We start from the raw sequence: 576,716 nt of genomic DNA on the forward strand, positions 1-576,716 counted from the left end.
CAATTAACAGGATCTAGTGGCATCCTCAACCAATTTTTAATATTATTATTTTCAAACCAATTTTCCTGCAGAAAATTTGGGGGAAGTTTTCTCATTTGACTCACTTGCTAGAACTGGGGAGGAGGGGGCTGTGTTGTCATCCTTACTAGCCCACATACTGGAGCCTGAAGGGCCTGGCCCTTAAGGCCCCTCTTCCAAATCCCACCATGCCTACCAGCAGCCTAGCAGGCTTTTCTCTTTAACTTAAGACAAAATGTACAGTAAAAGATGTTCACTGCAGATGCCAAACAAGTGACTGCTCCATTGTGAAGTTTTCAGAAAGGAAGACTCCTGATCTTTGTCTGGTAGGTCTGACTTGTCTCCATAAAAGATACATGACACTGCTGTGCCAGTTGAAACATTCTACAAACACACTGCCAATATTCAGGATAACCAAAATACTAACAGAAACCAATGAAAAAATGATGAAATTGACGTTATTAATGTTGAGACTATTAGCTCAAATTAACATAGTATTTTTAAACTATGTGGCAGTCATGAAAACCTGTGTTCCAGAACCCTTGTGCTCTGGGGCTTCCCAGCTCCAACAGACATTTTGCAGGTATAACAGTCAACACAGAGATCAAATTGTACCATATACACCATCATTTTTAACTTGAGTGTCCCTTAAGGGTCTTCACATAGCTCTGAAGACAGTTCATTCATCAGAGGAAAGAGACAAGCAGACTTGTCTTTAAACAAGGTGAAGAAATATTGTTTTCACAAATGTTTTCACATTTTTTTTAAATTTAGACTGAACAGTAATTTTTTTTTTTTGTAAACTCTGGAAGATTTATGGAGATATTAACAAGAATTTTAAAAAAGCAAAACGACAATACAAGGTGAACAGACCATAACTTTATTGGAGATATACTCAGCTACAATTATTACAAAAAACTATTAAAGGTAATTGTGATCCATAAGGTGCAGATTGCAAACTTCTGCAGCATGATTACAGTATGAATGAATTACATTTTATGTCCCTTAAAGACAGCTGCAGCATGTGATGGTAAATATTTTATTGTCCATCAAATTATATTTGTTATTCTTTCTACTTGATTTTAACCATCTTTTCAGTCACACTATTTACAATAAAAATGCCTGCAATTTCCAATTATTGTTCACAAACATTTTTCTCGCCAACTTGCTGCTGCAGTAAATTCTGAGTGCATCTACAAAGCAATTAAAGTAGTCTGTGGTTGCCATTCAAATAAAAGAGGGAAAACCCCAAGGATTTTATTGGATGAAATTTATTTTTAAGAATTGTAGTTAGCTTTGACAGAAGTTAATTTTAACTGCTAGTGGAGTATACTACAATGACCTCTAGATATTTGCTAACATAATTCATATAGAGTTACAGCTGATATTTAGATTACATTTGATGGTCATGAACTGTAGTGTTTAAAGTTTAAAATCTAATATGAAAGTAAAGAAATTAACTTCTTGAATATTAGAGCAATTGAAAAAGGATCAATGTCAGTAATTAAGTACCGAAAATCAAAATGCTTCTTGCTTCATTCATATAAAAAATAGAGAGATTTCCATGAGAATGTGTTCATGGGGAACCCCATCCAAAACAAACCCAGAATACTGTCAGAGTCAAGTGCAGTATCACAGCAGACCACAATGCTATTTGTCATTTTTGGACTGCATGTGCTGCTGTGACCGGGATACAAAGAGTTCATGTTCTGTACAGATAAATGCATAGAATAGGTAGCATATGTTATGTCATATGCAGTAACATAAACCCCCCACATTTTCCAGTTGATGGTTCTGTATCTGCTCACAAGGAGGAAAAAATGAAACTCTGAAACATACATACAAGCACAAAATCTTCAGATATGTAAATGAATGCAGTTCCATTGACTAAAATGATAAACATCAATTTGCACCAGCTGAGGATCCAGCACCTCATCCCTGGGCCACCACTCTATTCCCCCCCAGCACTGAAACTGGTTCTTGTTCAAGTTCTGCACTCGGCAGTTGCAACACACTACTGTGTAATGAGACTTAAAAATACTAGGCTTTTTTTTTTTTGTATGGACTTTAGCAGCATCAAGCTGAACAAACACTTCAGAAGTCACTACTGAGCACTGAATATTCAGACTGGACAGATTTAGTTGAGGTTGACCAAATTACTAGGGGCTGTCTTCTCCCAAAAATTACATTTTATGTGTAAAATGTTGGTTTGTTCAGAGATAATTACTGGAGTGTCAGTCAGAGGTCATTCTAATTTTAATTACTTCACATAACAGTAAAATGATGCAGTAGAAAAATAATAGCTTTAAAATACAATCAAGAGTTGTTGCACATCTTTGTTGTATTTTTTTCCACGTACAGTAAAAATGCCACAGACGTTACAAATGACCTATTTCAGTTGTGCAAGTAAATGACACATTGCAGGCATTAAAAACTATCTTTTTCAAAGTCATTAAATCAGAACAGCAGCAAGGCCAAACCACATTTTTCCTCTCTGTTAAGCATTTTTTCCTTGAAATGAGGTAAAGCATGGTACCAAGTGCAATGCTTATTTGTGCTACATGAACAGAACAGCGCAAAAAAAAGCCATAAAAATAAAAACGCAGCATAGTTAGGAGGACTGTTTAAAGTACAGTATAACAGGACTTAGATAAAAAACCCCAAGGTTCATGCCAATTAACCCCCACACCATTTATGATGAGCCCGTGTGGTTGCTTTTGAAGATGGGCTGCAACAGTCCGCTTACACTTGTGCTTATAGCATGTCAAGTGATTTCTACCCCAGCCTTCAAATGATCAGATTTAGGTCTTTAATAGCGTACACTGTCCAGTATCAAAATCATATCAACTGTAGGGTAAAACACACAGATGTGGAACATGGAAACTAATATGGATTTTCTGCCTCAAAGGATAAAAAGTATTTCAATGAGGTCACACTGGAAAAAATCGCGGCATTTAAAACGCATTTAAAAATGCATCAGCAGCAGCAGCAACTAGTTTATAGTCAGCCACTACACATTTCAGATGTCCAATTCATACGCTTTATCTAGTAACAAAGTGATCATTAAACTGTTCTGAAACACAGAGTAGGTTCAGCTGATTTTGTCTGCACCCAAACACTCCATAACCACTTCACTGCTAACAGTTACCTGAAACCCCTGAGAATCTATAACCTTGTAACAATCAGTAAGAATTTTAGGCATTCAAAGAATAACTGAAATTTTAGCTTTTCATAATGCAACTAAAACTACTTAAGACTTTCTAGATGGTCTGATTTAATCTGCTGATTGATGTGAGGCCAGAAACACAGAATTGTTGACACGAGTAATCATGTATTTTCATTAAGAAAATTCAGTCCTACTACAAAGAGCAAGCTACAGCTTAAATCAGTGACCTTTTTTAAACAGCTAACGCAAAGCAATTTACATTTGGGAATTTGGACTGCATGTTTTTATTGTTCCATATCACCATATCATCTACTTGCTGTTCTTATACCTCCTTTTATGACTGAAGTACCAAATACTAGACTTTTTTATAAGCTAGTATTTTAATTCTTGGTTTGACTCCTGTAACAAGCAGCTTTCAAATACAAGAACAGTCCTTTTCACAGACTGAGAAGTGACTGAGATAGCAAATATATGAACTTTTGAAAACTGTATTTCAGAAAAGCTTAATGTCTGCCCCTTGTCACTAAGGCATTTACTTTATTTTTTTGTTAAGAAAGCAAGAGCTGACAGTTTTTGTTTTGTTTTAGTGTGCATTTGTGAGGAAAGGAATAGGGTTTAAAAGCAGGAAATACAGTATTTGTTTGTAATTTAGTTCATAAGACACAGCATCAAGTTCAAACTATTGTGCTGGAAAACGTTAAAACACCTTGCTCTGCTTTCTCAAACTTCAAGCATAATTAACAGGGCAAAATTGCAGCAAACCTCTACTGATACTGGTGGGAATACAAGACCCACAGCTTTTTTTAAAAGGTAAATTAAGAGGTATTATAGTTACAGTGCAAAAAATTAAAATTTCAAGCATAATATATAAACATAGCACCAAAACAGAAAAAAACCCAATGCATGCAAAAATAAAAAGGAAAAGAAGAGAAAAAAAGAACTGAGGTATTTAAGTGAAGAGTGCCTAAAAAAATCTAATTAAAGAAGTATAGGCAAAGCCTAAAAAATACAAGTATGATTTCCCCCTACGCTCCCAGTAGACCAAAACATCAATGAGCTAGTTTCTCTAAATTAAGGACCTAAATCACAGATGTATCAAAAGTACGGCAGTTATATCTCAAACATCAACTTTCATGTTATTTAACAGCACAGCTTTGGTAGATGAAATATGCATGCAATTCTGAAAAGTACAGTAAGAAATTTACGTGGAAATATCTCTAAGTGTAAAGGTGCTCTGTTTGTTAAATACGTAACCAATTGACTATAAAATCTGCAGCATATCTTAGGTGTGATATGTCTAAGGTTGTTTTGTTAGTGACAGTTTGCACTGTGCAAGTATTTGTTGCTGTTTCCAGTATTGGAACTATCTAGCTTGCAGGTTTATGTAAAATTGGAATTTTAGCCAAAGACCATATTTTGTTTATGGTATAAAAAAAACTGTAGACTAACCACCTCCTCAGAATTGTTAAAAATAACCTAATTACATATATATGAATATAATTTCTATTATAATCCTGTAATAAGTCACAGCTATAGTAATGAGTTGTACTGTAAATATAGAGCTGTATCATTGTAAAATGCATAAGAAAATGAAGGGAATGTAAAACAGTTTGTTCCAAAAAAGATCAGAAATTAAAGATTATTAATGAGGGTTTATTTATTTTTAAGGCAAGAACCTTTTTTTATGCAAGACTGTGTGGCATAAGGAAACCGAAGTTTCACTCTACCAGTATGCCAGCCATTTCAATTAAAATCTGTCCCTAACAAATAAGTGCAATAATGATTGGGAATGCCATCTTAATGTAAAAAGATGACATGGAGAGAAAAAAAAAAAAGAAAATAAAAAGGAGAATACTGGCACACTTAATCTTTCTTATACCCAATCATCCAGTACAGTTTATCAACTGCTTTATGACTGGCACTAGTGCACAGATTGAAGAATTCCAAGATTACTATATATATAAATCTAGCAACTGCATTAGGCATAAGCTCCCTGGCCTTCTAATACTAAGCAAAGCTGTACTGACAAGAAAAGTAAACCAAAAAGACCTGACAACAATTATTCTGAACACTTGCTAAATGTCATCATTAAAGCACTCTCGTGATTAAACAAAGCAGAAGTGAGGAAAGAAGACAAGATTGTGTTTGCGCAAAAAACTATAACTACAATTAGTTCCAAAATTTTATACATGTTAAATGTTTTGTTATCTATTCTGTTATCAAACAAACTTTAAATTCTGGCTTCCAATTTGTTCCTCTCAACATCAACTTTTAAAAATTTGCTTTATTTGTATGTTATTTTTTTCCCCATTTCATTTATTTTTAAGAGGAGTCTCAGCTGTTTGGGACCTGAGGTTGATTTGCTTTGAGGCTTCGTAGTGCTCTTCTCGCAGCTGCAGATTTGGCAATCCTGTAGCTTCTGCCAACACCTTTAAACTTTCCCTTTCCTACAACTTCCACTGTAACTCTGACCTTCCCATCGTAAGTTCTTTCCGCAGGACTGCAAAAATATACACAAGAATTACTTACTGCCAAGGCAAGGTAATGTGAAATTAGAGACCTACATTCTTTTGCTACAGAAGTTAAAGCAGTAAAATTAAACAGCAATCATGACATTTCTCAGAAAGCTATGTAAGGAAAAAAAAAATAAAGAATAGTGCACACAATGATGATTAGGTTAGCTGCTTAGTGCAAAAGAAATTACAAGCACTTTGTGACATTTAAAAATTCTCTATAGTTCATGGAAGCACAATTTAGAAACACTTTCTGTCAGTGTGTATGGAAGAAAGCATATTCTTACCTAAATTTGGCTGTCTCTGGCTCCATTTCCAGCAGCTCTCGCACTGGGGAACGGGGCACATTAGCAGAAAATTTTTCTATTTGATAAAAAAAGTGAAAAACAAAGATTAGCTTTGTTCTTTTCATAGCAGATGGCACTTTATTAGTAGTAATTTTATGAAAGGGCAATACCTATTAGTGGCCTCATCATTGGATAGTACACTTGCCAAACCATTTCCAAAGACATTCCACTATCCATATAAATGGCACCAGCAAGGGACTCAAATATATCCCCCATGGCCTTTGGTACTTCAATGTCTTCCTCTTTTTCTTCATCTTCTTCAGATCTTCTGAGCTGTTGGCAATTAAAGAAAAGACAAGGGTGGGAGGGAGAGGGAAGGGGAGGGGGAAAGAGAGAAACGATTGCTTTACTTACAGTAAAACAGAGATCTTCAGAAATGTAAGCTCTCCTACATCCTATATCCTGTGATGCTTCCTTTAAGTTTCTAATTGACAACCTTCCACAGCAAAACTGTTGCTTTATTCCCAAGTGAAACCAAGCTGCTGCTTATATCATTTTTCAAATATGGAAAAAAAAATCCCAAACATCAATGTGTACAGGATACTTTCATACTCTGCGAATTCCTTCTGTGATAATTCTGTAGGATTTCACCATGGGTCTGCTCTTCCCAATCAGAACCAGACTTCTGCCAGTTAATACTAGAAAGCTACCCATAACAAAGGAAGAGTTAACACATCATATATCTCCCAAAAAGAGACTTTCAAAATCTCTTTAAGTCCAGTCTCTGGATGAAAGTTGCATGTACCTCTCCTTACCTTATTTACCCCTGAAAACAAGCATGAAACAAGCACTAGTAAAATAAGACATTAATAAGTGAAAAACACCACCACCAGACTGAGCTAAAAGACACATTTAGGTGTTTAATGCCACAGGCAGCGTTTTCTTCTATGCTACCAATTTAAGACAATAATCTATTCTCATTATCAAAAATAAACTTTCAGTGTATGTCTTAAAGGTCTTGAGCTAATCAATTCCTTTACTAAAACATTTTCAACATATGTAATATACATTTGCCTAACTATAAACAAAGTAACTTGAAAACAAAGATTTTGACCATTATGCTACTCTGCCTGAAGAGAAATAAGTTTCTGTCAGTCTTCTCCCCAGCAGCTACACTCTCACTCAGTCTGGGGCTTAAAATCCAATTCAGTTCTCTTCAGAGTGACCATAATACTTCATAAATGTGTTCCACCCAATATTTCTACCTGAAATAAATCAAAGAAGTAGTCAGACCTGACGCATACAGCAATACAAACGGGAATTTTGATGTTAAAAACCAAGTCCAACTGTTTTGAATAGGGCACTTCATACCAAGTGTAAACTGAAGCACTTTTGCATTATACTGAAATAACAGAAGAAGAGAAAAACTAAGAGCTGTAAGGCAAGGGACAGATGTTTCATGAGTGAGATTTGAAAAAACAGAAAAGCAGATGACGTGGAGATACACATGGAAACCAGTCTAGCTGGCATGAACTGCAGAAACAAAGAGTCTTACATTAAACGATGAAATAAGAGTTTCAGTAATTCAGTGCCAGACCAAGATAGGGAGCAGGCGGAGGGAGAGTGAAACAAGGATTTTATTTGAAACAGCTATTACACAATTTGGTTGCAACTTTGGTGAAAGTTTCTTTGTGCATACTTGCAAGAACTGAAGAAAGCAAAAAAAACAACACAGGAAGCTCTGAAAATAGGTTCCTAGCCTATTCACTCATATTGTGGAGAAAACAAGAGAGATAAGAGTTTAATCTCCTAATGTAAAGTAATTTATATTACCTGAACTTCAGTGGCATATTTCTTATTCCATGTTTTATGAATTTTTCCATTAAAACATGGTTTTCACTTTGCAACAGCGTGCAATGGATGTGAACGTGTATCTGACTGAAATATTTTGATTACTTAAGTTTTAAATTGTCTATCAGGAAAAAAACCCTACTAAATACAAAAATAACATGCTTACTTAGTGCTGGCATGTTGTCAGACAGAATACTTTTTAAAAGATTGGTCAGTTTTTCAGAAGACAAATTATTATGGACACCTATTATGTAACACTTTTAAAGCAGGATAATGAGTAGTCCCTGTCTTCCAGATCTTGATTAGAACTTGACTCACAAGGTCCTTGTTCTCACAGATTTCCTAACCATTTTATGTAGATGAATTACTTTTACCACATTCTCCCAAAAATAGAAGTTCATTATCATCGGCTTTCCTGCACAGCACAAAATATGACCTGTGTTTGCAGGTCTTCAGTGAAACTATTTTTCAATGGCTCACTTGAAAGATGCCTATAATGTTTCCCTGGCTAGCAGAATGCCTTTAGGAGCATGGCAGACATATTTGAATATAGTGCAGCAACATCTCCTCCAGTAGAAATCATAAGAAAACCAGCAGAAATCTCCTGTCAGTGTACTGCATTTAACAATGCCAGTTTTGTTCATGGTGTTGTAGGGATGCCCTACCCTGAGTCAGCACTACTTGATTTAGCAACTCTTCACCACAATTTCATGTTGTAGTAGTGCTTCCTATCAGCTGGTGAAAGCAGCAAGCTAAGTGTGTGCCCCACATTGTTCTAACAACACAAGAGCAAAAACAACAACTAAAATGAAGTGCCACAGAAAAACCTAGAGGCAAATGGCTTTCAATTAATTAACTGCTGTAAATGCTAATTGATTTTATACTTTCTGAAGGCTGTATTTTACTTTGCAGATTGCATCCTTTCACTACTGGGACCCTGCCTGTTTGGCTGCTGTATGCATAAAACATTACAAAAATGTTAAGAAATCCAGTGACATGCTTCAAATCAGATACTGAACATATTTCTTCTACTTCCACTAACCTCAGAATCCATTCCTTGCATTTCATTCTTTTCCATTTGAAACTGCACAAAGTCATCAATAACATGAAACAGTTCAGGAGAGACAGCTTTGAAGTACTTGTGGTAGTCATACTTTACAGCTAATGATGCAAAAATGGTATTATTGACTAGAGCAGATCGCAGGTCAGTAAGAACTCCTGGAGAGTGTTGCCGTGGGTCTTCATAAAGGTGCTTGGTTATGAGGTAGTCCAAAATTGCATCTCCCAGGAATTCTAAGCGCTGGTAACAATCTTAAAGCATTGGAAATAAAAGAATGTACAACACCACAATTAAGTTTAACACACGCATTTTTTTCAGGCTTTCTGGATTAGCAGTTTGGTAGAGTGCCATGTAAATTCCACAAACTAACCAATGGTCAGAGAAGACAATCTGTTTTTTAAAAGAAGTATCCTTGTGTTTAAAGAGATTCCTAATAAAATACTAAAAAAAAAAAATCAGGAAAAGCAGGAGCTATATTTAATAGTAAAGAAAATTTTGAACAAAATGTTAATTTGGTAGGCTAGAAAAACAGCTGTGTTTATAATCAATTAATGTTTTTACTCAAGATCCTCACGTGCTGAGAAACATCAAAAAGTAAATTTAAGAGATTCTGCCAGCAGGCTGATCTGAACACTGTAACAGTTAAAACTTAAAAAAAAAATTAAAATGTAAACCCAATTAATATAAATTAATTAATTTATAAATAATTAATTTATATTAATTAATTAATTAATTAATATAAAAATCAATGTATTAAGAGCAGGGGAACATAAAATCTGAGTTTTTGGTCTGATTTGCCACACATTAAGACACCTTCAAAAAAGATCCCTTTTTAGGATATGTCTTTTAAACTGGAAATTGAAATTGTCAAGCCTTTGCTTTTTTGACAGCTGACAGGGGCCATGGGAACAGAGAGCAAAGAACATCTATTTTTAAAACACAAACAAAAGCAAAAACCCTCTTGAATGCAAAAACAGGTAGGTAGGTTGAAAAGGAAGAAGACAAACTACTAAAGAAGTTACCATGAGAATGAACTGACTAGCATTATGTTGCTTTTATAGCAGCTGAACCTATGACACTGCCAGATCTCAGCTGCTAGCTATGACTTAAAAAGTTCCAGGTAACAGCTATTCACAGTTGTCTCACTTGGTAAACAGAAATGAAATCAGAAGTTTTCCTACAGTTTCACCAATGTAATTTTAACTGGACACTATGCCTCAAGGTTTCTGATAGTGTATATAATTTATTACGTATGTCTAAAAATAAATAAATAATTTACTTTCAATACATTTTGTGAAATATTTGTAAAAAGTAAATACATATGTGGGTAATATCCCCTACATCAAAAACCCAAAGGAGCGCTTCTGTGTTTTGTCAGAATTGTTTCTCAATGCAGTAGCATTTAAAAATTACTTATTTCTTTAATGAAAGCAGAGCTTTCTCACTCTTTGGAATAAGGGTCCAATTCACTATGGGAAAAATTCAGACTGCTGACTGCAAAGAAATTTGCCAGTCACTACAAATAGGGTTGGAATTTTACCATGGTTTGCTTTTGATTGCATATTATTGTAGAAAAATGCATGCAGGTTTTAGAATGAACAAATATTACATCAATTAGTATAAGCAAGAGCAATTAAAGATCACAGAAATACAAATTTCTACTGCTGTAAAATTTTTATGAGATCATGTACAGAAACATTAAACGTTAATCTGAAACTAATATTTAGTCTGATTTAGACAAATTACTTCAAACTTTGACTTTAAATATTTACTCAATAAAATGCCTAGACTTAAATTAAGACTTTGAATTCACAGCTTCAAAGGGAAGTCTCCACATTCTGCACTCCTACAGATTAATCAGCTAATAAAAGCTGTAGTCTACAGTTCATCTTCAGAAGTACGAAGTGTAACATTCCTGGGATTCAATTACAGAACAAATTTGCTAAATATATTTGGAAAATATTACTGCTATTTCCTGAAGTACATGGCAATTTTCCAGAGTCCTACAAGAATTTATTTCCATTAAATGAGGATCTAATGTCAGTCATACACAGCTAGTGATAGAGCATTTATCACTGATGCTGTTTCTCAAAACTTGATGAGGCCTCAGTAAATATACTTTATCTGCATCAAGTCAAAATATGAATAATCACTGAGATACAAATTGAACAAGTATCCCCCTCTAAACAGTAAGCAAAGTACTATTTTTAAGACACTGTATTCCAAGACTATTGTAACATGTGATGTCTAAAAAAAGTCTATACATGAGAACACAAAATACTACTTCTCTTGCTTTTGCAATATGGAGAAAAAACTATAGAGCTTTTTGAAAACAACTTACCAGTAATGGTATTATAATGGTAAGAGGCATGAGTAAATGCCTGAAGAAGATAAGCCTTGTTCTTAAAACTGTAATTTATTTTCTTCTCAAAGTTTTCAAAACCAGAAATAAGGTGATTCAGGGTTTTTTCAGCATCTGGGTGATCAAACATACACCTTGGTGGAATCTTCAAACAGCCATACTCCAGGTCTTTACACAGAGAAGGCTCTGAGTTAACTACAGAAGCAGCAACAGAATTTGGTGAAAGATTTTTCTGCTCACTGTTACAGTTCTCTCTGGTAGCACACAGAGTGCCTTCCCAATCAGTCTTTTTAATTACTGGGAGCACCTTCAGCCCCAATGAACACAGGAAAAGCTGAGCAGCTCTTTCACCACAGCTGGTCAGATAGCAGCCCAACAGGGCCTCCACACAGTCTGCAATGCTCTTGTCAGCAATACACTGCTCTGTATGCAAGTCATAGGAGATGGACTGCTTTCCTGCATCCACACCACAGTTTTCTTCTGATGGATTCCAGAAGCCCACTACAAAATCATCCTCTTCAACAGCCTTGCTAGGATCCAGATAGCACATAGCATCCCAAGAGCTATAGTCAAAATCATCAAAATCTGATGAACACTGAACATTACCCATGGATGACTTTTTGGGTGCTTTCCATTCATAGTTTGAATCAGTGGTTGAAAAGTGTGAGAGTGAAATTTTCTTCACGAAAGCCCCTGATCCCATTAACATATTATCAATGAATTTGATATGCTCCTGATCATACTCCAGAAAATCATCTTCAAAGTCTGTTTCTTCCTTGGGCAACCTCCACATTAGGTCTTCATTCACTTCATCATCATTATAATCATCAAGTTTACCATTAGCCAACATGTTTTCCTTTGTCTATGAAAGAACACAAAAAAAGAGGGTGAAGAGGAAAATGAGACACTTTTACTGCAGAAAGATCAGAAAAGCAGGATTTGAGAAGTATATCCTAATAATAATACTGCTTTTTTTATGTTCCTAAGTACATTGTCTGATCAGATGCACAATACAACTTCAACTTCCACAAGGACTGGAATAATTGTCCTGGAATAACAAACTCTGTGTTACAAACCTATAACAGTCTGTGTTCTACACACAGCACATGCTGCATTTCATAAGAACCTGTGCTTGTACTTGAATGTGAGGGACACACAATGAATTTTATATCCACTAAACATTATACACTTGCACACCAAAGTAAACAATGGAAAATTCTAAATTAACAAATTTTAGGAAGCATAAGAAAGTTCGGGATGCATCCTTCTCAAGCTGCTAAGTAAGGCTATTACAAATGATGAATCAATGCAATTTTGAAGATTTTTTTTCTACATCCTTTCTACAGAGAAAATAAATTCAGTGGGGTTTTCTTCAGTTTTTTGGGTTTTGTTTACAGGCTATACTTCTAGCCCTAACTAATAAAAGAGAAGGCAAAAATTGTTACCAATTTTCTAATATTTACACATACACCCACAAGAGCAAAATTAATGACATCTTATGTCTTTTCCCTCCTCATAATGAACAAATTGGTATGGACTGACATAAATTAAAACATGAACACAAATATTCACAAACTATATAATTCTTTACAATTTGTCATGGCCCCTATCCAGGAAAGCACTTAAACGTGCTTAGCTAAATGCACTAGTAGTCTCCCTAACATCAAAAGGACTATTAACAGGCTCAACACAGCAGCACTGATGTCAGCAGGAATTCTGCCACTGAATTTGATAGGAGCAAGATCAGATTCAAAGCAGTTTCCTGGACTGGGTTCTGAAAGCCAACAACATTTTGAATCAAGTGAAACAGCCTCTATCTGCCCTGAACCTATGGATGTCATATTGCAGGACTCAGTCACTGATTTTGCAAATCTGTGAACCAGATGCTACCACGGGGGATTTTACCCCTTCGGGCAAAATGCACACCCATCCAGAGGTGTGGATGGGTGGCAGCTGTAAGGGGCACTGGACAACTTAAAACTGCCTAAGGATCAAACAGATCTCAGTGTTCCTCCTCATTGGGATGGACCAAGTTTAGTCAGGTTTAGTAATCCAGAGGAGAGGAAAAAAAAGTGGCTATAGAAGTTCTTAGTTCAGACATTCTGCTGGAAGAATTCCTGCTGCTGTAATTCCCTATCTCACACACACAGCAGGGACTTCTGTAACTTAAATTGCTCAGAAAGAGATATGAAAACTGGATTTCAGATAGTTATTTTAGATAGTTGTAGTAATATAAAACTTAAAATAAGATTAATCTAACCAATCCCAGCAAGGACAAGTGCTGCTTTTTTCTTGTTACACACCACCTGTCACATTTACTATTGAAATGAAACAAGTCTCTGAATGAGACACATCTATATGGATGCTCCAAAACAGATTTTGGCATCTGCTTTTACAAAGATGGAACAAATTATAAATTTAAATTTTTACTGTGGTTTCATTCACAAGTTTCTTAAAATGGAATTTTAAATAGCAGGACAGCTACATGAACTATCCTAACATTGTCTGTACATTATTTCTTGTACATTAGAAAAAATTCTAAGAGATAAGGATGAGCAATGGCTAAAGGAAACAGAAAACCATTCTGATCATTAATTCTTTTGTCATTAGCATTTTAAAAAAATCAACTATGAACCCCAGAAGAATGATTTTTTTTCTTAAATAATAACTGACTAATTTTCAGGAAGTTATTGCCAATTAAAAGGTGACGCAAAATACATGTTAAGTGCTTTTTTAATGCTCTTTTGGAAATCAGCCATTTGATAAAATGAATGAAGAAAGATTCTCCCCCTTTATAAAGCTTGATAAATACTAACATTTGACTACTATGTTTTAGTAATAATTTGTCATAATGAGATCCCTATTTTCAGTCATAGACTGTTGCAGAGTGACATCAGTCCATGGGTGGAGAATTAAATTTACATCTAGGAAAGCAAAATATCTACTTGTCACAAACCCCCCACTCCCAATATTTAGTTGTATCACTCTCTGCATTTTTGTCTGAAACTGTATGTTTTATTTACAAATAAACAGTGACTATCACAGTCACCGCTGAAACTTGTGGAAAACTGAAACCTTCTAGAAACCAACAATTAGCTGCAGTCCCAAATGTACTATCTCATTTGCCAGAAAGGTACAGCAGGAAGTCTCTTTGAAATGAAATCTTGGCACAGTACAGAACCACAATAATCAGGTTGTTTTATTCTGCAATAAACATTTATTTGCACAGTACATCCACCTAACAGTACTCTCATGTGCCCTCTGGTGGTTCTATAGCCTGAGTGTGGTCTTCAGAACTGGGAAAAAGAAAGATGTCCTTGCACCTCCTTTCCCCTGAACTCCAAACCAGTCTGAAACACTTCAAGGTCATGTTACCAACTACTGTGATCACTGGTACATCTGAACATGTCCTCCAACTCCTAGAATGTCAGAAACTATTGTCAACCTTTCCTCATTAGGATTTGTCATTGTGAAGCATTTGATAAGACAGTGAGGATGTCAGAGAGAGAGAGAGAGCTTAAGCCAGCACAGTATTTGACCTGAGAAGCAGCTCTCAGTCATGCAAATGGTGTAGCCACCAGCCATCAATATGGAACATTATCTCAAGAGAGTTCTACTCTTCAATCTGCCTCAGCATTATGAAAAACACAAACTCTTTTTCATATATTCTGTAAAGGTGAACTCATTATTAAAAAGCAGACAGTGTTCTGCCTGAACATATTACAGCTAAGGCAGTGTGGTAATACCACTTAAAATTTCCAACAGAAACTTCTGAAAAACTCCTGGGAGCAGGCTAAATATCAGCAAAAAAGCTTTTCTTCTCTGCTTCTCCATTAATATCTACATTCAATACTGGATGATGTGTAATAAATTTCCTTACTTCAGGTTCTGGTTAGAATCAGTTTTCCTCTCATTTTCTTACAGAGAAGTTTTAGAAATTTGGATTTACCTTCTCTTTGCTGAAAACAGCAAAGTAACTGGGGGTGGTGGGATCAGGTAGGGGCAAAAGAATACAGACACACAAAAGATTACTTGTCAACACAGTTAAATAAATTCTTACCATTTCCTCTTTCTCCCACTTGTCAGTATTGCTCTTGTCCTGATTTACTATGTAACCAGGAGGAAGCCAATTGACCGGGGGATCAAAAATCGACACCACCATGCGACTTGGCAGTCCTTTCTTTTTTCCAAGGCGATACAAGTTACAGTTGCTGACCTTTAAGAAGAACATTCTGATAAACCTTTGGACATACATTTACATTAACAGGCTAAAAGGCAAAAGAAGCAAAAAAATGTTACGAGTCAAGCTGGATCTTATATTATTATGCAGTTTCCCCAACTCTCTAAAAGGAGTTCAGCTTTTGTAATGCAGTAGAACCAACTCAAAGCAAGATACACATCGTCCTTTCTTTTTTTTTCTGAGGCCAAGCATAGTAGGTATGACTGTTTCAGTTAAAGAAATTTAATATATTACATTCTCCTCACAAAACAAATTGATTGCTAGTTTTAAAATAATAGTAAATAGAACCTGTACAAGTGTCATTTATTACCAGTATAAATAATCATCATTCAGACTACATTTGGAATGAAAAATTCTTATTTATAGGTAGATTGACCTAAACCTTGGCAGTAGAAAGTGTTAAAACAGTTCCATATAACACTTACTGAGTCATAATCCAGATGTTACTTTAATAGCCTCTAAAATGATTTTAAGTATTTTAAAGGGAAGGGAAAAAAGCATTCTCAGATACAAATATATTTCCTTTTCTTTTTTAACTATCAACCACCGATCTTTTTTTCTCTTTTTAAATGCACTTTACATGTTTTAAACTCTTGAGATTTGAACTTGAATATTCAATCACTTCTTTTATTTGAACAGTGCAACTTATTTAGCCCTCCTTATTTTCCAAGATTAAACTATACAATCATTTCATTTTCAGAGTGATGCATTTTATTAGAGGTCAACAGTGAATGCCTTGGCATTTAATTGAAATTATCACATTCATTTGGAAGAAAGAACAAAACAAACAAAAGTTTTCATGGTGGATTTTTCTAGCAGCAGCAGAACTAAAGACTCTACTCCCTACTGCTTACATTTACTCTAAAATACTTCTAGTTTTATTGCAACAGTTCTGTAAGATTTCTTTGTTGTTTCATTTTTAAGTAAGACACTAAAAACTTCTAGAGAAGTATCTTCTTGAGGAAACAAAGGAAAGTTCAAGTAAGGAAGCAAACTAAGGCTCTGTGCTGCTAATTCAATCCTTCATTCAAGCATTGCTGTTAAAGAGCTTCTACTCAATACAGCTCTAGAAGTTCAGTGCACCAAATGTTCTCACTAACCCAGAACTTTTAGTTTCATTCAATTTGTAATCAGATGGTTCATATTTCAAACTGAACTGCAGAAAACAGTTTCAATCAATTACAGTTATGGCAACATGAAGCCCACAGACCTGAATTTTTAATCCTAATGTGCATATACTCAATGTATAATGAACAAATCTGTGGAGTTAAATCAACCTGCTCCCCTTCAACCTTCCAGCAAAAATGTCATATATATGGCCTGTTACAGCATGCCTTTTACACAGTATGAATGGATTGTTTCTACTCACTTTTTTGCTTCTCATGTATGACAGCCGTCCCTCGTGAGCATCAGGGTAAGTGCAAAACAAGTATGTAGTGATGGCATGCTTTAAAAATGAATCACCAAGCATCTCTAGCCGCTCCAGGTTAAACCCATCACTAGCATTTGAAAGAGTCAAAGCTTGAAGAATGAGACCAGGATTAGGACCGAGAGTTTTTGAGGAGTACCCACTGCAAGGGCTCTTTTCAGAATCTGCTCTGTCTTTTGAAAGATTAATAGCTTTTGAAGTACTGGTGGTCACTGCCATTATGGGGCATCCATCTGAGGTAGATCTGTTAGCATTTCCATCAAGGTATTTATTACTCGGCAGAGTACATTCATTGCTGGGCTTGGGCTGGTTCTCACTGTTGTATAAATTCTGAATGGGATATGAGGTAGTTGGTTGTACAGGTATGTCCTGCCTGCAGTAATTCAGCTGATTTCCTTGGCAAAAGTCTCTGTTAACTAAATCACAATTGCCATTGGCAAGATTTTTATTATAAGAAACACCATTAATTGCTGCAAGTTCTACCGAGACATCAATTTGGAGTTTACTGGGTGACTCATTGAGCAATGTTCTGTAACTCACAGACATTTGGTCATGGTTTTCTGCAGAAGAGGTTCTATTAGCACCTTGATGTGCAGCATTTTCAGGGCCTACAATTGTGCTGTGCTTACAGTAATTTTCATTCTCAACTACAGAGGAGTTAGGAAGAGAGATGAAGGACTTGCTGTCAATAGACTTTTTCCATCCAAAGTCCAAGTTAGGATATCTGTAAAGATAAACAGGAGATTTGTTAACAAAAAATATTAGCAGAAGACAAGAAGACTCTACGTGCACATACATGTTTAAAAAAAGCCACAGCCTTTTGAAAAGAGCAGTGACTGCAACATGTAACTTCATTTCTCACAATCAAATATTTTTAAACTGTGTTTCACTGAAAAGTGCTATGAGTTAAACAAGAGTTGCTAGTTTCATAATCCATGCAGTAATAGTTGTTTCTACCTTGCAAATTAAAGATCATATTGAAAAATATCTATTGAGAAAATACATGCCTGAAATCTGCAGGAAGTGATTTAACCCCTACACCAGCATCAGTGGCTGTTTGAGCTCTTAGTTCCTCTGCTGTCAAAAGGCAGTGCAGGCGGTAAAGAATGCTGGGGAGGCAAACTGCTTTTCTCCATAATGATGCTGGAATAGGATGTATAGCACAGAGCTCAGGAACCAGGATCTGGGAGAGAAGGGGGAAGAAAAGAATATTCCTGGTAAAGGTAGCCATCAAAAAACTATTAAGAGAGTCCACTTGAATTAGATGCTTCTATTTTACCTGTTTATTCTGCAAACTTTCCCACTTTGCTTTCCTCTTCTCAGCACTGCTTAGTGGAAGTGCTTTTCCCTTCTGATTCAAATGGCGAGGAGTCAAAAGATTAAGTCTAAAAACCATGTGAAAATACTGTGGTGTAAGTACATAATTAATGACTAGAACTTTCTAGCCTAAATTTTCTTAAGTTTCTTAGTATTCAACTTCAAAGTGCTGTGAAGTGACAGCACCATTATCTCTGGGAAAAAACAGATTCAATTAATGGTTCTTGTTACACAAGTTAAGTATCTCTCAAGAAAAAAAAAACAAACCAGTAATTATTTTGGAAGACACAAATCCTCAGCTTTATCCCATATTTTAAAGAAAAAAAAAAAGGCAGTTTACTGTCAAACTACAAACATCAGACTCAAAATGATTGTTGTTACCTTGAAGATGTGTGGTCCACATCCAGCAGTGGCTGGTTAAGATTGGTAAGGTCAAGATTATACTTTGTTTTATAATATTCAGCAAAAGTTTCATATTCAGGGGAAGGGAATTTACTGAGTGGAGTAAGATCAGTGTATACATCAGCTACGTAGAATCGATGAGGCTGATCAAAATTTCGGTATCTAAAAAAATAATATTTTGACATTAAAGTAAAGCTTTTGTTAAGTTCTTCATGTTCTAACATAGTCAGGAAATTAACAGTTAAACAGTGCACTTGAGATTTTTGGTTAATGAGGGTTCTTTTTGTTGTAGAAACCACTTATCTAGCTAACTCAAATGCTAAATGAGAAATGTGCTTTAAGACAAAGATGAATAAAGTCAATCTATAATCTGTGAAATTCCCTCTACAAGATAAACATTTAAATTAAGTGGAGGATTTAGGTCTTCAATATATAATACAAAATCAAGCTCTGGACAACAGTAATGCTGAAAATGATAATTTCTTAATTCAGAACACCTAACAATACAGTTTGATAATTTGGCTTTTTAGCATCTGGTCTCCAATGTGATATTCTGCATCAGTAGAATTCCTCTGAGTTCCTCTACATACAAAGACTGTACTACCTCATGTCTAAACTGGCATTTTAACCAAATCATCCCCTAAATAAAGTTAAAATACAAAACTTCAAATACATAACAAGGTCAATTCACAAGCCTTTCAAGGACAGTGAAGTTCTTGCATTACAGGCAGAATATTAAAATTAAAGCTAGACTGTGGCAACATCTTTTTTGTGGATATCCTACTAAAATAAGATTAACTACTGATTTAAAAATCTTTAAATTATTTGAAATGCTACCACATACCTTCAGACTAACAGCATACAGTTCTTTAAAAGCAATTCTGCTGCAGATACTACTAACATGCCCTTATTACAAGTATTTGTATAAATACAATAGGTACACACCTACACTCTGTAGAATACTCACCGTGGAATGATAACTGCATCCTGGTAATCTTCTAACTTGAAAATAAAAGGCATTTCTTTTGTATATTGTGTACTGGGAATGCCTGTACGTGCCTCAGATTTCTCAATGTCTTCCATAAACTTAAAGTCAATGTCCAAAGTGCTGGAGTCATCAACTTAAAAAGGAAAATGCATAACTCAGTATTCTAGGCTGAACTTTTCTGACAAGCTATAAATTTCAAAATTTTTGTTCTTACCAACATTTAGAGGTAGAACACAATAGGCTGAATCAGCTTCTGTAGGTTTGAACTCTAGTGCAGGTTTCTCAAGACGAAGAATATGTGAAAAAATGTACTGGTGGAGTCGTGTTATCAGCTCAAGCATTTGCAGAGACAGAGTAAAACCAGATTTCTTAAGCTCAATGGATATTGTAACCTCTCCAGAGCGAGTATACACAGGAAAGTGAGGAATCTAAACAAGAACAAAATTGAAAGAAATCACAAAAGAGAATCCAAAGTGGGATTCCTTTACAGAGTACTGTCTGTTTAGTGCAGATTCTGAGGTAATGCTTGACTGACCCTACAGCAAATCGGAACAAACAGGATCAGAATTTTGAACTGTGATGATCCTTCAATTACAGATGAGACTCTGAATGTTAAAGAATGACTGAACTGGTTTTCTCAATAGTTCTCCTTGTGTTTTACAGCTCTTTATTAAAGCTAAGCAGAAAAGGAAGTATTTTCTATTATGAAGTAAGAAATTTGAAAACCAGGAATATTCCTGTAACATCATCTTATGTGGACAGCAGAAAATACCATTTGAAAAAATCTTCTTCAGCTGAGTCTCACCAACAGAAAATGCCTACTAAAAAATTTCTGAAACAAGAGATGCCAATTTCAACTAACATGGCCCACACTTTCTGCTGCTGCTGCAGACTAGGAATGCTGAGAGAATTTGTTACCTTAGCTTTTGTATAGATAAGGTAGCGCAGTGCAGGCCACCTCCATAGCTGGTATGTCTACTCCTATCATATCTCATACAAGAAAGGAGGGAAATCTTGAATTTGCCAATGCAAAATACTAAATTTCTAAACCAAAAGTTTAGCAAAAATAGATGATTCCATCCCTAAAGGCAGAAAAAGAAGTGGTGACTTGACTGGATGGATAGTGTTGCTTATTTTCTGGACATTACTTGATACAAGCATAATTTATGGTCATTTCCAACTCTTCACTCTGTTGGGTGGGGAGTAAGTGGAAAATAACAGGTTGCAAGGCATGCAGAATAAGGAAACAGATTCCTTACTTGAGGTATAGGTTTGGCTGTCAATATGCCAAAACATCTTGTAGTATCCTCAGGAGGATATAGCTTTCGTCTCCTGAAATTGAGCTCATCAGGTAGAGGAGTCGTTAACACCATTCCTATTACATACAAGTAACAGGGCTGATCAGGTTTGGGATAACTATCCCTCAAACACTCTGGAATCTGAAAAAAATAAAAAAAATTAAAACATTAACATGACAAAAATCAGCCAAGTCTACCTAGCTGTTTTTTTTTCTGAATAAGTCCTCTTAGGTTTATTTGGAAACACATTGCTAAAAATAAGGAAAAAAAAAAATTATTCTGGGCTCAAGCAGTGTTTTCTTTCTTAAGCAAAAATGTTTGGCCAGCAGCTTATAGCAGATTTCCTTTGTTCTCAGTAGGTGAGATGGGTTTTCATGAGAAGACTTACCAAAAATTCTAAAGGAGACTTACTAACAACCTGTCCTATTGGTCCCCATAAAGTTCCTTTAACTTTTCAAGTCGATACTGGAGCTCAAATGTCTGCCCCCAAAGTTGAAGATGCCTCTTCACATGGAATCATTCCCTCAAACAAAGGTATATTGGTGGTAGATGCATTTGGACACATCCAGCCTCAAAAGATTGCTAAGGTAAGGTGCTGGCTGCTTGTGCCCCCTTACCCCCTCTGTGCTTCTCCTGCTGCTGTGGCTCTGGGAGGGACTTCACCAAAGAGACACATCACACTCTGTAAGCCAGCACCATAGTAGTGGCAGCCCCTTTCCTGTGCTTCTTATAATTATTCTGGGCATTCTCCCACTTTCCTATTTTCTCTCTTTCCTTTCTCTTTTATAAAAAATAAAGTTGTATTATTGCTTTGGATCACACCATTTATGCTTGTTTGTATTTTAATCTTGCTTTCGGGTATGCTTAGTACCTTCCTTTCTGCAGTAGTGGATGGAGGTAAAACATGCCTCTCCTCACTTTAGGCAGATTGAAACAAGCTTTGATGCAAATGTCTGCATTTAACCAGTAACACTAGAGCACATTTTATGTCCAAGACCTTTGGAACTTAACAGTAGAACAGGAAAAAAAAAGGTAAAAAGGAAAGTGTGCGTACTCAGGAAAAAAAAAGCTTGACTGAACTTACATCTTCATTAACACAGATTCTTTTTCCAGCAGAATTATTTAAAAGTATCAAAAATGTTTTGATACACTTGGGACAAACACACAAGCAAAATGCAATGCACTGCCACTTCGTCCAGGTACTACACTATATGAGTTCTCTTATTACAATTCTAGCTGGCAGATGTGAATACTTGCAACAGCTACAAGCACTTTTAATTCTGCTGCTCATATTTGTCATGGACGTTAAGAAACCATGCTTCATGCTTTGTAGAAGTTCATTACTTTGCAGGTCTCAAAATGATCCTCCTGTTTATCTAAAACTAAATTGCAATACATGTAGTCCTGGATTTTAAAGTTACACTGCAGTAAAACTATGGCCTTGGCTAAATGGAAAATTACTCATAAATTTAATAACTACATTAAACCCAAGAGGATCTTGCAGACCTTAAACATTTGCCAAAGCTTCTTTTCCAGATGTGAGAAGCTGGGACAAAGGCAAAGGAAAGTATTCTTAGATTCCCTATTAAAAAAGAAATAACTGAGAAAGAATGATGCATCACTTGACAAATCAACTCCTCTGAATGAGATACCATAATCTTGCATTTTATGAATCATCCCAACTCCAATCACTGGTGAGGTAAAAGGACAGAGAAAAGCATTTGTAACAAGAAATACTGTGCAAAAATGCAAACTGTGCATCTTTGTGGAATGTAAAGATTATCTGATTCTATATTAGTTACCTGTCCTATTCAAAGGACCTTAGACAGAACCTGTAAAAACTGCAGAGGAAAAAGGAAGGTTCCAGAGTAGTTACAAAATACTCTTAAAAGCTTATTTTCTCCCATTTCTCTTAAAGTATTTCCAATTCCCCCCCAAATACCATTTAAGAAGTCCAATTTTACAAGCTGGTGTAGTTGAAACCTGTTGCCACAGACTGTGAATACATTACTTAACAGAGAGCTGTATTTTCTTGTGTGACCCATTCAACAGATCAAATATAATATTAAGCATAATATTTAGAACTACTTTAAAAGTAAAAAAAAAAATACAGGTACACTTATTTGATATTCTAAGATTTATACCAGGAATTATGAAATTCTGTGTTCAACCAGTAAACCAGGCATCCAGAAAAAAACCCCAAACACATTTCTGTATTTAGCCCAGGGCACATCTTTAGTGTTCAATTATTTGTCCTGAAAGCCAGTAATAAGTTAAAGATTTTACAGATTATTAATGTAGGACTGTTTTCTTCACACTTATTTTCACACTAGGCAAGTAAGTATTTGCCAACAAACCCTACAGAAAGTGAGTGTTCTCTGAGCTTACAGGCATGCTTCCAAAGCATGTGGTACCATAAACTCAGGTAGCATTGCAGGCTTTCACCAAATTAGAACACCAAAATAAACACAAGACTTCAAAAAATTTCTGATGAGCTAAGATTAAGAGTTGGCAATTCTGTCTTATTAGTACATGAAGTATTAAATCAGAGATCTGGACAGCAGTAAGTGATACTAACAGCTTTAGGATAGCACTGTCTTCGTTTTGTAGAGCCTGGCCTTCCTGGAACACAGGTTTCTTCTTCATCATGTAAATCGAGTTCCTCCTCATATTTAACCGTTTCTTTACCAACTGGCATCAAATGATCATCCAGTTCACCTGAATATTACAAAAGAGTACAAACAAATAGCATTATGAACAATCAAATCTTGGTTTCTTCAGATACTACAGAGTAGTGAGACTGCTTGTGAAAACACCTCACATGAAAGGTTTTAAAACACATGGACTACTGCAAGGGTCCAAAAGTGCAACTCTGGGGAAAGAGTGATAAAGACTGAATTTTGGGAAAAAAATGCTTATTTTTAGTAAAAAAAGTCTTATATTTAATTTAAAAATTGAATTCTTTAACAAAAATATCCAATAATTCTTTTTGCCCTAAAGTGATCTCTGACTGACACACTTACTTTAAAATCACTCATATGGAGTAATACGAAGGAAGAGAGAAAATTTATATTTCTCTATCAGTCTACAAAGTAAATTACTGCTGTTGAATGTGCACTTCCAACACTGGGTTGAGCCACCATCAGGGTGCCATTCTTGGGTATATTTGTTGGCATGAATTCAGTGTTCAAATGGTTTAACTCAGAAAAAAATATAAACCCCAGACCTGAAATTCTTTTTTGCTTAAAAATTACATAAATACTTCCATACTTCATTAAAAAAAAACAGTAACACAGAATTATCTTTAAAATGTTTCACAATTAAGAACATGCTCCATCATCCTTACTAGATAAAAGAGCTGAAGTAGTTTCTGCAATGTTCTATTTTTGGACCATGACTTAGAATACAGTAAAGAAACCAATAAATTTAGGGTTGTGTATTTTACATTTTGTCACAATTCACTTAAAAAAATATGCTCTTTTGGCCATAGGATGTGATCCCTGAACTATAATCAGTATCCTAAGATACTGACTTCTCTCCTATTGAGTATATTCAATGTCAGAATCTTTGTCTCTACTAATGCTCCTTTTGCTGTTTAATATGAAATTTGTTAAATAACCACATTTCCCTGGAAAATTTAACTTACAAGTTGTAAGCTAAATTAGTAAGTGCATGACCACATCACAACACAAGGCAAGCGAAAGCAAGCTGCAATAGATGGCTACAGGAGAAGGGCATGTACATATACAACAGCCATATCCTATGCAACTTCTCAACTATAAAATATACTTAACAAAGAGGTTGTTTTTCCAGGTCTTACCAATTTTGTGCAGTTTTTCACAGCAAATAAGAGCGACAACTCTCTCAGCCAGTCTTGCACAACTCATTGGAGGGCCCTAGAAACATTTAAACACTTCGTAAAAACTTCGGTTTACTAGCAAGTTACTTATTGTGTTTAGTTTAACACAAACATTTCAAGCAAGCAAGATTTTTGTAAAAAAACACGTTGATGGCAGTTTTGTGAAGATATTCAGGCTTGTTTTTCCATAGAAACCAAAATTACAAGAACTCAGCTATACTACTGATCAAAACCAATAAAGGACAAGTGCATGAAACAACAATGTACAGGGGAGAATATCTAAATATTTTTGCCTTTGGCATAAAAAGTAACTGATGAAAAATGAATTATAACAAAAACAGACAGTGATCTAAAACCAGTTAGAGAGTACTATACAGAAAAATCTACCTTTCATTAACAAGAGTGAAACTACATCTAGAAATGGCACAGACCATTCTTAGCCCAACATATTTATGTATTTCCATGCTTTTCCTTGCCCAAATACCTACAACAATTGAAGCTCGAAGAGGTGAGTTGATTGGCAGGTAGAGAGTAGAGTAAAATGTATGGTCAGGTAGTTCCCAGGTCTTACACTTGGGAGCCAGGTGTGTAAATGGATCACTTGGTAATCTAGCGCAGTACCTGAGTGCACAAAACATTTTACACATCATCAAAACTTGCAAATCGAAACCTAAATACATTTCAGTGGCACCTTACCTTACTGGTATGAATGCTAGAGAAGATGATGCACACTGTAACAGTACACTACTGACTCATATTCAACTAAGTTCTGAGCAGAAGACCTCCAAGTCCTTTATTATAAACCTGGTCTCCAGAATGGTTGCTCCAGCTTGTAATGATGCACAAGGCTGTTTCCCACCAAGTCCCAGGGTTCCCATTATGCCTCCTGAGTTAACTGTTGTCTTACTCCTCCTGTTTATCATGGTTTCTCCCTCCTGCCTTTCCTCCCTTGTACTGACTTCCCTCTCTCCCAGCTTGGTATTAAATACCAACATCCTGATATTAAACTGTGCTGGGCCTCTTAACACTCCAGAAGCAATGCCACATACACACAGCTGCCAGACAACCTTTGAACCATTTACCATCTGCCATTCATGCTTCAAATCTGACTGCTTTGAGAGGCTTTATTTACCAGCCAGTCCATCTAAATGGTCTGCATCTCAAGAATTTAGCTACTAAGGTAGTACTTTGGCAATTGCATCACAAGCTTTACTTCAGTAAATGACATTCACTGCTTTTCACAGTCGACCACTTCATGACACCAGAGATAAAAATCCCCCAGTAAAACTTGGTTTCTGCCAACCCACTTTTATTTATGGGCCTAAAAACCATTGCCATGAGGACTTTGTCCATAGCATTCCACATGACTATAGTTAAATTGACTGATCCACAGCTCCCTTGATCTTCTTCCTTGTCTTTTTTGTCTTCCTATCACTGAGAACCTCCTCTAATTACCATTCCCTTACAGAGTTGATATTTGAGTAGCATATTTGATGGTGGAGTAGTCCACCATCCTGACTGGTGGACTTTAGTTACCGTGGTTTTGTTTGTAAAGATGGCAACGGACTGCTACCACAAATGTGAATATTAGAACTGAAGATTTAACTACTGTTTTAACAGTTTATTTATTTTTAAAACTAGCTTGACAAGAGCAAAAATGCAAATTTAGTACACAATTTGAAGCTGAATGTCTTCAGAGAAGCTCTTATTTAAACAGGAATCAACATCACTACATTTATTATCAGAGCTAGAATCTCTGGTAGGATAAAGAAAGCAAATAATCCCTTCAAACCTCTGTGACCACTTTCTTTAGGAGAGAAGATTCTGTCAAGATGCCTAAGAGGAAATGTGTATAACGTGTATAATGCCCCATGATCCATGTTGCGAGACTGACTAAGAAATCTTTTATTCAATGATATGAAGAAGTGAATATATCTCTTACCTATTTATGTGTCCAATAGCGGTGTTAATAGTAACCCTTGGACTGTTCTCATCTGGCCTCAATACATAGGGTGGAAAGACATCATCATCATCAACAATGGGTTCAGTTTCAGTTTCATTGGCATCAACAGATTTTGAGCATTTGTTTCGGAGGATCTAAACGTTTCAAGAAAAGAACATGATGAGAGGTTTTTCCCTGAAAAAGTACTAAGATACACTTAAAAAACCCCAGGCCCATTCCTTTGACCTCATACCTTCTCAATTGCTTTGTATGTCTTAAGATCTTCTTCAAAACTTTTGATTTTGTCTGTATCTGCTAACATAATGTAATTGGAAATTGGTGCTCTAGCTCTTCCTTTTGACTGCACATAGGAACGGTACTCTGTGGGCAAATCAAAACGCACCACCAAGTTGCATTTTGGTATGTCAACACCCTCTTCTACAATACTAGTAGCAATAAGTAGGTTGGTCTCATGTGCTCGAAATTTTCTAAGAACCTGAAAAAGTAATGAAGACAAATTTTACAGATTAATTTTACAAGATCTGTTTCCATCATGAAATTGTGTCCGGACATGGAAAACAAAACATGAACACATGGAAATATAAAACTATTACAAAGAATCTTTTCAGAAATGTAACAAGACTATTTATCAGAACCAGAAGATTTCTAAGAATAAAATCAGGTATGTGTCTAAGAAGCTACTATAACCTCTAGGAATGGAGAGGATCCCCCCTATTTACTTACAAGTTTTCAGTTGTGGTATTAATGAAAAAACAAATTATGCTTTCAGAACACCATCTTTTTCCAAACATTCCTGAGGCTGAAGCATCCTCAGGGGATGGAGCTCATTCTAGAAATGGCACTTCTGATATTTATACTATATATGAAACAATACTAAGGAAAAGTGTGGTGTCTGGAGCACAACCCAGCCAGGATGAGCTTTAATAATGTAAAATCAGGGTTTTTTTTAAACATTTTAACATTTAATAATTAAACAAATTCACATTTAGAAAAGATAAATATTAAAATCAGCTGAACCACTGAAAATGTCAGTAAGCCTGACATTCTTTACATTTGTAACATATTATTATATTACCACTAACACAATGCAGAAAAATTGGATAATGATCTGACTAGATATAAACATGAATTTACATCAAGTTTTAATTTCTGTTTGTGCAATGTGTCTCCAAACATATTTTTATTGTTTTACAAACAACATCTGTATCTCCAATAAGTAAGCATTATTTTTAAAAAAAGCTATAAACTTCCAGTGACTGTGCCCCAGACTCTGCCTATTGATTTATTTTGTTTTAAAAGGCACATACACACACACAAAAAAGGCACTGTCAGTTTAATTTTTTTTCTTGAAGTTACCTCTTCCTGTTTTCTAAATTCTACTTCCATCTGCTTGTTACGAGGCTGGTTCTTGCCAATGCCATGTCCAGTTATAAAATTGCTACTGATGTAAGCCAGTTCTGGATCTTGCTTGCCAGCTTCTTTTATCAACCTAAAAATATTACATGTGTTTTTAGAAGTTACACAACCTACAAAATGGAGGAAAATCTATTATTTATAAGACCTATATTAAAAGGAAAAGTGGAAGCATGACAATTAAGTCATGTTAACACATAAATTGACTGCAGTCTTCTCAAAAACCACTGCAAGGTTACCACAAGACAGACTGCATACAGAAACACATGGAGAGCTCGTGCATTTTGTGCTTCACACACATTTCAGACCTATCATGCTAAAACTCTATATTTTTAAACCAATCTATTACTCTAAGGCTCTCTGTTGTTAAAGCACTCTACTCAAAATTACTTTGCTAATATTTTTTTGTAGGCTCTAGCTGATTTTAGAAGAAAGACCTGTATCTGCTTCCTCAACAAAAATATGTTTCTTCAGTATAAAATGTTAACTTCTAGGTTAAAATGCAAGATTGTAATTCTACTTAATACTAGAATATACATTCTGTTCAAGTATACTGGTGACAAAATGTTGACCTGTTTTTCTCAAGAGTGATGCTCAGCCTACACAGTGAGATGTTCACTACTTGTGAAATTAACCCAAATAGAGGATGTAATACAATTCTTTAAAAGGAGTAATTGACAGGGATGTGAGGAACTTTCATGTTCTCACTTTATTTCCACTCAGTTTATCCTTTATGTTATAGAAGCAGAAAAGGCTGGCTTCTGCATTGTTCTGATTTCTGATTTCACACATAAGGTAGAAGATTGCTCACCTAAATGAGCATGAAATGCATGAAATCTAAAAATGAAGCATTTATGGATTTAGAACCACAATTACAGTGTGCAATCAAAGTAAGTATGCTGAAGCATCATTAGTTGATCAGTACTTGTGAACAGGAGAGCCAATAAAAACCAAGGGATTATATATAACAAATAATCCCTTGCATGTGTCACTACAGCCATCCCACTACTACTCTGCTCAAAGCACATCCATCATGTCCATTACCAGGTGCTCCCCACGGCCAGAGAACATACTGTCTCTCTACACCTGCAGCAGTAACTCAAACCTTTCCCCAGAAAATCTCTAGCATTTCTGTCTCACACAGAAGTAGATGGATGCTGTGCCAGTCCCCAGCTATAAGCCTACCATCTGTCCAGCAAGCTGCTGCCAAACCAGAGGGAAAATGCAAAGCCCTCCCTGCTCTTTCTACCCTTGGGAAACTACTCAAGTCTGGCCCCCTTTCTTAGTCCCCATTTTAAACAAAATTTATGTGAACATAAAACACCTTGAAGGCTTTCCTCTTTTGCAATCTGTTAAAATTGGAATGGATGGAGAGATAGGCAAGAGGACATAAAACAGGCATACAACTTGCCATCCTTAAGGAACAAGACTAGAAGGACCCTCCTGTGCTGAAGTGCAAATGTGGCTTCAAGGCCAAATGGAGTTACATTTCTGTATGCAGTCCAGGCTCTTGAGACAGACAGTCTAAGAAAGTATGGGTTAATAACGGGACAGAAATATTTTTTTATTTCTTTTTCGATATGGCATTTCTGTGAAGTCACACAAATTGAGTACCTACCAAACATCCCTAACATTCTTACTTTAGTTTACTTGTATAGAAATGGACAATAAAAAGCATCTGAATAAACACTTCATTGCAAATCTTAGTCAAGTTCCTGAGAAACATATAGGACTCCAAACTTGTGATTAAAAAAAACTATTTGTGGTAGGTAACAGGTGGTGTTTTTCAAACTGATAACTTCTGCTTTTCAAACTTCTGCTTTCGAACCCTTCTCTTAAGGGAGCCAAGAGGCACTTACAATGCAAATGGAAGGGAACTGGGCTTTAGAAAATGTCTTCTGTTCTGAAAAGAAGCTTATACATCAACTTAAACACTGAGCAAGCCACTTCACCGAGTGCAATGATAAAGACAGAAAGTACAACTCATGCCATGAATTTTGCCCATCCTAGATTTCATAAAATGGTATTCTAAATACTACCATAATAACTGTGTTTTAAGAAAAATTATACTTCTGTTTTAACTTGGTTCCATTACTGGAAGTAGCTGTGATACATTAATTCAAACACTCATGACTTTCTCATCCAGTAGAGAGTCCTCCCCCTATATATAGCCTAGGTATAGCTGTCATCAGCAGAGGCCCTTGAAATCAAATGCACGCTGCTGAAGAAGGCCTACAGTGAGCTTCTCCACCAAAAGCTTCCAGTCTGATGGTCAATACCATATCAGGTGTTCTGAAATCACATGCTACATGAGGTAAAGGAGCAATTTGAGAGTCTGGCAGCTAGCTTTCAAAAAGGGATAAAAAGTTACATATAGTTTTATATTTTGCCACCAGTAACCTCTACTAAAGGTGCCTAAAGCTCAAAGATGGCAGAATTTGATTACCTATTTAATCTAGACTCTGTATTCTGTCAGGTTCAACAGCAGTTAGGATATTGTATGGTGTATAAATCACAGAATACAAGAATGATTGCACAGTGGAAAACCAGTATGATTTAAATCACATTCATAACTGAACAGAGAAGAAAAAAGTTTTCAGAATTCTGTTCATTCCCTATAGGGTAATGAAATACTCATTTCAGCTCAGCAAAAGACTGTTAATGTCATTTCTTCAGGACTTATTAACAGAATATGTTCATTATGCTGAACAGCTTGGTTTGCCTCATACTGCAGATTTATGTGAACGTATTTAAAATGCAAAAAAGGAAAAGAAAAAAGACAAAAGTTGACATAGACAAGTCTGCAGATCAAAGGATGTCTTATGCACTTATTAACTTGAGCAAAAATGTACTAACAGAGGGGTTAGACTGAGAGATATCCAGAATGCAATGAACACCTGGCACAGGACATTTGCTACACTATCAGAGAAACCTGAAAAAACCTGAAAACCAAAACCAGGATAGGTGAATCAATCATGTCATTCACAGTTTGTGGCAAACGGCTTTTAACAATTAAGTGCTATACATAACTAACATGTATCATATTCAAGAATAGGAACTGATAAGGTACTACAATACTGCCAGTTGGCAAACACTCCCACATTCATGTTTTTCTTGGTGGAGACTTTAAGAAAGCACTCAGTGTTTCACTAAATAGGTGCTTTATAAACATCAACTGTGAAAGCAGTACTGGTAAATCTTGAGAGATATTTGTGCATGGGTAAATTTGATTTTTTCTAGACTTGGATCATATAATACTGTGATTTAGCAGGGTAATGGTGAGATTTCCAGAAGTATTGAACTCAGTAGGCTAGAGAAGTTTTCAACATCCATTGAAAATATAAATTTAAAGACCAATTACAACAAATCAGTAAATGCTTATTTTACAGGTTTAGTACAGTATTTAACAATTTGCCTTCTAAAGGAATCAAATTAAAAACTCAGGTCTGAAACAAGTCCTTGAGTACAACTTTTAAAGACATACACTCTTCTCATATGCTTTAGAAATATTCTGTATGATCTCCTAAACCAACTTTATGAAAAGAGTTCTAAAAATACAAAGAAATCCCCTACATATTCATGATATTAACATCCTGGCAGCTAAGTCTGCCTTTTTCCTTCAGAGTATATATATTTTTTTTAATAAAAAGCTTTACCTATTTAGAACAACTGCTGTGTATCTTCTTTCCACAAAAATAATTCCACATAAAATATTAGTAAAGGGAGATGGGAAATTAGTCTCTGGCTTCTCTTTCTCCTCAATTTCTTCATCCTCATCATCATCTTCAGAATCACTCCAAGATACGTAATTATCCTGATTCCTATTGTTATACCATTCAACACTTTCAAACTGCTGCCGTTCATATGGTTTGTATTTGCGCAAGATTTCAAGCAGCTTTATTACTTTTGGGGTCACAAATTTCAGGTCAAGTGAGGCAGGCGAGAAGTGCTCTTCACAGAGTGCATGTATTTTCCTTAGGAAAGTGTCTGTAAACAATAAAAATTTCCTGTGCAGCTCCTCTTGTTCATGTTTGATATACTTCTGCAGCTCTCTCACCATCATCCCAGCTACCTTATCTGCACACCACGGTCCCAGAACAACCAACACAGCTCGACAGTCTGACAATATCTACAACAAATGAATTCAAGTATCAGTTCAAAGAGTACATTCATGAACTATTCATTTAAGACTAGGGGCTTTTTTTCTCTTACAGCACAGTTTTTGTAAGGATTATGGCAATTTTTCTACTTAAAAAAAATGCAGAAGTCTGCTTTTCTTATTTTGATGACCTTGGGAAATTTGGTGTTTCTAATGGAGCAAGTTCCCCCCCCCTTAAATTATTACCAATCAACTTCAAACTGTACATTTCTGAATCTCCAAAAAACCCCAAACTTAATCAAAATTTTGTCATTTTGTAGAACTGCAATTTGAAATTTATACTAAAAAGAAGAATACTTTTTGAAGCAGCTAGATAAACAAAGCAAAAATTCTTATCTTTACTACATAACACAGAACTAACAGAATAAACAGTTTACTGGGCATTTTTACTTTATTTACTACCGACAGCTGGCAGGGTTTCAGAAATATATATAACCAGTAAGTTGCACAGTGGCCTTAAGGTAGCCTGAGGAAGTCTAGCCTAGGAAAAACAGAACACAGTGGTTTGTACGTGTGGGTGGAACAGTAAAAAGAGAAAACTATGTCCCATTCATAGAAAACAGGCAGTAGACTACCATCATGATCTTATCTTATGAAAAATTGTTTCCTCCAGAAGAGTGAAGTTGTCAGACAATAAACTAGGAATTCAGAAATGGGGTACACTGATAACTCTATTAAAAGGACTTATTGTTTGGATGCCCTATATTGTACCAGAAGAACTACAATGGTACCATAACAGAACACTGGTTCAGCTGCTGCTTTAATTTCTCTTCCTTCTTCCCCTCTGTGAGGAAATTAAAAACAGGCTATCATCTTTTTGATGCTATCCTATCCTCTGTGGAGTTTATTAGTTCTAAGACTTAAGGACAAAACTATCCAGACTAGTTGTAACTGCAATACAGAGGTTTGATACTCTACACTGCCAAGACATAAAGCACCTTAGTCTGAAACTGGTTTCTTAATATGGGGGTGTCTCCGTCTTCTCGGAGAGCTACAAGCCCAGAGGGTTACAAGCTTTACATGTAGAGCAGTTAATCCACTCTTCTGGACTCTGCAAGTCATGAAGATTGCCTCCAGCCAGCATTCCTTATATATTTTAGCCTATTATAGTTTAGCACAAAAGTAACCAGGACTTCCAATTCCCATGCACTGTGACAGGCTACCTTATGTGCCATCTTTCCCTCTGGCACAAATAATATTTTATAGACAGTGTCAGAGTCCCCAGTTTCTGAGAATTCTAAGGGAAACTGGAATATTTTCAGCTGAAGAAAGAAATATATTCTCCAAATTTCTCATAGACTATTACAGGAATAGCCACAGTAGTGACTCACTACTGACTTCTTGTTCAAAGACTTACATCCCTACATAGTTATAATTTAGCAGGCAGTTCCAAACCAGGAAGGCCAAGCAGGGTTCAAAAAGGTGTGTGTGACCTGTGTGAAAGGTCCCTGCTAAACACTCCACACCTTCTGGACCATCCTCTGCCAAAGGTCAGGACAACACAGGGGCAAACACAGAGAAAGTCAAGCAAGACTTGAGATTCAAATTCTGTTCCAGCAAGGTGTGACACTACTCCAACATTGTTCTAAGATAAATTACAGACACTGTATATCTCTGGCTGGAATTTTTGCCTAAATTCTTCCTTTACCAACTTTTAATACAACAGGCAACAGTCCAAATTCTTCCTGTAGCCTTATTTCCTCTTCTGTACTGAATTATTCAAAGGTCATAGGAGATTATGAAAATGTCAAATTCTTGACTTCAGAGATAAGGACCTAGAACATCAGGGTGCAGAATTGTTTTAGTGCTTTAAGCAAATCTGAATCTCAAAGTAAATGGAATTCTAATCAATGCCTGACATTGAAGCCCCACTCATTTATGAAAACAACTGCATGTTAATGAACACAAAAATCAGAAGTCTTTTTGCTTCAGATAATCAAGGATGGCTAGCTAAGGAGGTTTCAGTTATGTAACATACATGGCAAACAAAAACAGTAGTAAGATTTCTATTCCAAGGTTTCTCACATTTCTTGGTATCCTTACCTGCTTAGAAATTAAGGTAGAGTCTCTTTCTTTTGAATGTACAGATATGTTGCAGTCATTCAGAAAAGCAAGTGCTTCATCCAATTCCTTTAATAATCTTCCATACAACCCACTTTTGTCAGTATATGGTCCACAGTCTACAACAATCTCACATGGCTGAGAAGTATATCTTAATGAGGGCAAAGATCAAGTTAAACACAGCTTCTGAAAGCCAGAGCTATTTCAGCTCTTAAGGTTATACAGCAAACACAACAGCAACATGGCATGTATTCAAGAACATTTCTTTCCCCACCAAGAATCAATAATTATTAAAAATTATACAGTTAAACACTTCAGAAAAACCTCTATCTCCTGAAATACTGAACTACTCAAATTCTAGATACTGTTTTAATACAATCCTAAAAAGAAGGCCAATATTACTATTCTCATTTCAAATACTGGGAAATTTAAGTAAATTCTATTTACTTCACCAATGTCTTCACTTGTTTTTCGATAGTGCACTCTCTTGCTATACAAAACAAAAGCAATCTACACAATGTAAATTTATGTCTCTAAATACATTTACACAAGTAAAGTAATTATTATTCTTGAATGGCAGCAAGGAAAAATTCTTAAAAGTTCTTAAAAGGAAATGGTTCAGATGAGTAAAAAAAAATGCATTTAAAACATTTATGCATGGACAAAACACCTGTTCCATAACTTTTTACCTTTATTTGAAACTCAATAATACCGTCCAGGTGGTAGAAGAAAACACACTACATAGCAATCATTTCACCCTACTCTCCCCTACAACATTATTGTTGCATTATCACCACCTTTAATTTAAACAACACTCGAAGGATTCTAGATTCTGTAACTCACTTGTTCTGTTATTTAAGTATTTATTACCTCCTCTCATCTCCCTCTTTCATTAGCCTTTAAAACCCAAGCTATGCATCTGGGGGAAAAGAAAAAAGAAAAGGCAACTTCTCTTGCATTAAGAGCACATTGTACTGGGGATGTTGCCACATCTTCCTAAATAGTGACATTATGGCATACACTGGATGTGAAACAGTTACACTCCACACAAAAGAGTGCATTCTAAAAGTTCAATAGTATTTCATGAAATGTCAGGTTTTAGCTTGGTGGTGTGTTGAGGTTTTTTTTGTTGTTTTGAGTTGGGCTTTTTTTTAGAGGATCTGTTTTGTTGTATCTTTTGTTTTGTTTTTCAACAACAGGAAATCTCTCCTTACCAAGGCCAATCAGCCTTTATACTCAAAAGCCATTTAACATTTTATCTCCATCCTAAATGGAATTATCAGCATCATACACACACAAACTTTTCTAAACTTTAGAAGACTAAATATTGCAACTGGTTTACTCCTCTATCCAAAACGAAAATGCAGGCATCAATTTACCAACAATCATTATAAAACACACCTGTCCAAGACCACCAAATCAGTTGCAGTTTCAGCATTGCTCTTCAAAATTTTCTCCAGTTTCTGGATCTTCTCCTCTAACTCAGCAGGATCACATTTCCCATTTAAAATGGAAGCTGTTAATCCCAAAATTCGAGGACATGATGGATAATCCTCACAGATCTGTGAAATAAAATCAAAATGAATTATTTACAAAAGGTATCTTGTTAATCTACCTGCAAATTTATGATGCTTAGGCTGGAAACTTTTATTTCAATAGCAGGTGTTGCAAAAGGAACCAAACATTTAGTTAATATTTTCTGTTCTACTGACTGGAAGATAAACAGCCATCACATTTAAAGGTAAGTATTTACAACATGGAAAAATGGAAACAATTAGCATTAAACCAAATACTCGTCACACCTACAATACATAACATAATACTTGCACACCATATAAAAAGGCATATACATCTGAAAAGAGATTTGGAAAGATACTTATTATGCAGGTATCTCTCACTTACAAGCCAAAAATGACATGGAGCCAATAATATTCTGGAAAGAGCCCCAGTAGCACCTTTAGAGATCAGCATTTTAAAAAATAATAGAAACTGATCAGCATATCCCATTCCCAAACTCAAATATTTTACTGATGAATTTTAAAAATTCCCCTAATTCAGTAAATTTAGCCTCTCTGTTGAAGACACATTTGTCTTTAATCCCCATGGTGAAATACAGTAAATACATTATTCTTCTACTACATAGTATCTTAATTCAATACAGTAATTTCACAGTCCCAGGAACATGCTAACATTGGTTCCACTAATATCTTTTTTGGCAGCAAAAGTTGCCTTAAATGGTTTCCAATTCTCCAGCTCTCCCACTCACTTTTCTTCCTCAACCAAGTATATTAAACATTCACACAATAAATGCACCTTCATAATCTCACGGTATGGATGATCCTGGATTGCAAGATGGCACTCATCAAACACCAGAAGATTAATATTTGACAGGGATAAATACTCATTTCTCAAAACAGTCAAAGCAACATGACATGTCATAACCAGAACCTAGATTGAAAGGAAAAAAATGTCAGTACAAGAAAAGTACAAGCTATCAGAGGTAAGGTGAAGGAGGAAGAGTTTTCTGCAGGTCTTGTGAGACAGCACTGGCAAATACCAATGCCAATTGTGAGACAGCATTGGCAAATACCTGCCTATACCAGGTAAGGACAAGAGAGACTAAAACCTTCTCTGCTGGAGAAAGCCATCTCTCTGAATGGGGGTGCATTTATATATGTCTGTATCTCTCCAGGCACATGCCTTGTTAAAAAATGAATACAACAGACAATCTCAGCAGCAACCAGACCACACAGAACAAGTATAATTAAATAATCCTAATAAATTAAGATAGTGTCCTTATATTGGTCCCATCATCATGTGTCCAGCCAGAAAGATGGTTCTTCATAAGCTCTTAACTATTTGCAGCAGTAATATAAGCAGGACATTATCAGAATTCTTTTTAAATAAAAACTTATTTCTTGTACACAAACACATAAAAATTGACTTTGTTGATAAAATTATGTAGTTTTTACACTCACTTTGAACTTCACTAAGTATAGTAACACTTTCTTCTGAGTTCTTCAGACATATTCCATAAAGCATTACTAATCACCAGAAAGTAAACCCCAAAACCCCAACATTTAATAAAATTTTAATAGCACTTAAAGTACAGTATGCACACTCAAAATTTCTTCTGCAATCAACATAATGAACAAGTCAGGGAGATTGAAAACAAAGGACTTAGAGGATGGCTTTTTAAAAACAACCTGAAAACACCTACATATATTTGCCTCAAAATTAACATACAAATATTACCAATATGCTGGATTTCTTTTAAAAGAAGACTGAATGCGTAATTGGAAGGAATCACTTTTGATCCAACCTAACTCTCTGTATGCTTTTCTTATAGTTTTTACTTAATACATTACCTGATGCTTAGAGAATTCCTGACTCCATTTCTCTTTTGTCCATGATTCAGTTATCTCCAAACTTGAATACTCTCCCACTTTAAGGTCTGAATGTGTCCTGACAGCTGACACTTGTTGAGCAACTTGATTCGCTTAAGGAAAAAAAATTAATCTCATTTACATAAAGGTCTTCTCATACTTTAATTTGTAAGATGTGTGTCATATAACCTAGCACCACATTTCATAATGTGTTCTTTAGCTTAGACTAATGTTAAACCATGTATACATGGCAACTGCCTCTATGCAGAACCACATGAAGGAAACAGATTGCTAACTAAATTTCACTTCAGATTCAATGTCTTAACTTTATATATATATATATAACATGTTCTGTTTTCTAATTTAAACAGATTACATTAAACAGACAATGAAACAAAAGATGAGAGGTATCACATTCTTGCTGTTGAAGGCTTTACACAAAAGTTTCTCCCAACTTTGCTTTCAAAGAACTTCTTTTACAGAATATTCCATGGAAGTAATAGTGGTGTGTTTAGGAACATTTCCTCTTACCCGAGTTGACCAAGAACACAGTTCTTTTTCCATTTTTGTTGAAATCCCCCCTGATCTGATAGGACAGCTCTTTAGTGAGTAGTACTGCAATAAAAGTCTTCCCTGAGCCAGTGTTTAAGCAGACTATTGTATTATGATCCAAAGCTGCTTCAAGCAGTTCAACCTAGGTTAAAAAATAAGAATGTCCTTACTTGCAGTAATGCAGTAAAAAAACTGACAAAAAAATAACAAAAGTGATAAATAAACTATAGACAAGTACAAGTCAATAGTACAGCTTGAAATCTTTCAAGTGCCATATAATTAACATGTCTCTTTCATAACAATGTGTTCTCACAACCCTTCAAAAATACTAACACACTATATATAGCCCAGCTTTTAAATCTAAAATCCTTCAGTACCACAATCTGCTCTCAGGTAGCTTTCTCAATGTACCTTTTTAATAGATGATTCTGTTGCTATCTACATGGTATGAAGAAAGAAACTACAGCTTTTAAATCCAATTGCAAGCATCAATTCAGCCCAATAAGCAAGTAGACCAGCTGAAGGTGATTCAAGTTTCTCAGTAACACTAACAAAATGCTTCTGGGCACCACTGAAGCGCAAAGAGAACTGGTATTCTAGAACTCAGTTTTCCTTAAAGTGAAAAATCAGAGTACCCTGATGGGGTCTCTGACTTTAGAGGGCTGCTTTGACCAGGATGTGAACCAAAAATCAAAATTAGTATACCATGTGGAAGACAAAGTGAGAGGTGGAAGGAGACATGATGTATGCGTACAACTGAGAGGCACAGTTTATTTGTCCCCAGCAGCATTCTGCAGAGAGTGGCAGCTTAAAAGCTGTTCTGCTCATTAGAGCAAACTTAGAAGAGGGAAGGGGATATAACAAATGTGAAACAAAGCCAAACTAAAGAATTAGCTCCCAACAGGTGGAGCTGAGAGAGACGTGCTCTGACAGTGTGCATCACAGCACATTCTCCACCCGCTCTTGTTCTTTTTCCATTAATTAATGGATTTAATTGTACTTTTTTTGGTGTTACTGTATTAGTACTACCACTAGTACCTGATATTTTCTTGGCGTGTAAATGTTATCATGAATTGCTTCTTGTTGCCATGGTAGTCCAAAAAATGGACCCATTGGGGAGGAAGCAGGGGTCATGAGCTGCAGTCCTGCCATGCTGAGGGATTGCAAAGCAGGGCTTTTCATTCATTCATCCAGTGTTTCTTTCATTGCATTTTTGTTCCAGCACAGCCTACTATGAGAAGAAAATGAAATGGTATTAGATATACTTGCAATCTCAAGCAATAAGAGAAAATCTTTATCAAGAAAAGGACATTACTTGATTTTACTTACAGAAGTGTTTCTTCTCACACTATTTTCAGCAGAAAATGTTAATTTTAAATTTACAGGCAGTTCTCCACTTGAAGATGTATGCTTATCAAAGTACCCCAGAAATTCAAAAGGAGCTGTTCTTTACAGGACAATGCTCTTTACAGGGATTTGGATTTACACACTTACATTTTAATATGAAGTTCCATTTACCGTCTGACAGAATTTAATTTTAAATTTAAGCTTTAAAAAGTAAAGCTGTCTTAGCTTTATTTCAGGAAAGAAAACACTGAAATTTACAGCACAGACACAAGTATCAGATTTTCCGTTTTTCTTTCCAACCAAAAAGGCCTTTGATAAATTAAAGCTTCAAATACACAGGAATTTTATTCTAATTGCTAGGAAAAGAACAAAAACTGCACAAGAATGTCAGTATTTTCAAATCATCAGATTCTGATTAGATTATCTTTTTAAGAACTGGCAGAATTATAGGTAATTGCTGATGACTCTGGTAAGGACTAATAGAGAATGGAATCCTTACCAGGTTAACCACCAACTTCCAAAAAGACACTGTAATTCATAAACAAACAAAGCATTCAGAACTTCATGACAATTGAGCACTACAGAACACCTTCCTACTGAGGCTATGAAGTTCTCATCATCAGGGTGTGTGTGCATGCTAAAAACATCTCCTATTTGTCAGGAATTATCAAGGTTACAACAAACAAGACTAAGCAAAAAAATTGCCAAGTAAAACAAACAAACAAATCCCACAACATAAAAACCTTTAGCCTGGGAAAGTGATTATGGCCTGATGATATAGAAAAAATATTGCTGAAGTATACAGAGACATACTATGTGAAATTTAAGAAATTTTGAATACTCCCTCCTTAAACTGGATACATACCCTATTAAAAACACAGTATCTTCAAAAGTTAGTTTTAAAATAAAATTCCTACAAGCCCTATATTAATTTTAGCATCAATATGTGTTGAGAAATGCATAAAATTGATGATGCATTAATATTTAATAACTCATTAAAAAGGCATGAGAAAAAGCTAATTATCATTTTATTGCATTGAAATGTTCTTGCTTTTCTAAACAATAGGAAAGTTGCTCAAGTTTTGCAGATGTGCAGTAAGGAATAAAAAATAAATAAGAGAAGCATAATACACTAAGAGAGAACCAGTAATGGTTATCAGAAATAACTGAAGAGAGAGAGTAAAAAAGGAAGCAGTACAATTAAATAAAAAATGGGGCACTGACTGGATTTCCAGAGGTTCCTTCCAACCCTAGTAATTATGTAATTCTGTAATTAAGAGAAGTATTCATAATACTGTTGTTCTATTCTATGTTAATATTTCTAAATTAAATATTATAATCTGGACCATGTCTAGACACTGATACTAAACTAGTATCAAATAACTATAGGAAGCTCTAAAAGAGATTAAACCAATGATCTCACTTTCCATCTCAGGTAAATACTGTATAATAAAGAGAAGGAAATACATTGAACTACATGATCACTCCTCCTGCAGTCAGAAGTAATTTCACTTTACAGTAAGTGGTCAGATAAAGCTTTGTCTCAATTTGTTTAAGTGGCAGGGGAAGCCCTGAAGGACAGTGTGGTTAAGCTGAAATAACATTATACACACAGCTCCACTGTAAAAACATATTTATTTTTTGCAGACAAACATTCAGTAGTAAATGCTACTTAGTGAACAAGGATATATGGAACTTCTTAAATTTAGGATCAGCAATAAACATATCAAAAATGCTCCTCTTTAATATACAAAGTGTGTTGATACAGCTAGAATATTGTCTGATATTTTTATTTGGGTGTCACCAAAGCTGTCATAGTGAGAAGATGCTTTAAAATCCTAAAAAACTTCAAAAGGAACAAATGTGCATTTCCACAGGACATATTAAAGAACATGCCTGACATTTTATGTTTTTTCAGTTGCTTTATGACAATCTCCAAACTCATGGCAACCTTCTCATTTACTTTTCACTCCTGTAATGTAAGCTACCATTTGAGCCCAATTATATCAATAAACAGATAAAATGGATCAATATTGCTTTATTTAGCTGTAAATAAAGAACAACAGTCTACACAAATCACAAAATCAGTATTATGTCATTACTCATTTCAGTTGTAATTTTAAAAAAAGGTTCCTGTAGATTCTTAAATTGTTTCTATACATTTCAAAGAATGCATACAAGCACATGGAGGTTCTAACAATGCAACTATAGCAATAGTTTTCTAGAGTGTTCTAATCTGGCACAACTAAAGATGTTTTGGCTCGTACAGTTCAAACCCCCCTGCAGTGTCTGAAGAACACAAAGGTCTTTTGCATGACTACAAGCTTTCATTGAAACAGTCTCAATCATACTTCTCTACTTGCACAGAGTAACTGTTGAAAAACAACTAATGCTTGCTTTGTTTAAAATGAGACCTCACTGTCATAATAATTGCTAGAACGAACCAGGTATCCAAACATTTTCCATAGTAAAAGCTGAAGCTGATTCCTCAATCATTCTTGTACATAAGCCCAGCCACTTCAGTTATTTATAAATCACTTTAGATGAGCAGCTCCTCTTCTTCGTTTACTGCTCCATCTGTCATGTGTTTCTTTTTCAAATGATAAATACAACTTTGGGAACATACAAAATAGCTATATCACAACACCAGAAGGGAATTAAGGAGAGAAAACCAACCTTTTTTAAAAGGCTGCTAATACGAAACAAGTACAGGATCCAATATTACAAATAATTCACTTCTTTTGCTATGCACCTAATAACAGTGATATCAGTTCATCTACTCTGCTGTGAGAAGCAAGAGGATTTATGCTTATATATGGCTCCAGCTTTATCTGGAAAGATGTGAAACAACATATACTCTAAACTACAACTTTGGTTTCTGTGTACCAAAACAGCACTGTGTGCCACTGAATCATATCTGGGCTGAACTTGCATGAGTCACAACATATTTGAAAGAACATATAGAGAGAGGGAATTTAAACAAAGTCAGGTAAAAAGAAAAAGTTATCCACCCAAATCAATGTTTCTTTCTGCTATACTAAGATTTCCTAGTCCTGGCCCTCATTTCTATGATTTGTATTGGAAGTATATAACATCTGACAAGATCAATGCCAACATTATTATGGGACTAAGCCAGAATAATACAGTAATTGTATCATTCTAGATATTCTATTTCAATAGCAAGGAAAAATATCAAGTTCTTCAATAAAGGAAAAGCAGAACAGGATCATCTAGAAATAAAAAGGGAAAGAGCACATCTACTTGAAGAACAGATTTTAAATTGAAAACATTTGAGATGTAAGCACATATGTTCAGAATCTATAGACAGAAAACTGAACATGAGCTAACTGAAACTAGCTAACAGTGAAGTATAACAAAAAGTCAAACTAGTCCTGCTCAGCCAGCGTTGGGTAATAAAGATACTTTTTAAGATGTTCAATCTTGGTCCACTGCATTATTTTGAAATCTGACAGAACAAGAAACTGTAAGAACTTGCTGCAGCTCAACTTGGAGTGAGAAACACGTAAAACAAATCATACTTCCTGTGACTCTAGACTAGTTATAGAAGCTGGATAAGGCTCAAGCTTATTTGTTCTACATAAATAATAGCGGAAGTTTCAGTTTCATGGCTGCCAATCTTGAGAGTTTTAAGAGCAGAATTCACAACCTGGTGTCCTTATTTTAATGCACATTTATGTGAACAGATCATGAACTGCAGAGCCAAAATTAACCCCTTATTCCATCATTTAAAGAACCGTTTTTCAGAAAAATACACAATGTTGGAAATGAAGTCAACAACATGCAACAGCAATTTTTCCCAGTCTTCAATAAATCTGGAACTGTGGTGTAGGTTTTTCAGTCACATGACTATATCCAATTTGAAGCCATCCCCTGGTGCATAAAAGGTTCAATTCAAGGTTTACTGCACTAGGGAATACAAGCCAAACCAACCAGAGGCTTTGACCTGCAATGAGACATCCTGGATCCACTCCTGCTTGGAGGCCAGTTTAAAACATTTATGGAATGGCACTGAGGTGCACAGAGAAGAAAGTAACGTCCTGGGGATGCAACTTTCAAGTTTTTATCACCATTTATGAGCTTAGTTTGTGCTGTCTTCACAAGTTAATGTAAAACTATAATCATCTCCAATTAACAACAAAAATTTCTTACTGCCATTTGCAGTGTATTTAATTTGTTTTCTATACTGGTTTGTATATACTTTCTAACTGTTAATTTGCTTTCTATACTGATTTGTAAATTTGTACCTAATATAATCCTTGTGATACAAACATTATTTCTGATGCTTTAGAATTTCATCTTTGTCCTGGAATGTCTAATTTATCCTCTAAAAACACTCTAGCATCAGCCAAAAAAGTTAGCCTCAAGAGGTAAAAATAATCCACTTACTCTAAAGGAATAAACCACAATTTATAAAAAAATATTAATAGAACCTTGCTGCTTGAAAATTCTCTCACATGAACACTTGAAGAGTCTGAATGCAGCTTCTTTATAGCACTTTCTATGTTCAAGTGCTACATGAAATATTAACTTGCTGAATGATCTAACACAGAGAATCCTTACTTGGGTAAAGGAGGACCAAATAAAAAGAAAAAATGTAAAATATTACAAATACAAAATACAGAGTAGAAAATGAATGTAAATGTTAATATACAAAATGTAAAATGTCACTCAGAATGTTCCATGCCAACTTACACTGTAAGCATTCACAGGGAAGAATTGGTTTTGCATCAATTTAGGTGAACTTGCAATATTTCTGCGTTGTCTGGTTTCTAAGCTTTCTTTCAAACAAAGTGTACTTTTTAAAAGGATTTGACTTTTTCAGTGACAGCCCAGAAGAGCACACTACTTCTTCCAAAAAAGCAGCTTATTTTGTTAATATTACTCCTGCAACTTAGTTCTCTTAAGAGAACTTAAAAATCCCAAACCAAACACCCTCAGTTTTATATGCCAAAGAAAAAGTCCACAACTCGAACATCAAACAACTGTCAATATTACTCAGTAAGATGAATTGGGAATTTCTTTTGTATTGTGCTCTCTTTTACACAGAACATATCTTATGAGACATTCTTTCTCTCTCATCCTTCAAAGATCTTTATCTCATGCATTGCCTAACAGCAATTTTTACATTTGGTCTTACAATACTCTTAAATAAAAAAAAATGTATTTCAGATGTGCTCCTTTCCAAGAAGAGAATGTGTAGACACTTAAAAAGCTCAAATATAAGTATTCCTTTAAGGACCATCTTCCCTGGTTTCCCTAGCACATCAGAAATATACTTTGTGAATATTCGTTTTGACTGCAAGAATTCTCTTTTTTCTATTCTTCTGATACATAACCAATCACACATTGGTCTTTAATAGCCTACCAAGGCATACCAGTACAACAACAGCTGCTTTCTGTTGTCCAGGAAAAGTTTCATTACAGAGCTTATTAAAGCAAAAGTTAAATTAAGGCTCTACATTTGGATGAGCTGATTCTGAAGCACTTCTACAAGCAGTACAACAGTTAACAGGTGAAATTCTTGGCAGACACCTTCTAAATGTCTGCTTGTAGGAGAGAAATGGAGTACAACATGACACTCAGCAGGCTCAGAAAACCCCTTAAGTCCTTCATGAAGTGTTCAGTATGACCAAACCTGGACTTGGGGCAAAAGTCTAATAAACATGTTGTGTTGCAATCAGTCCACCTCAACCAACAGAGCCAGAAAGTCAGCATTCACATAGAAGTTGTGCTGCTGCACAAATGCAAGAGGATTATGCCAATATTTATCAGCATAACACACACAGGCTGCAGGGCATTTACAAGTAAAGCAATGCAATGTAAAAACAAAAATCAGTTTTGTAGCACATCTCCAGTGATACCAGTGCATGAGGCACTCAGAATAAACATTCAGAAAGGGGATGTTTCTGCTTTAAAGAATATAGACCTGCAGCCAGATTCTGGAACAAACTTTCATTTATTAAAATGATGTGTACAAGGCCACTGCAACAATCCTAACTATGCAGTTGCTTAATCAGCAGTGTAGAACTGGTGCTATGCAGACTCCTTTCACCTCCCTAACACATTTGACAAAAGATAAAACATGAAGTATATGGATCTAAGATGCAAGGCAAGCACAGCAGAACTAAATACATTTCTGTCTTCCCTATGTTATCAAAGGACATTTTTCTGCTATGTAGTTTTAATCAGATAGCCTCTTTGCCTATTTTGGCTGTACTCATATTTCAAACTGAAGCATACTATTGAAACTAAGACCTTAATTTACCTGTCATATCTTTTCCTTACCATTTACTTTGTATCTCCTATCTGGAACAACATATGAATTCAATTCTAATTCTAGCCCCTTGTGCCAAGTCTTTTTTTTTTTTTTTAAGCTGATCATATTTCACCAACACAACCACATTTGAATATAAGATCCACAAGAAGAGCACACGCACATCCTTACAAAAAACTGAATAGATTTCTAATTATATTCAACTTCATAAGAAGTATCAGGGCAAGAGTTTCATGATAAACATCTAAACTTCTACTAATAAAATGAAGTAGCTACTTTCATTTTTCTTTCCAAAGAAATTCAGTCAATTTCTATAAACTCACATGTGGAAGTTACTTTACTCTGTGGTTCTGAAGCATCTTTAAATACAAACCAGGAGAACACAGTGCAGGGATACATCAAAACCTGCTTCTCCCATACTACAAAGCACAGTCTTACCGTTTTAATTTCCGCAGTCTCTCTGTATATGCTTCCTGAACTGCATTTTGACATCATGATATCAGCTTGTAGAGTAATCACATAATTTGTAAGCCTTGACTATTAAAAAAAAAAACAAGAACAAAAACCTATGAACTATAAAGCTATTTGAAAAGGGAACTACAATAGCAAGATTAATTGTGGTTAATTCAGTTGCTTAAAAACCTTTATGTGTGTTGAGCCTACAACACAACTTGCTGACAGAAACAAACCATTTCAGTTCACTCTGAATATGAATTATTTTAGTTTACTATCAGAACCGAAAATTTAAAAGATAATTTAGTTTAAATGTGCACGTATTTCCCCAGTCCTATTCCCAGTTTACTTTCAAAAATTGTATCACTACAGCTCATGTGGGAAATACATGAGTAGAGTGATACAATTTTGCTATGTTTGTATAATTGAACTGCTTTTTCGATCCATATGCATTTTCACTTTGACTTAAGATATTAAAAAAAATCAGAGTTCAAGCTTCTTTAAACTGCTTCAATTTAAAACTGGAAGAAATACAGTCAACTCATGAAAATGCAGCACCCATTTCTCTTGATGTATACCAGTCTTTTTAGTAAAAGAAAAAATACTGTGCACTTAAGATGGTGATTTAACTATAGAAGTAAAATTTAGAAAGATACAAATTCATGACAGTGAATTTCTAGATATACTAGCCAAACACAAATATTGTATATTTATACTGAACATATATATTATATATATATATGCACACACATATGTAAAACTAGAATTTAAAGCAAAAATACCATATTTCAGCAGATCTAGAGTGTTCTTAAAGCTAAAAATTTAAAGAAATTGCACAATACATACACCTGAAAGTGTGAGTTTTGCCAGACCTAAAAAGAGATTGTGAAGCCCAATTTTTTAAAATCAATACTGAAAACTTAAACACAAAATGGATCTTGATGAAAATTTCTCCTCCAATCAATTCCATAAAGTTAACAAAGAGGACACTCCCAAGATTAGTTCAGTATGTTCATTTTTACCTCAAACGCTGATGCTGAGCTTTTCCAGAGTCTCCAATCCTGTAATTTTGTTTCACCCTAGGTAACCTAAAAGGTAACATAAAGAGAGAGCATTTTACCATGAACTGTCATTAAAATCAACTGTGCCATGTGGTAGTCTGCTTTCTTGCATCTTAATATTTAGCTCTGTAGCAAGAGCACATGGTCCTTCAAAATCTAATTATCATATGCCCCTTTTTGGCCAGGGATACAGTCAGCGTCTGAAAGATCAGCCCTTAAGTGCTCAGGAGATATTTGCATGTTTTGTTTTATCTGCTGAAGTAATTGCTAGCTAAGGCCAATTAGATTCACACTTTTCTTCCCTGTGCTCCATGCATGTTTCAACTAACACAGTAGAGAAATCCAGAAGAAATTATTATTCAACATATTTAAGAGAGATATCTGAAAGAACATGTTTTTCCAGAAAACAAAGTAAACAGTTATTTTATTTTACAAGAATACAAAAGGAATGCAGCACAGAAAATCTGATGGATACTGCATTCATGTACAAAATAGACTGACAAAAAAATGAATTCCCTGGGCTACATTTAAAATTTGTGCTTGCAGCATACATAAATATATCCTTTATTTTCAGCAAAAAATACAGCAAATTGCTTTTAAGATGTAGTAAGTAGAACTTAGATTTATTATAGCATGTTCCTGTTATGTCTAGGTTATTCATTTATTCACTGCCTCTAAACATGAACCAGAATATATATTCCATTGAACCAGAAAATAACCTAACAACAGAAAACTGCCACGTTCACGATAAAAATATAGAAATATACTCCACTCTCTATATATTTGCAAGTAAAGCTGAAGGGAACAATGCAGCATTTGGAGAGCCCAGCAAAAAGCAAACACCAACAGAAAGAAAGGTTCAACCTTTGTCAGTAAAGCTACTGCCGCATGTGTGGCTTAACAGAGCAAATTTACTTTACTGCCAAATCGTAGATGGCAAACACAAAGCACAGAGACCAGTAGGTAAGATCTGAGAACCAGGAAAGTATATAAATCTAATTCTCCACCAGCACAACCGCTTCCTTCGGCACATGGAAGCCACAAGACCTGGGCTTGAATCAATCGATCGGAGGGCAGTAGTTACAGCAGGCGTTTGAATGCCAACCTCAAACCAGACGGGCCACATTCCTCAGATGCAGTCAAGGTCTAGCACAAAACAGCCGCGTCTATCACATTAACATCTCAATGGCGCTGCTGCACCCACCCAGACAAAGCCGGGTGCGATCCTTCCCCGGCGGGCCACGGGCACCTGCCCCTGGGACAGCGGCACCGCCGGGGCTGCCCGGCGCCAACATCCTCCGTGCTGCAGCCACAGCCGGCACGGTACTTCAAACGGCATAAAAAGGAAATTATATAGAATATATAATTTATATATAATATTTTATATATCATTTTATTATATATATAATTATATGTTAAGTGTATATTATAATTACATGTTAAGTGTAATATATAATATATAATATGTTGATAGTATATATGTATAATATTTTATATATGATATATTTTATAATTTTATAGAATATATAAATAAATTATATATACACATACATATATATACACACATATATATATCTGTGTGTTTAATTTTGCTCTATAGTTTCTGAGAGTCTTGTTAAAAACAAGCAAAAAAATTAAAAGCAAAAATTAGCAACATTTTAGAAACCTAATTTTTAGGAATATCAATGTCTTCTATGAAACAGCAAGGCTTCCCCTTTTTTTAAATATCAACTTATTTTAAGAGCTCAACATTCACATATTTTATGAACAGGCAGAAGGAAAGAGTTCTAAGATAAGCACAGACACCCCTCCGAAACACACCACAAACACAATAAATACTCAAAGCATTAACAGAAAAACAAAAACCAGTTCCTATAAAGACATCAAGAGAAGCATCCAAGAAGTGACACAGCAGGCACTTCTGCAATCTCCAGCGCTCTAGAAATCTGCAAGCAACCACAAGCTACTTCTGCCAATCTCAGCCAAGATCTTCAAGTGTCTTGGCTATTTGCTACTGGAACGCTACTAACGCAAAAACCAAGTATCCAAACATATCAGAGAATACAGAATATATCAACAGCTTTTATTTTAATTTCATGGGATTGTAATTCAGTCCTTGAAAATAATCACATTCAGATGATACCTAACTTGCTATTAAGAAAGGAGGGTCAGAAAAAGGATAAATGACGTTTACAGTGTAACACTGCTGTCACACTCTAAGCAACAGGCTGAATCAAAGACTATCCATGTTCTTGCTCTTCAACATCTTTGACAATTTGAAATTAAACAACTAGAGCAATTAAGTCATTATGCAGACTGTTAACAACTTGAAAATGAAGTTATTTTGCAGTAAGTTCTATGCAACTGGACTCTTAAAAATTACATGGTTTATTTAGTGAATAATTCTTAGGCAAATACAACTGAATTCCAGCAGGAACAAAGTCCTGCATGATCTTTAGGGGGTAAGGTAAAAACTAAACTTCATTTATTATTGGGAAGAAAAAGTACATCTGGGCTAGCATCTTGCCTCTGTAATCACAGCTGGTTGTTGAGGGCAGGGGGGAAGGACTACAGAACAGGACTTATCCTTTTCCTCCTTTTGTTATTTCAGCAACTTAATATTTCAACTATTTTTCTTTGGTTTATTATGGTACAAACAATAAAGTTACATCAGAAACCATAATACAAACTCCCTACTGCCTCAGATTAATTTGAAAGCAAAATATTCTTTGACAGCCAAGGACGTAAGCCTTCATGGAAGTCAGGAAAAAAATTATACTCAGGACACACACCTCTCTAAATATAAAAAAATCTGAACTATACAAACACTCTGAAACACATGTATTGATTTTAACAGCAATTAGAATTATGCCACATATTTGAGGGTTTTTTGCTGCATAGGAAAATTGCAGCTCGATGTGTGGATTCTAATTTATGGGTAACTATAATATCAGTATCACTTGTAGGGATAACTGACCATATCTGTGAATTTATTTATCATTTGGTCATTTACTTGGGCACCAAATTATTTACTTGTGATGGTTTAGTTAATTTAAAGGTTATGTTCAAGCTTTTCAGGCACTTAGTCTTTCTACAGGAAGGCAATTAAGCAGACATTAGAGCAGGGATTTCTCCCTTCCCCAATCTGGGGGCAAGCTGTGAGGCAAGTACAGTTCCAAAGCATTAATTATTCTTGCTTTGGATAAGTAAAAGCAGCAGCTGCCCCCTGAATATAACCCCATGTGGAGACTTCAATCCCATTATTTGCATAAACATAAACCCTTTCTCTGCATGGGGCTAAAAGTCAAGCTCCTCAAAACAGGGGTATTCAACAGTTCACTGTTACCACTGTGCCACAACATCCAAAATTACCAAGTTCCCTACATTACAAAAGGCTTTCTCTGAAGTTCTTAATTGTATGATGCAAGGCCAGCAGAAATTTGGATTGTAAATCTAAAACTTCCACCAATTCTAAAATGAACGATCACATCTACTGCAGTCAGCCATGTCAATTTATGTACAACCCAAGAACCAGTGTTCAAATTCTAGCCCTAGTTTCAATAAAAACACCAACAAAACAAAAAAGTATTTATCACAATGGTGAATCAAACCAATTCTTCCTAGTGCAACCTTAAAATGTGTATTATATGTTGGGTAGCACATTATTTACTCCACAGTTTTTGCTCTGGTGTTTTCAATTTCATCCTAAAAAAGAACAACTTCTCACCAGTTACACTACTGGGCTTCACGTGGCCTTTCCCTGAAGTGAACTTGTAGGCACACTACTAAAATTTTCTTTAATGTGAAGCTGGGATGAAGTCAGTATTAAATTAATAAAAATATGTAGTACAAAGAAACCTTTTTCCCTCCCAAATTTAGAAGACATTCAAAGCTCCTCAGCTGTTGAGAATTCATCAGAGTGAAAAAAACCCCACAACAACCAAAAAACATACTTGATTATTTTATTGAAGGAAAATATGTGAATTAACTTTCAAGACATTTCCATAGGCCCATTAGGTTGTTATTTTTGTTTTGTTTGCTTCTTGTTCAGCTTGTCTTTGTTTTTCTTTTGGAATATGTAAGAATATGGTAAAGTAAAGTAAAGGTGAAGATGCTAACCAGGTTGAGTCAACACCCCTGGAGGTGTTTAATGAAATGTGTAGGTGTGGCACTTAGGGACATGGTTTTGGGTGGACTGGACAGTCTTACATTAATAGCTGAATTTTAGGGGTCTTTTCCCTAAATCATATGGAATTCTACAATCCTATGAAAATGCTCTGTGGCAAACCAAGAGTGTTGCAAGGGCTCTCACACAAGACACGAGCAGAATAAATGTGCATCATGTAAAATGATGTGACTCAATTCCAAAGTGGAGAAGCTATAGTTATTTCCCTCTATGTAAATACATACACTTAGACTAGAACATGAGCAGTCCTTCACATTCTTTACAGTTAGACTAAGATAAGACTTCAGCAGATCTTATCAATTAACAGCTTTTATCTTTTAATGCAATCTTTATTTTTCAATATTGTCCAATAAAGCAAACATTTGCACACTGGCTGGGGTTCAAAAGTGGTGAGAAGCCATAAATATTACATTTTACCAGTACAATGCTTCAAGCCTCATGTAGCAATTTCATACCACAGGTTATCTGGAGCACTGTTGACCTTCCAAAACAACTGACAGAATACTGAAACTGAATGAAAAATATTCAACAATTTACTTGGCAAAAAGGTAGTGACAGAAGAGCTGAAGCCCTTATTTAAGGTAAAGTGGTAAAAAATACCTACAAGATAAGACATGTTTGTTCTGTGTACTGTCAGTCCTGAGCTATTGGTAGGAAAAACTGGAATGATTTGTACAGACTTGAGGACTTCCTCTTGTGCTAAGTAACTCCAAAGGTTTTCATCTTCAATTAAAGCTTCTTTTTTAATAAATGCCTTAAATCAAATTCTTAGGTTTAGGAGTAAACATGGAATCCTAACTGAATTTGAAAAATAAAAATATTTAAGATCTACAAAATGCAATGTGGACAGTTTCTTTTCCCCAATATGTGGGGTCAGAGGTGTGTAAATATTTTCTTTCCTTCTTGGAAAGCTTTTCATGTTGTGATCAACCATGAAAGCTGGAACAATGTCAAACATACTTCACTGCTAACAGAGGAGGTGGTTTAACCAGTTCATAAAGGTCCCTTAGCTCCAATCCTGCTGCAACTAAGCACCACTAAACCTTGCAGTGCAGAGATCCAAATCAGAAAACAGACCCATCCCTGATTCATCCATCAATCTTGCACAGTAGCAGAACAAATTCAAGACAAAAAAGAATAAATTGAGAAAATAGGTGTCCTTGAGAGAGTTCTCTGAATGTATATTGTAGGTATCCTTCCCTTATGCCAAATGTAGATTACAGTTCAGTGCAGTATTAATCCAATTTTCTACATTAGGTCTGCTAATACCATGTAGTGATGGATACTCTTAATTATGTGGGTTAAAAAAAAATATATAAGTTGTTCCTGCTCATTGAATGCTAACAAAAGCTCTAAAACCTGAAATAAGCTGCTTTGCTACAGCAATCATTAAAAAAAAAAAGTTTGGGAGGCATGAAGGTGGAGAAAACTTTTTACCTTTAATTTTCCAGAATGGAGTGAGAACTATTCCTGCATATATACAAAAGCATTCCCAGATATGCAAATGACAGGATCGCTCCAGACATTAAAGCAGTTGTAAATACTGGACATACTATTTACTGAATACTCATTTAATGATTATAGAGTCAATTTAGAAGGAAAGAGAAACTAAATTATTGTCAATTCCATTTTTTATATTATTATCTAAAACTACTCAGGCCTGAGAAATAATGTTTTAAAGGAGTTAAATCCCTGTAAATAGTGCAACTGAAGGTTTCTGACACTATGTTGGGTTCTGGAAGCAATATAACGAAGTTAATATAGTACTAAACCTGTCAATTAACTCTTCTGCTAAGCACAACTCAAAATTAATATATTCCTAAAGTCGTTTCAATTCCAGTCCCTGTTTAATGTAATATTGTGTCAATGTATTATTGACACAATATTACATTAAAAAAGATACACATACATACACGACCCTAGTCCACAACCATTAGTTGAAGAGAGTTCCTTTCTTTTGTCATATTAACAGACAGTCCTGTCATTCAGTCAGCTGTGAACTGCGTTTTCAGAGCAGAACACAAACATACAAGTTTGAGTAGAGACTCCTATCATAAACAACAGTGCAGATTTTGCTGTATTCAGGATTACTGGCTCCACAAATCCTGGTTATTAAAAACCAGAAAATACAAAGTGAAAGAAAGAATTCCTTCCTGTTCTTACCACATTAGCTGTAGTTTGCATTGATGTTGCCAAACCACCAGTTATTATGCCTGGTATCATCTAATTACCAGAAGTACAGCAGCTTGATTGCAGCAACATTAAGTAGCAACATCAAGCAACTATGAGCAAAACCTCTGAGGTGTTTTCTTAATTCAATAGTTCTCAATTTTCAGGAAAAAAAATGCAGCCAAATTCTGTGAGGCTGACTAGCAGCTGCATTGGCAGAGCCTGGACTACCTCCCCTTTCTGCTGCTGCTGTGCTCAGCTTCTACTTTGGATATATTAAGACCTACCAGAAGAACACAGTAACAGCCTGGCAGGTACAACCCTGGTGACTGACAAGGAATGACCTGAAAGGATGGAAGAATCAGATAAGCAGTAGAACACATCTCCTCCATTTGGAATGGGGGAAACAAAATTCAAATTCACATACCAACTCACACAGTTATCACTGTATCACTCCTCCAGTCTGGGCAGCTCTGCACATGCATCAATTCTTCCACTTAATGATGAGTACTGCATTAAGAGTACTTTCTTAGCCACATTTATTCTCACAGTACCCTGCAGATGACCAATTCCAGCAGGTCAGACTATGCTTCTCCAGAGATCAGTCAAGCCCAGACTCTCTGAAGACATCCATGAAGCAGCACAGAAGTGAAGGGCAGCGGTAACGAACACACAGTCAGACTGGATGGATCAGAAGAAATACTGGGAGCATGCAAGCGACTAAGAACTTGAATTAGTTATGAGGGAATCAAAGGAAAGGTGCAATATTCTAGAAGCAAACAAAAAAAGACATGAATGCAATCAAAGATTTGGAAAAGCAGAGATACTTCAGATTTAAAAAAAAGAAAAAAACAAACAAAAAACCCCAAAACCTTACTATAACTCTTTATATACCAAATAATTTTTTTTATCAAGAAGGAATAATCAAGCATTTTAAAGTTAATTACTCCACCATTAACATGTCAATACAGCAAGTCCAATTAAATCAGAGGTATTAACATCCCCAATTTTCATGCATACTGGTAAGCATCCCAGATTTATACTAGGAAAGCTTAAATCTAGGGTTATTACAAAACTACCCTATTAGTTGGGAACTTACATTGTTTTTACAGTTTTCCTTAGAAATGACTGCATCCATATTGATATCGTTAGGCTGATTCACAACACAGGCATCTGACTAAGAAGAAGAATAGCATCCCAGCCATCAACATTGCAGCAATCACACCGTTATCCTTATTCATTGTTATACTGAACTATGTAGAACAACTTTCCCCCTGCATACTCCAGTGTATTTGGAAAGAATTTCTAACTCAATTAATGCAAATTTATACCACATTTATAATAATAAAAGTTGAAATTATTCAGAATAAATATTTAAATACAATTGACTTTCAATTTCATTGACTAATCATTTGCTTTCATCAGCTAATGAGCAGCTTATTTGAGTAGGCATACATAGATGCATTAAGATGCCTAAAGAGGCAGATAATTGATGACTTCCAGAATGACTTAAGCAGATTACATGCCTAACTTTCAATGGAGATTTCTCTCTTCTTCCTCAGCACTGCTTTCTCAACACTGAACAGGAAGTCTCTCACTTCTCTTTAACTAATGATTTTAAGAAATTACCTTTTTCATAATTTCCTAATTTACAATTCAAGCTACTTCAAATACATACTAAGACTGGTGAAAAAAAAAAAAACCCAAACCACTAAAGCAAAAAAAAAAAAATCCCAAAAACCAACAGCTAGGCTTCTAAGACTTGCAATAGGAAAGTAGTTTTGAAATAAAATTTTAAAGGTATGAGATTTTTAAGTTAAAAATTAAGTTTGACCTTGTTGCACAGACAAGACGTTAGAGAAACTGAGACTAATCAACTAAAGCAAGGAAGTACATTGAAAAGGAAGAGTGCCTTAAATCCTTATGAGCAAGCTGTCACTGAGAAGAGTGACCTTATTACTCCTCTTTTAGTAGGATTAAGCATGTGGCATGTGCAGAGGTTTTACATCCCATCATTTCACCAGATCGGTATTTCACTTTTACTTCCTCAAATATGCTTATAAAAATCTGCAGCTGGTTGTACAAATGTTTCCAAAACAATCAGAGAAGAAATAAATTCCTGATGTAAACAAAGCACAGGAAAGATTCTTTTCATTTTATCCCTTTCTTTTTCATTTCCACTCAGCAGCAAGACAAAACACTGTATAATAAAGGCTTCCTGGTCACAGCTTACCATGCATTTAGTACAAACACTGTTACACCCCCAAAGCATCACTCTCACCCTCTCCTCCATCTACCTGCTGCCCCCACAACTGTTTCCAAGTCATCTGTGACCACAGCTGAGTCAGACCGTAACAGAATGAAAGAAATCACACAGAATAAATTGTTCCTTAGATGAATTAGTCTTGTTAAGTCTTCCATCTTGATTACTGCACTGATTATAATTACTTTTATTAAAAAGTTGTTCATATCTCAGAACAGTACTTGCTAAAGAAGTGTTGTTAAATCCAACTATTTTTTTAATTTAATTTTCATAGCTCACTTTGTGCCTATCCTGGATTTACCACAACTGATTTTCATGCACAAATCCACAAAAGTACTGTCATAACACACTTGTTTATAACAGCAGCTATTAACAGTAAGTGAGAAAGTATAAAGTCAAGAAAAACATGGAACAATTATTTCCATTAATTGGTGAGAAGTAGTAGTTTGAGATTAGTTTTCATGAGAGTGTAGATCCAATCTGATGACAACCTAGTGCTCGGTGAAGGAACTCTACTGTCACTGCTCCTTCCCTTCTCTAACAGCTTTGACACTTGTCTGACTTCGTGAGAGAAAAATAGCTCAGGACAATATAACCAAGTGGTATTTTTATTCCTTGACCTAGGCAAGTTTTCTACTGGCACAGCAAGCTGAATTAAGTAAGTTGATATGGATCAGAGGAGTATTAGAGCTGCCATGAGGAGGAGATTGTCATCCACTTTGACAGCCACTTGAACACCTTCATTACAGAAAACAAGGAAACTGGATTCAACAGGTTTTTGACTGTGCAATTTAAAATCAGACACCAGCTTCTTTTCTCTATTGCCAACTGCTGCTGAACTGTGTTACAGAGATCAGTAAAAATTCCAACCCCAAAACTTCTTCCTGTGTGGTCCAAACTTATTTAAATGGTGCCAGAGGAAACACCTACAGGCAGCAGACTGCAGTAAAGGGATGAACCGATAAAGGGTTTTAACAACTCCTATTAGCTGGCAATGTATGCATTAGTGGCATACTACTCCAAATGCCTGCCAGAGATCAGCACCTGCTTCATCATTATGCCAGTCACTACATGCCCCAAAATTGTCCAATAATTCCTTGCAGATCAGCTCAGCTGAGATAACAACTGGTCAGTAGACAGTTTCAACAAATCACGAATTTTGTCACTAAAAACTCATCCTGTACTCAGTTTAGGCAACACATAGTCATTACAAGACCATTTTCCAGATAACTTACTATTAATCAAGGCAGGTTTAACTTCTTAACTTCAACACAGCAAAGCATTAACTATGCAAAGATTACAACAGGGAAAACTGCTCATCTCCTGGAAGTTGATCATACGTCTTTCAAAGACTCAGGGAGTTCATAAATGTCTTTGGCATTCTTCCAATCCTTTTTTCAATTAAATACTTGAAGATAAAAACGCATTACTTTCCTAAAACCTACACACTTTCTCCTCCAGAGCTTCATCACCCATCATGCCTCAAACCCATTGCTTTCAAATCCCTCAGTAGGTGGTACAGCCACACTTCTGTAGTGGAAGATTTAATTAACTCAGAGCCTTTGTGACTGATTGCACAGTAAACAAATCAACTTATCTATTCACTACATAAACCTATGGATATACTAGGTATACATTTCTGGAAATACCTGGATACGTGTTTATTTTTTGATTTATAATCTTTGAAAGTATATAGACAGTTTCTTGTTGCCCTATCACTCACAGCTTGCTATCTTTCTTTAGAGTTCAATATTCTTTAGAAACAAGAAGAAAAACTTTCCTCACACGTGTTTTTTACAAGTTGTAAAAAATTGTGAGGCTGTCCCTGAGACCTTGCTGGCAGTAACTGTGGAAATAATGAAAAAGATACAAAGATAACCCCATGGCTCTAAGTAACAAGCTTCTGTCACTTTCCCCTTACAGTCTCTGCCATTCACGCTGATTCTGTTCATTAAACTAGTAGAAAACATTCATATTCCAAATTTCCTCTTACTTTGTTTCACACCAACACCAAGTATAAGCAGCAAGAAGAACAAATGACAAGACCACACACATCATCCTGATGACTCAAAAAACACACACCAGAAACAGAGGTTTACATGTGTGCTTGTTTGGGGTATTTTTGTTTTAACAAGCAGTATACTTTTTTATGCTCATTATCTATCTCCAATAGTAATTTAGCTTCTACAGTCTTGGAGGTCATTGAGATAGCACTATGTTAGACAGCAAGAACCATGAAAAATTATCTTCAATAGCTGGGGGCAAAGGGAGAAGCATAGATTTTTTGCCCCAAAACAAATTTTAAAGTTGTTAAGAAGGGATATGACCTCTGTTATGTAGCAAGTTGACAATATGGGCATTTAACTTTAGTTGAAAGATGGCAAACGTTGTGGGTCACTAAAAAAAACTGACCAGACTTTTGCTTGTACTGTAAGCACATTCATTTTGTGTCTTCTTCCAAAAACAAAGCCTGGGAGCCATTGACCATGAAGATATAGCAAAGAACAAGTTTGCCTGCTCAGAAAGACACAGCTTCAGTGAGGAATTAAAAGTCTTACTTAAGATTGATCCCAGACACTAATATCCTGGATAAAGAAGATATACTATAAATTAATATTATTAATTCATAAAACCCCAGTTAGTAGATCATATTCAATACATTTAAATGTTTTAAGGTATGCAGAATATAAATATCTGAAAAATGCCTTTTATTTATGCACTTGAAAGTTAAATGCAAAAGAGGAGCTGAAAACAAAAATACCTGAATTAACTTGCCAAAATTTAGTGAGAGAAGTTAGGTCTTCTATGGTTCGAGTGCTGTCTAGAATTCAGACCACCTGTAGAAGTTTTTACTACAAACTACAAGGAAACTTCACCTTTAGATAGCTAAGCCTTTTTCATTCATTTCTGCTTGAACAAAAAAATATAGAGCAGAAAGATCATAAAAGGCCAGTAACAGTTCAAAGAAAGCTGTAAAGAATTTGGTCTAGATCAGAAACCAAGGAGACTTTGCAAACGAAAGAGAAACATGAATTGCAAAGGTAGCCAGCCCAGACATGCTTGCATAGCTAAATCACCTCAGTGGAATAAAAAAAAAAAAATTTTAAAAAGCAAAATGTATTTACCTCGCTTCCTAAGAAAAAGGGATTTATGCAATCAGTAAGTGGACAGGTCTAAAACTCCAATTCAGTTTTCAAAAATAGAATCCCTAAATTCTTATATTTAAGACCAATTTCTTTACTGCTACCCAGCTACTTACTAGCATCTCAGCTGAGGAAAAGTCTGCTACATGGCTTGACAAATTATCAAGAATCAGAATCCAAAAGAAGACACAGGCACCAGAAATCAGGTTTTAATAACTGGCAATAAGGTGTTGGTTCAAACATGCATTTGGGGTCGGGGTTTTTTTTATGTTTGTGTGTGCATTTACACAAATGAAAAAAACACAATGATACTGATATTTAAAACAAACAAAGAAATCCCAAGGCCAGCTTGGGTCAGTCCCAAACTGACCACCTGTTTCCAGCAACCAATCCTTCAAGTCAGAAACCACCCTGGTGCTTCTCAGATCTCTCACACTCATTCAATGAACCCAAAGGAATGAATCCTTTATGAAGAATAACAGAATATTTAAAACATGGGCAGAAACTGATCCTGCCAGCTTACATCACAGAAGTACTGAGTCACTGACATAAAGAGAAGAAAGCACAGCAAATCAAGATTTTCTACTACCAAAGATCAAGAGAGAACTCTTGATTTTCTGTCTTGGTAAGAAGGAACTCACTAGTAACACCCATGCCAACCAAAACACAGATCACAAACTGGCAAGTGTATTGCACTTTAAGGAAGGACCACAACAAGCAGCACTGAAGTCTCTTAGATCCAGGAGTATTTACAACAGGAGAAACTGGAAAATATTGCCCTTTCTTCTCTCCCATCAGAGAACAGCCTTTCAACACCTCCAGCTGTGCAACAAAGCAAGTAAATTCCTTGACACGAGTTTCAGTTCTCAGTTTCATGACTGTATGATTTTGAAGGTAACAAATATAATGGAAAACTGATTTAATTAATGCAGTCTGCAATACAGAGCAGAAATAACAAGGGAATTACAAATATACTACTCAACATGCATTATGTTACTAGATAAGCATGCAAGAACTATCAAAACCAAGAGTTTACCTAATATTATTATATGGTCCACATTAAAGTGGGCACTACTTTGTTCTCTAGATTAAGTCTTTTAGAATGTTTATTTTAGTAACAGTCCTAAAGCCACCATACCCCCAGTCAATACAGTTTAAACACCAAAACTTGAAATGTCAAAGAAGACTGTAACTTCAGCTAAAAAATGAACTTTTAGTTTTTACTATATAACAAGTTTCTTCTCTTCTGGTTTATCACAATACATATGGTACTCAAAAAAGGCTAAAGGATGAAAAAATAGATGTCAGGAAGGTGGAAAGCAAAATCATGCTTTCTGATCTACTCCAACTATTCTTAGCCTTCAGGACATAGCATTCTAAAAGCACATTCCAAACATTTTACAGAAGCTCCTGTTTTGCAGAACACTCTAATTATACTTTTACTTTCTTTAAAAGTAGCACTTCCTGAAAATATCTATATAAATAAAACCAAACTTCTATCAGTCTGAAGAATTTATTTGAACACATGAAGGTGACGGTCAGTGGTTGGTTACAGTCGGGCACTGGGACATAGGAGCCACCTTGCTGTTCTGCCAACAACCTATCATGCTCAGCATACTCCCTAGTTTGTGTTACCTACATGAGAGGGAAAAAGGTCAGAGAAAATTATGGACAACAGAACAATTTATCTCAGAATGTTCTGAAGTTCTACTTGCTGCCTGATAGTGATGCCTTTTCACTGGCCCCAAAAATCACAAACCAGACACAGGTGATAAAAAGGGGTTACCTTTACAAGGATCCTTATGGTGCGTAACACGCTGGATGAAAAGTGCCAAAGATGCACACATAAAATAAAGCAGATACAATTTTTCTATGTTTAGAAATCAGCATAACTTACAAGAATCCCCAATTAGAGACATAGGTGATGAGGTAATTCTCCCCTGGTTCTACCCTTTTCTGAAACTCCCCCCTAGGAAAATAACTAAACTTTGTTCATAAAAATGTGTCTGGAGAAGTCATTTTGACCACAGTTCATGGAGGACCTAACCTTGGACCCTCAGGGCTTGGTGCCGCTGGGGAATTTCTTTTGTCTTTCTGTCCAATGGAGTAGGTAAAATGCTAGCTACAAATACAATAACAGGCTACAGAGCTACAAATATATATGTGAAGAATATAGAGAATATATAAAAGAAAAAAAGGCAAAAACGCCTTTGGTATCAATATATTAACCTATGCCCCAAAATAAAAAAAACCTGTTTGTAGTCTTTGCACTTACTGTAATGCTCATCGACCCTAATGCCCTAGAATCCTTTCCAAAATCTTCCTGAATTCTTGTTCTAGAGCTTATCTGAAGAGAAATCAAATTATTTCAACTATTTTAGCCATTTTGCTAAATAACTCCTTGCTCTTTTAACAATGCATGTGTTTTCATTTGGTTTTGCAGTAATTTGCATTCAGTACAGATCAATGCACCTTTAGTAAGTTCATACTGAAAGCCAGCATGGGTCGAGCAGATAGACTCTGAGCACCTGTGCTGAGGCAAATCCATACACTTTGCTGAAAACGTGACAAAGTACTTTGCACATCTTTGAGGTGGGAAAGGAGAAACATGTATTGTCTACAAAAAAAAAACCCACAAACATGAAAATACATCTGTTTTTGAACTGCAGGTTTTAGGTTTTTTCCATTTGTATGCTACAATGTATTTTTAAAAAGAAAGAAAGAAAAAAGTATAACTTCTAGAAAAACATCAGTGTAATATAATAGACAAAACAGCTTGGTTGCCTTCCCCCTACCAGTAACCCGTGGAGGACATGTGTGGAGCTGTGTAATTTCAGGGCAGGCAGAAGTACCTTCCATGGACCAGCCACCTTGGTGTTTGCCAAGACTGAAAAGATACTCTCCTTTTTAGAGCCTGGGATGAATTTCACTACAAATTAATTGTTTCAATTGTCAGGTAAACTTCTGGCATTCCAAATAGACTGATGCACCACGTCTGTCACTTACACAGAGTGTAAAGGAGTATCACATTTGTGTTCAGTCTGTAGGATACAGAAATCCTTCAAAAACAGGAGAAACAAGCAAACAATCAACACCTCCCTCTTCTACTTTCTTCATGACTCCCTTTGTGATGTTTGTTATCCCTTCACTGGTATGTCCTTCCTCATGTGAAAAGCCCTAGTCAATTTTCCATCTACACTATTCCTAGCCTAATACAACCTTTCTAAAGTAGAAGAGAGATAAAGAGGAAATACCCTAACTGCATTTAATATTAAACATATAGACTGAGAACAGGTTTATACAATCACATACTGATGTCACTGCCTTCTCAATTAATTGCTAAATCTTGTATGAATTGCTTTGTGGCTGCCAAGTACTGACCTGCCTCTTTCACAGAACTGTATCATCAGGATGCTTTGAAGAACAGCAGTAACTAATTCAGGGTCAACACTTCTGAACAAATATATACATATTTTTAGCCCTACCAATTAATAAAGTAACAATCCAATTACTAAACACGTAAAAAAAGCACCTTCCACCACCTGAAAACTGCTAGTAACATCTTCAAAGCTCATGGACCACAGTGTGGAGATAGACAGTAAATAAAGACTCTCTTAAGAGAGAACTTAGGAAAACAGTTATGAAATGAATTTCAGATAGTGTCTGTATGAACTTGCTAAAACAAGCACCACCCCCACCTACAGAACACGCACGTGCAGTCAGCATTCCAGCAGAGCATCCAGAGTGGCTTATTTAAAGAAAATACATAAAACACAGTAAAACACGGCAAACTGAGGGTCTGCAAAGGTAACTGTTTTGATTACCACGTTTACGGAAAGAAATCGCAAGACAATGTTCCAACCTACAGACTTTCACCACTTGAGCCAACCGCCTAACTTGAAGACCAAAATCTTAACATCAAAAATACTTCAAAGCTGATCTGAAGTGCCAAACATCTTCTGGACTGTTAGCAGTTAACCGAGATTCACTGTTCACTTTGAGAGTCACTTTTATTGAACGCTAATTTCTGATTAAGCAGAATGAACACAAAAAGTACTTTTTTTTTTTGTCAGATGATTATCACCCCCTATTTTCTACTCATGCGGGCTACATCTATATTACCTAACACAGCAACGAAGTCCTGTGCAAAAATATGTGTCTTTTAACCTTTCACTTTTCAACACACATTCACACAGCAGAAGGTCTGCCTTTAATCAGGCTGTCTTAATTTACCCTGGAGAAGGATGGAAAGGAAGCAAAGAAGAACCAAGACGTTTTTATACCGCCTTTAACATCAGCACTGCTGCGTTTAAACTCCTTCACTACCCGCCAGTGCTTTTTCCTGGACACGGCAGGAGGGCCCGGAGCCCCCGGGAGAGTCCGGCGCGGCTGCCCGGGGGGCGCCGCTCACAGACAAAGCCGAGCGGGGCCGCAGCAAGGCCCGGCCGTGCGGGCCCCGCCGGCGCCGGGGGAGCTGCCCAGGCCGATCGCGGGGCCCGGGCGCGGGCGGCCGCTGGGGCGGAGGCGGGGCAGCACTGTCCGGGCCCCGGGAGGGACGGGCTGCCGCCATCCCACCCCGCTGGCGGCGGCGCCGGGGCCGCGGGAGCTGCGGCCAGCGGGCGCGACACACCCGCGCTCGGCCGCCATGCAGCTCCCGGCGCGCCATCTCCTACCTGCTCGGACCGGACCCAGCCCGGCGCTTCTCCCTACTACAGGCCGCGTCTCATTGTGCTCCCGCCGCCGCCATTTCCCCGCCGCCGCCGCCTCAGTCCCCGCAGCTGTCAGGTCCCTCCATTCACCTGGGCCCGGGACGGCCTCCCCCTCCCTCCCTTGCCCCTGCGCTACGGCCGGCGCTACGCAAACGGAGCGCCGCCCCCGCCCCTCCCGCCCGTACCAACGGGGGCCGCCCAGCGCCCGCGGCGCAACCCCGCTCCGAGAATTCCGCCCTGCGCAGTCCGCACGCTCCGCATCCCCGCACGCTATGAGAGGAAGCAGACGATTGGCGGCCGCAGCCGGGTAAAAGGTGAAAGGTTCGCCAGGCGGCCAATGGGAGGGCGGGATACAGCGACTGCCGGAGAGCCGCGGGCGCTCACGTGCGTGCGTGCTCCCGCCCCTCCCCCGGCGGAGCGGAGCGGAGCGGGCGCTCGGCCATGCCCGCGGCGGGCGGGTCTCGTGCGCTGGGGCGGGGGGCGCGCGGGGGTGCTGAGGCGAGGGCGGCGCCCGCCATCTTGGGAGAGAGGCCGAGGCCCCGGCCTTCGCTCCTTGTGCCACTGAGGGTCATGGAGTGCCGGATCTGGGGGAATGGGGTTGTTCTATCGCATGGCAGGCCCTAGGGGAAAAAGGTGATCCCTTTTGGTGATCTCTCCCTCAGCAGCGCTGAGCTGCTCTCTATCAAAAATCCCACCTTTCCACACACTGGTGGCCATTTCCATAAGAGGTCACCTCCCTGCCCAGGCACTTTTCCCCTGGGGAGCCTTCAGTCCTTGCTGGTGCAGGGCCCAGAAGGTGGAAGAAGAAAGGACAGCTGAAGGTGGTTGGGTTGTGCGGGCTCCCAAGGCAGCATCTCCTTCTGTCACTGCGTGAGGCAGATTGTTGCCTGGCTGGAGCACTGGTCTTGTTCCAGTACTTTGGCAACACTCCATTGATCTAGTAGATGTTGCTACTAAATATTTTTAGAAGTTCCCTGAAATATCTGGAATTAAACAGCTGGTGTAGGGTAAGGTTTTGCCACCAGCAAAACCCTTCAGGCAGAGGTGAATGAGTTACGTTTGTGTTAAGCCAGGGGACCAAGTGAGAGTCTCCTGTGATCTCATGTGCTTGCATAAGGACTGGATGGTGATCGACCTTGGTGCCTGATAAAGAAGATGACCATAAATGCGATGCTACTTCCGGCCAGCCACTGCCCTTGTAAGTTGTGTGGAAGGCAGTGTGTTTTCACTGGAAGATCTATCACTGGATGTCCAGCTTCCTCCTTCCATCTGCTCTCTACCAGGGACTTGCCATTGTAACACCATTTTAACACAGCTATGCCTGCAAAATCAGTATGAAAAATAAAGCTGACTAGAGCACTCCTAAGGTTCATTTAAAACAATCCGAGTAAAATTACTTCAGATTCAAAGTGATCTAGAGGCCTGGGGTATTACCAAATTAAGTATTTTCTTGGCACAAACCTCTGCTGCTGTTTAGAGCACAACTTCTCAAATGCCTGCCATTCTGTTGTTAAATGTTACAGTACTGGGTATTTTTATAGGATTGAAAGGGCGTCCTTCTGTTTTTTTATGGATGGAAGAATAATTATATCCCATGACAAAAGCTGAGGAAGAAGAGCAGCTGTTCAGTCTTATCCAGTGGGAACTGTCAGAGCATATGGGTCTATTTTTCCAATTTTAGCTGAAGTACTGAAGGAAATTGGCATTCTTGATTCCTTCTAACATGAAATAGAGCAGAAAGAAACCCTCCTTAGTGCAGGCCATGGTTAAATAATGAATTTTATCCATTTCAAGTAGGTTCAAAGAAAAAGCAAGCAGAATACTTAGAAAACAAAATAGACAAATACCAGGAGAATTCTGGAAGTTATTTTCTTATAAAATTGGGTGTCTTTCTCCACAGGTATTTCCCCCTTGAGCCTGCTGGCTGACAGGAGTTTTTGATATAAAAGCACAGGATACAATCTGTGCTGTTCCTTACAATCCTGTCCCCACTTCCTTCTCTCTATTCTAAGAAACAGATATTTGATGTCATATATTTGGGTAATCAGACCTGACCCTCAGAGCTTAACCCCAAATTAAAAATTTATGTTTTTTATCTTTTATGTTATTTAACAAATTCCTTACAAAGATGTTTAAAGTGAGATGAACTCGTCAATGTGAGATGCAACTGAAAAATTCCACATATTTCAAACTGGTTGGCATCAGAGTTCGGTAAAAAACCACACAACTAACCATAAAAACAAAACAAACAGGCTGTGGGATGAAAAGGACACACTGCCCAATTATTAAAATCTGGAAAAGAATAAGTTACAATGTACCAAGTAACAGCCTTCCCCATATCTTTAGTACTATAAATACTGATATTTACTCTATGGGGTAACTGTTGTTAGACAACAAGAAAATAGAGACGTTTATCTCCCTTTAAAAAAAAAATTAGTAATGGATGGGGAGTGGAGGCTTTTCTGTTTTTTTTTTTTTTCTATTGACTAAGATTAAAGCAAGATTCTGTTTGGGTTAGAAAAGAGGAAAACTGACATTAAAAATCACTTTGTCACAATGAATTGTCTTTGTTCATGCTACAGAACTCTCCAATCACGCTGGTGGAAACCAGGCATTTCAGCTCCACTCACGTCAGGGTCTAAAATGGCCTCTGGAGAGATTCCTTCCTGCCAGACAATGGTGACCTCTGTTGTTCCCTGCTGCTGGTACCAGCCACGGTGCCCTCTGGCCTCCTGTCACACCCTGCTGCAGTGAGGCACTTTGGCACAAGCTGCCAGTTGCCAAGGCAGTACATGCCCAAGTGTTGCATTCTAGTTTCTGGCCAGGAAAGGATGTGTCTATTCTGCACTCCACTTGGGAAATTTTTCCCTGGGGCTTTCCTCTCAAGAAGCCCCCAGTCTGGCTACCAGGTTTTCCAGCTCATGGCTGTGAATCACTGCTGGAAAGAGCAGTTGAAAACGTTTTAAACCACGGTGCTAATTATAACACCTGCAACGTATTATGAGAAAAAGCTGCAGGTATGATTATAGAGAAGGAAGTTGGAAGAAAGAAAGAAGATTCCATTTCTAAACCTGAAGCTTAGATTCTAACAAGGTGTTAGGTTGCATGAATCTTTGTCTCACCCTAGAATGCATTAAAAAAAAATTGGCATGCTTTCCCACTTCAGTGACCCAGACTTTGTAATTCCAGGGATATTTTCCTTAGTGCAAGAGAAACTTCAGTAATATTTTCTTTTTTTACCTCTTTAAATTACTGACATGAGGATATGAGCTGACATCATTTGGAAACGGACTCCTCTGTCTCCTGGCAACATTTCCCAGGCAAAGTTCCCTGCTTTTTCCTTGGATTTCTTCAGACTGATGATCTCCTCCATCATCTTCTACTTATAGTCTCTAGAATATGTCTATCACAGTGACACATCACTAAAGAAACTAAACAAATTTAAATCACTGGTAAGGAAGAAGGATGGAGAAAAAGAAATGTTCTGTTAGGAAAGAAATCAATTTTTGACCCCCTATAGCCACCAGTGGCCAAAAAATGATGGAGAACAAAATTTGTCAACTGCAAGATTTGTATTCAACTCTGAGCTTTGAATTCTGTTAGCTGTTCTGGAATGCCTCACAAAGAGAGAATATTTTTAAACCAAAATTGGCTCCCAAGTCCTCTAGAAATAATTTTTGGCTTTTTTTGATGCCATCAAACCTACAATGGGTTTGGATGCTGTGATTAATTTTTCCTATAAATTTAGAAATACTTCAAAAGTAGAAAAAGGAGGGAGTCACAGAAGATTTTGGTGTGACAAAAAACATCTCCTGAACATGAGCAGCAAGAAGGAAAAGTTTTGCTCAGGTTTACTGATGATGTTAGCCTGTGAAGAACTGAGCCCTGCACTGTTTCCTTTCAGGTTTGTGCCAGCAGGGAACTAGAGGAGCAAGGGGGAAAGGCTCTTCCTTTCTGCCTTTTCTAAAAATGGGTGCAGGGTTTCCTTTTTCCAGTCACCTGGGACTTCATCTGATGAAAGAAGGGAGTAGTTTCACAAGTAGCTGCAATGGCACAATGCAAAAGATCTGCCATACAACAGTTAACAGAAGTTCCTAATGTCCTTGAGATATACCCTTTTTAATGCTCATTTATGCCAGAGAACCAAGAAATACCACTTTACTATGTATAAATCTATATGTATGTCGATTCTTGTTAACATGCAGAAAATACAGATCAGCAGAGTGATAAATCTGTTCCCCAAGGTACAGAGCAACCATAAAAAAGAAATGAAAAATAATCAATTCAAATTATTTACAGCAGATGGAGCTATACATTTTGCTTTGATCATATGTTGTATGATATTCCAAGTTAAAGTGTGGTTTGCCAAGGACTGTGGTAAGCCAGTGGTACCAAGGAATGGAGTTAGTCACAGAAGGCATTTCATAAATTGTGCAATTAGCTCTCCTGGAAATAATCCTTGTAACATCAGTAGAAATAGCAACTCAAGAAAATATTACCACCATATATTGGTGTCATAATAGAGAACACAGCTCAAGTCAAAGGCTTTGCTCTCTGCACTCACCAGCTTGAAGGTTCTCCTGCTCCTCCTGGCTTTTTTTTAGTGACTGGGTAGAATGAGCCCTGAAGAGAGGATGAAGGTTTCAGTTTACACGACAAGAATATGTGTGATGGCCACAGGTGATCCTTGGGAGGTCTGGGCTCCTGCACAAGCCAAGTGCATACTCAGTGTGTACACACTTGGAGGGCTCCTTATCTGAAATGAATCCTGTGCTTGTCTTTGTTGCTGCCAAGATCCAGATGGATCCAGTGTGTTTCCAACACTGCATGTGCATCAACTTCAAGCTACAGTAATTGTGATTACAGAGCAAAGATAAAGGAGATTATTTTTGAGTTTCTGTCAGAATTACTTTTATCCCAGAGTAGTTAAAAGAAAACCAGTCCAATGGTTCCTGTCTTACTATGAATTTGAACTAAAGTTTGGATCTCATACCATTGTAAAAGTTAACTTTGCTTCCACACACAGTTGCACCCTTCCCTCCCCAGTGCACTTGCAAATTCCACTAACCCAGTGTCAGTAGCAAAAAAAAAAAAAAAAAAAAAACAAACAAAAATACAGAAAACAAAAAAAAAAACCCACAACAACAACAACAAAACAACACCCAAAAAAAAACAAACAAAAAAAAACCCAAAACAAAACCAAAACCCAAAGTGTATTTAGAGATTTAAAAGTTTTGGTAATGAAAGGTGGTAAATGCCTTATCCCTGGAAACATTTGGTCAGACTGGACAGGTCTCTGAGCAACCTGATTTGATGGAGGTGCTCATGGCAGAGCAGGTAGACTGGATAACATTTAAAGGTCTCTTCCAGCCCAAACTGTTCTATGATTCTGGAAATCTACATTGCTAACAGGACTGGACCCAAATATCCCAAATTCTCAACAGGACCATGAATATTCTCTTGTTTTGTACACTTAGGTGTGAGGGAGAGTGGTCCAATAGGCAGGTACAGCTACTTCAGGAGTGGTTAGAAGCACTTTGAAAACATATGAAATGATTTGATTTTGTAGAAGGATTAGAGGAATATTTAGAGATCCTAAAGTGTGATACCCATGAACCTTATAGAGAGGGAACATTTCTATACCTTTCCCATATGCCATTTCCTTCAGTGTGTTTGTCTAATTTAGATATATTTTTCAGGACACAGATCATGAGGCTGATTCTGAACTGCATTGCAACTCTATTGTACTATATTTTCTTTTTCTCATATCCTGCAAAGGGAGTTAAGGTGTAGGGGGAGGTACATTGTAAATATGAAATGGTACTGCAGCCAATTTACTAATCCCCAAGTCTAAACATGTATATAGAAACAGCCCAGATAAATAAATTGTAAGAACAGTAAATAATTAAGCACAACTGTTTTTGTAAGCTTTCCCGTGGCTTCCTTTATAAGGCCATTTTCTATGCATTAATAAATTAGTAATTCTTCCCCTTTATAAACAATTTAAATCCATTTGTTTGTTGACCAGAAGAAAGTTTAGATTCTTCCTCCAAAATGAAAAGTCACTTTTTGGGCAAGTGGGAAACCATGCACTTTATGAATTTGCAGTCTTTACTGAGGTCTTCTCTCCTAGAACATGCATTTAGTTTCTGGGCTTGAAAATGTGTAATCGATAAAAAATAATATATATAATAGATACAATATATAATTATAACTATTAATAAATTGAACAATTAGAGTCCACAAGACAAACCCACAGGTAACAGATTAGATACAGGAAGCCTGTCCATTTATTTCAAAATTGGAGATTCTGTAAAATAAATTGGAGCTATTCACTAGTAAATACTATTCTTATAACAGCATAACAGTTTCTAAAAACATTTTTTTTACCAGCTATACAGAAGAATTTAACTCTTTCTCACAAAAATTAGCTTTGATTAACTAGTGCAAACATCCAATACAAGCCCCTGACAGAAAGTATTCAGAAGAAATGTATTTGATAGTACACGAAAATGCATTTCCTTCAGTATATCTGGACACCACTCAAATCCTCCCAGCATTTGTTCTCATTTTTAAAAAATCATCATTCCTCATTTCACTTGCCAAAGAGAAACATGTATTTTAAATATTACATTCCTTACTTTCAAATTATTTATTTAGGATGCAGTCCCTCATTAACTCTTTAGCCATCTAGCACTTTACAGTTTAAACTAGAGAACTTTAACAAGAAAGGTAAAACAGTTTATTCAGCTTTTTACACAGCAGTATACAATAGCACAAGGTGGTATGCCTACTAAAATGTTTCGTTCAAGACAAAAGTACAAATTGAATTTTTCATTACAGTAAAAATATTTATTTGACTTGTGTAACTTATTTGGCATTAAAATGTAACTCCATTGTTTCTCTCAAGAACTCAGCAGCATATACATTGAAAGTTACTTGATTCACATCGTTTTGAAATAAACAAGAGTGATTTTCTGTTACTGTCTTAATAATGGCCATGGACCAAGGACCCCCCTGTACAAACCAGTCCTTGGACACAGCAAATCTATTATGTGAATCAAGGAGATTCCAGGAAGGCCCAATGAAATTAAGGAAACTGTTTAATGAATAAGATATTACCTGGCCTTAACACAGCAGTGATGACCAGGAACTAGCCTTTCTTGGAATGGTAGCTTATAGTACTTCTTACTAAGGTAAAATCATTTTTATTGGTCCTTCTAACCTTTTCATGAAGAAAAAAATATTAATCACTCAGGGGCCAATTTTATGTTCCAGAGACACAAACTTAAGACATTTCCCCACACTATAGAGAGAAATAGCATGGGTCTCATTTTCCAGTATCAGCAGTAGCAGCTGCTTGGAAAGGAATTGTCAAAAGCGCCACTAAGGTGGGAGGAGGTTTTCCATGTCTTACATTTAGTGGAGGAAAGAAATACTTTGATGTTCCACAATTTCAGTTAAGATAACCCTGAAATGACTATGGCACTTGAAAAAATATGGATTAATTTTTCACCCTTTGTGAGCTCTGGAGTTGTGTGAAGCAATGGCAGAGCAAGCGAGCTACTCCACAAAGAACGTTACACAATGATTTCCATATCATTGAATGTGCATGTATTCCATCCTCCTGCATGAATGGCTTCATGATCTTGGGCTGGAATGGGAGAGGACAAGCCACACTGTGTGTCCTGTTTATATACAAACCTGGAACGTGAACAATGGTAAGTTGGGCAGCTATAAAGTAGTGTTAGCAGTGGTGTGCCAGGGGAAGTTATTTACCTGATAAAAACCTGCACAATGCAGAAATACAAAGGATTTTGTGGTTTTTACCTCCATTCAGATCTGCTACCTATCAGCTCAATGGAAAGAGCAGGCAACTTATTGTCAGGGTATGAGCTTCCAGCTGTAGCAGTTTGGGAACTTCCATGGCTACACCCTAGCCTGAAACTTCACCCTTGCCTCCCAGTTAATTGTTCCCTGCTGCTGTTCTCTTAATTGAAGACAGAAGTAGACGTTAACTTCCTCTCTTTGGAGGGTTGATTCTGCAGAATTTAGGTAAACAAATGCTCTGTGTAAAATGGAGGTAACTGAAGTGAGCGGTGTATGGTTGGTGTACATTGGATTTGCATGGGCATTGCATAGGCTTCAGCGACTTCCTGGCCTATGCGGTTGATGTTGATTTCAGTGCCCTCAGGGCCAGATCTTGTGGTGTGTGCTTAGCACACAGATGTGTTGCACTGACTTCCACAGAAGTAGAGGAACTGAACACATCTCTGGATGCATTCACGTTTGTGCTTGGCAAGAAGGGACTCCCAAGTTTTAAAGCTAGCATAAGTGATAATGCACAATTATAATTATTATTGTGTTAGATGGCTGAATGTGGTACCACACATACTGGCCAAGTGAATCTCCTAAAGCTCAAATTCTTTGAGGATTAGTGCAGAGAACCCTAAAAACCCCCACTGGGTACAGCATGGTACCCTTGTAAAGTCAGTGGAGCACTACTTGAATAAAGAAGTTAGTCATACTGAACAGGAGTAAACTGGGAGTGTCCAGAAAATGTACGGGATTTAAGTGTGTTTAGACGCCAAATAGCAACATGTAGAAATTTCAGCCTCAGGAAGTTTTAATGGAAGAAAGTAGCTCAATCACTCAGTATATTTTGCAACTTTAGCTGAAAGTTAACATCACAAAATGACATATTGCTATGCAGCTTTAAGAATCACACAAATGTATTCAATCATTTCCCCTGCTTTTCAGATCTGCTGTTCATTAAAATCTCTTCTCCTGTTTGCAGTTTCCAGTTTTCAAATGGATAACACAACCAATGCATAGCTTAATGTTCATTCTCATGAGTCATAATTAATAAATAATTGTATCACATACATAGAATTTTACAGGTACTCTTAAAATGGTTTTACAATTCTATTAAATATATAGATAAAATAATCACTGCTATATAAAAAAATCATTTTAAAACAGCTGAACTCTCAAGCTTTGCATAAAATTCTGTAGACACATTCATTACAATCTAGAAACTCAATAAAAATACATTTTAGAGCTCAATCTCTCAAAAATATTCATGGCGTTGAAAATTGATTGTCGTTTTTTACTGTAGTCTGTGTTTGCTCTGCCTTTGCACTGATAATTTCCTACAATTTGACAAAAGCTATATTCTGGTCAGTTTGTAGATTATGTGACTGTTTAACTCACTTCTTCAACTCTAAGTCATCTACCCCATAAATGTTTAGTGGGGCTCTGTCTTTAATGGTGTAACTTTCCTTGCACTTTCTATAAAATCATGATGAAACACTTTGCAGTTCTGACTACAATGACATTGAACCATCCTATTACAGTTGCCACTCAGTCTTTAATGCTGCTTCTGTGAACACCAAACATCCTTTATCCAGTGATCTTCAAGGCACTTCCTGACACTTACACTTCACAATGCCCTGCTACCCACATTTGCTCAAATCCAGCAGGTTTTAGAAAGAGTCTTAACAGATCAGTACCTCTGTGTATCTGAATTCAGCTGCCAAATCAATATACTATATGTGGTCAGTTCAAGCTTAGCATTTTTCAACCCAGGCAAAGTTCAGCAAAAACTTCAGTATTCAGACAGTGCACATATCTGTTGGAAAATGGGTAGACAATGGATTTCCCACCAGGGTTTAAACCCTCTACTACCACCAGCCAGCCCTCTGGGCAGCAAGTTAAAGTAGGCTTTGCCATAATAAATGTTTTATAATCAGGCTTTCAGGCAGTAGCTCAGAATAGGTCACAAACCCCAAAACCAAGCAGTGTTTTCAGAACAGGGCCCTTGCATTAAGGAATTGGATCTTGTGCTGTGGAAGAAGAGATGCAGGCTCACAAGTCAGTTTGACTGGGGGAAGCTGCTGCTTATGCAGATGTCAATCTTTACAGTTCGAGGTAAAGGCAAAAAAACTCTTGAAGAGTTCAGTTTTTTTAAGCACAATTGACCAGTAGAATCACTCTTAGTGCTTCACCCTGGGTCTTCTCACCCATGGAAAGGTACACTGCTTCTGTTATAGCACACCCACCCACAACAAAACAAACCTGAAAATTGAAAGCAATGCAATACCAAGTATCATGGAATGGTTTAGTTTTTTGTTTTCATCTACTTTGGATGGAAGAAGCAATCTCTGTCTCTCAGTGGGATAGGCTGGAAAGTGTACCTCAATTGAAACACTGGTGGAGACGACCAATACAATTGTGGAATGCTGTTTGACATTTAAACTGCTCATTGCACTGTATCAGTCACTCTCCATCAGTGGTAGGTAACAAAGAAAACCTTGGGTTTTCTCCTTCTTGGACAAAAGTACTGTGTAATGACATTTCTGGCATCACTGTGTTCCTGTTCACCTTCCCATTCTTCATGGATGTCAGTTGCTTAGCTAAGACATTCAAAGAGTTCCTCATCATGATTCATTTTCTTAGGAGGAAGGAAAGAAGAGGGGAGCATACTTGATTGAACTTTGATAGCTGTAAAGTCCTATAAAGAGGCTGCAATCCAATTCCAAATAGCCTCTGCTGAAGATTAATAAACATGGAAGAACCAGGGTATAAATAGAAAGGGTCAGAAAAAGTTATCATAAACCAAAGAAACCTGTGAAGAGTGGAACATAATGAAAAGCTGTCAGTATTTTGCTCCAAAGTAGTGTAGTACACTCCTGCTTGCAGCTATTAAATAGATGCCGTAGCCCAGCCTGGTATTCCCTGGTTTTCAGGATAAGCATAAAATGTTTCTTGTACTAAGTTTTATTCTTTCAGAGGAGAAAGCACTAACCCTTCAACTTTCTATTTTAGTCTACTTCCAGAAAGCACCTTCAAAAGTTCTTATCTAGGTTTTCTTTTGGAAGAAGGTACCACTGTCTAATACAACAAGCACAAACAGGTTCATTGATCACAAAATCAGCTGACTCAAAATCTTGACTGCTTTCATGAACAAGATGAAAGAAATATTTTTTTCTTTTACTTAAGCTGATTTAAACCAAATTAATTTGGGACATTTGCATCTCTTCCTCAAGAACAATGGATCTTATTTCTAGGTTCATGGGGTGAATCCAGCTCTAGTCAACAGTGGCAGGACAGAATAGGAAAGATTTGAAAGGTGTTCAGAATTTTATCTTCAATGTTTAAGATCCCCTGTCATTCCTTACTTCTATTGAATTCTAACTGCAGCTCAGGAGAAAAATCTCAGGGGGACAAAAAGCTTATGAAGAAGAATGAAGTGTGAGGAATGGTTAGGATTGCCCCAGCAGATAACATGATTGCAGACAGGTTTTAAGTACTTGCAAATAAATTGCTGTATATTTTGATGTATCTTGATCCCAGGTGCAATTAGTTAATCTGAAAACTTAGCCAGGGTAGGGATACACCTTATGCTACCACAAAATATGTAAAACTTACAGCCATTATTTAATTTTCACTCAGAGTAAAATTTTAAAACCCTTCATTTCAGGAAGCACATTGCAGTCAACCTTCTGAATTTTCAGATGGAAGCAGCAATGTGATGTAGTCTCATAAAGCACACCATGAAACTAAAAATGTGCCAATGAGAAGTAGTGACTTCACTGAAAGTCACATGGAGAGAAGTTACTGCTATGAAATTGAAGACTTCTCTTTTGTCCTACAGAGCATGGATTACACCTTCTCTGGCAAAAATCCTATATGAAATATCCTAAAGTGATCATTGATTGGACAAAAATTGCAAGAGGAAAAAGTAGCTCAACTGTGCCCATGGATAAGCCACAGGAATCTCTTTAGTCGCACTAGGAAGTCAATACTCATTGTCAGCATTTTTCTGTATTTAGTTTTACATCTATCTTTTCTTTCTCAATTTAAATGGACACTTAAAAGGTATTTCTAATTCTTTTACCACACCCTAGTGCCTTAACAGTAGCCTCAGCAAAGCTGGTTACTTATTATTTTTTGTATATGCAAAAGAGAGAAATCTTTATGTGATTTGTTAGTAAAAGCAGCAAAGAAATTGAAGCAAAAGCAGACTCAGAAGCACTGAGGTACTTTTAAAAAACTTTAGTTTCTGGCCTGAGATTTCCCATATAAAGTCTCCTAAGAAGCAGCTAGCATGTAGTTCTTCACACTTCTTCATACCCAACTTTTTCCTGCAAGTCAAACATACTAAACGGTGCAGGATAAAAATTACTTTAAATCCTAAAAAAATCTAACTTCCCTACCCCAATAAACCCTCAACCTGATTTTGTTGCTCACTGGATTTGCTTCTGGAACTGTAATCAGTTCCTGATGTGTGTTTCACTACCTGTAGCTGTGCTCTGCCTCCCACTCTTTGAAATGAAAAATGCGAAGAAGCATTTCTAGCCTTGCCCTTGCAGGTGGTCAGACCCCAAGGTAAATCAACACCATCCCTCTTCCATAGCTATCAGGCCCTACATAAGAAAGTGAAGCCAGAAGAATAATTTTTGAAGACTAGAGCTCTGAATTGTTGATACTTCTACTGATAATTATCTGGTTTTATTTAGCATCTTATAAAGCAAGGCACAAATGTACAAAATCGCATCTACTAAATCAGATCATTTTTATATATATTTACACAATTACCATAATATAAAACGTGCTTTGACACTGTCATAGCACAACAGTAGCAGAATTGAGGACAACCTGATAATAAACACAAATACCAGGTTCTGGATTTCTGTTTGTGCTTCACCTGAAGGAACATATTCATATGCAGATACACAAAGCAATCCAGCCACCATCCCTTTATTTTCCACACCTCACACAGATCAAACTTTGTTGCTAAGCAGCTGTGGAAGGAGTAAAAGGCAGTAGACCAGCACCCAAAAGAAAATTACAAAGTAGAATAGCTCTGGCTGCTCAAAAATTGTTATCTCATGAGTTGGTGCTGGAGTCTCGCTTGCTTCCAAGTCCTTTTTCTCCCTGAAAATAGGAGAGAATTCAGTAAGAGGCAAGGAAAGGAAGAAAAAACCTTCATTGTTAATAATTACTGTGAAGATCAGAGGTGGTCTAAAACACAGTTTAATGAACCTTTTCAGTCTAGTCAGCTGGAGGGCCCCAGCTAGACTAGGAGGGGCATAATGGGCTTTAGCAGTGTGTCCCTTCCAGAGTCAGCATAAGTAAGAATCAATCTTCTGAAAACTCAAATTCTCAGGTAGTTTAAGTAAGTGCCATTACAGCACAGCCCTCTGATGTAAGGAGATTTCCACCAGTAAAAAAGATGCCCTTTTATTTTCAGAACAGCAAACATAACACTGGGCAACACATCTCACACTTCCACAGTTTTGCTTATACACTGGATCTGACTTGATATACTTTCCCCAAATCATCTACTTTCAGAGCCCCTCATGCTAGGCACTAGAATATTAAACAGAAAAGCCCAAGGCTTCCAACCAAGAAACCAACTAGCAGTTGGGGGTTTGCAGAACAACTCCAAAATTTCAACTTCAAAAATTTCCAGCTGTGGTTCATAAGGGCAAAGGCTGATGGATTCTGCCAGCACCACTGAGCTCTCACAAAGACAAGGAAAGGTCTTTTTTAAAAAGGCACAATCATTTTATAATTTTCTAGTGCTGCAAGAAAAACACTCCAGTAAACTGTTTTTAATCTACTTTTGGAGAAAAATGGTGTTTTTCTGCTTAGGGCTTCCTACTGGATATATACCTGAGTATTACACAAAATATCAGCAAATCGTACAACTGATACAACTGTAACAGCTATTTATGTAATTTTTTTAAACAGAGAGAGAGAGGCCAATGGATCCTGATAATATTTTGTGTGTTTTCTGCATCTAAATATAACATAACAACCATTTTACCTAGAAGTTGTGAGAGGTACTATTCAGTATCAGCTAAGAGGCAAAACCCAAAGTGATCCTTGTTTCTTAAAGATATTTAGACCCTAATACCAACGGGATGCATGTGTTCATGACCAGTTACCCTAAGTCTAAACTAAACACACATACAAATTACCAAAACTATAGATGCTCCAACAGAGGCCAGTCCTCCACTGAAGAAATTGACTTTCCCTGGCACTGATCTCACTAAACATTGTTTTGACAGTCTTCCAAACCTGGAAAGAGTCATTACTGCCAGAGAGCCTAACATTTGAAGTTGTCCCACTCTTCTCTCAGCCTGAGATATCCACCAAGTGGGGGAAATGCTCAGAATCTTGCTGAGACAGCTGAATTTTTCAAGTCAATCAAAAGCATTTTAGTCAAGGGACAGATTGAGCAATAAGGAAATTTTGTATGTTACACCTATGGGAAATGTGGACTCTGAGCCAATACAGAAGACAATTGCTACCATTATAATTAATTTCCAGCTCCCTTTGTATCACTGCCAGTAGCACCTAGGAGTTATGGTTTCCTTGCAAAAGTCAGTCTGAATAAGAAACACTCACCCAATGATTAATGGATTTTCATCCATATCTGTCATCTTCTGCTCGTTTACACCATAGGTTTCCTTAAACAAGCCACAAACAGATTAGATAACCAAACTCAGCATCTCACAAAGATGGTAATTGTGTATTTTATGCAAATTGTATCTAATGTTTGCTCAAATAAAATGAAAGTGTGCTCATAAACATATTTTCTGTCAGCACATCCAGCACTGCAGTCTGGTCCACACACAGAAAAGGAAAAAAGTTGTGAAATAAGATTTTTTTGCTTTCAACTGCTTTCATCAGTTGAATAAAATTCCCCTTGTTCATATGTATTTCTAGTAGCTCTGACAGTACTGCAAAACTAAAGCATCTGTGTGAAACCTCCCTTTCACTGAACACTGGTGGCAGCATTTTTTTTTAAACTCCAAGATGGTCAGAATTTTATTTTTGTGTTGAAAAAAGGCCATATTCTTGTCCTTGCTCAGCATGCCTGGATTGCTGATGCTGTCCCTTCCTTTTAGCTTTAAAAATAAAAATCCAGACCTCAGCTGTATTGTGTGCTCCCAAGAAGCCCGTGTGAATCACATCTGTCATTTAGGAACGCAGTTTCATGTTACAACTAAAATTCTTTTAGGGTTAGTTGCTGCTACTGATAATATAATACTCTGCTACTGTGAGGAAAAGGGACAGAGCCCAGTTTTTCAGAAACAGTGCTCTTCAGGAGACACCCAGCATTTTTGCAGTGTTGAGACCAGGACATCAATATGATATACAGAGAATGCAAAAGTGAAAAGAAACTGGAGCAGCAAACAAAAGTAGCTTCAAACAAGCAAAATGTTGTAGCTATACAGGTATGATGAAGTTTTAAAGTTTAAAGTTTAAAGTTACAATGGATTTGACTGTAGTATTAGGTACTCCTTTGTGAATTTGCTTAAGGTTCAGTAAAGTTTAGTATGTTTTTAGGAGAGTTCAGTAAAACTTTGCAACTATGCCTGGTTTTAGCACTAAAATTATTAGAAGTCACAAGACTTTGATACTGTTAGAGGCCTTTTTAGAGTGTCTGAACTTCTGGAGTTTGAGAAAACCAGAGAAACAGCAATAAATAAATATCCACACTTACCTCCTCAGAAGAATTACGAGAAAACCTTTTTCGGAGATGCATGTTGACATCACTGTCACTGCTTCTGTATATAAAAGCAAAGTTTTTAAATTCATAAAGTTAAGTTTAAAAGAGACACTGCAAATGGACGTGACAGGTTTAAGCTACACTAAACCCCAAATATGCATTGCTGCATGTATTAGAATATGGACTGGAATTTATCAGTAACATGATAAAAATGGCTTTGGGAAAATCTGACTCACAATAAAAAATTCATATTCTCAAAAAGGAATCTTTTCTAAAAGATTGTATCTGAGAGCATTTTTGCACCTTTGACGTCACTGACATTTAACTGAGAGTATACCCAAGTTTTATGGCCATTGATATAAAAAATTGGACTGACAGGGAACAGTAAGCTTGAAGGGGACAAGGGCTTTTTCTAAGCAAACTCTCAAATTCATTAGAGTGCTCCAGTGATAAGCATCAACAAATTACAGTTCATGTCCCACTGAAGTAGATTACCTAAGAATAAATTAGAATGTAAGAAAAACCAGAAGTAAATGGAGCAAAATTAGCTGAGTGTCTTTGTACAGGGTCTGCCTGGGCTGCAGGTAAATTTCCCTAGAGCAGTGAGCTGGGGCTGGGCAAGAGGCTTGGAGGGGACCCAGCCAGGAGAGCTGACCCAAACTGACCAAAGGGCAGTGAGACCCACACACACACTTGTTCTTATATCTGTCTTCTGAAGCAACCTCTACACCCTGCTTCTCAGGAAGTGGCCGGACACTGCCATGCTGATGGGAAGTAGAGAATAAATAAAATTTTTTTGGTCTTCTTCTAATTTGCTTCCACACATGGCCTTTGCCTTTTCATGAAAATGCCTTTACCTTGACCCATGAGTTCGTCATCTTATTTTCTCTCCAACACCTCATTTACTTGTTCATAACCAGAAAAAAACATCCAAAAAGTATCTACTGAAATCAGTCAGTGTCATGCTTCCACATAGTGTAACAATGCACATGAAATATTTCATCTACATTACAAAATACTATCTCTGTTAGAAAAGCAATTATAACACCTGCATGTTCAAAATGCACTGGGCTTCCACTTGGGTTTTGTGTGGCAAAGTTTGTAGCACAGTCAAATCAAGTCCCACTGAATCACTCAACATATTTAAGAGAAACAGAGGAAGAAGCCAATGAATCCCAATACTTCTTCCTAAAACAAGACTACAATAAACATCCAATGGACAAGGCAATTTCAAAAGACCAGTTAAGTGTATTTGAGACAAATTTAATGTGAAATACCTGGTAAATTCCTGGAATTCAGCATTTTCTTCCAGGTCATCTTGTGATAGAGTAGTAGTGGCAACATCTGAGATCTGCAAATCTTCTTCAATCATATTTTTCTCTTCCTCGTCGGTATTACTATTTTCTTCTGGTGTCTTTATGGCTATTGGTAAATCCTCTAGATGTTCTACTATGGCCTGTTGAAATTAGGAAATGTTTTGCTTTAGATGACATGACTGATTCCCTGCCCTTCCAAATATCTTAGTGGTGCAGCCTACTCAGACACTCAATTGCAGATAGTATGAGACTGAAAGTCTCACTGAAGAAAATAAAAAAGCAATTAATTTCTTGAAAATCTTCTAGTGATACATGGAATCATCAGTTCAACATACATACATACAGTTGGAAAGTCAGATCTTTCTATTAAGAAGTCATGACATGACATGGCTCTTTGAAGCAATCCACTAGACTTTTTAAAATCTATCCCCAATTAGTCCTTCAAGTTAACAGCAAACTGACTTAATTTCTGTAGTCAGAGTCAGGACCAAAACATGTTCAAGCAATGTGTCTAAGCTACATGTAGAGCAGCATTAAATGGACACTCATTCCTGAAAAATGCTGTCAAAAATTACTGTGCTGGAAAACATGTAGGGCACTTCAAACTGGTGTCTGCAAGAAGAGATGCAGGAGCAAACTGCCTAAACCAAATACCCCCAAAGTACCCACTTCTTCCTCCTCCTCCAGTGCAGAGAAGCCTTCATTTCACCCATGTAACATATCCTACTCAAATTGTTTTTCTAAGTTTTTGTAGGCAAACTTACTTGGATTGGGACAAAATTATATTGCCTATATCCTTTCTTTAGAAGCAATACTAATCAGTAATTAATATCATTACAGATTATTAGAAATACCCTGTCTGGTAATCTGTTATACCTAAGGATTATACAAAACCTCTATTTTAAAACATAATAAAAAAGGCACATTTTTGCTGTACTTTAAGGTAACCTTTTACGTGTAGGGATTATAGAAGCCTCAAATTATTTTAAAACATAATATAAATTCACATTTTTAGTGAATTAGTATTAGGACTTATTTTCTCTTTTAATGTCAGATCTTCTCAGGGATCTGCAATTCCATTCATTCCAGTAGGGGGCTGTGGCAAACAGTGTAATGGAACAGGAAACCAAGTACATTTTAAATATTTCTCCCAAACATTGCAAAATGAAAGCAAATGAAAACCACTGGGATCTGATGCTAAGTCCACATATATATACAAAGAAGTGCTGGTAATAAAATAAAATACCTCAGGATGTTGTGGAATAGTGGAATCTTCATGGTTGGTGGCCTTATTGGCATCTTCTTCTATTTCTAACTCATCTACTAGTAATGGCACTTCTTTTTCATCTGAAGAATTCACATGACTGCTTGTTTTTGTAGTGTCCTCCTCACTGTTCTCAGTATCTGTTTCTGATGGAGGGGTACATAGCTTATTCTCCAAGTCTGCCTCTAGAGCATCTTCCTGTTCTGATGAGTTCTTGTCTTGTAAAACATCTGTTACTGTTTCAGAAGAAGCTTTTTCATTTCCTGTGTCATAACCTTCGATACAAGGCTCGAGGTAAGCGTTCAGAACTGCTGATATGGGAACATTATAATGTGGATAATAAAAGAGATCATGGGGTATCACAGATACTTTTGAAGAACTGGGTACCACTTCAGTTGCAGATTCAACTTCATCACAGCTGTCCAGGTCCTCTGGAGTTTTAGGTATATCTGAGAGAGAGTCATCAGATGTTTCCTGCTGTATAGATAGTTCTTGGCTTTTGAGATTAGAATCATTCAGTGAACAAGTGTTTGTTTCTGTTGTCTCAAGGACAGGTGATTCCTTTGTATGTTCATCTTGTGAAAGTGTCTGTATTTCCTCATTTAGAAGGTGGAGAATGTACTTCTGCGTATCTTCTTGTTTTGATGTATCTTCTGGTAAAATAATTGAAGACTGGGGTTTGCTGTCTTCGACTTTATTAATAGAATCATCTGTAAGTATACCTGAAGTCCAGGATAATGGACTCAAAGAAGAAGTATTGGCTGAAAGGCTCTTGGTTTCATTGTCATATTCAGTGGGGGTTTCCTTAGTTAATTCTTCAGAGTATTCTTCAAAAGAGTCAACAGAATCTTTCTGATCTGTCAGAACAGCTGGAGAAAGGTCATCATTTTGTTTCAGTGGATCATCAGAGATGCTCTCTTCACCTGACATGAATTTATCATTTAGAACCTCCCAAGAGGAATTGGATTCAAAACTGACAGGTCCTGTAATTTTCAGTGAGGTAGGCCTTTGAGGCTCCTCTTCAGATGTTTCCTGTAAATCGCCTAACACTTGACTCAGTTTCCCATTACAATTTTCAGAAGTGGTTTCTGATGGGATTCTCTCAGGGATATCATGAATGTGGACCTTTGGAGGAGCTGGATGACTCCTCTCATGATTAACAGTATACATGTTTTCTTCATTTTCACTTAAAATCAAGATTTTGCTTTCCTTCTCTGACGGTGTGTCTTTGATGTGGACATATGTGGACTCAATTGGAAGCTCCCTGTCAGGATCTGTAAAGTCTTCCTGTAAGTGATGATACACCATTAGAAGACAAATCCTAGCTCAGATACCATTTTACATTTCCCAAACACAGTGGAAAGAATAAATACCTAATCTTTCAGTCCATTACTTTATGAAGGGCCTATTAATGACTCACTTATTTTGAAAGTAGGAAAACTAATTTGGCAAGTCAAGTGCCTTGAACAAAGCTCAATGTCAAGAAGGCAGTTGTACAGAAAGATCAGAATGCAGACAAGCCTACTCCTCAATTGTTAACGTATTTATCTCTCCCTGCTGCACCTGTGGAGACAACTGCCTTGGCTTTTTGACACAATCCCAAACCCTGGGAATAACATAAATCTAACAACTCCAATAAATCCACTGTGAAATACATTGATCTACCAGATTATTCCCTTCCAACAGACTCTATTAAAAGAAAGGTAGTTTTTAACTTTGTTCATAAAAGTGTCAACAAGTTTTAATGTCAACCAATCTTATTGCTCATCTAATCTAATAATAATTATTAGAATACTATAATAATTTTAATTCCAATTACTTTAGTAATGCCCACCAATTTTATCAACTACAAAATATATGCCAACTGTAACCTTCAGTCAAGAAATGAGAGAAAATGCCTGTTTTTTCAAAAGGCCTTTGCCAGTTCTTGACACTGCCAACCCTTACTTAATCCTCAATTCTTTATTTTTGCATCAAAGTCCTGGTCATTTAAACTGCAGTTTGTGTCATGCTTATAATGAGTGCTTTTTACTTTTGTATTGACAAGATTCAGCTTATGGGGTCTTGTGTCTCATACCTGCTAAATTCAGACTGATCATGGCCCTCAAACTTGAGAAGATAGAAGTAAAAATTAAATTCAAAGTCCAATGAATCATTATAGATAAAGGAATAAATTTCAGTCTTATTTAAAACCAATATAGCAAAGTAGTAGATTCCTATGAAACCAATTCTAACCTCTGAGAGTTACAATTGGATGTAAATGTATAAAAGCACAATTCTACCTAAAGCATTTTAGTAATCACCAATGAAAACCCATTTCACTGGATTTAACAAAAATGTGAAAAAAATCAATTCCAGGTTTGTTGTTTATTTTAAATAGCTAAAAAGAAACCTAGAAAATAAATCTGACTTTATTACGTACACCAAGGCAAATTAAAGAAATGACATGACATAGCAGCAAACACATACCCCTTCCAGCTCTGGGAAGTGCTCCAGGAATTGTGCCACATATGTCACAATTGACTGTTCATCGGGGGACTCCACCATGATATCTGTGGAGACAGACGCGAGGGGCTTGAGCACACACAGCTTTGAAACGCTCTTGCAGAGGAACAGATTGTCAGACATTTATCCTGCCATTATGGGCACAGAAATAACAGCTACAAACACTTCTCTTTTTTTCTGACAGATAAGAGAGATGCTCTTCACTGCTGATGGCACTTGACAGAGTTCTCAACATCCCATTCACATTCACTTTTTCCTATTTCCAAGCACATACTGAACCCCGATCAGGGCTCCCTTTTCATTCACTTTTATACTGCCATTCATGCTGTTGTCACTAGACAGTTGGCTGCTGTTGAGTGACAATACAGAGGTTTATTTTTAGCAGAATGGCCCAGTCTTCTAACAGGTGATGAAAGTGCAATTGTGCTTTCAATCATGACACCAAGGCCTAGTGATGGTCTCGTAGAGTTCAGTTAAAAGAACAACAAGAAATCCAGTTATACGTATTTTATATACACATGCACACTTAGGTTTACAGGTATCAATACTTGTGTGTATATATGCATTGCAAAGGGAAAACTGGAAGATGCAGATGCATTTGAATGGGTATCTCTCCATTTACCTGGTATGGAAGCCTCGTACAGCTCATCCTGGAGCGACATTTGGTCTGCAGCCTAGGTGTTACAGAATGGTGCTAATGCACTGAGACACCCCTCAGCACAACAATTAATGCCCTCTAAGAGTGCAGATGTCACAAAGCATCTAAGCAGGAACCAGGACCAGCTATAAACATAGCTAAACACAGGCATAGCGTACATAGCTAAAACCACAGTAAGATCTTTGACCTCAAGGAGCTTACAAATGACTGGAAGCATACAATTACAAATATGACTGGAAGCATACAATTACAAGCCACTGACCATTTTTATTTTTCTTCTTAAAAAGCTCTGCACACTGATCCCATCAGCAGCCTAATGACTGTGAGGTTTTTGGTATGTATCACAAGGCAATATTCATGAATTCATTGTGGACTGAGTGTTAGCCAAAAAAGCTGATGTGTTTACCTTCAGGTTCGAGGAGCCGAGGGACACCCAGTTTATTCTGTGCTATGCTGAAAGCATCCTCCAGGTTTTCTCGGGCTGATTTCTCCAGTGCATGCTTCATGTCTACCAAAGTACAATCTATGGCTTTTATGACAGCTAAGAAAGCAAGGCCACTCCTCCAACTACTCGTGAAGTCCTGGACTGCAACGCCATACCTAAACAGAATTACATCCATTTTACATGGGTGGTTTGTTAACAAAATCCAAAGTAAAGGCATCATCATTTTCAGACTCCTGAAAGTTAAAACGTAAGGTTGCTGAGTAGCACTTGTCATATTTGAGATATTTTTGGATTTCAACATCTAGAAACACATTCAGAAAACACATGGGTTCACAAGCTGAATTGGTGTGGCTAACAGCTGACACCAACCTGCTTGTAGGAAGTAGTTAGTGAAAACAAAGCCCTTAAGAATTCAGCAACCACATTTAACATTCACAAAACCAAATGTCTCTGTGATTCCTGTTTCTGTTGCTCTCCAGCATTTTAATGCCATAGCTTGGGAAAACTTCCAAGATTTAAATATTTAAACACATAAGCATAAATGATTCACATTCCTGTGTACTTGGCCTTCTATAGCAGAAAATCTGCCAAATGCAAATGGTGTCAGCATATGCATAAACCACAAGAGTGTTAGATGCCCAAAGTTTTGGAGGAAAAACAGCCATCAAACTTGCAATGGAAGACAGCCCCAAAATAGAAAATTCTGCACAGATCATGAGATAACAGGATTACAATGATGCTATTATGTTTTAAATACTGCAGTTGCAAGAATAATTTTCTCTTATTAGATCTTTTCAATTTGCACTCTTTAACTGGGCTGAAAAGTCTGTGGCCTTTACTTCTCAGGTCCTCACTTTCTTTGTTACACCTATTAATAACTACATCAGCATTATTTTGGACTAAAACTGTACTTCCTCTGTGGTCTGCACTGACAGCAGTGAACTACAGGGGGCAAGTTTATCTGGTCAGCAAGCACCCTTAGCTTCACTGGAGATAACCAAGTGATGATGCAGTCCACAGGACCAAGTATTTAAGATTTAAATTTTTGTCTTCAACACTAGAAAATTTGTGTTCAAAGGCAAGATATAAATCCAGAGACAAAAACGCCAAATATTCAGCTAACCAACCTGTATAGGTAACTTTGACACATTCCCTCTTTAATAAAAACTCTCTGCCAGTCACTACTTCAAATAACAATACATGTAAAATACACTCCAAGCATTTGCATGTGCATCTTACACTACAGTGAGACATCTTACACTACAGTTTTTTAACCTGTTAGTAACTCTGCCAGGGTAAAGCATTACTACACAAAATGCTTTAGTGAAAGAACCACTTTTTATTAAAGAGGAGAGAGATGTCTTGTGCAGTGGAAACCCACTCAAATGTTACAAGTTTAAGAGAAGTGACTTAAGTTTCATCCCCTTCCCCTCTTTAATACTGAGGAAGGAGGGACTCTGGTAGGGGCTCTGTCCTTCAAGGCAATCTGCAATACACAGAGAAGCTTCCTCTGGGCTACTGCTTAATTTAAAAGGCTGCTAATAAAGTCTTTCGGTACATTTATTTTTTCAGTTCACCCCCTCCTTATACCTAACCATTAATCAGCAAAAGATGTCAAAGAGACTGCATGAAAGCTGGGGTTTGGGGAGTAGAGAATGATCCTGTTTTTAAACAGCACCAAGCAGGTTAGTGCAAGTTAACATTTAACACTCAAACTGTGGAGCCAGCAGTGGCCTTCAAGGTCAGATGGCTGCTGTGAACACATGGTCATAGTGAAACACCCCCTCAGAGACCCTATGCTCCCCAAATTCAAAAGCAGAAGAAGCCACAGCACATGGTAACACACCCATGGGGCAGGACAGAGAAAAGAGACTCAGCTTCAGAGGGGCAGGTGGCAAGACATTGTTTTGTTCAAGGTTTGTTAGCTTACTTTCTGGTTTTCCTCTGCACCCAGATTAGAAGGGCCCTGATGGCTCTGCGCTGATCCTTCACTGTAATGGACATGTTTCTCTCCACGCTGGGAGTGCTGGGGGATGTATCTGATTCTGGACCACTGGGCCCAGAGGACAGGCTGGAGGAGGAGGAGTTCCTGTTGAGGTTGCCTGTAAGCTCCTTAATCTGTAATAAAAGGTGAAATACACAGTGTTCTGCTTTATCACTGGCTGCATCGTGTCCTTGTTTTCATGCAAACTTTAAAGGGATCAGTGCCATAGCTGAATTTTAAGTGATAATTATAAACCTGTTCATTTTAACTCTCAACTTGTATTTTACAAGCATGACAGCCAGCAGCAGCCCAGGCAACAGAAAGAGCAAGCTCCCAGTTCAAGCCAAACTGCGCAAATTAAACAAAAAGCAAAGAAACATGTCCTTGAAAGAAAAGTTAGTTTAAATGAATTGTTCTCTTCACAGGAATTGCTTGAGTGAAATATTTTTCATCAAGAAATGGTGACCTGCAGCAGCACTCCTGTCCTTGGCCAGCACTGACATTTGAGACTCTGCTGCTTTTGGGTCCCCCCACTCCCGTGCCCGCTGCTGCCAGGGTGGCAGGTTCTGCTCACAGCATCTTTGCCTGTGAGTCTGCCTGGCCAAACTGGTTCTGTGCAGCACTGTTCACCCTCAGGAGCTCAGCCAGGGAGAGAGGCCCCAGTGCAACTTTGAGATCTTCCTTTTAACCTTATAGCCATTTTTAAAATCAGACCAAGAGAATGAAAGGGCCTCGCAGTCTTATGAGAGTTGCAGAACCCTCCCTCCATCTCTCTCTGTCCATTAGAATTTGGGATTGTCTAGATGGTAATTTTCAAACTATGGGTAGATTAGGGAGCAGTTTTAATCTCAGCCTGGGGATGAATCAATTTTCAGGAATTGATAATATGTGTTATCAGTTCCAGGTCCTTTGAGATCTTTCATATGACCATGTATATCAGTTTGGAATTTTTGCTGTGTTGAGCAAGTCTCCAGAGAACAGTGATTCTAAATGGAATTTCCCACCACATTGGACCAAATCCAGTAAAGGTTATTGAAAATAAACTGTGACCTGGAACCATACCCAGGACATTGGTTCAGTTCCAGGGAATCTGGAACAGAACCCTGAGAAGGCACAGGAAAGAAGGAAAGTAGTAATCTGAAGCTCTAATTCAGGTCCAAGTTAAATGAGGGCTTAAATTGTCTCCAATTTACATCAAAATAGGTCCAATGAAGTAAAATGAAAGCAGCTGCAAGTATAAAATTAATGTATATTAGGAGGGGAAAAGCTCAGGTTTAGCATGATTAATTATGTTCTTTAGGATTAAAAACCAATTTAAAAATCAGTATTCAGCTGAAATAGATGGATACCATGAAGACTGATTACTTATGGTTAAAGTATTTAAATTTTATTACCTGAAAAAACAAGATTATATTCCATATTAGTCCAAGTACCAGAGAGGAATTTCCATCTGCTATTTCTGCTGCATCGATGCTAACAAGCTTTACCTGTAGGAGAGATCATAAATTCAGAGCCAAATTCAAAGCAGCAAGGTATGTACAAAAAATGCACTGAGACTACTGGGTATGTCCATACCACTGCTGCCACTGACAGGCCAGCAAAAAAGCAATGCTGCAATCTTGTATTAATGAACATTTGCCCTGATCAAATCACCCTTCTCCTGGAACTCCTCTCTGAAATCCCCAGGATAGTCTGCAGAACAGAAGTGAACTCAGTTCTGCATTTTTGGGACTACAAATGTGTTTCCTCCATACAAAAATAGAGGAAGATGGGACCCCACTCATAAAAAGTAGAGAGTCATTTCTCATACAAAAATCTAAAATCCTAGTAAGATCTGCTTGCTTCTTTTTTTCTATGCATCTCCTTTCTCCTTCCTTATCCCACCTTACACAGCTTGTCACAGAGTTCTGATTAAATCAGTTAGCAACGGATAGGGTTGCCTAACCCAAGCAAACTCTAGACTTTCCCACACTGAGGTTTTTTCCAGCTGATAACACCAGGATGTTATTCTCTTAGACAACACAGATTTGGTTTTGGCAAAGGTCACGGAGGAGGGAGGAGACAAGGAAGCTGTCAGTGCTGCACATGGCACCCAGCAGCCCATTTATCTCCGAGAATCCCGGACACGGTGAGTCACTCAGCAGGGCTCTACCCTGCTGCCCCAGCTCCACAGACACTGTCGGGCTCCACCCACTGGGGTTTAATGTCTAACCCTGAAGCTCTTGGCAGCCACGGCATTTTGCCAACACTTTCATCACCGCCCTTCACTAACCGGTTTGGTTAAGCTGAAAAAAGGAAAGTAAAATAACTTTTTATCTAGTAGTTTGCACAACATTTTCAGTCTTAGCAAGAAGACACCTCTAGTTGTCATATTTCAAGGATCAGATTTCTTGCTAGCTCCAAGGTATTTGGCATGGGAAAACCTTTAAGACTTAGTCCATTTGAATAATAGTTTCTCCAAAATGGGGAGCAAGTCACATTTATCATTTCACTGCTTAGTGTGAGCTCTGTCCTCTTACTGCTGCTTATGTTTATCACCTAGCCCAGAAGAGAAACTCAGCTAGAAGATATTGACTGCTTACTTTTAAGGGAACAGGAAATCCAGAGGAAAGTAGTTTTTAGCACTACTAATTAAAAAGCCACCTGCATTCAAGGTTCCTCCTTCCTAGCCTTGCTGACTGAGGACCTAGTGAGGTCCTGGCAACCAGATATGCTTCAGCTGCAGCTCTCCCAATGCTGGTACCAACAGAGAGAAATAATCTCATCTGCCAGTGGGCCTTAGCTGGATTTGGGTACAAAGCATCAACTGGGAAACTGTTAAGAAATATGGGAATATGTGAAATATTTCTTAGCAGCTCTACAGCAGGATGTGTAGACGTACACATTTAGGGCCAGATCAGCCCCTACTGATGGAGTTTCCATAGGGAGGCTGGAACACCTGCAAGTTACTGGACAACTCCTTGACCTTTCACATCCTCTCCTGGGGAAAAAGGCAAAGGATGTTAAACCTCCCACACCTACAAAGTCACAAAAGATGTGCTGAGACCTCATATCATGCTCATTCCTGCACTGGGGTTTGCAGCAGCTCTCCTGCATGACAAGCACTGCTGCTGGAGCAGGAGCTAAACTCAGTGCAGGGAAGCAGCAAAGGGACACCAGTTGCTGTTGGAGCATCCCAAACAAGGCAGGGTATTGCACACACTGATCCCTCCTCAGCCATGAAGTTTAACCTTGAATCCTTTATAGGAAATAGCCCAATATCTGTTTACTCTTTCTGAAGGATCCATGTATATGAATTGTTACATGGCTGGGGCTTCTCTTGACCCCATTACTCTCAACAACACACAGGCCACTTCCACAAGGCTTTGGAATAAACCCATCACAGGAGAAATAAAAGGAATTAGTCATTTCCAACTACAGGGTCTGATCACAGTTGGTCACTTAAAACTGTAGGAAATGATGCTGTGGTAGTACAAAACTGACTATGAGGGAAGTTATATCCCTGTAAGGCTTTGATTCCTGGAATTATGCATTTATATCATGTTCCCAGTTTCACTTTCTCCTGCTTTTGACTCATGATCAGCTGCTGCAGCAACCAGTTTACCAGAAAAATACATGATTTCTATAAGTGAAAGTATTTCTGAGAAAAGAAAGTCATCTGCCATCAGTGTAACTGAAGTAATGCCACTAAGACCCAAGTCATAAAAATTACTTGCATTTCTTTTTATTTTCTTTTAATATTGGGTTCCTGATCCTTTAATCCTGTTGAACTTAAACATTTAAAATGAGCAAATAATCCTTGCTTTAGACTCTGTAGGTGTTCTTGTAGTGCATTTTTATATGGCTTTTCAGCCTTGCTTCTAAGGTAAGTCACAGCCTCTTGAGCAGTACACTTCTCTTGCATATATGCAGCACATCAGATTAGCAACAATTACAACTTGCAGCACACATCAAGAGAAAATATTAAGACCAGTCTTTGAAAATACTCACGTTACTGTCCTCCAAGAACTTAAGTGCTTTGGCTATGTTGTTCAAACGAAAAATGCGATGGGTTGAAGATTTGTATTCGTGCATCTGGAAAAAAGAATTGCCACACTGTTTTTAAAACTGGTGGAATCATTCACCACATCATACACAGCTTAAAACACTACAAGCACTGAGGCAAAATAAAGCTAAGGAAATCTATCTATGAAAAATTATTGCCATCTTTAGCGAGCAGTAGAATGCTTCAACTACACAATTGTAGCAAAACAGGGTGAGCAACCAATTTTCCTTGCTCCCCAGATGTTACCACTCTCTTGGGCCTGCCACATTGATTATTTATGTACTCACTCCCCAGCCATGTTCAGTCACAGGATCAGGTTTGCCTGAAAATTCATAATAAAAAAATTTCTTTTGTCTTGAATTAAATTTAATTATCCTAATTAGGAAGCATGAGCAGTTTTAATAGCAGGCACAGGCAGGTGGGAGGCAAAAACCTTCACTTTGGCAGAAATGAAAGATTCTGCATGCCTGTCTCCCTGCAATTCCACTTTGGCATACTGTTTTTATCCCATATGTGCAGAAACAGCTAACAAGAAATGCAGCCAGCTGACTTTACCCCCTTCTCTCACCTCCTCCCTGACCTCCCAAAGCATAGCCTGGGGTTTACCATGATGTATCTCCCCCTTCAATTCATTTCAAGCCTGGCCCTCAATGCAATCTGTAGGAATGCACATAGAGACACTGCTACTTCTGCTGCAGCTCTGCCAACCTTTAAGAACATTAAAAAATATTCTTGACTCTGAATGTGTGAGCACACATTCAGGGGGCATTCCTGCTGCAGGGTATGCAGGTGGTCAGTCACTACAGAGCATCACCAGGTGCATCTGCAGTGGTGACACAGCTGCTCCTCTTACCCAAGTGTGAGAGCTCTGATGACAAGATTGATGGAGAAAGAAAACATTAAAGTCAACTGGGCATTTATATTTGCGTTGGGTGTTCCATTTCTGGTATGTGGAACTTTACACAGCTCTTACAAAGAAAGGAGGAGAGAAGAAGTTTCTGATTAGTAAAGCTTTGCCCTGCTGATTGAGATGGTATTAGTAAGACTAATGAAACCTGAGTCAGGATACCAGAAAGAAACTCAGGTTTCATTAGTCTTACTAATATGGTCTAAATCAATGAATTTAATTCATCTAATCAATGAATGAAACTCAGACCTACAGCAGGCATCAGAAGAGCTACTGAGTGTCATAATGATCTTAGACAAAATAGAAACAGAATTTAGGGATTTAAAAAATGATACAGCAAATATGTGTTTTCTTGGTAATGTAATTTGGGTAATCTCCAAATGGAATGTGTGAGCATTAAAGTATTAAATCCTTAAAAACCCTTCAGGGGTAGGAACATTAACAATGATCACACGCCATTTACACCTCATTGTCATATTTCCTTGAAATCTACACTATAGCTCAGGACACCTACCTGTAGCATAAGGAAATGACAACAAAGTTGCTGAAATTCTTACTACATTATGCAAGACATGGGCCCAAATTCACCCTTATTCCTTGAATATCCAGACACTGTTGCTTGTAACATACCAAGCTCCTAGGAATGCAGGTTTCCCCCTCTCTGTACATACCAGCTTTTGTCCTGACAGGACTTCCAGGAGCGCCATCAAGATTTTGCCATCTTGTATATCAATAAACAAGTCTTTCACTTTCAAAGGAGGCTTGCACTGTGAAGAAAAGAAACCAGGTAGTTTTTAAAACACTGCTTTTTGATAAATCATCATGATTTCAGAGAGATGGAAGGAGAATTTTACAAGACAGAGATACAAGAAGTAAATCATAGCCTGCTGTAAGAAAGAGCTGATTGTTCTTCACATTGGTGGCAGTTTTGACCTATGAATGTTGGAGCTAAAACTGAAATCAGACAAGGACTGATTCCAGATTTCCCATAACAGAATCTAACCCTAAATACTCTGCCTAAGGAATAACCACCCAGGGCTTGGGTGCTGGTCCCCCAGACTAAGACACGTCCAGCAGAAGCAAATACCACTTTGTACAGAAATAAGCCCATGATCCAGCCAGCCACAATGTCCCTTCTCATGTGAAAGGCTTCTAGTGGTGCCATTCTGTCTCCCAGCATTTTCTAAGTACTTTGAAAAGCAACTTCTTGTATTGTGTCTCTCTTTTCTCAGCAAACTCCTCCAAAGAGAACCATCTCCTCACTTCACTACGGTGTTGGTAGATGTGTGCACTTCAAGGCACCCAGCCAAGCTCAGCCCTTAGGGGTAGTCCCAGCTGCAGCAATTGCAGTCTGCTCAGGTGCCACTCACTCACGTGTCCCTAAAGAACCCAATCTTTTCATCTTTGGTTGGGCAATGCACTTCTGTTCGATTCAGCACTGCTCCTGGCAAACTGGGACCACACATTTTCATTACTGGTCTTTCATCTAGCCAAGAGAATAAACAATGCTCCATGAAATAAAGCAAAATATCTTTCCTTTCAAAATTAAATAACTTATCTGAAAGACTAAACCCCAAACACTTTCTATTCTTTCAGTACTTAAAGCAAGAACAAACAGAGCTCAGAAATTCAGACTACTCCAGATTATCCCATGATCAGCAGAGCCAGATCCTCTCAAGAGATGACCCAAGAAGGATCACACCAAAAGTTTCCTGAAGAAGTACAAGAAGACTTCATTGCTGCCTCTGAAAAAAAGAAGCCACTGTGCAAGAAGTGCCTCTTTGAGGATAAAGGCAGAAGACACCTTTCTCAGTGAGTCTCCTCAGGGAATCACCTGTAATTAGAGACAGCTTCAGTGAAGCTGTCATTGTTTACATGGTTATGGTTATTACACCACTTCCAGGAAATGTATTAATAAAGCAAAAGGCTTTCACCCTTTCTCCAGAAAAGCATTTTTATTTGTTGAATCAGAGAGGAAAAAAAAATTTATTCACTCCAGAGAAAGCTGACCTGCCCACAAAGGTTCTAAGACTTCATATGCCTGGCACACCAGAATTAACAGCACCCTTTCAGCCTTTTTCAGCCCTTTTCCTTCAGTAAATCAAAGACGTTCTTTGCAGTCACATATTTGACAACCCTTTCTGACAAGTTCCAAACCTACAGTTAGTTTAAAGCCCTGGAGCCTGATTCATGAAGGCATCATGTAACACTGTCTTCGTTCTGAGAGGCCCTTGGGAGCAATTGCTAGTCAAAACATTTCCAACTAGCCTTATTCTGATTTTCCAGTGAGATTTAGGAGGATCCCTTTATGCCTTCAAAAACACTCACTGCAGAGTAGTGGACTTAAGCAACTCTATATGTGATGCTTTTCTTCTAAAACCCTTTTATTGTGTCTGGAATGCAATCACTTCTCAAGAACTACTAAACTGAGAGTCAGCCCAAACCTAGTCCCACTCTGTACTTTTTGAAATTTAACTGCACTTACTAAAGCATTGTGAAGCTCAATCACCAGTCTGAGTAGATCATAAAGCTGGTCTCATTCTTAGATCCTGCACTAAGCATTGCTGCTGTCTCATTAATATCAGGATTTTTTTTTTTCTTTTCAACCTCAACACCAAAAAAAATCTCTGTGTGACAAACTACTCAGGAGAGGTAGCACTTATCTACTATAAATAAGAACAGTATCTTAGGTTTAAGAGCCATACTATGGTGTCATTAAGAAACAATTACAACTTAAAGATATGATGTCCAAACATTAGCTCTCTGATGTAAGTGGATATGTGAAGATTCCATCATATTGCCCCCAATAACATGACTGATAAGGAATTACTGTTTTCCATCTTCAGATCTGGGATGAAGACAGGTTCTGAAGAACAGCTTTCTTTAGCCATGATTCCTTAGATGTTCAAACTTCCCGTTCAGAGAAGAACACAGACATCATCATCTCAGAGCCTCAATAATATTTGATTTTAAGTGGGTGCATTCTATGGGAAAATTCTACCCTCATGGTAACAGGCAATGGCATTAAAGATTTCAATGCACCTGAGATGATAAAAGCCAGTCAAGCTTTCATTGTGCCTGGAAATGAAGTTTAATTAATACAGAAACAGGCTTTGAGCTTCCACTCATTCTCCCCCAAAATGTGCACAGATGTCAACTTTGTTTCTAAAATTTAACTACTTTAGAGGAGTTAACTGCAATCTGTCTATAGCTATGTCCTTGTATCACAATATCAAGACTGTTTGTCAGTCTTACCTTTCCCAAGTGCAGGTTTATCCATCTGGTAAAGGTCCTCTTCTGTACATTTTCACGTTCAACTAGAAATATCAGAAACAAAAAACAGCACTTAACTTTCCAGAAGAGAGAAAACTGGTAGTAAATTTCAAAAACTGATGCACAAAAGAGTTAGAATTCATGAGAACTTGGTGAATAAAATGAATATATTCTAAATCAGGAGATATAAGGTCCAGTTTCAGTGTTTTATTCAATTTCTTTGACCAGACATGGGCTGTACACTTGTAGATGCATTTAAAATGCATGAGGAAGGAATTTCTTAGTTTTGCAATCTTCAGTGTTCACTTTCTGCGAGGTGAACATTTATGTGCTGTGCCAGCTCTCCAGTGTTGTCACCCTCTGAGCTTGACCCCTCAGTGTCAATTTATAGGATTATTGCTCTGACACCCTCATGCAAATTGGGCTGGAGTGGATTCCAATGTATTTGCATGCCCAGGGAAACAGGACCAACACAGCACTTTTGTCTTCATTCTTATGAATGGAAAAGCCTCATGAAATCCCATCTTCCCAGTCTCTTAACCAGTGATTTAGAATCAAAATTCCAAGTCCCCAGGCTGAAGAATCATTTTATTTATATTGCAATACGACTAGGAGTGCTTGTCCTCGCCAGAACTGTGCTGTACAAACAGCTCTTGGGCCAGCTGAGGAGTTTTTAATCACATCTGCCATTTCCTGAATCCATTTCCATAGTGAACTATGGCAAGAGTGTAAGGGGAATCATATTACTGACCAGCTTTCATTTACCTTCTAATATAAAAGAGTAAACTATATATTTAATATAAATGAAGTAGAATGTCAAAGCAATATTTCACTTTAAAGACAATTATTCTCAAGTGGTTACCAAGTTTCACTTGAATTAAGGAAATCTGGCAATTTATGAACAAAACCCATTAAAACTAGTAATATGCTAGTATTTCAATTTACTCATAGAGCATATCAAATATATTTTAAAACCATTTTGTGTTTCTTCAGCCCTACAAAAACAGCTAACCTATCTACTGGGAAATCACATTCTGAAAAAGTCTGGGTTGCTTTTATTGGTCAGATTGATTACAGGCCAAGCAGTAGCTTCTGTAAATCAAATTTTAATATTGTTCTTTTTGATCATTTGAACCAAAGGGTCAGCAGCCTCTAATCATGTGTATAACTGTTTTCCTTATTTTGATGCAGTGGAATAGAGCTTTTCAGCATGAAGTACATCTGTCACTGATGTCCATTCAGGCCTTTTAAGACGTCTTATTCCATAAAACCTGATTTTCTCCAAGATTGGTTAAAAAAAGTCATTACCCTTCAAGTGCTTTAGAAAACATAGAAAATGCCAAACTAATTATTGCTGTTGGCTTTTCTTTTAAAATTTCTTAGAAGAATGTGCAAAGATTTGAAACAGCTCTCTCCAAATGAAACTGTAAATTATATTAGGGCTCCGGAGTGTCTGTAAAAAACAGCCACAGCATTTACCACCTACAAATCTCAAAGTACAATAAACTGAGAGATGTGTCACATATTTCTTGGGCTTTGCTTTCTTCAGCACCTCAGCTTCAGAACTGGGTTTCCATGCACTCACTCCCACAGCCAGGGCTGAGCAGCAGAAGTGCTGTGTGTCACCCAGGGTGTAACTTCGACAATCGAGCTGTTAAAATTAACCTTGGACAGTGGGTGGAGGTTAAGCCAGAATTATTCCCAGATATGCTTCTTTCTGTTCAAATACAGGTGTACAGAACAGGCAGAGGAGCTAGCAGTAGGCAGCAGGGCAACCCATTAAACTTGTCTGAAATGCTGAGGAATGCCTGGATGGGCACCAGTGCCAGGCTTCAGAAAAGAAAAAGGGGACCTTATCAAATGGGCTGGATACACAGATTTCCAATGTCAACCAAAATCAAAAAGGAAACACAGAAAGGTTCACAGAAGCAACCACAGTGTTTTCTGGTCTCATCAGTGGCTTGGTTTCTTGTCATATTTTTCACCAGTCACTTTGGCAACCTTCACTTTAAGTGTAAATAAGGATGCAAAAGAGAGCTGTGTTTATTTACAGATCATCCATAAAACTGAGCACACACTGGCTCCTAATTTTGCTGCAGAAATTCTGCCATGATGCAAATCAGGAGTTGCACATATGTCTCAAAGGATGGGTGAGCCAAGCTGGTATTACTGCTTTGGGAAGCTCACACACCAAACATTAAAAAAAGGCACATTCAGGAAAGCACTTGCATACACAGACAGGTTTCTGAGATGAATTTGTCTCTATGGCAAACAGCTTCTTTCCAGGAAGAGTGATGACCCCAGAATGGGCACTGTTTGATTCTGTAAAATTCTAAAGCAACAGTAACTGGAAGAGGAAGAGGAAAGGAGAGGAAATGTGTTTATAAAATCCCTAAGGCACACAAACCCCTAATGCAGTCCATATGCTCAATGGCAGATTTAATGGGAAAGTTCAGCACAGGTATTTACTGGTGTGTGCCTTTAACTGCTATTCTGCTCCAGCACTGTGGACCTCCCAGTTTCAGTACAGCCCCTCCTCTCTACAATCCTTTCATTTAAGATGATTGTAGAGACTCTATAAACTTTATGCAGTTTCTATAAATTAAATGGAATCTTTTTTTCTCTTTCACACCTAATATTATATGAAAGTGAAGAAAATCATTCAAGTCCAAAGTTCCTATACTTACGTATATAGTTTACTAAAACTGCACTGTGTTTACTGGGCAGCTAGAGAGCAATAACACTATTATAAAATAATAATTATAGCCACCATATGGCTGGCCCCTAAACAAATCCTACACTGGGAAAGAAGGATGCCTGCTGTGAGGATTGAATTGAAAGATGGAAGGTAAAAAGTCAGGAATTGCCTTTTTGATTCAGCTCAGCTCAGACCTTGATATAAGAGAAAAATTATAGAGACAAATTCTGACCACTCACAGAAGCTGGGTCTTCCACACTCTTGCAGGAAGCCCAACTACAACATGCTTTCACAGGAGGGTGTAAGAGGCACAATGTTTTTATCAAAGTGCATGGGTAGGCACTGACAGGCATAAACTGCAATAATTTAGAGGGAAAGAAGTCACTGGAGAAGAAAAAGGTGTACTGTTAGGATTGGGTGTACCCTATTGTATAACCCACACAGTTCTCTGCCCCACAGCTGTGTCCTGGAGGACAGCAGAATTTGGCTCAGCCCCAGTAACTGCACCCTAGTCAGTATTCAATACTCACAAAGATATACTGCTTCATAAAATCTTATGGCAAAGGCAACTAACTCCTCAAAGAATAAAACTAAGCTAGTTCAAAAACCACTTGGGCAAAACTCAGGGTTAAGCTGCTAATGCACAAGGGAGTTCTGCTGCTTTCCTGTGTGGCACTATTTCCTTCCCCACCAGTCTAGAAATTCCATGGGCATTTGCTAATGCCATTTCTCCCCCTCCCAAATGTCCTCAAAGGTCACTACTGTTTGCATCACCTGCAGGAAGCCAATCCCTAAGAGCCTCTATGTTCAACAGCAAATTGGAGATAGCAAATATTGATTTGCTTCTAAATACTATTTATTCTGTTGTTGTAGAACCAGTTATGAATAATCCTCTGAGGCACACCACCATGAGGCTGGGCACTTCAAGGAACTATGAAACATGGAAGCTGATTTGAGTAGAACACTTGTCGGTGTATAATTACATAGTTTCAGGAAACTGCTTGATTTGCATGTATGGATATTATTCCCAAAGCAAAGCAGAAGGTCACTTAAATTTGCTTCCAAACCTATTAGCATTTCATCTAGGATATTATCATCGAATGACGTTAAAACCTTCACAACAGGCCAAGCTGGCTTGTAGATCTACTTACAACTTACCTTCCAGACATCTTGCCAAGTTCCAGTTTTGTAATTAGCACAAAATCCACCTTCCTGCTTTCTACCACAAGCTCAGCCTCTATAGATACACTCACCATTAACAAGAAGCAAGTCTTCCAGATGGAAATGCTGGTGTTGGCCATCTAACTGTGACAGAGGATGCTTTAACCACCCTTGGCTGCAGAGGCAATAACTTGCCAGGATAATCACCCCATATTCACTTCATAAGTACCCAGTGGCCACCACAGAACCAGTTCATAATGTGCATGCCTCTGGATGTATCCCAGCATTTGCCAATGTCTTTGATCAGGAGAAAATGACACTTCTTATTACACAACAAAAATAGATGGGGAAATGTATGATAATTAAATACTACAGCCTAACTCCGAAGTGGAACGTGGTTCAGACACCCTAAGTCTTGGGAAATGCAAATTCCTCTCCTTCTACCTTCCTCACCCCCAAACTCACGTTCATAGAGTTAAGCAATCAATCAGTCTCTAATGAACACACATTGAACAATCCACTTTTGAACTCCAGGCCACTAAATAAAATGAGAACTGGATTTTAAACCGGGTGTTCCTGCACTGTGACACAACTTAGGTACTTCTGATTACTAGGCATCATACTAAAAAATCTGAATACTCCTTTCTCTGCAAACAGTGTTCACAAAGGAAGCCAGACTGACATCTTAGAAAATGGATTTTACCTAAAAATGCTCATTTGAGATGATGATAGATGCAAGAAATTGCCTACAGGAAATAAAGCCCATGCCATTAGTTAGAGTACATGGTCAGGCACTGGATGCAGGATGCTGATGACAGATACCAGATACAGACAACCCATGGGAAGTACAGATCCTTGTCCAAGAGACCTTCTACTGTTCAAATACAATACAAGGGACAAAGTTCAGGTGCACAGCCCAAGGACAGAGCACATGTAAGCAACACATCTGGCACAGGGAGGATGATTAAAGGTGTACTGTAACAGAAGGAAAAGGGGGAGAGCAGGAGAGACTGGCTGTGGGGGTAGCAACTGACAGGAAAAAACTGGAGAGTTTAACATTAAATGTGTAAAGTAGGGCAGGGAAAAGTGCAATTAAATTTTGTACTTTTGTTTCATGTCAACACAGAGTTGCATTAAACATATTGAACTATGAATGCTCAGAGACATAATTTCTATTAAATGTTTTCACAAGAGGATGAAAAAACAGCTCAAAACATTCCTCTCATACATTTGGTGCAGTCCAGCAACATTGCTCTGTGAATACTCAGTACTTGCACATAAAAATCTCCATATTTGTAGGAGTGTGAATTTTAAAGGCATAATCAAAATATAAGGAAAAATTTTAGCCAAATTGCCCACAAAATTAATTTTATAAGCTTATGAATTCCTGTGAATTCTATATTTTCCTTGTGCTTAAGAAATCCCCAAACAGCTTAGAAGATTAATATAAATTTTCTGTTTGATCTATACAGGGGTTGGAGGCTTTGTTGTGTACCATATGCCAATTTGATGTAATCTGGAGCACATGAAATATTAAATCTTAAAAACCCTGGTTTTCTAAAGCAAACATTAACTACACTATATAACATGAGTCCGCTCTCAAGTTACCTCTTATGAACAGGGCCTCTAAGCCCTCCAGATGAAGTTGTTAAGTTAATTGTTTGTTGAAACTGACCCATTTATTAGGGTCCTTATTAAATTTCTATGGCAGGTGTTGAAAGCTTGAGGCTTTTTCATTCCATCAAAGTTGCAGAGTCCAAGTCTTATTGGTTCAAAATTCTTTAAAACTCAGGTTGGTGCTGCAGAACACAAACATTGTACGATCCCAAGCATTACATTTTCATTAGCTGCAGCTAAACAGGTTTCTTTTGGACTTCAGTGTCTGGCTATAGCAAAATATTTACTGCAGCAATTGGTATATTAAGATTACATGCACCAGACAAATACTACAAGATGAATATGAGATTTCTAAAAAACTCTTAGTGCTTCAATCCTCATAATGTCTGAGACAGATGTTTCTCTTGCCAAAGAATTAGATGAATTTACTTGTAAATTCTATTGGGCTTTGGAAGAGAAATCCTACATAAAATATTACTATTAGAGCTGATCAAAATAGCTTCCAATAAGAGGGATTTATATTTTCCCTTGAAAACTAATTTAGTAGTGGCAGATGGTAGATTCCCCTCCGTGTACCCTTCATTCACAAAGCAAACATCTTTGTTCACGTTACTCTTTATATACATGGGAAATGTTATTGAAAAGAATAACAAAATTTCTCATTTACATACCAGGAATGTTATGAAACAAAATCTGACAAGGTTAAAAAAGAGAAATGCAATTCTGTTCTGAACACTGAATGAAACAGACATCAGTGTATACCGTGAAGATTGCTGGACTCAAATAAAGTATTAACCAGGTTAAATTCAACAGGTTTGAAATTGATCTAAAAAGTGACTTAAGTGTTGATCCAGCAAGGGGTTTTCAGGCTGTGCAGGACCTCTTGTGGTTTATTACACACTGTTCAAGGACCATAGTACCTCCTTCTGTGTTTGAAATGAAACAGGGTTTGCTGTTACCAGCAGGTGCCATTAGGAGAAATGCAACAACAACCAATAACGCTGTGGTTCAAGAGTTGTTCCTCGCCCTGAGTTCCTGATGTTCCAGTGCTGCTTGCTGCACTGGTACTGGCTCCTCCAAATGGCTCACCTCCTGGGACTGAGGTCCCCAGCTTTGCAGTGGGCAAAATATCCCACCCCTGTCATTGCTGGCATATTGAACTCTGCTTTAAAGCACAATGCTTAACTTCAATTTCAACCTCTTGCACCTTTTCTACCTACTTGACTATTTCAATCAGATCCTCTGTACTTGCTCAAAAATAAAATCAGGAGCACCCCTCTGAAACTAACAAAATCATAGTTGCCACATTCAGCCAGGTACCAGTTAGCACTATCTTCTTATCAGTTAGAGAAATGGCCCTTGAATAAAATTCACATTGACATGGTTTTACCAGCACAGACCTTTCCCTCCCACATGGAGAAGTAGGTCCCACAACCATATCAGCATCTGTATCAGTATTCCATGTATCACTTCTAAGTGATCCCTGGAAAGATCTGCATTCTTAGCTTGTGGCATCTAAAATGAAAAATACATCATCCTCCAGAAACCATCCTACATCCAGCAAGTAAGGGCTAGTCACAGAGTCCAGTCCATTCCATCTCCACTTTGCATTTACCTTTATTTGTTATGGCAAACCTAGAAAGCTTCAACTGTGAAGCATTCCTTATTCTTCACATTTTTTTCATTCCTAGAGAGGGAAAAAAAATCCTTTTGGCTGGTTAACTTTGTTGAAACATCAAAATCTGAAATGCAGTAAGATATTCTGCTATACATCATATCTGACAACAGTGCTAAAGCCTGAATAATTTGAGATGAGCAAAGAAGCCAAACAAAACCCACATTATGTTTCAGGGATATTTCTTGACACTCAGAATCAGATGAGAACTAGCACATGCCCAGAGCCCCACTGTTTCCTATATTTGTCAGTTAATGTTAACAGGTTGGTGTTTAGCTGTATTTTTATGCATTTGAAACCATTGTAATTAAATCTGAGAGTAGAATGAAGAAAGCACAGGAGCAGGGGACTGGCAACACATCCACTTTCCACAGAAGAGTCCCAGGCAGTTTCCTGAGCTTCTTTAGACAAATCAGTCTTTAACTCTCCCTGTCATTAACCAGGACCTTTAAAGCACCACAGAAAGGCTGAGAAGACAACTGCCAGAGGCACATTATCTTCTTTGGAATTTGCCTTTACCTGTGGGAAACTTAAAAGACAGAAGTTTCATTTTCTAAAATCAGGTAAGGAAAGGCAACCATGAACATGTCACAGAACTACCTTGCAAAAGCCCTGAAATCACAAAGAATTGCTTGCTGGGGTGCTGGTGGCTTCTGGATTTCTCTTTTCTGCTTCCCCCACTGTCCCCAAACAACTCGAGATTACCTGGCCAATACATCATCCAAACCAAGGAATGCTTACAAAGCCTTCTGGACACCACTAGAAGAGGTTCAGAAGTAAAACTTAGTTATATATTTGCAGAACTGAAAGAGCCAGAAAGAGTAACCCAGTGCAGGGACCACCAAAACCCAGTGGTGTGCTCAAGAAATGGAGTGGCCTTGTGTGGATATGCAGAATCCAGAGCCACGCAGCCTTCTGCCTCTATCCCACTTACTCTTCCTTTTAATATCTCTTATCAAAGCCAATAAGCAGCACAGAAGAAATAGAGTGAGGAGCATGGTAATCAGGTGAATATTAGAGACATGCAGAAATACATGCAACTCTAAGAGCAAAAGATTGAAGAGATTTATGGAGATTAATATTTACTAGAGAAAAATCCTCTGGCTTTGGAGGAATAAGCAGATGCTTTGTTCATTGTGGGCCAGACATGTGATCTGAAGTAGAGGGTACAAGCCTCTTTTGGAGGGACAGAGAAGAACACGAAACCAAAAATCAGTGTAAGAGGTGGGAGCTACACTATATAAGGTGCTGTATTGCAGTGCAAGGCAACCACCATTCAAAAATGGATGAAGGCAGACCATAGGCTGCCAAAGTTAGGTTAAAATGGATAAAAAGCTGAATGATAGTAGAAATCCTTTTTAGGATGCATTTTATAAAATGCAAGAGCCTAGCATACTCAGTATGCAGTACCAGTACATACTCCTGAGAAGCTGCCATTTGACTTGAATGACCTGTTGGGAGGTATTCTAGGAGGCTTCAAGAGTTACTCCTGCTTTTCCAGAAAGGGTGGCTGCCACAGATGAAGTTACAGGCAGACTAAGGACGGCAAAATTCTAAGTGTTCAGTGAAGTCAATCTCCCCCTGAAGATCCCAAGCCTGGCCCCTCTAGCACTAACACAGGCTGTGTGGGCAGCACAGCAGAAAGCCTGGTTCCCTCTGCACCCTGGTGAGCTGAAAGTCCTGAGTATTATTCAAAAGTGAGCAGAGAAATGACTTTTCTGAAATCAGCAGCAGTCTTTCCTTTGCTCCAGCAGGCTCTAAGACCAGGTTATAATGTATGAACATAGTTCAGAAATGATATTGGCACAGCTTACCAATTAATCAAAACTAGAAGGTGTCAGACAAAATCTTGGACTGGGTTTGGATTAAGGCCTGCAGTAACACTCAGAATCCCAGTTTTCCCTGAGTCTCACAGAATGTGGAAATGCAGCCCTCAAGTGACTCACTGATGCTCTTGATGGAGCTCCACATTTTTAGCTATGTGCCTGAAGGCAGGTTTGAACAAATCTGCCAGGATGAAAACCCAAGGAAGAGCAATGTGTGTATGAGCTCTCTTGTTCTGAGGATCCAACAGTAAAATAGTTCCATTTTATGGCATTAAAACAATGTCATCAAAAACCACAGCACAGTGAGGGGTAGACACTTCATGCATCTTTAACACTGACACTGGCATGCCTCCTCACTTTGCTATTAAACAGCTCACCCGTAGCTTCCAGGACAGCCACCACCTCTCTACCTTGTTAATTTTTGCAACTATTTTCCAAATTTCAGATGAGAACATGGTGGGAACCATGAAAATTCACACTCTGTCCTTCATAGCCAAAACATGGAACATCCACTTAGAAGGAAAGGCAAACGTAAAAGAATTTGGATTTTAGTGCCAAGCAAGTTGTTTATGGACATTTCCAAACACAAAATTTACCAGAGAGACATTCCTCATGTACAATTTTACCCATAGCAAGAAAATCTTCTTCCAAGCAAAACCCCCATTACTGCATAACTATACAGTGTGTTTGCACTGTACCTTCAACCTCATCAGCTCTGTCATCCTCCTTATCAGACTTTTTCATCCCTGGGGACAAGACACAGCAGTGTCTTCTGTCACAAAAAAGCAAATGGGAGCAGCAAGAACTTCAGGGACCAATTATCATGCATGCAACAAGCCCTTCCTTTAATACAACCTGCAGTGCTCATATGGCACCATCACATCTTTCCAAAAGCCAAGTTTAAAATTTAAAAAAAAAAAAAAGCTGATGGAAAGAACAGGCATTTTGTTGCTTTGATCTGTGTCCAGCATGCGTAACGATCCTGCCTGAGATGTGTTTAAGAGATACACTCCACAACAGGACCTAAACCATCTATTTGTTATATTAGCTTGTACTCAGAAGTTAATCTGATATTCCAGAGAAAGGCAGACCTTCCAATATACCTCATAGTCCCTAGCAGAGGAATTTTGGCATGGGAGGCAGGGCCAGCACAAGGGCAGGGTCAAGCCACATTTTGGCAGCAGAGCTGGCCCACTGTGTACAGCAGCCCTTGGCCCAAGAGCACTTACATTTACAAACACTATCACATGAGCTCACTCTTGCTCCCCTTGTTGCACTGCCTTGCACCTCACCCCAACCCCTAACAATAGGATTATGGTTAGTGCATGTTCCTCCTGGCTTTTTATCCATTTGCCATATCAAATAAGGAATGTTGTGCAATGGGAATAACTCAGAGCATGAGGGCTGACAGCATTCCTGCTGTTGGAGGAGTCAGAAGAGCTCTAATCAGTCAGCTTCTGTTCTGCCTCTTTTTCCTCTCTCTGACAGGCACACCTGGCAATTTCAGCCCAGAGGAATGCTGGTATGTGCTGGATATGGTTAATAGGTGATACCTCCACCTTCTTTAGGCCTCCAGTTACCTTTAGAGCTGGAACATGCATGCTCTCCAACAGGAAAAAATCAGCACCTTAGCCTCCATTTTTCTTCAACCATAGGGAATGAGATGGATGGATGGATGGATGGATGGATGGATGGATGGATGGATGGATGGATGGATGATGGATGGATGGATGGATGGATGGATGGATGGATGGATGGATGGATGGATGGATGAACAGCAGAAGAGGACACCAATGCTGTCAGGACCACACACTCCAGTTCCTTATGGCAATCCTTAAGGAGCTGAACAATCCAGCAAAATAGGAAAAGACACCAAAAGCATAAGGAAGGCTGCACTGCACACAGACTCTGGTGTCTGAACACCTTGTCACCAGCACTGAGATCAGGTGAGCTAGTACCAGCACGGGCACTGGCACTGTGGGTGAATGGGATGACAAAATCTCCTCACTCAGGCCCTGCCTGTGCTCAGACCTAGAGATTTCAAAGCTGTTTTAAGACTGTAAATTACTTGTACAAATTCTTTTATAATGAAGGCCAGGTATCTCACAGAGCTGTGCTAGAGCCAAGACAGAGCCATTCTGCCTATTGTGCCTTTGCAGCTAGGAAATGACTTAAACAAACAAAACATTTCAGAAATATGAGCCATGACTCATGGATTTTGAGAGCTAGAGTTCACATATCCCCATTGTGTGTCATTTTGAGATCATGGAAAGACATTATTAAGTATTCCAAGGACTCTGGCAGGCTTGAAGTGTGCATGGCAATGAGCACCATCAAAGCACTTGCAGCACCCCTAGTACAAGCAAAGTCAGAGCAGAGAATGGGTAATCATGACTAAAACATGATCATACAGTCAGCTCCCCTCAGGATTAGAAACACAATGAAATCTTCATAGAAAAAAAAAAATCAGGAATGCAACAACCTGATTGCAGCCTCTTGCATGACAACAGGGAAACATCAAGTCTTTAAGCAAAAGATACTACTTTGAAACTGAGGTATCATTAAAAAAAATAAGATGACTCTCAATGCAAAACAGCATTTAGACTCTGCTACAAAATAGTGCTAGGAAGGTTATGGATACCAGAGTATGACCTCTATAAAAACATCCTGTGCAAGGTATGTCAAGGAGAAGGCTCAAAATCTTAAATGCCTGTGGGAATTCCTTTCAGGCCTTGGGTAAATTTTCATGCTCTGTGCTTCTCATCTGTAACAGTGCAATCACTCACACTTTGAAGCTAACTTGAAATTGAACCCACAAACACTAACAGCAAAGTCAGGCCCTATTGTTTAGTAAATAAGGAATTCATAAGATTACTTTCATCATTCATCTATCCAACAACACCAAAACTGCTGATCAATAACATCATTTGCACAGCCAAGGAAGGAATGCCAACAGGAGTTGATACACCAGTGTGCCTCTCTTGTGCTGGCTTTGTTTGCACCTGCATATTGACCCCAGTGCAGTAAACTTGTAAAGACAGGAACACCTTTTGCCTACTAACCCTGCAAGTTACTGATACTGGAAGTAACAGAGGAGAAAATGTTACAACTGAACTTCATCAGCAGGCCATTCCTCCCTTGCTCACCAACATGACATTCATAAGAAAGTCACCAGAAAAGTCAGGATGGGAATTTTGTTTTAATGTAACTTCACAGACACTTTTCATGGTTACCCTTTAGTTTATTTTTTCCATTAATAATTATGACTCAAATTTAGCTGTAAGAATGACTTTGAAAATATACCTTCTCTATTTCAATTTATTTCTACAGCTGCAGAATTACATTGTTTAACTTTTCTTTCTTAAGTGGATTTCCTTTGGCTTTGACTCCCATTTAATAAAGTGACGAGTTTACTGAAAACAGCCTTTGCAGTTTCAGTGGATTAGTAGGGTAAAGCCTAACTTGATTGAAAAATAACTTTGCTCCACGTTGCTTTACTGCCAGTCAGCTCACACTATTGCCTACAGCTGCATCTGGCTGACAGACCAGTAATTTCACTTTTGTTTGTTTTTGAATGGTCACCAACAGCCACACCAATGACATGAACACTCTTCATTTCTGTGGTGTGTGCAGAGTAGGTGGGATTCCTCTAAGTGGAGACACATTGTCAGAACAGGGCTTTGCTGCTCTGCTGGAGATCAGCAGCTGATAAATGCAAAGAAAGCATGTATGGACCAAAGACAGCAAAATAATTACTTACAATTCCATGCCAGATGAAACACGTGGGTGGCAATTAAGTACAAAAAGCTTGTCAGAAATCCCTAAGCACATAATTTAATCAGGATTTGATGCTATGACACCACAACATGCAGCACATCTCTTTAAGGGCTGCAGAGCCTTCATTCCTCACTCATCTCACATCCTGCAGCGTTCTGGGCACAGCTGTGTCCCACAGAGGATCTTCCCTGACGGCACCCACAGCTCAGGATAAGCATCAGGATTTAGCTTTTATTTGTCTTCTAAAACAAACAGATTTAATCTGTAGATCATTTCATTATAAATAAAATAATAAATAACAGTTACTCTGCTCTTTCAACGTTGAAAAGGTTTAATTTTGTAGCTGTTTTTGTAGGATGGTCACATTAAACCTCACATGTGTAAGCAAACAAAGACACTTTCACATCAACAGATGAGAAGAAAGGACCATGGGTCATTCAAGTTCGCAAGACAAATTTTGTCTTCCTCTCCTACCTTGACCAGAAAATTAAAAAATGGAGATAAGTGGTGGCTTTTACGAATGCCAGTATTGGCTCATATGTCTCTGCTGGAAAAACAATAATCAATTTATTTACTTCTGTGACCATTAAACATAGGATTTTAAAGCTTTATTATATAAATCCTTCCACTTAGACACTTTCAGCCAACTCTCTCCATTAAAAAAAAATAAAAAGATACAAACAGGTATAGAAGTACGATTATATAGCAAAGGACATATTTTTGTCACAGACAACATGAAGAGAAATAAAAACTTTGAGTTCATGAACAGATTAAAATTTTCAAAATAATGACAAAAAGTACTTAGACAATTTCAACAGAGATCTCCTTGCATAAAGAACATAAACTTTGCCCACTAAGTGAGATACAGCAGTCTTCTAGAGAACTTCACTGGTAAGGAAGCTGCCAAGGGGTTAACAGATGAAATCATCTGGCTTCAGAAGGAATTGCCAGTCAAAGGAAAAACCTTCTGCTGGTATAAACTCACCCTTTTCCTCTGGAGTTTTAGACACTTATAAAATTGATCCATGCAATTTCAGGGTCAAACATAAGAAATTATCATTGTACTGATTTTACAAACAAGTTACATTTGATTGATTTGTCTGATGTCATACAAGAAGCCAAGTTACATCTCAAGCCTTGCTCTTTTAAATCACACTTTGCATGGTATGCCAGGGTCTGCTTGGAAAGCACTGATTTGATTTGAGTTGCTGTGCAAGAGATGGATCTTTGAAATGCAGCTTGCGTGGGCCCTTTTCTTAATGAAATCCACAGAGATACTGAACTCCACAGTGAAAATAGGTTTTTCCATACAGGTTTGAAGCGAATGAATTTGGAGCAGAATGTACTTGCTATAAAAAGTAAGGGGAAGAAAAAGTCTTCAAACTTAACATTTGTCCCAAGAGTCACATAAAATTTCATGTCTCAGGGTTGTCTTCCAGGGAAACTAATGTTTCCCTGGAAACATGTTTCTAAATACAGTTGCTCCACTCACATCTTGTACTAACAGTTTGTTCCTCAACTACAGAGATGGGCTAATCAATGCTGAGTTATTATCCCTGAAACTTGCCCACTCAAGTTAAATCCCACAATTTCTCAGGATCCACCTATTTTTAATAACTTAATGTAACAACATTATGTAACAACCTGTGGTTCAAGTTACTTCCAAAAGTCAATGCATGCAAGTCCTCATCTCATACTTTAGCAGTAGCCCTAAAACATTTTTAACCTCTGGCACAAAAATAGAGATGCACTACTAATTACTCCTCAAGTCTGAGACAGCTGGTGCTCAGCCAGCTCTGGTACCAGAGGCACTCCAGGAGAGGGAAAAGTATCCTGACTTCATATCATGCCTGGCACATTGGAGCACCAATCACTTGGAGAAGCAAGATCCAGGTAAGCTGCACCAGTTAAGCTATGATGAATTACACATTTCTGCGGAGCTCCTGGGAACCAGTGCAGGAAATCTGTGAAGTCACCGTGGTGTCTGGTTTCAGGAGGAGGAAATCTGTGAAGTCACCGTGGTGTCTGGTTTCCCTCCTTATCCAGGCACTAATGTAAGCATTAGTCCCAGTTTCCTCATGGATAAAGCATAAATGCTGGTGAATATTTCACTTCTAGAGTGCAAGAAGAAGGAGCTGCCTATTTCCAGCACTCCTTCTGGTTACCCTGCATTGAACTTCTTGCCAATATCCACCTACAACTAGGAGGCAGTGCGGGTCCTGGCCTGCTTCCTAACAAGATCTCCAAGTTGCAGTGGGTTTGGCAGAGTGCTGTCTTGTGTCTTGTGTCTTTGCCTAGGAAGAGCTGGCTCTGAAAAAAAGTCTATGGGTGATACCAGCCTTTGCCCTGTCATCTTTATGCTTTACCAGAACAGAGGTGCTGGAACACCTCGTGCTAATCTCTAGTGACTACTTACCTGGCAGATGGATATTTCTGGAGACAAATAATTCTTTTATCTTTTGATACAAGAGTGGTGGCAAGAGTAAGATTATTTGATCTGAAGAAACGAAGACTTAGAATTTGACAGAACAATTTTTTTCTCTTTGTGTGATGTGTCTCATAAGTGGCACTGAGAGCCCAATTTGCTGTCTTTCCCAGCAAAAGAACTAAGGAACATCAAATGAAAACACCAGGACACAGGTTTAAAAACAACAAGGGAATTGTCTCTTCACACATTTGCACTGTTGAAGTCCTCACAGCCAGATGCTGAGCATTCAACACATTTAGTGAGAGCTTAAGGGAAGGCACAGTCGCTGAAGGGAAACTCACCCATGTTGTTCACCAGCAAATTCCCTCCTGGCTCTGGAAGTCTCTGTTCTGCAAATGGTTGCAGACTAGATGAGGAAATTGTGAAGACTCTTGCCCTTTTCTCATAACTAGGTACCCCTTTGGCATTGTCAGAGATGCTTGGCTGGGCAGACCTTTGTGTGAACATGCCCCCAGCACAGTCCCTGTCAGGTACTGCAGTGGGCGAGTCTCAGCTGTGGGACAGGTCAGAGAGAACCTGGGCTGAAGGCAAGCTCACATGGTCTAGGCTGAAGAAAAAGACCCCTTTGGATAAAAGGCCCTGAGAGGTAGAGAAAAAGTGAGAAACCTTTGCTTTTTCACACTTGTATAGCAAGGCAAGAGCCTTGGGTTTGGTTTTCCTTTTAACTATTGGCTGCTTTGTCCAGTCCACAGTATGACTTTCACCACTACAGATAAATAGATGATAGCTACCATACCTGACAGCAATTTAAAGTCTTCTTTGCATGACCTTGTATGGTCCCACCCTTAGATGGACTGCAATATTAAGAAACAAATCAGGGAGAAGGAAGGACCTGGATAAAACAACACTTTTATCTTCCTGCTCCAGGAGCCTTTCACTCACTTTTACTGGTAAAAACTAATACACCTTGTTAAAGTCAACTGCTTTAACAAATTACTTTATTAATTTAAAATGCACTAACCTATTTCTGAAACAGCTGGCCTTGTTAAACCAGCTGTCTGTTATAAAACAGCAGTGAAGAAACTCTGCAGTGTCTGAGACAGTGTAGCTATCACAGAGCCCATGGCTGGGAGACAAGTATTGCCATCCCAAGCTGGACACACAGAAAATCCCCTACAGTAAGCATAAGAACCAAAGCAAATAAATAGGTCTCCTGTCCCACCCTGAAGGTTGCCACCTCCCAGTGCTTGCCAAGGAAAGCACATTCCAGATACGGGGCCCTTCCTGACTGCCACAATTACTCCCAGAAACAGGTCTAATCCATCAGGCTCCAGATCTCTGTGGGAAATCAAAAGCCAGAAATAAAGTCAGGAAAGTAACACAAAATTATTCTCAGACAGGTCACCACAGAGAATATTTTTAAACCAGAAACAGTCTGCTCAATGTGGACTAGAAGCAAAGAGCAGCTACTTTCTCTTACCCTCACAGTGAGCACTGTTTCACTGATGCAAACATCTTCTGGAGATTTATTTCTCCATCTCCTTGCACATAGGTCTATCTTAGCCTGACCCCTGGTTCCTTCCTGGAGATCAGAAAATGACACTTCTGCCTGCTTTGCCTGGGGCTGTCCCTGCTTTCTCTTGGGCTGACTAGGTTGTATGAACACCCCTCTTCTTTCCCTCCCTGCATGAGGAGAGCATTTTGTAGTGAAGCAGGTTTGCTGAGCAGCTAGGGATACAGAAAATGCTGCTATTAAAGGTTTTCCTAACAATGCAACTGCTTGACAGACAAGGTCACCATTGTGTTTACTTGTTTTAAAAAGTAAACACTACAACATCAACTGAGTGTTTGTAAAGAAAACTGCTGCTTCCAGGCATGTCAGCATCTACTGTCCAATGTCCTTGCCTTGGGCCTGTAAGAGCATCCTGGCACTTCTGGAATAAGCTCTGGGCAGATAAGTTATCAGTCAAAGACAAGAAGAAAGAATTTTAAGCAAAGAATTTGACTCTGATAAATTCTGTGGGTGTGGTGATATATGAGAATGTTCTTTCAATTTGAAGCATCTCATTGCTGCCTCTGTTCTTTTCTGAGGGGGAAAAAAAGGTGTTTCTTAACTGGTATTTTTTTTAGGAATTGTGCCTGGAGCAAAAGAGAATACCATAGTTATCAATAAGTACTCTGTGTTCCTCTTACTGAGGAAGCAGCTCAGTCCCCAAGTGCTGTGACTACTCATGGCCTATGCACAAGGTGCATATCCAAGCACTTTTCCCACAAAGCCACCTGTGCTGCACTCTCAAGGACACATTCCCTTCAGTCTATCTGCCACCCCTTGCAGTTCCTGGGCAGGAACTTCTCACACTGCAGTCCTTACACCTCAAATGATCTGCACTGGTCTGGACACACTCATCAGCAGTTTCTTATGGTTTGGAGACTTTGTATTCACTTCAGACATAGAACTGAGAAGATAGAATTGTTTTGCATTAAGGAATGCTGTCAGCAATCCAGTTTTGGGGAAGACCTTTCTTTAAAATGTTTATAGTTTCCCAAGTTGCAACATGGATCCATGAGAAGTTGATGGTCAATTATGGCACACCTGAATTTCTGCCTTCAGTTTGGAAGCACCAGCTCATGCTTACCTTTAAATGTCCTTCTGGTTCTTGCTCGAAATTGTACAATAATGTGCCTGAAACCAAGCTACAGTGTCTGCAGTTGTCTGTACTGAAGAGTACAGACAGGTGTACAGAGTACAGGTGTTCTAGCTGGCTCTGCACACCAGTGTCCTCTTTCTGGGTGAACCCCCATTCTCGTGAATCCCTCTGTGCCCTAAACAGAGTTGGTGGTATGAGTGGTATCAGACATATCAGTCCTTGGAAATGGATCATTTTTGTCCTCTACTCTGCTGCTTTAGAAAAAAAAGGGAGTTCCTTTCTCATTAGGAAGTTACAGGTGCAGTGAGCCCTAATTCAAACCCACATGTCCCCTGGGTGCCTGTTTGCAGAGGCACGTCCTTGTGCTCCACATGGCTCCTGTCAGTGTCCCACATCACTGTCCCAGATTTGTACTCTCCTGCCAATTCCTCTCAGAACTGCAGAGGTGCTGGGTTAGAGGTGCTCACAGCCAGCCCGGCTCTGTTGGAATCATCCCCATTTGCAGAGGTGCTCACAGCCAGCCCAGCTCTGTAGGGATGATCCCCATTTGCAGAGGTGCTCACAGCCAGCCCAGCTCTGTTGGGATGATCCCCATTTGCAGAGGTGCTCACAGCCAGCCCCAGCCCAGCTCTGTTGGGATGATCCCCATTTGCAGAGGTGCTCACAGCCAGCCCAGCTCTGTTGGGGTGATCCCCATTTGCAGAGGTGCTCACAGCCAGCCCAGCACTGTTGGGGTGATCCACATGTGCAGAGGTGCTCACAGCCAGCCCAGCTCTGTTGGGATGATCCCCATGTGCTGAATCCCCAGGGCAGGAGGTCCCCGGGTGCAGCAGCGGAGCAGCTCCCAGTGCAGCACTGCCATGGCTGCAGCACCAGCAGAGCAGCTCCCAGTGCAGCACTGCCATGGCTGCAGCACCAGCAGAGCAGCTCCCAGTGCAGCACTGCCATGGCTGCAGCCCCAGCCTGCCCCAGCCTGGCACCCCTGAGCCTGCAGGGCTGCCCCAGGGCCCCTCTGCCAGCCTGGGCCCTGGGGCACTGCCCTCCCTTCCCCTGCTTTGCCCCAGCCTGCAAGGAGGAGTTTTGCTCCATACCTCGCGTGCCTCTGTCCAACATATGCACTCTGGATAAGACGCTACTTTTTACGTCTTCGTTAATCTCTTCGAGCTCCTTTAATTGCAGCCTGGAAGCTTTTTCCAGACTAGTGGCTGGCGTTATTTTATCCTTTCCCTGAACAGTTCATCTGCCTTTGCAATTTACAGGCGTTTCTCTAGGGGTGAATTTCAATTTTTCCTGGGGTATGAAGTCACATGTTCCACAGATTATCCCACCATCCATCCTCCTTCTGCTTCTTGAGTCAAGTCAGAGAAAAAAACCAATATGCATACTTCTCTCTCCCCAAAAAGTACATTCTATCCCATTAAAAATTGATGCACCATGTACTTTGAGCAGCAGAAATAAATCCAGCAGATTCACCAGCTTGTCATTTGCTCCCCCATGCTATCACTAGACAATAATATTAAGTGAGGTTTTTTAATTTTCTTTTTTCCTATGGTCCTCTCTGCACTCAGGCTCTGTACTTTTTCCACAAGCATTATTTGCCAAGGAGCCCCTTTTTCCAGGTAGTTTCTGCTGGATGTACAGCCCTTCTTGTTATTGTTACTTTGCTTTCCTGCTCTATTCTTGTTAAATTGATTATTTGATTCTATTACACATACCAAGTACCAGAAAATCTAATGTTTCAGAAAAGATCAGAAAAGGCTGGTTCCAGAAACACCTCAGCTAATTCCAAGACCAGCTTGTCTTGTGTCTCACTAGGTGCTCACAAACCCTTGTGGGGCTCTCCAAATTCCTGCCCTCTGTACCCTGAGTTTCTTCCTCAAATTTGAATGCAAATTGCTCCATGATGCTTTTGAGCAGTTCTTGTGTTTCCTCATAAACATGCTGCATCTCTGTCTCTTCTCCAGGTTTGATAATTTGACCTTCAGTAGGAACATTTTCAGGAGCAAGGAAAAAATGTAGGTGCAAATCACAGGCACTTTCATTTTTTCTTCATGCATATTAAAGGCAGATGGAAAAGCAAGCACAGCAGACCAATATTGTAAATAATTCAGGGACACGAAAGGTTCCTCTACAGAAGCATCATTATATTTTAAACTGCTTTCAGTTTAAATGTTTTCAACAATTAAGAAACAGCTGTGCAGGCCACTTCCTTTTAAAAGCATCACTCTCATCAATAACACAGTGTTCCTCTGCTGAGAAAATGCTGTTTGTTAGGATTTCCAAAAGGACCACTGACTCCTGTTGTATAATTTGGGTACAACTCCTTAATAAGATTAATCAGCAGCTCAGAGCTTGTGGGAAGTGTGCAAGTGTGATACATCAAAAAGAACCATGCAACTGCAGTGTGATGGAAAATTAGTACTTTCCATGCCAAAAGGATTCTGGGTGAAAGGAAAGAAGAAAGAAAAGGAAGGATTTCTGCACATTAAGTAAAGATCAGTGTGTAGATTTTATCATTGGAGTCATGTCAGCACCTCAGATATTTTTGTAGCTCCTAAGATGACTATCCAATTCAATTCACTGAAGCATTAAGCTTCTGTAAGTTTTGGTTAAAGTTACACTGAGCTGTCAATTGTTTTTTGAAAATGCAAAGTGTACTGAGTTTTACTGAATCATAATCCATTAGATCTGTTGATTTTTTAAACTAGTTCATTCTCTCTACATATCAGAATGAACTTTTTTATTACAAACCCCCAAACCTAATACTGTTAAGTTCAAAATATCCTTAAACTGTGACTAGGATGTAAGACCTGCAGCCACATCTGCAGAGAGACACCTGAGACTCCTCTCCTGGCACAGAAGCAGGAAAAGGATAAGGAGGTGCCACAGGGAGACTGGTGGTGCTAGCAGGAAAGCACAGATATCCTGGTGCACCTCTGGAGCCAAAAGCATTATTTGAAGATTTCAGGTCACCTACATGTTAGGAACCCAAGCAAGGTACCTGTTGCCTAGCAAACCATTGAAATTACTCACTGGGTATTTCTTTAGTAAGCTGCCAGTGTTTTCTGGATGTGTTTATTTAATTTTTTTTAATATAATTACTTTCATCATCATCTATTCCTTTGTCAGTTTAGCTTTTATGCTGCATTCTGAAAAAGCTGAAGCTTTTTCAGAACTTGCTTAAAGCTTTCAGAAAAATGCACTCCTACCCTTTCAAAAAGGTCATTTTTAAACGTTTATTGATGTTCCAAGACTCATGACAAGAAACACAATTAGAGACACTGTGATTTTCCCCATATGCATTCAATTTCTCTATTCCCCATGGTAGCTTGGATCCCAATTGTGGGTTATTTTCCCAGAAAATCATTCAAAAAGATACTCTTAATGCTGGGTTGAGGCTGTTTCCCCTAGCCAAGAGTTTGCCTCCTAAAACCTTTGCAAAGCAAAGTCAATTTTTCATTCATTTTCATTATCTTTAGAGATAAACATAATAACTTAATAACATAAGCAGCAAAGAACAACACTGCAATTCAACAGTACAGTAAATCCATCCTAAATTGTTGGAACCAATTTTTTTTAAACCCACATCATACAAAATGCCAAACTAATATAATCTTAACCTAGCAGCTTTATTATGTAAAAAAGCTGGAAGTTAACGTCATATCTCTGAGTTTTGGATCACATCAGTTATTGTCTGGTGCTCTCCAGCCAGCAGGTCAGTGCAGAGCTGTCAAACTCTTCATTGCACATTCTGGCAAGTGCAGGAGAGAAGTAAACATGAGCCCACGTGTGCTCTTGATTACCTCCACATTGTTTTCTTGTACAGCAACAACATTTAATCAATATTAACAGCAATGGGCTAGGTAGTGTGAAAGTGACTCCTGGTTTTAATGAGCTGGGGCAGTAGGATACACATCCCTCATGAGCTAGGTTGTCACCCATCAGCCTGTGCATCACATCTTGGCACACACTGAAAGGAGGTGATGCCTTGAGAGGATACCTACAACAGAGGCTAGACAGAGTTAAAGGAATAAAGTAGGGATTTATTAAAAGGAATAAATAAAGGATTTATTAAAATGCCTTCAGAGGATACACCTTGGGAAGTACAAGAGCCTGGCCATGGCTCAACCCAGGATGGATCCCGATTCATGAGTTTTCACACCTTTATAAGTTTTGGTCCATTTACATATTGAGGTTAATTGCCCAATTAGAGCTTCAGGTTATGAAGCCCCATCCTCCCAGGTCACTCTCCCCAGTTCACCATTGTTTTTACTTTTTGGGCCTGAAGCTGCAACAGTGTCCTTGGTTCTCGGGCTGGAAAAGGATCATTTTGCCTAACTAAATGGTTTTGCCTAAGTAAAGGATCAAGAGAACTTGCTAACACTTTATATGAAATTCAGAGTTATACACTAATGCAGTACAGAATCTGGAAAATATGAAAGCTGAAACCTAAGGCATCAGACAGAAACACTTAATGACAAGTCTGTTCTTGGCTCATCTTGTATTTTGGCACAGCCAGTGGCATCCAACCCAGGAGAGCCTCAGTCTTCCTTTTACACCCACTGAGGGGACCTGAATGCACAGCAAGAAGAGCAGATTCTGCTCATCCCATTTTGCCCTCAATTCCTTCCCCATGAGGGTCTGGAAGCAAACTAAAGCCCTTATGCCTATAAATAGGGTGGCTGTGGAATGCCTGGATCAGAGCTTATTTGCAAGGGAAGGGATATTCTCACAGTCTTCAAAAGCAAAAAAAGTTTTGTTGGCCACTTTTAATGTGAGTGTCGTATTTGAATATGTTTATAACTCAGTTATGTAATTTGTTACAGCCTATTCTTGGAAACAGAGGTTATAACTAAACTACTACTACTTCTTTAACTTAAAAGCCTTCATGTAGCTGGATTCAAATTCCATTCCAGGCAGCAATCAAAAGAGGAAATGGAGAAATGCCTGCCTACAGGAAGCTTCATCAGCCACATAACATGTATCTCATGACAGAGCTGCAAGTCTGCAATGCCACATCAGGTAGAAAAGAGCCAGAATGACCATTTGCTTTTTTCTTCATCCCTTAGTGGTACATGACTAAAGGATGTGTAATGCTATACCTGTTTTTCCCTACCTTTATCACTGTTTACATACCCAGTGAGAGCATGCAGATGGCTCCTGTGCAAAGATTTGCCTAATGTTCTCCATCAGCTCAAATGGCTGGGAGTGGGGGATAGGGAAGAGCTGTGTAAATCCTTCTGCAATTCTATGGGAAACCAGATGCAGGATTTGATGCCAGCTGAAGTTAACCTGATGGACAAAAGCGTTTATTTTAACTTGGTCACTCGATCCAATTCACTGCACAGTCACACAAACACTTGTGCCTGTATGAGCCAAGGGGGAAAAGGGTGTGTTATAGCTCTGCCTGTCTTGGCAGCAGCACTGGCTTATTTCTATTTAAACTGTATGTTAAAGTATGTCTTAACAGCCCTTGAGCCATTTTATTTAGTCTCTTGAGTCACACACACATCACAGAGATTTTTGCTGCTGTCCAGACTGGAGACACTTCATAAACAAAGCGTGAGCCCTCATACAGGAGGGAAAATTATGGCATGTCTAACCAAATACTGAGTGATCCAATGGCTGCATGCAATGGCTGTATTTTCAGAAATAGTTGCAGTTTGGTAGTTAAACCAAAGGATTGCTGAGGTATGCCACCAACATAAGAGAAGCAAACAAATGAATTTGTTTTCATGCCCTAGTCTCCCACCTTCCATAAGCACTTTGTAAGGTCTCAGGATGAGAACTAACATTTTGATTGTGTCTATGAAAAAAACCAGCTGACAAAACCTTTAGATTCTCAAGATTCTTAAAAGCATTCAAAAATGCAACACAGAGCTCTGTGATAAAAACCAGGAATGTGTAATTTCTGTCAACAGGCTGACTGTCCATTCTCTCCTGTGTATTTGCAGGGTCTGCACTACAAGAAAAGTCCTTATCTTAAGAGTTTCTTCATTTTCTCTCTCCCTAATACATACCTTTAACTATGCAGTCATAAGCCACAAAAGAAAAAGTACACCTACTGCTGATTTACAATATTTAAATTACACATTTTGTTAGCTGCTTGTCCTAATCCTACTCCCAATGATGTGAATGGAGGACTTTGTTTTGCACAAGTGGTTGGAGACATAAGGATCAATAACTATCTTCCTCCCTGCCTGCTTTGCATTTATCATTCCTACCTCTCTGTTTTGCTGGTGCTGATTTCCCCATTCAGGCTTTGATCTTGGCTGTAATCTTGGCACAGGGTTATCTCTTCCTCTTCCCTTCCCTGCTTATTCTTTCCATCTCACAGCTGATAAAGGGGTGCAGCTCTGTAGAGGCAGTTCCTTTCCTTACCAGACAACAATTGGGAAAGCCAGAGCAACCATAACCCACTTGTGATGCTGCTCTGTGATAGCTGTGGTTAGGGGAGCATTACACATACCTAGTCACTCCAGCTATAACATTTCAGGCCTGCACAAGACAACACAACACCCCTCAGGCATCTCTGCATTATGCTGCCCAAAGGCAGCAGCTGATGCACCATCTCAGGAGGCCTGACAGCAGCATTCAGTCTTTGCTCATGCATTAAATATCAGAATCACAAGGGGCTGCTGCCTTTTAAATCCAGCTCACCATAAAAGGATCCTCTCTCTTGGTTATTTCATAGCTGAAGGAATGAATAATTAAAAGGCAGCAGGTATTCTTCACCAGAACTAAATCTTTAGTTAGGAGCAGAACAACATGCAGCAGATCCAGAGTTTCATATATAAGAAAGAGCTCAGAGGAGTCAAAGGTCCCTGGGACACAGGCAGAGCAGGCTGGCAGCAGAGGTCTGACTGCAGAGCACACACCCAATGATCCTGAGACATCCTGACTGATCCTGAGACACTCTGGCTCTCAGCTGTGTTCCTCACACAGGCATCCCTGCCTTCTGCAGGACTCACACAGCTGTCCTGTTTTCACTGTGCTGGTGGCACACTACGGGCAGATGAAGATTGCCTTCTTTCCAGTTTATTTTACAAGCTGCTCCAGGATGAAATGTTCCACCTGGTTAGACAAGAGCTGGGCTCAGGGTGTGGGGTTTGACTGGCATTTGCTGCAACATCCCATATCAGTGGAAATTAAACAAACTCATCTTGTTCCAGTGACTTAATGCTGCACAAACAGAAGCTAGTTAAATATAGACCATGGCTGAAGAATCATTTTCCATAGGTGAAGCCTACTAAAATCCCTGCTCTCAGCAAAGCTGCAAAGCTTGCTGCTAGCTGACATCCCTGGCAGCTTCTCCAAGGGGGCTTGGTGCTGCCAGCTGTGCTGGGCACAGTGGGATGGCCTGGGCACACATGGCATGGTCCACACCTACCCAGGTAGGATGGGAGGTGCAACAAATGCTTCTCCAGAGCAGAAATCCCTGTGTCACAGCCCCACGATGGAGGCTGGCTCTGCTGCCCACAGACACGTGTGAGCTCTGCAGCAGAGCTGGCAGCTGCACGCTCCTCCTTCACAGCCTGACAGCTCTGAAGTGCCAGGGGCACAGTCAGAAGTCCTCTGACCCTCATTAGGGCAGGAAAAGTACTAGGGATATACATCAGGCTAAGAGGTGAATCTATCATTTGAGGTAGGGATGTAAAACCAAGAAAAATAAGAGAACAACTTTTGATGACAAAGTCCCTTTGGATATTCAGCTTGCTAAACAGAACTAAAACAGCTGAAGGCTGATCATGGCAGAGTCCTGTCTGCCTCCACTTGGGAGTCCTCACTGCTGTAGGATGAAGTGTTTCAGCATCAGTCACCAATATTCTCCAAGGAACGACCACACTGCAGTTGGCATTTGCTGGCTGTGGAAGGGCAGCCCAAAGGGCAGTGGGCACAGGGCTCAGCTTCGGGTCTTGGCTTCCAGAAGGAAATTCCTGAGCACTTGCAGTACTGCATATCTTCCAGAATGGGCAGGCAGTTCTGTAACACTAAGAATAGGTGGAATAAAAATGACTTTTATTTCCTCCTTCAGTTCTTTTTAAAAGCTGGGCTATTTTAGATAAAGAAAAGCCATTATTTTAACAATTGGTCAATACCCAATAACATTTTTCCTGCCTTAGCATATTTATCTTTTTTTTAGGTCTTCTACAGAAGTGCAAACAGGCACATTTCAAGTAAAACTTTAGGACAAAAGCACATTGCACAAAATGCAAGTGCTCAGACAAATGCAAGTGCTCAGGAATGCACCATCTCTCAGGCAAGTGCCCTTCCACAGCCTGTAAATGTCAACTGCAGTATGACAGCTCCTTGGAGAAGATTGGCTGTGACTAACACTGAAGCAATGACCTTCCCAATGTAACCCAGAAGATGGCTTCACTCATTCACAGTCAAGGTGCACTGTTGGGTCGTTTTCAACCTTGAGATCTACTGGCATCTTCTGGTGTTCACAGTAATACCCATGTCCATATCAGCTGGACCACAAGTCACACAGCTGCTTCCCAGCCCCTACCACTGCAAGGAGTTGGTCTCACCAAGGTGCAGACTGTTTTGCTTTCTGAATTCCACAAGCTTCACGTTGGCCTAGTCACCAGGTTTACTCCTGTGGATTTAGGCTCTCTTATTTGCTGTTGCCACCCCTAATTTAGTGCCATTCCCACATTTGCGAAGGCACACTCTGTGCTGATCAAAATGTCCAGCAACATGGACTCCAGCAGAGTCTGGTGCTCACTGCTTGGTGCCAGCTGGATGTCAGCCCTCTGATCTCCTGGAGTCCAGCTGAAGGTGGTCCCAGCAGATTTCAACCCATCTAACAATCTGTTCTACCAGATTGTGACTGCAGTACCAGAAAGGCCATTTCCCACTGGCAGAATTTGGCAGCTTTGAACCCTTCCTGCATTGGCAAGGATGATAATATAGAGATGGAAAGAGAAGCCATGGTATCTCTGAATGAAATTTTTAAAGTCCAAAACCATCTGAGACCTGGGATTGCAAAGGTCAGCATTGAACTGTACACCAAATTCATCAGCACAAGCTGCCTTTGTGGCCATCAGCTTCTGAAAAAGGACAATGATGTTCACAGATGAAATTGAGATGCAGCACAAATTCAAGTGCATGTTACGCACAACTTGCAAGAACTGATTAATTCCCAATGTCAGTGGCTGTGTTTTAAGCACACCTCCAAAACCAGAGAACATCTCTTTAGTTAGGCTTCCTTAACAACTAACAAGATCATGCTTTCCAGAAGATCACAGAACTTGTGAGAAGAGATCTTGTACCTTTCAGTGAAGCCATTAAAAAGAAAGACTACCATACAATCCAGAACTGAAGTAAAAAATGGAAGCAAAACCACACTGACTGACTCCAGTGAGAACTGGGTGTTCAGATGAAGAGATTACCATTTTGGGTGTACATACACAAATTAGCAATTAGGGGTAATTGCTTTCAGCTGCATTTTGCTGCTTAAAAAAGTATTAATAACTTGTAATTAACATTAATTTAAAAAGAGATGAAAGCCCATGTTGGTGCTGAGAGTAGACACGCCTGACAGAAAACAGCTACCTCATATGCAGTGCTGGTGGTTGTCAACTAGAACATTTCTTGTGTGTTCCCAAACCAAAATTACAACAACAGCTTTAATCTCTCTGTCTTCTCAGGCAATTCCTGCCCACTAATCCTTCCCCTTAACCATGGTCAGATCTTCTACAAAAGTACCAGAGAGGAAGAAACTCATTGTGCACAGGCTGCCAGGTCTCAGCCAGACGTCCCACGGCGGCACCGTGCCTGCCGTGCCCGTGTGAGCTGCACCTCTGAGCTCCAAGGGCAGGCCTGTCAGCCACACTGCCCTGCCACACTCTTCTACTGCCACGAGAAGAGAGAAACATGGCCAAGATTTAAAACTGAAATGAGTCTGCTGGGAGATTTCCTTATAATTTGCCCTGACAGCACTTCCTGCCTGGAAATTAAATCTGTCCAGCCCCAGGCAGCCCTGGTTGTGTTCCTGTGCACATCACCACAGAGGCAAGCCCATGCCCAGGCCACAGGATGGGCAGGACAGCCCCTCAGCTGGCCACACCCAGGTGAACCTTCCCTTGTGCTTCCAGGGCAAACCAGTGAAGGGCCAGGGTGGTGCTGGAGAAGCTCCTTGTCCATTACAGAGGTGTGGCTCTGTGGCTCCCCAGAGGTCCCTGAGGAGGTACATGGCACAAGGCACCCTCTCTGGTCAGCACTTCAGCCAAATCCATCTCATGAGTGCCCCTCCCATAAGTTATAACTCAAGAATATAACTTTGAAGTTATATTTTCAAAAGTTATTTCTGTACTTCACTCTGTAAAAAAAAAGCACTTGCCTGTTACAGGCTTAAATGCATCAGGCTTGTAGACTGGTTCCAAAGAATTGTGCTCCCAGCATCTGGTTACCCAAGCTATAAAACCTTTGTGCAGAGTGGTTTAGTACACATTTTTCTGGACAGAATTCTGGGTCACACCTAAATGCCCATTTGACACAGAATCTTATCCGGGTTAAATGGAAGTGGACTTGGTGTTCTCAACAGTAGGCAATAGCACATATTTGTCAACAAACAGGACAAAGGCCAAAAGGGACAGTTTCTTAGCTGAGATCCAGATTATGAAAGACCAGGCAAGGCAAAAAACCCCAAACCTCAAGACATTGATGCCCCTGTCCTACAGGGCATGTCCATTTCTATTAACTCTATTTCCTTCTGTTGACTACTGTTGAATTTCTAGGATTTTTGCCCCTACTCTAACCAGTATTTCTGTTTGGTCAAATGGGCAGCCTTCAACCAACAGAAGCATTTCTCAAGTTACCCAATCACTGCTTCCCTGAGCAGAATCACAAAATATTCTGCATTGAAAGGGACTGATGAGGATCACTGACACCAACTCTTCTCTGAATTGCCTGTTCAGGGATGAAATCTGTGACCTTGGCATTATTAGCACCATGCTCCAACCAAATGAGCTAATTCCAGGGTCAGGTAGTGACCTTCCCCACTGGGGCTGGAGCTGTGACTAGAGTTCATTGCCCAACTCCTGTCACCATTCCAGCACATCTCTGGGTTCAGCACACGTCACCTTCAGGGGTGGAGCTGAGCAGTTTGAGGTCCCTACAGTATAACTGCTTGCATAAGGGTTGTTGTGTGACTTTAAAAAAAAATTTAAAAAGCCCTAAAAATAATTATTTTTATGAAGCCTCAGCTCAGCCTCCATTCTTCCAAAAGTGGAGAAGCTCAGAGATCTCATTTCATCTCAATTTCCTGTAACTCCTATTTCTATAGTCAGAGGTCTGAGTCTCAGGAACCTTTTATGAATAAAAGCTAGTTCCTTATAGTCACTCTGAGGGGCTCAAACAGACTGAGAATAGAATTCAGTCACTTCTATCACAAAAACTTAACAGCAAACAGGTTTCACTGTAAACAGATTTGGGAATACACTATTCAGACATTTTCAAGCTTCTTGGAGCACAGGACCCCCTCCCCCCCACGCACTTCTGATTGTGATTTTCAGTTTAGCTCTGGGAAAAACATTTAAACTTTCCACATTCCCTCTATTCTACTGAGTTTGCAAGGAACACCTCCTTACCTGTTACAGACCATTAACAAAGTGCTCTTTTTGTGCTTCCTCGCCCTCCCCCACAGCATTTGGAGAAATGCTGCAGAGCTGTGACCCTCCTCAGACTCCATTGCCTGTTGCCCAGGAGCTGGAGAAGGCAAAGAGGAAGGTGTCCTCTGAGCAGGGGTGCAGGAAAACAGGAATTTCCCTTTAGGGATCGGCTGCAGAGAATTACCTGGTTGCTTAGAAACAAGAGATTAACTACAGCTCAGTTTCCCTTTCCTTCACACATGCACTTAAGGAGAGGCTGTAAATCAGCTTGGTGGGAGACTCAGGCTGGCTGGTCTGTGGGGTGAGACACAGGGTCAGCACACAGGGTCACCATGCAGGGTCACACAGGGGGGAGGGCATGTTTTCTGCTCCCCTTCCCAGGCTGCCTGAGCTCCCTCTGGTTTGCAGTGAAAAGTTTCTCATTGCTGGGTTTCAGCCACCAGGATGAGGTTCAGTCATGCAGCTCTGCAGCCACATTGCCTGTGCCAGGATTTCAGCTTTCACAACAATCAGGTGAGGGAATGGAGTTAGGGCAAAGCATCTGACAAGAAGAAACAGATGATATTTAAAGCAAATGATATTTTAAGCATAAAAAAAAGTTACATCAATTCCTGCACCTCTTAGTAATATTTTCTGTATGAGCTGCCAAAGCATCAGTGATTGGGAGCCATAAACACCCTCACTGCCTGTTTGCATCCTTCATACCTCAAAGAATTGGACAGAAAGGGTGATTAGCAACAAGAGACCCAATTGCTGCTTTGCTTACCCATCCTCACGTAACACAGAAGAAGGAAAAAACAATCTAGATAAAAGAGACGTGGACTTAATCTCATCCAGTTTATGGTCAAACCAGTTTAACATGAAAAAGCACCACTGCTAACACAAACATGAGAGCATAGCCCACAGTGTGTGCTCAAGAGCTTTAATGAAGTCTCTGCAAGAAGAATTCTCTTCCAGTCTGCGTAACAGGTGAAAGGACAGATGAACTGGTATCTGCCTATAAAGTATTAGAATCTGGAAAAAGATACTGGCAAGTGTGGCTAATTTAGAATCTTTCACATTCATTCCCATTCACAGAGATCAGCTCCCAGACACAGAGTGGAAGGGATCTGCTGTGCAGTACATTCCCAATAACCTTGTGGACAGGAGCCAGCAGCTATCGGTGGCTATCATGCTGGATAGTTACTACAAGCTGAGGGTTAATTATTAGCACAACTTAAAGAGAGTTTGATCCAGCCTGCATAGCTACACACACACAAAGCTTGTACCCTGAAGCACTTCCCTTCTCTCTACAGACAAGCTCAGCATGGTTTAGACACGTCCAAGGTGGCACACCATGCCAAGGCAGCAGTGACAGGGAAAATGTAGCCAGGCACCTCTTGAAGAGTCAGCACCTACAGGAATGGGTGCTGGGGGGCTTTTCACTGGTTGGTTTTTTTTGCAATACCACTTCAATGGTTCTTTAAAAACAGTTAGCATGACCACAACAAAGTTATGTTTTGAGTATTATTTGTAAGTTCTGCACACAAAAATTCTCTCCTTGACCTTGGAAATATTTTTTTTTCAGGGAGAAAAGACTGGAGTTAGCTTCTGCTCCACATATGCAGCTTTTACAATGAAAAGCAATGACCTCTCTGCAAGGACAGGTTAGAAAATATCAGCAGTCTGATTTGTAGAGATTTTTTAGTGATATTTAATAGTGAATTCAAGCTGGTGGGATGGGGAAGACCAAGGGAATGAAGCAATAACCAAAAACTGCAATAATCTGACAAGTTTATTTTGTAGAGTAACAGAAACTCAGATTTGGAAGATTTGTTCTTTTTCCACAGCAAAATGCTCTTTGGGCCTACATGTGCAATCATACCAAAGGGTTTTTTTCACCTAATTGTCCTGTTGATTCAGCATTACCCTGATGGACTCAATTATAACAAATAGTTTTACCTGTGCATAAGCACTTGATATTCAATCTGCATTCAGTAGGAAAACCAGGAGAGTGGGTAAGCAGATCAGGCTGAGTTCAGAATACGCCTCTTGCAGTCTGCACCTGGGATGGTGCAGATGTACAAACCTGGAGGTTCCTAAGGCAGACACAAGGAGCAAGTCCTAGATACAGCTAATAAATGGAACACAGTCTTCTACCAACACCACAGAAGAAAGAGAAAAGGAGTTTACCCTACCAAAATGAAATAAAAATGACGAGCCACGCTGGCTAAACAAGGCAGTGTTTGTGCAGGGCGGGGGGGCTCAGCTGACAACACTGCTCTTTTATGTGCTCCCATGCTGTGTTGGGTGCATAAACATGGGCTGACGTGACCAAGGGCTCCCTGTGAGCCAAGGGAGCAGCTTTCCCCTGGCAGGGAAGATCAGTGTTTGCTGACCCTGTCAGAAGGGAATCAGGGCCCCCTCTGTCTCCCCCCTGCCAGTCCTGCCTCCTCGGTAGCTGCAGGGCTCGCACTGCAGCCTGCAGGGTTGGCATCGCTGGCCCCAAACCTTTTTTCTGTGTCTGCAGAGTTACAGCAGAGGCTGAAATTGAGCCTGATTCTCTCACAGCAAAGGAGAGTGCTTTTCCAGCCTGGCATTTAGCATTTCACATTCTCATGCACTGCAAAGAACCATCGAACCCAGGGAAAAGTCAGGCTGCAGGGGAAATCTACATGACCAGCTGAGAAGGTCCAGCTTCCACTTAGGGCTTGAGAGAAATGCCACCCAGTGAGCCAAAACTGTAAAGAGAGTCCCGGGACTCTTATTAGACAGGGCAGCAAGGTTCAGGGATCACATCCAGCCCCTGCAAAGTGCCACAGCTCAGTGTTTGTCCTTAAAGAGTCACAGCTGTGAGAAAGGCACAGCTTTAATGAGGGCTAAGTCAACAGGAGGGACCTTCCAGGCGTGTAATACCAGCAGCAAGGGTGGCTGCAGGTAGGAGAGGAGTGTACTGATCAAGGAAACATTTGCTGAAGTAGTTTGGAAGTGAGCAGTTCAAACAATCTCCCTGCTGCTTACACCAGCGTCCTCCCAGACATGGGGCTTTTGTTAGTACCTCAAATATTGCTTTAGTAAATTAAAATCTATTTCCACTTTGCTCTGCTAGCGATTGCAAGAACAGAAAAGGTGAATTAAATCCTAACAGTGTTTTTGGGAATGAATAATCCCAGGAACATGTCAACAGCCTGGCAAGGGCTGAGGAAACACTCAGGCATCTCCCAGCCTCCTCTCTGAAGTACTCCTCAAGGACTTTCCATGCATAAATAAGCTAAGGTAGGATGAACTTTAAATAGGCCTCGCCCAACACAGTCAAATAAACTAGGGAAAACGTATATATGATTTGTAATATTTGCATTTCAAGCAGTGAAACTTCCTGTTTTGATACATTATACATGCTGGGATTACTAGCAAGCTGCAGGCTGGATAGGTACTTTATGTGCTCCTTTTTACCATGAAGCACAGATGGCTGACTTTGTTCAGGGACTGGGCATCACTGGGAAAACTCATGTTATGGCAGTACAGCTAAACAGTGCTCTCCTGCTTACAAGTGTAGTTTAATTTATCCACTTACTACCTCTCAAGGCCAAATTTCACATTTTGCATCTGCAGCCAGGCTGGGCCTTGGCTGTGCTGTTACTTGTCATTCTCAGTCAGTCACTGCTGTAACCTCACCTATTTGTAGCTAGGCTGTTGAAAACACAATGATGCATTCATTGTATTGATTCAAGAGATTACCCTGTAAAAAGGAAAGAACTTAATTTTTTTTCTTAATGGTCACAAATTAGATTTTAGAAAAGCAATATAAGACAATAAATAAACTGGGTTTATACAAATTAACATTGAATTTATTTGTTCGCTTCATAGTCCAGTCTAGAAACATGACCACTTGCACTATGCTAATGTCATTCATTTCTGTTGCTCAGATAAGCATGCCATCAAAAAAAGTCTGAGGTGAGGTGGGAGCTTTTATTAGGCCAACAAACAGGATCAGGAAAAACAACAAAGTAACTTATCAGCCAGCCCAAAAAAGGCATTACCTCTCCCTACAAACCTTGCCTTGCTTATACCATGGCACTAAATTCACTACTCAAATATTTCTAATCCTAGCAATTAAATTTTACATTTACTACAAGTCCAAGAGCAGCCTCAGCTTATAACTGATTTTGTTAACTAAAAAAGATTTTCAGTGCAGGGGGGCAAAGAAAGCATGAGGACACTGGTACTGGAAACACAGCTTGTGTCATTTGGCCAGCACAGGCTTTGCATCTGCCTTTGAGTTCCCCCACCCCCACATGCTGCAATCCCAGCATCCAAGGAGAATCCCCAGCAGCAAAACGATGGGCCTGGGGACCAAATTACCTTCCAGCTAACACTGCCCAGAATTACCTTCTAGATGGGTGGGGCTGGATCCCAAATAACTGATTTGAGAGACCAGCTGGCTCCCTTGCAGGCTGCAGGATGCCTTGGGGACTCCTGAGAGGAGGCAGCAGCAAGCTCCTGAAGTGGCTGAAAGTCATCTTTCATTCCACACTCACTGCCACAGCCCTGAATTAGGAGAGCATTTTCTGGGAGCCTGGAGGAATAATTGCATCCCATGGATCAGCAGATGAACAGGTCATGTATAGCTAAGGGGACGTGTAGGCATTTTCCCTGGAGCATTCCTGAAGCCTGGAGAGGCCTAATAAACTGCTTACAGGAACCACTATAGGTGTACAGCTATTAGGTATATAACCCTGCTTCGTCAGCTGTAGAGTAAACATACCCACACCCATGTGGTCACTTTCCAGCATCCTTGTCATTAACAGCAGCTCAGGCATCCCCAGTGAGCTTCTTGTTGAGACAGAAAAGCAGGAAAATACTCTTGAAATGAATTCCTAGCCTATTTTTGTTTAGAGTAGCCACACAACTCCTCCTCCCTGCCTCAAGGCGATGTCAAAAGCAAAAAGCAGAATTACAGACAAATGAGCCTCAGCCCCGGTGCTGCAGCAGGACAAGGCTCTGTGCTCAGCCTCTCCAGCCACAGTGTTCCTCTGCCTGCCCCTCCCAGCACAGCCTCCAGCACCTCCAGCGGCTGGGAATGAGCCCAGGAACTGATCTGGTACCAAGCACATGCTTGGCCCAACTCTCTGCATTCAGGGTCCCCTCCTCTGCCACCCTCCCTGCTTTCTCTGCATCCACTTCTGTTGGCAGCACTTGGGCCGGCTTCAAGCACGTAATGGAAGATTCACACTGCTAACACCTTGTCTCATGTAGCAGAGCAAAAAAGTATCCTTAATTCAGTTTACATTTAACTATGAGCAGCTGAGGCAGAGCCCCCTTCATTCTTCAGGGGAACCATTGCACCAGCACCCAGGCTGGCTTTTGGGAAAGTTGACTCTCATTAACTTTTGAGGGTACTCATGTTGACACAGCCTGTGTTATTCCTTGCTGCAGCAGTGGCAGTGGCCACGTTTATGGCTCCATGGTGCTGTAAATAAACACTAAAGCTGTGTTTTAATGGTGGCAGGAGGGCAAGAGCTTTTGCTGCTGAATGCCCTGCAGATTGGTATTGCCCTCAGAAGGGAAGGCACTGGGTAGCCTAAAGATATCATTGTCTGCAACAAGCACTTTCTTTCATAAACACCACCTGAAAAAAAAATCAACCAGCCAACCAACTAAAGAAGTTATATGTTGGAAACCAACTAAAGAAGTTGTGTGCTGGAAATAGATGGTGGAAAGGCTTTCCTGTGCCGCTGCTCTGGGCACCAAGCTGTCAGATTTTATGGGAGGGCAAAATAGGACGTTACATGATCAGAAAGAGCATGTTAGAGAAAGGAAAAGCAGGACACAGAATAAAATGCATAATTCATGGCTTGTAAAAGCCTTGAGGCAAGACCTTTCAGACTTGCTAATTGCTTTGCCGAGAAATAGGCCAGAAGCCATAAGAATGACTCCTGGAGCCAGGGAAATGACTGCATGAAGCATTGCACCATCCACCCAGGGGCTTCCACATCACCCCTCTTGCACAGGAGTGCTGCTGGCAACATGCCAGCCCAGGACAAGTGTGTGGGATATCGGGCTGATCCAAGGATCTGGGTGTAATTCTGGTATGTAGTCCTGTGCATTCAGGTTTTTGAACTGCAGGCAGATACATTTATATAAAAAATGCCTTGGAGGACCCTCACTGTGTGCTCAGAGCCCTGGCATGCAACTCTGTGCACGTGAGACAGGCAGAGATGAGCAGTTCCCCCACTGCAGGAGCCAGATTTAGCCTCACTGAGCTCAATGGCAAAAAATTCAGTGGGTGCAACATCAGATCCCAGTTGCAGGCAAAGAAATTGATATGACAAGTAGGAAGGATGAAAGCAAGCTTAATAGCTTATAGTTACTGAGGTTTGCCCAAGTACATGGTTTGGTGGATTTAAGTCATGAAGAAAGCATCAAAATCTTTTAGCTTCCTATATTGTAACTATCTCCTCCTCCATGTCCCCAGTGAGCAGCTTTGGATTTTTTCATCCCAGCAGGCAAAATCATAGGATTTTGTCTACCTACATGTTCAAGTCTCTCCTACTGATATTCTCTCATTTCAGAAAACACTGCTCCAACCAATTCTGTGATAATATCCTGCTGACCACCACCAGCCACTGCTCATCTTTGTTAAACCTCACCAGAATTTTGCCTTAAGGACCTAAGAAAGGCTTTGCTATTGCTGTTTCAAATTTGTTACCAAATCCACTAAGTAATTTGCTGTGTCTGAAGAAAGATGGACTTGCCCCCCAAAGCAAAGGGATCAGGCACCTTCCTTCTTCACCAGCTTGTCCAGCTTTCACCCCAGCATCTTCTTGCTGTCCTGTTTCAACTGTCTTTCCTCACAATGTCCTTAGAGAAGTCTAACCCCTCAACTTATACTCTGAATCCATCAAGAGAAAAATCCCCTTTTTTTGCCCTTTCCTGCCCCTTTGGTATTATTTACTGATGTATCAAAATTACCATAAAAACTTATTAATAAAACACAGATCTGTATCTTCCATAAAGCAACTTATCTCCATGAGATTGCAAAGTAAAACTACTGAAAGCACAAGAAAACAGAATCTGTCCCTTAATTGTACTTTGCTCAGTCATACTACATCAATTCATTTACGGAAGCAGATTAAATTTTTACTGCTAATGTACTTGATTTATTACTTAAAGATGTTCCATCTATTTCTCAGTGCCAGGAGTATGAAAAAAAAAGAATTTGACAGAGATGAAGAAAGAATAAGATGATGAAAGATCCCTGGGCTTGACAGGTTTCATGGGGAAACCATCAGTACCAGGCTTGTGAGTATGAATGAAGCTATCAGTTAGTGGTATAAAGTTTCAGAGCATACAGGACACTTTTTTAGTAATACTTCAAATTACATAATGGTAAAAAGACAGATTGCTTTGCAATACCTTCTATATAAGAACCTTAACTATTATTCCATAAATTTAAAAGGAGTCACAGGGAAGGCAGGAGAATTTAAATAGCAGGTCAGACATCAATACAGAAGTACAGTGAAGCTGAGGATCCCCAGCCTTACATCAGACTAAAACACCATTCCTAGCTCTACAGGCAAATAACCTCTGAGCTACTTTATAATCAGTGTGCAAGGTGATTCAAACCAAGCTGCAACACACTCAATGGGCAACTGTCTCCTACACCTTTTATAAATGTTCCTGTAACATTTTATCTCTTAATGCTACTGTCCATTAGGTTTTGACATCTACAAGGGGCATGCAAGGAATTCACAGTTTCCCCAAGTCCAGAGGTTCCAGCCCAAATGAATGTCAAAGCATACAGAAGTGAAACTGGGAATAACAGAAAAATGTCACTTAATCTGTGAGTTCCACCTTTAATAAATGTTGGTAGCTCCCACACTGGACGTAAGGTAAAAAAGCATTAGCAGTAAGAGGTGTTTGGTGAGATGTATATTGTTCTGTGACCTATCCATTTGGTCCAAGGGAGAAGGCAGTAAATGCAGAATGGGTCCATTGCAATCACAACACAAAGAACAGGCTTTCACTTCCTGCAGAGAATACTAGCACAGATGGTGAATCCACATTTTGCAGGAAAATCCATGTGCTTCTACATTAATGAGACATGGGTTAGAAGAACACAGTATTATGCACTGTCGTCATTATGTCAAAAGTGATTTGTTGTCCAAGCTTAGGTGTCCAGATGGTACCAAAAATACTCCAAACTTTCTATAAGCACAAAGCTTTCACCATAATTAAAAAATGGTTCAGAAAATATACTGGTTTCTCTGAGTATTCCTAATTCACTTTTAAGTGCTGAACTTGCCACGTATTTTGCTTGCAGTGCTTTAACAAGAAGGACAAACATGCATTGGAAAACCTCAAAAGGCAGAGCTGGGGAGTGATAGCACAGGAGAAGGGAGATGGGCAGAGCCATCACATTCCAAAGTGCAGAAAAGAAGGAACCAAGAAGCCAAGAGCTATTTGGTGCTTCCTTGGTGGATATACTGGCAAGGTCTTCAGAAAATAACTGGTCTCTGGTCATGCAGGATGGCACAAAAGCAGAATTACAGAACTAAGTGTTCCACATTCCATTAAAATTAGCTCCAAGGAAGAGCAATGGCCCCTTCTGATTCAGATCTGGTTTAACCCCCTCTGTCCACAGGTTTATCCATACTGGAACAAAAGCAGCTGGATTTTGTAACTAAGTTCCATTATTAGCACACTTTATTTTCTGATAGGAGCCTCAAAAATCTTCATAAAAGCTTGCAGTGAAATCATTGCTTTATTTTCACTTCACTCTAGCTGACTCCCACAGGTTAGACTGTATTTTTTCTCTTAAAAGTAAATTGTACAGCTTCTCTTAAAAAGCTCACCTTTGAAAAAAGAGAAAATAGAAAATAGCCTAGAAAAAAAAACAACTAGAAAATACCAGGCTAAATTTGACAGTTTTTCCTTACGTTTCAAAGCCAGGGAAGGGGTTTTTCCTGGAAAAAAATGCTATCTTTTCTACTCAAGAAGACTGAAAATCTGCTGCAGAAAAAAATGAGTGGAAAAAAGAAATAAATAAACTGCCAGGAGAGTATGTGGGTGGCAGGATTCAGTCTTTTATCTGACAGGTGTATGTCAGCACTTCTTCACAGTCAGGTACCTATAAGGGGGATCTGATTGTTTTCCTCTTGTTATTGTACTGTTTCCTAATGAAAGCCCTTGTTTTTTAGGTTAGCTTCCTGCCAGTCTCTTTGTCTGATGCCCAAAAAGTGAACAGGTTAACAAAGCAAAAAAAGCTGACGCCTTTCGTCATTGATGTATTTGCTCTTCTAAGTGTCTCAAGCAAATTCATCTTGAAATTTAAAATCACGTTGTCAACCATGCAGTAGGCAATGTGGTCCAAAGACAGATTTACAGACTGGTAACCAAGGAGCAGACAGAGGAGGTGGCTGCTCAGCTGATGGATATAAATAGTAAAATCCTAGTCAACAGGATATTATTGTTCTTTGGGGTTCCCAAAGAAGCCTTAAGTGATGGATCAGCTCCTACGCACATGCTGGTCGCAAGCCAGTGCCCGTGAGCAGTGGGAAGAACCTGCCCAGGGAAGACTCAGGGCTATTTCAGGACTTACCAGGCCTCAGCACTTCCCATGCTCTGGTGGAAAACAGATTGAGAAGGTAGGGGAAGGTGCCCAGCAAAGCACCTGTCATTTATTCATTCCTCATAGTATTAACAACTCATCTCTAAGAATGAGACTAAAACAGCTTTCCTCTGCTCGTGCAATGAAACCAAGCCTAGATGGAGATGACCAAACAAACACCAAAGAGGTTGAGAAACTGGGGATAGAGAACAAAGAAGGAAAGGAATCTTCCAGGAGAAGGTCAAAATGGCTTATTTGTCAAGCTGTAACTCCACAAGACACCAGCTGCAATTTGCTTCAATTCAAGGCAGCTTATGCTCTCAGATATCGCAGAGCTTCCATTATAAACCACTTCTAAAGGTTAGGCAATTAATTGCCTCATCCTCTGTGACCTTTGCAGTAAGAAAACACAGAATCTGATTGCTGTCCTATTTCTAATTTTGTTTTTATTAACTCTCTGATTTCTTTCTCTTGCAGAACATATTCCTATGTGTGTCTGCAGGGCAGACACACATCCTTCCCTACATTCACACAAGATAAAAACACCTCATCCATGCCCTTGGTAAGCTGTTCTTCCTCTGTACCTCACCAAGCTCTTTCAGGCCTGTGCACAAGGCTGACAGGGTTTCAGGACAATGGATATACCACTGCTCTCTGTTAAAATAACATTTGGATGATTCTGAGAACTGAAGAGCATGAATTGACAGCAAGTTCATGCTGGGACAAAATTTAATGTGATTCATTTATGCATGCAAGCAGAAAGCTTTTATTAGCATACATTTCTCAAAGAAAACAAATTATAGTTCCTGGAGATGTTCATCATTAATTACCCTCTTCCATCTAGCAGGAAGTTGTCTTCCTTCCCCAGCTTTACTTTATCTTCTTTCTAGAAACACATACTCAAAACAAAATAAACAAAACTTCTGTAACAAACCCAGTGAACTGAAAGCATAGTACAAAGGGCCAGAGGGAACACGGCTAATTTGGATCTTAACTGAGGTAACTCCAAAGCCCTTGAAGGAAAAAAGAGTTTCTACCTGAAGATGATAACATAGAGATGATCAAAATGAGACATCAAAAAATACATCTTCACAAATAGGGAAAAAGTAGAACAAAGCAGGTTTATTCCATTCTACAAACATTTTGTTTTTCTTTCATTTCAAAAACCCCAAGTCGAGCCAAACTGAAATCTGATTGCAGTTAACCTTCACCCCAACTGGTGTGCACTGCACAGAACACCAGCAAGCACATGCAAACCCAGAGGGGAACCACCTGCCACCAACATGAGAACACCACATATGGGGCTGAAAGATGGGTCTGGAGCTTCATGGCAATTATCAGCTTGTAAAGGTTTCTGTGGACAAGGCAGTATATATGCCACATGAATTGTCAGGGAACATTGTTAGCTTTTGCTGTGACACAGTGAAGGAGAGAAGAAGGTGTGAAGAAAGGAATTTGGTCAGCTAGTTCAAATGGTCACCTCGAAAAGAGAATACCAAGATTCAAGGCCTGCTCCACCAAAATTTTCCATGTTCATACATAGAAAAGCGTTATTAGATTCTCTGGATAACTTAAATCAATCCTCTGGCTTTCATGTGTCTTTTATCCTCAAGCCTGACTTAAGGGTGTCATCTAGAGAAATACATTAAAACCATGAGACACTCAAACACTAAAAAAAAATAGAAATAAATCCCTGCTAGAATGCAGTAGGAACACATTTCAGTTTCAGTCAAGTCAAACACAAAGCAGTAAGAAAGAAAGCCTATGGGTATCAATATTATTTGAGTACCATAACTCAAGTTTGGACCCTCTCTGTAAAACCAGAATTCCTAAATGCTACTTCCACATCCATAACAACCCCTTCATTCTTTAAGGATGCTGCATGCAAGAATACACATGTGTAGCAGGACTAGAAAGCCAAGAAGAAGTGGGCAGCCCCCACCAATCTTTCTGTCACAGGGCCATCACATTAGCACATTATGCTGTATTTTCCATGCAGCTCCTGTGTTTAGGCTCCAAAACTGATCATTAGTGTGATAAATTAAATGAGTGGAAACTTTGGCTCAAAGAGCCCAAACTGCTGCAGCTCTGAAGTCAGTCACTCTTCCTAAGCTTTGGTTCATTAGGGAAATGAGAATATAAGAGGTGAAGTGAACATCCAGTTCATAATTAAGTGCCTAAATGACAAAGCTGTTTACTGGCTTGAGTGACGCAGCAAGGGGGTCTCAGCACTTGCTGTAGGCATCCAGGCTGCTTCTGCAACTGGCTTTCCTAATCAGCCCCAACATAAAAGCAAAGGACTCACTGTGCACGAAAAGAGCTGAGATCCTGCAGGAAAAAAACATTGCTCTAGAGCCATTTGTAGGATGGGCAATGAAATAATGCTTCGACCTTTCCCAAAATTAACGGGTGTCAAGGACTTGAAAAGTACTAAGATCTGACCAGTTAAAACAAAATCTGAATATAACTTGCTGGGTTAATTAGTTTCCAGTTTTGAGACAGATGGATATCAGCTTCCCAGGCCTCCTCAGCTACACTGGCACCTGAGAACAGCCCCTCTTGACTGGGTGTGGACAGGAAGCATGCACTGTCCTTCTCCTGCAGAAATGGGCTCCCATCACCAGGGTCAACCCATCCACCACTTCCTGACTTCACAGGAGTCACACTGGTGCAACCTTCAAATTCTTAAATGAAAATAAACTCATGATGACTGATACTGTCAGCAGCAGCTTAGATCAAGGATTTTACAGCATCCTTTAGCTGTGCTAGCAACCAGAACACGGTGCTTCCTCTCTTCATACACAGAGTTGTTGAATGAAAACCTCCTATCTTCTTTAATCCTTCTGATAAGGAAACACATAATGTTTTGAAGCTTTGAAAGGCCAACACCTAGTAGGTCAAAAAGACTGCCTACCTTCACAAGAAGAAATGCAGTTTACCAGTAAAAATTCATACTCTTTCTTCTTTCCAATGTCAATAACCAAACAACTTCTGCAGGAAGACTGAGCACAAGTTCTTTTAACCAACATCAACTCCCTTAACAAATTTTTTCTCTATGACAGGAAGAAACAGAAGAACTCAGGCAAGAGTCTAAAACTTCAAATCACCCTTTGTCCTGTATCCAGAGAGATCTTAAAAACCCAAACAAACAAACAAAAACCAAACCAAAGACAACAACCAAACAAAAACCCAAACAAAGAAAAGAAAAAGAAAAAAAATGAGAGCAACAGGAACTAAATGTTGTTCAGTGGCACTAATCATTGGGCCAGGAAGTCCCCTCCACAGCCTGAAACCTGAGAACAAGGAGAGGGACCTGAAACCTGAGAACAAGGAGAGGTTTCCCAGGTACTCTTAGCAGTTACTCTTGGAATCACTCAGGATTTGTACCAGAAACAGGCCTAGGGAGTACCTTATCAAAAAGGGAGAGTCAATGGGAATTTTGTCTCTGGAAGATCATCTACTCATTTGGGCAGGATTTTTATGTCTCACCAAGTAGAAGTATGACATGCAAATACTGGCCAGAGTCCCTCCTGCACTATCTAGGTTTCTGAGGAGCACACTCATCCCCACGGGCCTGCTTCTGGTTGCCTTGTTACTCTCCCCGGGCAAACAGCCCAGACAGATTTATGTTTCATTCCTTGTATTTAAGACAGTAAGTCTGAAGTGGACATTTCATACAATGTTATTTATAAATGCTATATCTTTATTAAGTTACAGCTGCAGTTCATGTTTATCATGAACATCAGTAAGAGCCAGAAAACTTTAATCATGTGTCCAGATGCAGTCATATGAAGGATCAGATTTTAAGTTATCTTCATTGGCACTGCTTCCATTTGTCACAGAGCCAGGTCTCTCTTGCCCTTCCTACTTCTCACTGAGCCAAGAGAAGCATAATCAGCCCTCAGTTGTGAGCTACCCTGACTGCATACACCAAACACCTATTGACATGCATTAGGGGGTTCCTCAGAAGGACTGAAACAAAATGGCAAAGTACTTCTATCTGGCCATTAGTGCACAACAGAAAGACAGCCTGTGCACATAACTGCTCCCTCTGCTTTGGCTGCAGTTCAGAGCTTCAGCTGGAGTCCTGTGAAATGGACACTTCAGGCTGTGATACGGCTCTTACAACATATGAATAACACATGGCCTCCCAATTGTCAGGGGGTTTAGTGCACTGTTAAGGGCATCTCTTGAAGAAAACAGGAAAAACAGGCTGGAAGAGTAAAAATGGATCTGGGGCATTCCTTGGGTATGGGTAAAGCATCTCTGACCTTAGGAGGTCAAGAGGAACTCAGACATATGGAGCATCTAAACAGTCATGTTTCCTGGTAATGGACACTATGGAAGAGCAGCTTTGGACTCTACAAAATGCACTCATCTCCAGTCTTAATTATGATAAAATGAAGATCCAAAAGGATGAATGCATTAAATATAAAAAGGACTGGTATATAAATCTTTGTTTTTAAAATTAACTCTGTGACAACATATTTAATGAACATTTATTTTGTAAACAACTGGAGTTATATTACCAATTGCACTACAAAAAGAGGAAAAACATAATGAAGTAAATCAACACTAGATTTGCTAGAAAGTCTAGAAAGGTCTCATTTCTGACTGCTAACAGTAAGAGATGCTAATATTAAAAGTATAAAAAGCAAGGTAACTCATTCCTCACAAATACACTAGGTCTGAATTCCATTGACCAACATCAGAAATAACTTTCAAGACACTATGGCATAAAATACATTTTAATTTGTGTTTGAAATTAATTTGTGGAAAAATAATAGAATCCCTCAAAGTATTACATTATTATAACAAATATATGTCTTGAATCATGCTATCAAATAAAGTAATGGGCACAGGATTAGAGTTACCTTTTAAGTATTTTTGATAACATCTATTCAGATTCAGTGGGATTTCGGGTTTTATAAAGAAATCCTCTGCTTAAAGCTTACAGGTCCACAGGCATTCACTCTGTAGCTATCCAGGCTGTTGCTATTACAGCCATCCTAGAAGATGCCAATTTAAACTTTTGTTCACGGCTGTACAGCTAAAATACAGCTCAGCTCTTTGCACAGAAATATGCAGCAATTATAACGAAGTAAAATTCATCCTGCAGTCCTCCACCTACAGTCCCTGTATTTAACTGGCTGGGGAGATATAAAAATAGAATAACAGGTACAGAGACATGTAGAAAAAGACACTTATTTCTTATAAGGTGCTGTGATGCCCTTCACCACCCCAGCACTGACACACATCTCACTGCCTATCTGGTAATTTCTACTCCTGAATACATTTTTGAGATCATTTTGACTTCTACATGACAAGACAGATATTTGGCTCTTTCCCTTTAGACATATGCCCTTAAGAATCATTCTGAAATAACAGTAAGGTTCAACAACTTAGGACATAAACAAATAATGTCTAAATGGACACTGACAAGCCAAAATGCCCAAGGTTGCTTCTTCTAGTCCAACAGAAGTCTGTCTTTAAAAGTTAAAAATGAAATCAAGTAATCTCTTTGTAATATTTTCAAAATAAATGCTATACATTCTTCAGAAGGCAAGTGACATAACCTTGAAATTGTCCTTAGGAGAAAGAAAATTGTTTGAATTTCTGTCCAAGTCAAGTGGGCAAAACAAAAAACAAGCAGGAGAACTATGAAAAGTCCATTATATTTTTAAATCATCATTAGTTTTAACACAGTGTTTTGAAGATTGTCATTTTCAAACTATGACTTCAGGCAAGTGACATGATCTGAGGTCTCACCAGCTCTCCCAGTGCTGAGACTGGTCAGCACTTGAACAACAGCTCACCCAGGAAAGACAGAGAAGGTGATGCTGGCAAGTGACAGCACATCAACCCCATGCCTCGAGTCAGGTCCATGCAGCTGCCAAGCAGAGTCTCTCTTAAGACAAATTGTCAGCACACAAGAGAGTTCATGTGACTGGGGAGCTACTGGGCATGATTTGAATTTGGTGTCATTTCATCCATTTAGTGGGACAGAGAGCCCAGACTTCTAATTTGTTAGAGAAATTAGGCATTACCCTTGTTAAAATTGCATGCTGAAACATGCAATCTGCACTTTGTCTCACCTCTTCCTGCTCCTTTTTTTCAGTGCCAGGGTTTCCTGCATCTGGAGCAGGGTAAGTCTTCCCTCCATGGCTGACAGATACTGCCAGGTAAGAGACTGCCCTTCCCAGACCATGCCCACTAGGACTCTTGGGTTCCAGCATTAGCTTTGGCATCTCATCTCATTCATGGATCTGAATCTGTATTTTGGGGGTTCACATTTATAATTCTCAGGCGTATCTAACTTAACTTTTACAGGATCACTCTGTAGTTGTACAGTGCTTTGCCTAAGGTTCTCCAGACAATTTAATCTTTCCAAATGTCACCTGAATCTACAAAGATCTCCACTAAATGAACATGCCTCCAGGCAGAATGAAATCTTGCTGAGTATGGTGACAAGTTATAGAAGAGTTAAAGTAATGAACAGTTACAGCACTTTACTTTTGTCAAAGTGAATGGATACATTAAAAAGGTTTCCTTCTACTTGTGAAATTTCCATCTATTTGAAAGCATGTCAAACTACAGCAAACAAGTTGAATGATGCTGTATCTTGTAATTAAAGGAAAATTATTACTCTCTGTAGTTAAGTGCAAAAGTCATTAAAAATAGGCCTCATACATAAATAAAAAGAAAAGTACGGAGAGAAACGTTTTCAAGACTGACTATAGCACCTGCCTTTGGTCATCCATCAGTGATGCTTAAGCCCCCACAAAGTAAAGGTATCTAGATATTCTCACTGCCAGAGTTAACTTGTGTGAGTTAGGCATTTGTATTACTTCTTGAGACAGAGGCTTCAGAATCTGTTCATCTGTTACCTCATAAGATGCTGAGATTCATGTTAGTGACAATTATAGTTACTGCTACTGTCCAAAGCTTGTGAAGTCTAGATCTCAAGGATCCAAACAGGAAGTCAAGCAAAATCAGAGAGTGCTGGGACTTTATGACTGAGTGATCCACCCAGAGATATAAACTATGGCAAGGATGGGGAACCAATGGGGCTGATATTGTTCAGGTTGTTTCTTCCAGTCTGTCACCCTTCTTTTTCTCCGTTATTTCTGTCAAGGCTACAATACACTCCTGTGTAGCCCTCCAAGTACTTTTGAAGGCCATGTACCCCTCAGAAGAGCAAGAATGAGACTCAAGAAAATACTGAAATCTACAGAAACCAAGGAATAAATATGTACAGGTTTCTGTGAGTTCTGGATCAAACCCTGAGTGAGTAGTGAAATAACAAGCAGCAGGACCTTGACTTTTCTGTGATAGCAGAAATGCAGAGTTCTACCATTCCAGCCCATCTACTCTATTAGAAATATACAAAATGAACATTCAAACCATAATTATTTTAAAGTTGTGGTAGCAGCACTTGTTTGCCAGAGATGATACATCTGACTGCACAATTATTCATCTCTATATATTTCATTCCAAGGAATGTAAGGAAAGATATGTACTGCTCAACACACATTTAGACTATTGCAAAGCACACAACCAACATATCATCTAAAAGAGGATGAGGATGTTGCTTCTTTCTAGCAAGTGCAATTTGCCACACAAGGAAGTATATTTTTGAGGATCCTAAATCAAGCTTCCAGTAGGGAAGATTTTAAAGTATTCTTGTATTGTAACAAAATGTTCCCAATGGTGTCATAATGGAAGAAAGAAAGAGGGAAAAAACCATCTCCTGGCAGGAAATTAATTATTGAGCATTCCCCTGCTTGAAAATGCACTCCTACATTCTGTGCAGGCTTTCCATTTTTCTCTCTATGTGGAGAAATTCACTATGGAGAATATACAATCAGAACAGAGAGCATGAGGGTATCAGTTTCTTAAATGCATTTAGAAACCGAGCGCACCGGGAGGGAGGAACTTGGTTTGTGCATCACCACACCTAATGTTTATTCCTTCTTTATATTCCTCTCTCCTCTTCTCCATTAGATTGTCACTTCTGCTTCTGTTCTCTGAAATCACTCTGTTGAGAATGGAAGAATTGTGCCTGGTTTTTAGCGTCACTTAGCTGACACAGTTTTGAAATGTCACTTCCTACTTCTAAAAAATCAAATAGAAAATCTCTTGATGGAAAAGGAAAATAGAAGCCCATCATTACATGCCTAAATATCAAGATGTAATTCCATTTTTAAACTCTTTTTTTTCCACCCCCAAGTCCTGCCCATTTAGTAAATTTTGCCCCTTGCTGTCAGTTTCAGTTTCCCTATGAAAGAGCTGAAAAACCCACAGCGGCCATAATTTCACACATGACAGAACATATAGCTCCTGAAGCTACTTCTGCAGCCAGCACATGCACCTACAACATCTCAATTTGGTGGGATCATACCACTGCAAAAGCATCTTCATGAGAGCAAACACTTCCCAGTAACTGGCATCTTGGATTCTTCCTGGATGTGGAACAACCAAACTAGAGAGGGAAGATGCAACAGACTGAAACAACATATGCTATCTTCAAATAGAATTCATGTCAGCAGTGCTCAATAGCTTAGCTTAGACATAATGAAGAAATTTGCAAGAGAAATAAACAATTTTCACTTTTTAAATCAGAGCCAGAAAGGGTGTGGAGAACTACTACAGCAGATGTCTGTGTGATTCCTGCAGAAACCTTAATATCAGCTAGGCTGCCTGTGACCCTTTCTCACTTGAGTCAGCAGCACCTGGGCTCTTCCAGCACTTCCAAGCTGGGCAGGATGGCTTGGACACAGCATGGCTGCACTGCCTCTGTCTGCCTTGCACACCTCACACTTCTCTGGCTCTGTGCATCAGCCCAGCAGTCTCCACCCTGCATGCACACATGCCAGTGTTTGCATGTGTGCTTCATATCTGCAAATACTGAGCTGCTGCCTCCCATCCTCTCCTTACTCCTTCTTGGGTCTGAATTAACATGATGGGTTCCCCAGAGACCAGGAGGGACCTCCACATATGCAAAATGTCCCAGTGAATGGGAGCATTCTGGAATAAGACAAACCATCCACTTGGCACTCTAAACACAGCTGGAGTTACAAGAGAGTGCTGCAGGAGCTGGAGGTGCAGCAGCAGACAGGGACCTCCACAGCACAGGTCCTTCATGAGGCTCTGGGCAGCAGGGCTTGGGGGGTCTGATGGTGCTGATGGAAATGCTCTGTTGTCCTCACCTCGTTTTTCATCCCAAACTCTTGACTTTCTAGCACATCAAAGCTTTTATTGATTCTACAACTGATAGACAATGATACTAGCAATTATTCAGATGGCATTGTTTTGAGAGGGGAGATTGAATTTTGAATTATAAAGCAGAAGAAAGTTTAATTACCACATATGAGCATAGAGCATATGCTGCTATTTTACAAAAAACTGTTCTGAAGAGAAGCACCATGCTCTGCCACCAAGCTCCCAAGCGACAAAAATCACACTCTCACGAGTATCAGACTTGCCATCTGTAAAATGTTTTTCATCTCTAGAAGATAATGTGAGAACTATGTGTTACAAATCATATCTTTTGTGACAGCTATTATCACTTGCTTTGGAGCAGCACCTTAGAACAAATGTTTTTTCTGCCCTATAAGAGCTCACATGAGGCATGAAACTTCTTAAAAACCCATTTAGTAGTGCAAGCAAGGTGATAACCAATATATGTTTCAAAATTTCCCTTGGATGATAGGAAGAGAACAGGAGGTTTTCTTCATGAACATAATGTCATTCAAAGGAATTTGCTCTGTAGGATGACATTCTCCTACACAACTACAGGAATTTTAGATAAGGCTGTGTGCATTTGTACTGTGTGCATCTGCATTTTAAATTCCAGAAAGGGAAATTAACCATTCTCTCAGAGATGGGAGGCAAAGCCAAAAACATACTACTCTTTCTAGGAACAGATTACTTTTGTATTCCTTCTCAAAAATGCCCATGAATTAAGGATTAAACTTGGCTTAATGACTACACTTTTGAGCAGCAAGAGATCAGAGGCAGGCCAGCCATGTTAACACAGAGAATCGAAAGGGACTGAGACAGAAGCCAGAAACATTGAGCTACAATGTAATGAGAGACCGTCAAAACCCAAGGGGAATGCAACCTGGAATCAACAGCCCTGACTGTGCTCAAAATCTGAATTTCAGAGGGCAGGATGATGCAGGTCAAAATGATGTGGAGTGACCCCATCAGTAGCTAACTGCATTAATATACCAGAGCTGAAAGAATGGCTAATCTGACTCTCTTTTCTGATAAATTATATATCTTCTGTAATCAATCCAAACCGAAACTAATTTCCAGCAAGTCTGCTGCTCTGCCAGTAGACAGTGCCTTAATATAATTATGCACAGACAGGAAGAGATAACGACCTCTGATTCAAGTCTATTATTTTTATGGAACATGAAGATACATCGCAGTATTATGGAGCTATTGATTAAGATCAGTATGTTACATTGAACAAGTTGTTCTCCCATAAACCACTGATGTTTTTTTCCTCTTCCATCGAGTCTTGCTGTCCTTTCCAGTCAGGAGGAGTTACCTGGTGAGGGGCAAACATAACGTTGGAGGAACTACTACTACGGCTACATTGATACCGATCTACATTCAGAGCCAGGTATTTGCATCCCTTCCGCCGGCACAGCTTGTGGCAGAATAGGAGAGCATCTCGCAGATGATTTATCCAAAAGCTCTGTCCATGTTTATTCAACAGTAGCATATTAGAAGATACATTAAACTGAGTCCTCTGATAGCGGCTTTGCTTCGAATCGCGGTGCTGCGGCCCCGGAGCCGTGCCCTGACCGCGGCCGGGTGACCCCAGATGTCGCTGGGGAGCGGCGGGCGGGCTCTGCCGGCAGCCGGGGCGCCCGGCCGGGCCCCGCGGGGACCCCCGCGGCAGGGTGAGCCCCAGAGCCCCCCGGATCACCCCCGATCCCAGCCGGAGCCCGCACCCCCGCCCCGACGGCCCTCGGGGGAGGCTGTGGGCGGCAGCAGCGCCCGGGGAGACACGGCAGTGCCGCCCCCGCAGCATCCCCAGCGCGGCGGAGCCCCCGCGCCCCGTCCCTGCCCCGGGGCCGCTCCCTGTCCCAGCGCCGGGATCTCCGCGGCCGGACGGGCAGGAGCCGCGTTCGGGGGAAACTTTGGCCCCGCCGCCCTCCTCCCCCGGCCCGGCACCCACACCGCCCCCGCTCCGCGGAGCCGCGGGAGCCCGCGCGGGCGGCCGGGGGCGGCGGGAGGAAGGAGCGGCGGGGGAGCAGCAGGGGCCGGAGCGGGGCGGCGCGGGGGCGGAGGGAGGGGTTTCTGCGGGGGTGTTGGTTTACCTTGGAGGTTCTGCACTCGGATGTCGCTGATGTGCCCGATGAGCTCCTCGCGCTGGAACCAGTCCCACTCCTGCCCGGCCATAGGGGCGCGGGGCCGGGGCCAGGGGGGCGGCGGGAGCCGGCGGCACCGCCACCGCCGCCTTCACCGGCACCGACGGCGGGCGCGGAGCGGAGCGGAGCGGGCGGGGGGGCGGCCCCTCTCCGCGCCGGCTGCGCCCCGCCCCGCGCCCCTCCCTCCATCCCTCCCTCCTCCCTCCCTCTGCCCGCCCGGCCGGGGGCGGCGGGGCGGAGCGGGCGGGGGTCCGGCCGTGCCCCTCCCTGCCCTCGGCCCGGCCCGGCCCCGCTCCGGCCGCCCCCTCGGGCGCAGGCCGGGACCCCCGCCCGTCCCAACGCAGCGCTCCCCATAAAAACGCGCTTATTGCCGAGGGAAGGGAGCGCCGAGCCCTCCTGCCGTACCTGGGGACCGGAGGAGCGCCGTCCCTAAAACAAGTGTCATGCACCCACGGCAGCAATGGAAAAACAAAAGTATGAGCAGCAGAGGGGTTTTCCTCGAGGGCATGAAATCAGTGCCACTATACATTAAAACCACTAACAGTTGCATTCTGATTTAGCGTGCTCTTGGTAGTCTGTTCAGGCTCTCCAATTTCCTTTGAGGTGAATTCTCACGTTTACTGTCTCCACGTACACCATTTTTCATCCAGCTTGGACAGTAATTGTTACCAAGGCCCTTCGGTGTCACTGGGATTTGTTCTCTACAAACCTGATGAACAGCTTGAGTATTTCATTTGCATACAAAGCATTTCATTGCAATATACCACTATTTGTACCTTCGTGCAGGTAAACAGCAAATTTTGGCATGATCCAGTCAGACCAGTATAGCATCAAGAGTTAGACTAGCAAAACATGTAAGCAAAATCTACAAAGTTAAATATAAACAAACGGGAATCTAGAAATTGTGGTTCTTTCAAGTCTGAAGTGTTTATGTGATCCCAAGCAAACACTCCACACAACCAGTTGTTTCACCCAGCTCAGGAATGCATCGCTCTTCCCACAGCCTGCTCTGGTGATTTTGCCATTACCACTCAAAATCAGATGGAGATGGTGAGAAAGCAAAGTCATCCCTTAAGCATCTCATAAGGATTCGTCACCACTGTAACATGCAGCAGTCAGCTCTCCCAAAATGCAGTCTCCAAGAGTCTGAGGCAGTCTTCAGCTGTTTACATATCAAGACTGGAAAGTTTTGCACAGGTGTAAGGACACATGAATGCCATGACAAAGAGTTTATAAACCTGAATAAGGAGCAGAAAAAACAGCTTGTGGAGAAGAAAAAGCGTCTGAAGTCAAATAGATTTGCACAAATCACAATGCCAGGCTTTGCCTTCATTTTACACTGGGAGGACCTGTTTTTTTTTTTCCAGGCATTATCCAAGTGGGCTGAATGCATCAGTACCACATTTAGAGGTGGAGCTGGAAACTGAGCAAGAGTGGCTGTGGGAAAAACAGGTGAATGACTTCACAGCATCAGTGGAAATACTGTCTGCCAGAGGCAGCTCAGGATCCCTAATCCACGCTGCAGCTCAAAACAGGGCCACTCCCAGAGCCAGATGGGGACAGCTGAGGCTTTGTCCCATTGTGTGTGAGCATCCTTCTGGAGCTGGGGTGTTATGAGCTCTCTAAGTAGTCCTTTCCATTCTGTACTGGCCTGCTTGTGAGACCTCTGAGTGGCCATTTGCTATGGTCAGAACACCACAAATTAGTGAGGAGAAGGAAACCAAGCTGCAACCTTCAGCTGCAGAATCATAGACTCACCGATTTGGAATTGTTTGGGATGGAAAAGACCTTGAACATCATCAAGCTCAGCCGTGAAACTAATACTGTGAGGGCCACCACTAAGACACGTCCCTCCCTAAGTGGCACATCTACAAGTCTGCTAAATACCTCCAGGGATGGAGATTCCACCATTTGGGCAGCCTTTTCCAATGCTTGAAAACTCTTGCAGTGAAAAACTTTTTCCTAATATTCAATCTAAACCTCCCCTGGCAAAACCTGGGACTATTTCCTCTTGTCCTGTCACCTGTTACTTGTGAGAAGAGAATAACCCTCCCCTGGCTTTCAGGTGGTTGTAGAGAACAATAAGATCCTTCCTGAGCCTCTTTTTCTCCAGGCTAACCCTCCCAGCTCTCTCAGCAGCTCCTCTGAAGCACAAGACCTGTGCTTCAGACCTGTCACCACCTTCTTTGCCTGTGTCTGGAAGTGCTCCAGCTCCACAGTCACCTCAATGTCTTTCTTGCAATGAAATCCCCAAACTGAAAAGGATTGAAGGTGCAGCTGCACCAGTGCCAGGTACAGGAGGACAGTCACTGCCCTGCACCTGCTGGCCACACTCTTTCACTCTTTCTGCTGTAACTCCTCTCTGCCAGCTCCAGCTGACCTGTGATGTTACAGCTGTGATTCACTGTTCTTGCAGATGTCCCTACAGCTAATTACTGCCTTCAGCCTCCTCCTTGTCCTCCTGCAAGAGCTGCCCACCTCCACTCTCACAGTGGCTGAGGGTGCAGCCCACGTCACTGACATCTCCAGGCCTGCCAGGTGGCTGCACTTGACCTGCACCGTCTGGGTCTCAGAGTCAGGCTGGGTTTAAGATGTAAATGATTAACATTGTGAACACAGGGAAGTTAAAACTTCCGCTTAGAGAGAGGAGAAAGGCCTTAAACCATTCTTAGCTGGGAAAACACCTGCTCTGTGTTGCCCTGTACAGTAGCAGAGGTTGGTGTGTGCCAGCGAGGCAGGCAGGACTTCAGCCTGGGGTGCAGCCTGTCTGCCAGGTCTGATCACTCCCATTTCCAGCCCAGCACATCAATATGAGCTGCATCAACCTCATCTCACATTAACACCATGGCCCATGAGGTGCTGTGGATGGAAAGCCTGATCCAGTTTCCCTTAGCAGGCGTGCAGGGAGGCAGCAGCCACGTCACCTGCATTTGTCCACGCAAGACTTTCAGATCTCACTTCCAGCACCTTTCCCAAATCAGCTTTGTGGTTAGCACAAGACATCATATGTGGAACCTCCTTTGAGACAATTATAAAAAACATTGCCATATATGCAGAACCAAGTGCTCCAAAGTAGAAAGGTAAGCATATAAAATTGTAAGGACATTTAAAAATTGTAAGATCAACAGGGCATTGTGTATAAACATTTTTTAAGTTCTTCCCTGCAACCTGGGGTCTGTGAATCAGCTCAGCAAGAAAGTATGAAATCTGAAATTCTCATATAAAGCTAGAACACCAAATCTTATGTTGTTGTAAACTCTGTAAAGGCTTGTGGAAATTCTCTGTGAAAATATTATATGCCTTCTATGAAGTAACTGATTGTATGCAGTGAGGAGTAAAGAACTTCTCTTAAGCAAAAAGTGATTTTAGATTTTATTAACAAAGTCCAGTTGCCTTTTGATGTTAAAGAACTATTCTATAACTGAAAAAGCAGGTTAGATTTAATTAAGTCCCTTGGCTCAGACTTGTTACTTAGGGCAATGCTGTAAACACTTGGCAGAGACTCTGAACTATAATAGCTGGTTTATTAAAAAAAGAGTTTTGTCACATATGAGAAGGCAGAGAGTCTGATATGAACTCAGAACATATGAAATATGTTCATGGGCAACCTACCACTTCTCTGCATTGCCTTTATCTTTTTTTTTTTTAGTGTATGCAGAATAAGGATGTTAAAAAGCTTTTAGTTTCCCATCCTTTTAGTTTCCCATGCCTACCTTACCGGTGAGTGATTTAATGAGTTGAATTCTCAGTTTGAGAACAAAATTTACACTCAAAGGTTGTGTAATAGTAGGGACAAAGCCATCAAATTCTACAGCTCAGCTTTGTGCCTGTCCAGATGGAGAATCCTTGTGATTCCTGCTAAAATGGCAAGGGAAGGTATCTGACACATAGAAAGCTATTTCTGAAATTAAGGAAGATATTTATGCCATTGTAGCTAATTTTTTTTAGCCTTTATAAACAGAGTTCTCCATATGAATAGTCATTCTGGTAATGGATTTTTTCCTGCTTTTTTAAAAAATAGTTCCAGACCAATGGTGACCAGAAAAAGGTGTTGTCTATCTTGAAATAGGTGAAAATATCTTGCATTCCAACCCAAACCTCAGAGAAGTGTAACTTCCTATCCAGCCATGCCTCAGCCATCCATGGCGGCTCAGACCAAAGAGCTACAAAACCAACATTCCACGGATCCTTTCTAGACCTCCCTTTGCCTGCATTCCAAAACATCCTTGTTGAGTGCCATGGTCTGCGAGGTGTTTCTCTGCCCATGACAAACAGTGCTTTGGGAAGGGTGGTGGGCATTTGGGTCCTGCCCCTGCACTGCTGGCATTGTCCTTGAGTCTTTGCATGTGCTTCTGCCTTGTTAAAGGGGCTGCAGAGTATGTGAGCATCTCACTCAACTTTTAACCCTTTTTCTGAAGTCTTACAGGAAGAGGACTGAAAATGGATGCTGTCTTACCCTATAGCTGAATGAGGAAAAAGGAGGAAAGTTAAAGTCTGTAACACAGGAAAGTAATCCACATTCTTATTTAACTCTTGTATTTTACAGATACATTACATCCCAACTCAAGTGGTCACTCCATTTTAAGGCAATAATCATGCCCCTCTAGGTCTCATCAAGATTTTATTTTTCTTCCTTAGCCCATATCTGAAATACTGAAGAGGGCCAGTGCAGAGAAAAGACTCATTAGGTCTCCCAGATGAATAGGTAAGCACAGATTTATTTTCTATTACCCTGTCTGACAGCAGCCACCCCATAGTCTGGCTCTTCTGCCCACACACATGTAAACAATGGGAGGGGTACCATGTAAAACAGACTTTCAAAGCAAAACACAAAAAAAGTCAGAAGAGGAAAAGACAGTCTAATTCAACCAAGTCAAGAGGAGACACTGAGATAATATAAATGAATAAAATGAATACCAGCTTAGGAGTGTTGTGCCCCACTAGACCCATCTTCCTCTTAGTCCCTTTCAGATGGTAAGAGAAGAAGAGAGGTGATGACACTTGGCCCTGCCTCAGTGTACCACTGAGCACATTTACAAACTCTGGATGCTGAGCAGCCTCCCTCTGCTGTGTCTCCTCCTTCTTTGACCCCCAGAAGTCCACACTGATGAACCACAGTGATTCACAACAACTGGTGCCACATACTGGCAATAAACAGACTATGGAAATTGCTGGAAGGTCTTTATGTGCTCTGCATGAGTTTCATCACACAGTCCCATGAATAATGCCAGGAGTTACAGTGGCTTCTGACTTGGAAGGTGAATTTGTTTTGTTTGCTTGCTACCAAGGTAAATCTTGTTTGGACTGAGTTAGTAACAAAATTATTTGGTTATTTCCAAGTCTGGGTCTTTTGGAGTGATGGGGAGGGATCACAGGGACAGCTTTCATGTGCTAGAGCTGTAGAGGTGAGTTCCTTCTGATTCTTCATCAGGACAGCTGGTGTGATGGGAGCAGGGTCGTGTGGGTCACTCTCAGTCCTCCCTCTTTTGGTTTTTCATTTTCTTTGGTAAGTGTGGTTTATTTTAAGGTGTGACTTATTGAGAACATATGTGCTGCATTTGACAGAGGCAGTGGGAAAGGCTGTTCTCTGGCCTTCAGGCTGGTTTTCTTACAGTCAGTTTGGTTTTCTGCTGTTCTTCCATGCAGATGAAAGTTGGAAGAAAAGGAGAGTAGTTATGTAAAACTCATTTGAATATTATGTACTTGTGGAGCTGATTTCTTTTCTGTTGCCATGAGCCTTTCATTCAAAATCTCCCCTTACTAGGGCAAAACTCTTCCTTGATTCAAAGAGTAATTGACACACAAGAAGGTTGTAGAAACTTGTTTGTTATTTTTCCCTTTAATTCTGCATCTATTTTCCTTCTGTTTCTGATGGATGTGGGATGCACTTGTCTCATCCATGTGACAGTATTGTGTAATCCTGCCCCTTTGAGCCTGACTTGCTCTTACTCATCTGTGACCAGCTGAATTCAGGACCTTCAGATTCCCTTCTGTGTGCTCCAGCACACCATGAAGGTTTGTTTCCCCAGTAGATACTGAACAAAGGTTGCAATGTTTACCAGTAAAGGGATCATTTTTCCAGCTCTAGAGGGTGTGTACCACCCTAAAGGCCAGGAAAAAGACCAAAGAAGCAAAGCTTTCACCTTGAGAGCATCTGAGCATCTCCTAGGAGTTTCCATCTCTTCAGAATCCGCTCCCCTAACATGAGTTTCATGGTTTCATTCTGTCTGGTCTCCATGCAAAGGTAGAGAGGCCAGCCTGGTGCAAGCAGTGCCTTAAACAATAACCCAGGAGATGCAGGGGCCAATTCTGTGTCAGCGCTTCCTGCACGGAAGGAGAGAGGGACAGCAAGCAGGGGCTTGGTGTGTGGATGTCTCTGCAGATGGGGTGGTGGCAGAAGGGTCCTGCAGAGCAGTGTGAGCTGGTGAAGTTGTGCAGGAAGAAGCAATCCAGGTGGATGCTGCTCAGGGCTGGCCATCCCTGCACAATGTTCAGCTGCAGGTCACCCTGGCTGGCCTGGTTACCTTCTTCTGCCTGAATTACCTTGGTTAGATACACTTGTGGTACATTCATTTTAGATCCCAGATGTTCAAGTCAAGGCCTCTGCAATAGTACTTTCTGGCAAAGACTATTTCTGGACATAACTACAAATATTTAATATGGGGTAAATTATAAATCAGCCTTCTCCAACACCAACTAAAAATGAATGCTTCAAGTGAAAATGGAGATTGCCTGGTCTGTTTTTTACCCCATCAATATTAGGATTGGAAGCATGGCATCAGGTAATTATTAGCGTTCAGGCACTGCAGTTGCTGTATAAACAATGCTAACATTGCTGACTTTTATACACAGCTTTCCATCTGCAGATTTCAAATCTCTTGTATATTACAATTTTCTGTAATTGCCTGGCATAACCTGTCTGAAACAAAATCTACAAGCCCTGAAATAATATTTGATATTACAGAAAACAACCAGTATATTTTTGCAATAAAATGTTTGTGGAGGAATGAATTATGTGTGATCTATTCTCTGTACTTCACCATAGTAACAAAATGAATTGGTTTCTTAGAAGCCAGCAAGCAAGAAGGCTTCTTTTGAACTGCCTGACCTCTTTCACAGCACTGGAGATGTCAAATAGTCTTCAAATGCAACATTCAGCTAAACTGCCTGTCAATGCAGCACCCTTCTGAAGCAATTCAACCTTTCCCTATTTGTTTGTTTCTGTTTGAAGAAGGGGTTTCAATTTTACATCCAATGTAAAGTCAGCTTGATTGTGAAAGAAACGTGAGAAGAGCTTCCTTCTCTGACCTTCCCAAACATTATTAGCTTGGAAAGTAACAGAAATATATAAATGCTTCAAGTGGAGGGGCTGTACCCTGTAGCTGATAAATAAACTGATAATTTTTTGAGGTAAGAAATGGATGATTCCGATGCATAACCTGCCAGACAGAGGCTTTTGCAGTATGAGATGCATTCACTAATGATTCCAAGCTCTTTCAGAGCAGGCATTTTCAAACCTTACTTATATTTCACTGAATATTTAATGTCGCAGTTCTGCCAGAAGCCTCTGAAAATAAGGAGAATTAAAACTCATCAGTCATTCCTTAGCAGAAGGAAGTTGATGATTTAGAAAGTTTCTCTTTATCATGTTTCAAAGTGTGACCTTGAGAAGTGCTAGGAACGTCCTTGTGGTGCCTATAGAGGCAGTTTAGAAGTCGTGCTTGGTGGTGTTTCACCTGAGCACAGTTAAAACCGCAGGCATCTGTCAGGGTTTGTCACCCTCTAACCAAAATGCCCTTAAAGACTAATCACCTTACAAGTTATGTTAGAGATCACACAGTGGAGCCTTTACTTAAGCAGGTTTTGATGTCCTTGCTTTGCTGTGGTCAGCAGGGTTGGTTTGGAGAGCAGCACCCAGCCAGGAAGTGTGTCCAGTGAGAGGTGGCTGCCTGGTTCCTCCTCATCTATTCTTGTCCTCTTTTCCAAAATGCATTTTCCAAATCAAGCTCTGGATTTCAAACCCATCCTTTAAACAGAAAAATCTAGAATCTGGAGAGAAAAAACCAGCAATATCTTGTGGGTATGGAGTACCAAAAAGGACTTTCTGTGCTCAGTTTGTAGGTGTTGGTGTGTGCATGAGCATAGAAATGCAGGCTGAAATGATGACTTGCCTGTGGTTCAGTACAGGGGTTTTATTAATGTTGCCTTTCCCCATGTCCAACCTCCCTCTGCATCACTCAGTCCCTTTTGTATCACAGAGCTGGGTTGAGGGGATAAAAAGGGATGGATTTGTATGTATTTATGCATTGTTTTCCCTCTTATAGTAACTTTGCAAAAAATGAACAACAGTTAACAAGGAAGGCAAAAGTATGAGGCATCCTCACTTAAGTCAGCTTTGATGGAAATATTTGTACTTTGCTTCTGAGAGAGGCTTAGGAATACATCTATTTATGTTGCAGCTCCCTTGACTTGAAGAGGCAGATGATCATAGATACCACAGTACAAAATTCAGCAGTTCTAATTTGAGTAGAAATTTTGGAGATTGAAAATACCCTTTAATTCTCCCCTTTGAAGAGCCCTTAAAAGGCATTTGGTGCCATCTCCTACCTCTCAAAACCAACACAGTTGCAAGTGATGGGTTTGAATGGAAGTCCCTACAGCAATATTTATCTCCAGTACTGCAGAACTGCTGAGATAAAAATCTGATAAAATTCCCAATTTTAAGTTCTAGTAAGACTGCCAAAAGGTGCAAAACTCGAAAATCAAAGATTTTCTTTCTCGTGTTTTTATACAAGTCAGTGGCTTATCCCATTTATCCAAAAGAAGAAGAACTAGTATGAAACTATTATGGGAGCATTTTGAGACTCCAGGATAAGGTAAAATTGTGACCACACTGGAGAGCTCTGCCTTTTGTATGCAGTGGTTTATTACCAGTGGTAAAAAAACTCACAAAACTTGTTGCATTTTATTGCACAACTGATTTTAAAATATGTATATGTCCAGGAGCTCTTTCCTATGATCATTGGTGAGAAACATCCCTGAAGTGTTTGATGTAGAGGCAAACTGTTCAGGGCTCTTCACATACACAGTTAATTTTCTTCCTAAGAAGAAAACACCAGGCCTTAAGGGGCTTTAAAATGCACTGGGGACAAGAAAGACAAAAACCAATGGCCAGAAGCTGAAGCCAAGATGAATCCAAATGAGGAGATTTTAATAGTGAGTCAGTCATCCAGAGAAATGACGATTTGCCAACTCTTAATTTCTTCAGAGAGAGAGCGTGCCTTTCTAGAAGATGTGCCACACTAAGAGTACAGTTTATTCAAAAGTGGGTTAATTGTGTGAAGTATAATGACTTGTAAAATAAAAGCTGTATCAGAGGATCTGCCTAATGGTCCTTTGCCTTTATTTTTGTGAGGTTTATCTTAAAAGAGTATTGCTTTTCATTTTTCCAGCTCTTGCACAGACTAGGTCAAAGTATTTTAATTCCATTCCTTACAGGTTTCTGCCTTGGAAAATGAAGCCATTGAGCAAAGCAAAAGTCATAACAGCAGCTGTGAAGTGATAACAGTTTGCAGTTAGTGCTCAGCCAGTGGGAACTAATTCACTCATTCACAAAGCTACAAAGCTGCCGTCAGACGCATTTTTTGGTCGCTATCACACGGATTGCGATTGGATCCACTGACAAAGGTGAATGGTTTGATAGTCATAATTTAATCCTCTGCTATCAATTCAGCAAGACAGTCACCAAATCACACAGCCCATTTTTGTGAGGTTATCCTGAATTTATAGTCAATGCCACAACATTTGAAAGTACTGGATGTTGCTGGATGGTTGTTACAGCACAGTTTATGCCTCTGTGTGTACCTAACCTGAATGGCCTCTCTGCCAAAGGTGTGTATAAAATTATCATCCATGTACCTGTAAATACAGGTGTATGGAATTAATAAATATGGGGGTAAACAGAAGAGTGTTGTTGGTGGAACATGAGCATGTGAATGTCTGGTTTACTCAGCACTGTTTCTGCGAGTCATACACATCTGTGCACAAGAAGCTACTACCCCCTGCTCCTCTTCTATAACTTCATAAAGACTCCTAACCTTGACATGGTATCTGCAAAGAGAGGATCAGAGAGTCAGTGGGTGCCCTGTTACCAGGTGATACTTGTCAAGAGCTCATCTTCCCCATTCAGATGTGTTCTGAGAATTAAAGCACAAATATTGACACACCTACAAAACATTATCAGCATCATTCATTCAATTGAGAGCATCTGAATTTGATAAGTCTGGATTTTAGTTTGGCTATGGCTGTGGCTTAGGGCATACATGATCATATGTAAGTCTCTTACTTTCTCTGAATTCATATTATGTATGAATTTTTTTATTTTATTTTTTTATTATTTATATTTATGCTCTTGGTTTACTATGCCTTTTTTCTCCCAGCTCTTGTGAACTGCTATATTCATGTTTCTTCATGTGGAGGTAGTTTCAGGAAAGCTATGTGGTTTCATTATTGCCTGTATAAACAGAAAGCAACACCTGTATTTTGGCTAGTAAAAATGAAGCAGCAGTGATCAGAGATTTTATTTGTGCATGTTTTAAGGTAGGGTATCAGATATACCCTTGTTCAGCTCTCTTTTATGTCTTCTTTTCGAGTATCTCAGCTGGTGCTGCATGTGCTTAACCCTTCTGTGATCACTAGGAATGGTTCCAAAGTTCTTAACCTAAGGCTGTCAGCTCAGGGAAATGGTGTAATCACTCCAGATTATGGAAAGGGTTACAAACCCAGTACCAGAAATTCTCAGATTTCTTCTCATTGCTGTTGCAAAGGATGTTTGCTTAAAAGTCCCTTTCCCTGTCAGTAAGAAAATTTCGGGGAGCGATGAAGTATGGTTTTGCTCCAACAATATTAATGAAACCTAAGAAAACATGCTGCAGTTGTATCCTAGAGGTGAAAGGGACAATCAAACAAACAAACAAACAAGCAAAGTAGTGCTTATTGCTCTGAGACATCTCATAATTTCTGAGCTGATTTCAATTATTTTTGAACAGCTGCAGACACAGGGATGCTCTGCCTTTCATTAACAGCTGAACAGATGATATATCAATTTTAAATCAGTTCCCAGCTGATAGGGAAAGGATTGCAATCTGCTTAATAGTGTCGTTGCTGCAGACAAGTAGATGTCATTTCTGAAGGAAGAATATTGGGAATGCTGCTGTTTCCTGAGCCAAAGGAGACAGGGCTGCAGCCACAGGTTCTGTCTGGGAGCGCCGTGTCGTGTGTGCAGACCTAACCCCACAACAGCAGCCCTGAGTGCCCAGCTACAGCCACTGCAGTCAGCTCTCACCTCATGCATCTTATGTGCTGTAAAAGCCCCAGCTTTATTCCTGCCCTGGTCCTCAGCTGCTGCCAGCCCTCTTTCTCGGGAAGCTGGAGCAGTAGCACACAATGCACAATTTAACACCTCTCTCCCTGCTTCTTCCCACAGAACAGCCACTGAGCACTGCTCAGGAGCCATTAGCGCCCGGCTCCAACAATGTAAATTCTATGGGAGCTCATTGTTTTTGTAAAGATCGCATGCAATCTGTTGCCAAGCAGCCTACACAAATATTTAAAGCCTGCCTCTTTCTTCATACGGTTTAAAAAAAAAAAAAAACAAACCAAACCAAAACAAAAATAACAAGAGCTTTTACTTTGTAAAGGCTGAGGCGGAATTAACCTCTTCCTGCACAAGTACCAGGCGCTGGCATGATGAAATTATTGACATGTGTATGCACTCCATGGGGATGATGCTGGAGAGGCTGGCTTTGTATTTATATATGTATTGTTATATATTTTACCGGTACCAGATAAGTCTTTCCAATTCCCTCTTGAGAAGTAACACTTTTCTGGCTAACCCTAATATAAATGCCCAGTTTCTAAGGATCACCTCCTCATCCCAAATATCTCGAGGGTCCAGGCCCACCTAGGAAGAATAGCCACATCTGATCATGTTTTCTCTCTCCCTCCATTCCTGCTGTCATTCTCATCCAAACACATGCTCAGCTGCTTCACTGAAATCATCAGACAGGAACAATGTCGATTCTGTAAAAATGTTATTATAGGAATGCCAGTCTAGATTTCTGTGTAGAACCTTGGAAGTAGACACATACTTAAAAATACTTATTATTTTTACTCCTATCACACTTCAGTCTCACCAATATGAGTTATCAGGCTGGGTTTTTCTGTCTCTGGGAACAGTGTCCAGGCACGGAGCTGTCTAGTCAGGCAAGAGTTATCATCAGTATCACGCTGGAGAGACTTCATGAAAAAACAGACCAAGTACAAATATAAGCAACGGCTGGAATCCCAGCAGCACTTTTCCATAGGAACAGGCCTTCATACAGTATGTACCTTTGTCCGTGCAACTGCAGTACTCAGGAGTCATTTCCCAGCCAAATGAAGCCTTTATCAGTGACTCCAGGGCCTGATTGCCAAGGAGACATCTACAATCTGTGAGGAGTCAGGATTATGAAGGCCATTAACATGACCCTAAGATCTACCTCAGAAGTTTGCCATTCAGTCATGCCATACATACCTGTCCCATAAGAAAAATACTGTTTTCAGGACATTTTCTCACCACCTCTTTCTTGCATTTGATTTCTGAGGTTCACTTGTTATTCTGCTTTCTGAAACCAAAGTTTCATGTTCAGAGTAGAACCATATAAATGTGATCTGAGCTCCCTGAAGTTGTAAAATTTCATGATACATCTCATACAAGATCTAAATCAATTCCTCCAAACTGATTTTATAATTGCCTTAAACACCATTTAGTATGGCCTGACCTATTTTTGCTAGACAAACTTTAAAACTGGTTGGAAAGTATCCCCATTTTAGCAATGACCTTGTTATTTATAACCAGGTCTCGATCCTAGAATAGCTGTTAATTATAATAATTTCCCTCAAAATGTCACTTATCCACATGTTCATAAGGACGAAAAATCCTGTAACTTGCCTAACTCAGGTAGAGCTGAAAGACTTTGTTGTGATTTCTTCTTGTGGCTTTCTATAAAAATGCAAATACCTACAGCTAATCTGCCACGATGGGATTATCAGGGTGGTAACATCAATTATATGCATAACTGTTTTCTGCATCCAGACATTAATGTGTAAAAGCCCAATCAGTTTTCAAGATTTATCTTACTTTTAAATGTATTTACTGGTTATGATTTACTATATTCCTTCTGGGAGAACAATAGACCAGTAGACAAGTTTTTCTTTTGTTGCCAGTTTGCTTCACCTGTGGTTCTCATGCATTGCCAATGAGATCTCCAGTACACACAAATCAAAAGGATCATTTAAACTCAGGAGCAACTGAAAGTAACCAAGTAAGAGTGATTTAGAATAATTTGGATTGGAAGTGACCTTTAAAGGTCATTTAGTCCCAACTCTCTGCAATGAGCAGGGACAACTTCAACTAGATCAGGTTGCTCAGAGTCTAGTCCAATTTAGCCTTGACTGTTTCCAGGAATAGGGCATCCACCCACCTCTCTGGGCAACCTGTGCCAGTGTTTCACCACACTCATTGAAAATACTTTTTCTTTATAACTAGTCTAAATCTACCTTCTTTTGGTTTGAAGCCATTACTCATTGTCCTGTTAAAACAGGCTCTACTAAAAATTATGTGCCTCACCATAAAAGTCCTTTCTGGCCTTAAAATCTGCCTCCCCTTAAGCAATGGCTTGCCCTGCAGTCGGGAATTGCAGAGGAATGCCTGTGTGTCCGGTGGCCCCTGTGCCATAGGACCGGCACGGGCGGTGTGAACGGCAGCAGAGCAGCACATCCGAGTGGCGATGTTGATACAGAAAATGTCCTGCACTGCCCTCCGAGGGTCGGGGCTCGGCGGAGCCGCCTGCGGTCCGCGCCGGGCAGCGCTGAGCGCTGGGCACCGCTGAGCTCCGGGCAGGGCTGAGCGCTGGGCACCGCTGAGCTCTGGGCACCGCTGAGCGCCGGGCACCGCTGAGCTCTGGGCACCGCTGAGCGCTGGGCACCGCTGAGCGCCGGGCAGGGCTGAGCTCCGGGCGGGCACCGCTGAGCGCTGGGCACCGCTGAGCTCCGGGCACCGCTGAGCGCCGGGCACCGCTGAGCGCCGGGCACCGCTGAGCGCCGGGCAGGGCTGAGCTCCGGGCAGGGCTGAGCTCTGGGCACCGCTGAGCGCTGGGCAGGGCTGAGCTCTGGGCCCCGCTGAGAGCCGGGCGGGCCCCGCTGAGAGCTGGGCGGGCACCGCTGAGCTCTGGGCACCGCTGAGCGCCGGGCAGGGCTGAGCTCCGGGCGGGCACCGCTGAGGGCCGGGCACCGCTGAGCTCTGGGCACCGCTGAGTTCTGGGCACCGCTGAGCTCCGGGCGGGCCCCACTGAGGGCCGGGCACCGCTGAGCGCCGGGCGGGCACCGCTGAGTTCTGGGCACCGCTGAGCTCCGGGCGGGCCCCGCTGAGGGCCGGGCACCGCTGCCCTCTCCTGGCGCCCGCCCGCATCTCGGGAGCAGCCGGGCAGCCCCGGAATGCTGGGACCGCGACAGCCGCACCGCTGTGCAGAACAGGACAAAGTTTCCAATTTACGGGTCACTCCAAGGGGGTGTGAAAGACTCCGGCCATAAAGGTGGTTTCAGTGCTTCCCTGCCGGAGGGGGCCGGTCCCACCCCTGCTCCCCTCCCCACCTTCTCGCACTCCCCAGCGGGCCGTGCCGGGGTGCCTGCAGCCTGCTGTTCTGCACCGAGGAAGGCAGTAAATGGGAGAGCTTTTCATTAGTTAGAGCCCCTAATGTGGGGATTGGGTAAAGCTTATTCCTATTCCTGTAGTTAACCTGAAACCTCTAACACATGCGCTGCCAGTCTCAGTGGAAAACAAATCAAATGTTGAGTGTTGCAATGCTCCACAGAGACACGGGGGAGAATTTGTCAGCCCTGGACCCTAGAGATACACAGGGCCTTTTTGTTATTTCAACTTTGAGCAGTCATTTGTGACTGAGCAAAGAGAGCATAAAACTGCCACATTTTCCAGGCACTTTGCATAGGCACCTTTGCCTGTTCACAATGCTGGGAACCCAGAGCAGGGTGCTGCAGATCAGTCCCTGCTGCTCATCCTCTGAAGTGCAGGACTTCCATTTTTGCCACATCTTTTTTACCATTGCCTCTGTCATCTGTCTCCATTCATGAGGAACTCCTGAGGGTACGAGAATGCTGCACACCTGCACAACACTCATTGACTTTCTCTCCAGCCAAGCCCGTGTTCAAGGTTCCTACCCGGGCTGGGGCAACTTTCCCTTGCAATACAGGGAATAAAACAAAGAGAGAGAGGAAAGTCCTTCAAGCCCTTCTCTGGAAGGGCTTTTTTTTTTTTTTTTTTTTTTTCCCTTTCACAGGAGGATGAGCAGCCAGAGCATTCAAGAAAGATCAGAGGAGAAAGGAGGGAAAATTCCAAATGTGGAACATGGCTCTTGAGAGCACCTCACCGCCCTAACCTGCTGAGTTGTAAAATAAATGTTCTCCATCCCCTCTGTTTTTATTTTTCTTCTCAGGGAACTTTGCATAGCTGGAGGAGGAAAAGAAAAATAACTGTCTTAGATATTATTTCAGTACTTTAATTTCTGTTTCAAAGAATCCAATTTATTAGCAGCAGTACCTGAGATTATACTCACCAAACAAATTCTCAAAGGAAACCTCACCATCTAGGTGTATTTTTCATTATACAATAAACTCTGAACTCCACCAAAGGTGTTTTCTCGTAATGTTAAACTCAGTGCCTGACAATTATTGTCCAGCTCCATTTGGTGCCAGAAGTGCATTCAGTGGAGAAGTAATAAATCCTTTCATGCTGTTTAATAAAACGAGAAAATGTGTTGCTCACACTTGGATGCTAGACTTTATTACACAAACACAGCTAAAAAAATAAATGGAGTATTTCCTGTTTAGAAGTGCCTACAAGTCACATGATGTTGATTTTCTCCAGGTGTTGCAACTCTAAATGAAATTTTCACTTAAGTTATTCTTAAAGAAGTGAGCTATTTCAAAATGCAATAATCAACATGTTGTTAAAGGTGCAAAAACCATTGTAAAAACCCCCAAAACATTCAATGTGCTGTAATGAAATTAGATGTGGAACACTGCGGTTGCCAAATTATTCAAGATATTTGTGAGACACTTTGCCATTCACTCCAGTGCTTTTCTGAGTTTCTACTGAGAGTAAAAAGAAAAACCAAGGAAAAATCCTGTGAGGTCTGAGAAGCCCTTTCAATTTCTCCTAATTTTGTCTCTTTGTAGGGAGTTAGTCTCTGCTCTGATGGCCTGGTCTTGGTTAGAGGTGCCTCTGCCATTGTAAAGTCAATGCCTGATATAAATAAATATCTTCAAGGTGAAAGTGCTAAGTGGAAATCACTCCTTAAGCGAGATTGTCTGTTCTTTTCTTTTCCACTAATTTAAATGAAAGAAAAACTTTCTTTCATTTCACAAAAGCCACACATTGTCTTTTAATAGATGAATCCTTTGGTTTTGGATGTGAACCTCATCCAGTGATGCTTTGAGGAATGCGATGAATATCTGTCATGCATGCCTTATTCCTCCTCTCTCTTGCCTTCCATTTACAGGCTTGTGTGGGTGAGTCTCTCCCCTGTGGGGACTTGCTGGGGAGCATTTAGAGGTGCTCAATAGTCTGTATTTCTGTGGGAGACGTGGAGCAAGAAGCACTGAGCATTAGATGGGTCTAACATCTTGCTGGAGTTCCTCCCACAGCTTCTGAACAACCACCAGAGTGGAGACCCCTGCCCAAAGTAGCTTTATGCACAGTGTAAATTCCCTGCACACCAGAGAAGGATGGATCTCACCCCAAGACTTCAGAGACATCTGGAAAAATTCTAAGTCCCAACCATCTGTTATTCCTATCCACAATAATTTTTAATAACCCATTCTATGAACTTAGCATTGCCTTTTTTGTAATTAATAGCTGAAGTTGTATCTCCCTTCTGTTAATCTCTTGCTCAAGTCTTTCCCAATTTAAAATGGCTGAGCACACTTGCATCACTGGTGTTAATTACTCCTGTTGGTGTTTCTCACAGAAAAAAGCAGATCTCTATCTGAGCTTAACCTTTCTGCTGTAACTGGTCTTGTTGGGCTTTCTTCCATCCATTGGGTAGCTCACACCTTTTCTGTAGACTACCATTAACCTGAATATCCTTAACAGGCACTGACACTGCACCTCTACAAATGTCACACAACAACATCTCCTTTGATGCCATCCAAAAAGCTCTTGTACCTGAAAGAATGACTCAAACAGCCACGATTTCATACACAATGAAACTGGCCAGAAGTGACTGCAAATGCTTTCTTAAGATGTGAACTTTGTAACAGACCCTCAGAGCATGAGTTTCCTGACCAGTGACCAGCTGATGGCTCTGCAGCCGCCACAAGAGGTGGGATCACCCTGCCCTCCCACCCCTCCATTTTGTGGGACAGCACCTGCAGTCAGATGAGTCAAGGAACACACCCATCTGAAAATTATTGGGCTTTTTGGAGGACTGTTTTTTGTCTAGATCAGTTTGCTGATGCAGTTGGCCAAACAATGTGGTTGGTTGGTGTACTGGGGAAGCATGGCAGGGAGAGGAGGTGGGACATGCCTCTTTAATAACAGCACAGTCTTTAGAAGGCTGGAAGGGCTTGTGAAACCATCTCACAGGGTTTTGCAAGCCTAGTGTGGTGTGCATCTCCCTGGGGTCCTTTTCTCCCAGAGGCCCCAGTTCAACATTGCAGTTAAATGACTGAATTTCAAGCTCATGAGTAGTTCCCAAGGCATTTCATATTTAATTTCAATTTAATTGTGTTCTTAACTCAGATTTAATGATAAGCATAGATTTACTCATATGTGCAGAGCTAGGTATGTGTTCATGTCCTTCTCAGGAGGAATATCACAATTGCCTGTATGGAAAGTAATTGATTTTTCCCAATGGGTGATTCCAGTTATGAATTTATTTGGCTCATTAGTTGAGACCTGATTTATTCACTCTTGTTCTTTACTGACAGCAGCAAGTTTCCTTCCACCTGGGTGTAACTCCAGGACTCAGAACTTTCCACTTAACTCCCTCTGCAGATTTAGTCAAACTCTCTCTTATCAGAGTTGGTCTTACAAGAGGGTTTTTGCTGCTTAAAAATTTCCAAACTCAGCAGGATCAGATGTAGGCTTTTAAATCTGCATTTGATCTCCTCCATACACTTTGGGGGCTGTGAGCTTCCCACATCATCTCCAATGAGAGATAAAAAAGAAAACCTCTGAGTCCCTCCCTGTAACTCTGGGAAGCAGAAGGAGCACTTTGCAGCAGTCCTTTTTCCTGTTGGGCAGCAGGGTCATGGCACAATGCAGAGAACATCTCTGTGAGGTCAGATGAGCAGAAGTGACGTGGGGAACAGTGATAATAATAGAAAAAGAAAGGTGAAAATAATTGGGATTTAAAAGGGGTTTCAAAGACACTCCAGGAAAACTAAATATTGGTATTACACAATTAAGTGAAACCTTCTGCTGGTCTAAAATATATATTAAAAAAAATGGGTCTGTCTGAGTTGAAGTGTGATGCCATGCTGCTTACATTATATATGAATAGTAATTGGAAACAGGACATCTGCAGAAATTAACCATTAGCTGTTGAGCACTAAAATCTCTAATTGAGTTTGTAAGCCCTTAATGGCACAGTTAACCTTAAACATAGCTCAGTGCACACACTACCTGGTTAACACTGGTTAATAACTCTAACAGCTGATAATATTTCACACCCATGAGAGCACCAGATTAGCAAGAGACTTGGTGGAATGAGCTCAGCTCGCCGCTCTTTTGGACCACAGACAGAACAGCTTAACCTTTCTGAGCTTAACCTTTCTGCTGTGACTGGTCTTGTTGGGCTTTCTTCCATCCAGACCTGCACGTGATGAGAGCACCCCTGCACGTGTGGCTTGGGGAACTGCAGACAGCACCTCCTGGCATAGCAGCAGATGGAAGCTGCATGGATGCCATGGATAAATCCACCTCAGCTGGGCTGGAAGAGGTGTCTGTGACTTGAAGGTCCTTGAAAGGGAGCAACACTGTAAATTACACAATAAGGGCAGATTCTACCCCAGAGTATTGATGGGAACTGGGGAGATCAAAGCTGTGAGGAGCAGCTCGGATGGGGATTCATTCATAAATCCCACATCCCACATCCTCTACCATTGAACCCTGTGCCCAGGAAACCCTAGGACTGTGCAGCCCAGCTCAGGAAGGACAATTTCAAAAGTGTGGGTGGTTTAAAGTGATTGGTGCAAGGGGCAGAGCTGACAAGCAGGTGGAAGAAGTGTTGTTGAAAAAGCACATAATTCTTTGTCAGCAATGAAAAGTAAACTTGACAAGTGGATCCAAAGCACTATCAGCTTTAGGTGTCTTAATTCAGAGGCTTGTAAAAAACCACTTTGTTACTGCCAATTTCCAGCACATATCTAAGCAAATTAATTCTGCAGCTGTTTCAGAAGAAGCACGTATATATGTGTATATATGTATGTATATGTATATTTTTTCTTCTTTTTAAAGAAGCAAAACCCCTAAATGTGGATTGAATAAATTTTTGAAGACACACACAAATCTCTGCTGCAGACCTGTGTTGTTATATGTGCCACAGCTCCTCTGAGGTTGCCATTAACCTGGAGAAAACCAGGTGAATTCTGCACCTTGGGCTGTCCTGGGGGCATCCCTGCAGAGCCCAGGCAGAGCTGTCAAATGCTGCCCTCGACCACTGATGGTAGAACCAGGGGCAGTGCAGAAAAGTGTGTGTGCAGGCCTGCCCCTCTGCAGCAGGGTGTGCTGGATTGCCAGCGCCTGAGAGGTGCTGTCCCCTGTCCCCTGTGCTGTCCCCTGTGCTGTCCCCTGTCCTGTCCCCTGTCCCCTGTGCTGTCCCCTGTGCTCCCCAGGCAGCTGTCATGGCACAGCCCCAGATCTTCACCTTTCTGTGGCAGCTGCTCTTTAATGCCTGAGACCTGCAGCGTGTGACTGAAGCCAGGAAATAAAAATCACCTTCTTTTCCCAATTTACTGCCTTAAAAAATCGTGCTTGTTCTTAGGAGCCCTTCTTTTATATAATTTTCATTAACAGTACTTAACATGACAATGACTTTGACAATAATTGCCCATTTTTCTGGCTGCTTTTGTGGTACATGAAAATTCACAATAAGAGGATATAGACTGAACCTTTGAGCTAGCAGATGTCTCTGAAAACTATGTTTCCTGTGCACTTATGGAAATTCTCTAGCATTTTTTGTACTTATCCAGAAGTTTTGCTGAGCAAGATAAATAAAACAAAACCTGTGCAATATGGGGTTTGGATTTAAAGTAAATCTTTCTCCCATGCAGAGATTTAGCCCCTCTGAGGCTGCTGTTTTGTCACCTTTTACAGCCTTGTCTCCTAGGCACCCTCAGAGTTTACTGCAGCTGACATGGCTTCCTGTGGACCTTCACCCACGCCCTGCCCTGCGGTACCTGCAGGAGTCGATCACTTTGCAGCCATTACCCTTTTCCTATTTTCCCATGTGTTTTTACAGCAACTTGTGGTGATTTTCTAGACTAGCTGGGGTATCTGGGGCTTCTTTGTGCCTTTGTTAGATGTTTTGTTTTTCTTTCTTTTTCCCCAATGGCAGCTATTTTATTACATCCCAGCCTGTGTCTCCAGGCCTCATGCTCTGGGATTCTTGTTTGGTTTTCTCATGGAGCAGCCCTTTTCCCTTACTATTTCCCTGATGCCTTGTATTGCATTTTTATTACAGCAGAGGCTGTGTCTACAGGTCCTTCAGGCTATTTGTTCTGAGACTTTTATTGGATTCTCAATAAATATGTTTGCCATTGGGGGTCCTTAGCTGGTTTCCTTACCTATTTTTATTGAAGCTGTGCTTCCAGACAAAATGTTAACCAGCTATTTCAACAGCAATCTGGTTTCTCTTCTGAGCCCTTGCAGAGTTTCTTACATGTTTGCATTGGCTGAGCTACATGTCCTGCTTTTTTTTTTTTTTTTTTTTTTTTTTGATATTTCCCTCATGTTTAAGACCTCTTGTTGATGCAGTCTGGGTGCTTTTCTGCAGCCGTCTCCATTTTACCTGGCAGCACAACTACACCTTTGTGGCAGGCAGCAGGTGGAATGAAAACAGTTCTCTGCAAAGCTGAGAAATCCTAGGATTTGGGTAAACAGAGACAAGCAGGTCACATTCCTGCAAAATCTGCTGTTTGCTAAATTGACCTGATGGTTTTTGCTTGGGTAATCCGTGCTTCACTGAGGTACATGAGGTGCACCATCTTCATTAGGAGAGATGGATTTGGTGCCCTCCAGGATGCTGGGGAAGGTGCTGTGAGGAAAGACTGGCAAACCCTTGCAGGCACATCACCAGAGTCCCAAAGCTGGAGGCTCTCAGTGGGCACTGCCATGAGGATTTTGATTCCAACTTTTGCAGAAGTTCCGATTCGAGTCTTGGTTTAGTCCCATTTCAATGGTTATTTGTGATATCAATATATATAAATTAGGCGGCAGTGGCATCTCTGCAGACAGTCTGTGGAAAGGATGAGGTGGCAGCCTGGATACAAGGGCAGGATTTGCAGCTTTTCCTCCCCAGAGGAGGGACAGGAGTTGCACCCCGTCCTGGTCATTTTGGGAATTGGGGTTGTGGTACAGGTGCCTGGTGTTCACATCAGAGAAACCACTGCCAGGGCTGGTGGGTTACCCTGCACCCATCAGTGTGCTGGGCCCAGACAGCAAAACACTGGTGGGTAATACTGGAGAGGGGAAAAAAGGCCAGCCTAAGCCTAAGCCTTCCTCTTTTTAAGTAGTTTTTGTGTATTTCATTGGTTTTCTATTTTTAACTTTGGTGAAAAGGCCCATGTGGTCAATGTACATGTGTGTGTTTTTGCATCTCTAACTGCTCTTCCCATAGTAACTTTTGAACTTATGGACCAGTTTCAACCAGATTTGACTGAGAAGGAGAAATCATGAAGATAGGATGATCCTGCAATTTCTATCTTAAATAAACAGCTGGGTAGGGGAGAGAGTATCAGAGAATCTGCACAGGAAAGAGCCAGTATAAATACTTTAACTGCAGGAAAAGTTTAGATCACAGTTAATGCTTTATTAGACATAAAAATCCACCAATCATTCAAGTTGTCTTTCCTGGATGAAGATCATATCCTGTGTGTAGTAAAAGGTAATTCTGATTGAGCTTTTTCTGGTGCTATGGACATTCATAAAGCCTTCTCTCACAAACACATGCTGCAGTTTAAAAAAAAAAAATCAACTACAAGATGCAAATTCATTTGAAACCAGGATCTGCTCCTTATGATATAGATGGATGTAGATATTTGCTTAGAGGTAGTTATAAAGCTGTTCTGTGGCATTTATTTTGTCAGTACTCTAGAAAGTATCAATAGGTATTTTCCATTTAATGTGACACACACATTAATAGCCTGATTTTTAGAGGGAGTATTTGTATTTTGGGACCAGAGGATTTGTCTCAGAACAATAAGACATTGATGGCAGAGAAATGAAGACAGTCCATATCAAACAAGTCCACTGTCTTACCTTGGAAGACTATTTCTCCTTCAGCATGAAGCTGTTTTCCAGACATAGAGAAAGGTGGAACTATCTACTTGCACACTATATTTTACCTCAGAAAAGGAAAACTGGGACAGAGTGAGACTGATAGCCTTGCCTTGTCTGGAGTGTACAGGTGATCTGGCTGAACCTTTCCCAGGTCAGCAGTGAGCCTGGAAAGACCCTGCGAGTCACACCCACACAGACAAAGCTACTGGGACATTACTAGTAGGGAAGAAGCTAATTAAAAGAGCCCATTTATTTGCCTATTTTGGACACAAGAATAAAACTTGAACTGAACAAAAGCAATGAAAACAGAAGCTGTAAATTCCTAATTTTTATCCACTGTATTCAGGGAGAACTTTGTGATGCACTGTTGGAGACTTGCTTGGCCCAATAAATCAGTGGTTCTTCAACATTTGCTCCTGCAGAAGCCATGGGGATTGCCTTTTAATCCCTTCAAGAGAGTCAGAAACCAGGTTTGTTTTGCCCAAGGCTGGGGGAGATGCAGGCTGCAGTGCAGCACAGGGGGCAGGAGGATTTGGCATCCAGGGGCACATCAGGCACCTCCCTGGAGCATGAGCTGCCCATCTCCCTGGGGCAGCATTGGCCCCAAAGGGATGCTGGGCTTGGGTAAAGCTCTCCCATGCCTAAAACTGGATTTCTTGTGAAGGCTCCATCACACCAGCTTGTCATTCTGAGGCCCTTGAACTGCCAGGTAACCCCCTGCAAGGCAGCCATGGCTCTGGGGATAGTGACACAATCCTTGAAAGGGATCTTCTCTCAAGTATTCATGACTATTGCCAGGAACACAAGGTGTTTTGGGCTACAGTCATGGTGAGCCTGATACCCACTCCTGTCTACCTAATTAAGGTGTCCAGGGCATCCACTGGAGTGTGGATACTTGCATGTATATACCTAGCAAAAACTAACAGTAAGGTTAGGAATAAGTCTTTTCTCCTTGGGTGTGTGTGGCAGCCATCTTGACATCTTCAGTGTCATGCTTTTTATAAGCTACAAGAACGTAAAATTTGGTGGGTGATTGGTTGATGATTTATGATCATGGTTTGTATTTTTGTTTGTTTTTTTTTTTTTTTTGGGGGGGGGGGGGGGCAATTGCTTGGGCCACTCCAGGTTCTGCAAAAGAACTTTCTGGCCCCATCTGCAATGAGAAGCTAAGAGCAGCCTAAATCATGCCAAAGCCAAATTATTTGCTGCTGAAGGGGACTGTTCATCCACATCCAGCTTCATTTGTCCAGCGTGTTGAGCAACAGCCTTGACTTGTGCTAAAACATGCTGAGATTTTGCCTTCTTTCCATGTGTCAGAAGGATGGGTGGAAGTTGAGGCTGGAGCTGGGAAGAGCCATGAACCTCAGCCTAGTGATGACACTGGACTTCTTAGGCCCACAAAAGCCTGAAACATCTAATGTGAGTGCATGCAGAAATTCAGCTTTCTTAGTGTCAGAACGTGGGGAGAGCACAAAATGATACCATGACTGTCTCTGGTGAATGGCGCTTGTGGGACAGCCATTGATGGCCCTGCTGTGAATGGGGGGCACTCAGTGTCTCAGCAGGCTGGAGAGGTGACTGTAACTCACAGTTCCCAGCAAGAAACATCGCTTAAAAAAGTCAGAACATTTTCCTGCAATTCTTGGACTCTTTTATTGCAAACTCTGTTTCCTTTTTTAAATTTTCTTTTGTTGCAAACCTGCAATTGTCTGATAGAAAATGCACCACACCACAATGGTTGGTGTTCCATTCATAGGACTGAAATGCCTGAATGTTTTACAGCAACAATAAAAACCTGAGTACCATTATGACTGAATAAAATTTGGGACACAATAACAGTAGCAATTTAAATTTTTTCTTAAATGAAAGCAAGTAGCTGTATTATTAAGGGCACAACTCCAATTTATGAGTTATTTTGAGCAAACAAAAGGCTCACTCTCTTAGCCAAAACAGTGGATACTTGCTCACTCTTCACAAAGCCATAATCTTCTATTATTGTATCACTAAATGTTTCATGAAGCAAAGCCCTTAAAACCTGGTTTTGACATCAGAGGCCAACATGCTTACCTGAATTTGGGATCTGAGATGCATTTACAGTACTTCTTTTTTAGTGACCATTCCCACTGCATGGTCATGGTCATGGATAACCTGTTGGGATGGTCCATGGCCTGGCTGTATTGATGCCAACCAGCATCCTGTAGCTGGGCCAGAGGCAGGACTGGTCACAACTGTGCCCAAAGGCACTGGGGAGCAGCCTCCCCACTTCAGAGTGCTTCTAGCATTTGGGGGTCATTGTCCACCAGGAATTATTGTCTGATTTCAGACAAGACCTATCAAAGACCCAGGTTTCATGCTCTACAGTGAAGCTGCCAGGAGTACTTGAGCTATGATGAGCTTTTAAATTAGTTTCTGCCTTTTTGAAGTGCTTGTCCCAAAAGCTTATTTTCTTTTCACTGTTGATTTCTTGCAAAAAGACACTTCAGATGGTGTGAATTAGAATAGCTCTGGAGAGACTTAGGCTCAAAAAGTCTTGTCTCATGCCTTCATGGCCTCAATGAAATCAACAGCAAAGCTCAAATGTATTTTAGTGATAGAAGGAGCAAGCCTAACACTTCCCTCACTGGGGAACAGAAAAGTAATTCTGAAAGAACTCTAAGTTTTGTTTAGTGAAGTAAATTTGACATGAACTACTGAATAAGCAGAGTCCTATGACTAAAGGCATCCTGAAATGTGATAAGGGATACAGAAGAAAACTTACTGCTTTTCAAAGAGCACACTGGAACTACACAAGCAGAAAATGTATTACTTGATAATGGACACGCTTTTTGGCAGGAATGCCTCATGAGTCTACAAGGCCATTTATGTTCTGCAATAGTTGCTTCATAATGAAGAGGGGGAAGAAAAGAGTAATTAGATCCCCATGCTTCAGGAAGGCAACAGATCCCTCTTTACTGGCAGATTTCAGATTCTTTTATCCTCTTGTGAGTCCCTAATATCCTCACATTTCTTTTATATTAAGATTCTTCTCCTCATCCCTTCCACGTTTTTTCTTACAGGGCAATGCACACAGAACTTTTATCTGCTTTTGTCTGAGCTAAGCAAACTGATTTCATTTTTTGTACTACTGACAGCTGTGCGTGACACTCCATGGTTTTGGAGTGCATGGAAAATGAGGACTCCATCCCACAGATTATCTGTGACACTCTCAAGAATTAAAGTAAACACTGTTTTGCTTTGCTATTTCAAACAAAGGAAGAAATAGCAGCTGGTTTTGGCTGGTTGAAACAGAAGAGGTTTTCCACCATGTAATGGAATTTAAACACAAACGTTGCAGGCTGTGGTATAAAAGGGGCAGAGGAAATGCCCCCATCCCTTGGGAAGCATGCTCAGCCTCGTGTACATGCACACACATGTGCCCCAAAAGGGTTTCCCATGGCAACAGAGCAAATTAGAGATGTAAACTGGGAACTCAATTGCATCCAAGGTCAGCACATGGGGCCTTCAGAGGGTCCTATCAGACAAGTCCTCCAAACAAAAATACTTTAAAAATCAGATCATCTCTTGTTCTGCAGATCACAGTCCTCCCCCAGCTGCTGTCATTTGGCAGCCTTTTACTGAGTGAATGCCCAGCACTCTGGGGTTGCACATCTCTGGAAGGGGTCTGGGCTCCCAGGCAGGTGCCCCAGACCTCAGGGACTCCCCTGCCTGTGGAACTGCCCAGCTTTTCCCACTGCTGCCTGCCTGCCTGCCTGCCTGCCAGGCTCCTCATGGCTGAGATCTGACACAAATGGGTGTAAAACCAGAAGTGATCCTTTTTCTGCCAGCTGCTGGCACTGCTCTGAGCAGAGAGAGCAGCATGGCATGCATGTCTGGCTGTGACTTCTGTCAGATTTCAGAGATGGTTTAGGTGCCAGAAAGTAAGTTCTGGCTTTCTTCTCTCTCCAACATCAAAAATTTGCAGAAATGCAAGAGCTGTCTGTGCTCTAACACAACTGGTGTGCATTTTTATGGAACCCAAGTTTTTCCTCAATATAGGCAAAGAAATCCAGGGCAATGTTACATCCAGACAGCAATAACAGGACACCTGTGTTCATGGTAGCTACCCTGAGTTACCAGCTTGATCCAACACAGCTCTCCAGGATGTTGACTTCCATTTTCCAAGGCTGGGAAGAAAGTGGTACCAAAGAAAACACATTTCTCCTCCTGCTCATCACAAATCTTTTCCTCTTGACCCTGTTCTTGTCATAATAAATCAAGCCCTTTTTGCTGTCATGGAGGAATCACCCAGCAGTGCACACATCAGGCATTCCCCTCCTGCATCTGCCAGCCCACAGGGTCCTGCACTCTGCCATGTGAGGGGAGCACAGCACAGCAGTGCCAAACACACCACTAAATATCGTCTGGTTCTTTCTAATTGCTGCATTTAGCTCTTCCCACAGCAACACCAAGGTGATTGACTAGTGGTTAAAATGCTGTAAAAATAACTCAGACAGGGCGTGGCTTTTATCAAGGACAAATACAAACCATTTGTCACTGTCTGAAAGGGCACTGCACACAAGAGCAGGAAGAGCTCTTCTCAAAATGTGGCCCCAGGAAGACAGCTGTGGCCAAGATTGCTCATTCTGGGATGAAGCCTTGTGGTTTGGGACTGCTCTGAAGCAAAAGGAGATACCCAGGTTCCCCAGCTGCCCTTCCAGCACAGCAGGCAGGCACTAGCTGTGCTTAACTACTTTGATACAGAAATTTACCCTTTCTATCCATCAGACCTTGCCCTGTAGCTTTCCTGAAGCTTTGCCAGGTGCCCCTGGAGAGGACTGTGCTGCTGGCAGACAGCTGCATTGCCCAGCACTGTCCAAGGAGGCTGGAGGCAGCCCAGGAGGCAGAGACACAGAGTGTGGGTGCCCTGAGGCAGTGGGCATGGCCAGAAGCTGGTTTTGGTTGGTTTCTGCCTACAGTACAGCACTTTGAGGTGGTTTTGGAGGGAAAAGGGGTGTGACTGCTGGTTATAAGATCCCTGGGTGGGGGTTAGTTCTGCCAAATATCTGATGGAGACCATGCTCACAGGTTCCCTGCCAGCTGCCTGCACAGGGGGCTGGGGGCAGCTGCTGTGCAGCCTCTGGCTCCTCTGCAGGGAACTGGGCACTCCCCTGTGCCAGGAGCACTTTGTCCCTGCCAGTGCCATAAGGGAGCTGGAGAGCCAGGCACAGCAAGAGAGACAACATGGAAGATCAGGAATTTACCATAAGGAATGTGACTCTTGATTGAAGTGTTATTAAAAAGTATCTCTAGATGTGATTATAGCAGAAAGCACTTGGCTTTTCTGGTCAGTGGGCTGAGGAAACAAGCTGAGGTGTGGGCAGCAGTTCCCTGGCATGGCTGTGCCCCTCCAGGCTGATGGCTGTGCCCAGACTGGATCCTCACTGCCTGAGATGCTGCCCTGCTGCCTCCTCTGCCCTTGGAAACCCAGCATGGCTTCAAGGGTTGTGAACTTCATGAGATCCATAGGCAGGTCTGACTGCAGAGCCCTGCTCATCCCTTTCTGCAGGTCAGCTCCTGGAGGTCTCACCTCAGCTGTACAGGATGGATGGGTGGATGGATGGATGGATGGATGGATGGATGGATGGATGGATGGATGATGGATGGATGGATGGAGGGATGGGTGGATGGATGGATGGATGGATGGGTGGATGGGTGGATGGATGATGGATGGATGGGTGGATGGATGGATGGATGGGTGGATGGATGGATGGGTGGATGGATGATGGATGGATGGATGGATGGATGGATGGATGATGGATGGGTGGATGGATGATGGATGGGTGGATGGATGGATGGATGGGTGGATGGATGGATGGATGGATGGGTGGATGGATGGATGGTGGGTGGATGGATGGATGGATGGATGGATGGATGGATGGGTGGATGGATGATGGATGGGTGGATGGGTGGATGGGTGGATGGATGGATGGGTGGATGGGTGGATGGATGATGGATGGGTGGATGGATGGATGGATGGATGGATGATGGATGGATGGAGGGATGGATGGATGGATGGATGGATGATGTATGGATGGGTGGGTGGATGGGTGGGTGGATGGATTGATGGATGGATGGAGGGATGGATGGATGGATGGATGGGTGGATGATGGATGGAGGGATGGATGGATGGATGGATGGATGGATGGATGGATGGATGGATGGATGGGTGGATGGATGGGTGGATGGATGGAGGGATGGATGGATGGATGGATGGATGGAGGGATGAATGGGTGGATGGATGGATGGGTGGATGGATGGGTGGATGGATGGACGGATGGATGGATGGATGGGTGGATGGATGGATGGGTGGATGGATGGATGGGTGGATGGGTGGATGGGTGGATGGATGGATGGAGGGATGGATGGCATCAGCAGCACCAGGAGGCAGCTCCCATGTCCAGTGGGTCTCATGGCTGTGCCTCAGACTGTGCCTTTACTCCAGCCCTGCTTCTCATGGGTCTTCTGCAAGTCAGGCACCCACAGCTGGCCATGGAAAACATCAAGTTTCCCCCAGTTCCTCTCCACTTATTTAAAGCCAGACTCCCAAAGTGTGAAATTGCCATTGCACCGTGAAATGAAGGAAAGACAAGGGGAGCTCTGGCAGTGACCTCCTGGGGAGAGTGGGATTTGCCCTGGTTTCCCCTGTGACCAGAGACACCCATGACCCAGCTGGAAGCAGAACAGCACAACACAACAGCAGAACACACTGGTGCCTACACAAAGGGTGTGTTGTGTCCTCAGGCTGCCACCTCTGTGCCACCCTGCCACGGGACCAGCCCTGTGCTCAGGGTCATGTGTAGCTCTATCCTTCCTGCCCACTCCAACTCCCACTCCCTGCCAGGTCCCTCCTCTTCCTCCTGGAACAGCATTTTCATCTGCAGCTCACTCTGCTTTCCTCTTCTCATTTTTTAGAAAACTGCCACTTCATTTGTCATTTATAGTTTTTTGTTTTCTGTACACAAATGATATTATTCTTTGCTTTTAACCTTACTGCTGCATCTTTCCTTAATTTCCATTTTCTCGTTTAGCCTTGGAAATTTGGATTTTGAATGATTTTTGTTTTTTGTTGAATTTGATTTTAGTTTTCTGGGACCAAATTGCCATCCTGTGTAAATTGAGCAACAAGCCAAAGCAATCAGCCACACTTCTCACCATCATCTCATTTTTTGAAGAGTAACAAGAAGGTCCGAGACAGAGGGGAGCTACACTGGTTTTACTTACTAACCTTCTGCCTAGAGTCTGCATTCACCAAGACAAGCCTGGCACTACAAATTTCAGTCATCATGGGTATCATTTTATATATATATATATATATATATATATATATATATATATATATATATGCGCGTGAAGGTCTTGCTGCAGCACATTGATTTCAGACTGATGGCAAGGTAAGCTTCTCCTCCAGAGCCTTGTTTCTTCTCTTGCCTCCTTTTCACTTCTCTCTGCTCCAACAGAGACCCCTAATTACTGTGTGGAGGAGAACATTTTCCTCCCTCCGCCAGAAATCTCAATCAGATGTCTACAGAAAACAATTTTTAGAAGTTTGCAGCATTTCCCTCCTCTGCACAGTATCACTTTATGAAGAAACACATGACCTGGTGCAGAATGAAAACCTTTCTGTGGGTACCAGCATGACCTGCAGAGTAAACACAAACCCTGCCAGCTGCATGGACCAAATTCATTCCTGCTGCAGCTTCAGTGACATCTTTGGAATTACTCAGGGAGGAAATCTGATGCTTACAGCCACACAACCCAATGGCTGTTCACGAGGATGTGTTACTAATTACAATTACCGAATGTTAACAGCACCACAGAATTATTGAGAGTGCCCTATATATAAAAATATTTTTGTAGCAGCTAAAGTCGTAAATGAATGGGCTAATTTCAATTTAAAAGCAGAAGCCAAGGGTCTGCAAGCTTGCTGAGAGGCCTCTTGTGGTCTAACACAAATGAAGTAGGGGCTGCTGGCACTTGGAAAATGACAGATGAAGAAGAAAGGTAATTGCTAGTCCTGACCTGTCACAGCTGCTCCTTTGTGCACCAAGTCCAACTTCCCCTTACACTTCCAAGTTATCTACAGCAAATTTTCTTCCAAACTAAACAAAATCAGAGGCTTTTAGGAACTTAGAAATGTCTGCTTAATTTCAGTGTCGATAAGCCCCTGCTCCAACTCATTCTTAATGTATCAAAATTAAATGTTTTAAACATATTTATCTAGTTGCTATGGCTTTGCCTGGTGTGTCAGACACTTTATCCATCAAATATGACAATTGAATAATATTTTTACTTTTAGATATGGATCACAGATCCTTCTCATCATACTATTCCCTTCCCCCCTTTCCTGAGTTTTGAACTCACTGGAAAATCTGTTCCATAATACGGTGGGTAAATAAATTACAGTCACAGATGGCCTCTGGAGATTTCATACATACTGCAATTCATTTATTCAGGAATGGAGAAAAAAAAAAAGAGACCCTTGTCTTATGAGGGTATTATCAGAGACAGCAGATCAGACACTGTAATGCTGCCTTGCACTCTGGATTTGACCCATTTCCTAAGCTTTTATGACTTGGCATTTACTATTCCTGGATTTGAAAATTTTTAAGACGAACGTCAAAATGATAATGAAATGATGGAATGATAAAATGCAAGGAACTGTGGCCATTACAATTTATTTTTACAGTCCTGAGTGAAACCATTGTAAGCTGTTGTACACAACATTGTATGTTGTACTACAACATTGTATGCTGTTGTAGAGAGGTGCTCAAGAACAGCAGTCTTCAGCCCTGGCAATAGTATTTCAGCTAAAAGAACTTAATGCACAGATGACTGTTGGGATTTAGTCAAACCTTGCAGTGGGAACTGAGATCCTCTTAAGGAAAATGCTAGAAGAATAAGAAATATGATATAGAAGCCAGTATATAATGTTACTGCTGGGGTGTCTTGCTCATTGAAAGTCATAAAGCCTATTTGCAGGCAAGCATTAGGGTCAGGCCCCAGGACTCACTTCTGCCTCTGAATTCAGGCCAGCAGCTATGGGAGAAAGGGATGGGGTGGTTGATGCATCAGCCATCAGGGAAAAATTAATCCGGCAATAAATGCAAAGAACTTGCCTCAAGAGTGGATCAGACAAGCTCATTCCTGTTTGTGCAATGATTTTAAAATACTGCAATGTGGTCAAATGTAGCATGGTGATGTAACCATCTGCACTGCCACACTGCCACTCCATTGCAGGGTCAGGCTGCAGCAGGCTGGAAGGAGGGACCTTTTATGTTGTCTTGATATTTACTCTGCTCTCATGAGACCCCACCTGGAATCCCGTGTCCAGGACTGTGTTCTGGAGAGTCCAGAGGAGGGACACAAAGATGATCTGAGGGCTGGAGCACCTCTCCCATGAAAACAGGTTGAGACAGCTGGGCTTGTTCAGCTGGAGAAGAGAAGGCTCCAGGGGGACATTTTGGCACTTTCCAGTACCTAAAGGGGGCTTATAAAAAAGAGGGAAAGGGACTTTTTATATGGAGAGATAGCAATAGAATAAAAGGTAATGTTTTTAAACTGACTGAGGGTAGGTTAGATATTAGGAAGAAATTCTTTACTCTGAGAGTGGTGAGGCACAGAAACAGGTTTCCCAGAGAAGCTGTGGATGCCTCATCCCTGAAAGTATTCAAGGCCAGGCCAGATGGGGTTTTAGCAACCTGGTCCAATGGAAGGTGTGTCTGCTCATGGCAGGAGGGGGGGTTGGACTGAGGTGATCTTTAAAAGTCCCTTCCAACCCAACCATCCTATGACTCTGAGAGAATTTAGCTCTTTCTGAGGGCCATTTCACACTTTCATTTCACCCTGCCATTAGGCCTCAGAGCTGACACAGCCCACTGGGTGCCCTAATGAAGATATTTGTCCAAATGCCAGACGAACCAGCCAACACAGCCACTGGAGTGGAACAGCATAGGCCAAGAGCCCTCGCTCTGTGCCTGACAATGCTTGGGGTTGGAAAGAAACCTCTCAAAACCTTCTTCAGCATGTCCACAGGCCTGAGGGGAGACTGCACATCCCCCAGGGGGAGTTCTGACCCCCTTCCCACCTCTGCCCTGGGGATGAAGGTCCCTGTGTGAAGCTGGGTCACCTACATCCATCCCTCTGGACAGAGACAGCACCTGCTGCTGAGATGCAGAGTGCCCACAGGAATAGCCTCACTCATCCCCTTCAGTGGGAGTTTAGGGAAGCAGGGGGTTAAAGTGTAGGCTGAATCCTCCCAGGGCTGCCATCCCCCTCCTTGTAAAGAAGCAGCAATTTAACAGACTTGTTGCCCTGAGGTTTAATGGATGGCTCTGGCTGCAGTGCTTGGGGACCCTCTGACAGGGCGCTGTGAAAGGGCAAAGGGGGACTAATAGCTGCTGTGTTTTCCAGCAGCCCCAGCCAGAGATAGCTCTGTGTATAGCTGACAAGCAGTCAACGTCTGCTCCCTGTCTCTGTTTGCACTTCATCGAGTTATCTCCTTGCAAGCAAAGAAATCCCAGCTGATTGAACAGCACATTCATCATCTGGATTTCCCCCATATCTTTTCCTGTATCAATGGTGCCATAAAAAGCCCACCAGAAAAGTCGACGGAAATCTGCTCTATCTTCCATTAAAAGCTTTTGCAGAGATCTGAAGTAAAGCAAAAAATCAAAACAAACCCCAAACTTTTTTTCCTCCCTGAGATGTCAATCAATGAACATTAAACAAAAAGATTAGTTCTGCTCTTATTTGTTTGTGAAACAAAAAGCATGAAATATTTAGCAGTGCTGTAATGAAAAGCAGATGGGAATAATGCTCCTTTCAAGGCCGCTGGTAAGCACCTCCTTTCATGCCGCGGCAGCAGCAGGACGAGGCAGGCAGCCCATTAGGACAATTTATGAACTGGACTTCCACAGAGGGAGTTCTAGCAAGAGGTCCACAGCTCGTACAGAGCAACCCTGATAACATCTGTTAGGGTTATTCATTGAAGAGGATTATATTACAATCCCTCTTAATACTACGAGTGCTACAGTAAAACTGGATGAGCCTTCAGTTTCATTTGCTCCAGCAATATGTGTTTATCAGAGCATTTTTCTGAAGTTGGAAACCTGGGCTGCATTCATGATATGTCACAGAGTGATGTTTAGAAAGCTTGAAATATTAGCCTAGGAAAAAACCCTCGGTCTCTGCTTTTAATCTCTCTTGGCTGTAGTGCTCAGCCCCTATGTGCAGCATCAACACACCATCAGCCTTTTTCCATAGAAAGCCACTCCCCATTAACTCTCCAGGGCTGAGATTGATTTTATTTAAATAGTTCTCACTCGCTAACCTTGCTCCATCCTTTATTTAAGACTTTGCTAATGATGTATTTTTTTCCCCTTAATTTACCTAAGCACATAATGAACGCTCACATCCGAAATGACCTCATTATACCAGCAAGGACTTTGTGTGGATACGATTTAGTGCACAGACATAAGGCAGAGAACTCTCTAAATGGAGAGTTTTTAAGCATTCTGTAAAATCCCTGTTGACTACAAGCCAGGTTCTTACTGCTGTAAATTGACTTAGTTCCAACAGCTTCAATGAAGCTACACTGATTTACTCCACTTGAGGGTCTTACCCTATTATTCTTATTTATTGAACTTGCCACCTTTTGCTGTTACAACCTAAACTTCCATCCTCTAGCAGCAGGGTTGCTATCTAAAACAGGTGTTTCTGCAGTAATATATGACTTCAGAGATTTATAACTACCTGGAGTATTTCATTGTCCTCTAAAAGTGTTTATAATAATTCTTGTTGACTGTCCCAACTCCCACCAATCAGCTGTAAAGTTGTTTGCAGGCTGAACCTGATCAACAAAATATTAATTCCCCATACAAGCATGAGGTGTTTTATCTGTTCAAAGGCACTTTTCCTCCCTGCTGGACAAAGGCCTTTCCTGGTCTCTGAACAGTGTCTGGGACAAAATGAAGTCCCAGGTTTTTTGCCGGTTCCAGAAGAAGAGGCCCGATATACACAAAGCAGGCAACTTTCTGTTTTTCCACAAAAAACAAACTGCAAGATGAAAAAATGCATTGCAAAGGAAAAACAAAACCCAGAAATTCCTTTTGTGCACCAACTGTAGCCCTGATGGGAATGTCCCACCACAACACTCTGCTCATCCTACAGCCCTGGCCTTCTTTTACCCTGCTCTCTGCTAGGAGGAATTCAGGCTGCTGCTCCAACCTTGACCCAGCTGTGATCAGCCAAGTGTCTGCATTTGTACTTTTGGGGGCTTAGCAGGAGACAGCTCATAGGAAGGCACAAGATCACATGGTTCAAATGCCTGAGAGAAGTCAAAGACCTGCATAAAGCCCCGTGTGTTCATAAAGGCAACAGGGAACCTAACCCACAGGTTCACCAAAAACTTGTAGTGGTTTCTACTTGTCCAGAAATAACTGCATGTGGAGCCCTTTGATATCAGAGATACTGGCAGACCTTTTCTCCTAAAGACTAAGGAAAGAAACCAGCAATTACCTGCTAATGAGAGCTGTGCACCCATACACACACGCTGCAGTGATTGCTCTTCAGAGAGACCAGCAGTGCTTACACTAACAAACTGTTAGCTCACCAAATGTGATTGGTGCTATCTTCAAACGCAAAGTTTACAAAAAAACTCCCCTTTGTCTTACCAGGCTTGGGATTGAGGAGAAACTCACAGAAAGTGTCAGGGGCCAATGCCATAAGAAATCATGCTGAATCAGAATATGATTTAGCAAATTCACATCTTCTTCAGGTCCAGCAGAATTCTATTTAAATAACTTACAGAAAAGCTGACATCTTCTGTTAAATCTCAAAGGACTAGAATGAAGTAGATACATTTAGCACAGCCATCTTCCAATGATACCTGAGCAGAGAGGCAGGGAGCAGCAGATTTTATCCTTGCTTCACTTGTTCTGGTTGTTTCTAGGTCAGCCCAAATACTCTGATGGTATGAAAAAAGCACAGCAAAAGTGTGTAGCCACCACCCAAAATAACCTAAAAGTCCTTAAAAAGAAATGCACATGTGTTTATTTACTGCACTATAACTGCAACATGAAATACAACTATATTTTCATTTCAAAAAAGGACACATGCAATAAAATACTCTGATTTTATAATCCAATTCAACACAGTTCATTGGTAACACTGAAGCATCACAGAACAGGCAAGGGCTTGGGGTGATGAATTTCCAGTCTCTTGATCCTACTTGCAAACAGCAAAGTCACATCATATTTTATTTGTCATCAAGGGATAAACTTTTGGAATAATGGGGCTGGATCACAGAAGGTTCCAGCTGCCCCTTAACTCCCCTATGAGTCTTGAAGAATCAGATTTTTTTTATTTGGGAAATATGCTTTGACAAGGATGAGGAATAGACAGTATTTTCCAAGCAGAGAGCAGAAATCCTTCCATGTTATACCACAGCTGAGGTACAAAACAAGGGCCTCTGCTTCACAGGTGCAAAGAAGCCAAGGCTGTGAGTTACTTTAACTATTGCTCTGAAGAATGAAATCAGGCCATTTTCTGCAATATTTCACTGCAGCTTTCTATTATTTTCATCTGCTCATGGGGCTTAAATCAATTTAATCTGGCATTTCAGCTATGGAATAAATCCACAATACACAGGAGGAGTCCACAGCTCAGAAAAGAACACAAAAAGTTGTTCTGAAATACTCAAATCATAGCCTCTTAGCTACTCAAAAGGCCCTGTTCTTCATTAGAAAAGGTTCTTATTCTATCATAGCTATTCACACACCACAGGCTCTTATTTTTAATATTTCCCATGAAGTTTCATGGGACTGATTTTCAAATAAGGTTCTAAACAGTGTAAAAAAACTACAAACTCAGGGCCCAAAATGGTACCATTTCTAGCAGAAACTCTCCTGACTTTCATCTGGCACTTTGAGGCAGTGTGACATAACACTGTCCAGCCTTTCAAAACAATGACCTGATTTCTTTCTGTACCTCTTGCGTGGCATTACACTCAGGATGACTTAGCTCCAACAATTTACATAAAACATAAAGTCAGTCTTTTAATGCAGCTGCATTTTTATAGAATTACACAGAGTCAGTATACAGAAGCTTACAGCTTTTTGAGCTAATTCTAGCAAACAGGAGGATTTATCTATGAAAACAAAGAGTTCCAAAAGTACATGGAAATCTGTAGAGCAAAATATATATCTCTATATAATTTCCCAACACAAGCAATAGGCAGTTTAGAAAAATATGATTGTTACAGTTTTTCTGAACCAGAAAAGAAAGGATTTAAAAAATAAGTTCAGCTTTTCACAAAGCCATATCTTTAATAAGAAAATAGAGTGGTCCACATTTCCCTGAATAAGCCTGAAAGGTTAAAGAAAGGTCCAAGCAAAGCAAGGAGTTGGACTTGGACTTGATATCAGCTGTGATAACATGCACATGTCCAGAGACAGCTGCTTGGCTCCAGTATTGTTTACCTTAGAAACGAGCCTAATTTATCACAATTTTATTCAAAAATCATAAATAACATGACAAAAGTGGAACTGGTCCCCGCAAGGCAAATAATTATATTCATACAAGCAAAAAGTGACATCAATCCAGTTAGTTTCTTGTGACAGTTAAAAGGTATTTTGTACTCAACTGTTACACTGTACAGCACATGTATAAACACAGATTATTATTGCAGACTTTGCTATCAGCTACTATACATAAACTAGAAGAGATGTTCATGCTGTAATTGCCTCTAAGGTTTTTGTTCTACTTGAATATTAACATTTACAAAAACTGAAGTGGAGACCTGAATTCAAGCCAGGATTTCAACATGCAAAATGACAGGGTTCACAGGAAGGTTTTGGATCCTCCCTATTACTGACATTTGGAAGTGGATAGGAGCTCTGAAGAATTTTAAAACCATTCATAATATGAGTTTCTCTTGTGAACAGCCTTTGGTTTTCCCTGTGCCCACAGGCAGGTGATCTAACATGGGACATGCTGGTGAAATTTAGATTCACATCAATAAACCTCCTGTTAAGGAGAATTCACATTTTAATTTCAGGTCACTTCTAAAAGAAGGTGGCAAAATGTACCTCAGAATTTGCTGATTTTTAAATTAGAAGCAGAGAACAGTTTGTTTGCAGAAACTTTGCTCCAGGCTGTTCTTAAAAACTATTTAATTTATCAGTTAGACCTTTTTATTAATTCTGTTCAATGTGAGAGCAAATCCCTTCATTTTGTCATAATTTTTGTGAAATATGTGGGATATTTACTCACCCTATATGGAAGTCTTAGCACATTTCTTTACACTTTCTTCTAGCTTGAAACTAAACAAAAGCACAAAAACTGATGGAAGCAAGATTGATGGAGTGTTGGTGAAGGGATCCACAACTGTTTAAAATCCAGGCTTATGAATTAAATTGGGCCCAAGACAGCCCACTGCTCTGAGGAGGGAGGACCTCTGCAGGGGCACTGGACATGGGTTATATTGCCAGTAAACAACAATGCAGCTTCTGGGTCTCCTACCACTTTTCAGTGTCAGTGGAGAGTTATGTCTTATGAAAGGCAATGACAGAAAAATGCAACACCTGCATTATTGCTTGTGTAATTGCTTCACAGTGGTCCAGTACAGTCAAGTAAACGAATGAGAAGAAGGTCTGCTGCTGAAAGGGAAGCTCTGAGGCTGGGCAGATGGAGTGTGCCCTCCTGGAATCACCCGATACACTCAGTTAACACAAATTAAAAGGGAAAAAAAGTTGAAAGACTCATACTGATCAAAGGGAAAACATCTACTGAGGCAAAAATTACTATCAGAGTCTTGGAGCAAGACAAAGGTGTGTCTTTTGCCTTCCAGTCAAGCTCATGTACAAAATGGAGGCTGGAGTTTGTTTGCATGAAGCACATGCAAACACCTTCAGGAGCAGCCAGTGTCCCAGCACTACCTCCCAGGTTAAATTCTTACAGGGTTTGATCTGGGAATGGGATGGAAAAATCACCTTGGGTGCTTTTCACCCTAAAGACTGAAACTCAAACTCAAAGCTTATTAAATCTCATCAAAGTTCATTACAACATGTACCTCTAAACTCTTCCAGCTTCTCTTTAAGACATGGTTTCTCTTAAAAGCTGCACTTAAAACCTTAAGTAGAGCAATAATTATGCTCCCCATTACCTACATATATATATACACATACATATATATATATATATATATATTTTTTTTTTTTTTTTCATGGCAACAGAAAGTACCGTACAGAGGCATTCATTCATATCTGCAGTGAAACAAAGTCTGTGGTGTTCAGTGCTTATTAGACTTGACAAAAGAAATAATTTGATTTAGGTGGGAATCACTTCAGGAGAAATAACAGCTCCAACCCCTGAGTTCCAGAGGGAGGCCTCCCAGCAAAGTGCTGCTGAGGGCGGTGGCACTGCTCTCCAAACTCCCTCTCCCTTTTAACACACAGCTTTTTCATGGAGCAAAAAGGAGCTCAAATAAATGGCTTGCTATAGGGCTTGATAAATGAGTTGTGAAACCAGTTTGTTAAAAGCAATCATTTTCTTTTTCTTTCTTTTTTTTCCTCCCAGGTCAGAAAAAGGGGTTCTGGCTTATTTAGGGTGTATAACAATGACAGTGGAACGCTCCTGGCAGCTCAAGGGCACAGACCCTGGCTGAGCAGCACCTGGTAGCTCTTACCCCAGCAGTGACAATGAGAGGGTAACAGAGCTGCAGCTGAACCACCAGCCCTCTGTGCTGACTGAGGGGCAATTTTCTGCACACAGACATTGGATTACACATCAAAACCTGCTTAGAGAGGTGAAGAGAAAAAGGCTCTGGGCAGGCTATGAACAATGCTAATAGTGAGGCTTTCATTATTAATAATTGTTTGTTCAGTGGCAGCCTCACACTCCTGTCTGCAGATGTGACTATTAAGGGCAGTCCCTGAGCCAAAACTGAAGGCAGATGTGGGCAGTCCTGGCCAGGAGACTTGGAAGAAATGGCTGGCCAGGACTGGAGCCCCCCAGTTAGTGATGAAGGCTGGTTTGACACAGGGGACAGCAGAAACAGACAGAGCATCTGCAGGAAGAACTGTGACGGGGGAAGAAATTACTGGATTTTAAACTTATTGAAACTGGACCAGATTTTTTCTCTAGGTATTGAGGAAGAACAGCCACTGGAAACATTTAAGGTGATAGGAATGACCTAGGCTGTGGAAGAACTGCAACAGGAAAAGAAGAATAAAATATTGGGATAATTTACTTTGGAAAGGAAGCAAAGCCAAATCTCCTCTTCTCTCATAAAAGAAGAAAAGACAAAACATGGCCTGAAAAGTGCCATGGAAAGGCCTGGTAGTGCTGGTCTTTCTGCTTCCTTGGATTTAGCACAAAGTGGCCAAAAGAAGGAACATCAAACCATCCCCACTCCTCAAACAAAAGGTTTCTGATCCAAAACCAGTTCAGGGGAATGCCTTTATCACACAACTTGGAATAATGTGGAACTCGCTGGTGTAAATGGCTCTGAAGCCAGAAAGCCACTAGCATTCAGTAAGGCACTGAATAGGCTTGCCCCCAAAATCCAGAAGACTAAAGACAAGCTGATATTTACTTGAAAAGGAACAGAAAAAGTCCCACCTCAGTTCTACAATGCATCTCTGCCTCCTGAGGATTGAGCAGAGACCATCATGACTAGCTTTCCATCTATAACAGCATTTCCTGTATCTTTTCCTGGAGCATCAGCACCCACCACGTACCATTAACCTGTCACTGAAGGGTTTAATTTAGCAGTTTCTTCTGCATTTAATGAAGAGAAAAAACCACTTCCAAATGCTCAAATCTCAGCTCAAGTGAATCACCCTGAGGGGAGCCTCCTTCCACAGCCAGGCACATGAAACTGAACTGTGCTGACGGCCGCTGTCAAATTCTGTGCAGCGGAGCCCTGGGATGGCAAAGCCCTTGTGCCTGTGCCATTAGTCCTGGACTGCTCTCCTTGTGCCAGACCTGTGAGTTCCTCTTGCATGGAGATATCAGGCTGCCCTTGGAAGAACTAAAGTTTCCAGCTGCTTCCACTGGGGTGCTGCACCTTGAGCTGTGCAGTTTCACCTTACCCACACTTTACTAGGAGGATGGCTCTTATCTCACAGGTACGATGAGGCAAAATCTGGCATTTGCTGAAGCAGGTTAGGGAACAGAAGTGCCACTTAGGCTACAGTTTGAACTGATATATTCCAGATATATATTCCTTCTTTTCCAGATCTACTGATAACTCTCTGGTAGACACATATTCATATTCATATTTTAAATTGGATAGAAAAGAGATAATAAAAAAACCAACTGTGTGACAGATTATTCCCTCCTACTTTGGTTTTTGAAGGTTTTCTGTTTGGTGGTTGTTTTTTGGGGTTTTGTTTTTTTTTTTTTTTTTTTGTTTGTTTATTTTTTAAATTAAAGAATCTTTGTTTTGTTTTACCATTTAACAAGTGCAACATGATCCCACAATTTTTAAATGGACATGTACAAATCAAAATGCCTCGTGCCTAAAACATCCTGCACTTACCCAAAACCTACAACTAACCTGTTTATATTCCAGTATAACCAATAGATATCTTCTTTTAAATATGGCAAAAGTAACAAGATTGATTTCTCAATGAATCATACTGCCTGCACCAGAAATATTATCTTTAGTATTTTAATAAACTGGTTTTGGAGAGTTGCCAACCTCTGACAGATAAATTAATGCAATAAACTGGTAATGGGTCAGAGCAGGTCAGTGTCTGGGAGCTGCTAAGAACATCCTCAACAGCCCCCAGCAATTCTGGAAGAAGTTACTATAGGTTCTCTGGACAAATTTTGTTTTCAGCTGCACCCTAGCAAATGATACTGTCCATGGGGTAGTAAACCCTCCAAAAGCAGTTCTTACACCCAGCTGGATATATAACCTATGACTTGAGAGATATCTATGATGCCTGGCAAAGACATGTTTATTGGGGGTTTTATACCAGCATTTCTTGAAAGGCAAAACTATTTTTCCAGTTTCCTATGATGGATAATTTAGTTTCAGTCTGTAATATTCAGTTATTCCAAAAGGCTTTGTTTGGCCCAGGAATCTCTGTCACACAGCAGGTTTGGTTAGTTTTTTTCCCTAAAGAAAAGAGGACAATGTACTCTCTTGTGTCAATACAAGTTAAAAGAATTATTGTACATGAACTCACTCTTCAAATCTCTTTAGTGCTAATGAGATGCATATGCACACACATCAAAGTAAAACATTCCCTATTTAATATTGAAAAGGACATCAGATGTAGCAAACTCCTGAGGTCTAGAGCAGCTAAAGAGAAAGTACTGTTTCTTCTGATGTGCAGAGATCACCATGTGTCTGTCTAGGAATGGCCAATTTTTGGAGACATTCTTCTCTCCAAGGTCTACAAATACTCCAACAAAAGGATTAAGGAGAAGCATAGAGCCATTCTAAAAGCTGTCCAGATTATTCAGTGATCACTAGGTGGTTTTATTAGTTAGTCTAGTAGCTTTATTTACAGCCTCAAATATTTGAGTCTTCTAAGTTGTCAGTCAGCACAAATAAAGTAGCACTTGGTAGAAATCGGGACTGCTCTGGAGATTGAGTGCTAGCAGAGGAATACAACATTTCTAATGTATGTGCTTAAAACTGAAGATCTTTTTCATACACACAGGGATTTCTGGAGAGGGCATATATAAATAATATTTAATACCATTTAAATTGCTGGCTGGAATCAGAGAAAGGGCTGTTAATAGACATGGGGCACAATAGCAATTTTCTACCTCAATGTATTGCTACCATGGAAAATTCTCTGGAAAGCATCAGGCTTCAAAATCAATTACAGTTTACAAATGAGGCTTGCTTCCATGCCAGAGGTTGGGTTTGGAGTGCCTTTGGGCAATGCCTTGCTGTAATGCATGGGCAGTGGAGTGCAGGATTTTGCCTTCAGCACCTCAGGGTCATTAATGTGGTCAGGCAGCTCCTGGGTGCCACAGTGCAGGCAGGAGCTGGGACAGAGCTCTGTGAACAGGCTGGGGGTCTGCAGGGACTGTAGGCCAAGTGCACAAATCACTCACAACCCCAAACACACTCCATGTGTTTCAGAGGCTTTTAGCACCCTTTGACTGTGGCTGGACCTGCACTGGGGCAAAACAGTGAAAGTCCTCAGCTGCAGACACATCCAGGGCTCTGTGCATCCTATGCTTTGGCAAGGGAAGGCTTAAGGCAGTGGCCCCAGTCTGAACCTGAGCTATAACACATCTCAGTTACATCTGGATGTCAGAGATGTATGAGCTGGGGATTTTATAGGCACAAAAGTGAGCATATCACCACCAAATCATCTGTGAGCAAAGATGAGAAACTGTGCTCAAGATTTTAAGGACTGGTTTGGAAACCAGTCCTTAAAAACTAAATCCTTTGGATTTAGTTTGTGTTTTGAGGAATCTGATCTTTGTACAGTTTCCTGGAAGCTGGACTCATTATTCCAATTACTGACTTGATTAATATTTACACACACTTCCAGGAATCAGTATTGCAAGCTTTTCAGAAATAAAAAAACCCACAAGAGAATAAAAACAAAAGTAAATTTTGCATTTACATCTCAATCTTACTTTTGTGATTTTCTTCTTTCTTTCTTTCTTTCTTTCTTTGCCAGAAAAATCTCACACCTGCCTTGGACAGGTGAGGTAAATGATATTATGGAAGACTTAAATTGTTTTCAGTGATATGAACAATAAAGTCCTGTGCTTTGGATAGTTTTCATTGCAAAGAAGTAGAAATATTCATCACTTCTGTGAGATATTCAGATTATTTAAGTTAATGAGAATGGATTGACTGAGATTTAAAGTAAAACTTTCCAAGATTACAGACAGGGGACTCACAGAATAAACTGATTGCAAACCCAGAAGCAAGAGTGTGTTTCTAATTTAGTTGTTTGGCTCTTTTTTTAAAAACCTGCCACCACACTGAAACATCAAGGTGATGATGCAGTTGTTCTTGTAAGATCTTCTGTGCAGATTTTTTTTCTCCCTGTTACACACTCCCAGGGTGTCAAATGCATTTGTGAGCCCATACAAATCACCCAGATCAGAAAGGCTTGGCAGAAAGAAATCTGATGTGAGATTTTGTGCTTTCACAGAAAAAAAAATTCCATCTCCCTACTGACTTCCATTTGCAGCTTTATTTTTCCTCATTATTTTTACTTTCATCACCTGGATCAGATCAGCAAAACCCAGAGAACTGCAATGTAGCTACATCACAGAAAGGTGTGTGCACACCTACACACATCCACAACCACACAGAGCAGGTTTTGTTACTGCCCCTCTTCCCCCACGCTTCTTTTCTAAAGGAAGATTTAATTTGATGTGGGGATGTGTGTGATGATTAACTCCCTGCTGGGCAGCCACAGGGGTTTCTTCCCCCAGGGCTGGCAGCAATTTTTAGAGGAATGTGCATGGCACTTGCACTGCTAATCAGGAGAGCAGGAGGTATGTCAGGAGGAGGGAGCCACCAGAAAGGATGGCTGCAAGGAAGGAATTAATATGCCCCATTCTCTGACAAATTACAGCTCCTCTCCATCTGGCTCCTTCAGGAAAGAAATCACAGGTCTTCCTTCACTTCCCAAAGTGAATGTCTTATTGCTCAGCATACCTGGACTCTGCTCACCTTTCTGCTTCCAGTCCTTTCTGCCTGCTCTGAGAGTTCTTCTGCTTTCTCCTGACAGCCAGGATTTTAACCCACATCAGCTCAGCTCCTGCTCCATGCTCCCCTTGCACTTTGAGTGATACCTGCACCATCCCTGCTGTCTCTCCTTTAATTTCCACTCTTTACATTTTTAGCAGACTTCTGGCATTTTAATCTAGCTCACACTAGCAAACCCAGTATAGTCAGAAACATTAGGAACACAGTGAGAGTCCTGGTGGGGGAAGAGTCTCCTCAGAACACGTAGAAGCCCTGTTACTCACCCCATTTTAAACCTTGAAAACTGAAGAAAAGCTGTTTAATATGTAGTATTATCAACAGTGTAGAAGGGAAGGGGAGTCTGAGGATTTTTTTCCTCCACAGAGCCTGTGCTCTTGTCCTGTGTGTTAATTGTGACTCTTTTTCTAAGGTTTTACAAATTGATGGACACCTCTCCTCTCTATGTTTTGCTGCTCCTCTTTCACACTGCCTGCTCTCCTAATCCTGTGCCCAAACTGAGCTCCATGCTGTTTTGCCTCCTGATTCTACACAAGTTTGCTTCTTGAACAGAACTTTAATGATTTTGTTAAATAAGTGCCTTCCTCCTTCAGTCTGTCAGCTGCAATATTATTTTAGACATTATACAGAAAACAATACCAAGTACCCCATACTGATACACAGAAGAGAAATTTCTCCTGCAACAAAGCCAGGAGAGGGAAAGTAACTGTTTCTTCTGTTATTTTTTTTCAGGATTACTACTGTAGCTAAAACCATGAGACAATAAGGGATAGCTCTCAGAAAAAGCATAAATTTTTAGAAATTACCTTTTCTCCCAGGAGTCAATTAGGTAAAACACCACTAAGAATGGCTTCATCCCTCTGAAGTGAGAACTGCTTTTACATTAAAGGCAATGTATAATGTACATTCAAAATTTGATAAATCAGACATAGGCTTAGGTAAATAAATGACAAGTTGCCATAATTTTAGAATTTAGATTACACAGAAATCTATGCTTGACTGTCGTTGATACAATCAGTTTACACAATTTCAATAAACCATTAATACAAAAGAATTCTAGGTAGGAATCTTTCCAGGGTGGTATTATTAAAGTACTTCCAACTTTTGCTTTACTGACACTGAGCCAGGCTGCATCCCACTGTTCAGGCTTTATAATCCGTTACCAAATGCCTCTTTATAAAGTAAAAAACCCAACAAACCAAACCACAAAACCCCACAAACACAAAAATTTAACAAAAAAACCTACTCTTTTTTATACACAAGATTGGTGATACAAGGTTTTGTTCAGTGCTCACAAATTTGTTCAGAAAATTATGATCTGATTTTAAAAGTTCTCCTGATAGAGAGATGCTAAAAAAATATATTCTTTTTTTATCTAGTTTTCTTCCCACTGTATTCCACCTCTCCTGATTCAGGTGGGCTGGAAAATACAGTAATTGGAAAAGAAATCTTGTAAAAAATAAGAACAAGAGGAGGTCCACTCCCACTCCTACTGAAGTCAGTAGAAACATTTCTATTAGCTTCTGCAATCTCTGTATCCAGATACTGAAAAATCAGCTCAAGATTTCAAAGAGAAAAGTCCAAATCTTCCTTGGGCTGAATGTCAACCACTCATGATTCTACTGTGCGTGCTCTCCAGTTTACACTCTGGTACATGACCTCATGTTCTCATACTTGCTCTGACTTCAGTTGCAAACCAAAATCTGATGTTAAAAATCCCCCAGAAAGTCCCACAACAACACCATCTTTCAGTACTGCTTGCTGAAAGATGGCAGAAACGTTGCAGAATTATCTCTAAACAGTGGATGAGTGGATGGTGGCTGCTAGTTTGACCACAGATATGCATTTATATATATATATGTACATACATACACAAACACAATCTCTATATACATATTATAATTACAATAATAAAAAAATTGTAAAAATATTAATTTTACTCAAATACCTGATTAAAGTGATTAATCTTAAGTTGCATTATGTGATGTATCCCGTTGGCATGTGTTAGAAGCCCTAAAAACCTACATGAGCTGCAGTTAAAACCAGAGTTCTGCCCTTCGGCCGTCACCTGGTGCCGTGCCCAGGGGTTACGTTGGGGGTGGGCCCTCGTATCTCAGCATCAGCTTGAAGGAGCGAGCAAAGTTGTTGGCCAGGGTGCAGCTGTGGCTCTCTCTCTCTGCCAGGGGCAGCAGGAAGGCCAGGAGCAGGAGCAGCAGCAGCAGCAGCTGCAGGGGAAGCGCTGCCCGGCGCACGCGATGCAGGAACGAGCATGCGCCTCCAGAGCGCTCCTGGGAAACACAAAGCAAAGAGCACTCAGAAAAAGACATTGCTGGGGAGGTCTACTTCAAATACATCAAACTGCCAGGGAGAAGGTTAGAAACAGCCCCTCTTGTCCTTGGCCTAGGACCCAGCCTGGGTGCTGGGCACACCAAAGGTGACTGAAGTTAATTATGTCTTTTAGGAGAATATTTCAATATTTTCAAGAATTCCCTGCTGGAAACTGTTGTTTTCTAGAAGGAAAACACTGTTGACTTTCTAGAAATTTTCTAGAATTGCTTCCAAGCCCATTTTCCAAAGTGGTGGTCACACATGCTCATGCCCAAGGTGCAGAGTGGTCCCCTCACCAGCCACCATACAGCACAGAAGGTCTGTGTTTGCTGCTCTCCAGTCAGTACAATGAGAGTGCTGGTGCCTGGAAGAGAGGAGCAGCTTCTGCTCTTGGCCAACACAAAGGAACTTCATTTGCAGCTCATCCAGCCCCTGGTCATCTGCCCTGCAGTACCATGCACTGGCTTTGGGGTCTGCAAGACTGGAGGTCAGAAAAAATGCCCCACAGTGCAGCCTGCCTCAGCATGCCTTATACCTTACCAGGCCCAGATTAAAACTTTATGTGATGCAAAGCAATGAGAGAAACACAACATTGGTAGTGAAGGAGACATTAAAGCCACATGTATTTCTGTGCAGCCCTTGGGGACACACACAAAGGAGTCCCATTACACCTTGCTCTATACTGGTGCAAACCTAGAGTAGGTCAGTTAACCTCATAAATTTAATCTGGTTTAGCATGACCAGGAGAGAATTTATCTATGGCTACAGAATTCAGAAAAGATTAATTAAGAAGGGAGATTTCCACTGGCAAGATTCCTGGGTAACTCCTGCCAATGAGCTGAACTGTGTGTTTCCAAAAAAAAAAAAAAAAGAACTCTTGAAAAGAAATCTGATAAAAAGGGCTCAATAACCCACTTATTTAATCAAACTAGGATTTATGCAATGAACATAAATACAGTTCTTAATGAGCTACATTAGGTACCAGCCTACATCATAAATGTCAGAACAGAACATCCACTGGAGAGGGGCCCACATTTTCCACAAAAGGAAATTAATTTATTGTGTTCAAGTCACAGGCAATGTCAGTCCTGCAGCAAAATTTGGGCTTCTGCTCACTATGGGGTGTTTAATAGGCAATGCCTTTGTCCCACTATAGCACTGTTGCCTTTTTCCCAACCTGGAAATAAAATTTGAGATAATTTTGATAAGAAGGTAATATAATGAACATAAACTATCCATGGGAAACACCAGCAAAGAAGATATGGAGGCGATTGATGGTAGAAGAAAGTAATTATCCCTTTTGCTATTTTTAATGATCTCTTCCACTGCTTTCTAAATTACTCATTCCCTTGTAACTCCATATAAATGCCTACAGAATTAATTACAAAAGTAAATATACAGCTGCAGTTACACATCACGAGACAGGTGTGCTGCAAAATCCTTCTGTTGTAGTTGGTTTGCTTCCATTATATTGAATGGCTGATGAGATTTAATTATTGTGTCAGGCAGATGTAGAGGCAGCAGAGCAACAGCTGCTTGCTCTATCATTTCTGGCCCACAGTATCTGGGTTGTAATTTGTTCCCTGAGGCCAAGGAAAACTCAGGTCCCTGGACACTGGAACTGTCAGTGGATAAAGTCTACATGCCAGGGTGTGAGTGGGACTGACTTTGAGCACTACTGGGCAAGTTCCCTGGGTACAGTGATTATTTACCCATGAAATCAAAGCTTCACCAACCTGGCTGCCCCACATATATCACCTGGTCCTACCGTGACCTGCTCTCAAAGTACAAGGCAGAAGTGGCTGTACTAATGAGAATTTCCCTTCTCTAGTCCAGACCTGAAATCCTTCTCCCCCCCTGGATATCATCTGCCTAAGGGTTGAACAAAGCCTGGAGGGTCTTCTGTGTTTACAGTCAATGCTAAATCTATTGTGCACAAGAGCAGAGCCACAGCTCTTGGCTGGAGCTCTCTGGGCTTGTCTCTGTGATGCCATGGATCAGCCACTTCTTGGTGTGTTCAGTGTAAATCAGTGCACTGTCATCCACAGTTCTGTCCTCATTGACAAGGATTTCTCATTCTTAATTCTTCATTACATCCATAATATGCAGCAATATGACAAATACATTTATCAGAGTGGCCCATCTATAAGGAGAAAGACCCTTGCCAGGTTCCAGAATCCATGAGCAAGTTTGTTTGTAGATATGAACAGCTGGAGTTCTGTCAGTTGAAGATCCAATCTGAGTTAATTCTGCATTGGGACGATTCAAGCCATGCTCTTTGTCCTACCACTAAGGCACAGTAAGTCTTAATGCTGATGTTGTTACAGGGAAGGATCCTGAGAGTTCAATAGCTCACTCCAACTGGAATCCTCAAAAATGTTCTCACAAACTAAACTGGGACTTAGAAATCCACCTCTCACTGACACAGTTGTGAGTACCACCAGTCTTCCTAGCAACACCTAAAACTTCTGTTTTACTGCTGTCAATCCTCTAGAATTGGTTTTGAAAGTTATTTCAGTCTGAAACTATTCTTTCATTGCCAGGCCAGCTGCAACACTATGTCCTCCCTGTTACATCTTTCTGCCTATGAACTGCTGTGAAATGTGAGAGTTTCCAGTTGTGCCTTGTCTCTGTTCCTGCCACAGCCCAGGCAGCAGATATCTTATGGTCACTCAGACCTGGCACTGCGTTCCTGTGGTGACCACACTGCCAGTTAGCCACTGTTTTTCATACCCTGATTTTTCTACCAATCCAGCATTTGATTCAGAGCAGTTCACTGACTCTGCTTTGACTTCTATAGCAAAGACTATTAATAACTCAAATAACATTTCAATCTCATCCCATTTCTCAAAGTGCCTTGCTTTTAGATACACTGGAAGAAGGTGTAAAATAGTATTGCTTTTCACAGCTCATCCTCCAGAAAGAATTAATGCAAAATGGATTTATTAACAAGCTCTCATTTGCTCTTCTCTGAGCTTTCTGCAGAGGAGGATACTCAAGCTAACCATAGCAGCTCCTGGCATTAGAAAAATCTGTGGAGAGACAGTTACCTTGGGGCAGAACTTCAGAGAAGGGGAAATATTTTCTCTTTATCTGCTGCTTCTCTCCCACCTGCTTGCTGGGTTTATAGGTATTTGTGTTCAAAGAACTTTTGTCTTCAATACCCAGTTTCTCTGTTGTGTTTGATCACACAAAAAGGTCAGAATGTTGTATTTTAGACTCCATTTGTTGTCATGGGAATGACTCAGCTATAGCAAACATAGTATTATGATGCCTCTGCAGGACTGAAAATGAGGCCCACAGGAGCTGTGAGGGTTTGGTGTTTTCAGCAAATTTGCAATGATAAACCCTTAATAAATGAGGGCCTCAACCTGCACACACTGAAATCCACAGGAGATTTATCATTAATTTCAGTGTCTGCTGTGGGATTATGCACAGGAACAACTAAATAAAGTCAGGATCAGGAACTACTTGTCTGTGGAGGTCAGCAGGTATCTTACAAATGGATTCATTAGTTATATGCCCAAGTTGTTGTGACATGAAACCTACATTAGTTCCATTGCTTTGTGCTTGCTGGAACAACTGGTGATATTTTTTTGTGGAATATATAATTTCCAAATGAGATGGAAGGTTGATGATGAGAAAGATGAGAAGGTTGGAACCACAACCCTTGCTACACAGTGGAATTTCCCTTTCCCAATCACTCCAGCTACTGGCATCAGTACAGCTGCCACCCAGCACCCACAGTGCCTGCAGTGCCTGTGTCAGATATAGACTCCACTAAATATTCTGAAATCAAATCTTCCTCTGAGAAAAACTGGCAAAGCTCCAGTGAAGTCAACAGAATTTTAATTTCCACCATCTTAGAATAACAGTTGGAATACCTGGGTATTGAGCCAAAGTGTCAGAGATATTTTTGAAACACACATGGAAAAGGAATAGGTTGGCATTTAAAAGGAAAATATACTTTTCAAGTTCACCATCAGGAGTAAATGTCCTCCCCCTTCTCCCTCAAAATACCAGGACAAGCAAGGACTGTCCAGGGGTGGACGGCTGTGTTTTGTGTAATGCTAAATGCATGCTTGCTCCAAATGAACTGCACTGGCTGTGAAAATTCACATTTGTACTTGATTCATGTTGGGGCGTTTGAGTGACAAGCATGGGTTTGGATCAGGGAGTGCTCAGCAGCTCAATCTGTTTGCAGTTAATAACTCCTGGCCAAACGCACCGTGGAAAATCACTTGGATGGGAAACAGCAGAAAAACACTTTAGAACTTGCTACAGAATATTCTTGTGTAAGTTGCTGAAGTGTTTTACTAAAAATCAGTGTCCCCCCTGGTTTGCTATTGACCACATTCCAGGATATAAGAAAACACACAGTTAATCTAGCTATTTTAGAGAGCAGAGCAATATAGCATCTCATACCAGCCTCATTAGCAGAGTTTTGCTGCTGCTTGTATGTCACCAGTGTGCCTGACAAAAATCATACCTGCACCACTGAGTCAGTCATCCAGCAGAGAAAAAATATTTAGTCTGGATTTATTCCTCTTACCTCAGAGTATTTCCTGAGAAATGCACTGCTGCCTGAAAACTCCTGCTCTACCTAGGGATAAAGAGCCCAGTGCCTTAGTGTCCTACAGTCACAAGACACAGACACCAGCAGCCATTCCACTTCGTGCCAGGGCTGTACCCAGCCCAGATATCCTCTATTCTACAGCACCTGGCACAGATGCATGGGTAGTAAGGCAAGCACAAATAACTTCTCCTTAATATTCTCAGCCTCCAGCTACTTTCAGTTCAGGCAGTTTCTTGAGCCTGATAGGGCTTGTTCATCTGTTTAACATTCAGGGAATATTTCTTCCAGATACTTGTCCCGTTTCCCCTTAAACCTACACAAACTACACAGTGTCTTCAATGTTCTTTAGCAAGGAGATCCAGCTGGCATGAAGAACTAATAATTTGTGTTAGCTTTGAACCTGGCTCCTAGTTAATTCTACAACAAGAGATGGAGAGTCAACCATCATCTATGCTCTCAGAAAAAATCATGATGATGTGAAACCCTAAATTAAATGCCTAGGCAGGATGAATCCAGGCCTACCTCCACAGTGGGAAGGTCACAACATATTGGGCTTAAACTACAGCAATAGAGACAGAAGAACAACTTCCTAACAGGAAGAACAGATAGGCCTTGGAAAGGATCACCTACACAGGTAAGGATTCTACCACTTCATTATTCCTCTGAGAATAACTAGAGCTGCCAGGAAGGCTGAAACAACAGTCTGCCATACTGAAAGGAATCTTTCATCCTGGAGATGAAGTGGAGTATGCCCGGACAGGAGTACTAAGCAGCACTACTTGTTTTAGTGAAGCAGCTGCCTTATCAGTGGCGTTATGTCTCAGAGGCCCTGTGTTTCTGCCACTTGGGATCCCACTGGGTACTTCCTCAGCTGTCACTCACAGAGGCAGGTTATTGACAACAAGAGATCAGTTCCAGGGGGATCACAGGTTGCTCTCTCAAATCAGAGGAAATTGGGTTTTTTACCTCAGTGTGAGATCGTTTGGAGCTGGGCTTCCCATCAGTTCTCAACTCAGAGCCATGAATGTCCCTCTCCAAGATAAACAACACATTGCAAATCACAGCTGGCCTTCTCAAGCAGGAAATAATTTAGGGGAGCTGGATACTACTGTCACCAAAGAACTGAGCATCCAACATGCTCCTGGGCAAAGCCACAGGAGCAACAAATAATCCCACAAGCCACAAAAGGAACTGAGACCAGCCTCTGTTGATTAGAGGTTATGTGGCCTCTGCAAAAGGACAGTGAGACCCTGAGTTCAGAGCTGTATTTTCCTACCAGCAAACACTGCCCAGGGTAGGGAACCAGCAGTGAGGAATCAGTAAGGGGGGCCTGGGACCCCATTGATCCCTGTGCTTATCATTCTCCTTTGCAGAAAGAGCTACCAGAATGAAGCAGAAGGCTGAAGAGAGGTTAACTGCAGCCATAGAAGCAATTTTAGCTCCGACATTTTCCATCTTCAGACTGCTTGACTTTGCAACCTTAATGTTCCTTTCAATTCTGAAATGCATAAGCATATGCATGTAAATAGGTAAGTGTACAGGCAAATTAAAGACTGTTTTCTTCCTTAGGGCAGATTCCCCATGGCTGGGGGATAATCTAGAATCTTCCAGGGAGGCTTCATTTAAAAGAAGCAGAAAATGAGCCAGCAGTTCATATCTGAGGTTTCAGCAGCCACATATGGTGGGTATTTCAGAATTTCTGCTGCAAAGTCACTCAGAACTAAGCACTGTGCCATATGCTACTGTGACACAAATGGATTTATAAAGGTTAGCTTCTGTGTGCACATACAGCATGACATGTTTCCAGCATATCATAGGACAAGAGCTACAGCCTGATCTGTTAAAGTAGCACTGATTTCAATAATTCTCCAGACCTAAGCAAGCAGAAAAAGACCTTAGTCTTCTATATTCAGGAAGGCAGGCAAGTAAAACAACTTTTCCCAATTTCCAACTTCCATTCATCCTTGCAAGTTGAAATAAACTAATTAAAATAAGCACAGAAAGAATAAAAACTGAAAGAAAGACAAAACATTCTGGAACTTGCAGAAGAAATTATTGACATCAAAAGCTGGTTTATCATGTCAACAATGTATGTATCCAGCTGCTTTGCCAGTGACTTCTCTCAAGTGACTTCTCTCAAGTCAAGATCAAACTTTTCTTAAATTTCAGCAGTCACTATACATAATTTAATTATATTTGCATTTTGTTTAAATACTTCAAAAATGCGATGGCTTACTTTTAAATAAATAATAGGTATAAAAATTAGAGGTAATGATTAGAAGTGTTTTTCTTACAGTGCCTTCTACAGCTGTGTTAAAAACCTGTTTTTTCAGGTGTATACTGAAAATTGGTTGCATTCTGCTATGGATCAACAAATCTCTCTCTGTCTCTCTTTACCTTTCAGTTAGGACATAAAATTGTAACTGCTGAGAAAATAGATCTAAGCTATCTCCTTGGTGAAAATCTGCAGCTAAAGGACACATCTCTTCACATAAAGCAGGGAGCACCAACCACCTGCCTAACTAACACCACACAAGCATGAAAGGAAAGTAAGAACCAGGTGTCCTGGGGAGCAGGATGGCACCTCCTTGCACCAGCACTGCTGCAGGCAGAGCACTGGCAAGGCACAGGTGTGGCAAGATCAGATAAACAACAGAGCCCCAGCATCTAATCTAACATTAGGGGACACTGCAATGTAAATTGGAAAATGACATGAAACCTCCAGAAATAAGGGCACACAGGCAGGGAGTCTCCCAGGTGCAGTAATGTGAAGGGAAGCTTGTGAGCCTGCTGGAAAAGGAAGGGGATGCTGCTGCCAGGTTCAGCATACCTAACAGTGGGTCTGAGTTAGGAATGGGCAGTCAGGATTTTTCTGGAGGTGGGGTTTTTTCGGATTTTTTTTTTTTTGTCTAAGTTTCCTTTCTGAGCAAATATCACTGTAGGGAGAAAATAAATCTATTTTGTAATTTTTAATGCTAAGATGCCCTTCATCCTGTGTTTGGGTCATGGTATAATTCCTAAATCAGGTAAGCACAGGCTTATAGGCAGTGATGAAATAAAAATAATGGACAGATATTACAGATATTATCATTGCCTATAAAAGAGGTTTTGAAAAGTGAGGAAAAGATACCTTTTAGTAAGTCTTTTTCATTTTACTAAGACTGTAATTGTACAGAAGATTTCAAGTGGATAACACCAGCAGGACCTGAAGAAAACCCTTTCAGTAGAGAGGCACCATTACCACAGGAACTACCACAGAATGCTGTGCTTTTCTGCCATGAGGAACTCCCATCATATCTGCACTAGGGCAGAGCAGAGCACAGTACTGTTTTCTTCCTGGCAAGCTGTGGCAGCTCTTGCTTTGCAGTTTCCTGAATGACTGCATTAATTTGATTGACTCCAGATCAATGGTGTCTCTAAATAAGATTAAATTACATGTTCCTTCTGCCTGTATGTTACAGGAGATTACTCTTAGCAGAATCTCAAAGGAAGCAATTAGCTGACCACTGATGTAATGAATTCTAATTATTTTGTTTGTACAAACAATAAAGCCAGATCGTTTGTTTAGCAAGGAAGTAATTACTCTGAGAACTTGAGAAAATAAATCAAACAGGGCTACCTAGACCTGTAAATAATGAGCCTTCTACTTCCTATTTATGCTAAGAATGCTCATAGAATATTTTCAGGTAGCTGGGAGCCAACCTTTGAAAGTAACATTTATCATAGTTATTATTGAGCACTTGCTTGATTATGTTCTTGAGTGTGCTAGGTACCCTGCAGAAATATCCATCTACATTGGCTGTCACTGGCACCTGCTAAAAATTCACTGCAGCCAGTGCAATTTCCTGCAACTGCTTTTTGTTAATCAACAAGAAGTCACTCACATCACAATCATTAGGCTGTTCTGCTCCTAAGGGCACCAGTGGCAGGGGCATGTCCTCAGCAATGGATGAATGATCAGGAGAAAAAGCACATTACTACACATGGAGCAGGCTCTAGTCTGCCCAACATCTGGCCATGTAGGCTAGAAATGGAATCAAATCAGAAGGCAGTCAAATGAGAATGGTTGTAACTGGGTCTTCCCCTTCTCCATGTTGATCTGCTGCTGCTGCAAAATATTCACAGCTCCAACAGGAGAGACAAGCAGTCACTGGGGATCTTGTGCTGCAAAAAACAGAGAGCACTCCAAAAATACCTCAACTTCTGCCACTTCTGCTGATTTTGTGTGACTCAAGAGCATGAGGGAGCTGACAAATTAGAGATAACCTGATCCTATTTTATGGAAACTCACTGATTGTTGCAAGCACAGTGATGCAGCCATCTGCACTTCCTGCAGATACCAATTCCTGAGATCAGCCATTCTCTTCAAGTTAGTTGGCTTCCTTTACCATAGCTTTGAAAAGACATTCATGCATACAAAAATATTTTGCTTAATCTTTCTTTTCTTTCTATCCACATTTTAGATGTTAAATCTGAGTTTAAAGTAAACTGCATAGCCTAGAATTCTGCAGTTGGCCTGGTTTTCCTCTTTTCTTAGGCCAAACAGTGATACACCCAAAAGGGATCAACATTATTTTCTGGCTCTCTTAAGTGGTGCTCAAAAATCTTATAGCAACACTGTCTCACATCCTGATAAAACCTGAATGAAAAAAAAAGACATTACTGCTTCCAGCACTTGGATTCTTGTTGTAGTGTTACTGTTTAAACAGAGAATAAAAGCCCTGAGGTCAGTGAAATCTCACTGAAGTGAGCAGGGTATAAGTTACAGCAACATCTGTACTGGCTGAAGGGAAACTGCAAATCACTTGTTAGTGCAATGGGAGCCATTTCCCTCATGCTTATGAGGTATTTCAGTTCTTCAGTCCTTTCCACCCTGAGCTGTTTCTCTTTGTGTTCAGTAGCTATTAAAAACTCACAGAGTGAGGTTTTTTTGTGCTCTTGCTGTAGGCCTAATTGACAAATGTTTGCTGCCTGCCATTATGCTAAGCCAGTATCTTTGAAAATTAACTGAAGACTTTAGTCTAATTTGGAGACTTTAAGGGTGAATAAATATCATGTACCCCAAGGCAGGTGAGGCAGATAAATTAAAAATGGCATCTAACTGTACTGGAGACATGCTTATGCCTAAAGCTTTTGTTTTGTTTTCCCTACAAACAACTTGACCCAATCAAACAACGTGAAATCAGAGAACTCCCTGGTCAGTCTTCTGGAATATCCCTGTGAGCCTCTTCTAGGGAAAAGAAGCACTACTAAATGTTTGGCTGCCTCTACACCAAGTATTAAAATGTCATACTGTTTTTCCAGCCTGAAAAATTCTAGTGACCTTACTGGCTGAAACAATTAATGCTGAGCCAGACAGGCAAGAACAGAAAGTCTTTGGGGATCTTCAGCAAGGCTGAACTGCAGCCAAAACTATAGAGGAAGGTGTGAGAACTGCCTTAAAACTGGTCAGTACTTTGCTGGGTAAAAATATTGGAGCTGCTACTCCACATTTGAGAATAAGAGGAATATCTCATCAGAATTAGCAAAGTCTTGATTTCTGGCCATGCTTGAAGTGCACTGTACTGCACCCTTTAAATATTGGTGTTGCACGAGGAGAAATCAAGGGTTTGATTTACCTTGGAATGACTATGTGATTATGATCCTGCAACACATTGCTTATCCAATCTCCTTTGTGTTGGGCAAAAAAAGCCTTATTCTATTCCTTCTAAACACAAATGGAAAGTGAGATGACAGTACAAAGCAGAACAGCTTCTATAAACAAAGCAAATTGTGACAGAAAAATTTGCTGACTTTATGAAAATGGGATCAAAAGTACTGCTTGGTTTAATAAGCAACTGGCAGTATTTTGTTTTCTTTTAGCTTCTCCTTATCATCTCCTGTACTGCCTCTGTTTCTTATGTCATCACTTCAAAAAGAAAATCCATCACAGGAGGAATTCTGCTGCTTAGAATAAGGATTTAGTCTAATAGCATTAGACAAATCTCTTGACTTTCTCTGGCTTTCTGCATTAGAAAGAAGGTGGGCTGATTGATCCAAAGCATTTTTTTTCAGAATGTCTAAAGAATTAGAAGTCCCATTTTCAAAATTATTTTAGGCACTTTACCACTAAGTCCTTTAGATAGATATTTTGGCTCTTCTTTAGTCTCTTTTGAAAAATGAATTAAATTCATATAGCACGCAGATGTATAAAAACTGAGTTTCCCTACTCTCCTAAATATCTTCTCTGAATGGATATTTAGCTTCTAGAGATACAGTAAGCCTACTTCAAGAGTAAAAACTCTGGAATAATTTTCCATTTAAAAATATGGAGAGCATCAACAAATACTTTAAGAGTGGCTCTTAATAAGCTAATTGATTTCAGGAATCTTCAGAAAAGTTTAAAACCATTTTCTGCAAAATGTCTGGTCAAACATTTTTTTAGCTTAATAATAAGAAACTGTCTTGCCTTTCTGAATCTGTCTGGTTCCTCCAAAGATCCAGCACCCTGTTTAAAAGAAAGAAAAAAAAAAAGGCAGCATGAAGTTAAGATCCCAGAGGCGCCTGTAAATGAGTATTCAGCACACAGGGGATGTTTCTTTCATATTCATGGTCACCTGGACAGAGTGAACCAGCAGGAGATTTTTTTAATGGGCTTTTTAACAACATTAGGCAGAAAGATTACATGTTTGTAGGTTCTTGACTACTTGAATCAGATGAGCAGTTCTCCCAGCAATAGCTTTGACTTTACTGACACCTATTGACTCTGTTAATGCTTACAGAAGGTTTTGGTTAAGAAACCATGAGTCATTTCAATCAATGGCAAACACAGAAACATGCTCTTTACTAATAAAAGTCATGCTTACCTTCCATGCATTTTAAAGGATTTATGTTCTAAAAAAGCTCTGGATTTCAAGAAAATGTTTCTCAAGGCAGAAAATTTTAAAATGTCTCAAATTTTAGGTGTTCAAGTTTGAAAGCCCTCATATACAGAAAGTACCAAATGCAAACCTGTAAATTCTATTCCTTGATTATGGTATCTTGAAGCTGCTCAGATAATGTGAGTAGTTAAGCTAGAAAAATATTAATTAATAATTATATATGGTTATGCTAAGAACATGGGAGTATCTTTAGCATGCCCTGGAATATTTTATATATGATGATGTATTCTGCCATCCTTAGGATGTCTTATATATAACAACTAGGTAACTTCTTTAATAATTTGGTTTTTGAATTAAAATGTCTCCTCTTTATTTCATTCCAAATCATTAATCTATAAGGACAGTTTCAAAAGGGACTAGGTCCTTCTGGGCAGTTACTTTGGATCAGTTCAGTCGGTGACTATTCTGTCTCACAGCAGGAGACACAAATAATGAACAGTGAATATATTCTTACTGCAGGAACTCCCAGAAAAATAATTCTATGGAGAATGTTGTGTGCAGAAAGGGCAAAAAATAGAAATCCATGTGCCCAGAACCAGGCACACACCCAAAGTATTCACACACACAAACACCTCTCAGATCCCAGCTGCATGCCTCTTTGCCATTTACTATTCTGGTTTGAAACTTTCATCTCAATAAATATCTTGAGCATAGCGTACAAAGGGAAAAAGCACACAACTCTTAATTAAGCAGATTACACATGAATACTGCTGAAGTAAGACTAGCAATGTGAAGCAGCCTGAAAGAGCAATGGCACAGCTCAGCAGCTGTCACTTACTGGTGAGCTCAGGGCCTCTCTCAGCTTGGATTTGTAGAGCATCCATCGGTAGCGCAGCTCCTCCAGGTCCTCAGAACTTCCCACCACAGGATGAAGATGAAGGAGGTCCTCAAAGAGATGCTGACCATGAGGCACACGACACTGCAGCTCCTAAAGGCAAAGACAAGGCTCAGAAGCAACTCAGGATTCAGGAAGGCCTCACTTTTTAAATCAGCATTTGAAAAAAACAGTGGTTTACACACACATTTATTTTTGTTCTTGCTTTTTTGGCCTGAAATAATATGAAACTCACCTGCAGGACTCCTCTAGCATTGGATATTCCTGTGTTTAGTTTCTAACAATCCAACAAATCTAACAAATTGCCATGGCATTTGGCTATACTCCACAGGAAGAATGAGAACAAATATTGACTTGACACTGATTTTAATTAGCTTCTTTTAATGAACACCTTTGGCATAGCACATTGGAAATGTCCAGCCCAACAGCTAAATGCCAGGTGTACTCCTTTCCCTTCTACTTTGGTTCTGCCAGACCTTTCCTAGTAGATAGGATGAAAATTGTCCTAAATTCCTGAGCTTCATCTACTCTAGAGTCTCATACAGTAGAGTGCATAGTGTTTGAATTTTTTGTCTATTTGTTCTTGAGGATTTTTTGGAGTTTTTGTGGGGATGGTGAGTTTTTGGTTAGTAGGTGGAGTGGTTCTGGGTTTTGTTGTTGTTGTTTGGATTTTTCTAATTCTGAAAGAGTTCACACTTATTGCAGTATTTCTCTCCATTCACCCCCTGAAAACTAACCTCAAGTTTGCTCTGGTGTGCTTTAATTTCCTCTGCAGAAGATGGAGTCCCAGCAAGAATTTTGGTCAGTTTGGTGTTTTCTCCTCGAAGCCACTCTTCAAAGTCATGTAGGAGCTTCAAGTGGCTGCTTGCAGTTTGCCCTTCTCCCATCTTTTCCTGGGATACAGAACAACAGGAACAAAAAAGCCCTCACTGTTATGTTTAGAAGTTTCCTCTGAAGGCCTGAGTGTGAAATCTTAACCTCCAACTTTGTAACCCACAGTATCAGATGAAGGCAATGAAACTGTTCTTGCAAGGCTGACATGAAGGCAGACACAGAGTCCCCATCTCACCTGCTTATGGTTGGGGTCGACATCAAAAAGGTGGAAAGCAGGTCTAGACATCCATCTGCTGTCCACAAATGCTCTTTTCTTCTTCTTGTCAGCCTCTGGTCTACTTAACTGCCACTTTTTGAGGAGGCTTGGAAACACAAAACCAGAGATATCAGTGCAGTGAACATTTTGATGGGGGCTGTGGGAGACAGCTCTGGGAAAACAGCACTACTGTTGTTATTATTATATCATTATTAATACTAATAACACTATAACTATTGAAGTTATTCCCAATCAGAATGTCTCACAGCTGCACCAGGACTCTAGTTCTGACATTTCTAAGTGTTTTGTTTACTTTTATTTAGGGGACTAAAAATAATACCTTGGCAATATACCTTTCTTTCTGGTTACAGGAGGCAGTACAATCAAGCCTTCCTCAATTTTGTAATTTATTTTTTGTGCCTGACCTATTCTAACAGTATGTATGAATACAATCATACATGCAGCACACCATTAAATATTAATACAGACTAGCAAATATGAGCAGCATTTCAGCACTACACAGTGGAGGCAAATTAAATTAAGTCTTCATTTCCTATCTAAAGAGAAGATTTTTAGCTTATACTTCTGCAGGTTTGCAAAAGGCACAAATCCCATTGCAGATACATCCTCCTTGGAGGTGTCCCCACGGAGAACAGGAAAATGAGACAGAACAGCACAAGTCACCCAGTCTGTGCCAAATTTCCTCTGACACAGATTGGCAGAACAAGAGTTAGCCAGACCATAAGACACTGCCTACTCCAACACGAGGTAAAGGAAGATTCACAGACATTGTGGTTCACAGAGTCTTAAAAAGGGTTTCTTAAAAGTAATGATTTTCAGTTTACAGACAATTAAATAAAATCTCTAGCATTATGGTATGGCTGTTCACTTTCACAGCACAGAGCATAAAGCCTCAAGTGTGTCTGTTCTTACTGCAGTAAAAAGAACCCCATGGAAGTGACATAAGGAAGACCTACATGAACACTTACCCCATTGCCATCTCCTTCAGTGATTTCCATGACTCCTTCAGCTGATCCAGCTCTGCCTGGACATGGGCAGTCTCCTCTGGAGAAGAATTCTCCATGACCAACTGGCCATGGGTTTCCACAAGGTGCAGCTGGATCTCCTTATCTGGAAACTCAGCCAGCAATCTCTGAAATGCAAAGCCCTGAAATTACTCCTAGGTATCCTGGGTAAAGTGGAGGCTATGTCACACCGAAGGCCACGTTCAGTCCAGGACTATGCTGGTTTTGTTGGCACTAGCTAGAACATACCTAGAGGGAAAAAAATGCTGCAGATGCTTCCAAAGAGCCAACATAGGTCAAAGAGCTGATGGGAGGACTTTGAGGGTGCATGATGTCAATGCACCTCCTTCTGTAGCCTTCCCATGAAAGACTTTGGTCTCCCATATGAAGGCAACAGCTGCCAGCTGAAGTATCCTGCTAGAGTGAATTTAACATGCAAAGTACTGCCACACAGGAAAAAGCTGGCAGCTTTGGACCAGCTCAGTTAAACAAGCAGAAGGCCAGCTAAAATGGCATCAATGTTTAATATATTGATGAGTACACACAGGCAAAGGCAGATATTGTTCAGAGAGATAATCCTGACAGGAACAGACCACCTATCCTTGGATAATAATTTATCCATCTCAACACTGCCTACTCATTTTCACTGCTCTTGTCTGTTACATGGCCCCACATCCCAGAGCACAGGGCAAAGCAGAGAGGCAACAGCAGCCAACAATCGTTGAAGGAGAAACACACATCATTACTCTCCTGAACAAAAAAATCCTCCCTAGAAACCCCCACTCTTAATGTCTGAATGCTGCAAAGTGAATAATTAACATCTTAAACTAAGATGCTTTTCTCACCTCCAGGTCTTCCAGCCTGCCCTCGGTGTTCTGCTCCCCATCAGCATCCTGGCAGGAGTCAATCTTCTCCCTGGTTACTGAGATCCACTGCTGGAGGTCAGACAGTTTGTCATTATATGCCCAGTGCTTCTGAACGTGGTCTTCACTCTGCTGTATCATCATCTACAAATGATAAAAATATGTCAGCAACCAAAGACAGACCAAAAGCACTTTCTTTACTGGCTCAAACACTATGATGGGCACTGAACCTCATGGGGAAAAAGGAAAAAAGCAGCTATTAGTGAGAGACAGAAAACCTATCCTTTTAGCATCAGTGGTGTGCAGAACACCTCCAAGCTCCTGCAGGCCTGAATTCAACCACACGGGGGGGTATTAAGAACTAGAATAGCTCCCTTCCGTCTCAGCTGAAAGGGAATAGAGACTTTGCATGTTTTTACAGTCAATATCAAATACATCTTACACTCCCTGAATCAGAAATGACTGTACAGATTTGTTTGGCAAAAGTTCGGTTCAGTGATAAATGGGATGATTGAAATTGAAACTAGAATTCCACAGTGCATGTTCAGGTAACACCTTAACACACACAATTTTATAGTGAACTGCATAGCTAAGGTAACTTCATGAGCTCTTCTTCTGAGAATCTTCTGAGATTGCTCTGGAGGTCACTTTATAGGCATGTTTGCAAGCTACAAAATGCCTCAGGACAAAGCAAGTATTTATACAATTGCTGCACTTTTCTCTTTCCTTAACTTTTAGATCACAAAGCCATAAAATCCCCAGACACTTTGGTACAAACCCCCTCTCCCGTAATCTGTGAAGTGCAAGCATCACCATGATAATATGAGTTCTTTTGGTCAGAAATCTCAGGCCCCCTCCAGAAACAGTTTATATAGACAAAATGCATGTGGATGGCATCCTATTCCCAAGGGAAATCACATTAGAGATAATCAGAGAATCCTGGAAGAGTTATCAAAGTCTTAAGAATTCAGTGCTTTCTTTCCCTGAAATAAAAGTATCTGTCACTCAAAGCATGTAATGTCATATGCTCAAAGATGTTTTAAATTTTTTTAAAATAGAGGCAACTGACAACCCCTCAGGCAACTAAAAACTTCCTTATGTTACCTCCAGTGATCTCTTCAGGGCCTGAGAATCAGATGAGAGTTGGTTCATTTCATGCCTGTGTGTGGTATTTGACTGAACAAGCTTCTCTACCTCCTCCATGTGAATTGCAAGCTCTGCCAAGTCATCTTGGATCATCTGCAGAGGAAAAGACAGATTCTATGTGTGTAGTGTTCTAGGTATGGCATGGACTTTCAAAAACATACACCAAAGGTAGCTTCATTTGACAGTGTGAGGAGGAAAAACCCAGCAAGAACCAGTGTGATAAGAGAAAATGAACTGTTTTGATGCCTAGGAGTAAATGTTTCTGAAAAAAATAGTTGGATGTCCTTTACATGTTACTGGGAGCTAAAAAAGAAGATAAGTTGCTGAGAAGTGGCAAAGGAGCCATAGTATAACCAGCAAAGAAGTGTGGTGATAACAGCCTGTGGTCACCAAGGATGAGGTGCCACAGTACAGGTGAGCTGTCACAGTCACCGTGGCAGGCACGTCCCCTGTCCCTTCTCCTCCTGCTCCTCTCTCCCCTCTCCCAGGTATGTAATCCCACTGTATGCCTTCAACAGGCTCTACTGCATGTTGGACCCTTTGCTGAGCCAGTTCAAACCACTAACCAAAACATTATCATCTTTTCCCATTATTTTTTTTTTCTAATCTTGGACAGCTGAATCAGCTGTGGAGTAAATCCAGCAAGTGTCACAGCTAAGTGACAAGGTAAAGAGCAGAAAGAGGAGGATACAGAAGGAAGTGAAACAGTGGAAACTCTTTTGAGGAAGTTAACCTGAACCAATCTATCTTGTGCAGTTTCACTGCTAGTGGGAAGTGTCAGGATACACTTTCTTTAGCAATTAAACTAGTCCAAGAAGGTGTACCACCAACAGCTCCAGCTGCTTCTTCCTTCCCTCAAGCTCAGTTTGACAGTGCTTCATCTGCACTGCTTTAATTTCATTCACTCATGCTATAAACTGGACCAAATGAAATTATCTAACACACAATCGAGGGGAAAGGTACTGAATTCCCAATGCTAAGAAAATATGAACAAACAGGAACCACAGTTAGCTGAGGATAACATGGCCAAGCAATACTGTAATGTACCTGGAGTCTCTGGAGTTGTGTCTTTTTACCCAAGAGGTCAGGCCGTGGTTCCTTCTCCAGATCTAATTTGGCTTTGATGGCAGATAATTTCTTCTGCAATGGTGCAAAACCAGCATCAAAGTTCTTATGTTGCAATATCAAATTCTAGATGGAGAAATAAGAAAACAGGTCCAGCATTTAACATATATACCTTGACATTGTGTTTTGTCAATATCTGCTTCATATTCAGGACAAACACTGAGCTACACTATGCAACAGACCACATATTTATTTGAATATTTGATCAACCTAGGGAAAGGGATTAGTACTAAATTTATATGTATAAAACTGGCTTAGTAAAGACTTCATCTTTGTCTTTATCACAGGCAAAGACAGTATATGAGTTTTGTAGTTCACCTGGAGCTTGCTCTTGCTTTGCAGCAGACTTTTGTGTAGAATTTCTCTCTCCTTTGAAGCTTCATCTACTTCTTGAAGGAAAGACACTGCTTTTTCCTCACCAAGCACATTGTTTAGCACATCTTTCTTTAGCTGTAATGTCATCAACCTTTCTTTGAACTGGGAGCTTTCAGCTAGAGCAGCCTGAAGGAGAAAAGTTCTTCCAGTGAGATCATACCAAAAAAAAAAAATCATATAATCATATTATTCTCACACAAGTCACACAACCAAAGCAGTACAACAAAGTCAGGTAAAAACAGCATGCTGGGCCAACAAGGGGGAACAGAAGGTACCTGGACAGTGCCCAGTTAAAGGAAAAATCTTCCTTGATAATGTTAGAGGCACCAGGGCTGCATCCATTTTGTGAACAGAAAGAGAGGTAAGCTGTACTATGGAAAGAGTTGTCTGTGCAGAGGAGAGGCCTAAACAACCAACAGAAAGGACAGCTTGAATGCTCATCCTGAGGATAAATTCCATCCCTGTTCACAGACACATTTATTCTGGAGATCACAGGGATGACAAAGTAACAAACATACCTTGCTGGGAACATGCACTAATCGTGCATTTTAATCCCACATCTATATCACCACATAATTCTTTAACAGAGTCCACAAACTTCCCATCCAGGGAGATCTGGGCTAATGCTAAACAATATTATCATCATTGTTAAAGATACCTAGCATTTTCTGCAGCCTGCTCAGCTGACACTCCAGTTAACCAAATGGAAGGCAGAAAATAAGGCAATGTGCTACAGCTGGAGCCAAGTAAAGAGCTCCATCCCTCCTGGGGGGTTTCCTGCCACACTGGCAGCACCTTCCAGCTGCTGCTGCCTGGCAGCTGTAGGCAGGCTTGGTCAAACCCACGTTTCTGAACTTAGCAACAGCTTTGCTACCTCAATGTGAGCCAGCTCTGGTTCTGGAGTCTCCAGGAGCATCTGGACTGATGGCTTCCACTGCTCAAAACTTTGCAGGGGATTTTGGATGAGTCTCCACAGCTGGGCTTCTGTATCAGTGCTCATTTTAGAAGTCTTGCTTCTAACACTGTAGGGATAAAGTGACAACCAAGAGAAGGATTATGAAGAAATCCAAGCCCAAACATTCTATTCTTCAAGGCATGAATTAACACAATACTGGGGTGTAAACTATACACAACACAAAAGCCTCAGTCTGTTTTGCTGCCTGAGCCTGCTGTGGCATACCAACAGCTGCTCTGTCAGTCAGAGACATCTGACAAAACTTTATTTAGATGTCTCAGAACACATTTGTCTTCTGTGCAACTGTGTATCAGGAGCTACTTTACTTTTCTAGTAGCCAGCAATCTTCCCTTGTATGTGAACTTTCTTAGCTGCTGTCACTAGTGTGATTTAACAAATCATATTATCAGAGCAGTCCCACTGACTCATGGGAGGAACAAGTCAAGAGGGTCTAGAATGTTACTGCAGTTGCCTGGAAAAAACAAGGTTTTGTTTCTTAAAAAATTACATTAAAAAGTCTTTGATAACCTTATGTTAACACAAAAAGTGAAAAATACATTTTTATGTATTTATGTATTCAGATAGAATTATTTTAAATTTTGCAGAACTACTTGAATTTATATTAGTACATAGAGGTGATTCTGATAAAAAAGTATTTGTATTTATGTATGTGTATCCACATACATACACAGCTCTATTATTGGGGAAAAAAAATTATATCAGCAAACCTTCAATGAATACCCAGGCTTCTCTTAAGAAGAACACAGCCCAAACACAGCCAAGTGACAAGGCCCAGCAGTGACACACCCCATGCAGCTGCCTCCTGTTTTTCTCAGCTTGCAGAATCCTGCCTGATGTGGCAAAATGCAGCCCAAACTTTATATTCACAGGGGAACAGTATCTTGCAAACTCACAAGAGAAGCAGGTGAGAGCAATGCCAAGCAGGATCAATACTGCCTTTCCATAAACACAGAAATCTTACCTGTGTCACTGGGCCATGACGGGGCTGAACAAAGGCAAGTTTGCAGAGGCCAAAAGCTCCGCAAATAGAAAGTTCTGACTTTACTGAACGGCCTCTGCCATTTGCTCTGCTGCCCCTGCCAGGCTCAGTGGGAAACTGCCAGACTTCCCAAAGAAGCCTTGGAGAGAAGCTGGCAAAGAAGCAGCTGCCATTTTCTACTCAGAGAAGTCCCTGCCTTCTTTGCTCCTCTTTCAGCTTTGTTTATTTGCTAGTTTTTAAACTGCAATCCTTTCCCACAATGACCTATAACCCTTCCAGCAGGACAGCATACTGTGCACAGGGAAATAAGCTGGGATACAGGAAGAGAACTGACCTTCTTTTTTCCCCTTAAAAAATGATCCTTTCTTCTAGTTTGCAAAATTTGCTGCAGCTTCTTTACTTCCTGATTCCAGGCAGCCTGGAAACGGAAACACTGAAGTCTGGGAGAGGCTAAACTTTCAGAGTTTCCAACCCAAGGCAAGTTGAAAACAGGAACATGCACATGAGCTGCCAGGAGAAGGGGAATAAACTCTGCCAAATAATTGCTAAGGCTGGTGAGTCACTGCAACAAACTCAACAAGGGAGGGCCATAATTCTTCTGAACCGTTTACTACCACAGCTCCTGTCCTGATTTTCTAGTTGCTGGCATGAAAGGCAAGCAAAATACATAAATTATTATTATAAAATGCTAATTAGATCAAATTAGCTGCCAGCAATCTAATTTTCTTCAAACCATACACAACATTAATGATGTAAGAGCATTGCTTGAAAATGACCAGGAGCCTGCAGCTCCCAGCAAATGGCTAAAATTACAGCTTGACTGAAACACGGAGGCGGATGTAATTATCAAAAGCTTTTTTTTACTACCCATCACCTACAATTGGATAGCATATCACTTTTTTCTTAGGCCCCTGACAATCCCTGAGAGAAGATTCCCCCCACCATAATCAGACTTTCCAGTACCTTTGATACTGCTGTATTGCAGAGACAACACTCTCAGCGTGTGGCTGCACATCTTGGGAAAACCGTAGCAGTTCCTTAAGCTGAGCCTTCAGCCTCTCAATCTTTGACTCTTCTGCAGCCAGAGCTGCTCTTGTTGCCTTTATTTAAAAAAAAAATGAGCTGATCACACCTTCACACCTTATATAATGTCTGCCATATGAAATAAGAAGTAAGGCTCTGTCTCAGGGTATGCACAAATCCCCTTTCAGTGGTTTTTTTCCTGGTTATAAGGAATCTGGTCCTTGCTAAGACAGAAAACATTCTCAGCAACAGTTTTTTTCCAGCAGGCTCTCTCTCCTCCCCTCACACTGACCAGCCTCTGCATCTGATCTGCAGGATTCACTGTTTGAACAGAGTGAATCCCAAACAGGCCTGGTTTCAGTTCACTGGTTGCAGTATATAACATGAGCTGCATTTCTGGAGCAGTCTTAAAAGGATCTATTTGCCTGAACACATCATTCTCAGAGCTCACATATAGAGAATGTTAATTCTAGGGTGACTCAGGGAAACAAAAACAACTAAAATCCATGCAAATTTAGCTGGATTGAACCAGTCTAAATTTTTTTGATCCTTTTTGCATATACTTTTCCCAGTTAGTCCTGCACAGCTCTAGATATACAAAGAGCAGTGAAAGGCATTTTGAGAACAGATAATAAATACAAAACCAGCCCTCAAGAGAAAATGAGTAGTAAAGATTCTTATCTACCTAATGCTTAATGTGTGACAATTTTTTTTGCACTCATTTTTGCAGCAGATTGGTTTTGGTGTACATACTGGATTGTTACAATCTCGGGACTTCTTAGTACTGATGATGTGTCTGCTAGTAAAGGAAGAGAGGTACCTATCTTACAGAGGTGATGGGTATGACATAGCAATGGTCTTACCAAATACCTCAGAAATATGTGTACTTGAGTCTTCAATGCACTTGTGTCTGTGTATATATATACATATTCAGTGAGGCATTAATTTCCTGCTTCTTTTTAAGTGGAGCAATTGTGTTGCTTGCTCTGTATTGTGCTCTTTTTGCATATGATCCCTTTGAACTCTAGGCATAAACTGCAGCACATCCTCCAACCCTGCTCCTCCTGTGCAGCGTAAAATGAAGGCTGGGGCAGTTGATTCCATTGTTGGCAGCCACATTTTCCTCAGTGTGTTTCACACACACTCATACTCCTTCCTTATCATCCCTAACCAATGGGACAGGCATCTGTTGGATGTGACTATGCATGTCCAGTCTCTGGCTGCACTTGATCCTCCACACAAAGAATAACAACTTACATTGCATTTTTTCCACAGAATTACAAACTCATCTTCAGTCTTTTCCCCTTCCCCAGGGTCCAGGTCATTTTCTAGTCTCTGTAGGTCTTTCCTCAGCTGCTGGATGTCTGCTTCTAATTGTCTGGCTTGGGACTCATAGGCACTTTCAGACTGTTGGATCTTGAGCAATCTCTCCTCCTCCTCACTACTCAGCAGTTTCAACTTCTCCAAGGCTTTTCTTAGCTCTTCAAGTTCATCCTTCAGTCTTGCAGATCCAAGTGGAGAGGTATTCTGAATCACCTCTGCACACTGATTTTCAAGGTGCTTCCATTTCTTTCCACCACTCCTAATGTCTTTGGCAATTTCCTGCAAAAAGAAGTTAAATAAAGATTATCTGCAGGAATTGGAAGCTGGAGAAAAAGCTGAAATCAGTAGGAAAAAAGACCACCTCTCCTCGTTGTACGTATTTTGGTTTTCACTTATTATTTCAAAATATGTCTTTTTTCAAGAGACCAGAAGCCAGGGTTAGTCATCTGACTGCCTTCTGAGTAATACTAATTGTCATTGCTTCTGAAAATATTGGTTTTCATTAATGCTTATAACTTGAGATCCCTGACAAAGAGGGAGCTGCAGGCACTAGACATATATTAATAGTTGGATCTCAGAGATTTTAAGCTAAACATTAAAAGCATTAGCACCAAAATAAAGGATATTGTCCTGAAAACTGGTATTTTCATCACCAGCTCTAAACTCTCAAAAACTGTGAACTTCAGGGTCTAACTGGATCATGTTTACCAAATCTGATTTATTTAAACAAGATTCTCGAAGAATCACATAACCGTTTGAGCTCAGGCTTTAAGAAAAACAAACCAGACCAGTTTGTGACTCATACTGGAAAAACCATACATACAAACAGTTTCAGGACCTCTTACAACTCATCTGCCCTAGCCCATGCTAAAATCACCATCTATTTTGTATGTGTAATTCTTTTCTCAAGAACACCCTTGTATGGTTCGAGCAACACACATGGGCATGAAAAACACACAATCCTAGCTCCTTGTTAGAGCTATATTGTTCAAGGACCTTCAGTGCCTTTAGCTTGTCCTCTGTTGAAGTCTTGGTTGCTCCTCCAATGCAGCAGTTTAATTTCTCTGTGACACCACTCAGCCACGACTGAAACTGGGTGACATTGGCGCTGTACTGCTCATGTTCCTTGGTTATAGTTTCAAGCAGTTTCACTCTGTTCTGTAACAAGAGACATCAGAAGTGGTGAGAACTGTGCTTATCTGGCTCTTTTTCCTTTACATTGTAACCCAGAATTTATAAACAAGACTCCCTTTTCATGAGCCCTGATAACACTTGGCCTCCACAGGAATTCAAAGTTTACCTTGAGAAACAGAACACCAAAGTACACAAAGGCTTGCTCCTGTCTGGACTTTGCTGCAGGCTCTCAATGTCTGAGTCTCCAAGAACACAAAGTGCAAGGCCCTGTCAGCTGAATTTCTGGCTTTCCAAAACATCCTACTCTCTCATTAGAAGAAGAAAAGAGACAGAAGTTTGTTTCTGGTCTTCACTTTGAGAGACAAGCAGTTACATTCCTCTTGTGGGTTAAAAATAAACATGAGCACATCTTATCTCTCCAAATGAAATAAAAGAATGCAGTAGAGGCATGAAAATTGTTTTAAATAGTTTTCATTATTTAAACAGACTGCATTGAAAATGACCATCACCTCCAATTGTGTGGTCCAGGCAGTTTTGTACTTACTCAGCAGGTCACAAACTATTCTGTGGTGATATCACAGACTCTGGAAGCAAATTCAAGCCAATGGAAAGCAGGCTTCATTTTTCAAGTTACTGCCTGTGCACCCTATAACCAACAATCCCTGAATTTACAAAGGCCTGCACATCATGAGCTGCTGCCTGCTGATCCAGTCTGGCACTCCTCACAAGTCAGAGTCACATTTGCTCAGACTGGCCTTGTTTGCCAGCCCAAGTTCAGGTCTTTTTGATTTTGACACAAATCACCTGCTCTGTTTCACTAGTACAATATTCAACATAAGTATTATCTTCTGCAAAATCAGACTGATTTTTTCTTGCCCTTCTCCAGTTGGCATGGAGAGCAATTGAGGTACACTGTGGTTACATTAGATTAAAAAAAAAAAATCACTCCTTGTGCAATCCATTTAGAGCTTACAGCAAGCTTGAAAGCACCCTTTGCTCTCACAGACAATGGGCCAAGTTTCATTTTGTGTAATACAGGACACAGCACTGGCCTCTGAGCAGCTGCCCTCCAGGGCAATAAAGTGACAGCTGCAATGGTGGGTAGAGCTCAAAAGTCCCCTTTGCATTTCCCTTGCCCCTGTGAGGCTCTGGACAGGTCCCCAAACCTGCCAAGCTGCCTGAGGTGGCAGTGAGCCATGTCCATTCTGCCAGCCTGCTCTCCAGCCAGGCCAGCAGGATCCCCCATGTGCTGGGGGTGGCAGTCTCTCTGGGACTCTGCCCTTCACCCTTGGGACAGGCTATGCCCATGGTGCTCTACAAAGCCACCACCCTGCAAGTGGAACACCACCAGCCTGTTTTTCACACTGCCACTTCAGTCTCTGCTGACTTTTGCAAATCCTGAGTGACTCCCCTCAAGTTAGCTGACCTGCTGTGAGATAAAAGAGGGACAGCTAAGGGACACTTGTTTCCCACGGAAGATGAAATTATTAGAGCATGACCTTTAATAGCACCAGCCATACACAGGTTTGGATGAAACCAAAGGGTAGAATTATGACTGCAGACTTCTGTGTCCAGCAGAACACCTCACTTGCTAAATCCCCATGTGTTAATTCAATTCTCAAATCTGCAGAGGCTAAACAGTTCATGCTTCAACCTCAAGTCAAGGATCTGAAGAAGACAGCCTTACAGCAGTGTAAAAGGGCCACACATCAAAGTGACCCAATTCAGGCTAAGCTTATTGACTCCAGGGGATTATTTTACTGGCAGAAGCTCCAAACGACATAAATCAGAATAAAAAGCAGAGATGTTATTAAACTCAAAAATCTTAGGCTGATATACAGGGGTTTCAAAAGGAAGTCAATACAACCTACCCTTGGCCAGCTAAAATAAAGGAATAAGCAGTCTGGGTTGGTCTGTGAGGTCAAGGAATAGATGCCATGGATCTGGACAGACTGTGCTAGTTGTCACACAAAAAGCTTAGAAAAGGTTGGCTGAGCCTTCCTCCCACAAGAGTTAAGCAGGAAAACTTTCCAATGATGAAAAATAAGGTATCACCTGCTCCTGTTAGGTTAGCTGCTTGGAGAGCAGCACAGTGGGAAATTCAACATCCATATTCATTATGCTATCATGAGGAGACATGCCCAGCCCTGGCTACTCAAGGAAGGTGGACAGAGGCTTAGGAAGCCCTGTCCCCTAAGCTCCCTTCACAGTCAGGGAAGGCAAATAAGCCCCCTCTGGAAGGCAATCTAGAGCACATAGAGGAAGTTCCTACTTTAAATCCCTCTGTAGTGTCTCAAGGAGAGTACAGAAAGCTCCTGTAGCCCTTCCTGGCACTTTTAGTCTTACCCTTGGGGTACCTTTGCAAACTATTGTAAGTATCTAGGTTTCACTTAACAGAGACAACACAGACTGAAATGAATCTGATGTGCTCAGAAGTATTTAATATATTTCCTAAATATCAACTTCCCATATATCAAAACTTTTCTTAGCATCTTCAATCATCATTTATGCTGAAACATACAACCATTTACATCTGCATATTTTTAATTTCATGGGCAAGGGAAAGCATGTAGGAAATGGCTGCCACATCTAACAATATTCCTATCAATGTAATTAAAAGATATGCTTTAAAAATTTGGGAATGTTAAAGACACATGTTAGCATGAAGAAAAAAAAAAAAACCTCCCACCATTTGCTCATACCAAAGAAGCAATATCACAGGCAAACCATTTAAGAAACACTGTCCAAGAGCCTGCCTTCTGATAGAGCTGGACAACTGCACAGGGTCTAAAAATGCCCTTCAAGCACCAGAGTAACAAACACCAGCGAGCTCCTGTGCTCACGCATTCAGCTGGCATCTGCAAGTCACATTTAGTCTGGCCTCTCATCATGTGAGGAGCCAGAACAACTTACAAATCCCCTTACAACTCCTGTGTCTCTTCCATTCATTCATTCATTCATTCCTGCCCACTGCAAGAGGTGGCAAGATTTCCCTAACAAGTGTTATGCTTTCCAACACAATTCCCAAGGTGCCTGTCACTTTGGCATTAGATAATAAACTCCTCATTTACTTCAGTTGCGAAATCCAAGGCTTTCCAACTCCCTTCTTTGTTCCATACCTCCTGAAAGAGAGATTTCTTAGCTGGATTCTCTCAATCCATCCTTCTACGAAATGTGGTATTTATAACCAATGCCAAAGAAAAGCTTTTTCTCGAGTCTCAGTTGGCTGGAAACATAAAGACATATTTTGTCTAACTAGTATGAGCCACTTCCTGATCTCATTTACACCAGCACATATCCAAGTCGGTTAGAGAAATCACACCATGTAAAATCAGTCTCACAAAGGTCACATCCTGGCTTTGAGTATTCAAATTACTTATCTAAAAGAACAGCTTTATTAAAATAACTAATGACTGTCTCCAGCTTCAAAACCAAAGACATTTTTGGTGAGGAGGGAGTGAATGATAATTTTAAATGGCAATCTAGACAGACAACACCTGAATTCCCAGGAACCTTCTTATTTGAATACCCAGATGCCTTGTAATCAAGGGATCTACCTTTAAAAATAAATAATCAGTGTTATGGCCCAAGTCTGCTGGTGGTTTCTCTGTGGCAGCTGCAGCTATAGAATTTCCAAACATACTCTAGATTTTGGAGAGACATGAGCAGTAGCTGTATATTTATGGCTAAAAAATATCTGAACTACATGCTCACAAAAGATGCCAGCTTAGGGGTTTTCTGTCCCTTTTGGGGCTTGGGGTATTTTACTTCAAAAGAGAAAATGTATCTATGAGGCAAGCAGGGCAATGGAACAAGCATCTGAATGTTGTTGTTCCTCCAGTGTGATCTGAAGTTAACTTTGTACAACGGCATCCAGGGAGGGAAAGCATCCATCACTGTCAGGCTCCTGTTCTGGACTGGTGTGTAGGTGTGGGAATTAATAGAAGGCAGCATTATAACAGAGGCAGATAGCAGAACCAATGTAATGAAAATTACTTCTATTTGCACCAGGTAATTCCAGCCTATGAAATTCTGGAATGAACAAAAACTAGGTTTTAATTTCTATAAGTTTGGTATAGATGTGTCTATATATATATGTATTTAAAATACCCCTTCAGGTATTTCTATTGATTTGATTAGTAAGAAATTGAATTCTTCTGCCTATTCACAGATGTCTGCCCCTCAGCCATATCACATGGTCTAATCCTGTCATTATTTGAGTTTTAGAAGTACAAGCATTTTCTGAAATCTCTACGCAAAAACAGGGTGAAAGGAAATCACTAGTATTAAAAGATGAAGCAGGATATCTTACACCAGCCTATCTGACAACTGTTCAAGCTGGAAGATTAGTATTGGGCAAGAATTAGTATCTTTGTGCATGAAAATCTTTCAGATAGTGGAAGTGGCCACTGAGCAAAGTGTTGGGCCAGAGCTGACTCCCACCCTCTGTGTTTCCCAGTTCTGCAGGCAGGGAGGGCAGTTCTGGGTCTCAACTAATCCTACTTCCTCCAGCAAGGCTGTGTCCATGTAATATTCCCTGGCTCCTGGCATGGGTACTCTGCATCTGGTTATACATGAACCACTAATGTGCTGAAAGATGAGGAACAATTCAAACTTTATACAGAGATGACCTAAAGCAATATTCACTAGGTCACAGCAAGCAGCCTGCAGTTACTTTACAGCAACACACTATAAAGCACCATGTAAGAGCATCCCAATTAACATGACCCTAGGAGAACAGCTCATCTTGGGACCTGACAATTGTTTCAAACAGTCCATTGACTGAAAGCACAGGGATCCTCAGCTCTGCTTCCTTTTGCATCCCTACCAGGTAAACCCCATCACTCAAGGGGCAAGTAGCATACAGCACTATAGATGGGAGGAATTTGAACACCTCCCACTCTTTATAAGTGTACCTGAGCTTCTTGCCTGATTCCTTCATATTCCACTCTCATTTTCTTCTGAGCATCCTCATCAACGCTGGGGTCACCTATCCTGCTGAACAATGAAGCAGCTTCCTCCAGCAGCCTTTCCAGCAGAACTGACTGATTTAGGACATCATTCTGCAAAACCTGAGCGTGGCTCAGCTGCCACTGCTTCTCCTTTAAGCCAAGCTGTAACTCAATGTCAGGCTCCAAGGTGACCCTCATGTTGTGAATCCATGTGTAAAACTCATTCTGGGCTTTCAGGTACTCGCTCCAGTGCAGCCAGACCCACTCAATGCGGCTGTTGGGGAGAGAAGAGAGAGGAGTTAGATGAAATGATGATGGGAGCAGTGGAGACCAACAATTTCAAAAGGCCTTCAAAGCAGTGCACAAGGTTCTCAGCAGTTTTAACTTGCTCTGACTTCTCAGGGTTTTGGTTCACTTCCCAGGTCCTCTCTGCTTTGGGGAGGAAATATTCTGTACAAGGTCCTGACCAAACTCATCATTGCAGACCATGGGGTGGGTGGGCCAGGTTGTGAAGGCAGAGCACTGAGGTTTCACTGATCCCTTCTCCCCACAAAATGCTCATGGGACTGGGATTAGCAGGGAATTGCTATCTACAATCCAGGGAGCAGAGAGAAGCAGGAAGCACTTTATGAAAGCCCTGGAGGAAAGAGCTGCCTCAACACAGCCAAGATGTGTTTGTCTTACCTGTGACAATGAGTGATGTATATGGCTGTCTCTTCCCACAAGGCTTTAATGTCTTTCAGTTTAGAGAGTACCTCATGCTTCTTCTCCTCACTGATGCTGCGAAGAGCAGCATCCGCCTTCACAAGAATCAAGTCCATTTTCAAGCTGCCTTCTGGTTCCAGGGCACGTATTTTCTGTGAGAAAAACAAATTATACTGAAAGCATGGAAAGAAAACAAGGATAATTGATGAAATGTTAACTTTGTTTTTACCCAGGAATCATGAACTCATAGAATCATTTAGGTTGGAAAGACCCTCACAATCACCGAGTCCAGTTGTTAACACGACACTACCATGGGATGGAAACATTTCTCTACAGCACAGACAATTAACTCTTCCCACCTAACTCCCTGCTGCAGTTTCTCCTGAAAGGAAAATAATGTTTATTCTTAAACATCATAAAGAACTGAATCTAATTGAATACCACACAGCAGTTGAAAAACATTTAAGTTAGCTAAAAAAACAGACCATCCTCTATGAAATAGCTGTGGCTGTGTTTCCATTGCTGTTATAAGGTTACAGCACTGTGTTGCCACAGGCCAGCTGCTCTTCCCCACCTGCCAAAGCACAAAGAGGCAACCTCCACAGGCTACACTGCAACCTCTCCATTTTAAGCTATACTATAAGAAATCATGAAGCATATTAAAAAGGCTTTCTAGTGCAAATAAAGGTTGGTTTAGAAAAGAAGCCAAGAGAAACTAGTGGAATTTTCTGCCTGCTACCAAATCTTGCTTCAACCCTAAATTGTTAAGTTATGAATTGGTGAAAATGTGTGTCTTACACAAATAGGAATGCCAGGAACTGAAAGTGGAGTCATCTAATTTTAAGTATCCAGAGATGGAAAAATCAGCACAAATTCTGTATAATTTAACAGATTAATCATCCCCCAATTCAGATGTCAACTTTCAACATTACTTTATCCAAACTTCTGATACTATCAAATTAGCTTTTCTTGCTGCTCTTCCATAAACTCCTGGCAAACTGAAGACTTTCCAGTTTGAAGAAAAAGGCTTCTACAATGAAAACACCAAGATTTCCAAAATCAGCAATTACTTTTGTTAAAAATGAGGCCTATGGGATTTGATTATGTCAGCTATTGCAAAGGTGAGACAAGTAAAAGGCCTTTGGATCTCCAGCCCCACATTCTGGGAAAAGCAAAACCTGTTCTTTTGGCATGTAGGCAGCACACCTGCCTGTGATGTATCAACAGTTGTTTGCAGAAATTATTTACTAAGAAAGGTGTGATTAACACAATCCAGGGAAGCAGGGCAAAGGGCAGGGCAAAGCAGGAAAATACAAGCCACAGCTATCATCCAACAGGTGAAGTGTAAGACTAAAGCTGTATTCTAAGCCTGATATTTCCAGCAATTAGAAGCAAACAACAGCTAGAGAGAAAGCAGTGGCTGTACAGTAATTTTTCTTTTTCAAATCTGTTTTTTACATGACTTGTCTCATTGGCTGACATTTTCATTAACAAATTAACAGAAAATAAACCACAGGAAGGAAGCATGAAAAAAATCTGGCAAGCCAGGTGCAAAAAAAGAACTGAAAACCAAACAGTGGATTTGAACACAGCCAATAGGTGAAGCAGTGAGCACATCATGAGGACATCTGAGCTGGAGACAGAAGCCAGGCCCAGAAGGGAGGCAGGATGAAGGAGCAGCACGGGGTTAAGGTATACACAGGAAGAAAGAACTTGTCAATCTTTAGAATGATGAATCTCCAAAGTGTGAGTTGAAAGAATTTCTTAATATGACTTTTTGCATGTTACAGACCTCCTGTAAAGCCCACAGAAGTAAACAGGCTTCAGCAGTTCAGGCCATATCACATCACCACAAATCTCTAGACCCTATAACTTGTTATCTCTGCCATGAATGTTCCCCCTTTGCCAAACTACCACTCTTCTACTCGAGTTCCTGTGTCTCTTGTGTGTTTCTTGAGACTGTACACATTATAGCTTTCCAGACAAAAGAAAAGGATGAAAATAATTTAAGGTTAGAAAAATAAAACTACAGACCAAGACAAAATGCTTCAGATTTTTATGACTGACATGCAAGTCTAGCCACCATCCATCACTCCATGAACAGTCTCTGTATTATGCCACAGGCAAGATCCATCCTCCAATAAACCACAGTTAAGGTAAAAGGCTGAAGACATCACTGCAAACTACCTCATCATCCATGTAAGCCTGCAACTTTTTTGTTACACTTCAGAAGAGGCAGATCAAATATAAGTAGACACACAAAAGGAGAGGCTTTGGGGTAAGCAACAATGGGAAAGATCTTGCCATTTAAATTAAAGAACAGATTACTTGGAATTACAGGTAATAAAAGTATAAAAATAGTTTAAATGTTAGTCATAGAAAGATCACCACTCCCTCCAATGGTACAAATGGGACAAACAGGAGTGTTTCCTTCTCTGAGATTACAAGACCTAGATAACATCTAATGAAACTGAAGTTAATGAATGTGAAATCATTGTAAGAGAGCAGGCACAATCTGCAACAGGATCTCACTGAGAAGAGTTATAAAACAGATTAAGTAAAACCAGGAAAAAAAAAGAGAACTTTTACCTTTTCATTGAACAGATCATAAAGGGGATCTGTAAACCCTGTTATCATCAGGGTTATGGAAAAGGACAAAGGAATTACTCTAAAACAGCCCATTACCAGGACACTGCAATCTTTTTCTATCAGTGCCAGAGTCCTGGAGGGGGTGGAACACTATGATCTGATTCTTTTATACTGCATGCTGGTTGTCTGCAAATTACTATGGTAATTGCAAGCAGCAACCAAATTGTTCCAGGCTTGAGGAGAGTGTAAACATTTTAACCTGCCAAACCTGCTGCTAGTGTTCCAAATCAATATGAAAATCTTGGAAGCCAGTGACAGCAAATTGCCATCCTCTTTTTCTACATCTGTAAACAATTTGCAAATAGAAAATTTAAAAGAATACTGATGTGAACCCATCCACACAGGCCCAATGCTCCAACAAGCAGGGGCAGCTGACAATATCCTGATGGAAAACTCCTGAGTGAGAGCCACCTCTGAATCCCATTGCCTTCCCTTACCTCAGTCTCTCTCAGTCTGGCTTCCAGGGCAGATCGAGGTCCTTTGGTGTTGTCATTGATCCTCAGTCTCTCTTGGATGGCCTTCATCCAAGCTTCTGCATTCTCCACGCTGCTGTCAAATTCATCCTGGAGCTGCTGAGTCATCGCATTTGAGGAAGCTGAAAGGACAGAAAACAGGGAGGTAAGCAGGTTTTGGGTAAGATCTGAGCAGGAATGAAAGGCAATCCAAAGGAGAAAGGGAGAGAAGTTAATGATGTTGTGGCTTTCCTTTTTGAACAGTAATACCAAAAGCTGCAGCAGGATCGCTGTTCAGTTGAGCACAGAGAACATATCCACAGTGCAGCTTTCCCAAATGAAAATACACCAGGAAACAAAAAGAAGGTGGAGAACTGTGGGAGGATCCTTTACAATAAACAGACTTAATTCAAAGCTTTTAAATGAGATTAATTTGGTGTTTGTGTGTATTCCAGATTAGCTACACCAAACACAAACACCTTCTGTTTCTTCCCAGAGCCATGTCAGTGTAAAACTCTTCCAATGCCCTTCCAGGCTCATGTACTGAGCACCTGACACCAGAGTAATGAAGTACTTTGGCACATGCTTAACTTAGAGGTGCTACAACTGCTGTTGTAGAGGTGTTAAAGCTGCTGAGAACAGGATCAGCTGCTTAGACTCTCAGTTAACTTCTGCTGAGACCATGCAGAGGTTACCTGAATGCACATGCAGTGAGTCTGGGATACATAGGCAATGGGAACTGGCCAGCAACTTCCAAGACAAACCACAAACAAGACTTTGCAGGGGATTATCAGCCCTGGTGGATGTCTTCTTTTGCCATTTCTTTTATTCCATACCAGGCTCCAAGCTTTTAATTTTGCTCTCCCTCTCTCCTGCTGCCCATTCCCAATCAGCAGGAACGTGTGATGCTTGGTTGCTCTGTTGATGTCTCTGTTTAGAGCACAAGCTCTCCACTGCCCAGACAGGCTCCTTTGTGCCTGTACAACAGAGCAGAGCCATCCTAGGCTCACCCCTAGGACTGCTGGACTAAACTCCACTAATAAGGATGAGCCATAACAGAGCATCCTGTAGGTCAGCTCCACTGAAGTGAACAGAATGAGTGCCACTGCCATTCAATGGGTTTGGATCACATCCTACAACTACTGCCAGCCAAGCAGCCAGTGTTTTGTGGAAAATAAAATATTCTTCCTCTTCGTTATTCATCATTGAAAGATTTTTTCAGGACAAAGTTTGAGACTTAATTACTGAGCCCAAGTTTGTTATGCAGAATTCAGTTCCACAGAGCTCCTCAGCTTCCATGAAACAATTCATGTGGAAGAAGTGCTCAGTGTGAGAGGCAGAGCATGGCTCCTGGTGAAGCTGGGCCAATGGTGCTTTGCAACCACCATAGCTCTCAGCAGCTCAGTCTTTGCAAGAGAGAGCCATCATCTGCTCAAGCAGAAAGCTCCCCACCATCCTGCCAATGTTCCTCTCCACGAGGTAAAAGGATTCATGCAATACTAGGTCCTTCCCTGCAGCTCCCAGTCAGTTTTCTTCCACATTGGACCAGAGAAAACAAAATGTCAGCATTCACACTGTTGCTTCCTGGCTGTCAGCAGGCTTTCTACTCAACAGGTCCCAGAACAGAACAAAAGAACTGCAGAGCAGCTACTACACCACCCATGGGGAGAGCTGGAGCAGAGGATGGGGTCAGAGCTCCGTTGCAGACCAGCAGAGTTGCATTTTCATGAAAGATGGAATTCCTACCTAAGTGAGACTTGTCAGACAGGACAGAATCTAAGGCTGTAGCTCTCAGAACCTGAGAGTAGCTTTAGAAAGAGTGACCTCACCTTGAGAAGTTTTTAAAAATAAAACAGGACGTACTGGATTTAGCGAGGGTGGTGTGGCATGGGGCAGCTACTCCCTCTCTCCAATATAAAAAACATGACAGGATATTTAATTAAAGCTAAAATCATTGACTTACATCACAACAGTGCTAAAGAGGAAGCCAGCTAATGGAGTAATGTTATTTTCAGTGGATTGCTAGATAGCTGTGTCCTTCTCCAACTATGACTGGTTCAGAACTGACATTTCTGAACTACAATAATCCAGTTCTTGGAAAAGAGCACACATCTCATCACAGCTGAAAAACCAACTCATTTTCACATCAACATTTCTCACTATATCTGGCAGTTGTAGAGGGACTGTCCTCTAAAACTCCCCTAGTTACATACATACATACATTTCTAGGCAAACAGTTTTTGAATGCTGAAGTATGAGCTGTGGTGGTTCCAAATTATGCTACTGTGAAACAAAAACTCACAGGGCATTTGCTGGATAGACCCTGACGAGAAGTGGCATTCATTTCTAGGAGAGGTTTCTATTCCTGGCAACATCCATATCATATTTAAAACTGGCTTCAGTACTCCAGTCATGGAGTAGCCAATACAGAACATAACGTTATCCTAGTCCTATTTTTTACATAAAGTTGAGGGCAATCTAACATGGTTAAGAAGCAGTGGAAAACCTGTTGTCATCCAACAGGAAGAAAACCCCACTCACACTCTGCCCTCACGCTGCTGCTCTCTGAGCACAAGGAATTTCTGTCAAAACCTCACAGTAACACAGCCTCCCCCAACCCACACACAGTCAATCCACGTAAGCAGTCAACACAGGAAACCACAAAAAAAGTTATTTCAGTATTAAGAGCACCAGCTTGCAAAGGAAGAGAAACACTTTGCTACTCCAACTACAGGCAATAAAATATCATTGATTGATTTTGACCAATCAATTCCTGTATCTAGTACCACAAAGATGACTAAATTTAGCACAGACTCAATGCCCATGTGGATTTCATAGTGGTTACAACCTGCAATATCTGACATGGGTTTGGGCTGCCTTTTGAGACCTCCTGTCCTCCCTCTGTGCAGGGCAGCCAGATGCTGGCTGAAGCTATCAGCTACAGTGCCTGACTTTTGCTCTGGAACCCTTCCCAAGCACTAACAGCATGGTTTATATCTGCAAGGTAAAAGTATGATTTCTGACTTACTCTCTGCTTGGGAGGAAGAACAACTGCTGTCTATTTGAGATATGGCAAGATCTGTAACTCCTCTGCAAGTTCTTCTAAAGCTGGGACTAATGATTAGTGGATAAAAGTTAACCATTCAAGAGCATTCACCCCATTTCTCTTGCATCATTGGAACTAAAAGATTGAGCAATACTTCTGGAGATGAAATTAAGCAATAGTTCTGGACCCTGATCAGCACAAAAAGGACAAAGGAGACACAGTGGCTCCTGGAACAGAGCTAAGCTGTGGAGCTGGGCAAAGCCATCATTCACACACCAGCCTGTAACAGCAGCAGACCATTAGGGCCACCTGTACAGTGGTACAACAGCCCCTGTCCCAGGCTCAGCCTCTGGGACCCACTGTGCCATGGAAAGTCTTCCCTTAATCACCAGTGAGATCCTCTGAGCAATTTGTACAAAACTGTTTTTCTCACAGTTATTTTCAAACACATCCAGCTGTTTAAAACCTCTTTCCATTTAATGCCATTTGAATCAGTGTATTAATTCATACTGGGGAAAGCACATTTACACTGTAGAAATCACTTGGCATCTCAATACATGTTACTAAATGAGGGCAATAACTGTGTGTAAGAAATTCTGGCATAGATAATGAGATGCTGAGCAAAACCAAGGTTTATTTGTCCAGATGCAGGAACAGTTTCTTGGCAGAGGTAATGAAAAAGTGTATTTCAGGGTGTTAAACAGAACTGACCCAGGACAGCTCCTGCAGCACCTCCACAGGTTACAAAAAGCACATTTTAGGAACAGGAAAATGTAAGGCAGTTTACCTGCAGAAACCTGTAGTTGACCTTCTCCCACAACACTACTCTTCTTGCTTTCCCTGAATCACCCCTGTGACCCCCAGAACACCTCTTGGCAGTGTCTGGGTAGGCACACCACATTTCAGTGCCACAGAGGGACGATGCCTCAGCCCTTGCCCAACCCTGCCAGATCCACTGCACACCCACAGCACAACCAGGGCTTGCTCTGCTTTGTCTGAGGCTGTTCCATAGCTGCACCTTTGGAGGAGGGAAAGGTGAACACCTGACACAGCCCACCCTTGTCTCAAGTCAGCATCACTCCTCTCCCCTCTCTCACCCAAGCACAAAACCATTTAGCAAGGAGGGAAGTCAGAGTACTCCTACCACCTCTCCCCAAAATCCTGGAGAAGGAAGGGGCAGCTGGAAGGATGCTGGGGGGCACACACACTGTACCCCCAGCTCTCCCACAGGCTGAACACCACAGCATGAATTAGTGAGATCCAAAGCAACAGCAAGCTGGGTTTTGCTTTTAAAATCTGCTCCAGCTGGGCTGGGCTGGGCTGAAGAGATGCAGAGGCAGCTTTGTTTCAGCTTCTTGGAACCATCTTGCTGAAGGAGCAGATAAATGAAGTAGCTGACTGCCCTGCCTCATAGCCCTGGGAGCCAGGGACATCTCTGGGTTTCCACTGCAGACCCTGACACAGACACAGGCAGAGGTCACCCCTCATGTGACCCACGTGGCACTCACTGGGCAATTTCTCTGAGCAGTTCTTAAGTACAGCCACTGCAGGAGCAATGCCAGTGCATCTGATAACTCTTCTGGGACAATGGCAAGACTTATTTAATATTTGTAATACACTACTGAGAGCTTTTGAAGTTATTTTGCAAGTTTTAGGATTGTCCTATTATTTTGCAATATTTCCTAATCAACTATTTTCTCTCTGCCAGTCACACTGGGGGTTCCATCTTTTTGTTGGTTTTTTTTTTTAAATTTAAATCTCTTAAAGCATTTCTTACAACCACTCCCATTTTACACATTCTTTTAAGCCCTACATTTATAGAACACAGGCTTTAAAATTGTTTCAATATGTCTTGGATTCTTATATTCATGTACTACTTGACTGGTTTCCAGAACCCAGTTCTTAAAAAAATAAAAGTACAAAAATGCTCCAGGAAAATTCAAACCACTCACCATTAGGGAGACTATTTTCCAATTATTGAAATACTTCAAACTTTTCATAACTCTTTTCATTTGGTTCTGGGATTGAATGTGGAAAAAAAAAAGCCCACTGAACTGTATCAAATTTTAGACAAATGTATGAGTGTGGAAGCAATTTTGGTTCTGGGAATTGTATCTGGGATAATTTAGTAACTTTTCAGCTTCCCTAGATACTATAAAGGGAGCTCTGAGGAGGCACAGAGCTGGGAGCTCTGTCTGCTTCAGACTGGAGCAGAGGTCAAGACCTGGCACAGACCACAGAGCATTGACCACGGCCTTTCCAAAGTTGAATATTCTTGGTCTACTCCAGGAGGAGCTGCTGTGAATTTTGAATGCAGCCAGCCTTACCAGCCTTCCTGAAAGCCTCCAGGACAGCAGCTGCACCCATGCAGAGCCCAGCTAACCTGCCTGAGTAGGTGCAGAAGCTCTCAAGGTTTCAAATAAAAGGTGCAGTTATTTCCAGCATAATCTTTGAGAGGCTCAAAACATAATCCTATCACTTTGGTCATCTTGCAACACAGCCCTCTCTCTCCTGTGTTACTGGTAGTGAATGTTTATGACAGTCAGCAATTGTTTGTCCTAATTAACAAGCTAGACTGTGAATAGGGGGGGTTTTGGAATAAACACATCCATATCCTCATTACAAGCATCCCCTTCATCCATGGAATGCAACACTCTGAGTACAGACAGCACTCACCCATATCATAGCCTCTTCCTCTCCCTTACAAAACAATCCACAGGAAACCTATGGCTAATGCAAGGCATTCTACCACAACACAGTCACACCTGACAATATTCTCTTTGTTACCAAAACCTGAAAAGCAGAGACATGTTCTGTGTAGGTTAACTCTCAGAAAGTGCCTGACTTTTTTTCAGCCATTTGCTTAAAAACTGATTTCAGACTATGGTGAGAGCCAGTACAAGTGGGATATCTTTTTTTCCCTAAGATTGCTGGGAAAAATATATAATTCCCAGGTCTAAGAAGCCATTTTCTTAAAAAAAAAAAAGGGATTGAAATTTAAAAATAGTTTTATACTTGAATGGAATCATAGCATACACGTAAGGCATTTGAGTCCTGGGGCCATCTTCCCTTCCAGGGAATGATAATCAATAGATCTGCTCACAGCATTTTTATTTCAATCTTCAAGTCATTTGCAAGTTAAAATAGTAAGTGAGGACTCTTAATTACAAGTCTCTCCCCATTCCATACATTTCACACACAAACTTCTGCATTTCCAGGTCACTCTAGGAGACAGGTTGGTCTTCCACGATTCCATTAGATAAGTAAAATGAAGGGTTTAGTTCTGGTCTACAACTTTTTTTTTTACCATCAAGGAGACAGAGCATCTGCATTAGACAGCTGTCTGGTTTAGATTTTGCTTTTCTATCCCCACATTATTGAGTTATAAACAGTCTTTAGAGCGTTTATTCAGTCAGCCCTCCTGGAAAGTAAGGCTATCCTATCCCTTTTACAGATAACAATTTGGGTTCAAAGACACTTTGTTTCTTGCCTCTGAGCAATAAGGAAATACTTGAAAGGACAAGAACAAAGTCGAAGATTCTGTTAATAAATGCTGCAGAGGGTGATTTTCAGCCTCTTCTAATCTGTACCACTTCAAGTGTCTGCTGAGAAGCAGATACCTTTTTAGTGACTTTAAACTTAATGACAAGAGCCTTAATTTTCCTAGTTACCATTCACAGACACTTTAGTCTGGGAAATCACAGGTTTAACACCTCTGCTCTACAACTTCAGGAAGGATTCTTCAGGTCCAGGGAATCTGATGGGGAGATTACCCAGGAGATATCTGTGGGTTTACCAGCAATCTGCATCTTGAGCAGCTGGGGACAAGTTCTCGAGTAGATTTGGTTTCAACTTTTGTCAACTCCCTAAGTTTTACCATCAGTCAGCCAACAAAAATGCCCTGCAAGCCAACAGCATTAGTTTCACAGTCTCTGGAGACTAGAATTTATGTATTCAATTATCTCCCACTTGTCCTCCACAGGACTGTATGATTCCTCAATACTGGGCACCAGTCTCAGCACTGATATACTGATAATAAACCCCTGTAGTATCTGCTCCTTGCCAGAGATCAGTGAACAATCCAGAGTGAATAATATACCTGATAAACCATTTCTCTTTTGCTGATCATATTATTGTGTACAGACAACCTCATTTTCTTAGAGGTGTGGTTATCTCTATTTGCCAAATATACTTTGCAAATTAGTTTTGCTCTGCAGACTATTCCCAAGTAACTCTTCCAGGCAATCCTTCATACCCCAGCTGTGCTGCTTAGCTTTGGTTTGGCATCATGACCCTAATGAGAAATTGCCCATCTTCCCTGGCTAGCTGGGAACAGCTCTCCCTGTTTGAGTGCAGTTTGTCACACGGCAGCTCCCAAGGGCCAGTGCCACAATCAGGACTCCAGAGTGTTAAGCCACATAGGACCAGTGAGCTGTCACAGCACCCTGGCTGAACAGAAGCGCCCTACAGTTAAAAGGATAATACCTCTGTCCCAAAGAGATTACAGAGGACAAGTTGGAAGGGGTTTGGCAATGAAAGAAGGCGTCGGTGTGTACTTAGGGACATGGAGTGATGGAGGGAAGAAAAGGCTGCCACAGCCTTCAGCTGCATTGCCGCTGCTCTGTGCAAGCTGCAGTGCTTCCACCCCCCATGCCCCTCACCTTGGAAGCAGAGATACTCAGAAAGAGACCATCAAGCCCAGCTGGAGCATGTGGCCTCAGCAGAGGCTGGACCTCACACCAGGAAAGGGGAATCACTGCACTGACCCACAGGCTGTGGTGGGACACCCTGGGTAGGAGCCCTGTGATTCCATAGCCAGTTGGTGTGAGAGAGAGGCACTTCCAGGCAAGGAGCCATACCAGAGGTGGGATAATTCACCTTCTTCAGGAACCCTCTGTTCTGAAGTGGTCCACAGTTGTAATATGAATGCTCAGGGCAGCAGGATGTCAATCTGTCTGCAAGTCTGTATTCTTTCCTATTACGCATCACTGTTTCCACATTTGGATCTGGGGGGGTTTTAAACATGCAATTTTTTCCCCTTACAGTGTTAAAATATTTTTTTACTATCATTTGACTATTTCACCTCTGAGTGTGTAACTTGGAGCAATAAGCACACGGCTTTTAAACTCATAAATATTTAGAGTCAAGTATGTACCAGAAATATTTCTTAGAAACTTGCAAGTATTTTGCAAGAATGCTCTAAGGGCACAGGTCTTTTGTCCTATTTAGAACAGCTGAAGGACTAACTCTCCAAACCAGATTTCTCAGATATATCTTTCAAAACATTATCAGTTCAGTTATGCTAATGATATATTTATACAGTGAAAGTGAGACTTATGGAATTGGAAAAAAAGTAGCAAGTAGGACAATATAATTTTAGATACTAAAGCTGTTGATTAAGAGTTATTTTCTTGGGATCAAAGCATATGGTTATGGAAAAATTAGCAGATTTTAACTTGCATGGAACAGAAAGATCCGTTTATATAAAGGAGAAAAATGACCCCTGAAAGAGATGAACACCTGCAATGCTGTCAACATACAGCAGGCTATACCGAAACAGTAAACAGCTATACCTAAACAGTCAGCACTCTGTACATAATTAAAAGTAGTATTTGCATTAATCTGATAATATCAGGCTTTATATTGCAAAACAGCACTGGTTTGTGTTCAGAGAAACCCACAGACAAACAAGGCCTGCCTGTGTCCCAAACAAAACACACTATTGGAACCGTCAGCAACCTCATCCCAGAAACAAAGTAGACCACTGCAAAACGTGGGTTGGGAATTAATTTTGAGTGGTTGAGAACATTTTTGGAATTGAATTAACCAGGCTGCGTTCTCGTGACTCATTTTTGCCTGAAGGGTTGCAGTTTCCACGTCTCTGTCCCCCTCGCACGGTGGGAGCTGGCCAGGCTCTGTGGCTCAGGAGCGCGGCCACATCTGGGCTCGGCCTCACGGGGCCTGCAGCCGGCTGGGACTGCGCGGCGGGCAGGAGAACGCCGTGTTAACACTCCTTTATCCCTGACCGGGACAGAAATCCTGGGCTCTATAAACCCAGAGGGGGTCTCAACCTCTTCCTGCTGAGATTCCTCGACCCTCGAGCGGAGCAAACCGGCAGCAGGAGCCAGCAGTGAGCCGCGTTTGTCGGCAGCCGTCCCCCAGCCAGGGGGACCAGAGGGTTGTTAAAGCTGTTAAATCTGTGATCGCAGATAATGACCGCGCTGAGCAGCACAAAGCCAATGCTGCTGCTTCTCACTCGTGTCATTCACTAGCAACTGCCTTTCGGAATGGAGTATTCCAAGAGACCAGAGCTGTTTCCACCCCCCCGCAAACATCTGAAGAGATCCGGCGGCTCCTGCTCCATTCGGACCCCAAGGGGGCCTCAGGGCGTGCTGCTCCTCAGCAAGTTTGAAAATTCCACCCTAAATATCCCTGGTGTGACAACGTTCACAGGGGTCCGAGGATGAGGGAAGAGATGAGGATCTGACTCCATGTTTCAGAAGGCTTGATTTATTATTTTATGATATATATTATATTAAAACTATACTAAAAGAATAGAAGAAAGGATTTTGTCAGAAGGCTAGCTAAGAATAGAAAAAGAAAGAATGAATAACAAAGGCTTCTGTCTTGGACAGAGAATCCAAGCCAGCTGACTGTGATTCTGTGATTGGCCTTTAATTAGAAACAACCACATGAGACCAATCCCAGATGCCCCTGTTGCATTCCACAGCAGCAGATAACCATTGTTTACATATTGTTCCTGAGGCCTCTCAGCTTCTCAGGAGGAAAAATCCTAAGGAAAGGATTTTTTATAAAAGATGTCTGTGACACCCTGGGACTGCCAGAGAGCTAACACAGAGATACATTTAGAGCAACAGGGGTCCATATCAGCCAAGGGTTGGTACACACACAGGCAGACATAGCACTGCCTCTTCTCAAATACTTGAAAGAAGGAAGAGGTACAAAGCTATAGCTTTGTTTAACCCGAGTAATAACAGAATTCTTCTACAAGGAGTAATAGACATCATGGCACAAACTCAACTTTGGTCTAAAAGAAATAAAAATATCTCCCTACTAGTCTCCAAAGCTATCTTCTAAAGATAACACAAACACCTGCTGTATTTTAAAGGCATTTCATATCACTGAAATTTTTCTCCAGTATTTCCCTTTCAATTTACAGATCAGGGCTCAGCAGGTACCTTGCAAAAGGTTGATTCATAAAACAGGAGAAGCCAGTTATCCTCTTCCTGAAGGAAAATATGTCCAGCTCTGATGAGGACAATTGCTGAAGCACCACAGAGCAGAGCCTCCAATGATCTTGTTTGGGTTCAATGAGCACAACACAAGCAAGAGTGTTTGTGCAAACTATGCTCCCTAGTTAAAAAATAAATCTGAATTTCTTTAGTCCCCTTTTTTTACCTATTGTATACCCCCAGGTCATGTTTCAACAGTTATATATGCGACATTAAACTGAAACTTCAGGGATCTCAGCAGTCCCAGTTCAGCAAACATTTTGGGGCTGTAAAAGCTGCTATCACGTCTTGAGTGCCAGCCACACTCCCAGCTCCCAACAGACTCTCTCTATTAACTTCACCAACTGTCCCTTATCTCCAACCCTTCTGCTGCACACACTGTAAGGATATTTTGGCTTCCTTTCTCCTGCCTTACATCAAGGAGCTCCCACATCCTGGCCTGCTGCTCACAAAACAATTTATCAGGCCTTATTTCACTGCACTGGGCCCTCACCCTTGGGCCCCCACCCTTTCCCCCAGCACTGTGGCAGCAGGCAGGAGGGAGGCGTGGGCTGGCTCTGGAGAAAAGCGCGCGAATGGGCTGATCCTGGCACCCTTCACAGCTGCCTGCTGCCAGAACCCTCTGTCATGGCTCTCCTGCAGCAGGCCACTGACTTCTAGTTCCCCTTCCACTAGAATTCAAATCTCTGAAATTTCAAGACACTTGATATCTTTAACACTTCCATGTCTCTGGGAAATTTAATGCAAAGCAGAAAGTGAGTGCAAAAGTTATTAGGAGCCAAAAGATACAGACACACTGCCTGTCACAACCATCTCACTACATTATGAAATAAATGTAACCTTGTAAAAACCTTACCAAAATCCTGGGAAATCTGGTAAAAAGGGTAGGTGAAAGTCTGTGGTGATTCCATCAAAGTTTCCTGCTGGCTTTCCAGCATGGCATCCACAATCCAGCCTGTTTGCCACTGGGCGTTAGAACAGCAATTCCGCACAGGTGGCAGCACGAGCAAGTCTGGCACGAAGAGAAACCAGTGGCTTCCTCCTTACTAATGTAGAGGAAGCACAGGACTTCCTCTCTGCCTCCTCCCGTGCTGCAGGAGTGAAAGAGGAGATGGCAATCCAAAGATATATCAGTGCAGAAAAAAATAAAAAAAGAGAAAGAAAAGAAACCCAGAGCAGGGCATGCTGCCACTGTTTAAAACATAGGTGAGATTTAAATAGCAATAATCCCCAGAAACTATCTAGTTCAGGTCATCAACTAACAAGCTGGTTAATTCCTGTAAGGATTAATGCTTGAAATTATTATGCCTGACAGATGTTTGCTGAATGGCAACTGAATACACAGGATGGAGACCAGCAAGAAGTAAAAGTGCAGACAGGTACGTCAGAGCTGAGATTTTAGAAATCATTAACTCATGCTCTAACATAATAATAATTTTCCTTATCTTCCACTTCTTTTTTGCTCTCAAGGTCTCTAGCAGGAAATTCCCTTCACAGACTGACACACTAATCTAGATTCTGCTCTCAGTTACAATCATGCAAAACAAAAAGGGAGTTAGCTGATATTTTCAGGAAATACTTCTGCTGCACAATTTGGCTGAATGGAATATACTTTGCAGGCATTACCTGTCCCTCATGATGCAGCATGTGATGAATTTTCCTTCCCTAATTCCCCAAAACTATTGGAAAATATAAAGCAGCATTCTCCCTTGATTAATTAAGATCCTGTTTTTAGACATTCCATAAAACCCACTGGTTTGGTCTATCTAGCCCACTACCATTTGCATCATCCTAATGGTGTAGATCTAATACACTCCAGGACCAAAAGAGGTGCCACTTACTCAAGGTGGTGTAAATCCAAAGCAGGTCCATAAGGCCACAATCTCTCAACCTTTTTAGTTGCTGTATGCCATACTTTATATTACACTAAGCAGCATTTCTAGAATTACAACTAATATGGAGGAGAGGTGGAGAAACCAGTGAAAGCAAAACATGGGGAGTGGGAAACTTGCTTTGAATTCTACCTCCAAATTAGAAGCTACAGATAAAAACAGGGATAAAACTGTGAACCATTTTAGAATCAGGCAGTACAAGGGAAGAGCACGGGGAAAAACTGAAGAGAGGAACAAAGATGGATGAAAACCTAGGTGGAAGAACAACAGTGGAATAGAAAATGTTTATCAAGCTAACCTGTGAAGTTGCTAATACAGAGAATTAACAGAAGACCAGTAGCCTTAGAGAGGCTATGACCCCCGTGTGCAGTGGTGACCTCAGCTCAGCCAACCAAACAGAATTTCAGTAAAAAAAACAAAACCCACAGGACAGAAGAGGAGGAACATCTTAAGAATTAGCAGTGCTGATTGTACCTCTAGAGAGGGAACTGATATATCAGCTGTTTTCCAACTGTCTTATTAGCCTTTTGCTAACATGAATAATCCTCAGAACTATATGAATACCTCAAAACACATCAGGATGAGAACATCTCAAAACACATGCAGACTGAACTATATGATGCCTAGGGGACATAAACTGGAGATTGGTCCACTTATCTGAAGTCAAATCATGTTGTTTTAGAACTGTGTTGTTTGAATGGGGGGTTTTAAATGCCTATAAGTGAACCCCTTTATTACTTTTCCCTTGCTCTCTCTCTCTCTTGTGGTATATCCACAGTCACTGCAAATTTGCCATAGTCCTGACAAGAAAAATTAAATTAATATTTTAAAAAAAGTACTGAAACTAGTAGTACTGAAGAAGCAGAGCAAATGTGGCTAACATCAGCTATGCACAGCAGCTTCTAAAGCAAGGTAAGAATCAGTCTCTTTGGATGACCAATCCAGAAGGCAAAGGAGCTCCCCTGGTGAGTACAGACAGCCACAAGCTAAAGGCAGCAATGAGAGGATCAAACTAACAGTGAAAAATGCAGCATTCCCACAAAACTTTCTGTAAGTTAGTATCAAAACATGTTTAAAATATATAAATACCACATTACCACTTGAGCATAATTCCCTTTAGAGTGAACTTGATTTTCCCGTATTTTTTAAGGAAACCAGGTTCAAGAAAATATTCCAAATGTCCCCACAACATCTGACCTGCCATTCTCTTTTTTCCCATATAAAGAAGTCCATTTTCAGTTTCAGCAAGGGATGAATTTTTTTCCCACTCTTCTGGCCAGCTATCATTTCTGTTGTGGTAGCAGAAAGCATTTGAATGGCCCCTTCTTTGGGCTGACATGTCTAAGCTCAAAGAGGGATTCAGTTACATCTGTAACTGTGGTAACATCTGCTGTAGCTGTAACTCTTGTAACACATCTGTTGGATGATCTCAGATTACCTGGCAGCCCGTGGGCACTGAGAAGGAAACATTTCTGCAAACCCAGTGCAGCCCACGGAGTTAAATGACTACACTGCCCCACTGATTAATCTACTGTAAGTGATACTCAGGGCAGGGTGGCCTCATTGCCCGCTAACAGTCTGCATCTTCAAGCAGGCAGGGATGTATTTGTCCTCTAACTGCTCAGGAGACAGACTTCATCACCCCAGCAGGGTTGAAAGGGTTATAAATTATAGTGTTGTCTGGGCTCTGACAAAGAGCTGTGAAACCCCTTACACAGGAAACAGAGCAGCAGTATAAAAATCTTTCTTCAACCATAGCAACTGTGTTATACATTCTTACTACTCTGCAGAACATATTTCTAACTATGTTTTGGTTGTGAATTAGAATAACATTGGTATAAAGGGACTGTCAGTGCAAGTGCTTCTCACCAAAGAATCTGGTTGGGAATTGCTGTGAAAGGACTTTTCAGAAAAGAAACACATCATGCAATCAGGTTGTCCTAAGTACTGGGCTCGGAGGTACTGTCAGGGACAGCACAGACAGGTGTCAAGCTCTTGATCTCTCTTTCTGGTTTTACACAGTTTCACTCTGTGTAAATAATGAATTGTTATGAAGAACCTTATCATTATGCACAGCCTAATGATTCAGGTGTCCCACCTGGCAAGCTGAGCATCTTAAAGGTCTGGCTTAGGTCATCATTATGCTCTGTTCCATTCAGCAAGGAAAAACAAACAGACAAAAAAGTATTTTGATTTACCAGTTAGCATTAAAAGAAGCAAACAAAAAAAAAATTCAACCCAGACACCAAACCAAACTCTGAAAAATGTCAGATCTGGTCTGAGCCAGACTAAAAGAACCAAGAAGTAGGTTAGCTGCTGATACAGTCGCTTAGCTGAGAAAAACATCTATTTGCAAATCCCCAAACTAAGGTGTAACCTGCTAGTAGCAATAACAGCACTTCACAAATACCAGTGATAGCTGACACAGGAAGGGCGCTATAGAAAAAAATAACCTGCAGAGCACTGAAGCACATCCAGGCAGATTCCTCAGCACTGACTAACTACAATAACTAACTAACAATCCAACAATAAAAGGACTTAAAAAAAAAAAAAAAGGTGGGGGCTGTGACATTTTAAGTATTGGGATTAAACGTGCCGACATAATTACTTATAAAAGTGGTTTTAATAAACACCTTCAGCTCTTTCATCAGACAGCAAATACAGAATGCAGACCAGAATGACAGCACCAGCTCTCCTCCATCATGAGGTATTTACAGAATCATGGAATGGCTGAGCTTGGAAGGGACCACTGGAGCTCATCTAATCCAACCTCCCTGCTCAGTCTGGGTCACCTAGTAAAGAATGTTACTCAGGATTGTGCCCAGATGGCTTTTGAGTCTCTATTATCACCATATGCAATATCTGGACAAGCAAAGATCTGAAGGGAGAAATAAAGTAACACTGAAGACAAAAATACCATTAGGGTTGCTGGTAGCTCCATCCCAAACAGGAATTTCTCTTGTAGGAAAAAAAACAAACAAAACCAAACCAAAAACAACACCCCCAAAACAAACAAACAAGCAACAACAACCTAAACAAACAAAAAATAACCAAAGATGCTTGAAATATTTTCCTTTTTGTTAGTCTGCAGACATGTTCTGTATATTGGCATTTCACACCAGCAGCTCAACTAATGGAGTCAGAAGGTTTATAATCTGAGGAGACAAGAGAAAATCCCAGGCTCTGGTAAAGCCAAGGGCAATACTGTCACAGAGCCAAGATTTCTACTCTGACTCCTGTGGACTTAAAAGACAAGGCAACAAGTAAATTTTTCCTTGGGTACTCTCTTAATCTGGAGATCTAAATGAATGCGCGTCTGCGGCGTTTACTGAGCCAGTGTTATTAGCCAGGGTTAAAGCCTTGTACTTCACACAAAGCCTGTGCTTACCCTGCTGCACCTATAGAGCAATTCTGCTGACTTACATAAGAAACATCACCTACATTTGCCAGCTGCTGTCATCTGCCATTCATGTAACCACTAGCAAAGACTCAAGTGCTCATGCAAAGACTCTTGGATTAAGAAAAATCAGTCATCTAAGCTAAAGGAAATGCACAGCCTGGGGAAGAACTGACAGCTTCAGAACTGACAGAAATTATTTCTTTTATTTAGTCACAGAAACCTTAAGGTAGGAGGATATTTTCTCCCATGACCCAGTCTTTGCATGTAACTGATTTGAAAATGCAGTGGGTACATTAGTGCTTGTACACTTTCCACCTTCAGCTTCCCTGAACTCCTTCAGGCTGTACCCACAATGGGGCACAGAGCCTGGATAAAGACCAGCTGTTACATCTCTCAAACTACTCCTCAGTCAGCAACAACACATGTTCTTATGATAAAATTGCCTCATTAAAATGGCAGGAAAATAACACAAGCATCTAATGCTTTAAATCACAAACACTTCTATGTGAGATGGAGATAAAACACAGCCAAAAGTAACCTCTACACTTTTTTCACTGTTTAATTTGTTATTGTTGTCCTGTCAGCCCAGATGAGTGAGTAGGCGAGTCAGTGTGTGAGATAATCTTTTAGGATGAAAACACCAGTGTTGGTTTTAAAATAAAACGGTACCCAGATCCACTGTGGGTGGTTTACTCTGTCACACCTGTGACACCCTCCCACCTGGTACCTCCAACACAGCTGCCACACACACCAAGAGTACCCTGTGGGATAAGATGTTAGTGTCCCATTTCACAGATGAAGACACTGGTGCTCTCAGCAGCATCTATCTTTCAAATGCAGCCTTTGTCAGACCCAGCAACATGCCAAGCATCCAACATCGCTGGTCCCATTTTAAGCCTCTGACTGTTCATGCTCCTTCAAGACCACAGAGCTAACTTGGGGTAGGTAAAGCTGCATTAGGGAGGTTTAGACTGGAGGTTAGGAAGCACTTCCTGCCTAACAGGGTGGTCAAACACTGCAATAGGCCTCCTAGAGACATGGTCAATGCCCCAAGCCTTGACCACCTCTCTAGGAGGTGGCCTCAGTGTTTGAGGCATTCAGTGCCCTTAATAATGTGATACAATTTTTACTCAGCCTCGAAGCGGTCAGGCAGTTGCACCAGGTGTTGTTGTTGATCCCTTCTATTCTTATTATAATCATAATCAACCACAAGGGGAGCAGCAGGCAGCCTTATGTAAAGTGTGTCTAGGATTCCCTGGTGACAGGCACTAAATCTACTACATCTAAGTTCCCCAGTGCAAGCTGTCCCATGTGGGGCTCTCACTCAGCTTGTGCTCCCAAGTATTACTGTCATGTTTCTCAAAAGGCTTTCTGCATAGCACAACTGTAACAGCAGGTATTTCACCTTTCAGTGCCACTAAATAAACACTAATCAAGAACAAAACAAACAAGCCACAGCTTGATACCTGAATTCCAATCAAATTTCAATCTTCTGGTTCTCTCAGTTTCCTGCTATCTCCTAATTTCTTCCAGTATGATTTTTTATGCATCTGTTCAGTGATATCCCAAGGCTGAGACTGCCCTGTAATCCTCAGTGTGTCAAAGCAGAAATTCCCTTGAAATTGCTTGCTTGATATGAAGGACTTCATATCAAGTCCATGTATTTTGTTTAAATGTAACATAGAAAAGAAGCTTGTAACAGCAGAGACATTAAAAGTCAGTTCTGTCTAAGGAAAAGGAATGAAATGCATTTTCCTTGAAATACAATTAAGCTGTGTGCACAGACAGAGACATCAAAAATTGCTTATTAACCTGATATGGTGTGTCAGTGAGAAACCACCATCCCTGTTAAACCTACCATTCTTTCCTCAGCATTGAGGTGGGGCCACTTCAGATACCTGAAGTTAAACACCCCAGGGCTCTACTCTCTGAGTAGTTCTTCTGTAATTCAGGCAGTACCATCCTGTGATACAATTTATTAGCAATACAGGAACATATGATAAGCAAAGTTCAGGCTACTTTATGGCTACAAAGCAGTGAATCCACAGCAATGTGTAACAGACAGCATGTTGCAGAATCATCAGTCCTTGTGGAAGGCAAGGACTGACTTGGAGCTCCAGCTCTGCAGAAGAGCAATCCTTATGTAAGGATCTCTACTTTCAGTTTAAAAGACTCCATTTCCTTGATACTTCAACTGTTATGCCCTCAACAAACACTGGAAAACAAACAAGAGTAAACTTTCAAACTAAAGAACAAGACTATGTTTAAGTTGATACTGAAAACACTGCAGCTAGTCATGGAAATATTGTAACTCTGCATATATCAATATCAGCCTCAGGCAATAAAACTGTATTTCAAACCAAAATGTAAGCAAAATTTAAGGCTGTGATATTTGGGCCCTCTAACTAATCATTATCAGGCTGTTTTGAACTTTAAACACTGCATTTGATGGCAATTGATGACACAATGACACTTTTCAGTTTTTCTTGTGTCATTTCAGACTACTTTAACCAATATCAACTGAAGACACTAAATTCCTGTCATTCAGCTGTTTGCAGAGCAGACTTGCATGATCAAAAGGGACCCTGACCACCTGTTTTGCATGTTTTGATTTCATGGAATTACAGCCTGAAGAAGCTGAGGCATTACTGACCATCAGTAAGCACTACCCTAGAAGATATTTTCCTTCAAGAAAAATAGTATTTCCTTTAAGAGTACGAGTATTCCACTTACTGCACTCCAAAGACAGTAAGAAGGTTTTTTCAGCCAGACTCAAAGAGGTATTAAAGGACCTGGTATTTATTCCTGTTGATCTCAGGTGCCTGCTACCTTTGTCTTCATATAGAAAACGTGCCAAGCATAAAACTCCCTCGCCAGTTGCACCCTCTGTTAACATTCATTCCTAGATCTCAAGACTTTTTCCTGCTACAATGTGATCTTTTCATTTCACATTCCTGAATTACCAGGATTCACACTTGGCCCACAATCCTTACCCAGACATAACACAACCCAGTTCTAAGGGGGCCCTTTCTAAGGACAGCATTGCACCTGTCCATGACAGAACAAGTTTGAGAGGACAGGCCAAAGCTGTGCCACAAAACCCCATCTGCAACTGACAAGGACTAGCAGTTAAAAACCCCAAATCAAAACAAAAATCCAGTATCTTGTCATTGCTACCAATGATCTGGGATTTGTCCTGCCAGAACACAGTATTTTGAGTCAGGATGAATGGTCACTGCTTTTGCTTGGTTTCATGGGCATTATGCTTATATGATGGCAGTCTTGAAACTGTTGGCAAATTTTGTCAAAATAAAATGAATCTAAAGATACTAGCTGAGATCATAGCCCTTCTGTACTTGTGCAAATGTGTGCCTGGCAGAACAAAGACAGGAGTTGTGCCCTGGAGATGCAGGGATGTAAAAACAAAGCACTCTGTGACCAGGCCAGCTCAGGAAATCAGATCTGCAGAGCTGTGTGCCTTAATTGATTAAAAGTATACACTGAATTGTATCAAGATTTTCTGTTCCCATGTTCAAAATGCAATGTATCATATCAGTGTTACTTGTATTCTTTGAAGTTTTAAGAGAGATGCCAGTTCAGGGGGATTTACTCAGAAAATCTTTCTCCCTTTCTCTTTACAGCTTCATTTGCACCAAACACATTATTCCCAAATGGAGGCTGTCAAATATGAATGTATCACTCAGTCACTGATCTAAAAACTTGGGAAAACTAGCAAGTGTCTGATTTTAGACTTGCTTTTCCCTGTTGGCCTGTTTCTACAAAATTTGCAGAACTTAATTACCTTAGAGCTGTTCTCCTTATGTCATACTTGGCTGAAACTGAGAAATGGCAAAAAATATTACATAAGGGACACACACCAAGACTCATGTGCATACATATATTAAGTGCTGGCAAAAAACCTTGTTTCCAACAGATGCCAGTTATCTTTCTGAAGCTGCAGTGCAGGTGTGGAGCATCCCCTCAGGCAGTGGAATTGCTCTCCAAAGTCATGTGCATGCAGGTACAGCCACATGCTGAAGCCAAGCATCCACAAGTGTATACAACAGTTTTAAGGATGATTTGTAAGCCACAGCTAAGTGGAGGAGCATAAAAAATGGCTTATTCCCAAAGAAAAGCTAATGGGGTTAGTGCACAAAGGCCACACAGAGGACACATGCCAGGAACAAACTTGGAGGAAGGGTACAAGTCCTGGCCAAGGTGAGAGGGAAAGGAGGAGCAGGGAAATATGGCTGAAGGGAACAACTGGAACTATCAGAAGAAATAGAACAAGAGAGGCAAGCACCACAATACCACACCCCGAATAGCAGCTAATTCTGTCTTCCTTGGGAATCTGAGGGGACTCCGGATCTGATGATTCACAAACAACATGGAAACAGCACTGGGTGTAGGGGAAAGCTGCTTTTATAGAGGGACCACTGGGATTGTCAGACTCCATTTCCTGACAACTAGTTTGCAGAGAACAATGTTGCTGTGACTCACCAAAAGATGTTTGTTTCTTGTGGAACAAAGAGTCACCACAAGACCAACTGCAATAAGTTACATTTCCTTGAGATCCAACTGGCTCACACATTTGGCAGCCACAGAGGCTGTGCCAAGCTGATGTGCATTTCAACAGCTGCAGATTTGAGACACTTCCAGGAAAAGAAGAAAAACACTTGAAGGCAACCAATCAGCTTTTAAAGTTTTGTGGCATTTTAAAAATTCTTTCCCCAGAAAACAAGCATTGCGTACAAAGATTTTCAGATGATATACACCATGCCAAGGGCTAAAAAGTAACAACCAAAACTAGCAGCAAGGAAGTGGCAAGAGTAGCATAGTGATTTTATTTTTCATTAATGATTCAAGACAGCCAGGCTTAGATTTGAGGCAAAGGGGAAGACAGGCATCCTTGCTCTGATAAACTCACAAAATAAAGCAGTGTCTTGCAACCATAATTTTCACAATTAGTCATCATATACATGCATAATTCCTGCAGATTTCAGTCTGTTAACCTATTTGAGTAGAATAAAATTTTCCTGGACAAAGATCTAAACCCACACAAGGCCAAGCCAATAAGGATGTACAAATAAAACAGATGGCAGAGAACAGTGTATGAAAAACGAAAGCCTCAGTATACCTTAGGGTGTGGGGGAACTTTACATACAGAAGTTACACAGAATGTTAGTTGCTCTTATAATAGAAAAACTGGGAAATTTTCTGTTTAGGAAGAAAATGTGAGACAAGGACAGACCCCCTTAAGGGGAATCAGAGCCAAACTGGGATGTATCCGATGGGTTTGAAGGGGAGAGAAGTGGGAAGTGTTCCTCTGAGAAGAGGAACAAGGACCTTGCAAACCGCAGCAGAGTCCTGACAGTGGGAACCATCAGATGAAGAAATGTGACAGTAACGCTGAGCAACTGGCTTTGGCAAGCGCCTGACATCTATCTGAAGAAAAGTTGCAGAATGCAGCTAAGTGCTGAACAGGCTGGCAGATGCGATTTTCTGAAAGAAGCTAAATAAAAGGCTTTGCCCGTTTAGCGTACATTACTTAGGCAGATATACTGCAGTTACTGCAGCTACGGTATTTGGTGTACCGGGAGCAGACAGGGAGCTCTCGTAGTACCCACGGAGCTGTCCTGGCAAGGACAAGCTCTGCCGGCGCTCCCGCTCTGCAGCCCCGGCAGTGCCCGCTCTCCCCGTTACACGGGCGGGCGGCCCGGGGCCGAGCGGGGACCGGGCTGTCCCGGCCGCATTTGGCCCCGGCGCGCCGAGCAACAGGAGGCGGGTCTGGAGCCGGGCGGGCTGACAGCGAGCCCCGCCGAGCCCGCCTGCCTCATGCCATGCCGTGCCGTGCCGTGCCGCGCTCCCGACGGCGGGACGGGACAGCACCGCACGGGACGGGACGGGACGGGCCGGTGCAGTCCCAGGCGCCGCCGCCTCATCGCTTCTCCCCCCGCAGCCCCCCCCAGCACCGGCAACAGGCCCCGAGCAGCGCAGCAGGGCCCGTCCCACTCACCGCCGCGGCACCGCCGCCGCCGCCGCTTCCCCCGCGGGCAGCCCCGGGCCGCGCTGCCGCTCCCCCGCCGCGCTGCGGCCGCTCGGGCGCTCGCTCAGCCTCGGCGGGGCCGCCCGGCACCGGCCCCGCCGCTGCGGGGGCTGCGCGGAGGGCCCGCCCTCGCCGCCGCGGCCCGGCCCGGCGGGCGGTGTTATGTAAGCCGGGCCGGCCCGCCCTGCCAGCGCCACCGGCCGCGGAGCCCCCGCCGAGGGCAGCGGGGCCGGGCTGTCCTTGCGCGGCGGCGGGTGAACACCGCACTCTGCTATTTTTAGCAGAGTAAATGCAGCAGGAGAAGCTGAATCTCTCACAGTGTCGCGTTCTGGGGGACTCGGAGCTCCGGGAGTCACCCAACACCAGGAGACCGGTGACAAGCCCCGGGCTATCCCTGCACGTGCCGGTAGCTCCGACCATCCGTGCCAACAAGTGGGGAAATCTCTTAATGTTTCTTCTGAATGGCCAGCAAGCAGGCAGGCAGGCAGCCTGCATCTCAGCACTTACACGCGCATGAAACTACACCAGCTCATCACTGGCGGTGCCAACAGGAATTTATCTGGATGCATGAAGTGGTATTTTGGGGGAAAAAAAATCAACGAAAACTTAGGAAACAAAACCTGTTTCCACTGCAGTACTGATTTAGGCACAAAGTCTACTGCGTGTGCTCAATTATGCAAAAGGAGCAGCAGTGGAGGTGCATTGCCAGCCACAGCGCCGGTTCTGTAGCCCAGCGAGAGAAGCCAGAGTCATTAACATTTTGTGCTCCATCCGCAGCATCAGAAAGTTGTAGTCGTATGAGCCTGTGTGCTGAGCCACTGGGAGGGAAGGAGGAAAGAATGAACAGCTTCTTCATATTTCAACAATAATATAATGTAAACAAACTGAATGAGCCTGTGAAAAGCTTGTATCTCATAAACCACTAAACCGTCCTCTTTGGCAGGGATTATATTGCTGCCCTCTGCTGCTGGGAAGTTGGGCGGTTCATCTGCCTAACGAGCAGAAAAGCGGGCTATTTGCGATAAAAATCTCTGATTACATGTAACAGTTCTGTGGCCAAGGGCCTCGAGATACATAGTTCAAAAGTGAAGGGTGAGCTCCCCAGTCCTGCGAGAGGCAGGGGATGACAGCTCTCAGGCCTGGGGGCATGGCTGCTTCACCAGCAGCGTTCCCTGGGCTTTCATGGGCTCCCTTCTGCCTCCAGCCAGCCAGGTGATCTGCCATCCATGTGCCAACACGCTCTTAACTGGAATAGCTCCGTACTTACATTGCTCCCAAAGCATCAGGAATCCCTATCCCTCACCAGCAGTGAAAAAGATCACAGGAAATTTTGTCCGAACTTCATGGTAAGGATTGCACTTTTACAGCTGGTTCTGACCTTGAGGCTTCAACTGCCCATGGTGTATACTGTAGTGGTACAATTTGGGGTGACTATGACCTTTTAAATTGTCACTGAGAGGGCAACTGAATGCTGTAATCGCCTTGAGTTACTGGGCAAGCCTTTCAACTAACTTGGAAAATAATTCATTTTCTAGTTTGTGTAGCCATGATATTTTCTGAAAAATCCCTTTTCCAGGATTTTTTCTCCTGAGAAGCTGAGGCCTCAGAAACGAAATGTAAACAGTAATTATCTGCTGCTGTGGAATGCAACAGCTGGATCTTTGATTGGTCTCACGTGGTTGTTTCTAATTAATGGACAATCACAGCCCAGCTGTCTCAGACTGCCTGGTCAGTCACAGAATTTTGTTATAATTCCATATTCCATTCCTTTCCTTTCAAGCCTTCTGATGAAATCCTTTCTTCTATTCTTTCAGTGTAGTTTTAATATAATATATATATAATAAAATAATAAATCAGCCTTCTGAAACATGGAGCCAAGATTCTTGTCTCTTCCCTTGTCCTAGGACCCCTGTGAACACCACCACAAGTTTGCTTTTGAACAGACTATTTACTTGGAGGAAGTTCCTATCTTTATCAATGTGTAAAATTGAATCTATGCCTATGCAACTGCCCTTGCCCATGGTAATTCAGAGCTGACTATCCTTTAATGACCTTTGGAATAGTGTGAGGAAATGGATACAATCCAAAAGGGTTACACTCCAAAGGAATGTGACTAGAATAGGTAGATAACAGGGAATATAAATCTTACTTGTGAATTTGCCTTAAGAAAGCGGGTTCAGTTATCATGGTTAATGACAGAGATTAATTCCTTAGGAAACCACCCCTTAGGAAGTTACTTTGCATACCTAGACCTTTTAAACCCCTTGTATTCAGAAAGCTTGCTGGTGGGGGACAATACATCACTGTATCTAAAAATTGCTTGAATTAAGCTCCTTTTCTGCAATTCCCCATGCGGAGGCTTTCATGGCTCTGATTCTACTCCCTCCAACAGCTTGTACATGCTGATTTAAAAAAATCCCTACACACAGGCAAACAGCAGGCACTAAGTAAAGGAGCATTCAGTGCATTACTCAAACAATAAAAAGCTGTCCACAAACCACACCTAAATGACAAAGGAGAGGTTAGAATGACTGCAAGCAGTGTGGAATAGTAGAGGGGCTTTGAAAAGGAACAAACAGCAGCCCTAGCTCTCTTTCTTTGGAAGAAAGGAATATATTTTTAGAAGCAGTTAGCCTGGCCTATAAACCAAACCACAAGTATTTAGTCAGTGAATATATAGCATTTTCAGGCATTTCCTGTGATGAGCAGAACGCCCAAGAGACTGGGTGGAAAGCACCAAATACTACAAAAGTGTTGGCATGGATTACTGCACAGGACAGCCTGCACGATGTCTGCAGGGTATCAGAGAACCACTTAAAATGCTGCAGGGTAGCAGCTCTCTCTTATTAGTGTAACACACCCATTGATTCATGCTCATGACTGATGACAAGCTACTATTACAAGATATTAGGATGTTTTCCTTTATGTTTGCTTGGGTAGAGCAATATACTCAAATAATGAGTCACATGGCAGTCAGGGTGGGAGGGACAGCATTTGTTGGCAGAGTAACATTTCTGTGCAGCATACCAGTGACATGTCTTTAGCCTGAGAGGTTTCAATACTGGAGCTTCTCAGCATTGTTTGTGTGTTGTGTTATAGCTACAAGACATTTCACATTGCTTGACAGAAAGCTTTTGTGGGTGGTGGGGGGAGTTGCTACACAAGAACTTCTCCCCAGTTAGTGAGGAATCAAGAACTCTAAATGCTGATGACAAAGCAACATATCCTCAGGAGCACCAGGCCAAGGACCACGCTGGCAAACCAGGTGAACTTCCTTCTTTTATTCACCCAGAGACCACATGGACTTAAACCAAGCATTTCGTATTCTCCCTGTTGCATATGCTGGACTCTACCTTTTTTTCTAATTTGGCTCCACACTTGAGCACAGACTGACTACCTCCACAGGAAAGTACAACTTTGTGATATTGGATCAGTCCTGACACCCTGTCACTTTCAGAGTTCAGCCAATTTTTTTGTTGCATTAAATTTGGCAGAAAAATAACACCCTTTTCATCCCAACTGATCTCAGATATCAAGAGGGGCTGAGAAAGCTGGGCTTATTTTGAGTGAGAGCAAATTCAACACTAAAGAACAGAAATGCAGGGCAAATGGGACACTGTGATTCCAATTACACTCAATAAGAACTACCACATTTTCAAATTCACAAATGGTGTGATACATTCAAAGTCTGGTCACACCCAATGAACTCACAGTGCTGGCCTAGAAGTCCAGTCCTGATCAATTACTATCACAGCCAGGTGCAACACATGGGCAGGGTCATAATAGAAGGCTCCAGGGAGGGCTGAGAGCACCTTCCAGTACCTAAAGGGGGCCTCTTTGATGTGCTTTGAAAGCATGAAGGAAGCAGCAGCAAAATGGAAGGCTGGAGGTTTAGGAAGATGCAGTGCTAACATCTTTAACTAACAGCAATGCCCCCATTGGCACTCAGCAAATGAGTCAGGGGAAGCCAAGACTCCATGAAAATCAGGATTTGAAGCCAAATCTCCTGTGTGCAATTCGACTGGATTAGGTTTTCTTCCTTAGTACTCTCCACAATTTTTTTTTAATTATAGAAGCTGTAAGACAACTAGTTTAAGAAAATATTCTCTGAAGTCCCCTGAAGAGAGAAGAAAGACAACTTTTGATATATGACATTCCATAATTAGTTATTCCTTGCTTCCCTTCCCACCACAAATACAATTTTGTTATACTGATTTCTCTGAGACTCACAGTAGTCTGGAGCTACACTTTCACCAATATTACTCTCCCTTTTCCTAGATATGATAGGTTTGTAGAACAATTTGTTTAGATCTAGTCTTTTAAGGGATTGGAAACACATACTGCACCAAACAACTGTTGTATGCCAGTGTTTAAAACACTGTCAATCTAGGAAGTCTTTAGTTTTACTTTCCTCCTTCCATGGCACACAGACCTTAAATCATTCACCACAGTAGTCAAGCATGAAACTAAAACAGAGCACAGATCTACTTACTCTGATTGTCTCAAACTAAAGTACAGTGACAGAAAGCAGCTGTGAGGGTACACTTTTGTCTCCTCCTGTCTCCCAGGACTAACAAGGATGGAAAAGTAGTATGTGAACAAAGAGCAAAAGGGCTACTGATAAGAAAGGGAGGCCAAGGATGATTCAGAGTGATCCAAGCATCACTGTGACAATGAAAGTGATTTTTCTGAAACTCAGAGCTTTTTCCCAGGCTGAAAATGCTTTTGTTTGTCTGTTTAAAATGAAGTCAAACTGATTATAAAGCAGGCCTTTATACAAGCCCCAGAACTGCTACAATTAAATGACACACAACTTTCAGGGCCAAGTTCTTTACCCTGCAAGTTGCTCCAGCTATGTTGAGGCTGGGGAGCAATCCCAGCTGCCATGGATATTAGCAAGGGAAGAAGGCTACTGTGAACTTCAGAGGAAACATTAAAGTACTGCAGGATGGAAACTTCAATCACTGAATTGCAAGAAGTTTACTTAAAAGGAAGCATGAGAAACCATGCAACTATTTTAAAGGAAATTTATGAAAGATGCATATGCTTGCATTTGTGGAGAAGCTGCCTGTTCTGTGAAAAAACTGCTTGCCCTCTAAAGCATAGTTAGTAACTGTCCCCCCAAAAAACCTGTTTGTGTGATGCAGTTATAAAACCACTGCATGTGCACAGTGAGAGCAATGAAAATCACTGTATCTCTATGCAGCATTTGGAAGTACTCTTTGAAAAGTCAGATTTTCAAAACATACACATATTCATACTTCGTAAACAGAGAATGAAAACATTTTAGAACATCAAAAAAAACCCAAACCTCCCTCATCTGTACATTGTTATTTCTGGTTTTACAAGTTTTTCTTTTAAATTAACTATATCAATCTAAAAATTCAAGTTTCTGGGCTCCCCTTTAAGAGTTTGCCTCCCACAAGAGATACTTTTACTCTCTGCTTCATCTTTGAGTCCACACATTACAAATACAAGCATGCCCAACACACCCACTCCTCCTCTCCCATTTTAAGTTTCTGCATTTCTGTGTTTCTGTTTTTCTTCACATCATATAAACACTCTAAAGACAGAGTACAAAAATATAGTTCTACTGTACTCATGGACACTTTTAACATACACATGACATCAGTATCTGTGGTCAGCAGGCAGGGATTTAAAGCACAGCAAGTTCAAAGCAGCTGCTGATTTCACAAGCACACATTCCTAGAAAAAAATGAAAGAATAAAGGGCGTGCAGAGAGCGAAAATCTTTATTGAAATATTGCGGTACCAAGCTTAAAAATCCTTAAGATATACAAAAAACCTTATCATTAAGATTCTTCATACCAATTCCTTCTACTTTACAAATACAGTGATGTGTGCAAAACTCTTGAACTTTTACTTGAGGAAATCATCCATACAGATGAAAACTCACATGTGATGACATGCTGGGTACTGTCTTCTGCCACAGAGGAGATCAAATGGCCAGTGTTGAGTTTTTTGTAACAAGATACATTTCTCAAAATTACTTATCAAAAGACTGTAATTAAAAAAAAAATCTATATATATAAGAGGTAAGGTAATTCAGAAGTGCTGAACAGGAAAGGATGTAACCACTGAGGCACCAAGCAATCAGCCCTGCCCTTGTGGTCAGTGTGTAACTCCGGGCTCACCCACACAGAGGCTGCCAGGGCCCCCTCGTGGTCACGGCATGCCCGATAATCGCAGATGCTCTTGTGCCTCACTGCACCTGCACGTTTTTGAAATAAACTGAGCCAATGAAAACGCCCCTGTCACCACAGCTGTGACAGAGCCTGCTGGCAAACCTTAACTGGGGCACAAGAATCCTTACAGGCAATGAGTGCCCTGGGGTTTTCCCAGCCTTACTAAAAGCCAAGACACTTCCAGCACTTCAAATAAATGACAGTTGTACAAATTACCATACCAGAGACCAAGACCCTGTTTCCCTGACACTGGACTAAAGTGAGCACACAGGAAGCAAAGAACAGGACATGCACATAGTTCCAGTCCCACTCCCCAGCTGTAGAACAGTTTGTGGTGATTGGGAGTGGGGCTGGCCCAGCCTCATCCCCAATGAGCACAGCTGTGAGCAGCACTGACAGCAATGAGCCACGGAGTGCCCAGGGGCACTGACCCACCGCCAAAGGGAACAGAGGCACACAGGTGCAATGCATCAACATGAGGGGATAAAAGGGCTAAAGAACAAGATGAGCAGACACTTGCAGCCTTCTGAAGTGATACAGTGTTAGCCTGCATGGCAGATGCTTGCAGCCTTCTAAAGTGGTATGGGGTTACTCTATATGGGTTGCAACTTCATGAAATTGTAGGATGATACTCTGTATATCATGGCCATCTCCACTGTGGCATATGCTGCAACACCTAGCCTTCTATGGCTCAGGGCTTGATACCATAATGGTGCCTTTATATTTGGCAGATCAATTTTTTTCTTGAGCTTGCCCAATGTTTTTCTAAGGCACATCAAAGATTTTAGCACTCCTAACTCCTGGATGAAAAGAGGCCAGAGGTGTTCCCATTAGAGGCAGTATTTCTTAGTTCTGTATGGAAAGAGATACATATAAAATTATGCTTCCTCTGTAATACTGAAAGATTCAAGAATCACTACCATCTGCAAATCAGAAACAGGGATCTAACAGATTTTCATATGCCAGAACAGTTGCAAGCAGCTTGCTTACTCCAAAGAACAAATCTGCTCCTCTATTATAGAGGTCATACTACTTGCTTCAAGACAGTGTCACAAAGCTCAGTGCAAAGAGGCACACAGTGATATCAGTGTCATTAAGAATAAATGAAGTCTCAAGAGTGCCTCATTTAAAGGTCCACATTCAAGCCTGAACATGACCTTCCATTGTATTTCTTAAATGTGAGGCTCAGACATTTCTCCTTGGATGATTACCATGACCCCTCCCTGCCAAAGGCCTTTACATGGTTTAAATCAAAAAACTGCCTTAGGTAATGTTTATCCCCATCAGTTAAATTAACAGAGGTCACTTTGTAAATATTCTTCACTGATCTCATTTATGAAATGGAACATTGTATTTTAAGGCTGCCACAAACACTCTTAGGAATGTGCCATAAATCCATGGATATTATTTAATTAAGCCATGGATATAACTTAATCCAGTTCAGAAATAAACTTGCTTATAGATCTCTAGGTTATACCCCAAACAGGAAGTTAGATACAGTTCAGATTTCAAAATGTCAGTTTCCCTGTAAAATTCCCACAGCATCTTTAGGTTTCTGCTGTTTGTTGCACAACTTTTTAAAACTGGCACATTTCCAAAATAACCAGGAACCTTTCACAGATGTGTTTTCAGTGTTCACGATTTAGGCAGCCCAGAATTGTAAGCACGTTTTAAACATTCATAATACTCTCAAAACTGAGGATATATTGGTGCTGCCAGATGACACCATGATGGTACACTGAGATTATTTACCTGGCATGCAAAACAGGTGGAGCTCAAGCTATCCCACTTAAAAACTTCAATAAACAAAAAACCCCACCTAAATAGAGCTCAATTGTTAGGGCACAAGAAGGAACTTTCAGTCACTATCACAACACAGAATGACACAGAGATATCAGACTTGAACATGAAGACATGTCCTATTCTGATAAGCTGAAATGAGACTTTTCTTTCTCACCAGCTAACTTAGCCCTCCCCTTTTTAAAAACAAATAAAAACTCTTTGGCTGACAGTACCATTCTTGGATGTCCAACTCCTTGTATACCATGTGAGAACAAACCACAAATTTATAAATCATAATTCTGTTCTGCAGCAGAATGCCTGATGTTAACCCAGTTTATGACTGACTGTGAGCATTTAAACCCTGCAGTTTGAATACTGGTGCTTTTATTAGTGCTTTCAAAATGAGGTGATAGGTCTTCTAACAGGAACATCAGCAAAATGTCAGGAGTCTTTGCAAATCCCATTAATGTTTCTTCTGAACAGATGATTTAAATCATTATCTGGAAAACACAAAAAGCTTCACTTAGACTAACAGAAGATGGAACCTGGTGACATAATTATCTGTTTCTAGAGTGTACATGGACAAATTGTTTCAAGTCTTATCAGTAGGTTAAAGTGCTTATCCTCTAATTGAGTGCTGCATATTGCATAATCCAAAAGTATTTGACCACACTAAATATCTTATTAAAAAGCATTCTGTTAAGCTTAATATCTCAAAGGCCAATCTCATAAAACTACAGTAACTACTAATCCAGTACTTCTATTTAACCTAGTACACAAGACTTCTGAGAAGCTTCCCAGCATTTTATAGCAGTTTTTTCAGTGTTCAGCAGACATTACTCTATTTGCTAAACAATATCAGACTGCAAAATTGCTCTTACTGTTGATAGATCAATAATGACACGGGAGAAGTCATTACCTCCGTGGCAACAGGGTGGCAGCTGTGGGAGGAATATTGCGCACGCTGCTGCTGCTCCGGCAGCCGTGCCTCGGCTTCCTCGCTGCTGCTCTCTCTGCAAGCCTGGTGTGCCCAGGGTACCAGCAACCAAGGGCACCTCTTGGACCACAGAGGATCAAACTACAGCTCTAGGAGATTTCTGAAAGAATGTATACTCACAAGGGTTTGTTACGCTTGAGTCTGATGTCTTTATGTTACTCATTTTTAATTAACTTTGTAGGAACAGGTAGGACAAAATTCAGGAAGGCAAATACCACAGTATTCTGTTCTTAGCCCAATATTTCATTGAAAGATAACAGTTGTGTTTAAGAATAAAAAGATATCTTTCTTGTCAATCAATTTTTATTTAATTCCACTTTGACTCTCCAGGAATCTTTATACTTGATTAAAATGACAAAAGAAACCCCTTGGGATATTACATTTAACACTTGTTAAGTCTTTGCATATTGAAACTGTCCAACAAATAGGAAAACATACTTTTGCTCTGCATAAGTTACTGCAGTTCCAGCTAGCATGAACAGGATTTTTTTTTTTTTCATACTGCAAAACCTTCACCATGTCAATCACAACATAAACTACAGAAAGCAAACACTCCTCTGTGTCTTGCTCACCATGGTGAGCCTGGCTTGTGATGTTTTAATGACAGTAAAACATACCAACTCACAAAATACATGGTGCTCATCAGCAGCACAAGATATGAACTTTGCCTTCAGATTAAAAGTGTTTCCTCATAAATACATCTACTTTTAAATACTGCAGCAACACTGTACTTATTCATAACCTATTCACATGGGATGACAAAGGGCAAGTTTGTAACAATTCCCTTTGGAATCTGTTCTTAATAAAGTTAAATAAAATGCAACAGAAACGATCCTGAGGGTGGCTTCAAAAAAATTAAAACAAAGTTGTCACTCAAGCATCAGCTGGATTCCACAAAAAACAAGAATTAGGTGAGCACTTTTCTGAATGCTGAAAACAAGCTGATCTGCAAAACTCTCACAAGAACAGAACTGGATGGTAAAAGTTCTTTTTCTTACAGATATAAATAAGACAAATGGTCATTAATATACCAAAAGTCCAGATGCTACAGCTGCAATATAAATTAGCACTCAAAATACACTGTGACTTGTTATTCGTGAGAGACTGTATTTTAGTACAGAGGAAAACTCATCAACATTTTCTTCTACTTACAGGATAGGCCCTGCTGCTTTAGGAGACCTCCACGCTCTGCGCCAGGTTCTTGGAAAGAATTCGGCATCTGCCCAGGAGCCCGAGCACAGCTGGCTGCGCAGGCCAGTCTGCAGGACACGTTCCAAACCCAGCCCTTCTCTGGCTAACATCAGACAGTTCTGCCCTTGCTCCAGCACCGACTGAACCATCCTGCTGCGCAGGCAGCCAACCCGATCTTGCTCCCATTTTCCCATCCCGCTGCCACCCCTGCCAGGTGCTCGGGAGAAAAGGTCAAGCTGTGCAAAACCACTCGGGTCTCTCCTCTCAGCACCAAGCCCGAGCAGGCACAGCACCGCAACTTTCGCAGGGACAAACCGCCTGCTTTATCCCACCAAAAATCAACCAAACCCGGGCAAATGAACGCAGTCAAATCCACCCCCGGACACGGCCAAAGCCAGGAAGGCGACAGCCCCATGCAGCAGTTTGCCAGCTGCTACGAGCACAGAAGGTGCCGACCGAACGGCGCTGCTCGTCCGAGAGCGGCCTCCCCGGTGCTACCGGCGCACCCGAGCACACTCCAGCCCCGCGGCTTCACCCCGCACAGCCGGCCCCACTGCAGCGCAGCCCGGCTCCATCAGCCCCCTCTGCAGGGTCTGCCCTGACCCTTAGCCAGCCCCGGCCCGAGGGAGCCCCACCACCAAAGGGCCGGCGGGATAAAACCCAGACCCCGCCCGAGGGCCGGCGGCGCCGGCACGGCCCGGGGGTCTGCGAGGGGCCGCAGGCCCGAAGGGAGAGGCTGAGCGCAGCAGCGGCCGCCCAGCAACGCCTCGCCGCCGTGCGGCTCGGCGCTCCCTGCGGGGGTGCGGGAGGGGAAGCGCGGCCCACCCATCCCGGGGATGGGGGAAGCGCGGCCCGTCCGTCCCAAGGATGGCGCAGGGCCCGGGCACATGGACCGGCAGCGCCCCCCGCGTGCGGGCGCTACCCGGAAACGGATGGAGCCTCACGCCAATCGCCCCCCCGAGCATCCCAGGAAAGCCCCGCCCTGGGGCAGCCGGACCAATCGCGTCCTCAGAGAGGCGGGATTAATCAATCCACAGTTGATTGACAGGTCCCTCTCCCAATGCAGCCGCAGCCGCTCCGTTCCCTCCACTAGGAAAGCGGAGCCACCTCAGGGTTGCTGGGCGGGACGAGTCTCGCTGTCTCTCAGCACTATTGGCTGTGCCTGCTGATTGGCGGGTCCCTGCGCCTATGCGGAGGAAGCTCTCCGGCGGTCCGTCGAGCCGTGCGCCAATGAGCGGGCGGTGCAGGCGCGGTGCGGCGGTGCCGGCGGCGGGGCGATGAGAGCGGCGGTGCGGGCGGCGTGGCGGATCGGAACCGGCGCCGCTCTGCGAGGCCGGGCCGGGCGCCCGCTCAGCCAGGCGGCCGGGGACGGCGGCGGGGCTGAGGGCGGCGGCGGCTCGGGGTCGCGGGAGGCGGTGGAGCGGCTGGTGCGGGAGCACCCGGTGGTGGTGTTCATGAAGGGCAGCCCGGCGCAGCCGCTCTGCGGCTTCAGCAACGCCGTGGTGCAGATCCTGCGGCTGCACGGCGTGGAGGATTACCGCGCCCACGACGTGCTGCAGGACCCCGACCTCCGCCAAGGTCAGCGCCCGAGTCACCTCTGGGTGCCGCCTCCGCGGGGCCTGGCGGGGGCAGAGCCGGGGCCGGCTCCCCTGGAGAAGGGCCCTCGGGAGCTGCCGGCAGGTCGGGCTTGTCTTAGCGCCGCTGGCCTCGGGCACTGCGGGAGTGGGCCCTGCCCGCTTGTCCCACCTGTAACTTGCCCCTTCTGGCTTTGTTGGGTGGGCTGGGTTGGGCTCTGTTATTTTTTAACGAGGCCAGATGGTGGGGAGAAGGGCAGCGGAGCTGGGGAAGGGTCGGGAGCCCGTGTCCTGTGAGGAGCGGCCGAGGGGGTTTGGCGGTGTTTCACCTGGAGGAGTGCCATGGTGCATGGGACCGGCCGCCTTACTACTCTATAGCTGCATGAACGGAGGCTGTAGCCAGGTGGGGATCGGCCTCTTCTCCCAGGCAACAAGCGACAGGACAAGAGGACAGTTGTAAGTTGTGCCAGGGGAGCCTTAGTTTGGATACTAAGAGGAATTTCTTCACAGAAGGGGTGATTAGGCACTGGGATGGGCTGCCCAGGGAGGTGTTGGAGTCACCGTCCCTGGAGGTGTTTAAGGAAAGACTGGACGTGGCACATAGTGCCATGGTCTAGTTGACAGGATGGTGTTCAGTCTGTTCAGTCGTGGGTTGGGCTCTATGATCTCAGAGGTCTTTTCTAACCTAATTAATTCTGTGATTCTGTTTGGTGTTGGTAGAACTGGAAGTGTATCGCAGAGATGTGCCATTGAGGTTGCTGTCCAGATGCCCTGGTTTGGTTTTTGTGACCCTTGTAGTGTTCAAGACGTCTCAGTTATCAGCAGAGTGCAGTTGTGGGTGCAGGGTGATGACTGGAGATCAGGCTCTTTGTGCCATGCTGCCTTGCCTGGGTCAGAGATAGAGAGCTGCATTAAAGACCCTGAAATACTTCCTTATCAGGTTTTGTCTTCCCTGTGAACAGTATGGTGAAATTTCACGTATGGCTTTGACTTGCATTACTTGATTCCCAGCTGGCACTGCCTGCTGGGATTCTCTTGATGAAGTGCAAATTTATGTTAATCATTTGCACAATAAATACTTAGTAATAGTTTCACTATTACTGCACTGGTGGTAGTAGCTGTTCTAGATAAGGTTTTTTTGCCAGTTGTGGAAAGCTAGTAATCTGTTCTGGTAATGCTTTTCATCTTTCCCTCTTCAATGAGCATAGCTGATTGTTGAGGTTTTATGTGGCTATTTGAGAAAGTTAAAAAAAAATACATGCAAGTACATAGTAATTAGTCTTGTATGTGTGTGGCATTAACAGTTCTTGCCCAGAATACACTAAAATGTGCTGTAAAGCCACGTGCTGGCATGTATCAGGTGACTTTGTTCTCCTTTGGTTTTGGTGTCATCTGACTAACTCAGTTTTTTATTAGCTCCTAGCTAAAAAGCTGATTTTTCCAGTCCTTATTTGCTTTTCAATTCATAACTATAATAGTTGGTATGGTATAAAAGCTTAGATACTGGAGTTTCTGTGTAATGACATCTTTTGTTAATGAAGATTGATTTTGTTCAAGTAAATGTTCCTCTGCCTTTGCAGGTGAATCATGGTAATTTTCTAAACTGTTTACATATCTGAATTTATTAATTGTACAGTTTGCTAGTACAAACTCTTATCTCTTCTCAAAGTTCATAAACTAAAAAGGAGCAAACAAACCCCTGAAATCAAACCATCAGCATTTCACTTTTGCTTGAGGGGACTTTTGTGAGCCTCTGAATGGGCAGTGCCTTTATAAGTTATAGTCCCTGAGCATTTGACCATGTGAATAGATAGTATTTTCTTTCTATGTAATTTAAATTTTTCCTCCACATGAACTCGGGCTTGTGCTGGGCAAGGAGAGAGGTTATTGCCCTCCTGGCTACCAGAGCTTTAAATTGAAATTAGTGTCTTGATCAAGCCCTCCAGTGTCTAAGCTACACAGAATGCAGTTACGGAGTGTACCCTTGCACAATGTCCTGCTGGTTCTCAGGTGCTTAAAGGAGTTGTTCTGGTCCTTTCCATGCACCAGCTTTGGCACCTGTCCAGCTGTGCAGAGGGCCAGCTCATTTTATTAACTGGATCACTGGGCCTGCAAGTTGAAGCAGCAGTTTGTACGGTGAGCTGAATGCCAGAGCCAGCACAAGGAACAGAGCTTTGAGGAGTTGGGGAGTGGCACAGCCACAGCAGAATTCTTGTACTGCTTCAGCTGTATTACCTACTGCACCCCAAAAAGCCAGGATGTGCCTGCTTCTGTGGGTGGCAATTTCAGACAGAGGGAAGGACAGGGCTGCTCAAAGTTGTAGTTGTCTAAGTTGCCAACCCTATTTCAGCAGTGACTGCCTGAAGGGCAGGATCTGGCCTCGAGTGCCAAACATTTAGACATGCACCATGTGAGCCTTTCCTAGGCTCTCTCTGTGAACCTAATCTGCTCTGCATGGGGGCTGGTGAGGGGGCGTGGAACCTTTAGCTGTGGAAGTATCAAGTACATCAGCAAAGGACTGATCTGCAAGGAGATGACTGTGTGAGAGCTGACCACCAGCTTTGTGTTCACCTAAACCTAACTTCAGTGTTTCAATAAATGTGTGGTTGTACATTTGTAGTAGGGGCAGGCTGTTGGAGAAAGGGTAATTCAGTCATGTCTGGGTTGCTTGTTGGTTTCTTGCCTGTATCTATTGAAACACCTTATTTTTAGCTAGTTATAGTTCAATTGGTGAAACGTACACTGTGCTCAAGTATGGCAAGCTGTAAAGCTGGAACAACTCCCCTGCTTGCCTCTTTACCTAAAAACTCACATCTGTGAAACTAAAGTTATTGGTACTTCATGTGATCTGTCTGAACTTGAGCTGAAGGTAGACTTTCCTGACACAAATCCTTCCTTATCACAGCTGGTCTAAGACACCTTGGCACTCTCTTGGGCTCCATGGCAATTCAGGGTTCTCGAAGTTGGCTCTCAGCTGATGGACAGTGTTAGACTGGTTCCAGTCACTGAGGCAGAGATGTTTGAGATTACATATTGGAAAATTAGTGGTTTAAACTGTTGTGGTAGTTCACCCTCAGATTATTTTCATTGCTGTCTCTACTGTATCTAAGCATGGGATGCTGCCAAGCAGGTGTTGTTGATCCTTTCTCCCACCCTTGGCTAGCCTTCCCTCAGTAAAGCTTGTAGCAGTGCTAGTGGTACTCAGGCTTTGGAATAGGCTGCACAGGGAAGTGTTGGAATCTCCATTCCTGGAAGTGTTTTAAAGGCATGTGAATATGACACTTTGGGATATGGTTTACTGGTAAATGATGGTGCTGAGTTAACAGTTGGATTTGATGATCTTAGAGGTCTTTTCCAGCCTTAATGATTCTGTGATATCCATGAAAATGTGTTGCTTTTCTGGAGCAAGTATGGTGGGAATGGGTGTTGCTTGATTCAGTTCTTTGACGTGGCCCATCCTTCATTAGTGCTAATGCTGCCAAGGGAGGCTGAGAATTGGTAACTGGAGCTGGGGATAGGGGTGGGAGTGTGCTGGGTACCCGTTTCAGTAGCTCTTTGCACCAATCCTGGTATCACAGTTACCTTAAATGTGCTACCAGAGCTGTCAGACTGACACCCTGACCTGTGGAGTGTGTTTTTCCAGAGTAAACAGAGGTGCAGAGCAGCAGCTGCAGCTTCTGAAGTACAGCAAGGAGCCAGCCTGCAGAGAGGGGATGGATATCCCTTGGGATGTCCAGAGAATCATGGCAGACGTGCACCCCGAGTGCAGCAATTGCAGCCCCGGCTGGCCTGCAGTGTCAGTGGCTGCTGCCCTGGGGGAGGCTTGGTGCCCGGTGGAGGGAGGCTTCAGTCTGTGACCTGGGAGAGCCCCAGCACTGAGGCATTTAAAGCAGCTTGTCCAGCACGAGACATGCAGCACTCAGAGCAAATAAGCTTCATGGCATTCTTATTTTTATCTGAAGCTGGATAGGTCCTTGAGAGTACTATCAGTGCTTGTGTGTGTGTGCAGTTGGGTCCTTGAAGAAAATATTCCTATGAAAGAATTATTGGTGTAAATATTACCTTGGAATGCTCATTAGCAGAAAGTTTATTATGCAGAGCCCTTGGTTCTGAATTCATGTTTAGCATTGCAGTATCTTGAGAAAAATGAGCCCTATTTCATATCTGCAGTGGTTCTTTGATGAGGGTCATCTTTAGGCATGTCTTAATCGTGGAACATGGCTTTTCATTAAAAATTGGATGGGTTTAAAGATATTTAGGGCAGTTTAAGCAGTTTTGAGTACTCAAAGGCCAAAGATCATTTAAGAAAAGTATTGCTAAGTGGAAGTTGACATCAAAGCTTAAAAGTTCTGCAAACCAAGGAAGAAACTTGGTTTGCAAGGCCAAAGGGAACCCATAACCATCCAACCTCCATCATCATCACAAGTGGTGATGATGGAGGTTGGATGGTTATGGGTTCCCTTTGGCCTTGATTTATGTGCTAAACTTTCTGGTTTGGGCTTACGAAACATTGGTTATCCACGCACAAAATCTGAAGTCAGAATAAGATCTCTTAGCTGACATCTGTAGTGGTTAGAAACCCTTAGTCACAACGCCCTTTTTTCCTAGGTTGCTATTATTTTAGTGAATTTTTAAGCATGTTGTATTTTGCGAAGGGGAATTAATTATTAGCTATATTGCATCTTTTAAGTAACAATCCCACCGTATATTTCCACTTATACATATTACTAAAAAAGAAAGTGGTTTAAGTTCCAATAAAGTGAGGATAATTTCCTTACATAGTTATTTTTTTACCTTGAGTATTTTGGGTTTTGTCTTTTTAGTCTCTAGAGACTAAAATGTTTTCAAAGGGAAAAGAAGTTCTCTTGTGCTATCACTACTCAGGTGTAATATTTGTTGGTGGGGGGTTGGCTCCCAAGGTGAGTGGGCTCTGATGTTCTGAAAAGGTACCTCTGTAGGCTTAAGTTTGTTTTCATGCCTTTGTTGGAAAAATTCCAGGCACTGCATGTTGAAAATACATAAAAATGTTGAATCAAAAACTTGTCATCTAATCAAATACTTGTGGTTGTGTTATAAAAGTAGGCACAGTAGGTTTTAGCTGTTTCCTTTGCTATAGAAATAATAGCTTTGTGTGAAGGGTCATTTAAAAAGTGGCAAATTAGATACAAAGATTCTTGTGTAATTTCTTGTGATGTCTAAGTGCAAGCTGTTTCAGTGTGTATCAGCTGATTAGTTTGTATTTTTGGGTGGTCTTACATTTGCCTTCTGTGAAGTATAGTTTAAAACTTTAGCTCTGTACTTCATAATTGTGCCTTGAGCTGTGTTTTGTTAAATGAGCACTTTTAAAAAGACTTCAGCCTTTGTGCCCCTCCCATGTGCTGTAAAGTCTGGCATTGAAAGATAAAGCAATTTGAAATTCATAAGGCCTCTACAGGGGCAAATGTATCTTGCAGCTGAAATTGCAGGAATAAGTGTAAATGTATGAGTTCAGTAAGAGTATAAAGTATTTTAAAAGTCCCTCTGGGAAATACAACAGAAAGTAAACAGTTCTCAATATTTTTCAATACTTCTCACTTCTGTAATTGATTGAAAGTCATGGTTTCTTGTTGGGAGTAAAAAGAGATGTGGCGTTTTTCCAGTTCCTGCGTGAAGTCAGTATAGGAGCTGACCCCATATCTTTCAACCCACATCTTTGAGTTGTGGTGAGAAACAAACCTAACTTTAATACAGTTTTTTTTTCTGATAGTGCTCCTGGTTATGTAGACATCTTTTTGCCTTTATGGGAAAGAAATTGGAGTATCAGTGGTGGAGTCAGGTGGAAGCAATGCATTCCTTTTAAAATACTGTTCTTTTAGAAGAGGGGAGAAACCTCTAATTTTATTTTTTTTCTTATTCAGGAATAAAAAACTACTCCAACTGGCCTACCATCCCACAAGTGTACCTCAATGGTGAATTTGTTGGTGGCTGTGATATACTCCTCCAGATGCACCAGAATGGAGATCTTGTAGAAGAGCTGAAGAAACTGGGAATCCGTTCAGCACTGCTGGATGCAGAAAAAGACCAAGAGAAAAAGTAACAAGAGAAAAAATTGCTGTGACAGGAATAAAGCAAATCTTTGATAAGAACTTATTGCCCATAAAGCCTTACATACTTTAGGTCAAGGAAAGCATCTGTTTGAGCTGACACTAAGTGAATGTCTCTTAGCTCATGGTAAATGTAGTGATCTTGGTGTTTTGATTTATGGGTATTGTGAAAATTTGAGTATAACCACTGCACTGTAAAGCAAATGTTTGTGAAAATTTGTGTTTTAAAAAAGTTCACTTCTAAAAGCGCTCTTCTTCATTGAGGTGGGAGTAAACCAAAAGAACTAATAATATTTTTATGGGTTTTACATGTGTGATTCTCTGTTCTTTGATACATGAACCTATACAAACAGCATTTGCATTCCCTTGCTTCTCTTGAAAAAGCATTAAGTAATAGTGCATCTGTTTTTCTGTTTAACTTCTGGTGATAAGAGAGCCTGTAAAACCTGTGTAATCACATACATATAGGAGAAAAACAGTTTGCCAACAATATAGGAGGAAAAAGCTTATATGAGAGTGCATGACATACACTTTTATTCCGAAGGGTAAAAATAAACAGAACTTGTACAAATACATGTATAGTGGTCATTATTACTTTGTAACTTTCTGATGGCTTTTAAAACTGCTAAGAATTGTGCCTGAATATTTTATAAAACCTTTTCTACCTCTTGCAAAACAGCTTTTCCCCATGCTTATATATTCTGTGTATGGGAGCTCTGTGTCAGTGCTAAAATGTGGGAATTATTTAAGGCTTCAGTATTCTAGCTTGAAATAGTACAGGAGAATACTTCAGTTATTACTGTAATCTTGTATTATTTGCTTGTTATGTTTTTACATTTGTTGTGTTTCCAAGTGTTTTCTCCTGACTGATGTGCTCAGGAGAATAAGCCTTCAAACACAGGATTTACAGATGAAATGTTCATGTGGGTAAGATGAGTGCAGCAGAAAGGTTACTGAATGGATAAATATTTCTTTTTGGAAAGTCTCTGAAGTTTTCAGTACCTACCTAACCACATTTCTCTAAATGAAAAGAAATTATATTAACCAGTGTAGCTTCAGTTCTATAGCAATACTGCTAAGATTAAAAGCTAACCAAGCTATTTTTAAATGCAGTGTAATTAATATAAACCAGTCTGCATGTGAATTAGGCAAATGGTTGGAAATAAACTGTGTTTTATGTTGATTGTCTACAGTAGTTGCTCTTTATTTTAAATGTCTGATGAAACTGATACTACTTTTCATTGGAAGCCTAGGATGTTTTCCACTGCATGGGATATAAAATGTGTTCTGGAGAAAGAAGAAATTAGAAACGGTCAGTGAAAGACAAGAACAGGACTGGAACCTGTAGTCAGGAGAGATTTGATGTAAGTTCTGGTTCTGGATCTCTCCTGCCCACTTGAGCTAGCAGTGGAGAAGCTCTACTAGAACATTCTGCACAGGATTTGCCAAACTGACAGCAGTAAGCTCACAGTACAATTGTAATGCAGTCAGGGTCAGCAGGATTAGATACAGTGTGTGTGTTGTGGGTATTCACTGCAGGTCTGTGGAGGTCCCTGTGTGGCCACTGTGTAGCAGGAAGTTCCACTTGGGGCTGTGAGGCACCGAGGTGTGAGTGCAGGATTTTTTCTGTTCATGTGCCACACCACATCATGCAAAGCTTAAGGTATCCATGAAGGTTTGTTCTGAGCATTTGAATTCAGATTAAATGAACTTTCTTATGGCTAATCACTAGTAGTTTTTGCCATTCTGAATGTAAAACAATGTTTAAAAATAGAAGTAAATTTCAAAAGTCTTTGGTAATTTGTGTTGACCTATTGAAATGAATGTACCCAGTAAACAAAAAGGTAATGAAGAAAATTTAATTATTTTCTGCTTCAGTAGTTAACTCTTAGTCTGACTACTAAATAAATCTATTAAAAAATAATCTCCCATAATTGCTGTTTCATAGCTCTCTAGTTTTCTGCACAAACAATATTTTTCAGTAATATCTGCCACCAATTTAACATAAAGGAAATTTCAAGATTGTCAGGTAGTCTTTATTCTCTATGCAGCAAAATTTTTCTCCCAGCATGAGTTCCTGCTTTTAAAAACCATGGAAGTTTTTCTACTTTCTCTACTATCTTCCCCTCTTTGGATTTTAATTACTTGATTAAACCTTTGCATAACATACGCACAGTAGTGTTTATATCAATCTCTACCTGACTGGAACATGTTACTGAGCAAGTAACAGCAACAGTGATTCCATGAAGTGTGTGTGACAGAGCCACACTGAGGAATGAAATTGGGAATTCTGCCTGCATTCCCTTGCAAGCTGTACATTTCCAGCCAATGTGTGCATGAGCAGTTGGTCTACATTGATAAAAATGATCATGTTAAACCAGCTGCAATAAAAAAAATTACCATCTTCTTAAATTGTAAACTTCAGATGCTCACAAAGAGCTTTATTTTGTTGTTGACTGAGAGTATTTTCCCCAAGAAACTAGTTCTAGGGGATCATTTTAGAAGATGGGCAGCATTGTGCACTCTGCTCATCATCCTCTGCTGTCCCTCAAACCAGAGGCAAAAGGGCACATATGCTTCCAATCTCAAAGGGATGCTACAGAGAAAGTGATTTTTTTTGAGGAAGAAACCCATGCTCTCTTGAGGAGAGATTTGCACCTGCTTTTCTCATGCTCTAAGGCAGTGGGAGAAGGCAACTGGTAATACTGGAGCATGGAGTGAGTACCAGTGAGTGTGCTGAGCTCACACTGGGGGCCTGGTGCCAGCTGGAAGCTCCATGAGGAATCCTTGGTCAGGAGGATGTGACAGGTTCTGTGGAATAAAGGGTGACTTTTTCTCTCCCCAGGAGGAGCAGCTTGTCACCGGAGGTGAGGGAGGGGATGGGAAGCTGCCACAGCTGCTTGTTCTTCCTGGGTTCCTCTGCTGTAGAGTGAAGACTGAAGAGGTAACAGTGGTCAAGAGCATGTCTTGAGCAGGCCAACTGAATTGCTGAGGACAGCCAACAGCAAAAACATGGGGACCTGTCCCTGGCATCTTTGGTGAAAGGCAAAGCTGCCTGGTTGTGAGCTGGGTCTGCTGTGGTAAGCATAGGGCAGGGAGCAGGGCTGGGCAGGAGCATTGCAGGATCAAGGTTGGGTCTGGAGCTGCCAGTCCTATTCCTGCTCTTTGTGTTCTTGTGTGTTGGGCCAGGCAGGAATTCTGCCTGCTCCTCTGGTGAGATGCTGCTGGATCCCTCTTGGTTGGACTGCCCTGCTGAGAGCTTACAGGGAGATACTTGGGAATGCATGTAAACTTAGGTGGGATTGTTATTCTATTATAGGGTTGCAGTATGAGTGTTTGCCGAACTGGAAACCATTACTGTAATTATTTACATTTTATTCTGAGGATGCCCTTGGTGTTGCTGCTGTGCTAAAAGGCTGAACAGAGTGGACCAACCTATCCACCAGATAATATATTAAGATAATCTTTTGTATTTGCTTGCACTTCATACCTCTTTGATATGAAACAAGATGCTTTGGTTTAAGGAAATGAGATTGTTCATATTCCAAAGCTGGTCTACTGTCTTAAACCTTCACCAAAGTGGGGTGTAAGATTTCTTTGCTCTTTTTGAGCTGGTCCTGTTAAGGAGCAGAAGGAAACAGGTTGCAAACACATGCTATTGTGCTGCTAATTCTGTGTTGGGAGCATTAAAATCAATTACCACAAAAGTTGTTTTCCTGAGAAAACAGCTGTTAACAGCTCAGGGCATATTAACGGCACAGCAAGTGTGACACAGCAAGTGTGTTTCTCAGCCCCCATGACTTGCCTTAATTTTGCTACCAAATGTTTGGACATGGTCATTATTCTTCATTGCTTGTCTGCTCTGAAAAAATAACTTTATACCATCTAAATGTCCTGAAATACTTAAGTGCCTTTCTTTTAGGTCTGACAAATATGTAGGCTTATTTTCATGTTCTCACTGAGTTCTCTGGTTCTCTTTAAAAAGTAGGCTAGAAATCTTTGGCAGGAGTTTTCTGGGAGTCTGTCAATACTAACAAAGTGCATGGAAAACAACCAAGCTTGAGAACATGAAATCGAAGAATTGTAGCAAAGATAATCTCTCCTGAGCTGTCACCAAGAATCCCAGCAAGACCCTGGCAGTGCCTGCCTCTAAGAAGGGCAATATTAAAAAGCAGAGCTGGCAGCCTGATCAATAAATCCCTGTCCAATCTGATTTGCATGTCCCTTCTGCAGAAACCAGATCATCTTACACAGGTTTGTTAAATATCCATATTACAGGACTGTGGAAGAAAAAAACACTCATTAGTTACAAGATAGATGTCACCTGTAAGTTGAGGAATCTGTGAGAAAAGGTGCAAATAAAATAAGGAAAGGTAAAGAGAGTGGAAAGGGTTTGGATTGTTAGTGGTGCTGGGTGGTAGGTCAAGCTTGCTTTTTGGCTGAGAGAGTTGAGATGAACACACTGCTCTGCAAAGGGCTGTGGTTCATCATCTGGTTTTGGATTTTCCTTTGGGATGCTGCTTGTTTCATTTAATAGCTCTGTCAAAGCAGTGCTGTCTCTGATGTGACCTGATCATGGCCTTGCTGATTTAACTACTTGAGGCCTTCCCTGGAGTCTCCCAGGGAAAGCAGGTTTTAGTTACGCAGAAAATAGGACTAAAATGGCTAAGTGGATTCAGGTCTTATTTTCAACGTTTTTTTTCCCAATCATCCAGGTTCTGGTTATGTCTTGTTTTTCTGGAAGTAAGGGAGTAGGAAGACCATGGTATTCCATAAAATCCATGGTAGTCATAGGGTGTAACTGAGATGAATGCACAGTGCTGTATGTAATCAACAAGCATTTGTATCTGCCCAGTTTTGAGGATCACATCTTAATTGGACCATAGAAATGCTGGCAAAAGAGCAGGCTGCTGGCTTATACTCCCCTTTCAAGAAGAAACAAAACTCTTTAAGGTGCAGGTGGTGATGGTTTATAATTACCTAAGAAGAATCCAAAGGCCAAGTTCAATATGAATTTTAAAACAACTTTGCCACTAAAAGATGCTAATTTAGCAAAAAGCAAGGAATTTTTTTTTTTTCTTTTCATTGTTGCAACAGTTTTATATAAAAAGCCACGAGACTGTTCCTGCACAGGTGCAGGCATGTATATCTGTATTTGTAGTTACATATTGTCCCTCCTAACTTAAAACTTGCATGAGGGACCTACTTAGAATCTTTTAAAGGTGAGCTTCTGTAAAATTTTGCCAGGCATTTAACAGTAAATTAAGTTAAAAGGGGCTTTGGATGAGTATTGAATTAAAAAAAAATCATTGACCTAAACTTTTTTGGCTTATATAAGCACAGCCTTCAAAGCATGATTTTATGTACAATTTAGCCTCAAAACACTGAAACAAATCTTCACTTTGCAGACTAATGAAAACTGAAATACAAAATTTATTTGTTACTTGTATGATAATAGAGAGAATAAAGTTTTGGAGCCTTTAGTCTTAAACCTATGATCACATGCTTTTACAGGGTGCATCTCAACAAGCATTTTAGAGATTTCAATTACACACTACAAGGAGTATCTTTGAAATACTACTTGTCAGACAGGCTTTCCCCATTGAATGGTAATACTTTGAAATCTACCATTTCTACTCTTTTCCATAATTTCACTTGTCTAAATTCTAAACAGCTCTTCAAGCAGATTTTTTTCCTTGAAGAAAGTATAGGCATTCTCTGAGAAGCAGCACATGATATCCATGAAGACTGGATACATATTTAAACCTTCACAGCTCAGGAAAAGAGCAGATTTGGGGCTGGTATTCAAGAATGCTTTGTACCGCTGATTAAAAAAAAAATACACATTCTAGTATTCTTCAGTATTCCATTTATTTACTCATCCATCTGTGATACTTCACGAGAGACAAGCAATAGGATGTGAAAGGAAACAATTGCAAAAATATTGATAGTGTCTGACAATAAACGGCACACGCAGGTGGCAGAGAAAAGCTGCGGAGGGTCTTCCCGGGGAGATGCTCTGGGGCGCGCTGCCGGCAGCCGGGCACCCAGGAGATGGTGCTGTTGGACCGGGGAAGCGGCACAGCCCTGACCCAGAAGCATCTTTCAATGCGGTCCTCCCTGTTTTCCATCTGTGTTGCATTTTACTCTTTGGGGTGCTCGTTCTCTTTGGGAGAAGCCGGTGTCGGTGTCACCCACCCAGGCGCGCACGGCGATGCCGCTCCCAGCCCTCGCTGGAGATGCCGGCCGCGCTTGAAGGCGATGCTGCTCGCCGGGACTGCGAGATGGTAACGCCGGGGCGGGGAGCAGCTCCACAGCTCGCTGCCCTCCCCGGAGCCACCGCCTGAGCAGCGCTGTGTCCCAGCCGGGCTCCCGCAGCCTCTCGTGGGGAGCAGCGCGCCCGCTCCGGGGGCTCCTCGGGGACCCGCCGCCTTCCCTGCCGCCTTCCCTGCCGCCTTCCCTGCCGCCTTCCCTGCCGCCTTCCCGCCGGTTCCCTGCGCCATCCCCGGGGAAGGCGGCCGAGGTCCCGCACACGTGCCCGCTCGCCAAGGTAAGCGCCAGGCGGCTCCGCGGGGCTCGGGGCGCGCAGCCCCGGCCGTGCCCGGCACTCGGACACCGCCTCCCGCCCGGGCACCTGTGGGCCCTGCGAGCACCACGGCTGAGGGCGGATCAGGGTGGGAAGATCGAAGGTGGCAAAGGGGAATTTGGGGTTCTTTCGGTTTCTCGGCAGAGCAGGGGGTCAGAGGGTTGTGGTGACATTTTCTTGTCGATTTAATGTTTTGTTAGCATCCTCTCGTCTCATTTGGTTCCGAGGCTTCAAACCTGGGCAGGAAAGATCAGCAGGAACTGGAACAGGTTTGTGGATGCCCTGGGAGTAGCTGTAGCAACATGAAGTCACCAGACTGGGGACTTGAGGAATATTTAATGGAAAGGAACGTCAAAGGCCTTTCCCCAGTTGCAGGAGCGCTTCTGTCTCTGAGTATGTCTGCATGTATAACGAGGCAGTGACCAGGGTTTTAAATGTAATCTAAATGTAACTCCCCACTTCAGCCTGAGGTGTTTTTTATCTGAATGGGTATAACCAAAAGCAGATCTTTCTACATGCAGGCAGAGAGGCCAAAAGCAAACCTCCTGCAGGTGTCTGGGTGGGTTACAAGGCCTCCCCAATTGGAGCCACCCCTGTTCTGTGAGTGAGCCATTTTGAGTTTGTGGCACCCATTGCTCTGTGGCTGAAGTGAGCATGGCCAGGGGTGGAGGTGAAGTGGTTGGTGAGGACAGAGCCATCAGAGAGAGGTTGGCCAAACCTCCTTTGGAGTAGAACCACTGGGGAGGCCAGTGGTGTAAGGACTTGAGGATGCAGTCTGTTGTGCTGCATTTCAGTCCTTTCTTTCTAAACCATTAATTCAATAGCCAGTGGTAGGATTCCATTTTTTTTTACTTAACAATGAAGGATTTAAAGCTCAGCTGACATTTTGTGGGGGCTTTTGCTACATGAGTAATGATTTGGCATGAGCTGGGTAGGGAAGCAGGCTGCTGTCCAGCCATGTTTAGGTGTGTCAGCAGAAGGAAACCAGAAGAAAATACTAAAGAACAGCAATTCAGGAAGGGGTTTAACAAGCCCAAAGCAAGCCTGTTCAAATTCCTTTGCTTTTCATGTGAACTTGAGGTACAGTTCAGCTCACTCTGCCAAACTGTCAAGTTTTCAGGCAGGAGCTGGATGTTTCTTGGGCCTGAGGAGTGAGTGCTCTGAGCAGGAGATGGCTCAGGGCTCAGGCCACAGCTTTAACATCATCCCCAACACCTCTGTCTCAGAAAGATAAGCTCTTCCTGCATATTGAAGAGGAGTCTCAGCAGGCACCAGACAGTAATTTACACACTTTGTTTTAGGGACCATTTAGCACTGAGCCCATGGGTGAAATGAAGGGCTTAGGATCAGCACACTGACTCAAACATGGGAGACCTCTCTGCTCTGAGACCCCAGAGCACCAAGCTGGAGTGCCAGGCCTCCTTTCAGCCCAGCAGCTTTGCAATTCTCTCTGAGCCAGGAGCCCTGTCCTGACAAGTGGAGGGGTGTGCTCCCTTCCCCCCTAGTTCCCTGCCAGGTGGCCTCTTTTGAGAGGGGCAGTGATGGCTCAACCTCCCTGCCATGCAGCCTTTCCATGTCTGGAAGGAAGTACTCCAATCACTGTTGCAGACAAGCAGTTTCCAACACCATCTTGCTCCTGGTATACATTATACACCCCAGGTTTGCCAGGTGCTGTCCAATTACTGCCTTTGGAAAGTATTAAAAGAGGCTAGGTGCCTGTTTTCCCAGCTTGGGCCAGAGCCATAAGTCAGTATGAAATTTCAGATCAAAATGCCACTGTTTTTAGGTGCCTGCATCCTGATATCCTGATTTTTGGTTCTTAATCAATATGCAGGAAGGAATTAAGACAAGATTGCATCTGTAGCTGCTAGTAGACATATTAATGTAATACAGTCCTGTAGCTTAGTGGGAAATAAATACAAAAGAGTGTCTGAAATTTCAGAGCATCTGGGTTCTGGTTGTCTTGAGAGGATTTGTCACAAAAGCTCCTGAGGGAAGAGTAGAGGAAGATGCCACGAATTCCACTTAAGAACAATAATAGAGTCTGGAGGGCATGTATGTTGCCAACAACAGTAATACTGGGCAAACAAAGAGGAAGTCAGTACAACTGAGTGTCAGGGAACGCTTCCAAATCTGAAAATCTAACCTTAGCTTTCCAATACATTGGTTTATTAATAAGTGTAAAGACTAGATGAAAGGGAAATAAAAAGGAAGTATGGTGCACTGCAAAATACTAGAGTTATAAAATAAGAGTGCTTCAGGTGTGTCAGTCAGAAGAGTTGGAATAATTAACTGCTGGTTCAGAAACTGGATCACCGAAAATTAAAGGCAGAAATTAAAAGAAGATAAGGACATTGCTGAGAATCTAAATGATTTGTTTGCAGCACTCTTCAGCACAGAGAATATCAGAGTGATACCTACTGGGACTTGCTCCTTTCTGGTAATCAAGATGTGTCAGAAGGAAGAGCTGGAACAAATCGATAATTTAAAAAGCAGCAAATCATCAGCTCCAGATGGTATATTGAAAAGTTTTGAAGGAGCTTAGTATGAAATAGCTGATCTGCAGCAAAAATATGCCTTCCTTAATTAAAAACAGCTATTTTGCTGGAGAAGTGGAAGGTACCCAGAGTTGAAAACAGGATTGAGATAATTTGAGAAAGCACACACTCTCTATACCCAGATATACACTTCTGTTTTATAAGCTGGTTGAAGACAGAATATAAAGTAGGGAAAAAAAAAGAAAAAGGATAGTATCCAAAGAGCAAAGTTTCTGCAGGAAAGAGTCATGCCTCTTCATTAATCTGTTTTAACTCCAGAAGGGACACACTCATAGTGGGCAAATAAGAAGGAACCACTGTAATTTAGATAAGCCTTAAAGGACCTTTGACTTAGGCAGGATACTGTGAAACAAAGAGAGGGGAGCTTGCTGCAAATCTCTTGTCTGATGAGACTGTGCTGGGCTGCATGTCCAAAGGAGCCCAGACCACCCTTGACATCTCCATGCTGCATCAGGCCTGTGACTTGTTCCTGCTCTGTGACAGTGACATCCCACCCCTGTGATGCCAAATCCTGCTTTCAGCTGTCCTGGGAGGTGAGAAACCAATGAGGGGATGAGTGGCCCCTTTCCAGCCTATGAGAAAGCTGAGCAGAGGTTGTTTCTGTGTGTCTGTCAGGCTCATGGGTCTGAAAAGGTGAACACTGGTGAGAAAGGTTACACACTGCTTCTAAATTTTAAGTCCTACAGAGGATGGAGAGGTTGCTGTGGGGAACTGCAGGGGGCCAGGAGCTGGGAGCTGAGGAGCATCAGTGCCAGCTGTGGTGGGAAGCTCCTCCTGTGGGTAGCACCAAGGTAGCATCTTTGTGGTGAAGGCATTCATGGGGAAAGAAAAATATGAACAAAAAATGTAACCCTCCAAATTGTTAGGTAAAGGCAGGGGCTGGCTGGCTGTATGCTTTTTACTACTGTCACTCACTAGAAGCAGGTCTAGTAATATTAAAAAAAAAATTAAAGAAGGAATTTGGTTATAGCAAAGTGGAAAATGAATACAACAAAATATATAATTTCAGAAGAAGAAATGAGGGAATGTGTTAATTTTCCCTCCCAATGCTATGTGTGAATTAATTAGATGCAATATCAATGTCAACATTGTTTAACAAAAACCCTGTATGTTTATAGAGAATACTCTGGATGCACTGAGAGGAAAATCCACGCCTTTTCCCTTAGAGGGAATCCATAATAATCTATACCTTTACCCTTAAAAACATAGTTTTTTTCCTATTTTAATTTTATGCAAATTGGGACCATTTTTGGACTCCTTGTTGTGTTCTTTATTCCCACATCCTGCTTCAAAGATATTTCCCTGCTTCTGTTCTGTCAGTGAAGGTTGACAAACTGACCGTGTCACCATGAAAAAAATTTCAGTTGGATTTTGTGCCATAGCTTAAAAAACCCAAACAACCAACCACCAAATCTTTAACAAGTGTTTCATCTTCAGAACCTTTGTTAATACAAATGTACAGTTTTCATCAAGTTCTTTGCTCTTTTAAGCAGACATCAGAACTACTACCTCCTTCTTTCTCGTTTGTTTTTGCCTGTCAGCCCTTCTCTATTTCTTCTGATCTTTTCTATGTATTCTTCCCTCAGTCCTAGGGTCTTCCCTTCCTTGCCTCACTCTCACAGGTGTGTGATGCTGCTGTTGCTCCTCTTCTTCTGTACCTGCTCCTGCCTCCTCACAGCCTTGTCAGCTCACAGCTGTACCAGCTCTGGTGCCCAGCCAGAGTCAATTATGCCAGCAGAACTAATTAGAAGGCACAAGATGCTGTGCCTCATTCTTGAGATTTGCACAGCTCACCATCTCAGTGTGCTCTGCTGATTAGGAAATACTGATTTGTAGTAACAAAAATATAACAAAAAAAATTTAGAGGCTTCTGGAATAACCCTGCTGTTTTTCTCTTTGGTCTGTTCTGTGCAATTATTTTTTGTATTAATAACCTCTAGTATATAGCACTTGAGGATTTCTCTGGGTATTTGGTGGCGAACAGCATCAGCCAGGAAATGCCTGGAGAAGTGCTGTTTTTATGGATGATAAACTAGGCTGTAGATTTTAGAAAGACTGTATTTTGCCTTTTCCTTTAAATTTTCTTATGCAGTCACATAAGGGAGGAAAGGATGGTGCAGAGGTGCCCAGGACACTTTTAAATTAGCTAATTTAGATGCAAAGTCAGTTTTGCCACGGCAGCATGGAGCAGAGCAGCATGGCTGATTCACTCAGCTCCCCAGCAGTCCCGAGGGTCCCACTGCTCAGCCTTTCCAATGCTCTTTTCTGCAAGAAAATCTCCCCTCTGTGATGCCATGGGATGCTGGGGCTCATGTCATCACACAGTAATTCAGCTGCTTGATGTGACAGTTTGCTGATTTACAGGCTTGTGGGCTTTTCCAGATTGCAAGATCCACAGTAGAGTTGAATGGCTAATCCTTCAGGGTCAGTAGGTTTGGGTCCTTTCTTCCCATTTATGAAAACACCCATAACTGTCAAAGCTCAAGAGAACTAAGACCCTACAAAAAACCTGAGCCACTTGCACATCAATGCCATCAGCAAATGCTTCTTTGAGCTGGTTTTCATGTCTCAGACTCAGACCAACACGCAGTGATCTTGTTATTTCTACATCAGCAGAATAGCAGACAGCTCTGACATTTCTTCCCTCACCCAAAACTACTTTGGGCTAGATAAAACAATAAGATCTCAGTGATGGTTGCCCACAGCAGTTCTCAAAACCACTTTATTCATCATTAAGACAAAGAAAATTGTCCTCAGTCTCAGGAGTATGGAGTAGGAAATAGAGATTATAGATACAGTCTTGGGGAAAAGCTTTGTGTTAATTATTGTTAATGTCTTGTGAACTCCTCTAAGATGTCCAAGTTGTAACTGTTCATCTGGGCTCCACCTAGCAGAAAAATGCCTACAAGTTTCCAGATCATCCTGCCAGCATAAGGCAAATTCTAACTATACAGTTTGTGGTTACTTTTTTTCTGCCTGTCCCCTTCCCCCAAGGCTAAAGGGTCTTCAGTCTGCTGGAAAAGTTGTTTTTAATTTTTTACCTCACAAAAAAAGCTGTAATAGGAGAGTGTGACTTCAAATCTCATGTTGAGGAGAATTTACTATATAGTCTTCTGTTTGGAGAAGCCAAAGTTAAAAGAAAATTAAATCAAATTTTTCTCAGAAGAGGGATATCATTTTGTCTGGTCAGCTATTGTGAGTTTGTTTTCCTGAACTGCTGAGTTCAGCTGGAACTTTAGGTGCTTGGTCTCTTTGAAAATCAGGCCTGGGGCTTGCAAATCCAGGCAAAGGGCCATGGTGGTTTATATAGCAACTGGCACAGAGGATGAAATACAGCCTCTCTCTTTCAGAGGGATCTTCTTACTGCAAGGTCTTCAGGGACTGTGAGTACTGAGCCCTGGCTGTTGTTTAAAGTCCTTTCTGCTTTGAGGTATTCCACCAGGGAGTGCAGTCTCCAAATTCAGCACAAAATGAGCAGTCCCAAATAGGCCAGTGCTTCTGAACCCCCTCTAGATGATTATCTGGCACTATGGTTTTTCTTGTGGAGATCATAAGGAGTGCATGATGAAGCCCTACAACATATTTTCTAAAGAGTACTGGGAGCTGGTATCCTGACAATATGACAGGAACCTCTCATAGATAAACCTTGAGGTTTATTAGGTGATCAAATCTGTGTTTCACTATAGTGTAGTGGGGTTAATACTTCATTCTGTTCACTGTCCTGCTTTGGTTGGAATTTCAAATGTTAAATCTCATCTGACTGCTGTAATTTTAACTCCTGCTTTTTAAATGTCTGCTTCTAGTTGACCATTCTATGTTGCCATCTTGCTTTTTTGATTTGGATGTGTCCATTCAGATCTTCTGGAAACAAGTTCACTCTATTCTGGCATGGAGAACTTTCCCAGCGAGTCCCAGAGATTGATTTTGGGAGACTTACTTGACATTGAGATCACATCCTGGAGGATGGTGGTGTTGAACTATAATTGGTTTCTCAGAGTTGATTTTCTCCTCTTATTAGCTCACAGAGCAGATGAGCGATTCACTCACTTAACTCTAGATTGGTTCATGAGATTGAAGAGCCTGTCCTTGCACTCATATTTTAAATATCTCCTGCCATTTCTTTATAAACAGCCAGTTGAATGATACTGAGTTTGAACCCAAAGTACTTATTTTCTTTACCACATTGAAGCACAGCTCAGAGCATCCAGAGTCTGGTGTAGCTGTTGAGAAAATACACTGCTCCAAACATGCTGCTTTTGTTGATATGGCCCACTGGAGCTCAGCAAATGTGCATTACCTTTATTACCATGATAACACAAGTCCATATGCTTTCTGATGAAATCCAAAGAGGCATTTACATTTCTCTTCTGCTTGTAATTAGGGCAGAGCAGACAGGAGGAGACCCTGACCTTTTATATCAGTTTGTACAGGGGCTGTGGTCATGATGCCAGAGCAGGAATTGTGAGACTCTTTAAGCTTTGTTAATGACTCTGCTGGAGATGCTTTCTCCAGGGCTCAGGTTCTGCTCCCCTTTTATCAATGACTTAACCTAATTTTTTTAAACAATGAGCTAACACTAATTAACCACAGAGCAGGGTTTGTCCTCAAGCCTGTTTCTGCAGTGCCAGTGCCAAGTGACCAGAGACACTGGGTTTGCTTGTGCTGTCTGTGTGTCCTCCTTGGGAAAATGGGGAGCAGGTGGTGGGATACACATGCTGAAAAGCACTTTGCTGTGGTGCTGCTATGTCCCAACCTGGATAGGTTTTAACAGGATTTAGGCAAACACTGACATCTGCATGGAGTTGTCTACATGTGAAATGGCTGTCTGTGCTTGGTTTGTGGTCAATGATGGTCTGTCAGTCCTGCCAGAGTGGTCCAGAGACGTGTCCAAGCATCAGGGGCTCAGTTCAGTTTCTTAAACCTGTCTGGTGCCATTTGAGATGCCCTGGAGTAGGTTGAACATCCCCAGAGAGCTGCAGATTTAGCACAGGACTTTTGCTGTCCTGGAAGCTGCAGGCCATAGCAGACACCTGCACACAGTCAGACCTAGTTGTCTGCTTGAGGGCAGGCTGAAATGCTCTCCAGGATCTGCTCACTGTATCAGCAAACTCTGCCAGAGATTGCAACCTGCACCCAGCACTCACATGTAGACAACTGATGGAAGCACCTTCACCTCCAGCTGCACCCAGCCCCTTATGGCTGAAGATACAGGTCTGGCTCCCAGAGACATCTGGAGTTAAATATGTAGGTAAGCAGCTCCAGAGGGCAAGGAATTCAGCTTCTTTTAATAGCTGCTATAGGAGCAAAAGAAGTGCCCTCTGAAAATGCCTTCCATCAAGCTGGCTGCAGAGGGACACTAGGCATGCAGCTGTTTAACTTTCAGGTTAAGAAAGTGAAAAGCATCCCACCTTTAGATGAGATGTAATCCTGTTAACTCCACTGACCCAGAAACAGTTTTCTCCAGGTACCTGCAGGAGAGGCCATATGGGAGACACAGTAATGATATTCTGAACCTCAGGAGCATCCTGAATATTTCTGAACTTTGCAAAATGATGTTGACTTAGAGATAGTTGAGTTGGAACTGAGTCATGCACAAGCTAAAAACTTACTGTTTTTTCCTTTTTCCAGATAACATTTTGCACCTTTGCAGCCCAAAAGATCGTTGGAAATGAGCACAGCTTCTCACTCTATTTCCCTGTGCAATTTGAGTCTTCACCACCTGGGTGGTGTTTTCTTACCCCATTCTCATATTTTCGTTCTTTTTGAAAGATGAAAAGACCACAGTTTCACTTGGATTGTTCTGGGAGGTATACAAGCCATGATGGCTGCTGTGGGATTGATTGGAGAAGTTTAGTGTGGGAGTAATGACATTTTCAAATTAAGGCTGGCTGACCCAGATGCTCTTTATAGAGGTATCTCATTTAGAAGCTTAAGTGAATTATATGGCCAAAGTTTTAAAAGGAGATGTGAGGGAAAAAACTGGGACAACTAAAAAAGTGCAGCAACAGTCAAAGTCTGAGAAGTGCAATAGGCTCTGTATAAATCCACAATTCATCACCCTGGGGACATTTGAAAGTGGAAGTAATTGTAGAAAAGTAAAAGGTAAGTCTTCAATGGATGTTGACTAAGTTAATTCCAGTGGGATTAATTTTACTTACATCAGTGAGAATCCAGCTCTCACCAGTGTGGGTTGATGACTCTGGTGAGAAGGTAATAGTGTCAACTTGCTATATCATTAAACAATATTATTTTCTCTCTATAATTGTCCAAAATCTCATATTTTGCAGCTGTTTTGATTAGAATTAGCTTTTTGTCTGTATCTAGATGGTGTGAATGACTGAAACTTTGAACAGAGTCCACTTATTTATTCTTGATTTCCATATGGAAAAATGCACATTTATATATCAAGTAGAGTTTATAGAGGTATTGGGATGAAAGACCTAAGCAGATCTTGGCAGTGAGCAGTTTCCTCATGATCACTATTCTGTGCTTGGATCCCTGCAGCGGGGCATGTGTATTTGTTTGGACTTCTAAGGAGATCAAGCAGCAAAAGGACACTGACATCTTTCATGTGGTGCCTTGTTGATAAAGATCCTAAATGACCTTACAATGTGTAGAGAGGCTCAAAACAAATGTGATGCCAGGAACAGTTCCAGGGTGCTGCATTCCAGCACGGGCAGGGGGTTTGCACAGGAGCCCTGGGGCAAAAGCAGGACAGAGTTGAGATCCCAGTGTCTGGTCTCTCCACAAAGACAGGGCTCCCTAAGGCAGTCACCCACACACTCCAGGTTTCTTTTCCCACGTGCTGGCTGCAGCAGTCAGGAGTGCAGCATGAAGCTATCACTGCTCTGTGCAAACAGACTGCAGTGCCATCACTACTTGATCTGCTGGGCCTGGGGCACCACTGCAGCAAGAGGCCAGAAGGGAACTCTGCTCCACTGGGGCCAGCCAGATGCTGCACTCGTGTTCCTTTGGGAATCCTCTCCTGTTGGATGCCATGTGCTCCTGGGAGAGGCCCTGGCACCCTGTGGTCAGCCATACCTCCAGAGGGACCCAGCTGTGTTCCCTGTCTCTCACTGTCGTGCCCTGGAGCTTGGAACAGAGCAGAGATTATTTTGCTGGATGAATGGTACCCAGTGTTCTTGGGGGAAATACCTGGGAGGGTGTCCCATCCTAGGGAAGCTGCTGAAGGCAAATGATCAGAGGAAGGGGACAGGGATACTTTTGGCATCCTGGAGTGGGAGGTCACTTAAACAGGTTTTGCAATGTAATTGAAAGTGGGATACTTCAAGTGAATTCCTCCATCCATGTGCCTCCCTCAGCTCAGCTCTCTGTACTTTCTTTTTTGAACCAGCACCAACATCACTTGCATATTTTCATGGGCAAAATTTGATTAAAATAACCAGAAATCAAGGACCTCTGCCTTCACATCCACTTCTACTGATTCTTGTGATTGTTGGAGTTGATTTTTACCCTCCCTTTGCTCCTCCAGATGCTGTCACAGCTTTAATACATCAGTGCAAAGCTTAGGCAACCTCACCAGTCAGTAATCCTGCCTCGAGGCAGCAGGTGCTTCAGCAGGTATTATTTGCTGGAAGGAGAGATTTCACTTGGGCTAGGCTGATGGGAAGAACAGCTGATGTTGGCAGGGGGGCTGGAGGAAAGTGATGGTCCCATGCACATTGGGGTTGGCTAATGCTGTCAGTAGAAAATGTCCCTCTTTTGGAATCCATCTTGTAAGTGAACCCACCTTCACTATTAGTTTGGATCATGACAGGAAAAGAAACTCCTATATAGAAGACACTTCTTGTCCTTTGCTTATGTAAGTCAGAGCTGTGGCTTCTGGGCTCTCACTGAATGCCTCCTTTCTCTGTACTTTTCCAGCTCATTTGATACAGTTTTGAATTGTGGGTTGTTAGAGGTTTTTTTAAGGTTTTTTAAAAAAGATATATTAATTACACAAATGCTTGGTGGAGAGCAATGCTCATGTCAAAAGGTTTAAGCTTTGGGTTTAATTTGGATGAATGCCTGAAATTTAGCTCTGAACCAGTGACAGTCTTTGAATTTATAAATAATAATATCCACCTGAGATTCTGGTCCAAAGCAAGAGCAAGACTTTTATTCTGTTCAGGTTCCTCATCTCTGCTTATCACTATAGCAAATTAGGCCTTTTCAGGCAAGCAACAAGTGGTATGACTAACAACCTTGTAGGGCTCATTCTTTCTTCTCAGCAGCTGCAGTAAGAACAGCCAAGGCCTGGCCATTCCAGCCAAGTATTTAAAAATATATATCTATTTTTGAGGACTCTTGAGAATTTTAGTACAAATTATTTTTGTTTGGGAGTTTGTCTGCTCTTGTCTGACCCACATTAACCAAGTAGAGGGAACAGGTTCAGGATCCTTCCCATTCCCCAAAACCACAGGATGAGTGAGAGTCTATAACAAGTATTTAACCACAGAAGTCAGTGCTTGGGAACAAAGTGATCAAATAAGATAAATTGGAGTGATAAATCAGCTGAAGGCATGACAATAGGACAGAAATAGCACTTTAGTTATGATAAAATTGTAGAAGTTAAAATGTTCATGCATTTAGAAATTAGGAATTTATGTTTTCTTGCTGTCTTGAATAGGATTTAGAAATGACATTGAACAGGTAAGTGAAATCTGGATTTAGGATTTTGTATAAAATAAAATTAGGTAACTCAGCAGGGATTTTTTCTGACTAATTGGTGGGACTGTGGGTAGAAATGTCTGTGGTATTGTGTGCTGTGTAAGCAAGCACGTCTCCTTACTGCACTTGCTCTTCCCCGAAATTGTGTTTGCTGATTCCTGTTCCAACACAGATAAAGTCATGCTGCAATCTCTTGGTAACAGGAGGCCTGGGTGGACTTGGGAATTCTCACTTTATGGCAGAGTCAGAAATATCACCAAGGCAGGGCATTTTTTGCTATTTGGAGGATTCTGTTTCCAGTGTAAAGAAAGACAGGACAGACACAATGTCTGTTTGTGCCTCCATCACACTTGGTGTGAGCACAGGGCTGTGGTCTGCAGGATCTCTACTTTCACCTGCTAAAGGTGAGCAGAATGGGGAGCTTCTCTTCTTAACCACCCATGATTGAATACTGCTAGTATTTAATACTTGTATTGAATCTCAGATAATTGCTAAAGTGCTGAACTGCTGTCTCAACTTATCCACATGCAATTAATAATATTGATCACCCTACACTGACCTTGAGAGTTAATAACTGTTTTTTCTCTTAGTTTCCCTTGATGAATGGTGTTTTCTACATGCCAACTTATAATTTTGTCAAGGTGTCAGATCCTGCAGACACTGAAATGCAAAAGCAGTGCCTTCTGCAATATTGTTTTCTTTGAGACCAATAAGAATATTTATGTCTAGGCTGAGAAAAAGAAGTACATTTTTATTTTTACAGGATTTTGCCTGGGGGAAGCCTATACAAGTATTTGTGTAATAGCCAAATTACTTGAAATCTGTGTAGGATACCTGCACAAAGTTTTGAGGCTCCAAAAGTCAGGCTTTACTTTCTCCATCAAATAATTAGGTAGTTCTTTTCTTCATCTAATGATAAAGTGTTTCTGTTTTTCCCAAAAAATCCTTTCCCATATTATGCACTCTGGTGAAGTCACAAGAGAGATAATTGAGGCAATTTATTTCTCTCTTCTCATTTGGAGAGACCCTTAGAAGTCTTTTTGCTCTGGGTAATCTGAACATCTTTTTCCTGATTACCTTGAACAAACTGAAGAATTTATTTATGGTTATCTTTTACTAATAGGTTCCCCTGCTTACCTAATCCTCATCTTTCTAGTATGATCTGATAATGAATCAACAGTCCTGCTCCTGTTTTGTATGACATTTTTTTCTTAGGCTCCTGCTGCACTATGTGCCTTTTTGCTTGTGCATATCCCTCTGCTGAGATCCCTAACAGAGGGATCAGAACCATTGAAGCCCTGGAAACAGAGAATGTAGCAAAAAAGGTTCTGCTAAAGTCTTTGAAATATTTTTATTCTCTGCTGCAGAGAAAATCAAACAGATCTGGAATGTGTGAAGTGGCACTCCCTACCCAGAGCTTGGCATCACTGAGGAAAGCTTTGCAGTACTGTATTATCCAAGAGATGTGCAGGGAGGGATGCTGGGGAAAGAAATCTGCCTCCACATTGGTTTTCTCACAGCAGCACTAACACTCAGTGGTGGAGCAGTATGTGGGAATGGTGTGTGATAATCTCCCTGCTCCTTCTGCAGAGCAAATGGAGCACATTGTCCCAGAGCAGCCACCACTCAGCACTTTAGCACTGATTTACCTTCCCAAGAGACACATATAACTGCCCCCTTCCTTTGGACAGCTAGCATCGTCTGAAGACACCTTATCTTTGTAAAAAGCATCTTGACAAACTCTTCAAACACTGCCTCTTCCCTGCATTTGTACTCATTCACCTCTCCCCCATTACATCCTCAGCTAAAGCAGATTATTGCAAAATCCATTTAAAAAACATAGCAGTTTTATACTGAAAGATATCTAGAGGGCAGCAAATCCAGAGGGAAATCTCATCCTTCAGTGCAAACAAAACTTTCTCTTTTATTTAATTTCTGAAAAATCAAACACAGAGTTACATAAAGTTTTTTTTTTTCTTCTCTCCACAAAGCAGCAAGAATAATAAGGTATCTCTATAAGGCTGAGATATAATCATACCTTGGAAAAAAGCTTTAATTTGATTAAAGCTTTCAGTACTGGGCATAGCCTCTAAGTTCAGGTGTGAGCTATGAAGAAACTGCTTGGCCATCTATAATCCCATCTGAAAGAAAATGTATTTTTAGAGTATTGCTGTGTGACATGGAATGCTCCTGAGTCATTTGTGTATTACTATGCTTGCTGTGAAGGATATATTTAATTTGGTATTAAGATTGTGTTATTGATTGCAATTTCATTCTCCTTCATGTTTGGTTCAAATTGTAGTTGGTCAAACAGCAGCTGGGTTCCATTTAACTGTTGGCAATAGAAATCAAGGCTTCTGTGACATCTTGCTTTATTGCATACTGCCTTCTTCAGCACATTTTGACACCCTTTGAGAAGTGTTTCTGCAATTACCCTTCTCAAATTTCATCACTAAGTGTTGATGTATACAGTAATAGGGATGTTGGAAACCCCTATCTCTTGTCCCTAATGTCTATATTTGGCACTTGAGGTTTGGAACTTGGCCATCAAGAAGTTATCAGAATGCTTAAAAAAAAGGAGAAAGTTTTAAAATAGCTATGCTAATGGCTTGAGGTTTTACTCAATTTTTAAAACTTTTCACCTGAATTGTATTATGAAAAATGGCATCTGCATGTTGAAAGATGCAAGTAGAGGCAAATCAGTCCAGGTTTTTGTGGACGCTGTCAGTAACCACAGGCAAAACCAGATAGGCTCCTTTGACCATACTTGGGAGTACCAGTGTCTCATTGTCAGCAGGGACATCTCCCATTCCCCACTTCCTGAAGCTGCAAATTGGGGTTAATGAACTGATCTCTATTGGTCTGACGTTTACTTTCACATTTACTGGTGAAAAATGTGGTAAGAGAGTTGGTGATTCTTGTGGTCAAGGGGCAACATATTTGCATTGAAATAGGATAGGATGTATACAGGAGAGAAGAGGGTTGGGACTATGTGATGGCTTTTTTTACTGGAGACCATGCCTGAAATTAGAAGGATTTATGTGGTACCTGATAGCATTTATGGCAAAGGCCATACAAGAACACAAGCAATTTCCTGCTAATTGCTTTTCTTATGATGTACAACCCCCTTTCCTGTCTCAGACATGTGGTGATTTTGCACAGCTAGTGTTAAATCAGCATTGAAATATCAGGGAATTGTTGTCACTAGAACAGTCAGTCATTACTGACTATCCAAAGGGCATCACCTTCCTTGCTACCTCTGCTATCTCTGAGCATCTCTGTGCTTCCTCTGCAGGAAGGGAAGGTTCCCTTTCCTCCTTCATCTTCACTAGACTGTTCCTTTTGGCTGGGGTAATTGCTTATACCGTGGGTGGTTTTCTGAAGCAGCTGCAGGTTGTGAGGTGCTGGTTCACAATGATGCACTGCCAAAGCCAGCTGACCTGCTCCTGTTAAGGGTTACAGAATGGGTAGGCTTGGAAGGGACCTTAAAGGTCATCCAACTCCAACCCCTCTGGCAGGGGGGATCCTGCTGGCCTTCAGGGCTGCATTTAATAGCAATATATGGCTGCTTTTTTGTTTGTTTGTTTGGTATTGTGTGTACCCTGCCCTGTGAGTAGTGGCTATATCTGAGCCATGAGAGGTTAAAGTCTTCTGGACTCCTTTGGTGTCTCAGAAAACTCTCGCTGCTCTGAGCTTCATAGATGAAATATAAACACCATTTACATCTACTTAAAATCTGAATTGAACTTGAAATTTCTGTTCAGTCCAGTGGTGAATGTAGCTACTGTTAAATTGCTCCATTAAGTATAAAGCAAAGTTTAATCTGCTGTGTTTTACTTTTGTAAAATGCTTCTAAGCACTGGTAATGTTCCTTTTTATTGTGTTCCTTTGACTTTATAGAAAACTGAAAACTTTGTCCCAATTAAAAAAAAAAGGAAAAAAAGGATTAACATACCCATGGAAGAAACAAGAAGGTTCAAAAAGGAGAGAAGAAAGGAGGAACATTACCTGGAAGAATTAGAGGAACAACACTGGAGCAACTTGCTCTTTTGCCTTTTCCTTTCCAAAGGAAAAAAGTGGTCAAAGAGCTTGGTCAAAGAGCCCCACTAAGCAGATTACCTCAACTACTTGTGGAAAAGACTACAAATACAATCCAGAAAGGCAATTACTTTTTTTTTTTTCCTTCATTCAGATAGAATTTTTCAGCTGCTAACATGGAGTTAATTGCCTCTTTTTTTTCCCCTCCTTTTTTCTTGTAATGGTCCTTTGCATAGGTTTAGTCATCCTTGAGGGCAGCTGCTCCAAGTATTCAGCAATTGCCAGATGATTACCTCTTTAATGTTTTCACTGAGTACTTTGCTGGTTAACCTCCTTAACTGGAGAGCTGCTTATTGTTATTTATGTCTTGTCAGCACAGAGGTTCATTAAGCATCGGTAAATGACATGTTTTCATATCTGCTGACACCAGAAATGCAATATGATCAATTGCAAATTGACTTCAGTGCAGCAATAGAGTGCCTTTAACACACATCAGTGGATCATTTGTACAAGCAGAGCTCGAATTTTTATGGCTGTTTATGTCTCTCTAATACCCAAGTATAAATTCTCCCAAGCCAAGCGATTCTTAGTAAAACCAAACGCAAAACTCTGTCCAACAAGTGACCGTGTATCCAGGCTGGGTCTCAGCACAGGAAGGTTTTGGATGGCAGGAAGCTGAAAGTAGTGGAAGAGCCCCGATTGCCTCAGCTATGCCAGGAGGCATAGATGGGCTGGGGCATCTCTTGTGAGCCTTCCCTCCCTTCCCCAGCGCTTTCCCTCACTTGTTAGCTTGCACTGGCTCCTTGCCCACACCCCAGGGAAGGTCTGGAGATGGATTTGTGTGTGTGTGATGCCCAAAAGCTGAGCTGATGACACCTCTGTGCCCAGGTGCTGTGGTCCAGGGGATGTCAGTGATGGGGAGTCAAGAGTTTCCAGTCTCCCAGGGGCCAGTGGTCTTTCACTGCTCTGCCACTTGTGCTCCTGGCAAGGGAGCTGAGCTCATGGCAGGCTGGGTCCAAAGTGCTGCTTTCTGGTGGTGCTGCAGCAGCAGCTCCTGAGGAAGCTGTCCTGGCTTTTTGTGGCTCAAGCCCTTTGTTAAACTGATCCTTGGGGCCAGAGGGCAGGACCCTGGAATCTGTCCTGCTGCATAGGGTGACAGAGCACCCACTGCAATAGCACTGGCAGGCACTGGGCATCTCTGGGCTTCCAAGGCCTGGGGTAGTGATCTTCCCTACCAGTGCTTGGATGTCCTCTCTAGGATGAGCTATGACCCCATGCCAAAGGCAACTGAACAGTGACTGTAACCCTCCAGGTTGTCCTCTGCCCAAAACTGTTCATTCACTTACACTGGGCTGCTTGTGCCTCACTGGAGTACAGGCTCTCCATCTTGTTTCCTTCTGACCGAAATGTCTGGGAACTACTGATATTTCTGTAGTTCTGAGACTGCTCTTGCCTGTACCAGTGCACTTGGATTGGAGGATGTCACCTTCACAGACATCTCTGAATTTCTAGACCTCTATCTTTAGAAATTTGTCTCAATGGCACAGGTGAAATTTTCAACTCTGCAGATCCAGGCAGATTATACAGTAAAGATTTGCCTTCAGAACTAGGAAAAGCATATAGCTATCTTTATTAAAAAAAACCCAACAAACAAAACCAAAACCAGCAACAACAAAAAAAAACAACCCACCCCCCCCCCCACAAAAAACCCAAAAAAGCAAGGAAAAACCCCCCAAACAAACCAACCAACCCAAAACCAACAAAAAACCAAAAAACCACCCAAAACCCCAACAACAAAAGAACTCCATAACCCCAGAAGAAAAAAAAAAAAGCTTTTTGAGAAAAGGTTTTCATTTCAAAGCATCATCAGGTTTCAATTTAACAAAACAGTGTAAAATAAAAGAAAACCATGAATGCAGGCAGCAGCCCTGGGAGCATTCAGTGCTGATTTACTATGCCAGGACATATCTCCTGTAGAGTTAGATTATTATTTTTCTCTACTGTTCTGTCACACATTGTTTCACGTCTGAGATTCCTTACTAGTAAATGAGCAAAGGCAGAAAGGGTTTACTCACATTAAATCCATTATTTTATGTACTGGAGAAAAAAAAAGAAAAAAAGGCTTGCATTGAAATCTCTTTGGAAAGAAAGTAAGTTCTTACATTGTTTTAATTGGGGTAGCTTTGGCAATTTGCAGTCTATATATAAGTCAAAACATTTTGGCATTCATCTGGAGTATCTGACTCAGCTTATGCTTTTCTTCTGTTGGAATATTTGCAATATGCTCATGGCTTTATATGCTGCAATAACTTTCTTGTTTTGTCTTATGAAAATGAAATTAAACTTCAGATTGTCTTTTCTGTACAGGAAAGATAGGAGCTTCTGATCTAATCTGTTTGATTAGTGACCTTCCTGAAGAAAACTGTCATCTTCCTTGTTATACTTATTCTCACTAAATATCCACAACCATATTTGCTCATGGGCTGCTGAAGTACTGCTTGTGTTTGCTCCCTGTTGATTGGAACACATGAAACAGCCTTATTTTAGCACTATGAATAACAGAATGCTGAATTAATATTATGGACCCCTAACAAAATTGCTTTGATGTAAGATTCCAATACCCTTATTTTGTTACAGAGCCATAATACTTGTTTAGAATACTCTGTTATTCATGTGCTGAGATGATATTGATGGACTTATTAGGAGTCCAGCTATGGAGTTCATGCTGGGGTAGAGTCAGACAAATTAAGGCAAATTTCAGTCTAACTTTAAGACTATAAGGTAGAGCAGATGGCAGAGCTGGTTAGTTCAACCTTTGTTATCAACATGCTGGTTGTCCCTGCACCTTTTTCCTGACTGTTGGTTTTTATCACAGTGCAAGGCCAGATCCTGCCCTGGGGAAATCTGCAGTGTGCTGGCAGCACAGGCTGCAAACTGTGTCTTAATAAGGTGTGTTTTAAAAAAAGAGCACCCCTTGGTCAGAAAATAGGAATTTTTGTTTAAGGAAAGCAATTAAAAACTTGACAAAGATAGAAAGATGAAGGAAAATGGACTAAAAGAGGTTTGAGTGTCTAAGCACAGTGTGGTGATTCCACTAAAATCTTGATAATTTAACCAAATTCTGCTTGTGCACACAAGTATGAGCAACAATTAAAAGGAAAGAAGAAAGAAAGAACAACGGCTCTGTGTGTCTTCAGATAGGACACACATTCTTCATAAAATTTACATGGAGCCATAGTAAATAAAACATGGTATGCACTAGGCCAGTAATAACCAAACAATTTGATATCATGTGAAGTTTTACCATTTCTCTTTCATTTCTTAAAATCAATTAAAATGTAATTTTATTTTGAGAATATTGAAAAATAATTTATAGAGAACTATAGCTCTGGATGATGATGCCCACTAACAACAAAATGCAAGAAAACAAAATCCCAGAGTTCTTCAGAATGATCTCTTAAAATCTGCCAGAGACATGCTGGGGTCAGGCTTTCTCAGAGGCACTGCAGATTCCATTTCTGCCATCTCTGGCTTTCCAAACAGCAGTGCCAGGCTGTAAGACATAGAAATGCTTTTCCTGCAGACTGCCTCAAGATCCCAGGTGCTGTGCAGACAGAGGAAGCTGCCTCTGACATCCTCTGCAGAGACCACTGTGGTGCAGCAAAGGGGTGGGGGCAGAGATGGATCACTGCCCAGCTTGCTGTGTGTGTTCAGACACTGCTGCCCATCCCAGAGCTACAGCCAGAAGCACTGGCCCAGCCAGGAGTGCAGGAGGACGTGGAGCTGGAGCCAAGCAGAAAGCTGTGGTGCTGCTCTGCATGGCTCCTCTAGTTTTGACAGACAAGGATCTGAGTATTAATGTTACACATAGTTGCAAAGATGAGGACAAAAATTGACCAGAAATACAAAAGGACCAGAATTTCATTAAGGAGGATAGATTTATTGACTGTCTAGACCGAAGGTAGTTTTGTATTCACACTTTAAAAGTTTTAATTAAGGTTTACACTTATACTGTCTAGCCATTCCCAGGTTAGTTTTATGAAAACATTAACCTTGACATTTTGACAACTTTTTTCCTTTCATTTAGTCTCTCATTTAAAATTGTTTTCATTGTCTGTGGTTTAGTGATTCCCTTGGTTCGCTTACACAACCAAGCCCTTTGAAGAGTGACAGCTCAGCGTGCCCAGTGGCAGCTCCCAGCACAGCTTTTAATTCTCAGTTCACCTGAGCAGTGGAGCTCTGCCTCTGTGGCCCTGCACCAGCATCACACTGGGTTTTGCAGGCAGAAATGTGAAGTTTGCCTCCACACCTGCACAGTGCACCTGTGAGAACAGCACTGTGGTGCCTTCACAGCTTGTGGGACCAGGGGCTGGCAGAGGATGGGGGGCTCTCCCTCACCTTTGTGCCTTGGCAGGAACTCCTGCTGTCCCTCCTGCCATCACACACACACACACACAAGTCCTGTACCTCCAGGGCAGTCTGTTTCTGTAGAAGATGCTTCAGCTTCTGCATGGGAGGCCCTAAGCAGCTCCCAGCAGCTTCTCTCCTGTGCTGGGATTAAGCAGTACAGCATGCAAAGATTCCTGACAGTGCCACATGTGGATTTGGAAAATCCAAGTTCAGCATTGCTGTATCAGGAAATGCCCCAAATCACCTAAGAACTTACTGCAAGACATACTTAAACTTTTCTGCCCCAGCTCTCTGAAGATATTTAGGCAGAAATGTATGTATGTTTACAGTGATGCAGGGAGGTGCTGTGAAAGTCCTGGAGAAAATGGAAATGGAACGTTTCCATGGCTCACACCAATAAATAAACCCTTAAATTCTGCTGGTGTATTTCTTCTCAGCTGATTTTCTCTGCAAAGTTGCTGTGGTTATTAACTCATTGGAGCTCACAGGGGATGAAGCAAGACATTTGGGTGTAATGGCAGCACTTGGATAGACAAGTAGAGAGAGAGGGAAGTTGCCTCTCTCCAGGGAGACAGGAGAACACATCGACTCTTAAGAAAGGAATAACCTTCACCTCTGCATCCCTGCATTTCTTTGTTTAAGACTGTATTGCGTTGGGGAAATTCCATTCCAATCCCACTGACTGCATGTGAGAAACTGGTCTTTCAATTTCAGTGGAAAATAGGAAAATGAAGGGGTTTGTTGTTTGAAACAACAGAGAAAAACTGATAAAATGGCATAATTCAGACCAAGCTCCTATGGAAGGAAGGAAATGTTACTGAAAGAAATTGCCAGAGAACAGAAATGCCTGCAGAGAAGCAGGAATGTAAATAGTGTGGTTGTGCCCCACCTTTCCTGTAAAAGATTCCTGCATGTCCTCCTGCTTCTCTTTCAAGTATTGTCCAGCATGGTGACTGGATAAATTAAGTTCCCTCTGGTTCCAGTGGCAGGAGTTCAAGATGAGAGCACCGAGTCGCTTGCTCTTACCAAAGGTGATTTTCTAACTCGAGTGTGATCAGAAACTAAACATTTTACAAAGTAGGGCTGCCCAAAATCTGAGAGATTCTGCCTCATGTAAGGCCAAGGGGGAAGGAAGGTTGGGACTGCATTTTTAATACTGTTTGGGAATCCAGGTTCCCAAGACAGGCAATGCACATCCTTGTGAGCACGAGGGAGCAGCGAGGAGAGTGCATGACCCCGTGTCACCGTTTCCCTGCTGGAGATGGTGACAACATGTTTGTAGCAGGAACACAGTCCCTGCTCTCAGGCTGGGGTGAGCCAATGGGGACCTGAGGAACAAACAAACACCACTTTTACTCCTCAACAGCAAATCCATCTCCCTGTCTGCATAAAGTGAGCATCTGAGGATTACCTGGAAAATGTGGGATTTTGGTACTGGAATTAAGAGTTTAGAGAAATCTGATGAAGCAAGTAGTGTATAGGGCTTGACATAAAATAGACCTGGTAATGAAACTGATAAGGGAAACACCCTTGGGAATCCTGGAATAGAACTTCTCATTGATCTCTTCTGGCATTGAGAAAGAAAAATGCAGGTCTACAGATTGACAAGCACTATATGAGGAAAAAAATTAGATTACACTCAGGTGATAATCCCAAATCAAAAGGAACTCAGAAAAAGAGAAGTGTCTAAGCCTTTTTGTTTGTAACTGAAATTTACAATCATGGATGTCATTCTCTGAGGACATGACTGTATTGATAATTTCAATCATTAAATTTAAAAGAAAAAAAAAAACCAACCCAGGAGAACATATACACGGAGTTATCAATAAATTGTTTTCTTTGCCATGCAAAAGAAGGAAAAGTGATCCATCTCTGCCCCCACCCCTTTGCTGGACCACTGTGGTCTCTGTAGAGGATGTCAGAGGCAGCTTCCTCTGCCTGCACATCACCTTCAGTCTTTTCCTTCTTTTGCATGGCAAAGAAAACAATTTATTTTCTTTGCCATGCAAACAAAACCTTTTTGTTTTTTAATTCTGTGGCATCCTAAGATAATGCTCTGTGTCAGAAATGTAAATATTTTCCTCAGAGGAGAATATTTTTTTAATCACTCCAAAGATTAATCAGTGGTACGGATTTACCATTAAGAATTTCTTTATTATTTATTAACAGTTTATTAACATTAGAAAAGTCTAATCTGTTTTCTCGCATTAGTTTTCTTTACTAACTTTATCTACATTGGATTCCAAAATTTGGCCCAGCAAACCATCTTTTCAACACATTTGACCCTCACTGATAAGAACATTGATTTTGTTTTAGGGAACCTGGCCTGGCATTTAAGTCTACAGTATCCGATTCCCTTCTCTGACACAAACCTTATGTATGAATTTGGGGCCCTTATTTTTTGGGTCTCATTTTCCTTTTTTAAAAATATGACTTTTGGGAAGAGAGTTCCCCAGCTTCATCCTCCTAATGGCTAGAATTCTTCTTCTAGTTTACAGGATGGATGTGATTGGGGTAAGTTTTTATACAATATCTTTATCTAAATATCTCTATTAAATTAAACAATTCTTTTCCTCTCATGGTAGTTAGTTCTTGGATGCTTTACAGACTGCAATTGTCTCTTCTTTCAGTCTGTGTTCTACTGGGCAAGACAAGATTTCCAGCCTTCTGTCATGAGAAAATGCTCCTCTGATCACCTCCATAAACCCCTCCATGCCTCTCTCTTGATGTGAGCTTTTGTTTGCAGTATCCAGATGGGGATTTCTCTGTGTTTTGTATAAGAAGTTCCAGTAAGAAATTTTTCAGAAATGCTGGTCCCCTAAAAAAAAAAAAAAAAGGAATTTTTCTGAGCCTGTTCACTTATAAAAATACATAAATACATAGGACAGGGAAACGTGCAGGGACATGTGCTTATGGTACACCAACACCATGTCTGTCAGTCTGTCCTTTACTCCCAACACAGGTCCAGCTGAACAGCCAGAATTTCTTGGGGCACAGCCTAATTAAAATACTAAATCAAACAATATGGAAAAAAAAAAAACCAACTAAAACAAAAAACCAAAGCCAAAACAGAAGTGTGTGTGAGGTGTGAGTTGACATAGCTATTATTTCAGAAGAGTGTTAAGCAAGAAAATGCTTGAAATCATTTTGTGGTATGAGCATGGGACACCTTTTTTTGCATTGCTCTCCCCTCTGTCCTTGTCCCCCTGTCCAGGTTCTGCTCCCCTGTAGCTGCTGCCTGCAGGAACACACTCAGTAGAGGCAAAACTGGCTCAGCCTAGGGCTGGAGGGAGCAGCTGTTCATGGCATCCTGTCAGGGACAGGGCCAACCTGTGAAAGCAGGAGGCTGCTGCCAGGGAGGAGCCAGGATGAAGGTGCAGCTGGTGTGAAGTGCTGCCCTCCTGCAGCCCCAGCTCTGCTGGGTGCCCTTGGCTCTGTGAGTCTGCTCTGTGCAGGGGAAACCTGAGGGGATGCACCTCAATGCAGTTAGCAGGGCAGAATTGATAGTTCTGGTCTGGAGCAAACTGCAGTCCCCAAGAGACAGGGATGACCCACCTTGCTGCTGGTGTGATGTGGGGCTGGGATAAAGGGGAAATGTTAGGGACAGAAGTTGTCAGAGGGGGGCTTCACAGATGGCTGATACTCCTGGGATTTAACTGAGGATATACACTAAAGACACTGCCTAGCGATTGCTGCTCTGATTTACTTTTTTTCTAAAGTTTATTTTGCACTTACAGTTTGTGAACTGATCTGGCCTAGACTTTAAGATGGTAGCATTATGTCTCCAGATTGAAGCATTTTGTTGTGTCACTCCTTGTTTCTAGTGCCAAGACCACAGTCAGAAGGGAGTCACCCATGAAGATTTGTTCATGCAGCTAAGCTAACTTCTGTGGATAAAGTTCAAAAAGAAAAGGTCAGTTATACATATGTAGTTTTGTTTATGTTTAGTTTTCTGACTTATGAGGAGGAGTCTTTGTGAAGTAATACAAAAAGAATTTTGTTTGTTTTTTGTTATTTGCAGAAAATACTGTATAGAAATAAGGCTTTTTCTGAAGTTGTCTAGAAACAAGCTGGATCCAAACACACTTAAACTGGAAAAAAGAGTGAGATGAATGAGATCAGGTTCTGGTATATCTGGTCTTTTGTCTTCCTCCTAACTTAAGAAGTACACAAAGCTTCATTTTTTGGAAAGATTTAAAGCAGAGCTTCAAACTGACTGCTAGAAGTTGTAGTCTTTTTAACATGCCTCTGTACATCTCATTTCTGTTATATCTCTCTTATTTTTGTGGGTTTGCTTTCATCTAAGCAGTGGGTCTCCCAGGCTGGCTTTAGGACTTTGCAGGATCTTGAGCTAATAGTCTGCCAATGCCTGTGAATATCTCCATTTTTCAGAGAAGCTTGTTGGGTTGGAATTTTGCTTCTTGGAAAGGTAGGCTCAGGTGCATACCAAAAGGTTTCTGCCTTGTGACTGTTTCAGACTCACTGTAGTCTTTCCTTGATCTATATAACCCTCTCACAAAAGCAATATTAGGAATATGTGTGGCTCAAATTTCTGCATTTTTTTAATATCAAAAATGAATAAATTTTGCTTGTCCCTTTTGGTCTGATCCAAAAGGTTCCCATGGGATTTAGATCAGGCCTGGTGGTGTTTTGGGACAAACCATGTTCTGACCCACAGAGTTAATGGAATTAACCTGGGAAAGTTTTAGTCTGGTTTAAAGTCTCTTGTTTAAAATACTTACTTTTAGTAGGGAGGAAACTGGAGTTGCCTGTTTTTTTAGGAGTGCTTTATTACTGTTACCCTTATTCTGAATCAGATTGCTCTTCAGTACTTAGCTGCATCTTTGTGCTGACGTTAAATAAACATAAAACCCCACTTGGAAACACAGGAGAGTTTTGCTTTCTGGATCCTACTCTAGATGAAGTTCCTGGGTACCTTGCACTCCCAGGTATCTAATACCAGCAACACTGTACCACAAGATGAATGTACCTGACCCTAGGTAGAACAAAACTGCACTTTGTCCTTGAACATCAAAATTACTCCTCTGAGGCAGGAGCTTATATAAATAAGGTTTCTTGGTTCTCTTTTCATGCCATCAACTCTTTCTTCTTCCACTAACAGAATAAAGAATAAAGGTCAGAAAAAATGGATACTAAACTGCAATTGTAAATACAAACACAAACTTTATTTGTGTGACTCCTTCTTTTGCAGAAACCTCTACCCACAAAGTCAAAATTGAGGCCAAAATGTCTCAGAAAAGACCAATTATCCCAAGTCTTGGCCCATTGTTAATCTCTTTTCCACGCCAAGCAATTCTTTGCTACTAAATTATTTACTGAGAAGGAGAATCAGCTTTATTCATCAGAGGAGCATTAGAATCCAACAGGACTGTGAATACATATTTAAAATGTTTACTAGTGTGCTTGAGGATATTCATTTAAAGCCTTTAGAGACGAGGTTGTTCATTACAACTTCAAATGAGGTTTACCCTAACTGTTTTTTAACTTTCCAGATGCTTGTCTTGGCTTTTTGTTCTGCCCTGAGTGCGTGGCTTTTTGTTTTGTGCTGAAGGTATCAGAAGCAAGATGTTATCTGTGATATGAGATTACCTTATGTGGACATGGTATGTGGTATTTAGGCTTGAATTTATCCATGTTAGATGATGGAGGGGAATTCCATTGAATTCCAGTGAGGGGGGAGGAAATTCCAATTCTCCTGCTGTTTATGGCTGCAGTGTCATGGTTGCAATGGCTTTGGAATATTATCCTACTATGCTTGAGAAGCATATAATAGCACTACACTGGATGTCTTGCTCATTAAATCACTCTTGTAGATATTCTGCTCCTGGTGCAATCAGAGATAAACAGTGCTAATGCTTCCTCATAGCTATTAGCATTTCAAAATCTTACACTTCAAACAGCTTCTTCCCATTTCCTCAAGATATTCAGAGTCTTGTTTTGGATTACTTCTCAGAATGGAACACAATGAAATATTTATTAAGCTTTCTGGAGAAGCTCTGGAGGCAGGATTTATTAATAGTGAAAATTCATTACTGATGCTGTTGTTCTCAACTGATAACAGGTTTTATGCCTCTGTATGTTATATTTTTGCTTTTTAAAAGGTGACATAGCTTGCAACAGCTAACTATCAAAAACCTTTCTCTGGCTCCTGAGCTGGCAGAAGACTGAACCCTCTTTGTTTAGGGTTAACAGCCAAATCTCCTGACCTGTGCCTATAAACTCAGCTCTGCTTGGATCAGCTAAGGCAAAACAATTTATGTAGACTGCTGTTCACATATTTCTCTCAAGGCTGCTTCTGATTGTCCAGATCTGACTTATCTTTTTATGGTTTGCATCTTAACACCAATACTTCACAGAAGTATCTCCATCTGCTCTGTCTATGCCTCTGCCATTCAGTTCCCTGTGTCCCAGTACAGCAGTCCATGATCCAGCACTTCCAGTGGTACATGATATGACTGAGATCAGGGGCATTGCAATTTTGCTGGGGTGGTAATAGATGGGCTTTGTTATTGCTGAGATGCTGGGCAGAGCTTCTCTTCCAGGAAAACTAGGTTTCTTTCTGAGCTGCTTACCTTAATTTTACATTCTTACCACACATTTGAAGCACCTGTGGCTAAAGGGACCCTTTTAGAGATTAAGTGGTGCAAAGCTTACCCTTCCTGGTGGCCAGAAACTCTTATGTGTCATCTTAAAGACTCCAGACTGTGGGGCTCAGGGCCCACCATGATGTGGTAGGGATTAAGGCATTTGTGTGAAACATTCTTTGTATAAAAGGATAACAGTCCTCAAACACATTGATGTTAAATCCTTTGGTTTACATTGGCAATCCCAAGTATATAATTGCATTTCAGTACAAATTGCTTGTTGCCTTTAAATACAGTAAGTAAATCCCACATAAAACTCACTGTTCTGAATGCAAAGTATTTTAAGTCAGTGTTTCTAAAACAACAACTCCCAGTGCTCCATCAGCAGTGTGATCTGAGCAGGCTTTGCCTTCCTATAACCTGCAGAGGATGAGAGAGTGGGCAGAGACCTGATCCTTCTCAAATCCACCTGTCTCATCTAGAAGAGGAAAAACCAGCATAATGTGTAATAATATTACAGGACTATAAGCCAAAGCCTGGTCTTCTCTTCTGATTTCTTTTCTCACAAATAACATAAGTTGTTTTCTTGTCCCCAAATTGCCTTCAAAATACACTTTCTTCCAGTGAGAGGCACAGAACCCTTTTAGAAAGCAATGCCAGCAAACCATATGCTGCCTGGTTTTTATTAAAGATACACTCTGATGAAACCCCTCACCTTAAACCAAACCTTTTCTGTCCTGGGTGGGCTGGAAGTCTGTACTTGATGATTGCAGTTGGTAAAACACAATCCACAGTGACGTGATCAGAGTTGTAGCACATAAAATCACCACACCTCACTGTCTAGTTTGTGATGAGAAATTACTTGCTGAAAGGAAATGTTCTGTTGTGCCCCAAAGTGAATGATGGGTTATTGGCAAACCTACAGAAAATTTCTTTGAGAAATACCTTGTTAGAGTAGCTGAACTGTCAGTAAGGAGAATGATGGAGGGGTTTGTTATCTATATGGACTTCTTTTATTCCAGCTCCTTGTTCTGTCTTGATGTTTGCTAGTTTGCTACCTGTCTAATATTAAATTATTTTATCTGAGAACAATAGGGTTAGTTGGAACCCAGAGATCTCTGTGCTCCTCCCTCTGCTGTGGAGAGGGGATCCCTTAGTAATTACCACTGAAATTGCAAAAGACCAAAGCCTTTACCTCTCATTAATGTCCAGATCTGTTTTGACTTATTTTTCTCACTTTGTCTAGATTTAATTAGAATTTTAAAGAAAACGCAGCTTTATGGCTGTAATAATCACACAGGAATAATTTCTGAACCTTGCTATGAGTTTTGCTGCTCCTTATTGAGCAGTACTGCCGCAGCAAGTCTCCTCTTCCTTGGGCAATTATCTCTCGGAACGTTTTCACGCCGAGTGTGAGCAGCAGCCAGAGGAGAGCCGAGAGCCCGGAGGCCGCGCTCGTTGCCGGTTGCGGGCAGTGAGAGCCCCGAGGCCGCGCTCGTTGCCGGTTGCGGGCAGTGAGAGCCCCGAGGCCGCGCTCATTGCCGATTACGGGGTGCTGAGAGCCCCGAGGCTGCGCTCGTTGCCGGTTGCGGGGTGTTGAGAGCCCGCAGGCCGCAGTCGTTGCCGATTCGGGCGTGCGAGCGCGGTGGGCCCCGAGCCCTCACGGAGCGGGGCCCCGAGCCCTCACGGAGCGGGGCCCCGAGCCCTCACGGAGCGGGGCCCCGAGCCCTCACGGAGCGGGGCCCCGAGCCCTCACGGAGCGGGGCCCCGAGCCCTCACGGAGCGGGGCCCCGAGCCCTCACGGAGCGGGGCCCCGAGCCCTCACGGAGCGGGGCCCCGAGCCCTCACGGAGCGGGGCCCCGAGCCCTCACGGAGCGGGGCCCCGAGCCCTCACGGAGCGGGGCCCCGAGCCCTCACGGAGCGGGGCCCCGAGCCCTCACGGAGCGGGGCCCCGAGCCCTCACGGAGCGGGGCCCCGAGCCCTCACGGAGCGGGGCCCCGAGCCCTCACGGAGCGGGGCCCCGAGCCCTCACGGAGCGGGGCCCCGAGCCCTCACGGAGCTGCGCTCGCTGCTCCTGCTGCCGACAGGAGACAAGTTATTACCATATAAATGAGATAAGGTCTCGGATAATTGCAGGCTGAAAGTAAAACTGAACTGGACTGCTCGTGGTTGGAAATTTTAAGTGTATCTTTCTACATCAAATTTTTAAACTTTTTTTAAAGAGTATTTTACTTTTTTTTTTCCTTCCACCTATTAGCGGAATCTATGGAATGACATAAAGAGCCCTTATGTTTTCCAGTTGTGACTATTTTGGACCTGGAACTTTTCTGGTGTCTTTCCTTTCTCCTCTGTTGGTTATTATGAAACCTGTATGCAGAAGTAATAAAATTGCTCTGAGGAGAATATAAATGTGAATCCCTTTGGACAAAAAAAAAAAAAAAAAAAAAAAAAAAAACCAAACAAACTAGTGCAGTCACATTATTCCCTTTTCTCTAAGAAAAAGTAAAAGAAAATGTCACTGGCTGAGTCCATCTCTGTCCCTTCTTGGTCTGGCCATGCCTGAGATTGGGTGGCTCAATTTAGAAGATACTTTTGGCTCTGGGTTAATATCTTTGTTTTCTGTTCCCAGGCATCTGACTGCAGTGTGGAGTAACTAAGTAAAAAATTATATTCTACTACATTAATCTCTGTATTAATCTTTTCCCTCCTGAGTAGGGCATAAAACCCCAAGGGAAGAAGAAAATATTTTCATGTGTCTCACCAAGGCATGGTATAATCTTAAGGATCCCTTTTAGTAGCCAAAAGTGTTTTTTCAATTGATAATCATCAAACAGCCTTTGTTGCAAGGGAGAAACAGCTGGAGAGACAGCCAAACAAACAGCACCAAAAATCCCCTTTGTTGTGGGGATCAAATTTACAGGCCAAGGTCAGGCCTTGCACACTTAGTTTGGATAAAATCCAGTTTTTCATAGAAGTCTGGGATGGCCACTGTGTTCCTACACCCAGGAAATGTGCCTGGAGCAGGGCACAGGGCTTGTGCTGGAAGAATCGGTGGAGGCTCAACCAGTGAGCCAAAGGACACTTGCCAGCAGCACTCAGGGGTGAAGTCTTTGTCTCTGCTAATAGCAGTGTGAGGCCTCTGTGCCTGACAGTACACAGTACATCCAAAGGGACACAGCCTTGCATCTTCTGTCTCTGCCAGACTAAGATATTCTGGCTAAAAGCAGGCACAGGAGGGCTTTACTGCTCACCAGAGCTTTGGTCCTGGTGCTGGAGGCAGCTGCCATTCCTCTTGCCAAAATGTCTTTGCTTGGAAGTTAATTATTGAAAATGTTTCCTCCCATTTCTGCAATTGTGGCTTTGTTCCCAAACCTGTGTCCTTGGGTGATTTGAAGACTTCCCATTTCTAGCCTTAAGACATTCATGGGCAGTTTATAACCCTTTGACTAAATGAGGTAGATGACACAAAATCCTAGCTACAAAAATACTTTATGCTATTAACATTAAAAAAATCTATGCATTGAATACTTGCATATTGAAAGTAAATACCAATTTAAGCTCAGTCTGAATGCCAGTCAATTTTGAGATGTAATATAAAACTTTTCCAGAAGATTGCCTGAACTGAGTCTTTCTTTCAATACCATCTTTCTTGATTTCTAATGCTACAGGTTCAAAATTGCTGCTTGTTCTTGCTATCCAATTTCACAACATCACTTCAGTCTGATGCCTTTCCTGCACCTAGGGGATTGCTAGGGGACTTTTTTACTTTTTTTTGGTGACTTTGCAGAACAGCTAGCATAATAACAAGCCCAAAGGAAAAATGTAATTCTACAGTTTGGTCACCTAAGGTATCTACAGTATTACAAAGTTTAATACAAATAGATCTTTAAACTTGAAGAAGCAATGTTTGAAAGACAGGTGAGATGTTTCAAAGAAAACTGGCTCCATGTGAAGAATAAGGAATGTGTTCCTTTGGAACACAGTGTGGCTTGAAACATACAGCTCTCCCAACATCTGAATCATCCTGTGGATGTGATGATGTCCAGAGGATATTGAAACAGAGACAGGAAGAAGAAAAGTCAAACAATAAAGGCAGAATGAAAGAAAAATGAACACTAAGATTAATATTTCAGCAGTCTATTTAAAACCATGTTATTAAAGTGCTTGAGGCATTAAATTTGCTGGTCTGACTAGTGTGGGAAATAATTTTATTTTAAACATTGTGCAGTCTTGGAGAACTTGCAGAAGTTTTCAACCAAAGTAATGCATTATGCATCTGAATTGGACAGAAAAAAGTGTAAATTCTACATATAATAAAAATTGATGGAAGCATAAAAATGCCTGGAATTTAAAAATAAATTATGAAGAGCATTCAAGGAGATTAAATCATGTAAAGAAAGAACAGTGGAGACAAAACAAACTTTACAAAAAAGAACAACTGGGAATTTCATCACAAGACTGCTCAAAGATGTTTAGGATGCACTTTTCCCACTGGCTAAAGTCAATCCACAAAGTAAAAGCTAAATCATCTACTTGCAGGAAACCAGAAACAGGGCCAGTATCTGGGTGATTCCAGTCCTCACTGCTACTGATAAACAGCAAGGTCCATGTTGTGGCTTCCAAACAGGACTGTGAGTGCTGATGTCCTCTGCACCAGGCTGCCTGCTGTGGCAGAGAAGTGCCTGCTGGAGGGCTGAGCTACAGTCTGCCCCACAGCCCAGCAGAAACAGATTTCCCACTTTTCTCATTCCTAAGGTGAGAGGACATAGGAGTGGCAATTATTAAAATGCATGCTGATCCACCTTTTTCAAAATGCTTATTTATACTTCAGTGAGGGTGGGAGCAGAGATCTCATGTATTCATCAAATATGGGAAATAAATGGTGTTAGAATCATCCTCCTGCAGGTGCTACAAACTGGTTCTTATTGCTGAACAAAAAGGAGTTTATCTCCATCTTTTTTAAGATTTGGTATTTGGGAACAGTGTGATATCACTTCTCTAAGCTCCTTTAGATGTTGTGGGATTAAGTATAGTCCATTATGGTTTGTTTTGTGACTCCACAGCAGAAACCCTTCATTCTTTCCCTTTTCCCTCCCTCCTTCTCTTTCCCCAAACTGCCAAGGAAAGCTGTTGCCTGGGTTCTGTGTGTCTGGGCAAGCTTTCTAAAGGAGAGCTGGAAACAGAGTCATAGTCTCAGCTGTGATGTGCTGTAATGAGGTGTTTTCAGGTTTTCCAATTGCCACTTCTGTTCCTTTGCTGGCCAGATGGCCCATTTGAAACCATCTCATCCGAGTTATAGCTCCTTGCTGTCAGCACTTGCTTTCTGCCTGAACTTCCAAATACAGCCCTAGAGTGATATCCAACCTTTAATTTCTGAACACAGTATAGTTATTATTCACCTTGCAGTTTGTTCTCTGATGCAGGATTTTTTTTTACAGTGTCTGAGTCTTTTTTGAGCCTTCCTTAAGGAATTCTTCAAAGCATTTTTCTAATCTTTAAAAATTTTTAAAATTTCTTTTTCAGGGAACTTTGTTTCACTTTGTTAATATCTGATTGGGGAACAAAACATTAGCAGTCATAACCACTGTGGTACTGAAGTCTTTGTAGCCTAATTAAAAGTAAGCTCAAACTGGAGAAAGTTTGGGTTGAACACTTGTGTTCACTTCATTAATGAGTGCCCAAAGTGTCACTCTGAAAAGAACTTCTTCAGTGCCATGGTGGACCAGGTTGTCCCTTGTTTGATCAGGCTACATAAAGCCAAAGGGGGTTGCAATCATGATGGGCTGGTTTCTGGCTGGGACAGCTCTCCTCCCTCATCCCCACGGTCCCTTCTGCTCTCCACAGGGGAGCTCTGTCCCTCCCCACGTACCTGAGTCTCCTCTTGGGAGGAGATGCAATGATTGCAAGGAGAGGTGACAGTATTTCCTCACTTAAGGGTAGTGCATGGAGATAGCATGGACCTGGCAACCAAGACAGTAGGATAAACCCATCTCATGCTGAAGCTATGGCTTAAGTTCAATAATCAATATTTTCCATTTATGTCTTAATGTCTTTTGTTAGAATAGAATATGCAAATACATTGGTATTTGGATTACCCAGGTGCATAATTGTGGAAACCCCAGTCAGTTTGTTCCACTTTGTTCTCTGACTTTGAGATTTTATTTCCTTACATGAAATGAAATTCTTCATTTCATGTAAGGAAAGGAAGTCTTGCCATTTCAATGAGTATTGATTTGGCAAGGTTTGGTCCATTTCACTGCAAAAAAAGGAACACTCCACTGCCCAAAGATTGCTCCCTCCACACCTTTCTGCTCAGCACCACCCATGTGCTGGGAACCTCAGCAAAAATCTGCTTTTACTGCTCCACTTAGGGTTAGGCTTGAAAAAGCCACAAAGCTCAGAGCTCCAGGGACACTGCAACACCAAGGGGAAAAGGGCACTGCCCCAACATTGCTCCCTACACATCCTTCTGCCTGGCACCACCCATGTGTTTGGCACCTCAGCAAAAGGCTGCAGTGTTCTTAGATCTCCCTTTCATGTCTTTAGCCACCTTTTTTGTCTCATTTGTGCTGTTTGCTTTAATGATCCAAAGACTTGGGACAATGTGTGTGTCTGGGACGCACCAGCATGTGGCTTTTGACTATTCCTCTGATGTACTGTTACCTGCAGAAATTGCAGCAACGATTATGACTTCTGAGAACTGTAGTGTGTGAGAGGTTAGAGGTAATCTTGGCACTTGCAAAGAAATCTACAGTGCAGTTTAAACTGAGCCAAGAATCCCCCTTTGCCAGCCCTTATGCAACCTCTGTTTTCACCTGAAAAGCTCCAGATCTAAAAATATCAGAGAGAAAAATGTCAGTGTGGGATTACATAGTGACTTTAAAGTTAAAAATACATCCAGGGTGATTTTGAACATTTCTGAAAATGCCTGACATGTACAATCTTAAATGCCTGTTTACCCTTTTGCAAGTTGGAATTTCTCCTGTGGTAGATCATTGGCCTGAATACCCAGGGGCCTGGGTTAAAGCTTAAACAGGAAAGACATCAAACAATGAAAATGCCAAAGCAGGTTTGCTGTGTGGAAGGTTGTTATCTCTACATGGATGGGTTGTAAGATTTTACACAGCCAGCAGTAGATGGTCCATCTCAAATGCTTATCAATATTTGGTTTTGGTCCACATACATAAATGCCCATGGGTTTAGTATTTGGAACCCACATCTCTAACCCTACTCTGGGAGGTTTATTTTGTGACACAGAATATTTTCTGTGCTATCTATGTTCACGTCAATGTTTCAGGGCAGAAAATCATCCAGGATACTTTTTCCCTAGGTTATAAACTTGTTTGCCTTCAGGTGCTGATAATTTATAAAAGGAGGTTAGGGTGGAAATTGTGAACAAATGGAAAATGTTTTGCCAGAGATTTCAGGGCTAGACTGTTCCAAGTCCCAGACACAATTTGTTACAGGGAGCAAGTACACATCATGTATGTTTACAGTAGGATTAAATCTAAAACAAATGCACTGAAATTAGATAACATAAAAGTAATGAAAAGGTCTTCATTCCCAAAATTCTGCAAATATATCTGATGTTTATATTGTGGTTATGTATTTTAGCAAATAAGAAAAGCTTGTGGAATATTTGGATCATGAAAGAGTAAAAAATACTCGGTAACTATAAATTTATGTAACAATAAATACTTATGCTTTTAGAAGACCTTGAGAGCTATTGTTGATTATGAAAACATCAGTTGCTGTCCAGAAGAACAATATTGAAAACACTGATTCAGTAAAATGTGCAACATAAACCCCTCAGAGTAATAAACAATGTAATAAAAACTGCCAGTGCCATAATTGTTTAAAAGGTGCCTTCAAACCTGAAGCTGTGACCATATAGTTAGAATAATGACTGAAGATGTGAGAAATTTATGCTGATTCCTCTCTTTGCCTGTGTATTTTCCATGTGACCAATGGTCTCTCTCTGTGAATGCTGGCTCAGAGTTCCAGCTGAACTGCTGCTTCCTGAGGTTACCATCTGTCAACCAAGTGAGTGCAGGCTTTTTATTTCACACTTGCACGAGGTTAATAGTATCAGCTTCAATTAAAAAGATCAGACTTATGTATTTTTTATTTTGCATGTGTGACAAGTGCACACAGCTTCACTGGCAAACAAGACTTTGTCAAGTACTGACAGCTTGACTGGGTCCCAAAATGGGGATAATATTCCTTTCTCTCTTTGTACTGATGATAGTAGCCACATTGTACTGGAGACAAGTGTTTTTTTGCTGGTTCTGGATAAAGGTTTATTTTCCTACTGAAGTAGTACTTAGTCATGCGAGATATTTTCTAGCTGGAGTTCAGCGTGCCATGAGTCCCTGCTCGGTGCATTCACTGGGTTTGTGCCTGTGGCCGCATCTCCCTGACCAGAGGCAGAACCACCGTGGCGGCAGCCGAAGCTCTCCCGCAGCTCTGCCTTTGCAGGGCGTTCCCACTTGTGGGGGTCCCAGTTGTCGGGGCACCAGTTGTGGGTTTCTCTGGGTCTGGATTGAAGGGGCACTTGAGACAGTAGTTCATGTTCGTACTCAAGTGTTTATTATTTCTTATCAGTGAAACAGTCTCACTACTGTGAGTTTGGCAGTTTTTCATTAGAAGGCACAAAATGGCTAATTATCTCTTGTTACAAGGTCTTTTAAGACTAAACTATCCAATTAAGAGCTGACACCTAGATTATTTTCCCTTTTAACCCAAAAACTGATCCCAAAGAGCCTGAAATGTGGACTTTTCTGCCCAATTATAAAATGCCACCCAAACCTGTGAAGAAGAAGGAAGAAGAAGCATGAAGAAGAAATACAGGAGGACACCCCGTGCCCTCCATCTTGCTTCCATCCGCAACATACTAAAAATCCCAAAACCTAAATTTCTCACCAAGTGATACACCTACACTACTTTCTATAATCTATTTCACACTTTTGTGGATTCTTGTCTATCTTGAAGTCTAGGAAACTTTCTCCATGAACGAGGGTCAAAGTCAGTGTTCCCCTGGGGGTCAGGGCACCCCAGAGCAACCAGAGAAATATTCCCAGTGCCCTGGGTTTCCACACCCACTGAACATCCAGCCCTGGCTCTCCTCTGGTTCTACTGCACATGAGACAGGGGCACAGTTGTTAGAAAATTATTGAAGAGGAATTACTGTGAAGGGGAGACTCAGGATTAAATTACAGGTGTACCCTACAGGTGCTGCTGGAGAAAAATATTGCCACTGACAGAGATGTAGCTGGGTTTGATCACAGGAAAAAGCATTCCAAGAACTCAGATGGCCAGTTCTCTTAACTTGTCCCAGCTTATTCATTGACTGGCAATGATGTGTTAAAACATTTGCTATATTCTTTCTCCAGCTGTGGATGATACCTAAAAAATTTTGAAATCCTATTTGTCTTAGCATTTTCCCCAAAGAGTTATTGCCAGTAAAATTTCCATGGTATTTGCAATAACTAAAAGTAATGTAGGTGTGTCACCCTGATTTTTTAAGATTTTCTAAGTTTTTTGATGTTTATACCTTGTAACAAATTTCCTCACACTTTATGTAAATAACTTAATGTTTTGCATTCTTTTAGGGAGGAAAAGAAATTTGATGGACTGTTGATTTGTCCAGTGTCATTGGAGAGGTGGCACTTTCACCCTCCAATCCACTGTCACTTTTGAAAATTTATAAATGTTAGAGTTAGAAAATAAAAAGTCCTTTTTTACCTTGGAAAGAGCAGCGAGTCTGTGTCATGTTGTTTTGTGTCCTATAGTGACATATGTGTTTACTTACATTTATTATAAATTAATTTGTGGACAGTGAGAATCAGCTCAGCAGATTCTGTTGTGCAAGAATAATAATATGAACAGAAGTTTTTAATTTCCACTTCAGGACCTTGTGGATGTAGATAAAGGCTGTATTGATTCTTTGGCTTTTTTTGTGTATTTCTGACTCATTGTCACTTCAAGCTGACAGAAATGCAAATCTTGGCACCTGTTAAATGTAAGCAGTAGCAAACTGGCTTCCCATTGTAATAAACAGTCCAATGACTTCTCCTGATATCCTCTGCTGAGGGAGACATGGCAATGGTAAGAAGGCTTCCACCAGTTGTACAAGCATCCCATGAGAGCGAGAGAGCTCAGGCAAAGCTACTGACCTCAGCAACAACAGATTTATTAGGCTCTTGTCATATCATATATGAGAGTGAAGTAGGAGGTTGCTTTTTGAGAGCCTGTACACCAGACACCTTCCAGCTCCTTACTCTGATGTGAGTTTTGTTGGTGATCTTCTCTGCAGAGGCTGTGTTTGTCGCTCCCTCCCTCCATTTGGACAGCATGCTCTATGCTGTCTTCTTTTCACATGTGTGGAGGAAGGGTATGAAAGCAGCCAGTACAAGGTCTCAGAGCCCTGTTCAAACCTGGTGATTCAGGCTAAAAGCAAGTGCAATATTCCCTCTGTCAGGTCCCCCCAGGGAACAGGAGCTCGTGTGGGACATGGTCTAAGGGATGTGATGGAGAAGGGGCAAGGGAATAGACAGGGAGTGGAAATGTGCATTTAAAGTATGCTGTTTTATTGTGCTTGAGAAGCAGCTCTGCCTGGCTGAAAGCAGTGAGCTACAGAGTGAGGAGCTGTGAACATGTGAAGTTCACACTAGCTGAGCTCATGTGTGTGAGGTCAGCTGTTATTTAAACATGCAGCAGTAGCAGCCTTTATCAGGGCAAAATAGTTAGAACCCCTGAAGGAAGCTGGAGATAGGAGACTTTCTGCAGAGATCTTGTGTTGTGGAGGCCCTTCAGGAATTTCCTCCATACCTTAGGGCTGTACTGCCTGTGCCAGAGCAGAGGCTGCTGGTGAGCCAGGGATGGCTCCTGGGTCTGAAGAGGCTCCTCTCACCAGACTGGTGGCCATCCACTTCAAGCATCTCCGTGCTGCAAGACTCAGCAACCTAAAATGATGAGTAGATTGTTATTTTAAGAGGAGTTACGAAATGAAAATTGAATTAAGTTGGTGGATCTCTTAACTATTGGGATGAAAGGGTTGTGAAATTAATATTATAGTTTGAGAAGGAAATATTCTATGTCATTCTGCTTATCTACACTGCTAGTGGTACTTTTTTTTTAAATAGTGATTGGAGAGTTAATTACTTGTCTTTTTAAAGTGGGGTCTCTAGATAGAGGCTTCAGCCAGTGTTTTAGAATCAAACAAACTTCTGATTTACCTCCAGACAGATCTCAGTGGAAGGACTACTTGTGGTGGAATAAGAGGAATGTAAACAGAGAAACACATATGAATTTGTAGGGCATTTTGCTGCAAGCAAGTCTTTGTTGATGGTGATGTGATTAAAGAGAAGCAATCCCACTTATTTTTTTAAACTAAGGAAAAGAATATCCAGTAGGGAACTGTATTGTGGTTTGCTTGAACACTGAAACCAAGAACCCCCCAACCATTTACAGGTGAATTTCACTGTCCTTCAGGAAACCCAGCTTTGTGAGCCAAGAAGGAGTGCTCTAGTGTTGCCCGTGGTCTCTTTAGCTGGTTACAAATTTCAGCAGTGAGTTAGTATGGCAGCGGGTCAGCCTGCAGGTCAGGGATGCTCCATGCTGTATCTGCAGGACCCTGTTTCAGAGAGAAGTGCACAGAAAGCAAGAGGGATGGGAAGTCTTGCTGGGGACCACTCTGTTACTGGTCCATGCTTACAGGGTGAAATGTGTGCTTTGGGCCAGATTGGTATTGGGAGAAGCGGGAGGCATCTTCATTCATCCACCTATCAGTGAAGTAAGAGTGGAGCTCTGAAAATGCAGCAGGCACATATGCAATCTACTTCATCCCTGCTTGAAGATTACAGATTTAGTTTTTTGGAAGAGTCTGTCAAGTTTAAGTACTGTTGTGAATGTAAACACAGGCAGTAATTTAGGATCTTGAATACCCTCTTTAAATGGCAGCAAATTGCTGTAACATTTACTGTACAAACAACAGGGGAGATACAGTAGGATTCAAACACCAGCCTTTAGTCCAGAACACCCCATGTCTTCCTCCAAAACACTTGTAAGTTGTAGAGAACTGGAGAAAGGGAAAGCATCAGTCTTGACCCAATACCCTTTTCTGAATTTCCACGATTGTCTGATGCTTTCCCAGAAATGAATCATTGCTTCCTTGAGGCTCTTCCACTCCAGTGAACTTGTAGTATTAGGCCTGATATGATGGAAAGGTCCAGGCAATTGGCACTGAGCCAGGGCAGTTCCTCACAAAAGCTGTCATGATCCTGTCTGCTGTCATGGGACACCACTTATTTTCTTTGGATACACTTTTGGGCAAGATGAAATGTAAGCAGGTATAGCTTTAGATGGTTTAAGTTTAAAACTGATTAAAAACCTACTTTCACTCGCTCTGCTTGCAGCCTAAGATATTACTTATTTTTTCCATAAGACAAGCTCTGGGCAAAAACTATCTATGATTGTGACTCAAAATCTGGAGACTAAACAATTACTTCAGTAAAGATTTTAATGTGGCATTTGACACACCACAAATTGCCTGGCATATATAATCCTATTAACTGGAGTGGAGGGATGAGATCCTTTTATGCTTAGAATCAACAAACACTGCACACTAAACACTGCTTATCTCAGACACTAAATAGGCACCGAGAACTGAGGCTGGTGGTTGGCTCCCTGACTCACCAGAGCAAATACAGATAATACCACATGTTCTGAAAATACCAGAAGGAAATCATGCTGGCTGCTTTTTCCAAAATATCTCTAAAACCTGTTTGTTTGTTTTTCCTTGCATAACTTCTGGCTTGCTTGCTTTTACTTAATTCTCATTAAATTTTCTAAATGATGCTTGTATTCCCAATCCTCTGCTCTGTTTATGCTGGGTATTAAGTTGTGCACCTTTAAGGCAGGTTCTGAGAGTGAAGGGGGCAGAGGAAGCGTGCAGTTTGTTTGCAGAAGCTGCACTCCTGGACATTCCTGCTCCCACGCTTGTTGTCTGCAGCACAGACAGCAGGAGAGAGCTCTCCTCTGCTTTTAGTTAGTTTTTAGGTAGCTGAGGCCAGGAGTTTTTTGGAACTGTTCAGCTGTTGTTTGGTTTGGGAACACCAGGACTGTTGTCTGGGGCCTCTCTGAGCTGCTCTGTGGAGGACAGACCCACGGACAGGACTCTCTCTGGTCCTCAGAATTTTCTATCTCTCCAGAACAATGGGAGGTTTCATTGTTTAATATAACTATTTTTTTCATGTTTTTGAGTACTTTGCTTGTTAAATAAACAGTTTTCTCCACTTCTCTCAAAGGAGATTTTTCTCCCAGACAGGTGAAAGAAAGGGCTGCTGAATTTTGCACTTTAGGGAATCATTCCTTTGGAAGTTCTCTTCCAAATTTTCCCAAACCAGGACAATGTTGCAGTATTAGCAACCTTATGTTACTTGTAAAATTCATGCCAAAACTAGTACTTCCATGTTTTTCATCTCTTAAATGAAATGGAGAATCTGTTTAGGGATGAGCTCTGACATACTACAGAAAATAATATTTCTGTAAAAAAATGCTGTAGTAAACAAACACCAACACATTTACAACATCAGACTTACAGAATGTGAGGAATAACAACTGAGAGTCGTTTACAATCTTTGCTCAATGCCACTGTGTACATTTGCTGTGATGCAGTCTTCAATAAATTTTGTGTTCACATAGTCCTTTTCTCAAAACATGATAATACACATTTTATAAGGATTTTCATGCATAATCTCCTAGGGATTTCAAAGTGATAATTTTTTTTAACTTGCATGCTTATCTTTCATTTTGTCTAAGGGCATAACTGGTACCAGTGCAAAGCTGTCTATATCTGGATAGGCCCTAGAAGGAGATGGCACCTCTCTTCTTCAGTTGTTGCTTCTGATCTCATTCACTTCTATACCAGTGGGATGCATTTTTTTACAATTGTTCCCTGCCTTCGTAAAATTTCTCATCTTGCTGTTTTACAATTGATATTTGCAGGTTTCAGAAATTGAAATAAGCCTCTGGACTCATTTTTATCAATGTGCTCATGTGAAGAGCAAAGACTTGTTCAAGTCAATCAGCTAGTGTTGCCTGTTGTACTTTAACAGAACTTTGAACCCAATAAATCAAAGCAAAGCAAATACTGTAAATAATTTAGGTAATACATGTGGTTTTAATATTAGTGGCAAATAGTACCTACATCACTAGGAAAAATATTAATTCAGTCTGGAGGGGACCTCCAGAGGTCATCCACTCCAATACAACCCTCACTTCAGAAGAGGTCTGACTATATAAGGCTGTCCAGAGTTATGTCCAATCACCATCCTGAGTGCAGTGAAGCCTACAGATTGCCTCAGAACATCTGGGACATCCCAGATTTGCTGCAGTGCTACCAGTGACTGTTTGCTTTAATGGCGTGAAACAGGATGCCTGGATGAGCTTCTGAATAGATAGAGGAATAAAACTCAGTTAAACGTAAGAAAAATTACACTGCAATTTGTTCTTGGAGAAAAAGGCAAGAATAAACCCTGAACAAATTAAAATCGTGAGGATGTAAAACAGGGAGGTGTTGATAGATGCTCTGAGTTCTCAAGTGCTGAGCTGGCAGAATGTGAAAGTTAACTCCGTAGGTTGCAAATTTTTGCCAAGGAATTTCAAATCCTTCCTGGGAAACTTGCCTTTAAGCTGCTGCTGAGAGCTGTGGGCATTTATTCTGGAGAGAACCCACAGTGTTTCTAATGCATTTTGTTGCATGTGGTGTGCATCTGCCGTGGTGTGATGTAATGTAACATGGCATGTGGTGTTATAAATAGAATGATGAGATCTTGCAAAAACCTGCCTGGCAGGCAAACTCCCTGTCTTTCCTTTTGAAAGGCTTCCTGAGCTCTCCACTATGCCTCCCTCTCTTGTTAAGTACCTTCCAGCCCAGCACCCTCCTGCTTGGGTTCCTGGGGAGAAGTTGGGATGGAATGGGTTTTTCTCCCAAATTTCTTTTGCTTGTCAGCAACATGGGGGGCAGTGTCTTGCTGCTCTCATTTGCTGTTTCTCCTTTCATCTGTGTCTATGCATTTCTAATTTGCTCAGTGCTATGGGCAAGATGCTAATTTTAGCAACCTTGTGTAATTACTCTGAAGTCACTGGGGTTAATGCATGTGTTCAGTATAGCTCCAATCAGAATCTGGCCTTATGTTGTCTTAATATTTTTAGCTTTTTTTTTTCCTTCCTGCTGCCAGTAAATTAAATCTCTGTGGCTTTAGTAGTAACACTAATGCTAGAATAACATTCAGACATGATTTAAAATAGGCCAGGGAGTGAGAGTTACCAACAGGACAACATGGGAGCAATTCCCTGATCTTTTTGGCAGGGATGCTGCTCCGCAATTTTATGGTCCCCAGCTTGCACTCTGGAGGAGTGATGTGTTACTATATTTATACCAATCTGTTAAGAATATTGCTTTACCAGCATTTATTTCTAGAATTGTTTGGATTTCCAGGCAGGCTTCTCCTCTGACTGCCTAAGCAAGAATAGTTTGTTTTAGCAGCATCTTGTGTAAGAGTTGAAGGTCGTATCAGTTGCCTGGTAATAGTCATTAGTCTAAAGCCTCAGCTGTAAAACTGAACTTATCAGGACTCCCTCTTCTTCTATATTTTATGTTCCAGTGTGTGAAAAAATACACAGAAAGGGATTTAAACATATTTTTCATTAGCATTTTTTAGATATTTTGCCTTCACTTTTTGTATAGACTGAAATGATATTTCTGAAAATCTGTTGATAGAAACATTAGATATTAAGAATTTTTTTTTTCACAGAAAGGATTGTCAAGCATGGAACAGGCAGCCCATGGAAGTGGTAGAGTCACCATTCCTGGAAGTGTTCAAAAGAAGTGTGGATTTGGCACTTGAGCCATGGTTTAATTGTGATCATGGTGGTGACACTGGGTTGGCAATTGGATTTGGTTATCTTAAGAGTCTTTTCCAACTCTAATGATTTATATTCAGGCATATAAATACTTTGACATGGTGTGATTTCCTGTTGCAAAGCTTGCTGCTTCTTTTGAGTAAAATCCAAATATATTGTGATACCACTTTCTGATGTCTTAAATGGTTTTGAGACACCAGTTGTCAAGTCCATACATAACGGCAACAGTTTGTTGGCATTCAGTCTCCTTTGACTGTGCCACATGGGAGAAGTGTGCATAAAGAAATGACTGAGATACTTCACAAGGGAGATGTTGCATCAGACTTGGTGTATTTCCTGAAGGGTGAGGAGAAGCAGTCAAATGTAGCAGATAATTAATTGGTTTTTTAATCACTTCCCATTGATTGTCTGTCCATACATAAGAAAACATAAACCAGGGAAAATTTTAGCACATGAATGCTGCATTGAGTTGAAACTCATTGTGTTTGGCTCAGTAATCTAGGCAAAAAACAAAGCAGATTCAGCCTAAAGCATGATAGCTCTTGTTAAATTTCACAACTCATGAAATGTTTGAAATGCTATAGTGTTACAAATTAAAAGCATCTTTATATGCATGATTGGAGGCATTATCAGGGGATAGTTTTTAGTAAAGTTCCTTCCCTTTCCCTTTCCCTTTCCCTTTCCCTTTCCCTTTCCCTTTCCCTTTCCCTTTCCCTTTCCCTTCCCTTCTTTTCCCTTTTCCCTTTTCCCTTTTTTCTTTTCTTTCCACTTAATCTGTCCAACAATGCTGAAACATCCTTTCTTAAACTTTCTCTTGGATGGTATCACCCTGCCTCTAGTTTTATGCATCTTGCATCCCCAATTGCATCTGGAGTGTTATTTGCTTTCTAGTTACTTTGAGGGCTGTTCTTTGCATCCAAATTTATTCTCCTCCAGCTCCAAAGATTTATTTCTAGCTGCAGTACAAAGAAGAAATCAGACTAAGCAATGCAAGAAAATGTTGCTCCCCTTTTCATCACACAATATTTTTCTTCTAGATCTAAATGTGCACTGCTCATCAGAAACGAATGGATCTTGTGTTGTTGGCTGCAATCTAAAGCATGTACAGCAAATTCTGGACTTTTCCAATTATTTAATTAATAGACAGGAATTGAGGTAACTGTAGGGTCCTTTGATACTACTTAAGGAGCAGAACAAAATGCTCCAGTACAGTAGAATGGACTCGAAACACATTTGGTCTCAAATTTCCCTCATTTGAAATGAAAATGCATTATAAAACACAGAAGTACTGAAAGAAAATGCAGTTGCTTATAAAACCTGTGAAATCTCTTTTAGTCACCGTGGTATCTTGTCTTTAATTGCTGATGGATAAGCATGAAGGGTGGGCTAAATGAGCTAAGTGGATGCTGTGGGATTTTTGAATCCTCAATGTTTATTTAAATTGCATTTTAAATGTGTAACTGTATTGAAGCTGGGATTCAGCAATGTGACAGAATCTGAAATCAGGCATTGCTTTAATAACCTCCTGGTGTTAAGGGATACTTTCTCCAGTAATTTGAATGAGTTTTGTGAAATTACTCAAGGCTTATTTTTGTTAAATGCCTTGTAACAGGGCATACAGATCAGCAGAAACTCTTAATAGAAAGGTGAGGAAAAACAAGTTGCCCCTAAAATCCTCTTCTCTCCTTGGACTGAATCTGCTGGCAGAAGGTGTCTGAAGTATCTTAAGGTGTCTCCAGGTTCTTGTATGTTCTTCACTCCACCACCACTTGCTCTTAACCACACAAGAAATCGGTACTGGAAGGAAAAGAAGAAGCATTTGCAGCTGGTGCAATGCTTTTTTTATCAGCCAACTATCTAGTGAAATACTGTTTAGAACAAATGATAATGGAACAGCTTTTGCACCTTTAAAAACAAAACAATTAAACAACAACTAAAACTAAAAATCAAAACCCACCACACAAACTTTTCTAGTGAATTCACAGATTTGTTCTTTTACACACCCATGAGGGATTCTCTTTTACTGAAAACCTAAGATTAGGAACTTAACAACACAATTTTTTTTCTGGTATAGAGCAAGCTGTTCCTTGTGCTACATTAGCCCGCACTGAACAATGTCTGGCTGCAATATGAGCCCTCCTTTCCTGCAGTGAAGTGTCCCAATAATCCTTTCCTAAAGTGCCGAAGAACTATGGATGAATATAGGGAAGGAATTAACTTAAAGCCAAATGGTGTGGCTGTGTTTTCAGACTCTTCAATGCGTTTTTCCTGCAGGAAAAACAACTACAGAGTCAAGAAAAGTCAACAAGGAAACTTGAGGACACTGATACATAGCAGCTATTTTACAGCTTTGCCTCTGAGCTGCTGTGATAGTGAAAAATAGCTGCTGTGATCTGCAAATAAATGCATTATGGAATGTGAGGTAGTAGACCACAAGGCAAGAAATACATTGTGCTTTGGTCAACACAGTGACAACAACAGTGGTGGGTGCTGCAGGCACTCAGTATAACCATGTTTCAGTGACACTTTATGAGATGTAAATCCTGCCTGCCTGCCTGCCTGTGTCTGTGTTTATTTGACTCTGTAGTCTTTGGCTGTGGCTTTTTCTTTCTCTATTATTAAAGCTTAAAAAAAGAAAGCAAAGTGGGGAAAAACAATCCTTATGTGATCATGCAGTGAAAGTTAAGGACATGTAGCACATCTCACTGCATCCAAAGGTTGCCAGCATCCTTAAAGTAAGTGCTGAAACAAAAGGTTTTCGATTTCCATTATAACACAGAGCACATTGCACTTGTGCAATGAAATTTATTCCTCATGAAGGTTCCTGAGAGCAGCACTCTGGAGTTTGTGTGCAACTCTTTTACAGTAGTCTTTGAGCTTAACAGTCTCCCAGAGCAGCTGAACTAAGTGCCCAGTAGACTTTCCTTTGCCCAAATATACCTTGAATATTGAATAAGCTGAGATATGAGCTTATGCATTTTTCTGTCTGTTAGCAGCAAGATGAACTGAAGGGGAGTCTGCCTCTGCTCCAACCTATTCTGTACTTGCCAAGCTTTTCCCTTGTGGAAGTCAGTCTCCAAGTATCTTTGCACAACTTCTGTAACCAGAGAAGCTAACTTCTGTAACCAGAGAAGCTAAGTGCAAAATAACCTTAAAGTCAGAATTATCTCAAGATTATTGTGTGCAATTGAATAAAGCATAAATTGCTTTCTATTTTTAATACTCAATTGAATTTCTAAAGGTTGCTGCTAGATGAGAAGTTGGTTTATTATCCTACAGATTCCTGATGGAAATAATTAGCTTCTCTCACTGCCAAGACTCAATGCAATAAGCTATTCTTGAGAGCTATCCTGCCAAAGATACATGTTTAAAAGCACTTTCTCTGTGAGTAATTGTTTTCCTTGTTATCTGGAGAGAGCAACAGATTTACATACCAGAAACAATTCCTGTCTGCTAAAATTGCCACTTTCACAAAAGCCAATTACTTTTTTCCCCTGTTTTCTACCTAAGAGTTCAATTTTGATATGGAAACTATCCTGCATTACAGTGATATGGGGTCAGACTTATCAGAATGTGTTTTCTGGTCATTCATCATTCTGCTGTGTGGGTCTTGACTTCCTGAAGTCCTTCTCAGTCAGAACATGAGCTGCCTACTTATTTTCTTAGGCTTTGGGTTGGTTTTATTTTGGTTTTGTTCAACTTTGGGGTTTTAGGTTTGTTTGTTAAAGTCCTAACACCAAATTTGGATGAGAGATCTTTAATCTTCCATGCTTTCCATTTTGAATAAATTCTCCTGTGTCTGGAAGTTCCCCTTAGGGCTGGTTGTTCTGGGATGTTGTGGTGCTGGAGGAAGGAGGCTGATCCTCTGGATGATAATGCCTGCTTCTGTTTTTTAAAATGGACCAGTTCTTGTGCTCATGAGCAGTAGTGTTGGGACTTTGGTCCCTGTGGTCTCCTCAACTTCTTTGCTGTTTTTAGGCATAGAGGAATGAACACAGATCTCTGCTTCTGAGTGAATATCATACATATTTTCATCAAAAAGAAATCATATTAACATTGGGCTAAATGCAAAGTTTCTTTTCTATGCCTGAACCCCTAAGATGTATAGGGCCTTTGTTTTGGTTTGCACAGATGGCTTTGAATAGAGCAATTAATGCCCTACCACTGCTTGGCATTACAAACCCAAGGACAGTAGAAGCTTAAAGTGTTTCTTAACAAAAAATCAGAATATCTGGCATTGGAAGGGACCCACAAGAATCATGGAAGTACAACCCCCTGGCCCCTCAAGAGACCTACAAGGAGTCACACCGTGTGCCTGAGAGCATCGTTCAAACTCTTCTTGAACTCTGTCAGGCTGGTGCTGTGCCCACTGCCCTTGGGAGTCTGCTCCAGTGCTCAACCACCCTCCAGGTGAAGAACCTTTCTCTGATATCCAACCTAAACTGCCCCTGACACAAGTTCAGGCCATTCCCTCAGTCCTGTCACTGGGCACCACAGGGAGGAGATCAGTGTCTGCCCCTCCTCTTCCCCTCACAGGAAGCTCCAACTGCAGTGGGGTCTCCCCTCAGTCTCCCCCAGGCTGAACAGACCAAGTGACCTCAGCCCTCCTCACATGGCTTCCCCTCAAGGCCCTTCACCATCCTCACTGCCCTCCTTTGGACACTCTGACAGTTTCATGTCTTTCTGACATTGTGGCACCAGAACTGCCCCCAGGGCTCGAGGTGAGGCTGCCCCAGTGCAGAGCAGAGCAGAGCAGAGCAGGACAATCCCCTCCCTTGCCTGGGTGGTGATGCTGGGCCTGAAGCATCCCAGGACACAGTTCTTCATCTATTGTGCATGAGTATGACTCCAAACACAAACAAGTTTCCAGGCTTCACTCACAAGAGACCAAGGAGTGGTTAAAAACCATAGAAAAGAAGTACACAGATTCATTTATATTCTTAAACTCTATTGAACCCATCTTGACAATCTCAGCAGATGAAAAATGAAAAATTAACTTCAAGGATGGGGGTAGGTGGGTGAAGCAAGAGATAAAGTTGTTAAAATAGCTTTATTAAGAACAAGCTAGTCTATTAAGGAAGCCTTCCGCTTCTGTACTTCTAGCTATGTGCTGTTGACAGATGCAATCCTTAAAAAATAAAGAAGACACATAAGCCCATAAATGTAAGTGCCAGATAATGATTTGCAGTTTTTGTGGTCATCTTTTCTGTTCTCAGTAAATATTTTTCTCGTGAAATGTTTGTCATGGCACTTAATAATTTAAAGTTATTATATAGCTAAGGGCTTCTCTCAAGGCTGATGAAGCATTAGGCAATGCAGAAATACAGAACAGACAATGATCTCTACTGAATTTACTCTCTGAAAAAATGACACAGACTAATAAAAACAGGTCCAAATGGAAAAATGATACAGATGGATTTCTGTTTGAAGCATAGCTTGTAGCAGGAAAAGAATAAAGTGTTTTCAAGTATTTATTTCCTTGTTCAATAATCACTAAGGGAATAACCTTCATATATGCAACAGCCAGGGGTTTTCTTCTAGCTATAACTCAAGTGAAAATGGCAGGGATCTTTTCCATGCCTAAACCACTTCATTTAAGTGTATGTTAAGTGTGGTCAAATGCTGTCTTGCATTTCTACTTAGAAATAGTAGTTAGAGACTAACTAAAAGAATAGTTAGAGACTATTCTTTTAAAAAGAATGTCCTAGAAGATCTATGCTCAACAAATGGTGTTCAGAGATCCTGAGTTTGCTCTGCTATTTGAAGGGGGATACAGCACTGACTGCAGCAGAAAGGGGAGTGAAACAAAAGACTGGATACATTGGGACAAATTATTACAAAACCAATTATTGTTTTAATTTACCACAATAGGCCAGCAGCACATGTGGACATTAATAGAATTAATCTGGCAAGGCAGAATACAGTTGGTCTATTAATTTTTTTCTACTTATTTCTAATGCTGCATCTGCAAAGGCGATGAGTCTAACTGAATTTCAGTGGCTGAAGAGAAGTATTTGCAATCTCAATGCAAAGATGAAGCTTACACATGTATAAAAGAACCTTCTGAAGGAGCATGTGGTAGAAAAGGTCCATTAACACTGATGCAGCTTGTTTTGAATGCAGCTGGGGAAGAATTCCAGCTTCAGCTGTACAAAGTAGGCAGATTCCCACCCACCGATACTTGATATGGGGTGGGTGGAAATTGAGTTCACTTTGGAATAAATGCAAGTACAGTCAGTATAGCAGGGAGTTTGATGGATCTGTTCTGATGGGATGTGTGTTAATAATAACTGAGCTATATTGGTAAGCTGTATGCTTCTTGTTCAGGCGTGGGCAGAGTATTTTTGGTGCCCATTAGAGCCCACTGAGTTAACTTGTGACATGGAGTCCAGTGAAGCATGTGGCATTTGAAGTCTAGGAAATTCTGCGAAAATTTAATCTAAGAAAGGTTCTTCTAGTGTTCAGTGGAATTATTAAATGATATTCTGGCCAGGCTCTGGGGCATGATGCAATATAATTGGGAAAAAAATTGCTGGTGTGTCCACAGAATCTCCCACTGCCCAAATTCTTGAATCCTATGTTTGTGCATTCTTGACTGCAAAATACTTTTTTTGATCCATCATGTGTTCTTGTAGAGACTTTCCAGGTAAAACCAAGCAGCCAGTATCCAGCTGACCCAAGTAAGGAAGGAGAGAAGCTGCCAGTTATTAGCTGGGAAACTCTCACCTGCAAAGTAGAAACATGGATTTACAAACTGGGCTTGAGAGCCTTTTTGGCTTCTCCCTGTTCTTACTAAACTACTAAGTTCTAAGGTGTGTGGGCCCTGTTCTTCCTCATCTGTTGTGTCCTGTAATAAGATCTATACCTTCATTTTGAAGATGTACCAGCTAAATAGGTAGGCAAATTCATAGAAAAATCTTTTATTTTTATTTAGTGACTTAACCTTGAATTGCAAAGATAAGTCATAACTTCTGATCAAAACTTCTTTTAGTCAGATTAATAAAGGGCTATAGTTTGGGGTATATCAGTGGATGTAGATTGTCCAGGATGCTTTACCTGTGTGTAACTTCCTTATTACGTGGAGTATTCATATCTATGGTGAACAAGCAAGACCCTAACAGATACCAAATCCTCGTTGAATTGTTCTGTGTTATTACACCTTTCTGTATGCTAATCAGTGCTCTGAGCTTGATCTGGGATCAGGGATCTGACAAGAACAAGGTGACTCTTTGTCCTTGTAACAGTTTTCTCATCTCCAGCAGATCTCTGCTTCTAACTTTTGTCTTCATATCCCTCTGAGATTTGCTTAGCAATCAAGTCTCACATGCAAATTTTTTTTCAAATTCTTTCTATTTGTTGATGTTCTCTGAGGGCTTTTTTAGAGGAAATGTGGAAATATTTTAGATTAATTTCTAGATAATATTCTAGATATTTGTTTTATACTCCACTTTACTTAAGGATCTATGGTTACTCAGAGGCCTGTTGTTAGTAAGTGTGTTGTTACAGCTTGTCTTACATGCCTGAATTTTTCATGAAGTGCAAATTTAACATCCAAGTCCTTTTTGAAAGAAGAGACCCAGTGAATCAAATAAATTGAGTCACCTGTTGAATACCAGCTCTTGATATGACTACCTTGCTGGTGCTGAGCTTGTCATGGCACAAATACACATGGGTAGATTGATATGGTATGTCTGAAATTGCTTTTCTTCTAAAGAATATTGCTCTGGGGCTGTTATGCATGTCTAACCTCATCAGGTCCACGGGATATGCAAGTATCTCAGCTATTATGCCACTTACGACACTATATGTTGATTTCTAGTAGAAGTGGAGTATCAAGTTTGAATATATCCAGTGTGGGGGAGGGTTCTAACTTAAATCTGTGTTTCAGTGCCCTTCCAACAATAAAATTCTTAGGAAAAAAAATGCCATAAATTTTCCCCTACCTGGAAATGTTGTAGATTAATAGGTTTTTCCCAAGCATTTTAGTGACTATGAATACATGAATCCTGAGAGATTTAGAGATTGGATAATTATTCATGTTTAGTCCTATCAAGTAATGCATGTGACTTGAAAATCTTTAAATTTAAAATCTTATACTATCCTTGTCCAGAAAGGAATTTTTTTCATTACTGTTGTATTTTATAAATTGTTAAGGGAAAGCACAGATATTGTAACTCTTGCTCAGGGTCATAGATGGAGCAACCCCAAGAACTTGAAGTTCTAATTTTTCATTTCTGTGTTCACAGTATGAAGAGATCAACATCAAATAAGCTTTGTATTTGATTATTTTTTCTTTCAGAACCTTATCCAAGCACCTCTTTCTTATCTCCTGGTATTTTTTTTTCCTCATAGATAAGGGGAATTTGTTCTCAGTCTATCTTTCTTTCCTGCTAATAGGATATAGATAAGATACTGTCTCTGATATTGCCCCTGCTTTCATGTCTTACACTTTCTCCCAGACTGCCAAGTCAGAACACACATCAGTTAAACAGGACTTCCAGCTCTTGCCTGTTTACCTCTCTGATCAGTTTTTGATGGAGAGGTCATTAGAAAATGGGTTCATGGTCTTCACATGTATCTGCACTCTTCCTGACCTACGAACCTAAGGCATCTCTGAAATACTTATCTGGCTTCAGTGAGAAATCTTGTATAGAGGTCGTTCTTTTAGTTTAGCCTGATTGAAAATCTAAAAAAGTTTAGAAAATATGTGTGATAAGCTATGTAACATTCTCCTACGATAACATTTATGTGTGAAGGAGAGACTATTAAAAAGAAAAAAATTTGGTGACAAATCCACACATTTTGAGATGCATTGAACGTGTTGTATGGACAGTATCCTCCAGTAAATTTGCTCTTTTAGACTAGAACAAGTTTGAGAGGCAGAATGCTTGGTGCTTACACTGACACTTTTTTTTTAAAGAAATCTTTATGCTACTCTTAGCTGGATTGCTAAAGGTGCTTTTCTAAGGTGAGAATGTCAGCTGATGAAATTGGAATAGGCCAGTTTTCCAAATGTGATGCCTACTCTGAATTTTCCCAGAGTCCTAACAGGAGTTTAATTTACATATATGGTGTGATAGCAGACTCAACCCTTATGTGAGAGAGTGGTGATAATGGCTTCAGGGAACTTGGAAAATGCTGAAGTTGGAACAGGAATTTCAGAGATACTTTCCTTAGGATTTGGTACTTTCTGTAGATTCCATCATGACCATTTGCCAAACCTGAGTGCTGGAGAGCTCCCTGCCAGGCAGCACAGATTGATTAACTGTATCTGTTAATCAATCAGTTGAAACCTGGTGATGGTCAGGCATGGAGTAGTGAATCATGGTGAAAGCCAGACATGTACACAAATGTGAAAAAACAGTAACTGAAAAGTTTGAAAACAATAATTTGATTGATTACAGTTTAAGTTGTAAAGCTGTAAATGCTTTTGAAGGGAATTAAAGAAATTGGGAAGGGGAAACATATCAAATTACCAGTATGAAGAATGATGATGTTGATACTTTGCTGAGCTTCCAAGCATACCCTGAGGGAACTAGATGTTTACAGGATCCTGAGCAAGCTCTTTCATCTAGGTGATTATGTACAAACACCCCACCCCAAAGAAAAAAAAAAATCAACACAAGAATATTCCCTGAGTCAAAACTCCCCAGCACTTGCTGAACAGCACAGATGGAAAAGTTTCCAAGGGGACTTGAACTGAGAAGCCTAAAGGGTAAAGGACAGAAGTGGGAAAGTCTTGAGTGCTTTAAAAATTCAATGCTGTATTTTTCTTTTGATTAAAGGTGAGTAAATATTCCTCAGTTATCTTAAAAAATTTCTGCTAATTTTACCCCATTTCTTTTGTCTGCTTTGGTGAATTTTTCACTATATTCAGATGTGTGTATTACAAGCTGTTACTTAGCTGCTCACCCAAAGCTTTCTGCAGAGACCATGGAAACAGACCCTTACCTGTTCTGCCTGCCCTCAGGTGGGATGTGCTGTGTTCTAGCACTTCTTGTGTCCCATCCTTGGCTGTTGAGGGAGTCCACATATCTGTCATCCCTGTCCCACTCAGATTTTCAGCCTTTATTTGGATAGTATTTTATTTGGATTCAGCTTAGTAATTTGGCCCAATTAAAGTAATCATTTTAAGCAGGTGTTTATCTGTATTAAAACAATGTCAAAGGCTAAAGCTGTGCCACATTTCCTTTAATTCCTCTTCATCTCCATGTCTAATCTAGGTATAGATTCCTATTTTTGCTATCCAGATATCACAAAGGCCTTGTGGGGTGTTAATAAATAGCTGTAATAGCCAGGCACAAACTTCCTTTTTTCACTCAGCTTTATAAGTCACAGTTGGAGGCATGACAAAGAGTGGTGTGTCATATTGCCAATTTTTTAGATCAAATACCTTCACTTTTTAGGCAAAAGGCTGCATATTGAATGCCTACAGGATCTTTGCCAGTGTTAGAAGTGACCCTGAGCAGCTGGTGAAAGAGATTTCGGCAGAAGCTTTGCTCAACCTTTGCAGCTCTGGGCTGGAGATGCTCAGTCCAGATGGAATCTGCAAACCATTCAGCTGCCAAACTCAAATAAGCCTTTAGTGGTCATGTGTAAAACAGGATTTTTCTCTGTTCTGAGATTGTGTAAACTTTGGCATATTTTCCTGGAAACAAGAAAATTCAATACCCTTCCAAAACCAAACCAAGCTCCTTCTTAAAAGTGGGCAGATTTATTTTTAAATTTTTTTAGAGAGCAAAAGTTATGACTGTGTCACCATGAAAGAGTTTGAGGTTTTGGTTGGTTGGATTTTTTTTTTGTTTTTATTTTCTTTTTTCTTTTTGTGTGTTTGTGTGGGTTTTTTGTTAGTTGTTTTGGTGGCTTTCGTTTGTTTTGTTGGATTTTTTTATGGACAATAAAATGTTGTACGAATTTGTTGGGAATTTTCCAAAATTCACCCTGAGGCAGATGTCCAGCAGGAAATTTCCATGGCCCAAATAGACTCTCAAAGCAGGTTTCACAAAAGGATATTTGGGATATAGGCAGCACAAGCAGCACTGTTTATACTATGGTGATACTGACTCTGGAGTTGAATGGATCATCTGCTCCTAAGTTTTCCTAGAGAACCATGAGAGCCATGGGAGCTTGAATTTCATTCTTCAGGATGCAGGTTCACCCCCAGGAAATAGGGCATTGAGGACTTTCTGCTATAGATACAGCCATCACTGTGTGCCCATATGCATAAATACAAGTATGCATAAATACAAGTATGCATAAATACTCGTATTTATGCTGCTGGTATATAATACTTGTATTTCTCCTGCTGGCATCTCCCAAACCAGTCCTGATATTTTAAAAATGTACAAGTTGTAAATGCAGACACGCAGGAACACCCCTAAAAGAACGATCTTAGCAGATCTTGAGGCAGCTGGTGTTTATAAATGTTTTATGTGTCTCAGTGCACTGATACAGAGCAGACCTCTGTGTGCCACCTGGAGCTGAATGGGAGAGCTGCTGTGTGATGCAGTTTTGTTGCCATCCTGGGTGAGACAGATGGGCATCCCCGTGCCATGCTGGCAGCCTGGATTGCACCCCCGGCTGTGCAGGGCTCTGCAAGGAGCTGCCCTGGCCTTGCAGTGGGAGCTGGGCAGGCAGAGGATAAACCTGAGTGTGCTGCTGAGCTGCTTTCTCTCTGTGCATGTGTGGAAACATGGCTTGTGGATCCAGGGTTACCTTGCAGACAGCTGGGCCAGTGTGTGAGGATCTGAGTGCCAGTGCTCCTAGCAGGGATCTGGAAATAGGAGGAAACCCTTTTGTTAGGCTGGAGCAGGAGTCTTCCCATTGGGATATTGCTTTGAGGACAAGATAAGCACTTGGTCTGATCATGCAGTGCAGAATTCCATGTAGTCAAACCCTGAGGTTTCTCAGGGTCTGTTTAAGAGCATGTGCTTACAAATAAGGAATAGGGAGTCATTGTCTCTAGGGCTTGTCTCTTACCCCTTCTCTTCCATAAAACACATTTCTTGAAGCAAAATATATGCATTATAAATGTCTTCTGGCTGTGTTGCTATGCTGTTTTTATCTTTTTCTTCTTTGTGTACAGTTGTACCAGTTTCCTGCACTCAGGGGACAATGATCTGCCTGAAAATTATTTGCTCAGGAGAGACAGTCAGACTGTCTGGTGGGGAAATGATGACAGTGTCTAGAATGAAGGGTGTGTTTTTCTATCTATACAATTACCAAATCTATTTTTTAGGAGAAATAGGAAGTAACATTTCCTTCAGGATCACTGAGTGCAAATCCAAGCACTCTGTTCACCCTTGGGCATGGGCTGGCCCTGCTGGCAGGCACCTGCTGTGAGCTGACTTAGAAACTCTGGGCATTTCTGGTGGTGCTGGCTGTGTCCAGGAGCCCTGCTCCTGCAGTACTGAAGCCTGTGCTGATCACAGATCTGGGGTGTCCAATCTCAAATAACGTATCAGGGATCTCCCTTGGCACTCAGCATAGAGACTTGTTGTGGCCAGTGCCTACTGATTTCAAGAGAAGTGCTCCAAAATCATTGATTCTTCATCCACTCAGTGATTAGTTTTAAATTTTGTCAGAATTATTTTATTGGTTCGGTTTTGGTTTTTTGTATTTTTTTTCTTTAGAAAATCAGTCTCTATCTACCATCTATTTGATTGCTGCCAGGGTGGCATTGGCACCTGAATATAAACAATCTCACATGTCCCAGAGGCAGTTTTGTGGTATATGTCACCCCATTAAACAGTCTACAATAAGACTAGAAATTTTAAAAAGGCAATTGTAACTCGAAGCAAATATCAGCCTAATTATTTGTGATAACTTCTGTCATGTATTTAAGGCAAGCCCCTGGAATAAGACAACTTTTTTCTTTCCCCTCATACTGTTCTTTTGATATTCTTGACCCCTGTGGTCAGAATCAATGCATTGAAATCCCACGAAAAACATGGAAAGAAACATGAACTTAACATTTCATTCTATCACTGGAGTTCTCCTGTAGATTTACTTCCGAAGACGTTTTCCTTTAGGCTGATAACACCTAAAAATAGTTCAGGTTTTATAGTAAATCTCCCCTCTATGGGTTTATATCCATTGCCTCACTGGAGCTTCAGTCTGAAATGGTAGGGTTTTGAAAGCTTTTTATGATGTAAAGGAGGCTGTGCAGTTTTATTGCCACTACCCAGCGAAGCGTGGTTCCATCAGAGCCTTTTATCAGGAGTTTACAAGTGCAGCGTTACAAATGAGTTTGCTGGCAGGGAGCTGACCCCTCACTGTGGAAGGCAGAGACTGGTTGTATAATTCAAAACATCAATGTCTGGCCTTCTGGGATTTCCACCTGAAAAAAGACTTTGTATGAAAGGGCTGGAGGCAGATAAGGGTGGTACATGCAGAGCAGTGAGCAAAGCTCAGTCAGCACTCGCTTCATCAGAGCCACCAGACCTCCACACCATGCTGGGAGGTTTTGCCTTAATAAGCTGTGATTTCCAGTCATCACAGAGCTCTTGGCATGCAGGGGTGGGAAATGGCACAGCCACAGCTGCACCAGGGTCTGCCTGTGCTGATAAGCCTTGCTCAAACCAGGGCTGGGTAGCTCAGAGGGGCACCATGAGGCTGTGGTGATCAGATCAGGTCTCTGCTAGCTCAGGAACCTCTGCTGCAGCTCCCCTGGCACTGCTGTCACCCTGCCTGCCTTCAGCAGAGCCTCTTCCTTAGACCTCTCTTGTGTAAGTGTGATGGTGCCAAGTCCTGCACAGGAGTAATTGATTTTTCAATTCACTGGGAGTTGTGTGAAAGTGTGTGTGTGTGTGTGTGTATGTGTGCGAGGTAGATGGAACATTTGAATTTGAATGGGAACATTGGAAAAGGGGTTTTTAGTATGTTCAAAATGGAAGGACATACTGAAATGAGCAGTAGCTGTAGCAAGGAAGTTTGAAAATGTCACAATAAACTGTGCTGAGTTTTGAAATTTCTGTAATTTATTTTTATGGAGTTTAAGGAGACAACTTGAATGTAAAAATTTTATGGATGTTACTAAATTTGTGCTTTTGGTGGGGAAAATATGGACGTGAAAAATATATTTGGAAATGTAAAAAAGAAAGAGAAATATAGGCATGACAAAGGAATGTCATTACAAACAAATGTCTTTCTGGTACATGATAGAGATATAAGAAGAGGAAAAATTAAGACCAGGCAGCCTGAATAAAAAACAGGAGTGTCAGGTGTGGGCTGATTGCTAATACTGAAAAATGCAGGCCAAGGGAAACAGTTATTCTAATGTTTTTCTTTTCGCCCACTTTGTACTGATGTAAAGCATTACAATTAACTGAAAATTGAGAATCAGACCCTCAAGGGTAGAACAGCCAACATATTTGTTTGTAGGGCAAATATGAGTAATGTACAAGGATTCGGAGGATAAATGGTTTATCCTAGAGAAAGTCTAATGCCCTCACAAAGCAGCCTTCTTTGTTTCAAGGTTTTGTCAAAAGAATTAAAACTGTATGAAAACCTCAGACAGGAATTAGCTAGTGACTCCCATGTGGCTTCCTGTGTGCTTGGAAGCAGCACAGAGTGCTGTGGAAGAAGGTTTGCTGTGCCCTCACAGTTGTGGCTTCTGGGCTCCAGTGCAGCAGCCAGACACTGAGAGCATCAGAGTTCAATCTGCCACTGCTTTCTCATTAATAAAGACATGTGAGTCTGGAGAAAATACAGTAGCATCAAGTGATCATAATTTCTTCCCAACATGAAGTTGGAACATTCTAACATCCTTGTTCATTCTAACACCCAATTTTCTTTTTTAAGCAACTTACCATCTTAGAAATTTTTTTTCCTCCAAATCTACCCTGAGCCAGTGCCTTTCTTGAGCTTTTAAAGGCAGTGTGGGTATCCTAGAAGAGCAGAAACAAAATGGTTTGACAGGCCCACATGGATGTTAAAGAAGGGCTTTGGTTTAAAATTCTTATTCATTTTTTAACTCTTTAATGACATCTTTTTAAAACTTTCAGAGATGTCTGGGCCCAATGTATTTGTGTATGTGTACATTTCTATGAGTTGAACAGTATGTGTGAAGCTAGCCTGAGTGTGGCATAACACTGACTGAATAGAAATTTCTGTACAGTTCTCCCTGTGCATGAGGCAGGGATTTCTCATTTCATACATCACTAGAAACTTGCTGCTGCAGATCTGTGAACACAGATAACCATATCCTGCCTTTAATGCTTATTAACACCTAGAATTCCTTCCCAACACCCAGAGTTCCTTCCCAAATCAGACTGTATATGGAACAAAGTGATTCTAGCCTTTGCATTCCTTATGGGAACAGTTTTGGACATAACCAAGGTTTTTGGTCAAACCAGCTTTCTTCACATTGTTGTTTGCAGGCAGACAACAGCCCAAAGAGCCTTTGTGGCAGTTCCACCTTCAACAAGGATCCTGGGTTGGGATTTGAACAAGGAATTTGTTTTTTGCAATTTGCATAAAATAGATCCTCATTAGTATCCCCCTGAGATTTACAGAATCTAATCTTGCAGAAAGCAGAATCAGCTTTCATTCACCATCCATTTGAGACCTCAGCACCTGTGGCCAGCACTGGTTGCCACTCCTTCCCCAGCTCCTGGAGCCTTGAGTTGCTTTACACCATTACAGTTGCCCTGATGTGCACATGTCTGCCCCAGCCCTGGGATGTGCTACTGGCAGGGGGCATTTGGCAGATTTTCTGTTCCTTGTAGTAACTCTCTGCTACATGCCTTTTGGTGCTGCCAGTAAACTGGCAATCCCTGGCCAGGGATTTTGTCTGTTTCTTGAGAAAGGTCCCCAAGATATTTCACTGTTTGCCACTATGTGGGTCAGAAGCAATCTGGTTTTCTAGATGATCTCAGTTTTGAATGAAGTTTTATGTATGCACAGAAAATGTTTGGTTTTGGTTTGGTTTTTTTTTCAGTATTTTTGAGTTAAATGATCAGTCCCAATACTCCATTCTTTCAGCTGAGTATTTCTCTGTCAGACTGCTCTCTGCCATTAATTGCAAACAAGGCCTTCATTAATTTTTTTCTAGGTTTCTCTGACTTGAGTATCAACTGGTCCTGTGACAGTCCAGTTTCATAATTCTCCTGGGGCAGGAACATTTTCCAAAACATGGTGTTATAGCCAGGCATTTTTTGGAAGCATCCTTTAACTATTTCTCCCTCCTCTGGCAATGGCTTCTGCTCTGTGTTCTAGTTCTGAATGAATTTGCCATGCTGAATTTGAGCTGTCCTCTGAAACATCAGCTTGTTTCTCTCCTAACAGCCCCGTCCTGCATTGCTCACTTCATCTCACATTAACCAAGATTTCAATGCAGATATTTCTGGCTTATGATAAACAGGGATTAGGGGAGGAGTGAGAAGTGGCTGATTCATGCTGTATGATGTTCAGTTGGCCCCTTCTGGGACAAGTTTATCAGGAATGCTGGCTGCTGTCTGCCTGCTGTGCAGGGAGAGCCTTCACCTGGAGGTGTGGAGAAGCCCAATGGCTTCCCTTCCATGGGCCAGCCTTGCAAGGCTCAGGCAGGAGCAGAGGAGGGGATGCAGCACCTTCCAGTGGGAACCAGTAAATACAATTATGTCCTAAGGGCTGCATGCTTTGCTTTTGTGTTTGTTCCTGGGATTTTTTGATTGCTTTGGAAAACTAATATAACTGCTGTTTACCCAGCTGTACATAATTCTGTGCTATGCTTCTTCCTTACTCAATCTTTATGTGGGAGTACACTGATATTTTTGTCCCAGCTGTGCAATCATGAGATTAAATGATAGCTTGATCTTGGAGCTTTTTGCATTTTGAAGGGCCATATAAAACTCCTTAAGAAACAAGTATTAGTGCTATATTTAATTTCCAGTCAAAATGGATCTCAACTAATGAAGACGGATGTTTTAAAACTTATTTTCCTTTTTTTGCAAAACTATGAAAGCACTTCAGCTATTTTTAAAGTGCATTTGAAATTTAAAGTCCAAATTTTTCTTACCTCATGAAAGTGCATGCTAGGAATTCTTAATCCAATATTTTAAAAAGACTTATTTTCTTAATTTAAAAGGGCAGACGCCACACCGGGGAGATGTGCAAACAGGAGTCTGGAGAATTACACATTTTTCTAGTGCTTGCATTGATTATGTCATTTCAGATGAGGTATCTTGTGCTTCAGTTCTCCCCATCTATGATCAGAGTTAATATTTACTTTATTAAGAAACCTTGATTTAACTTCAGAATCTCATATTCCTATTATGTTATTGCTTATTATAAATCAAGTTAATGCACTTAAAAGGACTCATATGCATGCAAGAGATTACAAAAGTGCTGCTCACATGGTCCAAATGAAACACATTAGCAATATATATACTTTTCCCAGTAGTGAGGCAGAATGTGGAGGCATTTGCAGGATCAGGACTTTACAATAGAAAAGCACACAGCTTTATATTCTGCCAGGAAAGTTTTCACTCTGCTGTACCTGACATGGCTCAGAAGGACACCACACACTTTGAAAGTCTGTTAAAAAAGGCTAAAAAGAATGGTAAGAGAATGCATTATTATTACTTGGAAAAGGGCCACCAGCTCACATGATGCCTTGCAATTAGCAAAAAGAGCCAAACTCCTGCCCTTGAGAGAATGTGAGATGGGACATCAGTTCACAGTGAGGAGAGATGGCTTCTCTTTGGAAGGTGGGCAGAGGGCTGCCTCACAACAGGAATGAGCTTTAAAGATTTCAGAAGGCTTTATGTATGAGGGATAAAAAAAAATGGAATGGGTTTTGATGATGAGATACAATGAGATATTTAAGTTCCTTCTAAGTTTGACCATCTTCTAATGCAGGGTTCTGAGGTAGGTGGCTGAGTACAGCAGAATCTCCATCTCTGGAGAACTTTAGGTACAAGGTAAACAAACTTCTGTTTGTTTTAATATAATTGATAGTTTATATCCCATCCTTGTGTGTGCTTAGCTATGTCTGGAGGTCTTTGCCTGTGACTTCTTTACAATTTTATGAAATGTGAATGCCCACTCCATGTGTTCTTCACTCTGATTTGGTGAAGACTTTGTGCTGTCTCACAGTGCCAGAGACAACTTTCAGATTTGTATACTTGCTAAAATTTTAGTTTACTTAGTGGAGTATTAAACATGGTATCTGACCACCAAAAAAACCCTCATTTCAGTAAAATGAAGGACATATTGCTTTAAATATGGAACATAGGGCTGGTTTAGTGAAGTTTCATGGTTTTATACAGCAAAAAAAAAAATCTTTGTGTTTTTTTATTTGCCACAAACTCTGTCCTGGCATGAGCTACTCTTTACTGTCAAACCTTGTTCTATTACAAAGGAGAATTTTCTGTGCAGCAACAGACACAAAGGAATTTCCTTTACACCTGTTGGCAAGTAAAAACATTGCTTGCATCAGCTGCATTCCTGCCTCCCCAGAGATTCAGCCATTCACCATTCCACTCCAGCTCCCATCGCCACTGAACTTCATTAGGGAAAACTTGAAGTTCTTAAGTAAATTACAACACAACAAAGCAACAAGAAAATAAATCCTTCCATTTGACTCAGCCTCGGGTATAAATTTCCATCCTAAGACTGTTTCTGTACATAGAGCACCACATTGCAATCATTACTCTGAATCTGCCTATCTCCAAGCACCAATTTTGGGAGTTGTTCAACAAAGCTTTATTTTCTGGTTTTCTGTGGTCCCACTGCAGCAAGGAACAGAACTGGGATAATTTAACCCTCTGTTTATTAAAACATGAGATTATTGGAGGGCTCAGTTCAGGCTGATGTGCTGACTTGTGCTGCATGGTGTTAATTGATGGTTTAATCTTTCATTCCTTTGCTTTAGCTTTTGTCCTCTTAGGATGTTGGAAAACTAATATTTTTTAAAATGCATTTTCCTAATAATAGTGTCACTTTGTGTCTTATGACTTATTTCAGGGCTGATTTGGCATTATATTTAGATAAGAACTCCTGCAGAATACTGAGAGGTCATTTTGGAAGAAGCTGCCATAAGAAATTGTGATGAGAAAACTGACATTAATGTGAATTTGCTAAATAAAGTGACTGGAGACATCATCTAATATTTCCATGAAGCTGTGATGAATTTTTTTTTTGTCACAGCTATGCTGTTTGCTATTTAAAAGTATTATCTTGTATATTATTAGCCAATTTCTTCCATTTGACTACAAATTCTTCCTATTCATATTCTGCTTTATGGTAGGGAAAGACTAAAACTTCTATTCCTTACAAATGAAGGTAAAATAGTGTTTTCGTAGATTTGACTAAATCTAATCAATAATTAGATTCTGGTTCTATGAAATTTACCTCTTGATGCTTTTGTGAGGTGTTCTTTGCTTTCTAAGGAAGTTTTTTCAGAGTGCATGCCTGTACCCAAGGTTCCATATATTCTGAAATATTCCTAGGTATTCTGGAATGAGACAAGTGTGTAGAAAAACAAATATTCTTAGTTCCTTGTTTTCAGTAAAGAACAGAAACAATGTTCAAGTGGTGTTCACAATGATTGCTGATTTCTTGCTTTAGAAGTTTGTCTGTACCACGTGATGAACTGTGGAAGTTGTTGCAGTACACATGTATTGAGTGATGGCTGTTCTAGAGCAGCTCCCCTGTAAAGGCTCTTTCTGTCTCCATATGGGAGAGATTCTGCAATAGCTACTGGCTGTCCCCCTTTATTCTCCTTTAATCAGAATTAATTGTCTCTTATGCATGAGTCAAAAATGCAGTTTGCGTATTCTGGCTGAATTGTCTTGGTTTCATTGACTTCAGTGCCAGCTTATGACAACTGAGAAACTTTGAAATATTTCTTCATAGTCTTTAATGTAAGCCAAAATCCTCAGCTGGATAGTTGAGGTCTTCACATGTCTGACTTCTGCAATTTAACCCAGAAACCACATTTCACAGGTGCTGCTATATTCCTTGTGGGCTGAAGCAGAACCCCCAAAGGGGAGTTCTGGTCATGACTTTCACTATGACATAGAAAGCTAAATATTAATGCTGTGTTTTGGACTTTCTCCCAAAACTCCTGTGATAACAAACGACTTTGGTGATTCTGTAATGCAATAGCCCTGAACTAATGAAAGAGGAAAGAGGAATAATCCTGTACCTCTGTCCAGCTGGCAGCTATTTGCTACAGAGAACTCCTGGACTCATTTTTTTGGGCCTTTATGCATTGTGAATATCTCACAATAGACACATAAAATGTCCAAAGGTGTTTGGTCATGGAAAGCCATTTTGCATTCAACTCTGCCACAAAATAGACACAAAGATACATAAACACAGTTATGCAAAGACTCATTGTCCTAGGGTGACGGTATGATGCTTGTATCCCCATTCATGTGTTCTGTTTATATTTTCTGGATATTATGTTCTGTGCCTTTAAGACTGGCTCTGAAGAGTGAAAGTTTTGTTTGGGTTTTCTTATCAGCCTGGCGGGACACAGACGGGCAGTACATGGTGCTGTTTTTGCTTTTTTGCTTTGCTCTCTCGCTCTTGCTTCTGCATTGCTTCGGCTTGCTCTTGCTTCTGCTCATTAGCTAGTCTAGCTAAACAGTCCAAATTTCTTCCTGGACTGTTTCTCCTTTTCTTTTTTGAACCAACTTAAACCTGCTCCGGACTGGGACCTGGGAGCACCGAGAGTTTGCACCCTGTGGCTGCAGCAGCTGCCCCAGTGCCAGAGGGACTGAGAACAGAGCGACCACCCCCAGAGAGACTTTCTGAATTTGTCATCTTTTTCAGAGTGGTGTCATCTGGTATTGTTCATTCTGTGTGCTGGGGGGTGCTGTGCCTGTTAAATAAACAGGTTCTTTCCACCTCTCTCTGAGGAATTCTTCCCGAACCGGCTGCGGGGAGGGGCCGTGTGGGTTTGTTTTCTGGAGGGGCCCCCTTTGGAGATTCTCTCCCAAATTTGCCCTAAACCAGGACACTCATATATCTTCACTTTTTGTTATGACTTTGTTCTGATGCAACATCTTCCTCCCTCTCTTTGTGCCCCCTCCTTCCCCTGAAATTCAAGCTCAAAATTGTTTCATAAAATCATAGAATGATTTGGGTTGGAAGGGACTGTAAAAAGAATTTCATTCAGATTCTTCTGCCATGCACAGGGACACATTCCACTAGAAGAGGTTGCTCAGAGCCTCATGCAGCCTGGCCTTGAGAAATTTCAGGGATGGGGCATCCACAACTTCTCTGGGCAACCTCTTCCAGACAGGTTGTTCACAGGTTGTTCAGCACCTTCACTCTAAATAACTTCTTCCTAATATCCAGTCTAAATCTAAATCTAACCTCTTCCATCATAAAGCTATTCCCCATTGTCCTACCACTGCTTGCCCTTGCAAGGGCAAGGATTTGGCTTTCCCATTACAAGAGTAGGGGAAAAAAAATTCACCATATCAAACTGTAAACGTCCCAAATCCTGAATGAAGGACAAAATATTGTGCTGTATATTAGAGAAACATAACTTCAAATACTCGCTGGTTAATGCATGAAGGTGTATGGGGCTTAAGTCAGAGTCACCATTATTGACAAGAATACCAAAGACAGCCTGATTTCAAAACTGACATCTTGATTTAAAGTCAACTTAAGCATGCTTAAAGCCCTTTCTTGATAGTGCTGCCAGGAGGGAGGCAAATCCTGGAGCTATTCTAAATGTCACCCTTGTATACTTGGGTTGTTTCAGCTGACAAAAACTTGATGGCCACTTGGAAAATTGACATGATAGAAAACACAGAAAAGGATACAACTGCAGCTCAATTAAAGCCACCAAATCTTTCCTGACATGATTGCTGTCTTTCTTTGTACTAAAAAGAAGAGGGGGAACCAAAAAAAACAAGTCCTGGCTTTTGTGTTTACAAAGCTGTGGGTTCATCTGTAACACTGGAAATAATCCAAGAAGGCATGGCAGCAGGGCTTTTGTGTTCTCAAAACCAAGTTATCCATTAAAAACTTCCAGACTACTTCTCTGCCTGTCCTCCTCCCTGCCTTGTTCCTTTTCCTCCTTCCAAATTGCTAAGTTTTTGTCATCACTTAACTGTCATTGTGTGGAGGTCATTTTAGTGTTGTTTTTTTGAGCCTCTTTCCTGCATTCCCTTCAATTTAGGAAGTTCCTCTGGCACAATTTGTACCTCTCAATTGCTTTCAGTCAGAATTAAACACACGGCTTTGTACCTCTAATTTGTCCAGCACAAACACCTCACGCACTTGTCAGAGGGGATTCACTCCTTTGTTAGCTGCATTTATAAAACCAGACTTGACTCATGCTGGAAGGTTTTGCTGGTCCTTTACCCTTCAGCAAGAAATGACATGAAGTCCTGTTTGAAGCATTTTATCTTGAACCACAGGGTTATGCTTACATGTGCATGCTGGAAAACTAGAGTGTTTCAAATCCTCATCAACAGAAAATTTAAAACCCTGTACAAGCAAGGCAGAGTGTATTTCTGAGAATGCTTTCCCCCAGTGCTCCCCACTCCCTCCTACACTGGCCCAGTCCTGGCTGAGGGCTTGGGTCTGTGCTTAGATTCCACTGTTCCCAAAGCCTCTCTGAGGCACGAAATAAGACAGACTCCAGGCAAATTGACTATAAACCAAAATTATGTTTAAGTTAAAAATGTAGTTTTCAGAGAAAATCTGAAACTTGCTATAGAAATATTGGAGGAAAATGCCACCACATTAAAGTTCTTGTAGCTCTATAATTTCACAGATGGAAATATTTTTACTGTCCTGTTAGGTACTCTCTTGATCACCATCTAATTTTTTTTCCTCTCTAATACTTATGATGTATTATTCTGGTTTAGACATAAACAGTAAACAGCTTTTATGTCCCTCTTTCCTTGCACAACTACCTGCAGTGATTTTAGAAACAGTATTTTGAAGAACCTTTCCTGGATGATCCAAGCAAGTCAAGAGGCCTTTATTGGGGAGGATACCTCCAGCTGGATCCTTCTTGTTGCAAGTGGGCAGCTCCCTAACCCCAGCTTTATGTAACTCTAGGGTTGATATTATCCCATGGTGTAAATTCAGTGGTTCAGATCTATAATATATGCACATCGTGCATCCCTGTTCCTGGAAAGCTGAATTTTTCTTTCACTCACTCAATATTCCTGTGGCATACAGAAGATGTAAGATGACCCGGTAAGTAGAGCAATGAGACTACAAAAAGCTGAAGTCAACCACCAGTTCTTATTACTGTTGTGCTACTTTTTGTGGTAGGATTCTTCCCAAAATACTTAGTGGGAGATGTTAATTCTAGAATGAAATTAATTACTTATATAGTAATATGTAAGTATATATAAGTCCTTGGAGTCCTTTGTCTTGGGGAACAAAATGGAACATCATATCTTTGTTTTCAAAAGCCCTTGGAACAAGTCTGACTAGAATAGAATGACTAAGTTTTTGAGCTGACTTAGACTCTCACAGTGTTAACATATTCTTTTTTTTATGTAATCTGATACTAGTATGATTATAACCTGTGATTGCTCCATGCATTGCTGGAAGAGGCATTTCAACCTCTCTGAATTCCTTAGCAGATTGACAGGGTTTGGCCAATAATTACTTTCTACTTTTGCAGAAATTAAGCACCAAAATATTGAGAAAGTCACACATACTTTCAGGTCTGTTTGATGATCTGAAGGTGATTTGGTGGTAGTACTGCAGATATCCCTTTTAAGCCACACCCTACAGTTCTCCTGAAATATATTCTTACACAGAGTCATCACTGGAAAAAAATATCTGTCATCAATGTCCATTGCCTATATAAAGTCACAAAATTAGATGTACTGAAGTAACCTTGGCAAGAGAACCAAGATGGAAAAGGGGATCTCTTCATCTCAGCAACAGGAATGTTCCTTTGTATCCCCAGCCATGACGGCTGCAGAGACTTAGACCATGCAAGCTGAATATTAAGCCAAGAAATTTCAAAAAGGATCTTTTCTGTTGAAGCAGTTTTCAGATTCAGCCATGTCTATTGGGGAATTGAAAGCTATTGCACTCTGCTTGGCCATCCAGCACAGATTGAGTTAGGCTGTTTCAGGCACTTCAAATAAATCTGTCCATGAAAGGAAGCCATTGCCACAGAGAGCTAGTTATCTCTGCCATTTATCAATTAGACTAAAGAGTCTTCTGGCAAGCTCAGGGACCTGTGATACAAGGATGTGATTCAAGTTATTTGTAACTGAACTGGAGTATTCCTCAACCTTCCTACTTGCATCAAAGGGTGTTTGGGAATTAGTTTCTGAGAGGGCAGGAATAGAGAAAGCTGTTTTGGCTGTCAGAAAAATAGATGTAGGGGACACACCTAAAAACTGTCTTAAGAACTGGTGTCAATCAGTCTTAAAATGTATTTGCTGGTATATGTTAATGCAAATTCACAATTGCAAAAGATGAAGTACATGTTGATGAAAGACCTTGCAAAGAGTTTATTTTAAAGAGGTAGATATGTTCCTGTAAGCTGTGCAGATGAAAAGTTATATTTATAGTCTGTAAAGGATTAACAATCATAGTAAAAAGCACATAAAAGAATAACAGAACCCTTTGTAGCAATGATGAGCAAGCTTTGGGGGAAGACCTGGTTATCCTACATGTAGCCCATCTTTGCACTTATAGCCTGCTGTCCCCATTGTGTTGTACCTTCCTATGAATTATTGCTTCACCAGGGATATTAATCTTGCAGTGTAAAGAAATACTGTACAATATATACTCTTCTTATTTACTGTATGATGGTTCCAAGATTGTTGGATGAATTTGACTCAAATTTTGCAAAATTGTGAGTCCAGCCATGTACAAAAGTAACATTTATGACAGTTTAGTTACCAAGAATCACGTTTATGACTGTGAACATTGTCTGCAGTATTTTCTCTGCATATGTGATTTAATATGCCAATTTCTTTATCATGAAGAATAAAAAATTATCATTTGTTCAGCTTAATTCCTGACTCATCACTGGCTTCATTAGCATTATGGTATAGACTAATTTATCCCATCCAGTCTCACTCAGATAAATGGTTGTGCCACTTCCTCATTGTCTTACCACAGAGCAATAGATGGAGATAGATGATTTAGTATTGTAAAGTAACTTGCAAAGAGACTTACCTGTGGGATCAAACCCTATTATTTATTTGTTCCAAATAATTTTTTGAGATCACCTTGACAGGCAGTCTTCTCTCAGTACAGTGATCAGTGCCCTTTAGCTCCATAAGCTGTCTTCTGTGTTCTTTCTGAAGGTCTAGGAAGACTAGTGGGGCATTAAAAAATCAGAGGGCAGTGAAAAGGCACTGCTTTTCTTCCCCATAGAAACCAGGAAAGTCCTTCCAGTTCAATGTTTGCAACAGAAGATGATTAATTTGAAAGTCTTTCATCTCTCAATCAAGAAGATTCTTTCATTGTTTCCTGTCTTCCATTTCTTCAATGCTGCCACTGAAATCCCCCATGGCAAGGTTGTCTCTTCAAATAAGAATCAACCTGTAAAATCTCCTTTTCCAAATAAAATGGGATTAAGCATGAAAGTTTTCACTAAGAATACCATTACTGACAGTCTCTCATACTACAACTGCTGCTTCATTCTGGTTTGCCATAAAAGTTGTTACAATTAGTCTTGGAAACCTGGTGGCTTCAATATGCAGCTGGCGTCCCGATGGCTGGACTGATGCATGGCACTCAGTCAGGTTTGTGCAGCACTCTCATTCTGCTCCCACCAGAGACTCCTGCTTTTTGAGGATGTAATTTCAAACACATGACTGATCTGGTCTCCCACGTGTTGCAGAGGAAGGTAAATATTTGAGACCATAGTGCAATGGAGGCAATACAAATGATCAGCTCTGGACACAGCTAGTTTTACCTGCATTAGTGAGGTGCCTTGGCTGTGGCACCCATGGTCACTCTGCTTTTGGTCAGGCAGAGTGTGGACAGGACAAGGTCATCTTTCCTTGCAGTGCAAAGGTAGGCAGATCCTCATCTCTGCCGTACTTCATTCTTGCAGTGCAGAGCCATCTGTGAAAATGGAAAGGTACATCCCCACGTCACAGTCTTTCAGCCGTGCAGGATCTCTAAAGTGCCTAGAAACTCCTGCACGTTTACAAAAGAACAAATGAGATGGATTGCAGACTTAAATGAAATAGAATCCAAAAGGTTAAACACCATCTTATTTTCATATTTTTTCACCTCTCCACACTTCTCCACCCCTGACAAAGCCAATCCATTTTTATGCATATAAATGTGGTGCACATTTCAAAGGTAAGCATCAGTGCTAGATCCTAGAGCTATTTATTTCCAAACTCCTTAGCCATTCAATTGAATTGTCCAATTACTCTAACTTACAGTGCACCTTAATAACCTTCATAATGAAGAAGAATTAAAGTAATAATGCATCAATTACACTATTTATTAAGTTAAAGTGACAGAACATTGATTATGCTGACATATAACCAGTGACACCATTAAAGCAACAATGTTAAATAGCTGGTGTTTTTTAACAGGGTTATCTCAGGCCACTCAGAAGTTCATGGTCATTAATTGTCTTTTAAGTGTAATTTAAGACTTCCTTCCTGAACGAAAAAGATTTCCAAGGGCCTGAAAAGAGTTGCTAAGTTAGATCATGCTGGTGGAGCCTGCCTCTGTGTCTTCTTGCCTGGGAAGTCAAGTTCATTATGTTAAACCTGGCTTTTGTGAATGTTCATGGATGAAAATTCAGGTTCTGTCCCAGAGTCTGAGACTATCTTCTCTTCTTGGGTAACTGCAGTTTGCCTTTTATTGTAGGGGAATAGAATTTAAGTAAATAAAGGTAGTATAGAAAGTAATCTTACCCCCTAAAGAGTTGCAGCTGAGCCAATTACTAGAGATTAGGAGCAGGCCTGTTTTTAACAGGCCACAGCTGTAGTCAATAAGAAGAGTGCTATAAAAGAGTGGATTAGGGGGAACTGGAGTCAGTTGGCTGCTGTGAGGGCAAGGAAGAGTCAGTGCCTAGAGGAGCTGCTTACAAGAAACATCAAGGAGGTACAAAACTCTAGCAATATGGAACCTTTGCAATGTAATGGCAATAGAACTCTTGCACTATAGTGACAACATTTTATCACTAATTTGCCATCTATTTCTGTGGAAATACAAATTGATAATGTTCACTCAAAGTTTTTTCAGAGATTTTCTGTAAGCTAGAATCTCAACTTTTTAAAACCAGCCTTGGTTGTACTTTCTTAATCCCTTAAACCCAGGCAAGAAAATGTCATGCTTGGTTGTGGATTTTAATCCTCTGCTATTGTTCTAAAGTGTTACTACTTCTATTGCCCATTCACATATGACTTTGGTGAATTACATGCTACTGAAATGTTGCCTTGTTTGTTGCATTTATAGTTATTACACTTTCACCTAAAGCCTTATGATAATGAATAGCTTTTTGCTAATCACTGTTAAATGAAAATTCAAGCAACTCAGTGTTCTTACTGAGTTCATTAAAGAGCATGACTTCAGTATGTAGGGTTTAAGGGAAAAAAAAGTGAAAATATTTTAGGGGGATTTAGAAAAACTCCAAAAGCTAAACAAATCCTGGAGGCAAGTAAGAAAACTTAGAACTTTTTGGCAGTCTTTTAATTTATTTTGAGCCTGGTCCATGAAATTTGAGCGGATTGTGTTGGCAATGCCTCTTACACAACTATTCTCATTTGCAGAATTTGAGCTGAAACACAGCTTGCCTATCACATGCGATGTTCCATGTGGAATAAATTATTCTGGCAGGGCCTTCATAGAGTCAAAAAGTATTGACAAAAATGACTTTGTGTTGCCATTACTTGATGATTTACCCCACATCAGCTGAGCTACAGAATCCACCAGGGTTCTCACCCTGGCCTCATGCAGTCAGAAGATATGTGGTGGGTTAAGGTGATGTGATGATTTGATTTACAATTAATGTGCACATAAGATCACATGCATAGTCAGATACCAGCTCATGTGACAAGTGGTATGTAATTAATCCTTCACAATGTATTTTATTTGCATCTGTGGCAAATGAGAGACACTCAGATGGGTGGTTACCAAGGTTTAGCTGATGCATTAAGTGGTTAGGAAGTGGTAAGGTGATTTCTTGTGGCCACTGCCCTTAATTTCAAACAGTAAAGGATATCAACATTGATCCTCAGTCTGCAACCCTGATCAGCAAGGGCAGTGGCTTCTTTCTATACCAAAATAAACTTGCACTGATTAAAAATTTGGTTGTGATGCAGGGAGTTAAGACATCAAGCAGTATCCTGCTCAATCATTTCTTTTGTTATTGCTGCTCTTATGAACTTCTGCTGAGATTTCAAGGAAAATAGAATATTACTTTCAAGAACTGCCTTTTAAAAGTCAATTCAGAAACATGAAACAAATTTGTCAGCAGCCTTTGGAAATGTTGTGTAGGAACTCAGCTCTCATCTTCTTTCTGTAAAAGCCTGAGGTAAAGTTGGGTGTTCCACAAGATAATAAATATCTTAATTCTCATATCCTTGAGCTTGCCAACAGCATGGAAAATACCTGAAAGTCAGTTCAGGAAACAGGACTTAAAACCACTAGATATGCTTTGAAATGCAACAGCAAGAACAAAGTCACTCCAAGCCTCAGCAAAGTGTGGTAAACATGATGACTCTGGTTTTCTTGTATAGCATTTTTGGAGCTAATTTGAAGCTGTGCATTCCCAATGCAACCAAGGGCTACAAGATCTTAGCCAGCATATTTTAAATGAGGCCTTTCCAATTGGGATAGTCCCTGTGTTGCATTGAACTGCAATGCACTTGCATCATTAGCTTGGAGAGAGATCAGATAACTAACAGAATAAACATAGCAATTAAAGAAAAAAACCAAATTCTTGCTACTGATCTGATCACACTGTCCCACTGGGGTCATTCCCTATTACTTTAGTTTGCTTAATATGAGTTAGATCAGTGTGTGTCCAGAGTGGTGTCAGCTCTGGAGATCTTTTTGGTCTAGTCTTTTTCTGGTAATTTTCCTCCAGCTATGCAAGCGGTTGAACATAAAGACAGAGTTGATTTTTTTTTTTGCTTTGTTTGCCCCTGCATGTCCTCTTTCACATGCAAAGTATTTGTCACTGTCCCTCATTATGTCCTTGTCTCTAAATTGGAGACACAGGGATTTTGTGGATGGACCACTCAGTAGATAAAGAACTGGCTGGATGGTCACAGGCAAAGAGCTGTGGGCAGTGGGTCATTGTCCACATGAAGCCCAGTGATGAGTGGTGTCCCTCAGGGGCTGGCACTGGGGCCAGTGCTATTCAACATCTTTGTTGGTGACATGGGCAGTGGGATTGGGTGCCCCCCCTCAGCAAGTTCACTGGTGGCACCAGGCTGTGTGGTGCAGCTGACACACTGGAGAGACAGGATGCCATCCAGAGGGACCTGCACAGGCTGGACAGGTGGGTCAATGCAAACCTCTTGAAGTTCAATAGAGTGAGTGCAAGGTCCTGTGGCTGGGTTGTGGCAAACCCAGGCACACCCACAGGCTGGGCAGAGAAGTGACTGAGACAAAGTCCCTGAGGACAAAGACTTGGGGGCCATGGTTGATGAAAAACTCAACATGAGCTGGCAAATGTGCTCACAGCCCAGACAGCCACGCGTGCCCTGGGCTGCAGCCAAAGGGGTCTGGGCAGTAGGTTGAGGGAGGGGACTTTTCCCCTCTACCCTGCTCTTGTGAGACCCCCACCCGGAGTGCTGTGCACAGTTCTGGTGTCCCCAATAGAAGAAGGACATGGAACTGTTGAAGCAAGTCCAGAGGAGGCTGTGAAGTTATTAAGAGGACTGGAGCACCTCCCCTCCAAAGAGAGGCTGAGAAAATTGGGGCTGGTCAGCCTGAAGAAGAGAAGGTTGCATGGAGAACCCACAGCAACCTTGTACTACCAGAAGGGGACCTACAGGGAAGCCAAAGAGGGGTTCTTTGTCAGGAACTGTAGTGATGGCACAAAGAGCAATGGGCACAGACTGAAAGAGGGGATGTTTAGATTAGATATTAGGAAGAAATTCTTTACCAAGAGGGTGGTGAGATGCTGGGACAGCTTGCACAGGGAGGTTTTGGATGCCCCAGTCTTGCTGGTATTCAAGGCCAGGTTGGATAACTGATCCTTGAACAACCTGGGAGGTTGTGGGAGGTCTGCCTGCCCATGGCAGGGGAGACTGGGTCTAGATAATCTTTAAGGTCCTTTCCAAACCATAGCATTCTATGAATCTATATTAAATCTGGATCAAGAGCTTCTGGGAGACACTATGATTAGACACTAATCATAACCATCCCTTTCCAAGAATTGTCATACCACAAGGATAGAAGGTAACCAATGGTAACTAGAAAATTACCATTTCTTAGAAAAAAAAAATCCTAAAAAAACCTTCTCATAAAGACCTATTAAGAGTCATTACAAAAGCACAAGATGTGAAGCTTCTGGGTAGAAGAATAGCTTTTATAAGTGTGCCATGTGTTCAACGTGGGGAGAAGAATTTGCCCATGATACAGAGAGGAATGGGCATCTGCTGTGCAGTGGGTCTGTGGTTGCTGTTGTGAGACTTGAGGAATGGGTTAATGAAGACAGCTTTCAGAAATCACGGGAGAACTGAGCCTCTGTTTTCCTGAGCACTGTGCAAGCATAATGCAGTCTGCATCCCCTGCTGTTCCCAGTAATACACGCTCACTTCAAAATATCTTTTCACAAGCGTATTTGACAGCTAGAGAGGAGGTGTTGGGGGTGAATGGCACCTGATGCTGTTTGTTCACTATGAATAGCTGCAGTTCCTTCCACAGCAGTTTTCTTTATGTTCCTTGTTGTTCCAAAAATTTTTTTTGAGGTAAAATGGAAAGAAGGGTGTTGGAGGTAATTTTTCCTGCAGTTCCTCAAATACTCTGAGTGTCTCAGTGTGCCAGAGGCATGTTCCTGTAGTTTTAAGACCAAAGTGTATGTTGCCTGCCCTTGGAGGTGGCAGGAAAGTACAGGGGATTCAAAGCCTGGTGGGAAATGACTGAATGACTCTTTAGGATGGAGGGACCTCAGCTGGGCACAGTTCTGCTCCTCCTGCCTGAAGCAACCAGTCCCTGGAGTGAAACAGTCTCCAAAATATGCTCCAGTTTTGTCCTGGATGGAAGTAGTTGGTTCACATCACAAGAAAGTCCTGGAGTAAATTAATATAATTTCAGCAAGGTGATCAGGCAGAGACTTGGGACTGAAGACTGAACTTTTTTTTATTTGAGAAAGTGATGCTGTTTAACAGCATTTACCTGCCCCTCTCTGACTTTCCAGCGGTAAGAACTAAGATAAAATGTAAAATACAAAGAGTTCTATCAGCTAATAATTTCATGACCGATAACTGGAAATTATATTAGGCTGCATGAAAAATAGCTCAAAAGATGAATGTTTTGTGACTGTTCTGATTATTTGGACATAGGATTATAGGAATGATATTTTAAATTTTTCTTTGCTTTTGTTGGCCTAACGTTGCAACACAATTTGCTTAGTAGATTCTTTGTACTTGCATACTTAGTTTTTTTTTTTTTGGCTTTACATTCCAATAGATGTAAAACAACAACCATTGACTCTTGCTTCAACCTGATCTCAACAAATCTCAAAGGAGACTTTATGAAAGATTGGTTCTGGTGTCCAGATGCATTAGTGAGAGGAAGATGTCAAATTTAGCATATCACTGCAACTTCAGCATGTCAGTTTTACTATCGCTCTATCTGTGTTTGCCAGATGCATTCAAAAATGCAGTTACATCTTTATTACTATGAAGTACAAGAAAATTTATCTCTGAAAGAAGACAGTGGGGCTTATTTATTTTCACACCCATCCTCCATTAAAAAGAGTAATCCAAAATAAACACTTTTCTAGTGAGCCAAATGTTGTTCTGTGTGCTGTAGATACCACATAGTGCATTTTTTTCAGGAATAGAGCCCTTAGCTTTAGGACATGTGATGCCATTTCACTGTTAGGGATGAAAACTGGCAGTCTGGTGTCTCAGCCAGTAGTGCAGATGGAAAACCCTAAAGTATGGGGGATACATGTCAGGACACAGCACACTGCATCATCCTTTGTTTTCTAGCAGAGGATAGTGCACATGAACAGCAGCAATTCTGAGCAGAAAAGTCACCTTAAAAAATCCCTCCCCACAATCAGTGACTTTAAGGTTGATTTCTCCTTGGCATTACTTGCAGAGAAGCAGGAGAAGTGCAGTAAAGGGGAGTGTGAAGAATATGGCTGTAAAAGATGAAGAGCATCAAAAAGAGAAAGACAAGTGAAAACAAAATGGGAAGAACAGCTGGGGAGTGGCTTCTCTGTTAAACTAAACAAATCTGGGGGCTTTAACAGCCCCAAGTTGGTGGGGCTGTAGTTCTGTCCCTGACAGCAAGAGATTGCTCCACATCACTGATGTAAAGAGATACTGGAATAATGTTTATTTAGCTGCACAGCCTCAGTAGGTAAGCATTTTTTGGCTGAGGTAATTTATGCAGAGTGGAATCCCAGTCCTCTATTAATGCAGGTGCTGGTCTCTGTTCCTATGGTTACAGTCGCAAAGAACAGCCCTCTGCTTTTAAGTTGTTTGTAAATATATAAAACTGTCATCTTGGGAACAGAAATTTCCAGAGCTTGGTACCTCTCCTGAGGTAATACTTTCCTTTAAGAACTGTTTTAAAAGCAAGGTAGAGAAGGACAATTCTGCTGCTTAGACAGGGATGGAGGAAAGTAGGATTTTCTTACTAAGTGAGAAGGCTCGTGCAGAGCCCTGGTGCAGATAACCAGGAGGGTGTAGCAGGATGCTTGCTCATTTGCTGAATACTCAGTAGGTCTCCTTTTCCCAGAAGTATTTCTCAGTCATAATCCTCTGGCCTCACTCTTGCTTTCTGTTATTCCCATCCATACCAAAAGGAGGTGCCATGGTCTATCTGTGCTGTTCCCTTCCATCCAAGGGATGGTATAGAAACCTGCTTTGTACACAAATCTGAAAGATGTTGTTCTCAGATTTTTGGTAGAAAAGGAATGGTAAAATGTACACATTAATGGAATCAGTGACAAAGAGATGAAAGGCTCAGTGAACTTCTGGCATGGTTGTACAGTGTTTTGAGAACTACACTTTTTTTTTCCTCAAAATAATTACTGTCCTTTAATTTAGATTAGTAGGCTTTCCTGTCCTATAACTTTTTCCAAATCAAATTTCTTTCCAAAAGAAAATCTAATTCTTTTGGAAGTCCTTTTCTGAATGTTGGCTTAGATGTCAGTCACTGAATTTCTAGCTCTTGGCTTAGGCAATTTGTGAACAAGAACATGAGCTGAAACAATATTTTCTCTCTAAACTGAATTTGAGTTGAAAATAGAAAATACAAGCACACTAAGGCAACTCAGTAGAGGGTTCTATGGGGAAAACTTTTGATGGATAAATATATCTTGATATGCCTCTCCTAGTTTCAGAGGTTGTCTCTGCATTGAATCACAGTAATATATTGTTCTGACAAGCTCTTTTATATAGATACCCTGGCTTCATCTAAATAAAACCAGACTTTTATATTGAGGTAGTTATATTTCTGGAAAGTTAGACAAATCATGATAAGGTTTATCTACTGTTACTTTCTTTTCAAATCTAAAGAAGGAATGTGGAATCTTAATGGAATTTGTCATTAGTAAAACCAGACCTTCTATCACTCTCTTAACAAGGGTTGTATAGGATATTCACAAATGCTGTAACTTTCTAATTTTTAAATTTAATGCACACACATATGCATGCACAATACCTGCTTAGATGTTTACTGAGTCGTTTCTGTGTTTATAATATATAACTTAATATTAAATGGTATGTAGAAGAATTTATTTGGACTCAGACAAAGAGATCAAAGAAGCCTCAGTCAAAAAAGAAGGGAAAAATCAAGAGATGTGAAATGGGGTGCAGAAAAGCTGAGCAGTGGAGGTAGGGGAAAGAGAGGAAGATGAAGAATGATCCAAAAGGTGTAAAACCTTACAAAGAATGTAAGATAACTGTCTAAGTGTCAACCCATATTTAAACTGTACATTTTTGGAACTTACCATCTGGAGTCCTGCTCTCCCTCAGTAATTCCAGAGGCTTTGAGGAACATCTAAAATTTCAGATGCATAGAGATCATAGGTTCTATGGCTGAACCTATCAGAAATCTGTCAGCAGAGGAGAGCAGGAGCTTTTGATCCTTACCTGTACAATTGAGCTCTCTGATGATTCTGCATGTCAGTGCATGGTAAGTAATGTAATCTGGGATCTTCAACTCTGCTCTGCAATGATTTAAGAAAAAGCCTTCCTAAGAAAAATGTTTTGTTAAATGCACTGAAAAGAATTACAAAGCATTTTTGTGCATTTGCAGCTCAGTTCAGAGAAATTGTAAGGGGTTCATTCTGGCTGCCAGAGAGTCTTCTCTGATGTTTCCTATCATCAAAGCTTCTTTTTCTGTTTTTCGTCATCAAATGGGAAAACAAAACCCAGCATTTTTTTCTTGTCCTTTTTCTGTTCTGTTATATATTTTGGAAACACTTTGTATGGTTTTCTTGTACCAATATCTGTATACAACACATAGCATGCTATGACTATCATTTATGCACATCTGGAGTACTTCCATCAATATAGATATAGTACCAAGTTTAATAATAGAAAATTGCTATTGCTGACAAATGTCCCCTACACTTGACTTCTGTTTTCTAAAAACTTTCCAAGTTTATGGTAAATAAGCTGCAGTGAAAACAAACTGAATGATTATAGTCTGGATTCCCTTCAGAGTGGTTTCTGGCATGTAGGAAATAAATTATAGTGTATTCAAAAAACCAGCTGCTTCCATTTGGGTAGAATATGTTATGATTTAATGAAGAAAACCATCTGCTCCTGAGTAAAATCCTAATTAAACAATATATGACTCAAAACAAAATTAGCAATAAAGCAGTTAATATTTTACAAATGTTGCCTGCAATGTATAGCAGCTAGTGTGTTAAAAGCTTCTTTAAATATGTCTGGCTTTCATAATATTTTAATAGACTTAGAGAACATGCTTGCTATGTCTGGCTGGTACCACCACATTGCCATGGTAGAATTTAGATTTCACAGCACAAGCTAAAGTATTGTGTTGAAAACTAATATGGCCATCATGTTTTAATTTTTTTAGTTTGTCTGGTTTTTTTCCTGTTTGCTGTTTATCATCACATTCAATGAATTATTCTGCAAAACAGCTGCAAAAGCTTCTGAAAAATGCTGTGGACAAATGGAACAGCCTGCCTGAACACATAATTTCTGTGCCAAAGTCAGATTTGTGAATGGAAACCTCCTCATATAGCTTGTCACACCTGGTTATGCAACTGTGCCAAAGGACACAGAAAGCTGGTTAAAGGGCTCTTAAGAGTGGAGTTGAGATCAATGCAATATATACACCCCCATTCTCTGAGGAAACAAATGTCATACCTCACACAGCCTAGATGCTGATGCTTAAACTACAGGCAAGCTTAGGGAAATAATAACTGTTCCTGTATGGTTAATATCTTTTAAGGGAAATGTACTTTTTTTTCTGGTCAAATGTGAAGAATGTGGGCCCAGGGACTTCAGCTGAGGGCATGTGCAACCCCAGCTATATTGCTGGGGTGGGATGAACCTTGACTGGATTTCTGTGCCATAGCTTTACCTCCAGAAGCACGAGACCTGATGGGAAACAAAGGAAAAGTGAAGAGATAGAACAGGCAGGCAACACTTGTGTGCTCTCACTCACAGAGATATGAGGTCCTTGTGCATTTTTCAATGAAAACAAAAACCATTGTAAATAGCACTACTGTGCATAAGCACTACTCCATCCTGTTCATGGCATATTGCCTCCTTCCACACGTATGACCCTATTTTTTTAAAGTGCTTTCAAGAACTAGTAAAAGATATAAGGAAAACCAGAAACTACAGCTTGCTTGACATGGATATAAAATTTAATAACCCTGAGAACTCTCTCTGTCTCTTTTTTAAGCTGAAGTAACTGTCTGGGTCAAACAAAGATGAAGAAGTTTATTATATTATTATATGAGTGAAATTAGGTAGTCTGTTCACAAATCACCTCCTTGCCTTTTTTTACAAAGTGGCTATAGCTAGACTAAAACCATGAAACTCACACTTCCCCTGCTGTTTCCCAGTGTCTGTTGAATGGAAGAGAGATTTTTCTTTGAGATTCAGAGCACTATTGAAGGGTTTTATCTTGCTCTGATCTGTACAGCTCTGACTTGCACATGGCACAGCTATTTATAGATGGTGACCCCACCCTGGGACATACTCAGGCTGACACAAACCAGGAGTGGGGCTCCCATCAGCTACCAGCCAAGACTGGGTGTGATAAGGGACCAGGACACACACCCCACACATCTGTCTTTGTTATCAAAAGCATTTCATCTATGACTCAAACCAAAAGTACTTTAAATTTGTTGTTGTTGTTGCTCCATGCTTATCTCCAGAAACTCTCCTGGACAAAAAATCAGCTTCTTTAGTTTAGTCCCTGAATAAAATGTTCCAGCTGTGCTGAACTGGGCTACACTGTGGAGGAATGCTTTTCAAGTCAGACATAAAGCTGTTCTCTTTTCCCCTTATACTCTTCAAATTAAACTTCAGAGAACACTGTGGATTCTCTCATTTCACACCTAGAATATACAGCAGCAGGTCTTAAAGGTAAAATCCTCTGAAATAAAAATAGAATAATTTTCTCTTGAGGATGCTATTCTGTTGTCTCTAGGACGAGCAGCAGTTGCAACAAATCTAAAAGTTCCTCAGTAACTCAGCTAGAATGGCCCCAGTGGATAGACCCCCATCCTCTGTGGTCTGCAAGAATCTGTGCAAGTCTGCATGGAAGTTTTACACTGCTTTTATTAGGCATTAAACTGCTGTGCAGTTTTGAATAGCAGAGTTAACCACATCATGTTTTCCATATAGGTGCTGAAGGGAAGCAGCTGCATGTGTGGGGGAAGAAGTTTTGAGAGCCAGAGACAAAGTTCTGAGATGGTTATGCATGTTGCCTCTTTGCCATTAATGACTTTGTTCTTTTATGCTTCTACTCAAATGACTTGTTCTGGTGCTGCAGACAACTGAAATTTCTGTAAGAATATTTATTTTTTCCTTTTTTCTCATCTTCTTTCTCCTTTGAAGTACTCAGAATAAGCATTGTAAATCAGTAGCTGGATGTAGCCAATACAGCAGCAGTCTTCACTCATGCAATTTAAAGCCCCTGGCTACACCAAAGCTAATCTTAGCCTTGAGATCATTGAATTCCACCCCCTGCATGGACAGGGACAGCTTCCACTAGACCAGGTTGCTCCAAGCCCCATCCAACCTGGCCTTGAAAACTTCCAGGAATGGTGCAGCGCCAGCTTCTCTGGTCAGCCTGTGCCAGTGTCTCACCACCCTCACAGAAATGAGTTTCCTCCTATCTGAGCTAAACCTGACCCTTTGCTGGAAGCCAGTAGACTTGCTCTGACAGGTCCATGTCTCTATCAGGCTCCCAGACCTGGATGCAGCACTCCAGGTGGGGTCTTTGGATGCAGTGCAGGATATGATTGATTTTTCTGGGGTGAAGGGGAAGGTTGTTGGGCCACACTGAGCTCTTCACCCAACATTCCTTCCCTTTCCTGATGTATTAGATACCTGTCAGTCACTGGCAATGCAGAAGGTGTCTCTCTAGGCCTGGCTGTGATTGACTCCACAACAAGGCAGGTTGCAGCTTTTGTCTCAATGCCAGTGAAAATGAAAGGCAAACCTTACAAACCTGTTTGTGTCATGTGGGTACGACAAGGACGTACCTGCCATGAGTTTGCAGATGATTTGTGACACATTCTTACAGATATGTTTATCTAGGAAAACATAAAAGCAAAATGTAGATAGCTATGTTTATCCTGCTCTTGCAGCTGTAGCTTCTGACCTTTTTCTATGATATTCCTAAGCACCTCTACTCCTGTCCTTGGGGATCTCACCATTTACTTGCTTGTATTGTCTTCATTACTGATTTTAGCACAGTCTTGGAATCTCTGGATAAACTCCTTTGTAATAATTGCCCCATGTTAACAGTTACAGAGAAACTGGGTGCATTTCAGGTATCACTTTGCAGTATGTGTGCAGTATGCAGCTGCCTCTTTCTTTTTAGATTTTCAACTCTGTTCTCATAACAGTGTATTTCTGCCCTCCTGTCACGAAGGTCTGACTCTGAGCAGCTGACTGTCACTCAGTTTGTTCTCCTGTCTGAAAACAGAGGTGTTCTGAGGTGAGGTCTTTTCAGCACCCAAGGTATGGTTATATGAAGGGGCTCAGGTACATCCACAGTATAGTGGCAGAAGTATGAAGGCACTTGATTTGAACAGACAGGGATCTTTTTTCAGCCTCAGTGAGTAGGCCAATGCCCAACAAGCCATCAGGGCTTCCTCCTTGACAAGAAGCATCACTGGAGCTTCAGAGGCTGCCCAGAGTTACACCTGCTTTCTTCCAGTGCCTGAAAACACTGCCAGGAAGGATCTGCTGCCTCTCCACCGGTTCCCAGGGCATTTGTCCTCAGGTCCAGTTTGAATCTGGACAGGAACCTCATGAATGCCTTCATCCTGCCTCTTTCTTCTCAGCAGGGGAGGCCATTGCCTGCTATGTTCCACTGAGCCTGATTAGAGCTCAGCTTGTGCACCTGGGGCTGGTTCAGGGAGAATGGTGTGAGGATTGGGTGGGTGCTGATATGGTATGGGAGCAAAACCTCAGGCAGGTCTTCAGTCTCAGGGAGGAGAAGTGGCATTGCTAACAAGGGCATAAGGTGCTGGCACAAGTGGTGGGAACTTGGGGCAGCAGTCAGGGCTACCTGTGAAAGGCATTATGAGAATTTTAAACTGGATGCTTTAAGCTTTTCTTCTCCTCCTGTCATTCCCCCAGTAGCATTTCACTGAGAATGTGCTCTGCTTTCAGTGGGACTACTGGCAGGTATTGCTTCAGGCAAAACTTAACCCCCAGTTGAGTTTTTGCATCACGAATTTCTGCACTCGAACATCTACAGATTAGTGATTATTCCAGGTCTTAAATGTGTTGTGGTTACATTACTTCTGCTATGAAGATTATTTAAAAATAAGAGGATTTTAAACTGGATCTAGTAGCATCTTTCAGCATGCTTCTTTTGAAGGACATATCTGTGTATGTGTGTCTTCTCTTATTTGCAATTGATGAAAAGCTTTTTGAGGTTTGAAAACCAGTCTAACTTTAAGATTCATTTTTTTGCAGTTCAAAGTATGAAGAAATTTATATTTACTGGTAAATCTTACCTGCCTTCTGCTGGACTGTGCTTGATAATTTCTGCCTGATGTCAATAGAAAAAGCTTGTAATTATAGTAACAGTTTGCCTTTGAAAGCAGGCCTGGCTTCAGCACTAAAGACAGAACGAGTGTGCACATATCACTCCTGACATTTCCTCAGAGGTATTCCTGCCTTGCTAGCTCACCTATCAAGCATGGTGAATTGTGTTTCTACCCATTGATTACTAGCTTTCCTTTTTTCACTGAAAGCATTGCTAGCTATTACCTGACATGATGTAAAATCAGTTGAATACTTTGGCAGGTACATTGTGTTAAGAAACCGTAATTTTAAAATGTCCTTACGGGGATTTTATTTATGTCAGTTTGCTTTTATCTTATCCTTGTACTGGCAATATCTGTATTTTAGTATGTATGTGTGCATCAATGTGTCTACACTAACCTTCTTCCATATTGTTATGATATGCTGTTTTGAACAGAGCATTCATAAATTATATTGGAAAGGGTTGATTAAGAAAGTGATTTTCTTTATCATTGTCACAAATCTTCCACAGGGAAGGCTTCTCAGCCAATGATGTTATAATTTTTAATGCCTTTCCTGACCAACTTTTGGAAATCACACCTTGTCCCTGAATACCCTGAGGATTACGTATCCCCTTGTCAAAAACAGCAAGGTTATTATTCACTCATATAGTGCCAGTAATGTTCAGGGGCTGCAATCATCTTGTAGTGATCCATGTTATTAGATTTCAGTGGTCTGACAACGATTTATCAAATGCCACTTACTATATCAAGAAGGGCAAGCAAATAAACCTGTCGTGTCCTGTCAGCCTCGGCACCAGCACACACGCTGCTTCCCTGGGCACCTGAGGTGTGAAATCCACAGGGCTATTTCTGATATATCTCGCTTTTAAATAAAAACAGGTATTTCTGGAGAAAGTAGTTCCTGTGCCTGTTCATCCGTGCATGGGACCCATGTTCATGAGGGACACCTGTGCAGCCAGACCAGAAATGCCCTTCCCCTGGGGCACAGCTGGGGCGAGGTGCACGGTGAGCGCCGCGGATCGGGCACAGGCCAGCCCGGGCAGCGGGGAGCGGAGCGGCCAAGGGCCGGCTGCGGGGAGTGCCGGGGATCGGGCACAGGCCAGCCCGGGGAGCGGAGCGGCCAAGGGCCGGCTGCGGGGAGTGCCGGGGATCGGGCACAGGCCAGCCCGGGGAGCGGAGCGGCCAAGGGCCGGCTGCGGGGAGTGCCGGGGATCGGGCACAGGCCAGCTTGGGGAGCGGAGCGGCCAAGGGCCGGCTGCGGGGAGTGCCGGGGATCGGGCACAGGCCAGCCCGGGGAGCGGAGCGGCCAAGGGCCGGCTGCGGGGAGTGCCGGGGATCGGGCACAGGCCAGCTTGGGGAGCGGAGCGGAGCGGCCAAGGGCCGGCTGCGGGGAGTGCCGGGGATCGGGCACAGGCCAGCCCGGGCAGCGGAGCGGCCAAGGGCCGGCTGCGGGGAGTGCCGAGGATCGGGCACAGGCCAGCCTGGGGAGCGGAGCGGCCAAGGGCCGGCTGCGGGGAGTGCCGAGGATCGGGCACAGGCTAGCCTGGGGAGCGGAGCGGCCAAGGGCCGGCTGCGGGGAGCGCCGGGCATCGGGCACAGGCCAGCCCGGGGAGCGGAGCGGCCAAGGGCCGGCTGCGGGGAGTGCCGGGGATCGGGCACAGGCCAGCTTGGGGAGCGGAGCGGAGCGGCCAAGGGCCGGCTGCGGGGAGTGCCGGGGATCGGGCACAGGCCAGCCCGGGCAGCGGAGCGGCCAAGGGCCGGCTGCGGGGAGTGCCGGGGATCGGGCACAGGCCAGCGCGGGGAGCGGAGCGACCAAGGGCCGGCTGCGGGGAGCGCCGGGGATCGGGCACAGGCTAGCCTGGGGAGCGGAGCGACCAAGGGCCGGCTGCCCTCTCTTGGCCGCCTTCACAACAGCAGCCGAAGCCAGCGCTGGAAATAGCGCCTGGAACCGAAGCGACGTGACCGCTCCAGAGGCTTCGCCTCGTGTGTCCGAGTTTATAGCAATGTTTATTTCAGTGCAGGTCCAGGAGCTGAAGGAGCTGATGTAAACCCACAGTGCCTCTCCAGCTTGGGTGAGACAAGTGACTGACTGCTCGGTCTCTGCTGGATCATGCCAACAACAGGGCCAAGGAGCCCCGGCACCGCCCCTTGGGCACTGATAACAGCTACAAATGAGAGAGTCAGGGCTCCTTAGCCTGATCCCACAGGGACTTTCCTCTCTGGCTCCTGTCACTTGTCACAGCAGTCTTTTGCCGTGGAATTTACATTTTGATGGAACACTGCAGCTATCCTTGTTTCAGCAGGATTGCCTTTGAGTGGCAGCTGTGGGGTTAAGGCACACATGTGCCTGCATGATAATACTGAACTTTAGTGAGGCTTAGTGGGGAATGCCATCCAATTTCTACGGTTATTCACTTTACCAGCCATCAAACCTACCTGTTCATGAAGTATGGTAGATCAATCTTCTAGAAAAGCTTGTTTTGACACTAAATAGTGGCTTCTCTGTGTGTAAAATAGAACCAGGACCAGGAGTTGGCCTTGGATGATCTATGTGGGTCCCTTCCAACTCAAAATATTCTGTGATTCTGAAAATAAATTGTCATTGAAATGGCATTTAACATATTAATAAAAATAGCATGGTTAAGTAAAAAAAAGCATTTGATCAACCTTTTAATGGTCAGGTAATAATACCTGTTAACTAATAAACTGAGAGTTTAGTGGAAGAGACTTCATCTACATAAAGTCCTTGTCATCCTACTGAAAGAGAGCATTCTACAAAGGCTCTAAATTATATTTATGTGCTTGATAGAAAAATTTAATAATAATCTTATACTGAAGACCAAGCAAGCTGTTTGTAATGGAGCTCAGGTGGTTTATCCCTGCTGAGGACCTAGCCCCATGGAATATAGAAAAACTGGGTCTATGCACTGAAATTGCATCCTGCTGCTGTTCCAGTCAAGTTCTGGGTATAAGACAAGATTGTTAAGTAGCAAACACCATACCAGGAGTTGAATGTATGTGCTTATTTCCAACTCTCTTGCTATGCAACTTTAAACATCTCGCGAAACCTCTTAACTCATGGAATTGTTATCTGAACATTGATAACTATCATAGGCATCTGTGAATAAGCTGCCATTTATGAAGTCCCCTTAAATGCCTAGTGGAAAGACACTCTTTGAAGGCTTGTTACTGGTTTGCTATGTGACATTGATATAGACAGAGCAGCTGCCATTACAAGACAGACAGCCCTTACTGCTGGGACGATGCTGGCATTGGTACGGGTACATCCCATGTTAAATCTTTCTATTTGATGCTCAGAGTTTGGAATAGAGGTAAGCACTTTGTGTCTTTTGAGGAGCTGTGTGAATTTCCTTAAAATCACAGAGCAGAATGATTCAAAACAAGCTTCAAGGCCAACAGAATGCATATGGATGTAGAGAGGAGAAAGATGGGCCCACAGTGATAAAAGAGAAGTTCACAGATGAAATATCTGCAGTGTCCACTGAAGAGTAGACAGCCATGAATCAGAATCAGCTGCAATGTGCCGCTTTTAATGTGAGAACTCTTGATATCCTTTGAGCTGCAACAGGCATTTAGATCTTGTTGCAGCCAATTTTTGTTCCTCCTAATTAAAACCAGAATGCATTCAATACTCTAATGCAAAATGCTCATATAAATTACTTGCATTCTTCTACTTGAGTTGACAAGTCAAAACAACCCCACAGGAGAAGGGACTGCAATATGCTTTGCTCTGACAGCCTATGCACAGTGCTCATTGATAAGACAAACACTTCCTGAGATGCATAATAAAAAACTGATCTTAAAAACCTTAATAGGCAGGACAGAGTGTGCAGGCTGCCCGCTCAAGCTACCTATTCATCTTGTATGGAGCTTATAAACAGTGGGTGACACGGTGCTATATTTTCATGTGGTTTTATTATTAGTTAACAAAGCCAGGAACAATATTTGAATAGCAATTCTATGTTTGGAAAGGTAGGCACTTTTAAGGCACATGGAGCTGACACGCCCCAAGGCTATACCTCATTAGTTTGCTGTGTTACCTAGCTATATATCTCTGGGAATGGAGTAGGTGCTTTACATACAAATAAAAGATGTGGGCGGAGGAGGAGACAGGGCTGAATTATTCACTTTTCTGCCCTGCAGCTTGTGTAATCATGCATGCTATGGCAAAGTGAATGTAAAATACCCTAAGCAAGGTTTGAAGCTGGTGTAAGTTAGTACAGCCCCGTGGAAGTTCACAAATATCATGGGCAGCTTCTGTGAAGGCTTAGACCTGCATAGTATTCACTGCTGTGAATGACTGTAAGGTATCAGGTCTGAGGTCCCAGGCCTTGTTTATACATACTAAACAAGCATAGGAAATCAGGGGGAATGATCTGAAAGCAAAGTACTGTTTTGAGTTATACAGATTTCTAGACATGTGAGCAGGTGACTTAGGCAGATAGAAATCAGCTGGCTGCTCTTGAAGAGTAGGAAAAATAGGTGTCAGAGAAGAATTCCTGTTCCAAGCCAATAATTGACTCTTTTTTTTTTTAATATTTCATAAGCAATGTTGATTGGGAATAAAACTCTTAGTCAATGTGACAGTGGCATGGGTTAGTACACAAAACAAATGCCAAGAAAGTGCATAACAAACCAAATGCAGTTTCTGAATTAATTAATTGCTCAGCACTGGTAAAGCAATGTAACCATTTATTAAAATAGACAAGGTTTTGTGTGCAAGTCACAGCTGAATTGCCTGCTAATTGAGAAAGAGCTAATACTCATTTAGATAATAGTCTTGTCAATAATTGTGGACAAAAGGAAGAAAAATTTTATTAACTGGAAAAAAAAATTGAATTGATGACTTCTGGATATTGAAATCTGAAAAAAAAATTAATGAGCTTGAGAGAAATTGATACTAAATGGCACCAGACACTTCCTGTTGAGTGACTATGTTCTGTTAGACACCTGCCAGGACACTTTTCTCTCATCACTCATTATGATTGGCTAGGGTTTTATTGTGTATTTGATAATGTACTTGAGGGAATATTTAAGTGTATTGCGTGGGAGTAAAGAGCATGGGAATAAAACTTTGATTGTAGTAATTTCTTTGTTTACCTACTGATAGAAATTCTGAACTTCATAATGTGTATAAAGATGCATTTTTGAAAAATCTATAGACATTTTATTTCCAAAACTCATTGGAGGGATGGTCCAAGCCACAGATGGGTGTTTGGGCTACATCCACAAAAGGTCTTGGGTCTCACTGGACATACCTGGTGAAGTGAAGGGCTTGCAGAGTGCTATTCATTGTGGCTTTCCTAGGGAGGCATGGCAATCCAAAATGAAATACACAAAGATGAGCTCCCAGTAGTAATGGTAAGTGCAGGGACTTTCTGAAAACTATCCTTTCAGTGCTGATGGCACCATCCTAGTATGTTTCATACACTCATGAGCCAGGACATTGCTTTGTTCTTTCAAAAAATCTTGGCTCTTTCCATTTACATGACTAAGAGTGCTGTCCCTGTCATGACCACCTTAAGGGATTATTTAGAGGTTGTGACTGGTCTGGAACTCAGCCTTCCAAAAATTTATTTTTCAGATTTATGTCTTACAGGCCAAATACCTGGCCTTTGCAAGAAGTAGATCTGTGTTCTTCAGGTCAAACAGGCAAATTGCACAACGTGAGCCAGAGCAGTCAGCTTGACTGCAGGCATCAAACAGAAAACTTTATAGTTATTTTTCTGACACACTTCTGCCATCTCCTCTGGCAAAGATTTCACTTTCCTCTACACCAGACAAGTTTGTATGCTTTTCCATAGACCCTAGGGCTAAGCCTTGGCATATCTAATCTTAGAGATCTCTAGTGTAAACTTCAGCTTCTGAGTGAATCATTGAGATTTCCTTTATAGACAGTAAGGAACAGGACTATCTTGAACAAAATCTTATTGTATTGTAAAGCAGATGTGCAAAATAGGTTGGATGAGTCCTGCCTAAAAATACATATTTCTTTCCTCTAGAGAGCTTCAGGTAACTAGCTGAAGATACACTTCTAGAGAGAAGCATGCATATCAGTGATGTCCATAAAAGATAAATCCCTCTCTAGATTTCAAGGTCTCCTACATCTAAAAGTCATTGAAGGAGGTAATAGAGGGTAAGAAATAGACACTGCTTCCTGTCTCCTTCTGCTTCTCTGTCCCAGGCTTCTTTAAAATTTACAGAAATTATACTCAACTATTATCAGTTGTCCTATGGAGATAACCAGAAAATGAGTTATATTTTGTTACTGACCTTTTTGTAAGGCTCAGTCTGGAAGCCAGCATGTTTTCTATTTTGCTTTTCTAAAAGGGCTCAATGAAGAGAATGAATCATTCTAAGTCAGAATGGAGTTAGATCAGCTTTTTAGGAAGATTTTTATGTGTTCCTAGTCCCCTTTTCTGAAGTTCATTCTCATATTGTTTGTGTTTGAACCAGATTCCCCCTTGTAAATTCTGAGCATAGTATAATCACAGAGAAACTGATATTCACGTAATTCTTTAAATTTTTGTTTCTCCACATCCACTATTCATCTGCATTCTGAATGTTCTGGGTTTTGGGACTTGTTCCTTGGACCTAGTGAACTCACAGTTAATTGACCTTGACGTTGATCAGTGAGATGTGACCAGTTAATTTGACTCTAAAGCATATTTGAGCTGGCAGTTTTATTTTCCAGCATTCTTAATGGAAAAATGCAATGATACGTTGCAAGATGCTGGATGTCTTGGAAACCCATAACATTTACAAAATAAACATCAAATATAAAGAAATAAACTAGTTGACGAGTTGTGTCAAAGAAGAAACTTTGAGGTGATCAAGCTTCACTTCAAATGCTGGAAGATGCTGACTGTACCATCAAAAAGTTATGAATGTGTGTGCTGATAGAGGGATTTCAGCCCTGCATGCCTATTGCTGCATAGCTTTGGGCTGCTTTTCTTCAGGTCTAGGCCAATTTTCAAGAAACAGAAACTGTTCCATATCCAGGTAGTTCTGCCAAAAACCCCTCAAACAAAACCAAAATAACTCATGTGCTTAATTCAATCTTTGCAAGTTGGACTTTTTGGAAAATGAATATGTACAGCACAGTTTTAATTTTCAAGTCCTTTCCAATGAAAACCCATGTCACCACCTGTCAACCATCTCCATGTAACAAAATACATTATTATGGAGATGTCATAGATAGCAATCTATAGATACATCATGGATGGCCTGTTGGTGGGAAGTCATTATTTGTCAAGCTCATTCTAATAAACACTCATTTACTTGGGTTTTGTTTCTGATGCCCAAGCTGAGAAATGCAATTTAGTGGAATTGTTTATTTTGCAACTTAATGCTAAATCAGGAGGGAGAGGCCTTTCTTGGCAAGGATTTCAAACACTTCTGAATCCAGAGATTAAGTCTGCTTGTCTCTGACTGCACTTAATGATTTTTGATTACTAGTGCTGATAAATATAAGGGCTTTACTAATGGTCATAGAGTGAGGATAAAGGTGATAATTTGCTCAAGGGGCTTTACACTGACATCTTGAAAAGAGAATCCTTGGAATTAATTCAGCCATGTACTCATGTCAGGGCCATCTATTGCTATTTACTATAATTTCAAAACCCCACCTCTTTAAATAACAGAATCATCAATGTTGAAAGAGACCTTCAAAACTATCTTGCCTACTGTCGACCCAGCACCACCATAACCACCCCTAAACAATATCCCAAAGTACCACATCCAGATGCCTCTTTGAAAACTTCCAGAGACAGTGACTCCACCACCTCTCTGAGCAACTAATTTCAATGCCTAAGCCCTCTCAGTGGAAAAAAATAAAATCTACTATCTAATCTGAATCTCACCTAAGCACAATTTAAGTCTACTTCTTCTTGTCCCTTCACTTGATATGTGTTAGGAGAGTCTGACCCCCACCTTGCTACCATGTCTTTTCAGGTGTCTGTAGAGAGAATATAAAGTCCCCCGAGCCTCCTCTTCTCCTGGCTAAACACCCCCAGCTCCCTCAGCTGCTCCTCACAAGTCTTGTGTTCTGGACCCTTCTCCAGCTCTGTTGCCCTCAATGCTCCAGCCCCTCAATCTCTTTCTTGTCATGAGGGGCCCAGAACTGAACACAGGATTTGAGGTGTGGCCTCACCAGTGCTGGGTACAGGGGGACAATCCCTGCCCTGGCCCTGCTGGCCACACCATTGCTGACACAGGCCAGGATGCCATTGGCCTTCTTGGCCACCTGGGCACAGCTGGCTCATGTTCAGCTGCTGTCAGAGGGCACCCCCAGGTCCTTTTCCACCAGGCAGCTTTGCAGCCATTCTGCCCCCCTGTAAGAGCTGTAGGGGGTTGTTGTTACCAAATATTTTAATAAGTTTTTTCTTAAACAGCATAGAGGATCTATGGAAACACTGTTGTTCATATTTATATAAAGACATCCAAGACATCACTAGGAGGAATGTATTATCCATAGATGGGAAGAATTGAATTGATGATGATATATTGTCTATTGTAAAGATTATCAGGCATAGGTTTACTAAGACTGTGGGGACACAGTCCAAGCTCATGAATTGTCCATTGGATTAGAAATCCTAACATTCAGGTTTATTTTGATTTCCTATGTTTGACCATATTTATGTTAAGTGTGGAAGCTCGTTCAATCTTGTTAGCTATTTTTATACAGTGCATGCAATAAAATCTAGTAAAATTAATGACCCCCTGAAGTCTGTGCCCAAACATTCTGAAATTTTCTTTGATTTAGGGACATGAACAAGCACCAAACTTAAAACAAACTTCAGTGCAATTCTCTCACATTTTATTCAGTGTGAGAGCAAAACTTTACTAAGTGCTTGAGATTCACTTGGTCTGTGTCTCAACCTTTGTCTCTTACCAGGTTCATCAAAGCTTTCAGAAGATACAGAAGTTTTTTTGATGAAAAGCAGATTAGGACTGCAGGATGATACTGAATTTTGATTTTTTTTTTTTTTTTTTTTTGCAATCCTGAAGTTTTTTTTAAAACAAAGTACAGTGGCTTTTAACACCAGAAAAAAGAGAAAAGTCTGATTGTAGACAGTTTGAAGTAGAGCATCTAGACAGAAAAAAGAATATTTCTTTTCATTCCCCCAAGCTCTTAAAAGCATCTGGTAGCTGATGAACCTTTCATTCTAGTGGGGAAGTAGAAGTTCAGAGTTAAACTGGAAATATCATGCAAGTGTCAAATTCGTTCTCCTTTGAGGTGTCCCAGAGCTTTTACCTACAGTCTGGCCTAGCCCTTTGCATGAGATGATGATGGCTCTGAAAGGCATTGATGTTTTTATTTTTGTTATCAAGAAACTTTCCCTCCCTTTCACTGTTAATTTAAAAGTAAAGACAAAAAATCTAGTCAAGCAATTCTTTCTGGTCCTAAATCACCTTGATGTTTCTTGTTCCAAACAGGCTTATTTTCCAGCTTTACCTTGCTGTTTGTAGGCTGGTAAAGAGATGAAGGATGTTTAAAAGAATTACTTCTGCAGAGACTCAAGGAGAAAACACTGAAAATTTCTTTTAGGCTATTTAGGCCTCTAGGATTACTGAACTTTTTTCAGTACAGATATTTGGACATCTCTTTCTTAGAGGCCATTTGATAACAGTTTAGGGATGTCTGCCATGGTCACCTCACTCCATTTTCACATTTGTCCTAGCAGCTTCACCATCCCCCTGCATCCTACTGCAGCTCAAATCTCCATGTAGGCTCCCCTGCCTCTCTCACCTTCATCCCTTCAGCTTTTGTTTGTTCAACAAAGCTCCTCCCTGCTATTTCACTCCTGCCTCTTCCTCTTTTATCTTCTGGTTGTCCACATCTCTGGACTGTGAATCACAGAGTCCTAAAGGGGAAGTGAAATGCAAAACTGGGGTGCCTGGTTAGTTGATGCTTTTGAGAATGGCTCCAGCCCCATCAGAGACTGTTTTTGTGCAGTCTCAGCATGGAAAATAGGCAGGAGTTGGGTGCTTCATGTCAGTCCAGTACATTTGATCCAGGTCTGAAACCAGAACCTGGCTGGCACGCAACCTCTTCTCTGCCTTCCTCCTCCTCTTGCTGCCAAATGCAGTGTTTTTCTTTTTGAAAGCTACTGATCATCCTCCTCCAGTCCAATGGCCTTCAGGAAAACACTGAATTTCAGGCATGTGGTGTGAAAAACTCCTTCATTTTCTCTTCACTTTCTGCCCTGACTGCAGGAGGGCAACAAAACAACTCCACTTCTCTTTTTCAAACAAGACACCTAGCATTAAACACAACTTTTTAGAGAAAGAGGCCCAAAGCATAATAAACAGGCTGAAATTATAAATCCATTGCTGTCACAGAGCTTACAAGTTCTTAGTTGACTTGCCTGTGCATAGCTGATTGTTTTCTTTCTGCATAGCAGCATGTAATTAAAATATTCATATGCAGATTGCAGCCCATTTAGGGTTGAATGCTGCTAGATGCTGAGCAAAATTTGAATAGTGCTGAGAGATTTCAGCTGCCAAGGAAGAGAGAGGACGCTCAAAGTAGTCTGAGTTGGCCAGCATCTGGCAGACTGCCTTAACATTGATTTGTTCTCATGTTAGGATAAAACTGGCAAGGAACAGGAAAGCAGTTTAGGGCTCAATTAACAAACAGCCTTTAAAAAATGTATTTCACTTTCTGCCTTAGGCTTTGCCTTAGGGCTAGCCCTGTTCACAGAGCTAAGACTAAAAGAGAAAAACTGCTTATATACATAATATCCTGTAAACAGTTATCCCCTCTATAATAAGGGTAATTCAAAACATCTCAATGTCACAGACACTCAGGTACAGGAATCAATCAGGCTGGTATTAGGTCAAATTATTCAGTAGAATAGCAACAATTGATTTGGAAAAGGTTTGTTTGTTTGTTTGTTGTTTTTATGGTGTTTGAACTGGAAAAAATAAAATAGTATCTTTTGAATTTGGGCATAAAGTAGGCTGGGCTGAAGAAGTTATTTGGCACAAGGAGACTGTTGCTTTGTCCTGGTCATGGAGAATATTGTAGTGGAAAAAGTAAAGTTGGGATGATGCTGTTGGGACATATTACATTAGATAAATATATTAATTACAGTGGCTACTTCTTTCCTGTTGCACTTCAACAGAGCATCTATGCTGTAACTGGGGGTAGTTTTGATTAAGTCACTTGTGTGTTCTTACAAAGGCTTCTGTTAAGCAAAGAAGAATGGTTTTTTTGAGAAGTGTTTTTGGAAAAGCAGTGGAAGTCATCCCTGCAGAATGACTGTGACTGGGGTCATGGTAATGTGATTCTCCTTCTAGGAGCTACTGCCTGGAGAGAGGATGTCCCACTGCTGCTCTCCCTAGCTGCAAATCATCTAGGAGACTGGGGATTTGAAATTCCTCAATGCATTGCAATCCTTTTACTCCTTTCATGGGGTCAACAGCCATACCATCCTTGGCTAAATTTTTTGAGGTTTTGCAGAGGTCTTTGTGCAGAAGTTAAAGCTAAATCAATAAAATGGCAAGACAATATCCATCTACTCTTTCTCATTAAGTTTATTTTTTATTATCTGACTTTATGAGACCTTTTTGCCTCTCCTTCCATTCAAGGCAAATTAAGGTGGTATCAAGAGAGAATAATTCCTTCTAGAGCAAAGCAATTCACTCTTAGTCTACATTCTGTTTGTCTATAGTTTCTCTAAATTGCTATGGCAGTACTGATAAAGAGATCTATTTCATCCTTCTATGTATTTGTTTTTCATTTTGGAGAGTAGAGTGTGTCTGAACACACACTTCCTTTGTTCCCTTTGGAGAAAGCTGCAGAGTAATATTTCTAAATTAAGCTGATTCAAGGTTTATTAGCACTGTAAAAAACCTGATTTTGCTGCCCAAAAGATTGAGCTTGGGCTGGCTTACATTCTGGGGAAGAAAGAGATAGCAGAAAGGATATGGGAGAAGATGTTGCACAGTGAGATAATGAGCTTTGGAGAGCCAGCCTTGCTGGTTTTGCTTCTGCAGGAGAAACAGGATGCAGGGAAGGAGACACATCACCTCTTTACTTTAGCAAGAGAAGCCACAAGAACCAGCCCTCGGGGCTTTATACAGGCACCATAATTCTGAGCAACTCAACCAACTGGCCTCAAAAAACACAACAGCATTATTGCATTCTCTCTTCCTTAATGGGAGCTTCTCTGCTGAACTTACAGGAAAAGCTGAGCATGGGATGTAGGCTGAGGAGTGGCAGATGCTGCACTGCTGCTCTCTGTTCACTGTGTTCAAATCTGCAACAAGGAGATAGTTCCAAAGGTGATGGTAAGAGAGAAAAAACCATTCAACTGGCCTATGACAAAATATCATATTGGAATGTTTGGGTTTGGGTTTTTTTGTGTTTTGTTTTAATTTCATAGCAGCTGCAAAAGTTGAGGCTCGAAAATAAGGATGATATGCTATTTTTGTAAGTCTAACAAATTCCTTTGAAAGTTAATTTATCATAAGCTTGTAAATGACATGCCTTTTTCATGAAAAGTTGAATAATGGCCATAAACAAGTACAGGATCTCCTAATTGTATCCAAGTAACTGATAGTAACTAATATAGGTATATAAAATGCTTTAATAAATAACATGAGTAACTAGTTCTTAAAACAAACTTCTTTTGAAATCAGACAATGCTTTTTTATATTCATCCTTGCTAGGGAGTCGAAACTACTGTTTTTATCTACATTATGTAAATTCAGTTTTGCAATGGTGGTTTAATTTTATTTTTTGAAGGCATCTGATATGAAAAAATACCAGAGCATTTAAAATTTGCTCATGAAAGGCCATTCAGATTTTAAAGAGCAGTCCCTTTTAAATATTACACTTGGTTAAAGATGGATAGTAGTTTTTCATCTTTGCTGAGACTGAATTTTTCCTGCAGTCCAGAATACTTGAGTGCTTTGTCTGTCTTCTGTGAGGGTGAAGTCCTTCATTTCTTATTATGATATATTTTAATGTGGCACCTGCTGCTGTTCTTGGAAGTCTTGGAAGACTTATTCACAATCTAGTTTTAAACACAGATCAAATAACAGGGGTATTGTCTGATTTTGTTTTCCTCAAATCTGTTTCATTTCATATCTTAAGATGACAGGGCATTAAATTGTCTACCAATTTGTTTGTGTGGTACCTGGTAGACCTGAATTCAAGTGGAATACCTCAGTATTATATTCATCATAATTAGTCATTCACGTTGTATCAGCAGGAACAAGACTTCTGAACAACTTTCTAACACTCCTGTTTCTTGCAGCCCTTTCAGTCACAGACTGACTACCTTATATTTTGTCAGTCAGGTAGAGATGTTGCATATCTTTATCTGTAATGTCTTTTTCAGCTCTGCCTGTACAACTCATTCATTTATCTTCGTTTTTTCTACTTTTTCTGCTATTCTGCTATTCTGAATATTCTGCTATGCATGTCTATTTATCCCTTCTCAAATAAATAGTTCACAACTTTTTGTGGCATATTCCACAGAGTCCTGGCTGATAGTTTGTGTTTGACATAAATGAGTGGACCTTGTGCAATTGGAAAAAAATCCCAACTGGGTTTAGGTGGAGTTGCTTGTGGCATAGATAAAGACCAAACTGGTTTGTTAAGTGTGTAAAGTCTCCAGAATTCAGTGCAGGATAAGGAAAGGAGTGGATAAAAAATGAGATCTTCTTAGTATTGTGAAAAACTTCCAGCTAGCTATTTGGTACCTTGATATTTCCAAATACTGTCTCATTTATAAACCAGAACTCCAAAGATGCTTGCAAATGAGTGAGCCTCATAAAGAAAAGAATCATTACAACATTTAAGCTCCTCAAAAAATGATGTCTGCTGAGTGTGTGTGTAAGGATGAACCCACAGTTAGAAAGCACAGTTTGTAATCATGACCTGTGATTCTTTTCTACCTGTACCCCAAATTGCTTGTAATTCACTTAATTTCTCCCTTTCTCAGTGGCTATAGCAATACAGCCTCAAAAATAAAATTATAAAGCATAATTTTGTTTCTCTTGAAAAGCAGTGTAGTATCCATTTGTTAAGATTCAATTTAGACTAAAAGTACTTTTTTCCCTCTTCTTTTCTTTTTCTCCATCCCATAAAAAAAAATATTGGCACTCCCAACCCCTATTCCATCTTCCTCATGTTCTAGTCACTTGTCAGTATATAAATTCTTGGGTATGGTAATATTTCATGCACTAACTTCAGCTTTTCTGCAATTCTGTCCTGTCATTTAAGCCCAGTCCTAATGTCAAACTGGTTTTGTTCAATATGACCAGCAAGGTAGCGTGTGTTTCCATGTCGAGTCCCCGTGCCAGTTCTGGAGGTATCTCTCATTAATCAAGAATCTCTTTGTCATAGTGCAGCTGAAGTTGTCACCAAACTTTGTACTTAAAGTTTGAATAATAATGACTCCTCTTTTGTTAAATGGAGTTAACACAGCTGAATAGCTTCCCTGATGGTTTATTATATTAGTCTTTCAGAACATTGACTGATTTGTTTTTATTACCATGAAAGCTTTTGTCTTATGAAAATTACTTGGGACCACAGGTCAATGTTTTTCATGTCACATCTCTATAAAAAGTACATTGCTTTCTTATACTTTGTATTCTCCACCGCAACCTGTATGTCACTTAAATTTATTTATCATGATACTACTGCCAGGCTGCCATTAAATTGTTAAAGTATATTCAGGAAATGTTGTTGCAGTAACCTTTAGAGGAAGACATATGGAAATGGACTATATCTGTTAATTAACATTTCGAACTGCAAACCTTCCAAAGCATAAGGCCTGGTATGAATCACTACACATGAGCAGAATACTTAGAGGGGTGATCATGTTTTTCCTGAGAAAACAGATCCTTCAAGTTCAAATTGCCTGTCTATCTATTTAAACTAGGAGACTAACCTGTTAAAGAACAAAAAATGAAGTCTAGAGAAAGATCAAAATATGTCTCTCTTCTGTCCATCTACACCAGTATCAAAAAATAAAATAGCCTGTGATTCTTGTCTGTCCAAACAATGTTTAAAAATTGCAGCTCACCGAAGGAAAACAGAGAGCATAAGGGATGCATAAGAAAGAAAGAACCCATGGGAAAAGCTCCTGAGGTGTTCCAGGTTGAGCTGAACTAGGGATCGCAAGTCTTGGATGCAAGTCTTGGATCGCAAGTCTTGGATCCTCTCCCCACTGGAGAAGGCACTGACAGAGATGTTGCTCTCTCTGAGACAACATGCTTGTGATGCTTCCAGAACATGTTCTGGGAATATAAAATTGGACTGCATGCAGATAAAATGAAGCTGGGAAGGATTGGGCTTTCCTGTTCCAGACACTGTGATCTCTAACAAGATTGCTATATTAAGGGGTATTTAGAGCATTAATTGTTGATACTTCAGGGCTGATCAGAATTCCTGAAGCTGGAATTTTAACGCTGATCCTATAGTGATACCAGTACCTGAAGGTGACATAATCCAGCAGTGTTGAATAAAGGGGCTCACTGCTTTTCTGCTTGTTAAAGTTGCATCTACATTGATTCCCTGACATGGTTTGGTGTGGCGTTGCATAAATCCCTGTGGCAGCATAAACCAGCATAGGAACATGCTGGATTTTTGAAGGTGGCAGAGACAGGGAGCTGTGTGTACCAAAACAGGTTTGAGTTACAGTGGGAGCAGTAGTTCCAACAGGCAGCTGCTGACAACACCATGTTGGATAAAAGTAGAATGAGGTTGAAGCAGGACATGTGCTTGTAGCCCATGCAAGTATGCTTAGATGAAGACATACATGGATAAGTGTGGTATGTGTGAAAAGCAAAATGATAGACAATGAAAGGAAATCCACAGGCTAGAGAAGACAGAATTGTTTGCACTGAAAGGAATGATGTTGTCCATCAAATCTGGCAGAAACCCCCAGTTTTGCCAAGTTTGAGCTACCTGACCCCACTGCATGTAAGCCAAGAGCTGCACAACAATCTGAGACTAGAAAATGAAAGGTGTCAATTGAACACAAGCTTTTTTTCCTGTGGACATCAAGGTAACTGGAGGAAATTGAAAATTTGTGGTGAACTCAGACAAAAGACTGATAGCTAAATCAATTTTTTTGTGCTTTCCCAAGCATTAGATTTCATAGAAGGCACTGTGAATTCTGTTAGGTACTTGTGGCTAGGCTATGTGGCATGTGAGTATGCTCACAGCACCTCTCCAAGTATTAGCTTGTTTTCATTCTTTTGGGTTATTGCCTGGCAAAAACAGTATAAAACAGGTTGCAGGAATTCTATAATCAAGCTTAAAATATTCAGAGAATGCAGCTGTGGAATTAAATATTTGAGAGGAAATACTATTAAAAGAGCAGAAACATGGGATGCCAGTATAATTATTGTTTCCATTGTTCCATTGTTCACTGTTGTCTCACTAGGTGAAAACCAAAACAGAGGCTTTAGGAAGAACTGCAGTGTATCTTTCATGCAGGTTGCTTCTCACTACAGTATATTTCAGCATCCAAAATTACACTTCTGGAAAGATTCTTCCTACTTCATCTGCTGCTTTCATTAGAGTTATTCTTTTTCATTACTGCTTCTAAGCTTAGGGCTAACCAGGAAGTCTCACAATTTCTTGCTTGTCTGAAAGAAGTTTCTCTGTGAAACAAATGTGGATGACCACATTCTTCTTGAATTTTGGGGTAGCAGTAAACCCCTAACTTGTTTAAGTTTTTAAGTTTTCACTTGGCTTGGATGAAATAAAACCCAGTGTAACACAGACATAGAAAAAGAGAAATTGCTTTAAGGAATATTCCAATGCAGTTCATTAACCATTAAGTATTGTTCTACTTTTCTGAGCTTAAATCTCTACTGACATGAATCTTTTATATCCTGCAGTGCAAGTTGTACTACTTGGATAACTAATACAGTTAAAGCAGTGGTTTCATTAGACCTGAGAAAGTTTGGAATTGGTTGTGATTGTTGAGCAATTGAATCTTAACTTTGTGGTAGTGGAAAGTTTTTATGTTTTAATAAACAAATATTCTTGAATGTATTCCTGAACTTGATTTTAGCCATCACTGGTTAAAAAAAAATGTAATTTGAAATGTGTTTTTGAGACAGAATTTGAAGGTCTTTTTTCTGTAGTAGTAGTAGTACATGTTGGTTTCTCTTTTTATCTGTGGCTTTTAAATTGCGTTTATTAGCATGGAAATTAGAATGAATGATGTTAATAAGATGAGCAAACAATGACAGAAGAATAAAGGGGAGCTGTGACAGTCACAGAGGCAGTTCTGACAAAACCATGGCCAAGTGTTTTCTACATATATATAACACTGTGCCAAATTGAGCAACTGTTTATGGAAATGATGTATACTGAAATATGACATGGTTTTTCTGGAGTAGGACAAACCAAAACTGTTGAACATGTTATTTGTTTGAAAAACATACTTCAGCCTATCCTAAAACAAATCACTTTTTTTGTCCCAAATTCCTGTTGAAAATGCCCTATAAATAACATCTTGTGCAGGTTTTTTCTCATAAATGGATATATTAGAAAAGAGGAAACAGTCTGAAAAAGAAAATTTCAGTATAAACAATATGTTTGACAAAATCAGAATCAAATGCAAAAATTCCTAGCAGAAATTGTAGGACTACAGTCTTTAGCAAAAAAAATATTTTACTGCTGCTGATAAACTGAAGTATTTTTTCTTGGTCAGTTTGTTTGTTATTAATCTCTTCTCTCCCCACTGTCCATAGGGAATGAATACTGTGTACCCAGACAACAATAAACCTTCAGCTGCAGACCACTGACAGAAATCTATAGACCACCAGTGTGGGAAACCTCAGCTTTAAGCTCTAAATGATTCAACATTTGTGTAAGTCAGACATGTTCTGCTATTATGTAACAAAATAATTTTATATCCGTGTTCATTGTAGTGCTAAGAGCTTCAGATGGTGTATGAACTGTTTACTCTTGCAAATTGTCTCTTTAATAATTAGGTGATAAAATTGAAAGTGCTTGTGAACTCTAGATATGTCCTTAAAATGTGCAGGAAAAGCTGTGTGCTGTTTGCAGGCTGTTAAAGAAAACCTTGCTACAGTGACACATTTTGTAGTGCTTATGTGGGTTTTTTGGGGTTGGTTTTTTTTGTATGAAACTTCAGCTTAAAACAATGTTGCTAAACAACTAAGGTCCTATTATATTGTTATTTAAGGCAAGACTCAGATATTGTTGTTTAATAATGCAAATGGCAGGTAGAAAGTACAGAGCTGACAAACACTCAGAGAATGGTGTTTTTTTCCCCTAACCAAATGGAGTGTTTCAGTCAAAGACAAATAGTGGTATTTAAAGTTTTACTTCCTCTGTTGCTCTGTCCTTTTTTACTTTACAATGAGAGACACTATGGAAATGCAAAAATATTACAAAGGGGGACAATTTTGACTAATATAGGTTGAACTGTTTTATGAATGGAAACTGAAACACAAGCTGTAGAGAAATCACTTAAGTCACTGCTGAGATGCATTCATCTCTGGTAGTGCATAAAAGTTAATTAACAGTGCAGTGAACTGGAGGCAATTCAGAGAGAAACATTATTAGATGAGGATGTACAAAGAAAGTGAAATGTCTTTCAGTTTACTGGCTAAGGATAGATGAATATCTCCTAATGTCTGTAAGTGACCTTGACAGCAAGGAGGAGCAGTCTGGCTGGAGATGTTCCTTGGGGTGCTCCCTCTGTGGGAGTGGTAGGATAAAAGAACAGGTGATCAGGTTGTGGTGTGAGAGACACAAGCACACAGGCCTTTGCCATCCCAATGTCTGGCAGCTATTGAGGCTGCATCCATAGAGCCCCTATATGCAGGAAACATTTTTACTGATTGAGCACACTCATACAGGCCCACCTAATGTGAATTTCAGTTTTCTGTTGTATATATAGCAACTGGAAGTGGAGAACAGCAAAAAGCCACTGAGGAGTAGATACTGAATTCCAAACCTGGGTAGATTTCAAGACAAGGAAGAGCAAAGCCATTCCTTTGTGTATTTAAAGTTAAACTACTGCTTAGAGTACTTTGAGAACAGTCCTGCTCTCACAAGGAGGTGAACTTAAAATCTAAATCAGTCTTTTTAGACTGTACTTCTTGTTATGGAATGATAGAGTTTTCTAGTGCCAGCCCTGGATAGGCTCACAAGAGTTATTAACCTCAAACATCTATTTGCATGGACTTTTCTGGTTTTATTCTGGTTTCTCCTTTGTTGGGACAATTGTGCACAGAACACTTGGTGGAAAATAGGTGATTAAATTATGCCTGCTCCTGAAAGCTGAGTTTTCCTGTCCTTAGTTTTCTTACCATTTTCTACACAGATTTGGGATATGGAGTTGGTGAATAGTAACAGGTTATTACTGATGTGATCAAGGACAACTAGAATTCAAGAGAAACCTCAAATTTCTCTTGATTGCATGTCTTCTGCTGTCTATTTCTTCTCTCCTGGATTTTCCATTGCTGTGGGTTCTCCATGCATGTTATATGAGTTCCTACATCACTGTCAGAATTATGAGACTTTAAATTTTAGTCCTATTTCTTCAAATGGTAAAATGAAATGGATTTATCTGCATCTTTATTCAGGTTAAGAATAATTAATATTCAAAATAATAAGTTCCATTTCATCCATGATCAGTTAACATCCAGAAGCTCTCTTTCCTATTGATATCCAGAATGAAGGTTTAAAAGTACTGAATCTCATTTTGAATATAACAAAGTTGTAAAGTATGAGCTTGCTCCTTGCTTGTTTGAGCTGAAACCTTGCTAACCAGGCATTCAAAGAGTTCCCATAAAACTTGCTGATGTTTTGGTGAGTGACTGAGCTCTGCATATGAAGGTCCAGGAGAATTCCTGGGAAAGTGAGCTCTGTAGCAACTGGAAGTAAAGTTGTGGGAGCTGGATGTTTCCACTTACCCATTTTTCTAGACTGTGAGCTGACAGTCAATTGGCAAAAGGAGACAGAAATATATTCTTGAAAATATTTCTATTCAAATGAGTAAGAGGATAGAGTAAAAATAAAACAAGAGTGAGAGACAGGAAGATAGCATGAAAATAGCAATTTGAGTTATTGTCACAAGGGAGCATTACACATGGCATCACATAATGCATGAGTTAATCATCACAACATTCTTTGGAAACGAAGCAGAAAAGTACAGAACATGACAAGAATTATATCCAAATGCAATAAAATCTTATTTGAAAGTTGTTTACATTTTAAAAAGTAGATCAGTAAATTAAGGGTAGATGAAACTGGTTTGTGAAAATTCCAGGAACTTGGCAGAATTCATCCATACAGTGAAATTAATTTGAGGCTGATATATTTTCCTTGATGGGGTTGATAGCAGCAGGCTCCCCCTCCCTGGGGACTGAGTTCTGTGCAGCATTCCTTAAGGAAGCAATGCTGGCAAAGCAGGCTCAGACAGAGTGAGTGAACTTAGGTGTCTTTGCACCTTACCTGGCTCCTTCATGGCTGGCAGAGAAGGGCTGGCAGAGCACAGTGGCTGCAGCATTACCTGGACTGCAGTAGTGTGACAGGTTATCACCAACCTGTGACACCAAAAATAGACCTCCCACCAATGTTCCCCACCATTGCTTCTGATAAGAATGTCTTCACTTTGCCAAGGCTGGCTGTTGGACTTAGGAGAAAGGGGCCAAGTGGGGCTCCCCATGGGACTTCCATCCTGGTGCTAATCTGGAAGTAACCAGGAAAGAGACAAAAATGAGAAAAGACAAGATCAATAAAGGAAATTATTTGAGGAAGAAAATCAAGAAAGGAACAAAAGCAAACCAATTAAAACAAAAGAAAAGACAGGAAGGTTACATTCACTCCCTGGGCCAGATGCATCCCTGGAACCTCAGCAATGCATCCCTGACCATAATGGATATCCTGGTGGAGTGAAGGCATTCCTTGAAACATGACTTTTGTCATGATGCATGATGACATCTTCTGAAAAGCAATTGTGTGATGTGTGCTATCCAGCCTTCCCTGAAAAACTGGGACCTTCCAGTTGATATGGGTCATGATGTGGTTAAGGGACTTAAGTGCTAAGCCTTACATATACCCCTGAAATTAATTTGACTGCTGTGTACCAAAATCTAATTTATTTCCTTATCATCTTCCAACCATTAAATTGCTAGAGCTGAGTTGTGTAAATGCTTTAAAGAAGGCAGCTTCTAGTCACTAAGGAATATTGCAGAAAATTTGCCTTCTGAGCATGGTTATATAACGCCCACTTATTTTAATTAGACTTTAGCTCTCAAAGTCCCACTTTACCTAAGTGGCATGATCACTGAAACACAGTAGAGATCTGTGATAGCAAATGCAATCTATCTGCTCCTTTCAGCAGTGACTTCTCCTTTAATATTGTGTCTCTCAGGCATGTGAGTCCCAAGCAGCTACTTGCAATGTTGTCTATTATTAGTGCTTACTCAGAATGGGTCTTGTTCTCTAGCAGAAGTGCAAGAAATGTCTGTGTAAGCATTGCATAGCTTTAATTTTCCTACAGAAGAGTGGTCCTCAGGGAGGAGAGTCAAATAAACAGCAGCCTAAACTGTACTCCAGGTAGCTGAACACTAGGAACAGGACCAAACCAAATTAGTCACAAAGTGATGCTGATGTTAGTCTTTTCTCAGGAAGATATGCCAAGCAGAGACAAGTTGTTTTGGTTTTTTTTAATAAGTAAATTCCAACTAATTAAAGGTTTCCCTTCCTTCTTTCTACTTGAAATTTTTGCTGCACTAAAATCTTTGGAAAGCAGGAAAAAGATATTGTGATTACATCCATTAACTCCTCAAACCCTGCAGCCAGCTGCCTCTTCTTCCTGTTTTTTGTGATGTGTCCTGCTGCACAACATAGAGACCCATTTGGCCAGGCACTGAATGAATACTATTTCAGTGTACAAACCCAAAAAGAAAGCCAAATTGTACATTTGTCATTTCCTAAAAGGATAATTTGTGTATATAGGTGGCAACAATCCCTTTCTGGTTTTTGGTTCAGTATTCTTGCACTTCTAGCTGAGCAGACGAAACAATTTGTTTCCATGTAATCATGGCAAGTCTACAGGAAATTCTTGATAATTGTGCTATGCTTTGTTATGATGATGAATTACTGCACATGTTTCTGCCATACCCATTAGTCTTACTTTGCAGTCTTCACCCTGCATGTGCTCTGAGATAAATTGGACATTGAGAGTAAAAGGCAGCGTCATCATGAACCAGATTGTTATAAGGTCAAATTTTTTATCTTCCTTTCTGACATCAGCTGCTCTTTCAAATCTGAAAATGGGAGACATGGCGTTTTTTTTCTCTCACTGTCTGATTTAGAGATGGAATACTTTATAGAACATGCCATCCCTTAATAAAAAAGCAGGAACTAATTCCAAGAATAAGTACCTTACAAAATCAAACACAAAATCCAATCCTACGTGCAGATAAAAAAGTCTTGTAGCAAAAAGGAAGTGTGGGCTCTGCCTGGAGGGAAGAGATATAGCTGATAAAAATTCAGGAGGGTATAGATTGGTAGGGGAATTTGAATAAACCTGTTTAGGAAAAGAGTATAAACAAGGTAATAATCAAATGATAGAGCCCATAGTGAGCATTTGCAGCAGTTTGTTTTACTGAGTGGATTGTTTATTCCTCAGAGCAGTCACTGCAGTCAAGCAGGGAAAGAAATGCAGTTGAGCATCTGCTCCATGTCTTCTTTCTCTCAGTGGACATTACAGTTTTTGCCAGACACGACACATACACACAAGAGGCATGTTGGGAAGAAGCTCAAAGAACTTGCTCAGTCATCTGGCAATATTTAGACTAAAAGAATAGCTAACCACCAAATGGATAAGTTATATCAGGAGCTATACCTGTGTAAACTGCATCCATAATCACATTTATTATGGCCAATTCCTACAGAAATGCTGTAGTGGAGAAGTTAAAAGGAGACTAAATGCACAGATCACATGAGTAATAAGATTATCTGAACTTTTTTTAAGGAAATTGCTCAGGGAACTGATATTTACAGAACATTAAGCTTTTGGGAAAATGACTATTTTTTGTTTAGATTCTCTTAATAAAAAGCTACTTTCCTTTTGTCAAAAATGGACTGCCAAAAGGTGAATACATGTTTCTGTATAGATATGCTCTCTCAGTGCTTCATGAGTCTTTTGTTGCCTGATGTTCCAATATACCAAATTCCTGGTGATCTTGCAGTGAGGGGGGACAGCACCAAAGTATCTGAGTATACCTAAATACACAAAGGTTGGTATCTGATGCCCTCTCTGCCCAAGATTCTGCAGCACAGGCCAGTTCCAGCTTGGACTGTAGCCCAGTTTGCCATTTACTGAGCCTGCATGAATAAACTGAGAGGTGTGAATTTTTAGTTCACATGTTATTCTGTAATAAGGTTATTCTGTCTAAATGCATTGTGAACCTGAGGTGACATAAAATGTGGAGTTAACTTATGATCATCTAAATCTGATCATATAGCTGTGCCTTAAAATGACCCTAAGCCCAAAATCATTCTTCTGTAACTCTTGTGAAAGTAATTGCTGGTGATTTCTGCTTGACTGGTTCTGAAGACAGAGTATGCAAGGCATGCTTGTACTCCTGAGGAATAGATATGAATGAGCTTGTGCTGTGCTTTCCTCCTGTTAGCCTGTTGAATAGGAGGGAAACCAGAATAAGCCACTTCTTATGAGTGCTACTGCTCCTGTGGCAGTGCCATGGCCTTTGCAGATAAAGCTGTTCAAATTCCTGAATTCCAGAGATTCAGCTGACAAGCAAGATACCTAAATTTGTTATGCCTCCCTGCAGGAGTCTGTTTGTGGCCTAAAGGCTTCCTTCAGTCACCCTCACATGGGAACTGCTGGCATTTCAGATGCCCTGCAGTGTGCAAGGCACCTTGACAGCTCTGCAAGATGTATTGCCAACAGGACAGGCAGGTTATGCTGTGCACTGCCTCCTTCTGTGTGGGGATTGAGCCCTCAGTATCAAAGTTAGAGTCAATAAAGATCAAGGCTGGAGTCGCTGGAGCTGAGCGAGTGATTCAGCTCAGCAGCTGCTGCTCCCCTTGGTTGGGGTGAACTCAATTGTGCTCTAGGTTGCATTGGCTGGGTTTCTGCTGACTGCAGCAGGCAAATGGAAAACTGATGAATGTGTGCATGCCTAGATGTAGATAACTGTGTTTAAATAGCCTAAACACAAAAATTGTTTAAATGGTCAAGAATTAACTTTTGAAATTTTAAAGGATAGTGGCAGAACTTTATTCTTCCTATGGAAGTTTATCAGGGGAAACAGTTGTTTACCTGGAACACAAAAATTAACACATAAGACAGACCAACTAATAAATGACCTGTCAGACAGGTTCCCAAAGAAACGCAGAGTCTATAGCTTTGTGTTTTTTAAATGTTAGAAGACACACTAATGATGGGTGGAATGTTTGCAGGAGGTGAACTGGAACTAGATAGCATCATCACAGTTTCTGGCTGCTCTGATCCCAATAGATTTGTGGGGCAAGATTTCCCATTCCTCATTAGTGAAGAGCTAAAAGGGAAAAGGTGTGCTATTTCTTTCAGTAGTACATTTTTCAGGGAGTGAAGGCTGAGCTTTATGTGCTGTTTCTCTGCTACAGGGCTGGCCTTGTACTGAAGACAGAGGTGCAGTAGCATTCACATGTGCAAAATTTAATTACTCTGATTTATCAAGCAATTATTTTTCCTACTAGTTTTATTTAACTGTGGGAGATCTCATCCTTTCTTTGAGCATAATGAGTGCATTTGCTTCGGGAGGCAATTTGCCATTCACAGATGAATTCTCTGTAACAGTGACTTTGCCTTTATTTTTCATTTAAAAATGAAATTACATTCTCAATTTGTTAGTAAATTTGAGTAGTAAATTTCTTAGTATATGGGAACAGTGAATTCTTTATTGCATGATGACAGAGCTTCTGCAGGAAAGCAATTCTCATCCAAAGCTTCCTTCTAAAATTGATAAGCTGTTCTGATGGAAGATGGAAATTTTGAGTTTGAACCACCAGGCTGGGGAAGGTCTCATATTCAGAGTTTCTATTTCCTGCATAAGAGCACTTAACTTCTAATCTATAACATAAATTATAATCACCACTTGCATTTTTCAGCCATTTAAAGGAATTAAGGAGTGTTCTGTTTCCAAAGTACTTGGCACAAGTGCCAACATCTAGGACATGGTTTGAGTCTCTAATTGTCAGGCTTGCACAAGCTTTTAGCTCAGAGTTTCAGTAAGGGGACACCATGTCACACTACTTCCCCTGGTTAGCTTAGTGCTTGCTGGTTTACTTGTGATTCTCACTCCCACTCAGAAGCATCTATCTCTTCTTTGCATCATGAGAAGGATTTGTTTCCACTATCCAGGTCTGTGGTTTCTGCTGAGGGATCAGATAAATCAAAGGAGGTGAATCTTATTCTGAAAATATGGGCTTAACAGAGAAGTGGGTTAGATAGGTTCTGCTTCTGCTGTCCTGGGGATAAAGGTAAACCTTCTCTGTGAGCTTTTAAAAAGAACCACTACTAAAAAAATCTCATTCACAGAAGGGTTAGGTTTATATCAAAGATGTGACTTGCATATGACACAACTCCAGATTTCAGTGGAGAGGGCCTAGAATCACACAGCAGCCCTCACTGAGCTTTGGAAGCTGACTCCTCCTGGTTTTGCCTTCATTCCCTGGTTTTTTTTGCACACTTAACATCTTCCAGTATTTTGTCTATTTTTCTTTTAAGCAAATTCCATTGAAAACTTAACTTTTTCTCATTTAAAATTTCATATTATCCATTCTAAACTATTGTGCTAAATTGGTCTTTATAGTTCCCAATTCATACAGAGCATCTCATCATGTTCTCTATTTTACCAAATCGCCTTCTAGTTTTTGTATCACTGCTTATCACATACATACAGGGTGGCATCTCACAAGGTCTGTAACTTGTACCAGATTCATTTCCCACACTCATAATGCAGAAAACAGCCTAATTTTCATTAGAAAAGCAATCCAGTTGGAACAAAAATAATTAGGATACATCACCAAAAAAAAAAGCCATGTGGACCATGACAGGAGAGAAAATGCTCTTCACATCGATTTTTCTTCTTTTCATTCTTGAATGCTTCAGAGTTTTCACTTGACTCAGGGTGATAAGATGCACTTAATGTAGTTGCAATCTAGAAATCACAGGATCTCACAGAATCAGAAGAGCTGAAGCTGGAAGGGGCCTCTGGAGACTCTGCAGTTCAAATTGGTGCTCAAAGCAGGGTCAATTACAGCCTAATGCCCAGGGCTGAAGATTCTATAACATCTCTGGGCAATGTGTTGCAGTACTCAACAGTATTCAGTTATTCTATTCATAACATCTAGGTAGTAAGGCCAGAAGAAAGCACTAAAAGCATGTAATGTAGTCTCCTTCAGAAAAAAATAAGGAAAGACCTTATAAAGCCACATATACTAACTTTTGCCAGACAGTGTATTTCATAAGAAGGACTTGTATTTTCAAATGTAATTAGAATTACTTGAGACTCTACAACATCCATTGGTGAGTTGTTCAAGTAGATATTTGCCTCTGCAAAAACAGATAGAAAAGCAACTAAAAGGAGACAAAAAAAAAAAACAAAAAACCAAAACAAAACAACCAAACCTGAAAAGACCCAGGATGGCAACTCCCTTAACATGAAGCTGTGTCATTTATGCCTAAACCTTTTTTGATAGGTGCTTGTCTATCTTTTCCTAGATAAACTCCAGTGATGAAGACTGAGCTGCTTTGTGAATAACTTTGGTTGTCCAAAAGTTTTTCCAAGACCTTGCTTTGAATTTTCCTTGGTGGTATATATGTGAGAAACTTCTTGCTTTATGTGTAGTGTTCATGGAGAATTGCTTAGTCCCTTACAGCTGCTTTTTTCACATCTGAAAAATGTTAAAGTTCCTTTCAAATGTCTGTCATTTAGATTATATGACCCATTCAGCCCTTCTTGAACAATATTTTATTGAATTCTATCATTCATTCCTCTCTCTTAGCCCCTTTCAGATGACCTAGACTATTCTGGAGGAGCAGTGCTTGTAACTGAAAACCTACTCCAATGGATGCTGCACCAGCTCTTCCAGCCAGCCTTTCATTTAGGCACTATGTTTGCTTTTGGCAGTGTTATTGGCATGTGCTCTGATCTGATCCATTTTAATCCTCAGATCTTTTACAGCAGAGCAGATCTGTCATTCTCTATCCTCTATCTGTGTAGTGTAATCTAAATGCATAACTTTTTTTCTTTTCCCTCTAATATGAATCCTGGTTTTTCACGAAGGTTCTTCAACTTTTTAAGATTACTTGGAGTTTTATTCCTAGATCTTTCAGTACTCAAAATTTCTTTAATTTTGGTAGCATTTTGTATATAACAAAATACAACATATTTTATTTTGTATATAACAATTATATTCATCCTGTTATATAAGTGATTTTTGAAAATGTATCAGATTCTGCAATATTGTCTTTAATATACTTTAATTTTGAATGGAATATCCCAAAATAGTTTTTGATGCAGCTTCCAGCTCTGAAAGTCATTAAGTTGCATATTTGTTGAAACCAGGATACCACATAAAAGTTAAATACATTCTTACCATGCTTTTTTCATGTTCTTCCTTGACACTTGCTAGTGGCTTCTATCAGAGAAAGGATACTCAAATCAGTGAAGTTTAATTTTGACTTATACAATCAGAGCATCATTTACAATGGAAAAGACTCCTGAGATCCTTAAGTTCAGTCACCATCCTAACACTGCCAAGCCCTCCCCTGACCCATATCCATAAGTGCCAGTCTATGTCTTTTAAATGCTTCCAGGAATGGTGATTACACACTTCCCTTGGCAGCATTTTCCCTTCCCTGTTCCAATGCTTGACCACCCTTTCAGTGAAGAAGCTTTTCCTAATATCCAATCTAAATCTCCCCTACTGCGGCTTGAGGCCATTTCCTCTGGTCCTGTTGCTTGTTGCTTTGGAGAAGAGACCAGTCCCCACCTGGCTACAGCTTCCTTTTGGGTGGTTGAAGAGAGAGACAAGACCCCCCTGAGCCTCCTTTTCTTCAGACTAAACAGCTTCAGCTGCTCCTCACAACACTTTGTGCTCCAGACCCTTCCCCAGCTCTGTTGCCCTCAATGTCTTTCTTGTCCTGAGGGGCCCAGAACACAGGATTTGAGGTGTGGCCTCACCAGTGCTGGGTACAGGGGGACAATCCCTGCCCTGGCCCTGCTGGCCACACCATTGCTGACACAGGCCAGGATGCCATTGGCCTTCTTGGCCACCTGGGCACAGCTGGCTCATGTTCAGCTGCTGTCAGAGGGCACCCCCAGGTCCTTTTCCACCAGGCAGCTTTGCAGCCACTCTGCCCCAGCCTGTGGCACTGTGGGGCTGTTGTGAGAGACCCCAGTGCAGAACTGGCATTTGGTCTTGTTGAATCTCACACCACTGACCTTGAGCCATGGATACAGCCTGTCCAGATCCCTCTCCAGAGCCTTTCAGCAGAACAGCACTCCCACCCAACTTCATGTTATCTTGTGACCAACAGCTCCTCTTGTGACTGGTTATTTTTGTCTTATTTATTTCTCATTGTTACACTTTAGCAAATCTGATCTCATACAAAGATTAATTTACTATTATTTGATATTGTAAGGTTGAAAAGTCCATGCAGGCAGTCATGACTTTTCTGTCTTTTAGGTGTTTGTGAATGGTTTGTTTGACTCTTAATTTCAAGATTTTTCTAAAACTGAAAGTAGGCTGAGAAGGAGAAGTCTTCTCTCCTCTTTTTTTCTTTTTTTTTTTTTTTTTTTTTTTTTGATGTAGTTTTAATTAGATGTAGTTTAATTAGATGTGGTTTTTCTGAGTTCTGTGAAGCCTAATTTATTTTTGACTGGTTTTCAAAACATAATGATTTATCATCTGTGGGGAAAAAAGGCAGGCTGAAGGAAAATACCTACGGAGAATTTCCACTGAGCCTATCTTGGAACCTCTCATTTACCTATTGTTCTGGTTTTATTACTCATCTCTATCTCTGCAGCTCATTTTCTTAGCTGTAAGATCAGAGTTGACATTTTTACTGAAGAGGGAAGCAAAGATGACATTAACACTGTGACCTTCTCAAGATTCCTGTTGAGGAACAGACCAGCATTTTTCTTAATATTCTAATAGTAATAAATTTTCTCCTATGTTTTACTTTGTCACAAGTTATGTTTTGCCTTTCTTTTTATTCCTAGACTGTTGACACTCTAGTTCAGGATACTTTGTTCAGTATACAATGAATTGTCCTATTTTTTGTTCCTTTTGTTTTTGTTTGTTTTAACAGCACTACCAGCTCTCTCCAATTCCTACTCCCCTTTTTACTGACATTATGTAAAAATCTAGCACTTCCACGTCCAAGTGTTTATTGCAGTCTGCTGTCCTGAGCTCCGTGATTTATGATGTTTGTGTTCTCCCTTCTAACCATCTGAGGCTTGTTAATTCTGTCATCTATTTCATGGTCACTCTGACAGGTTACTTTGCATCTGCACAATCTCAACCTGTTCTTCCAGGCTGGTCAGGGGCACAGTCAGGGGCCTTTTCCTTTATTTGCTTTCTTTAGCTTTTGTAGAAACAGATACATCACCATAAGACTTTGTTACCAATATGTTCCTGCTTCCCTGTTTTCCCAGTGGTCTGGATGATGGAAGAGTCCACCCCAAACCTGCCCTTTGCTCTTCCTATTTTTGCTCGTTGCCCAGAAAATGCATTGTCCACCTTATCTTTGTGACCAAAACATGACAATTTTCTTTCACCTTCAACATTTTAGCAGGTTTTTATTCCCACATCACTAAGGATTCAGAATAATATCAGTTATCCTTGATACACAGAGAACATGTCTTTGTTTTATTTTTCAGTGAAAACCCAACAAGATATATAATGTCTGCTAAATAATTAAATTAGGCAATATGGAAGCATTCAAAGTCTGGTACCTTCTCAGTCAAATTATCTGTTGGTATAAATCCCATGACTTCAGTATGGTTTCTTAAGCAGAAAATGACCTATATTTTCCCCTTGAAAATGAACAAAAATTACATGTATTTTCTTTAAATCTGAAATTAAGATTTGATTTTAATTTAGTAAATCATAAAACATTTGGACAAATTTTCTGAACCATGTAATTATTACTTTAAATACTATATCCAGGGTAGTTCATAGACCAGAAGTAGTATTATTGCAGAGAAAAATAAACAAGATTATGAGAGCAAAGACAAAACCCAAGACAAAGAAACTCACTTTTCAGATCTTGTGGATACTACATTATAAGGCAATGAGGATTTCCCTTTTATATGATTAATTCAGATTTTAATAAGTAAATTCTTCAGCAAAACTGCAGTCAATTTTTCATCATTAATGTAGAAGTTAAAAAAAATGTTCTTTCTCAAGATGAATGAAGAAAAAGATATAATATTATTGACTTTCTTAAACCAATCTCATATGATGGATTTATGAAATGAAAATAATATAGAAATTCCTTAGACTGTGACAGGAAATACAAATCAAGTGAATGGAAAGGCAGTTGCACTGAAATAAAGACATTTCAGAAGATAATGGGTTCACTACAAAAGGTTCTTCTGTTAAGTACTTCCTATAATTCTGTTTTCAGTGGAGTACCTGACAAGAGACAGGCAAAGATGCATGTGGATACATCATGGTTTTGTTCACTAGTAGCTGAAGATGTATTAGGGCTGTAGGCAGAGCAAATGCAGTGAGGGTGGAAAGGATGGAAAATTCCTTGTCCAACCTGGAGTGCTGTTTCCTGGTTAGTACAGAACCAAAAGAAAGCAAGGAAAACCTCCAGAACTGACTTATAATGCTTTAGTTCTGATGTAACTTGTTTAGCTAAAGGGGAAAGATTATCCAGCCACAGTAATTAGAGGCACAACACCTACAAAGATCAATCCATTGTGTCTTCTGGGTCTCAAATGTGATCAGGAAAGGTCTACTAAGTTGTGCAAAGCTGTGTTTAGTTCCATATTACCTTTATACTGTTTCAAACACATTTTCTGGAAAAGAAAGCATGGTGCCAGGCAGAAGGTTTCATGGTTTAAGGTGATCTGTTGACTGGCAGTCTGGGAAGCACATGGAAAGGATGACCTAGGAATCATCCCTATCTTACCATGGCTTTGAGACATTCACACTCATTGCTGGTGGCTGGGCCTGTGGGCTTGCACAGCATCAGGGGTTTGTGCAAATTATAAATGAAGATTCATTTTTAAAATTCAATGAGCTGATGTCAAAAATTTTTCTTAAGGAATACAAGAGATTGTCTTTAGTGATGGCAGTAGGCCTGAACACACAATTACTTGTGTTCCCTTGTATTACTCCATGTGGGAATTGCTATATGTTTCTTCTTGCTGTTAGAAAAGGAAAAAAAAACACCTTTATTTTCTTGTAAAAGCTTTCCCCACCACCACTTTTTTAAAAAATTTTTATTTTAATAAAATTTGGGGCTAGAAAAGGAAGGAAAAGGGATGGGCAAAGAATTCTGGCAATGCTTTTCTTAGAATTGGTTTTATTTTACTCTTCTGCTCTAAGTTCCCAGCACTAAAGAATGAATAATAGGTAAAATTTCTCAAAGGTCATAAACCTGGAGCAAAATTTCCAATGCCTGCAGATTTCCAATGCCTGCCCAGGTATGTGTCAAATAGGCATTCAGCTTTTTATGTGAAAGTAATTGGTTCATACTATTCAAAACCTGTCCTAACATGAGAAAAATGGTAAGTCTCACTTGAATTCATGGAAGTTGATCTCAAAACACATGTTCACAGAGCAGCAGATACCAAAACTAAAAGCATTTTCAAAATCCATTTTAGAGAACTTGAATAAAGCCCTTCTCTATGTTAGATCCTCGTCCCTGTTCTTTTTGACTACAGCACGTCTTATGCCTCATGTGCACTGGAAATCAAATTCAGAAATTACATAATTTGCTACAAGAGTAATGAGTGGCTGCCTTAAGGGGTCATCTCCCATTCTGCTACTTCACAATAAATCTGAATGAAATCCTATTTCAATGAAAGTAGTCACTAGAGGGAAATAGAACAGAATTTAATCTCTAAATTTTAATGCTGAAACAGGAAAATGAAAAGTTACCATTCTAAAAGTGCTTTTGGTGCATCTGCCCTACTTTACAATAATTTAGAAGTTGATGTATTTCCCTAAATTGAGAAATTATAATTTCTTTTTTTTTTCCTAACCTGAACCTAAAAAGACCTTTATAATCATTTTTGACAGCATGGGAAATACCAGACTAGAGGACAAAATATTTATTGTCTCTAATTTTCCACCAGCATAGGCCAACAAAACTGCTAAGATGACATTTTTTGTTGCCCTAATCTTTGTAACATGCTCTTTTAGGGGAAAACCATACAGCTTTACAGTTTTTAAAGCTACAGGATCTATTTCTGAGCAGAAAAAAAACAGATAATGAGGATATTGGATCATACAGTCACCCCAGGACAATGGGCAAGGCATCTCTGCTGTATGTTGAATTAGGTTATGCATAAAATGGGCTCTAAAATTGTTAGATTGATAGAGAGAATTTTTTTTAGCAGCTATTCCTTTTTTCTTTTTTTCTTTTGCTACAGGAAAAATAGCAAATCTTTTTTGATATAGGAAATCCATATCAGCATTTTTAACTTTTCTTTCTTTTCATCTAATAGGTATTCTCTTATGATTTATTAAAAGGTATAGAACATGTATTTAGTTAAAACTGTAGAGAAATCAAGTTCTGTAACAATGAAATATTGTATGAAAGGATAGAGAAATATTTATGCAGAATCTTGTGGAATTTTTATGTGTTTGCTGCATATAAATTAGCCCTATATCTTCACCAGGGAGAGACAAGAATAAATAAGTTCTTTGGGAAGAAAATTTGAAGTTTTAAATAACTAGCTGATGGACAAAGCTGAAATTAAAAAAAAGATAACAAAATAAAAAGTGGGAAAATATCTGTTTTCTTTGGTTTGGTTATGAATACCACTGTTCTTTCTGATATTTATGCCCTTGAAAGTGTAAGGTCTATGAGATGAACAGCATTCTAAGAAATGGGCATATTGGAGGAAACATTTCTGTACATTCAATTTAAGTGAGGATTCTCTCCTTGTTCTGGATTTCATCACAAAATATTTGTGAAATTACACTAAACAATAACTTATTAAGGAAATTTTGCATAACAGTACAATTTGTTTCATTTTGTTCAGCTTGAAACAGTTTAAATCAAAACTTTAACTCTTAATAATGATCACCCATGCAATGGTGTTGTACTTTATGAGAACTGGTTGGGAAAAGTTTGTACAGTAGATATTTAGAAAGAGAAATACAATGTCAGAGATTAAATAAATTACGGGTCTAAGTATTTGTTCATAGTATGTGTTCATACCTGTTAAATTATTCCTCACTCTATAAACCAAAATATATTTTTGTGAAAATATTCCTAGCTGGTTCTCTTCAACCTCATGAGTTTGTGTATAATACATTAAATTACAAAACAAAACCACACAAAGCAGTATTAGAAGACCATTAAAGCTGTGAAGAAAAGAAAGAGCCTAAACTTGGATATAGAAGAGTATTGAAAGAACATGTAAACATCCAGAGTATTGCACTTCCTGATAACCTCAAAGAGCATGCAATTTATAGTGTATCATATTAGGGTTGCAATTACAGGCTGATGGTTTCTATTAAATGACACCTTCCTCATAGACTATTGATCCTCTAAAATATGATTATTATCCCATGACCCCTCCAGTTCTCCCTTCCTCCCCACACCCCAACTTTACTTGCACATATTAGAAACTGTAATGTATTAAATATATGGGTTTTCAAAGCACACAGACAAACATTTTTCCATTTCCTGTAATTTATCTGTGAAAGTAATACCTGCTCTTCATTTTCTGCTGAGTTTCACATATATTTTTAAGATCATAAGAAGATCCTATGTTGAGGAAGTAGTATATGCAAATGGCATTCACAACTGCTACACCCGTGGCTGTATTAAGATTGTATATCCAAGTATAATGCTGTCACTGACTGACTTTGAGGATTTTAATCTTCCATTTTAAGATGATTTGGTGGCAGCTGTTGGATAAAATAAGTACTTCATATATCATTTGAAAAACTTAGCTGAGAATAATATGATTATCTAAAACTGACTCAGAAAAAATATGTGCAGTTGGAAGGAAATAAGCCTAAGTAGACGAGAAGAACTTTACAGGCTATGTCTTCATAGGAGATAATTTTTCTTCACAAAATAGAAATATATTTTTCATTCAATATTGGGTGTTATAATACAGAGGAAAACTCACAAAGTGAAGTGTGGGAATTATGTTTTTACAAAAGCTGTAGCCTTTAAATATACATCTTCTAGAAGAAAGTCATTCAACATTTATAAAGCTGTTTGAGATTTCCAACAGGTGTGGAAACCTGTGGAAACAGCATGTGTCTACAAAACAAAACCTGTTAAAAGTGATTTAACAGGTTGGTGCACTCCTTGTGCACCAAGACAGCCACCCCCCTTCACTGACCATAAACCTCACCCTGCTCAAGCTGCTGGAACTGAGCCAGCTGAGATCCAGGGCCTCCTCACAAGGGTCACTGCCCAGGGGCTGCTCTTGGAGAGAAGCAGATAATAATGTTCAGCTGGAAATTACTGACAGATAATGTTCAGCTGGGAAATTACTGTGGGACACCAAGCCTGGGTTATGCTCTCTGCTGTCTTTGCTGAGTTAAGTTTTTCCAAAACCTTTAACCATAATATTCACAGAACCTTAGTCCTAATGTTTCCCATAAATTTCAGGCTCATAATGGCATTATAAGCAAATTCAGGGATTCTGCTTACAATTTCAACCAGCTAAAAGTATCTGGCCTTTGACCATTGTCCTTCTCTAATTCAGCTTTATGGTAAACAACTAAAAACATATTGTCCATTAGATCTGCTATTCTAAAAGCAAAGAAACAAGACTTCTTTCCATATGCTAAGAATTCCCAATCAAATTCTAACAAGATAGCTTATAAAAGAAGTTTTTTTCCAATATACATAGGAGAAAAATAAAAAAAAGGAATCAGAAATTACCAATTGTAAAGTTAAATAAAGAGTTTAGAAAAATTCTGTGTTAGCACAAGAAGATAATTCTTCAACATAAAATGGCAATAGAAAAGCTTGAGCTTTTATGGTTCCTTTGAAAGCTAAAATTTTTAATTAAATTTAACTATTTTGGAGTATTTAGAATTCAAAACAACTCTTGTGTACAATGTTCATGTTACTGACGGCTGCCCAAGAGCAGGAGCTTAAGATGGAGTGTGGAGAAAAATACATTACTCAATTGAAATTGTAGAAATTATTGTATGTAGTTAGGAGGCAATTTCCTGAGTTGGATTTTGTCCAAGGTTCTGCATTTGTCACCTGAAGCTTATGGGAAAGACCACACATTCTTTCATGAGCACAAGTAACCATGACCTTTGCTTTAATGCCTCAGGACAGCAGATTCAGAATAGCTGCTCCTGACAAAGTGCTGGTACAGTACAGATATGGGTAACAGTACTATTTATCCCTTGCCTAAGTCCCTGATTTTGTTGTTCTTGGATAAATATAAGAGATATTTAAAAAATAGAATAACTATTTAAAAAATCTGATCATTAGAGATGAGTAGTCTTACTTTTTGGAGAAGACTGTGAGTTTGCAGACCTAAAACTTCCTATTTTGTAATGTATATGGTACCAGCATTTCTATAACTGAAAATTTGCTTCCTGACTTCATAAAATGGTGGGGCTCTAAAATTCAGTATGGCAAATGTGCAAAGCATTGTGCTGGAACCCAGTGCTATCTGATTCCAAAGACAAGGATAAAAGCACAAACCAAAGACCAAACAACAGAATATTCTCTAGGAAAAAGAAAGACGAAAACAAATCAGTGTCTGTCTGTGGACTGAAAAGCAAAACCTTTCTTATGGATAGAACTGCTTGACTTTAGACACCGTTTTCCATCTGTGGATTGCAAGGCATTTTATTAATGATAATGAAAACATCACAGTGTCTTTTTGTGAGAAGTAAATGTTATGTCTGTTTTGCATATGGGTAATGATGATACTGGCTCTCATCTTCCAATACTGCTCTTGACTACTCCCTTCAAAAGCTGCAAGTTGAAATGAAATTGAGTTGTGATGATGGAAAAAATAACCAGGTTTTTGGACTGAAATCCTTTGAACCTTTCCAGATTATTTTTCGTAGGAATGTCACAGGAGTGTGCTTACACTGTGAGATTGCTCATTGTGTCTAGTTAAGCCATGTTAATTAGAAATAGGGCTGCAGACTCATTGTGCTATTATAGTCCTCTTTACATGTAGCTTGATTGATATTTTATGGCTCTGTCGAGTTAATGAGTCACATGGGATGCAAACATTCTTTTTGTTCAAAGTTTAAAAATATCACTGCACATACTCTTTGAAGTGCTCTGGAGAAAGAACTGGTCACAGGTGCTCTATAATGCAAATGTTGTATGAATGGATGACTGGGCTGAGTCTTCCATATGTGATCTTTTCTTTACAACCCCAAAAATCTTCCTCATGCAATGCATGAATCGAGACAGAAACTGATATAAGATATCTGTGGTTCATTTATTTTTTGTTTTATGAACTTTAGAGTCCAGCATGCAGTGAGAATGATTGTAATACCTTCATAATAAGGACTGTCTTTTCCTGAAGGAATGCAGTCAGAGAAAAAATTGAGAAGAAATAAAACAAAGTCTTTCCCTTCTGTTCAGGAGGTGCAAAAGTAAAAATCTCTTACAGCTAAGCTTGGGAACAAGTTGGGTACTTCTGATAAGCAAGAGAAACTGGGTCATTCACTAGATGACCTCCTGAGGTTCCTTCCTACCTGAATCAACCTCAATCAATATATATAAGCTTATATTTGTAAAATATAACAGCCCCACACCTGTTGCCATTACATCCATAGTTGTGATCTCTTTGGGATTCTAGCTGGACATCTCTTACACTCACTGAATGAGTAGCACCTGGTGGAAAACAATGCATGTTATTAAAAATGAAGCAAGGAAAAATATAAACTGGTGCAGTTTGGGGAGTCAAAAGGAGTTAAAAGCTAGCACTCTCAACTTTTGCATACTTTTAAGCTGGAAATTGCCATTCTGGTCAGAGGAGACAGTGTAACCATCAGTAAGATCATAGCTAATGCATATCAGTGCACTGAGAACTACATAGCTTGAATAGCTCTTCTGGCAGCTTGGTGATGGAGACTTTTAATTTGAAAATGGCATTGAAAGGATGAAGCAATATTTTCTGAAATTGCTACAGCTCAGATTTCAAGAACTTGATCCAGTCCTTGGTGAGAAAGTGGTTTGGTTCTAGGTATCCAGGTCTCAGGCACCTCTATGGCATGTAACAAACAGCTGAAAGAACAGCTGAAAGAATTGCCCTCAGTAAAAAATCTTACTAAAATCTTAGTGCAGAAAGACAGGCTAAAACTGTTCAAAAAGATGAGCAATCAAATTAAAATAATTCTCACCTTTTTTTCCCCCTCAATTTTTGCCAGGGGTTGGATCAGAAGAGAATTTGACCTAGGTAATTAATTCCATGACATGATCAAGTTGCAGTTTGGGGTATCTTCTGCCTTCTTACCTGAATTCAGGATCCCCAGGCTGTTTGCTTCACACCTTTCTCCTTTTAACATGAGTTTCAATGCTGTCATACATTTGCCTCCTCAATCTGTACCTCTAATCTCTTCCCACAGATCATTTTTTCCCCAACATGTCTATTTTTTAGCCCTGCCCTTAGACTTTCCACCACTAGTTTTATCCTTGATTTGGCCTTCAATCATCCTCTTTCTGTTTCACCTCCATTTTGTAATTTATCTTTTGTTTTTAGGGTTCTGAGGGGTGATCCAGCAGTTTAGAACTTTTTCTTTTCAAGAGCTAATGGACCTGGCTCACTTCAGAGTGGACCCTATAGAGTTCATGAACGTCTGAGGGAAAAAATGGCATTATATCGATATATCCTGGCAGCTTATTACAGTATTCCCCCATCCATCACATGCATGGTGTCTGAAAGGAATGTGTTGTAACCTTCTCTCAAAGCAGCTGAAAGACCAGAATAATTTTCCTTTGATAAAGGATTTCTGTTTCTGAACCATGAAGAAAATTCTGCCTCTTTCTCAAGCTTGGCACTTACTTTCTCATATTTGGGCACTTACACTGAGCACAGGGCAATAAATAAAAAGCTGTTTGTCAGTTTAGATTCATGTTGGCACATGTGTTGGCAGGATAAGGACATATTTAAATACAGGTTCTACTCTTTTACAGGGAACACCAGATAGCCCAATGGCAGCATGTCCAGCTCTGCAGTGTGAGAACTGATTTCATATCTGACATAAAGGGACTGTTTGAGCTTAATCAAAATTAAACACTGTTCTCTAATTTCTCACTGCTGCAGCTACAAGTAGAAGTGATCACAGATTTTTATTTTAAAATATGGCTGAACTTAAGGCACAACTGAATCTTGAGCTGTAGACTCAGCTTCCTCAATATCATGGACTGGTACTTGTTCTTTAAGCACAAATAAATTTATTCCAGATATGAATATGGATATGCACAGAGTGCATCAGGATTTATGTTTCTGGCTAGAAATAAAAGTAATGTTATTGTTAAAGACACCAATTTTCACCTCTGTTTATCTTTGTGTTTCTTGTTTATTGTTCTTTCTCTCAAGGCTTTGCACCCTGGACAGTGCTAACTTTTAGTAGTTGTGTTTTTTAGTATTTTCTTTTTGGTCTTGGGACTGTTTCATCATTTGATTATATTTCACCAAAGAAATAATGCAGGATCTACTATTTAATGAAAACAACTTGCCAAGATACAGAGAAAGAATTGCTTTGATGAGGATTCTCTGAGCAGGACACAAAGAAAAAGAATATTTGGAGGTCTTTTGTGCTTAGGGAGATGCATGTATGTCATAAAATTAATTGATCCCAGTCTTTTCATGGGATCAATTAATTTCATGCTTTTTTCGTGCTAGAATAGTATGTAAGAAAATCTAGGTGACACAATACAGCATTATATTTTGCTTGTTAGGATCCTGGCTCCTTGAGGAGCCTGTATACTCTTAGTGTTCCTTCTGACCTTCATAAAGCACTGAAGATGCTCAGAGTCCTTCCTGGGACAGTCAGACTCTCCCAGGATGAGAGGGGAATACCCATAAGTCCTCTGCAAGGGTAGTGTCACCTTCCTATGCAAAAACAACCCTTGGAACAAATTCAATTTTTCACAGTCAGTAGCTGAAATGCCATGTCTTATGGAAAACTATAGATCTTCCAGTGTTATTAATATCCTACCTTTGGGACATACACACGTTGACCTCTAGTCCCAAAATGTATCTTTGAGTGCTGGAAGTATTTTGTACAGAATATAAAGCAAATATTTTTGCACAAAGATTATTGTATCTGATGGAAGAGGGATAATTCAGACATTCAAAATAATTTCCAGAGGCAGGTGCACTTTGTAGTGTCAAAACACTGAAGTTCTTGATGCTTAACAAGATAGTGACAAATTTCATGGCCACTGACCTCTGTTTCTGGAAGAAGCTACTGATATCTTATATCTGTCTTTCTATTTTTTTTTTCCTTCTCCTATTGCCCAATGTTTAAATGTGCCAGTCTTTCAAAGGTTCATTCAACATCAGACCTCTTCAATGATTTCTCAGGCTGGTAACCCAAAATAGGTACCCTGGGCATGCTAAAAATACCCAATGCATTGCAAGCATATTTAGAAGTCAAATGTGAGTTGAAAGGAGGAGGTGCATTGAGATTTCTGCCATGTAACAGCAGAGGCTTTATTGCAGTGGCAGTGCTGGAGCAGCCCCTCATCTGTGGTTTCAGGCCAGTGCCTGCACAAAGCACTGTGTGCTGCACCAGTGGCAGCTTCTCCGTGGGTGGAAGTGCAGTTTGCTCACATGTGCTGGGCTAGATGATGCAATTGCTGCTTTACTGCCTTTTCATCTCAGGGGTGCTGCTTGTGGTGCTCTGGAAAGCAGCCCTGGGCCAGTGGGAGGGCTCAGACACCCAACCAAATTGCAAAGCTGACAAGAGGAGGGAAATTTTCTTAGGGACCCAGCAGGGTCTGAATGGAGTTGATACAATTAAGATGTCACTGAAAGTCCCTGGATTGGGCTATGGATGTGATTTTCTCTTCAATGCTCAAAAACCTGTGTTCTCACCTTCCTATTTGTGGCTATTCCAAAGTCAGTGGGGTTGCTGTGCATCTAGACAGTATTTGCCTTCCACCTGGGCATCAGATACAGAGAGAGAGTAGTCAGCATATCTAATGATCAGGGACATAACAGCAAATGCTTCCTCTACAGGATCAGCCCCCAAAGCTCCCTCAAATGGAAGACAGTGAACATGAACATGTAAGCCTAGAATACTCAGACTGCAGCAGAATGCAGAATTGTGACTGTGGAAAAGAGGAATACACAAACTAAGTGCTACAGCATTTTGAGGCAAAGCCCTGAGCTATCAGTGAGTTGTTCTGTGCCAAGGATGTGGTATTTGCTGTATCTGGCATGTGCAGTTCCTCAGAGCTTAAACATGAAACATGGCTCTGTTTCTTTTCCCCCATGTTTTCAGTGTATAACACAGATGCACTTTGACTCCAACCTCTCTAACAACAAAGTGCAATGGAAATGGGAGATAATTGTTTTTTTTCAAAATATGATGTTTTCACTGATTGGAAAGGGCTAGATCAAGCTGTGCTAAAGGGAAAAAATGACCCAAAGTATAGCTGGGTTAATAACTAGAAAGCTTTAAAGTCAAAAACACTGTGTTCTGCAAGATTTGGTGGCACTGCAGGTGGGTAGTACGTGTGGAAAGTATGAAAGGTGACAGCTGGACAGTAAATTCATGCAGCTGAGGAGTTTCTTTGTTTTCTGCTTGAATAGCATTTGGCTCAGTGGCATTTTGGTCTGTGACTGGGCTCATCATACAAATAAATGGACTGTTTTCTTTTTGGCCCTGAAGGGAACAGGCATGTGTTTGTGCTGCATATATTATCTGAGCAGATTCAGACCCAGCATCACACTGTCACATCCAGGACAACTTCAGGTCAGAGCAGGGTTTCAACCAGCTCCTTCCAAGTTGTTTTTGGTGATTTTGAGATGCCCAGGGACAAAGGAGCCAGCTGGCAAAGGTCCTCATCCACAGCCTCTCAAAATGTATTTTAATGGGCTTCAGGAGGGAGATTTGAATTAAGGTTTTTAGGCTGAAGTTCCCATCACTTGGTGCCAGTAATTGGGTCAGTTACTCCAAAGAGTTCAGTACTTATGATTCTTGTTCTTCATAGTTGTATTTTCCAGAGAGCTGGAAGACCAGTCATGAATGTGCTGTTTGCATCTAGGGGCTGCAGCACTCTTAATTGTTCATTCTCCACATATGCTCCAGAAAATATTGATAATGATAAAATGTTCTGTGGCACTGATAAATACAGCTCTCACAATAGATCTGATACATTCTCAGAAACAATTAGAGAAGTTATTCATAGTGAATTTTCTTTCCTCCTTCCTACCTGTTTGTTGTTAGTAAACAGAAAGCTACCAATTTCCTTTGCACTCTGGCATGCTAGAAATTAATGGAGTAAATGCACATGCTGTTTTACTTTGCCAGAGAATGGCTTATACAACAGATTTTTACTCTGTAAGACAGATTTTGCTGTATTTGTGCTTTTTTCAACTCCCCCTGAGGAGTATTAACTCAAAGCAATCACAAGACACCCATCCTTGCCTGCTGCTTCTTGAACTGCTGTATCCTCTTCTTTGCTTCTCGCTTTTCTATTTGAAGCTTTTTTTATTCTTTTTTTTCTTGATGAGGGAACAGCAGCAACCAAAACCCTAAAGGGTGTCTCCTTTCCTAAAATAATAACTATTTGATGTGAGAAAACAAACCCACAGGACTCTTCTGTTCACGTAGGATTTACTTTCAACAACTGTGTTCTCTTACCCAAAGGAAGATAGGTCGAGTGCTCTGTGAAGTACAATACTGGAAAAAGAAGACGTGGGCACGCTTGGAAAATGCTGAGCTGCTTGTGAAGCTAGAGACACTGCATGTTTATGACTTGGTTTTCTAAGCAATCTCCAGAGCTTGAACGGATTACAGTGATATTTTAACAAGGCTGCTGGCATCCATCACCAGCTTTCACTTACTGAGAAAGCTAAAAGATGGAAGAGTGTAATTATTTCCGCATAAGCTAAGTGCTAGTGGCTGATTGTCACGAGAACTTTGATGCTTTAAACTTCTTCATCCTCTGAAGGCAAACAGGTAAGTCTCACAGGCTTCTCCTCCCGTGCTTCTTTTGCTGAGGGAGCAGGGGCTTGCAGGGGACTGGTGTCGAAGGGAAATGTGTTTGATATGAAGGCAAGCTGTTTGTCTCTGGATTTTAAACAAGCAGTATAGCACATTGTCATTTTCTGTCTGTCGGGTTACAAATCCATTACCTAACAATAGCTATTATTTCTTTCCATAGCCAAGATATGAATCTCACTCCAAATTAATCCCTAACTTTTATACATTTAATACAATTGAAAGAGAATGTGTGTATCAACCATCTGTGCATACTGAAATAGCCGTTTCTAAATCTCTTTCAGTTGTCCTATAATTACTTCTAGATTGATTACTGTGGGTAAAATAATGTTATTTCATATGAAAAATGAAATAATATGTATGGGATTGTACTTTCTAAAGATGATTTTTGTTGAACAGTTTCTCCCTGAAAACAGGATTTCCTGATCTGAGATCTTTGGGCAGCTCACTTTTCAGAGGAGATCTGCATCATTGTAGAAATACTGTGGTAAACAAGGGGTTTCCTGTCTTGCAAGTGGGAATCTAACAGCATCAAAAATAGATATTTCTTTCCCATTCACCCTTGAAAGAACACTTATTCTCTTTGAGTAATGGCATTGCTGTGCCTCTAGAGGTGAAGCTTCCTATCTGAAGACTTTTAACATAAAAGCCCTTATTACCATTTACGCAAAGAAAAAAGACTCTTTGACCATAAATAGGTTTTGTCTTAATTAAGTTTTTTTTTGTCCTCTGAGAACATTTGCTAACTTAAGTATTATTAGTTTTGAAGGGCAAAAATTTTACACGATTCTGTAAGATTTTTGTTTATAAGAATGACTATCAGAGAAGGAAGAATTTTGAGTTAAAATTAAATAAATAAATATTTATACTTTTTGTTTGCTTGTATTAAAATATGGTTGTTTACAGAAAGAATTCATTTAAGCTCCATTTCCAATCTGGCTATGATAATTGAAACAAATCCTGCTGGCAGACACAATTATAAATAAACTTCTAAGAATAATTAGAAGTGTAATTAAGAGAAGACTGAGTTATTATCACTTTCTCCTCCATATAATAATTCTGCATAAAAACATGAGAAATGGCTCTCATTAAAATCTCACAGCTGAGAAATCCACAGAAGGGAGTGAGACATTAAAACAAAGCATTCAAGATGTGCAAATACTGTGATTAATTAATTAAACAGAGACCAGCTCCAAGGAAAAGCCTGAAAGCAATTGGGATATTTAAGAAACAGATATATCATAAAGAGTTAACATGTTCAGGTTGGTTTTGATTTTTCTTGTTTTGCTGGTTTTTTTGTTGTTTTTTAAGAGGAGGTAGCTCAGAGTACCTTGTGGATCTATATTTGTGTATTTTGCTGGTATCATTTAACTCTGTGAAATCCTTCTGAATACCAGGACCTTATTCATCAGTAAAGCTTAAAAATACCAATCAATTGAGTTACTATTTAGGAAGGACTTGAAAGAGCCTGGCAGAGGATTCCTGATGGAGATTTTTCCCCTACCAGCTAAGGGGCATTCTCTTTTAAACTTGAGACTTTCTGAGCCGTTCCAAGTGATTTTCACTGGAAGGATCCTTACAAAGACACCCCTGCTAATGGTGAAAAGAAAACCAAACCAGCTGCTGAGTCTTCTGTGAAGCAAAGAATGAGAATGAACAGGCATTGGAGAGGTTTTAGCAGTCAGAATCCTGGTATTCTGGAGATCAGCTGTATTCAGAATAGAAATGCCAGCAGCTGCTTAAATCTGGCTTCTGTCACATTCCTCAAGGTACATTTATTCAAATACTGTGCAGTATCATGACAACACCCATACTGTATACTTTGGAGTATTGAATAATGTTCAGGACTACTTTGGCTGTTATGCTACATTAATTCTAGCAGCATCCTGTCTAGCAATTAAGAGCTCTAGGTGTGAATCATATAAATATTCAGGTTATGTTACTTTTCTTAATGCTTGGAAGTTAACGTAGGACAGAAAACCTCTACCTCTTTTGCTAAAGGAGAAAAAAAAATGAAACCAAACAAACAATGAAGAAAAAGAAGAATGGGGAAAAAATTAAAAAAAAAAGAGGGGAGAGAGAGAAATTTTTGTTCTGTGGTATTAAACAGTAATGTCATGTAATACACACCCAAAAGCTTAACAGAACTGTAGTAAGACTAATTTAGCCCATGTCTGTCTAATCCTTCATTAGCATACTATTATTTTTTTGCCCAGTGGGTATATTGCCTGCTGAGAAATAATGTGAATATTTATTAAACAGTAATAACTGTTGCTGCTTGAGAGCTTTTTTGCCACGTGTGAACATGCTTATCTGGAGAAGAATTTCAGGCAGATGATCACCCTTGGGATTCAATGAATTCATGCGTTGCATGTCCTATCTTACTACACGGCTCTACAGCAAGATTTCTGTTTTTCTAATGAGATTCCACTTTGAGCACAGACACTGCAAACACATCATCACCTCTCAGAACACAGTGCTTGTCTTCTGGAGTGCTTCAATGTGAGCACAGAACTAGTCCATTTCAGCAGCTTTAAAGGGGCAAGGCTGCCTCTGTTTGGTGCAACAGGCTCAGCAGTTTCTGTCTGAGACTGGAGGTGTCTCCTAAGAACACAGCTCAGTCATCTCCCCATGGAAATCAGGGAGTGTTTTTCTCCCTGTCTCAGAGGATTAGAATAAAACTCTCTATTTTGACATCTAACTTGTGTTCAATATCAATGATTTCTCCCCCGAAAATACAACTGCCACTGCAAATTGCATGTAGAAAATGGAAGTTTAGATCAGGATATCAGTTTTTAAATGGGTTGAAATCACTCATTTATATTTCATTTGTATGCTAAGAAGTTAATTTCAAAACATATTTTCTTTTTCTAAGGAAACAAAGATGCTTAGTGTATGCAATGAAAATGGCTGTGCTACTAGCCAGGTAGTCATGTTTTTTGTGCATACTTTTTTGATACAGCAGTACTGAAATGTTATTTTTAGAGCTAGGGTGATGTAAGTAAGCAGTGTTATATTACTGGTACATAACAAATTTAAACTGAAGCTAACTCTGCAATGAACAAAAATTAGTACTGGAATAGATTATACTTGCTACACTGATGGGAATTAAGGGCAATTTCATTGAAATTAGTGAATGTAAGAGGTTTACATTTCCTTAAATGAATTACAAGTCAGATCCACTAATACTTGTTTCAGACTAGCTTATGAAAGTATGAACAAACCCAACAATTATCAAACAAAAGCTGTAATCTTTTATCATTCTTTAGTCAGTTGGCAGTTAAGTCATAGTAAAGCAGCATTTATTTAAAAAGAAAGAGAATAAAAAATCATAACTGTTTTTCATTTTATTGGCTTTACTTACCATTTACTTACCACATACCATTTTCTTAGTGTCGTAAGTTTTTGACAGCTATGGTATCCTAGTCTGATTTGCATTGATGGAAATCAGAAAAGAAAGAGACCAGTTGCCATATAGAATATGAAAAATAATTATTAAACTAGTAATATATTTAAAATATGTTTTAAAAAGTGTTTAGGAATGCTAAATATTCTGCAGATAGATGGAACTATGTGTACTTCCTCTGTGATGCTTTGGATTTTTTTTAATAAAGGTATATTTCTTATGGTTAGATTTTTCAATTAATTGCTGATGACCTGAAAATACACTCTCTGAAGCTCAGACTCTCTTGCATGTAATATGGCATTTAAACTAAAAAGGCAAGAAATCAATTCAGTTGTTTGTGCTGTAATTGACTGAATAGCAAATGTGACACAGGATCTTGAAAGGTCAAAATAAGAAACATGCCCAGAACACTTATTTGTAAATAATTTTCACCAGTTTTTAATCAAAATTTGATTAATAATTGAATTATACCTTTTATTTCATATTTTAAATAATTTTCATTATCTGGGCACATCTTTGTATTTCTGTTAAAATCACTGTATCTTTTACATACAATACTGGATTTAAAAATCTAATTCGCTTCTCGAATCACAGATTCTGGAAAGGTGTGGCTTGCAAGGAATAAAATGATGGTCTTCATAGTATGAAGCTATGGTTGAGGGGAAGGCTAATGTTTTGGGAAGCAAGCTGCTTCATCTGCTTTGGGTGCCTGGACCATGCTGTGGCAGGGTCAGCTGGGCAGGAGGGAGGTTTTCTGTGTCCCTTGGTGGCCTCTGCACTGTGCTGTGGAAGGCACCTGCTGCTGACAGGCACTGCAGAAGCAGTCTGAGCACACAAAGAGCGAGGCTGGTGCACCTCTGATTCCAGCTCTCTGGTTCTTCCCTGCTCCTGGCTTGCAGGGAGAATTCCCCAGAGACTTTTCTGCTTCAAATTCTTCACTGTCTGACAGTCTGTGGCCCCATCTCCTGAGTTGCCAGGGGCCTCTGCTGTGATTCAGGGCAGAGGAGAGTAATTACCCAGCACAGTAAGGAGCCCATCCACCCTGAGTGCCCTCTGTCCCTGCAGCACAGGCATGCACTCACTCCAGAGAAAGGAGTTGCCCTGTTTCCCTGGCCTCAGCCACCACGCTGTGCTTGCTGCAGCACTCCCTTGCTTTTTCCAAATGCCACCTTTCCACTTGGCCCTTATCTACACTCTGGACTAGAACACATCAACAGAAGTGTATTTTTTCTTCCCATTTGTCTCCCTGGGGACTTTCTCTCACTATCAGGTCCTGGCAGTAGAGTCTAAGATCAAAAAAGGGCTCTGCCTAACCTGGTGCCATGGCTTGTTTCATGTCCCCATTACTTTGGTGCCCAGGGTCCTGCAGTAGGGGTCCTGTGTGGATCAAGGGCTTTGCCATGGAGAGTGCTGCCAGGTTTTGATGGGACACCAGCTGTACCAGTCCCTCAGGGAATGAGGGCTGACTCAGTCCCAGCTTCTTCTGGTCCTTAGGCACACAGGACACCTATTTTCTCAAAGAGGATAATGCTACTATTGAAAGGATATAAAGGTGAGAAAAGACGCATAAAAATGGAATAGGAGTAGAACATATGCATTAGTCAGCCTTTTCAATGAATAATAAAAAGCATTTTTATGAGATTAAATTCAAGTCTTGTGTAAGTGAAAGAGGGATACTGTACTTGCTTTCTGTAAGATACTGATTTTTATCTAAGCAGCCTTGCATTCTCTAAAAAAAACCACTAAAAATTTGCACAAATGTTGACATCTCCAAACCTACCTCTTCTAAATTTTTTTAATAATCTGATAGCTCCTTCTTATACACTAGTTTGCTTTCATTTTGAAATCACCTGTTGTTGACTTTCTTTCTTTCTTTCTATGGTTGTTTTGTTTTATTGTTTTGCCCTTCAAACTGCCCTTCCCTAAAACTTCTAAAGATATTTTCTCCTCTACAAAGAACTTCAACACTGTTTGGTATTCTGCCTTGTAAAAAATAAAGTACAAAACAAAGCACATTAAAATATTAATACTTTGTTGTCACACTTTTTAAAGATTGTACTGTTGGGGATAAAAACAGGCACCAGCATGAATGTAAAGGAGTAATAGTGGAAAGATAAAACAACAACTTATCATGCTGAAAGAAATCTTTCTTTACTACGTGTTTGGAGAAATTCATTCATATAGACTTAATAATTCCTTTGCAAGAATTCGTGAAATCTCTCCACCTCTCTTTGTTCCCTTAGTCTAAATGTTCCCATATTTCTCTGGATGTTGTACTTGGGAAATAAAGATTTCCCAGTATATGCTCATATCAATAAACATATTGGATGAACTGAATATATTCTGTAATCTGCTTCATACAGCAGTTCTGCTAACAGGATCTCATGGTTTCCTGAGCTTAGAAGATATGTGAAGCATCTGGCTTTGCTAAGAAAATGAGGCTAAACTGTAGATCTTTCTTTATAAAGCATGAAAGCAGTGTGGTGCAGCTAAGCTACTGTCAGAAAAGTAACTCTCTTCCTTAAGATAACCTGTCCCTTTTCACAAGGACCTGCTGTTTGCCACTTAGATAGGGCTCACTAGATACAGGCTGGAGTTTTTCAAGGGGAGAATTCAAAAATTCTGCTCTGTGGCTGCAAGCTAAGGCAATTCTCAGGGCCTTGCCCTTTAACTTATCCTATCACTATAGCTGAATTAAGAGCTGACCTGGCTCAGATCTTTGACAGTAATCGCGCGTGAGCAGTTTGGCCAAGATCTAGTGCTGGACTTTCTGCCAGGTCACAGGGAGAGAAACCTTGAGGTCTTTTCATTTCTTACATCTTACCTGTGCAACAGAAAGACAGCTTAGTCAGTGCTGAACAAATGCCATGATCTGACTAAGGATTTATACACCCCAAGGGAAATGTCCTCTTTCAGACACTGTGGTGTTTTGGGGAGTCCTTTCAGACTCTAGAGACACAGAAGTCAGTGGAAGCCCTGCCACAAATTGCAGGGTCCATTCCCTTGGCATCAACCTTGCAGAAATCCTCTGTGTTGCTCCTACTGGGCCATCAGTAGAGGCACTCTAGGAGAAACCCCTTTGAGCCAGCTCCAGTTACTCAGTTATCCCATCTCTTTTGTGGGCCAAAACTAAATGTCTTCTTTACTGTTTCGCTCTTCCATGGAACTCAAATGTATTAGTTAAAGCAATTATAAGGCTTTGTCAGAGGCATCCCTTTTGTATCAAAACCAGTGTCACAGACACCTAGGCAATTCCTCTGTGTGGTGGTTCTGGTTTAGAGTGCACCCTTTCAGCCAGACAAGTGTCTGCTTTGTCTGAAGTTCAACATGATAGAGAGGTCAGGAATAAGCAACAGTTACTGTTACTGCAGGGGCAGAGCTTAAGTGGCCACATGTTCAACTAGAAACTCACATAAGAGCAGAGCAAATGACATGAAGCTGTGTCAGAGGAGCTTTGGGTTGGATTTAGGAACAAGTTCTTTATCCAGAGGGTGGTTGGGCACTGGAACAGGATCCCCAGAAGAGTGGTCACAGCCCCAACCTGACAGAGTTCAAGAAGCATTTGGACAAGGTTCTCAGGCACATGGTGGGATTCTTGAGGATGTCTTGTTCAGGGCCAGGAGCTGGACTTTGATGATCCTTGTGGGTCTCTTCCTATTCAGGATATTCTATGTTTCTATGATAACCATGGAACTTTCTTGTCATTTTAACATCTTTGAGATGATTTTTGCTTTTCAGAAGGTGGCTACACCACCCTGATTCACCTACCTGTCAACACAGCTGGTTGGGTTTCTTGTGGCTGCCAGCCCCACTGGCCCAGGCTCCCCAGTCAGGGAGGCAGAGGGGCATTGCTGTCAGGGTGAGGTCAGCCTGCTCTCCTGAGTCCTGCCAGTGCAGCCCAGGCTGGGGGCACCCAGCTCCTCCCTGCTGCCCTGCTGAGGGCTTCTTCCTTGCAAAGCTTCCCTGCAGGGCAGCTCAGGACATCGAGTAGGGTGACAGATTCCAGGAGGAGGAGGGGACAGGAGACGCAGGGGAGACCATCCCCTCTCTCTGCTGCTGCTGCTGCTGCTGGAGCTGGGCTGGAGCCGGAGCCGTCGATGTGGCTCCCCAGAGTTAGTTGCTCAGCAACCAGAATCAATTAATATGCTTTGCAGAAAGTGCAGGGAAAGCCCGAGCTGCTGTCAGCCAGCAGGCGGGAGGCTGAGGGTGACTCAGGATCCCACTCCTGCCTGACTCCCATTTGGTCCCACCCCATCTTCTCCAAACACTCCGTTCTTTTCCCCTTTCTCCTTCCCTAGGGTACTTAATGCATGTGTCCCCAGATTCTTCAGGCAGAGTACCTCGATGCTCAAGAAACCTTCTGCTTCAAGGCTTTTGCTTTTAGAGTCTGATTTGTATTTTTTGGTTATTTGTCAGATTTTCTTCAACACTTTTCTAGAAATTCTAATATTCGTGTTCTTTGGGAAGGGAAAGGGGATAGCTGGTGTTTTTGTCAGATGATTTTAAAGATGTCTCAGGATGAAAAGGGTTGTTTGGTCGTACACAGTTGAGCAGCAGCAATGAAAATGCATCATGTGTAAATTGGGAAAGTTTTTGCCTCTTCCTTTGTTACAGATGATCAGCACTGCATAAAGGAGACCAAAGAGGTAGTACTGATTGTTGTGAAACACCTAAATAATAGAATAAATGAGGGGGTGTTGTGGGATTTTTTATATCTTCTCCTTTTCAGTGTAGTAATAGGGCTTTGGTAAGGTATTATTTTCTTTTTTTCTTTCTTTCTTTCTTTCTTTGATTTTCTTTGGAGTCCCTCTGATGACACCGCGAATCTGGGAATGAAGAACTTCTCAGAGCTGATTGGAAATGGCATTGCGGAGCTGAAACTTAACTGGAGGAAATATATCTCCTGAAGAAGAAAATATAATGCACTGTAAGGATCTGTCTTCTGGTGAAAAATTCAAGCCTAGAGAAAACTTGTCCGCTTTGTTAGGAAGAATGGGTTGGACAATTTTCTTCAATTCCAAAGGATATCTGAATGCCATGCTGAGCTTAATCTCTGCAGCATGCTCTGTGCTTCTCATCTCTTCCTGATGCACTGCATGGTAAGGCCTTTTTCCTTTCTTTTAATAATAACTATCTGATGTGGTGAAAGGTATAAAAAAATAGCAATAGTGAAATGAAAATTGAAAAGATGTAGAAACGTGACAAAAGAATGTTTGCTTGCATGGTTGTTTTCAGGAGCAAGTGTCCTGATTACTGCAGCAGCTTTGCAAGATCATTTCTTGTCTTTCTCCCTTGCTTTGTGACAGTGTGTATGTGTGTGTGTCTGTGCACACCTGTGCTGTCATCTGCACTTGCACTGGAACATCTGCAGCTGCACTGTACATATTTCCATGCTAAGGAGGATGTTTAGGAATTTGTTTTGACATTTCTCTCTCTTCTTCCCTCCCTCCTTCGCTCCATTCCCCTCCTCCTGCCTCCTCCTTCTCTTGCTCTGTCTGTTTCTCTGGGGTCATGGTTCTATACCTTCCCTGCACCTCAGTCGTGCACTGACCACTAGAAGGCAAAAATGGGAGGTAAAAGAAATTCTATATCATGCAAGAATGAGTAATGTTATTTTAGTAAATGAAAGCTACAGAAAGGTTTTGAATGTCTGCAATACTGGCAGGTACAAAAGATTTATTCTATTTTGTTTCCATGGGAAACAACTACCAAGTGCAGACTTGGATGCTGTGTTTTAGAAACAGTGGGAGAGACATCCTCTTACGCAAGTCAGGAAGCCGAAAATGTGAATTATTACCCAGGTCATAAAATAAACAAATCCAGTGTGGGATGTTCTCACATCAAGTAACTCTTGCTGTGTATTAGAGGAGTGTTCAGAATTATTAGAAATACCTTCAGTGGGCATTGGAAGCTATTTTTTGTTAATAGCTGTAATGTGGTTTTGTCTTCCTGGATGAAGGGTGCTAGGGGAGGGCAAGGAGATGTAACTACCTGACTTAAAAAATACTTAGGGTCATTGTCAAGAAATTGCCTAGCAGATAAGGAATTGCACAATTAATAAACTGGGATGGAAGAGCAGATTTCTTTTTCAGGAAGGCTGGTTTATTTGGGTCTCTGTTTTAGAAATTAGGGAGAACTAAAAGGTGGTATACCACTATAGTGGTAATGTGAAACATATTTATTTTCTTATGCATCCTGGTTGATCACTGAGTTTGGAAAGTTGAGTGGTTCTTGAGTAAACTGTGGACCTGCCTCCACTCTGAGGGGAAACCCTTGGAAATCTGACTGCTTCTGAAGGAGCTGGAAAAAGATCAGGAGCAGGTTTGTGTGGCAGCTGCCATGGACTGTGCAGCTGGGTATGGAGAGGACAGGTTCCTGGCAGCAGGTTTTCAGGATGGGAAGGATAAATAAAGCCAAAAATACAAAAGCCAGGCTACAGCAGGACTCAAGAACAAGAATCAGAGCTTAAATACGATTCAAAAGATGTAATTTTGTAGTATTTACCAATGAATCTCCTCCTTATATGATGGAGGACTCCATAAGGCAGTTTTTAAAGAGAAAATGGCAATGCAACTTCAAATCACTGCAGCAGGAGGAAGCACAGAGGAAAAAACACATTGTAGTGTGACAATACTTCAACAGGGTTCAGAGGAATCAGCCTTGACTTTAGGAGTAAAGGTTCAAATCACACATACATGTGCACTGAAGCAGAATTTTTTGTGTATTTTACTACCTAAAATGTGTGACTACTGTAAGAACCAATAAGCAAAACTAAGGAAGAACACAACCCATAAATGTCATCTTCACTGTCAGAGAGAATCTCTTTCTTGTAGCAGTCATCCCCTCAACTCTCTATGTGAACAAGAACTGCATCCAACATTCAAGTTGCCCGTTGCAAACCTGTCCTCACAGCAGCAGTTCTATGTCAATCAGTGGAACAACTTGCATGAATATTATTGTTTAACCCCAGCTGGAAGCTAAACACTGCAGGGCTGCTTGCTCACTCCCCTCTGGTGAGGGGATAGGAGAGAGAACCAGAAAAGTACAAGTGAGAAAACTCATGGGTGAGACAAAGACTGTTTATCAGGTAAAGCAAAGGCCACACACACTCAAGCAAAGCAAAACAAGGAATTCATTTACCACTTCCCATGGTTCAGTCACCTCTGGGAGAGCCAGTCTCCATTGTCTGTAATGGCTACTTGGGAAGACAAATGCCATCATTTTGAACATTTTTTCTCCCCTTTTCCTTTGTCTTTCCCCTGTTTTATATGCTATTTCAAGTGTTTTATATGACACTATATCGTACAGAATATCCCTTGGGTCACTTGGGGCCATCTCTACCAGCTGTGTTCCCTCCCAGCTCCTTGTGCAGCCCCAGCCCAGTCTCTGGTGGGGTAGGATGAGAGGCACCAAAGGCCTGGGCTCTGTGAAGGCTCTGCTCAGCAAGAGCTAAAACATCTCTGTATTGTGAGTATGCTTCTAGCACCAAACACAACCTCATACTAATTACTAGAAAGAAAACCAGCTCTCTTCCAGCTAAACCCAGCACATTATTCCTTATTCTACACCATTTACATCATGCTCAGGTACCACACTATCCAATACATCCTCATTAACCTACCCTGCTTTCCATCTTTATATATAGCATGTAGATATCACTCCCTTAGTCTATGGACCACCCTTATAAAACATCCAGAAATGTCCACAAAATCTCTATTTAGCCCATGTTCATTTAGCCCATGACTTTGGGCTCCATCTCTTACAGCGGTCACTCGGAATGGGAGAGGTCAGAACTAGCACAGTGAGTAAGAACTACTCATGTGGATAAATTCTAAAAGGTTTTGTAAGACCAGGCTCTTTGTCATGGCAACAGATTTATTAGGCTTCAGGCATAATTTGGATTTTCCCCCTAAACAAAATCATTTTTCTTTTTACCTATGCAAATCTTTTGCCTTGTAATTAGAGCAAGAAAAATAGGTTAATTACATTCTTAAAGATCATGTAACTGTACAGATACATTGTTAGAGAAAAATTATCAGAGTATGCAAAAATTTACCTTTATTAGTGGCTTCCAAAATGAAGCAAAGTGTATTCTTATTGGAAACATTCATTGCCTTATTATTTTTCTGATAGTATTAACATTGCTACTGGGTATTGTTAATTTTTCCAGGAACCCATCCTGGGTTCATTTGAAACATCACTGAATTACAAAATACTCTCTATTATTAGGTTCAAGGATACTTACCCAGCTTTTTACTACATTAAATATGTTCATTTTTTAGTTAATACATGATGTTTAGCTCTTTAGTTGATCCAGGAACATTTATCTTTACAGTATAGAAACACAATATGAAATCATAATTATAGTAAACTTCCTACAGAATGTAGATATATATTGAAATAGGAAGGATAAAATCATCTGGGTTTCATTTCTCTGTGCAATTTTGCATGCTTATAAATGTCTATATTATTAGGATATATATTACATAACAAGCAATATTTAATTAATTGTCATTTTTAAAGAACAGTTCCTTTTTGCATAGGATTTATATTCCACAAGGTTATGCATTATAGTAGAATGAAAAATAGTTAAAAAACAAGCATAGCAGCTTAATATGTATCCACTACACTAATGCAGTAATAAGTTCATTTTTTTATTTTATCCCTGTGATGTACATTGTGATAATAGTGGATTCTTTTCTAAAGAGTGTGTATTTTGAGAAGGGTTTACATGATGCAGGGTGTTCATTTTCTTTAGCATACATCCCTGCCCATGATTTGCTGTGACTTAAGACACTTTAGTGACATTTAAAATAATTTTAAAACTTGCACAACAGCTGCATTTGGCTTTCTCTGTCAACTCTAAAGCACGTAAAATTAGTAAATTCCTTTTCTTTTAAGATACTTATAGTAAAATTTTGATGCTGAGAACATCTGTATTTCATTTCAGTCCATTGGACTATTTCTTTAGATAAACAGTATGAATTAAAGCTTGAGCCATCTGCATTGTCAGGGAAGTTATACTGAGCAGTGGAAATATTTCCCACACCTGCAGTAACTACTTCCAGTCAAGAAAAATGTGGCACATAAGTATTCCCTCTATTCCTGAAAGCTTTGAGCTGTCTTGATTCAAGATCCAGCAGAAACCTGATTTTGCAAAGGCCTGAAAAAAATCCAAAACAAATTCCAAATGAAGCTTGAAGTTTTGACATTTAAGTGTAAATGTCCACAGAAAGAATGTTTCTTGGTCAAGCAATTTCTATAGATCAGCATCTGTGTTTTACATAAACCAGGATCAAAAATTGAATTTTTTTAAAAAATGAGAAGTTCTAAAAATTAATATGTTTGGAAATGCTGATGTCAAAATGACACAAGATTTCATTTTGACATTTTAAATCAGACTTCCATTTGTTACAAGAAATTGTACTGATATCTGTTTTTCTGTTTTTCTCAGTGAAATTTTGCAACTTTTTTTTTTTGTTTTTGTTTTAGCGGGAAAGTGTTTTGTTGTGATTTTTTTCACTAAATCTCTTATAGCTGTCCCCAAATTTATTGTCTCTCACAAGTCATTCCTTTAACTGGAAGCTTTCTATTCCTTTAGCTTTCTGAAGGGTCATCTTTAGCATTACATATTGCCCAGCCCCACATTGCTGACACTGAGCAGCAGTTCTCACCAGGCCCATGGCAGAACATGATCTCTGATGGTGATTCCCTCCTTTAATTCTTCTTGTGTCTTCAAAAAATGCAGGCCTCTATTTTTCTGAGTTTTACAGATTCCAGAAGTAGTGCTTTTTACTACAAAAGCCTTCAAGAGGCCTTCAAAAGGCATGCAGGAAAGAGTAGAATTAATCTAGTATTAATATCCTTATTTAAATAGATAAAGAAGGGAGCAACAAAGAAAGTGCCCAAAGCTATACTGGCAAGGGAAGAGTTCGGAATTGAACCCAAATGTCCTTATTCTCAGTTCAGCACAGTCCCTGCAAGGTTGGTCTTCATTTTGTTCATTTCTTTGCTTAATGGCTTATATTTGGACTTTTAAGTTAATACTAGCTGAAGTATCAAATGTGAAAGGGAATTACTGATGCATACTTCCTTTCCAGTCTGACACAGTTGTCCTAAAAATTCTTTTTTCTCTCCTGAGCCATTCTGTTTGAATGTAACCATTAATTATGTAATTGCTTTGCTACACAGGGGAAGTAGTTCCTCTATTAAAGAGAAAATTACTAAATATAAATATCCTAAACCTGCCATACAGGTTCTGGGGGATGTACATATATACCTGTTTATACTGTCAGACTTTAGGGACAGCTGTGGGGCTATGCAACGGTTTTGAAGGCTTTTGGCAAATTAATCAAATTTCAACACAGAAAAAAATCCAACTAAAAAGACTGATGTCTGGAATCCACACAGGTCATTATGAATCCAGCACTTGTGGGAAAAATAGGTGAAAGAGAGAATATGATACCTAACAGTGATTATTATTATTATTAACCCTGGTATGCCTCCTCTGTCCAAGGTAATCAAGTTTTGTATCCTCTTTATGAGAAATGAAAAGATGGTTTGCATGGAAAGTACTTAGTAGCTAAAATTACATCTCAAGTTGGGGGAAAAAAAAATCTGACTTGTCATCTTAATACAAGCTCAGAAAAATTTTCTACATGTCAAGAAGGAAAAATAGCTTTTTGTGAATTGCCAGAGTTTTGGAATGAGTTCTGCAGAAGAATATCCCAGAAATCTGCTTCACATCAGTCTATTTGTGCAGCTCCAGGTGTTAAATGCCTCTGGGTGCTGGCAAGTACAGGACTTGCCCAATTATCCAGTGACATATTAATGGAGAAGAATATGAAAGTCTGATTAAAAACGGTACTTTACTGGAAATCTCATCTCACTTTGGTTTTATTCCTGAAAAATGTTAAGAAGAGAACTTAAAATGGACCTTACTGCACCAAGTATAATCTTTTATTTTTTCTGACATAAACTTTTTACAGGCTTATAATGGAAAAATGTTAGCAAGGAATGCTTTTGTCAATACATACTCCACTGTAGTAAGGAATTACATAACCTGCTTCAAAATAATGTTCTCCAGTGCAGAGAGCTCAGCAGCCAGGAGGATCACCTGCACTCTGATTTCATCCACAGTGATGGTGCAGAGGGTCATCTCCAGCCTACCTCAGCCTTCCACAGTAAACTGTTACCTCTAAATAACATAAAAGAAGTTCTGAAAGTTTTTTCTAGCTAAGCTGGCAATTTTTGCCATGGAATCTTGGATATTAGAGTACATAAAGGTATTTAAGTTCAAGCACATGCTGGTGCTTAAGGACTTAATATATCACATGGACTGTACTTATTTTTTAAGCCAGAGGGAGCAAGGTATCCAAATACCTTTGAGGATCTGACCATGGGGTTTATAATATTTGTTTATTTTCCACAGCATTAGGAGTCAGGAAAGTAAATCTAATTATTGTAGTTGGGTAATTACTGAAACTTGACAGGTAAAGTGGTTTTTATTTGGCTGAGAAATATTGGAGAACAACTGAAGTCCATCAACGTAAATAATGAAAAATAAATAATGAATTTCATTAAGAGCCTCAGAGGATATTAATGCAATCCATATTCTTAACTTCTGAATTCTGAAAATTTGTGATTTATAATTTTATGCATATGTCTTTAGATACTGAAAAGCAACACTTTCTCCTCCATGTGAAGCAGTGATACATTTGATAAGAAAAATTAGGACTTTATTTTGACACATCCCAAAACTTAGCAATACTGTCTGCAAAGTGAGATTTTACTGAACTGTGTTAAGAATGCCAGAAAATTTCTTTTAAGAAGGACAAGCCTAATATTTGAAAACAAAACCATGTAACTTTTTGAATGGGAAATCTGATGACAAGACTGTCTAAGAGCTGTGCGTTGGAATTCCTTTTTTTACCTTGCATCTAAACAAAACACTGGGTAAAAGTGTTTTTTGTTCAGGTGTTCACAGTAAATGTAACTTTTCACTGAATTCAGAAGCACTACAAAATACTTAGCAGAGGAAGGCAGGATTTCAGAAAGGCTTTTAAATAATTCTTGAAAGTGGCTCTTAATGGATGACCACAATGGGCCTTAGGATAGTATTGTTTCTGTGCTGCTGAGCACAGTACTTGTCCTCTGTATGTATTAATGAAAGCTAGAAAACAAACCTTTCTCTAGGAAGGTTTTCAGTAATGTCATGCCCATTTGGTTTGGGGTGACCTCATTCCATAGCAAATGGAAGGTTGCACCAAAGTGCTCTGAAGCCTGGCACAGCTGGATGAGTTCTAAAAACACTGCTGTGGAAATGTATAACAATCTACACTGTACCTGCTCCTCTGGAGCCATTCTGAGGTGTTGTTGGCTCAGCATAAAGGTAATGGCATCTTTGACATTACTTAATATAATGTTCAGCATGTTTTAATGTGTCATTTCACTGGGACCACCCTGACTAACATGATGTACCTCATGGCATGGTTTTAATACACAAGCGCTTTAGAGGAGATTGAGGAAGGGCTGGTCTATTACTTCTGTTCCCAATTGTTCTGCTACAAATTCTGTCTCTCTTCGTGTGCTTTCAAAAGGAATTTTAAGGGATCACTGTTGTCTTTCAGTTTATTTGTTGGCCCCACCCTGAAAACCATGCAATGGATATTTAATGCTGAAAGGTCCCAAGTATCTGTTCCATTCCTCACTGAATTTTAGTAAACTAGTACAAGACCACAAATCACATCTACAATGTTTCAAAAGGGGAGATAGATCAAAAGCCTCACTTAAAAAAACCCCAAAAATCCATAAGCAGACCATGTGTAATGGTACAGAGAGTTTTGCTACAATGGTTTTGCTGAATTTATCTCCAAATCCATTTCTGACCTCTCATCTTACTTTCAGCAGATTATGAGTACATGAAAAAGGTACACCAAATGGGCATCACAGGGGTTTAATGTCAGGAACACTCATGTTCCTTACCTCACAAACTCTTCCAACCTACAGCACCTCACATGGAGCTGCAGCATCTCTCTGAAGAAGTCAAGTTGCATGTGAAGAGAGAAACAACCTTTCTGAATCCCTCCAGGTTAAGCATGTGAATAGCACTGTGTGAATATGATGCAAACAGACAGGATCAATAAGCAATTTCCTTCATAAAACAGAGACCTTCAGTTAAAATCTGAAAATTTTTTGCCAAGTTGCAGCACATGAATTACTGTATATCTAAAGAACCTGGCATCCTCTCCTCCTTGCCCACATGTCTCTAGCAGATGCTTGTAGAATTCATCTTCCCTTGTTCTTTTTTGTGTTTCTCCCAGTCCATGTGGACACACATGGTTAAACCCCATGGCAGTGCACCTGGGTACATCCATGCATTGCTCGTGGGTACAAACCAGGATTCTCATCCCTTCAGTGCATACATGCACATGTGCCTCCTGTGAGGGGTCACAGCTGTGGGACCACACCCTGTCCTGCCTCACCAGGGACCTGATCTCCCCTGTGGCTTACAGACAGCTCCTCAGCCCTCAGTAATACTGCTAAGACCAGAAACCTCAGCTGCATAAATGATGTGTGCACAAATCACATCTTCCATGTAATTAAAAAGCCAGCCAGCATGGCCTCATGGCCCATGGCCATGTGCCACTTTGTCTTTAGGTTATGTGCTCTGTCAGTATGATCTTGTGGGCCATATCCATCACAGACCCTCCCTGCTCCTCAAGGCAAAGCCCAGGCTCTGTGCTCAGAATTCAGTTTTCACTCATATGATGACTGCTACTCTGTTATAAAACCATCCCACAGAGATGAGCTGAGATGCTTTGGGTAGCTGTTAGGGTAGGGAAATCACAACCAGGTAGGACTCTTCCACTTCAGCTGCTTGCTTTAGGCTTTGGGTGTGAAATGCAGCACTTTGCACATGAACACGCCTGTGTCCTCAGTGCGGGGGTGAGAGCTACCATGCTACTTGTGACTGTCACAGCTGCTGTGAATTGAACTGGAGCCAGGATAAAGCACTTAAGAAAGTCCCCACAGCCCCAGTTCCCCACAAATACAAGAGGTTGGGCCAAAGCTGCTATCTACTTCACACTTCTTTTTCTCCTGGTCTGGAGGTATGAAGTCCCATCCTCTTTGCTTTTACAAGATGTAAAGATGCTGATCCTCCTGGAAATCAGGTTACCATCACTGTGGGAGACAGCTTCCAGATCTGTTTGTCAGGCCTACTGAACCTTGCTTGTGTGTCCCAGGGTGAGGATTAATCTGTTAATGTTTGTAAAAAGCTATGTAAATGATCTGTATCATGCTGACAGGTCAAGTACTGCATTGCTCACTGGCTGCTCCTCCTGACAGCTTAAGATACATGCCAAACAATGCCTGCTCTTTCAGACCGTGTTCACTGATGTAGTTTGACTGGCTTAACCCTCTCAGGATTTGGACTGACTGCTTCTAGCCTACTGATTGGATGATAAAGCACAAATATGCAAAGCCAGTGCTTTTCACATAAGCTAGAATTCAATACAGACATTGATTTATGCTTGCACAGGACCATGGGCTCAAAGAAAACCTCTTGGATCTATTACAGTACATGTGCAGTCCAGGTCCTGAAGGACAGTGGAAAGCAGTGAGCCAAGCAGAGCTCAGGGCTGTCCTTGGCTGTGGGCAGGAGGCAGCAGCAGAAGCTGCTTTTGTCAGCCACTGGCAGGATTTGGCCCCGCTGCACCTGCAGGAGCTGCAGAAGCTCAGAACAGCTGCAAGGCTCAGCAAAACTCATCCAAGAATGTGAATCCTACCAAGAGGAGGGTGTGCTTGAAATTTGGGAACCTTTTTGTTCTGTGCTTATCACATAGATTGCAGGTAATATCAGTTATTGAGATCAGGGTCTGACAGAGGTAGATATTGAAGAAATTATAAGCGAAACAGCTTCTTCTAGAGAATTAAATTCTGAGTGAATGGAACTCCCATAAGTAATGCTTCAAGCACACAGAATGCCAAAAAGATAGTAACTAATTTCACTGTCTGCTTGACTATGTTCTTGGTCCCAGTTATCAGCATTACATGTGGAACTTTATGTTGATTTTTGTTATTAATGATTAATACTTTCATTATCTATAAAGCCATTTGCAGAGAGGATCACTTGCAAAAGAGGATATTTACAGATGTCTCTCTGGGTCTAACTGCACTTTTCCTTAACTACCTAAGCTAGAGAGCCATGCTGCAGCATGATGCAGGGGCTGTTCTCCTTATAAGCTGTTACTAATCAAGATTAGGATCGACAAAAGAATGTGACTTTCTGAGAATCTTCATGGTTGCATGGTCTTCTTTGAGGTTACTGGAAGTGATAACTTACTAGTTGACTCATTTTCAGGGACTCACACAGGGCTGTAGAGTCTATACATACTCGAGCAATTTGGATGAGCAGGTGACTACAAAGTACATTTTGTTTCTCCCACTGCTGCTCATCTGGGCAACTTTTGATTTCAAAGCCTAATCCAGTACCTGATAGTCAGTGAGAATTGTGCCACTGATTTCTTCCACAGCTGGATCAAATCACAGGCTTGTTTCATCTTCACCACTGGTACAAGTTGCTGTGGTAGAAAATAGAAATATACCTTGGCTTTGCACTTTGTTTCTTTATCTTTACTTTTCATTCCTTTCCTCTTTCAGATATTTACCTGCCAAATACTTGGGGCTTCAGCAAATGTTCAGGGCATATCTGTGTGTCTCTGCACACACATCTCCACTGGTATGTGAATTGCTGCTCCACAGCAGGCTATCTCCAAGATTTAGCACACCTCTTGTTTTGTTTCTCTCAAGCAGCCTCTGTCAGCTGCAAAACTCCATGAGAATAATTGATAATGAAAGGAACTGATTTCTTCTTTCTCCTTGTAAAATGGTAGCACAACTCCATTTTAGGTCTTTGTTAACACTTGCACTAAGCAATGTGTATAAATGTACCCAGCTGGCATTGATCTAGCTGGATTGAGCAACAGGCAGGGGAGAGCTGATAGGGCATGGGCTTCAGAGTGCATCTCCAGGGCGTAGCAGGAATGTGGCTGTGGTTTCAGGTAGCTGCTCCTCGTGGGGGTCCAGGCCTTTTATTTTCTAGGAGACTTCTGCTCCCACCTGGCTAGGTGGCAGCTACCTTGGGCACAGTTATGTGTGCAGCAGTCCTGCAGCAATCACTGTGGCAGAGAAATAGCTGATGTCAATTAAAAAATTACTGCAAGCTGGAAAAGTTGGAACAAGATGAATTTATAAGCCTTGTTTGGAAAGTTTTAAATATCTTGTTTACTGTGCTGTTAAAAAAAAAAAAGGTAAAATGTTAAAAAACAATTAAGACCAATCATCTGTAAATCTTCCTTTGATGTGATGCCTAGTGATATTGTAGTGTTTACAGTTTTGACAGCAGCATGACACAAGAAAAAAAAAATAAAAATTAGCATTTACAAGAAGTCAGGAATGAGAAAACAGAAGGAAGACAGCAGACATTTATGCTAACAGAGGGATTATGGCTTTCAAGAAAGGGCAATGTGCCATCTATATAGCACAATCATTTTTGTAAATCCCTGTTTTCCTTCTTGGCAATTACCACCTGGCAGGAGTGAGGAAGAGGCAGCCCATACCCTGCTTTGACAAGATGGCAATCGTGTTCTTTAATAAAATGTTTAGTAGCTCTGCACAGCATTGTCCCAGCAGCATATGACTGGGGTAGAGTGCTAATATTAAAGGAGGGCAAAGACACAGTTTCTCAGAGCCAGAATTGTTCATGCTGACCAGCTTCCCAACTGCAAAGGGTGTCCCTGTGTTCATGAAGGTGCCCTTAGAACCCCAGAGGCCCTGACTCCTCAGTCCCCACCTGGTGCTCTGGCCCCTCAAACATCCTTCCTGTGACAGGCAACAGCATCCACCAAAACTGTAATCCATGTGCAGTGTAGGAGAGTTTGTTCTTAGCTGGTTGGGCAGTGTACAGAAGGTGGCACATGTTGGTTAATCATGGTGTATATGCAGGTACCTGTGAGAAAGCTGTTCTGTTCCTAAACATTAGCAAATATCTGCATGTGGTGAAGTGCTGTGGATTTGTAAGTCATGCACATTTTCTCCTCAGTAATGTTTACTTTAGCCCCAGGGACAATGCAGAGAGTAGCTGTGACCAGAATGGATGACTTCATTAGAGGAGGGAACTTACCCAGCCTCACTGACAGATTTTTATGAAGGGTTTCCCAAAGCCAGCCTGCAGCAGTGCATCACTACAGATACGCTTCTGACATTTGTAGTTCAAGAAGCAGCAGTACTAAAAGTAAAACACTGCCAGTGGGTTTCCATAAAAAGCCTGATTCTTGGATTATTTCTGGGGGTTTCAGTGGAGCTATGAGCTGTACCACCCTAAGCTTTCTCTTGGAAGGACTTGACCAGCCTGCATCCATCTTCCTTTCCACCCCTGCCAAACAGTGCTGCAAGCTCCAGAGAAGCAAGGGCTGGAGAAAGGAACCAGAATTTGGGAGCAACTGGAAGAAAGAGACACATGAACTCAAGAAAAAAGACTCAGGAATCCTGTGAATGTTTACTTTCAGAAATAAGCAAAAAAAAATTCTCCTGACAAAACATTAGCTTCCAAAAAAGTTGACAAAGTTAATTTATTATCCATAAAATAGATTATCCGTTTGGAAAAATACCTGGAGTCTTTCTTATCCGTGCAGAATAGATTGCCCAATATTCCCATGGCTTCTGCCATAGGTCCTAGTTTGATTACAGGCATGAAATGTAGGTAAGTGTAATTATGATACAGGCAGATTTATGTGTCCCCAGGCAGGTTTTAAAATAACAACAAGATTATAAATATTGGATCTATGGAAAGAAAATGTCCATTATTAAAATCAGTCCACAAGCTAGTACTGTGAAAAGCTTTCTTCTTCAATACCACTGTCAGCCCTGCTGAGATTTTAAATTGGAGTTTGTCTAGTGTAACTCTCACTTTCTATTTAGAAAGCAAAGCCAGAAATATTAAACTTTTGTCTCAGCTTTTTAAAGTACAGGAAAGCTAATATAATTGCTGCATTAATGTAGAGTTATGAGCTTTTAGGCTCCCCAGTTTTTGGCAAAGAAGGGTTGCATCTCTTGATTCATGGAATAAGATATTTCCCAGTATAAATTTGCCAAACTCTTTTTCTTCAGAAAAAAATCTGCATCCCTTTCTCATCTCTGGACCATTTGGCTTGGCTGTGTGGTTTGTAACTGCCTGTGCTTCCTCCAGAGCTGGCTGCACTTCAGTCACTGTGCTGAGTTTCTGGGTGAATTATGGCATTGTGTGCTTGACATCTGGAGTTCTAAGGAAATGAGGAGTATGGTTCAAATCTCAGAAAGGCTAACAGAGATCAGAGCCAGGGCTGTGGTCTGGCTGAGGCCATGCCCATGCCAAACTCAACAGAAAAAGTCATTGGGTGACAAAAACTGTCTCACTTTGGACCCATGGCATGCACAACACGGCTTTTGGTGTCAGCTTAAAAAAGAGTGGCTTAGAGGGTGACACAAAGTCCCTGTGAGGAGCACAAGGGTTGGATATGCCACCTGTGTCAGGGAGGTTTGGCTGGAGCTAAGGACTGATAAGATAAGCAAAGTAGGACTTAGCTTGAGTTCTTAAGCTTAATTGCTTTTGTGTGAAATGCTTTGGAGAAAAATTATTTCAAACAAAGAGAAATCTTTGGCAGGTTGTTTTTGTGTCAGGAGGAAATAGAGAGGAATTTCGTTTAAGGATGTTTATATGACTTGTGTTAATTTATTTTCATTCATCATTGGCATTAATTAACACTGGATTGACAAGACAATGTCATTATTCAGGCTTTATTAATAATCTTTAGCAAAGTAGGTGGTATATTAACAAAAAGAAACCCGCATGTTTTATTTGGTGGTTTTTTATGCCCCTCCTTGGAGTCTCTAGAGCCACAGATCAATTGCCAGTGTTTAGTGACCTTCTGCCCAGAGTGTAGGGCCTGTGGGTGGGTCTTTTTCTATGGCTGGCACTTGTACAGTGCATAATCTAAGATGACACTGACCCTTTCAGCCTTATAGAAATAATATTCTCAGCACAATGTTCTTGAATGTTTTCTCCAGTGTACTGTGTTACATGCCCAAACATTTTTTTTTCATCTTGAGTGTATGTCCAACATTTCCTCTCTGCTCTCTTTGTTGCATGGGTTTGATTGTAACCAACAGCAAAGGTCAAAAGACATTTTACTGTTTCTATTTCTATGTTTCTGTTAAGCTGAATTAAATTGTTGGTGCTGCAAAGTGACTTCTTAAAAAGCTTATGCTGCAATTCTTCAACCAGCATAAACTGAAGATGAGCTGCATCAGTTTAAACCAGAGGGTGCAGAGACAAAATGTGGTCCAAAGAACAGGGTGCTGATCTGGAAACCAAGAAAAAGGGTTTGGTTCTCTGGAGCAGTGGGCAGCTTCACGAATTTAGATAAAATGTTTTTCTCTTCCTCTGGCTCAGGTTTTCTGAATGGGTGATAGAGTGATACTGTATTTTTAAAGCACTTTTCACATTCATTTTTTCAGTCATGTAGTCTTTTTTTTCTTTCACATCTAACATTTATCAGTATGACTGCCTGTTTAATCTACATTACAGATAGGTTTTAAAATCATAATATCTGGAAATGCTATGGTATCCTGGAATAGGTTAATTATGTTTACCAGTGTCTATGAGTATTCACTAGAAGGTGCCATTTCTCAGTCCAGATTTGGAGCAGCACTGACTTTTGTCCATCAAGCAGCTTTCCATTTCTTTCCTACATAGTGAAGAAAATCCAAACATTCTCTTACAGTATTAATGATTTTGATTGGCATTTTCAGGTTAACCTGAATTAATATTTAGTTCAGCCTTCAAATAGCCTTTGGAGAAGTTTGGCCTAAGTGGTTGGGTTTTTTTAAATCTTAGATTTTTTTCTATTTCTTAGAATTTCTTCAGATGTCATGAACTGAAAACACCTGACTATCTTTGCTATGATTAGTGTTCACTTCCCAGCTTTGTTTCCTGAGGAAAATGATTTTTCTCACCAGAGCCTGAAGAACAGGGCTACTGTTTTCCATGGGTTTTAGATGGTCTGTCACCATAAGCATTTTTTCCACTAGTATGGTCTGTTCTCCAAATCACCTCATCCCAGCACTCCTTGATGCCTTAGAGCATGGAAGGGAAAGAAATTGATCAAAATCTCCCTAGAGGATCACCTGGCGTTAAAAATACAGGTAAAACCAAATGGATACTTTACAAATGTGAGCAAAGTATTTTAACAGAGAAAGCATCAGTCCTATGTGCATGGTGTGACAGCAGCTAGAATAAAACCCAGGTCTGTGTGAACATGCAGGACATCTTGGGCAACAATTCATAACACATAAACTATTAGTTTTGAAAACAAAGTTTAAAGAAGTGTTATCCAATCTACTGTTTCCAGGCAAGTTGCATTTATTTATTTATCACACCAGTTCAGTGGCACTCAGTGCACTCCCTGTGTGTTACAAGGCTTCTGGGACCTGCACAAAATCATTTCCAATGACCAGTTTTGCATAATTCAGATACTATGAATATTTTATTTATTGTTAGCAGCCTCTTTATTGCAAGCAATATTTTTAATGAATCCGTTATATGTTTAAAAAAAAACAGGATTAAACTTGGCTCTCTGTTCTGGGGTCATAAATCCAGATTAGATTTCTTTTTAGCAGAATTACTCAAGGTTTTGTGAATGAAGTTTGACTTGGTGTCCATTGGAGAAAAAAGTGGCAAAATATGCATTCTTTTCTTGAAATCCTTGTGAAGAATCACCAATATGCTAATGAATCCTCTCATACAAAAAGTCAGTGGAATTTGTGGCGATGTTCTTGGTCTTATTCACATTTTATATGGTCAGTGTTTTAAATTACTAGCACTACATTAGAGTATGTCAAGATGCATCATATAAACAGATACAATTTACCATGACCTTGAGGCAACATGATGTGTATGTTGCATTACATTAGCTATCAAAGTATGTTCCTTATCTAGCACAGTGCCCACTGCAGACAGAGATTTGGGTTGTTAGGCATTCTGTACTGTTGGGAGACATATGCAAATATTCTCCCCAGATCTGTGGCCACATAAATTGTATCTTTTTAAAGAGAATAAGTGATAAGAAAAAAGAACTGTATCCAAGAGGCTCTGCTCCATTGGCAAGGTGAAATGTTTTGCTACCCCAAGGAAACCTCTGCACCTCAAGAAGCAGCACATAACCATGAGGGTGACCAAGCAGGGGAACAGGTTACACAGAGAGGTTGTGGAGTCTCCATCTTTGAGATATTGAAAAAGTCCCTGGACATGGTCCTGGGCAACTGGCTCTAGGTGATCCTGCCTGCCCAGGGGGTTGGAGCAGGTGACCTGCAGAGGTCCCTTCCAACCTCAGCCTGTGATACCCACAACCCCCAACAGCAAACACTTGCTATAGCAATGCACAGTGCACAGGGGTTAGGAAAACCAGCTCTTCCCATGCTCTTTTCTTCACTGCCTGTACCAATGGCCTTGCCAGAGCATTTTGTGAGTTAATTGTGACATTTTCTCTCCCAAATCCCAGCTCTCTGCTCTGCCACAGAGCTCTACCCCAAGACCTGAAGGGGAGATGTGTCACCTTGCCCTTGTGTTTTCCCAAATGTGTGACTCCTGGCACAACCAGCTTGTTTTCCCAGGAGCAGGGAACCTGCACAAGTCAAGCTGCCATCTCTCTCCCATGCCATGCTCACTCAGAGCACGAGCCAGAGGGGCAGCTGCTCCCATGGATCGAGGCCCTGACTCTCCCGGCTGTGCCAAGTTTGTGCAAATCGACCTTCAGCAACCCACTTCAACCTTCTGTTCTTCCTCCCTCCCTTTCTTATACTTCATACTGTTGTAATTTTGCAAGCTGCTTGGGCTAGGTATCATTCTCACTATCTGTGTCTGGTTTCTAGCCCAGACGTCAGCAGGGGTTGCTGCATGCTGCTGCAATATAAATGACTAATGATGATGATAAAAGGTGTGGGAGTTGGTTGCCTGGAGTGTTACCCTACTTTGACAACTTTGGTTTAGAAACTAGCTTCTTCCTCAAATTATCTGCTTTTTTATCTTATTACATCTAATGTTTTACAAGTGGCTAGGGATTTTTGGCTGCCTCCATTTTGGAGCACTCATCCCAGGGCTTTGAAAGAGGCTTTGAAATTTTCAGAGTTTGGATGGTGTTGCTGTGACAGTGCCAATAGCCTTCAGTGTGAGTTGCAGGGTATTGGAACCTCTAAAATTCAGCCACGAATGCATCCTAAAAGAGGCATTCAATAGGGAAGTACTCTATTTTTAAATTTGGACTGATACAGGTAATAATTACAGACAAAACAGTATGTGAAAAGAACATTATCAAGGTTGTGCAGCTCAGCACTTGAAGCTAAGAAATGCTGTAAGCACAATTGTCTCTACTCCATTAATTTGCCACCTTGCACAGGTGCATCAGTCACAGACTATTTTTGCGCAGGATCTGAGTCTCACTCGGTGCCCATAATAAATGACTCAGTTTGTGAGTTCAATACTTGATTTTCTTTTCCAGGCATAGTTCAGACTCTGCTGTAAAGGCAAAATTATTTCCCGCTGGGACATTCCAGGGTGTTCCACCATGCGGGTCCTTGCCACGTGCAAGCACTCACTAATTTCCATTTATAGCATCTTAATAGCAATTCTGAGTGTCATTGCTCCCTGGCACAGCTGGTAACCTAAGGCAAATAAAGAGCAAAATTACAGGTACCCATAACTGTGGGTGTCTAATGTAAATTTTTCAGAGGACCTGGCAGCACATCCTGCAGCTCCTTTTACCTTCCCCTACACTGCTGGCCAGTGGTTGCCACTTTCAGATATTCCAACCCCCAGGCCCAAGGCAGGCTCCCAGAAACACAGACCAGGGAACAGGTTTGAAAAGGACTGTGTGAGCAGCTTGTCCTGTTCCTCAGAGCAGCGTCTCAGACCTACAGACAAAAGACTGCTGTTCCTCTTCTCAGATTCTCCTGACACCTCGAAATTCTGACACAGAAAAAAAAAAAAGAAATTGAAACACTCTACAAGACAAAGCTTTCTTTTTCTCCTTTTCTATGGGAAATGTGCGATGCTCTGACTGAAGCTGGAATTCGGTGCTTTCTAAAGCCTTCCTGATAATGCATGAACAGATGGAGGCTGAATTCTTTCTGGATCACCTTTATTTGTGGCATTTTTGGGTGGCCTTTGAAAATTAATAACAAAAAAACCCAAAGAATTTATTTTTAAGAGCAAAATGAAAACCTTCTGCTGTTCAGATTTTCTTATGGAAAAATATCAATGTCATTTCAACCTATTGGAGTCCTTCAAGGATACACCAGGCTGGGAAAGTAATTAAACATGAAAAGAAATTACAAGATAAGTAATTTCTTTTACAATACCTATCACTTAAAAATAAACATCTTTTCAGACACATAAAACCTTCTTCAGCACTTATATCAAACCATCTCAGCCACAGTAAAATTGAGAATAGTCCTTGCTTCAAAGTGAAGATATTTGAGTATTTCAGAGAAATGATTGTCAGGTTTTTATATGGATAAAAAAAATTGGTTTACAAGTATCATTCCTATAAACAGCAAAACTAGGTGATTTTTTTTCCAAAACAAATTATTTTTCCTGAGAAAAATGGCCAGTAAGTATAATTTTAAACCAAACATTTATAATTTTAAAATTATTTTTAAAAACCCTGAACACAACTCTCCTAAATCAGAAAGTGTCAATTGGTTAGATTTATTTATAGTTTTCCTTAAAGTACCCAAAATTAAAAATTAATTTTGGAATAAAGATATAGATGGAAATAAAGGCAGAGATTTTAAGTTTTATAGATTGTTTTACCTACACACTAAAAGACCTTTCCTAGAGAAACTCTACTTCTATATCCCTCAGGCTTCTGAATGCTCTTCTGGTGCACATTTATTTTGTAAGGAGGGGTCACATCTGAGCTAAAGGTAGTTTGATCCAATACAGGCCAAATTATCTTCTGGCCTTGGCTGAACTTGGAGATATTATATAGCAACAAATTAATATAAATTTATGTCACTTTCCCTTCTCTTAATATTTCTTAAATGTCTTTGAAGCAGCTCAGTTTCCATTCCAACATGCAGTGGTGAGGGCAGATCTTCAAATTGCTTCTGACAGAGGTTATGTGCCTTCTGGCAGATAACGGAGACCTGTCTTTCTCTGAGACTTGGATATTGCATTTTTTCATTGTACAAGGCTTTCAGTGCATTTTTGCTCCTAAAAGAGAAACCTGGAGATGCCCTTGAAATAGAAAAATAGGTCTGAAATTATAGTGGTACTTTAGCATCTCATTCTTTCACAAAACTTTTTCAGCTAATACTACATTTATCTGGAAAAAAAATTGAAAATTTGAGGAATTCTACAGATTTATTTGCTGTTTTGTTTATTTATTTTCAGCATCCAGATGTGCTCATGATAGATTTTTATTGTTCTGCTTTGTTAACCCAGGAAAGATGAGCAAAAGACTGGAAGAGAGAGCTCTGGCTTCAAACTTCAATCTTTATCATAATTTCTGGTGTGTGGTAGGGAGAAGTGTTAGTTTCTTTTTCTTTTTTTCTTTTTCTTTTTCTTTTTCTTTTTCTTTTTCTTTTTCTTTTTCTTTTTCTTTTTTTTCTTTTTCTTTTTTTCTCTTTTTTCTCTTTTTCATCTTTGAATGAGAAGTGTCCTTTCTGCCAACCTTGATATGTGTAAATGACAGAATATTTGGAGTAAGCACAGAACAGCTTCAGCTCACAGGCTGGACATTAATACCTGAAGCCCAGAAAGGTTTTGCCATCTGCTGCTTAAAACTCCTTCATATTAACAGAAAAGCCAGAGAGAAGGGCAAAAAAAAAAACAAAAACAAACCAAAAGCATGGAATGGGCTCTGTATGAAGGTACCACCAGACAGACTGGGATTTGTCATTCTTGAAAAAAGATGGCTACAGGGATATGGTAAGAGACTTACAACATTCTAGGTGGCCTGAAAAATAAAAGCAAATTACTCATTTTGTCCCAAATTGCCTAATGAGGAGTGAAAAATAAATTCAAATAATAAGTGGATACTTTTCCAGAAATCCTTAATTATCTTTTGACATCATTGCTAGAGGACACTGTAGTGACAAGTTCACTGAAGATTGTAAAATACCAAAACAGAAAGAAAACAATATTGGGTCCAAGTCAAGCTTTTAGTAGCATCAAGGAATAAGAGTCTACTAAAAATAGCTGCATCCATGCACTAATTTAACTACTGACTACTCCTGGGATAAAGTTGTTCCTTGCTTTTCATTCATTCAACCATTTTTTCTATTTATTCAGCTTAAAGACTTTCTTATTGCCTCCTAAAGTGAAAGGCAGCCCATGAAATGTGATTTCAGCAAATGTGAGAGAGTATTGTCACTAACTTCCAAATTCCAAGCCAGGATTTAATTTTCCTCTATGTGAGCAACAAACAGAAGCAGAAGTTGGACCATCTGACTTTTTCTAATAAAACCGAGCAACACTTGCACAAGTATTACTGTGGAAATCTAAAGGTCTGAAAAGAAATAGTGAGTATTTAAAAGGAGGAAAATGGCAAATGTGTGCAACAGTAGCACTGAGAGTCAAATGCTTCTGGTCCTGAGCATTAGCACTGAGCAACCCAGCAAAGTGCTGTGTATCAGGAAAATGGGTTGTGAACACAAAATAGGCCAGTCCAAACCAAACAGAAGCACACTGAATTTTCACCACTCTTCAGGCTGAACCAGAAAATTGCTAACCTCTGGGCTTGTTAAATTTGAACTTTTAATCATAAATGCTTCCTCCAGTTGTGTTTTATATAGACTGTTAGTTTTGATCTGTAACAATTCATTCATTCTTCATAGTGCATCTCATACCAAAAGGGAAAGGACTGTGGGTTAAAGGGTAATGTGCTCTCCCTTTGGGCAGGTTTGTTTCTTTCTTCCACAACCCAGGAAGACTCATGAAGCCTTATGGACCCTGACATGGGAAGCCTTGCTGTAGGTGGAGGAACCAAAGGCTGTCAGTGAGGCTGGGGATGGCACTGCCTGCACACTACTAACAGCCTGGTGCTTGAGGATCATTATTCTGCAATGCATTATAGCTTTGTTTCTAAGATAAGGATATTTGTATGGAAAATATTTGATTTATTTACAATAGAGCTTAGGTATCCTGAGTGTATCACAGCTGTGAGTAGTCCCAGAGACATAAAGGAAGAGAAAGAAGAACTGTAAAACTGGCTGCAAGTCCTTTTCCTCCCCTGAGTTCTAAGCTGCCTGGGGGACAAAAACTGCTGCCAGAACAAACTGGATCACACCCAAGGTGAAGAGCAGGATGAGCCCTGTAATACATTACTTATTTAAATTCTGCCCTCTCAGAGTAACCTCTTTGCTGCTGAGTGCTTCCCTTTATTCTAGAGGGGGTCTCACATTGCTGAGACCTTTGGAAATATCCTGTAGTGCTATAAATAGCAAGTATTTCCCACTGACTAAAACCTGCAGCATAGCAGCAGTCTGATGTGGGTTTATTTTCCTGCTTGAGGACTACATAAGTGCTTGTATCCTCTCTCCACTGAGACATCCCTTCGCTTTAGGCACTGGTCTCTCTGCTCACTGCTGGGGAGTGTTATTGAACCTGGCTCACATTCCTGCTCCTTCTGATCTTTTTTTCTCTAATGAAAGATCTCCCCATGGGCACCTTTCCTAGTTTCCCCTCTCCCTTCTCTTATGGCAGGTCTTTGCTTCTCCTGGGTATACTGATTTCTACTGTTTATTAATTTCTGCTCATTCCATTTTGATTCCTCTGTTACTCATACATACTGTGCAGTGCCTGAGCACACTGCTGTGCCTGGATGAGCTTTTAGTCAAGCTTTTTATAACCCCAGAGCTTCTCTTGGCCTCATCTTGCATTTACATGGTATCTTTCAGTTCCAACTGAAAGAAGAAATCCAACTCTAAGAAGAAATGTAAATGTGGTTCCCTGAACCTGCCAGTGCTTCTCTGAGCAGGATCTTGACTGATAGCTGACAAGTACCCTGGGTTACTGGAGTTTAGGAGAGGACTGTCCAGCCAAAACAGCACAAGGATCAAGAGCAGATAAAAAATCATCACAGAAGTGAGAATGTGACAATGTAATCCCTAGAAAAAGAACAGCAAACAAGCAAAAATGTGTGTGCCAAGCGTGCCTTCCTCCCATACATCACAAGCAGCAAAACTTAATGCCCTGCTCAGCATCTTGCTTGGGGGCTGTCCAGCTTTTAAGCCAAGCACCCAACTTCTCAAGTTTGCCCTTGGAGGAAAAAGAGGTTTTAAATTCTTACTCGGAGGAAAGGAACAAAACTGCATTTGACTGTGATGTTCAAGTGAGGTTAAATCCTCGAGCAGCCTCTCCTCCCTGTTTGGTAATTCGAGCACTTGTTTGTGAGATAAGGGAAGGTGTCAGCTCCAGCAGCATCTGCACTCCCACTCTGCTGTGTGTGATTTCTGTGCCCTCTTCAGTTTGCTAATCAAAACAAGTTTCTGCTGCATGTTTCTTATCCCCAGAGGGTGGAACTATCCTCAGAAAATTAAAACTCTCTTATCTCTTAATGTGTCATCACAACTAATAGCCTGGGGACTGTAAACAAGTTTAAATATCAAAACAATTTGGCTGGTGATTGTCTGTGATTATGGATTAAGAATACAAAATTTGTGCTCACTGATATTCAAGGTAGATTGAAAACAAGGAGCCATATCCTCAGCTGATGTAAATGGAGGTGGCTGAGCTGAGCTGGGGGAGGAAGACTGCTTTGTACCAGCTGAGCATCTGACCCTGGGAGGTTTTCAGACGTTTCCATTCTTGTTTTTCAGGCTGCCAGGTAATACATGACAGCACAGGGCTGATGAGGAGGAGCACTGTGGGCCTGGATGATCCTCCCCTTCTCTGAGTTCTCAGGAGCTCAGATTCTGCTGGCTGAGCCCTCCACTTGCAGAGTCTTTGGGGAGCTCATAAATAATGACTTAGAGGAGAAATGATTTAATATTACAAAACTTTTTCAAGATCAACTCAAGGTGCCAGAATATTCAAAAACTGTCAGATATGTCAGGGCAGGTGCTTTGTGAGGGATGTGCTTTGTACCTTTGATGTGACAAACATACTGCAGTAAATTCTCAAACATGCACTTGCTACTGCCTTTTCCAAAGCCCTGCCATCAAGCCATCACCTTTAGATCAGTCATGCTGAGTGAAGAGATACAAAAAGATCTTTTGCTAAAAATGCTTTTCCTGGTTCATTGGATAGTTTGCAATGGCAGTGGTGTGCAGAATGTTCCCCAGATTTGGGGAGGTGGTAGTGGGTGTATTTCATACCACAGCTGGATAAAAAACTTTTCATGTTAGTGTGTTCCTGTTTTGGAATGAATATGGAAATGAAATATTTGCAAGGCCCCACTTTTTTTATGGACCATTTTCTGCTGTAGGCTGAATAAGCCATTCTTCAAAGAATCCCACAGATGAAAAACAGAGGCAGAGAGAGAATAAGTGGATTTCCTGTAGATATAAGGAATGAAGCCAGCAGAAGTGCAAGGAGATGAATAGTGCAAGGAGTGTCCTAACCACTGAACTGTCCTTGTCTCCCATGTGCAGTGCAGAATACACAGAAAATTTATCTTTTAATGGATAGCTTTTTGGAATATGTATCTGTACAAAGGCTGATGTTTGGTTAATGATGAATCTTACAAAATGAAGTAGGAAAGACATTAATTTTGATGTGGCAGGAAAGTGCTTTCCTAATGAGATAGCAATTAAATAAGAAGGATAGTTATTAAAAGAAATGTAAATTTAGTGTTCTCTAGCCCTCCTGTCTCAGGGAGTTCTATCTGAGTTCTAGCCATGGTTCTGGGTAAGGAAAAGGAATGTTTCTGTCAAGCTTGAAGTACCACCAGAAAAATATAAAAGAAAAAATGTGTCATAAGAATCATAAAAATATTAAATAATGTCAAATGAATGAGATCCATTTCTAGAAGAGAATAAGAAAGACTGAGAAAAGATACCCAGAAAGCCAGATGACTTTTCTATTTTCTTAATTGGGGTAATTATACTAAAACTGACAGCAAGTATTTCCCCAGTAGAAAAAAAACACCCACAAACCTCAGCCAGCAAAAATACCACTCTGAGCATGAGATCTGTGAAGGTTAAAGGCTTGAGTCTGCCATTAGGAGAGTGCTACTCTTCTCCCAAGGTCAGTCCTTACATATGGAGAAGTAATTTTCATTCTGCTCTCCTCACTGTACAAAGTCAACGCTTACCTTGATTTCAACAGTGCTATATTTGGCAAAGTACTAATATAATTGTGTTTGGTCCCAGTCATGTCCTGTTTGAATGTTAAACTCCTCTGAAGACCAAGCCTTTGTGTGCTGACTCTTGTAGCTTAGGCAATGTATGAAAAGGAGAGCAGAGCAGACCTGCTGGAGCAATCCCTCCAGGAAAACCTGTGCTGCCAGTGCCCACACTATGAGTTTTCTGGGGGTTTTACTTCACACCAGCTTTTGTCTGGATTCCTACTACCATGGGCTGAAAGCACTTTTTTGGGTGTAGCTTCATCCAAAAAAGATGCAGTTTATGCAGTCCCAGGATACACCAAAGTGTGAACCAAATACAACACGCAGGGACATAGAGACAACCTCCAACAGATCACACCCTGCATCAGCCCCTCTGTAAACTCTCAAATGCTACCTTGGTGTTCCAGCCACCAGCTTCTCTGTGCATATTTTGTTGCATCACACTGGGGACTTCTCCCTCAGGTAAGGCCTCTTAGTGGGACAGAAATAACCTGGCAGTCTGATTCATGTCACCTGAACTGAAACCACCCACTATCTCCTTGCTAATTAGCACAACTTGCAAAGAGGAAAAATGTGATTGTGCAGCCTCAGATCAGAGATTGTGCAGCCCAAGGACCTCTGACTTTCTCATTAGCCAGTAATGGGTGCCTGGGAGAGACTTTAATAATAAGGCAAAGATGTGGTGGTACTTCCCCAGAATAATTTCTTAGCTTAAAAAAAATTCACAACTCAAGGATTTGCTAAGCCAGAGGCTTTGTCTTTATATCTAACAGCCTTTGATATGTCTCCTTCGTTTGTGAATTATTTAGCTACTTTTGAGATGGATGTTAATTTTAGGATCTAGTGTTCTGCAGGAGAGAATTTGATATTGACTTCGTGCTGCACAGTTTATTAAGAAAAGAATGGGAATGTTAATAACAGGAGATCAGATGCTGCCTGAGCCCCCATGCTGCCTCTGCTCACATTAATCCTGGAGTCAGGATTTCCTAGCACCCGTGGTGCAGGGTCACTGTACCAAAGTTAAGAGTGCCAGTGGCTGCAGAGTCAAGCTGCCCCTTGAGAGCAGGGGCTCTGCCCCACTCTCTGTGGGTTTTTTGGTGTGAATGGGAAACTGCCCAAAGCACAGGATGCAGAGTCAAATTGTACCTTCTCTGGATTTTTTCAAGCCAGAAAGGCTTGACTCACAAGATGCTTGGGTATGATCATATTTCTGTGGGAACCAGTGTGCTGAATCAAGACTGTTCAGCTCTTGTGGGTACAAGCCAGAAAGAGCTTCACTCTCCCCTCAAATCCTTCCATTCCAGGCCTGGGATTTTATCAGACTATATTTGTAATCCTACTTGATTTCTCAAATAAACAGTGAAATGCAAACAGTTGGCCAGAGGGAAAACCTTCCAGTTACTGAAGGGGAAAAGAACAGAATATCCAAATGACTCATGGCTCTGTGGGTGAAGTAATGGCTGCATGTCACAGCCTGGGATGTGGGTTTGTGGTGCCACACGGAGTGGATGCACTCAGGTTGTGACATTAGTGAAAATGGCTTTGCTAGGAACTCTCCTGTGATTTCCCAGAGACAAGGTGTTTGTTAAGATATCACTGACTGCTCAGTGGCAATTAACAAGATAGGAAGGACATACACCAGGTGCAGCCAGACCCTCCTGTGGACACCAGCTGGGGCAAATACAACAAAACCCTTCTGCTGCTGGAAGAGGTAGGTCCTGCAGGAAGAGCTGCAGTTGGCTGTGGCTGAAGGAACTCTGGGGACACAGTTTTTGAGAGCTGGAGCCACATCCCTGTGAGGTACCTGGTGCCTGTGAAGTTTGGCTTTCCTGGGGCAGGTTATCCAAAGATCTTCTGGATGATCATGCTCTGATGTTTGATGCTCTGATGTTTGATGCTCTGATGGTTGATGCCCTTCTCCTTGGTGCCCCCTGCTCCCACTGACTGCTGTTTGCTGTGGGAACTCTCAGGTTTCTGACTCCCTTCTTATTTTTTTCCTCTGATCCACTGCTTACAACAAGACAAAACAAGTAAATGCTAATGCAAGTGAAAGTACAGCGGCCTCCGCAGAGCCCAACTTCTGCCTTACTTGCCACCAATCCCTTGTACCTGCTGGGAGCCAAACACTTCTAGGAAGTTGCCAGCAGTTACTCTCTGTCCCATATATGAACAACTTGCAGGTGTGACAAAAATACAGGTTGTTTTATCTGGATCCCCAGTTCTTCCTCTCAGTCTCTCCATTGCAAGATTTTCTCTCCCAGTCCTTTCCATCCTTTCAGTGCTCTGGCTGCTGCTCTGTGGCTGTGCATGGCAGGAGCAGCTCAGAGGAGCTGCAGGCCAGGACTCTGCTGTGATGATTCCTGCTGGAGGGGAGGTGCCCACAGAGGTGGTGGGCAGTTTTTGGGGAGCCCTCACCCCCCTGAATATATGCACTGCCTGGGAGATACTGCCTTTGCTCTGTGAGTTAGTGGAGGGAGGAATGAGGGTCCACTAAAGGACCAAATCAAATCCCTCTTTAAGGCAGGAGCTGTTGGGGAACATTTATTTTTTCTACATCCTACCACTGCTTTCTGCTGCAGAAATACAATGGGATTTGGTTTGTAGCTTGGAAGACAGCAGCAGGGCTTTGCCTGAACCCAGATCTTGGCAGATCAGTTGGCATTGGGAGATCAGCCAACCTTTTTCAGTTTTCTGGGACACTCTGGTTTGCCCATGTGATTAAGATTTGCAGTGTTAGATAAACACAGATAAGAATTTATCCATTTCTAATTTGAACAATCAGATGGTGGGAAGACCAAGGAAGCTTCTTTGTTTGTGGCTTCAGCTGTGCTGGGAGTCAGGGCTCGTCCCACATTTGAGGAATCTTCTTTTTTTAGGCTGGGGCTGTTGCTTGGGAAATGGCTGTATTCTCCCTGCAGGCAGATCGATACATTTCAGCTCACTGCACTGCAAGGAACTTTTCATCATACATTAAGAACGAGGAAAATAAAAGCCAAGATGGATGTTATTTTGGTTTTGCTTTTATTTTGAATTATTTATTAAGAAGTCACTGCTGTCTTCCTTCTCATCGGGAGACAAAATGCCTTTCTCTTTAATGATTCTTTCCTAGTAAAAAAAGAAGCAAGGTCTTCCCAGTTTTATTTCCCTCACTTGCTTCTTGGCACTGAAGTGTAAATATGGGGTCTCCACCACATGGCAAGATCCCAGTGCAGGCAAAGTCCCCACTGATGCTGGAAGAGTCTCACTTCATGGTACATTTCTGACCAGTTTTATAATGTTATAGCAGCTGTTATGTATGCTAGGAGTGGTTGTGGCACATAAGCAGAGGGTTGTAAGTAAACCACAGAATAGCTGAACTATAATTTTCATTATTTACTGAACAGCTAATAGAAATACTAATTCTTTTCAAATGAATTCTTAATAAAATGTGTTATGGGGCAAAAATTCTGCCATTGGCTCCACTATTGAGTTTCTATACTCCAACTAATAATCAATTTTGATGTTTTTGTTCCTAAATCTAGGTTATTCTGAAGGGAAGGATAAAGAAACTGGCCACCAAGATGGTAATCACTAGTGGAAATGAAGAAGATAAAGGCAGTCAAGAAAAGGAAAGCAAAGAAGAAACCATCTTGGCAATGCTTGGAATTATTGGGACAATTCTGAACCTCATTGTGATCATTTTTGTGTATATTTATACAACGTTGTAAACTAGAAGGCATGCAAATAGACCAGATAAAACGGCCATTAAGAGTGACAACAAACATTGCTGACTATTGACAAGTTCTTTAATCAGAATTGACTCTGTATTATATTAACACATCATAAAAGCACTGCCTGAAGGCAGCGAAGACTGAAGCACAATTAATTTAACAAGACTTTTTCACACAGTAATAAGCTTAACTCTTCTTCCTGCCCTCTCCCTTTCGGTTTGGTTTTCAGTTTGGGGGAGAATGACTGCAGTTATATAAGTTGTAGCTTTGAAGAAATCCACCAGGGATATGTTGTTTTAAAACAATTAAAAAAAAAAAAAGGAAAAGAAAATAAAATACAAGAAAAGAAAAAAAAAAGGAAAAGAAAGAAACTGTAAACTATATATAATTAGAAATGTATGCTGTATACCCGCAAAGATTGAACTCAAAGATAGCTTCATAGCACAGATCACGTGTCTGTTAGGTCAAATGGTTTTTTCTCTTGGTTTTTGCTTTTACTTACATTGAATCTGACAAGCTTTTTATTTAGAATGAACATATGGTGCAATCATGAAAAAAACAATTCTGTTGAGCAAGGTCTGCCTAAACCTGATAAAATGTTGGGAGAAATACATTACATGGTTATTTTTCCTTTCTCATTTGCTTAACATCTGTGTCTGTTCATACCAATGTTTATAAATATATATTTTTAATAAATGTGCTATATTTTTAGCATGAACCAAATATTTGGAGACACTTGTATTCATGCAGCTAAATTTGGTTTGATTAAGTGCCCCTTTTGACAATGGATGTTATTTTCCTCGGCAATTATACAGCAGTCTTGTTTGCAGCCCTCTCACTGAGGTCTGAAGCAAGCTCACATCATGCTCACATGCATGACTTGAAGTTGGAATGTCAGCTGAAAAGCATTGCTGCTTAATATGGGAAATAGCAAAACATTGTAAGGTGACCTTTGGAGACTGGTTGCAGAAAGAAGGCTCTATTTATAGTAAAAAAAAAAGAAAAAGCAAATGAAAGGAACACTGAAGCATCTCAGAAAATATTGCAAAATTCATAGAATTTATGGCTTTCAGTATCTGGTCACGCTCTCTAAGTACTTGTGCTGAGAGAAGTGAGCAGAGGTTTATACAGTTGAAAAGAGAAATTTATAGAGCCTAAAGTGAGGGGCTGAAGTGAAATCCAGATTGTAAATACAGAGTGTATTTTAAATGTGAGGATCATTAACTCTTTATGCTTCTCTGACATGTGCTTTAACTGAGTTGGTGCAGTGAAATTCTCTGACTTGTGTTTTTGACAGGAATGTACAATGATGATAATCACCATTTTTCTTCAGAGTTCAGTACCTATAAATATACAAAGCATTAAAAATATGAGACTTCAATTCTGCCTCAAGCTGCCTAAGTACATTGCCTACTAACTCTGATATATCCTCTTAAAAACCAGGTCAATTAATTGTTTACTGACTTGTGGTTTGGATTGCATCCTCAGATGCACAAGGAGGATTGGTATTGAAGTAAGCTAGAGCTGTGAAAATTTTCACCTTAGAGTCTTATTAATTTTAGTGATCAGACCTGTCCCTCTGGAATCAATAATGACTTTTTCACCATTTTCCAGGGTCTAGGAATGATCTCAAAAATACAGCACTTCAGTGCAGGATATAAAAGAAAGCCTGGAAAATCCTGAGGGGCACTCTTATAAACAGAGGTGTTTAGTCTCTTATGGTATCATACAGTCAATAACAAAACCATTAAGAGTAGAAAAAAGGTCAGTAAATAAATTACAATGAAATCCAATATGAAGACTGAAGGAAAGCGAAGCAAAAATAATTTCATGTTAATGAAAACATGACAGGGTGAGAGAAGTGAGAAGTGAGCAGAGATTGGAAGTAGAAAACAGCACAGAAAGCCAGTGCCATGTATGCCAGAATTTGTGTTTGCACAGTGCTGGTAGAGCTGCAGCTCTCAGGGAGGACAAGAAACAGTAGTGGTGCAGCACAGTGCAGCTCAGTGAAGGTGATCTTGTTTTTTTAATTTATACCTATTTATTGATAATTCTAAGGAATCAGCAAACTCTACTTTTTGATCATCCAGATGGCTAAAATATATTTCAGTCCACTAGGCATTTTTTTCTTCTGTTTAAACTACTGCTGCTCACAGCCTGTGGCTCTGAGCACCTGCACATGCTCCAAGCACCAGTGGAACTTCAGCCAGCCCCTTGCCTGCCAGGATCTTCTCTGCAGATGTTTCTCTTGAACTGCTCCTTTTCCAGCAAACACCACAGCAATCTGCCCAAGGCTCATGCCCATCTTCTAGAGGGGCATCCTCTGAGTCAAAAGTCTCATGCCAGATATGTCTTTGCCTCCCTCTGCCTCAAATGGTAGTGTATCTTCTTGGGGGCAGGAAGATGCTTAATGAATGACATTTCATCAGGGGTTCTACTGTTACTACAAATTAAATTGGAAAACAGCATAGGACACCTCACCCACTGAAGCAAAGTGGGAGCTTTTGCTGCTCAGCACAGTTGCACTTATTCAGACCTGGGCCAGCACCTCCAGCAAGTCAGGTATGGCAAACAGCCCAAATGAGCTGAAATGGTGGATCAAGGGCCCAAGGATTCCATGCTTTCTCTGCTCTGCTTTGCCTGTTAGTCCTGATGGAGGCAGTTTGTCCAGGTGCACGATCAACCCTCACCAGCAGCAGCTGTGTGCAGTGTGCTTTGCCACAGGAACTTCTATTCCTCTGGAAGAGGAAGAAAGGTTTATCCCATTCCATAAAAAGTTTAACATTTAATATTTTAATTTTACAGGTTTCTGTTCACAGATAGTTCTAGAAATATCCTGGGGCAATTTCTTCTTAAGTATATTCATTAAGTATTCATTTAAATAAAAATGAAGAGTTTCCTTTGAGAGCAATTTCTTTACCTTTTATTTGGTATTCATGAACAGTGATAGGGGAAAAGTATGTTTTCAAGAATGACAGTGGAAGAGGAATATGTTATACAAGGATCTGAAGGTGTGCCTAACCAGGCAGCTGTGGGCAGGCCTGCTCTTGGCTCAGTGACAGCTGGAGCCAAATTACCCTCATGCTTTTTTTATGTGAGCAGTTTTCAGCATGCACCTATAAGAAATATTCGACTAGGTAATATAAATGTCATGGATACCTTATAGTCAGCAACTGCTCTATAAACAGTTGAATAAAACTTCTCATCACAAGAGCTGAATGGTAAATCTGCTTTGGCAAGGAAAAATCCAACAGTCTCATTTTTGGCTTGACTTGTATGTAATGCAAACAGTTTCCAAAGTAAATTTTACAAAATGAAGTATTAGTCCATTAGTGACAGGATCCTTCATCTTTGCATTTGAGTAGAAGGAAATTATATCCAATATCATAATAAGATATTAAAGCATCACCTTTTGCTTCAGGCAACTAAGAATATGATTATCCTATGTAGTTTGATGGTCTCTGTCATGGGAATGAAAAATATTTTCATGAGGTGACAGAAAGATGACACTGTCCCCATTATTATCTGTTGTGTTGGCTGGTGGATAAGAAGACTTTCAAGAAGGGAGAAGATAAAACTGTTTATTATGCACACAACAGGATTAGGAGAAAGCAAACAGACAGATTACTGCCCTCCAATCTGGTTCCTACAACTGCATTGAAAACTCAACATCTTGGGAACCACATCTTTAGACAGGAATGTATCATCCTGTGTGTTGGCTCTCAGGGCAGTCCTTTCAGTTCTGTACCTTCTGCTCCTTCCACCTGCACTCTGCAGCAGTGTGGCTCATTGTGCCTGAGGAGAGCTTGAACACAAACCCAGCCTGGCAGCCTCTGGAAGCTTTTGTTGTTTTGTTTTACTGAGGTGTAACAATCTGCTATGGGCCTGAGTTTTATTATTTTAAGGACAGTCAATCATCATCAATGTTACTGTCTGATAATCCAGGGGATACCTCACTCTGTGAATGCCCAGATAAATCACACCTCTGGCCTACAGGTAAAATTTTGATTCAGTATGCATCAAAATACAAAAGAAATCTTCAATTACATCACAACCAAACTTCAAGCATTGCTCAATGTGTCTTATACCTCCATTTATCTGTACACTGGAGCTCACCCCAAATGCCCCACAATCTCATCTGTGTCAAGAGGTCTCATCTCTTCTGAGTCAGAATTACCATTTCTGTGTGAATTATGGCATATGCAGAGAACTTGGCCCATAGAGGGAAAGGACAAACATTAACTGAATTAGAACTACAGGGAGGCAGCACAGCAGAATGTACTAATTAGTTTGAGGTCTAGCTGGAGTACTTTGTTTCTGGATAGCCAATATTTTGGAGAAAAAATATTATTGTTCCTTGGAAAGTTTGTGGAAGAAATATGCCTAAATGAAAGAAAGAACCTCATTGAAAATATTTCAGCAGCAGTCCTCCAAAATAAACACTGACCAGGACTCTGAGTGTCTTGCTTCCCAAGAGAACTGTTTGGCAGCCCAGGAACACAGTGCACATAAATGTAAGCACCTCTTGTTTACTGAGAGGCTTTGTCTTCTGTGGAACAGAATGCACAGATTTACAAAGAATTACAAATTTATGAAATAGCACATAACGCAACATCAACAACAAAAAATCTGTTTACCTTTATTTCCAGCAGATGTGCTGCAGACACCCTGCAGAACCTGCACTGCTTCCATGCCTGGCTGTGTGTTTTGGAGGCTCATCCCAGAAGATCTTATAAACTCACTGTAGCTTTCTTTCCCCACCACTGATCCAAGAGAAACAAAACCTATTATTCAGTGTGGAAACCTCCACACCAGACTGAAATCCCACATGCTTCCCTATGCATTTATCTGCATATGAACCATCTGGTGTCCAATAAGACTTTCCTTGTCTCAGGCATTAGGTTTGCTTATCTGCATTTCACCTGGGAGCTCAGGCTGTGAAAGGCAATTTGTAGAGCTGAAAGCACCCAACTGTTTCCAATGATCCAGCTGTCCATAATGGAGCTGTCAGCTGGAGAGTGCCTGCTCACGTGCACGGCACACCACACACCATCCTCCTGGTGTGGTCTCACACTGACACAGCCTCTGTGACACCCAGGGCGTGGGGCTGGGCTGCAAATGGCCCACACAGCCAAAAAGTGTTCTGTGCAAAAGCCTGGATCCCAAGTCAAGCTCTGTAGGGTGAAAGAACATCCTGCCTTGGTGATGGAAAGGCACTTTGCTATCCCCACTGGGACCCCTTCTTCTGCAACCAGTCCCAGTTCAGCTGAAGGTGACCCATGCACCACCCTGAGCCTCTTGTGGCAGCTGCAGAACCTTTTAACCCTGAGGGAAGTTAACAGCTCTGGACTTTCCCAATCTCCTAGAATAAGGAACCATGTCACTCTTGCACGGCAGAAGCATGAGTGAAGCATCCATTTCTGGCTGACAATGACAAGGCCACCTGCCTAGGGCACTGATGGGAACCCTTTTCCCAGCCATCATTCCTCACAGTCTGGCAAATGCAAGTTCATTTCCTGCACTCCAGGTTCTTCTCCCTAGACTCAGTCCCCATTCAGACTGAGGCAGACTTCTTTTATGATGCTGAGACTTTGTTAAACTCAAATGGCTCCCAAAGCCAAGTCTTCAGGAACATATTAAATATCATGATACTTTCATTTGGCCTTGATATCATGAAGCTGTCACCATAACAAGCCTTGGGTGTTGTCAGTCTCTGCCATCAAGTTGTTAAGGGACAAGCATCAGCAAGGGACACCATGTGGGAGCCATGGGCAGCCACAGGTTAATGCACTGTGGCTGCTTTCCCCAACACTTCCCTTCTTGAGGAGCAGTGGTATTATGGTGGATTGATATTGGTGGTGGGTAAATGTAATAAAATATTTGTGCAGCAGGGCGTGATTTCTCACCTTTATTTCCTGAAAACTTGATGGGAAAGTCTTTATAAATAATTCTGGCTTTGTCAATTGAAAATATGGATTAAAATTTACTATATATGTTTTCAAATTTTAATGTGCTGCTTCTTTTTCCCCCCCCTACCAAAGAATTCAATTTTAGTTTTGCAGATGCTATTCTTGTTTCTGTAATAATGATGGCTAATGCAAAAGCATTGGTACTGGATGCCAAAGAAAGGAATGAAGATTATATTGTCAGTGTTAAATTATTCCATACTTGTGAGCAGGAAAAGCTAGTCAGTGGTTTTCTTAGCATCCAGTGCCATAGCAGTATTTTTATAATTTGATACCATTATTTCTGGAGTTCTGTGGGACAAAGTTCCATCATTTAGAGCAGGGCATATTCAAACAAATGTCAGCAAACTGAGAAGTATTTGAAATGTTTGCATTAGCTAAAAGAAAAACATGTCAGACATATACATTTTGAGCAGATTCAAACTCAAAGTGAGACCACAAAACTATCATTCTTATACCCCTGCTGACATTGTATAATACACACCAGGACATAATTTAGAACCTCACTCTGCTGGGACTATTCATGTACATAACTCAGATTAAGGGGCTAAGTTCCTTTACAGTTAATATGAATATGAATATGTATTTGCAAGTTTGGGGCATTATTTGATAGTTAGCTGACAATTCAGCTGTAGCAAAGATACAGCTGATCAGACAGGGAAAAATAAGAAATTTCCTGTACAATGAGCTGTTTCTCTTTGTCTCATTGACCTTATTTTTAGCTGATATTTTTCAGGCTGTGTGATTGATGAGAATGAGGCTAAAACCTTCCTAACCAATGAAAGAATTAACACCATAGAGGAATATGAAATCTACATTTTCCAGCAGAAATTAAGCATTTCTCTAAATGGCTTTAAAAAAATCTCAGTGCTGAATGTTTTACATTTTCCTTTCTGTTTCACCATCAACCAACACACTATTTCTATTTGATTGTATAATAATATTTATGTACAGTTTCACTGAGCTGTGCAAACACCAGCAAATGGATTTTGCATCCTTTGTTGCTTTTTAAGTTTTATAAGCCTCTTTCCAGTACATACCCATCTCCTGTTTTAAAGATCACAAGGAGAAATATATCACATCCAAAAGTACCATTCAATTATGCAAACCTCACTACAAGTTTAGATTGAAAGTATATGACCATTTACACAAAACAGGGGTGTTATTTCTTGAGACTGTTCATATGGCCCAAGAGACCCTGACATGGTGCTACATACAATATTAGATTATTTTGGTTTTAGGAAAAAAAAAAAGAGTCCAGTTGTGAAACTCCTTGAAACAGTGCATTGCAGTGCATTTGCAATTTACAGAGCAAGGCAAAAAATCTGATGACCACAGGCAGTGCTCAGCTCCTGGCTGACCTTCTCCCATGGGGCAGCAGCCCTTGGTGTACTCTGACAGACCAAGTGTTCAGCACCCTCTACACTTGATGAAAGGCAATAATAGTCAAGTCATTAACATCCCAAAATTTGAAATGTCACCATTTTCTGTCTGGTTTCATTGGTGCAGAGAAAAAAAACCACCACCAAGCACCTGCCAAACATAAACAGAAAAGCAGCCAGGTGATTTCTTAAAGTGCTCCTGAATGTCTGTCCTCAAAATACATCTTTTTAGAGAAGTGGCTCTCAGGAGCTGTGAGGGGCCCTTGGCAGCACCTGGTGCCATCCTCATCCCCAGAATTCACCACTGCTTTGACTCAAGTGGCCAAAAAGGCATCTTCCAAAATGGGGCCATGCCAGTTCCCCAGAGGATTGTGTCATGCTGCAATCCCTTACTCTCCATATTTTCCTGTATGTGCACTTTCCAACAGAATAGAATAGAATAGAATAGAATAGAATAGAATACTTTAGTTGGAAGGGACCTACATCAACCATCTGGACTGTCCAAAAGCAAGAACACATTAATAAGGGCACTGTCCAAATGCCTCTTAAATACTGACAGGTTTGGGATATCAAGCACCTCTCTAGGAAGCCTATTGCAGACCTATTCCAGACCACACTCTTGGTAAAGAAATGTTTCCTAATGCCATCTCTGGACATCTTTCCCAGACCATATATCACTGTGTCCCAGGGAGAAATGCTTAGTGCCTTCCTCTCTACTTTCCCCCCTCAGGAAGCTGTAGACAACAATGAGATCCTCCCTCAGCTTCCTTTTCTAGAAACTAGACAGTCACAAAAAAATCCTTATCCAGTCCTAACAGGAGCTGCCTCCCTTCTTGGTAGAACTTGTAAAGGGAGCAATTTTCTGTATTCCTCAGACTCCTGTCACCTCCATGTGACGGGGTGGGTGGGAGGACCACAGATGAAGGCCTGGGTATCCAGCTGAGAATCTTCTCTAAAATTTGACTCTGTTTGGTTTAAAATTCTCAGATTGTTTAAGGATAATTTTTAAGTGTAGCTCAGCTTTTAAGAGTCACTCATATGAGTCTTACTTGAGCTGAGAGCACTTCCATGGCATGGTGGTGTAAGAATTGCAGTGATGGCATGTTTTATCCACAGTGCCTGGAGTGCTCACAAATTCTTCATGGAGTTGTTGGGATGTTCCCATAATCTCAGAGACTAAATCAGATAAAAAACTAACAATCATAATAGAATCATAGAGTGGTTTGGGTTGCAAAGTCATTTCATTCCAACTCCCCCTGCCATGGGCAGGGACACTTTTAACTAGACCAGGTTGCTCAGAGCCCCATCCAACCTGGCCTTGAGCCTTTCCAGGAATGGATCACCCACAGCCTCTCTGGGCAACTTGTTCCAGTTCTTTACCACTCTCACAGTAAAGAATTCCTTCCTATCTGATCTAAAACTTGCCCTTTTTCAGTTTTCAGTGGAGGCACTTAGCTCCCCAGTCCCCACCCTGCTGTCCATCCACCCCAGAGGTGTGGGAAGAGAGGTTGCCATTGAATATTGAGGGCAAAAAGTTGTTAAGTATCTCAGCCTTCTCCTCATCCAGCATGGCTAATCAGGAGGATGACACCTTATTTGACTTTCATTAGTAGAGGTTAATAATTTGAATTGATTCAAATATTGTTGCTTGTCTGAAAAGAAAGGATCTTTACAAAATTAGTGGCAAAAGTAGAATGATGCCATGAAACCTGCAGAGGATAATGATATCATGCTATTAAAATACCACAATTAATACCAGCTGAAACCCACTTTTAGTTCTGAGACATCTCTACAATTGTCAAATGAGCTCAAAAATTTTGAATAACTTTTTGTCATTTTGCAGAATAAAGTGAAAGGTCTGAAAACAGTGATCCTTGTGCTCCAATTCCACTGCCTGCAAACTAAATAAAGAAATCAATATGCATGCAGAGTGTTCCTCCATTAGTCCATGCTTGGTTTCCAGAAGGATGTACTGAAGTGTGGCTTGACAGTAGAACAGAATCTGACTAGTACTTTCCAATATCCTTTCAGATCAGTAAGTTTTTATTTATAGCCTTGTCCCCCGTGCAGAGGATGGATACTTTTCTTTCAACCAGCTGGTTTCCTCCTTCTGTGTGTCTTTTTACTCATCAAGTCCTGTGTGATTACATTGTTGATATGTCATTGCTGAGAAGTAGTTTTAACAAAAGAAATTAAATAGTTAAATAGTCCAGTTTTAAAAATGAAACACATCTGTTTGTATCAATCAATTCAAGCTCCACAGACCAAAATGCATAGAATCCTATTAGAAAAAAATACTTTTTAGAAGCCATAATTTCCAGAGGAGTGGTAGAAGCAGAAGGATATACAGCATATATCCAAAGGCTCTTTGAAAACTACCTTGAAAATTATAACTTTATTATGTAAGAGTTAAATATATTAGTTCAATTCAGTGTCTCTTCTTTGGTAAGATCATTTTCATTACATTCACATACACACAGGGTGGTGTTTCCCAGCTGTCAGTCCAGCCTTTGTTGAAGTTACATGACTGGAGCTGAAGGCAGATTCTGGCTCCCAGGTCTGAATCCAGCAGAGCATTTATATTCATAATCCTGTCCAAGAAAGTGCATGGTCCTGTTGGCTTTCTGGGCTGCCCATAAGCCTGAAAGTCAGGATGTGCTTAAGTGCTTCACTGGAGCAGGGCAGTGTCCTGCAGCTGCACTGAAACACTCAGTCCATTTTGCTTTTTAGGGAGGTTATTACTGCTTGAAAGAGGTATTTCTCTGAAATAGAAGGGAAAAAATGTCCCAGAGCACTCATTCATTTCCCTCTCAGTCCCTTTTCTCCTTTCTGCCACTCCCTTCTTGTTTCCTGGCTCATAACATCAGCCTTTTCCATTCCTCACAAAACATTGTAGCTAAACATTCTTGCTTAAATGGCTAGCTCTCTCTGCTTTATAGCCTCAGATTTAAATTGAGAAGCTCTTCCTTGCCCAAGGCTCTGTTTTGTCTTCTGATCCCATTTCAGCCACCAATGTCACCAGCTGTGCTGAGCATCATCATTGCCCACAGCAGAACAGCTGTGGGCTGTTCCTGCTGTATACCTGCCATGCTTTGCCTGTCCTACCAGCTCTGCTCCTTCCCTCATTTAAAGCCTGCCAGAAATACATCACCACCACACAGAGATAACACAGCTACCCCTCAGCAGAGCTTTTGTGGCTGGGAGCAAAAAAGGCTGGTGGGTGAGAGCCAGTACCAGGGCAGCTGCAGAGAGGCATCTGCAGGGGGATTTAAGCTACCAGAACTCCTTGGACTGAAGTGCAACCATCAGAGCCTGTGGTGAAGCACTTGGAGCCACAAAGGAAGATCACTGTACAGGAATCTGCATGCTGCAGTCAGTGCTGCATTGCAAAGGCATCTAAAATTCCTGCCTATTTGGTTAATAGAGAAAGAGCTGAGGGGTGGAGATGTCAGAGTCTCTTGTAATGAGGCCTCTGAGGTTTTTGATAAAGCTGCTTAAAAAAAAAAAATCACTTCAGTTTGTTGTCTGGTACAATCCCATTCTTCCTGCAGTGCTAGTCTTACAGAACTAGTGATGGGCTCAAGCTGACTCCATGCTCACAAGGTCACAGCTAATCTAACTGAACCTTTGCAGCAGTCTGTAACAAAGCTGGGGTGCTAAAAACCTGCCTGATAGTGATTCTGTCTGGGTTTTCAGCTTTTTTTGTTCCAGGGGATAGGAAAAGCCGAGAAGACGGAGCAGATCTGTGGTTGTCCTGGAGATCTCATGTGCTCTGTTCCAGCAGATGTGGCTGTGCTGGTGGTGAAGAACAGGAGAGTGCTCCCCATGAAGGCAGCATGGCTCTGTGAGCACACACACCCTCCTCAGGATGACTAAGAGCAGACCTCAAGGGAACATGGGAAAAAAAGCAGGGAAGCATGAATCATCCCTGGAATGTCAGATTGCATGTGTCCTTTTGCAGAATGTAATTATTTTTATGTGCATGTTTAATTATTTTTTCTTCGTGTTTCCTCTGATATTTGTTGTCATTCTCCTTGCTGGGTACATCAGCACGCTCCTCACTGTCAATGACTGCTTTGGCAGTGGGAAACCCTTGGAGTGAGTGTGGCTGCCCCCAAAAGCAGTCTGAGCTGAAGACAACAGCCTGAAGGTATTGTCTGATGAAAATAACATGTTCTGCTGCACAACTCTGTCCTACACCTGTGTCTGGGGCCAAAGCTCATGGTCAGGGCAGAGGCAGAGATGTTTCAGCTTTGGGACTGGCTGTGCTGGCCCTGGCTGCAGAGAGACAGAAACGTGTGCCATGAGCCCCCTGCCCAGCAGGGCAGCCTGGAAAGGAAGGGAGAACATTTGGGGCAGAACTGAGATGCTGAGGAAGCCCCTGTGCTGAGGGACCACGGAGTGCTTGGGAAAACAAGAGGTACAGAACCAGCTTCTACCAAGTGACTCAGAGGAGGAGAGCTGGGAGTGTGATGTGGCAGCTGAAGAAGGGGCAATGGCAATTTCTCTGCTCCTCCCTGTTCCTTCTCTCCACAGGGATGAACCTGAGACAAAGGTTTAGGCTAGGAAGAAAGAAGAGTGTTTTGTCCAAAAAGAAAAACCCTTGCCATCAGGAGGCTGTACCTTAGGGCATTGGACATTTGTTGATTTTATGGGGTTTTTCTTATCCCTTTACCCATGAGAAAAGGGCTTTGACTTTTCTGGGGAAGTAAGTTGTTAAAGCTGTTCCCTGAAGATTTGATTTGCTCATGCAAGGTGAAAGCAGCCCATGGCTCTCCTGTGCCATGCAGCCTAGGACATGAAGGAGAGAGGAAACCTTCCTGCAGTGAACATCAGTGTTACTTTTACCCATTAATATACTTATTGCTGCTACATAGGAGTTTAACTCATGAAAATCTTTGGCTTTTCCTTATTTATATAACCATGTGCCACTGGAGTGCCCTGTGCCCTCTGGGCATGTGGTGGGTGGCAAATGGGAGGGAGCCTGGCTGGGATGCACTGAAGCAAAGGCATGAAGGAGCCCCCTTATCTCACCTAGATAATATCCAGTGCTGTAAAACCCAGATAACATCTGACAAAATTGGGCAAATTAAGGAGTGCCTTCTGTCAAAGGCATAAAACGTTTTTTGAGAATGCTCCTGCTCTCAGGAGTAAAACTGAAATAACCCTGTTCAGCACAATAAAGTCTCTCAAGGAATGAAGCTTGTTTAAGCAGAATGAAAATCCTGTCTGCCACTTGTTTCTGGCATTTTCCCAGCATGTCTTCTGAGCACAGGATGCTCACTGCTGGCCATCTCCCCTTGTGTTCTCTCTCTACTATCTCATTGGTATTATTTCAAGATTTGCATTGCTTTTTTCAACCCGTTTTTGCTGGCTACTTTAGCCTTTCATTTATAAGAGATGTGAAATTTTGCCATCCTCTTGAGTGTTTGTAATTTTGGTGTGTTTAGCCTATGTGCTTTGAAACATAAATTTTTTCTTATATATTTTCTTCTTTTGCAGTTTTGGAAATTAAATTTTGATACTGGGCCTTTAAAGAAAGGCATGATGCTTTTATTTCCATTCTTTATGGCTACCTCATAACATGGGTTTGACCTTTTCTGTGCAAAATCCTTGCCAACATTTTGCTTTTTCTAGCCTTTTGAAAGCCATAAATAACACTTCTGCATTCTTGCATATTTTCTAAGAGTGAAAATGCATTGGAAAATGTATTTCTTCTGTCCTGTATTAGGGCAGGAGAGGCAAGGAACAATTCTGTCATTTATTTCAGTATCTCCATACTTACAGCTAGGGATGTGAGATGTGGGTGCTGCATTAGTACTGACAGAGATGTTCATACTCTTTACAGTAATTTCAGCTGGTCCATCTGCACCCATGTGAGAGAAGTAATGGTGTATTTTCATCTCATCTCTTTGTATTTACAGAGCATCACAGGTAAGGACTTCACCTTTCCTGGAATAAGCCAACAAGCCTTTAGCAACCCAAATGCTGCATGCAAAGATCCCTACTCTCACTCTACATGAAAGTTAATCAAGAGTTTCAGAACTGCAGGGCCCAGACAAGAAAAACTGGAAATGGCAAAACTAAAATAAATTTATTTAGTCTATATTCACAAGAGAAATTATCAATTTAGTAGGAGGAAAGCTTTCTGACTTGTCATATATGTTAAGATATTACTTATGCATCTGTGCTTTTCAGCAGGTACTTCTTATCTTTATAGAAGAAAAGCAAACATTTCCTGTGTGTAACAGTGTGGTTCAGAGTTTCCACTTCAGAAAAAAAAATTGTACAATGCAGCAATTATACAATTGTGCAATGCACTGTGGACAATTCAGTAGACACTGGACACTTTTATAGAGCTAATTTTGAGGTATTGCTGAAATGCCATGAACAAGGAAAAGTTAAAGCTTTGCAATTTCCCACAAAGATGACTAAAAGCTAGAAGCCTTGATCTAAAAGCTCATCAATATTTTTAATTGAAACTTTTGAAGAGCATTTTGCATTTGACTCCATCTTCCATAAAGTTAACAGAATGGGCAGAAAGTATTTCACATTTCCCAGATCATACCTGACTGTGGAGGAAGCCCACACTGTACAGTGAGGAAAGGTTTGATTGGTCCTTAAGACTTAGCCTGATTTGGCAGTGGTTCTTCTAATACAGATGAACACATCAGTGGTGTCCTGCAGGGGAAGGCTGAGCACTGGTGACACATAAAGTGTTTGAAATTCTTGGATGATCCTTTGGGACATGCTGCAGTTCCCTGGGATATTGCTCCCTATGGTAGCAACACTGGTGGCTCCTCCTGAACAGGAGAATATTTGTCAAATTGTAGGCTTGGTCTGTGCAAAGGAGAGTTTCCCATTCCTTGTGACTCCTGTCTTCATTGCTGGTCAAGATGCCTCCCCTGTGGATACACGGGGAGACTCAGGCTGTGGAATGGCTGGCACGGATTCTGCAGTCCAAAAGCCAGGGTAATTCTCTGTGTGGTGCATCAAGAGTATTCAAAACTGAGCATTCTATTGTGATGATCCTTTCCCTCTGTTTTGGCTTGGGAGTCTGGATCTTTTCTGTGAGAGATGAAGCCCTGGTGTCCTTAGGCTTGTGTTCTCCTCCCAGCTGAGGAGGAACCCAGCATTCCAGCAGGATCTGTCCCTGCAGAGCTGCTCATGGAGTAAGGTGCCAGCTAGCTGTGGTGTGTGTTCCCCCATGGCTTGAAATATTGTCAGAGGGAGAATCTGTGGAGGATTGCTTGTCATCTGATTGTATTATTTTTCAACCACACAGGCAATAAATATTTAAAGTCTGGTTGTAGGCGATGTAACAACTCTGTAAATACACGCTTCTGAATACAGAAGTAAGAGGCTGGTCTTTTCTTTTAAGAGGAAATAAAAACAGCTCTGTTTGGCATAAAGTGTCCTCCTCCTCATTCTGTAAGGAAGAATATGTTGAGGCAATTTTTCTGCTATGAATGAAGGTGAAAACTAAAGGCAGAAAAGTACTGCTGCATATTTATTGCTACCTCCTGGCGATCCTCTGTTCTTTTCCATTTGTCAGATCGAAGTATTAGATGAAAGAAAAGAAAAGAAAGGCAAAGAGGGAGAGAGGGAACTGAGAGAAATGTGCAGTTTCACTCTTTGTCCTGCTGCATTTTCCCTCCCTGCCTGTCCCCACCCTGTTTTTTTCCTGACAGAGAAGCTGTGAGTAGTAATAGAGATAGGAAGCAGTATGGGAGTTCCTGTGATGCTTTCTGCCCTCTCTACACCACCACATGAACTTCCACTATTCCAAGAAATTTGGTTTTACAGGAGGATTTGCAGTTATTTTTTGTAAATTGAAATTAAGTATTGGCATGAACCTGAAGATCCATATCAGCTCTAGTGGAAAACGGCAGCTATAGCCAGAGAGGTGAGAAACACCCGTGGATGTGACTCAAAAGTGAGTACATGATCCTTGTCCTTGGACATTGACCATAGGCTTTGGGGAGTATGGAAATAAATCCAGGCCTGTTTTGATGTCCTTTGTTATGATTAAATTAGATTTTTTTTTACCTTTAGAATAGTTTTGGTAGGGAAAAAAATACTTTGGCATTGACTGAAGGGAGATCTAGGGTCTCAGCTGATTTAAGCTGAGCAGCAGAGTTACAGTAGTGGGGAACCAGCTGAATTTGCATATTGCCCTTTCTAGCATTTCCATTTTTTCTGTTTTCAAAAGAGCTTCCTGTATTTTTAGAGGTGATTTTATGAAGTGCCTTTGCAATTGAGAAGTAACTTGGTGATTTGACTCATGTGGTTTGTTTCTCCTCTGTGAGGCATAGTTAGTAAAGTTTCTTGAATGTATAAATGATTAGCTAAATGTGATGATGTGTGAAGAATCTTACACTCCTGCTGTTTCTGAAATCCATTTAATGAACAAATTCCTTAGTGGTCATCTCAGAACAAATCATTATCAAACAACTCTCACCTACTAAGAGAAATTTCTTTTTCAAAAAGCCTAGGCATAGTAGAATATTTATTACATGGCTGGCAGTATTCTTCTGCCTGAGGGATGGACTGCAATTACAGCATGGTAAATATTTCATTAGAACAAAGCAAAACTGCATGGGAAGTAGCCTTCCCTTTATTTAAAACATTTATTAAAATACAATGTTAGAATCTACATGGGAATAATTCTTTCTACCTAATCTACCAGCTAAGCTGCAATTTTAGGTGAGACATTTTGTTATTACAAAACCTTGCATATTAGAGCAATCTATCTTCTCCTCTAAGATGGACATCTTAGCACAGTTAAACTTAGTGTACACTGGTGTTCTTTATACCATTCTGGCTTGTTCAAGGAAGGAAGAAAAAGCAGATGCAGAGATTTCAGTGCCTTTACAAAATCATTTCTCTTCAATGACAATGTAAATGTAGTTTAGGTACAAGACCTAAACACAAATGAATGTTGAATTCTGTGCATAAGAGTGGGAAGTGGTCACTCAATAGTGCATAATGATGCATGTGCAGTTTTGGAGAGTAGTGTTCTACTTTAGATACTTCCTGAGTTCCACTTCTTTTAAAATTGTCCACTTCTCTGGACAGTGAAAAAAGAGACAAAGACAATTTTTGAGGGCTCATCCAACTGCAGCAATTTTCTTAGTGAATTGAAAAGTCATTTAAGAGCACATATGAGGAATTGGGTCTTACTGAACAGTAATCTGGCTATAACTACTTTTCATCTTTCTACAAGAGCACCAGATTATACAACACTGTCCTGAGCAGCCCAAAGAGTTATTGTATTCCATATCTACCTGTGTCCAAAAATATTACTGTCTCTCTAAGACCTGGCAGCTGGACACAGAACCACAGAGGTCAGCATGCCAGGTCCTTTTGAGGTCAGGCTCTCGCAGGCAGAATTCTCTTCCCCTTCCCCTTTCCCTTTCTTTCTTGAGGGGAAGCTGGGACAGAGCAAGGCAGAAGGCTGCTTTTGGTCTCTCTGAGCTCCTTGCCTGCTTGCAAGAAAGGGCATTTTGCAGTGCTAAAGTGCTTCAAGGAAAATTTCACAACACCTGTCTACAGCCACAGTGCGCAGCCAGAGCCATGGGCTGGGAGGTGCTGGTTCCATTGCTTGGGACATCATTTGTGGCAACACCAATGGATGGCTCAGAAACTGCAGTGCTGGCACCAGCCAGCTCCAGCCAGCCAGCAGGAGGCACAGAATTGACTCTGCAGGTTTGCTGAGTTCTCTGGCTCTGGATCTTCCCCACCACCAGAGTCTTCAGTCGCCTCTCAGTGAAGCTGCCACTGCTGGGAGATAGGAGGGAGATAGAAAGGGATCTTTCCTGTGAGATACAGCAACCACTTATTATTTAATGTTATTTTTCTTGTTGCTGTTTCTTTTTTTTTTTAGTAAACAGCTACTTTTCCACTTATATCTACTTGCATTTGTAGATGCAAAGGGAAGGATTAAAACTAAAAAGGAAGGTAATTAATTTTGGAGTGTCTGCCCACTTGAATTGTCTTAAACCAAGACAATGTTTAGGCAATACCCCACTTTATGTGCTAGAGGTCTATGCCAAGGTCCCAGGTCTGTAGCCTGGTCCTACAGTGATAACAGACTTCTTGCTTTTTCAAAGGACAAGAAATGAAATGAAAAAGATCACCTCACTGTGCTAGTCATGGGCAGCCTCAAACCTCAACTCAAGTTTTATCCTTGGTATTTTCTCTAGTCTCCTAAAAAGTTGCAAAACCACTTGACTATGCTGCAGAATGTGCAAAATCATTTCTCATGGATCAGCATTACACTCTTAGCATGACTTTCCATCTGTCCCAGCTGCTGCCTCTGCTGCGGTCCAGCGACAGGGAGCTCCAACTTGGCTCTGGGCAAAATGCACTTCTTTCTGGCTCTGGGAGTTGGTTTTAAGTTGTTGTGAGCTGTAAACATGCAGGATTACTTTACTAGAGAAGAATCAACCAAGATTTCTGGCTCACATTTGCTAGTCCAGAGAATTTTATTGTCTTATTGGTGTGTTTTGTCCTAACACCCTGAGCTCCACAGTGACTTCTCCAACTACACTGGAAAGCTGACACACTGCAAAAGTTAATGGACAGTGAAAACTGTCTCTAGAGAACCCTTACTACCCTTGATGCTAGAAGCATCCAGATGCTGAAAAGCTGTGTCCCCTTGTTTAAAGCCAAAAGCCAAAGGCTGTTTCTCACCCTGAGAAAGGGATCTTGCAGTAAATCTGCTCTGGGCCATAAAATCACCACTCATTGCCTATGGCATGAGCTAGCTCCCAGAATGCAGCATCAGCTCCAGAGACTAAAATGAGTTTAGGTTCAATGCTGGTTCCTTTTGGGTGGCCTCCAGACTCTGAGGATGCAAGTGCAAAGCATTCTAGTGAGACTCACAAGAATATGCAAACAGAGCACAAGTGAGACTCCAAAGCTGCACTCCCAGGGCTGGCCTGCCATGCAGTGCAATGCAGGAGCCCTGAGCAAACAGAAGCTTAAGCCCATTTTCAAAGGACAGCCCATTTTCAGCACATTTTCAGAGGACTGAGCCACAGGAGCCCACAGATGTGCTGCTGACTCTTCCCAGCCTGATGGGCTGGTAGTGAGGAGAGGCCATACTCTGCTTCCCAGTGCCTCCTCCTCCAGGGATGGCAAATACAGGATTATTTCAGAGCCCTTTGAAATATCTCTGAGCTACTTAAACTTAGTTCTTCTCTTTTTTTTTTTTTCCTGTAATTCCTTCTGTCAGAGATGAAAATTAGTTGCTCAGAGACAAGGAGTCTGAATCTACAGAGCTGGCCATTGGGATGCTAGGCAGTGCCTGAGCATTGGAGGTTGAAGATTTCATGTGATAAAAGCAGCTGAAGTAACACACTAAAATAGGTTTTGGGTGCCTAATTTCTTTGGAAACCTAATCCTTGCACTCTCCCTTTGTGGGTCACAGGATTAATGCAGCACCCACACAGACACACTATCCTTCAGAAAGGTAGTGAGGCACTCTGTGCCTGCCTTTATATTTAGCATTAACACATGAAGCACTCCACATGCAAATAACTGTGCCAGGATTTCTGTACAGTCCTGTACCAGAAGACAAACTGTCCTGCTCTATCTCAATAATGCTGCTTTCCTTCACTAAGAAGTCAGAGCAATGAAATCTCACAGAAATGTACTAAAGCACACTTAAATTGTATTCAAAGGCAACAATAGTTAAATACAAATATGTAATCTTCAACAATGCTCAGCAAAAGAACTGAAGAGGATTTATAGTATTAACTTAGCAAAACTGATAGTAATAGGGAAAAAAAGTATGGGAACTTTCTGCCTCCTGTGAGGTTTATGAGGATGTCTCAAAACGAAGGTGGGTGTTTAGAGTTGCACTCCTCCCAGAGAGTGCTCTCTTGTGGAAGTATTGGTATACCTCCAGCAACATTCCTTCTGGTTTTTTATCATATAGATAGATAGATAGATGTTGCAGTGTGATGTAATAGCCTGTTTCAGCTATCCCAGTTCCTTCCCCAGGTGTGCCAATATCCTCTCCCTTCCCCTCCCTTGCCCCTTGCTGAGTGCTGTCTGTCAATCTTGGCATTCCAGCAAGGGCACTGTGTGATTGGCAGAGTTCAAAGATGCCTCTCAGCCCTGGGGACATTGGGCCATCCAGGTGTCATTTGTCCCCTGAGACTTTCCCTCCCTTACCTGGTTGATGGGATCCCTGTCCCTTCCCTCCCCCTCTCCCTGGGGTTATAAGACACAGCAACCACGCAGTTCCCTGGCTCTGTTGGAGCTGTTGCTGCATTCACAGGCCTGGGTGCCAGGAATAAAGCTCTGCATGGAAACCCTCCCGCAGAACCCGACTCCTTTTTCCTTCACTTTGCCTGGAAGCCTCTCCATCAGAGGTAAACCTGAGCTCCTGCTTGCCTGGACTTGTCCCAAGCGCCCGCTGCAGCATCCAGCCAGCCAAAGGTGTCTCTGAGGAGAAACCACCACAGCTGCCGCCCTTGGTCAAGCAGCAAGGCCAGACGAGCCCAGGCACGTTCCATCCGGCTATATTGGTATCTAATTCCAATAGATAGATGGATGGATGGATGGATGGATGGATGGATGGATGGATGGATGGATAAACTGATATGCTTTGTGTCTTGGTGTGATGCCCTTCACTCATGAGAAAGAAGCCACCATATACTGTATCAATATAAAGTTGTGACTTAATGTTCAATGGTAAATGTGACAGTGATTTAACAGGATTTGCTGGCAAGGTATACTTGATTAGCTACTGCTAATCAAGGACAGGGTCAGACAAACTGTCAAGACCCTCCCACTGAATCATGAGGCTCAGAATAGACTGTCCTGCTTTCTGAACCCCTTCTTAGAGAGCAGTCTGGGCAGCTGGTCCACTCCTAGACTTGGTCAACAGTTTAGGTTGAAGGATTATACATGCACAGTGAAACCTCTGGCTAAGAAATCAAAGTTTATCATGCTGTAACCACTTAGTGAGGATCTGTTGTGGGACAGGACCTCTCAGCCTGGAGGAGTAACCTTGAGAGGTGTCCCTGCTCAAGGAGAGATCCTGGCGTGCCGCCCGCTGCCGTACAGGAGAGCTCCACGGGCCCTGGGCTGTCTGCTATTTATAGGGAAAGATGAGTGACTTATGGTCACATTTGCATACCAGCAAGACGTCTGGGACACCATTCCAGACAGCCCTTGGCTACCATGTTGCCATCTGCCCCCAAAATCCAGAATAAGGTGGAGGCAGCTGTCACATCCTCCACTAGTGGTTATTGCTTAAAAGGGGTGGGGGAAAGCACACTTCACAGGATGTTAAGAATCCCAAAGATCCACAACACGAGCAATTTGCAGCTATATTTAATTCTTTAAGTAGTTATTGAAGGCGTGAATATGTTGCTATCAAGTGACAAGGTACTTCTAAGTCCTCCAAGTCTTTCCTGCAAGACAAAGAATGGGAACAGCCGTGTTCTGGAAAGGTGCCTTGTTTTGCCTTTTTGATCATGAATTCTACATCTCTGTGCTTGTCTGGATTTTGTTAGAACAATTTTTACATCCAAACTCATATGTACATCATCTGTCATCCAATTATTGGAGGTTATTCAAAGGTTATGTTTGAAGTACTCACTGGAGATATAAAGCAAGCGTTTCATTCATTGATAGTGATTGCTGAACAAAGGCTTGGAAATTCTAAAGGAACTACCAGAATAGATTTGAACTTCTACACCATGGGAAGAGTGTTGTGAAGTCAGTGTGACCTTGACAGAAACAGCAGGTAGCTGTGCTCACACCTTCTGAAGTATGAGGGACACATTTGCATAATTGACTGAAGGTGCTTTTCATGTGAGTGACAGGTTGACAGCAATTAATTATCTTAATATTTGCTTGGGGTTCTGAGCCTGCACCAAGCGATTAAAGATACTTTTGGAAATTAGTGGTTTTGTTTGCACTCCTTCCTCTAATTGTTTGCTAAATAATTTACTATCATTGTGTTTCAAATCTCTGAGTACTGCAAATAGTACTTAAATAGTGTGGTTTAATGCAGAGGGAAGTAAATACAAAGGTGTAAAGAATGTGTGGAAGAAGGGAGGAAGGGTAGATCTTAACAGGAACATGAGTGTCTTCCTCACCTAAATTTGACATGATCATTTAGAGGTGGCTGGTAGCAAAGTGCTGTAATGTTTCAGGCAGACACACAGGGTCTGTTTTTATTATGTGGATGTTAAGTGGACTGTTAGGAACTTGAAAAATGTAGCAAATTTTCCCACAGTTTGCATTTCTGAGTGTCAAGTAGAACACCAAATTAGGTCCCTCCAGAAGCCAAACTCTCTACCCCTCCCTGCCTGAAACTTCTTTTGCTGCACCCATTAGTTCTCAGCATCCCTCACCTGAAATTCATTGTGCAACTTTCTATGTACTCCTCTGTTTTCCTTTAGGTCATAGTGATGCCTGTGGTGTTCAGGCTGTTCTGTAAATATGGTAGATATCCTTTCAGCATAAATTTCACCTCATCATGCCCTACCAAATGCATGGCTACAGTTTGTAAGCATGTCATGCATTGCTGCTGTATTTTCTATTGAGATGAAATAAAACAAATGATGCAGTAACGTTTTTAAGAAGAAATTGAAATTCTGGGAAAGAGGTAATGAAAAGCTCTGTCTTTTGTAATTTCTGGTCTGAATTCAGAGTGATCTGAATTTGTAAGCAAGAGGGAAGATATGAGTCTTTTCCTTTTTGAATCACATTATCTTGCTTAGAGCACTCAAAATTCCACAACTTAGCAATCACCATGCAGTCCAGAAGTCAATTAATGAATAATTACCTGAAAGCATTGGTTAGTCTTAGATGGTTGCCATTGTCACTGCTATGCCTCATCAACAACAATAACTTTTAGTATTAGGAAAGAATTCTGGCCAGCTCAGAGAAGGTGTCTCTGGTCAGTCCTGAGGCAACTGCTTACCTTGTGTGTGAGCCAGGATAAGCTTACATAAACTCATAAAATTGGTTATGCTGATATGTGGTAAAACAATGGCTGAAAACATAGATTTCTGCAAGACCTTCCCTCCTTCTGTGTGACAGTGCAGACCTTCAAATCATTAATATCCTTCGATTATCCCTCTGCTATGGTCAGCTAAGGTCAGCCTTAAACAGCAGCCCAGCATCAGTGGATGCTGAATGGTTGTGATAGAACCTTTTTGTTAGATTTAATTTAAGCAATGGTCAGTACTTCCCCATTTCCATTACAAACATTGGAAGAAAAAAATCAAGGAAAGTATTATGAAAGAAATTATGGGAATCCTCTTATATATTTATGAACAAATGATCTGCTTCTATGCTTTGGCATGTCTGGACTGTTCATATGCTAAAGCTTTGGTAGATTTAGCTTCATTCTGCAGAAATACCTGGGAGGAAAAAAGTATAGAAAAACTTTCCTGGGGAAAAAGTAGATAAATGCCATTTTCAGACCTCAGAGCAATCCTGATTAACTACATTAGTCATTCTTTGCTAGAAAAAAAATATAAAAGGTAACAGGTGTGGAGTGCATTGTGTCTCATTCTGCCTCAAGCCCCTGTTCATGGAGAGAATCCTTCCCATTCCCAGTGGATGTGGTGGTGGTGTTCACCCAGCCAACCCACTGGCTCTCCATGAACCCACACTGGCTAATGCTGTACCTGTAGGTGCAGATGTGTCTGCTCTGTTCCTGTGGGCCTCTGGCAGTCATATCAACCATATGAAAACATGTGGACATCAAAGTGTGGTATAAACCATGATATTCAAACTTGTTAAACAACCAAAAGCGTCACTGCTTTTTGCCAGATTAATACAGGCAGGTCCTTCCAGTTGTTGTTTGGCTGTTCTGAGTGCTTGGCTATCATCTCTTCCCCTCTGCTGTGTGTGGCAGGGCTGACAGCTGGGAACAGGAGCTGCAGCTTCACTTATCCAAATTCAGAGGAAGACAGCAAACAGGCTCCAACCCCTGAAGGCTTTTTATTTCCTGGCTGTTAAAACAGAAAAAGCATTCACATGTAGATAGTAGGGACAGGGACAACCTTTGGAGAAAGAAAGGCAGGGCAAACTCTCAAACCTGGCTGAATATCCAATAACTAACTATCATTCTGCCACTGGAGCACACAGAGCTCTGTGCACAGACTGATGATTGCCAGCCATGTTCTCACCCCTGTTCTAGGCAGGGTATCACACACGTGCAGGCAGCCTGGTAATTGCCTCCCTTATGCCCTGTATGTGCTCCTCTTGGCTCTGTAGAGATTCATAATGGTCAGAATATTTTTGACAGACCTGAGGCAGAATTCATTCTTTTCGTGCACAGAATATAATTAAGTCCTATTTGGAAGAAAAAAATGTGGGGTTTCTTTTTTCCATGGATATTTTTTTGTATACTAAATGCAATATTATGAGTTCATTGAACTGAATTTGCTGGAGGAACTGCACTTATTAGCTTTCTTTCTTTCCTTTGCCTGTAGCTGTCTGTTCCAGAACAGGGACTCCCATTCTTCTCTGTCCACCTATTACAAAAGCACATTCGACAGGAGAGTATTTATGCAGCAAATGGCACTGCTGCCATCTACCTGATGAAGGAAGCATTACCATTTCCTTATTAATCAAGACCACAGCTCAGTTTATGTCCCAAATCACCTCTGTTTTCCCTGAGTTTAAAAATATAATCAGAATTTTTATCTTGCTTGTGCTATGCATCCACCAGAAAACCCACCCACATGTTTTCTTTTGCCTTAGCCACAGCAACACAAAACAAGTAGCTGCATGAACATTACAGTTTCCTATTTCTTGATGGGACTAGGAGTAACTAAAAGGATGCCAGCTTAGTCAGAAATGTGCTTAGTCAGAAGCTGTGCCATTAACAATGTGTCTCTCTCACACAGATTCTCTTGTTGCTTCTGTGGTTGCTGAGCTCTTACTACGTGGAGAATTTCATTTGGCAGATGGCCATTGCAAAATCTTCTATATTATTTAATAATACTAATACTAATACTAATACTACTACTACTAATAATAATCTATTGTAAACCCAGCTCCTATTTAATTTTTGCATTTGTCTTTGACAGATCTCTGAGTTTCACTGAGGTCCCTAACTGTGATTAAGAGAAAGTTTTGTTCCCATATGTCCAAATCACTGTGAGTCAAAATTTAACTAAATTGAAAAGACAACATACAGGGCTGCTCAACTGGACTCTCCAACATCTGTGCTCCCTTTGACATGAGCAGAGGGCTTTTTCTGCTGTCTGATGTGTCTTCATGGTGCTTCTGTGATTAACCTGCAGTTGTGAGAATTTTGCCATCTGTGTACCTGACAGGGGAATTCTGGACTGAATTACTGAATTACTTCAATTTAAAAAACCCTTGATTTTCCAATTCTCATTTTGCAATGATTTTTAATTTTGCTGCCTTTCTGATTGCCTTATGATGTGAGTAGAGAGGATGTGCCTAAAACATTTAAGGGGTGTTGTTTCCAAGTATCTCCTTGCTAAGCCTTTCTCTCTCTGGGGATTTGCTGCATATAAAAAGTAATACTAATCTGCAATGCTATCTTGGAAATAGCCTGTTTGCAGATATTTTGTCTATGGCAATGTTTGTGCAATACATCAATGTGAAGAAATAAAGATGACATTTTCTTACTTACAAAATTGCTTCTCTTTAGAAAAATGCCTTGATTTCTCCTTTGAAACTCTTTTCAAATGGGACAGAATCTGGTCTGTGTTTTAAAACACTCTTGCTGAAAGTTTTATTTATTGGTGCTTCCTTCTGGCCACCAGAAATGACATTATGGCACCCAAAGGAATATTGTGGTCTGGAAGCCCTTCCAAAAGCCTAACAGAAGGAATATGTTAAATCCTAAAGAAGTAAGAATTAAAGAAAGATTCCTACATCTTTCTGTTTTCTCTGTCTTGTTTGTGAGCCCTTTACCACTGGCATATGAGTTCCAGCTGATTTTTAAACCTGCTTGGCTCATCCTTGCCTTGGAACAGGGTAAAGGGCTGCAAACAGAGCAACTCTGCCTTAGTCCATGGAAGCAGTGCTTGCTTACCACGAGGCATCAAGGTCACTCAGGGGATTATCATCTGCTAAAGCACTGGAGGGGTGGCTGGTACAGATTTACATGGTCATCTTTCAGTAAATGCATCAAGAGGCTGTGCTTATCTATTTGCTTATTCATTTGTTTGTCAAAGAAAAAAACAGTGTAACACCAAGTGATGCTTCCAGTTGGCACTGCCCAGAGTCTCCACAGAACTACAGCTACCCTTTACTATGAAATTCCCAGGCAGAAAATTATAAAGAAATCCAAATGATCCTTTCAGAGAAGACAACTTTTTATAGTGGTTGATTTGTTTTTACATGTCTCTGCCTCACTTGTGTAGTATTAAATTAAAAACTTTTAAGCCCTTACATGAGTAAATTTATTTTTTAACTACCAGATTTAGAGATTTCATGCATCTTTCATTTCTAAATATACTGAATCAGGGTCTATTAATAGCAACTCTGGACCAAGTTTTTTTAACTGTAAATACTTTGGTATATACATTGCAGAAAGCTCCTATAATAAGATAATGATTTCATAGTAGTAAGATTTCTATTTGCCATATTTATATTTTTATATTTTATATTTCATGATGTGCTAAATTATTTCTGAACTCTAAAATTGATCTCAGTTGATTTCTAGGATGTATGTTAGCAGTTACTTTTATCCATGCTTTTGAAAGAAATGGTTGGAGATAGGCATATATAAATAATTAATATGGAAATCAGGAATACAGAAGTGAACAGTTGAAAGAACTGGGACAATATTCCATACTTGAGACATCTTAGTGATTCAGGAGCCTTTTCTTCATGATGGAAAAGGCTGGTGTTTCTGCCCTATTAATTGGATTGTGGTTGTTTTTAACTGTGAGCCCCAGAGTTCCAGCAGGAAGAGGGAGGTGAGCATGAAAAATCCACCTCAGCCAGAGAGTTGCTGCAGGATGCAGCAGCTGCACCAGGTGAGGAAACTCTTGACTGACTCTGATGTTTTATTTTCATCATTGCCTTGAGGTTTTTGTATGACCTGTATGCATACCTCTGCCCAACCACAGGGAGAAGAAAAGAGGAGCAGAGCTGAGAACAGGAAGCTTAATACATCCCATCAGTGCTGAATATAGGTTACTTCATTAAATCCATTGGTGCCTATGGTGTGGCACTGTACAGGTCAGTCAAAGATAGTAGTTTCAAGTGTTTTATAATATAAAACCAAATGTTTTGTAATATAAAAACATAAGGCAGAAAGGGCATTTCTGAAGGCATGGGAAGGACTTTTCTGAGAATTGGAGTCTGGGAGAAGAAGAAAAAGAAGGAGAAAAGATTATTTTGTATTTCTCTATTATTATATTTCTTCTTCAGACATTTGCTACAGGAGACTCTGAGACAGTCCACAAGGCTGGAAGGATCTCTGCAGTGAGTCCATTGTGTCTGGGTTTGAATGCTCATTCCCAGGGTCAAGGACCAAAGAAGATGTGTGGAACCATGGAATTCCCAGCAGAGTAGCTACACACACTCAGAGCCACCACTGAAGGTGGGCAGATGAGTACCAGACTACTTTTCTTTGCAAAATGTCTCACAGTCATGTCAAATACGTTCTCATATTCATTTGTGTTCCAAGACACGAGACAAGAGGCAATAATTGAACTACAGTGCTGCTGGAAGCTGGGAAACCTCTACCCTCATGGGCATAAATCATCTTGGGTCTGTGCTTGGGGATGGAGGGAGAGAGTGAGGGAGGCAGGAAGGGTGGATGCTGCTCGTATTTTTGCCCATGCTGGAAACACTAGCCCTGTTGATTAAAAATAAAAAGAAAATAAAAGAAAAAAAAAAAAGAAAAGAACAAAAAGTGGTTTGGCTTCTAAGTTAGGCTTCGGATGGTGATTTGTTAAATGGCAGGGACACCTGGTGGTGCTAAAGGAGTCCTGCAGAGCATCCAGCTGATGCCAGGGTGCCCTCTGGGTGCAGTGGAGGGCAGCGTGAGGCAGGGCAGGAGGGAAGGGCCAGAATGGGCAGAAGCAGTCATCAGCTCCTCGGGCACTCTTTGATTGCAAAGAGGCAAAATAACAATTTGTTATGGAAATTAGTTTAAAATTTTAATTGCTATAATTTTTTATCATTTAGAAAACTCATTATAATTTGATAACTGTATTTACTTAAGGCATGAACAAAATATAGACCTTAATCCTCCCCAGCTGCAGTGAGTTATGCTATATGAAAAACACAATTAGTACACAATTCTTCTGTGACCAGCCAGGATAATAATGCTGGTGTTTCCATCAACATTCTTCATATTGTTTGTAATAATTTCACACATGAGGAGAAAACATGGAACAAGGTTGTTCAAGCCCCTGCAGATGTTTCAAAAGGATGACTGTTGGCCACATGTTTAACCCTGAGTTTGCATCCCAGTGCTTCCATCCTCATTACTTAATGCTCTTTACAGAGTCTTCAGCAGTCCTTTAAGTCTCCATCTTTCCAGAGGGTGGGGGGTGATAAGGGATGCAATGTATGCACTCAATACCACGTTGCCCAAGAGCTTATAATGTTATTTCTAAAATCAGTCCCCTTGTCTGAATTGATTCCATCTTGGGTACCATGTCAGCACCAAATGTGTCTCTTGAGGCCTGAGATGGTGTTTGGAGCAGTGGCAGTGGCTCACAGCCAGCCCATGCCTCTGCCATGCTGGCTGTGTAGCTCTTGCAGTGTATCCTACACAGCTCCTGCCACCCCCATAGGAGTCTTTCCTTGTTCCCATAGGAGTCTTTCCTCGTTCCCCTCAAGCAGAAGTCAAAACAACGTAGAATAACCTTTCAACCCCATCACAAGCCCAAGCTAAATGCTAGCAGCCAATCTCATCATTCTCAGATGAGTAGGCAGCAAAGCAGTGGAACACCCGTTCATTATCATCAGACAATTTCCCTCCCTGTTACTTCATAATCCTCTTAATCCTATGCCTGTTGTTGGAGCTTTAGAAAACAAATTACTTAACCTCTAAAACTACTTTAATGGTTCATAAAAACTTTGGTCTTGAAACCATAGATTGAAGATTATACCTCTTCTTGGAGTTCTTTCCCTTCAGAAAGAAAACCTTTTTATCTAAAACTCCCAGAGCTGCTATTTTAAATTAAACTACTTTTGTCTCCTCTCTACCCTAAACTGCACAAGATAGCCCCCATAAAAGTTCTAAGATGACAAAAAAAGTTAGCAACAACTCCAAGTCTGCAACCAAAAGCCACCCTGGTGCCCATGGGTAGAACACAGCTACCCCACTAAAACCCAGTGACACAGAGGAGACACCCAGTTATCAACAGTGTCTGCACCAACCAACACTCAGAGCTACTCCACAGTCACAACCAAAGCTTGCCACCTGCCACACCAAACAACTCTTCCATACCCCCATATTTCTGGAAAGAAAGAGTAAAAACAGCCCACTAATGTTCTGCCCAAGTACACCACAAACAGCACCAGCAGCACAAAGGAGGTACCTGGACTCATCAGCCACCCACACCCAGCAACAGATGCCAATACTAAACCTACCACCCCATAATAATAAAAAGGATTGGACACAACTGCCAATTCTCCTAATTAAAGCATGCACCCAAAAATGTAACAAAATTTCCCATAATAATTTCTACTTAACCTTTCTCCAAGACTTATGGTTACATTAAGTTAACAATTATCTTCATTATTATAATGCAAAATCTCCATTTTGCAGCTGGAGAAAAACAAATGTATCAGAAACCTGTTTTATGTGGTGGATTGGGATTTTTTTGGTTGGGTCCCCTCTCTTCCCTCTGTAAGTAAAATTACAGGGCCAAAGAGTTCTGCTTTCCTCTGTGCAGAGAGCTGTGAGAGTCTGTCTGAATTTTCCCTCATCTGCCTCACGATCATCGTTGGGGGACCATTGAAGAGAAGACCCCTCCCTGTCCAGAATCTCTGGCTCTGAAGGAGAAAGTCCCATGCCAACAAGGCCCTGAGATCTGAGAGCACAGTGTTGAGTTACTGTTTTCACAAGTGTTGTTTGCTGTATTCTATATTGAGCCCAATGAGATGAAGAAGGGGGTACTGTGCCTTTTTTGCAACAATAGCCTTGGGAGCTGTCCCACCTCTCGGCCTGGCTGGACTTCTCCTGAGTTCAGGTGGTCTCCCACAGCAGACCCTCACTCGTTTGCAACCACTGTGACAGACAGACTGAGATGAAAGAAGCCTCTCCATCAAGGACTGAGACAAGAACCCCTATGTGAGAAGGCCCCTCTGCTCCTTCCAAGGACAGGGACTGAAACCCCCAACCCGGGGGAGGTGTGTGGGGGAGGCAAGCTGGCCAAAGCAAGATGTTTGCCTGCAGGTGTGACCACTGCACCACGAAAACAATGGCTCTCATTTACTGCTGAGAACATGGGCTACCTGTTACATCTATGCCATATTGTATCTGTTTCCCTCCACCCCTCACAATTTTCAATAGAATTATCATAATAAAAACCCCTGAGTGAGAGATTTTGAGATCTCCCCAACGTAACAGGCGGATCCTCGACTGGACTGGACCAAAGGACTTTGTCTCTACGTTTGGCAGCTATATCCCCCCCCGTCTCTCTCTCTCTTTCTCTCTCTTTCTCTCTCTTTCCCTATCTTTTTCTCTCCCTTAATCCCTCTATTGCATTTTGCTGTGGTCATTCAATAAAGGTTTGTTTTGATTATCACTGCAAACCCCCTCGTCCCGTGTGGGTTTTTTGCACCCTGAGATGGCCCCCATGAGCCATCACGACATCCGTTCACTGGGACGGATCGTGACAAGAGGTCAGGCACCCATGGGGATCCCAGGGATCTTGTGCAGCACAGCCACCTGCTGGCACAGTGGGAGTGTGGTATGAGAAGGGTCCAGAGTGTGAACAAGAATAAATGGGATGTATCTACACAGCACAGAGCGACAGAAAGCATCTCACAATGGTCACAAGAGGGCAGAAGCATCCCAAGATTAGGTCTGCAGCTCTTAGGTAGCTTTCCCTTCCCTGGATTTCTTTTACATTCAAATTCATAAAATCCTCTTTGAACAAAAATGTAAGCATGACTTAATGCAATTATGACCAGCTCTATTATTAGCTCAGTCCTAAAAAACAAACAAACAAACAAAAAACCCCAACAACTCTGAGAAGATTTTTTTTTTATGGTCTGATGGAAAGATCAGTTTTCTTGGGAATGAGGGGCTTCAGGGACACTTAACAGCATTCTTGCTTCCTCTCTCACATTTCTCTTAATATCCAGTTACAGGTCAAGTTCTGTCACTTGAAAAAAGAGAAAATCAGGAAAATATGCTAATTTCTTGACATACAATGGTCTTTAAAACATTATCTCCCCTTGCCACTCTTTGTTTATTCATATTTTGGTTCTGATACCAAGAGGTTGTTTTTATGTATTTGACTTTAGTTATGCAAGCATCTTAGCTAATACCACTGAGGCCAGAATAGTAAAGCAAAGATACAAGAATTTTTGGGATTAGGGCTCTGTGGCATACTCTATTTAATTCACTGATAACCTCAGTCCTGCTAATCTATCTATGCACAGAAATTAGCTCCAAAATTATTTCTAATTACTTCAAAGAAGCATGACAAAATTGTTCTCTTTCCATCAAATTATATAAATCTCTGGTTTTAAAGCTTAAATCCAAATCTGAGTCTGCTCCTTCCTGCCAACATCTCTGGGTCTGACAGGCACACAGCACAACCCCCTGTGCACTGCAGTGTTCTCAAGAGCCCTGCCCTGCTGGCAGATGGGTTCCAGCAGTGAGGACGAGCCCACGTGGCTGAGCAGAAACCCTGCAGGACTGGGCACAGAACCTGAGCCACTCCAAATGGCCCCAGAACATCTCAGTGAAAAAACAGGCCTTTAATAGGCCTTTACTTTAGAGGTCTGAACAATGACTGATTTTTTTTTCCCATAATGCTCAATAACTAAGCCAAAATACATATTACAAACAAAACTAGACAATTTTTAGAAACAATTTCATTTATCACGTAGTGAAAAGGACAGACAGAGCCCCTGAAGAACTTAGCTGAATTCCTTCTTTAATGTAATGCATACCTACTGAATCAAACCCTTCTTTTAACAGGGAAATTAATTTAATGGTGAATTGAATAATAGCAATACTGGTAAGGTATTAATATCATAATGTAAAAAATTAAAACCCATGGACAATAGCATGAAGGGCAAACAGAATCAGGAATAAAGCCTTCTGTTTAGGTGTCATTTGCATGTTCCCCTGGTGTTAAGGGATAGATCTTTGTACAGACCAGACCCTTGGGTAGCCTGAGACACCAGAAAATCTGGAGATAAGAAAATAATTTATTCTTTCATCAGTCTAAAGTGAATTTGAGTTCACATCTGTGTGACCTTTATTACAATTTAGAGGTGGCATGACATGAAATCTTAATTCTTTTCAGGGATTTAAAACTGGTTCATCTTGTAATGCACTAATGATGATGGTTTCTAGTTTCTAGAAGTTAATTCTTAAATTAAAATTGCAAATGCCACTAAAGCCAGAAATTGTTTTGATGACAAAAATAGAGCTCAAAAATGTTCCTGGCAAATTTGAAAATGGAATTAAAATAAGATTAAATTAAAAGGAAGCCAGAATTAAAATCATCCAAAGACACGCTATATGAGTGGGATGAATCATCCCTATTGGTACAGGATGGGGAGGAACTTTCTTCAGTTTTGAAGAAAAAGATCTGGACAAGTATGGACTTTGGTCATCCATGTCATGTTACAAAAATGGGAAATGTCATCCTAGGTTGCATTGCCAAGGGTAAAACTTGTAAAATATGTGAAATAATTCCTTCCAGTGTACTTCTCATTGGTAAAGATTCAGCTCAGGTACACTATTCACTTTTGAGAGTGGCCATGCAAGATATAGACCAATGGGATATATAAATATATTAAATAAATAAATAAATAAATAAATAAATATACAAATTTATAAAATTTAACTATATAAAGTATTAAAACTTTAAACTGTATAAATAGTTTAAAGAACTGAGGATAAAAAAGAGTATTGACTCCTTGCTATGATGTGAGATGCAGGAGAATTCAAGGAGACCCACCCTCAAAGCTGGGCTTTTATGACTGTGAAATTTAAAAAACCCCAGCAACCTTATCTCAAGATTCTGATAAGAAACTCCAACACAAAAAAGGGAAGACCAGTATGATACAATAAATTAATAAACAAGTGTGTACACATTAAGGTGATAGGAAGTAATTAAAAGAAATGGTTGTATCTGTATTTTAAAAATCACTAAATGACAGTTAGTACTTTGGAGATTAAAGTTTCACTAGCTTCCCTGATACTCAGAAACTAAAGCTTCTGAGAAGACTTCATAATTTCTGAGGGCAGCCATCTGATGATGAACTCAGCCCCAAAGCAGTGCTGCTTCAGAGGGAAGCTCTTCCTGCTTACCACACCAGTCACATAAAACTGTTCAAGATTATGCATGATAAGTGGGTCTAATAACATTGTTATTTGCAATTAAACTCATTTTATGAACTATGCTTCTAGAAAATTCCAGCTCATCTCTTATTCCTGAAGAGTTTTATCCTGCTCTTCTCTGAGAAGCTTTTCTTATGCTAAATAATGCCAAGGAAAGGCTTAGGTGATCTATAATTCTCATTGACCTTTGCTTTCTATATTCCTAAAGCTACCTTTAGTTAAAATGTACTTCATTTAAGGTTGAAGAGGATAGATACTGTGCATGTGCTCTATAAAATGACATCATAATGTTCTCTAAATGCTGAAGAGATGGCTGCAAGGACTTGTGGTGGTTTGACCTTGTCTGGTTGCCAGATGCCTACCAAGCACTTCCCTCTCCCAGTGAATGGAGGAGAAGCTGAGATAAAGATGAGAGATTGCTTAGCAAGTACTGGCATGGGCAAAAGAGGAGGAGGATTATATCAATTTATTGCCAATTAAAAATAGATTAAGATAGTGAGAAGAAAAGACAAAACTAAAGTCCCCTTCCTCTGCCCCCTCGCACTCGTTCTTCCCGGGCTCAGCCTCAGCCCTGGCTCTGCCCTGGGCTGCACAGGGGGTGGGAATTGGGTGAGTGGTCAGTTCATGTCCTTTCACCTCAGCTGCCCTGTGATCCTCCCTTGGTTTCCCTGCTCCATTTCAGGGTTCTTCCATAGGTACAGTCCTGGCTGGGTCCCTCCCAGGGCTACAGCTCTTCAGAACAGCCTGCTCCAGTGTGGGCTCTGAACAGCATGAGGAGCATGAGATTAAATTGTCATAAGGAAGATAAGCATCAGCCATCCATGTGGTGAGGCCAGTGAAACACAAGGATTTCATGGGAAGGATATGGAATTTTAATTACAGAACAGAGTGAAAAACCTCCTATCAAAATGATTGTATTGCAGAGTAGGGGTAGAAGAGACAGTCCTTTGAAATCCCTCCTAATTCTGTGATCTTTTCAGGTTGAAAGAATTAGTTAATTGATGCCACATAAGGTACATTTGCTCTAGGGGCAAACCCATGATCCTTGACTTTAGTTGACTGATATTTGCATATTTAGTATTTTGTTCTAATTTCTTTGGGGGGTATTTTTGCTCCTTCTTTCTTACTTTTAAACTAGGCTTTTGCCCTTGTGTAGTCTTTTACTTGTAAGCTATTATCTGTCTCTCTGGAAGTTTGGAAATTTTATAGAGCTGTCCATGTCTATTACCATTCTAGTTTAGTTTTTACTGCATGAAATTGATAGCAGTAGCTGTTTCTATCAGGCTTCATAAAGTGTTTGGTTTTCTTTTGCTTTCTGGCTAAAAAATTCTGCTTTGGGGTCTGCCCTTTAAAATGTAGAACATATTCATTTATGTTCAGTTTGTGCCATCAGCATGGCTCTTGTTAACAAGCAGACTGTTTCTGAGAGTGGATATTTTCTGGTTATTGCATTTTTCCTCAGGTGCAGACATCATACAGTCAAATATTTGGTTCTGACCTCTTTCTTTTAGTCTGTCTTCATAGGCTGTTAATGAGCTTGAATATTGCATTAAAGGCTTGATGACAGCTCCCCAGAGAAGAGTAATGTGTGGATGGTGTAATAGCAAGTAAATATTTAACTCTGCTCCCAAGACACTCAGGCTGTCAGCTCTGTGAAGCAGGGAGGGCATTTTGCTCTCAGTGCAGCGCTGTGGTGTCAGAGGGGTAGATTCCTGCTGCCCACATCCTGGGGTGCCTCTGTGGGATCCCACAGAAACCCCCAGGAGGGCACACACATACCCCACAGCACCTCTGGGTGCACAGGACAAGAGTGGGAAGGTTTCCAGCCTGCAGCAGAGAGCCAGGAGTGCTGCCTGTGGTGTGGAAGTGCCAGCCTGGCAGCCCCTGCACAGCCTGGTGGGTGCAGCACAGCCCCAGCCCATGCCCAGCACCTACAGGCACTCTGGTTACTCAAGGGAACCAAACATTACAAGGTTTCTCCAGAGCTATATTTATCTGAGCATTACATTCACATTAAAAAGAATATCCAAGGCAATTAATTCTACTGCAGTGCTGAATTAGAGTCACTAAATTCCTCCAGGCCAGGAAATTTAGATAAACTATAAACTTTTCTGAAACACAGACAATTTTACCTCTCATTTCCTGTCCTTTTCATAAACACTCATAAAGGTTTCCCAACACATGATGATGCAATCAAGATGATAATTTACTTTGGAAAACATTCTGGGTTTTTGAAAACAAATATTATCATGCTGAAGTTGCACAGGGTAAAATCACAGCTGCTGTATTGGGGTAGAAGGTTAATTTGGAACATCTGTAATAAACTAATGACCCCCCCCTCAAGCCATGAAGAGAAGGTAGTGCACTTTCTATTTGTGTTAGTATTAGGGAATGAAACCACATTACTGGGAGGGAAAGAAGGAAGATATTTTGGAAAACTGTCCTGGCTCTCTGGCTTTAGGCAGATTGACAAATTCTTTCCTGTCTCAGTTTTAATAATGACCACACTTTTGGTGTTTGAAAATCTAAAAGCATCTGCCACTTGCTTTTTCTTTTGGGGGAAGCAGAATGTAACAGAATTTGGCCTAAAAAAGGTGAGGTATTTCTAGTCTTTAGGCACACCTCCTAGTCCCAACCCCAAGCTTGCTAAGACTGGTATGTGCAGAAGTATGAGAAAATCAGCATTAACATTTTTTAGCATATTGGCAGTACCCAACACTGACTTTTGAAAGGCTGTCTAAGACATGAGAGTCTGTAGCCATCTGAGAGACAGCTGCTTTAAATCTTGCTACTAATAACCTGCTAGGGCACACTGAGCAGCCTCCCCAGCTGGATTAAAACCGCTGGAGGAGGGGGAAGAGTTGAGTTTAGGTGTTGCTGGGCAGTTGTTGCTTCACTGGGAACACCCAGAGCAAACACCAGCAATGAGGGCAAGAATGGTGCAGGGTGTTGTGAGACTGAGCTTTTGATGGTGCAGAAAGCAACACTTTCTCTGCAAGTCCCATGCAAAAATAAGAAATTTAATCTGATCACATACTGACTACACGGTGAACACTTAGTCATGCTATACATGACAAAAATTTACATTCATGCCAGTTTTCTTATGTCCACTGCTTTTTTTTCTGGATGAAGTGATTCCACTTAGGACTCAGTAATGAAGTTACAGTAATCACCATTTTAAATTGCAGTTTGTAGGATACTTGAGGGAATGGAGCACAAGATATATTGTCATCTGACACAGCATAAAAATATTTTATTTGGATGCATAAATGCCTTTAATACTCAGAATTACAATGTTGGAAGATGTGACTATAGTCCCTTAATGAGCACTTTGAGGAAAGACAGCAAATGGAACAGGCTCTGACATCCAGTGTACACCTACACAGCTGCTCTACCACATGACATTTCTAAATGGGCTTCCCTACAACAGTATGTGACAAGTGATAAAAGCTGGTTTGTTAAATCTGACAGTATCTCAAGTCTGTATCTCCAGGACACTTTTCTTTAAAAGGCTCCCAGATTTGGGTCTTCTTGAAAATAACTGCTTTAAAAATTGCACTGGCACATTGAAGTCCCCTTGTTTATCATGCCCTATTTTCTAGAAGAAATCAAGGATGTAACGATATCTGCCTGAGGCACCCAAAACCAGACCTGAATTCTTCAAAGGTGCATACACAAAATCATTATCACCTCCCCAAGAAGCCCATAAACTAATAAATATAATATATATGTGTTAGCATATGATATGAATGCTATATTTTATATAATATATTATCTATGCATACATATTCTTGTTCTTATATTTTGAAAACCCTGGATTTAATCTCTGTAGCTGATTTGGGGGTCTGTACTTCAAAACTGTTATTTTTACATGTGTGGCAATAAGAAGTGCATATAATACCCATTGAATGAATGACTGCCCCCTCCTACCTTTCAAAATTCCAACATCCCAGTTACTTTTTTTTAAAAAAGGTATTGGTGATAATCTGTTCTTCAAAGACTCTAGGAACAATAATAACCCAATTTCTGCCTGGAATAGGTGTGTGTGGTCATCTACAGTAATACTTGGGCAAGCCATTTAAGGAATGCCTGAGACCCACTGCCCTGAGGCCCTGGTGTCTGGCTCTGAGGGGCTGTCCCATAAAATGTAGCAGCATTCCTTAGTATGACAACGGAAATCATGGCCTGCAAGGCTGTGTTCCTGCCATCTGAACATGGTCAAAGCAACCCATTGTGCTCTCCATCTCTGTGTTGAGTTCTTTTTACACAGAATTATGGAATGGTTTGGGTTGGAAGGGATCTTACACTTTATCCATCTCCAACCCCCTTTCCATGGGCAGGGACACCTTTCACTAGAATATTGTTCAAAGCCCCATCTAACCTGGCCTTGAACACTCCCAGAGATGGGGCATCCACAATTTATCTGGGCAACCTGTTCCAGTGCCTCACCACCCTCACAATAAAGAATTTTCATAGCTAGCCTTTATCTACCCTATTCCATACACCATGTTCAAGAGGAAGAGTAGAGAATAACTATACAAAACAATCTAGCTTAGTGTTTAGGAGACACTTTAAAAAGACAGGAAGGGATAGACTTGGATAAAGAATTATCTGATGCTATCCTATGCCCAATACTGACACCTTTAAAACCCTGCTTAATTTTTCTACAAATGCTTCAATGTCTGCTGTGGGCTGATTCCCTGAATCTCTCATTCTGGAAGGTGAAGACCCACCTTCATTTTGACAGCATGTGCAATTATCCTACAAATAAATTTGCCCAGTTGCTGTAGAGGCTCACAGACATTTCTGTGGCCATCTCTTCCAGTGATACAGCTCAAACTCATAATTGTCTCAGCCCATGCTGCCAGATTAACACTGTATGAAACAGCAGTGGGCCTTTTCTCCCCTGAAAGCCACCTAAAATACTCATCCTCCCTCTGCTGGGCAAGTAAGCACATATTATGCCTCTCCTTGGAGAGTTTCCTGATCATCATGACTGGTTTAGTGGGAGCTGTCTGTTCTTTCTGGTTCTCATGGAGTCCCTGCACTGCCCTGTAGAGACCAAGTGATGAAGAGAACATTCAGTATTTAGTAGCTATAGCACCAACTAAGAGAGGCAGAGAGATATTCCCTAGTTTCTACATCCATAAATTGTTAAATTTAGGTACTTGACCATTCAGCATCATAGCCCCTAAAACATCACAGTAAATACCTGCCAGACTCTGTGAAAGGTGTCCAAAGTTACAACAAGTAGAAGTAATGATCTATACCTTTTCTTTTTCAGAAATAATCTGCAAACACACTCTGACTTCTGCAAAAATGTTTCCCATGTTTAAAGCAAATTACAGGGGTAGTAAGAATGAACAGGCTGAGGGTCAAACCCTTGGATATAAATGAACATGCCTAAATATGTGAGATCTAAACAATTGTTGCAAAATGGTTTGTGAAAATAGGTCAGGCTCACAGTTACAACCCAGCCTAGAAGAGGGTAATCCAGGTTCTTAATAGATCCATTGGGGTGGATTAGAGTGAAATAACACTCAATGACCCATGCTTGTAAATATACACATGTAGGGTTTATTGCAGTGGAGTACTGCACCCAGACTGGGGCTCCCCAGTGCAAGACAGGTGGGAACACAATGGAACAGAGCAAGATCAGTGGAGGGTTTGTAGGATAATTGAGGGAAATGGAGCACAAGATTATGAAAATAGACTGTGAGACCTGGAGTTGCTCAGCCTGGAGAAGGTGAAGGGATCTTACCGCTGTCTACAACCATTCATGGTAAAACATTGTCTTTCTATTATAAAATGCACCATCTTGCTTTATGTAAGACTTTTTCAAAAGGCATGAAAAGCATTTTTCATTGCACAAGAGATAAAAAATGGATTTTTTTTTTCACCAACTTGAGCTAACCTTTCTACATTTTCAATAAAGCAAAGGAAGCTTTCCTCAAAATTAGACCAAAATAATAAACCTTGGAGTAGGACATTTGCCACAGCAAAATAATTTCTGTCCCTCTTGAATGTATCTTTAGGCTCATTCAGATTCTGACTTCCTTCATAGGTGATTTCTTTCATTGTCTAGTCATTGTATCTGCTTTGATTAGATCATAGTTTATTTGACTTGATGGGTATTACGTATGGGTCTACAAAAGATGGATCAGTTTGGACAGGTGACATGGCTTGGAGCTCAGCCAAAACCATTGATACTTCTGTGAGCTGCTCTGTGAGATGCTCACTTTGGACAGGGATGGGCCATTCCCCTTACCAAGGGGCTGCGTGCATTAACAAATACAGGGTGTATTGCCAGTATCTAACCAAACATGCTTTTTCTCAAATTCTGAAGAATCAAAGTGTCTTCCTCATTATCTTTGGTCTAGGTTTACTGACAAGTAGAGTATGTAGCATCTATTATCAGTTACAGTACTGTGTTTCTCTGTTGGTTATTAATTTTTTTTCAGTGTTGTTTCTCGCCCATGTCACTGTGCCATGTTTGTTTGTGAGCTCTTTAGGAGAAGCTTTCACTTACTTGATGCTGTACAGGCTCAGATAATCTGCTCTCTTTTCCAATACAAACTTTTTTTTTTCATTATTTATAAAGCTAAACCAAAAAAGTTTTAGGGTGTCACTTGTAAGTCCATCCTTGATGTAGAAAATGCCATTCTAGACTTTGTTTTCAAGAGTACAGGAAAATGAAAAGAGCTCAAGAAAAGCCTGTGAGGTCTAGAGAATGTAAACTGTGTAGAGATGCTGAAACATTTAATGTTGAGCTACAGGAAAGAGGAAAAATAAAGGAAAAATGAGGGCAGTCTTTATATCTCTGATTGTTTGCTATGAAAAGGAAGGCAATAAATTACACTTCATTTCAACTGAGGATGAGAGCAGAGCAATCACCTTAAAGAGGAACAAGTAAAACATAAAGTTAGGTATTAGGAAAGTCTTTCTAACAATTAATGTAGTTAACATTAATTGTTAGAAAGTAAAATGGGGAGTTTGCAGATCTCCACCATGTCTTCATCACTGGATGTTTTTAAAATCCATCTCAGGAGAACATTGAATTCTGTCCCAGTGTGGGAAAATTACCTGACTGGTCTCTTCAGGTCCTATTTAGTCTTCTGTGTCTCTAATAGCTCCATCAGCTCCATCAGTACAGCTACAGGTACACCTTTTGTTCCCCACAAAATATGCTTCTGGGACAATTTATGCACTGCAGTTTTTGCAGCCACCACAGACAGAGCAGGCTCAAATGCTTGCAGCTATAGCTGCTTTCCTTGTGAAGTGTAAAAACCTATTTAGTGATACCTGTGAATGTTTTGCATCTCAAACAAAGGTAGGATTTTAAGGACAGTCTTTTTGAGTAGTCTGTTTAAATTGTATAACTATTAATAGACCAAGAGACAGACAAAGCTGAATGTAGATTGTCAAAAATAGGATGGGAAATCAGACAAAAGCCCGAGGGAGGACTGCATCCTGCAGGCCAGCCCTCTATCTGTTAGGTCTGTTGTGTTTGGGTTTTTCTTCATTATATGCTTCAGTTTGGGTCCAAGCTGTGTAATTCTAAGATAGAGCCTCTCCTTCTCCCAGAAAGCTGAAGAACCTGGGACACCTCAGGACCATCAGAGAGCAGGTCCCTTCTCAATACAAGAGCTCTGAGATGTGAGCATGTGAGATGACACTGGATCACGTTCTATGGAGCTGACTCCTTGCTCAGCAAACTCACTTTGTGTACCTCAAATGTTACCTGCTGCAACAATGATTGACATTAATCCTGGTGGCAGTTCTGTGTTATTCCTGTTGCAACTAGACAGACAGCATTTGTAGATATTTATCTAGACTGGGTTTATCACTGGACTTCTCAGCTACAGGTGGGTACATACTCTTGGCAGCAGCATGTGAACAGGAAGAGCCAAGGCCTTTTCTGCTTTCTGTACTGCCCTTCTGGCCAGGACATTGGGGTGGCATGTGAAGATGGGAGGAGACACAGCTGGGGTGAATGATCCAAACTGACCAAAGGGATGTTCCAGACCATGAGGCATCATACACAGAATATAAAGTGGGGGGAGGAAGGAGAAAGGGGAACACATTTAGGGTGATTGATTTCATCTTCCCCAGTAACCATTACCTGAGATAAGGCTCTGCTCCCCTGGAGATGGCTGAACATCTGCCTGCCTGTGGGAAGCAGGGAAATAATTACCTGTTTTGCTTTTCCTTGTGTGTGAGGCTTTTGCTTTCCCTATTAAGCTGTCTTTATCTCAGCCCACAGGATTTCCAGCTTTTACCCTTCTGATTCTCTTCCTGGTCCTGCTGGTGGGGGAGTGAGAGAGCAGCTGCCTGGGGCTTAAACACCTCAGCAAAATATTTGCAATGATTCCACTGGGACCCTTCTGCCAAAACAAATCAAAGAGTCAATTGGGACTTCTGCCAAAACCAGTCCAAGTCTAAGTGTTTATGGCAAATTCAGATTATTATTAAAGTAAAACACAATGACAACAAAAAAAAAAGATAATGAAATAAGTTAATATTGTTATAAAGCAAAAAGCTCTGACATATGCCACCAGAAAAGAAGTTTGCATCTCTTGAAGATGTTGCTCTCCATAGGATAATATAGAAGTTTGGGTTGGGCTGGAAGAGACCTTGAAGATCATCTACTTCCAGCCCCCCTGCCAGCAGGGACACCTTCCACTAGACCAGGTTGCTTAGTGCCCCATCCAGCCTGGCCTTGAATATTTTCTGGGATGGGACAACTTAAACTTCTATGGGAACCTGTTCCAGTGCCTCACCAGCTTATTAGTGAAAAATTTCTGTCTCACAAGATCTGATGATGCCTGATGCAGTGGCTCACAGAGACTTCAAAGGTGAAACACTGGCATAGCTCTGGCAAGTGGAAAAAGGAAAAGGGAACAATTATCCTATTTCAGGACCTTTGCTTTCATGTTCCCAAAATGATACATCAATATATAATCTCAATATCTATATTTCCTCTGATATTTTTTTGCCTTTCTTCATCTGGCATTAATACAGTTGCAAGGAATTCTTCTTAAAAACGTTACCTCACAATCTATCTGAAAGAAGACAGACCCTTTTCTACCAATCTTGCAATGTCAGCTTCTGAAGAAGGTGCAAACCAGGGAGGGTGAACAGCAGTGTCTCTTTGTACTGACCAGATGGAGAGAAAAGGCAGGTGAGACATTCACATGGATTCTGCAGCTGGCAGCAACCAGAAAAGTGTGAACGTGGTCAGTTCTCTTTGGTCAGTGCCTTCAGGAAAATTTGCCTTTTCCAGATTCATCCCTGTCCTATTTTAAGGAGGATTCTTGTTGCTCCACTCCAGGAAAGTATTATTTGTTTTGCTGTCTGTTCAGCATTCATTACTTTACTTCCAAGAGAAGGGAGGAAACAACAAACCAATTTCTTCCATTCATTTTCCACTGATTTTAGCCCTAGGGTCAGCTTTGGCATTCAGGGAGCAATATGCTTTGTGACCTAAAAAACTGGGGACAGCAAACAAAGTGTAATCCTTGCTGATCATATTAGTAGCTTTCTTTTTCAACAAGGAAAAAACTATTAGCTTTGCTTACATCATTGTGAATTCCATCATGGAATCCTGCACTTCACTATCATCTCCCTTTAATGACTTCATGGTCTTTTAATTAAAGTAAATGAAGCTGGGCATGACAAGCATTGGCAAGTGGGAGGAAGGAAAAAACGGATGTCTTCTCTTGTAAGTAAGTTATTTTGTATTATTTACATACAACACCACTGAAGTGCCTCACACGTAAATGCAGTGGGAGGCATTGATGTGTCAGGAACAGCAATTGCTTCTCCAATAAACTGAGGCATTTGTTACTGTGATATTTGCATATGAGATTGCCTCACTTCTTCTGTTTGTATAATTTCATTTTTAAACAAAGAAAGAAAAAGTTTCTGGTTATTTCTAAAATCATTACAATGCACAGACAGTGACACTCTGCCCACAGATGCAGCACCAGCAGTGACAGAGAATATTTCTCTTCCTGCCTTTCACTGGTGCCAAGCACCTTCTCTCTGCCAGTGGAAGCCTCTGCACAGGGGTGCCTAGTTGTTATTTTCCTTTGTGTGGAATGTCTGAGGAAGGCAGGCTGAACAATGCCTTAATCATGACAAATCAGAAGGGGATCAGCATCTGAAAATTGCTGCCACACAACCCAGCACAATTATTTTGTGATTTTGCCTTCAGATGGGAAGAACATACCGACCTGTCTCTATCTGCAGATGTTAATCAGAGCTGGATCTTTGTACTTCATTTGCCACCCAGTACCAGATGCACTGATGTTCTCTGTGATGTGGGAAAGTCCCTGATGAGGACTGGACTGGGGTCCCTGCATTTGTCTCATAAAGTTCTGAAGTTTTCTGCTTCATCACGGGCATATGGGGCTGCCTTACATTTTGAAAGGGGAAAAACTATTGGACATTGTGGGGAAAAGGTAGATAATGTGCAGGGAAAAAACATTCTTATGTATTTTCACAGGCTTAAATTCAAGAAAAGGTTCTTGAAAACTATTAGCTTATGGAATATTGTCTCAAAGAAGTGTGATATACATACATACATACAATAGATGCTGGGCATTGTCCTACAGAGGGATTAATGAGATGATACTGTCTTCCAGCTTTCAGTGTCACTGTCTTTGTGAAATATTTCACGATATGTAGAAGAAAAAAACTATGGGTATGCCCTAGAATTGAAAATAATGCTTCGGAATAGTTAAAAGAAAATTTATTTTAATAAACTTCATGAAAGACATCAGGAATTAATTTGGCTCCCTAGGTGTCTTCGTCTCACCATATTTTTAATTCTTGTTTGTATTATGTCATCTAAAGCTAAAAGAAGCTGAATCTTTGATGTAGCATTTTTGTCTTTCAGTGTTTGGAGAGCTGAAATCTCATTATTTTTTCCCAATTGTATTTTCTAATGTGGAAGTCCCAGAACCTGTAAATAATTTACACTCCTTTTGAAGTTTCTTTATCAGCTTCACTTCAGCAATATTCAAACAGAGATGAGAGGCAAGATGTATCTTTTTGTGGTACACTATGACTGTAAGGCAACATGCTGGAATGTTTGAAATGTGATATAAGCGTTTCAATGGCTCCAAACAAAGTTCAATGTCACAATGTTCACATTTCATTCATTATGTTACCTCCTTGCATTTAAAAGCTCCTTGCATCTTTTAAAGAAATGAACTCAATTTCACAAGTGCTGACACATTAAACACATATTACATTGCTCTGAAAGATGTCTTCATTAGCTTTGCCTCACTGGCAAGCAAAATTAAATGGCTGATGATGACCCAAATTCAGCTCAGTTTGAATACCATGGAAAAACTCACATTGTATCAGAAAACTGCCAGGTGACAGAAACATTGAAATTCAATTTGAGTGTTTCATGAGCGTAGTGTTCCAGGAAAAGAGGGGAAAATATAAATCTTTATGCAATGAACACAGAGCTTTTCCCTATCCTCTCACCCCAAGTCTTATTAAAAAAAACCTAACCAAGCTGTCAGAAGGCAATCACACCTAATTTGATAATTTTTAAAATTTCACTTCCTGATGCAATTACAACTCTGTACTCTACCTTCTACCATCTATGATTGAAAGTGCCCGTTTGTGTTTTTTATTTTGAAGGGGAGGTGGAGTACCAGGGATCTGAATGGCAGCCCAGCTCTTCCAGAAGATATCCTTGAAGATGAAGCCTCTTTAGCAAGGAGAACGAATTGGCCAGGGCTGGTGAATAATAATTCATCCCCATTCAAGGCAGAGGACTGATGTAGATAATTTCTTAAAGTTCTGTGCAGTGCTGTCTTCTCCTGTATATTTTATTATCTTAAAAAAGTCTACACATGTTTACAGTTTTGCGAGGGAGTCCCTTTTGCAAACTAATTCTCTTGAGAACTGCAGTGGGGACCATAAAATTCTCCTTCTAAAGGCCATATGTCCTCTTTCCAATATTTTTCATTAGCATCTTGGTAATTATGTCATGGAATATGATTCTTAAATGTATGTTGACATTTCTTACTCAGAACAGAATTCACATTATGGTTGATGAATATATTGTTTCAATGAGTCCAGAGTGTGTCAATGTCAAGAAATCAAATGTGTTGTGACAGGAAACACACTGCAGAGCTCATTGCTCTCCTTGAACAAATTGGGTGATCTAAGGGCAGGTGAAAAGCCTGTTTCAATGGAGTAAAAAAGTAGTGCTCATTTCCACTAGGAATGTTTTACACTGTTAAAAGCTTTTTTATAGACATTTAACTCAATGACAAACTGAACTGGTAGAGACAGATTTTCCTTCAGGGTTAGAGGAGGCTACTGCAGGGAAAATCTGCCCTGGACTGGGAATTCCAGCCTTGCTGGCAACAATCTTTTATTCATTCCTTTGTACCAGCTAATGTAAATTTGGGGTGGGAATGAATGTTTTCAAAAGCCAAGGCATTTCTCAAGTTTTTAATAATGTATAAGTATGAAGCATTTCCTGTTTTGCCTTCATCTTAAAATAGTGCCTCTTAAATTAGTGCCAATTTCCAGAACCATTATGAATCTTTCTGTCATGTAACATGAAATAAACTGATCTGAAGCCATTACCTGAACATGCAATCTCTAAGACAAATGGTTCTGTAGCAAAATGCCTAGAAGACTGTAATTGAGAAGGCAGGCTGTATAATACATCCCTTACCCTTATCGACCACTGCTGCCATGAGGGGTCAGCCCCAGGGCTGCAAGACATAGTTGATATCTGTCTGTAATAAATGTGTGTCTCCACTGAGGGGAGGTAACTCCCTGCTGGTTACTTCCCCACCTCTCTGGCACCTTTTCTCTCCCAGCTTCTTTCTAGCACAGACAGCAGCCCCAGCCTTCCCACGGGAAGAGGCACCCTATGGCTGGGCTAAGGGGTGGGCCAGGCAGATTGACCTAGTCTGAGGAGCCAGATTTTGCTTTTGCTGCCCCTTCTTTTGCATTTTCTGCTCTCATAAATGAGAAAAAGCAATGACAATTTTTTCAAGACTTGGAGCAGCCAAGGAGCTGGATAGTGCTGACCCCTAACAGGGATGAGTGCCCGTCCTGCCCTTGGTGGAGACTGGGAATGCAGTAGAAGGCAAGGCTGTTCCTCCTATCTATGCTCAAGTACTTCTCTGTTGGTCCCCTGTATCACAGGAACTTGGGTTGTCTGCTCTTAAAGCTGCAGTGCCAGCAGTACAAGGAGAAGCTCCTTGAACTTCAGAAGCCTTCCTGCCTTTTAGAATTAAATCCTACATGAATTTAACGACATGAGGTTTTAGGAATTTGAGCACTATTATGGCTTCTCTGTGTGCTAATGATACTGCTTTTAGAAGAATTTTAAGTCTAAATCTCTTTTGTGAGGAATATTTTGCCCACAAGTCTTTTGAGAGTAATATCTGACTATTACTATTCTTGTGTGAGCAGCTGTGGGGATTAAGGAGTCACACAGAAAGTTACAAATTTAATTTGTCCCTGAATTACTTGGCACTAACTAGTTTTATTATGTTATGTGTGAGTGAGCCCTTCAGTATATAACAGCTGCTGATACTGGAATTTTATAGCAACCAAAAGGGATGTATTCCATACCAAATTTTCAGGCAGTGTTGCTCCCTCTTGTGATTACTGCGATATATCAGAAGGTCAGCAGGGATGATGCAACCTTGACTTACAAAGCCATAGAAATTGGTAGGTATAGATCTGACCTCCAGGCTCCCAATGCTGATGCAGCCAGACCCATTTCCAACCATGGAGGAAGAAAAATAAAAGGAAAAAACCCAGCCTCATCTGACCATTTAATAAGTGAAATATGTTGACATGGAAGTTAACAAACATTACAGTGTAAACAGTGAAACTTTGTTATTGTAATCTCATTTACCACTGTAGAGGAGGAAAAAGTATGAGCTCACATGCCCCAGGTGTGGATATCTGGCTGGACAGATAGTATTGCAGTGCCTGTCTTCTCCTGCAGTCATTTCTGTACTTCTTTGCCCAGCACTACCTAACATAAAAGCCAACTGTCCTCCCAGTTCTTTATCAGATTGCTTTGCTTGCACAGGGGTGCCTGGAACACTGGGTACAGGCAGAGTCCTCCAAGTTCTTTCTCTCTTCTGCAGTGACTTACATGTCCTTCTACAGAGACATCTGCCTCCAATGTGGTTTGAGGAGCAGATCTGCTTCCCAAGGCCAGACTTTTGTAGAAGATATGCACCCAGGGAACCAGGACCTGCTTGGTTCATCTTGGGGTTTTCTGGTCACAGAACCAAAGTTTCCCTCTTCTGGGTTTATCCTTTTAAACAGTGAGCCCCTTCTGACATATTCTAAAGAGGGGATGCTGGACCTGGAGCTAGAGGAAGCATCAGTCTGCAACATGGCCTCAAGCACTTGTGCTTTGTAAAGGAGTATTTAAGCACACATCTGATTTTACTTGTTATTAATAAGCAGTTCAAACCACCTCCATTCCCAGTTTGACAGTGACTCCCTGAGTAACTGTCCCAGTGCTGCTCAGGGGACCCAGGAAACAAGATGGGGCATTTGTACTCCATGAAGTGAAATTGGCTGCTTGAAATTTATGGGCTGCACTGTGTTCATTTCCTGGTGTCAACATTTTCTGTTGAAAGACCAAGTGCAAACAAAATCAACATTCATCTCCTGAATGAGAAGGAAGGAAGGAAGGAAGGAAGGAAGGAAGGAAGGAAGGAAGGAAGGAAGGAAGGAAGGAAGGAAGGAAGGAAGGAAGGAAGGAAGGAAGGAAGGAAGGAAGGAAGGAAGGAAGGAAGGAAGGAAGGAAGGAAGGAAGGAAGGAAGGAAGGAAGGAAGGAAGGAAGGAAGACTCTGAGTGAATTCCCTTTTGGTGATTCAGTCCAGCCAGACTTCATGTGCAAAATTCAGCATCCTCTGCCTCCTTTGTGATGTGCTGAGCAGCAATTCTCCATCACAGAGAATGAACTCTGTCTTAAGAATGGATAACAACATGTCACTGTGGCTGATTCTTCATTAAGGGAATTAATTGCCTTGTGTGATTGCAAGCTGCTGCAATGAGGCAACAGTAGGTTAAAAATGGGACTCCGAGGAAATAGCATAAAACTATATTAAAATGCAGCAAGAAACCAATATCACCTTCTCTCCTTAAAATGGAAACTTAGTCTCCCTTTGCATAGATGAAAGATTTAAATGTGATATCAGGATGCAAAGCTAAAAATTGGTACTGCATTGCCTAGGGTATCTAAATACAGCATATGGTAAGTGGGGCTGTAAAGATACAAACCCATTTAAAATCCTTTTTGGCAGCAAGACTCAATTGTCATATTTTGTTAGGTCTGTTTTGTGAAGCAAAGGCAGAGCTTATGTGCACATGCAGCGCAAGAAAGGATTTCCTACTATGCCCCAGGAAAACTGACAAATCAAACTATTCTCTAATTGAGTTGTGTTCCACTGTACTGAAAAATGTGGTCTTTTTAGCAAACAGCTTTAAAGCTAATTAAAGAGCATCTTTGCTTGTTTTTAAGAATCACGTTATACAATCATGTCTGCATTTTTTGCTGGGTGCTACAATGTTTGTCCACAGAAATAGCAAATTGTGACATAATCTTTTTAAGTGGTCTAGATATTTTGATGATAAAACTGGACACAAGGTGGGCAGGACAGCTGGCAGATCTCATTCAAGCTCTGCATTACTGAAAGACAGAAGCACATCCAAAATATTTGTTTTACAGAAGAACTTACAGAGCTCTGATAAAGCAATCTATATCCAAAATTTATATCAAAAAATTTATATCCACACAAATTTATATCCCCCAAAAATGTATTTTGGGGGAAGATGAAGAAACAAAGCTTTGTATTTTGCAGTATCAGAATTAAAAGCTTGAAGAGTGGTGGCAAATGGAGTTACATCCAGCTGGTGGCTGGTCACCAGTGATGTTCCCCAGGGTTCAGTGCTGGGGCCAGTTCTGTAACCCATTTTTATCAATGATCTGAGGAGGGGATTGATGGCACCTCAGGCAGTTTGCAGATGACCCCAAGCTGGGTGGGATCTACCAGAGGGTGGGAAAATTCTTCAGATGGGTCTGGGAAACTGCACGGTGGAAAGAGACCTGAAGGTGCTGATTAACAGCAGCTGAACACAAGTCAGTGCATCCAGGTGGCCAAGAAGGCCATTGGCATCCTGGCCTGTGGCCAGCAGGAGCAGGGCAGGGATTGTCCTCCTGTACTCAGCGCTGGTGAGGCCACACCTCGAATGCTGTGTTCAGTGGAGTGAGTCTGGAGAAGGGCAACAGAGCAGGAGCTCCCAATGAGGAGCAGCTGCAAGAGCTGGGCTTGTTTGTCCTGGAGAAAAGGAGGCTCAGGGAGGACCTCATTGTACTCTACAAGTGCCTGAAAGGAGGTTTTAATGGACTGGGGGTCAGTCTCTTCTCCCAGGTAACAGGACAAGAGGAAATGGCCTCAAGCTGCAATACAGGAGGTTTTGATTGCATATTAGGAATTTTTTTTTCACTGAAAGGGTGGTCAGGCAGTGGAACAGTCTGCCCAGGAAATTAGTGAAATTACCATCCCTGGAATTGTTCAAAAGGCATCTGGATGTGGCACCTGGGGACATGATTTAGTGGTGAACAGGGCAGTGTCAGGTTAACAATTGGACTTGATGATCTTAGAGGTCTTTTGAACCTTAATGGTTTATGATTCTACAAACACAAATAATTTGGTGTTCCTCAGAAATTATTTGTATCTTAAACAGTACATACCATGCTGTTTCACAAACACAGCAATAAATCAGAGGAAAATCAAAAGTGAAAACTGAACAGTAATTTTTTTTCCTTTGTCAGGCTTAAGAAATATGAATTAGTGTTAATTTCTTAAACTTGTTGAACATCACAATAAAATATTTGGAAACCTGACTGGCAGATCTTAGAAATCTTCCTTGAGCACTTTCATGGAAAGGCCAAAATACCATAAGACTGGTAAAAGAAAAAGACAAAGAGCAGTTCTCAGATGGCAAGTTGTTGTTCCAAAGAAAATAATTTCTTCCTCATGTCCCTGTTTGACAAAACCTTAGAGAATGGTCAGTGGAATAAATCTGTGCATTGCCTGGTAGGGAATAGAACATTAGACACTTTAAAGAAGAGATTGGGTAAAAAGAAACACCCTGTTTGTAGGGTCACTGGTTGCATTTTAAGCAGATTCATGAACTAGATATGTCCTGAGGTTCTTTCCAGCTCTGTTGTTCTACAATTCTCATCCTCTATAGAATTAAATGAGTGTAGAAGTCAGTGTGATTTTGAAACTTTAACTATGTTTTTATTCTCATGAACTATTTTATTATTCTCTGTTGCTGCAGATGCTGTGACTGACCAGGCCATGTTTGCTATGAGGAGATGTTTACCCAGCACATTTAAAATTTATCTGGATGATGAAAGATTAATACTGTTTTGAAGTTAATTTATGGCTTCTGACACACACATCAATATCCTTTCAAAACTTTGGAGAGACTTTACAAAGAGACAATTCCATTATTTACGCAACTGAATTAAAAAATCTTAAAATTACATTGCCTCTTTGGGATTTTACTTGTTTACTTAATGGGCCTCTTGACATAAAAGCATTTTTGGCAGACACATTAATAGTCACTGAAGTAAAGGACTGATTTAAAACAGCTGATTTTCTTTCCATCACCTCCTGCTGCAGCAGTGCAACAGTAGGCAAAATAGCATGGAGCTCACAGCACACATGGTGAAACATGGTCTATTTTTTCCTCCAGGCTTTAAAATCCCAGCGCAAAGCTGATTTTCCATGTACTTCTGATGGTGGCGTACACTTGTATTCTCACCAGCCCTTGTTCAGACCTTGGCAACATGCTGAAGTAGTAAAACCATGGTCAAAGATTTCAGTCTAGGAGATGAAACTAACATGTACATGTCAAAAGGTTAAAAAAAAAAACTCCACGCAAAAAAGCTTTTAATGCATTAGGATGCACATTTTTATTTGCCTACTTTTTGTGTTGGTGTCAAAGGTTTTTTGGAAACAACCTGTGAAGGAATATACTAAATTTTTCATGCTAAAAGTGATAACAGTATCTGTGAGGAACACGGGGAAAGCATAAGAAAAGGGACAAAATATGTTTATTGCGTACTGCTGAATAGTAAATTCTGGGAACAAGGAGGAGAGAAGCTGAATATAAAGTTTCAACAGCTCAGCCATGAAAAGGCGTAACATTGAGCCGTCGGGAGCTCTTGTCAGCCGTGATGTGAGAGGGACCCGACTATTTTAAAACCAGGCTGATGGATCGGCAAACTGGGCAGGATTAGCGGGATGGATTGGCAGCGTGGCCGCCAGGTGCGCATCCCCAGAGGCGCGAGTGATGCAGAGGAGCTGCCCACGCTGCCAGAGCCGAGCCGAGCCGCATCTGCCCCTCGCCGCTTTGTCCCCCCTCGCTTCGCTCCCCAGCACTGCCCCGCCATGGGCCCCCCGGCCGTGCCCGCGCCCCCAGGCTCGGGCTGCGCAGCCGTTCCGCGTAGGCAAACAGCCCCAGGGGCCGAGGGGCTCCTGCCGGCCCGGGCTGGCCCCGCCGCGGGGCTCCGGGGCCGCCGCGGGCGCTGCCGGCCGTGAGGGGAGCGGGGCCGAGCGGGGCCGCCCCACAGGTGCCGCCGGGCGGAGCCGCCCCGGCCTCCCCCCGCCGCGGGGGCGGGCCCGGCCCAGCCCAGCGCGGGGGCCGGGTCGCCGCCGCCCCCGCCCCCTGCCGAGCCAGCCGCGCCGGGCCGGGCCGTGCCGGGCCGTGCCGGGAGCCGCCGGAGCTGGAACTGGTACCGGTGTCGGCTCCGCTGCCGCGGCCGCGCCCGCCGCTGCTGGGGGAGGCGGTGCCCGCGCCGCGCCCCCGCGCCCCGCCCGCCCCCGGCAGCAGCAGCAGCGGCAGCGGCAGCCTCAGCACCTCCGCCAGCTCCGCCAGCAGCTCCAGCAGCAGCACCATGGACCTCTCCTTCATGGCCGCGCAGGTGGTGCGCGGCGGTGGCACGGGACGGGACGGGACGGGAGCCGGGCGGGGGCGGCGGGCGCGCATCCCCTCCTCTGCTTTCCGCTCCGGTCCCCTCTACTCCAAAGTTGCGGCGGCGCGGGTGTAAACCTGAGCAGCCCCGTGCCTTGGGGAAGGGGCGAGGAGGAGGGAAAAAAGGGAGAAAATGAGGCGGCTTAGCGCTGCTGAGGAGAAGTTGGCGGCGCAGCTCGGGGCGCAGCACCTGTTAGCGGCCGGCGGCGGGCCCAGCCCGGCTGCCGCTCCCCGCCCGCCTCCGGGGCGCTGCCAGCGGGCTGGGCGAGGCGAGGAATCATCTCTCCATCCTCCCAGACCGGCTGTAAATGGAAATCGGAGATGCGATTTTTCGGTTCTTTTTTTCCCCGTTCCGTACTGCGACTGTATGTGCAGCTGTGGTTTTGGGTTTTTTTAAGTGGTTGTCTAGGTATACAGAATTCAGCTTGGCGTGCATAGAAATACTCCTCTGTTCGCATGAACAAATTTTTTAAATTGCAGCTTAGTTCTGATTCCAGGTCGAGGCATGATTGTGGGTGTTGGTGTTCAATGTACTCATGCTTGATATGCACAGAAGTGTGTACTGGCTATAAGCCACCCAAAGCCAAAAATCATCATGGTGAATCCAGGTGAATTGGGTTTTTAACAGAAAGTGCTGTGCTTGAGACAAAGCCACACTCACTGACCATCCATTACCTTTTCCAGGATACATTCTTCTATTCATGTGGCTACCTAAGTGTAATTGGCCTTTTTCAAGAATAATTTGGCTCCAGGTTTGTGATTTTGCCAAAAAGCACCACCCGCCATTGAGAGGGGGAGTAGGGGTCAGGAAAGCCTTTCTGCGCTGTTGCTGCCTGAGTGCTGACTTCAGCTGGAGGTGTTTGTTAGAAGCCAAATCTAATCCCTGAGCTGTTGTTCTGTTTCATTAATGCAATGGCTGTTTTGTCTTGTTCTCTTCCTAAAGTCCACCTCTGAGAGGGTGTCAGGCTCTGCCTTTCTGAAGTTGGCTGTCCAAGCATCTCTTCCCTTTGGATGTGTTTCTAAGAATTTTTTTTAAGGAAAACCACAGTAGGGAGGAAGGCATAATTTCCTGGTAACTGGAGTATTCCAAAGAAATTTTGCAGGTGTCAGATCATTTTCCTATGGTCCTTCTCAGCATAGTCAGTGAGCTCCCTGTGTCCATCTTTTGTTCCCTAAGCACTGAGCTGAAGGGGAATGCCCCCATAGCACAGAAGCAGAGGTGCAGCACACAGCAGCAGGTTTTTACCCATAATCAGAGTGGAGTGTGCCAAAGTGCTGCCCATTCTCTTTTTAATACTCTCCCTTATTCTTGTTGTCCCATATTCTACATAACTTCTGTGCTAATTCTGTGTGTTGGAAGAGTCACAATGCACTGTTGCTTTGCTTCTCTCAACAGTTCCCAGTGCAAATGTGTCTTAACACTTCCTAAGGTTATTAATGCAACAGTTTACAGTGAAACCTGCTTTTCTCCCTGATCCTTTGGGGTTAATTTGTTGTTTTCCTTTGTCACAAGAAGTGTGAATTGATAGTTTTTGTTTCAGTGTGAGGTGAAGGCAAGGCAAAACACCTCAGGAAGAAAGGCTGGAATACCTTGGAGCTGTGTGCCTCAAAGCCCTTTGGGTGGTGAGGATGGTGGAAGCAGTCAGGGCTGTCAGATCTCTCCCAGTGGGGCACAGGGCTCAGTGGATCTGCACAGCACAGGGCATATGGGGAATTCCTCCAGGGGGTATTTGTGTAATTATTAACCTATGATGAGCTGTAGGAGAGGATTTCCTGGGCTCCTTTTCTACTGAAGGAAATGAATCAAGTTCTTAGGTCACTGTGTACAGCAGAGGCTGCAGTTACCCCTGTTACTCCCCATCACAGGCCTCTTGTACCTTTCTGAACTGTCAGCCCTTTCCATTCCTGTCACCATGGTGACATTTAACCCTCAGTGTAACACTCCTTTAATTTAAATATTACTTTTCTTCAACTCTCTTTTCACTGCTATATCTTTTTGGGTTTTTTGTTTGAATCATTTCTGTAGCATCTCTGGTGGTGTAGTCCAGTGAGATATCTTCAATAACAAATGAGTGAGAACACAAGAGAATTATTGGCTTCTACTTCCTGCTCATAATCACCTTTAAAGATACTCTGCTAGTGCTCCCATTATCACCCACCTGCAGCAAGTATTACATTTTACCTGATGAATACCAGACATATTAATATTTTGTAGAAAAGTAGGTAATACCTAAACTGACATGCTTAAAGGCATACAAGCAATAGTTACTTCTCAAGTTTGTTTATTTTTACAGGATACTGAAGACTATTTATGTTCCTCTAAATTGCTTTCATGTTGTCACACCTTTGCACTGCTCATTTTGGACTCAAGTTGGCTTTGCTAGATGTCTTGTGAGACAGCATAAATGACCTGTATGTTAGAGCCCCTCTGATGTAAACACAGAAGCAGAGTGTGTGAAAGTTTGGTCACCACTGGCAGCCTCAGTGATTCTACAGTGTATTATGAACAGTTCAAATCTGACCTCCTCCTAAGTGCAGCTTGAGCAACCACTTGAGCACCTCAGCTCTCTTGTATTTATTAGCTGAGCCATGAAGAACAGCTTTCGACTGCACCTATAAAATCTGTTGTTTAAATGAGCCCTTTTGCATTAGCCCTTTCATCTCCAGTCAGTAGCTGATTGAGCAGGCTTGGGTGTCCTCTGTTCTGCTGGTGCTCTAATTGGCTTTGGTTTAAGGTCCCTTGTACTAATGAGCAGGACTCACACCTAGTCAAAGCCTATTATCAGCTGGTCACTGGGTTTCCATTTTAAATCTGTATTTTAGTTAAAGTAATGCTGTACATCTCAAGATGCTGTGCCAGAGATGTTCAGCCACTGCTAAGCTATATGACAGCCTCATTTCTGTGTTGTTCAGTGATTTGAGAGTGCTCTTGTAGTCTAGGTAACCTCAGAAATAGCCACTTCTCATAGGTAGAGACTTTTGCTTGCAGCATAAAAGCCTGGTTTGGGGAGGTGCTGAGTGCTGCATCCAGGCTAAGAGCACTCCCTGCTTTTGTCAGGGGTTAGGGGGTTGCTGCCAGATGCCCAGGGGTGAGCTGCCCCCCACCCTGCTTCTGACAGACCACAATTAATATTGATTTAACAGCCAGCTGGAGGAAAAAATGTTAATGGGAGCAGGGTTGAAATGTCTTCAACATGAAAAAAATAGAAGCTTTTAGTGGGAAAAAATGGGAAGACAGAGAAATAAAAAATGATGTCATGGTGTTCAGTATGATCCAAATTGATATGAGCTGGGCAGCACCTGCAGTTATAATGTTACTGATACGTTTTTCAAGATTTATGTTTGCAATTTAATTTTCCTGAAGTGTTTCCTGTATTTTCTGTTTCATATTGAAAATGAAGACTGGATTTCCTTAATTTGCAGTGTTTGGTTGGGTATGTCTCCCTACAGTAAAAATAAAATTTTAGTTGTCAGATAAATGGTCTTTTCTTCTTTTACATTTAGAAGAGGGAAAAGGTAGCAAGAGCCTTCGGAGTATGGCTATTTTGGTGGATTTTTTTTGAGTAAATCATGTATAGTTCATGATTCCCTATGTTCAAAACCTCTTTGTAAACAGGTTCTGAGGATTTGAAGTACAAGAAGTTGAATTCTTTGTGTATAGTTTAATAATTAAAAGTTGTATTTTTATAATCTTTCATTTCAATTAGAATAATAGGGGTTTGTTTTAAACATGAAAGGTGATACCATGCTTGAGGAGCTAGAGAAACAAATGAGCAAGTTTGGTACAGAAAGCAAAACCATTATAAAATAAAGATAATTTCATTGCTTTTGTGTTCTCTATTACTCTTCTAGGATTTCAGGTCTGGTCAGTGATCATTCAAGTCACTTGAAGCCTTTCATTGCATTGACAGTAATCCAGGTCACCTTTCCCCACAGTAGGGAGGAGGTCATTGCTGTGTCTTAAAGAAACCATATAGTTCCCTATTGGGAGAATAGCAATCCATGCTTCCACATGAAACATACATTATTAAGAGCTATATAACTTCTGAAAAGCCCTGGAATACACAAGATGAACTGAGTTCATGTAGGGTCAATAATATCATGCAAGTTATTTGTGAAAAAATATTATAATAGAAAATTCTACAAACTTTGATTTAAAATATCCTTTCATTTTGACTTATGGAATCACAACATCATTGTCATTATGTCACTTAAAGATTGGAAAGCACTTTTAAGATCTGTTTCAGCCATTAATGTAGCACTGCCAAGTCCACCACTAACCCATGTCCTTAACTGCCACATCTGCACATTGATTAACTACCTCCAGGGGTGGTGACTCAACCACTTCCCTGGGTAGCCTCTTCCAACACGCAGCAGCACTATGCATTAAGAAATGTTTCCTAATTTCCAATCTAAACCTCCCTTGTCCCACCCTGAGGCTGTTTTTAATTTGCCACGTCACTTGTTGCTTGGAGGAAGAGACCAACCTCCACCTGGCTACAATCTTCTTCCAAGTGGATGTAGAGAGCAATGAGGTTCCCCCAAGCCTCCTATTTCTTCAGGCTCCACATCCCCAGCTCCCTCAGCCACTCCTTATCAGATTTGTGCTCCAGACCCTTCACCAGCTTTATACTCACATTTTCCAGCTGACATGGACAGCCCATGTGCGTGCTGCAAGGCTGGTGTGTGCACAGAGGGTGTGCTTGGCATTCTTGGACACCCAGCTGCCTGAACAGAGCTGCTGCATTTCCAGAAATCCCAGACATAGGTCCAGTATTCATTAATTCCATTCTAATGAGATTTCTGGATGTTAGAGGATGCACAATTAGGATTTCCTGTACTCTGCTGTATCAGCAAAGAGGAACCAGGGTGTAGGACAATAACTGCATTTGTTTTCCCACTATTTCTTTATCTATTCTCCCTCTCAGGGGTCAAGAGGGATTCAAAGCTTTTATTAGCTGTGTGCTCTTTCTTTCAGCAAGGTAATCTGAATTAAAAAAGAGAGTTTAGATTTGTGGTTTGGGCAGGTTATTCCCACCAGCTCAAAACAGAATCCAGGCTGCTTGCTCAACGTGAGCTGCATGTGTCTGTGTGAGAATTCCCTGCTGCCAAGAAAGCTCCAGAGAAGGACAGACCTTTCATCCATGCTTGCACTTGGGGAGTCTGTCTTTGACAGTGCTAAATGGTGGCCATTTGGAAGCTTTGACATTACTGATGTATGCTTAGGACTGGTTTTTTTCTGTAAAAAGTGGGATCACCAAAAAGCAATCTCTTTGCCAAACCAATGGAGATTTGGGATTAAAAGATGCATAAACAACTCCGTGTCAAAAGCTGCCTTGATTGTAGTGTAAGATCCTTGTCAAAAGCTGCCTTGATTGTAGTCTAAGCCCTAAGACAAAACCTCTTTATCTAAATCATTAAACATTAATAATGTTAGCTAGGAGCTGTAGTCATTCTTTTATATAACCAGTTCAGTGTTCACTTATCTGCATAATAGGGCACTGACCATTACTCTACCAGCTCCACTTTCTTCCAAAGGTTAAAGTCATTTTCTCTGGCATTCTTTGATTCCTCCAGACTGTTTTGACTTATAACAAATAGAATCAAAGCAGGTGTGAGTTTAACTAAAGAGTTGCCAGATGCTTTGGTTCAATCTTAAGTCCTGATGTCTTGCTGTGGAATAGCACAGCCAGAGGGTCCAGCTGTATAATCCAGATGTTGCCAAAATCCTGGTTTGTGTGCAGAAATCAGTGCCCTCATCCAGGATGTTGCCAACAGTTGAGGTGAGAATAATTTTCTTTCTGCTGGCTGCTTGGCACAATTGCATTAGATTTTTATTAGTGTGGGGAACAAGAGGAATCCCTTCACTTTTCTTATCACTGCAGTAACACTGCAGACTACATTTCCAAGTCTTGTATAGTAGAAATTTCTGTTCCAGGAAAGCTTTTGAAAATTCATTGGAGATTTGGGCGTACTGTTTTTATAAAGTGTTGATACTGCACTTTGGAGGAGGCTGTTGTTCCAGGATTCTGCTTGTAATTGCTGTCAAAAGATGTTAAAAGCAGTGATTCCAATCCAGCAAAACACTTAAACATTTACTGCACTTGGAACACGTGTATGTTGTTCCAGTAACATCAGCAGGACTGTCCACTTGCTTAAAATGAGGCATCTTAAAGCCTGGCACCGATGGAGAGAGAATGCTTTGCTATTCATAGAAAAATATCCTAGGAGAGCAAGAGAAAACCTACTGTTGGTCATGTTATTAATTCAGGGAAGCCTGAGGCTAAGTGTTTTGGGAGTGACTGTGCTTTCATCAATTAATGGCATGATTAATTTCTCATAGGAGCTCTTACATGTTGGAAGAGGAGGATGTGGTAGGAGGTGGGTGGTGGGGAAGGGAAAGGAGGATGTGGCTCATGTGGCACACGTGTTTGTGCACCTTTGCACACCAAGGGTTAGAAGAAACTGGAAATAATTTGTGTTTCATGTGCTCATTAACTGTGTGACTAATTCTGTGACACAGTTAATATTTTTTGAAATAATTTACAGGGTTTTCAGCAGTCACATGCTAAAAACTTCACAAACAGAGCAGATGTCACATATTTCCATCTTTGTTGAATGTGGAAAGGAGGGTTGTAATATAATAGCAAATAGACATTCACATGTTTTACAGACATAAAGCATTTCACTACTCTTTATTGCAGCAGTAGCTGGTGTCCTGTTGTACACAAATAATAGCTAGACATGGCAGGTAAGGGGAATGAAGACTGAAGCAGCACTACGTTCATGCCAATTGCTTGGTGAGGTGCCTGTTTTTTCTTGAACAGTAAGAACCCAACCCTGTCCTACACTGAGCAATGATTCTCTTGGGAGACACAATGAGAATGGAGTTTCTGGGCAGCAGCTGAATAGCCCAGTTGGGTCTTCAGAATCCATAGGCTGGAAAATCTTAACTGGTTATAGATTGGGGTGGTGGTGGTGGTGTTATCTCGGTTTTCGCTAATTTTGGATGAATTTTTCCATTCATTGATGAGCTGCAAACATGAGGGTGGAAATCCTGGTTTAAGTTTTGTTGAAAATGGAATGGATACTGGCCATTAGGAATCTAGTTTCACCATCTTCCTAAGTTCATTCCCATAACAGACAAAAGCAAAAATCTCCAAATGATTCAAAGGGTTATATAGGATTAAGAAAAGCAGTGATCCTTTGGTGACCATACACCATCAAATTAAATCATTGATAAAATATTAGACCATTCAAATGGAGTGCAGTGATGTGGAAAGCAGAAAATTACAGCAGCAATCCAAGTAAATTCAGCAGTGACCAGCTCTTTTAGTTTGCTATGTCTCTCTGCTGGACTTTAGTTTCTTTGGAAGTGTTTTTGTTCATGAATTGCAATTTCTGCCTAAGCTAGTGAGATCTGTTGTAGTCCTCTGTCTGTTGTTTCAGCAGACATCTTGGTTTGATGAGTATAGTATCCTATGCAGAATTACTGTTAACCCTATCCTCTTCTCACAGGGATGATGATTTTTAGAGGTATCTTTTGAAAAACTGATGGCTCTCTTGTAAACATTTTTTTTCCAGCAGATACATGCTGAAGTATGAAAGAAAGATCCTTGAAAATGGATTGTAAACTGATGATAGTTGTGTGGCTTGATCGGTGGCTTGATCTACTTCTTGTGCTGGTTAACATGTCAGGATTGTTCCATTTCCATGGAATGGAAGCCTTTGGCAAACAGGATCCTGACATTTCATATGCAAGTTATGAGCACTTTGGAACAAAAAAAGGGGCAGAATGAAGTGTGTGAACTCCTTGATATCTTTTTTGAAGGTGCTGTGTGGTCAGGGTGTGCAGTCCTGTTGGCTCTGGTGCTGCAGGGAGGAAGGCCTGTCCTTACACTGGGCACTGAATAGGCACAGAAGACATGGCCAGCTGTGACACAAAGACCAGGAGTGCTGAGCACTTACTGACTGTGTTCTTTGCAGTGCTGGCAGGATTACAGGGAGCAGCAGGGTGAAAATCTCTCCCTGTGAGTACAACCATGAGCACACAGCAGCCAGAAGTGGAGCTGTGAGCGGTGCTCACTGCCTGCCTGTTCCCGCTGGCTCACACACACCCACACAGTGCTCTCAGTCTGTCTCACAGCACCAGGCTTTTGAAATGACACCTACTCTGACACTGAATCTTAAGTCTTAGCTGAATTCCACACTTCTGGTAGCTGCCAGAGCCCAAACCTGCCAAGCAGCAGCTAATTAGAAATCATTACTATTACGGTCACTTCAGAAAAGCTCAGCGCCTCTATGAAGCAAGCTGCTCGATGCAGGGCCATTTCTTTTTGTTTTACAAAGTGATTGTCTCTAGTGTGGAAATGTTTTAAAAAATAATAATATTAAAAGCTGTTAACCTCAGCTGGTTCTGTTTGTTATAATTTTGTTTGTAAGCTTTTCAAATATTACAAAAGGTGGAACACCCTATGAATGAGCCTGCATTACTAAAACAAAACCAAACTTCCACCGTGGCTTTTTTTTTTCCCTGCCAAAACAGCTGGAAGACAATTTGCAAAATGTGGGATGGTGTGCTGGGTTCTGTGACTGATATAAGAGACCAATACCAGAGTTGCTGCATGGAAAGGAAAAAGACAGCTGTGTCTCTTTGATGTGTAGAGGTTTTCAGGTGTATATTCAGAGAGAAAAAGTAACAATAGGACTGATGCAGAAACAAAAATATTAAAATTAAAAGTTTTAAAGGATTTCTGAGATGTCAGCTGAACCCAAGGACATGGAGCAGCTGATCTCTTTTAAATATCTAGACCCTAATTAAGTGTATGCCTGAAGTATGTAATTCTCTGAACTTCCCTTCTGCTTAAATGAAGTATATAATTAAATGTCTTGATCATCTGCAATAATTTCCAAAGCATTTTGAGGTGTTATAAAAGATCTTCTTTAAAAGTGAGCTCTACTTGAAATAGGTTGGGTTTCTCTTTTGGTCTTTCTACCTTACCCTCCTTGATGCACCACATAAGTTTTTATGGATCTTTCTCAGGGGTTTCCTCACAACTTTCCTCTTGTTTGCCTGTGTAGAATTTTCCTTCCAACTCAGGTATGCTCTCCTCTTCTTCCTTCATCTCTCATATCCTCCATCCTTACCTTCTATAAATTATTTCAGATGCTATAGTTGCACCAGGTCCAGTCCAAGTCCTACAGAAATCTGAGTTTACTTCTGGAAGATGGGGATGAGAGAGTAAACAATTCTCCTATTCAGGATCAAGAGATCCAAATGCATCAGAGGAGTAATTAAAATGCTGCAATCACTGAAACTGTAAGCAACAGGGCAGAAACTTTCCCAGCTGACTTACTAAAGACAGAAGCCTGTTAGTATGTCTTTACTGGGCTGCAGGTTAGTAAAAATTGATGGTACTTGATATGGAATCTAAATATCAGGAATGGAAATGTCACCTCCTTTGCTCTGTTCTATATTTTGATTGTTCTTCAGCTAGAGCAGAGTAATTTACAATCTCAGTCTGAAAAGTTCTGAATTCTCTTCTAGATGCTAAGCCCAGCATCAGTATCTTGTGCAAAAGATACTGAAAATTCATTCACAAACACTCTTCTCTCTTTGCCTGTGCTATGATATCTTTCCCCTCACTGACCTAGAGGTCACCTTAATTAAATATGTGGCTATTAGCATAAAGGCATGCCAAATGGTTATTCTGTGATAGGATCCAGGCTGTGACATGGTTCATTCTGAGCAGTCTGACTGAGCATGTGGTGAAACCGTGCAGATGAGCAAGGCGGTGAAATTTGTTGTCAGGGTGGCAGATGTTTTATTCTCCTGGTGTGTTCTCTGGCATTTCTCAAGGACATGAAACAGAAGCAGAAGAAATTGAATTGCTGTGCTTGCTCTCTCCCATGTTCTCCAAGGTAGTTTTGCAACTCATTTCTCCTGTAATCTTATCAAGTGTGAGAAGAGACATGCACCTCCTGACTTCTCTTACAACTGTCCTTTACACTTTCACAGGTAACCTTCTTTACCCAGCCAGCTGTAGTTTTCAGCATGGGTGGTTTTCATGGTGCATATCTTGCTTATCACTTTAGTGTACATAATACCCTTAACAGCACTTTAAAGATTGGCATTTGGATGACTAAATAAACATTGCTGCCTCTAAAACATTTGAATCCCAACCTCTGCTCTGCACGGTGCATGTCTGGAGAAGGAGGGCATGGAGAAGGCAGAGGACACTGTGCTGATGTAAGCTGCAGTCTGGGCTGCCATAATAACAATCCCTTTCTGTGCCTTAAAGCCTTCAGGTGCCAGCATATGCCATGGGTCATGCTGACAAATGAAGGGAACGGGAGCAAGCAAAGGTAGGTTTGGCCAAACTCTGCTGTCTTCCTTGAGGACACAACATTTGAACTGGTGTAGAAGATGCTGGCCAGCTCCCAGAAGCCAGCTCATTGTTTCTGTAACCGTTGGCTTTGGAAATAGCAAAGTCAACTGTTACTAAAAATCTTGAAACTCAGTTCTAGAAAACAATAAATAGGAGAGTCTCTTCTGTAATGACAGTTGGTCTTATTTTGCCACCTGATCTTTGCTGTTAGAAAACTAATCACATAGTCTTACACTCTAGCCTTGCCTAATCAAGGATATAAGTTCATTAATGCAAACAGATTCAAGAATTTCTTGGTGTTAGATTTTTTAATTATTAAAAAATTCAATACCTTGTATTCCCCATGGATTATGATGGTAATTCAACTGGACTCCACCACATCCATGGTATCTTTTTGTACAGAAATATGTAACATTTAGGGTATGGGTGCATCTTCATACTTAGTCGAGAGATCTCAGGGGCACTACAGTATAAGCAGCCATCAGGCATATACTGTAAATTTGTGTGAGACATGATTAGGATGTTGCACCCCAACACTCTGATGATCTGTGGTGCCTCTGCTCTGTCCCACAGGAATGTGGCATGACCAGGGAGGTGAGGGACCATAGGCTAGGCTAGCATGGGCAAGCACACATAGGGTGGCAACCAGAGACAGACAATAGAGCTGAGTCTGTTGCTCACTGTATTTCAGGGTTGTTGTCCAACTGCTGCATCCAGCAGTGACCTGCAACTTACAGAGTTCAACTTCTAATGTGATTTTTATTCTCATAAACCTCAAAACTGTTCATGAAAAGTGTGACGTTTCACCTGAAATTAAAGGATACAAAGAGGAAGGTTGGACTGTCCCATGAGGCCACAGAGGAGATAAGGGTCTCAGTGAGCACTTATTCCCAGTTTGGTGCTCTTTAGTGTGGAAGCTCAAACTGGCCATTGGTTGCAGAGGCAAAGCAGCAAATCCTTCTTACTCCACATGTGCAGTCAGGTGGCCCTGCAGGGATGCTCAGAGCATCCCTTGAGTTCTTCCAGATGTTAGTGAAGTTATGGCTTGAAGCTTGTAGCTTTGTCTTTTGGTACTGGATTCATGACTCTCAAGATCTGATTTTTATGTTGTTTTGTCTTGTTGTTTGGTTTTTTTAAACTGTGGTGTCGTTTCCTTCAAAATGAGTCTGGCAGGTGATCTCACAGAAGTTTAGAAAACTGGGACTTTCAGACTCTGGACCATTGCAGTAAAGTCTGGCCAACAAGCAGAACAGGGTGTGCTCTTCCCCAAAAATAAGCAGCATCTTTCTGCGTGCTGATTTTGACAGATACCCTGACATCAGTTTAGGAGTAATAGAGCTCATGTACAACTCTTTGCCTCAGGATCATCTATGCTCCTGTCAGTCCTAGTAGTCATCCTGTTCAGTGCCTGTCTCACAGGAGCAGCAGAGTGGTGACAACAGAGGAGATGCAGCAGCTGTCACACCTATTTACAGTTTCTCAGTCACTGATGTGAGAATAAACAAACATGATATTCCTGCAGTTGCCTTGTTAGCAATTTATTTTTAAAATCAGTCACTTGAAAAATATTGAGGCACAGGTAAAATAGCTCTGTCAGCACTTTCTGTGTGGTTTGCAACCTACTGCTTGACCTGAAAAATTCACTCTGTTTCTGTTAACTTAATAGAGGAGCTAAGGTCAAGGCCACATACTTACCTGGTGAAAGCACACATTTCCTTTCTGAGTGAAGTGGTATCAAGAAGGGATGTGGCTCATCAAATGCAGGAACATGCTGATTCCTGTCTGCTGTTGCCATTGTATTCACTGATTTTATTACCTGCTCAGTAGTGATGAGTAATTCTCACATGTAAGCAAGTGATATTTACAGTAAGAAAGGCCAAGTAAATTCATAGTTGAGCAAACATTTAAAGAAATAACAATTAGAGATTGCTTTCCTATTTTGCTTGAAAATGTGGAAGGGGAAAGAAATTGAAAATATAAACATTTGTCTTGGATATCCAAGAAACAAATGCAGAAGTTCATATTTTCCATCACTGCATCCCCAGAAATGTGGGCATGAAACCTGTTGTATTTAGTCAGTAAATCTTTATTAAGCTAAACAGTGGTTGACAACAGATATATTAAAAAAACCCAGTAAGTCAAGAAAGTTGATAGGATTAAAATCTGTGATCTATTTTGGGGGCTGAAGTGGAACAACCCTGGATAAACAAAATGAGGGTGAGTCCATAATATCCCATGAAGACACAGCATTCAGGGACATGGATGTTGTGCTTTGGTTTTCCTTTTGTCTCAGCTTTCCTCCTCCTCAAAGCTGTGGAGGGGACCACACAGAAGCAGCATCTCATGGCAGGATCTGAATGCTTGGCTTGGAGATGAGAGCCATCAGCCCTTGAGTGCACCAGATTGGTTACATGGTCTGATCACTGGTAATTGCCTCTCAGCAGCTGTCTCTGGAGAGACACCCCAGCACAGTGGCAGCTACAGAGGGCCTTTGTAATCAGCCTGGCTTGCTGTCAGTGTTCCTAACTGGGACTTACCTATCCCTCTGTTTTTGAAGTGTGTGGGAAACAGTATGGCTGTGTGTGCTTAAAAGCTCAACATGGATGGTGCTTTCAGGGGCCTGACTTCAGAGCTGTGATGAAATATTTTACCCTTCTTTGTTCATCTCTCTCGCTGCCACCCTGCTTTAATGGGCTGCTGCAGCCTTGCACCTGAGTCACAGCAACACGGGGCAGAGTTTGAGTGTCTGTGCTGCCATCTGACCCTCCTTTGCCATGGTTCTGTGTGATGGTAGTGTTCCTTTTCTGCCTAGTATCAAATAATGTGGGTGCTGATCTCTGAGAACCACTAAGGGTGTATTTATTTATTCATTCAGTAACCTGTATTCTCTGTAGGGTCTCATACCTGGATGTGTAGGTCAGTGATGTTAATCTCACTGGTTCAGCATTAGGAGAACTCTGCCTTTCCCTGGAGGTGCCTGACTGTAGCTTCTGAAGCATAACAGTCAGCAGTCAGCATTTTGGCCTTTTTTCTTCCCCTTCCACTTAATTTTTTTCTAATTAATCAGAAAGTAGACTTGCTTTTGCGTTCCCTGGAATTACTGGAACCAGTGCTAAAAGCAGCAAAATTCCAAGTCATCTTTCAAATGTGATGTGAACTGGTTTTGCTATAGGAGTATTTATATCATATACTGTCTGGGCTACATTTATTTTTGTAGGTCAAATTTAACTGTGGCCTGTGCTGCCCAAACCATGCACTGGATTTATGTCTTTGGAACCATCAGCAAAAACCTGAATCATCCAGAATTGGATTCTTTTTATTTTATTTTACAGAAGCCACTAGGTAGCATCCACATATATTTTTTGAAAAACCTGATACATTCTCAAAGAAACAGGCTGATGGGAACAATTGCTGTTAAAAAGCAGGAAGCAAAGCAGCAGTGGGGGCATATGTGCATTCACGTCATGTAAACCTGATGCTGACCAGAGGGAGCCAGCCCTCACCTTCCTCCCTGCCCAGGAAAGCCCCCCAGCAACAGGATGCCACCTGACCCTGTTGCCACACAAGGACAGGGTGAGCCCTGGCCATGGTGCCAGCGTGCAGGAGCAGGTGGCCCCTGTTTGTGAGCCTTGGGCAGAGCGGTGGTCCCTGCGTCCCGAGGGGCGCGTGGGCAAGCAGCACTGGGGGGCTGGCACTGCTCTGCTGCTGCCCATCTGCCACTGCCCATCAGCATGAGTGCCCCTGTCTGCCAGAGCAGAAGTGCCTTTCACTGAAGAGCAAAAGGGCAATCCAGGAGAGGGGTGTTTGTGACACATTTGCTGCCAGGTCCGTGACTCTGTGCACTGAGTGCTCGATGCTGAGAGCAGCTGTGAATCATCGGTGGGAATAAACACAGGCTTTGCCTGCATGATATAGGCATGATCCAGATAAGAAACAGTGCTGGAAACATTGTGTTACAGCTGGCACATGTGGGACACATACAGCAGAACTGAAAACAAACCAAAAAACCACACAAGAGTCACAAGCAGATGTAAATCTGCTCGCTAATATGTCTTGCAGGCAGTGTCAGGGGTGTTTTGGTGATAGCTGCTTCTGCAGCAGAGCAGGCAGCCTGAGTGCAGTGCCCACAAACTGCTCAGAATCCGTAAGTAAAAGGCAAATTAGCTTTGCACAGACCTGTGGAGAGAAAAATATAAACTGAGGAAATAACAAGCGAGTGATGTGCACTCTGCACTTCACTGAATGCAGAGCAAACTGGAAGTGCTGTGAAGATTTGGAAACTTGAAAATGTTAACCAAAAAAAACAAGCAATTGTTTTGTTAGGTCATGTTTGGCCTTCTCTTCATCTGTCTCAAATGAGGACCATTTGTATAATAAATGAACACTTGTATCAACCATCTCATCCATTCTTCTGTATTTCCCTTCAAAATTTCATCTAATTCCAGCTGCCATAATCTCATCCATTAATCACTTTTTATATTTCAGGACTGCCTTTCCCCATATATGTCCTCAACCTTGTATTTTGTTTCACACAAACAGCAAAGCCGCTTTATGGGTTTTTTTCCACAATACCTGCTGAAAACTGTCTTTTTTTAAAGTTGGTAAAATACTGGGCCATGGCTGGACTGCTGATGTGTGTAACAACCACAACAGTTCCAGCTGGACTTCTGTTTCATTTCCATCTTTGCCCTGTTGCCATTCCTTTATTTTTGGGTTTTTATCAAAACCTTTTTCTTTATTTTCACAGGCCCTATGAGATCCTTATATTTAACTAGAATTGTTACTACCAAGGTAGAGTAAAAAAATTAAGACATTTCAAATCACAGGTATTTGCATATTCAGCCCACTGAACACCATTTTGAAGGATTTTTGTCTTTTTCTCCACATCCGTGAAGAAAACAAGCATAATTATATTCCCAAAGATGAAACCATATATGTCTGAAGCTGTCAGCCTGACAGTGATCCTCCCAAAAATGCTCCATAGTCACTGGCTGTTTATCATCCAGCTACTGTATTCCAGAGAGCAGTGCCCTTTTCTTCCAAGCAATGAACTGGGTTACAGAGGAGCCTAACAGCAGCCTGTGTATATCTCATTTTGGGCAGCCTTTTCAATGTCTTTCATATCAGGGGTTTAGCCAAACAAATAAAAGAACAACCAATTAAAATGACAATCAATAAAGAGATTGTCATTAGTTTATTAATTAGTTTAAGTAACAGCGATAACTAGAGCACAATTCCGAAAGCTGCTTACAGTGGTGGTAAATCCTGTTAGCCCTACAGTTTTACTGCTCTCACCTCGGCAGCAATGCAGTGAAACTGACAGCAAGGAATCATTGCTTTGTGGATATCCTTATTTGTGCAAATTTCACTGAAGCAGTCTGAGTTCCCCTGCTTCTTCATTTGCTGGTTGGGCAGTCCTGCTGAGCACCCAGGCCAGCCCTGGGAGTGGGGAAGGGCAGCTTGTTCACATCTGTTTGCAGCTGCCTGCCAGCATGCCCCTCCTCTTCCCTCAGTGCAGCATTTTTAGTAATTGAGATAAAAACATTCTTGTGCCATCACACATGCATCTGCTTTCAGATCTGGATTTCCAACGCACGCGTTCAGATCCGGTTTTCAGCATCACTGCATTACAAGGACTCCATTTGCATAGTCCATTTCAGGTTAATCTGGTTAGATTTTCCACCCTGTCACTGAAATTATGTCAAGATGGACTAAACATGCATTTTCCTCTTTCCAGGCCTTCTATGATCAAATGATAATTGGTTGTACCTTTTCTGCACCCCTCACTCCATCTTTTTAACCAAGTCCTTTGAGCAACAAGTTCAAGTTACCCAGTAGGAGTTTGTAGTTGGCTGTGTGAAAGATGAGATTGTCTTCTATCTTTTCAACAAATGCATGAGTCCTGAAGACAAGAATTTCATTCTATGCTGACTCCATGTCTTTGGAGAGGGCAAAAAAAGCTCGTGTGTGAGGTATGAATGAGGATGTCCAGAAAGAGGGAGCTATCACCTTGAACTGAAGTCAGCACCTCTGTGTTTTATGTCAGATAGGCTTGGAGTGGTTTGGGTCCAGTTAGCAGTTGTCTGGTTTAGAATAATTTCTTTTCACTTTCAGTATCTTTATGGGAAAATGAGGCAGATTCATCATGAATCTACCATTCATCATTTTGTGCCATGATATAATCATCTGAAATCATGATATAAAATAGCAGTTCATTTTTTATTAAAAATAGATTTAGTCTCTCTTTTCCTTCATATCTTTTTCACTTGAAAGAACAAGATGGCCAGCAGATGTAAAGGCTGTCACCTGGAAAAAGCTTTCTTACATATGTCTTTTAATGTTTGATTTCTGAACTGTGAAGGATAATGCATCAGTATTGCTTAAATCAAGCATTTACATTTCTACTGTAATGCAAAGAAAAATCATTAAGGTCACAGACTTTGTTCTTTGACATGAGAAGTAACCTTTCCTTATGTTATCCAGCACTTTGTGTAAAAAAGTTTGATGTGTTACTGGGAGATGTTAATAGCAACTGAAGCATTTCTCTCAGTGACATCATGTCTCTTAATCAACAAAAGATCACAGTAACCTTTTGAGAAATCAGAGTACATCAATATCCCTATAATTCACTCTGCTAATGTCAAACTTTTCTTGTGCAAAATATCTTGTCTGCATTTCTGCAAAGGAAAGAAACATGTCATCATCTAAATTTCAGGTTTAAATGAAGGCCCAAGATGAAAATAATATGGATCAGATAAATATTTTAAGGCTGTCAACTCATATTGGTTCATCTTGTTCTGTCTGTGGATACCCAAGTACAGTTGGCAGATGCCAATGCCGCATTTTTTTGCTTTTCTGCTGTCATAACAAGAGATCAGCAGGGGTCAGCTGTGCACTTTTCAGCCCCAGAATGCCAAGCAGCCTTTGACCAAAGCCACTGTGTTTTCTGAAAAGAAGAATGAGCATGCCCCTGTATTTTAGCCTCTTGGTGAAAGGTGTTCAAGATCAGCCTTTGGCTTTACTTTTATTCTTCCAGCAGGAGAATAGCTTGCTGTATTTGGAGTTTGTTCAGTGTTGTGAAGCCATTGGTTCATTAGGATTAGTGAAACAAGCTGTAGATGAGAATGATTAAAAATTAACATCAGAATATCACTAGTCCATTAAGGATTAAGGCAGTTTTGGAATTGGAAGTGAGATGACCCTAGTAATGTTTTAAAGACTCATTAGCTGCTCTTGTGGTGGACATTGAAAATGTGCAAAAAGCCCTGAAGAGCTTACAATCAAAGCAGACAAGATAAAGCAAGAAAGAACTTTACATATGAATAAAAGGGGAAGATTAACGTCCATAAAGAAAATTAGTTCCACTTTTCCTTTTCCTTCCTCCTTCATTGTGCAAATAATCAGATTTGTAACACAGTTCTTGTTGTGACACAAATCCTGACTGGCTGTTTTTGCTGATGTTTCTCTGCATGTGAACAGATTCTGGCTCAGGGCCCATCTTGTTTGGAGCCTTCACAGGCCACAGTCAATTGGCAGCCAGGGCTTGGTTCCAAGTAATAGATAAGGGTTTTCTCAACACAATATGGACTATACTTTACATTGAAAGTGGTTTATTCTAAAGGCCAGAGTGACCCAATGATATTTCCTCAGTAATGAGTTGCGCACTCTAATGCTTTCTAGAAATTTTGTTTCTTCTTTTTTCCATCAGATCACCATAATTGCATGAATTGTTAATTTTCCTTCTTTTTTTCTTATGGAACAACTGTAAGAAGCTTGAAATGGAAAGGATGGGTATTGGTGAGATTTACAGGGAGTATAACTATATGGACAAGGGGTACTTGTGGTGTTCTTAAAACCTTAGTTTTTCTACATTCCTCAAAGAACAAGCACTTTCCCTTTGGGGAAACAGATGGTGCCTGTACTACAGGATTACAGAAGGAAATGGGTTATGATGGAAGGTGAGAGGTGGAAGCTTACTCTTCTGCAAAATCCAGGCTCTGCTTTCACCTTGGAGATGGTGGCACTGGCTTTGTTACCTCAGTGCTGGAGTAATTTAGTGCCTTGTGGGGGGAAAAGGGCTGCTGTGGTTAGATCTGGGATACACAGGTGGGATCTGATCTCTACCTGGTGTTTGAAGAACATGTTTAAACTCAGTGGTGTCCCTAATGTGTATGTAGGAATTGGTGTGTAGTCACAAGGCTCTGTCCACCCCCAGAACCGAAGGAGTGGGACAAAAGTATTTGTTTCTGTTTCCTATTACTTCTCTATTTAAGCTGCAAGAAAAACAAGCTGATTTTAATAAAAATGAATGAAATGAGCTTCATGACAGCAGTGCTGTCATGACTAGACTCAAGCTCCACACTCAAACTCCACTTTAATGAGTTCTCATCCAAGCTGGTAAGACCCAAGCTTGAGAGACACAGCCTCAAACTGAAAATGAGTGCTTCCCTTTCCCATCGCATTCTTTGTAGATCTTGCAACAGAAAGCTGAAGCTGACCAAGGCCCACTCTAAATCTTATGGGGGTCATATCTGAAGTAATCAAAAAAACAGATTTCTTGGGAGAAGGTTTGCTCTGTGACAATGGGAAATACCCAATGCATATATGATTTCCCACCAGCCTGCCTTCTCCTGCACATGTTTGTGATTCACCTCTTCCTTCTGACCCCCTGCCTACGTGTGTTTGTCTTTTCATATCACTCCTGGGTTATCCTTTCAGCAGTGTGTGATGATGCAGGAGCCCAGACTGGAGGGTGAGCAGGAGCAGCACACTGCTGCCTCCCAAGCACAGTCAGGAGGGCACTGCTCTTACAGGCAGAGATTGTGACAGACACCAGCAGTCTGACAATTGTTCCCCTTCCTGAAACAGCATGGCACAGTCTGGTTCTCTTCCCTCTGTTGCAGTGGCTGAATATCCCTGTTGGATGAAGCAGGGTGTTGCATTTTGTGAATATTCTTTAGCTGTGTCTTGTTGGTTTTGCCTGCAAGTGTGCAAACCCTGCAGCCCTCTGAAATCAGTGACATGATTGTGTATGACAGTCATTAGTGGGTGAAACAGAAATCTGTCTGGGAGCATCTGTTTTGAGGGAGCCAAATATAATAAAAGTTTAATCATGCTGCATTTGCTCTTTTATTTACTGGGACCCAGTCCTTCTTAGGGATCACAGGGACATTTCTTGAGGTCCTTCTGAGGGCTTTGACTTGCTGCATTTTGTCATTGTATGTGTGTTTCATATAAGTGCCTTTTGTATTACAGGCTGGATCAAACAAGTTTGTTCAGAGATTCCCTTCAGAATAATGAAACTCTACCTTCTAGAATATGTTCAAGTTCTTTCCAAGGAGAATACTTTCTGGTTTCAGGTTGTTCTGAATCTGGACATCCTGCATTGAGTATTGCATTTTATCAGTTATAATTCCGTGATGCTCTTTGAGCAATGGGATGGATTAAATGTGGTTTTATTCTGCAATTAATTCTGCACACTTGACAATAAATATATAATGTCTTAACTTGGTAAGTGGTACTTGGTAGGATGTAATGCAGGCATCAATGATGTAGTCTTCCCAGTTGGGAAATGTCTCACAGCGTGGTTTCCAGTTTATGTTCAAGGGAAAGTTGATCAGGTATTGAATTGTGCTAGGAGGAAAACACTCAAAGCAGCATCCCTGTTACAAAGATCTTACTCAGACCTTGGAAAAACTCTGTAAAATCTTGAGTTCAGCCCTACCAACAAATACATAGAAAACTTTAGTTATTTCAAATGTTTTAAACTTTCTAACTTGATTTCATTTTATCTTGAGTGAACATGACCATCTTTTAATTATGGTCACCTCTATGTTATCTAATGTGTCTTATTTCTCTGACTTTATTTCCAAGTACAGTCATTCATATTACACTCATGACTTGCAGGGCACTTCCAAAATGCAAAACTGCTTTGGAGAAATTGTAATTACTTTTGAAAAATCCTTTCATTTTTATCTGCTATTCCTTTTACTACTAGTTTATTGATTTAGTTACATTTAAAATGGGTCTGTGTAGTTAATTTTAGATATGTTTCAATTTTACTGCAACACTGAAACTTTAAATTAGTAGGAAATAAGTAAGGAAATATCCTTAAATAGTAATAGGTAATAGGTTCCTATTCCAGCATGTAATGAGATACATTTTTTAGGTTTTGTACAGATTTTCAAATAAGCACTGTGTGCACTGCCTTAGGATTAGGTACTTACCTTCCCATACATTGCCAATGGAGAGCAATATCTGTCTTCTCAAGGGATCTCTTCATGTCCAATTTAAATCCCTAAATTTGCCTTCTTTTGACTGGATGGTGATTTTGAGAATATGTTTGAAGAGGCGTCTCTGAGGGGGCAAACCAGGTGGAATTAAGCCCTCTCTGTAGGGTTTTTTTGCTGATGGCTTTAATTGTTTTTTGTGGCATCCATTGTAATAATTCTTCTTTGTGAATTTTCTTACTGAGCTCTCGGCGCCTCTTTGTGTTATGGATTTATTCATGCAAGACACAGAATGGTGGTGTGGGATGCACAAGGCTCTTGGAGATATTTTTGAAATGAAGATCTTCAATCCAGCATTTCAAAATAGAAATGATTAAAGATGAGAGGAATGCTTGCATTTTTGCAAGTACTACATATTTGCACTGTTTTACTGAACGACTCCTATGCTGCTTTTTAATATTTCTGTGCTGGGTTTTTGGTGAGTGATGCTCAGCTTGAAAAAGGCTTGAGCTGAAATTCAGGTTTCCTGTGGCTGGGGAAGGTCCCTCTGTGGCAGATGGGAACCAGTCAGGCCACTGGGTGAGGGAGAGCCCTCTTTCTCCCCAGCATGCAGAAACCTTCAGTGTGTTATAGGGCTATGTCCAATGAAATTTCCTTTGCCTGTTACTTTTCTTTAAAAAGCCTCCCTTATCAGGTGCTGCATTAAGCTCTAAGGCTGTAGTGAATGATGCAGGGACACCAAACTTTGTTGTTAACTAAGCTGCACCTGTCTCAGAGCTAGTGGCTCCTTGGTGAAAATCTGTGTGGATGCTCCAATTTTTGTCTCCTGCATCATTTAATCTTTTTATGGTGCACTCATTGCTGCCTTGATAAAATGAGATGGTGATATTTTAATTAAATTGAGTTCGATCATAAATAAACCATGGGTAAGAGTATTATAATCTAGATCAGGGAGTTCATTATTCGAATATATAAGATTGGACTGAAGAACCCAGCCAGGGGCTGGGAACTGCACTGCCATGCATGTGCACATCTCCTGGGGCTGAGAGTGTTGTGCTTCTGCTAGGCTTTATTTTTTTATTTTTTTTCCCCAAGCTGTTTTTGTAGGGCTTGTACTAAGGGTTTAAAAAAGCAAGAGTTTTGGATTTTGGTGCAGTTCACTTGCTTGATACTTCACCTTACTTTTTGTGTTCCCATAGCTGATAATTATTCTCAATCTTAGACTGCTTTTGGCCAGATGGGTGTTTTTAAAATTGCACCTGTAGGTGCAAGATACCATCACAAAATTGCATGTGTAAATGTCTGAAGTTACATGGGTGTACATGTGTCTTGCTTCAGTGTGAACCTGTCTCTTAAAGCAGCCTAAAGGAATCCTGTAGCTGTTTTGCTTCTTTGCTCCTTTGCCTATCTGAGGTTCAGAAGGCTCTGACCTTCAGCTTGCAGAGGACTCAGAGCATTTACTCTGGCTCTCAGGCTGTGGAGGAAACCTGCCTGACCTTAGAGCCAGCCCATTTCCTGATTACTTTTCAAAACCTTTTCCCTGAAAGATTTTCAACTGGTGCACTCTTCTGGTAGGGGGATTTCTTCAGTACCTAAACTGCAGCATACTCAGGAACAGCTGTCAAGTTCAGGGACAATAACATCTCTCTCCTGTTTATGTACTTTCAAAACATTTCTCCAAACATCCTGAGATCCTAAGACACCAGGGGAGTGTGAACTTGCATCTTCCATCAGGCCTGTGAGAATACCAAATCACTTCTCTCTCAACTGTTCCAGTTCTCCAGGCCAGAAGTGATTCCATAATTCATATTCCACTGAGTGAAATGAGAAGAAAATGCAAATACAATACATTTTGACTTTATTTTCTTTGTTCCCTGCTCAGCCTTCCATAACACAAGAATAACTGAACAAGCTTTTACAGAAATCACTTTTGGGTAGGAAAACATTACTTCCTGAGGAAAACTGTTACATATCTATGGCTTTAATTATCCTGAGCAGCCCCAAGAGTTCCAAGCACAAGTATTGAATTATAAACAGTTGTATAATAAATTAAACATTGTTTTGTACCCATCCTAGTATCTCAGGCACTAAGGAGTGCTATTTTGCCTATACATATATAGACAGGCTTATCTAGAGAGAATCAATGCATAATTTATTCTATTTTTCTGTAATGTGCTCTGAACTGTTTGAACAATCTCAAACATAAGCACACAAACACAGATGGCTTGGCTGTTCTGTGTTTGTTTGGCGTGATCAAGCTGTCATCAGCTGCTGTCTAGTTCAGCCACACTTAATCATCCCTTGATGGTCCTGGTACACAAGCAAAACCTGGGTTGTGACTATCTGGGTTTGTGAGAACATATGGAATATTTGGCTCTGATGCTGGCTGTTCTCACACTTTGATGAAGGTTTATGACCCCCAAAGAGACAGTGAAATGTCCTGTATGGATTCTTCTCTTTTGCTTCAAAGCAAAGTGAACCAGACTTATTTTAAGTCGTTTTGAGTTCTGTTCCTGTCATGTCTGCTGATCTTGCACCAAAGGGGAAGAGAAATACATGTTGCTTCTCTTCCTTGGGCTCTGCTGTGGGAACAGTTAATCCTAGAAGATGATTGAAGTGATTGCTTGGTGGCACTGAGTTCTTAAGCACTCAAGCTTGACATGTGATCGAGCTTTTATTTCTTCATAATATTCAACAAAGAGTTAATGTTGGATGGAATTTTTCTAAGCCCAGTGAATACTACCCTTCAAATACTCGAAATTAGGAAACCATCAACATTACTTCACCTTCCAGTTTTTATTCTCTTGTGTAATGCGTGATTGGCTCATTCACCAGACAAAAAATGCAAGGGAATAGGATTAATTTTTAAGCAAATTGTGTCTCTTTAGTTATAAACTGCTACTTACAGAATGAGTTGAGAGGAATGTGTAGTCTGTAGGCTGCTCAAGCCATATGTTGAGGCTAATATGCCTGATGGGATCACGATGGATGCCAGCCTGACACATGTTGGTATTCCATCAAATGAAGTGGATGCAGTAGGGGCATTTGGCAGTCCTCCTTTCTTCCTGGAAGCAGCTCTCTATTTTACTTGTTCTTCATGCTGGCCGCTACCCTAAGCATCTCCAGACATGAAGAGGACTAGCATTGTGTCAGTTTTTTTCTCCATTTTTTGTCCATCTCAACTGGAATACCTTGTTTTTGTTGCCTCTCAGGCTTGTTGTGTGTTCTGAACTAGGTGCCAAGTACGCAAGCAAAAATGTTTACAAAAATAGCCTTACATAAGGCATAAGAGAGATACCTCAAATATTCTCTCAGCATACCTCAGGCCTCCCCACTCTTTTGTTTGTGAAGATGTAATGCAACATGAGAATGAAAGGGAAAGAAAAAATTAAATAGGAAAAAATGTTGGATAAAAATGCTGCATAGCCAAAATAATACTTTACACATCATTACCAGTTTTCTCTCTCTGCTGTTTTTTCAGAGAACTCTGATAGAATATATAGGCTTAAGGAAAATAATCTTTATGGAATAAGTTGAATCTCTTAAATTGTTTTAATTTCCATTCTGAGGCTTTTTATTGGATGCCTGCAAGTATTTTCCATGAGAGAACTAATCTCTGGAAGTCATCATAGAATAAAATTCTTCCCAGTGTGTTTGCATTATTACAGTGACCTAACTCTTATCATATTTGAAGATAGGTTCAAGGTGGCTATCCCAAAGATGCTGAAAATGAGGCATTTATGTTACATCATTAGGTACAGCTGAGCTGCAGTGATAGTAATTACTTCTCTCAATAGATAAATGTATCCCAACTTGTCTCTGCAGTACGGCCATCGCTATGTAACATAAGATACATGAGATTTATAGTTTGGAAGGTTTGAAAGCTTTTGAATCTACATGGAATAGTAAGTAATTTCTGTGATGAAATAGAGCTAAGCCTGTTAGTATGGCTTAGTTAAATCTCAGCCAATTAATTTTTCATGGGCCGTGTAGCAGGGATTGGAGGAACATGCAAGACTTTTTTATTGCTCCTGGGTTTTGGTTTGAGCAGTGGTCAGCATATGCAACATAGAGGAATTTCTGTGCAGTTATTTTTTTCCTCTAGAGGAATAAGATGATGTCCAAAATGCTGCATCCTCCTAGTTCCAGCTCCTAACACCTGCCCCTTAAAATTATTTTTAGTGTTTATGAAAAGCATCCTGATTACAAAATACTGAAGGATGCAGCAAATTACAAAATTGTTACTTTTGCCCATGCCTGAAGTCTAATGGTTTAAACAATTTTTCATCTCAAAGTAGTTCTACTTTTGAAATTGTCATTGCTTCCCTTGTTGGGAATGGCTGCCAATTCCCATCTCTCCACACATCCCCCCACCCCCCTGGAGACCAGCCTAAGCATCTTGTTAGGCTAAGGGAGAGGGAGCAGAAGGAAAATCGAAATAACATGAAGGTCAGTGTCTTTCTTTGCTACGCAGAATCTTGGCCACATCACCAAATTGATAATGAGGCATCACCATTTTCTCAGAGATGAACAGGGCTGCAAAGATTATGGTGGAGGAAGGGTCTAAGCAGCCCTTTTTCACTTTGAGAAATGGGATTAAGATTTGTTCAATTATTTTCCAATACATTTTTTATTGAGTTCTGCTCTTTGGCTTTCCACTTACAGCCCATAATGTGGCCTTTCTGTTTATGGTGGGAGTGCCTTTTTCTCAGCAGATACAAAGTGCCATTACAATCAGCTTGTGTTACTCTTATTTTCCTCTTTACCCTCTGGCACATGCCACTTACTCTCTGCATAAGAGCTGAACCTGCCACTGATACTGTGCAGCCATGTGCTTGCTTCCTGTCAGTGATACAGCCTTCTGTCCTTGGAGAAAAGCTGTCCCTTGGGACATCAAAACATTACACAAAGGTACTTTCCTTTTCTCCCCCCAAGATTATTTTTTGGTTGGTTGAGTGCTTGCTTGTTTACTTAATTCGGGGTGGTTTTTGTAATAGAGGAACTTGAAACCAGAAAGAAATTGCCAGCCTGGATCAAAACAGGAGACAATTAAGTCCACTTAAATCCTGTAGTTTGGTTTTGAAGTCACCAATGCCAAAAATTTTGGAAGCAGTGAGATAATCAGTACCTCTTTCTTTTCATGTATTAGTAGAGTTTAAACTCAGAGGATTGTTGTTTGAAGCTCTTCCAAAATGATGTTCTGTGCTAAACTGTTCCAGCTCTGCAAACTGCTCTTATCTCTAAAGGAATTCCTGTTCTCCCTGAGTTTCCCAGTGTGACTACACATGGTGTGAAGTGTCCTCTGTTTTTCCATTTTGGGAAAGTGTAAACAGATTTTAATAGCTCCTACTGATGATAACATTGATGGTCAGTTTTATACCCTCCCACTGAGGTTTTCCATTTTGATAAGTGCTTACCTTTTTGGCTCCCTCTGTTTATATATTTTCTTTTATGTCCATGTTCTCCTGGAAGCATTAAAGCTGTAGCTGTACATGGGGGCCAGACATCTTTTCCCTCACTGTGGTGTCCACAACAGGACATTGACATCAGTTGGATTAGATATAGGAGGTCAGCTAGTGCTGCAATTTTTTAATTGTTCCACGGACATTCAGATAGTTTAAAGCACAGTCTGCTTGGCTGCCCTGCACTCTTTCATTATATTCACCATTCCCTCCAATTTAAGGTATACAGATGCACAATATAAATTATGTGTGACTTAAAGTTGTGCCTTCTTCACAGAAATTTGAATTTTTGTTCAATGCTGACAAAACTTGCTCTTTTCCTTGATGCATCGTTGCTAGCTTTGGCTGTAAAGAGAGGAAGAATTTTGGGGATCAGAGGTGGTATGAGAAACTTCTCTGCATCCTTTTGAGACTTGTCAGCTACTGTCAGCTTTTTTATTAAAAAGGCCTTTGTTTGTTCTCAGTCTTATGCACTTGGAAGATGAAATCCAGCAGCAGTTGGTCAAGAATAATAGTTTAAAAGCAGTAGGGATCTTTGAAATAAGAAAAGCTATTTTAATGAGGCACTAGGCAGATGTAAATTGCAGGAGTGGAATCACAGCATGTTTATCATTAGGGTATATTGGATGCTACCTATGCAGAAATATGAGAGTGAAAATTTCACTTATCTTCACACCAGTTGTCTACACTGCTTTTTGCAGCTGATTCAGCAGGGGAGCTTTCCACAGAGAGGTGCTGCAGCCTGCCCAGGACCTGTGCTCATAAAAGCATAGCTTAGGGCCAGCTGATCTAGCTGAGCTCAGTTCCTTGTGGGAATACCTCAGTTAAGGGAAACCAGTTTCTACAGCCAAAAGCAAACTCAGAGCTGAAGTGTCTGCTGCAGCATCTTGGAACATCTTGGGTTGTTCCTTCCTAAACATCCAGACATCTCTTGATCAAGGCAGCTCTTAGAGTGTGTGATTCAACAGCAAGGTTCAAATCTCTAGCATCTGAGATACTGCTGGTATAGAACAACTTTGAATAGTGCTATAAGCTACAAGGACAAAGACATTGTATCTAGCCTAGCATGGATCAGAAAGCAGTGAAGGAAGTAATGCACAGCTCCTAGGAATAGAACGGATTGGAAGAAAAGCAGAGATTTATAAAGTTGAAAGTTTTTAACAAGATTAAAATAAGAGGTGACATCCTGATGCCTCCATGTCAGAGTGAAAATTTTCCATTGCCACTGGTAGGGTGAACATTCTGACAACTATATTTTGAAAATAAGCAGCTGTTTTTCCTAAGCTTGTCAACCTAAGACTGTGATTTCAGGGTGAAGCAGGAATCTGAATCAATTAAAATGAGAATTTGAAGCTAAGTGCATAAAACATTTTCTTCCTCTTCAGAATTAGACATATTTAATTAAATTAAAGAGTATTGCCTTAGGCGGTGGTTAATTTTGTGTGTAGGTTTAATGTGTTCAAAAGGACCCACTTGCAGTGAACATAGAACAAGTCCTGATTGTCACTGTGCACCCAACCTACATTCTAAACAGCAGGGTGACATTCTGGCAAACAGTGAACAGAAGAACTTGGTTCTCCAGATATTACCTGTAAATCAATAATAGCACATCTTCAGTTACAGTGTGTGGTTTAGCTAAGAAGACTATATATGCATCTTTCAGTGAGACACAAGAGAATTACTGTGGACAGAATACTGGTCATGTGGGGTATCTCTTTAGTAAAAACATTTATTTAAAAAGAGCTTAAGAATTAAGATGTTGTTATGGTGAATTTGTGAACCCATACATTGCTACTGCCTTTGTAGCAACTGTGTTAGATTAATTTATGAGTGCAGGTGGAATGTTTTCAGACACAAATATGCACTGCAGTGATCATATGCTACCTGGGCAGAAGAAATAATAATTTCACTTTATGTATTCAAATCATACCATCTTGTAAAAAGATGGTATCTAAAATTTTACAAAAAAGAAACACTGGAAAGTTAGATATTCTGAAGTAGCAACATGGATTTTACAAAACAACACCTGAGCTGTGGTGACATTTCACCTGTTAGCATCCCATTCCTGGAGTGATGCTTGGGGAGACCAGGGCAAAGATACAGCAGAGCTGTTACAGCTGCTGCTGAGGTTTCTTAGTTTCTCACTAGAAGATTGAGCTGTGCTTTCAAATATCTATGCCTAACCTGGGTTCCCAACAAGATGGCAGCAACCAAATGTAAAATTCTCTAACTGGCTATGATAAAATGTCAGACACCTGATTCTCAAATAATGGAGCAATGTTATTGCTAAGGGATGGATTTTATATGCTGCTGCTTAAGAATCCTATCATACTTACAGTATCAATGACTGGTGTCTGACATGCTGTTATTCATTCCTGTGGATCACTTTGGTTATAAAATAGGATTTTTCTGCTAACTAGAAGTGCATCACAGAACTGTTCAAGGGCTGCTCCCCTTGTGACCCCAGAGCATGCCAGTGGGAGGTATTCGGCGCAGTGGGTGTTCTCATTATCACTTGACATTTTGCTGTTTGGTTTTCTGCCTGTTGCTATTTAATGATTTCAATTCTTTCTTTGCCAGTCCCAGAAGCCATTTAGCAAGCAATGTACTATTACTGCTACTTAACAATGTCAACACAGTCTCTTGGAAAGGAGTTTCATTTCCAAACAGTGTGCTACAGCGTTACCCCTCCCCATCTGTCCCTCACTGTCCTGTTTCTCAGTTAACCCTTTGCCCTGGCCTCCTCATCCTGTGCTCTTGGGGAGGGTGGCAGCCTTGCCTGAACTATAAATACCCTCTGAGGCTAAACAGACTGCAGGTCACTGTAATGGCTGTGACATGGGGGAAGGTTTTGGATGATGTAAATTGGCATATATTTGCTTTGCAGAGGCACAGGCAGAAAAATAGAGCAGTCACAGAGAGCATTGCAGGTTTCTGTCCTTAGCCTACTGTTAATCACAAGCACTTCACAACTCCCATTAGTGTCAGGTCTGGAGGTCTCAAATAAGTAAAATCTCAAATAAGAATGCAGAGGGAAGATACTGTACCTTATGGGAGAATGAAGACATAAGGACTGAGGATGAGATTCATTTCAGTGAATTTAATCTACCAAAAAGATAGATTGCCATTGATAGTAATCATCCCTCTCTCCTGTGGAGAGATGGCATATCTCCCAAGGATGATTTACATGACTCTAATCACTGAGCAACCCTGACTGTTAAGTGGCACCAAGAGCCCAGATTGAGAAGGATGCTCAGCTTCAGATGAGATCAGATATAGTCTGGACAAGTTCATGGTAGCAAAATTCTTTGCAAGTTATTAAATCCATAGCAATGGTGTCTGGTCTGTGAACTTCCTAAGCTGAAAAGAGAGGCTGTGAGTTATTAAGGGGTAGTATCAGACATGTTTGTCCTGTTGTGCTCTTATTCTCCTAAGCATCTATTTATGGCCACTGTTGGAGCCACTCCCACCCAAGGGAGATGGACTTTCTCTTGGACACCATATGGCAGTTCCTCCTGCTCTTATGTGAGGCTGCTGGAGCAGTGAGAAGGGGGAATGCACATTTAGCAAGAGATGATTTTTGCAAATGGGAAATTGGCAGGAAGGTTTATTTCCAGATCTGTCGTGAAGTGCTACTGACCTACAAACAGAAAAACTGGAATTCAGTCTTACAGAAAGAGCCTGTACCAGGTGCTGAATGTCAGTGCTTTACACCAGGTCACCTCAAGCTTTTCAGAGATTCAGATGAGCTGTTTCCCCATGTGCTCCCCTCAGATGGTGCAGACAGCTTGTTTGAGCCTTAGACAGTACAAGGAGATTCAGATTTGACAGAATTTACAGCGTGCTGTGTCGCTGCGCTGCTACACGGATGCTCCTGCCTTTGTGACAGCAGCAGAGGAACTAACAGGGTGGAAACTTGTCATTTAATATAACTCCTTGAGAGCACAGAATGTGCAGCCCAAAACCCAGGTATCAATCACCAGAACAGTGCTTATGACCTCCCACTGTATTGGGCACGTGCACTTGTGTGTGTATCTCTATATTTGGAATGATTCAGTTGAAAGATTTTGCAGAATTGACTGTCCTAAATGCTGATAGCCTTAAAATTATTTGTTAAGGAGGCAAGCACCTCTGGTTGAGCATTTTGCTGCCAGTATGGTAAATGTATTCCTGTCATTTGGAGCAGAGATCTTTAATTAGAGTCTCTGTAGCTGTTACATGGCATCATCACTGCATAAATACACTTCTGTTTGAAGTCAGAGCTGCCTTTTATGGCAATCTCTACATAAAAAGAAATTTTGATAAAACTGAGAAATGTTTTCCTTATCAAATCCCATGACAAATAAAAGGCCGGTGGAATTGGATTCAAGAGATCAAGCTGGGCTTTTGAAATGGAAGCTTTTGCTCTCTTTTAAACCACACTCTGTTGAAATTGCCAGCAAAAATCTTTGATGCAGGGAGAACGTATTAGACTTTACTTTTGCAATTTCCTGCTTGGTTTCTTGTAAACTGCTTTTGTCTAATCATATCTGATATCAAAGATAATTTTATTTAATGTGGATTAGGTAGCATGACATATCCACTGTGGTCTTTCATCATTCTCTGTTTAATTTTGAATGTGACATGATATTTTCTAGCACAGATGAAATTTGTTCAGCAGTCAGCTTTGAAAAAGAGCCTGTCTTTTATGTCTCTCTAAAACGTTACGCATGGCAAGCAAAAAAAATGACTTCATTCTCTGACTATCAAAGTCTTTAGTGCTGTCTGTAGATTTCAGCCAGTATAGAGAGAAGAGATGGTTTATCCTCACATGCTGTCCATTCCATAGCACAGCTGCACACAGCCAGAATGGGTGTAGTTTGATTGCAGAGGGAGAGGTTACTGAGAGAATCAAAACGTGATGCAGGAGAGGAAGGACAGGGTGCTAAAAGAGATGATTTTTCAGCCCAGTGAGTATTTGACAGGGCAGTTTAGGGCTGAAGGTATAGCAGCCTTCTGTGATATGGCTGAATGAAGGCAAGGCTTGTTCCTCTGTTATTCATAGGCTGTGGTGACTTCAGCAATAGTGCTGAAGTAGAAGAGAAAGGTGAAAATTAATACCAAAACCCCAAAGGCACTTACTAATAGGGTGTAAAACAGGAGATTGTGTCTAAAGATTGGAGGATGGCAGCAGCAGCGTGGAAACCACTGTGAGGGAGGGAAGGTTGGCTGGTGTTGCAGTGAGGGTGTTTCTAAGCACAATATTCACAGATGTTTTCAGCTTTCCTTGAAGCCCTGGACTCACAGGGGAATGTAGGTAGGATGCACTGATGTCTAGGTTTTACTCATTGCTCAAGATCAAACCAATCATCTATGCCATGATGGAACTTTGGCAGAGAAATTTAGACATATGACTCTGGGGTTTTTTTATCCAATAAATACATGGGTTTGGTCTACCTATGTGCTACAGTCCTGACAGAGTTTGGTTAGAGAGTACTGCAGAAACTTGGGCTTTTCCATACCTCCACTGCTTGTGGTTTTTTACAGGATATTCAGAAATGTGTGTCCTCCTGAGCATTTATAGATATGTGAAATAGATGTTCTGCAGCTTTTTCTGAAACATTGTCCTACACTTACATGAGACTTGGAGCCAGCACTCAGTGAGTCAGGGGAGATTCTTACAGTTCTGCATTCCTAAACATACAAGGGACAAGGATGGAAGCAAAAAGCTTTTGTGTGAACCTTTTTTAGTTGTAAATGGTCTTTCTACTGCAGTAGGTATCCTTCTCTTGCCTGAATGAGGAATCCATTCATTTGCAGAAGGATGTCATTTTATACCACTATGTAAAATAGTTCTTGAACCCTGAAGAATACAGTTTCTTCTTCCTTTATCTTTTCCAAAGTATATTGAGTAACTGTCATCTTACCCAGAACATTTTCTGGTACTGCTGAGAAATCCACCAAGAGCACCAAAGAAACTTGGTCCTTCCCTGTAGGAGGAGTCTGGTGTGGGAAAAGTTTTAGAAATCTACCATTTACTGCATTGTGATGGAGCCTTTCAAAATCCAGTTTGAAGTTTTCTGTTGTATTGATTTATAAATCCTGGATTGCAAAACACAGCAGTGCTGTGTTTTGCAAGTGAAGTTAGTGCACTGAGTACTTTCCAGCTTTTTTACAGTAAGAACTTTTTGCATGATCTCTTCATAAGCCAAGAGTTTGCTTCTGAGTGATGCATAAAAGGAGCACAAATTCTCAGCATCAGATCCTCTCTGTGCTTGTGCAATGTCTTGCAGTGACGTAATACCTTTTCTGGTAGTCACAAAACAATCCTGTTGCTATCAACTCAAATTCTGGTATGTGAGTGCTTTGTGTACATGGGTATCTTCTAAATGCATATGATTACTTAGGCTGACTTGAAGCCTGCATTTGAGCTCTTCTGTATAATTGCATGTATTATGTGTAAGTTTTCTTCAATAATAGTGATTCCAACAGAAATGGGAGAAATATTATAGTCTGTGATATTCCTGACAGGTTACCACCATGTCCATGAAATCTCAGTAATTTTAAAAGTTAGCTAATGGTTAGTCTTTGCTAATGACTTTGAGGCAATGCAAAAGCAGATACTAGCTTTCAGTCTGATTCTGCCATGTTTTTCTTCACAGCTTCCTGTTATGGGAGGAGCCTTTATGGACTCACCCAATGAGGACTTTAGTACAGAGTACTCCCTGTTTAACTCATCAGCCAACGTCCATGCAGCTTCTTCCATGCAGAATCCGCCAGAGGAGACATCCCGTTCTTCAAATGATGCCATATTGTTATGGATTGCAATAATAGCAACAATTGGAAACATTGTGGTTGTGGGAGTGGTGTATGCCTTCACCTTCTAGGATGACTGTCACTACAAACACTGGAAGAAAGGAAATCTTCAACAGTATTTGTCATGTGTATGTATGTATGTATGTGTGTATATATACATGTATATCTATATAAATACATATAACTAGAGACTTTGTTGATTAAGTGCTGCCACAGTCATGGAAATGAAATGCAAGTTAATCATCTTAAGTCTTGATGGCAGAAAGTTTGGATGCAAATTGTGTGGAGGTGAGAGCTTTATTTGAGAACAGAGCCAATACCAGTTTTGTATAGAAATGTAATAAAAGAGAGATCAACTTGGGTATAGTAAATACAGAGAGATATTTATATAGAAAGTGCTTATTTTTTACTGTAGATTTTTCTAGCAGCTCTTCTGCAGTTTGTCAGCTTTTTTTTTTTTTTTTTTTGTGCATTTTTTACTGTGGTATAACATTATATGGAATTGTTCCAGGTCGTGTTTTCTGGACATCTTAATTTCCTTGATGGACCAAGTGGTTGGCATTGGCTCGGTTGTGATGAAATCCAAGTTCATCATGTGTGGGTCTTCAGCATGGCTGTAGACTCCTGGGCTGTACTCAAAATCATCAGTCTCACAGCCATGACAGGCAGATGCAGACTGTCTGTTACCTGCCTCCCAGTTTCAGTAACTGGAGCTGGTGATCAATACATTTATGCTGAACCTGCTGAACTGCTGCTCTGCAGACCCTCTGAATTTCAGTGGAGAAAATGATCAACAGAGTAGCAGCACAAGTTCCCATTTCTGTCTAGAGGTACTGGTTTGCAGTGGTTTATGCATTCCTTCCAGGAAACAATAGCCTAACACCACACTTCTCATCTCACTGGACTGCAATCCAGATTTCTTACAGCAGCTGTGTGCTTTCATAAGGTTATTGATGTACTGAAAGAATGATGGAAAAATTTTACTGCCTAATTAATAGTGAATATGTCTATGAGAAAGATAAAATTGAAAGAAAGATTGGTCACTTCTGTGCTTATGCAGGGGTGAATTCAAGAGTCGGGTATGTATGTCCTGGGGTAGAAACAACACAAGAAAAGTATTAAGTGTCAGATGTGCAAGTGCTTGTATCTCAGTATTAATATATCTCTGGGTTGTGGTGAGAGCCTTGGATGAGATGTTTTTTATAACTGGCTTTAGGTAAAGACTCTGATTATCCTTTGGATTTGTTCCACTGAGAGGCAACATTTTTACTGCATTTTTTCCACAGGCAGTTCATTTTCAAGAGCTGTGTCTTTTCAAGACAAGCTGTAGCTTTCCTTGCTTGAGAAATTGTAAAATCTTGAGAGAAGAAAAAAAAATCACCACTGTTGGAAATCTTCCTTCACCCCCATAAAAATTAAGCAACACTTCATAAAATGTATGCACTTTGAGAGCAGCAGACAAATTCTTCTTCTATGTCTGCATGTACTGTCTAGGTTTTCTGTCTCATGTAGCTAATACCCTAATTCCAGAAAGCCTTGTCTGCAGGAACAGAGACTATTTTTGACACTTGCCTGCTACTGAGCTTGAGGCTGGGCTATGAGCTGCTGAATGTATAGAGAAGTTTGGATTTCCCACTTTCCTCTTTAAACCCATTTTCCTGCAGGGCTGGTGGACAGTTACTTGAATCAAAGCAGCATGCCCCAAATCAGTCTTTATAACCACTCAGCAGTCACTGTGTATATTTTTCCCTCTCTATGAACTGTCCTTTAAAGCAAGGAAAGATGCAAACAGAGCTAGCAGTGGGGAGAAAATAAATTAGGTTATTTTGAGGCTGAGAAAAACAATTAGGAGCTTCTGTGTGTGTTGTTATTTCCCTGTTTGGAGGCAGGATTTTGTGAAGATGGTTGAGGACAGACAAGACCTATACTGGGAAAAAGTTTAGGAAGCCCAGTTCTGCAAGATCAGAGGGAAAGAAAGCAAATTCTGTCCAATAAAATAACTGAAGTCTTAAGGACAATAGAAAAATTATGATTTTCATTTCCTAAAATAGCTATTAATTCCTTCATGGCCACAGGACAACAAAAAGCAGAGGAGCTGCATAAATGTTGCAAAAACATCTACCTTGTTTGTTTTTGCATCCCTTCTTATTCTTGCTGAGCAGAAAGGAAGCTGTTGGAAAGCTGCAGAGAAGTTTCCAATGAAGAATTGAGCAGGACAAGGTCTGGTGTGTAAACATGTAGGATCTGTGAAAATGTTGCTTAGTGTAATGTACTGTCCCCAACCATTTTCTGATATTCTGTTGCCTCTGTAACTGTATCACTCATGGACTTGTCTTCATTGTTCCTGCAGGCTGTCTAGTTAGGCCAGATCCTGCAAGCATTTTGGCATAAAGAGCAAAACATTTCACCATGGCTAAAACCAGTTTGACACAATGGTACTTGCCCAGTGGGATTATTCTGCTGCCTAATGAATTTGCCAGTGGAGTGCTTTGCTTAAATTTCCTAGAATATTAATCTTAGTGCAATTAGCAATGTTTGCATCTCTCCCAGAGCACTGGACTAAACTCTTCAACCATGAAGAAAAGCATTAGGGTGGGAACAGCAAAAAAAACCATTATTCTGCTAGTGAAACCAAGTGACACTTTTGTGTGGCTTTTCCCAAAGAAAATGCCCTACTTCATGTGAAACTGATAGTAATAGCAGGAGCCTTGGAAAACAATGAGTTCCACCTCCTGCATCCAGATCATCATCATACATATTTTCATTGTTAGAGGCTGTGTTGTCAAGAAGGGCCAGACAAAACTTTAAGTAATTGGCTTGACAGGGTGACATGGCAAGCTGGGTGCAAGCAGCAAGTGCAGGCATTTCCTGCCTCATAGTTAAACTGCACACTAACTGTGTAGCTTCTCTGTTGGGAGGAAAAGTTAGCTCTAGGATGCAGGTACAAGGATACTGCACATGAGTGTCTGTGTGGAATATTGTCAGGTGTATTGAAGATCCCTAAATTGCAGAGCTGGTTCAAGCTCTGCTCTACTTTGATAGTGACAATATGCACACTGCATTTCTGGATGTTGTGTTCTGGCTTTGTCCACTACAACCACTTCTCTCTTCTGGGGGTTTAGTGGAGGTTTAAATTAAACCATTGAAAAAGGGGACAAATTCATCAATAAGTTCAGAGAAGCTACAGAGGGGAATGGAGCAGTGGCTGAGTGGGGGATGTTTCACAGGTTTGGTCCTGTAAAATATGTTGCCTCTTGAACTCTCGACACAGCGTGACTTGGAGCACTGTGGTTTCTCTGTTCCTTGGAGCCAGGCAGCTGGATAATTGATATCACTCACTGAGGAGTGATGAGGAAGCCAAGCCCAGAAACATTCCCCAGAGCTGTTTTCTGAAGCCTTTCTTTAAAAGAACAGGGTTCTGTGCTTTGCTGAGCACTTTGTGTATGAGCCTGAGAAAAGGATTCCACTTCAACAGTGCTTCAATTAGAAATGTCTAGCACAGATAGCAGTTAGAAAATTCTGACTGCAGTTCATTCTGTGGGAGTTGAAGCAAACCTTTCTATATTCTATATGCTCTATCTCTAGAGGTGTTTTACCTCCAGCTCTGTTGTGCAACCTCATCATACAAACACAAGGAGCAACTTTGCCCTGCAAAGTTATCAATGAGCCAAGGAAGACAAACTGGGGTGCCCTAATAATTCCCTTTAGCCATGGATCTAGGGATCTATGGCAACATACCAAATAATCAAACTCCCTCTAAAGGATTTTTTTTCCTCAAAGCAGCCACCTGCTCGACACAGCAGCTGTGCAGCCACCACAGCAAAGAGACTAAAGGCCAAACAATTATTCAGGTGGGTGCAATGGCACATTAGAAAGGAGGAACTGAGTGGGCAAACCCACTAGAGCTATTCCTGTCATATTTTTATCTTCAAGTAGGAGTCTGTGTTTGCCCACAGCATTAACAACCTGTATTTCTGTGTCAGCACACTTGCAAAGCTGAAAAACCGACTTTGAAATGGATGCAACAGTAATAGCAGGGAGACTCATCTGCTACAAAAAAGGCATTTAGCCTTTTCAGTGGGCAGATGAGGTCATAGATATCTCAGAAGTAATGAGATCCCTGCTCCAAAATCCTCACTTGCAATAGGACTTGAGGGCAGTCAGCATCCCACTCAGCTGCTAAGCAGACTGTAATAATCAGCCCCAAATCAAGAGTGAATAGAAGCATCCAGCCATTGTTGTCTTGCTCTGTTTGAACATTAAAAAAAAAAATACACCTTTGTGTCTGGGACCAAATGAAAACAGGAGCCTCTAGTCACTGGGTTGTTACGTATTTTGTCTATTATTAAAAGCTTTCATTTTGCTATACTCAAGCAATTCCAGTTGTTAATATCCTTTTCACATTTCTCTGCTGGCTGCTGAGAGTTATTAATTTCATGTAGCACGGTCCATTTATCCAAGGTAATTTGACTGAGTTTCTTGTGGCTAATCACAGAGTAGAATCTGGAAATTTGCTCTTTTTAGGCGTGATTTCCATTTGAGGTAAATGGACTAAAGATCAGAATCCCAGATGAAAATGCATCTGTGCCTTTGGAACATTCAGAGCTCTGGAGAATTGGATTGCATGTGATTAATGTGCAGGAAGGAAAGGGCAGTGAGGTCCCTGGTGATAATGGCAGCCACGAGGGCTCTGACAGGCAGGGCTGAGTGGTTCTTTAGCTGCTGCTGTGTCCCCCTGAGCCCTGCTGGCTCCCTGGACACACAGCCAGGGCTCAGTGGGAGCTGAACCTCCAGGTACAGCACGTCCCTCCTCCCTCACAGCCTGCTAATCCTCAGGGAAACAAGCACATTTGTTCTAGTCACAGAAGAGCCAGAGATCAATATTCTGTTAGCTGGATTGTTCCTGGTACATTGTTCAGTCACCAGAAGGTCAAAAGAGGGGTGGTTTGACATGCATTTAGTCCTTTACCCCTTGTCTGAGAATGTCCTAAAGCAGTCAAGGCATCCTGAGCCTTAAAGTCTCCTACTGCCCTTAATCTGACACTAACTTTTTGTGTTGTACAACCCATCTTTGCCTTTTACCTCTTCTTTTCAGTGCAAAACAGGGAGAATGAAGTCACCACTATGCTCTTCTCTGGACATGTAGGAAACTTGTAACAGCTGTGTGCCAGCCATGTCCCATTTTAGTTTGTGGTTCTTCAGGCACAAATAAAGAAGAAAGTATCCAATTACCTACATAAGCAGTTCCAGGGAAATATTTGCCTTTGCAGAACAAAATGACAATTTTATCTCATTCTGGCCTGTCCCAGAGCATTTACACTGAAACAACATGGGCAGAACTACTTTTGCTGGTTTGGAGATTACACCAGCACAGCCATGAACTGGAAAAGAAAACCCTGATAAGACAAACATGTCACAATCATCTCAAGGACATGTTTCTAAGGCAGTTTTTCCTGAGTGACATAGGCAGACTTGAGCTGTTGGTAGCAAGCAAGTGCCCTTTTGTGTGAGCACAAATAGTCTCCCTCTCTTTGGGAATTCTTGGGAGCATTGTGCCACCCATTCTGTCCTTCTCAGGCTGCTATTTTCAGTTGTAAAAAATACTCTAAAATGTCCCTGTGTAAGTAGAATACATATAGGATTTACCTCCCAAAGCTCTGCTTAGTCTTCCTGCAAAAGCAAAAACAACACTATTTTCTTAAGCATGGAACACTAATGAGTCAAGTATCATCTGTACAGTAGCATTGTCTCATTTTAATCTTCAGTTTTCCTATTATCCAGACTTTAAAGATGCTGAGAAAAGAAACAAGCAAGAGAATCACAGCATGTCTCCAAAGTCACTGCCCAATCCTTTAGTCTATCATTCCTCATTCCTCCCCACATTACCCTTGAACTCACATCCATCTCTTTTAACTCATTGTCACCATCACATAGTCTCTATGCCTTTATTTTATTTCTCCCCTTGTCTTTGCTGTATTCTTTTCATTCCTTGGTGTCAGAGCATGTGAGCATTTGGAAGCCAGCAGTGTTCTTCAGCCCTTTCTAGCCAGCTCCCTGGCTGACCTCTGAGAGTAAGTTAGTGATCAGAGAGGACATTCCACAGTGAGGACAAAGAACAGTGACACAAGGCCTCTGCTGGGAGAAATCTTAATCATTATCTGCCTTAGCAAACCACAAGTGTTTGCCCTAAGCAGAAGGGAAAGATGTGGCCATGAAGCTTGGTAACTGTGTTGTCAGTATCCATACAATGCAAAGTTACCTTTCAAAAATTCAAACTTTATAGATAAACTGCACTGTTCTGCAGCCAGCACTTACTGAGCTTTTCCCAACACAAAGTCCTTTGTTTTTTTAGCAGATCAGAATCAGTGGTAATGCTCTTGGGGTAAGGTGAGGGCAGTGGGAGTGGGCCCTAAGGAGAACAGAAAAGCTCCCTGTGATTTACTGTGGGGTCAGGGCCATTAAAGAGCAGTAAAAAAGTTTTTCTTTTCTATTCAGTAAAGAAAAACAGCACAATGTGGTAAGCTATTTCAAATCTAATCACACCTGCAGTTCTCAGACACACAGCCAAGCTGCTACAGCCAGATTGAGCATTTAGAAATGCCATTGTACCCAAAGGAAAGCACATTCTTCTGCCAGAATTGAGGGAGCTGTGCAGCCTGGTGTTCTGGGAGCTTCCTGAGCTGCAGCCATTACAGTGATATCGCATTTCCTCAGGAGTTCACTCCCACCAATGAACAAATAACATCGAACTCTTTCAAGTCTAGGCCTAAAACCCATCTCAGCTGCTGCCTTCATAAGGATGATTGAAGTTCCTGAGCCTGCACACTGCTCCTTCCAGAGGGACCTTTGCCTCCACCTGGAGTCAACTGCATTAATAACACTTCTTCTGTACTTCTGACATCTGCTTCACTGGATCAGTTTGCAGGACTAGCTGTGGGCTGCTGGGGTTTTATTTTAAATGTAAAGATGTCTGTAATTTCCTAATCAAAAGCAAGAAAGAAAGCAGAATTCTGTATTTTTTTAAATGAGAAGGTAATAAAACCAAGTCTGAATATTTTGATAGATATGCTGGAAGGGTATATAATGTAGCAAACAGTTGCACTATTTTTTCCTAGTATGAGTATCCAACCTGAGAAATATTTGTTCTTTCTCTAACTAAGTCCTCTTCCAGTTCTGAAGTTTGGAAGTTCAGAAGGAGTGGAGTACAAAGTCTCAGTGAAATGTGAAGCTTATGTAAATAAATCTGGTTGTTAGCTTTGTGAGGTAGCCTATTACGTTTGTTTTTCAGTTATCTCAAATACTGCCTAATTATCTGGGACTTTTTCTCCCAAAAAAAGCTAAATAGTGACACTTCTGAAAGCATCTGTGCTTCACACAAAATCACAGTCATATGGAAATTATATTCTTCAGTTCATGTAAAGCAGCTTTACAGGAGCCCTTTAGTAGGCACTGTTACTTTTTCTTAATAATCCTGAACAATTTAATTCTCTTGTGCTTACTCTCTGCTACCCTGTTTTGTACACTATCAGGTTTGCAGGAATTCTCTGTATTGTTTTTGTAATAAATGGGTTGGTTTCTAGAAAAACCTTTACTGTTGTAATCATTGTTCTTGGATTGTGGAGCTCTATCTGTAAAGACAAAAACAACTTTAAAGATGCCCTCTGCTTTCTCCAAGTTTACTGTAATTAGCAAGTTTAGTTAAGAGAAATGTATTCTTTTAAGCTCCTGTTATGTTCTTTTCCAATTATTGACTGCTTTCACTATATGTGTACTTAGTACTGGTTCATTCCTTTACTATGGTGAAAATGACAAGTTTTGTTAACATCAGATGGAAATTGTGGTTTTGGATAAAGTTCTTCAAATTGATAACGGTGTGTGATTTTTCATTTTGTTCTCAGTTCACTTGAGAGTAGCTAGAAGTCTGGAATCGCAGTTATTTGATTCTTACCTCCAGTGGTACTCTGACACCACTTATTTCTTGCAATTTACAAACCTGCATGATTGGTAGTCTTGGGAAATGATCTCTGTTGAATGTATGGCATGGAATTGTGGCTGTTTCTACAGAAATGCATTTACCAGCTCTCAAAGTCCAAGAAGTGCTTCAACACATCTGGGAGCCCAAAAAAAAAGTCTTGTTTTCTTCAAACATTAGCTCAGAATTCCTTACCCCATGAGCTGCTCTCTGCTGGTTCTCTCCTCAGCTGAGCTTGGCCATCCTGACCCCCAGAGCTGTGCAGGGGCCTTTGTGGCTGTGGCCCCAAAATCCTGACCAAAGGCTTCTGGGGAATTAAAGGGGGCACCAGACCTTGCTGCAGGATGTGCAGCAAGCCTCACCAAGGCAGATAGTGGCAGCAGGAAAAAAGGAAAATGTTTAGCTTTGCTAATGCAATACAGCATACAGATTATTATGGGCCTTTCCTTAGGATTCTCCTAAAGGGATGCAATGAGGCAACTTGAGTTTAGATCTGCTGAAAGAATGGCAAAAGGGCATGCTAAGAGACCTCTTAAGCACAACTTAAAAATTAAAAAATTATTTACCTTTGAATGTAGCAAATTCAGTTCATGAAGATGCATGAACCAATCCTAATAGAAAATCTCACAAAAATTCACTTAAAAATACAAATAAAATGCATGTTTTATGTAGCCCCAGTCTTTATCAATCTAGCAACATTACATATTCCAGAATTTACCCATCAGAATGTAGGGCAGTGTAATTGCTACACTACAGCAATATCTAATTATAATTCATTTTTCCATTGCAACTATGGAATCATGCAAGTCACATTTCTGTTCATTTCTGAATTCTGCAAAATATTAAGAAATGAGTATAATCTAGAAATGGAAGAGAATGTTCTGTTCAACAGTCATTTAAAAATTCAGCTATGTGTGTTCAGACTGATAAAACCAATTGAAATTGTCAGCACTGTTTTTTGCACAGCATTATCAATATAAACAAGCTGTCTGCTAATGTAAATTGCTCTGTAGTGAGACTAACAAAGAACATCATTCTTTTAGCCCAAGAGAGCCTGTCCACTATAGCATTTCAACTGACATATTTTGCTGTGTCTAATGCTACATTACAGTTTTCTTTAGGATAAAAATAATTAATTCAAATCTGACCAAATGGCTTTAACTGCAGCAGGCACATCTCTTGCGTGGATATAGGTGAAGTTCATCTATAAGCAACCTGCTATCTATTTCACTGCCTCCTGTCTTAACAGAAGCATTGGACTCAAACAGGAGCTTGCCTTTTGCTATTGCTTGCAAAGGCATTATTCTGAGCTAAGCAAATCACCCACAAAATTGGTATTCCATTTTGTAAAGACAGACCTTGTGATTCTGAATACATGAGATCAAATAACTCCTGTATTTCCCTTGCATATTCAGACAATCCTTGCTCATTAGAGGCAAGAAAGACACTCCTTTCATGAAGATTTTTTTGTGATTTCTGTTTGGAATTACAAAGTTTTGATGCCTACAGATGTTAGTTGGGTATAGAAAAAAAGGCTTACTGCTCTCTGAATTTCCCTAGTGGCTCCTTAAAGGATAGGTAAAGTGATTTATGATTCCCAGGGCCTTCAGTGTAGCAAACAATTTTAAACAGAATTCTATTTTCTTAGCAGCTCAGCTCTTCTTCCAAGCGCCTGGTGCTTTTAATTTATTTCTTTAATCTCTCTACTCTTTCATTTCTTACCTAGTGTGAATACCCAAACTCTTTTGATCTTTATCAATATTTATTACTTGAAAAGACTTTGAGTAAATATACCTCAAAGTCCCCTGCAATAACAGCTGATGGAAACAAAATACTTTAAAAGTACTTATTTCTTTCACCTTTTGGTAAAACTAAGCACCCCATTCATTCCTTTGAAAGTCTCATGCTTCTGTGTTTTTAAAATAATTTTTGTGACCACACCAGCTGGTCTTAGCCAAAATCATTTCTATCTTCTGTGCAACCTTCCTTAATAATTTCTGCTTACTATTTACTTGACTTTGTTTCAGGCAAGTCCTATCTTTTGAAGTACATCTTGACTGGACTTTCCTAAAATCAATCTCAAACTTTGACCTTGTAAGAATTTTCCTTACCTTCCTATTTCTTTTATAGTTCAAGGATATGTAGGACTCAATTCCTAAAGTTTTTGTCCCCCTTGCCTCGCTTCTGATTGTAGGGTACTCTAGATGAAACCTTAATTTTTCCATCATCCAATCCCAATCTAGAAATTCTTCTTGTTCTTCAGGCAATTTTGGGAAAAAATACATTCTAAATGTGAAAAAACAAAATAAGCAAACTAAAACTTAACAACATTTTGTCCTATTTCAGAATAGTTTTGTCTAGCTTTAATGTTATCTATAAGATTTTGAGACCTCTGACATGACAAGAATCAGAGCATTTTTAGTGCAGTACAATGGGACATCATAACTGCAAACAGCTTTGGACATTCACATGCTGAAATTTTCAATATAAACTTGCCACTGAAGCAATTTTGAAATATATCAGTATGTGAACAGCACACTGTGTCAAATTATGCTGTATTTTTTTTATAATCTATTATCTGTTCTGTGATAAAAACAGCTCATGGGATGTGTTTTAAAGTGTGTTCAAGTGCCGAGTTAAGCATGTTTTCTGCAGTGAGGCTGATTTAAGTTAGATGAGAACCATCCATACTTTATAACTCGACAGCAGTCCTCAGTGCTTCTATACTTCCTCTGCTTTAATTCTTGCTAAGTGGGGAAGAGCTGTCTCAGAAACCTGATGCACCATGAACAAATTGCTTAGGGATCTACAAAGTTCTGCTTTTAAACTGACTGATTATCTGATCAGCACAGGAAATTGTCACAAGTGCTCACAAAACCCCAGCAGGGCTGCTCTGATGAGGAGCTGCTGCAGGTTTGTGTGCAGCCTGGGGCTGGGAATGAGGGCTCAGTGCTGGCTCCTGGCTGGGGCTGTGCAAGGGCAGACACTGGGCAGCCTCACACAGCTGACCTGGGACCTTGCCTGGAGGTCACCCCATCTTCCCTGCTCACATAAACCCCATGACTCACTCCAGGGAAATAGGAAGTGCCTCCTTCAAACCTGCCTGGTAAGAGACTTCCATTGTAGCACATCCATTCTAACAGGAAAGGACCACGGGAAAAGAATATCTGTTAAATCAAGTGGTGGAAAAATGTTTTATATTAAAATAAAGCAGCACCAAAAATCCCCATCAAAACAAAAACAACAAAGCAAATTTGGCATAGAAAAGAGGATAATGTCTCTCAAGCCACTTGACTATTTCCTCCATGCTATAATACAAGCCACGGAAAATGCTATCACATCAGATAATCAGAACTAGAATGTGGGGCCATTCCACAACTGGAAATTAAAAATCCAAATATCAGGAGTCTTTTTCCTGTACTGCAGCTGTCAATTGCCTATTCCATGCACATCCCAGTTACAAAATAATAGCATAATAGCAAGATTTAATAAGGAAAAAACAAAAAAACAAACAAGCCAGCTCAAAACACAAAAGAAAACGAAATACAAACAGGAAAAAAAACCAAAACACTAAAAAACCTTAGACAGTTTCTGAGCACAGAAAGGCAAGTTTTGCCTGGAGGCTTTATTCTGACTGTCCCCTTGAAGGATAGACTGTGCTTTTTGTAGCCTGCTGGAAGGGCAACTCTGGCAAGTCCAGGAGCAATCCTGTGCCTGACACTTCAATGGCCAGAGCGACTTGGCCATGACTTTGACTTACCCTCTGGACACCACCGATGACTTCACCTTCCAAGGGACTTCACTTCCCATTCCTCATGCATCTCCCACTTAATGTTGCAAGTTTTTCATAACAAAGATTGTAAAATAAGATTGTATTTTCATAACCAGTTAAGTATCATGTCATTGCACATTTCTCCCGCTTTATTTAGCATACCTACAACCATGTTAGTTTATCCTGATGTGTTTGCCTCACATCAGCATTAAGATTTCACTGAAAAACTGCCAGAATTAGCATCTCAAGTCTCCACTGTGAAAACTAATGCAACCTAAAGACTGATTATTACTTGTGCACCTTGAAGTTTTTGCAGCTGAAATTTTTGGTAGCATAGGTTCAGCTAATGATAGGACCCATATGGTTAACAGCTCAGGTTAAATGAAAAATGTAATAATTTCTGAAGCATTTCTTGAAACTTGAGGCCAAGTCAGCTGCAAAGTTCTTAGCTGGTCTAACTGATTATCACAGTGTCAATTTGAGATTTCTCTCTCCTGACCAACTTGAAAATTGTAATCACTTGGCTGGGGATATTTGAAGGCAATAAGTTTTTTTCATGCAAAATAGCTCTCACCTTCTCTGCCTCCTTCTGATTTAGATCCTCACTTCATCTCAGGGAAGGTGTTTAAGAGTTAGCATCCATCCCACTTACCACTATGGAAAAAAAACGGGCTAGGAGAAGACATGAAAACCTTTAAATAACTTCAGTTGTCTGTTCATCAGCTGGAACTCTGCACAGCATTTTCTAGGAAATTTGAAGTGATCACAGTGGCTGCATTAATAAACTCTGTCTGCAAAACTGCATATTAGTGCTTTTTGTCTAATCCCTCTTAAAATATGCAATTGGAGAAATAGTTTAAGACTTGTCTACTCCCAGCTGTTTCCTAACCACTAAAACACTTGGATTTACTCTCTTGTCCAATTAATCTCTCTTTAGGGCCTAAGCACTAAAATGGGAATATGGCAAACAGTATTCTACAGCTCAGTGCAGTCCTGGCCTCAGAAATATGAGTTTGCCTCCCCATGTGCAGAAGGTGAATCTGAGCTTTCTCCTCCACAGTCAGGTAAGTGCTCACTCTGACAATGACTGCTGGGCATTGCTGGGGGAGGAGAAGGGAGGAGAAAGAATATAATACCTTAGTCTTTCATGGTTAATTAGTTCTATGGTGCACTGAATCTCACAGATGAAATCTGTCGTTCATGGAACACAGGCTGCACACTTGGGGTCATCAGAAGAGCTTTCCCTTGGGTGGTATCCCAAAGCCAGCTTTAAGAACCCACAGATATTTGGAGAGTTCCCAGGTTAGATTGCTTCCAGGAGAGATTTAAAGGTTTTACATTTTGAAGTTTTGGGGAATTTGGAGCTTTGGGGTTCTTTTTAGTTGGTTGGCTGTGATTTTTTAAAATAGAAACACTAATGACAAAATTCAGAAACTTAGCTTTATTATGGAACTCTTTTTAAGCAACTTGGATGCCTAAGTCTTATCTATTGATAGATTTATACTTGAAATTCATTAAAAATATGTACAACTTCACAACTGGTTTGATTTCTGTCACTGTTAGGATATTCAGTTGTATGTTTTTTTCCAGTGAACAATATTATTTATAACTATGTTACCTCTTCAGGATGGAAATCTTTCTAATAATAGGATTCAAGACAATATGATTTTGGAGCAACAGATTATAGTGTCTGTGCAAAGGTTTTGTTTAATTTAATTGGCTTAGTGCAATCTGTCAGGCTGTCAGAGGATGGCATCATGGTTTCTGTAAGTGGATTTAAAGAAACTAAAGGAGATTTCTGAAAGGAAACTGTAAAAAATGTCTTCTTCCAATGAGAACTGAAGCAATTCTTCTGATTGTTGGATTTTCATTTGCAAAATGCCATTCCATGTAAACCTTGCAGTGTCTGTATCTCCAGTTCCTTAGTTTTAGAAACAGGTTAGCTTGGCTATGAGGTACTGATATAAGTTAGAAATGGTATTTCTTCTTTGCTATGAAATCAGAGGCAAAATCCTTACATGCTTCCAAGAAAGAACAGCCTCTAAGCCTCTATTGCTTAATTTTCCAGATTCAAGGCTATCCATGTTCCTTTTTTCCCTTGACCTACAATATTACCTCAACACATTACAATTTATAAAAATTATTTTTATTCTATAGTGATATTTACTTACCTTCTTTTTTCTCTCCTGTCTTCTTTAACTTATATTACTGCACACACCACAAATGCCTTCCATTCTTCAAAGATAATTTGACCCTGGATAAGCACATGGCTTTCCCTGGACAGCTGCAAAGCTGAGACATGAGATTGAAGTATTATTCCTCATGAAAAGCATCTAAGACTGGACAATCTAAATCTAAAGTGATATTTTTCCTATCTTGTTTGAGAGACCAGTAGCTTTGAGATAATCATAACCAAAGCATTTCCCTTCTGTTGCATTTGTAACAAATAGTGTGTAATGTAATATTTTAGCCTTGAGACAGCATTAGAACACTCTGCTGGAATGCTGCATTATCTACCATGAACAAATCCTTATATCACATCACAGTTGCAGTGACTGATGAGTCTTTTTCTGTATAGGCTATGAAAACATGATTTATATCCCATCTGTTCACCACTACATGAGGAATTCACAGAAGGCACTCGCCACCCCGCTCACTGCTTGCTTTATCCTAAGTCACCTAGGATACAGTCATGTTAGTTATGTAGAGATGAATCACAGACTTGAAATAGATATTGAAACAAAAATATACTGCTTTTCTTCTCCTAGATTCATTTTTCAACACAGTGTTGCTTTGAAAAACTATTCCTGCTCAATAAATGTCACTCACTTACGGAAAAGATTCGGCACTGTTTGGAAATTTGTGCTCTATTTATATACAAGATCCAGTAAAATAATCACAGTGTCCTCTGGCTTTGGAATCCTTTTAAGGATTCCTCTGAAATATTGTTGAATGTCTATAACACAGCCTTGAAGCTTTCCTCTCTTGTGCAGTTTAGAAACACAGAAAAGTTCTTTTCAGTGGCTTCCTTTGTAGTTTGCTGAGAATCATTGAAAGCAAGGACATGAGAATTTAGTTTCCGTTATTCAAAATAGCATCATAATCTACTGATTGGAGCAAATTTTCAGCAGATTATATCTGCTGAAAAAGATAATCTTACTCATCTTCTCCACACACATTTCAAATGATTGTACCCAGTGCAATGCTCGCTTCAGCAGGGTCTTTCTTGATTAGGGCCACTAACAGTAAGCTCAAAGCCAGACCCTTTATTTCACATACCACCCAGACAATTTCTAAGTGCATGACTGAGAGGAAAAGGATTCTCCCAAGTTATTCTTTAGCAAGCTCAAAACCCAGGGGAATTAGAAAATCTTCCCTTTTTGCATTGCCATGATACCTGTAAATGTTTGTATTTGCAGAATAGTGACTCAGCTTTCCCCTTTTGAATCAACATATTAAAAGAGTGAATCTGTTTCTCACATCCTGCTAGTACTTTTCCTCCTTTGGTATGGAAACCTACATCCCTGAAGGCAATGGGAGGAAAATTGTCTGCATAAGGATATGAGAACTGCTGTTTGCCTCACAAATAGATGCCTATTGTCCTTTAGTTACTTCATATTTTTGAAACAACACACCCCAAGACTAGTGGGCCTTGAAAGAAATTTGCTGTTATGTTTCCTGTCGCCACTATTTGACACTGCTTTCCCACTTTTCCATGAGTGATATCCTGTCTCACCAGGGCAAGAAATAAAAAATAACAGGTTTCCTTTTTCTGGTGTTTCCCATCAAAAGAAATAGCACCTTAGTGGACATTATATCTCTGATCAAGCTTTTTCCTTGCTTTTTAAATTTTCTTTTAAAAATATATTCAGTGCATCTTCTGTTTTTTGTTTGTTAACAAATCTTATATTTGTTTTCGGTTTCTTTGTTTTGGGGTTTTTTTTTAGGGGGTGGGGAGGTGCTGTTTGCAAGGGAGTTTTTGTCACCTTCTTACAGGATGTTTGCTTTTAATTTTGGTCCCTTTCTATGTGTGAGGTTTCATTCTACAGTTTGGTAGTGACCATTCAGGAAGCCTCAGAATCTTAACTCAATGAGTCGGAGCTCTTATCTTAAATCTATAGTGATCATTGTAGATGTTGAGAGCCACTTTGAGGCATTTGGGTTTTTTTTGTTTATTTGCTTTTCCTTAAATCTACAGCATCCACAACAAACCTTCAATTTTAGGTCCCTCCCAAATGAAATAATCTATTCTAATATCTCGAAAAGAGTAAGAAGACTCTATGCTTTAGGATCTCTTGCTTATTGGTTCAGGGTTGGTTTTTGTTTTCATCTTCATTCTTTTCATTTCCATCACCTCTCCTATGAAGACAGATTGAGAGAGTTGGTGTTGTTCAGCCTGGAGAAGGCTCCAGAGAGACCATACAGCACTTTCCACTCCCTAAAGAGGGACCTACAAGAAAGCAGGAAAGGGACTTTTTACAAGGGCAGATAGGGGATGAGGGGTAATGGCTCTAAACTGAAAGAGTGTAGGTTTAGATTAGATAGATACTAGGAAAAATATCTTTCCTCTGAGGATGGTGAGGTACTGACAGAGGTTGCTCAAAATTTTGGATGCCAGGTCTCTGGAAGTTCAGGGCCAAGCTGAATGGAGCTTTGAGCAACCTGATCTAGTGGAAGGTGCCCCTGCTTATGGCAGGAAGATTGGAAATAAATATTCTTTAATGTCCCTTTCAAACCCAAACAATTCTATGATTCTGTGATTAAATATGTTGGGCATTAAAAAAATGAAATAAAAAATTGTAATTTCAGAATCAGCAAGACTGCCATTTCCACCCTCGATGAGAAATCTGAGACTTTTTGCTTATTGTCAAGTGTAAGTGAAGTGAAATAGGAGACAAGCTTCTTCAGAGATATATTTAGTGTAGGAACCTGACTATGCAGAAACATCTTGGTAAATTATCATTAAGCAGGCAAAACGGTGCTGGGCAACAAAGCCACATTAGTGGAATTAGTTAAAAATAAGTTTTGTCTGCAATACAACAAATTATCAACAAGACAGATGGCCAAAAAGAGGAAAATCAGAATTGTTTCCTCTGGGACTGGATTTCTGAAAATAAACACTCAGTCTTGTCCCAACTTTGTGACAGAAAATAGAATTCAATAGCATGGAGGAAACTGGAGAATCACACAATAGCAATGCAATGTTTGAAAGTGCAGCAATAGGAGGGAGGGGAGCAATAATGACAATTGCTCTTCAGGTCTGTGCTGAAAGCAGACTGAGAGGAAGTTTGGTCTGCCAGAGAGGCAGAGGCAGTCTGGGTGCTGGGAGCCCTTGGCCTTTCTGGCTCCTGTTTACTCCTCGTGGCTCAAGCAAACATTGAATCCCCCTGTTTATACATTGCTTCCCAAGCCATAGCTCTGCCTGGGAGGAAAAAGTGATCAAGGTTTTCATCATATTTTAAACAAGAAGACAATTGGCAAATAGTTTTTCAATGCCGGCATGGTGATGTAATGAATAGCTCCAAGAGAACACTCTGTGGTGATGGTGGAGGTTACAGCTATCAAAGAACAGGGAACACCTGTCACTTTCATTTTAAATGCTTATTTTTAGCTTATTTTTAAAGAATTCTATAATTTTGTTTAAAGGCTTTGATTAGTTTTGTCACCACATTTCCCAGAAAGTCTCTGCTTAATTTTCCCATGCTTATCCAGTGAAACTTTGACCATGCTGAATGAGGGTGTCTCCAGATGAAAAGATCATTTTGTTAGCACAGATGAAATGGCTGCTCTGGGAAAGTCTTCAGCCCAAGGAATCTTGAGTGTGCCTAATTATATAGATGGAACTGCCCAAAAGACTACTTAGGTCCCCACAGATTTTGGAGACATTTCTAGGCCTTTCCATGTAGGAACAAGTTCATCTGTGAAAGTTGAGATGAAAATCTTTTCTTAGGAATCAAGTTTAGACACATATGGGTCCTAAAACTCTGAGCCCAGAGATAAAAATCTGGCTACAAAATTCTAGGGCATATTGAGCCTTCTTCATTGTTGCCAATGCAAATTTTGATGCTAATAAAAACCATTTAGCTTTGTTGAGCAGTTATTGAGCTCCTTAATAAAGTGCTTGTCAAAAGAAGAGATTTGGCCAGAGTACCATTTAGCCTTATGTACCTTACAGCAGGGGACAAAATCTGCTGACTAAATTGCTCACAACAGGCCACACACAGCAGCATAACCTGGTCTAATCCTCCAGGCTAAACCTGGATGAGGAAGAAACAAAGGAGCTGAATACCACAACTGCATATTATCCAAAAGGTGTCCTCTAGCAGGGAAATTCTTCACTGAGCTGGAGCTCAGGGGAGGTGGGACAGGCCACAGAGCCCCCACCATATCTCACCACCAGGAGCAGATGTGCTGGACTACACTGAGAAGAGGGATGGTCAACCCTTCTGGTGTGTGAGCTGAAATAATCAGTGAGCATCATGAGGGTGGTCACCAACAGTGCACATTTCTGCCTGCTTTGTGCAAGTTTCAGACACCACTGACCCTCAACGACATAAGTACATCATGAAAATGAAAAATAAATTACCAGCTCTTTGGTTCTTCCTTTACAAATTATACTTAGACAAATTTATGAAAAAGAATGTCACTTGCAGTGCTATTCACTTACTTCAAATACTGTGGACAGGAAGTTGTGTTTGCAGTGCTTTTATTTCACATGTAAAGGATGACCTTGAGCCCACCTCCCTGTGGGGATGAGGAGGAGGCCATCACCTCCCTGCTGCTTGGCTTCTGTGTCCAACCTGCTGCTGCACATTATCCCTGGCAGATGGTCACACCCTGTGTCTGCCCTGTCACACTCACACAAATCACCTTACCTGCCTTTAGGTCACAGCCCTATGCTCTCAGAGAGTGACAAACACCCCTCTCCTGTCACAATATCCCTTCCCCAGAGGAAGGGCCCTGGGGCCATGCCAGAGCCTGGGGAAAGCAGAGGTGGGGTCACTTGTTTCCTCTGCTCCCTGTGTGCTGCAGCCTAACCAAGCACCCCTGTTTCCTGGCAGCACACAGTAGGGCTGGACTGCATCATGATTAAAAAAACTTGACTCTTCAATTTAGTGATAAATAACACTTAAAATACTTAAAAATATGAGCTGGTGAAATAATACATCAAAATATGAGCTGGTGAAATATTAGAACTCATTTAAATCCCAAGCCACTTTGGGGGAAACAAGTTCTGTACATTTGCTTGTAGTTGCTATAAACACCTCAAGGCTGCCCAGCTCCTGGGCAAGGCAAGGGGAAGCACATACCTTTCTCACAAATGCACATCCCCTGCTTCACCATGCAGTGAAACACCCTTCCTGCCAAAGGGTGTTTTCAGCACTGCTTGGAATTTATCCCATGCTTTTAATCTGGCCATGAAAAACAGCATTGCATTTGTCTCTCTCATCTCTTAATGTTGTTTATACTCACTTGGATGCAGTGAAGGCTGGCTAGTCCATCTGGATTTCTTCCCCTGCTGCTTTTCCAGGGCAATTAATAAACTCTATCCTGTTTACTGATCCCAGTATGAACCCCCAGAAACAGGGAGCTGTGGTGATTCACAGTAGTTGTTTTGAATTCAGTGAGGCTGTAAAAAAATGTACCTGCATTCCCAATACTTTCTAAGGAGGAATGAAATGCCAGTGGCTCTCAAGAGGAGTCAGGACCCTGCCTCTCTTAACTCAGTGAGGCCAAGTGAGCAGAAAGATGCACCTATGGCATTTAATAGTATGTAGGATACTGAAGAGAGCTTGGACCACATCTGGGCCTTTCCAACCATGTGCTCAAAGCTCTCAGCAATCCAACAGAATTATTTTCATCTAAATATTTGAAAGGTCTCTGCCTCTAGTGAGCCAAGCAGTTGTAAAAACCTGGGCACTTGTCTTGGAGCACTTGGTAAAAGTGTGCAAGGGCCTTTTCTGATAAGAAGCCTGTATGAATACCTGTGTACATATAAATGCATGTGCCAGCAATTGCTGCAAAGACAAAAATTATGATACTTCTGAGTTTTATTTCGAACATTGTAAATAGAAGCAGAAATCAGAGCATAGACCACTGTATTAGGCTAAAAACCTGTCACACATGAGAGTGGTTTTTGTGAGGCACACCTATCTCCTACTTACTTGTATAGAGAAGCTGCCCTGAGAAGTATTCTTCTTGGCTGGAGTCTATGAAAAATTAAATTTAGTTCTCTAAGCAAGAGGAGGCAGGAGTGTGGGCTGGTTACTCTCAATTTCCTGGGGGAGATTCCTAGGCAGAGCTCTTTGTCCTGTTTTAGTGAGAATGGCCAGACTACTGGGTATTTTTATATGCCAGAAACTAATCCTAGCACAGTTTATACATACTAAAGGACTGTCAAACAGTACCACAAGCTAATTCATCCCAGCAGTCTCTCTAAAAGAGGCTGCCATGATACATCTGGACCCTGCAGTCACATCTGTGCTGCACATTGCAGGGATGATGTCAGGCACAAGCCACATCATTCCAGAAACACTCTTTGGGAACTTATCTAAAATAACCCTAAATCAAGTACAGCAGCACAACATTTATTAAATCTGATTATTATTGTCAAAGAAACCTGGAAGATCCTGGTAAGGTTATGTGCTTTCCCACCCAGTGTCCATTGGAGAGGAGCAGATGGAAGCCACGTTGCTTCCTGAAGAGATGGGATGGAAGCTGCTCCCCTTCCTGGGCTAATCCAGACCACCAACAGGCAGTGGGAGCACAGCTGCCTGGTGTCAGAGTCACCTCTGCTCACACAGCTTTACACCCCTGGCTCTATGGCAATTCAGGCAAAAGGAGAAGCCTCAGATTTGGTCATTTGGTGGCCCAGTTGGACACAATCTAGTTAGGAGTCTGTGCTGGGGTCAGCAACATGGGGCTTCATGAAAAGTCCCTTCTGTAGAGCCAATGATGTGGTAACTCTTCTGCAAACAACAGGGGAGCAAAGAACAGCCTTGGATCCAGACAAACACAGACACAGTTTCTTGTTCTCATTTGAAATGGAAATTTAAACACAGATGTTTAGATAGACACTCCTCTAGCAGCTTCTTGCTTGCTGCTCACTTTCACTTAAACCTTTTATAATTTAAAACATATTTGAGGCTTCTAATTACTCAGGAATGCTTTCCATTACAGCTGTCCTGAAGCTCTGTCCCTCTCAATGTCCTCAGTAACCCTGTGAGGGCTGTGGTTCTTGTCCCTCCTGTTCTCCTCCTCTGCTACAGGCTTTTCTTCCCAGTATGAATTTGCACACTGCAGAAATGGTCTTTTGTTTTCCAAAATGCACCATAATGTAGTACAGGACAACTGAGCTGAGCAGGGATCTCAGGCCTTGAGAACTGCACCATGACTGCAGGTGCTTTCCAGCCCAGGCACACATCTCTGTGTGAAAATGCTCAGCACAAAATGTCCACATTGTGTGAAAATAAGTAATAAAGGATAAAGTTTGGATGGATTTTTTTTTAGATTTGTCCACAAAGACAATAAAACATATAGCAATTTTTTTAAGTGTCTGGTCTAAATATCAATTGCTGGAATTATAAATAAAAAGGAAAAAAACAACCCCAAAACAACTCTTAGAAATAGATTGAAGTAAAAAAATAATTACATTACTTGGGTATAGTTATTTTCCACTAGTGCCTATAGCATATGCATTCATGGGGACAGATTTATTTAGAGGTATTTAGTAAGGTTATAGAGATACAGAGATCAGTTTAAGAAATCCTAAAACTGCTTCAGTTCAGAAGAATTTTCCACACATTGACTATTCTTATTTTATTCTGTAAGCTCAGACCATCAGCCAGCGTTGTGGACAGAATAAAGGCCTAGATTGACTTTTGATTTGAAGCTGCACACCACTTTTCCTGCTCCTGTGTGCACCCCCTGCTCTGGCTGCTCCCCAGTGTTTATGAGATACAGCAGCTCCATCCCTTCCTCACAGATGCAGAGCAGCTTGCATGGGAGAATATCAAAGTGTTTTGAAAAACTCAAGTGTGTGCAGGAGTTGGCCAAGAACCATCTCCATTTTTCAGCACCATGACAGAGGAGTTAGAAAGTTTCAATTGCAGAATATCAAATCTCCCCTTATGACTAGCCATATCTGAATAAAACAAGATCAAGCTGCAACTAAATCTTTATTTTGTTCCAACAGCCCTAGGGAAAAGTATTCTGCTTGGATGGAAACCCTAAGTGTGGGAGCATGGATCAGTAAAACAAACTGGGTAAGGGAGAAGATAACACTTGGAAAGGGGAATAATAAGAAAACAGAGACTTTTCAGTATTTTGTAGGTATTTTCATCTTTCCTGGGCAAGGCACCCCCTAACTAGGTGCAAAGTGGTGCTGAAGCTGGGAGCACAATTTCCCTGGATTTCTCATTTTGTCAGGGTGGGAGATAGGTAAGGTTGATGCAGAATCTCAGCAAGCAGCAGCACTGAGGCAATGCTCTGAACTTACAGAAAACAAGAAGGGACCTGCAGTCAGAGACCTTCATCCCTGCCATCAAGAGCTGTGACTCTTCAAAGGAAGGTAGCAATATGTATATGACATGTACACAGACACCACTTGTGTTCTAAACACAAATAAAAGCACACCTCAGCCTACTGGGCAAACAAACACAAAGGCAAAAGGAAGGCAAAATATTTTTATTTTTTTTAAAGCAGGAAAATCAAATCAGAAATCCTAGTTTGGGGGGGAATACTTGGCAAAATGAAAGACATTTCTATTCTGATTATCCTTACTAAGACAGGAACAGTTCTGTAGAAAGGTGATTTTCATGATCAGCAAAGGCACATGAGGAAATGCAGCTATCATGGTTAAAGTGTTTCTTCTATAGGAACTTAATTTATTCAGGCCAAAGTGGTATCAAGAAAAGTAATGTGTCTAACATGCTCTTTTGCTTCTATGAAGCAATGTCACAGTAAGAGGAATTACTAGCAAACACACACCAACCTTTTTTTCCTGTATCAGGCACACAGTTGTAGCTATAACACACATTTCCTTTTAGCTGCAAAGCATTTACAGTTTGCTCTTAATCAGATTTTCCTTCAAAAAAAGAAATGAGTAAGTAACAGACAAAAGTTCATGAACTCAAATCAATGGTGCAAATCTCTTAGTTAAAAATCAGTTGAACTTTGCTGAACTTCCAGATTTGAAGTGTAATTTGATTTACCCTGTATGATTTATAGTGCTGCTGAGTGCAGCTGTGACACTGACACAGACCAGAGGCACACAAAGTGCTGTTTGGGGGAGCAGAAATAGTTTTATAGGAAGTGTGATAAATAAAGCTTTGCTTTAAGTTTTTAGTCTGAAGATCATTTACTGTCTATTTGAGACATTTTCCCATTCAGATGATTAAATGCATATTGGTCAGATCCCAAAAGACAGAGAATCATTGCCTTGGCCAGTTCTACACTGGAGTTGACCTCGGTGCAGCAAGCTGTACAAGCAGTTCTCGAAGGAGTCTGAAATTTGCATGTCCAAGTCCTTCATTTTGCATTGCACAGGCACAAAAAGCCATGCATGTGTGCCCAGCCCAAAAGCAGCACATTTAATACTGGTATCAGATAGGAAACAACTTCTTTCAAAGACAGGTGTAACAGCCTTAGTTGTTAGTGCATCACATTTTTCTCACACTGAATTTTCTGAAAATCAGTATTTTAAGATAAAGGATAGATTGAAAATAGAAGAATTACCTCAACTATGCAGAAAGAATATTCTTGTCCTCAGGCTCAGCTCCAGCATATCAACTATTATCAACTTGAAATTTATTTTCCATGTTTCTGATGGAAATATTAAAATATTAATGATTTCTTAGCTGTTAGTTGCTTGTAGCGTGATGAATTATTCCAATGGAATTCTGTGTCAGTCTTCCACTTTGATACATGCAAACTGATTTTATTTTATGTTCAATTATGCAGTGGAAACCCATTCTTCTCATTGCTTATGAGGGTAGAAAGGAAGAGAAGATTTGTCCAAGTGATCTTTAGGAGTGTCAGTACCCACCCTTCCCATGACAAGCATGCAAGGGAGTGCTAGGGCAGATTATCCTCAGCATTGCCTTTGAAGCAAACTGCTGCCCAATTCAAGGGGCTCACCTTGGGAGCACAAAGCAGAGAAGCCTTGGAGTGCTACCTCAGACTGAGTCACAGCAAGACACCACTCTACCCTTCCAGGCACTGTTGTTGCTTTCCTTAAAAATAGTCACTGAGACCGTGCTGCAAAATGGCTACAGCTGCATGCACAGCAAAGAGCAGAGCTCAGTCATAGCAGACTAAAGCTCAGCCCCCGGTGACATAGACCATGCCAAAGCCATCTCAGAAGGAGAAATCACTTTCAGTACAAAAGAAACTGAAAGGAGTAAAAATCATGTGTTGTACCAAGTAGCCAGGATGTAATAAAATACCATACCCATCACAAAATAACAAAAACTTCACTGATAATCTACAACAACAAAAAGGTAATACCATAGAATGAGCCAAAATTATCATATCAACTCATAAGACTTCTCTCTCTGCTTTTGTGCTGGTTTGCCATATGGAAGCCACAGAAGGAACATACTGATGTTTTACTGTATGTTTTTACTAAGCACTCAAGGAATATGGAGAGCATTGAGGAAAGCTCCAGACACAATTTGCTACCAACAACAGATGATGTACATTGTCAGGGTCAAATGACAGAAAACTGAAAGACATTTGCAAGCCTTGCACATTCCTTTTAGAACATAGCAACCCTCCAAATAATCTAATTATTCCCTATGGTTGTACTATATTTGCTTGAAAATACTTGCCCAAAGTAAATGCATGGATTAATGCTTATAGAGGAAGTCACAAGACTGAAATAATCTCACCAAAATCTGAGGGCACATTTGAACACAATAGTATGATCAATTCTCCATGGCTGGTGCCAAGATTTAGAATACATTATCTTAGATTAAACCAAGTATCACAAATTCAAGCCTTGGAATATAGAAATTCTGTTATTACAGTGCTGAACTGATGGAAAACACAATGCAGCAACAAGTATAATCTTTTGGTTTAGAAGCTAACAAAGCTACAAGCACTGAAAATACATCTACTGGGTAAAGAATGTTTCTGATTTAACTTTTGTTGGTATCAGTAACTATGCCCTGCAGACCAACTCCCAAGTGCAAGGCATGAAATAATCTTTAGCAATTAAATTTAAATCTGACAATAAATCATTTTAGAAACATTCTTCTTGTTCACATGGGAAAATGTTGCCTGAAAGATCTTGGTCATAAAGACTGCATGTTTGCAAATTGATCCTGAAGTGGGGGAAATAATGAATCAGCCAGTGGGGAGGTATTCTATAGGGCTCAGTTTAACAGAAAGCACAGTGGATAACCAGAGCTAGTTTTGCAGTTAGCTTAAGTAACAAAGGCTACACCAGTCTGGATGAGACTGTTCTTATCTTCATCTTGTCTTCATCACCTGTTCATGCTATACAAAAAATTGACACTAAATGTTAAAGAAATAAATAATTTTTATAAATTATCCATTTCATAGTCTTTAGCATTTATCAGTTGAGATATTTTTTTCTCATCAGGAGCAGTGATACAGCTTCTGAGCAAAATTCTTTGGCAGCTTGAAAAAAACAAATCAAACAAAACCTGAAGACAGGATCCATTTTAATTTAAACCAAGGAAACTAAATATTTGGAGAAAAAGGGAAAAGATATTTTTTTCTCCAGGAAGCAGTGAGAGGCAGTGAGACACAAATTGCAACTCTTCATAATTTTGACTTCCCATCTGTAACTACTCCAACTATTTTCTGACACCATAAATTACACATAAGGTATGAATACTTTGGCATTAAAATGACTGCTCCAGATCAGACAGAATGATAGAATCATAGGATGATTTGTGTTGGACCTTAAAGTACATCTCAATCATTTTTATTTCTCAGGTTCTTCACTGAAAGATATTCCAACTTGTTGATCCTTTAAAAATTCCTCCCTTAGAGAGGACTTTCAAGAACCATTTTTATATTACAAAACCTCACTCCAGATGAAACCTGGCAGTGTTCTGAATTCCAAAAGTGGAAATGAAAGCTTATTATTAAATGTGGATGCACCTTCATGCAGCTGGATATCCTGCCTGGTGTCCTGTACACCCTGAAGCGCTTCTCTCAACCCAGAAAAAAAGAAAAAATCCGTGTCAATAAAACCAGCTGACCATTTAGTTTAACTTTCAGTGTCAGAAATACTTTGCACACATATTTACTGATGGAGGACTGGGCAGATTTCTCAAGTAATTAATTTGGAACCTCTTCCTTTAACCATTCCCATTTTGTAACAAAAACTACAACATGAAGACTGTTTCATTTAACTTGGAAACAAAATGAATAAGGCACATACATGAAAATGCAGCCTGACATTTATTTACAATAAACAGAAAAATTTTAAAAAACACTACCAGTAATCCTTAGCTTCTTCACAAGTCACACAGAGGTTTTTGTCTCTTTCTGTCCCCCACTTATTGCAGAAAAGCCAGAAAGCACCACTCTGAACACAGCAAGGAGAACTGCTGCATCAAAACAGCTGGAAGCTGATTTTCCAGGGCTGAAATTTCACATGGAAGTGCTCTCCTTAGCAATCCAAAAGTAGAATCCTGAAATCCAGGTCATATTTCATAACAAGGTAGACACCAGTTGTCCCAGTTTGGTGAGAAATCAGAACTTTTACATGTGACCAAAACTGCCAATAGTTCCCTGTTCTTCAGGTTCTATGAGAAAACACAAACAGATCGATTATGAGGGAAACCCCTTTGGTATTTTCAACTTTTAGGACTAAAATATTTTTCTTTAATTTTTCTTTCCCTCCTTAAATGGGAACTAAATGTCATGTTAGGATTATCGAGGCATAGAGGACACACACAAAAGTAAGAGTAGGCTGCCATTCAGTCTCAGGGACCTTTGGATGCTGAGAAGGTAGGACAGCCCCCACCCCTTAGAGTCATCACTTACCTGCTCCATGTCACTGGGCCAGTAGAGCTGAGGACAGCTCCTCTTCCCCTGTCCCATTCCCAGCACTCTCCTTCCCAAGAGCTCTCCTTTGCATTTTGCCTGTAACATAAGCTTAAAATTATTTGACAGATGAACAACAAACAAAAGCCTGTTTTTCTCCTCCACATCAACACACATACTCTCTCTTGCTTTTTTTCCTTGCACACACCTTTCACATCTATTAACCATAAATATTTAATATTCATAGTGAGCTACAGAAAAAATTTTTCATGAGGTTGTTAGCCATCACTTAAATGCAGCTCTGAAAAATAAGCTTGATTTAGAACTGTGTATTTTCTCAAAATCTATCTTTTATGAGCCTTCCCCGCCAAACAGATCTGCTTATTGGACGTTATGGTTCTTGCATGAGTTTTATTTTCTGTATAGCAATAAAGTATGGGGAAGGGTACAGGCTTCCATTATTCACTGAAAAAGCAACAGTGACTTAAAAGCCAACACACAAAACCTTAATGGAAAATACCCTCAAGTCCTAATACACCAGTGGGTTTGGAGGCTTCAGCACTTTTCTTATCTCAGACACAAAAACTTGTTGCAGCCTGGGGCAGACCAGGGAACTGGAAGTCCAGGATTAGTACTCAGTCCTGTACCAGTGCTTGGCTGATCTCCCTCCTCCTCAAACATCTCAGGACAGCACACACATCTGTAGGGGGATACAATATAGGAAAATAAAGGTAGAATAGAAAGTAATCTTACCCCATTAAAGAGTTGCAGCTGAGCCAATTATTAGAGATTGGGAACAGGCCTGATTTTAACAGGCCACAGCTGTAGCCAATAAGAAGAGTGTTATAAAAGAGTGGATTGGTGGGTTGAGGGAACTGGAGTCAGCTGGCTGCTGTGAGGACAAGGAAGAGTCAGTGCCTAGAGGAGATGCCTATGAGAAACATCAAGGAGGTATGAAACTCTAGCAATATGGAACTCTTACAACATAATGATAATAGAATTCTTGCACTATAATGGCAACACACATCAGCATTGTGTTGCCAATGTGTGGCAAAGGAGGATGTTTGAGTACTCAGATGTCTGATCCATTACATCCTCCCTTCCTCACCCCTGCAGCCAGCAGAGCAGTGATGCCCCAGAGTGCAGAGGGTGGGATCCCAGTCACAAGGATCCTGAGCACAGGGCCAGGCTCCCACCCACATTAAACTGCTTCTGAAGAGCTTCATGGCTGCAGCTTTCATAGCTAGCTCCCATGGTTACTGGCAGAAGAAGGCAGGGAATTGGAGAGGCCTTGTGACTAGGCTTCATTTTTTGAAATGTTGGGTATTAAACAGTCCTAATTTTACTTCTCTTTGCCCTTGATGGAAGACATCCTTCCCTTTTCCCTAAGCTGCAGACCCCTTTGAGCTATTTCAACTGTCAAACAGGACAGAGGAACAGTGTATGAGAGGATGGTATGGAAGAAAAACCAAAAAGTAGAAGAGTGGAAGCTGGAGGACAGATGGGGTTTCAACAGAAGAGGTATCACAGTAGATAGGACGAGGGAGGGAGAACAGAGCTAGAGAACATGGGATGTGAACAGGTTAGAAAAGGAGTGGAGTGCAGAGAAGAAAATCAAGGCCAGCAGGAAAAGGAAGGGAAGCAACCTCTTTGCATTACAAATTTTTGTGTGTGAGTTTTCACTGTTGATTCTTGCACTAAGCATCAAGCAGTACAACAGAAAACACAGTTAGGCTAGGTAGTAATTCTGGCTATGACTGTTATTATCCTCCTTTCCATCCCTCTCCTTCCTGGTGGGCTGTGCAAGCAAATGCTGACAAACAATCCTGTCAAGGCCAGCTCCATCTTCACTTCAGCCCTTCTGCTTCAATACCTCTCAGCCTTCTTGTCCCTCCAGAAGTATCACATCACCAGCTGCTGAGGACTGAAGTTCCCAAGGTGTCATCTTGCCTTTACTCAGCTGACATTCAGTAAAAACCCTTTGAGTACTCAGAGTTGATGCTTATTTATTATCAGACTAATAGAGATTTCTTTGCTGAAGTGACTGGTGATGGTTGCAGCTGCTTATCACTCACACTGTGGTGGGCTTCAGGCATTGTAAAGCACACAGAAAACAGGCTGGGTTTGTTTCTGCTTTAGAAACAAATACACCTAATGCTGTTTCCTCTGAGGTCAGAATGCTTCCATAATAGCACCAGACAACAATGGGAATTTTGCTGGAAGTTTTGCCCTCACCCTCATTAGCTACAAAATCTTTTGATATATTTTGTGACTCTTACAATACACTACTAAAAATTTTCAGGCTGAAATGTCTATTCAGTTGTGCTGGAGGTGCAGATGTGTGCATGGAAACTTAGGAGTTTAATCAAGTTCATGGTTCCCCCCATAAAGCAACAGCAAAAAGCCCAGCAGCAAAACTTTATGCTGTGGCCAATGGGGATTTGGAGATGTGCACCAAAAGAGGGAGCATTACTGATTTCAATATCTTGAGGGAAAGCAGAGGACAGCTTCACAGCAAAAATTCATAATCGTAATTTAGTTTCCTTAATTTATTTCCCCATTAATACTGAGACAATTCTTTATGTACAGCTTTTAAAATGCATTTGCAAATATGAAAAAGATACTAGATAATGTTAAGCCTTTTGTCAGAGCATTCTAGATGCACTTTCAGTGATGATTTGCTATGGTCATCTGTTATTAAATAAAAACCTGTGCTTAACCTTCAAATTTCATCAGCATGGATCTGTTTGTTACTGGCATATGGCATCACTCCCCCTTTCCTTATCTGGTGATTAGTTTTAACTGTCTTTAGTGCTAAATGAGTTATTTTCTGAGCAAGATGCAACAGTGCAGGCAAACCTCTTACAACAAACCACAATCAGTAGAATCATCAGTGAATCCTTCATGTGGCTTCCCACATGGTGCCTTCTCTTTTGCTAAGAGCAGTTGACAAACTGCAGTGGGATTTTCCATGAAAATCTGACCAAAATTTGTGAATAAAAAATATTTTTAAGAATATTCAGAATCTCTTCCATCCCATTTGCACTTACTCCCTACTCTGTATTTCCATTTCAAATCATTCCCATCTTCCTGAAAGTTACCATATGGTGAAACTAAAAAAAATTTTTAATTCCATTCCAATTTTTTCCAATTATGAGGAAACACTGGAAAATTAGGCAGTTAAAGGCTGGCATGAAACATGTTTGATTTTGCTGGACTATAAATCTTCAGGATTAATGGTCTCCATGGATTTCTGGGAAACCACAGTGCTGTGATATACAGAAGAGCAGTCAGGTGTGGGAATTGTATGGGACTATGCCAGCAGGTGCCAGACCTTCTAAGGGGAAAGCCCAATTTGAAACAAAAAAAAATTCAAAGAAATGAACTTGAAAAAAAAAAAGAAAAAAGGGAAATTAGGCAAAAGGATTGTCAGTCTCTGCCAAAAGTCTTAGCACAGTAAGAGGGGAAAGCCTCATCAGTTCCATGCATGCAAAGTACATCCATCCATTGGATCCATGCAAAAGCAGAGAAAGAAGCTGGAGATATTCTTTACTGTAAATAGTAAATTGAAGCCAAATTAATTACAATGTGTTTTTTTCCATTATCATCTTGAACTATGGTGTGCCAAGACATAGAGTCTTTGGGAATAATAATCAAGCAACAGCACTAAAGCCTTAGCAATCAGCAATTTGCTCCTTACCACCTGTTCTTCAATGTAGTGGAGAATCACTACCTGGTATGGAAAGGGCTGAAGACTCTAACATATTGTGGAAATTGAATTACTAATTGCTCTATATTTTTCTCTGGTGCTGCTGATGTTTGTGATGTTTCTCCCAGGCTTGCAGTCACACTGTAAGTCTGCTGTACTGCTAGCTCAGTCCTCACCTCCTTCTCAGCATCGCTTCTGCTGTGGAAAAACTCAAGTACAACAAAAAGAAGGAAAATGAAATGCTTATACATCCCTCACAGGGACACAGCCCACCCTCATCTGAACTCACAAATACACAGCCACACTCCAGTTGAAGTTTGCAGCCTTATTTCTAACCCTGAGATGAAACACCCTCACAGCACATGCTATTAAAGGAGAAACTGGTCTGCATCATCCCTTCTTATTCACCTCTGATCAGGCTGAGGCCAGCTCTGGACAGGCAAAGCAAGCAGTGGCCCCAGGCAGTGGAGCAGCAATGCTGCTGATGTGCATTTGCCTCCAGCTGGATTGCAAGAACTCTGGATGTTGCCTTCAGCAACTCCAAGATCCAGAAGAATAAGAAGGATCCTGCTAGTAGACCCAGTTGCTCCTGTAAAAATCAGCAGCTGCCACCCTCTTCTGTCCTGGCTTTGGTACAGTGACATTCCTGCCTACCCTGCTGAGACAGGGCTGGGGCTCTGGGACAGATAATAATTGTGGGAGATTTATTCCTCCAATGGCAGAACCTGGTCAGCAATGCCTGTTACACACATCCTGTCTTTGCTGTGGAGGTGAGGAATGGTGTTACTAAAAAAGTGTAGCCAAATCTCTGAAAGTTCCAGAACTGGGGCATAATTTCTAGTCTTGCTGCAAAAAATAACACTGTAAGAAGAGGGGGAATTCAGCTTCCATGCTGAAAATGTAAATGTCTGCTTTAAAACAAAACAGTAAAATCTAGGAGGATTAAATAAAAAATACCAGAACCCAGCTGTAACATTACTGTTAGATCTCTTTCAACTTTCCCCAATTACCCCATTCTTTCTGGCTTCTCTGCAATTCAGAGAAGCTGCACTCCCTTCCCAGCCTTAGTCACAGCCACATGGGCTGCTGGCATCCAAGGGTGCCAGAGTTTGCAAGGAAACAGGACCCTGAAGCATCATAATTTATTCATGTGTGAGACAGAGACAACGCTTAACCACCTCACACATAAAAGAAGAGATTAAAAGAAAATTTATTTGCAGAGCTCCCTGGAGTGAAAGGTGAGAGACTGCAAACAAATTAAATTTTAGATATAATTTGTTATTATTTGTACACTCCACTAATTCCTTTTATGAGTATTTCAAAAGCAGTCCCTCAAAGCCCACCAAGACAATAAAAGAATTGCCACCCCATCCAGTCTCACAGTTTCTAGATTCTGCTCTTTGTGGCTGTGGAGCTTTTTTCCTTCCTGCTTACTGAGAATGTTTTTGTTTGGATATTCACATTAAGTCAAGAAGCATTTGGCCATGGCTGCTGCTTATTCCTCACTTGCTGCAATCACTATTTTTCCACTGCAGTACAGAAACCTGTCCCGTTTTACTACAAGGACAGTGGGAGCAATAAAAACAGGGAAAGGCAGACAAGCTCTCTGCAGGAAAGAGACCACTCACCAGGAATGACAGATGCAGACAGGGAATAGCCAACAGAGTGAAAACTCATTGCCTTAAACACTGAGCAGCAATCCTCAGCCCCTCCTCTGCTATCACCCACCAGGAGCTGTTTTCAATGCCTGTGTCTAAGACCTGGCCATGCAGCCACCAGCAGGGACAAGCTCCTTCCCCAGACCTTCAGCATATTCACAAACCATTTTTTCATTTTTCCATGCAGATAGAAAAGAAGAAATTACAAACAGGATATGAAAGTCCACAGGGATTCCAATTTTCTTTTCAGCAACCACAGCACATTGCCTGGTGCCCATTTCTTGGGAAGCTGAGCCCTGGCAGTCAATTGCCCTGTATTCAACAGGTACCTGCAGAGCACACCCAGTGCCAGAGCTACTCCAGCACACCTTCAGTGGGAAAAAAGTGTTTTGTCTTGTAACTCACTTGTCACTTCACTCCCTTCAGGACTTTCTGGCCTGAAGAATTCTGATTGCCTCATTTCAAGGTCCAATATCCCAGTAGGCTGGAAGACTACCAAAGACAGATATTATGACCAGTAGAAGATGTGTCTGATTTATTCCTATGAAACACCCATTCTGTTCTCAGAAGTTTAATAATCTGATGCTGTCCACAGCTGACCCAGTTATCAGCTGGAAACCTGGTACAGAGCAGACCCCTCACTAATCCAAGCCTTGCATAGTCACAAGCAGCAAAAGCAGCTCCTGCCCTGAGCTTGCAGAGGTCACCAGTGAGAGGAGCAGAGATCCTAGAGCAGTCCTTTTCCAGCACCCAGCCATGTGCAACCCAGAGGTTTAAAATTCTCAGATGTTGCTGTTTCAGTCCTCAGAAGCATGTGGCTAAACATCACCTTGACTGCAGCAAAAGGACTCCAGGTTAGGCAGCTGCCATTCCCAGATGCTACCAACAAGATGTTTGTGATTAGGAAAAGCTCTGACAAGTGGACACTTGGCTACTTTCTGTGCACTGCCTTCACTTTGTCATAGCTTCCCTTTCCTGGCACTCCAAGTCTTCTTATCCTCCAGTCTCATCGGCATTTTTCGCTGTGGGAGCAGCACATCCATAAATTTAAATATTTTTGAATAAAAGTGCCTTGTCCAAACACAGAGCACAACACCTCCCAGAATTCTACAATCTGTATGGCTGAAGAGGATTTTTCATTTTCCAAATTTTCATTCCCTTGACAACACATCTTCAAAAACAGACATAAGCATTTCATCAAGCCCTATTAAGCAGTTTGAAGAAATCCCAAATCAAGATTTCCATCTGAAAAACAAATTTATACTTTTGATGTAGCCATTTGGTGAAACTTTATGGATAATGGGGCTCTCACCCTGGTACTCAGTAGACTCTCCCCTCAGATGGGCCAACTCCACACAAGCTCCTCCATGCTAGGAATGCTCCCAATTGCATCTTACCCTGTTAAGCACATGTGTGTGCACTCTGGCAGGCTGAGCACACAGGTATGGGGGCAAGGACTGCTGTGCTGGAAGCCAGCTCAGATTTCTGCTGCCTGTGCCCCAGTGTCATCCCCTGGGCCTGAACCCACAGCAAGTCATCATCGCTCTTGAGATTGAGATACTGCCTGGATATGGCTTGAAATTTTGGAAATTCAATTGTGTGGTTTTTTTGATTTATGTTTTGGCTTGGCTTGAGGGGTTTTGATGCAATCTAATGCCTTCCAACAGCTACACAGTTTCAGTATAAGAAAGGTCTGGTGAGAAAGAAATAAACAAAAAAAAGCACCCCTCTGAACTTGCAGAAATCTTGTGAGTGAAACATATGCTGATGCTGCCCCAAGATCAGCCTTACTCATTAATTTTAGACCTCATAATAAAACTGAGACATGAAGGGATTTCCAACGTTTAGAAATACCCCAATTCTTGTGCCAAAACAGGGACAAAAAGAAAGGAACACAATGTCTAGCATGTGGAATAAGTCTTAACTTTGCCATGATCCATTATTTGACAAGAAAATCCTGACAAGAAGATGAGCAAGACATAGATAAGGCTTTTCTAAGGAAAATTGAAGTGTTTGTTTAGATCAGAGCTGGGCACTGGAATTTGAAGATGAACTGGACCATTTCCATAATGTAAGGGAACAGACTGTTCCAGTGGTTGCTTCATCTCAGCAGATATGACTTGGGAAATAGAAGTTGGAATCCAACTTCGAGCTGCTTCCAATCAATGATTTACTGAACCAGGCCAATGGGATCATTAGCATTCCCAGATTTATGCTGAGAGTTATGGCAATTGGGATCACTGCCAGATATTCCTTTCTTCATTTAGTTACCTTGCTAGTTAAAAAGGTGTCTGATGATAATTTAAAGTGGCCTGGTAGTTCAACGCAACAATTTCTTCATGGCCTAGTTTGCATAAATGCAAACCAAACTGGGGAATAAAGTAAAATACACACCTAGAAAAGGCCCATTTAACATTGCATCATGTTAAATCATTGACCAGACATACTAGTTATATACATATATATATATTTATATATTTGAGGTATACTTTACATAGATTTACATGAATATGGACATAGATGTACATACAATTAAAGGGGTGAATAGCTAATTTATTGGGTACTATGTTTGTATTTGGGCATCAGAAGACATAATATGACATCCAAACATTTTAACATTGCAATTAATTTCTTTGTAATTTCTAAGACTCCTTTTCTACAGACCAGGACACTCACTCATCTCCACCTGTCAAAACCCCCCATGAAACATCCTAAAAGTATGTTCTCAGGACAGCTGTTCTTCTCTAAGAGCTTTTGTCTTGTCTTTACATGGCATTGAGCCAAAACCTCTGATTTTTTTATCTTGGAGGTCATTTTAGCTAGTCTCTCCCAGTTTCCTTAAAATGATTAAAGCGTTAATCCTATTTCTTCTACCTCACCATTTCTTGTAAACATTTTGAACAACAGAATATACAAAAAATATCCTGTTTATCTGGGTTGAATCAATCATAGAATTATATAATAAATCATCTTCAAACTCACGTCTAGGAATCATCTTACTCTATCACATTGCTCAGGGCTTTGTCCAGTTTACTATTTTAATTTATCATCATAATCTTGTGCTCCAGCCTCCTAACCATCTTACTGGCCCTCCATTAAGCTCTTTCAAGTGTGTGAAAGTCTTGGAAATACCACAGGAATCAAACCAACACTCCAAATGCAGCTTCCAAGTGCTGGGATAAAGAGAAATTCCCTGCATCTGGTGACTGTGCTGCACACACCCTGAGCCTGCTTTGTTACATCCTCCCCTTTCCAGTCTCTCCCAATTGTTTGGTACAATCACTCAGGACTTACTGTTTTACAGGAAATGCTTATTAAATAAGAAAAAAAAATCTGATTTTATCTATCTGATCTGGGCCCCAGAGACAGGAAGAGAAGGATGCTGAAAATAAACCCCTGTGAATTAGAAAATAATAAGCAGACCTACCCTACAGTTAATGAAAGCAGATTAAATTAATGGAGAAGTGTGGGTATATTTCCATTTAACTCTGCACTAGAGATCACTCTCCTATTAACAGGACAGGAATTATTTTTTATCACATTCTACTTGAAGAAAGCTGGCAACAAAAAAAAAAAAACCCCAAACTAAGCCATAAAGCAGGGGAGAATAAGATGTTAAAGCCATTCAGTATAATTTCAGCCCTCTCAAGAGGGATTCTGTGCCTGAAGAAATTAAATTTTCTTTCAGAACAGCAAAGCATCTCCAGCCCTTCCATGGCACTTCATGTGGTACCCAGATTCAACTGTTCCATAAATAAACATGTGGAGGGAAGGAGAAGAAAAACACAGTGACTACAGGAATCTAAATTCCTCCTGAGACCTTTTGCTCAGTCACTAATAGTTCCATCATAGAACAGTTTTCCTAAAATAAGCTCATCAGACACAACAGCCAGACAGATGTGGTCCTCCTCATAAAAATTCTGATTATGAGAAGAAATTAGTGTAGGACAATCAGTAACTTACGTCAGCTAAAGCCCAGTTCTGTTTGGATCTTTTGTTTTACAGAAACCTGAACCATTTTCTCCCGTGTATCTGTGCTTTGCTTCAGCATTTGAGGAACGCACAGCAGCTTGTACTGGAGATAAAAATTTCTTAGCTTTTTGTAGAATTATGGGACAATTTGGGTTGGAAGGGACCTTTAAAGGGCAGCTTATCCAACCCTACTGCAAGGAGCAGGGGCTTCTTCAACCAGAGCAAGATTCTCCAAGCCCCATTCACAGACCTTGTGCCTGTCACTTCTTTTTCTCTTATGGGCCTTTAGATCACCTAGCTCAGCCCAAGGCAAGGATGGTAGAGAGGGAAAAAGAGAAACCAAGCTGCCCAAGCAGGTACACTTCCATCCAGCAACATAAAGGCACAGTCTTCTATCCTCTAGAAGATTGGATCAGTTACCCATATTTTAATCTTTACGTGTGGTAACAGGATCAGAAATGCAATGATGGAGCCAGTCAACCTCAGACTTGCACAGAGAGGAGAAGGTTGTGTCTGCACTAATTTGGAAATGACCATGCCCCTGATTTAAGTGCATAAGTAACACTCTTGACTCTGATTAACTCCTTGTGTCAGAAAAGTAAAGAAAGGGGGCTCATGAACAAAGAGTAGGTGACTTTCCAGATGCTTCCTGAACAGAGTTTTATTTTTACTACTGCTATTAATTTCCTGAGTTCTATTAAGTGGCACTTGGAAATATCACAGACAATTTTAATTTGTTAAAGTAAGTATATTCAGCTGTTATTTATTTATGCACCTTCTTCAGACAGTATTAAAATAGCTGAGAAATCAGTCTGCTAATTTATCATTTGTTCTGAAATTTGTTATTGTCAGAGCACTTATTTGTTTTGCTCACCAACCACAAGTGGTTAGTGGTTGTCCAAATGGGTACAAGAAGCTTTTAGAAACTTACAGAACTGTGAGGCAGAGGTTAACCCATTCTTGCTAAAATAAGATCAATCTTTTAAAAGCAGGGATTCATAAAATGCCAAAAATTAGCATAATCCTTAAGTTGCTTTACACCAAATAGGATGTGCCTGTGTACATTCATAGACAGCACATGAACACAGGAAGCCTTGCCCAACCTTCCCTTCTGTAGTGGCTGTAGGATCACATTTACAACCTGGGTCAGGGAAAGAAAGTTTTACATTTTCACAGTGAGCAGAGACTTGACTGGGGGTACCCCAAGTACCAATACAGGAGATATGCATTTACATTTAGCCTGATTTTCCCAAAACACGAGGACTTGGCACAATTTTTTTTTCTTAGTTCAATATAGTCTTCAAGAGGGAAGATAATTTCTTAGTCAAAAGCTTTCCATGGGTAAGTGTACAGCATGCAACTATGTGCTCAAGAAATTTTTGTTTGTGAGATCCAGAGGTTTCTGAAATTATATTCTTTGCTCCACAGTGGACCTTTTCTAAACAGAGCTTTCAACAAGGCCTGTCAATTGTTTTTTTCATAAGGACTATGTTCCCTGTTCAGGGTTCAAATGGGGAGGAATAATTCCACCTTTTTCACTTCCTCCCTGCACATTAAAGATATGCTCCATCACCACTACCCCACCAAGGGCAGTTTCCTCATTTGCTGTTCTGTGCAAGAAGTCAGGAAAAACCAGGCTGCATCCTGTAAAACTACACTTCTCCTCATAACCAGGGTGAGAGCTGATTTGCCTTCCACCAACAGGAACTGTGGCATTACACCTTAGGGATTAATTTGCCATTACTCCTCTGGTATATATCAAGTCTGATGCTCTCTGCCAAATTACTAACATGCCCATTACAGTGGGTTGAACAAATAAGAAAAGAAATTAACTATTAAAATAAAACCTAAGGAAATTCATTTATATCAATCCCTTTTTTTTTGTTCTCTAGAGCATTTTCAGAGCACTCTGTCTTTTTGCTGTATACGTCCCTTGGCCAAGATTCAGGTACAACAGCATTGGGAAATGTGTTCTTTTTCACATTGGCTAAAAACTGAAAAGCTTGTGATTTTTTTCTCCTATTTCTATGGCAAATGGATTTCCATTTTGCTTCCAGCAAACAACTTACTGTCCAAATAGAAATAAAGCAAAGATTTGGTTTTATTTTGAATAATTGTGGAAAGAGTTCATTATACATATGTTTTTTAGACAAAAGTTAGTGGAAGTTAAATGCATTTGCTATTTCTGTCTGTAGCAGGTTTCATGTTTCTGAGCCTAGGGTAGACAATCTGAAATCTCTTCTAGTTCACCTCCAAGAGCTAAACTTTTATATTTCTCAAAGCCTTGTGGTCAGTAACAGAAGTGAAGTTTTGCAGTAGATCTTCTTATCCCATGAAAACAATCCAAGTAGTTTAGATGCAAGCAGTGAGAGACTGAATTGCAAATCAGTTCTCTGAGCCTCAGAACATATCAGTGGATATTTATACCTGGAGAGGATGAACTGGACCCTCCCAGGTGCCTCCTAGACCTGCCCATGTGAGCCCCCAGCCCCTGAGGGTGACCAGTCAGTGTACCAGGGGTGCTCTTGGCTTGTAGGGTCACTTAAATTAGCAATGACTTAAAGCCAAAAATGACTTATAATCAAAAGAATAGCCCTTTATTTTAATCAGGCCCTGCATCTTTGCACCACCTGTGTGTGATGGTAATGGATGCCCAGGAAGATTATGCAGAGCCTGTAGCAATGTTAGTAAAGTGAACAGTCCATGTCAGCAACAATAACACCCATTTCCTGCTATGCCTGCAAGTGTCAGGTATTTCCACTGCATCCAGAGATACCATATTCAGATGCTGCTTGGAACTGGTGCTACACAAAGAACTTAGAATATATCTAAGTTAAATAGTTAAACAAAAAATTACCTTTTTTTTTTTGCATAAACTGAGCCGAACCAGGGCACCATCATATAAGTACACATAAATAAACAATGCCTCCACTTCTATTCAATTTAATTTAGAAGAGTAAGAAAGAAAAGGAAAAAAAACATAACAAAACAAATAAAAAAACCTAAAAGCACACACACAGAAATAAACCCCAACAAACCAGCCAAATAAAAGAACCACAAACCAGACAGTAAGTTGAAAGCACTTGCACTGCAGTGCTGGGACATATACAATTTACTTGCAGTTTATACCAAATAATAAGAGATAAAATACAATCCTTTCAGCCTTTAGAAGCAATTCTCAGTCCAAAATAAAACCTCAAAAAGAAAATAAGTAAATGCTTCTTGAGGGTATGAGCTATTTGGACGTGAGGTCATCCTGACTTCTTAAAATAAGGTTCTGCACAGCACTGGACATTATTACTTTTCTGTTTCACTCAAAGGGAAAGCCAAGCTCAGTGATGGCAATCATCCAGCCTTCAACTTCAGCAGCCTTGAGTTCTGGTTATGATCTACCATATGTAGCTGTCACATTTTTGCTTCCACTACCCTATAGACAGCATCTTATCTAAAGGCTTGATTGCACCCTAATGCAGCCTAAATGAAAAATTAATTTCCAAGTTCTACTACTGTAGGTTGCTTCATCTCAATTACTTATGATCCAGGTGCTTACTCTACTAAATGCACTGGCCTGAAATGTGGAGGACAAACTTAAATAGACATATAATTACTGCTTGGCTCCAAATCAGGGCTTTTCCTTGTATTTACACCCCACTGTGAGTATTTTGCTCAGTATCATGCACCACCAGAGCAGGGCTCTTTGCAGGATCTCCCACCCCACGTGCACACACCAGGAGACCAAGCCCTGCTGTGGAGCAGGAGCAATTGCTGTGACAGTGTGTGAAAATGTTTTGGCTTCACTTTAGGAGTGAATGCACTCTTCAGTGAGCTGCTCAAGGTGCAGATTCCTTGGAGGCCAAACTGCTGAGCAAACTGTGTTGTAACAAACAGGACACCCATAGGTCTTACTAAGGGCTTCCAGCAGAAAACCCTTCTTTTACACAATGGATCAGAGAACAGCCAAACAGCAAGACTAAACTAAGGAGTAACAAGCAATATTTATCAGACTGTCTGCAAGTCAAACCACCAGTTGTGTACTTCTTTGAATTACAGTCATGCTGTAACAGTCTATTGTGACAACACACTCATGAACAGGTTTCATCAACAAATGAACCTTATTAGCTGGGGTTCAATTGTTGCATAAGAGAGGACACCAATAAAATAATCAAGACTTTGAAATGCATCTTTTTATCAATATTTAGAATGTCTGCAAAGCCAGACAAGTATCTTTCTTTCAGGTAAAATACAGTATTTACTCATTTCCTGTCCTTCCCAATGAATTCAGCATCAATGACTTAAACTGATTCCATCTTTTTAGAAGGAAATATTCTATGTTTTGTGTCTGAACAGAGAATTAACACCAGAAAAGAACTTAAGAACATGCTCTGTTCAAAGTCTGAAATCAGTTTTCCCACTGTGTTTTGTTTTCCTTATACTCTTCAAAAGAGAAAGCAGAGAAATGCCTTGTAGTAAATCTTCACACACACACACCATGTAACTCCAGCTCTGTATGCAAACAAATGTGAATTTCTACTACATGCACATGTGATGTCAGCTCTTAATTACAGGACCTTTAAATGCAAGTTCAGAAAGAGAGACACGCAAGAACAGCTTTTAAATTACTCACTGCAATAAAAGCCCAAGTCAAGAAAGCACATGTCTGAGTCAGAACTCCCACATGCAGACTCTTAAAACATAGTCACAAATATAAGCATCCTTGAGAAATCTTGGGTAAGTGGAAATTTTGGATTTATTTGATAAATTAGTTACAAGGTGGTTTTACCTCATGCTTCTGGCAAGTGATCTAGTATGACAGATCCAAAATCAGAAAAATATATCTTAAAAAAAAAGTAGGAAAAAATCAAACAAGGAAAAAACCCACCTATTCCCCAACACATTTACACAACACACACATTTCCCAGTCCCATAGGCTTTCCTCTCATGTCTTGCCTTCTAACACCAGTTTCAGGAAAGGCAGTCCTTCCCCTTCCTCCCCACCTTGCACTCATCGCCTCCCAAATTAATTCAGTGGGGTACACTCTAGATCCACTCCCAGTTCTGAAAGTATATAGAAAAAAAGTGAAATTTACAGGTACTCCAGCTTGCACCTGTTCTTGCCCAGTACTTCACTCATCTCTGGTCCTTGAGCTCTGTGGAGCAGGAACTGTGATAGTCCCCACTCATATTGGATCATTCACACAGGTGTCCTGCTCACAATCCTCTCTCTGGCAGGCCTGTGATTAATGAGGTTGCTTTCCCACAAGGTAGTGTGATGCACATAGACATCAGAATATTTTCCCCTTGCAAAGCTGTTTATTCTGTAAGGAACTATTCTCCTGCTTTCCACCACCTAGTTATTCTCAATAACTTCTGGTTTAATGGTCGTGGCTTCATTCCACTTGAATAGAGAAATTCAACTTCCCTCTCCCCCTTCCCCTTAACAAAAGGATAGCAAAAGCCCAAGACACTGTGTAAAAATTTAGTCTCTCATTTCCAGTACTAGGTCCTATGTTCAAAGGAACATGAAGTAAAATTGAGCAGTTAGCTGGTCTAATTAAACTCACTTTGGTCTGATGAAATGCAATTATATTTCACAGTTGCTTTGTGCTCCCTGTTAACCTCTGTTTTCCATCCTGTATCTCTGCTCAGTGTGATGGGAATTTCACTCCACTGATTTCCATTAGGAGCAGCTTTCTTTTCCCCTCTAGGCTTAATACTATTCACTGACCTTTCAAATTTGACTATATTCAACTGCAATCATCTTTCTTGCTTATCCCCAAGTAATGCTAACCTCTCATTGTTTGCCCGTTGCAGCATTTTCAAGCACAGCACTTGTAATGTGATAAGACAGCTGAAGCTCCCTTCTTTAGCAGCCAGTTATCACACACAGAGGAAAACAGGCCAACAAAGAGAGGCAAGAATTCACCCTCACACTTCAGCAGGCTCTCCCTGGGCACAGAAACTCTCCAGTGGGACCTGAGCACAAGGATCAGGGCAGCCTTTCAGGTTTAAACAACCCTGTGACCTTACCATTTGTGACTGCTGAGGGTCCATCCAGAAGCCCTGCTAAGGACCTTGTGGTCTTGATATTAGAAACAATTAAGTGGGTACAGAATCTTAAAGCAGCACTGAAGTTGTGTTATGAGTATTTAATAGCCACAGTTAGGAGATCTTAGAAAGGTAAATGCTGAATATTTGGCTTGATCCTATATTTAATATAAGTCACCCTAGTCTGGATGAAATTAATAGGCTCATGAACAAAGCCACTGAGTGGCCACAATGAGGGTGTCCTCATTTGACACAAAACCAGATTTCTGTTCTTACCATAGCAAAGGCACTGTCAAGTTTAATGGAAGTAACTTGGTCCCTTGGTCCACTGAAAACCCAGCAAACCCATCTGAAAGTAATTTCTTTACAGGCTGCAAAAGGGACTCTAGATCAGCTGTGGATGGTCAGCACAGGCTGGCACAAAAGGCAGCCCAGCCAGGTTGGAGTATGAAGCTGAAATCTTGCTGTTTGGTCTGCCCTGCATAGCTGGAAGAAGGAAGCAAAGTCAGGCCAACTGTAGCAAATTAGCTGTGTGAAGTCTCCTGACTATCAAATATTTGCCAGCTGAAACCAAGTAGGTGGATCATCATGCTCTTGCCATGAGAACACTGTTCACCAACACCACAAATCTCAGGTTTGGTTCTTCTACAGTACCTATGCAAAATAACTGTGTCATTCCATTACTTCAAAGTTGTTTGAGATCATCTTAAATGTCTCTTTCTTCTTGCTGTTCATGCCTTTTGAATAAATTGCCTGGCATTGTTGTGTATTGGCTGCTGTATAGCTAAACAACCAGTTTATATTTTTCTTCCAGGCTAACAGGTCTCTCCAGACTTTACTCTCTTTACCAGGACTCCCTCTAACTTGATTCACAGAGCACATTGTCACAGTGCAGTGAGCCATCAATCCTCTCTGACCTGGAATACTGGCAGATGGGGGGGAAAATCAAATGAAAACTGCTGTAGAGGAGATGTGTACCAGTTGCTCTAGTCATACATGAGGCCAATTAATTGTAGTAACAGATAAGCTGATTTCTCTTTTCCTTTCTGTTTTAATTCTAGTCCCTATTATTTGGCATGGACAACTCAAATTTTGAGGCTTGTTTCTTTACCTCATATCTTCTTTCACTGCCCTCATTCATGCCTTGAAAAGTAAGGCAGTAGCACAAAAGGAGGGGGTGAGACAAATAAAGGTAATGAAAATTGCTATTCCAAGTCTACAGCTGCTAATGAGCAATTCTGTATCCTCAATTCATTGATTACTTTCCACAAGTTTTTAGGAGCTGGGATCCTGCTTTTCTAATGCATAATCAGAAAGTTTGCCTTGAAACCAGCTCATTTCTTTGAGACAGCATTTAGAGAGGAAGAGAAACATCTAAATTATCTGATCAGAATTGCAATGAGAGTAAAATATGCAACTTTTCAGCTCTGATTTCAGAAGGTAGAGAGTGCTTTCAGCCCCCATGTTTCCTGGCTCGTAGCATATGAAAAGATTTTACTTTTGAAAAGCTCAGGCATTTCAAGTAAACTCTTGTACAATCTCCCTGAAAGAGAGGAGTATCCTCTTTTGATACCCAGGAGTTCAGATTTTCATCTACTTCTTTTGCTGAAGTACACTGGATTAGTTCTGTGGGGAAAGGCCCTAGCTTGAAAAACAAAACACCATTCTACAGTCCTGAAACTACTGTCCTAACAATGGGAGAAAGGACATTTCCTCTTCCTGCTTTTGCTAGTAACTGTGCCCTTGAGATTCTTTTTGAAACTTAAGGTGCCCCCTTTACAGCATCCAGCCTGAAGCTCATGTAGCCATGGAAATGAGAAATAACAGGATACACTATTAAAAATCTTCAGCTAATGTAGCTCATATCAACCTCTCAAAAGCAATTCGCTCATTCCCCAGGTCTGCTCCTCCCAGAGGCCTTTAAACAATATTATGGTGGCATTAGGAATCTGGTTTATATTGCCATCTCTTAGCTCTTAAACATTCCATCCATACAATTTCACTGCCTATGAAACAATACAAAGATTTAAGAATTCACAATTTGTCTCCTACTCATTTTAACTATCTTTTCAGCCACTTCTTTCCCCTTTTAGTGTGAGAGGAGGGGGAGTTGTTTTTTGTTCAGTTGTGCTTTTTTTTTTTCCCTAGTTTGCACAGATTGTTGTCTCAACTACAACCATCTTGGGTTCTGGGCAGCTCATCAAACTAATAAATAAAAGAAGCCTAAATAAGGAAACGTGTGTGGTTCACCAATATGACTGCAAACAAATCCAATGTGAGAGGAAAAAAAGTAATGAAAATCAAAGGGCCTGTTTATGGACCCTAAACTTAGTAGGGGATTCCACTTCCCCCTCCCTAAGGGCTCTGTGTGACTCATCCTGAGCAACTTACCATGAAGCAGGCTGACATTTTATATCATTTTAGGTTAACTTTTTTTCCAGTTCAAAAATTTCTCTGTTGCTTTGCATGAATATAAGAATAGCTTTGCACCTCCTTGGCATGCTGAGCTCTCTTTGCCTTGGTATCCTGCTCTTCAAAGCTACTGTGCTACTTACTCACTTTTAGAAAGATGTATTGAGAGCTACTGCACTAAATGCATAATATCAAGGAATTCATTCATTTGACTTAGAACCAGGAGCTTACAGAACCATGTTCTGACTGTTGCTGAAGGCAGTGAGAGGAGGGAACACATCCAAAATGAAGGCAGAGCCAATCCCAATGTGAAATGGGCTTCCTCCCTCCCCACAGGCCGTGCACCTATGGTGGCCTGTCCTCACACAAAAATGGTGCTGTCCAAGACAGCTGGCACAGATCTGGATTAAAGCAATAAGTGACATCTTCTCAGACGTGAAAAACCTGGAGACAAACAGAACTTTACATCATAAAATCTGACCTAGATATGGTCTGTCTCCAGGGGAGTTAGAAACTTTTTTTCCTTAAGAGATTTCAACTTTGTGTATATTTTCCTCTTATTTCCAGGACCCAAGGCTTTCAGGCAAAGGCTAGTGACCATGAAACCAGGGCAAGAATTGTCAACACCACAAAAATCTTAAGTTTCACATTGCTGCTTCTATCCCAGATTAATTACATCCTTGTAAAACTGTTCTGTGTTCTTCCACTCTTTTAAATTTGCAGGAAAATGGACAAAAGCTAATTTGGCTTCACTAAACCTGCTTTTATTCAGGTGTTTGAACTAAGTGTAAGCAGCAGGTCTTCTGTGAAAGTGAAAGAATGAAGAAATGCCTGGACCAAAGGCTGGGGAGACTGAGTGTGCCAGGTGCTGTGGCACTCACCTGTCCCTCAGGAGCAGGACATTGCCACAGTTCCACGGTAAGGATAAGTGCCAAGTGACTGAAGCTTGCTGATCTCCATCCTGAGGGACCAGTGAAAAGAGTTTGCAAGAAGGAAGACAGCACTAGCAACTGCTAAACAGGACACAAGCCTGCTCTCAGCTGGAGAGAGACTTCAGAGTGTGTCTTATTTCTAAAGTGATCACAGAATCTTGCCATGAACAACTTGATGAGCAGGATGATAGTGTGTCCCAACACTGAAAATAGCAAGACATAGGTTTTATGCTAATACAAGAAAAAATTCTTCTTAAGTATACCATCAGGTAGATTTTTTTAATGGATAATATTTTTTTTTAAATGTTGATAAAATTTTATCTTGTGTAAGACCTCAGCTGATGAAGTGTATGGTGGAAATTTTAAATGGGGCCCAGGTGTTAAACACCACATCTTAAAAAGACACTTGCCTCCTGTCTCAGTTGGAAAATAGAATCTGAAAGTGTCACTAAAAGTGCTGGTTTAGTGTCTTTATATCTTGGGGGAAGTTTAAAACACATTTGTTCTCCTTTCTTCTGGCTGGAACAGAACCCGTGGAAACCGGTGGAAATCTGGACACATCATCAAATTCAAATGCTCGTTTATACAAAATAACTATTTTCCCACTTTTCAGTCTTCCTGATACAAATCCTCCTCAGCTGCTTTCCCACCCACCTTCCATCAGCAACTAACCCAGACAAAAGAGGGACCTCAAGCATCTGGCTTGCATCTGCCAGCCAGGCAATTCCAGCTCCTACAGCAGATGTGGATGGACATCTACAGAGCTCAGCTAATGCAGCAAGGAGAGCCCTGCAAAGAGAGGCAAAAAAACCAGGAGCCCCACAGAAGCTGCAAAGTTTAAAAGGAGGGGCCACTGAGAAACTGATGACCATTTTCTGTATGGCCACTGAGGAGTTAAAAATTGCCTGCCCTGCAAAGTACTAAAAACTAACTGTAAACAGGGAGAAAACTGGAGCAGTGAAAACTACAGCCCTGAATTGAGCTGCAGGTCTTCCTTCTCCTTGGCTTGCTAAGCAGTTTCCTCAAGGTCTTGCCCTGAGAAGAGGCCTCAGTCAGTAAAGAGGCAAGGCCAAGAGACTGAGGCAGCTGTTCAGAGCCCCAGACACAACCCTGAGCTGGCACTGCCATTGCCTGTGCATGGCCTCAGCACAGCTGCCACTGTCCCAGGGAGGTGCTCATGTCCAGCTGCTGCTGCTGCTTTGTCACATTTCTCACTTCTGGTCAGTGAACACTAACATCAGTGAAACTCTGTCCTAAACTCACACTTTTCTATAGCTACCACTGTTCTATGCATGAGAAATCCAAGGTGAGCTTTAGTGCCTGCCTGCAGGCTAGTACATTATTATTTATTTTATTATTTATTCATTACTTTACATTGACAATATTATTTATTTTATTATTTATTCATTACTTTACATTGACAATATTATTTATTTTATTATTTATTCATTACTTTACATTGACAATACATCTCTGAGGAATATTTACATGGGTATTTTTAATGATATCCAGGTGCATGACCAAGTACACACTCCCAGCTGTGAGTGAGTGCTAAGCACACAAACATTGTTTCAGCCTCAAAGGAGCAAATTATGTCCCCTTGGAAAATCTACATTTTGTTTATCCAGTGATACACCAGTAATAATTTCTGAGATAAATGTTTTGGTACAACTGAGGGCCTGAGAGCTGTGGGACAGAATTTACAGCTTTGGCTTGTTCCAGTTTGTAACTACTTGCATGGAGGTCAAATGGAAGAGACAAAACAATGCAAAACAAGTCCCTGACATGTTTGAATAACACAGGACACAACCAACTAGCACAGGCACTATTGTAGATTTCAACTGAGATTAGGTTTTAATGAAGAACACATCACATTTCAGCCTGTGTTACAGGGAGATGAGCACTCCTTGGCTTCCCTTAATCCCTTGCATTTTCTTCAGTGCAACACCCCAGTTTTTTACCACATGAAGCTGTCAGGCCCACCTGGCTCCTCAGCTGATGAAGTGTATGGTGGAAATTTTAAATGGGGCCCAGGTGTTAAACACCACATCTTAAAAAAACAAAAGGAGATGCAAAAATTTAATGGAGTTCTGATAATCAGCTGCCTTTTGTGATGGGAGAGAAGCAAGAGAATCAATAAAAAGACCCTTTCCTACCAATGCTATTCATACCCTTGGTGAGCTAAAAAACTACTTTAGCAGAGCTCTCCAATTAGAGACATCATTGCTTCACTTATATTCAGTTCCTCAACTGAAACTGGAAAAAATCCTGGCCCTTCTGCCAAGAACTTCCTACAGAAATCATGACCTGTTTTCTCTTAGATATGTTCATCAGTGGTGATAGATAACTCCTGTCTGCCTCTGTCTTTAAAACTGCTGGAACAAAGGTTAAAATAACAGCTGACCACAATTAATTAAACAGTAGTCAACCTATTATTAACCCAATTTTTTTCCTTAACCTCTGGAGTTGATATATGAGCTGCAGCAGTTCCACCTGTGAATTGAGTGTGCTGTGCATGAACTCTGATACCCCCCCAGGCTGGCAGGACAAGGCTGGTGTACAGCATGCTCATCTCTTAAACTAATATACTTCTTCTCAATCAGACACTTCAGATGAAAAAAATACCCAATTTTTCTTTGCCTTAACCCCACCTGTGGGTAAATAAAATGTATTTTGATTCACTGTTGAATTTTTTCCCTTTGCAATGGTACCATTTTAAAACAGAAGCCAAGAAGAATAATTATCTATTTTTCAATCCACAAACAAAAAAAAATATTCCTAGCACAAGATCTCATTAATTGAACACAAGAAATTAAACCAAAAATGGCAATAACATTCTTACTTGCTTTCACTTCGAAATTTGCAAACTCATGCTGAAGGATGTTTGAGTAACCGCCCCTGCCAAAAGGCAGGGACAGGTTCTGACTGCAACTCAGTGTCTCTGAGAGGAAAAGGTGGTGTGGATCTTTGCTCATGCAGAGGCTGCTTAGGAAGCTACTCCCTCACATTCAGAACTTGAACTTTTAATGACCTGCTAGTGCTTGATGGGGCAAGGACACCAGCTCCTGTTGCCTGCAAACCTCAACTTTCCATTATCTCAGAACATCAGGACTGAATTACTGTTTGGAGGTAGCTGAAAACATTTGTACACCTACACAAATTGTACTAATGCTCTTTGAATTTCAAAAGGAGGTTATGTCATCTGTATAAACATGAGCAATATAAACAAAAACAAAAGAAATCCCTCTTAGTCCTTCTCACTCAAACATTCATCTTCACCCACCTCTGATCCCCATGTCCAGAAAATGACAAGGAAGCCAGTGGATGACACTACTCAAAAAAAGCTGTGGCAAACACCCCACCTAAATTAGCTCAGACCTACTGAAACCAGGGTGGTTAATGAAGACACCTGCAGGCAAACCAGGGGTTCAGATGCAGTTCCCACCTTAGCAGGACTCAGCAATTCAGCAGTAGCACTTTTTAAACCAGTATAAGCAATTTAGGTGGCTGAGAGCTGGGTTAGCAAGTGCAGATTCAGCTGCAGTTTCTGCAGTTGTGCTCTAAGACTTGTCACCAGAGCAAGCTGTCGGCACAAGTATCCATGCAGACTCAGAGTCTGAAGTTTGATCTAGCTCTTAAAGATGTTCAGGATGTTCTTCTAGATTTTGTGCATCAAGTCCAGCTAGAAGAGAACAGGAATAAGATCAGATTAATGGTAAAAGCAAAGTGATAGGAACAAAAGAGTCAGAGCATGCATACATTTCTGGCTATAAAAACAGAAAGATTTTATAGCAACCTATATCTAATGCTATATTTTTGCTTCTGAAGATATACAAACACATGCAGATATACATGTACATGCAGATATATCTGCATATATGAACACATTCTTGGTTTTAAGAACATTCAGCAGTAAAAATCCCAGTTAACCATGAATTCAGTATTTCAACAATTCACGTACAGTAGCAACATGGAGATTTAGGCTGTCAAATTTTCAGACTAATACCTGCTGTGTGAAAAAGTAGCCCTTGTAATTTGAGATTGTAATATGAGAGCCAGTACTTCTGTGAGGTGAATAAATTCCACCTGGGTTTGCTTCCAAGTAGTATTTACAGGTTGCCATGGTGTTGTTGCTTAATGCTGTTGTCTCCACCTTCAGAAGAGCAAAAGGCAAACTCCTGACAGCTCTTTGCACCAGAGGAGTCAGTAGCAACAGTGGCTACAGGTGAATCAGTGGCTTATTTCAATGGCTTGTAGGCAGCACTCATACAGCTTTTTACAAGCCTGATCTACACTCCTAATAATCTTACATCCCTCCAAGATATTTGCAATAACTAAACTTGCTAACCAGAGGAGAGGGTAGAGTCTCCCTGTTGCCCTGCACTCTCTGCATTGAGGCAGCCAAGGGGATGATGGCAAATGCTGCTGGATCATTCATGCTGCAGTGTGGAGACAGAATTAAAATAATGTATCCAATGCATTGGTTTTGTAGCCCTTTGACCAGATCAGTTCTCCAAAATATTTCAGCCATACTTGCTGCAAATAGCTGTTCCTGAATGATGGAAGGCAGCAGTGTCTGTTACGAGAGCAGGAAGAAGCACAGGGATGTTCCAAGGGGTTGATAAAGCTGTAAGTGGCAGCATGCCAAACCTCAGCCTTGGGGCAGACATGTCCCAGCCAGCCAGGTCCAGGATCTGGTCATCATGAGGCTTAGATTAGGATTCAGTTTCACAGAGTTATAGAATATATTTGGTTAGAAGGGATTTTTGAAGGACATCTAGTCCAACAAACCTCTCCCCTTCCCCCCACCCCCGTGCTTCCTTCCTTGATAAGGAATTTTGCTCTGAAATGGATTTTGTTCCTGAAATCTGTGGGGCCCCTCAGGCATAAAACAATAGCCTGAAAGATCCAAAATCTCATTATCTTCCTTAACACATGGCTAAAATTATGATAATATAGGACAGGGCACTTTAAATCTCACATATTCCTTACTAAGCCAACAAATCAGATAGCATTTAAAGGAAGTTATTATAAACTGGATAATAAAAACCCTCCCCAAATACCATTCACTCTGTCAATGTTATATGTCTGTCCTTGTTTTACCTAATACCCTTTTCCTGAGCACATGCCCATGAAGTGAGAAGGACAGATTTGCATACACAGCTAGTAGAAAAATAAAGTTGTTCTTGTTCTTCCTTAATATCTTATAATTTTTCTGGGTTTGTTTAAACCTTCTTTGTATTAGATGAAGAAATTTGTTCTACCAGGTTCTGCCTTCAGCTTAGATGGAGATTGCTCTATTGCTATATCTCTGCCCTCAGCACTATTACAGTCATTATAAACCATTCAGCCTCAGAAATATGAACAAGTTTAATACTAACATTGACAGAAGCCAAGAGAACTTTTTTCTTTTTTTTTAGTAGGGACTTGCTAGGTTTCAAGCATCCCACACATACTCTCCAATTTGTGTTAAGAGTGGTTTGGTGTCCAAGATTCAAGTAACTGCTCTTTTTTGTCCAAGATTCAAACTGCTCTTATTTGTAACAAGAACTGACCACTTATAACTTCCAAATTCATCACAGCCTTGCATGATGAAGAGTCTAAGAGCTATTGTGAAGATCTGGAGGAACAAATGATTTAGTCAAAATCATCCAGGGGAAGGAGGAAGCCAAGATGACTAGTGTGTAAATTCACTCAGTCTCACCTGGTGAACTACCATGTCCTAAAATAACTTCTTCCCCCAAGACTGAAAAGCATCTGTGCAACAACGAGAAAGGCACAATTTTCAGTCTCCTGAGAATGGCACAGGCAGAGCAAGCAGCATGAGCACCATGTGCTGAATGGAAGCACAAATCTGTGCAGCCCTGTGTGTGTGTGCAGTTAAAATGTGCTCTAGCAGAGCTTTCTTTCATACCTCACATTGCTGGGGTGGTAAAGGAAGGATGCAAACATCCTTCTGAATACACTGACCTGTATTTTATTTGTCTTTAAACAGAGGTTATTTTTTCAGGCATTATTTTTCTCCCATTAATTAGCATCCAATAGTAGGAGTGTAAGTTTACTATGCCAGAACTGATGTTACTACTACAGTCAAACATTTTCATTTGAAATGTAGCCACTTTTTGGAACATCTCAGTCATAGCAGATGTCTATCTGAAATATGAGTGTTTCAGACCAGTTGGCTGTAGCCTACAGCCAATGAATCTTTGTGAACTTGCTTTCTGCCCATTATTAATCATACCTCCAATGGTAATTGAGCAGGCAATTGGCAGATACTTCATATTCAGATTTTTCTTTGCCATTGCCAAATGGTGCAAGGCCAAGCCTCCAGCTCCTCTGTCACAAGTCTTTACATGTTTAGGAGACATCTCTAAGCTACTTCACAACCTTTTGTCAGTGTTAAATTCACAGTCTTTCTACAAAATCCAGCATCATCCAGAATGTTACAACAGGGAGTAAAATACAAAGAGTAAGAGAATTAATGACTGTCTTGTAGGTACTACAGTACATTCAGACAGTGCAGTGCTTTAGCTACAAAAAGGCTTTCTTGGGTGGGGTATTGTCATTTTTGCTTGAATAACAGCACTGTGGTTATAGGAAACAAGAGAGGAGTAAGGCCACTTCCCCCACATTTGTGGGATGTCCATGCACTTGAAAACCTGCTGAAACATGAGCAAACCCTGCTGGGCATCCTCAGCTCAGTCTGGCCTAGGGATCATGACGCAGCTCTTACATGCCTGGCAGGAAGAGACAAGCTCAGAGAGGATTACTATAGTTTGTCATGGTTGCTAAAGTGTCCTGGCTGTCCTGGAGCTCAGGTGAATGCAGAGAGAGGGTAACAATGGTGTTCAAATATAACTTCACCTAGGAAACAGGCTGTTCTGCACTGCATTTTCAGAACCATCTCCCCTGCTGCTTACTTCCACAGCAAAAGCTACAGAAGCTATCAGTGACAAATCCTGTATTACAAAATAGGTGCATGATTATAACCATTGTGAGGAAATAAACCACAAAATATCACAGATATCACAGCAGTGGATGCAACTTGAGAAAATCCTACTATCCCCAATGATAAAATGACTTTTCTTCAGTAGTGCTCTCCCAGCAGCAATGCCACCTCCCAGAACTGACTTTTACTTGATTTGGTAGTTTATTTCTCCACAGGGATTAAAACATCCTCAGAGAATATGAAAGACTGATGGAAAAATTAAATAAGATCTCCAATTTTAATAGAAAGGATCCCTTATATCTTAAATAAGTGACAAAAGTACATCTGGAAAAACTACATCAGTGTCAGAAAGAACAGCAACACTTAAAAACATTACCTCTATGGCTTTCCTTACCCCTACTAAAATGATGACAATCTGGTTAACACCCACCACTCACATCCAGGTCCTTTCCATGCCTTACAGAAGGGCTTCCAGATGCCCCCATGTGCACTGTCACCTAAATGTTCGTGTTTCCCTCAGTAGCTGGTACGACAGGGTGTATTTTATTTTTGCCTTACAGAGAAGTCATTGTGCAAGATGACAATATTTGTCTAGTTAGAGGAGATGCTCATATTTTAGCAATACTGAAAGATACTTGAAAAAGAGTGTATTGCAGCCCTAGCAATTGTCAGACCACATCTCTCAGTCAGAGCTTCAGCCCTGCTAGAACAGACAGGAGCTAAAGTGGGAAATGCAGTGTCTCAGAATAAACTCATTTTCTACTTGAAAGACGGTGCTGAAGAATTCACTTACAATATCATTCAGTCCCTATATTTTAATACAACTAGTGGATTTTTAATTTTTTAAAACTACTTTTAATCCTTAAAAAAAAAATAAAATCAGTTTTCTTACCACTGCTCTTAATTTCAGCTTTATAAGCTAACAAAGACATAGCACTCTGGAATCAGCTGAAAGGGTTTAAAAGATGGTTCTGATTTTAGGTCAAGTAGCCCAAGTTCTCTTTGTTGCTATAAAACAGGAAATGAATCAAGTGTCCGAATTTCTGTGCTGGGGACTGGAGGGGACCTCCAGAGACCACCTAGAAAATCCTCTTTCCTCCCAGCCAATCAGACATAGCCATTCCTGAAAGGATGAAAGCTTCCTAGGAAAAACATGTCAGTGTTTCACTGTCTTTACCACCAGAAGAATTTTTCTGACATTCAGCCTGGATGTTTCTTGCTGCAATATCCATCCATGACTTACTGACAGCCTAAAATTGGGAGAATCTCCTGTGCTTTTTGCAACACCATTTGCTCACCTGAGATGTCAGACTTCTCTTCCTAAAACTGAAGAACCCAAATTCCTTCAGTTTGTCTGTACAGGCAGTTTTTTTCAGATCTCTGATTTTTGGCTTTTGATCAGACCTCCCAAACTTGACAATACTCTGCTTCAAGCTTTACCACTGCCTGAACAGTGAATGATTCTTTTGTGCTTGTCTTGTTAGAGATGGTTTCCTCAATAAACCCCAGTATAGTCACACATTTTCAAACAATCTGATTCTTATGTTTCTTGTGTATACCCCTATAGGGTCTGTCTTCTATTTTATCTCATGAAACTGCTGGTTAGAGGGGAACAGTTGGCAGAGCAGCTGTAGATTCCTTTTCTTTACCTAGCTGAAGTGAGAAGGTGGTCTGCAATTCAGTTTTAATAATGTGTCTTTCTCCCATTTACTGTGGAGTCTTTTCCTATTCTGCCTTGTCTCTTTTTCCTTTTTTACACATGTGCACACATACACAGTGCCTTTGTAGCAGGATGCCTCACCTAACTGGAGGTGAAAGAGCTGGAACTGTGCAATATTTGCAGAAGTTACCACTGCTGGGTGAAGGGAGGCTATGCTGCTTTAGCACTGAAAAATGCTAAGACCAGTCTGACTCATCAATCTGAAAGTTAAATGCTCTGAGGAAGAACAACATTTCCTGACAGAAGCTGGCATCAGTGAGCACGTGGCAGAGAAAGTTCCTGATAAATTATCAGCATTACAACTTGTTCGTTGCTTTATCTAAAGCTGCTGAGCTGACACAGCTGGCCTAGGGACACAGGCCTGCCAACCAGTTCATATTGTGAAACCCCTGTCCCACTTTTTAACCATATCAGCTCTTGGAGTGTGTGTGGAGATGCCTCCCCTGAGTGGGGACCCCTCTCCAGGTTTGTCCTTGAGATTGGGCAAAAGAGATTTGCTCATGGTCCTTGGTATGGGTGTCCAACATAAATCTCTACGTAATTTGCTGACTTTGATATCATGGCTTGGATATTGCTTCAAGAAGACTACATTAGTATCTGTAGCTATCTGTACTGTGTAGTAAATCATAGATTAATATATTCTAGTCTAATCATTATCATTATCCATTTAAATAAATAATTAATTTTATTCACCTGAATATGATTTGTCATCCTTAATCCTATATGACAAAGTCAAGTAAAGGCTCAATTACACCTATGAAGTTCTTTAGACAAACTGTTGGCTAAGTCTGGGGCTGAGATTGGATCATTGCAATTATCCTGACTTAAACTCATTAAGAAAAAGATGCAACACAGCCAATATTTCCCAGATACAGTATAAAAGATTTTGATTTCCTCCCTCATCTTTTGCTAAATTGCACATCCACACACAATTCATGCACAAGAGCACCCCACAGTCATCAACAGACCCAGTATTCTCACTGTTTTCAGTAAAAGTTGTTAGATGGGTCAGAGAGGGCTACTGTGGAAACCATTAAGAAACTTTTATTTGACAGAATTATTCAAATGCTAAAACATGGATACAATAAACAGATAGGAATCTAAATAAGTTAATGAAAATCATTAGGGAAATACTAAATAGACCAAGCAAAGGCTGAACTGGAGATGGCATCATACAGGGCTGAAGAAAAATGAAACTTCAGAGAGGAGGTTGGAGAAGAACTGTAACTCTAGTAAAGGCAGAATACTACAGAGAAACTGCAATATTTAGTGATGAAAAATCAAGGGAGAGATGATATGCCAGCAATTTATAACACCTTTCTGCTTGTGAAGAACCAGCTAAAGTTTCTTTAGACATGCACATACAGACACACAGACAGAGGCACACTAGATATTCTAGTATTTGGCATGAGGCACTCAAGTTACTTGTAGAAAGCAAAAAGCTCAAGGGAAACATTAAAAACACTTTCCCATAGCTAAAAGGTTTTTAGCGTCTCCGCACTTGGAGTGAGAATATCTGAGACATGTCCCTGGATCTCCTAGAGATTTGTTGAGTGGGTTATTAAAGCCCTCAAATGTCACAGAATTAGGATGATACTGCTGCCTTTTATGAAGGTGTGAAACCTAAAGGGCAGAAGCATGGGGATTTTTATTTATGTTTTTTTAAGGAAAATCCCATTCTCTCCTGAGGCACCATGTATCATTCCACACACTGCTGTAGTAACACTCGGGTGCAGTATTCCTGTACCTGCTTGCCAGCACATCCTTTCAGAGCTGAAGTCCCCTCACTCTCAGAGCAAAGAAAGGGATGGTCCCTTCCCTGCCCTTGCACAGCCAGAAGGAAAAGAGGGAAGTGTTTATAACATCAGCAGGACTGACCAGACAGACTGCAGCCAGCATATTTATTCCTTCTAAGGGTACATCTCATACCACAGTCAGAAGGTGCCTGCACACTCTGAGCTCTGTAAGAATCTAAGAACAAGCAACAATAAAACAACTCAAGCAGCTTTTGTTCCAATGAGAGTGGTAAAGGGAACATGTAAAGGGATGAACTTCTCATCTTTATCCTTCAGACTGTCCTTTCTAAAGTTCAGCTGTAATTTGTCTTGCATGTTTATTATGGTTGCACATATTTTTGTCATTACAACTGATTGCAAAGATGATAAATCATTCATGTTTCACTAAGTAAGAGAGGAGTGATCCGAAAGAAACTGGTGAAAGTGCTGGAAAACCAGCTTTTAAAAAGTGAAAAAATAGTGAGTTTGATTTTTAAAAATGCCCAAATTTTCTACTCATACAGATTAAATCATGAAAAAAGGAGAGGTTTATTCTTAACACAAGTACATGTAGAGATAGGACAAGGGGGAGTGGCTTTAAATTGAAAAAGTGGAGCTTTATATTAGATATGAGGAAGAAATTCTTTATTGTAAAGGTGGAAATGCACTGTAACAGGTTGCCCATAGAAGTTTCAGATGTTCCATCTCTGGAAGTGCTGAAGGCCAGGCTGGATGGGGCTTGGAGCAACATGGTCTAGTCATAGGTGTCCCTGCTCATGGCAAGGGGGTTAGAACTAAATGGTCTTTAAGGTCCTTTCCCAACCATTCTATGACTCTGATTCTGTGTCTTCCAAAGCCAGGTTGCTATTTCTTCTTCAAGTGCATTTCCACTTAGAAACTTAATTTGGCAGAAAGTATGTATCATTTCAGTTTATAATAAATAAATGCTGCTGAGTATTGAATTTATTGTTGAATGCTGAATTTCCTGCAGAGATGCAGTATTCAATAGTAAAATTAGAACTCTTGCAACAGCTCTCTAAAACTGCTCCTTGATTCTAAATCAAGCTTCTCCTAGAGCTAAGCTGGGAAAAAGGAGAAGTGTTAGGACAGGACAGAAAGAGAAGCTCTGGCTAATTTTTCAGCTGACCTTTAGGAACTTCTCCCTGACTTGTGTCAACATTCTCAAAAAGTGCAGAGTAACCTATTCCTCTAAAGTTAGCCTCTGAAAGAAAATAACTGCTTTTACTAAGGGAAGAGCCTATCTGAAAATAATGGAATAGCTCATCAGAGAAGGTTTAGAAAAGAGTTATTAAATAGTGGGAAATCTGCTTCATAGCTCTGTCTTTATAACTTCTCCAAGAAAAGGTGCAGAAATAGCTGCATCACAGAATACAGCCATCTACATGGAAAACTAAAATTCAGTGAAGGTTTCTACAGCATGGCAGACAAAGGTGTAAGAAGTTCCAATGGAACTTCCAGCTTGGAAGACATGCACATAGACACCAGGTCTGCAAAGGAAGCAGACCTAAAAAACTTTTCACATTTTCATAGAATCCTCATCTCTGGAACTGCCAGAATTTCACAGAATGACAGAATTTTGTTAAAAATAGTCTGAAGGTCAGCTAGCCCAACCCTCTGCTCAAAGCAGGATAACTTCAAAGTCATATCAGATCACTCAGAGCTCTATCTAGGTGAGTTTTGAATATCTTCAAGGACAGAAATCTCACAATCTCTCTGTGTGACACAATCCACTGTTCAACAATCTGTAAAGAGAATTTCTCATCACAACAGGAAATAGAAACTTTCTGTAATGCATTTCTCATCCCTTCCTTCTTGTCCTTCAGCATTAACGCGTGAGAAGAGTCTGGATTTCTGTTTTCTAGCAACCACCCACTACACTGTTTAATGTATCAAGTATTCCCCTTCAAACTCTTCTTCTGGATTAAGAAAACCACTTCCATCAGCTTCCTCTTAGAATGTCAGATATTTCTATTCCTGTGTCATCTCGGCAGCCCCTCTTTGGACTCCTTCTAGCTTCCACTTGGTAAATCTCTCTTGTGGGTAGGAGTGGGTGGAAATGGAGACATGACTCTAAAGGCAGCCTCAAAATTGCAGGGCAGAGGAGAATAATTGCATCAACCTGCTGCTTGTGCTATTACTAACTGAGCAGTGTTCTGCAATGCTTCCTTGTTAAAGGACACACTGCTGATTCATGCTGGACCTGCTGCTCACTAGGACTCTCCAGATCTTCTCCTGCAGGGCTCTTGCCTGCTCAGCTCACCTGCTGAGCATGGGGCTGCTCACCCAGATGCTCATGTCTTTGTTGAACTGGACAAGTTTCCCATCAGCCAGCTCCTCTAGCTTTTTGAGGTCTCTCTGTCCTTTATCAGAGCCCTGCCCCCAGCTTGGTGTCGACCCTCAGGCTTGGCAGGGGCTCTTTTCTATCATTCAGGTTGTTGATGAACACAACAGTGGCAGAACACCAATGCTGAAGTCCTGTTCATTATGTGCTGAGCCCAGTGGCCCAGAAGAAAATGGGCAGTACTTCAGTACTTGCAGCTTTTCATGTACTCTGTAGGTCCCTCCAGAAGTCTGTATCTACCCAGTTCATCTATAAAAATATAGTTCATGGAATTGGGATCAAACAATCTAACAAAGCCAAAATAAGCAACATCTACTACTCTTCCTTTTTAACCCAGCCAGCTGCCATTTCTTCAGAGAAGGCAAAACAGACCAACAGGCATCATTTGCCCTTGGTATGCCTGTGTTGAGTATTCCCAACCACTTTCTTATTAGTGTGCTTGGAGACAACTGAATTTTCTCCACAGTACTCTCAGGACTAAGGTGAGGATAAGCAGCATGCAATTTATCTGATCCTGTCTTTCCCTTTGGTTCTTCTGCTATGCTTCATGTGGATTGTCCACCCAATAAGCATTTAGCGACAAACATTTAAAAAGTATGTTGAATCAATAAACAATTTAAATCTATTCTTGTGACCTCAATTAAAATCAAGGTGGATAAGAACAAATTCTATCCTTAATTTTCCTTGTCTACTCATGCTGGGTAGCAGTGAAAAAGGAAATAAACAATACATGACTTTGGGCTAATTTTATCTTTGTTGCTGGGAAATCCAGACTGTAGTTAGACTGGGGAAGTGCAACACAATAATATGAAGGTGAATTTGCTTATTTTCTCTTGGTCCTATAATCCCTTTAATCTCAGTACTTCACTGTTTCTTCCAGTACTCTTCTTTGCTGTCCTATCTGTTATTACTACCAACCACTTGGAAAAATACACACAAGCAATGATTTGGTTTCTGTATCAATTAATTCTCATAAATAAACAAACAAGCAACCCCCATGGTATTATAGTAAGGAGTGGAAACATTTTTTTCTACAATTGTTTACAAAGAATATTTAGTAAATCACTTTTCTGCTAGAGTTAGGGCATGCACCTTCAGGACAGAGGACTATCTTACTTCAGTCAAATGTGAATGTCCACTCTATTGGTTCAGTCTTACTCTTATGTCAACTTAGCCCTGGAGAGGGTTGCAACAGCACTGTTAAGGCTGGGATGAAATAAATATAAATGCAAAGACATGTTTGTAAACTGAGAAAAAGGAACAGAGCAGGGACTAAGCACGACATGCAAAAATAGTGCAAAATTAACACTGGTAAAACTGGTAAACGCTGAAGAATGCTCTGCTCATACAAAGACCATGGCAGGGATGACTCACTAGCTGTAGGCCTGTGCGCTGCTAGGGGAGGGGGGTTTAATGAGTTTATAGCCCAGTGCCATTTCTCTTCCTGTTATTCAAACAAAAATATACTCTGTAGCCAGAAGATGCCCAAACCTGGAAAACAACACAGCATTCATCATCCTCAATGTCACACACAAGTCATCCCCATCAGACTACTTGGACACAGGTATCTAGGAGCTTATGAATATGAAACCAAAGAATCACTATATCCAGAAACAAAAATAACCCCTCCCTTCTCCAGTCTCACACAGTTTTCTTGCAATCCAATGGTCTTGTGCCCCTTTCCCCATGCTCCTTCAGAAGACAATAAATTCTTAGAATGGAATCAAGCATGCTATTGCAGGGGCTGTTACAGGACACTGAGAAAAAGCTGAAAATGATTCATACATGTCACAATTTGTGTCAGGAATTAGTCCCTGACAGGCACTATCACAATAAGAAGTTCATAAAGATTACAATTTTCATATTAAAGCTCCAGGACTACTTAGAGCTACTCCTCTTTAGGATTTCATTACTATGATCATCAAATCCTTGTCTTCTATATCCTTAGAAAGAGAATTT

The 576,716-nt window shown here is 40.8% G+C and overlaps 6 protein-coding genes and 1 non-coding gene across 16 annotated transcripts; 3 read left to right on the top strand and 4 right to left on the bottom strand.

The window, feature by feature from the left end:
• Positions 1-877: 877 nt before the first annotated feature.
• Positions 878-64,222, bottom strand: DICER1 (dicer 1, ribonuclease III). Of its 4 annotated transcripts, none has more exons than XM_077180650.1 (29): positions 64,136-64,222; positions 47,442-47,507; positions 46,405-46,503; positions 39,363-39,555; positions 38,304-38,466; positions 37,755-37,885; positions 36,700-36,834; positions 35,788-35,948; positions 34,369-34,537; positions 31,823-32,295; positions 28,110-28,242; positions 26,986-27,228; positions 26,733-26,887; positions 25,279-25,411; positions 24,752-24,827; positions 23,510-23,649; positions 20,893-21,072; positions 19,848-20,061; positions 19,613-19,766; positions 18,625-18,807; positions 18,206-18,311; positions 17,934-18,109; positions 16,867-17,650; positions 15,318-15,473; positions 11,237-12,119; positions 8,878-9,146; positions 6,155-6,317; positions 5,985-6,060; positions 878-5,684 (listed from the first exon to the last, which is right to left on the bottom strand). In XM_077180650.1, the coding sequence occupies exons 4-29, from the start codon at positions 39,504-39,506 to the stop codon at positions 5,519-5,521; spliced, it is 5,766 nt and encodes a 1,921-aa protein (XP_077036765.1). In that variant the 5' UTR covers positions 39,507-39,555; positions 46,405-46,503; positions 47,442-47,507; positions 64,136-64,222; the 3' UTR covers positions 878-5,518. The 4 variants fall into 4 exon arrangements, with proteins under 4 accessions (XP_077036765.1, XP_077036766.1, XP_077036764.1 ...); XM_077180651.1 differs by lacking the exon at positions 64,136-64,222 and adding an exon at positions 63,915-64,072 and having other exon boundaries at positions 39,363-39,552; XM_077180649.1 differs by lacking the exon at positions 64,136-64,222 and adding an exon at positions 63,915-64,072.
• Positions 64,223-70,210: 5,988 nt separating this feature from the next.
• Positions 70,211-146,475, bottom strand: CLMN (calmin). Its single transcript, XM_054635185.2, has 13 exons — positions 146,247-146,475; positions 95,856-95,917; positions 93,272-93,367; positions 91,639-91,722; positions 89,043-89,135; positions 87,595-87,782; positions 85,626-85,819; positions 84,526-84,608; positions 82,039-83,343; positions 80,754-80,932; positions 79,471-79,534; positions 78,369-78,430; positions 70,211-76,889 (listed from the first exon to the last, which is right to left on the bottom strand). The coding sequence occupies exons 1-13, from the start codon at positions 146,326-146,328 to the stop codon at positions 76,736-76,738; spliced, it is 2,646 nt and encodes an 881-aa protein (XP_054491160.2). The 5' UTR covers positions 146,329-146,475; the 3' UTR covers positions 70,211-76,735.
• Positions 146,476-181,981: 35,506 nt separating this feature from the next.
• Positions 181,982-257,882, bottom strand: SYNE3 (spectrin repeat containing nuclear envelope family member 3). 3 transcript variants are annotated; one of them, XM_077180653.1, is made up of 18 exons: positions 256,904-257,882; positions 225,116-225,273; positions 222,009-222,181; positions 221,289-221,598; positions 216,235-216,396; positions 215,173-215,517; positions 213,856-213,992; positions 211,812-211,959; positions 210,881-211,063; positions 210,485-210,628; positions 209,396-209,530; positions 208,274-208,435; positions 207,393-207,556; positions 206,383-206,509; positions 206,051-206,206; positions 205,257-205,406; positions 204,007-204,045; positions 181,982-192,942 (listed from the first exon to the last, which is right to left on the bottom strand). In XM_077180653.1, the coding sequence occupies exons 1-18, from the start codon at positions 256,968-256,970 to the stop codon at positions 192,742-192,744; spliced, it is 2,961 nt and encodes a 986-aa protein (XP_077036768.1). In that variant the 5' UTR covers positions 256,971-257,882; the 3' UTR covers positions 181,982-192,741. The 3 variants fall into 3 exon arrangements, with proteins under 3 accessions (XP_077036768.1, XP_054491739.2, XP_054491738.2); XM_054635764.2 differs by lacking the exon at positions 256,904-257,882 and adding an exon at positions 246,738-246,894; XM_054635763.2 differs by lacking the exon at positions 256,904-257,882 and adding an exon at positions 236,286-236,388.
• On the bottom strand, positions 255,558-255,826 carry LOC129122289 (small Cajal body-specific RNA 13). The gene has a single exon (XR_008534559.2).
• A 272-nt stretch (positions 257,883-258,154) lies between the features above and the next one.
• Positions 258,155-265,787, top strand: GLRX5 (glutaredoxin 5). The gene is made up of 2 exons (XM_054634731.2): positions 258,155-258,520; positions 264,414-265,787. The coding sequence occupies exons 1-2, from the start codon at positions 258,220-258,222 to the stop codon at positions 264,590-264,592; spliced, it is 480 nt and encodes a 159-aa protein (XP_054490706.2). The 5' UTR covers positions 258,155-258,219; the 3' UTR covers positions 264,593-265,787.
• A 4,925-nt stretch (positions 265,788-270,712) lies between these two features.
• Positions 270,713-433,032, top strand: TUNAR (transmembrane neural differentiation associated intracellular calcium regulator). Of its 4 annotated transcripts, XM_077180655.1 has the most exons (5): positions 270,721-271,149; positions 294,686-294,774; positions 370,464-370,582; positions 403,359-403,653; positions 431,463-433,032. In XM_077180655.1, exons 4-5 carry the CDS (start codon positions 403,615-403,617, stop codon positions 431,646-431,648), a joined length of 225 nt encoding a protein of 74 aa, XP_077036770.1. In that variant the 5' UTR covers positions 270,721-271,149; positions 294,686-294,774; positions 370,464-370,582; positions 403,359-403,614; the 3' UTR covers positions 431,649-433,032. The 4 variants fall into 4 exon arrangements, with proteins under 4 accessions (XP_077036772.1, XP_077036770.1, XP_077036769.1 ...); XM_077180654.1 differs by lacking the exon at positions 294,686-294,774; XM_077180657.1 differs by lacking the exons at positions 294,686-294,774; positions 403,359-403,653 and having other exon boundaries at positions 270,713-271,149.
• Positions 433,033-483,251: 50,219 nt separating this feature from the next.
• C6H14orf132 (chromosome 6 C14orf132 homolog) lies at positions 483,252-518,859 on the top strand. Of its 2 annotated transcripts, none has more exons than XM_077180659.1 (2): positions 483,252-483,534; positions 516,302-518,859. In XM_077180659.1, exons 1-2 carry the CDS (start codon positions 483,505-483,507, stop codon positions 516,524-516,526), a joined length of 255 nt encoding a protein of 84 aa, XP_077036774.1. In that variant the 5' UTR covers positions 483,252-483,504; the 3' UTR covers positions 516,527-518,859. The 2 variants fall into 2 exon arrangements, with proteins under 2 accessions (XP_077036774.1, XP_077036773.1); XM_077180658.1 differs by having other exon boundaries at positions 483,360-483,531.
• The last annotated feature ends 57,857 nt before the right edge of the window (positions 518,860-576,716 follow it).

This window comes from Agelaius phoeniceus, chromosome 6 (assembly GCF_051311805.1).
Source record: "Agelaius phoeniceus isolate bAgePho1 chromosome 6, bAgePho1.hap1, whole genome shotgun sequence".
Classification (NCBI taxonomy): Eukaryota; Metazoa; Chordata; class Aves; order Passeriformes; family Icteridae; genus Agelaius; species Agelaius phoeniceus.

Bases quoted from the DNA above. Each gene is read 5' to 3' on its own strand.
- DICER1 (XM_077180650.1), bottom strand. From the start codon at position 39,506: ATGAAAAGCCCTGCTTTGCAATCCCTCAGCATGGCAGGACTGCAGCTC. The intron at 38,467-39,362 runs GTACTAGTGGTA...TTTTTAACCTAG, and splicing joins ACACGCCAAGAAAATATCAG to GTTGAACTGCTTGAAGCAGC. The intron at 5,685-5,984 runs GTAAGAATATGC...ATATTTTTGCAG, and splicing joins CCAGAGACAGCCAAATTTAG to TCCTGCGGAAAGAACTTACG.
- CLMN (XM_054635185.2), bottom strand. From the start codon at position 146,328: ATGGCCGGGCAGGAGTGGGACTGGTTCCAGCGCGAGGAGCTCATCGGG. The intron at 89,136-91,638 runs GTGAGTATTTTC...TCTCTCCTACAG, and splicing joins AGTTCTTGGAGGACAGTAAC to GTAAAGCTTGTTAGCATCGA. The intron at 76,890-78,368 runs GTGAGTGTTTCT...TCCTATTTTCAG, and splicing joins GAAAATCCATTAATCATTGG to GGAGAAAAAGGACTTGGAAG.
- SYNE3 (XM_054635763.2), bottom strand. From the start codon at position 236,367: ATGCTGGAAAGCCAGCAGGAAACTTTGATGGAATCACCACAGACTTTC. The intron at 222,182-225,115 runs GTAAGGGAAGGC...TTTTTCTCACAG, and splicing joins CCAGACTGAGAGAGACTGAG to AAAATACGTGCCCTGGAACC. The intron at 208,436-209,395 runs GTAACATAAGGA...TATCATTTGTAG, and splicing joins CCCTGAAGAGATCACTGGAG to ATGATGATACAGCAGAGTGA.
- GLRX5 (XM_054634731.2), top strand. From the start codon at position 258,220: ATGAGAGCGGCGGTGCGGGCGGCGTGGCGGATCGGAACCGGCGCCGCT. The intron at 258,521-264,413 runs GTCAGCGCCCGA...TTTCTTATTCAG, and splicing joins GGACCCCGACCTCCGCCAAG to GAATAAAAAACTACTCCAAC.
- TUNAR (XM_077180655.1), top strand. From the start codon at position 403,615: ATGCTCTGTGCTTCTCATCTCTTCCTGATGCACTGCATG. The intron at 403,654-431,462 runs GTAAGGCCTTTT...TCCTAAATCTAG, and splicing joins TCTTCCTGATGCACTGCATG to GTTATTCTGAAGGGAAGGAT.
- C6H14orf132 (XM_077180659.1), top strand. From the start codon at position 483,505: ATGGACCTCTCCTTCATGGCCGCGCAGGTG. The intron at 483,535-516,301 runs GTGCGCGGCGGT...TTTTCTTCACAG, and splicing joins CCTTCATGGCCGCGCAGGTG to CTTCCTGTTATGGGAGGAGC.